Here is a 576,716-nt window from a genome sequence, read left to right as displayed (position 1 = left end):
CTTGCAGTGGGCAACTATCGGTTGAATAAAAGAAGAATAATTCTAGCTTTAACAAAGGCATTTAGTAAATTTCAGTGCTGACTATAGGTTTTATCTATCTAACAGTGTCTGTGACATACACCAATACCTAACTTTGCGTCGTTAAACTTTGCGTTTTAGTCGCGTCGCTGCTTAATTAGTACTAATTTTCACTGTGCGTCGTTTGTGTTTTGGGTTCAAAACTTTAATTTTTGTTTATTTCCTATTTTTTTCCAAAAGATGGCAACACTTTTGTTTCTAATCGCGCCGTGCCATCAAAACTCGGGGATTCCCTTTCTAACTAAAAATCAACGCAATTTTAATACAGTTTTATTTTCACTTTGTTTTGCTAATTTTGGAGTTCAGTTTCAATTTCGTAGTGTGTTGTGGTTTTTTTAATAGAAAAAAAATAATTTATATAAATTTTAACGTGTTGTTTCTTGTTACAAAAAAAATAAATATTATTCCAATTTATTTATTGGCAGAGTTATATTATTTTTGTTTTTTAAATGTTTACTTTGTTTAATTTTCTTTTAAAAAAGTTGTATTTTCGTAACCCTGGATGGAAATGGAATCTTCGATCTTTACATGGTTTGCTATAGAAAATCTTAATTCACTTTGCGGCGTGTTTTTTTTTTGGAACGTAACCGCGACGCAAAGTGAGGTTTTGGTTCCGGTTTCCGGTCCCTCTAACATTTCATCAACATTTAAACTGAGAGACGTCCACTGTTGGACATAAGTCCAGGAATTGTATCGCTAAACCGCCTATTGAATTTATAAAGAAATCGTTAAAATATTTATGTTAATATAGATCTATTAAAATTATAATAATAATTAATAATAAAATTCCACAATATATTTTAATTTTTTTTCCTAAATTTAAAAACTCAAAAAGTTTTTAGTTAGTAGTAAGAAATAAAATACCTGCCTTCCTATATGCCTGGGAGTTTTAAATCACAATTCCACTTTTCTTTTTGAGCACAGAATATAAAAAAAATATTACATTTTATTTAAAATAGCAAATGTTGAGTTTTCAGCTACTCATAATGTTAAAATAATCGACGTTTCAATATTTCACGTAAATACATATTTAAATAAAAGTGTTTTGAAATAAAAAATAAAATATAAGTAATGTGTCGTATGCCCAGCGGTGAACGTCGGTAAGATTAAATATCCAACTTCATTCATATATATACATGCGGTAAGGTTGTGTACAAAGTTGCGAATAGAATTAATAAAATAAAGTGTGATGTGTAATAGAGTAATGCTCAGTATTCGCTAGGGAATTCGCTAAGTATGAGAGCCATGCTCAGACAATGCTCAGACGCGCTGTATCTCGAACAGTTTCACGTTCGTGTCGTACCATATAGGCGGATCCACGTTTCTGTAATGCAATTTATTTCATTAATTATCATGTCATGTCTCCCCCAAAGATATCTATGGATATACCATAATCACTACTCTTGACTGGCGATTTGGCGATTGCAGTGTGGTATTATGTGGTATTATTATAGGCCAATATATTCAGAAACTTGAGACAGAGAGAGAGAGAGAAAGAGTAAGTACCTGAGGTAGATGACGCCCCACATGTAAGTGCGGAACCAGGCCGCGGTACCAGCGTTGGCCTGGTACTTGCGGATGAGGATTGGATGCGGCACAGGCAACAGCCCCACCAGGGTGCCGTGCTGCAGGAAGCGCAGGATCTCAGACTCGTCCGTCAGACCCCTGCACCGATATTATTCATTTATACACACGTAACTTGACAGTTGAAATAACTATATCGGCATCTCCATATTTCATGTTACTTAGTTATAAAACACATTGTCAAATCTATATATCCTCGATAAATCTTCAGATTTGTCAGTCTTCAGTCCTATCTTAGCCAAAAATCCCGTTTATATCACTTAACGCATACTGTATACAAAAATTTATCATATGCAGACTATAAGAAAAAGAGAGGGAGAAAGTAGCGGGAAAGAGACAGGTAGAAATGTAGAGGGAGAGAGAGAAAGTAGAATCTATATTGGTATCTCTATATTTTAATGTTACTTAGACATAATGACTAGATTTATAAAATAATATCAAATGTATACATTTTCATTAAATATTCAGATTTGTTAGTTTTGCGTCTTATCTTAGCCAAATATTTCATTTATATCACTAAACGCTTACTTAGTACCGCGATTTACAACATGCAGATTAAAAGAGAAGGAGATATCGAGAAAAGTAGCAAAAGGGAAAGAGACAGGTAGAAATTTAAAGGGAGAGAGAGATACGTAGAAAGGGAAGGTAAGGTAAATAGGGAAGGGAGAAAGATATACAAAAATAGTGATGTTAAAATATGGTGCCACTCTATTTTCTCCCGAAAGAGATAGATATATAAAGTGGATTAAAGAAAGAGGGAGAGAGGAAGATAGCGTAGTGTCTATGTTTGATGCAATATTACTCACTTGTCGATGCAAATCTTCTCGACCTGCGGCACAAGCACCTGCAGCAGTCGCATGATGGTCTGCAGCGGCAGCCGCCCGCGCCAGCTGGACACCCACTCGCCCGTCGCGCGCCACCCCTCCTTCTATAACCATGCATGGTTTTGTATCAAAGTTCAGCACAAGTGCTGCCATCTATTGACGTTACTTGGAACAAACTTTGAGTTACGTATGTATACTTAATTGTTTCAAAATTTATTAAGCCAAATACTAAGTAATAATTTAATTTATTAAGCCAAATACGCCTAACACTAAGTGAAATATGTTCCAGGATCTAAAAACCTAAAACACTGACCACTTTATTCTAAATAGACGTCGCTGTGGAGAGACTTGTGTAGATAATATGCCAACGAGTCTAGACCCAAAGCATATTAGAGCGGAAGAGAAAAATTTACTTAATTATGGAATGAACAGAATGATAGAGATTGTGAAGAAAGGATGTGAAAAATTTAATATATGTAGATGGTGAAACGAGATGTCCCCAATGGCGGAGGCCAAAAAAAAAACGAGCTTAGCCTAATGAGGGCTCAGACAAAATATCCACTGAAGCTGGGCGTACTTGGTTCCTGGGAACGGGAGAGGTGGTTCATGACCACGACAGTTCTGCCAAGAATTGAAAGAAAATTTCTTGATCGAAATCTTAGGATATTCAAGTACAAGGTGAACAGAGGTCTTCGTCAAGATCAGTGATTCCCAAAGTGGTCTATATCGACCCCTAGGGGTCTATGACAACCTGCAAGGGGTCTACGTCAGCGAAAAAAAATTTTGGGGTCCATGAAATGAAAATGGGGGTCCACGATAGTGAATCTCAACACATACACTGATAGTACCTATTTACTTACATCATACTATCTTATAACATCAAAACATTCAAATTATTTATAAAAGTAACTATGAAGTAAAAAAATTATTATATATGTTTATAAAATTGTGTAAGTTGTAGGATGTTGGTACTTGCTTTGTGGTCGCAATACATTTTGAAATTTACAGGAAATCATTATCAGGCAAGAAGGGGGTCTACCCAACACGGAAAAACATGGCAAGGGGTCTACGACACAAAAAAGTTTGGGGAACTCTGGTCAAGATCATCGGATATCACAGGATCCTCGTCGCATCCACCTGGTCCTATTGGAAATCTATGAGAGAAACCTATGTTCAGAATTGAACATCGGCAGTTATGATGAAAAAAATAATAAGGTTTCGTTTAAAATAAAAGTAGTCAAACCTGTGGAATGTTATTCAAGGCATTATCCCGCTTAGAATGTCGCGTATTCGTCTGCTCCTTTTGTTCAGGTCTCGCGTCGTGATCACCGTCGGGTTTCTCGCCGTCCTGACCGTCACCGCCGCTGCGTTTCGGCAGCAGCTGCTCGCGAGGGTGTGCAGATTCGCGTTCCGTCATCGACGTTATCGCTGTTATCAAAACGGTCTTAGGCAATATATATATAATACAGTAAATCCCTTATAACATGTTGTTATGCGCTGGAAATCCACGCGTTATAGGGGGGAAACATTATTTCAGCCGAAAGACGTCCACGGCTGGACAAAGTAACGCTAATCGATGTAAATCTACATCGACAAGTGAATAATATTGCACCAAACATAGACACTACACTATCTCTCGCTTTCTTTCTTCCTCGTTGTTTCTCTAATTTACTTTATATATCTATCTCTACTAATTCTATCTCTCCATATGCCCTCTTTCTTCTTCTGTCTTTATATATATCCTTCTCGCTTCCCCATTTACCTTACCATCTCTTTCTACATATATCTCTCTCCCTCTAATTTTCCCGTCTCTTTCCCTCCCGCTTTTTTCTCCCTATCCCTCCTCCTATCTATGTGTCCTCCCTATAGTGCAGAGTGTGTGCAATGCACACGGCGTCGTGACGCTCCCTGAGACAGCTAAGAGCATCGTCTCGGACTATCACAGTGATGTCACAATGATGAGCGCCCTGTGGGCGGCTACTTTTTCGAACATTTCGTTTCAATTCAAAATAAACCTAATTTTACATATTTAAAGTTTAGAAGCGACCATACACACGCGGAGCAATAAGTGTTATTCTGTTATTATAAGAAGAAAGGCCGTAACTAATACCATACTGTAAGCTATACCTAGTTATAAAAAAGCTTGGTGGAATATGAAAATAACTTTCTTGTTACGACGGCAAAGTTAATCGTTATAGCCGAAGGGGGGGGGGGTCAGGCCTAGGGGGCGGCAGGGTTTCATTGCACACGGGCGCTACACGAGCTAGAGCCGCCCCTGAGAAGTATGCCTTACATTACGACTGAACATTTCAAGGTGACAGGAAAATTAGGCTTTCTTAAGTTACATTCACATGACTAAATTTTTAACAAGTCTTTATTTCCATTCAACAATATATTCACCTTCGTTATCGACAACCTTTTGCAATCTAGTATACAATTTTTCAATGTCGGAGCGGTACAAATCAATCAATTTTCCTGTGAAATATTTCGATAGAAACGACATTACTTTTCGGTATCAATAATACTACTTAATTTATTTAACTAAAAAAGTCGGTAAACACTTTTATATGGCCTGCCAGATCAGTATGTTCGTGTGTGTATACGCGTAGTATATAGTTAGTAGTATACGTGCGCGTGCGCATAAACGTGTATACATGCGTACCAGGCGTGTCCGGGAGGGTGGCGTTGAGTGTGCCAGGCTGCGCGGGTTGCGCCGGTCGTGACCCCTCCATGGCCGCCTCCTTCACGGACTCCGTGCTGCGTGACCTTCGTACCACATTTAAGTTATTATTACCAAGATAACATTGTTCAATGGTGCTATTGTCGCCATTATGCATTACAGTAAGGTTTCAACTTTCAGCTACATTCATCACACCCTTGAGCATCGTCATCGAATTGCCAGCTTATCAGTTCTTTATAGGATACACTTTGGAGAGTGCTCGAAGGTTCTTTTCGAACTGACTGAGCCATCTCCATACCTTTATCGGACTACCAGCCGCAGGCAAATGTTTCATCCATACATTGTTGACATACCCAAAAGTCGAACTAAATGGTTTGACAGTTCGTTTTTGGTGAGAGTCGCCAAGATTTGGAACGACCTGCCCGGGTCTATTTTTTCTGATGAGTTGAACTCTGGAGCCTTTAAGAGTAAAGTGAACAGGTTTCTTTTGGATGGGCGTGTACCATCTTCGTCTTCATCTACACTTTCAATCAGGTGAAATAGGAGACAAACGCCTATTCCATTACAACTATAAAAAAACATATTATGATAGCCAACCACTGGCAGAAGATATCAGGTTCTTATACTCAACACAACGAAATATCTATACAGTATTCTTATTGTATATGATTGTGATAAATCTGGGAAAACTATGATTATTAGGTCGTGTTGTTCTAAAGTCGTCAAGGATCAAGTTAGTTTTAAAAAAACCATATTTAGGAAGAAATTTATCGGCGATGGGAGTGGCCGAATAATGATTGTAGGCGTGTCAGTGGGCGGTACCTTGGCAGTGCGCGGGCGGGGCGTGCAGCGGCCAGAGAACGCGCGATGGCAGTGTGCTCGTGAGGTAGATTGGCCAGCGAGTGGAACACGGCGCGCTTGCGTATTATCGTGTACACCAGGTTGGAATTACCTGTTAAATGAACATTTTCACTGCAATATTGATATTTATATTTGTAAAAATTATAAAACATGGCAAAAGCCTCATCTTAGTGATGAGTTACTTAGATAGTCTCATAATGCTGTATTATTCATAAATATAAAGTCTTATTCGAATACAGTATGTTAAAAAACCAAAATGTGTGAATTGTCATTTAGACTTCTTGATTTAGGACATATCGGTTGCTTCACAACGATTTCTCATATAATAACAACTTATACTGACCATCAAACTGGTACTGTATCATGTTGTTAAACATCTCCAGCAGGAAGAACACGAGGTGATGGTGGTTTGGCTGCGAGAACAGGAACCACGGCGTGCTGAACGCTTCCAGTAGGTGGAGCAGCTTCGTCGACGCCACCATCGACAGCGTCTTCAGGTACGGCGACACTGAGGATAAATATACATTAGAGGAAACAACACAAGAGACAGACAGATAGATACCATATCTGCCAATGATTTGGCAACAATAGATGAACAGGCCAAGAGCTAATATTCATGATAAACTACTCGATTTAGTACAATTTTAATGCCACATTAACATTGATATAAACTAGTCACTTAATATAGTTTGTTTAAGAAAAAAATGTGAATGTCAATAGCACGTTAAAGGACCAAAATTAATGAAAAATATTCAAAATATAAAAATCCAAATTGAAAAAAAAATAGGATAGAAGTGAAAACATTTAAGCCAAGAACAAAAACACTCGTACATCGCAAATCCGATAGTCTTCGTGACATACTCTGTCAATGTCAACCCTTATATCCTTCTATATTAGTGTTTTCCTATAACTATTTTTCTCCCACACATGCACACACATACATATATATAAATACATACAGACATATACATATATATATGAATAACCTGCTTTAATATATTATGGAAGGAAGGTGATGTATATAAAAAGACATGTAAGTCAGGAGAATGTAAGATATTATTTAATAAAATAAAAAGCCCTTGTCCCCTCCCTAGATAGGGGTGTACGAAAGGAGATGGTAATAGTAATAATAAGCGGCGGGCATAGAAAATGTTATTTCTTAGCTACTAGCTTCATTCAAATTCGATATTGATCATCATGACGATCATTGGCGTAGGTTAATGGATTGCAGTGGGCGCCCATTAAGGTACACCAGCGGTACAAATATGTTAAAAATACATTAAAAGTTGCAGTATCAATAATGGTTCTGTTACATGTTCCTTTATAGGTAATAAAATACAGCAAATACAAAAAAGTCATCGTATGTATGAGGAAACATCTAGCGTAGAACTGTGAACTTGAAAATAGAGTCCAGAGCAGTGATTCCCAAAGTGGTCTATATCGACCCCCAGGGGTCTATGATAAACTTCAAGGGGTCAACGTCAGCGAAAAAAATTTGGGTCCACAGACTGGACAACATTAGCCGAGGAGATTTAAGATTAACCCTTACAAAATTGACCCCAAATGTTGATAATTTATTATTACAGCATCAGGTTCATCCTTCTCACTAAAAATATTGACTTATTATATTATATGTTTATTTAATGTAACATATATTTTACATAACAGATACAACATTTTATTTTGAGTAGTTTTAATTTAAATTCTATTAATAAATGTATAAATTAACATGTGTTTTTAAATTAAGTTTTTAACACTAAACTTCACTACAGTTAGAAATTGACAGGAAATCAATATCAGGTAAGTAGGGGGTCTACCCAACACGGAAGAACATGGCAAGGGGTCTACGACATAAAAAAAAGTTTGGGGAACTCAAGTCCAGAGTGAAAGACCACTTTTTAATTAGTAGTATTATGGATGGGCATAGCGCAAGAACAGTCATCGTTGTGATCTCTGGAGGCCTATACCTGGCAGTGGACGTCAATTGTCTGATAGAATGATGATAAAGTCATAACAAAAAATCTATCAATCAAATTAGGTAAGTTAAAGTAAGAGCTTACCGTTCACAAGGATGGTGAGAAGACAGTCGAAGAGTGGCTGCAGCCGCTGATGGCCGGTGGTGATGATCTTGTGGAAGACTACGACTAGCAGATCAGCGTGCGTGCCCGTGAACACGGCAATGTCGATGGGCACGGTAGCCGTGTACGGCTTGTTGAGGCGCACACCGAAGTTCCTCTCACCGGACAGCAGGAGGAGGATGAACACTCCAATGTGCATCAGTCCCACGCGCGCTGTGAACATGAAGTGATTATTCTTCTTCTCCCTTTTCCCTTTATTTTGGGACGAGTCTCTCCTTACCAATTTGCGCTAGGCCACTCTATCCTGGGTTGTCTCTGCATCAAGTTGAAGATTTTCCAGTTCCTTTCCGATACTAGACCACCACTTAGCTTTTGGACGCCCTCTCCCTCTCAGGAATTCTGGGAGGCTTAGGGCAGTTTTTACCACGTGGTCATCTGGTTTTGCGTTGAATGTGGCCATGAAGTGATTATTATTGCTTTTATTGCCATTGATTACAATGGGCACACAATATAGCTCAGGACATCTGCCCACAAAGTCAAAGTTTATAAAAGACATGCAGGCCCCTTCTAAACTCTCCTAAATATCCAGTCATGCAAGTCCTTCCTTATCTATTTCTTTCAAGACCTTCGTTTTTTGCCTGTATTAAATAGGGACTTGATTTATAGAGATATAATAATTTTTTCTGATTCATTTTTTTATTTTAAATCCTCCTTCCATTCTTACAATTTCTTCTTCTAATCTAGACCCTTTCTTGTTAAACAAATTCTAACACTTTCAATTTTTTTACATATATTTCAGACATCTCCATTTATCCTTCACCATCATTCCTATAGTATAACAGCTATTTATTTTTAAAAATCACAATAAATATATCACTTTCCAATTTGTATTTTAAGTAAGAAAAGGACCAATATTTAGCCACTTCCGCACATACAGTGGGGTAGTCGTGCAATAAAATGCATCGCCCGCCGGCCTGCTGATAAATGCGTATGCGGCAAACAATGCAAATCACACAACCGCCACCGCCAAATCACTCAACACGTGTTTCACCTCTCCACGGGGCATATTTAGGAGTTATGTTACACCGATTAGTGCCAAACACAGAGACTTACATTGGTCGGCGCGCGAGTCGTTCAAATGGTACAGTATCGGCACCAACACTTCCAACACATCGCTGCTCTTCAGCACGTAATACATGAATTTCTGAAATAAATATATCATTACATTTATAATTCAACTAAATCAAAATATGAAATACGACATCATCAACGAAAATGAATCTCTTCCAAAACGATATCTAACATAGAGGTGACTGGCTTGAACAAATAACGAACTCCATGATCGAGCCGGTCGGGGCTGACGGCCGACTTCACTTCAAATGTCAAGCGGTGAGATGAAATACAGTAAGGCCTTATTGTTTTTCTACATCACCCAGCATCGAACAGTCTAGATATTTCCTGCCTATGATACTTAACGACCTATGGTCTTAAGGAAGACCGGGAGCGATTGGTCTGACCTCTAAGCGCGAAAAAGAAGCGACAGTCGATCACCAGCGATAGTCAAAGTAAAGCGTGCAGGCAAGTGTGTTTACATTGCTATTTTCACGTTACTGTCCCTGAATAAACATATCATTTGACTTCAAGTGGTATTTTAATTGGAGCCCCTTTTATTTCTTCGTTTATTTACTACAGAAAGTTTGTTATTTGTAAAAATATTGTGAATGTTTAACACAACTTTAAAGCTTTAAAATTTTTAAGCATAATTAGGATTTAACATAAGGATATTTGCTATATTTTTACGACACATAGTATATATTCTTGTATTTGTATACATAATCATCATATCTTTTTTAAAGATTGAAGAAGTTATATATTTTATATACCATTATTACTTATCTTATCATTACTACTACTTAAAAGGTAACCTGTTGGGGAATGCCTCCGGAATTATGTTTGCTTCTGTACTTAATGAAAATTATTTTCATCATCCTGCCTGCATCCAGGGACTTCCCAGGACCTTGACTATGTCATAAATCCACCTAATGGGTGGTTTACCCTTGCCGCGTCTACCGGCCAACCTATCAGCCATATATATAAACTAATCATAAATATAGTGTTGATATACATTTCAACTACAGGAGTCATCAGCATGAATATACTAATGTAAAATTACCTTATTGAAGTCGCACATCTTCCAAAAGAGAACAAGTAACTCCTGGTGCAGTGCCACTTTCTTCGAGGAATTGGGCAAGTAGGTCTGCGCCAGCGGGTTGTTCAGGAGGCGAGTGATGCCACGCAGCACAAACTGGAAGTCCTCGTCGCGGTGGATTCGTGATAGGTAGTTGATGAACAGGTTATCCGGCACCACCTGTGAATACCAGCTTCCAGATGAAGTAACTGAAGAAATTCTAACATGGGCATGCAAACGACGCATGGGATAACATCATCACCTCTATATCGGCCTATAAACGCCACCTGCAAGGCTAAATCTTCTCCCAAAGATCGTCACGATGATTGGTATTACGCTAGAGCAGTGATTCCCAAAGTAGTCTATATCGACCCCAAGGGGTCTATGACAACCTGCAAGGGGTCTACGTCAGCGAAAAAAAATTTAGGGGTCCATAAAATGAAAATGGAGGTCCACGATAGTGGATCTCAACACATACACTGATAGTACCTATTTACTTACATCATACTATCTTATAATATCAAAACATTTACATTATTTATAAAAGTACCAATGAATTAAAAATTTATAGCTTATGTTATTTTATTTATAGTTTATTTTATGTTTATTTAATGTTAGGTATATTTTCCTAACAGATAAGAAAAAAATATTTTGAGTAGTTTTAATTTAAATTCAATTAATAAATGTATAAATTAACATGTGTTTTTACTTTATGTTTTTAACACTAAACTTCACTACAGTTATAAATTTACAGGAAATCAATATCAGGTAAGTAGGGGGTCTATCTCACACGGCAAAACATGGCAAGGGGTCTACGACACAAAAAAATTTAGGGAACTCTGCGCTAGATGTATCCAGCGACTATCCACTACCTTGACTATGACTTCAGTTAAGCTAGTGAGGTAGACATGATACCCACAAATACTTTTACATTCAGGTAATATACAAGAGCAAAGAATTTTAATAATAATAACATTTTCAAGTTCAACTTTTTTAAATTGTTAATCGACTATTGATGTATATATTATATTTATGTAGACAGATAATGCACTTGATAAAAGATAGAAAAAAAACGCGTGGCTATAAATGTTTTTAAATAATACAGTAGGCAAATATATTCATTCTATAAAGCCATTTATTAACATCAAACTTTAGCACACAGACTTCTTTTGCCTTTTTTAATCTACCAATAAAAGCTTTCTAAATGTTATCTGTGGTCTTATTTTTAAAATGTATACACAAATGTTATCAAATGTGTGTGTGGGTGTATATATATAAAGATATAATGACCTCATCTGGTTCCGCGGCTGAGATGTTGTTGGTGTCGTGGTCCAGAGCCACAATAAGCACTTGCAGCGCCACCTGTTTAAATTGAAGAGAATGAGTAGTCCATAAATGGTATGGAACACATTACATGAAGGTAATCATTAAACTCTTATTATATATTGTTTTATAATGTACCTAGAAATTAAGAAAATGTTAAAATAAAAGATGATGAAAGAATGGTAAAACAGAGCAAAAGGGTAAGAAAGAAGAAACGTAGTATGACAGATAGAACGGACCGAAAGAGAATGTGAAGAAAGAAAGAAAAGAGAATGAAAATAAAAAATTTATGTGAATAAATGGAATGCTAAAAAAGTCCCTATCTCACAATAAATAGGGGTACGAGAGGCCCCCAATAGCAGGGGTCATAAAAAAAATTATATATTGTTTTAAAAGACATTATGAGTTGATAAAAATTATACACAGTATATATTGTCTCCAATGTATGTATAATCACCACCTGTGTACGTCATAAAAAGAAAGCCCGAAGAACCAAATTCAATAAAAACTGAAATTAAATTTTGACCCGATAATGGCATCTTTAAACCTAAAATATTGTTACAAAGCACGATTTACAGAACCATCTAAACAATAAACACAGAACTCCAGTAAAGACGCGTGATCTCGAAGTTATACGCGTGATTTTTGTGTGCGGTTCTTCACAAATTTGTGCTTTTCTTCCGTCCTTCACAATATCTATCTTTCCATCGTTTATATATCAACTGCCTTCCATCACCTTCCTTCACTCATCTTCGCTCATAGATAACATTTTTAATCGCAGATAAATTTTGATATCACAGTCGTATTGACTCTTATGAAATTTAATTTCTTTTAGTTTTATTTTTACAATTTTTAACTGGCAACATTTTTTTTTCTTACAATATTTATTACTTTACTTAATTTACTTGCTGGACCTCTACAAGCCCTATATTACTACTAAGTCTTATTTTTATTTATCGCACTCGTAAGTATCTTTTTGCAAAAACCTAAGATTTATAGGCACAGTTTTTTTTAACCTCTCTCTCTTCTCCCATCTTTCCCTCTAATTACAGATAATAAATTTTTCGCATACATTTTTAATCAACATTTGTCTTCTTTCTTCCTCCCCAGTATCTTTCATGCCTTTTCTTTCTTTCATCCATCATAAAATCTTTCAATCCATAAGCATGCGATGGGCACAGATGGTTGCCACACATTAGGGAAGCGATGTCATCTATTTCTATTTTTGCTTCCATCTCTATCTCGGAATCAAAGCGGATCCCAAAGATGGGACAGTTGGTGATAAGGTGCATCACTGTCTAAGTAAGAAAAGGACCAATATTTAGCCACTTCCAAACACAGAGTCTGGCACTAATCGATGTAACATAACTCCTGAAGATGGCCCGTGGTGGGGTGAAACACATTTTGAGTAATTTGGCGGTGGCGGTTGTGTGATTCGCATTGTTTGCCGCATACGCATTTATCAGCGGGCTGGCGGGCGGCGCACTTTGTTGCACGACTACCACTGCATGTGAGGAAGTGGCTAAATATTGGTCCTTTTCTTACGTAGGATGGACTTCCGCAAGGTAACGCCTGATTCCATTAAATATTTAAGCATCACTGTCTGGTCCACTACTGGGTCACAGATGGTATATTAGTTAAAACACTTCATGACCAAACTTTGTATTACCATCCAAAAAATTACATGGTAGTGTATGAGAGAATTAAGGAATCGCCATACAATTTTTAACTCCAAATGATTCTTTGGTAGTGAAGTACCTCGACAAGGGGCTCCAGGGTGTCCGCAAACAATAGGTGGTTGTATGGCAGGCCAATGCCCACCGGGTCGTACGCGCACACCGTGTTCAGCAGCGAAGTGAACAGTGGCAGAGCGTGTCTGTTGTCAGCGCTCGTCAGGTATCTGTGACAAATTCAAGATATCTTCATTCAAATATGGGCATACATTTATGAATCATCGATAATTTTAACATTATACTACCAATCTACCACCACTTCTGAATGCTGATGATATTTTTAAATTAAATTTGACAAAATCCGACTGTCTGTTTGTTATATTAAAATATTCTCTTTTATAATATTTTGGAAACTTTACAATAATAAAATAAACTGCATTGTATATCTAATAGAATAAATACACTTGCGTTATAACTTCTTCACAAATAATTCTTTATATATATATATACACATTTCATATATAAGGTAAAAAAAGAGAAATGTGTGGATAATATTCAATAGGATGAAAGAGGATTTAAAAATATATAAATACTTTCTGTTTTACTATTCAAAAATTGTGCACAAGCATACTCACCTAGAATCTACAAGAAAAATATTATCCGTACATAGTATATAGATAACATAATTCCACAGATAAAATTAACCATTATATAATCTGTATTTATAGTATCTCCCACTATTAATCCTCATTGCTGAGGAATTTGACTACCATACATAGCTCTACAACATGGGCACCAGATATCGCTTCGTGGTTTAATGACTTATGGTACAAACTAGAATTTCCACTCACGCGATCCATTTATTATGGTGCATGGCAGCCTGCTGGGAAGTCTTGTATATGGTTTCGCTGAAGCAGGTGAGTAGTAAACGCAGGAGCTCCGCCCTTGCAGCCTCGTGCTGGGCGTTGCGCGAAGGGCTACGGGCGAAGCCCACGCCACCTGCCCAGATGTACTCGCAGCTGTCCAGTGACGTCAAGTCCTCTGCGCGCTCCTGTCACACCCATGAATATTTTTTTCTTTAAATATATGCAAACGATATGAGACTCTTTTGTATGTAGTTAAGGTTCAATTTTAATTATTACTGCTGTTACTGTTTATGTGATATGTCATTTTATGTATGTTCTCCTTCTATTTGTCACACCATATCTCACTTCCTGTACCCTACCCCCTATAAATACATACGAACAAAACTATTAACTAACTAGATACTGTACCCTCTGATAATAATAGTTAATTATACAAAATTATTGCAATAATTAATAGTTTATTTACTGTTCAGATGTCTAGGGATTTCTTAAATATTCTGACATATATATAATCGCCTTTCATCATCAGGCCTGCTCTAAATATTTCCACGATGATCAGTCTTGCGCTGCCCACACCTAGCGACTTCCCAAGACCTTCACTATGTAGTTGTCCCACCTAGTGGGAAGGAAGGTTGCCCACGCCGCGTCTACCAGCTAGTAGTCGCCACTCGTCATTCTTTCGCCATTGAACTATCTTAAGAGTGACATTCACCTCCTGTAATTCTGAAACCTTTCCATCTCCCTTTCCACTATTTTTAAGTCTAAGTATTTTGTGAAAGGTCACCAAGCTGATAAAGATAACGTTTTGTTAATATATACAAAACAGAATAAGTAAAGAAACTAGTTTCTTTAATAATTCTAATTTGTATTGTGCCGCGCTTATTTAATGTCGGTAAAGCAGTGGTTGTTTAACCTTAACACTTCATAGATGGCGCTGTTAATTATGGTGTTATAACGGCGTCCATTGTGGTCGCCGGTCGGTAAAGCAGTAGGTATTTGAAATGTCAGTGATTATATAAAATATTGCAGAATACATTTTTAATAGCAATTAACAATTTAAATAATCACTTTAATTGTCGTTTCTCTGTTTTCAGAACAACGCATTATAGTTTATTTAGAGCATATGTTTATATATATATAAATATATATATATATATATATATATATATATATATATGTGCAAACAATATTTGTGATACAATACGATATTTGAAAACGTAAAGGTTATAATACGACATTGACTTCAAAGCGAAATGTTGCATGAAAGGGTGTGATAAGATAATAACTTATCTAACAAAATCAATACTCACCGGACCGGAACGCTTTGTGCTGACCACTGTAAAGTCCGGACAGAAGAGGAGATCCTAAAAAATAGAATATTTATCAAGAACTACCAACAAATTAACAAATATCATCATATTAGCTGATAGACGCCCATTGTAAGGTATAGGCATTTACCAAATATCGCTAACATGAGCGATATTGCCGTAACCGCATATCCAGGAACTTCCCCAGATCTTAACTATGCCGTTGGTTCACCTAGTGGAGGGCAAACACACACCGCGTCTACCGGCTCTGGTTGCCCCCCGAGAGCCTTTCGCCTCCAACAGCAAAAAAAAATATTACGCACAAATATAAATCAAAAACATAAAAGGCTAGTTGCAATTGTATGAAAACATCCATAGCCTGTACCAGGTCAAAAAAAACCATTTTGAAAATAGAATTCATAATAACATCAATATATTTAAAAAGTTTAAAGGAATTTCCTTCTCGCATAAATCTTTAATTAAACACATATTGCAGTACCCGGCGATAAATATTGCACATCGACCTTTGGAAAGAGACAATCGGATAATTTCTACTTCGTAGAGCACTATCTCTGTCCACCTACCCATGTGACGTTAAGTCTTTCGTTGTATTTCGTGCGACAGAGAAATTAGCCGATTGTCTCTTTCCAAAGGTCGATGTGCAATATTTATCGCCGGGTATTGTAAATTATTTATTAATATTATCAGAATGTCAGGCTCCTAAACATCAAATCTCTTATTTATATTTGGACAAAAGGTTCAAACATATTTTATAACTCTTTTCTTATAAGCCGACATATATATACTCAACTGCTTTAATAGGAGCTACGAATATTTAAACAAATGGTTTCAATAAAAATCATTTATAACCTAGAACCATGAATTACATTAAAAACATAATTAATTGACATAATAAATAATACTTTGTATATGTGAACCATATATATTATAATCAATGATAGGAATACATAGAAACATAAAGGAAATTATGTCATACACGTTATATTAATATGGACATACCAATAGGATTAATTAACATAATAATATAAAACTGAAAAATAAATAATTTCTTGAGGCATTTATTGAAGATAGGATAGCATTTTTGTTTTTATCCATATATTTATTATTTTTAATTGAACAAAATTGATGAATTTTAGTTCAGTGGCAACGTGTGAGACTTCGATCGGGAGTCTCAGGTTCAATTTCAGTGATACAATCTTATATAATTCTCACACAATGTTTTAATTATATAGCATTATCACTTGTAAGCGAGTTTCCAGAGGATGGGCGGCAGCATCCTCTGCATGCCATAATACCACAAAGCGACAGCCAACCTGCCTGCCAAGCATAGTGATTGTGATACATAATCCTATAGATATCTATGGAGAAGATTTATGCCTTGCAGTGGACATCTATAGGCTGAAGTGACTATAAGAACTAGAAAAAAGGCCTGTTATGATTTCATGGTAGAAAGAAAATCATAGATAAGAAATATTGTACTAAAACAATTCAGTAAGCCTATAGTTGCCTGTTTTACAATAAATTCTAAATCTAAATAAATTTTACTGTTATACCACACAAAAAATAACAGTCAAAATTTTATAATTCATATCTATGCAATGATGAAAAAAAACAATTCTAATATAACAAAGTTGATATTTAAAAACTCTGGTAAATGTTATCAGCAAAAATTAAAAAAAAAAGTTTGTTAAACAAATTTGATTTTCGAAGAAACAATCATACAATTTGTTCTTAATTCAAATTGGTATATGTGTAATAAATACTCAAGTTTGACTATTCAATTTGAAGTTTGAATTTCCTTTAAGCTTCTTAATTAAACATTTCTTGCATTATAATGTTATATGTAAGATTCAATGGGATATTTTTACATATATATATTGCCTTCTGCTTGGCTTGTATAATGTTATAAATAAGTTATATAGATCCACATAATCCACAATAAAATTGACCAGCTCAATATTTCCAGTGAGGGTCTTGTGTCTTCAAGTAGCACATATGAAGATGTCGATCAGATATTGAGTCAATACATGGGCGGAAAAGTCACCACAGATAACTAATTTTTTTTTAAAATAAGATCATCTTACTCATTGTTTTCCGGAACCTTCCAATCGGTCTTATTTGATACCTATGGGAGTGGCTTGGGTCCAGAAGTGCATGTACTATGGAAAATTGATGATTATGGTGAATTCATCTGCCCATTAGAATATTTACTTATTTTACTTAATTTGTTAAATTTTTTTCATTTGTATATACATATATGAGTATACAGTGGCTTTTTGTTAATGCTAAATACCTATCAGAACTAAATGTTAATAACATTTAGTTCTGATAGGTATTGTTTATCTGTATTGTAATAAAAGTAATAAATTATCTAATATTTAAAAAAAATAATATACTTACACAAATTGCATTGATAAGTGACTGCGCTAGTGGGACTGACTCATTTTCACCAGCCGCAGGCAATGAAGACCAGAAAAAACTGTGCCACTCCGGTTCTTCCAGCATGTATGGCAGTACACGAGTAAGAAGGCGGCAGCAGTTTAATGCTAAAAACAATATTCCTTTATAACAATGTCATATAATTTTAAGTCAACAGATTTCAACATAAGTACTCATTTGTTTATAACAATTACCATATATATTGATAACCTTTTATGTGCCATGCCCTACCAGCCTTTATGACCCCATAGTAACATATTATTATATATATTTTATATTAAAGCAAAAGGGTTAAATTCGTGTTGAGTCCACTTTCTCATTGATCCCTTTACAACCAAATTTGCCCTTGCGGAGCTAGGGCCACACATTCTGAAACACTGCCTGCTATATTTTTCAAAAAATGGCAACTACTAATCTTTTAATATAGGAACAATGAATAAGCTTATAATATTGATTCATCCTTTTTGGGACAAGGTTTATCCTTCTACAATAAAATCCATGAAGAAATTTTATATTTATTTATGAAAAAAAAAACTTATGTAGAGGCAAGATTTATAACTAAAGCTTATTATTGAATTACAGATTATATATAAAATAAAAATGCATGGGATTAGTATCATGCTTGTGTTCATGTGATAAATAGAAGATTTATAACATGAAAATCTGTAAAATTGACATTAAAATAGTAACAATTGAATTTCTTGCCAAGTTCTTTTATAAAATCAATATTTGAAACCTAGCAGTACTTATGTATTAATATATATTTAAATTTATATTATATCAAGGTCTTGAATTTTCAAAAATGCTTAGCAAAGCTTATCATCATGACAACCGATAGAAACTCACTGCAAGGCATAACCAGTTTTGCACTGCCCATATCTACAGACTTCCCCCAACCTTGACTGTCTCATAGATCCACCTATTACTAGCAGTTGCTTTAATTATTTTTTAACCATAGTGTACTACACATTAACACTCTGGCTATAAATATACTGCCCCAGTAGAAGAATAGTAATTTTTTAAAAGCCAAAAAAAAATTGAAGAAATATATTAAACTCAAAAAAATTTTTTACTTGTTGTTTGCTGCTTCATGGATTATTCTAGAATCATCCAAAATATTCTAAATGTGAATCACTATTTTATATTAATATAGTTTCAGATGTTACTAAACTTCCAATAAGATTTTGTCTTTCAAGTTAAAATGTTAGTTAAATTTTTTTTATAAATATGGCCTTGTATAAATAAAGACATTAAAAGTCGCCAAGGAAATATAAAAGTTAAAATAAATAAAAGAATTTTTTTCATAAAAACTTATAAGAAAATTAATAAACATATATGTCAACCGGAAAAAATAATCTTATCTAGTGACATAAAACTTAGTACAAAACAAGATTTTTCAATTAAAATTGTCTGTGTGATACCATTAGCACTGTTATAATAAGCGTGGGAGGCAACTTAAACTAAATGCATATCTATTGCAATGTTTTTTTTATAATACATTGTAGCCACGACATACCAATTTGCTGTTCTCGCTGTGTCCTGCAACTACTGTCTACAGTTTTCACCATCTTCTCAACAGCTTTGTACACCAGAGTGGCCAAGTTATTCGGAGATTCTTCACGCAATGCCCGAATCTCGGCTCCAGGGACCAGTGTGTAAACATCCTGCACGTTCGTTATACACTCTGCCCAGAACTGATCCCAAAAACCATCGTCGCTCGCGTCAATGGGCTTCAAATAAATAAAAATTAATATAAAAATTTTACCATTTGCAACAAACAATAAAAAACGTAGTAAACACTAACATACCTGTGTTTTTGAAGTGAGCTGAACAACAGCTTTTCTAAAGTTTAATTTTGTATCCGCGTTACCCATCTCGCAGTTTAATTAATTATTTAAATAAAATAAATTCATTTCCAACATACGTACACACAAAACAAATTCAATTGAAAATGACAACGATGACAATGACAACATGACAGATGGGAACGATTCATGAGAAACCAAAAAGACAATTTATAGAACGTAGTTCAATACACTGTAACTGTGCCAACCGCCAAGCGGAATAAAAGTATTTTATTTATAAAAGCACTTCCATCCATTTTTGTATCAGTTACTTAGCAAAAATAATAAAAGTTGATAAAACCTTTAGAATTAAACTGTGTGTCTTAAATTGATATGTATCAATTCAGAAATAGTATTGTAAAAATTTTGTTATTAAGTTTTGCAAATAGTAAGATTTATTCGCAATTATAGGTTTTTATTTACAAAATATTTATTATTGGAATATGAATTATAAAACCACATCCAATCCTGGCAATAAATACAAACAAAAAGCTTGTTATAGTCTTTGATATTTCGTCGCAGTCCGTCGTCGACTGTCGGTTCATTGCATTTTTCTTTTGTCTATGAAATAATAGAAGCGAAATGGCTGCAGCGAATATTTTTCGTAGCGCCTTCGGGTCGTTGTTACGGAAATCTCCGTTGTACAGAGCTCCGGCCATATGCCGTTTGTCCACCATAGCTGCGGTGCAGAGGTTTCCTACCTTCAAAGCCATCGCTAAGTTTAACTGCCAAGTTCAAAATGGGGTAAGGATGTTATCAATCCATGCAATAAATTACATGTTCTACTACATTTTCGTTTGACTATGAGATAAATAAGTATTTAAAATATATTTTCCCTGCACTGAAGTCCGAGGTATGTTTTTATTTTGCAAGGAGTCGCATAACCTATACCATGATATTGCATAACAAATGTGTATATAACTGGTGAAATTGTCTAGGTGCATGCACGACACGACTCCACCGGCGTGCAGAGTAGGCTGTCCATGCGGGAGATCGAGGATCGAGTGATGAAAGTGTGCAAGGCATACGACAAACTGACTAATTCCAAGGTACTGAACAATTTTTTTTAATTTTGTTTCAGAATACGAAAGTTGGCGCCCGCAGCTACGGCGGCGGTGCACCGCTCACCCTGTGCCTTATCGAAAGTAGAGTCCTGCTCGTTCTCAAACTTTATGACAAAATTAACCCTGAGAAGGTAGCTCATTTCTACCACACTATAATTATAATGTTGGTGAAACACTAAGACAACAAGTTGTTTCATGTTTACATATTTCGGATAGTTTAAATTACGAGTTCCAACCAGTTCATCCATCAGGGTTTCATCAAAACCTCAGAACCGAAAGTTCTTGGAGATAGGCTGGAAAGTGTTTTACTTTCATTAGTGCCGTCCAAATCAATGTCACAAATGCCTTTAAAACTTGTGTGACATTGATCTATACTGTTCAAGCAAAAGAGAAATTTTTCCATTTTTTTGTTATTGATATTTTTCATGCAATTTACACTGTCTTGCTTTTTAACTAGTTTCTATTTTAAAGTGGTTTTATAATCCTTCTTCTGCAAAAGTCTTAATTCCTATTGGAAAAAAAACTAATTTATACAGGTTGTCCACATAATGTCAAACTAGAATCGGATATTAGGGTAGGGTGGTGGCTATTCATAGAAAATTAATGATAAAAATCTTTTGAAATACAATCAGTAGAGGAATTTTATACATTTTTTATGATCTTTCTGTTACAAGTAATTGCTTTTTTGGTTTTTTTTTTCCCTTTGATGTTGCCCTTAAATGATAGATATAAATTTATAGTGTAATATCATAATTACTGTAATAAATTAGCAATTTTTGTCTAAATGCTTTCAAAATTATTACATCAAACTTTGTCTGTTTTGAAAAAAAATTACTCATTTGCAAAATATTGTCAATATGTGTTGCGTCTCGGATGGAAAAATACATCTCTAAACCTCATTGGAATACCTTTGGGAGGTTTTATAAATATTTTGGGAGGTTATGTCCACCCACAAGGTGGACAAGACAACCTTATTAGGGTTTCTTGAAAGCTGCTTCCAATGCAATCTATATAGGGTGCCTATATCGAACAATGAGGTTGAGACAAGAGAAAGACTAATACACTATATATTTTAAAATAATTCACTGTTATATCAAGGAATGTCTTTACAGTTATTAATAAAGTTATATAAGTAGTATTTGCAATAATAATTAACACAGTATTTATTTTTTTCCAGTTATCTATTGATGCTCACTTCATGAATGACTTGGGACTGGATTCCCTGGACCATGTCGAAGTCATAATGGCGATGGAAGATGAGTTTGGTTTTGAAATACCTGATGCTGATGCAGAGAGGCTAGTCAAGCCAAGAGACATTGTACAATACATAGCAGACAAAGAAGACATTTACGATTAGATAATTAATTTATTTTAACAGATGTCAAGTCTTAGACCTAATTTGTACACGATCTTTCTCTGACCAGAGACAATCCTTTTTTTATTTACAATTGGTCTAAGGCAAATTGTGATTCAGCTTAGTGTCTAGTTTGGATTTGTTTTATCTGTTACGCAATAAAACAAATGAAAATAAAAATGTCTGAACATCAAATGGTGGTGATGTAAAAAGTGTAAATTCTGTTATTCATTAAATGTTTTTTAGAATAGATCAATTGTTTTTCATTTGATCTCATACAATCCCTAAATGGCGATAATAATAAACAAAAAAAATGGATACGTTTTTCTAATAGGATTTCCTTTGTGAAATTTAAAACATTCTTTTTAGTTTATTCTTTTGAAGTTTTTATTGGTGAATAGGCACAACTTAAAAAAATCTCAAAAAAACTTAATGTAACTTCAGAACTAATAATACTTTTTACTACACAAAAAGCTTTTTTGGACAAGTTCACCAAAGAAATAAACCCAAAAAAATTGTTTTGATAACTGGAAGTACCAGATTCTACCTAATGTCTATTTTTATTGATAACTTCAGTTGTTTTATTTTTATATGACCACCGTTTTTGGAGACCTTTTGTTTCCCCATCATTTTTTGGGACAGAGACTTTGACTTCACTGAGTTTTAAAATATAGTTTTTTTTTCTTTGGTCTGTCACAACAATTGTTGGTCTATCTTTTTCCTTCTTTCATTCCTATTGCTTTTATTTACATACCTTTTTTGCATCGCCTTACATCCTTCCCTACTTTTTTTACAATATTACATTTTAACTTTTTGTTATACATTTTTCACTTTACGTTTTATTTTACAACTCTTATTTGATTTTTTTGAAGCACGTATTTACAATTCCAATTTTTGAACGTCTTCTTTTTATATCACAGTTATTTTTATTTACCAGCTGATTTCTTTGACCGAACTTAATTTTTATTTATTTTTATTATCTCCTTTATTAAAATTGTTGCATATTGCAAAAAAGTTTGGCGTTATCCTGCATTCCTCTTGTTAATCATGTTACAAGTTTTTGATTAGTGCAGATTTACATCATTCTTGGATTACTTTTTCCAATTGTACTCCTTTTGGTGCGGAAATAGTAATCCTCTTAATATAGGGTCGTAGGCAATCTTAAATAAGAATTTTAAACGTGTAGAGTGATAGCCAAAGTTGTAGGTATTCCTTAAGGTATCACAGTCACTAGAAATGATAGATAATATAAAGAAACTGCATAGCTGTTCCACATGGAATACGTTTATTTGACAAATACAAATGGCTATAAATAATATGGAATTTTCCCACGGTCGCGCATCGTATAAGTTAGTCTTGTTCGCTTAATCCGTTGCCCGCAGTCCGACGTCTGTCAACAAAACAATTATTTTAGCGTCGTAGATTCGTATTTTGCATTACATTTGGTGTGAATACCCAATTTAGGCTTTGTGCAGCTGCATCTAAATTGATTTTCGGAAACAGCCGTCCATGCGCTAAAAAAATTACTCTGTTACATATGATCGTAACAGAGTAATTTTTTTCGCATGATGAGAGACTATTCGTATAAGTGTAAAGTGTAATGCAGGAGTGAGCAACTTTTTTATTCAACGGGTCAATTTAAACTATTTTTTTTGGCGGGCTGCACATTATATAACACGTATATAATTTACAAAACTTTGTAATTAAAATTAGGATAAGAAAATATTCAAGTTATAATACAAAGTAACAAGATAAGAACGGAGAAACAAATATACTTGTAAATTTTAATAGAAATTTTGGCAACGTTTTTCGACACAAGCCTATTATATTAGGAGGACCGGAAAGTAAAATCGTTTCTCTCGACGTATTTTATGGAAAAACCGATTGATATGTTACCGCTCCGGTATTGAAAGTTTGTACACTAGATGGCAAAAGGTTGTTGATAACGAATGTGAATATTTTGTTTTTAATTAATTAATTGTTTCGGTTTAGCATTAACGATGAAAGTGACGGAATCAGGATGGTCCAAAGAGCACATTTCCATGACAAAGGCAGCCTTCGCACGGCTCCGTTCTGTATGGCAATCACGAAAACTGACTAGAAGAGTTAAGCTTAAAATATTCCGGCCCAATGTAAAAACCATGTTGCTACGAGGGTCAAACTGAAAGTTCTTAGAAAATCAAAAACTAAGCATTCTAGCAAGTTATTAGTTTTATTATAGCTTTTCAAAATAGCGTCCATTTACATCAATACATCGCTGCATTCGATGGAACCATTGAGAAAAGCACCTTGCCCACTCGGCCTTAGGGGTCTCTTCGACGGCGTTTTGAAACGCAGCCACTGCTTCTTCGGCGTCCATAAAATGTTTTCCTCGAAGTTTTTCTTTTATTTTCGGGAATAAATAAAAATCGCAGGGTGCGAGGTCGGGGCTATACGGCGGGTGACCCAGTAATTCCACGTCTGAGGTCGCCAAATAGTCGATCGTTTGCCTGGCGGTGTGCGACGAGGCATTGTCGTGATGAAGGAGGATCCTGCTGCGAGGTCGTTTCTCTCGAACTTTTTCCAAGACAAGTGGCAAACAGTTGTTAGTGTACCACTCTGCATTAACCGTTTTCTGATCCTCTAAGACAACTGTCGCGTAATGACCTGTCTTTCCGAAGAACGAGGCCACCATCTTTTTTCCAACACTTCGACCTCTCTTCACTTTAGTTGGCAACTCTTCGGAAGGAAACACCCACTGAGCAGACTGTCTTTTGGTTTCCGGATATTAACAGTAAATCCAGCTTTCGTCACCCGTTAGTATGTCGAACACAGCATTTGAGTCACCTTCGTTAAATTTTTGGATCATTTCTCGGCACCAATCAACACGGCGGAGTTTTTGAGCCTCGGTCAAATTATGCGGTATCCAGCGGGCACAAAGCTTCCTGGCCGCTAAATGTTCATGGAGGATTTTGTGCACTTGACTCATACCTATGCCTAGACTTGTCCGAATCTGCTGATAGGTCACTCTTTTGTCAGTCTCTATCATACGCCGCACAACACTGATATTGTCTTCAGTCGTCGCTGTAGAAGGCCGTCCCTCACGCAAATCATCGGTGAGATTAGTTCGACCACGTTTGAATTCATTAAACCAGTTGTAAACTGTGGCACGAGATGGGGCTTCATCGTGAAAAGCCAATCGAAGTCTATCATAACTTTCTTGTTGACTTATATGACATCGAAAGTCATAAAAAATCATTGCACGAAAATTTTCTCGGCTTAAATTCATTCTGACGTGCACAGACAATTTTCAATTTGCCGCCAAATCGTAAAACAAATGACAAATGAATGAAATGTATACTCAATATTATTGGTAAAGAGTTCTATTTTCAAAATTTAAACTTATTTTTTTAATATAATGCTTTTAAGTTACCAGTTCTAAAAACTTTCAGTTTGGCCCTCGTATATGGATGCGAGATGTGGAAGTTCACCAAAGATATTTCGCGTCGGCTCCAAGCCTTCGTTAACAACTGTCTTCGACGTATTCTCGATATATACTGGCCTGAGAAAATCTTCAACATAGATCTCTGGAAACGCGGAAGTGAAATGACCGATTGCAAGTGGAACTGGATAGGCCACACGCTCCGTAGGAACCCTAAGCAAATACAGAGGCAAGCCCTGGAATGGTATCCTCAAGGAAAGCGAGGACGTGGCCGGACAAAGCAAACCTGGCGGCGGACGATCACTGCAGAAGTGAAGGCAGTTGGAATGGCGTGGAGCTAAGTAAAGCGCAAGGCTCAAGACCGCTCGGGATGGCGACGTACTGTGAACGCCTTCTGTCCCGTCTTGAGGACATAGGAATAAATGATGAATGATGAACCATCATTTTAATATTATATAATTAATTTTGTAACAATATTTTGAAGAAAGTCGATAAAACAAATTAAATTTCATAAATGCTTGAGGGGTCGCATAAACATGTGCTGCAAGCGGCTCGCGGCCCGCACGTTCCTCATCCTTGATGTAACGAAGTGTTATGTAGATTGCGAAAGGGTCCTTATTCGATCGTTGAGAGATAAGGACCTCTCCAAACTACCTTCACTCAAACGCGGGTGTTAGCAATCGACAGATAAATTATGAAGGTTCAAGTGACAGTTACATATCTATGTTGTATAACCTAAATTTTTGTATTTATTTAAATTATACGAGGACGAACGCGTTATGAATTAAACGAAAAATCTATAGTTTCTTTGAGATATCGAATGTATTAAAGTATTTGTTTTAAAAATTCCAAGCATTTGAAAAAAACGTTTCACTCTGTCTTTCATGACGCCTAAGAAATTTGAATAGCGTAGATATATTTAAAAGAAAACGAACGGACTTTATATAGGATAAATTATTAATAAAATCTGCATTAACCTTTGGTATTTATTTATAAAAAAAAACGAAATAATATTTAAACAGTGAAATTTAAAATTACTTCAGTTGGAACATGGATGGCGTTTATTTTTATAGTATCAAAATCAATTTTCCAATTTAAATTTACTTTGAAAGTAATTTATTGACCTATTGCACGAGTAGGTTGAGCAGATTGTTTTTCTGCACCTCCAATGAAAGTTAATAATGGTGTTTTTTAGCAGTAGACAGACAAGGCATCTATGATTATGGTTATTTATAGGTAGCTTTTATACTCGAGTAGACATAGCCCAACGATACAGATCTAAAATATGCGACTGTATCTTGCAGGTTTTAGTCTGGGTATAAAACCTTGTATAAATCACACTGTGTATTAATTATACAGGATTGTGACTGCTTATAAATTAGTTTCCAAAGGTGCTGACCATCAGCAGCGCCCTCTGCGTATCATAATACCGATCGCCAATCCACCTGCCAAGCGTAGCGATTATGGTGTTTTCCCCATAGATATTTTTGTGAAAGGATTATGCATTTCACAAGGCGTCTGTGGGATAAAACAACGATTGGCAAAAGGTGAAAGGAAATTTCATGAAAAACGGTTCTCCTATTTTCTAGGACTAATAATTTTGCTCACAAACAGGCACTGGGTTTTCTTACATTATAAAGGTAATAACTAGGGGTACGGAAATTTCGTATTTACGAAATAGATGCGAATAAATGCGAAAATTACTCATAAATGCGAATAAATGCGAAATGTATGGTATTTTTCTTTTTTCCAAGGTCTTCCTCAAAATGAGCTAATTGATGAATATGCACACTGTCATAGGCTAATTATTCGGTCCATTAATATAAATAAAAACCCCAATGTGCAGGACATATTGTTGGCCGTCAAATGCAACTTTTCGTTTTTTGGCTGAAGCAGCATTACATAGTGCAATTAACAGCGTGGACGCTTAACGCTTCTTCTGCATATAAAATCTCGTCGTACAGACCAAAAAACGACGTTTAAAAAGTCGAATCTTTATTTTTTACAATGTTATCTTTTAATTAACTAAAACTGTTTGATGTTAAGACTTGTACTTTAAAATTTTGTTAAATTTTACTTTCATATTTAGCAATAAAATTACTAAACAAAAATTTTTGTTTAATAAATGCCTAATTTACTCAAATTTTATAATTTTAAAGTATAAATGCGAAATTTATGCGAAATTCGCAAATTTTGAAAAATATAAATGCGAAATTGGTGATTTTTTTTTGCGAAAATTCCGTACCTCTAGTAATAACCAATCTAAGAAACAAGTAAGAAAAGGACTAATATATAGCTACTTCCGCTATGTAGCAGTAGTCGTGCAATAAAGTGCACCGCTCCCCGATAAATGCACAGCAGTAACTATATATAAGGCCTTTTCTTACTTAAGATGGACATCCGCAAAGTAACGCTTGAATACATTAGATAAACTAAGAACCATAAAAACACGTTTCAACTTTTTTTTTAAGTGTAATTGTAGTTTTTAAGTGTAATATCGTATGTAAGTATTTAATGGAATAAGGCGTTACCTCGCGGCAGTCCATCCTAAGTAAGAAAAGGACCAATATTTAGCTACTTCCGCACATGCAGTGGTAGTCGTGCAACAAAGTGCACCGCCCGCCAGCCGGCTACAAGTGGCTAAATATTGGTCCATTTCTTACTTGTATGTAAGTAATAAAATCATGAATCAACATTATTTTTTGGAACTTTATGAGTTATGGCAATATTTAAAAAACAGAACTCATGTAGTCACTTCAAAATGATATTTTCCTTAAGAAAAAATTAAGTTACCAACAAAGAGAGGCAAAATAAATCATTGTGATCACATACTTTCGGTGTTATAACTTCTAAAATATAATATGCTAACTATTGTCGCATATATATATGCTATTATAAGAGCGTATATATATAAATATATACGCTCTTATAATAGTGTATATATATATTATAAGAGCGTATATATATAAATATATACGCTCTTATAATAGTGAGAAAGAAAATCGTGCGTTTAACATTCAACTGGTTAACATCTGGAAAAGCATCACTGATTACTATGCTATTAATATAGTCCGGATTCATATGATATATATATTCATTCATAACACATATTGTTTATGAAATGTGTTAAAAGTTGTTATTAAAAATAATTACCAAATTTTTTGCTAAGCTTTTAATATGTAATATCGCTGCCCCCACTAAATAAAATGGCAATTGCCGTTATAATTTTTATTAGGTTTTTAAATATTTGCAATCTACGAGTTCCAATACATTTTCCATAATTTTCTAGCAAAAAATGGCAAAGGTACCTTTTTATTATCTAAATAAACAATGTAAAGCAGAAACAAGAATAAAAAGATCATATCCAAAGCGTTCTTTCAAGAATAAATATTCAAAAATTGTTCGGTATAAAATTAGCTTGCAAACTATATAAAGATTATAATATTAAATGTATCAATTTTTGAGATATAACCAACATTTAGTTTATCATCTCTCCTGAAAAGTTGCATTTTCAGACTTATCATTGTATTCGGTGGCGGCAGCAATAAAGGTTCTTATATTTTTTTGGACCGGACTCACTGCTGCCCAAATCAAAGTAACTAAGCCCGGGGGAACCCCAACTCCTCGGGTCTAGACACTACTCTTTTACAGAATTGTGAGGAACCATTGCCCTAGGACGTTAATTACGGTCTCAAGGCGTTTGGTGATGGCCCAGTGATGCGTTTGGTGATGGCGCAGTGATGCGTTTAGTGATGGCGCAGTGATGCGTTTGGTGATAGCGCAGTGATGCATTTGGTGATTGCGCGGTGATGGCGCAGTGATGCCTTTGCCGCAGAGAATATTATAGGTGTAAAACGTGTATAATCAGCCCGAGAAGCAATCCTTGTGACTGGGTGCTCATGAACTAAAAAAAATTACGTAAATTTGTACAATAAAATAAACATATTGCCATCATTTTTAATCTTACAGCATACGAAATAAAAAACTATTTTTGTAACGAAAAATTGATTATTGAAGACATTTTAAGTATAAGTAACCTATTTAAAACTTGTAAGTAAAATGAGGGGGGGGAAGACAAAGTAAACAAAGGTAGTTATAGTTTAGAATATCATTTTAATTTTTACAATTTTTTACCGTTGAAACTGACGATCTAATTGCCCTCATCCACCACAAGGGACAACATCATACATCAGAGCATACAAATTCATCAGTTATTTACACTCCAAGCTCGCAAAACACAATCACCCGCATCAATCCATTCCATGTATTGTCCTATTGTAAAGTCCAGTTTACTATACATGAACCTATTTACAGTCCCGGAGGCACTAACACTAGTGTTCATAAATACTGAATCTCATATACTCACATTTACATCTGTCAGTTTACACGGAATGGTCCTAACATTGAATAATGTACAAAATAATTTATAATACACGTAAATAAATACGGCGTTACAATGAGAACATTCAATAATTCAGTGGGGGGAGGAAATGTCGCTACAATTGCATCTAGAAGTCACGGAACCAGAGTCGTCCGTCTGTCTGGTGTCGAAGGATCAGAATAAATTACTTTACACAACGACAAACAACGCGATTCTGCGATATAACAATGGTAAACAACAAATACATAACAAAAACATTCACTTAAATGAAATCTCTGAGACTGAGTGTCTGCTATCTGTAGCGGCTGGAACGTGCACGGCCGGCCGAACGGAGGCGCCGTGCACTGTTGGGCTCCATGCGGGATACCCTCACAATTGGCTGCAGCCAATCCCCTATAGGCAGAGGCCGCTTCTTTTTACTATTCCTATCTCTATCTTCAGTCTCTGAAGCGGAAGACCGGGATGTCCGCTTACACTCTTTCTCCTCATTCTGAGTCTTATACTTAATTTTATCTTCGAGGACAACCTTCAAATCTAATTTGACAGGGCTCAAATCTGATTTATCACGGGTGGAGATATGAAAATCCTCTTTTTCACTTGCAAAATTAATTGATTTCTCAAATGCCTTAACATGTTCTCCATCTCTAGAGTCTTCAGATTTTTTATTCTCTATCACTGTGTCATCTTTCTCTGATTCTGACCTATTGAGGTCTTCATCAATAATAGTGTCTTGAGTTGTTTCATCATCTGGCAGCTCTATAGAAGACCGGTCTAAGCTTTCAGCCTTTTCCGTCTCCATGCTGCTATTCCTTGAACTTTTTCTTGCTTGTTTCCTTTTACTAGGCCAGCCTGTTTTGTTTTTTTTCTTGAATTTACCTTTTTTAGATCGCGCTTGAACACTGCTTTGCTTAATTTCGTTTCTAATGATATCACAATTATCGCATTCCGACACTAAACTTGAAACATCTGGAATGTTAGTTGATGTGGTCACTGTGGTGTCACCTTCCATCACCTCATCAGAGACGTCGTACTCTGCTGCGTCATCAAACACCTCCGACAAAAACTGCTGCATCCTCTCAGATGCTTCTTGTGTTTCAGATTTCACTGGCTCCACCTTTGCATTGCTGTGGGTATCACTGACGGTATCCTCCGAAGCTGTTGACTTGGCATCCTCTGCGTGTTTGCGTCGTTGTAGGAGCCCAGCTGAGCCTAATATGGCTAGAGTGGAAGCATGTTCTCTTGGAGATTTTCTTGGATGTTCCAGAGCCATCAATGCCACTGTCCGTTTTCTGATTTTCTGCTTCTTCATACCGCGCGTGCCATATGACCGCGAGGGACCAGGTCTTTCCTCTCGCTTCCCTATATCGCTAAGCGGACAGCAATTTGGTTTCAGAGGTGGTAACTGACCAATTTCATATGGTAACTTCGGTGACTTTGAATATAATGCTGGAACAAAGAGAAATACTTATTAATATAAATTTTAAACCAGAAACAATTTAATTATTTTGCTAGCTATACATACCAAAATATTGTGGCACATTCTTTGTTAATACTTTGTCTTGATCCTGACGCTTGAAAGTTTCAAACCAAGGCTCACTTTGAGGTACTGATTCAAAAGCAAATTCTAAATTTTCCACTGCAGGAGTATACTTTAGCCTACCATCTTCCCATTTCATGCATTTCTCAGTAGGCTCCTCTCTCAATGGGCTTATCTCAACACCTGGCTGTTCTGGAGGGTCTATAGGAGGTGCCGGTTGCTCAGGTTCAGGGGGCTTTGGAGGTGGACCTACCACAGGTATTTTATTCTGCATTCTTCGCCCTCTTTTAGGGGTTACCGGCGCGCGTCTTTTCGGTTTCCTATGATCTTCAGACCAGCTGTCTTCTTCTGACGATTCCTCTTTCAGAGCCACCGGCCTCGCTAATCTTTGCCGGTCAATCGTGGGTGGTGGTTGCGGTGGAGTTTTCCTTTTAGTTCTCGCGACTTCCTTGTCATTGCCGTCGTCGCTCTCATCGCCATCGGAAGAGGACGTTGAGCTCGTGGAGCTGGCTCTCTTTGGGAACATGAACTGTTCCGCCTCATCACTGAGAACAGACAGTTCCGACCGTCTTATTTTTTTAAATTTAACGACTAGAGGCTTAGTGCCGTTGCAGGCGGTCGGGGAGTCCTTCCTTTTGGCGGTAAATCCTCCGCTCGACCGTAGTTTTGTACTAACTCCAACCACCTTATAGTACTGGCGGTCTTCAGACAGCTGAGATTCGCTGGACCTCTTGCTGCAGCGAGTGTTGTGCTTCTTCTCGTCGTCCAAGCCGCCGTTGCGCTTTGGGCTGTGGTTTCCGTTGACTGCGGACTCGTGCGACTGTGAGCGTTTTGAGCGCTTGGTCTTGGGCTCCGCGTCGCCATTGCAGAGCTTGCGTAAGGACCGACGCTCGCCGTTAACAGGTGTCGCTTTGTCGAGGAACGTGGACACGTCCGCGCCGGAGCTGATTAAGGAGTCCAGCGCGATAAAGTTGGCGCGATCCCTTACAAAAGCGAGGTGGTGGGGCGAACGACGATGTGTCGCCGCGTCCACATAGTCCGTGTTGCACATCTCACAGTACCCACCCTTTGTTTCCTTCTCCTCCCTTTCCTTTATTCGAGGTCTACTTTTCCTTGTCATTCTGAAAAACAATTAAATAAATTACAAATAGTTTTATTTAATTTTTGATATACCAACACTATTTTCGTTGGGACTCACTTCTGCGCGGCGGCGATATTCTTAATGGTAATATTGAGATTTTCTATGGAGTCCTTTTTCTCTTTAGGTGGGTCAGGCTCTAAGGATATTTGGGGCCATTCATCAAACTCCTTGTAGACTGGTCTGCACAGCCTGGAATGTGAAAGGTTTTGTGTGAGCATCTGTCTCATATGTACAGTATGTTGTACAATCCAAATATTGGTTCATACTTGTCCAAAAACTCAATCTTGATATAATGTTTACTGAAGAGCCTGACATGCGATTTACGCGGTGCCGTGAAGTACTTGTCATATAGCTTATCCAATAGACTTATAGCCTGAAAGTTTAATAAATATGCTGTAAACATAGATATATATATATATATACATATGAAAAGAAAAGAAATTGAAAGCAAGAAATAAGTATTGTGTTAGTATGAAAATAGAATATTAGCAACAGGTCATGCATTTAAGAGATTATTTAAAATACATATGAAAGAAATAAGCTTGGATTAAAAACATGTTTCTATATTGTTTGTTTATCCACTTGTATATATCTTTATTTTGTTATAAGATTTTAATGCAAAAGAAGTGTTGGTTATTTATTATTCAACTCATTTACATTATTCAATTTAAATATTAACATTTTTATTATTCAAATATTTTTTTAAGCTGAAAATACAATTTATGGTTATTTTATTATGTAAAATTTCAGTAACAACATAACAGTTCAGAAAAAAGTACTAAAAAAAATATTAATATTAAAAATAAAGTTTGAAAACCACTGACTTTGTTAATAGAAATATAGGATCTTAAAAATAGCTCGGAATAGCTATGTCAAACTTTCAGTACCCTGAAGATTTTCCCAAGGTCCGAATCAAATTTAAAGTGATTAATATTGAAGCTGCAGAGGATGTGCTACCACTGATTACTCCATCAGAAAGTTGGTGAGAAAAGAAAATGTGTTGAATGTTCCAGTCATACTATTTATAAATAATATTATTTACTAATACTATATATAACAGCTTACCTACTTGCTACTTTTACCAAATCCTTTATTGCTTAGCCAACACTCCTTTACCATACTTTGAGCTGTGGTTTTTCAATGTAACACCACAAAGGCTTTAAATCAGTTTTTGAAACCTTTATCATAGTAGATGGGACTATTTAAATTACTTAGATAACATATCTTTTACTGTATTGTATATTAGGACAGTTTTTCAATTATGGTAAATTTTGTATAAACAGACTTCCAATGATATGTATTCTTTAAGATTAGGTAGTCATTGTTTTCAATCACATTAGTGCTAATGTACTATGTGGCTCTTATAGTTTCACTAATACTAGGTTTGCCGAACATGATTCATCAAACTAATCAAAAAAGGTGACTGCCAGTGACAAGATATTTGGATCTATGTAGATTTAAACTTGTTCATGTTTAGAGTTTTGTGACATGTTAGTGTTCAGGGATTGGTGATAGGGAGCTCTGTTTGGCAGCCAGAGTGGGGTGTGGAACACCCTTAAGGTTTTGGCCCCTCAGTGACTTTGAGTTTGACATAGCAGAGAGCTTTAGAATAAGATAAGAGGAGAAATGAATAGAAGCGAGCGAGGTGAAAGATAATGCCTGATATAAATATACATGAGTGAAGCGGACCTTGTGTACAGTGAGGTGCACGTAGGCGTGGGGATGGGGCGGCGCTGGCTGGGGCTCCGGCCGCAGCCGCTCCAGCATGGCATCGGCGCGCGCGCGCCCCTCACGCCGAGCGCATCGTGCCGCGCCGCGCCCGCCGCCCACGGTAGCCCCTGCGCTCCGCCCCACCACGTGCGTCACGCGCGGGGTCAGGAACACCTCCTCACGCTGGAACACAAACACACTTCACATTAATAACAGTTATACCACAGATACCTTCATGCATGCATGTTAGCCCCTTGGCAGCAATTCAAACCCAATGTCAAATTTGAACAAAATGTTGACACATTAAATACATAATAAAATTATAGCTCTCATGATTTTTCTGTAATGTTTAAAATAATATATTGAAAACAATGACTGAAATAATTTAATAAACAAATATTTCACTTGAATTTAAAGTTTAATCAATTAGCTATAAATCTGCATGTACGGAAGAAGCAAATAACTTGTGAAACATTACTCAAAACACGGCAAGGAATAAGACTGATGGAATCAATTCCATAGACATAAATATTTTCTGATTTCATCCTAACAATATAATACAATATTAAATTAAATTATTTTTATATATGAATTAATTTAATATTGTCTGAATCAGGATGTTATAAATATTAAAATATAATATCATAACCAATAGACATCAATTAACAACTTTCTTTCAAACTTAACACACAAACAATCGCACCCACACAATTGTATACATATACAGGTGATTGGTTAGGTGTAAAAGCTTCCAATCACCCTGTATAGTGATCACTCTGAAAAATGTTACCTCAATTTATTTTTTCTACTACAATGCTAAAAGCCTATAACTTTTAGCATTATAAAATATATATAATTAATTTGAATATGCATATCATTGACAGCAAGCATACATTTTTAAAACTTTTCTTCCTGTTACTAATAACCCTGTTTATTTCAATGATTTTTTATTAAATCTCATCTTATTTTGAAACTTATAAATATTATTAAACTTATATAATACATTATAAAATTTAATACTCCTAAACCAAAACAAAGGTAGATACATAGTATTTCATTACAATATTCATACATTGTAGAAGAATGAATTGTTTTCTATAGCAACACAAGATTTTGCATGTTTCAACAATACTATATTGTTTATAAATTCAATTGTACAATATGTATAAACATTTTACCTTTACACATAAATTATAATTTTAACAGATAAAACATAGTTTTTATGAATAAACAATGCTCAAGTAATACAATGTGCATTATCAACTTTTGCAACTTATGATTTATTACTGTACAATCTGTTTACAGCAATTTTTTTAACAATTATAGCTTATACAAACAAATTTTTTATACAAAGAAATGTAAGATTAATTAAAAGTATTTGTTCCAAAATTTTTTTTAATATTTAAAATAGCAACAAGCACATACATAAAAAATATGTGATTTAAACAATAAGATGTATTAAATAAGTCTCAATAAAAATTATTATAAAATTATATAATTTTTTTTTATTTATTCTTACACTGGATAACAACTTCAGTCAATAAAGTTGACAATATAATATGTACACACAAAACGTGATTAGTGTTGTCAGAAACGAAAATCTTGGTGATCATTTTGAAAAAGTGCATGAGGCAACTCTAATAAGAGATGTCAGTAAAAATTGTCAATGCACAATGTGAAAGTAAGCAAGAAGCATACATGCTGACCTAAAACGTAAAATGCATGTTGCAATTCCGACGAATTGGTTGCAAACGCTGACGATGCTAAGACGAGGCATTTGAACGCGTGTCGCCGGACAAACATCGCGACTGTACTAGGAAATAAATTGTTACGGGTGCGAGCGAGCGCGGGATTATCGACGCCGCACACCAGTCGAGATTTCCTTGAAATACAGTCGGCACCGACGCCGGCTTGCACCAGAGCGCGCCAACTGTCCCGCGCAAAAAAATAACACACACTCCGTCCCTCGCACAAATCTCACCCGTAAACACATATTCTTAAGGAGCACAACCCCTTGACAGATGTAAAGCCATATCAACTGTCAAAAATTAGGCATACACACGCGTGAGGTAAAGAAAACTACATTTGAAACGACTTTTAAATGGATGTAGTGCGCTGCACGGGCGGGCGCGGCACGGCCTCGGCCCGCTGCATTTGCGCTGCGACGGCGGGCACAGCGCGACCATACAAAAGATGACCTAAAACCGAACGCGCTCTACGCGCCTAACTGAACGACTAGCGAACTTAGTTTAAAACTGTTTTCTAAACAAACCTGACACGAGCATCATGTTAATATTAGCATGTGGGCAACGTATGCCGTCTGTACTTACACAAAAGCCGTCCGCGAGGCCCCCGCGCGCCGCTTATCACAAAAATAAGTAACTATATACTAGTCACTGAGACGGCCACTTCGTCACTTCTCAATTTATGTTGTATTCTTGTTTGCAACAAACAAGTTTTTATCAATTAAATGATTACGCACTTTCAAATATTTCAATAGATAATTGCGGTACTTTTTCTTGTATTTTGTCCACATTTGCTATATAAATTCGTGAAAGCAACAACAAACACAAATCTGTCACACAAGATGGAGATATTTGCTTAGTCCTCATTTCGTCCACTAGCAGCGCTAGCTGCGAAATGAGGGAAGGGGAAAGTTTTCATTGGTTGGTCCGTTAAAAGCGTTCCGTTTCGTTCATTTTTATATTTAATGTATTTACGCAATAAATTTCTTCAACTTTCATATAAAAACAGTTATAATAATTAGAGTCTGCTTATCTTTATAAATAAATAGTATTTTTGGATCCTTTTAAATAGTATTTTCTCATTTATACTTTTATAAATCAACATAAGCATTGCGATAAAAAACGTTATGTAAATGTTAGAAAAGGAACGTTAATAATATGACTAAAGTAATGAGCACACAAGACAAGGTAACCGCCAATCATTTGGGGGTGCCGTTAAATTGAACGTATTATTTTACATATAACCAACAAATTATCTGCAACGTATCCCGTGTTTTTGTTCACGACTTAACATTAGGTTTGTCGGTTGATTGAATTCACTCACCAGTCCCATGTCCTGCAACCTCCTCGATATGGATCTAGAGAGCCCGGGTTCTTGAATGTCCAAATAGAAACAAAAACTTTTTCTTACTGCAAAAATATTAAAGTTAAAAGTTTAAAAAACTATTTCAAAAAATAAATATATTATATTTTTTTTTTCTGAAATATGGCGCACCTTTATTATATTTTTCTTGAAGGTTTAAAGTCGACACCATGGTTAAGTCAAAATATTATTCACTAATAAGATAAGATGTCACTAACGTACGATAAATCTTATTCATATTTTTATTGCATCTAATTATTAAAACACTTCACTTGAACATATTTAATTTAAAGATTATGCAATTAATGAGGATGAAATTTTTAAATACTCCATTCTTACGCTTCGTAAATATATGTCTTGAACCTCGTACGCGAATGTCACTGACAGCTGAGTTCAATAGACTATTCTAAACACGTCAATGATCTATGGTATAAATCGATGCGCCAATCGATAACATTCACTTTCCTTTAATATAGCCTGTATTTTGTAATTTACATTGTTTTAGCTTTATTTCGAAGCGAATAAACATTTTATAACTAAATTTAAACGTTTTTTTTTACGAAATGTATTTTATTTTGTGTATAAATGATATGAAGTTTAAGTATAACTAAAGGTATTAAGTACATATTGTGTTTTTATAAACATATATCTTTCGTTTAAATTAAAAATTATGTTGTTATGTATTTCAGTTTAAACAGTATAAAAGTTACGCATTGAATAATCTGTTGTATTCATTTTTATAATCCTTGAACGCTAGCGAACGGCCTGTAGGCAATGGATGCGGCGGTACATGGCGGTTATGTACGTACTCTATCGATTACTCATGTTCGTTATATACCCGCATGTACAGAAGTGGACGTCATTCGCGTACCTAGATAGGTAGGTAGCGCTCGACCCGTTTATTTGTAACAACTCCGATTTAGGACACGCAAATGCAATTTTGTTTATGAATTTCGCTTATACATCGACGCTTTTACTAATAAATATTGTTTAAAAATTGTCAAATACTTATTAATGACGTATATAAAAATAAATTTATACCATTTAATTTTGTTAATGCTAGAACGTTTTTAATATACTTTTTTTTATAATAAAATCTAAGTGCTTAAACGTCTAAATATTATTACGCACCTTAATATAATACATATTAAATAAATTACATTATTGTATTGTTTGTTTGTCGGCATATATTGGATGAATAACTTCATGGAATACTGGGAGGTCCGATACTTAAATATTTATACTATAACGTTTACTATTGAAATAAGGCTGTATGTAACTTGTTACGTTTTAAAATTATTCCATTGCAAGCGTAAGTCGGCTGCGAGCTTGATTTGAAAACACTATTTGAATGAATATAAATTCTATATTACATTGGGGAATCAATAGTCCGCACGCATTCTGAATCTACTTTTGATACCATTCAACACGTCCGGAAATATAGATTTGTGTTTTCTGTCAAAATATTCAGATTTAAATTTCGGCAGAATGTTTAGATTTGTTTACATTCAATATTTACCTTGTTTCGATCAATATTGCAAATTACAAATATGTTTACCTTACTTATTAATCATATATTAATTATTATTATTTAAAACAATAAATATACTTATTTATGTTACGTCCAATATTAAAATTTGACAATTTATAGATAAAAAATACAATAATATACATAAAAGATTAATTAAAATAAAAGATTATTGAATATTTAACAAATGATTCTTCTATATTCACTAAAAAAAAATATATTCACTTAATACGCCTTCTTTTTTTCTCCAGAATTACACGACTATTATCACAGCCACTGTATAAGAAAGAAATACGTTTTGAGATGAACAACCTTTGACTCGGAGACACGGCACAGATTTTGCTGCCTTATTAATAGGTGGCGCAAATAAGAAAATCTTACACGAATTTTGAAAATTTTTAATTTTTCAAACATCTGAAACGTTTAAGGTTATATTTTAATTAAAGTAATAATTGACTATATTCGAAATATAACCTATATTAGTTAGATACACTGACTGTGGTTCAATTTTAAAATTTTATTTTTTTTATATTTTCTTGTATTCCTTTCGTATAATTTGCATTTAGATAAAAAAATTATTGACATTGCAAATAAAATTCCACATGTTTGTTTGATTTTTGCAAAAATTAGAATTATGTTTTTTTAACACCAGATGTCTCTAATAGAAGTCTCTTTAATTACGAAGAGTGATATCGATTTTTTCTTAATTTTAACCAAACTTCTTCCTTTGCTTTATTTGGTTTAAAACTTTTTTTATAATAATGACAGTTCTGAAATTTCTTTCTTTTTACTTCTAAATAATTCTTTTGAAAGTATTTGTTTAAGTGTAGTTTTTTAGTTAAATCTTAAAATTAGTCTTCTGTACACCCCATGAACTGTGTTTTGAGAAAAAATAAAGTAAATACTTTCTGTTTTTTTTAACCTTGTATTTGTGTAAATAATTTTAAATTATTAATATTGTACTTCATTAGTTTCTAGTTTTTATACATTTCTTTCAATTAACATATAAGAAATTTCCTTATGTTTAAAAATACCTTTACACACAATATACTATTATATTATTTGCCTTACGATACAAAATAGCAAAATTGAACTGTAAATAATTAATTAGAAACATTATAAAAATATGTATTTTTTAATTTCCTTTAATTTATATGGCGAAATACTTAAAAATTATTTTTTCGAAAAATATAGAAGAAAGGAACAATGAATTATAGAATCAAAGCTACCTTTGTTGCTGCTCTTGTTATAAATAGGTAAGCCTTTGTTATTCCTTTGATTGTAGGTGTTGCCACCTACAAAAAAAATGCTACAGTGGACATCCAGAAGTAGTACCGTTGAGGCTGAGACACGCTCTAAATTGTCCGGATGACAAAAAGACAGGCACCTTACAAACTAATTCGAAGCTAATCAAAAACAAACTGAACTACAACGCTTTCCGAAGTAGCAGCACAACCTACTAAGTCGAGATTTGACTCTCGCATGCAGTTATGCATATCGGAATGCTTAACGCCTATTGAGTGATAACTCAAAGGTTCCATTTAGGGTACCTTTGTGCTAAGTCTCCCGTCTTAGCGATATAATGGCTAGTCGGCGTCCTAAACCAATGTAACAATTTGCAGCTGCCACACTTTGCATATAAATGTTGTCATCCAATTGTTAACCCGCGAGTTCTGAATTATGGAACACTTTAAATATAAATAATCTGTCATGTTGACAGATGTCAACAAGACGCAAGTTGTCAAATGTCGCCACTAAGCACTCACGCGCCGCTTGATTTCATTATATTAAATTAAATTTATATTGGTGTATAGATAGCTATGTATTTCTATCAATATAAGCATTCCATATTCAATCAGAATGGTCACAATGGTCACTAAAGTGGAAGCGGGCGGACCACATCGTTCGTGACATCGACGGCCTTTGGAGACGAATAGTTCTGGAGGAGGTTACGAGCCAGTAGATCCGGCATAGATAGGCCCACCACTAGACGAACCGAAGATATAATTAACGTTTCGAAAAGTCGCTGGTGGTGGCTAGCTCCAGACCAGTCATTGTGCCGATCTTTGGGCATCGATGCCGAAAATCGATTCTCGGGGAATCGCTCTCCAAAGCAAAAAAGCAAACTAATCAGCTTATGGTGTATCTAACCTCAATTTAACATTTAAAATTAATTGTAAATTTTAAAGAAATGTTTTTGCTAACGAAGTCTGGATCTACAAATTTGACTATATATTCATTGAACGGACAATGTTTTGTTTTATTTTAAAGATATGGAACTGTCCATCAAAATATAACTCGCTGGGGTGTGGCGACTTATTTTTGTGCACTGTGTCCCGGCCACTACCTCACTCCCCCCGTCCCGCGTCTCTTTCCCCCTTCCCAGGCCGACTAGTTTCAGCTCCCCCCGCAGTAGCCAATTACAATTTATTGATTTCAATCACCGATGCATAGGCCGAATTCGTCTTTTTCGTGTTAAATTCGTTAAAGTCAATAGTCACACCTAAAATACATAGAATATCATAGTTTTCTATATTTAAATATTTATTTTTGTTATTTCTGTTCCATCCTGTCCTGTTTAAAGGGCGTAAGAGGAAGTAAATCAATGACAATTAAAGTATGAAATAGTTAAGCATTTGACCGGATGTGAATAATAAAACAATTGATAATCTGTCAAGTTGAATATAACATGACATAGATAATGTCAATTTTGTTACAATAGTTCGTAAAAAAAACTAAAATAAAGATAACAAGTTTTTTTACATCTGAATTTTTATATGAAACGCTTTGTCAATCTATAAACGTATGTATGTTGAGAACGTTTTAAATATATTAAATGTATCGTTTTGTCCTATAACATAATTTATATGTCATCTCATTAACATAAAAATAAAAAAGAACTTTTTAGAAAATTGTTTATTTTGCAAAAGTAGTAGTAAAGAATGTTAGTTGATATACAAATTAAAATATGTTTATTCATATCTCATTATTTTCTTTATTCAACAATTTTAAGTAACAAACAAAAACATGGAGTGATATAAAACTAAATGAAAAAGTAACTATGAAACAAAAAATATATTATTCATTAATATATACGTATATATAATGTACATACGAAACCATAATATAATCAAATTGAGCTAAGCAAGCATCCTTCAACTAAAAATACGTTGATTCGTGAATTACAAACTCGCTTTGATTTGTAAAAGTCAACAACAAACATAGCAGTATTTTTTCTAGAGATCATTTTAAAAATTAATCATTAAAAGAGTCATCAAAGAATTTCGTTTTAAAAACCTAACTATCACTGAAAAATCATTTATTCTGTAAAATTCTTTTAGCCTAGACAGAGATTTATTTGTTTTTATTTATTTACTCTTAATGCACACAAAAAAATACAATGGCGGACTTAACGACATAGACGTTCTCTACTTTAGGGCAGAAAGGAAATAATCGAGACAGGTGCTTAAACTATAATGAAATAGAAGACACCTACTAATGATACAATAACAATACTCACATATATACCTCGTATAAATATTTGTATACAATACATAAATAATATATACATATAATGTAATATATGTACGTCTTGTAGATATATTTAAATAATAATAACTGCCGATGTGTAGATTCTGCTAATTTCTGACGCATATGTTTCCTAAGTTTCCGTTTGAAACTGTAACGGCTTTGTGCCATCTTGACCTCCAAATTCAGCTTACTCCATAGAATAGATTTTACAAAAAAAGAACAGTGAAGAAAGTTACTGACGGTCAGATCCAACAATCTTTTTATTTCTAGTGTAACCTCTTATACATGTTTTTCTTGTTATATTTTATAATATTTTGAGATATTATCTTTCAAGATTATTGTCAGAAAAGGATTAGGAAGGGACAGGTAGAGGGAAATAAATTTAATATTTCTTTTTATATTTACAGGTCTGTTCGACCGAATGAATGACTGGTAGTATGTTATAAAACAAGAAAAAGTAAAAATAATCGTTCTGTTCATGTAAAAAATCGATCAAAATAGTTTTTAAACTACGTATTACGAAAACAACTTTTATTTAAAATAAGATTTTAATTGATCTTTTAATAAAAAAATAGTTAAGGCGTTAGAACCTAACCTCCTGTCATTATTTATTTGGTCTCAAAATATATAATAACAATAATGAGGTAATAATGGAAAAACTATATAATTATGTCAGAAACAAAGAGCAGGGCGTTCACCTGTTGACCAATGATATGGGCGCGTTCATAATAGTGCGATACTATGTATTGTGTGATTAAATATAGCCTATAAGTGCATTTAATTTACATTAGGAGACCTTTAATCGAAATAGGGTAATGTTTATGCATTTATTGTAGAGAATACATAATATTGACTTGAACTGGAAGCAATATTTAACAGCTGACGTAGGCGGAGACACTGTCAAGCTATATGTAATGGTAATTTTTTATTTATTTAAGCGCCATCTCTTGGCGTATTAGTTAAATTATTTATATAATTGCCATCTACTAGCAAACACTGACACTGCATAACATTTTACATTTGTTTAAATTCCGACAAGTTAGTTAAAGATTTGATTATTTCTACGGAAATTTATTATCTTCAAAGTAAAATTTTCTTTATCTTAATTGTTATTTGTAAGCAATTATTTAAATTTAAACAATTATAAATTTCGTTGTAATATTCGTACATGATAGTAGATTATCGTGTTTTACCTTCATCCATCCATATATATGTATAAAAGGTTTTGATTGATGTAATGGTTCATAACAATATTTTTGCAACCATAAGGCTTGCGAGATTTGAAATTTGGTACGAACGTCCTTTTCGCAAAGTAGAACACAGATAAAACTCGACGAAATGTCAACAGTTGATTATTACCTGTTGGACGGATATAATCGGTTCAACGTCCAAAAACTGTTTTTCGTTCAATTTACTACCATTTCTTAGGTTACTATTATAACAATTTTATTTTTAAAAGAAAAGAACTGACATTTTATCATCAATGTAAAATCGTTACGTCTAGTATTAACTCTGTGGGCCAAATATGACTTCGATTATAATCAACGGTAATTTTGATGTATTTAGAAGACTCTCTCATACTTTCTATACATCTTATGATGTAATTATTTTAATATTATTACAAGAGGAGGTGATAATAATATTGTACATAAAAAATAAAACACATTGGTCCCGTTTATACACTTATATTTAGAAAAATTAAATTAGCAATTAATATTATATATATATAGCCACTTTGTAAAAACTTATTTAAGTAGTTAAATATATTTATATATGGTCGTACGTAAGGAGAGTTGAGACGCCTTATAAAAATATATGAACGCCGAGTCACATTGCGCGGGTTAAAACGTTTATATATACATTATAATTTACTTTAAATAATATATTAATAAAAGCGTTAAAAGATTTTGTTAAGACATTGGATAAAGTTAAAAATATTAACATCCCTTCGGGCATGTATAATGACATATGACAACAGTAAATATTTTAATAGATTAAATATTACAATACATTTTGTTAAATTGGTACTACGTAAGTGTATTAATAAATAAGCAGTTCAGAATCATGAAACAATTAGATATCAATTGTTTTAGATTTATTTATAGAAAGATTATCGCTCTAACGAAGAAAGGCGCGAAAATGTAAAATTGGGCAAAGGTATATTAGTTATGGAGCCATATATGTCAATAACAAGTGACTTTTGTATGCACTATCTATGGCTTGCATTTTATTAATAAAAAAATAAAACATTTCCGACCAATGTAACTCGGCGCTGCTCTGAGATTGAAAGGATTAATGTTGATGAAATTTAATTTCATTTTTTTAAACACGTTTTCACTATACGATAGTATGACTTAGAAGTCTAAACTCACATATCAGTCTCAAAATCACCTCCATTCCACTTCCGCCGCTGTCACAGATTATACACAGTTTTTATTTTCACATCCAGGTCAAAGGATACGTATATATTAAAATTAATATTAAGCTTGATTAAACTGTTTGAATTATTTATTTAACTGCGACGATTATTACGTTAATGGGATGGAGTTTCGGTTTGTTCACCATTTGTGTCGCCGTTGATTAGTGGGAGTGGTGGTTTTATAGGTGGCGCTGGTATCACCTGCGAATAAAAACATCATTGTTAAACAATATATATAGGTACCGTAATTATGAAATACAATGAAACATTTATCACGATATTCAACTCAGTTGCACAACACACTCTAATAAACATAGACAAATATGTAAGAAAATATAAATTTCTTCTTGATTTAACTAATATCTACTTATTTTAGACGAAGTCTTTGTTATTAGAAATGTCTCTTCTATATAACAAAGGAAATATTAAAATTATACTCATACGTTAAAATGGCGTTCGATTTTGTTTTTAATGTTTTAAGGTAGTAAAATTATCTTAAAGATATCAAAAATTTAAACCAAAAATAATGCTCATACAAACTTTTTCTTTTGTAATAAGTTTAAAATCATCCACAATACTACAGTAGTGTAACAAGTCCAGTATATTATTATTATAATTTAGATCAAGTCTAATGGTATCCATAGGACATTTTTGTATTTTAATTGTTGAGCAACTGGCAATGTATAATTTTTTATAATGAAATCATAAATTTCATTCCACTTTTAAAAAGAAAAAAAAAAAGGTATGAGAACAAAAATATACATTTGTATTTTTATATGTAAATACTTTACTTAAATGATCAAACATTTTTAAGTATTTTTATAAACCTATATTTTTAAATTTTTGTACGAAAAGACAAATATCTAAAAAAAAAAAATTATAATCTGTATACAGGTAAATTGTGACATGTATGAATGACATTTATCTCGACCCATACATAAAGACTTAATCCATCAAACACAAAACCCATTACCTTCCCAGATTTAAAGCTGTCTATCAAATGAATTTTACAGTTATTTTAAAAATAGCATCTTTTAACTACAAATATATAATTAAAAGTCTTATTGCAAATTATTTTATTCTAAAAAGAACTTATATTCTAAAAACATATCAATACAAAGCTGTTATAAGTTTGTGAATAATACGTGGTAAAAGCTATAAGGGGTGAATCAATAGCTTGTTTTGCCCGCAAAAAGGTTTTACACCTAATTCCAATGATCCTATATAAAGTGGTTTATCTGAAAAAATATTTTTTTATTGGATTGCTACAGACTTCTTGTAGTACAAACTTTATAGTGACAGATTGTAAACAATTATGATGAATTTTCATACATATTATTATTTCTGACACCATTGATTTTTACAGGGTGTACCATACATTAATTGACGGCAAATTAGCTATATCTATATATATGTATGCACCTATAACCAATCACCTTTTATATGATACGTAAATATATAAATTCCCTCCACAAAATAATGCATATTCACCAAGCCTGCAATCACACTAAAAAAACCAAGAAACCCACCACATTGAAGTAAGAAAATGAATGACTTAACTTGAACTACCACCTTCTCTGAATTACCGATTCAATAAATTTGTCAGAAATTCTTATAAATATTTAAAAAGTAATAATTTTTCAACTGCTGACAACACTTATGTGTGACTATATTTAATTACGAATATTTTTTAGGTTAACTGTAGGTTATATGTGTTTTTTCATTGTAAATAAGAAATGGCGGGAAACTTGATTCGAATGTCAAAAATCAAATAAAAAATAATAGTTTTATGATATTTTTTTATAAATGGTTTGATTAGTTTATCTATAATTAACGTTGTGGAAGTGAAAACATGTCAAAATTAATTACGTATTTAATAATATTTAAGTTATAATTTATATACAATGTTAAGTAAAGTTTAATTGAATGCTTTTATGATTTTTTTTACGAGATTTTTAACCCAGAGTTAACAAACTCTATGGGACAACTTTTTCGATTTGCTAAGGATGATAAAATAAAGGTTATTACTGTCAAGTAATTTTAGAAATTGAAGATAAGGGATCAGATATTTAAGTAAAATTATTTGTTTTTACTGTAACAAGGTGAGACTTGAGCCAAAAGGTTGGATGCCAAACGACTAAACGAGTTATTTTTTTTTATTATTCTTTAATGAAGGTTATATAATTGCTGTTGATTATTATTAACAATAAATTTTATTTCAATTTTTTTTATTTTATTTACGTTTATATTATTTAAATGACGGATTTTTATCACGAATTTTCAAAGAATATAATAAATTTGTTTTGTATTTGTTATAAGTATTATAATCATATTAGTTATTAATATTGTGCAGTTTTTTTTAAATCTAATATTTAAGGTCAATACTTTATGTTGGTAGAATTTTTGTAATTTAAACAGTGTTTTATGTAAAAAAAATAAAAGTCGAGTTAATTTTAATGTCATTGTATGATGCGGTGTTGCCAGCAGTCGAGTTGAACGGTAAAAGCTACTCATTGCGTACATTGTTTTCTGTTGTGGCGTCGTCTTCTCTGTCCTGTTAGGAATATTTTATGATTTAATAAAAATATATGAAATATGGTAATAATTAAATTAAAAATGCACATGAATGAATGTGTGGAATTATTATATTATGTAAGTTTATGTAATAATTTTTACACAATGATGTACACATTAAAATGCAATTTTAATAATAACAAAAGAGTAACCTCCTTACATAACCTCAAAATTTTATAACTTACAGCGTAGGGCGATAGGTTGTTAAAACGTCGACTACGTTTATTTTAACAAAGTGTGAGTATAGTCAGTTTATGAGTATGCGTGTGTATGTGTGGTCATCCATGAGAGATGGCACATGTGCAGGTGTGAGTGCGTATACGCGTGTGTGTGTGCCTCTATGTGTGAGTGAGAACATGTCTGTTTGTGCATGCGCTGGTACTCACAGAGGGCTTGGGGCGGTGCGTGTCGACGGCGGCGACAGGCAGCGAGATGTGTTCCTCTCGACAGCCGTACGCGACCGGGGTCAGCTTGATCACCGTGTGCAGCGGCACGTGCAAGTAAGGCAGCTCCTCTGTGGGATAAACATCAAAGTCATCATCATTACATCAGGATTGCATAGACAACAGGCGCTTAATTTCAAAACGTATTCAAATTTTTGACATTTAGTGCTCTTTGGGTGTTTAAAGTTGTAAGCCAGATGTTTCTCCTTACATATAATCTTCTTTTCATTTGATTTATTATTTTATTTTTATAATATTGTATATAATACATTTTAAATGTTATATCACTTATAAACGAACACACAACAGAATCATTATTTGTACGACAACCCGTACAGTACCCTGCAATAAAAATTGCACATCGACCTTTGGAAAGAGACAATCGGCTAATTTCGGCTTCGAGCACTATCTCTGTCCCACTCTACCTATGTGACGTTTTGTCAGTCGTTTTATTTCGTGCGACAGAGATAACGCTCTACGAAGCCGAAATTAGCCGATTGTCTCTTTCTAAATATGGATGTGCAACATTTATCGCCGGGTACTGTACAGTATTTATTACTTATATGTTCTACTAATATACCTTAATGAATATATCCTTTGTAAATATATCCTCTGGCTATCATACTTACAAAAATGTTACAAATATAGTGTTTTAGGTTAAAAGTGTAAAAGCTTTAGCGTAGAATGCTCATTAATTTGCTGTCAAATAATGTATGGTACATCCTATCTAAGAATTAATGGTTTCAGAAATAAAAAATCATTTCCTCATTGCTGAGGGACGAAATCCTCTGGACACCGAGTTATCCTTAGTAAGGAACGGACCAATATTAAGCCACTTCCGCACATGCAGTGGTAGTCGTGCAATGAAATGCACCGCCCGCCAGCCCGCTGATAAATGCGTATGCAGCAAAGAACGCGAATCACACAACCGCCACCACCAAATTACTCAACACGCGTTTCACTCCTCCACGGGGCATCTTCAGGAGTTATGTTACACCGATTAGTGCCAAACACAGAGAGTTATCCTTTTCTTGATTACTCTGCGGGACGTGCTCCTGTCTTTGACATTTTACTTTTTTTTATTGACATTAGTAAGTTGGTGTGCGAGCTTTGTTGAGTTACCCACCAGCAGACTTATCCAGGAAGTATGCAAGCAGGCACCGCATGACAGCCTGGTGGGATACCACCAACACGTTGCCCTGTCGCTCCAGTTCCATGATGACAGGCTCCAGCCTTGCCACCAGGTCTTCGTAGCTCTCGCCGCGTGGGTAGCGGTAGGCGAACTTGTTCGCGTCCCTCGCGTTGAAGTCCGAAGGGTATTTCTGCTGAATTTCCGCGTAAGTCATCTCTTCGCAGATGCCCTGATGATGAAAGAATATTTAAATATTTTCTTATGAAAGTAACTTAAAGTATAGGCACAAAAATAATTATTTAAATTTAGACTTTTATTAATGAGATATACTATTGTGATTAAAAAAGGAATGTGAATTTGTTAATAAAAAGTAAATTCTTTATTTATACTTCCACATCAAATTCATCCTTTTTTTGCGAAGGTGATTTCCAGCCTTCGAAACAGTCAATCTGGCCTTTAGCCTTTATCTGGTAGAGAGCCTTGAAGACCTTCAACTCAGTTTTTATCTCTTCATTGGTCTTTTGAATTTGCTGTATAGTCAAAAGTTGCACGGAGCCAAATATACGACTAGGGTGGTAGCGGAACAATGACAAGCAAGATTTTGATCCACAATTCGCGAAGAACCAATGTAGTATGCCATCGACCAATCGAGACTTTATGCGTCTGAGACACAAAACATACTTCGAATTGGTTTGGGCTGAGCTAAATGAAATTTCAACTTTTGACAAACAGACGTTTGGCAAATGTTATAAACAGTCCTACCAACCTAGAAAAAAAAACCTACCTTCCTAATGCCAAAGAGTTTTGAATGACAATTTCATTTTACTTTTTGAACACTAATTGATTTATTACTCCTTTACTTAAATAGTATTTTTGTTCACCAATTAAAGATCAGATGATGAGTGTATGAAACTTACAGCATCAATCTCATTGAGGGCCTTCCACCTCTCCTGTGGTGCCCGCACATCGTTGACGGTCTGGATGGCGCGCCTCATCCACGAGGTCCACACCCTGAGGCCGGGGATCTGTTGCTGGTCGATGTAAGTAGCCAGAGCGCCGGCATACTGCCGACCTCGCCCTGATAGCTCGCTGTCACCGCCGATCCGCCCCACCAAGTTATGCATACTTTCGCCATGCTGGAAAGATAATTAATTTTGATCTTTATTAAAAAAATCTATAGTGGCAATAAACGGGTTCATTTTCCCGGATTCAGTCTTATATAATTCATACTGCATGCATCAATCATATATGATTGCAACGCAAAACAAGTTTCTAAATGATGGGCAGCAGTGACCTCTGCTTAACATAATATGACACTGCCATCGCCAATCGTGATGATTATGGTATATCCCCCCCATAGGTATCTTGGGGAAGACCTATGCTTTACAGTAGGTGTCAATAGGTACCAATGATGACGACAAACCACCCAGTTTTAGGATGACCCCTGTATAGGATATGTGTATAATCTAAACAAATCAACTTTAAGATTCAAGGATTCTTAGAGTTTTCTGACCTGTGAAAACTCCACTGAAAGTTCTGACAGTATTTTTAGTGATCACACTTCCAAAATCCTTAATGCTGTCATTTTCACTTAAAATCATTGATTTAATTTTTTTTACAATATAGTTATGGTTGAACGGTGTTGCTATAGGTATTTTTAATAACTATAATGTTACCAGCCTTAATAATATATAATTTAAGACTCACCCTCGTTAGATATATCGTTCTAGGTACAATGTGTATGTTCATAAGGTAATAGACAATCCGGCTTTGGATGTGGCCCTCGTGCTTGTGAACCACCACCTTCTCTCCGGTGTCATATATCTTCATGAAGCTGTACTCCGACTCCAAGTTCTCGTCCAGGGGCTCATATTTCTCCTTATAGTGCTCTATCCTCAGCAGGAAGTCGTTGAGGACGTTATCCATGTTCTGAATGTTTGTGTAGTCTGGACTACTCACTTTCACCTCCTATAACATATTTATTAATTTACATTTTTTGTTCACCATAGATAATAACTAAAATAGAGAAGAAACAATTCATATTGAGGTGTAACAGGCTGTCTTATCGCTCGAGGCGATCTACCTTTCGATGGAGAAACATTAAAAAGCGGATAGTTAATGGTGTACATACATACAAATAAGTATATCACTATACAAACATGTACATATACAAAAATACTTTACATTTACGTGAAAAAGTTATTACATAAAAACTCTAAGTTGCCATATAAAAAAAATCATAATTAGCAATTAGATCTGAGCGAACACATATAGGTAGAGATCGCCTTGAGCAATAAGTCCACCTCTTTTACATAAATTGCTTCTTTTTTTTTAGTTATTATCTATATTGTACAATAAAGTGTAAATAAATAGGTTTCTAAAGATATCTTATAACTTCCAAAACGTGATTTTAACTCTAAAATTAAAGGTATATTATTAAATAAATTCTCGTATAGTTTTCAAGAGTTTTTGTTTAATCAAAATGTATAAAACTTGATTTGTTGCCATTTACATGGTTGATATTATAATATATAATAATTAACAATATAATATATAATAATAAATTAACAATGTTTGATGTATATATTATAATATATACATCAAACATTGTTAAATTAAAAAAAAAACTTAAGTTTCTGGCCGGCTCTCAGTTTAACATTCAGGTGGTAGCTTACCGCTTATAATGTTAAAACAATAAATGATTAAAAAATGTTGCAAGTATCTACTTCAAGGTATATTGAATTCGGACTTGCAAGTACAAATGTACTTAAACTTGCGTTGGCTTAATATAGAAAATACTTTTGTATGGAAATATTACAAATGTGCTAAAGAGATGGACTAGATATTTCACATGCAAAATCCAGTGCACATAACTCCATTTTTCAATTTATATTTTATTAAATAAAACCGCTTCCATATTTTCTTAGCACAAATACCCAGTCACACAAGATAAAATAAAAGTTCAAAATTAAATATTTATGAGAGCTTAGATACTTTACGAAGCCATAAAAAATTCTTTTGTTAAACATATAATTTTTTTATGTATTTTTATTACAGTATTCGTGTATTTTTAATCGAAAGACGCTTTAACCGATAGATTCATAACCGAAGTTATATTTTTGCTACGGATAACATGATGTATGAATTTTTTTAACTAAAATATTGATGTTGAATTTATTAGAAAATTTGGTCAAAATGTCTTGTATGTATCTGTCGACTAAATGACCAGTTTAAAATCAAAGTACCAGTATGAAAGTAAGAGACAAAGAAAACCAAAATTACCATAATGTTCTGCTCTATGATCCTGGGGTCGTCGCAGATGGACTCGACAAAGAACAGCTTGAAGCCCATCTTGTGGACCACGATGTCGCGGATCATACGCCTTCTTTCCATTGTCGAGTTGGTCGCGTCGAACACCTGGACACCAGCACATTTAAACTCATATGAGATACGGAAGGAATCTTGGCTTATGACTAGTTTACACCCTAAAGTCGTATGGTAATTATACAGAAAATACAAAGTTCTTTATACCATAAAGTATCTCAAGTATGGAATCCTCAGTACAAGATTTACAAATCTCGTATTGAGTGTATTTTTTTAATTTCACTAAGAAAGGGACTAATATATAGCTACTTCTGCTATGCAGCAGTAGTCGTGCAATGAAGTGCACCGCCCGCCGGGCCGCTGTTAAATGCGCGTGCGGTAAACAATGCGAAACACAACTACCACCGTTAATTCACTCTACACATGTTTTACTCCTCCACGAGGCATCCTCAGGAGTACTATCGCGAACTTACTAGAACCTTATCCGTGGTATAAATAGGTGTACTCCCCATGTCGACAGTTCAGTGTTGTTTTTCGAGTTGTAAGATTAAGATCTACGATCGGTGATATAAAAGTGATTATTTGGTAAGTTATTTGGACAGTGATTTCTTGAGCGATTTAGAAGCGAAGTTTGGACTAAACGAAACTATACTTTGTATTAAAGTGGGGTGACCATATGATTTGTCAATAAAAGACTCCTTGTGTTCCATTTCGAGTCAGAACCCACAGTACGTAACACTTATTTTCTCGAGGGATTTCGCAAGCAAAGATTCTAGAATGATCAAGTATTACTCACAGCGACTTCGCCGCCCTTGACCAGCCACTCGCAGACGTCGTGCAGGGCGTCCAGCGCGCACTGCTGTCGGATAGCCATGGCCTCTTTGTTGTCGGCGCGGAAGAACTCATGGCTGGTGTAGGCGGTTGTCGCGTGACGACGATACTCGCCCAGGTTGAATACTGTAACATGAATCTATCTTGAATATTTCAGTTGTAAAACGTCTACAGCTGGAAATAGGACTACCCCATTAAGACTGGTGAAAGCGGTCCATCACCTTTCACCTTTCGACAGTCGTATAGTTATCTGTCCACCTTGTCTCCTGCTGTAAAAACACTTGTCTTCAGTGGGTTCGTAACAAGAACTACGGGTTCGGTTATTTAAGCAGTCATTAAGTTCGGCAGTAAAGTGAGAGCTTTAATGTTTAGCACAGAGTTTCCCAAACTTTTTTGTGTAGTAGAACCCTTGCCATGTTTTTTCGTGTTGGGTAGACCCCCTACTTACCTAAGCTCTGACAATGCGACTCTCAGGTTTTTACAAGTTCAAAATGTATTGCGACCACAAAGCAAATACCAACATCCTACAACTAACACAATTTATAAAGTAATATAATATATATATTTTTTACTTCATAGGTACTTTTATAAATAATGTAAATGTTTTGATAATATAAGATAGTATGATGTGAGTAAATAGGTACTATCAGTGTATGTGTTGAAACCCACTATCGTGGACCCCCATTTTCATTTCATGGACCCCCAAATTTTTTTTTCGCTGACGTAGACCCCTTCAAGGTTGTCATAGATCACTAGGGGTCGATATAGACCACTTTGGGAATCACTGGTGTAGCACTTATCACCGTCTGTGGTATGTGAACTGTAAGGTAGGGTAGAGAATGCTGATCTGATGAAAGTAGAACATTGGATCACATTACAGGATCTAACAATCCATCGACTCCGCAAAAATATAGACCTGATTAAAAGACGTCAATTATTGTAAAGCATATTCATACATAAGACAATTACTCTCGATAATGTAGGTATATGCTTCAAATAAACTATAATACGTTGTTCTTAAAACAGACGAGAACGACATTTAAAGTTATTATTTAAATTCGCGATTCCTTTTGAAAGTGTATTCTGTACAAAATCAACTGCTTTACCGACCGACGAATGTAATGGACGTCATCATAACACCATTGATAATAGCGCCATCTATGAAGTGTCACGGTTACACATCCACTGCTTTATCGACATTAAATAAACGCGGCACAGTACAAATTCGAATTATTAAAGAAACTAGTTTATTTACATATAATTATTATAGCTTATGTTACTCTGTCCGTGTATTCATAAGTTCGACACGCCCTGTATTAGTAAACATTACCTCTTTTTCAAAGAACAACTGATTTACTTCAGTCATTATATGTGACGACTTGGTTGACGATTGTGTTTAAACTGAAATTTTAACTTCAACCGTAGGACCTTTACGGCTGGACGATAAGCCTTCTCCGTATATTTCTAATAGATCTATTTTATAAAAGGTGGTGCAAAAGTAATGTCATAATTTGAACCGACAGTCATTTTGATTTGAATTTTAAAAAAAGAACTGGGTTGTTAAAAAACGATTATTTGAAAGTGTTAAATTGATGACAGTAGATGTAAAAAAAATTATATCGTTCAAATGGCCTCCTCCCAAGTTGAAGTATACATGCGCTAGTTTTACGGCATTTTGAATTGCTGCCCGCCCGCAAAACTTCTGGCTTCAATTTCGCGATGTCTTCTTCAATATTAGCTTTCAAGGCTGCGTGTCTTTTTAGGGTGCGTGGTTTGGTTTTGGTTACGCAAGAATTTGAAATTCCCCAAAGGAAGAGTTCTCTAACGAAATTCGCGCCGCGTTAAAACAACAAATTGAAAATTTGTCAAATAAACTAACAATAATTCCACTTTTTTGATCTGTGTATCGCTTCATCGCTTGTTGACAGTTAATTTTATATATATCTACGTCATAAATGTCAAAGCGCGGTGACATTTGGCGCCATTTGCATAAATTAAGACACTTTTACATTATGACATTACTTTTGCGCCACCTATTATATTCTATGTTGACCCGTCCACTGCAACTTGCCTGAAATTTACGATTTGTAAATAGCTAGTATCCCTAGTAGGCGATATGACATCTCAAATACTTCGAAATACAGAATCCAAAAGGATTTTTCGGCGAAATTCTAATAACTTAACCTCAAATATTATACATTATATATTTTTTTTTTTGCATTTATAATTTTTTCACACAAAATAATTTATAAAAAGATAAATGCTAGAGGTCCGAAACGAGGAATTTCAAGAAAGCCGTTCAAAGTCGTATAGATGGGCAGACATAGCACGGGTGACCAAGGTTTTTGATAATCCTAAATAAATAGATAAAAATTCTAAAAATATGATGATAGTAAAATAATTATGTGGCGCATTACATGTCTATCGAATGTCAATAGGTTTACTACTTTAATAGATAAGGCCTGGCGTCATTATCACCCAATTATGTAACATTCATCCTTATACCTTTATACATAACGTATATATTGCAATGTCTCTTGTCATAATTTGCCAGCTACTGATGGATAGGCGGTGATAGGGGTCAATGTATAGTGTACAACTTGTTTATTCCACTATGGACAGCGGCCAAAGGAAAGCGGTTTACTTTGCCAAAAGTTTTCATGCATCCAATATTAGGTATGAAATGCGATAGAATTCACAGATACATTGCAGTACGGGATACATTGCAGTACAGTACGGAACAATACGATAAGACCAGCTTTCACAAATCGATTTAACAGATGGAAGACTGATTATTACTCCTCTGTACAACGCTTCAAAAGATTTCATATATTTTAACAATGAGAAATTTAATTTAAAATATGCAAAGCTCGATTTGCGCAGTGATTTTTTTACACTTACTAGCTGATCCCGCAAACATTTTGCGAAAAAAAAAATTAATTAACAAATAAAAAATAAGGATTGATCGTAGAGGGGTAAAAATTTAGGGTTGTATATATTTTTGTATGTTGTATCATAAAAAAGTAAAAACAAAAAATTTCGTTAAAAAATTAAAAAAAAAATTTTAAGGTGAACAACCCTTATCACTTAGGGGTATGGAAAATAGATAGTACCTGATTCTCAGACCTACTGAATACGCATATAAAATTTGGTAAAAATAGGTCAAGTTATTTTGAGGAGTACGGTAACTAACATTGATATGGAAATTTTATATATTAGATTATTTTAATACAACTTAAAATTTTATTTATAGAATCTAAATCTCTAAGGGGACCTTACGTGACTACTAAAGGATGCATCTTACGCCGACCACTCTGTAAATTCCTACCATCGGTAGCCAAAATCCAACCATTTCCTACCAAGGTTTCTTTTATATATGTCCCCTTCTATGGGAACACCTTATACCCCTATCCATTGTGGGACAGGAATCTTGTTGTTGTTTAACAGTTTTTTCGTGTAATTTTTTTATTTTTGCGCTCTTCCATCGTTCCTCCTATGATCTTTCATTCCTTTATTTTCATTCTTTCCCTTTCATATCCATTTTTTATTTAATCCGATACCATTCTTTCTTCTCCTCATACCTTAATAATTACACTTTCTTTGTTTTTATTCTATAACACATTTTTGATCTATCCTAGGTATACATTTTTATGTGTAATATTTTATTTACTTATTTATATAATTGTTTATTTTTATGCTACCAGGGTTTAGTGTTTTAATATGGGCCCAGAATATTGGCAACTGACTGGGTCATATAAATCCTCTTTATATTTTTAATAGTGGATTCGGAGAGTGATGTCATTTGTGTCGACATATTACATAAAAATCGATTGATTTGTTACCGTTCTAGCATTGATTTGTATATTAGATGGAAAAAGGTTGTTGAAAATTGAAAGTGAATATATTGTTGATTAGAAATAAAAACATGTTAAAATGTAGTCGTGTGAATTTAACTTAAAAAAGCGACATTACTTTCCCCTCCACCTAATATATTTGTATATATGTTTTGTACACATTAAATACCCATTATTTATACTTTCTACCTTTCTACTATTGCCTGTAAGATGCCTCGTGTGATAAGACAGTTCATTGTAGTTTTTGTTTATTATTATGAAAATATTTAAATGTATATTAATTTATTTAATTAAAACTAAATTACATTTATTCCTTATTTCTTCAATCTTAAGGTTCTTGATCACCTGGGCATGGAGTTATCAAGTGTTTTTATTCACAGTGACCTGTGCCTATCTTTGACATAGTAGAGCTCAACTCGAAGTGTCAAGTGTCAAGCTGATTTGATCTGAACCGCTGATTCCTATGGTTATCCAAGACTTCAGCATCACTTATTGGAATATGATCATGAAATGATCAGAAATAAAACCTGGTTAATAATGTAGTTGTGTGAATTTAACTCAAGAAAGCAACATTACTTTCAGGTCCCCCTAATATTTGTTTTTAATACTTTTCATATTGACAGTTTGTGTCATGATGCATTTTTGCTTGTTCTATTTATTTTAAATATAAAATGTTTAAATATATAACATTATAATATGGAGATTGTCAGGCTTGAAGGAACATTATTACATTCGCACACACACACTCATATATATATATATATGTTTAAGTAGACCTGTTTACATCGGCAGGCAGGCATGCTTGTCTTCCAAGTTGCTCTCAGTGCCCATGGTTTTGTGACAACAATTAAATAATTATAGTACATACAATAATCAAATACACATATATACATATATTATGGGCTTTCAAAACAAACCACCAGCTTCTCACTATGCGGCAAGTCTGTAAGTGATGCATTGGGTTGGTCAAGTTACTTCTTATTTTATCAGCTACCTGCCAGCCAGTATGGACTTATACTCAAAGTCAAAATCAGTAAAACCATTATATAGTTTTAAGTTATGTGACATATCTATATTTCTATGCATAAAGTAAAAACCTATTATTTTAATATTACAAACAGACACTCCAATTTTATTTATTTATATATATGACTTTGAAACAAGTAATTTTCAAAGTACATTATTTTTTTTTAAGTAATGTATATTATGGAGATAATATCTGTTGTCATAGGCAAGTTGAAGGGTTGGATTATCACAGAAAGTACTTTTGTATAAAAAAAATGGATCAACTAATTTTAAATGCAACAGAATGTTTATTTACTTAATCAGGTAAATAAAAACACTAATAATGTCTCAGAATTTGATTAATTTGTTAATTTTTCGATTTAAAAGCGTGCTCCGTTAAAATTTTAGCCTAAAAACTTAGTGTTATCAAATATATGTGCAATTATACCTAACCTATGGTTGTCTGTAAGAAATTTCCTGTTGATAAAACTGCCCATTGTACTATTTTCTTTACTATTATGCAACTATGTACATATTTTTTAGCATGTATAATAGACATTATTAATCATAATAATATACCATTTCTAGTTATAACATTAAATTGAATCTATATGTATTAAGATTTTTATAAGTAGATGGTTTATTGTTATGTGCACATACCCCTTGTGTTAATGCCTATCCAGTTGAGGTACCGTGACAGCTTCTTCGAGATGTAGGTCTTGCCCCGTGCAGGTAGACCTACCATAGCAATCACATGAGGAATGTTGACATAATTGGCCCGTTCACCTGGAAACACAGAAACATTGATTATTAAGAAAGCTCTATGTACTGTAAATATTTTTCTCTTTAGTATTTTAAATAAAAAATTAGAATGCCCACTAGGTGGACAAACAACATATCTAACGTTGCAGAAAGTCACTGAATGGGGGCTGTGTGAGACCACTCATCATGACAACTGTTGAGGGAGGCCAAAGCATTGCAGTAGGCATCTAATGGCTGATTTCTTAATGCTGCCAATCTTTTATTATAAGACATAATTACATAGATACAGATTAGTTATATCAGTGTTTCCCAATGTGAGGCCCATGCCCCACAGTGGGGCAATTTGATTGTTGAGTAGGGCATTTCGAAAATTGATTTTAATCTATCAATTTACTATAAAAATTATATATGTTACACAAGGGGCGTAAGAATTTTAAAAATGGTTAAGTGGGGCATGAAACAAAAAAGGATAGGAAACACTGAGATAGATACAGGCACTTATAAATACTTTTTTGTATCTGCTTCTGCTTGCCTGATAACTTTCATAGTTTATTACTATATATATGTAAATTTTTATCAACAGTGTTAAAATTGACTTGATTAAATGAGTTGCCACAGTTTAATATTTAAGCACACAGTTTAAGATTTAGAGCAAGATTTTAACATGGTTGAAGTGGATAGATCTGTGTTTTGGGTTATATGCGTACAAAATTACAGAATAATAATGGAAAATACACACGAATTTTATCAGATTTTTAAGCAAAACACAAGGCAATTGGTCATAGAGGTAAAACCTTTAAAGGGGGGTTATTAAATAACAAAATGAATTTATAATTTAAGATGCGACAGGCCAATACCTGAACAAAAGTAAATAGGCAGGGACATATAGTACATTGCATTAAATCTTAATATGTAGTGATCTAAATTTTGAAAATTTTTTTTCTTACTATATTAGCTTTGCATTACTTCATATTTCTGTAACTATTGAATTTTGGATTAGAGGTGCGATACATTAATGACAGTTAATGAGTCATACATCCACGTTTCTAAAGCTTATACTTGCTATAAACAATCACCCTGTATAATAATAATTAATAACTTTATGCCTAAGCTAAAATTATTTATGACACAGATAAGTGTATGGCTGTGTAAGTAAGTGTTTCTATATTGATGGTTATTCTTACTCTAGTCACATTTAAACATCATTATAAATCCTTGTATATTTAATTTTAATAAAAAATAAATTAAGATTTATTAATCTTAAAATCCTGTAATTTATTTGATCAATTCGTTTCAATTATTTGCTAACACATCTATTCTATGTAACAGACTGCCTAGTATTTAATTGTAAAATTTATTGTATTTAATTAATAAAATGCATAACAAATACATGATATCATTTCTTACATTATGAATATGCACATTTTGTGCCTAATTGAATGTTACATGTTAGAGCAAATATATTTAAAGCAGAGTTGTGATTTCAATAAACAAATAATAAACTGGGATTTTCTAACTAAAGAGATATATAGTTGTTTACTATATTTATCTGATAATGTCGTTATCGTACGTAGTTTAATATAGAGGCCACTTTTTCGTCATTTATCAGGTTTTAATTATAAATCAAGGATCATGTTCCATAATAAATGTCTTAAAACAAAGTACATATGATAAACACGAATAACACCACGAGCTGAATATTTGTACTTTGAAACTAACACGTTGTGACGTGAAAAGAAATACTTGGAATGTCTTAGAAACGTACTCTTAACAGTGAATTCTATTAATGTTAATAAACACTATAAGCGCTTATAAACTATATAATAAAGTTACGAAAATATAATTAGTTGTCCTTGGGCGTACATTAATTAGCTATAAAATCGCCTTTCTCCAACGGAATATTAGAACATAGATATCATACTGACCATCGCCGAAAAACTGCTTATTTAAATATTTCCAGCCCTCCGCGCGCGTATCTTCAGAGTCCATCGCGAACTATGACTACTGAACTAACTCTGTTCAAGTTAGTTATTTTTTAATTACTTGATTCTTGAAATATATTCAACCCGGCAATATCCGCAACCTCACTTAACTGAATGAAATTCGCGACTGTCAGTATCAATTTATCAAATCAATATTGACATTGACAGCAGTCATGTCATAGACAATCACTACGTATACTTGTTTATAGCAGTGAAGTAAAATAACATGATATATCATGTTATTTAAAATGTACATTAGTTGATAATTTATTTTACATTTGTTTTACGTAATTTGTTAAATTTTGAAAAGATTTATATTTTTCACAAATATTTTATTAATAATTAATTCTTTAAGACAAAACCTTAAACAAAATCTTTAAAAATATTTTTTGTGTTAATTATTTATTAATATAGAACCGGTCACTTAAAAAATGTGTCTTTTATTTTTCATTGTGGTGCTCTTTTTTCAAATATATTTTCCCATACAAACGACAAATAATCTTTAGCGCTGTTATTATTTTAATACCAATTTGTATCAATTTTTAATTAGGTATATTATTTAAATACACATTCATTTGATTTTAATTTGAAATTGGTATTATTAATAATTAGCAACTATTCTCGTTGAGCATGCTATTTAACTAATGTGCTATATTTTAATAACGTTATGTATGGTCTCGATAACCTTTGCATGATAAACAAAATATGTGTCCATAATCAGGTGACTTGATTTAGTTTTACGCATATGACCGTAAGTTTATCATATTAGACATAATAATAACATTTAAAACATTTTCCATGCGTTTATTTTAATATTTTATCAACACGTGACAGATGTTGCACTGATTTATTATCGATAATCGTTAATTAAAAATAAATGTGTTCATGATAACCTGATTAATAAAATACGACTTGAGATCAATTTTAGTTAACTTTTGTTTATTGCATCAATTATGAACGCATTTCACTAGTGTTACGATTTTTAAGTGACTATATATGTAGTATATATTTTTAGTTTCAATATTTCAATGAGCATAAGCACCGCCGCAGCGAGTGACGGACTGATGAACGGAGTGACCGATAAGGGGCGGTTCAGCTATTTCGGCAGCGCTATAATAAGGGACGTCATATACTTCTTTGCCATTGGTGCGAAAGAGTTGCCGCGTAAAATAATATATTCCTAAAGCTGAAGTAACCACGCATTATAAGTTGTATCACATGGTACAAAAAAGTATTTGCTTTTATATTATAGATTAGTGGAGGGATAATTATTGTTATCGTTATGGATGGTTGAAGTGGTTCGCGGCTCATTAACACTATTAATAAATGTTCTTTATTAGTCACTGAGGTAAAATAAAATTTTATAATGTACATATAATGATAGGATGATTGCTATTATCGCCATGTGATGTATGATTCATTTCAGTTTAATTATGGTATTTTATATTTTTGTTTTGTAAGTTAATAAATTATTAATAAATACGCCAATGGAAGATATTTTCAAATAATCATATATGTTTAATAAATAAGTTAGTATATGCTTTTCCAAAAGCATAGACAATTTTATTTATAAGGCTTAAAATTTGTCTATGCTTTATTCGATTCGTCAAAAATTACTAATTTAAAGAAATATATTGACTATCAGAAATAAATAATTTGGTCGATTTTTTAGTAGATATTTTAAGGTTAACAGATTTCTAGGTCGCATTCCGAGGTACTATCTACTATTTGGAAGTAATATCTAAAAAAACATTTTTTAGTATTAAGTTATTAAGACAAGATTTGTGTGATTTTTAAGGACATGCGGACATAGAAAAAAGAAGTTACTTAGCATCTAGAAGTCACGAAGTTACAGAATAAGATTTGACAGGCAGATTAAAAAGTACATGAGTTAATATTTATTATACTGTTTGTTTGTTACTTTGTTTGTTTGTTTCTAGTTTGACTTTTCAATCGAACGTGTATAATAATTTATTATCAAAATGTGAATGTGTGATAGTTACGCAGGGATACATTTTTTTCTATTTTGTATCTGTCCCTATTTATCCATTAAAAGGTTATCTGATTTAAACTGCTGTTAGCGACATAATTATCTGTACCCATATGATTAGTTACTTTTAATTTTTTATCTATGTATAATTATTTTTCCCGCTGAATCCTTTGTTGATTGTTTCTACCTTGCACTTCTAGATTTTTATTTGTCTGGATTAATTTTTTTTTTTGGAAAGATTATGAAGGTATTTTTGTGGCCCCTAGGAGCAGGAGGCAGATGGCGCTTATCCCAAAACTTCTTTTAAGGTAGGGAAGCTCAAGGTGTGCTTATATATAACATAAAACAGTTTCACAGGGATGGGTGGCCGGTGAGATCTTAGATTAACAAAAGTCAAGGGCCCCCTTGAAGGGGCTTCGGGCTTCGGCTTGGATTGTCATTCGTCGATAATACCTGTTTAGCATTCCGACTCAAGGGCGCTTGAGAGATTCAAAGATTCAAAATACCGTAGAAGAAGCAGTGGAAGAAAGTCCAGCAACATTTTTATCTAGAATTGGAATCCATAATGTTGTTTTAATGTTTATAGATTTCGCGGACTATATTTAAAGCCTTAGCCTAGTTTACGTAATTAAGGGGGAGTTCCCATGGGTACTACAAAGGATGAAGCCAATGACAGTTCTTTTTTTTTCTTTTATAGGCTAAGCATTTTACATATCTTGCCTGATTTTAAGCGATGACGAGGTCTACGATGCTATACTCGTATGTTCGCCTAGAAGAAACCTATTCGCTCATGTCTTGAAGACTCCTAAGTTGTATTTGTCTGGAAAGCATGACCCCGGTAAGTTGTTCTATTCCTTGGCTTTTCGCACTATAAAAGGAATACCAACCATGTACGGATGTCGTGAAACCGTGTAACTTTGTTCATGGAATATCATTGAGTTTCTTACTGGAAACTTATTTCCAATAATACAGGATGTTATGTCAGGAAGTTACGTATGTTTTACTGGTATCATTATCATTATAACAGTCATACGATGTCAACTGGATATAGATCGTATCTAGCGTCTTCCGACTTTAATAAGGACATCTGTCCTTATGGGCGGACGTTAGATGCCGTTCCGTGGTGTCAACTCCGGAAACTTAAAGGTACTGCGCACTAAGAATCCTGTCTGCTGCCATTTCGCTGTCGATCACTTACTATATGTATGATGTTCCGCTACTAGCCCTTTAAGGCTTTATCGAAATTGAGCTCACGGAAACAGAGGTCTACAAGGTCTACAGAGGTCAAAAACTTTACTTAACCAGATTGTATTCTAGGTGCAACGTTGACGTTTGTACGATGAGATATTCTACTTCAGAAGGTGTCGTTTTGTAACTGAAATGTGGTATAGGTTAGTGAAGCTAGGACTACGCTTGATCTTGATTGTTGCAAGAAACATTTCCTGAATACCTTCGCTTGAATCTCTTCAATCCTGATTTGATTTCTTAGAAATATACCGAGCATAGCTCGTTGAGCGACTACGACTTTATCAATGAGGCACGAAGTCAACGTGAACAACTACATTAAATAAAAACATTAAAATCATTAATAATCGTCGACCTAAAATTAAGTTTGCGATAGCAACGCCATCTATTGAAAACAACTAACAACATACTCTGTATAGTTTGTAACACAGATTAAAAAACGGCGTAATTTAATAGTAATGCTATTTAATTATTATCCTCAACTCACATATTAAGAACTTTAATAGAACTCGTGATTATAGCGCGTTGTATTATCAAGCGGTTACAGCACACTTCCGACATGACCGACCGATACGATCGCGCAGCGCGGAATGAAGTCTGCGATATCGGGGTTTCCCCGTAAAGTATTATGCATAAAACGCGCTCTAACCATCGCAATCCATCGCTTGTGATCTGATAGAATTAACCCTTAACTTGGCAGATTTTTTTTAAAAATACTACATTAATATTCATACCACTTGACTTTTAAGACCCAAGGATGCCAACAGAAAAAACTGAACATGCGTTCGAAAATTAAGAAATTTTCCAAACATTCATATAAAAATGATTACTTTGCGTTCAAAATTGATGCCACTATTTTTTTTTAATTCTGATGTATCTCTACAGATACATTATCAAGAAAAGGGTTAATAATAGAAAAGCCTTTTATTTCTTGTAGAAAGAAAAGTTACACAGTTATGAATTTCTTGTTTCACTAGCTTGTTTCTTTAATCTACAAGAATCCCACCGCGGGTGAAAGCCTCTTCCGAAGAAGCCCAGATTTCTGACTTGTGCTGTTCGTCTCCAGCTCGGACCTGCCATTTTGCTAATATCGTCATATTAAATGGAATCAGGCGTTACCTTGCGGAAGTCCATCCTAAGTATGAAAAAGACCTATATAGCCACTTCCGCACATGTAGTGGTAGTGCAAAATGCACCGCACGCCAGCCCGCTGATAAATGCGTATGCGGCAAACAATGCGAATTACACAACTGCCACCGTCAAATCGCTCAACACGTGTTTCACTCCTCCACGGGGCATCTTCAGGAGTTATATCGATTAGTGCCAATAAAAAAAAATTAGTGACTCTGTGTGTGGCTAAATATTGGTCTTTTTCATGCTAATATCTTCTACCCATCTCGTAAGCCGTCTTCCCCAACGGCTTTTCCATAGTGTCACACTTTTTGTCCATCTCTCGTCTGTCAGCCTTGCTATGTGCAAGCAAGACATAGCAAGCCTTTATAATTAATGTAGAATAATTGTAAATAATAATTAACCATCGTCGTGGACCGCAGCTGGGTGAAGAAAGATACGTATAATAGAGGTTAAACCCTCTCAAAAGTGTTGTAAACAAAACACCCTACACACACAGATAAGAAATAATAAAATCGACCGAGATTGCCATAGGTCACATTCAAACTCGCGCATGTACGTATGTATATATGGTGTGCACATACACACACGCGGACACTTCCGTTCAGGGCAACTACGAAATATATAATTTCTCGATTTTTTTTTTAAATAGTTTCGTATGTATTGTTACTCAGATTTTTTATTCTAATTTAATTATTGTAAATGTACAAACGTACTGTATTTTTTAATTATTACTTCAATCAATATTACTTCTTTCTTTCTGTTTCATATATTGTGTGCAATAAATATTATTATGTTATTAATAGGTTCGAGTGAAATGGTAACGCCTCAATAAAATTTTATTCATAGCTCGCGTGTTTTAGTTACCGTTTGAAATGTGATCGGTGAAAAAGAGCGCAATTGACAAGACGCACACGAGATATTTGAGAAGAGACCGTTTTACGATTTTGGTCTTCCAATATTCACCGACAATATGGCAGCAATGCCGTGACATCTTGGAGTCACCTTTGTAAAAAAAATTCTTAATGACAATTGAAATGTCAAACTGAAAAGTATTTTTTTGTTATGAACATGGTATAATGCAGTTAATTAATCCATAGAGAATTGTTTCGGAAACTCAATCGATTCTTTTTACATTATTGCATTTCATTTTTTGAATCTGCTTCTATTTTTTAACTAATAATCATTATGTAAATTTTTTCCTATAATATGAGTGATCTAGCATAATATTTAAACATGAAGATAAAAAAATTCACTATTATACAGACTAGTTCTTCATGTAAGAACTTTAAAAGGGGCGTGAATGTTTATTTCATTTGCTGTCAATTAATGTACGGTACAGACTATCCAAAGATTTCAGAAATTATTTATAACATATGTAGTAAGAAAAAACGTTTTGATATTTCAAAATATTGTATATCAAAATTAATTATTGTTTACTATATGTCTCTGCAGACTTTGTGCTGCCAGAATTTATTGGCCTGTTGCATTTCAATAGTTTCAAGCATGATCAGTTTATACAGGTTGATTGGAAATAAATGTAAGCTTTAAAGATTTTGGCAGACGAATGAACTATATATTCATCATTTAATTTTAAAAGTACGTTATGTTATTCCTAATGCATATGTGATATACAAGATATATGTAATGTCAAAAATTAATATAAAAATATTCTAAAAAGTTGATTCTCCGAGCTGGTTAGTCGTTCTTGCCCACCCCTTTATCAGACTTTGATCTGGCATCTAGAAGTGTCAGCGTGAGACAAATCAAACGCCAGTTAAAACACGAACCGGACATTGAACTTAGCGACATGGTACAGAGCCGTCGTGCATGCGCCGAAGTGGTGCTTTATCACCACGCTCTCGCCGAGTGCTAGTGCTTATTTATAACTTATCGAATTGGACCATATTAAGTTATGAGTACTTCGGGCGTCATCGGCAAGCTAGCAGTCGCTGAATGGATATAAACATGGATATAATCGATATAGTACAGCGGATTGGAATATGAATTGACAGTGGGCATCCAACTTCCTTCGAGGACATTAACAAGATTGTCTGTCCACTTTGAAGATTTACGTTTCGCATCAGTTATGCGTGATATATAGCCTACCGACTGTATATCTTTAAATTACATTAATTTTATTTAGCTACCTCTTGTATCACATCATTTCATTTCCCTACTTTTACATATTAAGTCAGCCTTTTTCAAATTGGCATATAGAAACAAAGAAAAAGGAAGTAAAAATTACCATTTGCTATCAAATAATAAAAAGAAAACAGTCATTTCCTTTGTCACCGTGGATTATTAATTAGACCTGATATCGTCAAGGAGTTGTTTGATGAAAACACGTGTTTTGTTTAATTAAACGATTTGTTGGATGTTGAGTCGACCTCCATATTATATTGCATTGACGCAAGGTTTTATTTAAACATTTGCGAATTAGTAAAATGAGTAATATTCGTTATAACATATTCAATTTTAAAAAGTGGATGTTTCAATAAAATATATAAAACTGACTTAAAATTGTAATAAGACATATACTTTTTAACTGATTAAAAATAAAAAATATATGACATTCAAAATGACATTAATATTTTCCCGCCAAAAATTATAACTGTCAGTTTATTTTCTCTCTTATTATTAGAAACCTAATAGCTATAAACAAAACATTGTTTATATTCCACCACGCTATTTACAAAATAAGAGATTTATATTCTTAACAATATATTTGTTATACCATCCACACCCATTGTTACATTTAACAATGTTGCAGTGTAATTGTTAAAGTCATAAATACTACTCGCGTGCGAAAATAATAATAAAATTGCAAAATGACAGAATAATCAAGAATGATGACATATGTATCACCCAAAAAGTAATCAAAATTTACAATGTAGTAGCAAATAGTTTTTTTTTAAAATAGCACCAGCTAAAACCAAATAGCACCACAACGACAGTTGTGTTAAGCGTTAAAATGGAATGCACATATACGATTTTGATGAAACAAAATGGCGGTCGAAAAAATATAGATGACTTATGCTGCATTCTTCTATAAAATTTTTTTTTTCAAAATTAAATTTTTTAATGTCAACATATAAAATTGAAATTTTAAAGTTTATTAACAACAAATTATTGTTTACAAAGATACAGATAACTAATTTTTAGCATCTTTAAAAGTTGTAAAGGTTATGAGAACCGAATTAAAATAAAATTAATAGTCCGGCGGAAGTTCGTGTGAAGAAACTAAACGCATATTTAAAATAAACAAACAATGAAAAAAACATGGCTAGGGCATGTTGGTCACGTGATTTTATGACACGCCAGTTATCAGGGTACATAAGCCCAACACTACTAAAGTTTATTACTAGCTATATAACTCGGTATCAAGTAGCTATTTCAAATAGCCTTTTGTAAACTGCGATATGAAAAATATAATCTGTATTCATAAAATTTTAACACTTTTTTAAATTCTAGAAATTTACGTGTTCTATATTCGAACAGTGCTGAGTTAAACAATTATGCCAGACATCCTTTAGATAGATCTGTATTTCAATAGATGGATGAGAAATGATACGAAAAAGTATATAACATATAAACATTTGTACGACGTAAAATGAGAAGTGCTGCTTGGTCGCGGAAACCAGCCCACACAGACAAGTATAATCATATTTATAAAATACCTACATAATTTTACACTTAATTAAACATAAAATACATTGTAATATACATTTATGGTATAAGGTATACATATGTCCAATAAAATTCCACAGTCAATCCGATTAGTGCCAAACACAGACTAATCGGTGTAACATAACTCGTGAGGATGCCCCGTGGAGGGGTGAAACACGTGTTGAGTAATTTGACGGTGGCGGTTGTGTGATTCGCATTGTTTGCCGCATACGCATTTATCAGCGGGCTGGCGGGCGGTGCACTTTGTTACACGACTACCATTGCATGTGCGGAAGTGGCTAAATATTGGTCCTTTCCTTACTTAGGATGGACTTCCGCAATGTAACGCCTGATTCCATTAAAAGCTAATTATTGTCGCGCATTGTATAAAATTATTTTTATAATGAGCAATTGTTGAGTTTCTCGTCGGCTCTCAGCAGAACTGCCTTCCGAGTCGGTGGTAGCTTCCTGTAGGGACAACAATGTCGTCTTTTTATGTTGATTGACGGTTCGAAAGAGCTGGTAACATCCTATTCGAATAAATAATATTTTGATTTTAATTTATGACATGCACTGGATATAATAATACATAAAAACATAGGAAATCAATTCAAAAGTATAACAGACAAGGTATGAATAAAATATATATTATAAGACTGATATGTAATACTGTTTAATAAGTCGTTTAAATGTCCAAAGAGATTTGACTTTTCCAATCGACAAAAGTAACTATTCTTCATGCTGCAGCGCAGGAACTGTGTTTTTAAATTTATATTTCTCGTTCAATCAGTCGTAACCCTGTGGTACAGGACTGAGATTTGTGTTTGTAGGTTGCGGATCAATTGCCGCGAAACAATCCTATATATTTCATATAAAATATGAAATAAATAGGATTGCATTAATTATATAATAATAGGGTTGGCACTGCTCACGAACAATTATCTACAGCAGAGTCCCCCTACTAACCTGATATTGATTTCTTGTAAATTTACAACTGTAGTGAAGTTTAGTGTTAAAAACTTAAAGTAAAAACACATGTTAATTTATACATTTATTAATTGAATTTAAATTCAAACTACTCAAAATAAAATTTTGTATCTGTTATGTAAAATATACGTAACATTAAATAAACAATTTTTTTACTTCATATGTACTTTTATAAATAATGCAAATGTTTTGATATTATAAGATAGTATGATGTAAGTAAATAGGTACTATCAGTGTATGTGTTGAGATCCACTATTGTGGACCCCCATTTTCATTTCATGGACCCCCAAATTTTTTTTTGCTGACGTAGACCCCTTTCAGGTTGTCATAGACCCCTAGGGGTCGATATAGACCACTTTGGGAATCACTAATCTACAGGATGGGCAGCAGCGTTCTCTTCGTGGTATAATACCACAACGCGATCGTCAACCCGCCTATATATATCCCCCTATATATCTTTGAGGGAACCCTATATCTTGCATTGGGCTTTTATGGACTGATGCGGCGACGATAGTGACGTTTTAACTGTCAAATAAAATTAATATTCATTTCTTTTAATATGTTAGTTATTGGGAGTCTTAAACCTGATCATCCGCCCTATTGAAGTCTTCAAGTATTTCGCAGTCTGTTGTTTTATAGATTACACTTTTATCGGACCCTGTTCCAGGGTTTGTTGTTATAAGACCGGCTTGTTCATAAGCTTATTTTTAAAACTATTATAGCTTGTCGAATGCATAGAACGAAGGTGTTCAGTATGATTTATGTTAGATGTTCTTTAAAACATACTTTTGTGACGCAGTATATTGCGCCAGCTGGTGATCTTCGTCAGTGTGTATTGCTTTTGGCTATTGCAGTAACGGGTGTGATGAATCTGACAGGACAAGCGCAGGGAGTTGCGGCCACGTGGTCGTCGTCCATATTCCGTTCCAGTGATCAAAAGTTTTTGTTTTTCAAGAATATAAATAGGAAGAAAATTAACTATCGTTTTAAATTCTGTTATAGAATTCATGATATATTTAATTTATTTATAGACACTTTTATTACCGTCGTAATATCACATAACCTCAATTTCTTTGAATTCCCGCCAACAACTGACATTTGCTTTTTTTTTTAATAAATGCAAAAAATATTTTGCATTTGTCCAGAACGTATTAAATGTCTTAAGGTCGCGGCGGCGCAGTTCGTCGACGGGTTACGCAAGCTTGTCTTACTTAATCTGTATTTATTGCTATTGCCGCTGTCACGTGGCGTTGTCGTTGATTCACCGGTCGAGTTGGTGCTTACGTTATAAATAAAAGTATTAAATGAATTTAAAAAATCCCAGTTATCTCGGCAACCTTGGTAGATACGTTACAAGTCGCGAAAATGACGTGAATGATTTTTATTGGTACGGTTCATTTTTAAATTTGGTTTAAGATAGAATATTTCACTAGCATATTTTTATACATATCTCAATATTATAAATATTCGTGTGAATTTCATAATTCATAAAAATTTGTACTACGCCCTATCTAATATACAATGGTTTTAGAAATAATAAATAACATAATGATAATAGAAAAAAAAAACATTTATTTTTTACGATTTGTCACTGCAGATGTTGTACTACTAGAAACTATTAGTCTGTGACATTCGAATTGAAAATACGATTTTCAGAGTGATCACTTTATTCTGTTCAAATAAAACTGTTTAGAAGCTCTAAAATTTTTTGCTGTTTAACAGACTAATAGATTTTTTAATTAAAAAAATTATATGATTTATATGTAAATATTTTGCAATGTAAATAATTGAATGATCGCGGACTACATATTGATTTAAGATTCTTGCCAATAGAAAATTGTGTGCCAGTATCATTAAATTGAACTGCGTATTTTAAAATAGTTCTATAATGTCTTCGACAATACATGGTTCAAAGTTACATGAAGTTGAAGATTTTTAAAAATTAATAATTTGGCTATCGGCTTCAAGTACCAGGGTAGCATAATACAAAGGTATTCGTATGTATACTCGATATAAAGAGTGGTTCATGTGACAGGCCGAGCCAACGATTTACTTCATCGATCGTCCGCCTCAACGATATAGACCTCGGCAGCCTTCCAATTGAAATTGCTCAATAAAAGGCTTTGCCACCTTGTTCATTAATTAAAATTTACATTATATCAATATCTTAACTCTTCGAAGTTGCTTAACGTAGGTTATCGAACGAATAAATTGTCATTATTTCAGATTTTCTACGCTAAGGGTCTTAAATCAACTAGAGCTAGTCGCAAACGGTGTTAAAAAAGCCGGTATGACTTCAAGGGCGCGTGCGAACGCGGTACGTACCGAAACGGTTTCCCTTCGCAAGGTTTCGCGCCCAGACGTTCGTATCGGATACAACCGGTTCGGCAGACGCCGGGCACGCATTGAACTGTGCCGGTAAAGTTGTCAACACACTAGAGTGTAACAGTCTGCGGTGCAAATATTATAATTATTTATTTCATTATTATTTACATTATTTTTTTCTTTCTTCTTTTTGATTCTATTAAAATACAACACCATAATCACGTCAGCTAATAAGCCTTAAACCACTACGCACCACTGCCACTGCTATGATCAAAATAATAGAGTATAAAAATATAATGTATTACAATTAAACATATTACAATAATACCTCTTTTGTAACCACTTCAGTGTGTCAACACCTTAATAAAAATTGTACATTCTGTCAACAGCACTAACAAACTGGATACCACAGAGGAGGTATCGATAAACGCCACCGTATCTCTTATATCAACAAGGCTAGTGTAATCGCTGTGTATAATGCTGCCAGTGTTACGTGATAATGGTTACGCGAAATGAGTATACATTACAAGTCACAAGACCACAATGCGTATGTTGCCTTTGTTGGAAAATTAAAAAAAAAATAACTGTCAGAAAAATAGCGCGAAATAATTTGACATGCAAGCATTTTAATTTCGTTGGCAACTAATTAAAATAATTTTAAATAAAAATAGGATTAATTTAGACATATTTTTTTATAGAAAATATAATATCAGTGTTAGAATTATTTGAATAATATATTGTTCAGAATGTTTGAACTTAAGATTTTTCTTAAAGCTATCGTTTAGAATCTTAGTCTTCGGTCTGAATCTAGGTGTAAGTAGTATTTGTAATTAGATAGTATCGTCATATCTTCCGCCATTTTAACTATTACGATGTTTATTTCAAAATTTCCGTATAAAAGACATAATTAGTAATTATTATCGAAAAAAAATTACAGATTTAACAGAACAGAACTAACATTTTAACAACAGAATTAACATTTTAACAATGAAATAAAAAATAACTTTTAATTATAGACAGGCTTTGTTAAAAATAATGCAATCTATTCAATAATAAATTATCACGAAAAGAATTCTTAACACAACATTCAAGTTTTGTAAATTAATAATCTATTTCAATTTATTTTATGACAAAAGATCGTTCATAATATATTTTATAATTATGACAATTACAATATCTTGAATTCGTAAAGAAAAATGCATCACTAAATCACATTGAGTCTTGTGAATTTTGATGCATTTAAATGAATTATCGTGATAAAATACTATACAATATTAATACCTAATAGTGTTAAGGTGACAACGAATTAAAAAAATTAATAAATAATAAATCATAACAAATTTTAAAATAAAGGTCTCTTTTTTTATTGCCAAACAAAGGACGACAACTTCATTCCGCCGTGACAGTTGTATCGATTTATTACTTTTGGATTTATCATTTAGAAATATTATACAACGGTTTTAAGAATTTGTTATCTCACTGTAGAATCTTCGATGATTTGCGTCTGACAATAAAAATGTATATATGACATATAATAAATTACCTATATCGATATCATTGACGTAAAGGCGTTAGGTTTTTATTTCATGGTGCATTTTGCGATGCGAGCTTTTGTTCTGTTTAATTTTAAAAAACAACTAAATCCCGTTTCAAAACGCCTTCGACTGGCAGTTACAGAAAAAAATACATATTGTATTTTTAGGTGTTCTTTTTTTGAAAAAAAAAAAAAAACAATTGTATTCTATACATACGAAATTGCGGTTAAAAGCGAGACATAATTAACCTTCAAATAAAACTATTTATTTTATGAACGTGCGTGTCAGAAAACAAAAGAATTTGAACTTTAGTTTTTGAAACCGAGTACTCGTGTTATGAAACAATGAATCACACTCTTTGTGAAAAATAATTATATTTTTTTACTTGCACGCGAATTAAAAGTGTAGTAAAGAGTTTGAACAGTACAACAATAGAAATGGCGCTCCAGGATTTGAAGTGAAGACCACGATTCGGCATGCGCAGGAAGACCATCTTCCTTGGCTTGTTAAAGTCGTTGAAAGATGCTGAATGCAGGCCGTTTCCAAACCCTGGAAGAAGCCCATATCCAGCTGTGGTCGGTTCGATTTCAGAACTTTAATGCGACCATCTATTCCACGTGTTCCCTTTCCACTGCTACTTGAACTTGCTAAACCATAAGGCTATATCATAAGATTTCCTCATTCATATTTCGATATCATAGTGAAATTCAGAGCATATTCTTCCCATGCCTCGTGGAGAATATTTGCCTTCTAAATGTTTCAAGGGATGATTTAATGCTATTGCGATTTCCGAATACGCCGAACCATGAGACCGTGAATATTTGGAACAGCTGCTTCAAAAACAAAAAAACTATTATAGCTTGAATATACAGATTGATTTGTTGTAAGTGTAAAAGTTTTAAAGGCATAAATATATAGCTTATTATTTAACATATATCTATAAAGATTTTATGTCTATTTGTACTCACACAATATGATGACTATGATATATGTTACATTAATATATTTTAATACTGGAATGCCACGGTTGAATAACTTTTGTGCAAAGCATGCAGGAACAGATAGTAAAAAATAATTAATTTTAAAGTGTAGCAATCCGAATTTTGAAAACGTTTTTCCTCGCCATATTATTATTTCTTTATTTATTATTGAAACTGTTGTGTTATGGGTAGTTTATACTATAGTTTTAAACATAAATATATATTTCGATATGCATGTAATGTGTGTATATATATATATATATATATATATATATATATATATATATTGTGATGTGGAAACACGTTTATTTAATTATTAAAACAATTTGTGCGCGGAAAATGAATAATTCGCCTACGCGCGGTTGCGCATCGAACCATGGCTCAAATCCGACTCCCAGAACTCCAACGGCCGCAGGCGCACGTGCTGCGCGTCTTGGCTACCTGCCAAGAGCAAGCAAGAGCGCGTATCGTGCACGCCGTGCGAGTGAGCGAGACGGGTGGGCGAGACAAACAAAAGGTTAAGCGTTGTGACGACGTCCGCGGGAACTTTCACATCTGGCGGGTTTTTATATAGCAATATTATTACATACTCCCCCTTTTGACCAGGACCAGTGACCTCACAACTGGTCAAACCGACACAAGCTTTCGCGGTCGGCCGCGAGGACGTTTTGGAGCCACAGGCTCAGGAGTCTCAGTGCATTCACCCTCTCGCGAATGATAGCGTCTTAAGTCAGAGACATGATACTTCCCAATGGTAATGTCGGACTTATCAGGAAACGCTAACAGGTACGTAGTTGGGCTAACTTTCTTCTGAACGACGTAAGGCCCGTCTCGTTTAGGTACGAACTTAGCGCTGACTCCTTTTGCAGAGTTGCTGAGAACGTGCGTTTTCATCAATACGAGGTCGCCGACGTCGAGACTGTCACTTTTACGAATTTTATCTTTAACAGCTTTGCGGAGGTCTTGTTGGTGTTCAATACTTTCTTTGCTGGACTGGAGAGTATCTGCGAGTCTTAGCAGATAAGGTGTGATTTGCGGCACGTAGTTCTCCGCTTCGACAACTGCACGCAAGTCCGTCTGAGCTGCAATTGGTGAGCGAAGTTCGCGAGCAAAAGTCAGGTATGCAGGAGTCTGTTGGTTTGCTTTTGTCAACGATGTGTTTAAAGCGAAACGAATAAATGGCAGAGCTTCAGGCCATTTTTGATGGTGATTTTCCACGAGGATAGCCATTTGCACCTTAAGGTCCCTGTTCTTCCTCTCCACAGGATTCGCTTCTGGATGATACAGGGGCACCAGATTCTGCTTAACACCCAAAACAAACATGGCTTTCTGCATAACATCGGCGACGAATTGGACACCATTGTCAGAAATTAATCGCCTAGGAACACCAAAACGAAGGAAAACCTCCTCTATCAAGATTTTAGCACAAGCTTCAGCAGTAGCTTCAGTAAGCGCAAACAGCTCTACCCACTTACTGGCGGTGTCTTCGACAATAAGGACCCAACGTTCTCCCTTGGGACCCTTAGGAAGTGGACCGAACAAATCTATTGCTACAACTTCGAAGCGCTGTGCGGGTACTGGAGTCTGCAACAAGCCTGAAGGCTTCTCATTCGAAGGCTTGTAACGCTGACATTCAGTACAAGACTTGAGATACTCCGCTACAAAACGACGCATTCCAGGAAAATAGAACCGCTGGGAAATACGATGCAAAGTCCTATCAACACCACCGTGACCAGCTATTGCAGCGTCGTGACATTCAACCATCACTTGCTTCCGACGGTTGACTGGTACAACAAGCTGCGGTTCTTCCGTTTCTGCTTCCGTATATCGGTAAAGTATCCCCTTTGACATATGATAACCTCTATCTGTCCACCTACAAATCTCCACTTCTTCCTTTCCCTCCAGGCCCAGGATAATCTTCGCGATTTCAGGATCTGCGAGCTGATCTTTACGAAGAGCGGTTGCCTCCCATCGTGGCGTTTCAACCACCACCGTACAGACGCCACAAGCATCTCGAGCCTCCTCAACGCATGGCGGTCGACTGAGCGAATCTGCGATGACGTTTGCCTTTCCTGGGGTGTAGTCCACTTGGAGATCGAAAGACTGCAACTTCATAGCCCAACGGACCAATCTACCTGCAGGAGACTTCAAGGTTAGTAACCACTTCAGGGGCTGGTGGTCGCTGGCGACGCGCACGGGATGACCATCGATGTAGCCGCGAAACTTCTCGACTGCCCACACCACTGCAAGAGCTTCACGCTCGGTGGTTGAGTAGTTTCGTTCCGCCGAAGTCAGAAGGCGGCTGGCGTACGCGATCGGACGCTCCTCGCGCGGCGACTCCCCCTGCAAGAGAGCTGCACCTAAAGCATAGCTGCTCGAGTCAGTCCTAAGCACAAAAGGAAGACTATAATCTGGCTGGATGAGGATTGGAGGAGAGGTAAGTGATTTCTTAAGTTCCAAGAACGCGGTGTCTTGAGCTTCGCCCCACAACCAAGACTGATCTTTCTTCGTCAGCATAGTCAACGGTTGCGCAACCTTTGCGAAGTTCGGCACGAACTTACGGAACCACGAGCACGTCTGTAAGAAGGATTTCAAGTGCTTCACATTCGTCGGCTCGTTCATATCGACAATGGCGCTGATTTTGTCAGGGTCCGGCGATAGCCCTTGAGACGAAATCACGTGACCTAGATACTTAACACTTTCTCTAGCAAACACGCATTTAGCTCGATTGGCGCACAGGCTGAAGACACGAAGGCGATCGAAAACAGCTCGAAGATCCTGTAGATGCTGAGCAAAGTTTTCAGAGATCACGATGAGGTCATCTATGTAACCTAAAATAGTCACGCCTTGCAAAGCAGACCCCGAACGAAACCTGTCAATCAGGCGCTGGAACGTCGCTGGAGCGTTGCGCAAGCCAAAAGGCATACGCTTGAATCTGAAAACGCCAAATGGTGACACGAAGGCGGTTTTGTCGCGATCCTCTTCCTTGACAGCAACCTGCCAGTAACCTGCCTTGAGGTCGATGGTGCTCATGAAACAACTTTTGCCAGTATACTGCAGTAGATCGTCGATCACCGGAAGCGGATAGGAGTCAACCTTCGTGACGGAATTCAATTTGCGATAATCCACACAAAATCTGTAGGACCCATCCTTTTTAGGTACCAACAGCGCTGGTGCTGCCCACGGAGACTCACACTCTTCGATGACACCCTCCGTCAGCATCTTATTAATTTCAGCCTCCATAACTTCTTTTTTCGCAGGCGTCAGGCGGTACGGCGGGACGGCGATCGGCGGGTGGGTGCCGGTGTCAATGCGGTGTTCAGCGAACGACGTCGGTCCTCCCCCTTCTCGGAAAATGTCCTCGTATTCCTGCAATGTCTGCGCAAGGCTTGCTCTTTCAGGTGGTGACAGCATCATACCCTCGTCCGAACGCAACATGTCGGCAGAGGCGCACCCGATGAAGTTACGTGATTTCTCACAACGCAAGAGGTGAATGACCTGAGGTTGATTAGCTGTGAACCACGTTTCATTAAAAATATCAATAACCAAACCAGCTTTACGTATAAAATCAATGCCTAGCAATGTTTCATTGTTAACTGCATCTGGAAAAATAATAAATGTGATAGGTATTGATGCGCCCGCGAGCATCACCACAACGTCCACCAGTCTGACTGTCACGTCACGCACTACACCGTCAGCAAGTTTTACAGTCATGACGCTACTACGCATCGGCTGCCCTAACTTAAGCAACAAGGAGTACAGCGTGGATCCGGCAACGCTACGTTTAGCCGCCGTGTCTAATAGACCGGTACCGCGATAGCCAAAAATCTCTATGTCCAAAATTGGACGGCCTTTGGTACAAACATCCGGACGCAAGCGCTCGGTACGCGAGTTATCCACTGACCGCGCATCAGGTACATCACATACATTACAAACAGAATTTAAAAAAACAGTATTACAATCAAAAGAAACATGGGCTTGACATTGCGATGCCTCGGTTTTGGAATATAAATGCCTATTTGTTGACCTAAAATCGCATGCAAAGAACGAATCCTTAGTGTCCGTATTTTTTGTATTACAGTTAACACAATTAGCACGAATAATACCTTTCATACCACAACCGTAACACGAAACTGTATGCGGATCACTTTTAGATCTAAGCCTTGAGCACTCATCGCGATTATGTCCACTCTTCTTGCAATAAACACAAAACCGTTTACCTCGATTCGGCGCATTTGCTGCGCTTACCACAGCTGGTACAGCGACGACGGCGGCGGCGGCGGCGGCGGCGCGTGCCTTGCACGTCGCACACGCGCGCGAGCCCGCACTCCCTGCTCGCTGATTGCTTTGTACACTTTCTCGTGTTAATTTGAAACGAGCCGTGCAACCGGCGAAGTTTCCCGACGGAGACGGATGAGCCGAAGACGACGATGGCGATGGTGATGGCGAGGGCGCTCCTGTGGTGAAGGCCGGCGATCGCAGCAAAAGACTCTCGATTAGCTGGCGGTTTGACTCCGCTTGAGCCTTGGCGAACGCCGCCATGAACGACGATAGCTGCCCTTCGGTCATGAACCTGTCCGAGTCCTCATCCTCGACGTTGTTACGGACGCCTGAAGCCTTGCGACGCGGCATCGCAAACAACAGATGCAAACCACTGACGAAATTCACTCCGATAACGCACAATTGTTAAATTTTCGATGGGATTCTTCTATGACGCTAAGATGGCGAACGGTTGAATACGCGATTTCGTCGATAATTAGCGTGTAGGCCCCACGTTGGGCGCCAGTGTGATGTGGAAACACGTTTATTTAATTATTAAAACAATTTGTGCGCGGAAAATGAATAATTCGCCTACGCGCGGTTGCGCATCGAACCATGGCTCAAATCCGACTCCCAGAACTCCAACGGCCGCAGGCGCACGTGCTGCGCGTCTTGGCTACCTGCCAAGAGCAAGCAAGAGCGCGTATCGTGCACGCCGTGCGAGTGAGCGAGACGGGTGGGCGAGACAAACAAAAGGTTAAGCGTTGTGACGACGTCCGCGGGAACTTTCACATCTGGCGGGTTTTTATATAGCAATATTATTACAATATATATATATACACATTACATGCATATCGTGAATGTGTATATATATACACACACACACACACACACACACATATATATATATATATATATATATATTTATGTAGCAAATAAAATTTGCGTATAAATATAAACATGCGTATTTTAAAAAAAGAATTATCATGCCATGCTACAGACTAGTTTCGAAACGAAGAGTATTAAGGACATTAGAATTTTTTTATCTGTAATTAAGGTTGTCATAATTTTTTAATCTAGTATTAATCCAATGTGATATTGAAAAATTAAAATTTTAGTTATATATTTATATACATACTAATTATATTATATGCTATCAAAAATAAAGGTGAAATTGTCATTTATCTCTCAGACAAAAGCAAATTATTATTTTTTTCTTAGGTTGGTAGAACTGTCTATAACATATGCCAAGCGTCTGTTTGTCAAAAGTTGCAATATTTGGCCCAACCCAAACAAATTTGAAGGATTTAATGGAATCAGGTGTTATTTTGGGGAAGTCCATCCTAAGTAAGAGAAGGACCAATATTTAGCCACGTCCGCATATGCAGTGGTAGTCGTGCAACGAAGTGCACCGCCCGCCAGCCCGCCGATAAATGCGCGTGCGGCAAACAATGCGAATTACACAACTGCCACCGTGAAATCACTCAACACGTGTTTCACCCCTCCACGGGGCATCTTCAGGAGTTATGTTACACCGATTAGTGCCAAACACAGAGTCAGAGAAATTTGAAGGATGTTCTATGTGTCAAAAGCGTCAAATCTCGTTTATTTGATGTCTGCATTGGTTCTTCGCAACTTTTTTTTGTCAAAAATTATACTCATATCTTTCCGCAGTCACCGTGTTCGCCTGATTTGGTTCCGTGCGACTTTTGGTTATATACTCAAAAAGCCAGTGTTGGGACGCTGTTTTGACACGATTAAAATAAAAACTGAAAGCAGGTCTTGAAGATGCAACCGGAAGAAGATTATTCCAGCTGCTTCGAGGATATGAAAAAGTATTGGAAAAAATCTGTTTTAGCGGAAGGGTAAATAAAAAAGTTACATTTTATTAATAAATTATCCTTCCATTTTGATCATAGTGTTATATAAATATATTTTGTGAGGGAATTGTTACGGTCAACGTACAAAATACATATTTTTTTTTGCTTTTCATCAGTGACGTCATTGAATAAAAATTCGTTATATTTTGTTTCAATGTTCATTTTAGCCATATGACATCAACTTCTGCCGATAAATTCCTAATAGGAACGGTTGAAAGCGTACTGTATCTAGTGTCTTCCGATGATCTTAACTAGTATATCTGTCTACCATATAGGCCCTACGCTTGTAGATCCATATTTACTCAAGAACCTTTGAATCCCAACGTATCTGTTCTGCGTGCAACATTGCCTGCCTACAAACACTTCCTGTCAATTCATCGGCCTATGTCATTCACGTTCGTTTATCTACAATTTTCCTCGTACCTTAATTCAGAGCATGGCTTTTGATTAAATTTATAGATCGACGTCGTGATCAGTCATGCTTATAAATGTACAAAATATGTGTAAATTTCAAACAATAATTTCTTTTTTTTTAAAAGACCGTTATTAAAGTAGATGGGCGTTGGCTCCATGACTCCGTGTGCTTTGAAACAATGCATCGGTTATATTAAAAAAAAAAAAACGCAGAGGCGTAAGATATCGCGTCGAGTGCGGCGGATCGCGTTTATCTCCGCCCGCCGCGGTCTGGGCACGCGCTTAGTCCGTGACACTCAGGGTTGCCAACAGCATTATATTTTAATATAAATCGGGTAAAACTGAATATCATCATGTAAGTATAAGTCTACTCCAGAGTTCCCCAAACTTTTTTGTGTCGTAGACCCCTTGCCATGTTTTCCGTGTTGGGTAGACCCCCTACTAACCTGATATTGATTTCCTGTAATTTTCTAACTGTAGTGAAGTTTAGTGTATGTTCAAAATGTATTGCGACCACAAAGCGAATACCAAAATCCTACACCTTACACAATTTTTTTATCATATATAATATTTTTTTTTACTTCATTGGTACTTTTATAAATAATGTAAATGTTTTGATATTATAAGATAGTATGATGTAAGGAAACAGGTACTATCAGTGTATGTGTTGAGATCCACTATCGTGGACCCCCAAATTTTTTTTCGCTGACCCCTTGCAGGTTTTCATAGACCCATAGGGGTCGATATAGACCACTTTAGGAATCACTGGTCTACTCCAAAGATTGCCACGACGACTTGCCCTGCGCTGCCTGATATATCATCGGTACAATAAATGGAGAATGCCAACACACACAGCGTCTACCGGCTTTTGAATTTAGAATATTACCAACCCTGCATCCGACGGTTACAGAAGCGCCCAGTACCACTTCAGACATACAATTCTCTGAATTAAATCAAAAAACTTTGTTCTTTTACGGTTCTTTTGGAAATGAAAACCTACCTAAGCAAGAAAAGGACCAATATTTACTATGCCAAACACAATCACTAATCGGTATAGCATAACTCCTGAAGATGCCCCGTGGAGGGGTGAAACACGTGTTGAGTGATTTGGCCGTGGCGGTTGTGTGATTCGCATTGTTTGCCGCATACGCATTTATCAGCGGGCTGGCGGGCGGTGCACTTTGTTGCACGACTACCACTGCATGTGTGGAAGTGGCTAAATATTGGCCCTTTTCTTACTTAGGATGGACTTCCGTAAGGTAACGCCTGATTCCATTAAATATTGAAAATCTACCTCACTTCACATCTTGCAGGTAAATCCTATACGCTCTTCGGTTATAAAGACATCAGAGTTATGCCGGACTCCTACCATCTGAAACACCATGTTTTTTGGCGCCTTTTGTTAAACCACTTTAGTTTGAAGGGTAGTGGTTGAATTCCTCAACGTCCTAGTAGAGATGGAGCTCTTCATTCGTGATGATATGAACCCGAGCATCACCAAGTCCGTCACCAAAATGGTGCAAGAGACTCTAATAAACCTTCTATTAATAGTGGAAGACCTGACTAGTGAATAAAATCAAGTGTTCCAAAACTAAAGAGACACAAAATTTGTTTAGATTTTTTATCACGTAAATGTCATAATCATTATATATATAACTAGCTGTTCCCGCAAACGTTTTGCAAAAAAAGAGTTTTAATTAACAAATAAAAATAAGGGTTGATCGTAGAAGGGTGAAAATTTAGGGTTGTATGTATTTTTGTATGTTGTGTCATAATAAAATAAAAACCAAAAAAATTGTCTAAAAAATAAAAAAATAAATTTAGGGATGGACCACCCTTATCACTTAGGGGTATGAAAAATAGATAGTAGCCGATTCTCAGACATACTGAATACGCATGTAAAATTTGGTAAAAATCGGTCGAGCCGTTTCAGAGGAGTTCAAGTTCGAACACCGTGACACGAAAATTTTATATATTAGATTAATATATAATGATTATGACATTTTGAAATCATAATATCGATTAGCAAAGTTATGTGTGGCGGTTATCTAGATAAAAATTGGGCAAACAGATTGAGATACGATGCGTTCGTTATAACCCAAAGCTTTCCCAGGCATCAAAATGTACTGTATTTTTTTATTTTATTTATTACGTGAGAATTTCTATGTAATTTGAATATAGAATATTCTCGAATTATTGTTTATTCTTTAATAATAATGTAAAGTTTAGACATTGAACCATTTATATTAAAATAGGCAATGTAATCTTAAGTGTATATTGGCAGACATCGCTAACATTTCGGATAAAAAAAAATCAAAATTTTAAAATCTTCTTCATCATTAGATTCCTCGGTGTAGATGGTGAGGAACAGATTCTTTAAACTATACTTATCTTGTGATCAAAATAAATGGAGCTAACTTAAAAAAAAATCTATTACAATATAAATGATTTTTAAGTGATAAGCTATATATTTAAGCTTTAATTATTGTATGAGGGACGCATGTGAAAATGATAAATAAAAAACGATTTTTGTTGTGGGTTGTTTCTAAATCAGGACGTGTATTAAACCACCGCTGTTTTTTTTTAAAGTCAAATGCCACCATAGATAGACTCTATTTGAATAATATTGGAAATAAAATAGACTGTACCAGGAGAGATCATAAAAAAATTATGCAGATTTTTTTATTTATTCATTCAAATTAGTACTTAAAAGAAAAATCTAAAAGTAGATTCGTTTATTATTATTTTGATCTCAGATTCAAATATAAAAACCAATACATTACTTTTAAATGTTATATATCATTTTTATTATAAATTGTACTTAGGTTAGTTAGGAGACTGACTGTCTTTGTTGAAAGTAAAACAAGATTGCAGAGAACAAAATGAATATAATTTGCAGAAACCTTATATGTATACGAAACCTAAAAAGTGTGTTAACAAATCCTATATTTAATTTTATTTACACGACCAATCGCAACCCCTACTTTTTACCCAATCACATTTGACGTCTGTGTGAGACGACGGAAGATGTGTGCGAGAGAGAAAGGTATATAATACGAACGCTCCTAGTTTTGTAACTAGCGCTTTTCTATACACCCGTTTGGTGTCTCTACAGAATGAATTTTCGATTTAATTTAACTAAATAAAATAAATCATATTTATTATAAAGAGTAACGACATAATAATAATTCCGGCACAGATATTTTCATTTGATTTCATTCAAACCATAATTTCCCAGCGTTTTTATTTAAAATCAAAATTACTATTATACACTGCCTGATACGACTGACTGTCAAAATGTTTTGTCCTATAGCAACCCTAGAGAACGATAAATAAATAATGCTTATTTCATAGTGATCTCTTTATCTACTCAATTTTAGTATTTGATGAACGAAATTAACCAATATTGCGTCGCAGATTGGCAAGTTGAACTGGCAGAAGATAGATTACATAGCGGCAAGGACAAATTGGGCGAAATGGTTCTGGAGTAAAGAACATAGTCAGGCAAATAGCGTTGAACGTCCAACCGGTCACATTGAAGGTGTATGAGAATGAAATGGCGGGAATGGTGATAGTGTTTGAGTTTTATTTTTTGGCTCTTCTTAGATCAACTGTTTAGAAACCTACGTTAGTTATAAAACCATTCTAATCTAATTTTTTCTGCTCTAAGTTCTGGCTGACACCTTAAAGCAGATATAATTATACTCTGTGGCGGACGATGGGTTTATGTGGTATCGAACCATCGTGATAGCACCACGAGGGTTTCGGGGAAGTGTGATCCATACACGCATACCCCAGGACGGGCTATCTAAAATAGCAAAGCGCTAGGGAAAATGGCATGGCGATCCCTGACCAGGAGACACCGCGGTCAGGGATTGCCATAGCGCAGAGGGCGAACACCAGGGACTTTTTACCAGGTAACAATCCCATATAATCCTATCCTACCCCCAGAGGCAGGGTATATTGAACATCAGGAAGATTTCCCTCCGAAACCAATAACTTACGAAATAAACGCACAAGCATCAAAACGCGCCATTTTCTACAAGTGATATGTATAAAAGTGGACGCCATTTTGTATTCTCTTAATGGTCACCTGTCACCGTAAGGCGGGAAATGGCATAAGAAAAATAATGTTAAAACTGTCATTAGACTTAATGTTCATAACTGTTCGACATTCCATATCTTATATAGGATATGACGTAACTAATGTAGATATTATCGAAGTGATAAATATATTTGTACGTCTGTTATATTAAATTGAAGTTAAAAAGCCTTTGTCCTACTGCACTTTAAATTTTTAGATGTATTTTTGACAGTTATATATATATATATATATATATATATATATATATATATATATATATATATATATATATATATATATAACTGTCAAAATATATGTCTTGTCTCAACGGGTTGGTTTCCAATGGCAAGTCGCTTGTTGTGCGTCTTGTGTGTATATATATAAATATATATTAATGAATGTGTGTCTGTCTCTGTTTATTCTCATTAAATTCAAAAGCCGTACCTAATATTATCGCCGTAAAAATATGGTCAATTATTAGGTATTTCGGGAAGGTTTTTGAAAAATAGTTTTTTCATCAGTTTACGTTCGAAGTATCAAAATAATCTTGTTGTTTAGATTTGTAATTAGATAACTCACCAACGCGTGATCGGATACATCTTGTTCTGAATAAAATAATAAAAGAAAAAAAAATCAAAAATGAATTGTCATTGACGAATTGACATCCATAAAAAAAATTAGCGTAACTGAACAGTGTCATATATTTTTGTTATTAAATGTGTTATTAAACATATATAAGGAAAGATTGATCAATAAATATTAAATGTATTTGAATTAAAAATTATATAGAATGCAAACATGTTTCCAATTAATATTATGCCGATTTCCACGTGAAAAACAGAAGAATTACAAAATGTTAAATTATCGTTTAAAAAAGTAACCATTGATTTTCTTCTCGTGTACAGAAATTTCGGACCATTACTTATTCTCTGTTGATGTTTTTGCTGTTAGCTAGAAGGCTTTTAAAGCTTCATCGGAGCCGAGTTCACGGAGTGGAAGGGTCCGTCCATGAACTTGAAAACTAAAAATAAAGCTGGTACGGCGCGTACCAGTTGCATGATGACGCTTGCACGTAGCAAGAGTTTCTATCTACTGATCTGTGTAACAAATGTGCGCATGAGAGTTGGTACTGCAGTGTGGACCACATGCTAGCCGAGGAGGAATCCGGATATAAACATGGTTCGCCCACGCCGTTCGCGGTTAGGAAGCAACAGGCGGCCTCTCTCTAAAAATTGGTGTTGTGGCGTGGTATGTAGTGTTTGGTTCTGTTATGTGTAACCTGGTGACCTGTGTAGAGTGTCGCAAGTGCAGTGGTTGCTGGTGCTGTGAGGTCAGCGCTTGTAGTGTTGTGAATGTCTGTAGTGGGTGTAGTGTGTTGACTGTTCTGAGGAAACCCTATGATGGGTGTGAGGAGTACGTCTTTGTGACATGTTTTGGCCTTTACTGAGGTACGGGGGGAGTAGCGAGAGGCGCTCGTTATTAGGGGGTAGGGGTGTGAAGAGGCCGACTCAAAGTAATTCTTTGTCGAACCATTAGGTGAATAAATATTTGTATCCTTGTTTTATTTACCTCTACTATTGGAACACATGCTTTCTCTATGATAAAGAGCTCAGGCTGCAACGAATACCCAATACAGATAAGGGGTGTATGAAAATTTATTATATGTTCACAGCATTATCGATATTCCCAGACGGAAAAACCAAATCGTACATGATTCTAGAGAGATCTAGGAAACTTAATCCAGTAAGTGAATATTTTTATGAGCAACTAGCAGTGCCCGCGACTTCGTCTGCGTGGAATTTAAAATAAAAAATTGTCTATTTAATTTTCTCGTTTCAGATTTTTTCGTATATAAATGTAATCTAATTTACTTGTTATTACATCAACTACCTGTCCAGTATAAGTCGCGTCAAAATCGATCCAGCCATTTTAGAGATAAGCCGGAATAGACTGACGGACAGAAATTAAAAAAAATATATAATTTTGGTATAAGTATTGTATGTATATACATACGACTTTAGTAAAATGCAGTTATTTTAACATTACAAACAAACACTCCAATTTTATTTATTTGTATAGATGCATACGCTAATACAATAGGATCCCAGGTAATGCTAGATGCTATTTCTAAATATAAAAAAATGTCGAAGATAGGTTGTGTTAGAGGTTAACGAAATCAATTTCTCATCTCCTTTCTTCTAACGGATATTAAATTGGAATATATAGTTTTCAGTTTCAGTTTGATAAATAAAAGTAAATGAACAGAAATAAAACGAAAACAAAAATGGAGAAGTAGTAGTCTGGAGATGAAGGCGTAAGGAAAGGAAGGATAAAAATGTAGGGAATAATAGAAAGATGTGTATTTATTGCAGGGCATATAAAGATTTTTTGAATAACAATTTTAATTTGTGCTACAGTCATAGTTTAAGTATTATACCGTACCCGGCGATAAATATTGCAAATCGACCTTTGGAAAGAGACAATCGGCTAATTTCAGCTTCGTAAAGCATTATCTCTGTCGCACGAAATACAAACAGTCCGGTATCTATTAGGAGCTGTTACAACAAGTATCACTTGCTTCTTTTGATAATTATTTTTATTCTTTGTATAAAATACACCAATTTTTCTATATGTAATGGCTTTAGGTTGGGGTAAAATAAATATATAAAAAACATGTTCACATTATGTTTACGTATTAAAATTATTTTAAGTCGATGTGTGGCAACCCTGTGTAGTTTCATGAACTGAACGTGAGCCAGCCGCAATGCTAATAAATTAAAAAATAAAACTACGTACAAAAATAATCTGTTCATTTTCACACAATGCGTTCCGGACGGAAGGTATTCCTAGCGCGCTAGCGGGCAACACTGGCTAATAAACTTACGAGCAAACTTATTGAATTAGATTGTCTATTACGTAATATTCTAATTAGGATTATAGATATCACATGTCTACGTCAGGAGAATAATGTCGAAATAGTTCATATCGATACTAAGTAGAATCAGATTTATTTCTCGTCCAAAATACCTTAATGTTTAACCCTTTCCACTCCAATGTCGAGTGTCACTCGACACTGATTTTGTTCCACAAGCTCCACTGTCGAGTGATACTCGACATGGTGTAATACTCCTTTTTGCGGAAAATTTTAAAACAGGAAAGATTTTTGTTACTAAAATGTTTGAATCACGAATGAATGAAACATATTTTAGAATCGCAAGATACTATAATTCAATTAAATTTTATCGATGCTACATAACAGCCTTGGAGTGGAAAGGGTTATAGACGAAGGTCCAGTGTGTTGCCAGTGATGACATACAGATTCAAAACGTGATCAATTACCACGGGCCTGACAAGAAGGCTGTGTTAGGAGTTTCGCTGCGAGATCGAATAAGAAATGAGGACCTGCAAGAGAAACAAGATCTCGAAGAATTGCTGGTCTGAAGTTGCAGTGGGCGGGGCAAATCGCTCGTGCAACTGATGGCCGTCAGAGCCGAAAGGTTCTCGAGTGGAGACCAGGAGTCGGTGGACGAGCCGTGAGTTGGACCCCCACTAGGTAGACTGATGACGTAGTTAAGATTGCAGCATGTCGCCAGATGCGTGCAGCGCAGAACCAGTCATCGCGGCGATCTGTGGGATAAGCCTATGCTTTGCAGTAAGCTGCAAGAAAGATCATATTGAGCTCCCATATAATGGTATCCTTCAACTTAAAGTTACGAGGGTTCTATACGCGCCCATATCCGAGAAGAGCCCATAACAATATCCGACTGCTTTTTTGTGATCAGCTTGACAATATCATTTAATCAATAGTATAGTAATTTATTTACAAGTATCTAGAAATTAAATATTTAGGAGAGTAATTAGTTTTATTTTTATTTACGTAAAAATATATAATTAATTTTTAATTTAAATTTCTCATATATAATCTGTTGTACTTTTTCAAGTTTGAAATCGACGATGACAGCCAGTTTTTTTTTATAATCTGTGAATAAGAAATATTGGCACACAAGAAACATTTGCAGCTTATGACATTTTTATTTTTAAAATTAACCTGTTATTAGTTTTAATGTTGGCAGTAATAAGTGTTTAAATGCGTTATTTTAATGACCAAAGAAATACAGTTGTCGCTTCTAATTGAAGTCGTGACATGGGTATATTTCTATACAGTACATCTGTACTAAATACGTTTTCATTTTTTACTTTAATATTCATACGTAAATGAATCTTAAAATTAAATCATGTTAAATAATGACTTGTTAAGGCATGTGTTTTGTTCAACTAACAACAAAAAAACATAATTTTTTTTAAAGTGTTGGTTTTTAAAGCAGTTTTAAAGAGGTTTTAAGTAAAATAGTTTAATTAATGTATGGTACGCTCTTTCCGAAACTCAATGGTTTCAGAATTAACAAATAACGTAATGCTAATATAGTAAAATACACTGTTTTCAAAATTAGAATTACTACTTATTAATATGTATTATTGTTTTAAATCTCCCTGACTTTGTACTGCTACAAGCTATTGGTCTCTCACATTCCAATAAAAAATATATAATATATTACTGTAAAGAATACAAAAAAATGAAAATAATAAAATATATGATAATAGAAATGTAAATTAAGTGTGATATAGATAGTAAGAAAAAAATAAAAATTAACAACAAATAAATTGTTAAACAAATATATATAAAAGCAAAATATTAAATATATAGTAGAACCATAGAGGAAAAGTGAAGGTAGTGAGGGGATGTATGGAAAGAAATGAGAGATGTTCTTAAGGAAATTAGAGAAAGAATGAGAGGCATTTAGAAGGACGATAGATGAAAATAGAAATAAATAAAGAATATGCAAATAAAGACCATGTCCACCCATGATAGAGTTTGAACGAGATATCCCAAAAACTGAGCCATAAAAAAATTCATGTGTGAACTTTATACAGAGTGTTTAGAAATAGGTGTAAAAATTTTAATGCTGTCAAATGTTCTACACTTTTACCTCTTTAAAGGTATTAATTAAACCTAATCAATCACTCTGTATACGTTTGACATAATTTTCCATAAATCGATTTACCTTTCCGATTACTGATTACCTTTAACGATTATTTAATTAAAGATCGAAATAAGAATCGATTTAATTATACAATTGACACTAATTATCTGAAAGACATTAAAACGTTGACGTTAGCGTTATAAAAAAAAAACTTTAGTAATTACGTCTGTCGTTTACATCTAAAAAGAAATTTAAAGTTTAATATAAATCAGTTAATAGTTCTAGTATTGTAAAAAATCTAGGTTAGTTACTCTTGGCAAAAACCTAATTGTGTTAATTGTGTTCTGAATAACTGCACCGATTATACGCCATTACATTATCGAGCAGGGGTAGCCGAGATGTAGTGGACTGAGATTTGTGTATTCGATCGCGGGTTCGATCCCGAGGATTCAAAACAGCATCGCAATTGCTCACAAGTTTTCAAAGAACGGACAGTAGCGTCCTCTGCGTACCATAATACCACACTGCAATCGCCAACATGTCTGCTAAACGTGGCGATTATGGTATTTCCTCCTCTAGATATCTTTTGAAAGAGACCGAGAGCCGAAACGAAGACATTGTCGACTTTCTAATGTTTTTACAAGAGATAGACGCTATGTTGGAAGGTTTTTTTTTATTTGATGGATATTTAATGGAATCAGGCGTTACCTTACAGAAGTCCATCCTAAGTAAGAAAAGGACCAATATTTAGCCACTTCCGCACATGCAGTGGTAGTCGTGCAACAAAGTGCACCGCCCGCCAACTCGCTGATAAATGCGTATGCGGCAAACAATGCGAATTACACAACTGCCACCGTCAAATCACTCAACACGTGTTTCTCCCCTCCAAAGGGCATCTTCAGGAGTTATGTTACACCAAATAGTACCAAACACACGCTGTGTTGTGGGAGTGGCTAAATATTGGTCCCTTTCTAAACCTAAACCATTTAACAATCATTGTGAATGCAATACGCAAGAAAAAAATAAATTAGTCGCTTGTGACTCCTTGGGTCTGAAAAAGCACGGTACCAAAAATGATACGATCCAAATTCAAATTGCCTCGCCAGTATGTAGTCTTTTAATATTTAGACTTCTTGGGCTAAGAAAGAATAAATGTTTTATTATCCCGAAGTTTTATAATTTAACAATAGATGGTGCAATTGATAAACTAAAATGGCGGAATATGAAAAATGGCCGTGCAGCCATGACTATAATGGTTTGACAAGACCACACGAATAAGAATAGAAATGTTTCCACAGTATATACACCAATACCTCGCTTTGCGTCGTAACGTTGTGCGTTTTTTCGAAGCTGCGTCGCTGCTTAATTAGTATTAATTTTCACTGTGCGTCGTTAGGTTTTCGATGTTGCGTTGTTTTGGGTTCGAGTCTTTAATTTTTTTTTAATTTTCTTTTTTTTTTCTTAAAGATGGCAACACTTTTGTTTCTAATAGCGTCAACTAAAAATCAACGCAATTTGAATACAGTTTTATTTTCACTTTGTTTTGCTAATTTTAAGAGTTCAGTTTCAATTACGTAGTGTGTTGTGTTTTTTTTTAAAGAGAATAATAAATTTACATAAATTTTTACGTGTTGTTTTTGGTTACAAAAAAGGTAAATATTATTCCAATTTATTTATTGGCAGAATATATTATCTTTGTTTTTTAATTGTTAACTTTGTTCAATTTCCTTTTTAAAAAGTAGTATTTTCGTAACCCTGGAACCTATCTTCGATCTTTACATGGTTTGCTATAGAAAATCTTAATTCACTTTGCGGCGTTTCAATTGTATATATATATATATGATATATGATTTTTTAGATAATAGAGACATTTTAATTACGTTTCAAAAAACATTTGCTGAACCAACCACGCCACGTCTTTAGATGTGAAATAATATATTCGTGGAAGACCCAGTTTTTTTTAAAACAATATAGTTGACCGTATCCCCTTTTACGGCCACTTTTTTTTTCGGCCACTAAACTAAATAGAGGTTAAACACAAAAAGTTTGTTTATTCAGCACCGGACGGTTGAAAAAGGGCTGCGATGAAAAGGTTTAAAAGAAACGGTTTTTTTGGTAAAAAAAAACAAGCCTGTGAATAAGATAAAAATAACCGGTTATGTATTATAGCTATTAATAAAATTATTTATATATAACTTTGTATAATTTACTAATTACGAAACAAAAAAAGTAAATTTAGTTTTAATATCTGTATCAATGGAGGCTTTTGGAAGCTATCGTCGTCTTCGTCGTTTTAGGCTATATACGTCCCTAAAGATATTCATGGGGTGATATAACATAAATGCCACGCTTGGCAGGCGCTTTGGTGATCAGTGTGGTATTATGGTACGCAAAGGACCCTGCTGTCATTCTCTGAAAATTTGTTTATGAGCAATGGCAATCCTAAATGATTAATATACAAAGTGTAAATTAGAAGAATGTATCCCGGGAATCGACCGCGTGATCTACAATCGCAAGTCCCTGAGCCACCACTCCTCGTAATAACTTACAAGCTATAATAAAATAAAACTGTACTTAACTCTGTATACAGAAATGCGACAAGCAAATCACTTATTTCAGTACAGTACAAGGACAGATAATAAATAATAATTATTTTTAATATGTAGTAATCCGAATTTAGTAAAGGTTTTCTGGCTAAGTTATCATTACGTTAATTATTATTACTCTAAACTATTATTTTTGTATAATGTGTAACATATATTAATTGCTTCAAACTTAGGAATGTAATTGACAGGAAATTAACTATACATTTACCCGTTTAAAGTTATTAAACCTATAACCAATCATATTATACATATATATATATATATTTACATATATAATCATACTATATGATGAGTAGCATTGTGATAATTTATAGTAATCACTTTTGTATATCAGTAAAGAACAGGTAAACAGATACAAGAGCTTATTTTGATACAACTAGATTCAAATTGAAGTCCCTTACAATAGGATCCTTTTAGTAAAACCTTCAAAGGTTCTATCTAAGTGCGCTAACAGCAAACTCGGACGGGTTTTATTTTTGGTAATTAATAACACAAGTGCTTATTTATATCGGAAATTTTATATATTTGACCACTTCGGCAAGTATTGATTGAAATTGAATTGAAGCCCCTAACAGCCATAAACAATAGTTTTGTAGACAGACCTTTTAAGGCTTTGGTACATCCAATTACTTTTAGAGATAAGTAGTTTATGTATTTACGTTCTGATATATAAAAAAGACTTATCTCACTACCATAGTATATTTAAAACGGTACATTTACTCCATTTAACGTTGACATTTATAGAAAACATGGTTTTCCCCTGTAATTATGCCTTGCATAGCCGGTTTGAACCGTTGAATTATTTTAAAAAAAATAATTTTCTACGCAGTTAAAATGACTATGACAAATATTGTTTACTTGAGACTCAAGTGTGTTAACACTAGATCAAAGAAGTAACAAGTGTATGAAGAATTTGTAAAGGAGTTTTATCGGTACATGTTTCGGAATGTATATAGATAAACGAACACGGCTCGCAATGTTCCGCGAAGGCGGGAACGGGAGCGTAAAGAAATCATTGGCCGCACGGATGCGCGTCCATTGACGTATTTTTAGTGACAACTGAAACAACTAATTTACCTCTTATAGGGAATGGCTTCGTCATTATTGTCTCCGACGTCGGCGGGAGCAAACGTTTCGTCTCAGCCGACATTACACTAGTGCACAAATTTAACTCATGTTTCTTACTGTCACTGTGATTGTTCACACCGCCGCGGAGTCGCAGCGACGGACCGTTTGCGACATCCATTCGCGGAGCGTTATCTGAACATGACTAACACAAAAACACGTGCGACCACGACCACGTCGCGAACGCGACTGACGACGCACAATCACAATCAGCTGATCCCGTGGAAACTTATGGAATAAAGACAGTTGAAATGAATATATACCGCTGTCTCTCTCTGATGCGCAGTTAGCGAGAAACTATATAACCATAGAATGCACTGAATATATATATAAATACTTCCGAGCTATCGACGCGTCTTATTCGTAAGGCGTTCCTAATAAAACTGCTTTGTTTTCGGGCATCTTGCCATTATATTTGAGATGTTTTACGTCATAACAATTTTGCATCTCATGTGGACGCGTACAAACACACGTTTTTACTTTGTAAATATATTTACATTTGTTATTTCTCAATAAACGTCAATTCACGTGTATAAAGGATGATAAAGTTGTTTGATTAAATAATAATACAAATTTCTCGTAACAAATCGACGTAATGTGTACGTCGGAACATTAAATCAGGAATATAAATCAAACTTGATTACATTACGTGTATTGTTCTCTCCGTGTATTTTGTAATATTTGTGTGAGAATACACACACACACACATCAAATCACGACTGCTTTAATAAATATGTACAATATCAATGGACTTATTTAAATTATCTTCTGGAATAAAGAACACGGATTGTCAAGCGCAGTAGGACTTTCGTCTACAAGGTTTTTTTTTAATTCTAATTTGTATCGCTAATATCTTTTTACAATTTCTTTTTTCGCTAAGCGCAGATAGTTGGGAGAGGGTTGCCGCTATTTGATATGGATCTCTCTTCTCTTAACTGAGAGTCAAGATATCATTATTAACAGTTTTTCTTACAGGGATAATGCAGATAAAAGTAATAATAAATTACACATTAATTTGTACATTATTTTAAGTCGTTGCCCAAGCGCTACAGACCAGGTTTTACCTGGCTAACTCATCAAAAGAATCTGCTGTAGATTTTGTCTTGAGAAAGTCCGGTAGGTTGAACGAAGGTATATTAAGGTTTTCAAATAAGGTTACGTGGTCACGTCTTTTGGATTCGAATCGGGAACAGTGTCTGAGTAAGTGGTGAAAAGTCTGTACTGTGGAGCCGTCACATTAGCAAGTATCGTTGTCGATTATTGTAAAACGGTGCAGGTACTGCTTGCAGTACCCGTGCCAGCTTAGTTGTTTGAGACAGAAATATGTCTTATTGAGTTTTCGCAGTTTGTTTATGTCGGTGAGTTTCGAGTGGAGTTAGGTGTGTCGACCCTGAGCTGATCTCTCGTTTCTAGCCTGCCGAATGTCGTTCACAAGGTTAGAACAACTGTTGAGTTTCTAACCGGCTTTTCTCAACAGATCAGCGTTCTGAGCCGGTGGTACCTTACTGCTTAATGTTTAAATAATCAAAAGCTCGTGTAAATGTCTTCTTGAATAAAATTATTTTGAATTTTGAATCTGAAGGTCCAACCGGTCCTATTGGATATCTATGGGGAAGTAGCGTAAATCCCATGACTGAAATTATAATGTTTAAATTAGAAAAGTAAAAAGATGGATGACATCTAAAAATATAATACCATCTAAAAATGTAATACCATCGCTTTATTTCACATGGATTATAACGCTTAATCTTCTAGTATCCGAGTGAATAGGCACTTACTGAATCTGTGTGCTTATTAGATCAAATCGTCGCTTTCCACCAGACGAGTTGTTGGTTAAAATCGGACTAAATGTGTTGAAAAATAACCAGTTAAAGACCGCAATTTACTAGAAATAGTAAATATTAATGTTGACTTTGTGTTTGGCACTAATCGGTGTAACATAATTCCTGAAGATGCCCCGTGGAGGGGTGAAACACGTGTTGAGTGATTTAACAGTGGCAGTTGTGTAATTTGCATTGTTTGCCGCATGCGCATTTATCAGCGGGCTGGCGGGCGGTGCACTTTGTTGCACGACTACCACTGCATGTGCGGAAGTGGCTAAATATTGGTCCTTTTCTTACTTAGGATGGTCTTCCGCAAAATAACGCCTGATTCCATTAAATATTAATGTCGTCGGAAATCGCTGGTCGCTTGTCGCAGGCCGCCTTTAACCTGTCCTATTGGACTTAGGACGTAAATGATGGTGATGGTAAAGGAATATGATTACGTGAACATTTTAAACCAAAAACATAGATTTAGGAAAGTATTAGAAATAGTGAGAGACTATAAATAAATATAAATATCATCAAATGGTATTTCCATTGAATTACCACAAAATATCTATATCTATTCGAGTCCGCCATATTTAAATTTGAAACATTAAAAAATTAGATTTTATTTATAGAACTGTCTTCGAGGTTGGCTTCACGCCCACTTATCGCTAATAGCGTGGACTTACCGTAGAATTCGTATCTTCCTTTAGAATGCCTAGTGGTCAACAATGTCGTCCCAAGCCGCACACGTAGTGGGTTCACGAACACTTCCGCTCCGTGAACTCATTACCGACGAATCTGTAAAAGCCCCCGGGCCAACAGAATTAACATAACAGACGTTATACTCTAAACCAGTGTTCCCAAAACTTTATTGTGTCGTAGACCCCTTGCCATGTTTTTCCGTGTTGGGTAGACCCCCTACTTACCTGATATTCATTTCCTGTAAATTTCTAACTGTAGTGAAGTTTAGTGTTAAAAACTTAAAGTAAAAACACACGTTGACACACATGAATAAACGTATTTGTCCCACATTCGTATTTATAGAGTGACGAATTGAACAAGTCAGTGCAAGGTAGCGAAGCTCTGAGACTGCGACTCTCAGGTTTATACAAGTTCAAAACGTATTGCGACCACAAAGCGAATACCAACATCCTACAACTTACACAAATTTATAAACATATATAATAAATTTTTTACTTCATAGGTATTTTCATAAATAATGCAAATGTTTTGATATTATAAGATAATATGATGTAAGTAAATAGGTACTGTCAGTGTATGTGTTGAGATCCACTATCGTGGACCCCCATTTTCATTTCATGGACCCCCAAATTAATTTTCACTGACGTAGACCCCTTGCAGGTTGTCATAGACCCCTAGGAGTCGATATAGACATATAGGAATCACTGGTCTAAAACAATAGAAGTATTTTAGTTACATTTATATTTCCTAAATACGTGTCTCTGTCCCATTAATAGAAATGAATCATTCAATTTGTTCTTCGCCTTCTAGCTGATAGACTGCCACTATGCACCAGCGATTTGCTCCACCTACTGCTACTTCAGACCAATTCTTCGAGCTATGTCGGTGTCCTTGGTTTTTATGCGAATCTCCTCTATGTCATCCGAGAACATTTCGGCCCCAACGGCTGCCGGTTGTCACTGCCACTGCAGAGAACAATCCTTCGAGATAAATCTGTGATTTTAGCTGTGTTGCAAATATCTCGGCGCCAACTCGGGAACGGAGCAAAACATTTCAATTACCTTATAAACCACACAGGAAATTAAAACATCTGATGTTAGAATATAGTTAAACAAAAAATATCGTGCACCTTTATTCATTATAACAAAAATACAGGGTGATTAATTATAGATATAAATGCTTTATATAAGTAAATAGATAGCTAATTTGACAGCCATCATTAAGCATAAATTGATCATTCTAAAATAATTACGTTAATTATTATTTTTTAATTACAATTCGTCAGGCCTGTTCTGGAAGTACAAAGTCTGCAGAATTAAATAGTAAACATTAATTAGTTTAATATGCAATAATTCTAATTTAGAAAATACTTCTTACTCTATTATCATTACGTTATTTTTTTTAATTGGCATCTAATGTGCCACACATTCACCCTTTTAAAATTAATCATACTGTATTATTAATAAAATTTTGACATTCACGAAATTGAACATTATTTTGTGGTTTATTCATAAGATATTATATAAATAGAGTGATCACTCTGAAATTCGATTTGTTTATTTAATTTTACTTTTTGACTGCGATGTAGCAATAACTGTTAACAGTAAGAAATCTGTCTGGCCAGAAATATTTGAAAATAGAACAAAGTGTTAAAGTTTTTTTTTTAAAACTAAAACTTGCGTTCCGAGATTATGACCACAAAGGGACTTTAAATAGAACTATGGAAATATGACGCATTTTGCAGATATGAGATATTTAACTTTATTATAGTAACGAGACGATAAATGTATGTTCACGTGAATCTAAGTGAAAAGATCATGTCTAGATGTGGATGTTTCTATAGTTTAAATGAAGTCACATGCCTAGCGAATAACAAGATTATCTATGTTATTGTCTAGAAAAAATTGTATTGGATTATAGTTTCTTGTTATTCACATTTTTTATTTTTTGTCTTATAAATATTTTTGCGATGTTTCGAAGAGAAAGGCATAAAATTAAGAAATTAAAAAAGCATGAAATCTAAATTTCATTTATTCAATATTGGGATTTTCAACAGAACTGTTTTTGTCAATTTTTTTTATTTAATTTTATTTTTGTCTCTGCTCCGTGTTATTGTTGAGAAGAAACAGGAAGAAACTCCACAACAACACACCTTTTGATAGTTTAACACAGATGTATACGTATACACTATATCAGATATAGCTTGAATGAAGTCAAAACAATCAGGCGACATCACTGCAAATGATTCTTGTCATTTAAATATTTGTTTATTGAATAAAATCAATTTCTGTCAATTTACTTTTAATATGCCCTTTGAATTTTGGGAATAATAGTCCAATAATAATGTCGTAAAATTTTCTTGTATATTTTTAGATCAGTTGTCATGAACAAACGTTTGATTACACATATAAATATATGTATATTATATATTTAATGCTACCTTAAGTATGTCATCCACCCACCCAGTGGTCAATCGAGAATATTTCGATCTCAACAGCCATTGGGTTCACTAGAGATGTCCTCTGACCTCTGCTCTCCAATACCAGCTATGTAAGTGACCTTGGTTTTTCTAATGGTTGCTAACATAGTATGAGAGCGTATCATATAAGTATCCGATAATTACATAACATATAAGATACTAGTCAATAGCCGGTAATATTCGGTTCTGGTCAATTTGACCAGTTCGCGGTTCAATTCTAGCTGTATTAATGTGACGACAATTGTTAAAAGGACAAATGTCGACATCCGCGGCGTGGGCGGCTTTAAGAGAGCGTCTCCAAATCCTTTTCATTGCATCCTTGTTTACTTGCAATATTAACGTCCTGTTCACGTAATACGTCATATATAATACGTAGCACATCACGACTGTTCGGTCGGTGTGAACCGAATAATGTCGGCCTGGAACATTTCTAACGACATGCGGTTCCAACGTGATAGATCCAACGAAAACTAATGTAAATCTAATATATAAAATTCTCGTGTCACGGTGTTCGAACTTGAACTCCTCTGAAACGGCTTGACCGATTTTTACCAAATTTTATATGCGTATTTAGTAGGTCTGAGAATCGGGTACTATCTATTTTTCATACCCCTAAGTGATAAGGGTTGTTCACCCTTAAATTTTTTTTTAATTTTTTTGACGAAATTTTTTGTTTTTATTTTTTTATGATACAACATACTAAAATACATACAACCCTAAATTTTCACCCCTCTTCGATCAACCCTTATTTTTAAATTGAAAATTAAAAATATTTTTTTTGCAAAACAACGTTTGCGGGATCAGCTAGTAGAATATAAGTGTGTAGCTTTTTAAACATTGGGTTTAAAAGGCGTAATGCTTTTTTTTATATGGCCCCGCTATTGGGGGCCTCTCGTACCCCTAACTTATCGGGATCAGGGACTTATTCAATATTTTTTTTCAGTATTTTCTTTATTAATCACTCTCTTTCACGCGTCACAATATCTTCCATTCTTTACTTTCGTGCTTCACAATATCTTTCGTTTTGCTCTTTTATACCTTCTTTCTTTCCTCGTCTTTCTTCCATCATCTTCTTACTCTAAGGTGGCTAGGTACATTTATGCTATTTTTTTATTTTGTTCTTACATTTTATTTTTATCATTATTAATACATAACAATTCTATACATAATTAGTCATACATTTCTATTTATTTTGTTAAAATCGTTTACATGCTTTTTTATTTCATTTCTTGTTTCATTGCCTGCCACCCTGCGAGCAAAGGACTGGAAGGATGGGCGAAGATATCTTCTATCTATCTAATCCTTAGCAACGACTCACTGACATCACATTTACTAAATTCAAATTTAGAACATATCGCAGTCAAGTAAAAAAAGTAAATTACTGCGCCCTACAAAATTTATTTATTCAGAATGAGATTGGTGCCAGCCGTGCGGTTCCAGTTTCATCGATCTCAGGACTCGCAGCTCGAAGACGAAACTGTATATTTGGGCTATATTCCAATGGTGCTGCACGCTGTTAACCATTTTAGCTTGAAGTCATGGTTGCACAGACTTATTAAGACTAGGGGCCACTCGGGCTAATCATGAACTAATGGCGGGCCGGCCGCCAGAAGTATAGGTAATTAAAGACAATAAAGAATTAATAATAATTAGAATTCAATATTTTATTTAGAAGCTGTAAAAGCCAAAACGGCTAACAGCGCACATCAGCATTCGAATATAGCCGTTGACCAAAACAATCTAAATGCTCGGCGTCCCAATCCGGTATCTATTCAATTAAAATGTTTTCGGAGGAAGTGATCACACCTTGTATAATATAATACGTCAGGCGACGCATCTGACGTAGATTTTTTTAGTTTATTACCTTGCGGATTTCGGATCTGCGAGCCCTGAGTCCGATGAAGCTGTAAAAGCCAAAACGGCTAACAGCGCGCATCAACATTCGAATATAGCCGTTTACCAAAACAATCTAAATGAAAATGCTCGGCGGCGTCCCAATCCGAAATTGTAGTATTTACCGGCCCGAATGAAGGCTTCCTAGGAAGCTTTTATACCTTTAAAAAAGAGGCGTTAATCTAAACCAGTGATTCCCAAAGTGGTCTGTATCGACCCCTAGGGGTCTATGACAACCTGCAAGAGGTCTACGTCAGCAAAAAAAAATTTGGGTGTCCATGAAATGAAAATGGGGGTCCACGATAGTGGATCTCAACACATACACTGATAGTACCTATTTACTTACACCATACTATCTTATAATATCAAAACATTTACATTATTTATAAAAGTACCTATGAAGTAAAAAAATTATTGCTTATGTAATTTTATTTAAAGTTTATTTAATGTTACGTATATTTTACATAACAGATACAAAATTTTATTTTGAGTAGTTTTAATTTAAATTCAATTAATAAATGTATAAATTAACGTGTGTTTTTACTTTAAGTTTTTAACACTAAACTTCACTACAGTTAGAAATTTACAGGAAATCAATATCAGGTAAGTAGGGGGTCTACCCAACACGGAAAAACATGGCAAGGGGTCTACGACACAAATAACGTTTGGGGAACTCTGATCTAAACGCCCTCAGCGCTCTGTTCGAATGCGCGGAATATGCAAATGTCATTCAGGCATCAGAGCAAGTCATCTTCAAGTAAAAATTACTTTTAACTAATGTAGATTATAATACATGCCATTAAGAATTTGTTTTGAAACTAAACAAAGCTAATACACGAGTAAATTCTAATTATATCAACATTTCGTTTCACAGAATTCATTACATATAAACTATGATAGTTGCGAGACAACGGATAGATAATATTGTTTAATTTATGTGTTCGAGACAACAAAAGATTGAAAAGAAACAGCTGAATTTATTGACGCAGTCCCACGTGTCACATGTGAAAACTAAAGCGATAATAATACTATATGACAAAGACAGATTACATTTATTATCTGTACATATAATATAAGCATTATATTTTTATTCTGTACTTTTGTCTCCTTCATAAAGATATAAGTCATGTCTGTAATTGGATATTGTTTTTTTTTTATTTCTCGGCACAGACCTTGTGAAATTTAGTCTTTTTTCTTTCTTAATTTTCAATTTATTCTATCAAATTACTTCTATATGGCTTATGATTGTTTTATGTGAATATTATTTTTAATTACACATGCATGCCATCTTGATAGTTAGTTTTTTTGTTTTAAGCAGTTTCATATATTATTTTGTACTTATATATAAAATTAACATTAGCTTTATGTTATTATATACTAATTTCTTATTTATGTGTGTTTTACTACTTCTAACTTTTTAGTTAAATTATTCAAATTTAATCAGCGGCTTCTGAGGATCCGGCAGCGGCCACCAGGAAACTTCGCGATATCGTTTCTGGACCATCCTTCATTACCTGGTCAGTTAAAGGTATAAAAATATAAGGGGTGAATGTCTAGTGAATTTATAGTACATATTTTTCAGCAATAAACCATTTGTATAAAATGAGTAATCTGAAACATGTTATATTTTGTAAAATAACTTTTTTATTGGAATGCGACATGCCAGTAATTACGTACTGACCGTACAACCTCTGCATAGACAACAAAATTTTTTTTAATTTAGTATTTCGAATTTTGAAAATTCTGTCGGAAAGTGCGCGATCACTTCAACTTTTCTAGAATTTTTAAAATTCGAATTACGCTATTCGAATAGCGTACAGAACGAATGTCCGCCATGGCTTTAAGATTCTGTAGTGGACACCACGGAACTTCAAGTGCAGCGGTACATGAACTTGTTCAGGTTGTCAGATACCGACACATGTCTCTTCCTACCAGTCTTATTACAAATAAAGACGTCTACTGAATAAAGCTCTAATGACATATAGATATTTATAAATTATAATTAGACAAAGAGAAATCTAAAAGGTTGAGTACAGGGCAGAAGGTATTTTATAGGTGATCTTAATCCAGACGGAATGACAACTTTAGAACAGAAGCAAGTTGGTGAATACGATCAGCGAAGGAGAGAATAGAGTGGAAGGCATTGCGTAGGGTCTTCAACAAGCAGTCAATGTAGTTGACTTCCATTGCAAGACATAAGGCTCCGTCAAAGGTTGTCTTTATGACCGATCTTTGAATAAGTCCTTGGTTCACCTGTTTACCGACTCGTGGTAGCTACTCGAGAGCCTTTTAGTCCCAACGGTAGGCGGCTGCACGAACGATGTGCTACTTCAGACAAGAAATTCTGTTGGATTGGAATTGGATCAAAACCTCGCAGCGAAGCACTGATATAGCCCTTTCTATTGCAGTGTATATAGGCTTATAAATATAGCGACGAATCAAACGAAGACAATGTCAAGCGTGAATAATTAGTTACGTCATGTAATATTAACGCGGGAATCCCCACAAATAGGTAATCTGCTTATTCGCATGACGCGGTGCATTGCTACGGTATCAAGACGAAATTAATTCTGGTAAATGTCATCGTCGTACTCACATGATTGTTCATCATTAATTTGAATATTCCAGATGAGCGGTGATTAATATTTAAGCTGTGGTAGTTTTACGGCTAGTGTAGTTGTTTATTATCTGTGATCGAAATGAAAATCATAAAAACTAGAATGCACGATAAGTCGGGGATATATTTTGGACTCGATGTTATCTAATAAAACACTCTTATTTAGACAAAATATTAAACAATTCTTATAAGCGAAGGAAAAGCGACCCTGTACCTGGCTTCATTAGATTACCAGGTTGACTTGGTCCCGGGTGGCGCGAGCATTACCTAAGTTTAACTGCATTACAGTTTTGTGTATATTGTTAACGACATCGCACTATACACGTGTTCACGTGTACGTCGTTCTTTTCTTCAGAAACAACATTACATATTTAATGGAATCAGGCGTTACCTTGCGGAAGTCTATCCTAAGTAGTTAGACACTTCCGCACATGCAGTGGTAGTCGTGCAACAAAGTGCGTCAAATCACTCAACACGTGTTTCTTCCTTCCACGGGGCATCTTCAGAGCTACGTTACACCGATTAGTGCCAGTCATTCTGTGTTTGACGGTGGCAGTTGTGTAATTGCATTGTTTGCCGCATACGCATTTATCAGCAGGCTGGCGGGCGGTGCACTTTGTTGCACGACTACCACTGCATTTGCAGAAGTGGCTAAATATTGGTCCTTTTCTTACAATATTACAATCATCAGAATTACTGCGAAGTGTTATAACTAATAATTCACTAATTTTTAAATATAAATATAGTAAAATTAATATGTCAAGTTTTCTAATATTTAAACACAATATACTAATTTTGTACTTTTATTGTTGTCAGTAAATAGTTGATTTTAAAAATGTATAGTACCTTTTTACTATTCGTCGCTTTCTTATGACTCATCTTGGTCAAGTACGTCACTATCTACCATCTTTTTCTAGGCTCGTTATATTCTGTGAAAGTTGTAAGGATAATAATAAAAAGATCACGACGGTGAAGCAAGCTTTTGAAATTGCGTCAGTCAATAGGAGACCGTCTTCTGTTCCCTTTACCCTCCACATTGCCGACAACTATAAGCTTCTCTAGAATATCAGGGTTCACTTCGTTCTATGTATATATATATATATATATATATACTATATTACTCAGACATTGGTCCCGATTCGAATTCAAAAGACGTAACCACGTGACCTTATATAAATCTTTGGATGAGTTAACTAAGTACACTGTCTTAAACCTCAAGGCATTTAACGGCCTGTAGCGCTTGGGCCGCGACTTTAATAAAATAATGTACAAATTAATGTATAATTGAGTAAAATTTCCAAACTGTATATATATATATATATATATATATATATATATATATATATATATATATATATATATGTATAAATATAATATAAATAAATTATTTATATTTACAATTTGGAAGTTTTACTCAACTATACATTAATTTGTACATTATTTTATATAAAATTAATATTTATATAATATGTAGTAATTCGAATTTTGAAAACGCTTCTTCTTACTATATTATCATTATTACATATTATTACCATATATTAATTGACAACAAATGAGCTATAAATTCACTATGTTAAAGCTTTTACATATATAACCAATAAATTTGTATATACAATATCAAGTTGGGACACTATGTATAAACTTAAACGTGTACAGGCAAAGATAAGTCGGCACAGCGCCGATGCGAGCTCGCGTGCCGGCAAACACGTACTCTATCGACCAAGCAGTCACTTCTTGAAACCAGTGCTATCATTTCGTTAAGACCGAGGCCCAGTTCACTGCGGCTACGTGACCTTCGACGCGTGCACTGCATCACGCTTAAACAGGTGAGATATTAAAAGCCTTATATTTATAATTTGACCACAGTCCAAAATAAGAAAAGGACCAATATTTAGCCACTTCCGCACATGTTGTCGTAGTCGTGCAACAAAGTGCACCGCCCGCCAGCCCGCTGATAAATGCGCATGCGGCAATAATGTGAATTACACAACTGCCACCGTCAAATCACTCAACACGTGTTTCATCCCTCCACGGGTCATCTTCAGGAGTTATGTTACACCGATTAGTGCCAAACACAGAGTGCCCCCACAGTCCAAAATGTTTCGAATAATATACCCATAATTATTTCTTATGTCGAAATGATTTACAATCTTTCTTCAGTAGAGTTTTTATTATTATTAGGATCTATATTCCACAGACATTATCGTCCGTGTCTTTGTTTTTAGATTTACGATTAACATTTCAGAATTATTTTTGTGTTTACTAAGTCTCTTAATATATATTAACGACGCCCTAACAATGTTAAGTTTTTAAAATAACGTTTAGCGCGACTACTTTCTGATTTCTACACCACATTGCCATCCTCAGGTTGTCTGCAATGCATGCAATACACAGACGAGTTCGTTTGACGTGGTATTGCTACCGCCGCGTAATGTACACTGTTATACAGCCAGAGGATTTCTGTTGTTCGAACAAGGATGACCGTCTCGTTCTTTAGACCCTCAGCCTCGTGGATGATGAACATCCTTGAACCTGCCTCCGTACCTTAGCCTTGGATAATGAGTACTTGTTATTAAACGGTTTTATTTAGTTCGACCCGTACGTAATTTGTTTATTTGGGTCAAAATTAGAAATTGTAATTTAAGCACCTTCCCGTTGTCAGATTGATCCGAAATTTGGTACACACATTTAATTTAGATGACAATACAATATAATAAAATCAATAACATTATAAATCTAAGATGGCCGCCGATACAAAATGGCGGATTACATATTTTTCCTTAACCCCCTCAATATGGGTATCAAATGAAAGGGCTACATTAGTAAAACACGATGATTATGTTAAAATTTAAAATTCAAGATGGTCGCCGTTTCAATATGGCGGACTAGGTACATATGTTTTCACAACCACCACAATATGGGTATCAAAAAACCGTTTAACTTAAAAGTTGTTTAAGTGTGAGTTAGGTACAGGGTGTTTCTTTGTTACTGGATATTCTCTCCAGAATAAGGAAACGTATTCAGGAAGTGCACTGCCTCCTCAGACGAATATATGTCATGACATTTCGTAGTGAACTCATTTATATTTCATATTAATAAGATAAGTTTTAAGGTAGTCAAATGGCGTTGTATGCAGGCTGCTCCGAAACGATCCTATGGGAAATCTCTGGTTATTTTTTTTAATGGCCCCCGCTATTGGGAGCCTCTCGTACCCCTGTTTTGTTTGGGACAGGGACTTTATTTACAAATAATTTTTTTTCATGGTTTTATCTTTATTCTACACTCACTTTCATTCTTCTCAATTTCTTTTATTCCTTCCTTTTATCCTTCACAATATCTTGCAATGTTTTTTTGTTCTTTCATTCCTTGGAAATCTCTGGTTGGAGCGTATGTCACGCGGTGGATGTCATACAGCTGAAATGATGATTATCATTATATATCTAATTCATTAATTATTTATAGGTAAAAGATTTTTTTTATTTTCCGCCGATAGATGCCCTCTGCAAGATATAGGCTTCCCAATGATCACAACGGTGATCGGTCTTACGCTGCATCTAACGACTTTCCGTAACCTTAACTATGTCCACAGCCATTTCAGATGAGCAATTCTTGGGTGACCTTGGTTCTCCGAAACTCCAAGCATAAGTCACTCCATTGCTCTTTGGGTGATCTTTCAATGCTCTTATAAGGCCCACCGTAAACGACACCGTCTCGGTAACATAAGTTATCACCGGCAACACACATTGGTCAAATATCTGCCGTCTTCAGGCATTGCTGTATTCTGTTTAATCTGATAATTAATTAACTTTTGAATATTTTTATTTACTTTTTTGTATATTAAAGACAATAACTTGAAAAAAAAAGAAGCAATTCATATTGAGGTATAAGAGGCGGTCTTATTGCTAATAAACATTTTTTTTAAATTGTATGTCAAGAATATGTCACCTATGCCTTTATTTTGTAAAACAGATAAAAATCAATTTAAACCAACCTCTTTTTAGCAACTGACATGTCTAACATGTTCGAAACAATACTGGCGAAAATTCCGAAGAGCCGATCCGAGATGGTGAATGACTTGGAGCTGCCCGACGACATAACGGTCACACCCAACTCCTGGAGCGGTGCTGAGGAATCTATGATGAGCAGCGACAGCTTGGTATCGACAAATCTGGGAGACGTGAACCCTTGTAGCAGTGATTCCAGCCCCGCACTGTCTCGAGCTATGACGGACTCCGAGATCGATTACGGGAGGTATCAGAGAGTGAGTAGTGTACACTTTATACAGACAGACACTTGACCGAAGTGACATTCTGTCCACTTTATATATTCGTATATCGTTGTCCACTTATAGTCATTCACAATAACCCAAAGTAGCACAATTTGACAGGAACTAGAATTAGATTGAGCTTGACCTTGTGTGTACTTCGGAGTCGCGGGAGTTTAGGGTGGGGGCCCTAAACTCCCATTAGCTTCGGCGACTCTGAGGCTGACGATTGTTCGACGTGGTCTCGAACCATCGTGATAGTACCACGAGGGTTTCGGGGGTAGCGTATCCACGCATACCCCGGGACGGGCTATCGAAAAATAACAAGGCGCAAGGGAAGACCGCGTGGCGATCCCTGACCGGGAGATACCGCGGTCCCCCGTTTAGCGCAGAGGGCGACCACCGGGGGGGGTTTTAGTGGGTAGGAATCCCATATACCCCTGTCCTCCCCCCAGAGGCATTTTCTTTTCTGACCTTGTGTGTAGATCCCTGTTTTTAGATTTATCACAGCTAAATAGATTACTAAGAATCATCCTAACTTCTATATAAACTCAATATACCAGTAAAATCTTTAAATATATAACACAAATGAGAAAATTCGAACATTAGTTTACCGCCGTACAATGTGCACACTTCGTGCACATGCCCGGTTCAGTAGCGTGTCTTCGACGGAACGGACTGCGGTAAGGAAAGGGTTAAATCAGAGTTCCCCAAACTTTTTTGTGTCGTAGACCCCTTGTCATGTTTTTGCTTTTCATGTTCCGTGTTGGGTGGTCTACCCAACACGGAAAAACATGACAAGGGGTCTACAACACAAAAAAGTTTGGGTACTCTGGTCTAGATGCTCCTTTCTTCGAACCCTACTTACCTGATATTGATTTCCCGTAAATTTACGAACGAAACGAATAAACGTATTTGTCCCACATTCGTATTTATAGAGTGACGAATTGAGCAAGTCAGTGCAAGGTAGCGAAGCTCTATGACTGCGACTCTCAGGTTTTTACAAATTCAAAATGTATTGCGACCACAAAGCGAATACCAACATCTTACAAATTACACAATTTTATAAACATAAATAATAATTTTTTTACTTCATAGGTACTTTTATAAATAATGTAAATGTTTTGATATTATAAGATAGTATGATGTAAGTAAATAGGTACTATCAGTGTATATGTTGAGATTCACTATCGTGAAAATGAATGAAATGAAAATGGGAGTGCCATTTTCATTTCATAGACCCCCAAATTTTTTTTCGCTGACGTAGACCCCTTACAGGTTGTCATAGACCCCTAGGGGTCGATATAGACCACTTTGGGAATTACTGGGTTAAATCTTAACCTAAAAAGTTGTCAACGCAACATGACTAGTCTGGAGTCCACAAGAAACACAGAATTTTTTTTGTGGTCACTTTCACACTATCCCCACAATTGAGTTGAGGTATTTATTTCAACGACATATCATTGCTTGGTTTTAGTTTAAACTATTTAAATTTTATTACTCGTATACGTTTTCTTCGAGTGGCGGTGAGAAACCAACCGTGAAAGACAATATTTACAAGTGATGACTTACCCAAACACAGTGGCAGCGACTGTCTCACTATCTTAATTCAAATCGGCGAGTTTTATATTAGAAAGCGCATGACTAATTTAACTCTTAAAAGTATTGTAGCTGTAGTGGTCATCTCTGAGCGGGATCTGTTCTCTGCTGATCTGTTTCAACTGCTTCCTTCTGGACCAAACCAGTCTCATATAAGGATCTGTGGGCAAGGAAACGTTCTGTCCTATTTTGTTTACCAAGATCTATCGCTTCGACGCAAGATAAAAATTATTTTTTGGTTTCGAGGGAAATCTTCCGTATGTTCAAGATATCCGACCTCTGTTATGGGAGATTTCTACCCACTAAGCTCCCACGTGGTCTGCTCTTTGTAAAAGACTGCGGTATGTCATGGTTATGACCCAACGCGTAGGTTCTCGCGTTGTGTTATTATGAAAACCCTTGGGTATGCCTTGTCCACGTTACCACTGAAAGCCTCTTGGTGCTGTTACCATGTACAAGACTACGGCGTTCCATGGTCCGTCTTATAGTCGCTGAAGCAAGTAGAATTTTAAGGCCCACATCCTGAACACCCCAGACTCCGATTTACCCAAATTATTTTGGTAAAATTCTATTAGACGCTAAAATCGATGGCGGATCGTCACACGTTGAAATATCTATCGGCTAAATGTGTTTCCGGATACAAATTAGTGCTTGTATATGTGCACGCACACATAAAAGCACTTAATGGTCAAACACATTGACTTTTATCTATAGAAATTCCACAGGAAATTTCCGTGATTATTATTACAAGGAATTCATTTAATAGTAGCTTAATGTGTTTTGATACGAATATATTTTATTCTTTGTACTTATCGAGTACTCTGGTGATTATAAGCGGATGTTTCGTGGGTAGTTTCCAACGATGCCACTCCCATTACATACGGCAATATCCGTTCATGCAGCTTCAGGATGTCATGCCTCTTCAGAAGTTTTATATAGTTTTTCGATGTAATAATTTGGGCAGCTAGCTAGTTTAGATGGTTAGCAAGCCTTCCTTGGTTAGACATAGCCAATGCTCTGATCTCTACTTTGACTGTCTCTCCTGTCTTATCTTTAGTACTCTGAAATGATCACGTGACTCTCCTCTTTGTCTATAAGTGATATTATATATTGTCTAGATTAGTGATTCCCAAAGTGGTCTATATCGACCCCTAGAGGTCTATGACAACCGGCAAGGGGTCTACGTCAGCAAAAAAAAATTGGGAGTCCATGAAATTAAAATGGGGGTCCACGATAGTGGATCTCAACACATACACTGACAGTACCTATTTACTTACATCATACTATCTTATAATATCAAAACATTTACATCATCAGGTTCATCCTTCTTACTAAAAATATTGGCTTATTGCTTATGCTATTTTATTTATTGTTTATAATATGTTTATTTAATGTTACGTATATTTTACATAACAGATATAAAATTGTATTTTGAGTACTTTTAATTTAAATTCAATTAATAAATGTATAAATTAACATGTGTTTTTACTTTAAGTTTTTAGCACTTAACTTCACTACAGTTAGAAATTTACACAAAATCAATATCAGGTAAGTAGGGGGTCTACCCAACACGGAATAACATGGCAAGGGATCTACGACACAAAAAAGTTTGAGGAACTCTGTTTTAGAGTATAACATCAGTTATGTTAATTCTGTTGGCCCGGGGGCTTTTACAGCTTCGTCGGTAATGAGTTCACGGAGCGGAAGTGTTCGTGAACCCACTACGGGTGCGGCTTGGGACGACATTGTTGGCCACTAGGCATTCATCCTTTCTTCGACCTCTTAGTTGCAACCGAAACTGGTGATCCGAACTTCGAACTTAGATGGTTCTAGTCTGCCTGTAATTTTTAAAATATACTCTCATCATCATTTTATTCGTGGGACATCCACTGTTGCACGGATCTCCTTAATAGATGACCAATAACAGCAGACTGAAGCATCTGTTTTCGGACCATAACGTCCTTTCTCCACTGGTATATATCTTATTATATAAACACTATATCTATCATAATACTGAATCAGCATACCAATAACATTGAATAAACTAATAGAGTAATATTTTCAAGTACAAGACAAGAAGTTTAAGCAACCCGTGGCTTCAGTTAAAAAGTGTTCTGGATTCATTCCCTCCAGAATATCTCAAATCTGTAAATAGGTGAGTTGTCATACATTAATGTTTCTTAGACTAGACTACATTTCGGCAATATTGCACGCGCCAATTAAAAATTGTAAATAAAAGTTGAAAAATAGGCAATTAAATAAATAAGTATAGCTAGACTAGATCAAAAATGTAATATAGAATAAATACAAAGAAATAATGATAGTTAAGGTATAAAAAGAAGAAAGAATGGTATTGGATAAAAGGAAATTGTTATGAAAGGGAAAGAATGATGAATTGTAGAAAGAAAGAAAATAAAGAAATGAAAGATCATAGGAGAAACGATAGAAGAGTGCGAAAATAAAAAGACTACATGAAAAAATTATTAAATAAAAACAAAGTTTCCGTCCCAAGAGATAGGGGTATGAGGGTTCCCCATAGCGAGGACCATATAAAAAATTGCATGTACTGATGTGAATAAAAAGTATGATAAAATTTTAATTTAAAACAGACGAGGGTCACAAAAAATGAAAGATGATGATAATTGACAATTATAGACCTCGCTGATAGTGTTGGAATATCATTTGGCTCATTCCAAACCGTTTTGAAGGATGTTTTATATCTCAAACGCTTCAAGCCTCGATTGGTCGATGTCATACTACATTGGTGCTTCGCGAATTTTTTTATCGCCAAAAACAAGACTCACAACAACCGTATTCGCCTGATTTGGCTCCGTGCGACTTTAAACTATTCAGCAAACTCAAAAGACCAATGCGGGGACGATGTTTCATCATGATTGTTTTGAAACACATTGTTGCGTGTGTCAGTATTTACTAGGTATCTTAATCTATTTACTAACTTAAATTGTAAGCGATTTAAAAGTAAATTGAAGTCAAACTTTTTTTAAAACCATTGGTGCCTTAATGTCTGATGTCTGCGTGCGGTAAACGATGCGAAACACAACTACCATCCTTAATTCACTCCATACCTGTTGCACCCCTCCACGGGGCATCCCCAGGAGATGTTACCATGATGTAACATGTTTACATGTGTTTATCAGCGGGCTAGCGGGCGGTGCATTTCATTGCACGTCTACTGCTGCATAGCGGAAGTAGCTATATATTACTCCCTTTCTTAGTATTTATGCATTCAAGCAGAAAACAAAGTCTGGCCATTTGAGGCGATATGGTAGAGATATGGACCTAGTAATTATTGGTATGATTAGTGTTAATTGACAGATAATTAGCTATACGTTTATTTTTAAACCTTTTACACCTATTATCAATTACACGTTGGTTCTAGAAGCATGAAATTCAATTAGTAAAAAATAGTTTCAGGTCATCATCTAACCTGACCGATGTGGCTAGCAGAGGATCTACTCCCATCCGAATGGACAAGCTCCGTAACACTGAAGAGCTTCGGCTGAAGATGGAGAGGTTTTTTGATGAGGAATGCCGTGTGTTCTCACCCGATGATCCTGGACTGATCGTTCTAGAAGAAGCCATCCATAAATTATTTTCTGTAATTTTCATTTATTATAGATGCGGTTTATCGGTAAAGTTCTGGAGAGGAATATCCACCCTCAAGGATGATAGACGACCTTGTTAAAGTTTTCGGAGGAAGTTGGATGGAGACAGCTACTAAATTTTAAATATCTGGGGGAGGCTTATATCCATCAGTGAGTTTTGTGGCTGATGATTATGATGAAAATTTGTTCATCACATGATCCATTATTTTTAAACGGTGTTCAAAATATGTAACTTTCAAAGCAAATTTGTTACCTTTTTTTTAAATAACTTTCTGCTATTTGTATATTTAATATAACTATATATATATATATATCATTTACGACCAAAAACCTCAATATGGTTGAGCCTTGAAAAATATCGATGTTGTATATATTAAAGCTAATATAACAGAGTAAGTAAGGGACTAATATATAGCTACTTCCGCTATGCAGCAGTAGTCGTGCAATGAAGTGCACCGCCCGCCAGCCCGCTGATAAATGCGCGTGCGGTGAACAATGCGAAACTCAACTACCACCGTTAATTCACTCCACGTGTTTCACCCCTCCACAGAGCATCCTCAGGAGTAATGTTACATAGAAGTAGCTGTATATTAGTCCCTTTCTTACTTAGGATGGACTTCCACTAAGTAACGCCTGAACCTATTAGATAATATATTACATTTGTGAATAAAGCAAATTGTTTTTATTTCAGAATTCAAGTTCGGAGATTTCGACATCGTAGAAGAGTTGATTGTACCATCCAAAGAGTCCCTAATATCTATTTCCAAGCAATGTATATAATCTGTGTAATAGTTTGCACAGATACAATATAGGAAGATGGGAAATAAATAAAAGTCATTGCTCGTGTAAAATGTAGTTTTAATGGGAATGATAACCGACATCACAACAGTTTTAACTCTATTGTACTTAGAGCGATAATCACAAATTTTTCATACATTGAAAAAATTATACAAAAAATGTAAAAATTATAATTGGAAGCCTCATTCTATTCCTTATTATTTGTCATTTAAATTTTTACGATTTTTGCAAATAATCAAAATTAAAAATAATATTGCACGTTGTATATTTGGAATTATCAAGTAGATTGAAATAACCAGTAACAAACATTAAAAATAAATTTGCAACAAAAATACAAAAAACATTAATATTTTTATTACTCTTTAGATAATATTATAATTCACTGTAAATCAAATTATATAACGATAAATATTTTCATAAGCTATAGCGATGATGCATAACCACTGTTTATTATCTGTGCAACTTTCTGTAAACGTGATATTTGGCGCGAAATTTCGAATAAAGATGGCTGAACTATTTTCGTAATTTCAAACGCGCATATTTTGCCTGCACCTAAATATTGACATAATAAAATACCATTTGATTTACAGTGATTATATATTTTTTGTTCAATATATATATAAGTTGAACATATAAAGCGACAAGTAAGTTGTGTTTGAATTTATTTGAATAAATTATCGAATAGTTTATTTCGATACTGATCGAATGTGAAAAGACAAAGATTTTTTTGACAATTATATTTTAAAATCCTTTGAAAACACAAGAAAAATTTTGTAATGTCAAAGTAGTTATGAATACATATTCCCGATTCGTTCTATTCACCTTTAAACTAACTTATATTTACTTATAATAAAAAAATTGCCGATCATTAAAATATATTTGTAACATACAGTTAACCGTAAAGGATACAATGTCAAAATAAACGTTTACATTCGCTGCCCTATACCATGGACGTGCTTACAAGGCGATCTTAACCTATAGTAAATTACTTTAATAAAATTATATTATCAATCATATAATACAACGGTGTTTAACTTAAAAAAAAACATACAGTATCGGCCATAAATATTACACATCGACGTTTGGAAAGAGACAATCGGCTAATTTCGGCTTCGTAGAGCGTTATCTCTGTCGCACGAAATACAAACGACTGACAAAACGTAACATAGGTAGTGTGGGCCGATAAGCCGAAATTAGTCGACTGTCTTTCCAAAAATCGATGTGCAATATTTATCGCCGGGTGCTGTACATATATGAAATGTGTACAATAAGCTGTCTTTAATATATAAAGCTAGCGTTATATATCTTTTAATATTACTGATTCATACCGTCGACAGAACAAAATAATCTCGTGAGACATACATACAGACAACAAAAAATTCAAATACAATACATCAATTATTAATGTTTATTTCGTGACAAAAGAGACGGTATAATTTTTATATAAATAAACATAAATGTCATGTATATTTATTACAATACATTATAATAATCTTTATTCATGCGTTTTGATGTGTTTTTAAAATTAATTTTGTTCACAAACAAACACTTCTAATAACTTCTAATATTATTATATACCAAAAACAAAAAAAAACAAAAAATGGCGTTTAATATATAAGAAGAGTACATTAAAACATATATGTAATGCGGTCAATAGTGAACATGCAACATGCTTATATAAAATCAATGCCTATGTGAATAGTGTGTTAGTAAATAAATAATTATATTTTTAATATCATTCGTTTACATTTTTAAAGTGGTAACACATTATTTGGGGGGAGGGGGGGGGGTGCTGAAAATAGGCGTTAAAGATTTTAAGGGACAAACGCATAGTTATTAGCTAATGAAACTACGTATGGATTTCCTTATCCAAAAACAAAAGGTTCTGGAGTTGATGATATTAATACAGCCCAAAAAAGCCGTCAACAAAAAATAGGCCGATACCGAAGATATCTGCAGGGGTAAACTTTTAAGTTAAACGGTTTTTTTAACACCCATATTGTGGTGGTTGTGGAAAAATATGTACCCAGTCCGCCATATTGGAACGGCGTCCATCTTGAATTTTAAATTGTGACGTAATATAGCATAATTGCCACACTTGGCAGGCGAGTTGGCGATTTCAGTGTGGTATTATGGTACGCAGAGAATGCTGCTTAACATCTGGGAACTTTATTGTTTTCAGAGGCAACCCTATGTAATTAATGCACAAAGTGTGAATTATGTAAGACTGTATCCGGAATCGAACACGCGACCAACGTTCGCAAATCCCAGTCCTCCATCGCTGGGCAACCACTGCTCAATTCATTTATATACGCCATACTCAATTTTTCTTTAACTATAAAAACCAATGGAGTCCATTTGGAGTCATGCATGACTTCGAGACCCAAGGATCCAAGTTTTGGGAACCCAAGGAACTACATAGTAAAATAGAGATTTAGTTCAAAACCTTCAAGGCTTTGCATGTTTGTTTGTTTACATTTAATTCGCAGAAAACATAAAAATTACCTTTTTTTGATAGTTGAACTGTCTTTTGAATCGTCTAACCACGCCATCTACTGGTCAAGTGAACGAACCTATTTATTATTTGAAAAAACTATTTAAAATTTATTTTAAATCCAAATTATTTAAAATAAAATTGTTTATAAGTTAATTTAAACTAGATGTCGGGTACTTGTAATTTTAATTATTTTATCTTAATTTTTCCAGTAATATTTCCAAGGTTGCGTTTTATTTGCCCCTTTAAAGATATTTTACGATACAAAAATGATTTATATACACTAAGGTACATATTCGATATCCATTTATGACTAACCAAGATGCAGTTCCAATGAAATCAATATATAAAAAAAGGTATGATTCCAAATATGAAAATGCTTTTAACCAGTTACATCTTCCTATCATCCAAACGTTCTAATTACAAATTTTAAATTCCTTTCTCGAATCTACTAACCATTCCATTTACAAATTTTATATAACGCAAGTCTTCACATGACTACACTAAGGAGTTCTTTTGATTTATTTATATAATCTGTGTAAATTTTAATTCGATGTAACTATACAGTTCAATCAGTGTTGCCAGTATACATGTGTGTATAAAAATTAACAAACCCCGTATAAACGGTCTAACGCTTACATTAAATTGACCAACAACTTATTTATTGCCATATAAAAATAAATTTGCAACGATTTCAACTACAAAACTCGCTACGAATATACGATTAGTAGAAGATATAAAGTCGATTGAAAATAGTGTGTAGGAAAGCAAGATAAAGTATATATATAGGGAAAAATGTATGAAAGATATCAGAATCAAAATAAATCTTGCTTTAGACATAAAAGAAAGACAATTCCCTTCAAAATCATCATATAATTTATTCTACAGGATGTCCATTTCTTAACACGGGTCCTTTCGTCTGAATTTTTCAGTAAGACAGGTTGGAATCTGTCTACCGACCTTCAGAGTGAAACTCTTGCGCATTTTCTGGTCAATTATCTACATTACAGAGCTTTTCCATGACTCGTTGAACGACATGAGGAGCTTCCCAATGAGGCTCTTAGAGTGGGACAAGGAGAAAATTCTCTTACGACATGTAATAAATCAAATTTTCACAGAAGTTGTTCTAAATTAAATTTCTCCACTTACCATACATGATTTCGTATCGATGTACCGCTGTTATAGATATATATAATATATAATAAATATCATAACATAAATTATCTGTGACCAAATATGAAACTGTGTTGACATATTTAAAAAAAGTATAATGTCACAATCATGCAAAAATAAATTTCAGCGATAATAACTCATGCAAAAATATTTATTAATTTTAAAAGTAACGCGTCACAATTTGAAATTTTGAAATGCGAACGCTTTGCGAGATACCAGAGACAATAGATCTAGACAAGCACGCACCCAAAGACAACGAGCAACATACACACATACACGTAATTGACACAATAGCACTGTACATTAAGACGAGACGGACTGATTACAATAATTACATGATACACTTCGACAGCAAGCCTAGGCGTGCGAGGAATACGTCGCTCCTGAAACTTATGACGTCATAAACCATCAACAGATAATAAATAATTAAAAAAAAAATCGATTGCATTACGGAATTTATGCTTTAAAGGTAACGAAATGGAAATTAAAATTGTCGTAAAAAAGCCACAGTATATAAATGTAAATTAAATATAGCTACCTAAAATTATTGAGGGTACACGAATATTTTTACCGGCAGCACAGATCAAGTCGTTTTTACACTGTTGGCATATAAGGAGACAAAGACTACAAAAAAAATTATAATGTGTGACATGTAAGCATTGAGACACCATTGTTTATTACACTTTCATATATTTAACATACATAGACATATAGTAAATATATAATATGGTGATATATGTATATGAAATTTGGTATTAAATCAGAATAATAACAACGAAATATTTAAAAATTCATTCGAAATTTATGATAAATATGCAGAGAATTAAACTAAAATACGAAACAAATATATCGACCTGAATATGACACATATATATAAAAGCAAAAAAAGGCAAAGATGTTTTTAACATACAGCTTTAAACATTACGTCATCTCAATGATTTAAAACGTCATAAGTTCCGAGTGGAGCGAAGTGATAAATTATACTCTGGTGTATAATATGTTAGAGGGAGAAGGAGATACACAGAAAGGCAATGAGCAGTAGGAGAGTTTGGACTTGTACGAATGTTCCATTAAAATTTATAAGCAAATATTACTTCATATATCGGAATGTTGTTACTTCAGATACCGCTAATAGATGGCGCTGGTAGTCTATTGAGTTATATTTGAACGTCAGGTAGTCGCAGATAATGGCAACGCTGGGTTATGTAAATACAAGAGTGGCAGTCCAAGTTGAGGTCCCCTCATGAGGTCCAATAACCCTAGTCACTCCAATTGGCATCCGTCTGAGCAATCCGATGAAATAGTTGCATATAACGCCTTGAACAGTTTCCACCCGGAGATGTCAGATTTCCTTCAAAAACGTTTTAGGTTATGTGTCATCTGTCCTGCCACCTGGCGGGGTTTCCAAATGCCACTTGGGCAGCATTGAAAATCCGGTCCAAAAAAAAATTGGGTCATAATTAACATTTAAAATACAAATAAAACATTACTTTATTATATTTCATCTAATTATATTGTATCTTGTTTATTCCGTGTAATTATATACACAAAGACAATTCGTACAAATCCAAAGGAAAGGCAAGAGGAAATCGAAAAGGATTATTTATATTTCAACATTTTACTTAAGGCTCTCGTGATATGCAAACTTTGTATACAAAAATAAAGCGATGTACACATTATTAACAATTCTATATTCAATATTTAATACGAAACCTTTATATACATTTATATCTATGTTACAACTGAATAACTTTGTGGTGTTTGAGAGAAGATTTATATTCGATTTATTATCATTTTTAATCGAAAAATAAACTATGTCTTTTAACATTGAAGATTTTAATGTCAGTAATTTTTTAAAATCGTTGAAACACCACAAATAATTCATTACAAATTGCATCATTGCCTTTAGTGTCAAATATAGGGTGGGCCAAAAATTTTTGCAAATAGCAACACTTGATTTCTCCAAAACCATGAGAGTAAGGGGCCAACGGCGAGACGGAGCACATCTCGACGATGTAATTTTTTAAAAATAAATTTTAATAAATGATAATTACGGTAAATAAATCATAAACAAAATAGCATTTGTACTTTTATTTCTACACATGTTTCAAAAGTGCAAAAATTTATGGCCCACCCTATACAACGTATTTTATCCGCTACTATATTGTCCTCTCATGCTAATATTTATCCAAAGAATATATTTAAAAGCGGTGTATCCGGGCTACTATCAACATAGCGCCACACTTCACTAAACGCTTGATATATTTCAAAGCTTGAATTGTACTAGTCCAGTTTATATATCTACGACCTAATAACATACGCACCAGTCTCTCTATATTCCGCTTCTAAATAAACACGACCCAAATCACAGTACAAATCACAATACAAACATAAAGAGTCGTGCAATCCATCCAATCGGTGTCTTAAAAATTATGAGATCCTTCATATAAAAATATATCTAATATTGCAAAAGAATTGTACAATTAGTTTTACATATTAGCTAGCAACATTAACAATTATCACTTAAACGTCATACAACACTTCTATATGTAACGGAAGCGTTGAGGTTGCCATATGTAAAATTACAAAAAAAAAGCTTCACACGATTAAAAAAAATATTAATGTCTATGGCAACACGCATAGGCGCGTATACATATGCAACCCCGACACTATTCTAAACACGGAATGCTTATATTTCTAAAAGTTATCTCTCTCTGTGATCAAGTATTATCTATATTCTTAACGACTTACTTCTTCCAAATAGTTTTCAAATGCAATTTATTTTTAAAAATGGCCGTTCATATGTAAGCTTAATTATAAGCCAAAATGTATATCTTTGCGTATATACTCCAGTTATTAGGTAAATCGTCGCAATATATTTTCATACAACAGATTATAAAAATACTAATGTCTACATATTGAGAAGCAATTTATAATTTGAACATCGCACGGTCGAGCTTTTGCCCATGTTAAACCTTAAGAATATTCTATCTGTCCATGTCGATTTGTAAAAATAACGTTTACGTACATCATTTGATATGTCCCGCATTACCCTTCGGCCAAAATTTACCAAAACGTTTTTAAAAATCGATTCTTTTTAATCTATGCGTTCGCGGAAGCGAATTTTAAAAATGGCGCCAAACTTGCGTGCTTTTTGACATCGATCGCTTAATGCTTTTTTATTATTTTCCATTTAATTGATTGTTGCTATAAAAGAAAAGTCTTTTAATTTAGAAAAAAATTAGTTTTTGTGTTTTTAAATTCCAAATGGATATAGTTACGTAATTGAATTTTAAATTAGTAATTTTTAGCTCGCAGATTTGGCCGTGTTCGTACGCTATGATATTAAATTATCATGACAATAGACCTGATTCGGTAAGATAGAATATTCTAAGGTTAAGTATAGACGAGAATCAGACACGCCTAGGTTTCCCCGGTCCGAGGCATTCCGTGGACTTGATGATCGAGGCCGCGTAGCTCTGCGGCCGCGAGGGTTCCGTCTCCATGAAGCCCGGGTTCAGTATTATATTAGGCACTAATTCTAGCACATCCTGTTCCTCACCGTACTCTACATTCCGTATACGTACCGTCACCGTGTATGTGTGTGTTTGTTAGTGTGCGGCCCCGCAGTCCAAGCGTGCATTCCAAGCCAGTGCGACAGAAGGGAGAGAAGAGAGAAAAAAATTCGAATGAATAAAATTCGCCAAATACAGGTCCGTATCTCAGGTAGAATTGCATGCGGAGAGATATCTAAACCCGCTACTAAACTTTTAATTTTTAAATCTTTAAAAGCTTGGCCTACTGGTCATTCACAAATGCCACGAATCAGACATATCAGGACTCTGAAGGATTCTATCCTAGACCTCGTTTTTAGTAACAAACCTTGAGGTCTCTTGAGGGAGGATTTTTAAACCTCTAAGTTTTTATATTTCTTAAGCGAACCCTCCATAGTGACCTAGAGCAAGGGCCCCCATCAGAGGACTTGGCTTTCCACGGAGTCCACGAATAATATACCACTTGTTATATTGTCGGATTAATAAAAGTTATAAATTAAAAAAATAATTTAGTAGTGAGTTTATCCTGTTAAATGCAATAGATTAGATCAACCGCCGGCATTGGCGTCGCTAATGGCGGAGTTCGCATGCCAAATTAATTCAGATAATACTTAAGAATGTTAGAGAATATCGATAATACTAAAATACTATTTAGGCGCAAATATATATCTATTCTAATTATTTGAAAAAGTTCTCATTTTTTTTAAATATAAACTACTTTAAAAATTATACCGCCTCTTTCGTGTAACCAGCCAGTAATGTTATCATAATTATGTTTTCGATTGCTATGTATATATATTACGCATTAAAATACTAATATTAAGAGTCATCTAAAAGCTAAACTGAGCCTAATATAAAGTGGTCCATATTAAACCATGGTCCTAATATCATAAGAGCGTGTAATTTCATTGTTTAGCGAAGAACTTTCTATAGTCTGTTGCAATCACTATGAAAGCTTACTTGGGCAGATCGTAAATTACTGCGATTAAATTTCATAATATATTGTATAGATGGCGCTTTTTTCAAAAGCTAAAATAGTTATTTTCTTTGTAGTTCACACTGGCTTACATAGATGGCGCTTATGTAATATACATACAAACTGACATTTTCAGCCGTAATGCTTAGTTTAAAAAACTAATAAAAATCTATTAAATCGAAGCATTCGTTAAAAATTAATCTAAATACCTTAAATTGTAATAAATACGCCCACACCCAAGGTAATTATTGGTAACACTATTACAATATCTATCGCATATGGCAAGAATGTCTCGTATACTGCCATAGAGCTAGGAAAATACCTAAAATTTGTTTTTTTTTTAAATATACAGCTTCTAAATATTCTTAACACTATTTTAAAGTTTTATAATAAAATTTATAATCATATTCTAGTACAAGCGTATTAGCAATTTGAATATATCTTTAATAATAAAATTACTATTAATTATTAAGGCTATTTATTAAAAAATCTTTCTAGTTATTTGAGTCCCCTAAGAATATCAGAATTAGTAGAATATAAAAAATGTTTTAGTGATTCTCGACAGAGGTATATTAAAGAAGATTCTAGAAAGTGTTTAGAAATAATATAATAATAATTTTATATTTATAATTAGATATTTTTGTGTAAAAATACATTGAATAATCCTTATAGAAATAATTTTAAAATTTAAATCAACTGAATGTATGTAGCTGCATTTTAATTGACTGTTAGTAATTAAATTTGGTCCTCGAAATATCCTGTTGTAGAAAGCCACCTGTTTTAAAATTTAACAGACGTGGAACTCTCTTGTTTATTAGCAGTGAAGCCAGGTCCTGGGCCAGAACAGCGACCTCTAGCGTCACCCACACTTCCACGACTTTTATATTTTGAAACATCACACGTCCCACACTCTTTAATATTACAATAAAAATATTTAAAACATATATTACAATTTGTTCTTAGCCTTTGAACAGAAACAAATATGTTCATATGTATTGTATTATTTATTTTAGAAATATTATTGCGCGAGTTAAAATTTTATATTAATAACTATAATAGACTCTATAATAATCAATAATTTATAACGAATTTAATTATCAAAGTTTCTAGATTTTTTTTATATTTTTTTAAATAGAATTTTTGGTATGTGCTTTTATATTAATTAAATATCACATAGAAATTAATCTACATTTGCTTAGCACCTTTCAAGCGATTTTTAAAGCACGTAGAGTTTACAGGCTACATTTTTTTGTATACTTTTTATTTTAATGAACTAATAACTAACTTTCTAATCAAAAGTTTATTAAGGCAAATAGAGAAAATTTCTTGGCACTGTGGTTTTAAACATTTTTTGTGCTTTGGCAATGTAGAAGAAATAATATAGGTTAAAAAAGTCATTACAAAGTAAAAATTAGTATTAATTAGCAAATTTACTTTGGTTTAAAATATCAGATTGTTATATTTGGATTTGCTGCAAAATACATATACTTTTGCAATTAACTTTGCAATATATTTCTTAATATAACAAATAAAATGTCAAAAAAAAATTATATTTTTTGGCCCGCATTACGGCTTTTGGCCAGTAAAACTTATTACATTCTTTATACGTTTTTTTTCCTATTTAAAACCTCCTAAGGTCGTTTTAGTGCCTTTTTTTATATACTATGAATTTAAAAAGTTTTTTTTGTAACTAATTAATATTGATAAAGGCTGTATGTGACGCTGTGTTTAAAATTTGGCATTTAATATAATTAATAAGAGTGTAAAGATAGAAAAAAATAGGTAACTTTTGTGTAGTCAATATAAAAAAATCTAAGTCTAGACTAGACTAAACGGTTCAAGTGCTATCTATTATCTTTTTATATACTTACGTTTGAAAAATCCTTAGTAAATATTTAAAATGTATATCTTAAAGAAACGGTGAACTTTTAAAATAAGTGAACTATGCATTAGTAATTTTTAAAGAGATGTAACATGCATTTATAATATATTATTCGTAAATATTTAGTGTTGCCATCATGCGAAAACTATCATATTTTTAAAAGTGGTAATTCTTCAACTTGACTATTTCATATACAAAAATAAATTTAATTTTTTTAATTATATTTCCTTTAATTTACCGAGTAAACAAAAATGAATCTTCGGATGATAGCAACATTGTGCGTTTTCATTATAATTGAAATCTATACCAGAAAAAATATTATTAAATGTTTTATCTATAAGACGTTTTATACTCTATATTATAGACAAAATGGATGCTAATAGTTCGGTTTAAGCTTTATCACAATTTTTTTTTTATTTACTACATTTATATAGGTAAAAATAAATGTAATAATGAAATCAAAGGCGGTAGCGTAGGCGCTAGACAAAAATGCCTAAAATTTGTTTCACTTTTATTCCAACCTAAATATGATAGAACTAATTAGTTATCTGTGGTAGTATGGCCGCGCGATTTGCGTCAAAATATTGGCGGGAATCTACTTAGGCTAGCTATGCCATTGATTAAAAAGGTATTTTCATATATTTGCGAGTGGAATTCTAATGCTTATTGCCCTAGATTTAGAGTCTATAATTTCTTATATATTTTTATTACGTTATATTTGAATATTATTAGGCCGTGAAATTTAAGACCGTCTGTTTATTTTCTCTATAATTTTTAAATATGGCGGACCATTTCTTTTAATGTCTAATTCGTTATGTATTATTATTGTCAATATTTTTCTATTATGATATATAGATTTATTTATTAAAATCTATGGTGATATAAAGTCCATGGTGATTTAAATCGCGTGATTAATTCTGTCTATAAATCAGGGGTGGCCAAACTGCGGCTCTGAACGTTTATTTTTGACTCCGATTGATTGTCGAATTATTTCAATATTTAAATATATATAACCTATTTCAACTTCTGGGAAATCGAAAATCACTGGTTTGAATAATAATAATAATTATTATTTCAGCATAAAATTAGCGAAAGCCAAATACCGATCACAATTAACTAACCGGCATCTTAAGTATTATTAGGAGTGCTGTCATATACATGTGCCATTATATCCAACTTCATTACACTTATTTTCTACTTTTGTTTGAGTAATTTCAATAAATATGATTTTTGTACAAAAAAAAACATTCTTTCGCGTGTTTTAAATGCGTATTCAATGTCGTCTCACAAAAAAACTCAAATTTTAAAAAATGGCTTGTACAATACAAACAGCTTGGTCACCCCTTGTATGAATGATCCGCCATTGACGAAAATGTAAAGGAAGATTCTCGAACATCCACAAAAAGTGATTTCATAATGAAATATTTATAAAATTATTTTATATTACTAGATTGTTTACAAATACAGAAGTAATGTAAAATATTCGAAAGATATTTAGACTTTTTTTCAAAATGAAGTTCGCATTTTGACGTCAATTTTTTTTTTAAATTATTGACAGTATATGCATTAAATTCGTATGATAAAACCTAAGCTGATATGTACTTCTATAGCAAATATAATTTTAATACAATAAGGCTTTAATCTACGTGTCAGGACATGTTAAGCGAGGAATAAAATTGAAAAAATTATATTTCAGGCCCAATTCATCAAAACCAGTCTACTTCACTGCGTCATAGTTCTATTCAATCTGAAAGTTTGCGTTATAATTCTAAATTCGAATTTTAATATCGTTTTATTCAAGCATCTCATCTATAGGTATAACAAATTTTAACCATGTCCTAACTCATCACGATTTCTCTGGAACCATAAAGATCATAGGCTTTAATTTTGGTAACAATATTCCTATTACAGAGTAGAGATCAGCTAAGAACGGATTTTATGATATTCCATACGGGTGGGAGAACTCGAGTGTGGCTATTAAAATCGCGAACCGGGCAATAGACACTATCATTTATTGGAATGATTGTTTTCTTCTATTGTCTTTTTGTATAGAACCTATATACCTATATGTACTAATTATTACATCTAGAATTTGCAAATATATTGTCAGCTTTTTCGAACATATTCGATTAAGACGTAAAGTTTATATAGAGAGCATAGTATGATTTAGGCAAGCATAAATCACTTAGCTGTAAAATTTTGGTAGTTTTTCGTTGGTAGGCCAAAAAAACTACCATTTTTTTTAACAGCGCAATGAACACCTTATTGTATATACAAAACCGAGATTACACTTTACTATCGTTCTATAATATGACCGTTAAATAAAAATGTTTATTTACGATACGATCGAACGTTGGACACACTATAATCGAGTACAGAATATTAGCATGCTATATAGCATATAACTATTTAAATTATATTATAGATTTGTAGAAGAAACTATCTGTATTTGATAATTAATACAAATTATGAAATAAAAAGGACATTTGAAAAATCATGTTCCGAAATAAAGTGCATATTTCGGTAATTCCCCGTTAGATCTCTTTAGTGTGTAAATTGTTACCATATGAAAAAAATATTAATATTATAGATTTGTAGAGAGCAAATTTTAACGTCTTCAATCATAGTTGGTATGGTCACACTTGTACGATCATACATTGAAAGCATACCGTGCAGACATTCTAAATTATGTCTAGAAGATTAATCAGACGGTGTCCAAAGATCGATAGTATAGTAAATTAAGTTTAGCTAGAGACTAATTTTTTTTGAGTGGCGACCACGAGCAGGTAGACGCGGTAAGGCTTTGCCCCCCACTAGGTAGATCAAGACATAGACAAGGTTACGGGAAGTCGCTGAATGGGGGCAGCCCGAAAGCAGTCATGGTGTCAACCTTTGGTGGAGGCATACTCCTTGCTGTGGGCGTCTATCGGCATGACGATGAAGAGACTAAGGCGTGTTCTCACCGGGGCGGCGCCACTCGCGGCAGAGCACCGCGCACGTGCCGGCGGCGAGGACCGCCAGCGTGCCCATCACCACGCACACGGCTGCCAACCACGTTCGCGTGTCGAACGTCTCCGCGCCCTCCAGGAAATGCTTGTACAGCTCTGTAACATTTATGCAGATAGGTCAAACAAGGTAAGAATGGGACATCGGCTATAATTTTTTTTCTCAATTTGCGATTATAATCTTAGAGCGTGAGATCCCTAAGAGGAACAAAATTGAGTGTGTGTGTATTGTATAGCGACGGCCATTGGAGTCGAAGGGTTCTAAGTGGCTCCTAGGTGCCGAAAAGTTCTCCAGTGACGACCAAGGGTCGAAAGGTTCTCAAGTGGCGACCAAGGGTCGAAAGGTTCTCAAGTGGCGACCAAGGGTCAAAAGGTTCTTGAGAAGCGTCATTGAAAGCCAAAGTACGGCACTCGTGCTCTTAGACTCTCGTAGCATCGTAGACCCGGTTTAGGGGACGCTCCTTAATTTGCCAGATATCTCTTCATACCTAACCAAATTTGAAATTATCTTACTAATACTGCTCTATGAACCCGTTACATAAAGTACTTTTAGTCTGATAATATAACATCAGCTCCTAATTCCTCGATAAATTTTTCAGTAGGTTATAAACAAATTAGTTGTTATACCTTCCTATAATTCAAAAATAAAATAAAATATAGGAATAGGTGCGAGGTCCCAACCCGACGAGTACGAGTGGCTTCCACCATCTCTTCTCGACGGAAAACAACTCTTGTTCATCTCTTACTTCAGTACCACTTTAATATTTGAAAGCTGATTAACATACATGATGATTTTTTACAGGTGTAAAAGGTTTAAAAGAGTGATAAAACTTTAAAGTTTCCTCCTATTTCTGATAAACCTGTATAAGGTGATCACCTTGATATCTCCTTTTCAGCTGATGGAAGCCCACTGCATGGCATACGCCACCCCCAAAGTTCGCCACGACAAAAGTCCAGCGTTTCTCACATCCACTTCACACGATCTTAACTATATCTATATATATATATATATGTAGTTAAAATCGCTATATATATAATAACTATATAAAATTTTGATATATATTACAATAATTTAATTTTTCTATTCCAATTCGACTGGCTGCAGTCTGCACGAAAAGGCAGTAAATAATAATTAATTTTATTACGCAGTAATCATAATTTAAAAAAAAAAACTTTTTCTTAAGATAATACTATTAAGTTATTTATTTCTCAAACCAGAGATCATTGTATAAAATATACCATACATTAATTTATAGCAAATGAGCTATAATCACCCTTTTAATACCTTTAAACTTATTACCAATCAATCTGTATATTGGAACATTCAGTTTGTTGTGTACATACCTGCTTCTTGGTCGCTGTAGAGCGTGGTGGCTAGCACTTCTACGGGAGGGCCGGGTCCGAGCAGATTTGTCGCCCAAACGCGGAACCAGTAGGAAGCATTAGGCTCCAAGTGGTAGACGTCGATCTGACGCTGCGAACAGTACCACATGACATTAAAAAAAAGGCCCGGCAAAAAGGCCGCCACCAGGATACGAGACTAAGCACTCGGTGGCGGTCTCGTCGGGGACCGACACGGATGAGCAGGTCCTGGGCAAAATAAGAAAGGCAATGTGAAGTATGGAAGAAGAGAAAGTAAATAATAAAAAATTATGTGAATAATTAAATTTGCCCGTAAAGTACCTGTCCCACAAAAGATAGGGGGTACGAGAGGCCCCCAATAGCGGGGGACATTCAAAAAAAAAATTATATGACGGTTGCAAAAATAACCAGTAGTTATATATTTGTCTCATAACAATATCTGCTGTCTCTTTTTTTTTACGCACCCTTAAGATAGTATGTCCTTTTTAGATAACTGTGTACACATTTTTAATAAAAATCATTCGTGCAATGCTTCTGAATAATAATGCGATTAATAATAAAGATCTTTATAGTGGCCGTCCCACTAGACGTCCATTACTGAACACTGAATACGGTAGATCTTCATTAGTACTGAAATGCTTTATGATGGATTTTCAGTAGTACTGAAATGATTTATGATGGATCTTTAGTAGTACTGAAATGCTTTATGGTGGATCTTCAGTAGTACTGAAATGATTTATGATGTATTTTCAGTAGAACTGAAATGCTTTATGATGAATTTTCAATACTACTGTAATGTTTTATGATGGATTTTCAGTAGTACTGAAATGCTTCATGGTGGATCTTCAGTAGTACTGAAATGATTTATGATGTATTTTCAGTAGAACTGAAATGCTTTATGATGAATTTTCAATACTACTGTAATGTTTTATGATGGATTTTCAGTAGTACTGAAATGCTTCATGGTGGATCTTCAGTAGTACTGAAATGATTTATGATGTATTTTCAGTAGAACTGAAATGCTTTATGATGAATTTTCAATACTACTGTAATGCTTTATGATGGATTTTCAGTAGTACTGAAATGATTTATGATGGATCTTTAGTAGTACTGAAATGCTTTATGGTGGATCTTCAGTAGTACTGAAATGATTTATGATGTATTTTCAGTAGAACTGAAATGCTTTATGATGAATTTTCAATACTACTGTAATGTTTTATGATGGATTTTCAGTAGTACTGAAATGCTTCATGGTGGATCTTCAGTAGTACTGAAATGCTTTATGATGGATTTTCAGTAGTACTGAAATGCTTTTTGGTGGATCATCAGTAGTACTAAAACGCTTTATGATGGATCTTCAGTAGTACTGAAATGCTTTATGGTGGATCTTCAGTAGTACTGAAATGATTTATGATGGATTTTCAGTAGTACTGAATGCTTTATGGTGGATCTTCAGTAGTACTGAAATGATTTATGATGGATTTTCAGTAGTACTGAATGCTTTATGGTGGATCATCAGTAGTACTGAAATGCTTTATGGTGGATCATCAGTAGTACTAAAATGCTTTATGGTGGATTTTCATTACTACTGTAATGCTTTATGGTGGATCTTCAGTAGCACTAAAATGCTTTATAGTGGATTTTCAGTACTACTGTAATGCTTTATGGTGGATCTTAAGTAGTACTAAAATGCTTTATGATGGATTTTCAGTAGTACTGAAATGCTTCATGGTGGATCTTCAGTAGTACTGGAATTCTTTACGGTGGATCTTCAGTATTAGTGAAATGCTTCATAGTGGATTTTCAGTAGTACTAAAATGCTTTATGATGTATTTTCAGTAGTACTAGAATGATATAGAGATATACTCACAGAGTTAGGGCTGATATGATTTGGACTGATAGGTTTCCATGGCTCAAGGGTGCCGTTCACTGGTGCAGCGGACCGGTACTGTGCCGTGAAGTCAATAATGGGATGGCCACCGTCTCCTGCTACGTTCCACAGGATCAGCGCCAGTATCGTTGATGCGTGGACGGTCACATTCACCAATGGAGGGGGTTCCGCTGTCGAAAAGTAAGTTCAACATTAAAATTCTGTCAGATTGAAATTGATCAGATGAAACGATTTTCAGCGCTTGCGCAGCGAAGTCAAAACGTTAATTTTTATTTTAATTCTTTATTAAAATTTTCTTGTTAGATTTAGCAATGGATTATTTATATATCTGGCTGCTCCGATAGGGTACGTATTGTCAAAAATAATTGACCTGTCAAAGTGTAATAGGAAATAAATTAATTTTTTTTCGGTCATGTAAAATTATGACGATTTTGGCATATATAGACAACATTTATTTACAAAAATATGTTTTCTATTGCGTGAACTTCAAAAATATAATACTAATAGTGTAATTAATTTTTTTTTAATTTTAGTTACATTCATGAATATATATTTTTTGGGATCGATTTTCGAGATACAGTCTTATATATAATTTACACTTTGTACATTAATTATATAGGATTGCTACTGTTCACATGTTTCCAGGGGATGGATAACACCGTCCTCTGCGTACCACAATACCACACTGCAATCGCCAACCTGCCTGCCAAGCGTGGCGATATATCCCCAAAGGATATCTTTGGGAGAGGAGTCTACCTTACAATTTTGATTGACGTCAATTATTTGACAGCCATTGATAAGTGTTTTAATTTACTCTGAATTGTATTGGAAAAGATAACAAGCTAATTTTAATAATTTTCTCCATTTTTATTTACCTCGATTTATCTCTACGGAGCCTGAACAAAAATATAAATTACCTCACCGAACGAAAGGTAAACGAAATGTCATAATGCTTACAGATATTGTTAAAACAATTACTCTCTCGGATAACGCGACTATTTTGCCTATAGTTACATCTTATATGATTGTTTATATACTAAGAATTTTCATAGTACATAAATATATATCCAAGAAGAGGACACTTTCAACGGACCTCAAAAGAAAGCTCAAGGTCACGCAGAGGGCAATAGAGAAGGCTGTGCTCGGAGTTACACTGCGAGATCGAATTTGAAATGAGGAGTTCCGTAGAAGAACCAAGATCAGTGACATGGCTGAGAGAATTGATCGTCTGAAATGGTAATGTGCAGGGCATGTCTGATGACGAATGTCTTTTGCCTGTGTTGCCGGTGATGAAAGAACCGAGTCGTGGTCGCTTACTATGGGCCTTATAAAAAGTCTCAGTCACATAGAGAGTAGAGGAGAGGGTAGAGCTAAAATGGATTCGCAGAAGAACAATGATCACCGAAGTAGTTCGAATAATTACTCATTTGAAGTGATAGTGGGCGGAGCACATCGCTCGTGCAACTGATGGCCGTTGGGAGAGAAAGGTTTTTTTTTTTTTATATGGTCCCCGCTGTTGGTGACCTCTTGTTCCCCTATCTCGTGTGGGACAGGGACTTTTTAATTCTAGTAATTTATTCATTTCTTTTTTTTTATTATTATCATTCTTCTTTTTCATATCATCTTATCTGTCGTACTATTTCTTTCATTCATACATATTTATACAATTTTCCCATTTCATTTCATTCCATTAGCCATACATTCATCCTCAACCACTACATTCTAGGTTTCCTTACTATTTTATTTTGCAACATTATTTATTTTTACCTATTGCATTTATTACCACCTTCCTGCAGTAGCTGAGGAAGCATACTCTCTCCCCTTCGTCTTGCATGATGGCCGAGATATTCCTTTCTTCTATCTTTTTGCCCATCCGGCATTCGGAATCTGCGCGCAGTCTTCCGAACGCCGGACAGTGGGCCACAAGGTGGACCACGGTCTGGCCCACGCCCGGTTCACAAAAGCACGAGGGGTCCTCCTTGAGCTTGAACCTGTGAAGGTACTCAGAGAACCCCCCGTGACCCGTGAAGAGCTGGGCCAAGACCGTATCCATCTCGACACTGCGGAGCACGCGGTAGGCTGAAATGGCGCCCGGGAAAAATATCCTCGTCACTGAAGCCGTCGCTCCTTCCATATACCTCCTGTTCCATTCGTCGAGCGACTCCAGTCTCAGTTGTCGCTTGACGAATGAAACGGGGCATCTCTCATATTCAGGTCTTCTTTTGCTCTTTAGGGCCTCGTCCTTGGCCCACTGATCCGCCCTCTCATTCCCCTCCATCCCCGCGTGCGCTTTCACCCAGTATAGTCTTATATTCTTCCCATTTTCTCTCGCTTTCATGATATTCTCTTTCACTCTTAACGCCAAAGGATGGAGGGTGTCCGATCTTGCGACAGTTTCGAGGGCGGACCGCGAGTCGCTCATTATGGCGCATGACTGCGCGGACCCGCTGGCCGCGTACCCTGATACTTCCGCTAGAGCCAGCAGCTCTGCCTGGTATACAGTGCAGAAGTTGCCCAACTTGAGTTTCTTAGTGTGCAACTCTGCGGCGTCCCGCGTAACGCAGAACGCCGCACCCACCTTATGTGAGTGTGACCATGAGCCATGAGTTGGTAGAGCCTTCGCGGATAGGACCCCAACTAGGTGGATCGACGACATAGTGAGGTTGCGGGACGTCGCTGGTTACGGGCAGCGCAGGACCTGCCATCGGAGACATATGCCTTTCAGCGAGCATCCATCGGCTAAAAAGAAGATGAATTTCAAACCTTCTCCTATTGCTTAGCGACCGCCTGCTCTTTTTTAAACGGTTTTATTTAGTTCGACCCGTACGAAATTTGTTTATTTGGGTCAAAATTAGAAATTGAAATTTGAGCAACTTCCCGTTGTCAGATTGATCTGAAATTTGGTACACATATTTAATTTAGATGACAATACAATATAATAAAATCAATAAGATTTTAAATCGAAGATGGCCGCCGATACTAAATGGCGGATTACATATTTTTCCTTAACCCTTTCAATATGGGTATCAAATGAAAGGGCTACACTAGTAAAACACGATGATTATGTCAAAATTTAAAATTCAAGATGGACGCCGTTCCAATATGGCGGACTAGGTACATATTTTTCCACAACCACCACAATATGGGTATCAAAAAACCGTTTAACTTAAAAGTATTTTAAATGTATTTTTTCCTTTCTAACTTAATTCTTTCAATGTTTGTCTAGAAGAAATCTTCACGTGCGATGACAAAGCCGTTTTTACATTCTCAGGCATGATTTTATATGATTTATTTTCTATTCCTATTTATACAAGGATATAGATAAATATATAAAATACCACAATTCATCTGTCCCATTTTACCATACGTTTTATTATGGCAACGTCTATCGAATATATTTGATTTGGAACCTATTTCCCTTAACAATAGCGAAGTAATTAGATTGAGAGCACTCCGGCCCCAAAACTATGTAAATACCAAACCCCACCTGTATAGACAGTTGCGTCAACACCATAGAAAACTAGGGTGTCCCCCACTTAAATGAACCGTGGGACATTATTTATTTAATAACATTCATGTTACAGTACCCAGCAATAAATTTTACACATCGACCTTTGGAAAGAGACAATCGGCTGATTTCGGCTTCGTAGAGCATTATCTCTATCCCACACAATGACGTTTTGTCAGTCGTATTTCGTGCGACAGAGATAACGCTCTACGAAGCCGAAATTAGCTGATTGTCTCTTTCCAAAGGTCGATGAGCAATATTTATCGCCGGGTACTGTATTTACATTTCAGATTATTTACAATGATCACGTAGGCCATCCACAACTGGATAATAGGTTTCTCTAAATATTTTCAGTAAGAAATTGGAAGCGGCATGCGTTCAGCGTCTATCGATGACTTTTAATAAGTTATTCATCCACCTAAATTATATACACGATATATATAAAAAATTATTGAAATGAAAAAAATTTTCGGCAAGATCTCTGATTTACACGAACGTTAGTATATATCCGTCTAAAATATCAAGACAAGACTGAGATGTCACGTCATGGGAAGTGGTTCATCTAAAAAAGCATTAGCTGATAAACGAACTCAATTAAAGCATAATGGCTGATTGTCAAATGAGTAAAAACTGCGTCAGGCAAGCTTTTTAAACCTTCATAACACTCTACACCTACACGGGTATAGTCTCTCATCGTACGAACGTCATCGTTGTAACTTGAATATAGTATAGTAGTTTTTTCTAGACCTCTACTAAGCTCTATCTGCATAACGTCAATAACATCCAAAACATGGAGGCAAACAACAATTGACAGTTCGAAGTCTGCCGAAGCAACTTAAGTAAATATAATGTCCAGTTCTCAATGTTTTTAAACGGTTTTATTTAGTTCGACCCGTACTGAATTTATTTGGGTCAAAATTAGAGCACCTTCCCGTTGTCAGATCTGAAATTTGGTACACACATTTAATTTAGATGAGAATACAATATAATAAAATCAATAACATTATAAATCTAAGATGGCCGCCGTTACAAAATGGCGGATTACATATTTATCCTTAACCCCCTCAATATGGGTATCAAATGAATGGGCTACACTAGTAAAACACGATGATTATGTTAAAATTTAAAATTCAAGATGGACGCCGTTCCAATATGACGGACTAGGTACATATTTTTTCACAACCACCACAATATGGGTATCAAAAAACCGTTTAACTTAAAAGTTTTTTTAAATGTATTTATTTATGGTAACCCTACTAGCAGTGAACTGTTTTCGCTGAACGAATTTCAATCGATCCACGTTCATTGGCATTTCAAATAGACCACAATGTCCCTGCAGACGCATGAGTGAAACGTGATTAAATATTTATAGGGATTGACTGCGTGGGTTTTAGTTGGTTGCGGAAGAATACGCTTTGATCTTGACTGCACTTTGATCACGTACCGTCCTTTTTGTAGCAAAAGAGTGAGACTACTTCACGTTTTAAATAATATACGAAAGGTCTCTTTTACCCCGCATCATCAGCTATAGGTAGACACAACTTGACGTCAAAGACACGCATTCTATCGTAAGCTGAATAAAGAATTCTTGAATTGATCTTGTATAAATACTTCCGCCAAAAATGTCACGCGCCCTTACAAGAGGATATATTTGACCACATTGATGTTCACACGTCTACCAATTTACCTTCCATCTTTTCAAGATATATTACTATAGAATCACACTAAAGATTTATTCCTTATTTTTTCTTTCCCTCGAAAAAAGATTTCTCCATAGACCAACTTGCTGAGATTCTAGAAGAGCATGGCGTACCCTCTGGTCTAGAATCATGGATCAAACTTTTTCTATTCGTTATAGGCAAAGATTTTGACCTCTGTATCGCCTAATATTAAGAGATGACGATATCTATGATGGTATATGCTTGCCTAAAAGATACCTATTAACTCTTGACTTGAAGACTCCCATGTTATGGCTAGCCAGAAACAATGAATCCGGTAGGTTCTTCCATTCTTTACTGTTCGCACTATAAAAGTAGTAGCAAATAAATTTCAATTGCGTTTGAATGTCATGAATCCGTACATTATAGTTGTCCGATGGAAGAAAAGAGATGGGGGAATTATTTGGGGTAATTCCGTTGCACACTTTTCGAAATGCAGTCTACATAACACCTATAAGCTGGCAACTTATCGCCGATGCTTGCTTGTGTGAATTATATCACGAGAATCGGACCAGCTACCTGCGATCGCAAGTCCCAGTCGTCTACCACTGGACTACCATATATCAATGGTCATGGTACATCTGTACTGAATGAAATAACATACGCAGTTGCAAACATTGTTACGTACAATGTCGCATCCAGTCGGTCATTATTGAAATGGGTGTACCTCGACCAGGCAACGTTGAGCCGTGTAGCGGTGATTTAAAAAAGTTGCATAGTTGACGGTGTCACGCGAGCAGGTGTCTAGATAGGCTGGACGATAGATAATAGACGTCATTACTCGGCGTTTACGCCATGTGACTCGTCTTCATCTGCGCTTAGCGGATGCTGGTGCGGCCTTGGTATAAACTTTGAACTGTCACGTTGTAAATGTACTTGTTGAGACTTTTTTTTTTATTGTATTGTCATTATTATTACGTTATTCTTGAACAGACAATGTTGGCAATTAGTAGAATCATTTAAAAACTCCTTATATTTTATTTTTATACTTTTTATATCGACAGTTTGTGTAGCGATTTTATTTTTATTTTTATTCGTTTTTTCATTGTTTGACTATAAATCATATGTTCTCAGTGAGATAGTTATAAGGTAACAACTGTAATTAATTTTATATTTCTAAGCTTCTAAGTTTGTACTTTCTTACTGCCTTTTGTTACTGTCTATCTCCAATAAAGTAAATAAATAAATATACATTTTGCGATGTTCATTTGTTCTGTCACTCTATTGTTACGTATTATTTTACTGTTACCTAGTTTTGTGAAATTATATTTAAATTACTACCATCATTTGAATTTATTTATTCCGCTTATAAAGTCCACACGTTCGTCGCCTTTTACCACGACCATCTTCATCTTTTTCATGCGCATCAGTTTCAGTTGACTTTAGGGCATATAAAATAAAATGTCTGTACACCAATACCACCTCACTTTGCGTCGTGGTTTCGTTCCAAAAAAAACACGACGCAAATTGAAACGCCGCAAAGTGAATTAAGATTTTCTAAAGCAAACCATGTAAAGATCGAAGATAGGTTCCGGGGTCACGAAAATACTTCTTTTTAAAAAGAAAATTGAACAAAGTAAACATTTAAAAAATAAAAATAATACAACTCTGCCAATAAATAAATTGTAATAATATTTACCTTTATTGTAACCAGAAAGAACACGTAAAAATTTATAGAAATGTATTATTCTCTTTTAAAAAAAGCACGACACACTACATTACAAAACACTAAGTAATTAAAACTGAACTCTTAAAGTAAACAAAATAAAGTGAAAATAAAACTGTAATAAAATTGTGTTGATTTTTAGATAGAAAGGGAATCCCCGAGCAATTAGTAACAAAAGTGTTGTAATCTTTAAGAAAAAAAAAATAAAAAAAAAAATAAAGACTCGAACCCAAAACAACACAACCTCGAAAATCTAACGACGCACAGTGAAAATTAGTACTATTTATTATTACTTTTGTTTTTATCTATTACTTTGTTTATGATTTTTTGTGTAAAATTTGTGGCGGCTTTTTTTATATTCCATGATGGAAACGATCGTGCCATTTTTTATCCTTACCTCCATCTCCACTGCGCCCTCCATCTTTCCTATGCGAACACGGGATAGTTCGTAACTGCGTGGATACCGTAATCACGTTAGAATTATCATAAAACATCGTCAGGTAGTTAATTTTTAACGAGGCGTTTCTTAATCACGCGACTTGCCAGTTAAACTGCGACTTGTCTATCGTTAACCGTCATTTAGATAATAGTCAACGTAATTGAGTTGTTAAAGGTGTTTTAATATGTAAGCACCTCTGACACAGCGGTTATTTCACCTTTTTTATTACTAACATCGCGAGTTCGATATCTGTGATTTAAAAATTATTAATAAAGTGCTTGTCTGAAGTGGCACTGAGCACGTGGCTCGTGCAACCGACAGCTGTTGGGGCTGAAATACATTTAAAAAAACTTTTAAATTAAACGGTTTTTTGATACCCATATTGTGGTGGTTGTGGAAAAATATGTACCTAGTCCGCCATATTGGAACGGCGTCCATCTTGAATTTTAAATTTTGACAAAATCATCGTGTTTTACTGGTGTAGCCCTTTCATTTGATACCCATATTGAGGGGGTTAAGGAAAAATATGTAATCCGCCATTTTGTATCGGCGGCCATCTTAGATTTATAATGTTATTGATTTTATTATATTGTATTGTCATCTAAATTAAATGTGTGTACCAAATTTCAGATCAATCTGACAACGGGAAGGTGCTTAAATTTCAATTACTAATTTTGATCCAAATAAATTCCGTATGAGTCGAACTAAATAAAAGCGTTTAACAAAGCTCATGGTTAGTCGGACGCCACGGTCATTGTGTCGATCTTTTGGGGGAGACTTATCCGCTTTTTTATTACTAACGTCACGAGTTCGATAGCTGCGATTTAAATATTATTTATGAAGTGGCATTGGGCACGTGGCTCGTGCAAACGACAGCTGTTGGGGCTGAAAAATTCTCGTAAGACCACGAGGTAGCCAAAGCTCAGGGAAAGTCGAACGCCACGAGCATCGTGTCGATCTTTTGGGGGAGGCTTATCCGCTTTTTATTACTAACGTCACGAGTTCGATAGCTGCAATTTCAATATTATTTATGAAGTGGCATTGGGCACGTGGCTCGTGCAAACGACAGCTGTTGGGGCTGAAATATTCGCGTAAGACCACGAGGTAGCCAAAGCTCAGGGAAAGTCGAACGCCACGAGCATCGTGTCGATCTTTTGGGGGAGGCTTATCCGCTTTTTATTACTAACGTCACGAGTTCGATAGCTGCGATTTCAATATTATTTATGAAGTGGCATTGGGCACGTGGCTCGTGCAAACGACAGCTGTTGGGGCTGAAATATTCTCGTAAGACCACGAGGTAGCCAAAGCTCAGGGAAAGTCGAACGCCACGAGCATCGTGTCGATCTTTTGGGGGAGGCTTATCCGCTTTTTATTATTAACGTCACGAGTTCGATAGCTGCGATTTCAATATTATTTATGAAGTGGCATTGGGCACGTGGCTCGTGCAAACGACAGCTGTTGGGGCTGAAATATTCTCGTAAGACCACGAGGTAGCCAAAGCTCAGGGAAAGTCGAACGCCACGAGCATCGTGTCGATCTTTTGGGGGAGGCTTATCCGCTTTTTATTACTAACGTCACGAGTTCGATAGCTGCAATTTCAATATTATTTATGAAGTGGCATTGGGCACGTGGCTCGTGCAAACGACAGCTGTTGGGGCTGAAATATTCTCGTAAGACCACGAGGTAGCCAAAGCTCAGGGAAAGTCGAACGCCACGAGCATCGTGTCGATCTTTTGGGGGAGGCTTATCCGCTTTTTATTACTAACGTCACGAGTTCGATAGCTGCAATTTCAATATTATTTATGAAGTGGCATTGGGCACGTGGCTCGTGCAAACGACAGCTGTTGGGGCTGAAATATTCTCGTAAGACCACGAGGTAGCCAAAGCTCAGGGAAAGTCGAACGCCACGAGCATCGTGTCGATCTTTTGGGGGAGGCTTATCCGCTTTTTATTACTAACGTCACGAGTTCGATAGCTGCGATTTCAATATTATTTATGAAGTGGCATTGGGCACGTGGCTCGTGCAAACGACAGCTGTTGGGGTTGAAATATTCTCGTAAGACCACGAGGTAGACAAAGCTCAGGGAAAGTCGAACGCCACGAGCATCGAGTCGATCTTTTGGGGAAGGCTTATCCGCTTTTTTATTACTAACGTCACGAGTTCGATATCTACGATTTAAATATTATTTATAAAGTGCTCGTTTGAAGTAGCATTGGGCACGTGGCTCGTGCAAACGACAGCTGTTGGGGCTGAAATATTCTCGTAAGACCACGAGGTAGACAAAACTCACGGTAAGTCGGACGCCACGATCATCGATCTTCGACGATCGATCTTTTAGGAGAGACCTATAGGGAATAGGCGTGTGCCGGCTGACATGATATTGTTAAATTTTCATACGATATTTAGATAAGAAATTCAGAGTCTAAAACACGGATGCACAGACCGCGGCCCGTCGAATACTGGTGGCCCGCCGACAGCAAAAATATTACTCTCGTACACTCGAAAAATATTGAATTCTATTCCAGAATAAAACCAAAAAAAATTTAATTACCTACAAATCTGGCGGCCGGCCCGCCATCAGTTCATGATTTGCCCGAGTGGCCCCTAGTATTAATAAGTCTGTGCAACCATGGTCTAAAAGGTCTTTCCTTTTATGTAATATTACAAAGTTTTTCAGTTTAATTAACATTGACAACACCCCTGTCGTATTATGTGCAATATATTTATTGCTCGTATAAATATTATAACTCGACGAAGTGTGTTACGAGTAGGTACAACACTATTCAACATGGACTGGATATTCCAGAAAGTTGTTTAGATTTTTGACTTTCATCGCACATGACGAAGACTTTTCACATGAATTTCACAATGAATACGACACGTGGAGAACGATCTTTTACTTGTGACACCGTGTATAGGTCGGTGCAATGTGCAAATATAATAATAAGGATGGACTTATTAGGCTGAGCATTTTATACCTTCAGACAATCATTACAGACACACAAATTATATATTGGTTAAGACGCCATCTTGACAGGGTGAATAGTGTTGTGTTAACAAAATGCTAGTATGCAGAGTACATAATTCAATTTATTTAAATGTATCTAGCCAAGTGAATCCCAAAGTGGTCTATATCGACCCCTAGGGGTCTATGACAACTTGCAAGGAGTCTACGTCAGCGAATAAAATATTGGGGGTCCATGAAATGAAAATGGGGGTCCATGATAGTGGATTTCAACACATACACTGATAGTACCTATTTAATTACATCATACTATCTTATAATATCAAAACAGATTGAATTGACTCCAAATGTTGATAATTTATTATTAAAGCATCAGGTTCATCCTTCTCACTAAAAATATTGACTTATTGCTTATGTTATTTTATGTATATTTAATGTTACGTATATTTTACATAATAGATAAAAAATTATTTTGAGTAGTTTTAATTTAAATTCAATTAATAAATGTATAAATTTACATGTGTTTTTACTTTAAGTTTTTTACGCTAAACTTCACTACAGTTAGAAGTTTACAGGAAATCAATATCAGGTAAATAGGGGTCTACCCAACACGGAAAAACATGACAAGGGGTCTACGACACAAAAAAGTTTGGGGAACTCCGATCTAGCATATTAATATTTACAATAGAATATCGTACGCTACTCCACGCATTTGAGTTTTACATATAATTAGTTCAAAGCTGACACTTGAAGTTCAAGCGGAAAAACGAACTAAAAAGTGTCAATCTTAAATAGCGTGTTGTTCTATAGCAATGCTTTGTTTTACCCATAATGCAAATTACTAGATCAATTTTTGCATCATCTCTCGTATATTTACTATCCATTTGGTAATAGTAATCTATGACTAGATATAGCTAGACTCACTTCTGACTGTGAGATTGACCCTGTCGACGTACGCGGTCTCATTCTCCACTCCGCACTCATACAAGCCTTCGTCTTCCACTCCCACCTGCTTTAGAAGTAAACTGCCGTCCATCTGAAACAAGAATATGTAATCTTATTGAACTAATCTTTGGAACCAAGAATATTTAGAGAAGGAAAGATTGTTTTTAGTTTTGAGTATGTCAATCCTCTAGTGAACTTTGTAGTTTGTCATCGGTATCTAGTGGAAGGTAAATGAGGATTATGGTGGTAGTAACAAAAACTCTAATGCCAAGTTCTGGTGGAAGGAGAAATATTTTGTCAGACCTGGATAAGTCAGTTTATAACGGCTTGGTTTTCAATCGCGACCTACCGTCTAAGATGGAGAACAAAGATTACTGACTCCATTTCTTTAATCAACCGAGGAAGAAGAAAAGTTTCTAAATGATCAGTTCTAGAAGTAGTTCTAAAGGAATTACACTTTGCAGATATATATATATATTTGCAAAGTATATATATATGTATATATATGTATATATATGTATATATGTGTATATATATATATATATATATATATATATATATATACATGTAATAATTTCATAAAAGGTAGTTTTATTTTTCTTAAATAGCAACACTACTCGACCCCGTCACTCTTTAGGATTGAGAGTGGTGGGGTTGAAGCAGCGTTCTGATTATTGAGTCGAGAGCTCGATCACTCGTTCGATAACCATCGCGGTGATAAGTTGTTTAGTGAAAACTATGCTTTTGGCCGATAAGAATGTTAAAAGTGGAAAAAAAATTACTGTGCTGTGAATTGGAGTTTTTCTGATACATAGTTGCTTTTTAAATCCATGTTAGTTTCAAATTAGAAAATTTCGTATAAACACCCATTAAATCTCTATCTATTGTTTGGAATGAAGTTAGCCCGCTGTTAGCCCTGGGGGCTTTTACAACTTCATCGGAATAGTGTTCACAGAATAGAAGTGTCCATGAACTCGTATTGGATGCAATATATCGCTCGGCCGACAATGTTCCGTTAAAATATTTTTTGGCAAACACGGTGCTTAGTTCATGTGAAATATTTTTATCTATTGTTATATCAGCTCTATGAAGATATTTATTTAAAATTCGAAACTAAGAGAAGATCGTTTGAATATTTATTCATATACTTTCTATACTTTTTAGAGTATCAAGAGGATATAAAAATAGGTAATAATAATGCCAACGTGATGAAACTGGTTAAAATTGCAGAATAATACATGCGATGGTTTATTAAGCACAAAATTTGAAAATAATATTTTGAAAAGATTACAGCGGTTAATCATTTGCTAAAAGAAATGCAACGTTTACGCGTTTATTTTATTAAATTTCTTTACGCAAAATATATAACGTTCTTTAATATTGCACCATATAAATTATTTGTTTGTTTTGGTGCTCACATATATTTACATTTTCTCATATATAGTAGATGAATTTGACAAAATAAATACAGTATCAAGTACAAATTTCACTCTATAATTTCTGCAATTTATTTTTAATTTAAACTTTTCGTGTATATCATTTAGTAAGGTGGGTATTACATTTTTATTTTATCTTTACTTACTAAGGAAACCTAAGTTATAAACATAATAAAAGACGACTTACACAACAAGGGGTTGTCACAAGTTTACACTTCAAGCACGATTTAGACATTGTGGGTTTACGAAAGGGATCTAAATCCTACATAGAAGAAAGTTATTCTATAAACTTTATAGCATGTATAGAATGTGTACACAGTCTCATAAGGTATATAAATATATATATATATATATATATATATATATATATATAAGTCGATATGTTAAATTCAAGAACCAAAGTAATAGTACATATATATGCCCATTAATGCACAAATCCTTATATACATGCATACATATATATATATATATATATATATGTATGTATGTATGTGTGTATAGGCTGTGCTATGTGGTGTGTATAGGGTATATATGTGTGTGTGTATAGGCTAATGTTTGTCTGCCGAAATACCTATTAACTTTTTTATTTACTGTTTTCCGTGGTTAATGTTCAATCGCGCATATTTTGTAGTCAATAGGCCTATGTACCTCATTATTATTATGATGTTCTATTAATATTAACATTTGAACTCTTTTATGGATGGGTAAAATGTTCCAGAATCTAAAAATTTCAGACGCACGTGTGTGTGTGTATCTGTTTGTGAGAAAAATTTTTTACATGTCTCTGTACGTATTCGCGTGTATGTGTGTATTTTTATAACTGTCAATATTTTTAAATATAGTATTCTACCTATGTTACGAGATTTAAACATATTAGCGTATCTATTGTTGTATCTATTTACTAGTTCCAACACTACCTCGCAATTATGTAGATCCGGCCTTGCTGTGCGGAACCTTGGCTGGCGATCGATATAAGGAAAGTCGCATATCAGAAAACTTAGTCTCTACCTTCAAAGCGTCCGCTGTGTAGCTTCACTTTAAACTTTATTTTAACTTAATTTTATCAAACTTGAATATGACCACTGCTTTATTGCGACTTAAAGTTCCTAAATTGAAATCTTATGCATATTTTTTTTAAATGGCCCCCGCTATTGGAGGCCTCTCGTACTCCATCTTTGGTGGGACAGGGACTTTATGGGCAATTTTATTTATTCACATAATTATTTTTTATTTTCATTCTCTACTTTCATACTTCACATAATCTTTCATTCTATTCTTTTATGCTACAATTCTGCTTTCCTTCCTTTTTGCTCTGTTTACCTTTCTTTCATCCTCTTTTCATTTTACATTTTCTTAATTTCTATTTTCTTATCTTATGCATATTAATCGATTAATATTATTTAACATTTCGGAAAATAAATCACAAATGCCTTCGAGCCTCATTGATAAGCTCAACGAGTCATAGAGGAAATGAGCTGGTGAGGAATTTCGTAAACAAACCAATCTGACGGATTCGCAAATGGTACTAAACAGGCCACATAGCCCACAGAATAGATAACTAAATGTCTTGACTTGTGACGTTATGGTTTTGAAGTCAAAACCATATATAGGCAAGTAAGAAAAGGACCAATATTTAGCCACTTCCGCACATGCAGTGATAGTCGTGCAACAAAGTGCACCGCCCGCCAGCCCGCTGATAAATGACGCAATTGCGGCAAACAATGCGAATCACACAACTGCCACCGCCAAATTACTCAACACGTGTTTCACCCCACCACGGGGCATCTTCAGGAGTTATGTTACACCGATTAGTGCCAAACACAGAGTGTAGTAGTGTAACGCCTGATTCCATTAAACATATACAGGCAAACCCAACGAGCATAAAACATCCCAATATACTCCCACTAGGTGGACAAACAATCTTGTTAAGGACGTAGGTATAAGCCGGATGCATCCGAATGCGTCATTTCTAGATGCATACCTCCCCCATAAATTTCAATTAGGAACATCTGCATTCAGATGTCTTATGTGTCTCCCATATGAGTGGACGCTTTTCGCTACGCATGGCCTAGGTGCAATATGTTCTGTGCAATATATGGCATCAGTGACAGTCACTAACTTGTGGATAAAGAAAATGTAAAATGAAAAGAGGATGAAAGAATGGTAAAACAGAGCAAAAGGGAAAGAAAGCAGAATTGTGGTATAAAAGAACAGAATGAAAGATTATGTGAAGTATGAAAGAGAAGAGAATGAAAATAAAATAATTAAGTGAATAAATTAAATGCTAATAAAGTCCCTATCCCACCATAAATAGGGGTACGAGAGGCCCCCAATAGCGAGGGTCATAAAAAAAACTTGTGAATAAATAAATAAATAAATAAGACGAAACATGAAATCTCTGAAAGAAAAAAACAGAAGAACCACAAAAGCTTATTACAGCGTATAACAAATTCAATGCACAGCTGAAACTTTTCCGCACTCTCAAAGCACCCACAAAGTTTCATCTCCGTGGAGCTATAATTTCATGCTGTTCAAGCGGGAAGCAATATATTTCAGTTTGTTTTCGTTTTACTGAATGCGGTGAACGTTTCGCGGGCTGCAGTGAGCGAATCGAAAACGAAACGGTACGATTTCATTCAAAGTGCCAATCTTTGATGTGCAAAGAACATGCAATATAGGTTAGGTTTGGTTTGGTTTAGTTTGTTACATCGAGATAGCACTACGAGGGTTTAAAAGTAGTGTGAACTATACACGCATATCCCAAAGAAACCACGAGACATCCAAAATAGTCCACCGCGAGGGAAGACCACGTGGCGATCCCTGACGATCCAGGGCGATCACCAGGGGGGTTTTAGTAGGTAGGAATCCTACATTACCCTGTCCTCCCCCCAGAGGCAGGGCATCTTGAACATTGATTTCCCCGAAATAAAAAAAGATGTTTTGTTTGTTTATGGTTGAAGATTATCTTCTCTTTAGTTCGATCACTAGAACAGTCTAAGATATTTCCTGCCTGCTGAAAGGACATCGGGTTCGCGTGCGTTAAGGGCGGAGGCTTTCATGGTCGACTTAATTCGAAATGCTATATTGCTGCGGTACAGTGAGGATACCGGGGTAGGTACAGCTTCCTCCCGGGATGAATCATGGCACAGTATTAAGGGACAGCTGCAAGTTCCGTAGGAGATCTATTGGTTCCTCCAAAAGTACCGGAGTCTACCACCAAGAGGCTTTTAGTGGGTAGGAATCTACATAACCCTGTTCTTACCCCCAAAAGGCAGGGTATCATATGTCCATCTTGAAAATTTCCCTCCGATACCAAAAAAAGATTAGTATATTTATAAATAATTTTTTTTTCATAATGTTGCACACACCAATAACTGTAGGTAAAAATAATCAAAGTAGATACGAAAAAAAACTATACTAATAATAAATAAACACATAAACATAATATTAGTTGTTCCGAACGAAATGGTATCCGCATACCTTTATGAGTGTGCGTTAAAAATTGTTTTTTTTTATTTTTTACTTTTTAATAATAAAAATATGTCATTTAATATTATTTCAAAAGACATTTTTTTAACTTTTTAAAAATATGTCCCTTACTATTTTTTTCTCAAAACACTTGTATCAAAGAGTGAAGACACGGTACAAAAAAGTATTGACTTGCAATTTTTGAAAATCAGCGACCCGTCAACCAAAAAATTACAAAAATACCTGATTGCACATGTTGCTTATATATATATATATATATATATATATATATATATATATATATATATGTATATATATATGTATATATATATTTATATATAAACATTTGCAATTAGTAAAAGCCTATGGAATAGGCACTACTCGTCCGTGGCCCCCATGCTGAATAGATCTGTTTGCACATATAGACAAAATCAAACGTAACGTATATATATATATATATATATATATACATTATCGATTCGAAATCGTTTCGAAAATTTCAAGTACATTCCCCACGGAAAGCGTGTCCACCCCACCGATCACCATTACATTTACAGGACAATGAAGTCTGAAATCGCGCGCTCGTAAACATTTGAAAGGCGACGTAACGACTCCACCGACGACTAAACCTTTATTGCTCAGCTGGGCCCGTAATGGAATATAGTAAATTATTCACTTGCCTATTTAGTTAATTACTAAATCAATAATAATTTAACACCTTACTTATGTACCTATTATAAATATACATGAGTTTGTTAAACAAAAACTAGAATAGAAATCCAATTACATTGTAGAATATTTTTAAGTTATAATTAAGAAAAGGACCAATATTTAGCCACCTCCGCACATGCAGTAGTAGTCGTGCAACAAAGTGCACCGCCAGCCAGCCCGCTGACAAAAGCGTATGCGGCAAACAATGCGAATTACACAACTGCCACCGCCAAATCAATCAACACGTGTTTCACCCCTCCACGGGGCATCTTCAGGAGTTATGTTAAACCGATTAGTGCCAAACACAAACTGAGCTCAGTCCGTCGCCGCTGAAATGGCTAAATATTGATCCTTTTCTTACTTAGGATGGACTTCCGCAAAGTAACGCCTGATTCTATTAAATATTTAAGTAATAAGGTTTAGGAGTGGTCAACATACTTTCAACAACTAGACGCCTACTACAAGGCAAAGATCGCCTCCACGACTGGTCTAACACTGCTCACTCAGCTACTTCCCCGTCAACCTATGACGGTTGCCACCTGAGAACTCTTCGATCCTCACAGTCTTCGACTGTACAAGCGATATTCTCCATCCACTGCTACTTCAGACGACCATTTCGTTTTCTATGGCCATGATCATGGTTTGCCATTACTCTCTGTGTGACTCTCTTTTACAAAGGCCATCGTAAACGACCACGTCTCGTTCCGTCATCCGGCAACATAACAATACCTTCGTCTTCAGACATTGCTTTTTGAACTAGATGTTACAGAAAATATTGCTCTAATTAAAATAGATTCTAGTCTATGGTGGGTTATTTTAGATGCGTTAATTCGGAACTATTGTAGCTTTATTAAATGGAAGGATACCTCTTGCGAATTTCTTGTACCTTTTTCCTCAATATCCTATACATTCATACCTAAAGCTTTTGAGATCTTTTCAATCAACCTGTATAATTCTAAGAATGGGACTAATATATAGCTACTTCCGCTATGCATTAGTAATTAACAAGTACCACCGTTAATTTACATTACACGTGTTTCACCCCTCCACGGGGCATCCTCAAGAGACATTTCTCCTGACGATGTTAGTTGTATTTCGCATTGTTTACCGCACGCGCATTCATCAGCGGAAAGCATCGAAAAGCATTATATACACACTAAATGGAAGCAAGAATAAATAAAGATATAATTATTTCAGAGAAATTGAAAATTTTACTTGAACAGTAAAAAATAATGCATGCAAACAAATCTTTTGAAAAAAGTCAAAGAGGTAACTTATATCACAGACAATAATGTAATGTCAAAGTTGCTGACGTCACGCTTCTGTCCTATCATACCTGTGATTATACAATAAACTGAAGTTGTCACTTTCAAACTCCTGGCCGGAAGGCAGTTTTTTTTCCTAGGTGAGTAGTACTATCTACAATCAGCGGGCTGCCGAGTGGTGAACACTGCACGACTACTGCTGCATAGCGGAAGTAGCTATATATTAGTCCCTTTTTTACTTAGGATGGACTCTCGCATGGTAACGCCTGAATATATTGGACTGTATAATTCTTGTTATATATTTTTTTAACTAGTTACCTATAATTGTAAGTTCAATTTGATTTTATTTCTTTATCTTGGAAATACAGGTCTTTTGACAATATTTAACACTGTAACAGTTTAACGATTCCTTCTAGAAGTAAACAGCAGCTTGTTTACACAACAACAAGAGCTCAAAACAAGCCATTCATATGAGATCGTCATTCTCCGCCCGTTGACTTCTCGAGCGCTTGCCAACTCTCAATAACCCTTTAATTTGTACCCATTTCCGACCCCGTTCACTTGTTTACTAAATAAGGTTTTTTTCTCTCCCACTTCTGCGAAAGCAAAGAGACATTAAGAGTTCTTCACTTTGACACAATCACAAAAACGATTCACTAAAAAATCTTTCATAATTTATAATTAGTCTGTGAATAATATCACTCGGCGAATTATAATCTGTGGAAACCCTACGACTTTAATAATGATGGAATATTCTGTGGTGTTTCGTCTTCGAGTGTTACCAGTGTAATATTTAAATTTTAATAAAACATGTTGTGAGAAATATTCCAAGATTATACTTCGCGTCGGATCATCTATCACGGTGTGGTCGCCTTTGTTACTTCAATAGGAACCGATAGGACTTTATAATTATCTATTTAAGACATTTTATTAATTCATTCAATGTATCTATTGTCACATGTGCGTAATCTTCAAATATTAACACTGTTTAGATAAAGTACTAAAGAATTTTTATTTAATCATTCTAACCAATATAAACATGTTATATTCGGGAGGGAAAGTGACGATAGTGAGGTGATGAATGAAAGGGATGAAAGAATTTGTAAAGAATAAATGAAGTATGAATAAATTCCATGGAGAAGTAAAAATATGAGAACGCAAATAATATGATGAAATAAATACATATTTTGTAAATATAGTCCCTATGTTCCCAAAACAGAGGAAGTACTAGACGAGAGGTTCCCAAAGACAGCCACCATTAAAAATTATATATATATATATATATATATATATATATATATATATATATATATATATATATATATATATATATATATATATGTGTGTGTGTGTGTGTGTGTTAAATACCGTGTGCACTGAACACCACGAGCCAATGGAAGATCAGCGCACCGCGGCTTTTGTTTTTGTTTGCAAACACTCACATAACATAACACACACCTCCACACAAACACACACATATAATAGTATACCATTCTGTTCGGAACAATTAAGATATGTTTTCAAGTGTTCATTTATGATTAGTATGGTTACATGTGTGTTTTATACGTTAAATTACTGTATTTACTCTGTGCAATAAACATTATTATTATTATCATTTCAGACTATAGTAGCACAGCCAAATATCATTGGCAAATATAAAGCTCAACGAATCCGCTGGTTTGGTCACTTGGAGCGAATGGGATCGGATCGGAGCGTGAAGGTAGCGTACCTGGAAAAACCGAGGGGTCGAAGACCAGTGGGTAGACCCAGGAATCGCTGGATCGATCGCGTTGAGGCAGACTTACGCGAATTGAATGTCAGCCAATGGCAGACGATGGCGAAAGATAGAGGAAAGTGGAAGTCTCTCGCTTCGGAGGCCAAGACCCACTTTGGGTCACTGAGCTAGCGGAAGAGTAGTAGTAGTGTCATTTCAACCGCTAGCCGTACCCTGGACATGGACTCTAATTAAGGAATCTTTACAGCAATTCACTTAGCGCGTACGCTACACGTGCTGGAACAGACCGCATTATCGATTCGTGTTCGTTTATGTTCGTACGTGTTCTGTACAAATCTATAAAGGCAACCCCACTGCTTTGTCATCATCGCTTCAACCACCAGACCTGCATACCTCTCTAGTGCGTCGTATCGCTGGCGGTCAAATAAATCAAGCTTTAGATAAAGATAAAACACGTTTATTCTACATTGGAACTTTTAACAGATCTCTTATTGATCGATAACTTATTATCTATTTATTTATTTTTACTCTACTCTGCTTCGCAAGGTGTTATAATTATGGAGAAGAAGCAGAAAGAAACTCCAGAACACATTTTTTAATAATTTAACAGCACAGATATACATATACAATCTATCAGATATAGCCTAAATAAAATCAAAACAATCAGACGACATCACTGCCAAGGATTCTCGGCATTTAACTATTCGTTTATTGAATAATGAACTTTTATCTGTCAATTTACTTTTAATGTGTGTTTTGAATTTAGTAAATGACAGTGCAATGACGCCATTTTAATAAAAAATCTAATTCGATTTATTATAAATGAACTATAGACTTTTTGCAGTCGAAACTTTGGTACAGACAGTTTTGCCTTAAAATACACTATGGACGTCTTCTACGTTTTTGATTTTATTAATAATTATTGTAAATATACAAAATATTATCATAAATACATTGTGAGGCCGCTGAAAAAATATCGACCTTTTTAAATCGATTTGTAAGCCATAAGAGATTGCCTTGTGTGATAAGACCGCCCATTGTACTTTTTTGTATATTATTGTAAAACTTATTAAATATATCTTAACGTGTACAATAAAGAATATTAAATAAAATAATAAATACATTTAAAAAACTTTTAAATTAAACGGTTTTTTGATACCCATATTGTGGTGGTTGTGGAAAAATATGTACCTAGTCCGCCATATTGAAACGGCGTCCATCTTGAATTTTAAATTTTGACATAATCATCGTGTTTTACTAGTGTAGCCCTTTCATTTGATACCCATATTGAGGAGGTTAAGGAAAAATACGTAATCCGCCATTTTGTATCGGCAGCCATCATATATTTATAATGTTATTGATTTTATTATATGGTATTGTCATCTAAATTAAATGTGTGTACCAAATTTCAGATCAATCTGACAACGGGAAGGTGCTTAAATTTCAATTTCTAATTTTGACCCAAATAAATTCCGTACGGGACGAGCTAAATAAAACTGTTTAAAAATAAATAGCTCGAATGGCTTTGTTTTATAAAAGAAAAATATTTTCAATATACGCATCTACACCAAAACATCAATCAACAGGATATATTGCTGTGGAAATAAGTAAAATATACTGTCCTAGTATTATCAATATCAGTGTTGCCATTTATCTTTCTGACGGAATAAGCTGCAGCACTAAACCTGACCGCAAGAGTCCGTGACTCCTATGTGAGGCCTCCTAAATATGTAATAGTGAAGAATAAATATGAAGAATTATAAAAAAAATTTAAACATAATCAAAGTTACAATTCTTTTGTATAAGATTCTAAAAACTATTTATTCCCTATATAAAAAGTACCTGCAATTAGACGGCAAAGTATTGAAGGCGACCAAAAAAAAATGTAAAGTCTCTATTAAATTTAAGAATCGATTTTGACAACTAGAAACACAGTCTACATAAAACATCACCATTTATATTATTTACTAGTGGTATTTTATTTAATATGCCGTAAAAAAAATAATGCATTTTTTTTGAAACACAATGAAGATTTATCTACACGTGGTGAACAATTGCTATGTGATTTAAATAGTGTGTGAATTTAAATATAAAAAACAGGTAGTTCATTTTAAAGGTTAACAAAGTTGCTTACAAACCAAAACACTGTTATTTAATAACCTTCAAAAGATATTCCTCAAATTATAACATCTAAAGTTAATATTGATAGCATTGAAATAAATCTATTCTCATATAGCCAAAATTTTTAAGGATTTGTGTAGTCATAAGGGTTGCCAACAGGGGTTCGGTTCCTTCCCCTCCGACCCTCCAGCCCCTTCCAGGTTTATCAGACAGTTGGATTGCATTGCGTATTTACATACAATTATTGGCTTTTAAAGCAATTCCCTCTCGTATCTCCGTGAAATTTTTTTTCGGATTCCAATTGAAATGTAAATTGTTTTTCGATGCATACCTTTGTCAGTAGGGAGTTAGCGATGGAATAAAGTTTTGGTTGAACTTAGGAGCTTGTTTATGTTGTACAGGTTTACTAGTGTAAAATCATCCACAAATCTATTTATCCAAAAATCAATGGTTTCAAAAATAAAAAATAACGCAATGATACAGTAATAAAAAACTTTTTCATAATTCAGATTACTACATATTGTTACAAAGCACTAGTTACAGAACCCTCTAAACAATAAACATGGAATCCTAGGATCAAAAGTGCCGTAAACACGCATGACATTGAAACTATTTATAGATTTTTGTGTACGTTTCTCGGAAATTCTAACCGAGTACTATCTCGAACTTACTAGAACCTTCTTCGTAGTATAAATAGGCGTACTCTCCATGTCGACAGTTTAGTGTTGTTTTTCAAGTTATAAGATTAAGATCTACGATCAGTGATACAATGTAACTATTTAAGAAAAGGACCAATATTTAGCTCGCCAGCCCGCTGATAAATGCATTAATCTGTCGGGCTGTCGGGCGGTGCACTTTGTTGCACGACTACCACTGCATGTGCGGAAGTGGCTAAATATTGGGCCTTTTCTTACTTAGGATGGACTTCCGCAAAATAACGCCTGATTCCATTAAATAATGTGACTATTTGGCAAGTTATTTGGGCAGTGATTTCTTGAACGATTTGGAAGCGTAGTTTGACTAGCGAAAGTGTACTTCGTGTTAAAGTAGGGTGACCATTTGATTTTTGAATAAAGTACTCCTTGTGAACAAGTGGTGTTTTATTTCGAGTCAGAACCCACAGTACGTAATAATATATATGTGACACCGGTGCGCCCCATATAACTTAGTTCCTACATACTACCTTCCGGAGCCGTTCCACCACACATAACCTATGAATAACTATTAGTAAAATAATAAATGTCCGGCAATATAAAAACATATCTTTTGCACATAGACGTAATCAAAATTAACAACACCGCAATGAATTTTAACTGTACATAGGTGCGGAAGTACACGTGATTTAACGAAGGAATCAGTGTGACAAATGGTGTCGGAGAGTCGTGACTAGTGTTGGCTAGGCCAGGGGGGTGATTAATATTGAAGGGGGGTGTCGCGTGCTGCATGCGACGAAGTTGCGGTGGCGGTTGTATTGAATGGATTTTATCGTCGAATTTTACGACAACTATCAACTTTTTATAAATGGAAAGAGGGGTGAAGTTTGCAGGGAAATATAAACGAACCCTTCCTTGTATTGTAATTTTTACTTTTTCATATATATGAGATACAATATTAAATGTAAAGAAAAGAAAATTGCTCTCGAACATTCTACATACGAAAGAGACATTTCTGGAGTTTCTTCAACCATCTTCTTCAAGCGATAAGGCGTGACACTTTAGATAAGGAATAACAAATGCGAGTCAAATGATAAGGTCTATACACGAAGGTCTGTAAAAAAAAGCAATGTATGGGACCGTACCAAAATTCCCGAAGGAGGTTACAAACTTTTTACAGTAAATAGGTTCAATCGCCTTTAGTGCTGTCTCCTCAACGGTGGACTTTAAATGCCGTCTACTAACGGCATTTTTTGACGAAGTAAGAGGAAAATAAATATATTTACAAAACAATATTTAAAATTGGAATGTCTGTTCGTAATATTAAAATAACCTTGAAAAATGAATGAATATATACGATACATATCCCAAAATTACATTTAAAAAAATTTGCTTGTCTAACTGTTCCGGCTTATCTCTAAAATGGCTGTACCGATTTTGACGGGAATTGTACTGGCAAGTAGCTAATGTAATAAGGAGTACCGTAGGCTATTTCAATTTCAAAAAAAATCTCTATAAAATAAATAATTTTTTGTTAAATTCGATGGACGAAGTCGCGGGCACAGTTAGTACATAATAATACCAATAAAATCAATCGTATGTTTTATGTACCAGCAAATAATAGATAGATTCATTTAGTACAGTCCAAAATAATCCAAATACCCACTTGAAATCAACAAAAAAGTTAACATTAAAAACATCATTATGAACTAATAAACATGTGTGCTAGAAGTGGTAGTGTTTCATTTTGTCAATGATTAGTATATGAGTTATTTATAAACACGATTAGAGACAAAGTTGCGGTGGGCCCTATTTTGTTTTGAGTATTTTATAAGAAATAATCATTGGGAAATTTCATATATATTTACATATATATTAACTGCACTGTCGCAAGCGATATACAAATTATATTTCTCGAAGAATCTCTTACAAGTCGATTCTACGCAACACGCGTGCAACGGGGCGAGCCGGAATCAATCAAAACCCGGACGGGGCGGGCTCCCTGCGTCGGTGACTCATCACATTTGCAGGCAGACGTCTGCGGAACTTGCAGCCACCCCCCTTCCATATCCCCCCCACATTACTCATTCTTTACAAAATGCCCGCACGTTTATACTACCTGTGTATTAGTAAATATTTCAACATGTAAGAAAAGCTTTCAAATATATATATATATATATATATGTAAGTTCACATTTATAAATCTAAACAGTGAATGATGAAAGTGCAGAAAATTTAGCAAAGAAATTTAAAAATCGAACGTTATTACGTTGTTAAAGAAATCATTATCTTTAACTCTGATAGGTGGAACAAAACTAAAAAAAAATCTATGAGCAATATGAATTAGGTAGATGTACTTTTAGGACAGACGTCTGCGGAACTTGCAGCCACCCCCCTTCCAAATCCCCCCCACAATACTCATTCTTTACAAAATGCCCGCACGTGTATACTACCTGTGTATTAGTAAATATTTCGGCATGTAAGAAAAGCTTTCAAATATATAAGTTCACATTTATAAATCTAAACAGTGAATGATGAAAAGGAGAAAATCCAGCAAAAAAATTTAAAAATCGAACGTTATTAAGTTGTTGAAGGAATAATTGTCTTTAACTCTGCTAGGTGGAACAAAACTAAAAAAAAATCTATGAGCAATATGAATTAGGTAGATGTACTTTTAGGACAGACGTCTGCGGAACTTGCAGCCACCCCCTTTTCCATATCCCCCCTCCACATTACTCATTCTTTACAAAATGCCCACACGTTTGTACTACCTGTGTATTAGTAAATATTTTAGCATTTAAGAAAAGCTTTCAAATATATAAGTTCGTATTTATAAATCTAAATGGACAGAATACGGAACGAATATATCAGAGGTTCGTTTAAGGTAGCTCCGATCACCAGAAAATTACAGGAAAATAGATTGCGATGGTATGGCCACATTCAATGAAAACCAGATGACCACGTGGTAAAAACTGCCTTAAGCCTCCCAGAATTCTCAAGAGGGAGAGGGCGTCCAAAAGCTACGTGGTGGTCTAATATCGGAAAGGAACTGGAAACCCTTCAACTTGATGCAGAGACAACCCAGGATAGAGTGGCCTGGCGCAAATTGATAAGGAGACTCGACCCCAAATAAAGGGAAAGAAGAAGAACCAGACATTTATAAATCTAAACAGTGAATGACGAAACAGGAGGAAATTCAGGAAAGAAATTTAAAAATCGAACGTTATTAAATTGTTATAGAAATTATAGTCCTTAACTATGATAGGTGGAACGAAATTAAAAAGAAAATCTATGAGCGAAATGAATTAAGAAGATATACCTTTAAGACAGACTTGTGTATATATTACATATATATATATATATATATATATATATATATGTAATTCACACGTTGTGCATTCATTATATAGAATTGTCCCAGCTCAAACAAGTTACCAAAGGATGGGTGTCATTTGCGTACAATAATAGTACAGTAGCAAACCCGCCTGTCAAGAGTGGTGATGAAGGTATATCCCTCCATAGAAACCTATGGTACAGGCATATGCTTGCAGTGGGTGTCTATACTCGATGAGGTATAGAAATACGTTTACGTATCATAGGGCCTGATGGTGGTGCCCCGTATGTCGGACTCGATCCGGGCGTCAATACCGACTAAAAACAATCCTCTCTCTTTGGTATCCCTGGTCCCCGCGACATGGCCGCTAGGCATTACCTCGCGGGGGGGATTTAGCCGCAGCTTTCTCTGATAAAGTGGCTGTTCAGGCCAGCTTCCTCCGCTCCTGCTCTATTTTTAGTTTTTCAGCACGGTCGTACAGTACGCGCTCGTAAGTTCCCAGGCCGAAGGTGAGGATAGCATTGTAGCTATCAGAGTTTCAGGATAGATTTTGCATCCTACACCTTCTTCTCAAGACCTCCTGTAAATGAACGAATGTAGAGGAGATCTGCAAAAGATCCAAGATGACTCTTGTACCTCCAAGAACTGTTCGTCTGAAATGGTATTGGGCAGGACACATCGTGCAACTGATGGCCGTTGTGGTCGGAAAGTTCTACAGTGGTGACCACGTGCCGGTAGATTCGGCGTGGGAAAGCCTCCCACTGGGTGGACTGACAACATACTTAAGGTTGTGGAAAGTCGCTGTATGACCGATCATCGTGGCCATCTTTACGCGAAACTTACACCTTGAAGTGGACCGTTCATCAGCTAAAAAGAACAAAAAGATTCTATGACAATCACTGTATCATTATACGTGTTTGATATACAATTGCGACATTTTACAACGTCTACTTAATTTTGCGTAGTACTTTTAATATTTCATTTTTATTCAATGCGACATGTCCCTTCTTTTCTGATCTTCTTCATCCTAGATCCTGTCTATGCTACCATGTGGAACAACACAGCTGTACCAACATCATAGGTGACAGATACAACACAAACACAGTGCATCTAGATGCAGATATAATGACTGATGCAGCCAACACACGAGACTATGGAAGTCATGGATTGGACTATAATAATAAAAACTCATTTTAAACGCACGGACCGACTCTAGGCGGATGAATCAGCGGAATTGCTTATTAATAAGCAAGCAAGCATATTCAGAACTTAATAAGCACAACATTGTCCAATGATAATTGGATTTACATTGTTAATTACTTTGTATGCCGCGTCATACATAAAATATATGTTATTTAATTCAAGCAGTCTCGAAATGTTAGTACTATATATATAAATAAAAATTATCTTCTTTTGAGTTATACGATGTCCAATGATGGACATAGTCCACCCCAACCCCCTGTATAGATATCCACAAGGATCGGCTGAAGTGGCGACTCTAAAATCGTCGGTCCATCTTGTGACCTCTACACTATCCTAGCCAGTCCGTGATTTACTTCAGAACCCTTAGGTCTGCAAACTGTCATTTCAAACGGACAATACGCTGTACTATGTCAGTTACTTTCGATATCTTTTCCTGAATTAAATCTCGTAAAGAAATTTTTTTTTAATTGTTCCAAACGGAATGGTATACTAGTATATGCGTGTGTTTGTGTGCGGGTGTGTTATATTATGCTGTGTGTATGTGTAAAATAACCTATTTAGGAAAGGACAACGGAAAAGCCGTGGCGCGCTGATCTTCCCTATGGAACCTATGCTCGTGGTGTATAGTGCACACGGTATTTTACATACATATATATATATATATATTATATATATATATATATAAATATATATATATAAATATATATATATTTATATATATATATATATATATATATATATATATATACACATACATATAGGTATACATACATATTTATTTATAATATCTCAGATTTCTTTCATACAACAAAGTATCAACAACTGTAAACAATGTATAAAACTTCTTGATATGCATCTATATATATAAATATATATTTATACATTTTCACCTACATACTGACTCATCACGATATTTATAGAACCATAAGGCTTAGAGACTTAAAAATTGGTAATAATATCCCTGTCGCCAAGTACAGGACAGCTAAGAACGGATTTCTCAAAATTCTACCCGGATATCCGGGGGGTTGTGGTGGCGTTCATTAGGTTCCGGAAGCGGGAGGGGACAGGTGACATATATTGTCGTAGGTATGTGGATGTATATACATTTATTCATTGCAAATAAATAGATAATGAAGACAAAATAAGAGCAAAATAATATACAGTACTGTGATATAAAATAATTATAGAATTTAAGTAATAAAAATGTGATTTAAAAATAACAATGTAATTATGAAAATGTAAAAAGAAGAGACGAATGAACGAAAGGTCATACAGAGCAAAAGGGAAAGACAGCAGAATTGTGGCATGAAAGAATAGACCGAAAGACAATGTGAAGTATGAAAGAAGAGAAAGTAAATAATAAAAAATTATGTGAACAATTAAATTTGCCCGTAAAGTCCCTGTCCCACAAAAGATTGGGGGTACGAGAGGCCCCCAATATCGGGGGCCATTTAAAAAAAATATACATTTATTCATGGTATTGCGATGTAAGCAAATGTTATATAAAATTACATTTGTACATTAATTGATTATTTATAATACACGTGCGTTCCAGTATAAAGGTTGTTTTGTGAATTGTACACGATTTAATCCGAACCTCTGCATTCTCGTCGAACTATTGCCAGCTAATGCCCTGCAATTCAACTGCAGCCTTGTTAATGTAATTGCTAGACCGTACCCCGGTACAGTCACGTACAGCCGTGTATACATAACGCAACTCATCTTCGCGCGCGACTATATTTTTGCGTGCTAAAGTGTACAAGAATTGATTTCGAATCGGCAATGTGGAGACTGCTTTGAGGTTTTGGTTTAATGGAATTAGGCGTTACCTTGCGGAAGTCCATCCCAAGTAAGAAAAGGATCAATATTTAACGGTGTAACATAACTCCTGAAGATGCCCCGTGGAGGGATGAAACACGTGTTGAGTAATTTGGCGGTGGCGGTTGTGTGATTCGCATTGTTTGCCGCATACTCATTTATCAGCGGGCTGGCGGGCAGTGCACTTTGTTGCACGACTACCACTGCATGTGCGGAAGTGGCTAAATATTGGTCCTTTTCTTACTTTAGGTTATGGGGCACAGACGCTATATAGAACCTTCTACCACAAGGTGAGCAGACATTTGTTTCTAACCTCGTGCTGTCTCTTAAATGAAGATGATGATTCAGTCATATGACGTTTTCTTCTTCTATTAAGGTGATAGACACCCACTGCAATACATAGATCGACACGCCAACCGGACTTGCACTGCTATACTAGCAGCTGTGACTTGTGCCGCGACTATCGTGTCGTGGTCGCTACTAGAGAACATTTTGACCTCAACCAATAGAACCGGTTGGAAATGACCTCCATCCTGAATCTTCTGAAGATCTTAATAAGGCATTTCCACCTTATGGACTGGTATATTACACTGTGTTTGCCAATCTTTGGTCTCCAATCCTTAACGCCCCACGCTGTACTTCAACCTGCTAATTCTCTGGAATATCTCGGTGGCTTTCGTTCATACAGCTCTTCTCATTTCTGACTCAATCTCTTACGAAAATCTGACGCATAACCAACTCCATAGCTCATATATTTAACGCGGGAATTACTATCGTGCGTATTTCTTATCGTTTTGTAATGCAGGTACAGTCAGTATTAAAAATTACTACTATCCTTGGTTCTTAATCTGAAAAGGCTATAACAAACATTTTCGAACTATACATAATATTTCGACACCGTTGTCCCTTCCGGAAGCTTCCAGCACGAAAGGCAGTTCTGAGAAGAGCCGGCAAGAAACTCAACAGTTGCTCTTTACAAATATAGTTTTATAATGAGCGCTTGACAATAAATAACTTTCAGATTGAGCATTAAAAACATTTAATTCCACGCATTAACATCAGTATAGTATAGGATTGAATAATACACTTTTTTTCAATATTAATATCAGAAGTAATATTCATTAAAACACACATTCACTTAAGCATTATAAATTTAGTAGTCTGACTGTACCTTGTATCACGCACACATTCAATATACAAGCTTAACGCACACGTAGCAACGCGTGTTAAGATGACTTGAACTGTCTATACCGCATTGTGTTACTTTATTTCACGACAGTAATCTTTGGAAACTTTATAGAAGATAGTATAGTTCAAATATAAAATATATTATCGTTCTATGGGATATTTTTATCGGTAATGTTTGTTTCATTGAAGCAATTACGTATTGCAGAAAAATTCAGATGCAACCTCCATTACACAGAGATAAGTTAGTTGAAATAAAGATTAAACGATAAACAATATAGTTTAAAAACATTAGGAATAATAATAATAAATAAATTAGTAGTTTAAGACACTTAGTAAACACTGTCACATGTATAAATGTGGGCAAATAAATTTTTGTTTCAGTAATTTTAAACGTAATTGAAAGAACAAAGGTACAGATGCTAATGTCTATGGAATATAGATCCTAATAAAAAAATATTATATTAAGTTAAATAATAAATACAATTTTCACTATTTAATCTGTGTCTAATCTTCCTTTAGATAGAGAACGTATAATTAATATCTTCTTTTTCATTTCAGCTAATAAACGCCTACTGCCATGGCATTGGTTTTACCAAAAGAATTTTTTTATTTGCCTTCTCTTTCGTTTGTTTTTTCGTTTGATCCTCCATATTTCATACTTTACTGCATATACATTAATATTTTTCTTTCCTTTTTAAACAAATAATTTTTTTTAAAAAATCTCTAATATTTTATCACGAATTTTATCACAATATTTGTCCGCATACGGTACCGTCTTACCCAGACTTTCAAATTTTTTTTTGAATTACCTCCTTTACTATTTTCCTGCAGTACTTTAAGAAAATATAGCAGCTTTTTGCAACCCGTCAATGAAGCGACGTTGCCGCTTTCTATTTTCTTCCCAACCTTCCTACACAGTGGGCTCTCACTCATTCGAACACGGGAAACGAGGTGTTCACGCTCGCCACTACCCAAAGGTAGGTACCGGTACTGCGCTACCCGTATCCAGGCACTCGTCGCGACTTTCACTATATCTATATCTGTATTTTGTACATATGCAATAATGATAATGAATTTAAAAAAAAAAGGGACTTCCACAGTGTATTTACAAGGCTCCGTGAAATACTGTCTATATCAAGGTTTCAACTGCAAAAAGTCTATAATTATTTTATAATAAACCCAATAAGATTTTTTAATAAAATTCCGCAAAACATTATTGGATTACCATTAACAAAATTCAAAACGAATATTTAAATGACAAGAATCCTTGGCAGTGATATCGCCCGATTATTTTCATTACATTTAGGCTGCATCTAATATCTAGTATATATGTATATATCTGTATTATTAAACTTTATTAAAAAATGTTTTGTTGTGGAGTTTATTCCTGCTTCTTCTCAACAAATATAACACCTTGCGAAGCAGAGTCAAAAAATGAAATAAGAGTTCTGTTAAAAGTTTCAATGTTGAATAAATGAATTTTATCTTCTTTATGCACCCTCAATCGCCTCGTAATTAAATATATAAAGCCTTATTATGCCTTAAAGAGGTTAAGGAAATAGTTACCGTCAGGTTCCATAAATCTTAGTGCAACAGACACTAAACATGAACCTTATGGAAGATGATGAAAAGGTTTTTCTATTAAACATTTATAAAAGTTAATTGGTTATATATAAACTGTTTAAGGGTGTCAATTATATTTTACACCTATTTCTAATTATCCTGTATAAAATGATCACTTTGAAATGAGTAATATCGATATATTCTTTAGGAATACGAAAGTCCAATAACTCCTGGCAGAATAAAAGCATTTTAAAAATGTTTATCTTACTTATTATTGAACTTTTAATTTTTTTTCTGAAAACATTTGATTAACAAATGAGCAATACATTCGTCCCTTTAAAGGTATTACATTTATAACCAATTACTCTGTATATAAAACTAATGTAGGAATATTACAGTACCAGTACAAGTATCTAGAAAAATGTTATTCAAAAATTATAGAAATTTTTCTGAAAATCATTCGAATGTATACGAAGTCAGATGAATGTATAAAACAATAATATTTTTATGCAATAAAAATAGAATCATTTTATTGTGTTTCGATGTTGAACAAACTAACCAACTGCTTGCATTGCTCCAACTTCTATGACTTGAATGAGATGAAATGCACGCATCACCAAACATTTCAGCCAGCGGTACAGTCGCGTCGAATTAAATGTAAACACTTTAATAACACCGCGCCACCGTGCGGTTGTGATGCGACACAAAGGCTAATTGCACACGACTGTACAGCGCACAATAGGCCCGCTGAGGACCCCGCTGCGATGTAATCGCTTTGTGCTTGTGTGTGTTCGTACGCTTTATTGAATTTAGTGTTGTGCGATGCTTCCTCTAATCGATTCATATCGATTAAAAGTCTTACCTTGACATTATGGTAATTAAACTGTTAATTTGTGTTAATTTATAACAATTTAAATTAGAAATAATGTTGAGAATTAGGTTAAATAATAATCCACTAGATGGCGTTGGCAGTTCACAAGTATAAGTGTAAATATATGTCCGAGGTAAATTTTAGAATTTCTGCAGCAAGAACGCATTCCAGATCTCTCTTCAATTCTATGGAGAGCCGTTAAGAGGCATACATCTAACTCTATAAAACTGATTTTTTTTGAGAAATCTTCCGGATGTTAAAGATAATTTGCCCCTTGGTGGAGGACAGGGCTATGTGGAATTCCTACCCACTAAAATCCCCCCGGTGATTGTTCTCTGCGCGATGTGGGAGTCTGTGGTATCTCCTGGTCAGGGATCACCACGCGATCTTCCTTCGCGCTTTGCTATTTTAGATAGCCCATTCCTGAGTAATCCATGCTACCCCTGAAACCCTGGTGGTGCTGTCAGGATGGATCGAAACCACATCCATCCAACTTTCGTTTCAAATTCACTGAAGCTTGTAGGATTTTAGGTACCCCCCACTCCTTTAAGCACTCGCGGCCTTGTTTCTGGTGGTGGAATAGTTCTCCGGAGGAACTGCAATAGGCGTGCATCTAAATGTACTAACCTATACTAATTACAAACAAAAATTCCAAAGACGATAAACAGATTAAAATACTTACCTATTTTCTATTATCGATTCAGAATAACACAGTACAACACTATCAATAATTACCTAAGCCAATTCTTAAATCCTTCAACATAGGGTTCAGTGTAACACGTCACACGGGGTAAGACTTACGATCTTTTTCTTTCAGAACACCGTAATTGGAATCAGTGGTTATTGGAGCATTAAATAGGGTACAATCACGCATTATCTTACTTATAAAAGACAATTGCTAAATTCAGAGCGTTATGATATAAAATCTGGCATCTAACATCACAGATAGAGGTATACAGATAAAAAAAAATATTCGCCGAATATGTCACTAGGCATCAATTTGACTAGTACTATTAATTTTATTTATCTTTAAGATAGAAAAAAAATTGCGACTAAAATTGTGAAAATGACACTTTGTTTTATTACTACAAACCATGGAATAAATTTTAATGTCCCTGTGGCTTGTAATTTTGTAGCTGTCAAATATTTGACGTCATTCGAAAGGTATAAAAGTAGAAATAACTATTAATTATTATTATTAATAGTCACATTATTATTAAAATCGAGTTGTGTATTAAATACAGTACCCGGCGATAAATATTGCACATCGATGTTTGGAAAGAGACAACCGGCTAATTTCAGCTTCGCAGAGCGTTATCTCTGTCGCACGAAATACGACTGACAAAACGTCAAACAGCTAGTGTGGGACAGAGATAGTGCTCTACGAAGCCGAAGTTAGCTGATCGTCTCTTTCCATAGGTCGATGATATTTATTGTCGGGTACTGTAGATAGCTTATTAAATAAAAAAATAATAGTTATTTATTTTAATGAAATTATTTGTCTGTAATACTTTATATAATTTCTTTGGGTTGAGGTTAGGAAATGTTTACCAATATATTTTTTAAAAAATAGTATCGTGATCGAAAAATAGTATCATGATCGTTTCGTTGTCTGACTACGAAAGCGGAACGTAATATATCTACATCGTTCTTTATTTATTCTCACTACAAGGAGAAATTAAATTTCAAACATTTAAGATTTACACTTCCATCGGTCTTCCGTCATCATTGGAAGCTGATGTAAGTGTTGCCACTTGATAGAAAACCACTCGAATCCAGTTGCCCGCACGGGACTTGAGACAAGTTGTCTGCACACGCCGTATCGGATATTAATTTAATAATAATTGGATTGCATTCGCAATTGTTAATTTTTAATCTACATTATTCGTTTGAAAATCGATTAATATTCTATATCGATATAATACACTTGACCTACTAAACTTGAAGCGATTCGGAAACTGTTAAGTGAAATACACGATAACATTGCTTAGCGGTGGAGGACGGTGAATTGCAATCGAAGGTCGTGAGTTCAATTTCCAAGATACATTCTTATGTAATTCACGCAATAGTTATACAGGAATTGCGATTGGTCATAAACAAGTTTACAGAGGATCGGTAGCAGCTTTCTTTGTGTACCTAATACCGCACTGTGATCGCTAATCCACCTGCCAAATGTGGCGATTATGTTGTATCCCCTCTATAGAAATCTTTAGGGTAGGTTTATGCCTTGCAGTGACATCTATGGGCTGAAATAACGATACAGTGACCACAGAAACAATTTTTAATTCGATAAAATCGAACCTTAGTTGTAAATAATTTGTTTTTACTTCTGCTTCTAACATTGTGTATATCATATTTCCAGAGAAAATATACAATAAAAGATATTTTTGCGAAGTTTTTGAAAGCAGACAACAGCGGTCATCATGAGAGATTTAGGCCTTGCAGTGGACGTCTATCAGCTGAGAAGACGAAAGAACAAAATACACAATTTCAAAATGCTTCCAGATATAAAAATTCAAAAGTAAAACACTCACGTATCGTCTGCTTATAAGATTCACATACTATTTATATAAATTAAAAACTTTTCAATTTTTAATATAGAAATGATGATACCTAATTTTAAAGCATCGGCGAAAGGTTGCCAGCTTATCGGTATTACTACAGACTGATTTTAAAGAATATGCAGAGGGATTACATCAAATAATTCTCCCATCTCCTTTCTTCCAACGTACAAGACGTACGGATTCACGACATCCGTACACAGTTGAAATTCCTTCCACCCACACTAAGAGTTTTGCTTATACTTTTATAATGCGAACAGCCAAGGGGTGGAACAATCTGCCGGCGTCATTGTTTCCAGACAATTATATCTTAGAAGTCTTCAAGACGAGTGAATAGGTTTCTTCTAAGTAAGAAAAGGACAAATATATAGCTACTTCCACTATGTAGCAGTAGTCGTGCAATAAAGTGCACCAGCTCGCTGATAAATCCGCATGCGGCAAACAATGCGAATTACACAACTACCACCATTAAATCACTCAACACGTGTCACCCCTTCACAGGGCATCCTCAGGAGTAATGTTACACCGACTAGTGCCAAACAACGAGTGTGTGCGCTCTCAGCATTTATCAGCGGGCTGGCGGACGGTGCACTTTATTGCACGACTACTGCTGCATAGCGGAAGGAGATATATATTAGTATTTTTCTAACTTAGGATGGACTTCTGCAAAGTAACGCCTGAATCTATTAGAGGTTTCTTCTAGGCAAGCATTTACTATCGTAGACTTCATTGCTTGACATCAGACCAGACAGAGGTCAAATGCTCCGCCAATAAATGATAAAAAAAATTCTATGAAGTTAATAGAGATATGTTATCATAATAACATATACAACACAGTTTTAATACGAGTGCAAGATTTTTTTTTCAAAAAAAAATTTTTCGTTTTGAAACATAACGAACAATTATTAAAATAAACTTAACATAAACGCAATTACCACCAAAAAATATCTCTCGGACTCATTAATTTATCATTATAATTATTTTAATTATTTACGATTTGAATAAAAAAAATATTTTATATCTTTTAATTATAGTTGACGTACTGTTGACGTTTGTGGAGAATCAAGGAAATGGCGGGAAAGGAATGCCGCCATCAAGGTCAACGACTTTCAGTGTTGCGATAAAAAAACAATATGTCACCGGTTCGAAACGTCAATCGACTTTCGATAATTGTTAAAACTGTACTGTTTATAAATAGTTCTATAAAAATATTTTACTCTATTCTAGTGCCATTATGGCAGTCTTAATATTTATTTGTCAATCGCATTTATGGTGCCAATAATATAAAAATAACCTATATTTGACTAATAACACTGTGATAAAAAATTAAAACGAATTTATTAATAAAATATAAATGATTTTTTTATTCCTCCAAATAAATATCATCCTCTTCTAAGTAATCCCTATCCGATAAAAAGTACTTTTTTGTCAACGATTTTTTCAGTCTTCGAAACAGTCCGATTAGTCCTTTTCCGGTGTAGCCTTTAAGATCTTCGTTTCGGTTTTTATCTCCTCATTCGTGTCAAAACGGCGTCCCCGCAATGTTTGTTTCGGGCTCTTCTCAGATAAGAGTGTTTTGGATAGCTCGTTGCTTCAAGATAAAAGACACCAGAATATGGGGCCCCGATCCAAATTAATTTTCAATCAATTTTCTTATGACTTGCATATTAATAAGTGAAACTTTCCTTAAGTGAATAACATTGGGCAGTCGCCTGTAAGCTGAAACTACGACCACGAAACGCAATATATCTACATCTCATTTTTCGCACTACAAGGAGAAATTATATATATATATCGAATTCTACAACAATGCCTCACTTTGCGTCGTGGTTACGTTCCAAAAAAACACGACGCAAATTGAAATGCCGCAAAGTGAATTAAGATTTTCTATAGCAAACCATGTAAAGATCGAAGATTACGAAGGTTCCAGAGTTACGAAAATACAACTTTTTAAAAAGAAAATTGTACAAAGTAAATATTTATAAACCAAAATTTAAATAAATCTGCTAATAAAAATAATGGTAAAATATATACCTTTTTTGTAATTATTGTCTTTTAAAAAAAGCAACACACTACGTAATTGACACTGAACTCCAAAATTATCAAAACAAAGTGAAAATAAAACTGTACTCAAATTGTGTTGATTTTTAGTTAGAAAGGGAATCCCCGAGTTTTGATAGCATGGCGCAATTAGAAAAGTGTTGCCATATTTAGAAAAAAAATAAAATTAAAGAATCAAACCCAAAACACAGAAGCTCGAAAATCTAACGACGCACAGTGAAAATTAGTACTAATTAAGCAGCGAGGCGACTTCGAAAAAAACGCAAAACGAAACGACGCAAAGCGAGGTATTGGTGTATATCGATATAATAGACTTTACCTATTAAACTTAAAGCGATTCGGAAACTATTAATTTAAGTGAAGTACACGATAACATTGCTTAGCGGTAGAGGACGGTGAATTGTGATCGTACGTCGCTGCTTCGATTCCTGAAATAAAATCTTATAAGGTTTCTTAGGGTGAATAGCAGTGTTCTCTGTGTATCATAATACCGTATATCCCCCCAATAATATCTTTGGGGGGAGGCCAATACCTTGCAGGTCGTTTATAGTTTAAAAATATTAGATAATAACAAGAATGAAAAGACAAAAACTACAAAAACTTTCAACGACACTTGAAGTAATTTAAAGTAGTTGAAATAAATATTAGATTTCGGTGACGGTAATACTGTGGACAATTGCGTAAATGCTCGGCTAGGTAATAAGTACATCAATTGAATTTTTCCGTGCGACTTCAATATCATTTTTAATATAATTATGCTACGAGACTAGGTCATTCACTGATTCTGTACAACGCAATGTCAGGGCTATGAATTACGATTCCCACGTATCATCTATACAATGGACGGACAGATAGGCGCGCGCTGGACGTCAACCTGCAACGTGGACAGATATCTAATGGAATCAGGTTTACGTTACCTTGCGGAAGTCCATCCTAAGTAAGAAAAGGACCAATATTTAGCCACTTCCGCACATGCAGTGTGTCGTGCAACAAAGTGCACAGCCCGCTAGCCCGCTGATAAATGCGAATGCGGCAAACAATGCGAATTACACAACTGCCACCGCCTTATCACTCAACACGTGTTTCAGCCCTCCACGGGGCATCTTCAGGAGTTATGTTAAACCGATTAGTGCCAAACACAGAGACTCTGTTGCACGACTACCACTGCATGTGCGGAAGTGGTTAAATTTTGGTCCTTTTCTTAACGTAGACAGATGTCCTTTTTAATATAATCGGCAGATGTTGAATGTAAGCCGCTTCCAAACGCTCTTATTGGAAGTATCCAAGCTAGGCCAATGTTGAGAAGTGAATGTCAAGTGGAGTTGAAGGAACGGGTGGAAAAAGACACCATCATCTTCTTAATGGCAGATAAAGAACACCTCAATTAATTCATAGATTATTGCACGAAAGTTATCAAGGAGGTTGTAAAAATAAATAAAGATTTGATCAAAAGATATCAGGTCAGATATATTAGGAGAAAAAAAAGTTAAGTAAAAAAAATAAGAAGCAGGAATTTGAAATTTTAAATAATAAACCAAATGATATCAAAGAATGGGGTGAATGAAGAGAAAAAATATGTGATGAGTGAAAGAGGTATGAGAATGAAATGGTAAAAATGGGTGAAATTATTGCTAAATAGAGTTCCAATTTCAAACACGAAAAGGGAAACGACGCGCTCACAATAATGGCGGCCGTAAATAAATGTTTAGCAATGAACGTCTTACTTTTAAAGTTGGTTCATCCTTTTTGGAACAAGACATGTATTTTTAAAAAAAAATATTTCGAAAAAAACTCTTTGGAGCAATTTTAAATTCAAAAATGCTTAGTTTGATCAACAAAGCATATTATTGTATTATAAGTTTAAGAAAATTTATAATAGGAGAAACTTATAAAATTCAAGTTTCTTGCCAGGTTTTTCTCGATAAATTCAACATTCAAGGACAAAAGAAAGTAATATCGCCTCAATAGTTAGCCAAGAGGGAGGACGCCAGATCTTTCTAGAGTACTGTTGAAGTATAATAGGAATAGTAATAAAAATTAACAAGGCGTATATCAATACAATAGAAATAAATATTGTGAACAAACTACGAAAAAACGAAATAAAAATTGTGATATAGAAATGTAGTAATAATAAAAATTGAAAAATAAAGTAACGAAAATAAAAACTTGGAATTGTTACAGTATTATGAAGGGAAAGCGAACGAACGGAATGGATCAGGGGAACGAATAAAAGATCTTAAGACTAAAGACGAGCGTAAAAATTGCAAAAAAAAATTGAAAAATTTGTCATAGATAGTAGTTGTAGATCTCTTTTAAAAATTCTGAAAAAAAAACGAATGTATTAATAAGCTGCAAAGAAATAACTTTATAACTTTTACATGTAACTTTCAATAACCTCGAATACTAAGTCACAAAGGCGAAGTGATATTTGTAAATAAATATATTAATTTATTGACATAATTTTTTTTTAAATATTTCATCTAGTATCTCTATGTGGACCAACGACGTTTAAAGTCGCGGGAACTCGCTAGCTATTAGCTTCCATCGGCTGAAAAAGAGGAATAAAAATGTCTCTGCTTACAGATTGCAAAGGAAGCACGGGAGATCCAAAAAAAACTGGAGTCATAAAATATTCAACATTCCTAACCTGCCAGTGTTGCATGGCGAAAATTGTGAATATCACTGTATTACATTGATTTTTTAAATGTTTTTTTAAGCCTATTCGCAACTTTAAATTTTTGTCTCCTTCTTTCAAGGACCCCCCCACTCCCCCTTTATATATCCAATACAACCAGTTGAAAACGATCTGCATCCTATGGTCTTCCGAGATCTTGACAAGGTGTTCACCTTGCTTGTTGCTCCATGGTCTTCAATCCAGAACTTTCAAGGCTTTAGCGGTCATCTATTCTGTATATAGTTACTGCGGAGTAATATACCATGACCTATCAGATGATTCAGCCAAAAAGATACAGTATAAGAGTAAATAGAGAAGAATATATTTTCGCTTTTGTTTGTTATCGTTTCTAAGTAAGAAAAGGACCAATATTTAGCCACTTTCGCACATGCAGTGGTAGTCGTGCAACAAAGTGCACCGCCCGCCAGCCCGCTGACAAATGCGCATGCGGCAAACTCACCCCTCCACGGGGCATCTTCAGGAGTTATGTTACACCAATTAGTGCTTGGCACTTTGTTGCACGACTACCACTGCATGTGCGGAAGTGGCTAAATATTAGTCCTTTTCTTACTTATGATGGACTTCCGCAAGGTACCGCCTGATTCCATTAAATACGTTATCGTTTCGTTCTACTACATTTATTTTACGAGCGTTATCTAGAACAACGAAAACAAAACTGCCTTTATAACACACTACTGTATATAAGACAATCAACTTCTGTTCGGTATCAGCAAAGTCTAATATAATCATTTGTTGTATCAATTTGACCGATTCATGTCTGGTTCATACTGGTGAAACACAAAAGCTAAAGTACATTTACCTTAAAAAAAATTCAATGTATTTTTAAGGTTTGCCTTTTTTGTTAACAAAATGATTATGCATAGAGAGACTTGTTACATACATATTGTATAAGGAACACGCTTACGTAGCATCATTGTGGTATGCAAATAGATCCAGAATATTCGAGACCTGGGAACGTAAGACACCAAGAGCTGATGCAGCACTACGTGACCAGGCGTATTATTTATTTACTTTATTGGAGATAGACAGTAACAAAAGTTACTGCCTACTTACGGTAAAATAATACGTAACAATAGAGTGACAAAACAAATGAACAACGCAAAATGAATATTTATTTATTTACTTTATTGGAGATCGACAGTAACAAAAGGCAGTAAGAAAGTACAAACTTAGAAGCTTAGAAATATAAAATTAGTTACAGTTGTTACCTTAGAACTATCTCACTGAGAACATATAATGATTTATAGTGAAACAATTGAAAAACAAATAAGAACATTACTAAACAGGGATCAAAGACTATGGTTTATATATTTATATTACGTTTGTTTATATATTTATATTATGGTTTAAATTGCATTGTATGTACTTAATAATTTCGAACGAAATTGTTTTTAAAGGACACGAGAATATATCAATGTCACTAACATATGAATTATATTGTTATAAGGAATGCACATAAAGGAACACACCTCATTTTCACACTTCGAAGAAAACAGTTAAATTATTTAGCATATAAGTTTAAATTGTAATTTATTCTTAAAATAAGTAATTATAAGTAAACTGTTTTTTTTATGATCCGTCGGCTGAAGATTGACGTCTTATTGTCAAAGATTATAGGTCTGTTGAAGTAAATTCTAAATTAATACATTTAAAAAACTTTTAAGTTAAACGGTTTTTTGATACCCATATTGTGGTGGTTGTGGAAAAATATGTACCTAGTCCGCCATATTGGAACGGCGTCCATCTTGAATTTTAAATTTTAACATAATCATCGTGTTTTACTAGTGTGGCCCTTTCATTTGATACCCATGTTGAGGGGGTTAAGGAAAAATATGTAATCCGCCATTTTGTATCGGCGGCCATCTTAGATTTATAATGTTATTGATTTTATAATATTGTATTGTCATCTAAATTAAATGTGTGTACCAAATTTCAGATCAATCTGACAACGGAAAGGTGCTTAAATTTCAATTTCTAATTTTGACCCAAATAAATAAACAAATAAATTCCGTACGGGTCGAACTAAATAAAACCGTTTAAAAAAATATTTCAGTATTATCATTTTGTTTATTTCTCTATAGGACGAGGAGGTTGGCCCACTAGCATCCTTACACGGTGGAGTTTCCTTGGAGGCGTAAAAACTTATTTCCTGAGAAATATGACCCAGTCTCTTCAGGGTCAGCGTGAACAGGCCTGCGTGCTTCCACCATATCGACCATATTCTCGCTTTCCAACAGGCGAAATGGTATCGAAATGTGGTAGAGGTTCGAAAAAGCTAGTATAGTTTCCCTCATCAACGACGACAAAAATCGCCCTATATTTCTAGAATTTCCCAAAAATATATAGCACAATATACCAAAGAAAAGAGTCATACTAGGAAATAAGTCAAAAAGGGTCGAGCAATATCCCAAGCTGATCATGAATAAATAAATATAGGTTTAGTAAATAAGATAATAAACTAGCTATAATTGTGTACATTATTGAGTCAAAACTGTGATAATGTAGCAAACTGTGATCTAGGAACGAAGACGAGGGAAGGAAGGTGATGCACGGGATACGATTTGAATGTGAAAAAAGAGATTGTGAAAAGTAGAAGAAAATTATAATATAAGAGATTGTGAAGAGATAAAGGAGAAAGTAAAAGTAAAGAATAAATTGAAAAAAAAATCCTCCCTCCCTTACATATGGCAGGTGAAACGAAAGGTCCCCATATAGAGGGGCAATGAACTTGAAAACATAGAAATATATTAAAAAAGGGACTAATATAAGTAGCTATATATTAGTCCCTTTCTTATTTAGGATGGACTTCCGCAAGGTAACGCCTGAATCTATTAGATATATAAATAAATATTTCACATTTTACTGACAACGCTAAAAATAAAAATAAAAACTCTCTGTGTTTGGCACTAATCGGTGTAACATAACTCCTGAAGATGCCCCGTGGAGGGGAGAAACGCGTGTTGAGTGATTTGACGGTGCCGGTTGTGGGATTCGCATTATTTGCCGCATACGAATTTATCAGCGGGCTGGCGGGCGGTGCACTTTGTTGCACGACTACCACTGCATGTGCGGAAGTGACTAAATATTGGTCCTTTTCTAACTTAGGATGAACTTTCGCAAGGTAACGTCTGATTCCATAAAATAAAAAAATTAGACTTTTATATAAGAGACAACAACGAAAAATTAATTATCCCGTTTAATTAAGCTAATTGGTGACGTTATAAGGTTTCGTTGACCGTGTTGTGGGGTGGCTAAGCCTCCACGTCACTAAATTCCAATCGAAGCCTATTTATTTTCCGTTACAAACAATATGATCTGAATAAACATTTATATTTTAAAGAGAAATTTCAAAATTGTTTCATTATTTTAGTCGTAAGCCGTCCTCAAAGATTTTCAAGAGGAACATTTTTTTTATATAGTCCTAGATTTTTGGAACCTCTCGTCCCGCTATATTTTTTTTTGGGAAAGGGACACGATTTCACAAATTGTGTTAAAATTAGTGGTAAAACTTTTTAAGCATGTTATTATTATAAAGCATTTATCAGCGGGCTGGCGGGCGGTGCACTTTATTGCACGACTACTGCTGCATAGCGGAAGTAGTTACATATTAGTCCTTTTCTTACTTAGTGTTATAACTTTTAGTTACAAAAATATATTGTATTATTAGAAAAACTCCAGTTCACAGCACAGTAAATACCTTTATTCCACTTTTAATACTCTTATAGGCCAACTAGCATAGTTTCCACTAGACAACTTATCACCTCGATGATTATGGAACGAGTGACCAAGCTCCCGACTCAATAATCAAAACGCTGTTTCAACCCCACAACTCTCAATCCTTTCACCGGAAGTCGTCACAAAAGAGTGACGGAGTCAAGTAGAGTTGCCATTTAAGAAAAAAATTATAAAATTATTACAGTATGATTTTCAAATCTATCTCTGCTTACTTTAGTTTAAGTATAAACCGATGCATTCCAGATCACACCGAAACAGTGATATATTGGATGTTGTCAAAATGAACTCCGTTGCGGACCCAAGTGATACTGGTTCAATGTAGTTGTCGCACTAGAACCGCCCGGCATCGACCGCCTGTTTCACATCTGATACGTTCTATTATTATATGTTCTAAAGCTGCGAATGTATATACACTTGATAAGAATATACAGTATGATCTTTTATAGCTGTAAAAGCTTTGGGGTGAATGTATAACTCATTTGTTAGTAGTGTTCAAAGTAATATTTCTGCAATATGTTACATTAATTTAATATTTCTGTTGTAATACCACAGGTCAATAGCTTCAGGCTGAATAAAGTTTGAAATAATAAATAATACACAATAATTAATTTGAACATGAAATAAGTGAAATTAAAAAAAAACTTTTTTAATTTATTATTTTTGAAACCATTGATTTTCAGATAGGTTGTATTATACATACCCTTTAAGCCTTTTACACCTATAATCAATCATCCTAAAGCCTCCGACCATACTATATGGAAGCATTGCTAGAGTTTCTTCCGCCACTTCGTCCAGTGCTAACGCTTTCGGAAGTGGCACTAGCGATATTAGCCAAGTAACAGCAACCAACCGGGTCGGTGTTCTCGTACACCCTTATGTCAGAATGCTAAACGGATATTCTCGACGAGTGACAACCCAACTTGAGATCACACCAAGGAGCGTCAGTCAAAGTGATCTAAGAGTTCGAAGTCATCCAAACTTGCTGAAATAGTAGTACGTAGCGGCTCTGTACTACCTTAAAAAGATTTTAGACTAGGCTATATACGCACTGCCACCTTGAACCATTTGGGCAGCTCTAAAATTCCGATGCAAAAAAAACTTAAATCCCTGCGAGGACATCCATGACGTCTTCTAGACTGAACTTGTTACTTGAACACATTATTCCCTGGCAAACAAATATATCTAAATCCTACACAACTAGGAAGAACAAGTACTACAAAGTAGTCAACGAAATGTCTAGGAATAAATTTATAGTTAATTTTTATGCGGTGAAGCTAGGAGCGAAAAGTCGACCTTACTGCCCAGAAGAAAAAAAAAACTCTGAGGCAATTTATTATATATTTTTCCAGGAAATATAACATACACAATATAAGAACCAGAAACAAAAATTATTAATTAAGACTCGTTTTCATAGAACTAACAATTCTTTCTTTGGCTACTGTATCGTTATATAACCATAGATGGCACTGCAAGAACTTTTGAATTGAATAGAACTTTTCCAAAGATATCTATGGTGGGATTTATATAATCGCCACGCTTGGCAAGTGTGTTGGTGATCCCATTTTAGAGTTATGGTTGGCAGACGTGAGCAGTGGCAATTTTATATCTATCTCGGGAATCGAACTTGCAACTTACGATCGCCTCAGACTTCTACATCTGGGTTACCATGCTTCAATTACTAATTTTATAAGACAAACAGTAAATTTAATTAAATATTCAATATTGTCTTAAATAACAAACAAAATTTAGTATTATTATGTGTTAATTTATCACATTGATATCCTTAAAAACATCGATATCCTTCACAATTTTTTTAAATCGATAAATCAAAATCGATTTTCGAAATAAAATTCTTCAGTAAATATTGATAAAATTATATGAGTGTAATCATATATTAGGTGGACCGGAAAGTAATGTCGTTTCTGTCGACATATTCTACATAAACACCGATTAATTTCTACTGCTGTGGTATTTGTATTGATTTGTATACTAGATGGCAAAAGGTTTTTTATAAGATGAATAAATTGTTACAGAAATAAAAACATGTTTAAAATTAGGTCGTGTGAATTTAAGTAGATTAAGTAAAGCGATATTACTTTTCGGTCCCTCTAATATAATAAATTTGCAGAACATACCTTCCGTTTCTTAGTTTTAAATCTAAAATTAAAGGTATATTATTAAATAAATCTTGAAATGCGTGTAACTTGGTTCGTTGACTCATTTACATGTGCACATGAAATATTGTTGACTTTCTGGTTCACTCTTCTTGATAGATCAGCATAATGAGCTGGTGGTATCTTAACGTTAAAATAATCGACGATTCAAAAGTGTATTTAAATGTGTATATAAAGATAATTTGAATTAATTTTTTTGAAACTTGCCCGGACATTTGCTAGGATGCTGTTGTAGCGTGCAGTATTGATTGCATCCGCACCGTACCTGAATGCAGAGCTTTCAATGTACCTAACGATTTGTCTAGCGAGCCGTGAGAGAATTATCTTCGATGCTTTAATCTTCTATCCACGTACGTCATTGTTAATAGCGTTAATTTTCAAGATATTATAGTATGCTACATATTAAGAGATGCAACTCAAGCCGAGGTGGCGGCCCTTGACCTTAGTCACTTCATGAAGCGTCCGACAGAACCATCTATGATTTCATTTAGATAAAACTAAACTTGCTATTACGGAATATATATAAGGATCCTATTTTCTCTCATCACACTTAAAATATCTAATTTTTTTATTAATTTTGTTAAATATTTTTCATTCATGCTAAAGAACAAACAATGTCACCTTTAAAGAAGGTGCATGTGTAATCACTTAGATGTGCGATCGTGGAATATTTATATAACCCCAAAAGTTAGGTTAGGTTAGGTTAGGATCATTCGGAGTCGCGGGAATTAAGGGTGGGGCCCTAACCTCCCACTAGCTTCGGCGACTCTGAGGCGGACGATGGTTCGACGTGGTCTCGAACCATCGTGATGGCACCACGAGGGTTTCGGGGGTAGTATACACTCATACCCCGAGACGGGCTATCGAAAAAGGCACGGCGCGAGGGAATATCGCGTGGCGATCCCTGACCGGGAGATATCGCGGTGCCCCGTGTAGCGCTTAGCGGTTAGTGGGTAGGAATCCCACATACCCCTGTCCTCTCTCCAGAGGCGGGGCATCTTAAACGTCCGAAAGATTTCCCCCCCGAAACCAAAAAAAAAGGTTGGGTTAGATTGGAGTACCAGGTATTTAGAGTGGGTGCCATAAATGCCCACTAGCTTCAGCGATTCTCAGGCGAATGGATCGACTTGGTCTCGAATCATCGTGATAGCACCACAAGTGTTTCGGGGGTAGTGTAGACTACGCATACTTCTAGATGGGCTATCTAAAATAACAAAGCGCGAAGTAAAATCGCGTAATGATCACTGACCGGAACATATCGCGGGTTTTAGTCAGTAGGAATCTCACATAACCTTGTCCTCCCCAAAAGACAGGGTATCTCTATCGGGGTCTACGTCAGCGAAAAAAAATTTGGGGGTCCATGAAATGAAAATAGGGGTCCACGATACTGGATCTCAACACATACACTGATAGTACCTATTTACTTACATCATACTATCTTATAATATCAAAACATTTACATTATTTATAAAAGTACCTATGAAGTAAAAAAAAATCATAAAATTGTGTAGGTTGTAGAATGTTGGTATTCGCTTTGTGGTCGCAATACATTTTGAACATACACTAAACTTCACTACAGTTAGAAATTTACAGGAAATCAATATCAGGTAAGTAGGGGGTCTACCCAACACGGAAAAACATGGCAAGGGGTCTACGACACAAAAAAGTTTGGAGAACTCTGATCTAGAAGATTCCCTCCCGAAACCATAAAAAGTTAGGTTAGATTAGACACATTTGGAAATATTTTTTTTTCTGCACATATATTTACGTATTATTCATTATTTATAAAGGTGAAGTCACTTATCGTAATATTTTCAGGGGAAAGTCGCAAAAACTAGCTGGTTTAATAAATATCTTAACCGTATTTTATAAACAGAACAACGTCTAATATTACAAAGCTAAAATAAAACTTAAACGTAATTTTTGAACACAATGGTGTTACGAAGGGTGTATTTATAACTTTGGCACTTATTCTAAAGGCACTTAGGTGCAAAGATGCAGTAGGAAATTAAAGGGAATAGAACCAATTTCCTTCACACTGCGGATACGTATGACTAAAAGATTTCCGCAACGTGGCGGAAATGGAAATATTACATTCGCTGGCGGAGCAAGGCTTTCGGAAAATTTTGTTATAAAGAAAATTTATCGATATTTGTTACACCTCTCTCTGAACTCCACCGACCGCGTTTAAAATAAATTTCTTTGTTTAAATTATCACGCAATGAACTTAAATATTTTTAAAATTAGAAATTGAAATTTAAGCACCTTCCTTGTAAGATTGATCTGAAATTTGGTACACACGTTTAATTTAGATGACAATACAATATAATAAAATCAATAACACAACTAACATTATAAATCTAAGATGGCCGCCGATACATAATGGCGGATTACATATTTTTCCTTAACCCCCTCAATATGGGTATTAAATAAAAGGGCTACACTAGTAAAACACGATGATTATGTCAAAATTTAAAATTCAAGATGGACGCCGTTCCAATATGGCGTACTAGGTACATATTTTTTCACAACCACCACAATATGGGTATCAAAAAACCGTTTAACTTAAAAGTTTTTTTAAATGTATTTATATCAAAATAAAATTTAAAAACAAACTATAGTCATCGTTATTTTTTTAGTCATAGCATGTCCACGACTGGACAAAAGCCTCCCCTACATATATCCAATAAGACCAGTGTAAAGCAACCTGCTTCTAGCATCTTCCTACGTGCTTAACAAGAGCATTTGTCCGCCTTGGCTTCGTGGTCTTCATTCCAGAATTATTGGCCTATCTATCATCACAAATGCAATGTCACGGACTCAAAACTTTCATCAATTCATCGTCATAAAGAAAGAAGTTTCAATTTGTATACAGGGTGATTGGTTACAGGTGTAAAGGCTTTAAACTGGTAAATGCATAGCGTATTTACTACCAATTAATGTGAGGTTCTATTATAAATCTCTGATAATATATAGTAAGAAAAATCGTTTATGAAATATAATAATAAAAGAGAGTGCTCGAAGGCTCTTTTCGAACTGATTGAGCCATCTTCATTCCTTTATCGGACTACTAGGCGCAGACATTTCATCCATACGTTGTTGACATACACAAAAGTCGAACTAAACCGTTTGACAGCTCGTTTTTGGTGAGAGTCGATTTGGAACGACCTGCCTGGGTCTATTTTTCCTGATGAGTTGAACTCTGGAGCCCTCAAGAGTAGAGTGAACAGGTTTCTTTTGTTTGGGCGTGTACCTTCCTCTTCATCTACACTTTCCATCAGGTGAAATAGAAGACAAACGCCTATTCCATTACAACTATATAAAAAATAAACCAATACCTCGCTTTGCGTCGTTTAGTTTTGCGTTTTTTTCGAAGTTGCGTCGCTGCTTAATTAGTACTAATTTTCACTGTGCGTCGTTAGTTTTTCGAAGTTGCGTTGTTTTGGGTTCGAGTCTTTAATTTTTTTTTAATTTTTTTTTTTAAAGATGGCAATACTTTTGTTTCTAATTGCGCCATGCCATCGAAACTCGGGGATTCCCTTTCTAACTAAAAATCACCGAAATTTTAATACAGTTTTAGTTTCACTTTGTTCTGCTAATTTTAGAGTTTTGTTTCAGTTACGTAGTATGTTGTAATGCAGTGTGTTGTGCTTTTTTAAAAGAAAATAATAAATTTATATAAATTTTTAGGTGTTGTTTCTAGTTACAAAAAAAGTAAATATTATTCCAATTTATTTATTGGCAGAGTTATATTATTTTTGTTTTTTAAATGTTTACTTTGTTCAATTTTCTTTTTAAAAATTAGTATTTTCATGACTCTTGAACCTATCTTCGATCTTTACATGGTTTGCTATAGAAAATCTTAATTCACTTTGCGGCGTTTCAATTTGCGTCATGTTTTTTTTTTGGAATGTGACCACGACGCAAAGTGAGGTATTGGTGTATGTATTACTATATATTAAAATTATTTATTTTTTACTATCCGCCCTTGCTCCGCCCTTGCAGACTGCACTTATGTAAATTATTGGTCTGTCGCATTCGTATAGAAAACTAATGTAACATATTTTAGAGCGATCACTTTATACAGGGGTGATTGTAAATCGTTAGTCTGACAAATGATCTATACATTCACCCCCTATTTTTTTTCCTTTTTTTGAACACTCTGTATAGTAATACGAATAAGATAGAAATGATCCTTCGAATTAAATAATATTATTATTATTATCTCGGCCAGTTTCAGATTCCGTTAATCTATATTTAAACGGGGGCGGGCGGCAATATCGATTGGTCGCGGCCGCTGCACGGCGCGGCAGTCAAGCTGCGAGTCAAGCAGCTTGAAGAGCTACAGAGTTCTCTTCAAGTGAAAACTTTGATACGAACCAACCTACTTCATGTTATTATTAACCTCTCACGTCTTTGTTACTAATCTAGATATAAAAAGATAGTCACCGTTTCATCTTTCATTGAAATACATTTTTTATTGAGGAGACTATGTAAGAAAAGGACCAATATTTAGCCACTTCTGCACATGCAGTGGTAGTCGTGCAACAAAGTGCACCGCCTACCCACCAACTACCACAGTTAAATCACTCAACACGTTTTACACCCCTCCACGGGGCATCTTCAGGAGTTATGTTACAACGATTAGTGTTTGGCACTAACCACCACTTTTGGTGCACTTTGTTGCACGACTACCACTGCATGTGCGGAAGTGGCTAAATATTGGTCCTTTTCTTACTTAATAAGGAACATCTTCAGGAGTTATGTTACACCGATTAGTGCCAAACACAGAGTGACTCCCACACTTTACGGTGGCAGTTGTGTAATTCGCATTGTTTGCCGCATGTACATTTATCAGCGAGCTGGCGGGCGGTGCACTTTGTCGCACGACTACCACTGCATGTGCGGAAGTGGCTAAATATTGGTCCTTTTCTTACTTAGGATGGACTTTCTTAAAATAACGCCTAATTCCATTAAATGAGGAAACTATATTTATGTCCGAAATAAATTCAATCCGGTGAACTGGTATAGCGACCCGAGTTGAAGCACCCCTGGAAGACATCGTGCTTCGCTACTTTAAAAGAGATCTTACCCTCTTTGCTAGGCGCCCACCTGCCACTTCAACCTCAGGTATGAAGTGGCAGGTGGCAATCTGTCCTGTATTTATCATACAGAGAACAAAATGTGAAATACAGTTGAAGAGTACATTGAGTGAGCATTGCCTTCGTGATGGCAGATAGCTATAGTCGTCATATATTCTTACATCTTTTTACTGCCTCCGTTATTAGATGCCTCTCGTTCTTCTTATCTCGTTCAGGAACAGGGAACTTACAATTTTATTTATATTTCTTTAGTCCTCTTTCAATCTTCTTAAGATCATTCATTCGGTCTTTTAAAATACTTCACATGATCTTACATACTCATCCATTTTTAGTTTTATCACCTTTCATCCTTCAACTAACTTCTCGAATATCACAGGTATTGGGTTTCTATCGTTATCACAATTTATTTGGTGCTTTAATACCATTTTTACTAAATAAATCTGTAAATATTATCACAGTTGGTATATCATTTAATTTTATTTATTCAAAATTTTTGTTTACAATTATTTTTTACATATTGTTTCATTTCGATATATTCTCACATTACTGCAACAGTAATATAAAAATAAATAAGACGTAATAGTGTTAAAACTGTGGTGAAGGTTGGAAGATGATGCAAGAAAGAAAACTGATGTAGCAGAAATTTTAACACCGGAAATTATAATATTATTAAAAAAAAACCATAGCCTATTTTAACTATAATAGGTGGAACGAAATTAAAAAAAAACATCGATATCTGCATAAGAGGTTTTTAACTAAGCGCACTCTGATCTCTGCCACCTTAAACTTGCAGAATAGCAGCAGTGACAGTCCGATCCAAAAAGAAAGAGACAAATAGATCTTTCAAAACTTTCCGATCACATGTCATTCTTAAAGAATAATCGTGTTTCCTTTGATACTGGAGCTGTTATATACCTATATCATCATCATTTCAGAAGAAGGGCCAAGATCATCGTAGCTCAAAGAATTGCTGGTCAGAAATGGCAGTGAGTGGGGCATATCGGGGCTGACGACCAGTAGGTGAGCCGACGACATAGTTATGATCGCGGGAAATCGCTAGATGGGAGTAGCGCAGGACTGCAGGAGAGGGCTATGCTCGGAGTTCCCTGCGAGATGAAATCAGAAACGAAGAGATCCGGAGAAGAACCAAGATCATCGTAGCTCAAAGAATTGCTCGTTGTAAATGGCAGTGGGCGTGGCATACCGGGGCCGACTGCCACTAGGTGGGTAGACGACATAGTTAAAGTCGCAGGAAGTCTGGATGCGGGTAGTGCAGGAATGGTTATCGTGACGACCTTTGGGAGAGATCTATGACTTGGTGTAGGCTTCTATCACCTGATATGATGATAAAGCAATGTCAAAATGTAATGATGTACCAGTTAAACTCTACTAACCAGTTTATACCGACAAGCGACCGGCGCATGCGTCTGTCGCTTGATGCATTCGACCTTGTCACAGAACTCGGCCCACATCGCGCGACTCGACTCGAGTTTAGTTTGATTGTTTTTTTTTTATGAAAACCAAATACAATATTAAATTCGACTCTATAGTTTTTTATCTTCATTGTTCTGTACTAAATTTTTTTTTTTTTGTAACAACTTCTTCCGAAATTTCTTTTAAGACGTACTCATTGAGTAATATATATATTTATATGCAAAAACAAAACATAAACACACAAAATAACTATACTAATAATTAATAAACACAAGTGTAAACATGCTTTAATTGTTCCAAACCGAATGATACTCGTGTCAGTGTATATATATATATGTGTATGTACGCGTTTTACGTTTGATTTTGTCTATATGTGCAAACATTTCTATACAGCATGGGGGCCACGGTCGAGCCGCGCCTATTCCACAGGCTCGTGTTGTTTAGTTACATAATAAAAACATATATATACATATACATATAATTAATTACTATGTGTGATCGAAAAACATATCGAATAATTCGCCTAAGATAAATAGAAAAAAATGGAACGGAAATTCACATAAGTGTGTTTATATATATACAAGTGTGTACAGTAACGTATGTATATATATGTAGACACTAAACCGCCCTCTCCTTCTTGTCTCTCATCTCCATTCAAATCAGTCTGGTAGAGATCGCTTCGAGCGATAAGATCGCCTCTTGTACATATATATAAATTATTTCTTTTTTTTTAGTTATTATCTATGGTATACAATAAAGTGTAAATAAATAAAATGGGACGATAACGAGTAAAATTGTAAAAATTGTTTCCTTTGCCCGTATAAACCAGGGGTGAGCAACCGTTTTTAGTCAGAGGGCCGCAGTTTCAAAAAAACAATGGGCCATGAAAAAAAAAAAGTATATTTTCAAGGTTCAAACCATGTTCTAAACGTAATTTATATTCGTAATTAACCGATTTACAGCTAATTAGACACTTTTATTATCTTTAAAGCCTTAATTCTAGTATTTTTTAAAAAAATACAAAAATAAATTAAAATTTACTTGCCTCGAGGACCGCATGAACCCCGCGGGCCGCGGGTTGCTCATCCCTGGTATAAACCGTATAATAATAACATTAATAATAACGCTTTATTTCGTTCCATACGAATGACTTAAAATTAGTAATTTAAAATTTTAGATTATCTAACTTTACTTTTAATAATTTTGTCTTCAGTTTTTATGGACCTCTCAGCGTAAAAGCCTCCATCAAAGCTTTCAAATTTTCTCTATCTCTGACAACTTGGAGCCACCTGTGACTTGACGTAGCCATGATCTCGTCAGCCCATCTGTCATCAGGTCTGCCTCTCGCTCCGGTACATCGTGGTACCCTCCTTTTTGACCCTTTGTGTCCACCTGTTATCAGCGAACCTCGCCACGTGAACTGTCCAGTTCCACTTTCTTTGGGAATAGGTAAGTGCATCTGTTATACATGTTTTTTCGCGGATGACTATGTTTCTTATTTTGTCTTTTAATTTACTATATAGTTTCTACTAATTAAAAAGTAACAAACATAGTAAATTGAAATAACTTTTTTTAACTGTCAAAAATTTTACAAAAGTCAAAATAAAATAAGTCTAACTAGGATTTAATTTTTTTATTATTTTATTTATATTCACATAATTACGTTAAAATACTGGTTGGTGTAGGTTTTATGCAGCTTCATCGAAATGGACACCGCGGATATAGAGGTCCCTAAAAAAAAACACTTTGGACGATTGAACACCAGTTACAATGATGACATTCGCACGAAGAGGGACTATATCCGTATAGGAGTATATTGTAGTGAATCAATGTTTAGTTTTATACATTTCATTCTGTTCATTTTACATTTCCACCCTCTATTTCACAATGGGTAGCGAGTTATACCCCTTACTGCCACATTATATCCCCCTTCCCATATACAGCAATGATGTACTTTTGTTAATACCTTCGACAACGTTTTACTCTTAAATTAATTTAACTTAATTGAGTTTCTAAAACTAATTTCACCAGTTAGTACAAGTTGGTAACATTACAGAATTGTTATATTTCGTACATTTATATCTATTTATATAGTTCTGATAAGTTTTAATCGAGAGGGATTAGGAAAATTTTACGTTAGAGTACTTGTTTTATTTATTTATTTATAGATCTATCAACAACAGGACCAAAGATATTTTGACAAAAAATAAAATGACAAAAAAAATAGGGAAATGATGGTTCTCGTAGAACCGACATAATCGGTCTTGCACTGCCTCCTCTGTCTGAGTTCTAAGTCTTCATCACGGGTGATATATCCAAAGAACTTGGGGATTCGTGTTTGCACATATGATGAACGCTCATATATGTCTAGTTTGGATAACATCAAAGTAATTAGGCGACATCACTGCCAAGGATTCTTGTCATTTAAATATTCGTGTAATTTATTTTTATTATGCGTTTTGAATTTTGATAAAGACAGTCCAAAACTGTTTTGCAGCATTTTATAAAAAAAAAATATTTAAGTCTAATTCCGGACATTTGGCAGTCGAAACTTTATTACAGTCAGTTTTTTTCGATGCCTTGTGTAAATACACTATGAACGACTTCTATTTCTTAGAATTTAATGTAATTATTGTAAATTCGAAGCCACGTAAATACATTATGGACGCCCCTTATTTTTTTCGAATTAATTATAATTATTATAAATTTACAAAACATTACCATAAATATATTTTGAAGCCAGTGAAAGAATATGTACAGAGACAGCTTGAAATATTATAACCAAAGATTTATCTTCAATTTATTTCGAGAGAAACGCAAATTACTCAGTCGTTAACTTCTTAGGGACGCTTTCGATTTCAGATTCGGAAAGCAAATGGAATATCAATCGGCAAAATACGAGATTTGTGCGTCTCCAAATATATTCAAATAACATTTGCAATTTACATAAGAGCCGCTAGGGTCGAGCCACACCGACGACAATTTTAACATCGATATCATTACACTATTAGGGGAACCGGAAAGTAATGTCGCTTTCTTAACCCTTTCCACTCCAATGTCGAGTGTCATACGACACTGATTTTGTTCCACAAGCTCCACTGTCGAGTGATATTCGACATGGTGTAATATAGGGTGCGCCAAAAATTTTTGCAAATAGCAACACGACACACAAACAATAGTCGATTACAGAAGTGCCAACGGCGAGACGGAGCACATCTCGACGATGTAATTTTTAAAAAATAAATTTTAATAAATGATAATTACGGTAAATAAATCATAAACAAAATAGTATTTGTACTTTTATTTCTACACATGTTTCAAAAGTGCAAAAATTTATGGCCCACCCTATACTTCTTTTTGCGGAAAATTTTAAAACATGAAAAATTTTTGTTACTAAAATGTTTCAATCACGAATGAATGAAACATATTCTAGAATCGCAAGATACTATAATTCAATCGATATCGATGCTACATAACAGCCTTGGAGTGGAAAGGGTTAAGTTAAATTCACACGACATACATTAACATGTTTTTATTTCTGTAACAATATATTCACCATCGTTTTCAACAACCTTTCGCCATCTAGTATACAAATTTTTAATGCCGAAGCTGTAACAAATCAATAGTTTTTTTTTGTTGTAAAATATGTCGTCGGAAACGACATTACCTTCCAGTCTCCTTAATATAAAACTCAACAGAAAAGCCTCTAGGATTCATAAAACCAATTTTATAGACCTCTTAAATTACAGGGTGTTACAGCTTTAAAAGTGTGAATTTATAGCACAAAGAGTTTCAATTCATTTACATCTATTTCCAATCTTGTATAAAGAGATCGCACGCACGCACGGACACACGCACGCACACACATATATACATCGATACATATTTTAGATAAATATCGATACAACAAATGACATCACTATTACCCGAAAATATTATCGTCCCTTTTGTTACACATTTCTACGGCTGCTGGTTATATAGAAATAATTTATCATAATTTATTTCTGTCTGTACCTTGACGGATTATAAGTTCTGTTTTAAATGCTAGATATAATGCACTGTATGGATGTGTGCATGTTTACTAGTATTAAATAAACATACATATTGGGTTGATAGCCCAGCAATTTTTTATCGAAACATAGATATATTTGGATTCTCTTTCAATAGCAATTTTGGGTATTAGACTTTTATTTAAAAATAAGAAGCGAGCCCCGAGTCCGAGGAAGCTGTAAAAGACAGAAAGGCCATCAGCGTCCATCACCAATCTATTAAAGATTTTTTTTTTTCACGCGACTCACATAATAAGTTACTTAGATCATCAGAGAACTTGAAATTGACTATGCCTGCTCATTCCACTGTGTTTATGGAGAAATCTTTCACTGTTGTCGCTATCAGATTATGAAATGAACCACAAGAACAAATAAGATCCGCTAAATCACTGTCGGCATTTGAAATTTTTTATAAAAGAGCACTTCCTTGACCTCTACAATTGGATATTGTGTAGTATCTGTTATTTATTCGTACTTATGTAATATCTTTTCGACGTAAATATGTATATGTATATATGTATATATATACATCTATATATTTGTATTTGTAGAGATATTTTTGTATATATGTATGTATTTATATGTACGTACACCCTTAACTGCCCTCTCTTTCTTGTCTCTCATCTCCATCCAAAGGTTGTCTGGTAGAGATCGCCTCGAGCGATAAGACCGCCTCTTGTACCATACGAATTGTTTCTTTTTTTTAGTTATCTATGGTGTACAAAAAAGTGTAAATAAATATATAATAGCCCAGTCAAAAAATTCTGGGACAGTTATTGCGACATAGGCGTCGATATAGTGTGCTAATAATAAAGCTGTTTTAAGTGCTTATTGAGTTGGAATCTATAACAAAGGGTGACTAAATAATTAAGAAAAGGACCAATATTTAGCCACTTCCGCTTAATTTACCCCTCCACGGGGCATCTTCAGGTATTATGTTACACCGATTAGTGCCAAACACAGAGTCAGTGTCAAAGAGAGTTAGGGGTGAAACACGTGTTGAGTAATTTGGCGGTGGCGGTTGTGTGATTCGCATTGTTTGCCGTGCGTATGCGGCAATCAATTTATCAGTGCACTTTGTTGCACGACTACGACTGCATGTGCGGAAGTGGCTAAATATTGGTCCTTTTCTTACTTAGGATGGACTTCCGCGAGGTAACGCCTGATTCCATTAAATACTAAATAATTAATCTAAATATATGCTATGTAATCTAACTGTACAATTCGAAATATGAATAAGGAATGGCGTATTAATTTCTACTCATCATAAAGTCGCCTTCGGTCACGTTATGCTGCATCAGCTTGCGTTCCCACGCCATGTGTCTTTGGAATCAGGTTGCATGAACGTTAATGGTGTGCACGCGAAATTATCATATGGCTACATTTGTAACAAAGGTAGTCCATATCATAAGCATATGTTATACATTTATGCAAATATAAATCTAGCAGTGGTAGACCAGTGGTTAATTGACTTGGACCAGCGATCAAAAGTCGCGGGTTCAATGCCCGGGATACAATCTTATATAATTCACATGTATTTATTATGTAGGATTGCTTCTGTTCACACACATGTTTACGAATGGTAATTTCAAGCGTGTTTTGCACACACTTTTGGTCAGTAAAGCATATTGTTGAAAATTTTAAAATGATAAATTATTATTTTAAATTAGGTTTGATTTTGACATTTAGAATTTTATTATAATGACTATTGCGAATGAAAATTTAAATTTGTACAAATGACTGACGTAATACATTTTATTTAAAGTCAAATACCATTCTTTTTTTAAAAAAATCATTACTTTTCGTCTATAAGTTTTTATATGATACCATTCTTTTTTTTTTTAAATATTATTTTGCGTGTTTTGATTTTTTTATCAACAGTTTAGTTTCTTCTATGTAGTCCTACTGACCACTTAGGTTTTTGGATTAAGTCTTGTTCCTATTTATTATGATCTGCACCACATTTTACAATACTCAAGAAATGCGATACTAGCTCCCTCTATCTTTCTCCTTCAAATCGATTTGGTAATCGGTAAATCAAGTGGGCAATTATTTAATATACATTATTGCCCACTGATGACGTCACAGTGGATGCCGTATCGCGTGGGAATGCCGGCGAACGGTGACCGTCACGATCCGGCTCACCGCTCTCTCGCACGTCACCGCGCTATGTTCTAGTGAACGGACAATACCTAGTTCGTTTTATTTAATACTAGCTGATCCCGCAAACGTTGTTTTGCAAAAAAAATTAAAGTTTTTAATTAACAAATGTAAGATAAGGGTTGATCGTAGAGGGGTGAAAATTTAGGTTTGTATGTATTTTTATATGCTGTATCATTAAAAAATAAAAACCAAAAAAATTGTCTAAAAAAATTAAAAATAAAATTTAGGGGTGGACTACCCTTATCACTTAGGGGTATGGAAAATAGATAGTAGCCGATTCTCAGACATACTGAATAAGCATGTAAAATTTGGTAAAAATTGGTCAAGCCGTTTCGGAGGAGTTCAAGTTCGAACACCGTGACACGAGAATTTTATATATTAGATTTAACTTTTTTTTAATATCTTCACATTAAGTCACTCTTTTATACACACATATAACAACTGTAATTATATACCTATATATTATTTATTTAACATACACTTGCGTACAATGTAATTACTCGTATATTTATAAATCGATAAAAATAATTTCAAATTAGACAAGGAGAAGTATGTAAAACATGAACCAATTATTTAGACCAGAGTTCCCTAAACTTTTTTGTGGTAGACCCCTTGCCATGTTGCCTGTTAATTTATACATTTATTAATTGAATTTAAATTAAAACAACTCAAAATAAAATTTCGTATCTGTTATGTAAAATATACGTAACATATTAATAATTTTTTACTTCATAGGTACTTATGTAATGTAAATGTTTTGATCTTATAAGATAGTATGATGTAAGTAAATAGGTACTATCAGTGTATGTGTTGAGATCCACTATCGTGGACCCCCATTTTCATTTCATGGACCCCCAATTTTTTTTTCGCTGACGTAGACCCCTTGCAGGTTGTCATAGACCCCTAGGGTCGATATAGACCACTTTGGGAATCACTGATTTAGATCGTTGGAAGACGCTGTATCAAATTGGAAGAATATAGGACACGCCTTTATCCAGTAATGGACCTCTTGTGACTGAATTGTTAGTTTTTATGTGGGCAACTATGTATAGTTCTAAAATATACTCCTGTGGTATATCTATAAGTTATTATTCATTTAGGTGAATCGATAGAAGTTTAACAGGGCATAATCTTCTCCCAAAAGTCGCTACAAATTGGACTTGCGCTCCCCAGACTTAACTTTCAGCGAGCTTGATTAAGTTTTTTTTTTTAATTTTATTAATTCTAATTTGTATCGCCAGTGTTTTTTTTTTCACAATATTTTTTTTTTTCGCTGTAACCAAACGCCGACAGTTGAGAGAGGGATGTCACTATTTGATACGGATCTTTCTCCCATCTTTCTTCCTTTCTCCCAACTGCGAGGCACGACAACGTTTTATATTTTTTTACAATTTTTTTTACACAATTTTCTCTTAGGGGTAAATACAGCTAAAATTTATTCATATTAACAATACAATTTAGAAGTTTTACTCAAATATATATTAGTTGGTACATTATTTCATTTCAAGTCGCTGCCCAAGCGCTACAGACCGTTAAATGCCTTGAGGTTTAGGACGATGTGACGGGCCAACTCATCAAAAGATTCTGCTGTAGATTTTTCTTGAGAAGGTCCGGTAGGTTGAACGGAGGTATATTAAGGTTCTCAAATAAGGTCACGTGATTACTTCTTTTGGATTCGAATCAGGAGCAGTGTCTGAGTAAGGTTGATAAAGTCATGTAATATTTTTTTTAATAAAAATTAAACCCTGTTTCATTGTAAAGGATATTTTGTGTATGACAACAGTGATACCTAATTTGATACAGAAGAAGTTAGGTCTCCGACGTAGTTCTAAAAATTTCTCGTCTGAACTGACAGAGAACGGAGAACATCGCTAGTGCAACAGATGGACGTTGAGGCCCAAAGGTTCCAGGGTGGGAATCACAAGCTGGTAGACGCGGCATGGGTAAAATATAAAAAAGGTAAAAACTAGGTGGACCGATGACATAATTAAAGTCGCGTCAACCCCCCCCCCCCCTCAGGAGGACCGATGACATAATTAAAGTCGCTTCACCCCCCCCCAGGTGGACCGATGACATAATTAAAGTCGCGTCAACCCCCCCCCCACGTGGTCCGATGACATAATTAAAGTCGCGTAATCCCCCCCCTAGGTGGACCGATGACATAATTAAAGTCGCATCACCCCCTTCCCTTCGGTGGTCTGATAACATAATTAAAATCGCGTCATCCCCCTCCCCCCAGGTGAACCGATAACATAATTAAAGTCGCGTCACCCCCCTCCCCTAGGTGGACCGATGACATAAGTCGCGTCACCCCCCTCCCCTAGGAGGACCGATGACATGATTAAAGTCGCGTCACCCCCCCCCCACCTAGGTAGACCGATGACATAATTAAAGTTGCGTCACCCCCCCCCGCCCTAGGTGGACCAATGACATAATTAGAATCGCGTCACCACCCCCCCCCCCCCCCCGGTAGACCGATGACATAATTAAAGTCGCTGGATGCAGGCAGCGCATGACCAAGGTGTCTGTGCCTTGCAGTGGGCGTCCATCTGCTAAAGACAAATGTATATTTCATACTTTACTGTATGCAATATTTTATGTTTGATCATTGCGAACACGTTTTGACATTTTTTCTCTGAACAATAATCATCCTCGTGCTATAATAACGAGGAATAAAAAAAAACAAATTGCCAAGTCGTTCTCTAGTTTTTCATACTCATTTGCCCGTACGGTAAATAAACTTAAATATTATTATCCGCGTTTCGTTTTAATCATTATAAGCAAACATATTCCTTTTATTACAATTTATATCAGACATTTCACCGATAAGTTAATGTCTCTAACATAAAGCTTTTTGAATTTAGAATTCCGATTTTAAATATGTTTTAGCTCGGGGCAAAATGAGCATGTACACAGCTTCTTCTCATCTCATGTTTCTTTTACCTCAGCCCCCTCACCTCGCCGTAGTTTCCTAAGGAGCGGTATAGTGGTTTCGGTAGCACAACATTAAATTTTCATCAACCTTTACAACGTTAATAATCATTCGTCTTTTAATTTTTTTTAAATGGAGTACGGCTACAAGTAGCTCAACCACAATCCTACACACGTTTCGTTCGTCAGTGCCTTTTGACCCGTGGAGCGTCGCGGTTGTGTTTATCGTCGTCCTTGCGCAACAAGTTTTTTTTATCACGATGTTTACAATAACGAACATTTTATTACGTCTTTAATTGCGCGTCTAGTTTTGGAAGTACTTGCGCTCAACAATAAAATTGAGTCATACATTTTCGTACAACTATTTATTACTAAATTATTGTTGAATCTTTTATTAGTTATAAATCTTTTATCAATGCAGAAGCTTTAACACATATTTCTAATCTATCTATAAAATGATCACTTTTAAATATTTTACATGCATATATTTTTTTATTGGAATACTATAGGCCAATAGAAAGACATCGGCCTTTAGAAAGACACAATCGGCTAATTTCGGCTTCGTAGAGCGTTATCTCAATCGCGCGAAATACACACACCCCGGTATCTATAAGGAGCTGTTAATACAAGTATCATTTGCTTCTTTTGATAATTATATTTTAGTCTTTGTTTTTCTTTTTTCTATAAGTGGCGGCTTTAGGTTGGGGTGAAATAAAATAAAAAAGATGTTCACGTTATGTTTATGTATTTAATTATTTATGAAAATTACAACTGTACATGATAAACACCATTATACACCAAAAATAATATATTAAAAAAATAATAAATTAGCCGATTGTCTCTTTCCAAAGGCCGATGTGCAATATTTATCGCCGGGTACTGTACAAAGTATGCAGGGACAGATAATAAAAAATATTAATTTTAATATGCAGTTATTCGAATATTGAAAATGCTACAAGCGTGACGATTATGTTATATCCTCTCCATAGATATCTTGGAGGCCTATGTATTATAGTAAGTTCTGTGGATTGGAACGACTTATTGAGAATATTTTAAAAACGGAACACAATAAATTAGAGCTTCTAGGTGACCATTGTTTACTTTTATAAAGGATAATTGATTTCCGAGTCCGAGAATCGAACTCGCGACCTACAATCGCAAGTCTCAGTGTTTGGCACTAATCGGTGTAACATAACTCCTGAAGATACCCCGTGAAAGGGTGAAACAGGTGTTGAGTGATTTAACGGTGGCAGTTATGTGATTCGCATTGTTTGTCGCATCAGCGGGCTAGCGGGGGGTGCACTTTGTTGCACGACTACCATTGCATGTGCGGAAGTGGCTAAATATTGGTCCTTTTATTACTTAGGATGGACTTCCGCAAGGTAACGCCTGATTCCATTAAATATATGTCTCAGTTCCCGACGGCTGAGCTAACTGCCTAAATTAACTATATCATTCGTATACAAAGCTCCGTTCATTTTATTTTCTACTTTAAATAATTTATAGCGGTTACTTTTGTACTTCAAGATGCAAATGCTAGAGAAGTCAAATTTGATAGAACAGCCCTCGGTTGAGTTCGGTTAAAGTGAACTTGACATAGTTTTCTCATCAAATTTTAACAAAATAAAAAGACATGATATTCAGTAAATATAATGTTTATTTATCGATATATATTCTGACGTCTCCCCGCGATATATACAAGTGATAAATGGTATAGAAGAAACTTCATCACGGCTATAGGAGATACAATTAAAATACGCACTTTTCCGCACGCAAAAACGAGTGCGATGAACAAAAGCAAAGCACCACATCGACCGAAACGCAAACAGCGTTGACTACCCAAACAGCGTGAGCGATCCGAGGTAGGATAAGTATCCTTAGATTGACAAGTGGTCCACACTGCCCTCCAATCTGTACTCTACATTCATCAGGCTTTACATTGACAACATCAGGTAAGCCTCGTTCGTATGCAGGCTCTAAAACACAATTCGTCATTTTTAAACGGTTTTATTCAGTTCGACCCGTACGGAATTTGTTTATTTTGGTCAAAATTAGAAATTGAAATTTAAGCACCTTCCCGTTGTCAGATTGATCTGAAATTTGGTATACACATTTAATTTAGATGACAATACAATATAATAAAATCAATAACATTATAAATCTAAGATGGCCGCCGATACAAAATGGCGGATTACATATTTTTCCTTAACCCCCTCAATATGGGTATCAAATGAAAGGGCTACACTGATGATTATGTCAAAATTTAAAATTCAAGATGGACGCCGTTCCAATATGGCGGAGGAGGTACATATTTTTCCACAACCACCAAAATATGGGTATCAAAAAACCGTTTAACTTAAAAGTTTTTTAAATGTATTTATTTTAAGTATACTTCACGTGCTCTTCCGCTCCGTGATTTCTTATCTGAAGCTGTAAAAGCCTTAGGACAAATAGCATTAACATCCAAATATCGAGTAAGCATTCTTATTGCAGTTGATGTATTTTAAGTTTTGCTGCTAGCTGAATTAGGCTTGGTGCAGCTTCGTCAAAATTGAGTTCGCGGACCTCCTGTTTCAGTAAAAATTTACGCTGGGCCGTACCCTAGTTACAACATAGACGTACACACGTAGAGGGACTATACCCTTGTAGTGAATGAGGTATACTGTAAGTTGAGAGAGAGAGTGAGCGACACGGGCCTCTCTTTCTTTTAAACATATTTCCTCTTGCATAAAATCATTATTGGTCATTTAATTACGAAGCCCTTATTCTTTATCACGTTTAGTATCTTCTTTTAAATTTATATTCAAAACGTATATCTCAAACACATTAAAACAATAGACCGTATCTATAGAAGTTCGATTAGTCAACAGTATCTAAGATAGAATAAAATAAATAGAAAATGTTGAGATTCTGTTCCCGCTAAGGTTACACAATTTACATAATTTAATTATTGGAAAAGGCTTTGTCCTTTTTCCTTCTTATCAGTCGATAGATGCCCACTGCAAGACATTGGCCTCTACCAACCATCGCCACGATCACCAGTCCTGTGCTGCCCGCATCTAGCGACATTTCGAGTTCGTAACTCCAGAAACTTTCGCCTCCAACGTCCACCAGCTACACGATCTTGAAAAGGATAGAATAGAAGAAAAAGATAAAATTGTAGAGTGAAAGAACGGAAAGATAGATAATGTGATGCATAAAAGTAAAATAAAATAGCGGGGACCACACAAATAGGGGTGTAAGAAGAGATCCCAATAGTGGGGGACATAAAAAAGCTACACGAGCGAACCGCCCACTAGCACTCCGACGAGGCCTGTTGATTTTCGAACGGCTGTCAAATGTTTTATATGATGCCTATCTCCCACTGCTGAACGAAGGACACAACCAACATGGAACATGTACTGGAACTTAAAGGTAATATTCAAAGGCAATTTACCAATCAACGTAAAAGCAAGGGAATCCTTACTATGCTCATTATACGCCTGCCAAGCATGGAAGTTTACGACAAAAGTTAAACCGCAAAATGGTAACATGTCTATGAAGAATGGAGCGTAGCATGCAAGTCCGACAGAAAAATTAAGAGAAACCACAAACGCCGAAGATGGGGAAGTATAAGCTTTGACTCTTAAATGTAAATATGCCGGTCATGTAGCACCGTATGCAGGATCAGAGATTGACCAAAAAAATTACAGCGTGAAAAGGCCCACATGAGAAAAGAAAGAGACGAAGACTCAGCAAGAAAGGAAGACGAAGTAATTAAAGTCACCGGTGCAGATAGGTTTCAAAAACGCCAAATCTAGATAAGATTGGGCATCTTTGGAGGTGGCTTTCACCTGCAGAGGAATTCTAGCAGAAGATTAAAAATCATACCGTAGATTGTTGTCACTTTTTAATTTTTTAATATTTACATTTTTTTTAAAATGACTACTATATTTTTGTACTGTGTAATGTTCACCTTCAGTCTAGAAATAAATAGATAGTAGAAACCAGTTTATTTTTTATTTTCTTTTATCTGCCAGAGAAGTATCAGAAGAAACTCCCGCAAATCTTCTGTCTAGTATTTTAAAAATGATTTTATGCAAAATATAGTAAAATGCTATTATAATGTATGGTGTTTCAAAGATATAATAAAGCCTGCGAATAAATTGTTTCGGCTACTTGATTAAGGATATATCAAAGTGATCACAAAAAAGACCGTCTGATTTGTTGTGGCTCTCGTCAAACTAGCACGCAATTATGACCATTGTAATTATTCGTTTTAAGTTCATTTTAAAACACATAGTTGCTGTTAATGAAAAGGGCAAATTATTTCTAGTTGCTATCAAATTGAGATATTTTTCTTATGATAATTATATGAATTAATGAACAAAACCTCTATTAGTAACTGTACATATAATATTAAAAAATATATATAAGATAAATATAAAAAACATTTATTTAAAATTAGAACTTTTGACAGAAATCTTATTGACCGTCAACTGCTTTTTAATCTATTTTTGACTTCGCTCTGCAAGGTCGTGGAGAAGAATATCTTACCTATGTTTCCCAGGAAGTGATATTGTATATACGGTATAGAAGCAAAAATTTTGATGTCATCGAGACAATCTTTCTGAGGGCAATGTACATAGCTTTAAAAAAAAGATATAATACGTTCATTCAATATCGGAACTTTTAACCGAACTCTTATTGATCGTAAACTTATTATGTATTTTTTTTTATCTACTCTGCTTCGCAAAATGTTATAGTTGTGAAGAAGAAGCAGTAACAAACTCCACAACAACACATATATTGATACATATCAATACACATACACTTTATCAGATATAGCCTAAATTAAATCCAAAATAATCGTGCGACATCATTGCCAAGTATTCTAATCATTTAAATATTCATTTATTGAACAATAAGCCTTTTCCGTCAATTTACTTTTAACATGCGATTTAAATTTTGTAAATGATGAACCAATAAAATTTTGCGTTTATTAAAAATGAATTAAAAACTTTTTGCAGCCGAAACTTTGTTACAGTCAGTTTTTCACGGTACCTTTTACATGCACTATGTCTCTTATTCTTATTAATTAATTATATGCTATTAATGCTGTAAGAATACTGATTTCTGATTGAACAGTTTCTCAAGGAGATTCTATGGCAACCTTTTGTAATAATATACTAAGATTCTGAATTTGAACTAAACAATAGATCAAAACAACAAGGGACAGAAAAATTATATTCAAATCGGAGGTTTACATGCAATAGTAACACAATACATTAAACAAAAACTCTACGGACGAGTTATAAAAAACAATTCCAGCGGAAAACGTGGCTGTATTTCGTTGAAACAGGTTTAATTTAAGACAACAATCCTCGCTGCTGTGCACCGCTCGTATTAACGGCGTTAATTACATCCTGTATATAAATTTGTAGTAGCGTTTAATTATATATATTCCTATATATCGTGCCAAAAGCACAAATACTGAGAGCGCCGCAAAAGAATATTAAAGAAAATCAATCAATATTTACTCGTATACTGAAACATTTCAACCGATCCTATTGACCTATCGCCCTTCCCCCCCTTTTCAGGAGCATCTCGTTCCTCTATCTTAATCTATGCGTCTGAATGTAATGTTACGTACTGTGGGTTCTGACTCGTAATGAAACACCACTGGTTCACAAGGAGTCCTTTATTACCCAATCCCATGGTCACCCTACTTGAACACAAAGTATACTTTCACGTAGTCCAAACTTGATCGATTTGGAAGCGGCAAATCGATCAAGAAATCCCTGTCCAAATAACTTACCAAATAGTCACTTTATATCACTGATCGGAGATCTTAATCTTATAACTAAAAAAACAACATTGAACTGTCAACATGGGGAGATTTGTGTGATATATATATATATATATATATATATATATATATATATATATATATATATAGTGACGTACTAATCCATAACTAATATAGCCTTTAAGTAAATTTTGTTACTAACTTATAAAACCTATAATTTATATTCTATGGACTCACTAGATTCTGAAATAAAAAAGTATATATATATATGAATATGTTTATATATTTGTTTGTATTTATTTAGTTTAAATTTTCCTAAGTTTGAATGGAGTAAATATCACTAAGCTCTAACCTGTCTAATGTTTTTGCGCAATCTAAATTAAAAAAAAAACAATTATACGTAATTTCATTCATTCAGACAATTCTTCTCGAATGTTCGTGTCGTACGCCATGTATATCTAACTAAACCGCTCATTTAATCGTGGATTCTCTGTTATAAACGGCCATATCATTACATCCACTACGTTACCTGTTCATTATCTTCAACTTTAAATGTAACAATGTATTATTTGCATGCAGTCAACAGATTATATCAATGTTATACGTAATCTGCAATGTATTACAAATGGTTTGTATTTGAAAATTCTCAAACACGTATTCCTTTAAAAGAAAAGATATAATACATAAAAATATTTACGTAACATCTACAATATATAACTGTCGGTTGCCGAGCATTTGGAACCCAACAGAATATCATTGACACAGGCGACCGTATCACGTTTCAATTCACGAAATACAATCTTAAATAATTTACTTTGTTAATAAATTATATATGATTACCAATGTTCATAAAAGTTTCCAAAGGATAGCCAGCTGCGTCCTCCGTCTACCATAACACCACACTGTGATCTCCAACTCGCATATAGTGGCGATTATGGTATATCGCTCAGATATCTTTGGAAGAGATAGGCCTCTCTTTAGGGTTAATAGGCTTTACGAAACGAAGATATAACTGTTAAATTCTTAGATTTTTAAAATTCATTTATTCACACGTACTTATCATAGGGACTATTTTTACCAAATATTTTTTATATATTATTTGCGTTCTAGTCTTTTTCCTTCTCAATGTTATTTCATCATTCATATTCTACTCTTCATAAATTATTTCATTGGTCTAATTTTTTCCTTGTCTTTTCATTCATCACCTCACTTTTTCACCTACCCACTAGAGTAGTATTCTAGCTCTGCACATGCAGTCGTAGTCGTGCAACATAGTGCACCGCCCACCAGCCCGATGATAACCGCCACCGTCAAATCACTCAACACATGTTTTATCCTTTCACGGGGTATGTTTAGGAGTTATGTTACACCGATTAGTGCCAAACACAGAATCATCTCGGTGTTAGTTGTGTAATTCGCATTGTTTGCTGCGTGCGCATTTATCAGCGAGTTGGCGGGCGGTGCACTTTGTTGCACGACTACGACTGCATGTGCAGAAGTGCTTAAATATTGGTCCTTTTCTTACTTAGGATGGACTTCCGCAAAATAACGCCTGATTCAATTAAATAAAAAAAAGTTTACATTATTATATTTTGCTATATTTTCATTTCTTTCTTGGATTTATTCTTACATTTACATTTCTTTATAAATTATTTTTTTATTGTACTAATCTAATAAACTTTTTTTTGCCTACTTGTTCCTTTTAATGGTCTCTTTTATGATCCTTCTGCAGTACACTAGACAGGACCCACGACTCTCCTCGTTGTCAATTATTGATGTGACGTTCCATATATAGTTTAAATATAGACCAATATACAAACCAATATTTGCCACTGTCAACCGTTGAAATCCGTTTCCTTTACAAAAAAATTCTGACATTTTGTGTAATTGAGAAATATTCACAATGACAAATTTAATTATGAAAATAAATATTAAAATAAATATTTAAATTCTTATTTCTTTTTTAATTTTTCAGTACTGTTCAAGTCTTTTCGCCAATGTAAAGTTTAAATTCACTCTACGACATTGACTTTACCTAGTAATATTTTTTCAATGTCTTTTACCGTAATTTCGGATGATAATGAAAATTATCATCATAATGACAACAATTTTTTTTTGTATTAGTTCGCATTTTTTCTGTCTAAAAAATATATCTAAAAAATATATCCTGGCTGAAAATAATAACAGCTATCAAAAAAAAAAAACAAAACAAAACTAGCCGATAGCAGACACCAACGTTAAATTTCGAATCGACTTAATGACTTTTAAATTGGCGGACTATTACATTCCGATTGTCATGTCATTGAGCATCGGACGCGGTAAGGTATTTTTTTATCTGTGCCATCGCCCGCGAAAAATTTCCCGCGCGAATGGCCTCGGTGAATCTGAACTGAACTGGTATTCATTTGGATAATCAACGTCCTAGCGTCAAATTCTTCCCGCTTTGTCTAACATACGGGTGGGAGAGTGAGACGGTATACAATTCGGCAACACCGCCTCTCATCCGTGCTACGTTTGACAGCTTATAAAATGTATTTGTCACTTTTATGGCGCAAAATTTTAATCTCACTCTTTATTCTTTTATTTCACGTTAACACAATAGAAAACGTCATTATCAGACGTAAGAATAGACTAAAATATTTTTGATAATATTTGTTTTTAACCTAAACTTTTTATTACGATAACAATTTTTAATCTTTTTGTAACAATATAACGCAAATGAATGCGTCCTTAAATTAAAAGTAAAATTTTACTGTTCGAATTTTGTTACATGTTCGATGGAAATAAATTACGAATTTTGGCAATTTTTTTAAACTTTTACAATTTACTTGTATCAAGTCCCCTCTACGGACTCTTAACGTAAACCCATACAGAAACCGGAAGTCTAGACTTCCGGAATACATTTAAAAATCGGGAATTGAAAATTTGATTCTAGCTTGTGTCAAATTACGCTCTTGTAGTATTTTTCTCGTGCCATACACAATTCTACATAAATAATAATATAGGTTATCGGAATATAGACAGATTTTATAATAAATACTGTGCACATCTCTGCTAGGGTGTTAGATGAAGTGCCTTAGAAATATTAGCGAGGCAATAGCAAATGTCCAAGCCGAGGTCTGGACCTTTAAGAGGGTGTTGTGTCGGAATGCTACCTAACTCCTCGTGGGGGCCTTGAAGCGATTTTTTTAAATTATTTTTTGTATCGCTAGTGTTTTTATACAATATTTTTATTTCGCTTTTACTAACGCAGACAGTTGGGAGAGGGTTGCCGCTATTTGATCTCTCTTCTCCCAGCTGCGAGGCACGACAGCGTTTTATAATTGTTTACAATTTTTCTTACACAATTTTCTCTTATGGGTAAATACAGCTAAAATTTATACATATTGACAATAAAATTTGGAAGTTTTACTCAATTATATATTAGTTGGTACATTATTTTATTTCAAGTCGCTTCCCAAGTGCTACAGACCGTTAAATGCCTTGAGGTTTAGGACTATGTGCCGGGCCAACTCATCAAAAGGTTTTCCTGTAGATTTTTATCTTGAGAAGGTCCGGTAAGTTGAACGGAGGTATATTAAGGTTTCCACATAAGGTCACGTGGTTACGTCTTTTGGATTCGAATCGGAAACGGTCTCTGAGTAAGTGATGAAAAGTCTGTACTGTGGAGCCGTCACATGGGCAAGTCTCGTTATCGATTATTTTAAAACGGTGCAGGTACTGCTTGCAGTACCCGTGCCCGCTTATTAGATGGGAAGATGTCTTGATGAGTTTTCGCAGTTTGTTTATGTCGGTGAGTTTCGAAAGGAGTCCTATGGTATGTCGACCCTGAGCTCTCGTATCTAGCCTGCCAAATGCGGTTGTGTTCAGTGCGGATTGCGCTCTTGACGAAGTTCTTCCTTCGAGCGATTTATGAGCTCTGCGGCCTCGCGGTCGCTATAATGGGGTAGGTTGGTTGTCGATCGCAGTGTGATATTGTACGTAGAGGATGTTGCTGCCCATCTTCTAGAAACTTTTAAGCAGTTGCAATCTTATATGCACAGTGTGAATTATACAAGATTGTATTCCGGGTATGGAACCTGCTACCTACGATACCAAGTCTCATTCCTCTAACGTAAATAATTGTACATGTGGGACGCATTGTATTATCAAAAACGTTACTGCCCTATATGGCCAATATAGCGAACCTATTATCCGTGGAACATAAGTAGGCATTACTAGGGTGGCAGCTCTTTACTTGTATGTGTGGAATGTCTGTAAAATTATTTATACCGATCTTGTATCACAGTATGGTTACTGTTTGTAATACGTATATCTGGGAGATAAAATGGCAACATTAGGAGAGAAAGATAGAAAACTTGACATTGACAGATGACGGCTGGTGTGTGGATAGGGGAAAGACTTTTGAAGTAGTTGTATTCATTAAAGTATTAGAAGTAAATTCGAGTGTCTTTCCATTGGGCACAACATATACATGTATAAATACCACATATATATATAAATATAGATATGTAATAATTATATAAAAGGTAATTTTATTTTTCTTCAATGGCAACACCACTCGACTTCGTCACTCTTTTGTGACAACTTCCGGTAAAAGGATTGAGAGTGGTGGGGTTGAAGCGTTTTGATTATCGAATCGGGAGCTCGGTCACTCGTTCGATAACCTTCAAGGTGATAAGTTGTTTAGTGGAAACTAAGCTAGTTGGCCGATAAGAGTGTTAAAAGTGGAATAAAGGTATTGGAGTTTTTCTGATAGCTACAAATTTATATAGGTTCAACCATGAGATGAGTATATACCAAAAATTAATTAGAATAATGAGGTTTAAGTGCGAGTCTGCGGTACGCCACGCGTACCCATTACTTGTTGGTCTATACACAACGAGCACAATGAATTGCGAAGCGCGAACGGCATCTCTCTGCGGTCGGAGAGATTACCGCCGGGTCTATAATTTAAAATGAGGGTAGGCAGAATTTTTAAGCGCCAATAGTGCTAGCTTAAAATTTGAGTTGCGGCTTTCGAAAATTTTTCTTTTTTTAATAATTAGTACCTCTAAAAACTCTATTACAAATAAAAGTACGAACGTCCAGATTATTTATTTAAGTTGAAGGAGGTGCTGTTGTGCAGCCTTAGGAACCCGATGAAGGTTTAGTACATCCTAAAGGAGGTAGTGCACTCTCTAAGTAAGCGTCATTACTATCTTTGGGAGAGGCATATGACTTGCAGTAGGCAAGTCGGCTGGAAATAAGAAACAAAATATCTTTAACCAACAAACTGTTAATTATATATATAATGATTGTTAAGTAATTAATCACGATATATTAGTCAACAGCATCGTTTAATCTGTATGACGCCCAATGTTGGACATATGCCTCAACCAGAGGTTTTCGCACATGCAGTGGAAGTCGTGCAACAAAGTGCACCGCCCGCCAGCTCACTGATAAATGCATGCGGCAAATAAAGATGAATTTAAAACATAGGCATGGACGCTAATGTCTGTCTAAAATGGATCCTAATAATAAAATGTGAATGTGCCAAATTAAACAACAAAAAAAACAGTACAGTACCCGACGATAAACATTGAACATCGACCTTTGGAAAGAGACAATCGGCTAATTTCGGCTACGTAGAGCGTTATCTCTATCGTCGGAAATACAACGACTTTCAAAACGTATCATAGGTAGTGTGGGACAGAGACAGTGCTCTATGAAGCCGAAATTAGCCGATTGTCTCTTTTCAAAATCGATGTGCAATATTTATCGCCGGGTACTGCACCTTTTTGAGTAAATAGATGACTGAGACTTGCGATCATAGGTCGCGGGTTCAATTCCCGGGATACAATTTTATATTATTGACACTTTTTGCATTAATTATATATGATACTCTGTGTTTGGCACTAATCGCTGTAACATAACTCCTGAAGATGCCCCGTGGAGGGGTGAATCACGTGTTGAGTGATTTGGCGGTGGAGGTTGTGTGATTCGCATTGTTTGCCGCATACGCATTTGTCAGCGGGCTGGCGGGCGGTGCACTTTATTGCACGACTACCACTGCATGTGCGGAAGTGGCTAAATATTGGTCCTTTTCTTAATTATATATGATTGTCGTTGACACAAAGAAGTTTCCAGATGATGATCAGCGTCGTCCTCTGCGTACCATAATACCACATTGCAATCGCCAACAAGGCTGCCAAGCATGACTCTTAGCATCTACCATAGATATATTTGAGGGAGGCATGAACTAAAATAATTTTGAATTTAGAATGACCTTATCTTATTATCAAAATATTGCCAACAAACAAAGAGTATTTATTTAGAATTATAACAATATTAACCGTAGTATATAAGAACATTTGGAACCAGAGAGGTAAATCATAACACAAGGTACCACAATTACATACAAAAACGACATATTAAACAATGAGAATGTTCTAGAAAAACACATTGACAAGTGGGCCGGGCAAGTTTCAATTCATTAAGTACAACGCAATACGCCAACAACAATATACGCTGGAAACATAAAAATCTTTGTACGGTATACATTCGCAGTTTTCAACCCGGCTCGCCCATGTGAAGGGACAATGTTGCACTTTATGTATCTGGCCGGAGTTTACCAAGAAAAAAAAGTGTAAATGCCAACTGTTGTAAATATTTTTAATTTAATTTTACTTCGCAAACAACTCCTTCAAGTACTTAAAACTTTTTTTTTAATATCTTAACAAAAGGCTAGTGTTAGTGCGAATGTCAACTGATAAACATTACATTGTGACATACCTTGCCTTTTTTAAATTCGTAAGCCCTTCTATGTGACATATATATTTTTTTTACTAAATCGAAAGGTTTAACTCGTGTAAAGTCCACTTTCGAATTGCCCCCATGTGGGACACGGACCTCGCGTTGTAAAAAAACATTTATCTATACCAGGGCTTCTTAAACTATGGGTCGCGAGGCAAAATTCTGGGGTCGAGGGATTTTAATGTCAAACTAATATACAAACAATTTTATAATTTTTTGTGCAATTTTAAATTTTTGTATGTTTTAAAACGAATTCTAACGAAAACTGTACGTACGTACGAAAACTGTATATTTTCATATGTATATGCATATTGTTACCTGGTAAATAAATCATCAAAAAATATTAATTTTTTTAAATTTGTATAGGGTCGTTAAAAAACTTGCAATCATAAATGGGGTCGTGAATGGCAAGTTTAAGAAGCCCTGATCTATACAAATAAATACAAATTTAGTATCCGTTTATAATATTAAAATAAAAGCCTCTTATCACATACAAATATATTGACGGTACATACACCAAAATATTTTTTCACAGAAAGTTCTGGACCGATTTTGACAGGACTTATACTGTCTACAGTTGACACACTTAGTTGTGCTACTTTTATTTGAGAAATATTCTTAAAAGAAAAATATCTGACGTCTGATACAGTTCGAAATAAACTTTTTTAATTACAAAAAAATATAGCAAATGCCACATGGAATGACAGCCAGCAATATTATTTTGACAGTTTGACTTTTTGATTTATATAGTGAGATTGAAATTTGATGTAAATGCTTCAAATCTTTTACACCAATAGCCAACCATCCTGTATATAAATCGCAGTATTTACTTTTTTATAACACTAACACTGGTGATTAACCTTATAGTACGGCGTGAAGTCAAAACTAGCCAGCTGCAAGATAAAATCTTTTAAAACCTTAGATTTTACTCTTTTACTCGTGTAATCATAAAATGGAATTTTCTAGAACCACATCTCAAATGTTCCAGGCGTGTGAAAAAATCGTACATAACAATAATGAAAAATGTAAACTATTTTTTTTTAATTTTACGACCGATAAATTAATTAAAACAACATTTAAATAAAAACAAGACCCTGATACGGTCGATGGTTTTTTAATGGAATTCATGTTTATTTCTGAACACCAAATGAGTCACGAATGCGGATAATACAGATAAAAAATAAAAGTTAATATCTCTCGTATAGACCCCGATAAACATTTAGTAATTCAACGAAATACAATAAAGAAAATCGATTCAAATTAAATATTAAAAACGTAGGCCTGTACTGCGCACTAAAATTAAGTTTCGAACACGTTTGTCACCGAGCAACATGTTTTCCCGCCTATTTAGACGTCACACACTTTGACAGCCATAAACCGGCGCATAAAGTCCTTGCCTGTCACTCAACGACAATCCGGACTATAGCATTCGCAATTCAAAAAAAAAAGCAGCTTATCTGTTTTCCTTGTTTTTTTTTTTAATTTTACGACAAGAATCGCATAACGGTTGTTTATGTTACTTCTCGTTTCGATCGAATTCGTTACTGCAAATACATTAACGGCTTACAGATTAAAAAAAACTTTATAAGATGGGACAAGGACTCCCAGCGGGAAATGGAAGAGGACCATAATCAAACCTTCGCTGTGAGATCGACACAGAAATAAGGAGATTCTATTCTATTCTATTGTTTCTGTTGATGTTAATGCTGTTAGCTCTAAGGCTTTTACAGCTTCATCGGTACTGAGTTCACGGAGCGGAAGGGTCCGTGAACTAGATTTAAACTAAAAGCTGGTGAGGCGCCTACCAGTTGCACGGGGACGCTTGCATGTTGTTAAGGCTCTTCGCGGTAGAGCTTTGACGGGTTGTGTTGCTGGAGTGTGCTTGCGGGTTGGGACGGCAGCGTGGACCACAGGCGAGCCGAAGAGGGATCCGGATCCAACTACGGTTCGCCCACGCTGTTCGTGGTTAGAGAGCGGGCGGCCGATCACTAAAAACGGTTGTAGTAAGGAGATTCGTGCATAAACCAGTGAACAATGTAGTATGAAGTATTATTGACCAAAAAGAAGATATCAAACTGAATACGTTACAAAGGTTTATCGTAAATAGATTTAAAAACTTTTATCTTCTTCTTCTTGAAGTGCCTCTCCAACTAGTGGAGGTTGGCTATCAGCTTCCTGCTCTCTTCCTTATTTTTGGTTCTGCGTAATAGTTCAGCAGCGCTGGCGATTCCGGTCCACTCTCTAATGTTACGAAGCCACGACTTCTTTCTCCTACCAACCTTCCTTTTACCAGCGACCTTTCCCATCATGATAAGTTGAAGGAGATTGTATCGTTGGTGTCGAAGAACGTGTCCCAAGTAAGAAAAAACTTTTATACCTGTGAGTAATCATCCTGTATTTTAAACAGCTTTCAAAGATTAAAAAGGTGCTGAAGTAAGAAATGAACAACAGACGTGTCTCAACCAAAGTGGCAGTTGTGGGCGTCTATCAGCAGATATAATGAAAGTAAAAATAACTACTTTGTTACAGCGCAGACTAAATTATATTATCTGTGACTCAATTTATTAAAACTTAATTACGAAGGTCAACATAAGTATAGCAATTAAAAAAAATATGGTATCACATCACCGTTTCAAAGGAATAAATTTACTCATAATTTATCTCGACGTTTTAAAATAATTAATTTAAAAAAAAAAACGAGATAAAACAGCCTGGCAGATTGTAAATTTAAAAGTATATTTTGGACCAGTTAACTTTATTAAGTTTGCGTAAATAAATCATGTTTTAACTGTATCAACAAGCCATTTTACTTATAGCGTAAAGAAAAAATCGTATAAGTATATTACTTTAACTTCGAGATAAATATACAGGGTGATTAGTAAAATATGTATATAAGCAAAGGTTACCATATCGCCGCACTCTCCGAAAAAAATTACCGTCATTATAATTTTTATCTGGTTTTTTAAATATTTGCAATCTAAGAGTTCTAAATTGACAATTTTTTACGTAATATTCTGACTAAAAATGGCGGAGATAGGCAGAGTTATCTATTTTTTTCCTCTAATTAAAAAGGTGAAGTATAAAAAAGAATATACGCAAAGCATTCTTATAAATTTCACGGACCCTTCCGCTCCGTGAAGTCAGTACCGATGAAGCTGTAAAAGCCTTAGGACTAACAGCAATACCATGTTCAGAAACAATATAATACATCTTACAAATATAAAAATTAAAATATTGTTCGGTATAAAATTTTATTACTTTTAACACAACACTTTTAATACAAAGATTATAATTTTTATTATATAATTTTTTGAGATATAACCTATGTTTAGTTTTTCGTCTCTCCCGAAAATTGCAGTTTCGGACTTATTATTTTCCTTATATATACGCTTTGTAAGTTTAAATGTTATTTAAGACTAACTTTGCTCGCGACATCGTCTGCGTAGAATTTAAGAAATAAATTTTTTTATTACATAAGTAGCCCAAGTTACACCTTATTACATAAGCTACTTGCCAGTATAAGTCTCATCAAAATCAGTCCAGTTATTTCCGAGACCAGCCGGAACAAACAGACGGATATTTTAAAAATGTATATTTCGATGTATATATACGGTATACATATTTATATGCATTTAGTAAAAACCGTTTATTTCAAATTTACAAAGAGACAATCAAATTTTATTTGTTTATATAGATAATTCGTAATGGAGTAGTCAATTTCGTTGTACTTAGACATAATGATAAAAAAAAAACAAGTTTCAAAACTCGTTTTCGTGTTTATATCATTTCTGTTCGGAATTCGTACAAACTTTGGCCGCAGACTTTACTCAAGCAGTTTAAATATATTTGTCATTATTTTAACATTTTTTAAGTCGCGGAATCCGGTTTCTTGCATCCTTATCCTCATTGTTGAGGGTCGTAATCAGGGACACCATCTACATTACACTGCACCTCCTGTTTTTATATATTTTTTAATTGATACCTGTTTTTGGAGACATCTTGTTCACACCTATCTTAACAACAAGGACTTTTAAGTTGTAATTATTTTTCAACAGATATTTTATTAACTCTCTCTTCTATTACCATCTACTATTTCTATTTCTCTATCTTATTTCGTCCTTCACGTTATCCTACATTCTCTTTTCGTTTATCCACAATCCTTTTACACATCGCCTCAATCTTTGAAATCACTGTTTAATATCTACAATATTTATTTGCTATAACTAATTTCTATTTATATTACATTCATTGCATTTTACTTCACCCGACCATACATTTTATATTTTATTTATATATATATAATCGACTTGATAATTTCTAAACAACATTTCAAAAATACATGTCCGCATTCTTTGTCTCCCATTAGGGAGGCGATGGTGTCTCTCTCCATTCTTCTCTCCAACTCCTCCTGACGTTCTGAACTTTCTTTTGCGAATACAGAACAGATGGTTCTTACGTGCACCAGTCAGATCCACCGCAGGGTCCCAGATTGACTAGGGGCTCTCCTTGAGTCTAAACCTATGCAGATACTTAGCAAGACCCTGTTTCCCATGAACGTTTAGACCAGAATCATGACCAGCTAGATTTTCCGGAACAAGCTGGAATCCGACTCGACGTCTTTGAAATATATCCTCGTTAATGTTCCTATATTTGGCATCGTGGAGCAACATGATCATAAAAATAGACAATCTGATGGAACTATAATCTCTGGGATATTTATTCTAGACTTTTATTGTTCGAATTCAAGCTCCACCCTGGCAATTTGATCCAAAAATTTTAAAAGAAACTAGCTTCTATCATCAGGGCAGAGAACGACCACCGATGTGGTTTTAAACCAGTAGAACCAATAGCCAGGGTATCTTAAACATACAGAAGATCACATAAATGCCAAATTAACTTTTCATGCAATCCTATATTTACTCGAAGTGTGCTTGTTGAATTGAATTCATGATGAAGCATCAGCTCTTCGTCATAACAGCCGATATACTCATCACTGCAAAGCATAAACCTCCTCCAAACATCACCACAACGACAGGTCTTGCGTTACCCGCAGCTATCTACTTCCTTGGGGTATCTACGAAACCACGTCTACCTGCCCGGGGTCGCCACGTAAGAACCTTCCGACCCCACCTGCCGTCGATTGCACAAGCAATATGCCACGCCTACTGCCACTTTAGACAAACAATTCATAATCATATCTTCATTATCTATAATACCTTCATTTTTTAAACACAAATTATGTTTTTTTTTAGTTTACTGAAACGCGTCAGGCCAATAACATCGCATATAGTCTAAACCAGTGATTCCCAAAGTGGTCTATATCGACCCCTAGGGGTCTATGATAATCTGCAAGGGGTCTACGTCAGCGAAAAAAAATTTGGGGGTCTATGAAATGAAAATGGGGGTCCACGATAGTGGATCTCAACACATACACCGATAGTACCTATTTACTTACATCATACTATCTTATAATATCAAAACATTTACATTATTTATAAAAGTACCTATGAAGTAAAAAAAATATATATGTTTATAAAATTGTGTCAGTTGTAGGATGTTGGTATTCGCTTTGTGGTCGCAATACATTTTGAACATACACTAAACTTCACTACAGTTAGAAATTTACAGGAAATCAATATCAGGTAAGTAGGGGGTCTACCCAACACGGAAAAACATGGCAAGGGGTCTACGACACAAAAAAGTTTGGGGAACTCTGGTCTATACGGACAGATTATTATAATTAAATTGAACAGCACCAATGAAATATATTAAAATGAATAAATAGTTTCTTTGTAAATCATCAAGTCACGTCTGTGGAACGATAAACACGAGACTATATAAAGTAATAATTCAAATTTGTTTTGCTCACGTATTATTTGTGTATCATATCTTGTAATAACCCATACGTTGTTTAAACTAGTCTAATATATATATTCAAACCGCAAAAAAAATCCATGGTCCCATAAGCAGAAAGTCTGACCACCGCTGGCAAGTTGGACAGACGAATTAAGATGGTTAGAAGACGATAGATCAGTGATTCCCAAAGTGGTCTACATCGACCCCTAGGGGTCTATGACAACCTGCAAGGGGTCTACATCAGCAAAAAAAAAATTGGGGGGTCCATGAAACGAAAATTGGGGTCCACGATAGTGGATCTCAACACATACACTGATAGTACCTATTTACTTACATCATACTATCTTATAATATCAAAACAGATTGAATTGACGCAAAATGTTGATTTATTATTAAAGCATCAGGTTTATCCTTCTCACTAAAAGTATTGACTTATTGCTTATGTTATTTTATTTATAGTTTATTTAATGTTATGTTTATTTTACATAACAGATACAAAATTTTATTTTGAGTAGTTTTAATTTAAATTCAATTAATAAATGTATAAATTAACATGTGTTTTTACTTTAAGTTTTTAATATTAAACTTCACTACAGTTAGAAATTTGCAGGAAATCAATATCAGGTAAGTAAAGGGTCTACCCAACACGGAAAAACATTGCAAGGGGTTTACGACACAAAAAAAGTTTGGGGAACTCTGCGCTAGATGAAGGCCTTTTCAGACTGCCCAAATTAAAATTCTAGGGCGGAGAAATATATCTGACAGTGAAAGTCCTATATCTAAAATAATGATTATGATTCCGAATAAAGAAGTCATAAATATGTATTCTGATTTACCAATCATTGGTACTTTCGACAATGGCATCGTTATTATTGATTTATAAGTAACAATGCCTCTCGTCATTAAACTGTACAGCGACAACAACTGTCAATAGAACAAAACACTACTCATCACACCACAACACCCGTTCTTAGGGGGCGGCCAACCGCTTCGTAACCGCGAACAGCGTGGGCGAACCCAGGTTGGATCCGGATCCATCCTTGGCTCGCCTGCGGTCCACGCTGCCGTTCCAAGCCGCATACACAACATCAACACTACACAGCTCTACTCGTGTAGAGCGGTTTACTACGTGCGAACGTCATCGTACAGCTGGAATGCGTCTGTCCAGCTTCTGTTTTATTTTTAAGTTGACAGACCCTTGCGCTCCGTGAAATCAGTTCCTATGAAGCTCAAAGTCCTTGGGCTATCAGCATCAATTTCAACCTAAACCAAGCCTAGCGATAGATATTACAATAGGATAAAAAAGTTCTTATCAAAGTCGACCAAACTTCTTGGTGGACATTTTACGTTGCGCTCGCTCCGTGGTCTTATAGAACCTTAAAGCCCTTGCGAGCGTCTGTTCTACACGCTATGAAACCCGGTGCCATTTGCCAATCCGCAGGGTCAAGTTACTTACTTATCCAGCTACTGCCACCCAACAGCGTTTATCTTACAACTGCATGATAATGCTATACGCATTTTTATAGACTTCTTTGTCATTATTTTTAACAGATAACAAAGTATGTATTTGCATATAATCAAATGTGTCAATTAAATGTATACTTAATGTAGAATAACATAAAATAAGCGGTTTGTACACACCGTCCAGAATTGCATATGCAATTAGCCGAAACAAGTTTTAAATATTTAAAAGCGACGCTCAAAGGCAACGAAATAGAGGCATCGAGGGTAGGTCGCTCGGGTGTCGCTGATTTAAAATGTATGTCAATGCATGCAAATGAGATAACTTTAGGAGTTGGAACTGCCGCTCAGGGGAACTCTCCCCCGGAGCTCAAAAGTAGGCTATTAATTAAAAAGCACTTGAGCATCTTAATCCGTGTTGAGCTTCGTCATTTATTTTCAACACAATTTACAATAGTTAGTACTTAGCTTTGAGCTGTGGTATCGCAGCAGTAGAAGACTTAGTTTTGCGATCGTAATTCGGGGATTCGATTCCCGGAATACAATCTTATATAATTAACACTTTGTGCATTAATTATAAAGGATTGTCCCTGCTCATAAACATGTTTCAAAAGGAGAACAGCGTCTTCTGTCTACCATAGAACATCACTGCTATCGCCAACCTACCTATGGAGTGTAGTGATAATGTAGATCCATAGATATCTTTGGTGGAGGCCTATGCCATACAGAGGGCCTCTATGGGCTGAAACGACGAGAGGTAAAAATGAGAGGTATAACGGCGAAATCTCTATATAACCTGCTGAACACTTAAAGTATGACAAGAGCAAACATCAACCTATTTTAAGACTTATTCTCGGTGGAAGTTGATGCATTAGCTCGGGGGCTTTTCAAAATTCATCGGATCCGAGTTCACGGGGCGGAAGGGTCCGTGAACTTAAAAATAAAACAGAAGCTGGACGCATTCCAGTTGTACGATGACGTTCGCACGTAGCAAACCGCTCTACCCAAGTAGAGTTGTGTAGTGTTGATGTTGTGTATGCGGCTTGGTACGGCAGCGGGGATCACAGGCGAGCTAAGGAGGGATCCGGATCCAAAGGTTCGCTCACGCTGTTCGCGGTTAGGGAACTGGCAGCCGCCCTCTAACAACAAATATTGTAGACATTTCATTAACTGGCTTCTGGAGTATTTCAAATTTGGTTAAGGAATCCGGAAGCTTCCTTCATCTTAGTACGCAAGCACTGTATTTTTTCTATTGGAATGCGTAGTTGAACAAGTGTAAATGACATAGACTAATGGATTTGTAATTTGAAGTAGCAGTGAGCAGGCTATATGGAGACAGCGGGTTGACAAGCGCAGCGTGGGACACACCCACGAGGACGGTCGACCTTGAAGATCGGCAGTCGTTGGATTCATTCCGTCTTATTTTAAATATATGTGAAGGTATTACGACTTACGATGAACAAATTACAATCATATATCACAACATTAAAGAAGATTTTAAATAAATTCCTCTCATCATCTCATCACTGTACTCTCGCATATCGGGCCCCCATCACATACAAGCATCACACTTATACTTAAGACATTGACAGCCGCGTACACGCGAGGGCGGTGAGGGTCCTCCCTTCGCAAACCCATTCACCTACACAGGTGTCCCTCTTCATGCAAACGTCATCGTTGTAACTGGAGTACGATGACCCAAAGTAAATTTTAGCCTCGTGGACCTCCTGCTTAATTCTAATAAAGCTGCATGAAACCTAAGTAAAACCTAACGCATTACTATTTAAGTTTTAAAAACCTTTAATGATGACTAAGTAACGTCACATATATAGGGTGACCGGAAAGTAATGTCACTTTCTTATGTTAAATTCACACGACTACATTTTTAATAGGGTTTTGTTACTAATCAACTGAAAAACAAACAAAAATATTATATATACCTAGGTATATATACAAATGACATGACTTGTTTACATAGTTGATATTATAATATATACAGCGATTGTTAAATTTTAACTAAAAAGAAAACTGTCAAGTTTCTGGGCGGCTCTTCTTAGATGACTGCCATTTCGAACCGGTGGTAACTTACTATACTATACTTATAGTGTTAAAATAATCGACAATTCAAAAGCGCTTGTAAATAAATGCCTATGAATATGAATTGGAACCTCAAAAGACAATAATTAAATATACAATTTGAATTAGGGGGACCGGAAGGTAATGTCGCTTTCTTAAGTTAAATTCACACGACTACATTTTTAACAAGTTTTTTTTTTCTAATTAACATTATGTTCACCTTCATTATCAACAACCTTTTGCCATCTAGTATACAAATCAATGCCGGAGCGGTAACAAATCAATCGGTTTTTCTGTAAAACATATCGACAGAAACGACATTACTTTCCAGTCCACCTATATATATTCACATAAAACATACGAGTTAGGTCTTTTTTAATTTAACCACAGAGGCAATGCCTTCACGGGTCGTCAACTTTATCGCAAACGACCGCCCATACGCTATACGGACGCGTTCGTTGTTTGTTTCTCTAATTTATTGCCAGTGTTTGTGGTAATGCTTTTGTATTCGATAAAATAAATCTCGTATTATCTTTTTTTAAATAATTTCTTGATGTTGCCAACACTATTCAATATTTACTCGGATATAAGTTTATATATGATGAAGTTAATTTCCTACATAAGGTTTCGTAGGTTCATGTTTTGAGCAGTGCACAGCTGTAGAGGAATGAGACATGCGATCCTAAGTCGCGGGTTCAATCCCAGGATACAACCTTATATAATATATATATATATATATATATATAATTTCCTACGAAACAGCTTGACTGATTTTTACCAAATTTTATATGCGTATTCAGTAGGTCTGAGAATCGGCCACTATCTATTTTCCATACCCCTAAGTGATAAGGGTTGTTCACCCTTAATTTTTTTTTTAATTTTTTGACGATTTTTTTTTACGATACAGCATATAAAAATACATACAACCCCAAATTTTCACCCCTCTACAATCAGCCCTTATTTTTTATTTGTAAATTAAAAACGTTTTTTTTGCAAAACAACGTTTGCGGGATCAGCTCATATATATATATATATATATATATATATATATATATATATATATATATATATATATGTATGGCGACTATATCATATGTCCACCGTCTCGTGGTTGCAACTCGACCTATCGACCTTGTACCATTATCACAACGTTATTTCTCATTTCTGATGTACCATACCTTTCACCAAAAATAAGCTATAGCCATAGAATTACATCTTTAACTAAGAAACTGTACAGATATGGCTATTTCCATAGAATTCGTTTCATCAAAATAAAATACCTCTCGCGAATCAATATAAAATAATAAATAATTAAAAACGTATTTCAGAATGTTCAATTAATTTATTTAACTTCGTTATAATAAACAACAACTATTAACAAAAATAAATAAAAACAAATCAGAATACACATATAGGTGAAGTAATGATGACATTTAATTTTTTTTTAATTTTATCGAGCGTGCTTAGTTTAAAATTCATACAGCCTAATTAAATTTGTTTTTATTATCATTTCAGTTGTGGAACGTCCACAGTTGAACATAGGCCTTCCTCGTACATTTCCAATAAGTCCAGTTCAAAACGGCCTGCAACCACCTTAATTTGCGAGACTTTAATAAGGTCTATCTGGCCACGGTTTCCACTCTAGAAACCCAGCGACTGCCACCTCAATTTACCAATCCACTCGGCTAAGTCGGTTATTTTAGTTCTTTTTACACATTCCTCTAGAACAGTGATTCCCAAAGTGGTCTATATCGACCCATATATATATGGTCTATGACAACCTGCAAGGGGTCTACGTCAGCGAAAAAAAATTTGGGGGTCCATGAAATGAAAATGGGGGTCCACGATAGTGGATCTCAACACATACACTGATATTATCTATTTACTTACATCATACTGTCTTATAATATCAAAACATTTACATTTGCATCAGCTTATGCTATTTTATTTATAATTTATTTTATGTTTATTTAATGTTACGTAAATTTTACATAACAGACACAAAATTTTACTTCGAGTAGTTTTAATTTAAATTCAATTAATAAATGTATAAATTAACATGTGTTTTTACTTTAAGTTTTTAACACTAAACTTCACTACAGTTAGAAATTTACAAGAAATCAATATCAGGTAAGTAGGGGGTCTACCCAACACGGAAAAACATGGCAAGGGGCCTACGACACAAAAAAGTTTGGGGAACTCTGCTCTAGAGAATCTCTCGATCCTAACAGCCGTCAATGTGCCTCGCCTACTGCCACTTAAGACAGTCAATTCTTCGTAGCTTATTGGTGACATTTGTTCGTCTACGGATATCCTCATTTCTGAGCTCTAAGCTAGTAATCCTCTGCTTTGCTCTCCAGGTGACTCGTTTGTGTAACGATCTCATTCCTAATTCAAATCCTTACTTTGATTTGTTTGACGTCAAATGTTTGACAGCTATAAAACCTTTGTCGCGGCATATCGAAATTACGAAAAAAAAATTTCCGAATCGGTAGTCGTTGGATAAATAATTTATATTCATATAGATACATATATATATGACATATGTAATGTACTTACAATTGTATAATAAGTAATCTTAGAATAGAAACTACTGTACACACAAGTGCGTATACTTTGTAGTATTTAAATATTAATATCTCAATATGAATAAATAATTGTAATTATTAATTTTACGTACGGTAACAAGGAAACAAAATGAAACCGAATGACGAAATTAATATAAAGATTTGGAATATTAATATTTCATTTATTATTTTTCTATACTTTATTTTATTTAGAAACCAATAGATTTTTACATTTGATAAATTATTATATAGATACCTTTATATACAGTAAAGATCATTAAGTTTCGTGTGATCTTGTATTCGTGTATTTCTGACATTAGTAGTAAGTTGGTATGCGCCTACAGAAGTAATAAGACAAAATAAATATTGAACAATGCAAATCATTTTTTTAGTATAAAATATTTTAGGGAGGTTATTATTTTTCTATTAAAAATACAACTAGGATACGTACGTAACTGTTCGCCATTTAGATAATTGTCTTTTTTATTTCTAGTCATATTATTATATTTTAAGAGTGTTTACAGTGACAAAAAAATCGATATTATTTCGATTGCTATGGGCAAAAACATATGATCGATTTTTTTTTTAATTAAAATTAAAAAGTTATGGTTGTTGTGTAATAGTGAAGTATTCGCAGGATTGATAATTAAAAACTAAAAATAAAAATATTTTTATAATAGTAAGAACTGATATAAATATTATGTAGTGACCTTTGGATAAGACAAAAATATGTTTCTGTCTATAAAACATGTCCCGGTGTTATATAACATTGTATATACTTAATATCTTTTGAACTAAATGTAAAGAGCGCGTTTCTATTATGAAATAATCGGTTGGTTTTAATCTTTTTCAATAAAATTATATTGAATAAATTGTTTTCTATAGCTATTACGAAATACGTGGACTTACCAGTACGGTGTGATGAGTACGGTTACCTCGATGAACCCACTGGACATTAGAAGTATTTTGTGTAAGGGTTCCACCGCAGGGAATCGTAACGTTTGTTCCCTTATCGGCAGCCACCTCGCGGATCTCGACCTGATCGGCGACCGCTCGCGTAAAAACTAAAAGCGATACCATGCTTGTTAATATATTTAAATACGTTAAAACAAAGAACTCATCAGTTTTTAAATTATTTACCTTCTAATCCAAGGCAGAGCAGAGGCACTAATACACGTACAAGAAACATCCTAATTTATCTACATCTACAACCTAAGGATGAACACAATCCCTACGTATTGTAAAATAAAAAAGATTATATATCTTTCCTACTTAATTACATTACACAGAATTAATTAACAACCGTAGGCGATATATAAGGAAACAAATCTCACAACAAACGTCTTCCCTCCGTTGATGTAAGTCATAGACTAACAAAATATCAAATGTCATAACTGTTCCAGGCCGAAATTGTATTTTGCACTAATACTTCAACTGTAACAGGGATGTGACTTTTTTCATCGACAATTGATTGAATCGATATGTACAGTTAATTCGAAAGAAATAAAACCGTATCGGCATTTTTTTTGTAAATCTGTAATAATTGTAATACTTATCATAATTGTTTTATTTAGCGTCATATTTTTTTAATAGCAACGCTTCTTAAAACCAAAATAAATTACAGAAAAAACATCAGGCTGTCGCAATTTCTTTGAAAAAAAAAGTGGTTTCCTTTCAATTTTTGGATGTGTAATTGTGATTTATCATTATTTGGCTATAGTGAGTTATGTCCAAATTAAATTAATACTTAAATCCAAGGAGACTGAAAACCAAAGAAGTTGTGCCTCTTAGCTAAAAAATACAGGTGTTGGTTTAAATTGAGAACCAGAGGGCTGTTCATGAGCATGTGAGTTTAGTTTCATTATAAGATAAATGAAATAACTTTTTTTATGTCTGTGTGCAAGGAAAAGCCTTGCAATTTAATAATTAAATAATATTTTCTCTTTATTTATTCAAATCATACCAAACGTTGGCCGAGCTGATAACGTTATAGCAAATACAAGTTTCTTAAAGTTTATCGTTATCATAGCTTACTATCTTAAAACATTCTTTGTTTCTGGTCATAATCATTTGCTTTAGAGACTAAAAAAATATTGTCAACGTATTAATTTTGTCATTTATTAACGAATAATAACATCACTATATTCAAAATGTTGCCATTTTATTGCAACAGCTGTCAAAATTGTCTGTGGATCGGAATACGTATAGACAAGAATATAGATTTTCTTCGGACATGGCCGCTGTATCGGCAATACAACACCTGCAATGTTTTGTATATTCAAATTCATTTTTTATAATGAATAGAGAGTTTTTTACTTATAAGTAGTGCTTAGTGGCTTGTGTATAGTGCTGTGATATTTGTAATGGATGCGGAGAGGGAGAACGAACTGAAGAAAGTTCGTGATGCAATACAGATGATTGAGACCATACAGTCTATGATCGACGTTTCAGCGGACAGACTAGAAGGCTTACGGACGCAATGCTCTACGAGTGCGGAGCTGACGCAGCAGGAGATCCGGACGCTGGAGGTAGGGATATTTCATGTATTATACGCGTAATGCGGAGGAAACATGATGTGCCCTTGAACAATTTCCAAGGCCCGTGCCTCAAGGACTCGGCTGCGCTCCGGGACCACGTCGGCCGGTTCACGGGCTGCGTAGAAAGTGTTTCCGACGCGCACCCTCGATTACCTTGGCAGCAATCGGTCGATTTTACATCGTAGAGCGGGTCGCCTTTCGTTATGATTGGCGGTTTTTGTAACTAACGGAACTTTATTTACTGTAAAATTCGTAGAATAATAAACATTAATAGTTAATTAACTTTCACGCACTTTCTTTTACCAGTAAACATATGTAAATTAATTCTTAATATTGCCTATTTAAACACAATTTTATTTTCGAAAGAATTTTTCGTAAATGTGTTTTAATATTTAAGTTTTTAATAAGGCGATTAAATTAAAGTCATACGTCAACGTAAGTCATCACAAAGCGTTATGTGCAAATATTATCAATTTAGATCATTAGTTCTTAAAATGAATTTTAACATCAATATTAGTTAAACTAGAAAAGTTAATTCATTTAATCATTCATGAAATAAAAGTCCAATGTAATCAATGTCAGAGTTAAAAAAAGATATAATAAACTGTAAATTACAGTTTTAAAAACATGTTATGTTATTCTTTATTAGAGAGAAATTAGTTTAACAGAATAAACAATTTAAAATAACAATATGAATACTGAATTGTGACACCTTTGGCTTCTAATACATCACCTTTTATAATTGCTTGCTATGCAAAAACACAACATTGTCCTTGTGATGGATTTATAAATATTTTAGCAAGGTCCACTGAATAATAGTTGATCTTTATTAATGATGTCTATTGAATTTATATTCTATATTTGATATGTATTGTTTATATCTTGCATATATAATATGCTATGACTATATTCAATGATTTTGGGTACAATGTTCCAGTTCATACTTGGTTGTTCATAAACCAGTTGCTTTTGTTAACTTCACTTGTTTTTTTTTTTAATTAGTTATAGTCAAAGCATTTGACCTTTGTATTGCCTGATGTTAGACAATAAGAAGGCCTTTGACAGTACATGCTTGCCTTGTATATACCTATTCACTCTTTATTTCATGATTCTCAAGTTATAGCTAGGTTGAAACAACAAGGCCGTTCCATTCCTGGGTTGTTTTCTGTATAAAAGTAGTAGCAAAATACTTGTTGTGGGTGAACAAATTTCAACCATGTATGCATGTTGGAAATTCATGCATCTTGATGTCCAATTCATCATCCAATGACTCACAATTTCTGTCTGTCTGTTTGTTCTGGCTAATCTCTGAAATGGCTGTACCAATTTTGACTGGACTTTTACTGGCAGGTGACTGATGTAATAAAGAGTAACTTAGGCTACAAATATTTTACACAAAATCTATAATATTTAACATGATAACCAAAACTAAATAAACTGTGTAATTTTTTTGTTAAATACCATGTATATAAAGCCGCAGGAAGGTTTTAAGAAAAATTAAATGAGTTATTATTGTATATGTCTAAGTTGAGAGTTTTATGCTAAGTATTATAGGTGACAGATGACAGCAGACATATTTATGTCATCCAATAAAGCTGTGTGAAAACCTATGGGAGAAATCATGTTCAGCAGTGAACTTCAGTGGATTATTAGTAAAGATGATCTTGTGGATGATGAGTTTTTCCCCTGAGTTGAGAACATTTCCTAACCCTTAATAGCCTGATTTACGAAAGTGATTTTTTTTAAATATTACTGTGTTTGCTTGAGGGTCTAGATGAAGGGAAAAATATATATATTTTTAATTTCGTTGGAAAAGAATATTATACAACAGTAAAATACATACAGCGAACCTATAAAAAAAAAACTAATAGCAATGTGAACATTTGATTTAAAAGATTGGTATCAAAATTGAAACTCTAGGCTATTAAGGGTTAAAAAGATTTAAAATAAATGTACTATTGATACCCACCAACCAACCAGCCTTGTTTGAATAAGAAATGCTTTTTGTTTATTGTATTTCAAGGTCAGATTTCAAATGACTTGTTTCCAACTTAAATAGAGCAGTGCTTTTACAGGCCTATCTCTAATCAAATACAAACTTGTTATCTTATATGATTGTGTGTTGATAAAACAAAGACAATACTTCTTAGAATACCATTATAGAGGATTCATAAATATAACATATATATCTTTAAGTAATTTATAAGATTTTACTGGTGCACAGCTATCTCCGTTTTAGGATTCCATTGATTCACTATGTAGTGCGAGGTGGATAGTGTTGTTGGTGTTAGCTGGATGTGGTGCTTGTTGCTGAAGGCTTGTATAACTGGTTTAGATAGGTTTAACCTGAACCAGAAAAGATTATGGAGATGATTTGTCTATTCAACATTGGAACTTTTAACAGAACTCTTAATGGTCATCAAGTTATTATTATTATTTTTAATCTATTTTATTTTTGACTCTACCCTGCTTCGCAAAGTATTGTGGTTGTGGAGAAGAAGCGGGAAGAAACTCTATAACAACATGTTTTAATAAAGTTTAATACAGATTTATAATTATACACTTTATCAGATATAGCCTAAATTAAATGAAAATAATCAGTGATGTTACCGCCAAGGATTCTTGACATTTAAATATTCTTTTATTAAATAGTAAGCTTTTTTCATCAATTTATTTTAATGTATGCTCAGGATTTTGTTAAGAGTGGTGCAAAGATAATCAGCAGGTATGTGTCAAAATGTTACTCATACTATGCTTATATATGCTTATACTTAAATAGAAGGATATAATATATACATAAATCACACAAATATATATATATATATATACATATGCTACATACTTAATGTGTTATTAGAGAGAGTTATGGTAATTAATGTAAAGATAAATGATTCTATGTTAGCAAAAGAATAAATAAATATTGAACATACATTTTATATTTAACTGTTTATTTAATTAAATGACTTTTAAAATATTATTAACTCGAAGAAGTGTGTAACACATTAGACCTCCTAGTGAGTACACTTGTAACCTAGATAGATAGATATCTAGATATAGCATATCTATCAGTTTACCTGCATTATAGATAAATCTGTCCATATGTGATTCCTTTTGATAATCATAAACATAATTTATTCTTAGTTTGTAGTTATCCTCTTACCAATAAAACATAAATTCTGCATGTATTGGACTAGGGTGCCCATATGTTGTCGAAATTTATGGGACAATTTTTTTTAATATTGTTTTTAAAGAAACAAAATTTGATATTCATTGACATTATACAGGTTGTGAAAGCCTTAAAGAAGTAAATGATTAGCTAATTTGCTGTGAATCAGTGTATGGAATAACTTATCAAAAAAAATCAATAGTTTCATAAATAATAAATAATGTTTTGATAATTTAGTAGTAACTGTATTCTCAAAATTTGATTTAAATAATTAAAGTTCATTTTTTTTTAAAGATTATAGTGCCTAAATAGTACGCAATAAAATTATAATAAAAGTACAAGTCCTAATTTCATATATTAAGATTGTGGTATCTCAATATTAAACAAAAAAATTATTAAGGATTGCAATAAGGAATCGAGTTCGCTACGGTGGTGGGGTTCAATGCTATGCACTGTGCTTTCATAGTGGTACTGACGTGCCATGCTCCCCTACGACAGTTCCATACTTTAAGTACTTCAAAATAAGTCATGTACAGTACAACGGTACGGCAATAACCGCGTAGAGCAGGGATCCCTCCAAAGCCTTTCATTTTACTCTGTTGATGTTAATGCCGTTAGCCCTAAGGCTTTTACAGCTTCATTGGCTCGAGTTCACGAAGCGGAAGGGTCCGTGAACTAGATTTAAAAACTAAAGCTGGTAGGGCGCCTACCAGTTGCACAGTGACGTTCGCACGTTTTTAAGGCTTTTCGCGGTAGAGCTTTGACGGGGTGTGTTGCTGGAGTGTGTTTGCGGGTTGGGACGGCAGCGCGGACCACAGGCGAGCCGAAGAAAGATCCGGATCCAACCACGGTCCGCCCACGCGGCTAGGCAGCGGGCGGCTGCTCACTAAAACGGGTGTTGTGGTCCTCCATAACCTCTATCAAAAACTATAATATATACTAAGAGTATTTAGAAATTTTAATAGCGTGTTTCAGAAATGCTTAGAAAAAAAAGGACAGCATTCGTACACGGGTCTCAGGTAGAACTTCAATAAAGAAAAGACATAACAATACATATAAATATGGCACGCATACGCATTTATCAGAGGGCTGGCGGGCGGTGCATTTCATTGCACGACTACCACTGCATGTGCGGAAGTGGCTAAATATTGGTCCTTTTCTTATTTAGGATGGACTTCCGCGAGATAACGCCTGATTCCATTAAATATTTAAGGTCAGCATGCCAAGCTGAACAGGCGCGTTTATACAATAAATTAACCAAACTACATCGGGTGGAAGCTCAAAACGTTTGGTTTAACCAACAATGCAAGCGGTTGAATATGACTCTGTGTTTGACACTAATCGGTGTAACATAACTCCTGAAGATGCCCCGTGGAGGGGTGAAACAAGTGTTGAGTAATTTGGTGGTGGCGGTTTATTGCACGACTAAATATTGGTCCTTTTCTTACTAAACAATTTTTTTTTACACGTAACTATATAGGAAGTGAAACCTCCATCTCTCACACGCAAGCAAACTCAACTGGGTCAACCTTGTGAAGACAATTAACGGAAGTTACGACTTTATTTTGGACTTGAATGTCGTTCCAAATGGCATTTGCAGATTTCACAGGTTTAAGGTGGCAGGGCGAGAAGTGCGCTTATTCTAAGATATCTTTCAAAGTAGCAAAGTTGGAGGCTGCTATATACTACTATTATACGAAGTAAGAAAAGGATCAATATTTAGCCACTTCCGCACATGCAGACAACTGTTGAGTTTCTCTCCGCCTCTTCTCAAAGGAACTCCATTCCTAGATATTTAATGGAATCAGGCGTTACCTTGCGGAAGTCCATCCTAAGTAAGAAAAGGACCAACATTTAGCCACTTCCGCACATGCAGTGGTAGTCGTGCAACAAATTGCACCGTCCGCCAGCCCGCTGATAAATGCATATGTGGCAAACAATGCGAATCACACAACCGCCACCGTCAAAGTACTCTCGTGTAATATATACGATGTAACACCGACGAGCTATTAGATCGCTTTGGTTGACGTTCCATGAAGTGACTTAACTCAAGGACCCCACTAGGGGAGGGACCTGAATTTGGGCTGTCACTCGTTGATAATACCCGCTTAGGGCGCCCGAGGGGGTCGAACCTCTGCTTGTCTGGTTGCTATTGTCTGACTAATATCACTGCTGCCACTTAGGATAGCGTTAGCGCTGGCAGATGAAGCAGAAGAAACTCCAGCAACGGTCCTGATTAGTATGATCAGTATGACTCGTATAATTTAGTTATTTTTGGAGCGTCTTGTCTTACGATTGTTTATTATAATGCCGCCGTAATTAATTATATATTTATTTTACCTGATACCCCGAAAAATGTTTTTAAAAGAATCGGTATTCTGTCGTTACTCAATATATGATAAAATATTTATGTGCCTAAATTTTAATTCTCATTTTAAAAAATACTCACTTAAAAACTAGAAAAAAACTCCTTACGTATATATCTTTAAAAGGTTAACAAATTCTTTACGGGTCCAAAGGTACACAAAAATTTTAAATCTAAAATAAATAATAAATCATATAGAATGTACAATAAACCAAGTTCCATGGTTTGAAATTCATTTTGAATAAAGTGACTATTGAATTTCTGGCCAATAGAAGCATTCCGAGTCTATGGTAGCTTACTCCTTATAATGTTAAAATAATCGACGATTCAAAAGCGCATGTAAACATATTTTGAATTTGAATTGAATAGAATGGTTACGTAACATATATGTCGCCGCCCCTATCCAAGTTATTATTTTTATGGGGTTTTTATATATTAGAGTGACCGGAAAGTAATGTCGTTTCTGTCGATAAATTTTACAGAAAAACCGTTTGATTTGTTACCGCTCCGGCATTGATTTGTATACTAGATAGCAAAAGGTTGTTGATAACGAAGGTGAATATATTGTTGATTAGAAATAAAAACTTGTTAAAAATGTAGTCGTGTGAATTTGACTTAAGAAAGCGATATTACATTCCGGTTCCCCTAATATTTACAATCTACGAGTTCCAATACGCCTTTTAAATTTTTTGCGTAAGTTTCTAGCTAAAAATGGTAAAATAAAGATAGTATACAATGTAAGTAAAGACTTAAATCCTTTCTTTCAAACTATACAAATATTATAATTTAAAGTATACCAGTTTTTGAGATATTACCAATATTTATTTATGTTTATTTAATATTCTTTATTGTACACGATAAGATACATGTAATAAGTTTTACAATAATATACAGAAAAGTACAATGGGCGGTCTTATCACACAAGGCAATCTCTCACAGACAACCATAGTAAGGAAAATATAAAAGTACTTATAAAGGGTAGTTCATGTGTACAAAAAAATACACAATACATATTTAGTTACTCGTGTCTCCTGAAAAGTTGCATTTTCGGATTAATTTTATTCAGCGGGGCCGGCGATAAATAAATAAATTTACTTATTAGTGTGTCAATACCGTCATACCAGCTTGAGACGCCCACGGCTGGACATAGATTTAAATAGGACTGGTTGGAAGCGGCCTGTATCATCATATAGATCGACAAACGCCCACTGAAAAGCACAAGTCTCACGCAAAGGCACCTATGGGGGGGGATATACAATAATCGCCACGCTTAGCAGGGGGGTTGGCGATCGCAGTGTGGTATTATGGTACGCAGAGGATGCAGCTGCTCTGGAAACTTGTTCGTGAGCAGTGGCAATCCTATATAATTAATGTCATCATTCATCAGCATTCCTACGTCCCCAAGATGGGGCAGAGGGCATCCACAGTACGTCGCCATCCCAAGCGGTCTTAAGCCTCGCGCTTTACTTCGCTCCACGTCATTCCAACTGCCTTCACTTCTGCAGTGATTGTCCGCCGCTAGGTTTGCTTTGGGCGGCCAAGTCTTTGCTTTCCTTGAGAATACCATTCTAGGGCTTGACTCGATATGTGATCATCCCTTCGGAGCGTATGGCCTATCCAGTTCCACTTGCGGCGTTAGATCTGCTGGTCGATCGGCATCTCACCGCAGCGTTTCCAGAGGTCTACTTCTGAGACTTTTTCAGGCCAATGTATACCGAGAATATATCGAATACAGTTGTTAACGAAGACTTGGAGGTGAGATATCTTTGGTGACCTCCCACGTCTCGTATCCATATAGCAACACAGTTTTCGCATTAGACCAGAATATTTTGAGCTTAACATTCCTAATCAGATTCCGTGATTGTCATGAATTACGAAGCCTAGCGAAGGCTGTCAAAAATAATTCATATATAAAGTGCGAATTATGTAAGGTTGTATGTCTGAAATCAAACCTTCGACCTATGATCGTGAGTCTCGGTCGCCTACCACTGGGCTATACCACTGCCTAATCTGAAATATACGGTAATATTGTAAATAAAAAAATATGGAAAAATATGTACCTAGTCCGCCATATTGGAACGGCGTCCATCTTGAATTTTAAATTTTGACATAATCATCGTGTTTTACTAGTGTAGCCCTTTCATTTGATACCCATATTGAGGGGGTTAAGGAAAAATATGTAATTCGCCATTTTGTATCGGCGGCCGTCTTAGATTTATAATGTTATTGATTTTATTATATTGTATTGCCACCTAAATTAAATGTGTGTACCAAATTTCAGATCAATCTGACAACGGGAAGGTGCTTAAATTTCAATTTCTAGTTTTGACCAAAATAAACAACTAAATAAAACCGTAAAAACAACAGCCTCCGATCTATTTAAAGTTTTATTATAGAATATCTCAACTGTACCCTTTGTTCCTATTGCAATTGTGTAGATATAAAAGTTAAATATTTATTATGGGACGTCCTTTAAACAGCGTAATGTTTGGTGACACTACACCGCAGACAGTGGGCCCGATAAGTCGAGTGTTTACCAACAATCAATCAATAAATTGCGAGCATAACTAAACAATTACTAGATTGTTCACATTTAACTTCGTATATTGTACATTGTTAATAATGTACATGGCATGTGGGCCGTATACGATCACCGCTGCACTTTTCGTTCGTGCAATTTACAGTTCTCGTTGAAAAACAAAGGATTCTTAAACAAATGAATTGCAGACTCGAATATAGGTAACTTCACATCACGCGCGTGTACGTAATGCATATTAAATTTAGACTGTGTTTGGCACTAATCGGTGTGTAACATAGCTCCTGAAGATGCCCCGTGGAGGGGTGAAACACGTGTTGAGTAATTTGACGGTGGCGGTTATGTGATTCGCATTGTTTGCCGCATACGCATTTATCAGCGGGTTTGCGGGCGGTGCATTTTATTGCACGACTACCACTGCATGTGCGGAGGTGGCTTAATATTGGTCCTTTTCTCACTTAGGATGGACTTCCGCGAGGTAACGCCTGATTCCATTAAATATTTAAAATTTATAACTTTTTCCTGCTAGCTATAGCTTTGCAGTATTGAAAAAGTGTAAAGCATACGCCTTAAAAGACTTTAATTTTTAAAGTGTGGATCGTATATGCCCCTGGCGGCCTGAATGGAAAATCTTAAAAAATTGCCGTGCCACGGAACGTGTTAGACGTATACATGCGTTTCCCAACCTGGGGCCCACGCCCCAAAAGGATGCAATCTAGCTGTTAAGAGGATGTATAATTTTTTAGTACAAACATAATAATACTGAACAAACTACACTTCTCGGCGATAAATATTGCACATCGACCTTTGGAAAGAGACAATCGGCGTTCGCACGACTGACAGAACGTCACATAGGTAGTGTGAGACAGAGATAACGCTCTACGAAGCCGAAATAGCCTATTTTTTTCCCGTTCCCTTAATATATAAGCTAGTTAGGAAAGTAATAATTGAGTTATTTCCGGTAGAAGATTTAATTGTATTATGTCGAATCCAATTTCACACTTATATACGTTGCGCTTTTAAATATTATAAGCAAAAATCCATTAGAGCCTAAAGGTATAAGTGATGACCACATTTGGTTTATTCGGCAGGCCTACCCATCCACAAGCTGAACCCAAGACATGTGTGTGTGAAGGTCAGGGGGTGTAACTGGATTCTGGCAGCACATGACACGGGATTGTGGCGATTTTTGTGGAATTTTTGTCTTGCAGTAATAAAAATTCAACGTAGATCTGTGTGGGACGTTTACAAGCCATCATTTTCCTTGTACTTTACAAGGAGGAATTGACCTATTTAAACGTGTTCACTTTAAAGTTGTTTTTTGGTCCACACTAAAAAAAAATCGTTTTAATTAACTCCAATTAAAAAGAATTGAGCGCCACACACTAGACTGTACTGGAATATGTACACATGTCGTTCAAAACAACGATAGTGTTAATACAAAACAAATTGTTACTGCTATAATAAGAATAAAATATTTAATTATTAAATAATTAAAGTTTTTTTTTTTCTCGTACCCCTATCTTTGGTGGGACAGGGACTTTACGGGCAATTTATTTTTTCACATAGTTATTTATTATTTCCATTCTCTCCTTTCGTTCTTTACATATTCTTTCAATCTATTCTTTCATGCCACATTTCTGCTATATTTCCCTTTTACTCTTTGACCTTTCATTCCTCCCTCATTACATGTTACATTTTATCTTTATTTCTTTTCGTTTACATTTTTATGACATTTTTTCTTACTGTCTATTTAAAATTTTTCTTATTTTCTTTAATTTTTATTTTTTTGTATCACTTTTTTAATTATTTCCTTGCAGTATGAGAGGAATTCTTCCCTAGTATCCTTTCCGCCTATCAGGGAGGCTATTGACTCCTCCCTGATTTTAACGCCAAATAATTAAAGTTTATAGTAACTACTAGATTTTATATAGTTAAAATAGGGACAGATAATGTATTTGCATATAATTAGATGCCTATTGCTGTACCACGGGGTCTCCTTGTATATGCATCCTGAATTTTACGTTGTCCTCAACAAGGTCCACCTGTACACTTTGTGGGTTGAAGTTCCAGTTTGCGCTTGCAGGTCTATGATCTCTACTTCATATAATAACTACAATGTTTCTTTTTTGACCCCCGCTATCGGAGGTCTCTTGTACCCATATCTTCGAAAAAGATAGGGTCGTTTTATTTAATTTTTTGTTCACATTACTTTTATTTGCGCCCTCTTATAATCTTTCGTGCTTCATCTTTTTTTTTCACATTTCTGTTTCATTCGATATCATTCATACCTCATTTTTATTTTGCTTTATTTGCTATTTTTAACTTTTATTTCTACTGATTGCTTTTCCTGCAATTTTCCTGCAAAGTTCGAGGAATATTGATCTCTTTTCGTTCTTCTTTATTAGCTAGGCCATTAACTTCTCGCAGATCTTCATGCGTAACCGGCATTCGGAGTCGACCCGGAAAAACTACTCTGCTATTTGATAGAAGTTGCGCTGCTAGCAGCTTTGCCTTTTTGCAGCATCGGAATTGTGCTCGCGTTAACAAGATGTGATTTAAAATTTTACGCTAGGTGATCGTATAGTTACAAAGAAAACGTTTGCATGAAGATGGACTGTACCCGTGTAGGTGTATAGTGTTGTGACTAGTGTGGTGTAGACTCGGAATGTGAAGACTACACGGCAGTAGGAAGCGACGCCGTCCGACCCAAACTGCTCTCGCATACACACGAGCAAACGTTTCTTGAGTATTAGTGTCGGGCTTGTTCGGTGTATCGTAGTATTGATGATGACAAAGGCTCCAGCAACCCTCTGTTCTGTGCGCAATGTGGTCTGCCTATTACCACTTCAACTTCCCAATCCACTGGGCTATGTCAATTACTTTCATTCTTCTAGGTATCGCCTCTTGTAGAAACTCCTCAAGCATAGCTTTCTACATGAATCGTTCAACGACTGTGAGTTTGAAAGTGTGAGACTGAAGTTACAGGCAACGTTACAGTTCTGTAAAAGGGTGGATGTCCAACAAAACTTCAAGGTTCACCAGCCGTCTTTTCTGCGCGAAATAGCCTGCACAATGCTTCAACTTGCAAATAGACTGGACTATAAGACGAGTATACACATTCAGTGTTACCGCCGACTTGTCGCTTGATAAAAAAAGTAATCTTAAAAATTGAACATTGCTAGGACGTCGTTTAAAACAAACAAGACATGTGATTTTTAAAAAATTATAATAATTAGTTTTTTTTTTATTTAATGGTAAGAAAAAGACTAATATTTAGCCACTTCTGCACATGCAACAACTGCCACTGTCGAATCACTCAACACGTGTTTCACCCTTCCACGGGGCATTTTCAGGAGTTATGTTACACCGATTATTGCCAAACACAGAGTCACTTTGTTGCACGACTACCACTGCATGTGCGGAAGTGGCTAAATATTGGTCCTTTTCTTACCTATAATAATTAAAGCCGGTAGACGCGACGAGGGTAGGCCCCTCACTAGGTAGACCAACGACATAGTTAAGGTTGTGGGAAGTCTGGATGCGGGGAGACCAGGACCGGTTACCGCAGCGATCTTTGGAGAAAGCATATGCCTTGGGCGTCCTCCGGCGGAGAAGAAGTTGACTTCAACTTGGTATGAAATAGTTTACAAGACAAACATGCAAAAACGTAATCAAAAAAAAATTTTATGAAATATTAAACGTAATTGTACTATGGTGGAGTTTAACAGGTCAGGTAGGCAATGTTAAAGACAACACCTAGCGAGATGGAGCACAAAAATTAAAACGCTCGGATGAAAGATAGACAGTTTATTTTAAAAGTCATCCCCCTACAACTTCAGATTCACCAACGCCATAACAAATTATTTGTCATACGAATGAAATAATTTTTACATAAAACTTTCACCACTCATTTGTACATATTAAACATTGATACAAAATTAATATAAGATTGTCTTTAATTTAATAATTCATCAAGCACTAAAGATTTAATACAAATTCACAAACAACAACACATATGTCACTTACCATCGCCATTTTTTTAATTTCATAATGTTTTTCGGCGTGATACGCGGTTTTGACAACCGCCTGCAAATCATACGCCGCGCGTCCTTTAATTTTGCGCATGCGTAGACCAATGGATTGACAGATAAGCGAAAGCATTTTTGACAACTGTGATTATTTCGCTACAGTACAAATGCTTATGTTTGTGGAATATAAATCCTTATTATAATTAATTAAAAAATTCTCGCTTAGAATACTTTAATTAATCCTATAGACTGGGGTAATTGAATTTGAAACAGTTTAAAACCCAAATTATACGTGCTTCCAGTAATTGTCGGAAGCTTTATCAATTTAGAGGCAGGATCTAATGCGAAGCGCGAACAGGATGCGCAAGGTACGGCCGTATCACCCGTCATTGTTCTTAATCAATGCTAGTTTGTTTCACGCCTTGTTATGCCCGAACGTGGCTTTAGTCGTTCCGAAATATACAGGATGATTAGTTACAGGTGTAAAAGATATAAATGGATGATTAGTTCAATGTACATTACAGGAATAATAAATATCGTACCGATAGTACAGTAAGTGCTTTTGAAATAGATGTCCGACAAAACTGTTGCAAAGGCTCTTTGATTTAATAAATATATACATGGTAAAGACTTTCTAGTGATTTACGTCTATATCCTTATTAATTTTTTATTGTTAAAACTATGTGTGTTACAAAATTGGGGTGGACATAGAAGTGTAAAGTGAGAGTTGACACAAAACAGTTGGGATTTAGATGTCTAGACGATTAACAAATAAAATATAAATGACTGTTTGAACATCGCACGTTTGACAGTTCGCTTTGAACATCGCGCGTTTGACAGTTCACTTTGAACATCGCGCGTTTGACAGTCCGCTTTGAACATCGCGCGTTTGACAGTACGCTTTGAACATCGCGCGCTTGACAGTTCGCTTTGAACTTCGCGCGTTTGACAGTACGCTTTGAACATCGCGCGTTTGACAGTACGCTTTGAACATCGCGCGTTTGATAGTTCGCGCTGCAAATTTATATTATTGTTTAATAAGCGCAACAAACAATAACTTAGCAAACGATATAATAATGATATATTTTAATGTTTTTACTTAATTATTGACTATTTTTTAAAGGAATGCCATAGACATAACTTCTGGCAGTAGTCTGCAAAAATTAAAATTCTAACAGTTATTTTGTTCATTCCAGGGCAAGCTCGTGAAGCATTTCTCGCGGCAGCTGGTGTTCAAGTCGCAGTTCAGCGAGGAGTTGCAACGGGAGCTGAGCGACGTGCCTTGCCTGGCGCAATGGCTCCGCGTGGTCGGCCTCAGTCCAGAAGCTATAGAGGTTCATTTTTATCATCATCATTACAAACGTGGGAAGTCCACTAATAGACGTAGAGCTGTTGGAAGCGGCCTGTATTGTCGTCTGATGACTTGAACAAGCTCATCTTCTTCTCGTTAGCTTTGTTAGTTGACTTCGCTGTCCATGTCGTGGTCTCCAATCCAGAACCTTAATGTCCCAGCTGACATTTGATCTGCAGGCTGTATAATACCACCATCGCCACCAGCCTTGACAACATTTATGTTTATAATAAACAATGTCTGAAGAGTTAAAAGTTATTTTTTTTTTTTTAAGAAAAAATACAAACTTCTACAAGAAGATATATATAAATATATTTCAGTTATAAAGGAAAATTACAAAGGACTTATTGGAATTTTTTAAAATTATATACTAATGATCCAGGGATGATCAACGTGCGGGCCGCGGGGCGCTTGCAGCACGTTAAACATGCATATGCGACCCGCCAGGCATTTCTAAAAATGAATTTATTTTATTGACTTTCTCCCATTAATGTATTGTAATAAAAATAATTATAATAAAATGGCTAAACTGAAACAATAATAGCCACCGATCTGAACTGAGCGATGCACGATTGGAAAGTTGCGTACGTATTATATATACGCTTGTTTAGAAAAAACCATGCCAAATTTTTCATGAAAATTTTCAGGTATAATAATTTTTCCGCTCTGTTCTTCTAATCTTGTTTTATTTTTATTTTGCATTAAAATTTGTATATTTCATTAATAAAATATTTATTAAAAATAAAATTTTGTGAATTATTAATAATTTTTACATTACGAGCGGTCTACCAAAAATTTTTAAAATTTAAATTGGCTTTTTCGTTAAAAAGGTTGCTCACCCAGTTCTCTTCGGTGTTCGATATTACAGAACAGTACAAACTCTAGCAAAGTAAACTAGGACGTTTCTCACTACTTCAAATTAGGATTGTCAATGTTACAGTAATTTTTGTCCAAAAGCTTGTCAAGTATGGCGTGTACAGTAGGGTTTTGATCAAGTGACTGCTCAGGCGGTGTGCTCCCGCGTCGCGACCCTGGAGGCACTACGCGAGCGCTCGGACCACGAGCTCCGGGCGCTGCTGGCGGCTGCACGGGACGAGGAACTTCGCCGACTCTGTCGCGCCATGCAGAGGCTACGGACCTACACCGGTAAGCAACACTCGACTTGACTGCAGCTGGAATTATGCGAAAAATTGGCCACTGTAATAATTTTATAAAAGTCAGTTTTATTTTTCTTAAATGGCAGCACCACTCGACCCCTTCACTCTTTTGTGACAACTTCCGGTAAGAGTGGTGGAAACAGCGTTTTGATTATTGAGTAAGGAGCTCAGTCAGTCGTTCTATAACCATCGAGGTGATAAGTTGTCTAGTGGAAACTATGCCAGTTGACTTATGAGAGTATTAAAAGTGGAATAAAAGTATTTACTGCGCTGTGAATTGGAGTTTTTCTGATATTTAAACTATATTAGTTGGCCGATTAAAGTGTTAAAAGTGTAATAAAAGTATTTACTGTTCTTATGAACTGGAGTTTTTCTTGATACTATCATAATAGTCATATTAGCGGAGATGACCAGTCATGTGCTGCCTGCATCTAGCGACTTACCGTTACCTTAACTATTTCATCGGTTCACTTAGAAGGGGCAAACTTAGATAAACTTAGTTAAACTCACTTAGACAACGTCGACGGGCAAATAAACCGCGTATACCGACATTCTTCACCAATTCCTCAATAATAATGCTCAAAATATACAGAAAAATAACTCGGCACATTTGCTTACGGAAGATCCTCGATTTCTTCAAAAACCTAGCGATGTAGTCCAAAAACTTATTGTCACCCGCAAGACAGATGGTAAAAGGCCAAGGGACTGGTCTGAATAAATCCAGACAACATAAAATGTGTTTCTAAGGCCTTGCAAGTCGCGACGAACCGGAACATGAACGGTCAAGTCGAAAGGAGGGAGAGTATGGTAATCTAATAATGTTTAAATAAAATATTAATTTGAAATGATTGGGGTTTTGCAGAAGCTTTGGCACGAGGAGAGGGCGCTGCCGAGCTGCCTCTATACTGGGACTCCTGGGAGAGACACGCTCGTGCATCGCCAAGGCCAAGAAAAGGTATCAGCTTCTTTTCTTCACATTTGTAAGATGTCCCATTCTCTGAAGGTCCACACCAGTACCAAAGGAAGTCCTAATTGTCGACCTCGCCAGTTTCTTCTTGACTTCCTTTAAAATATATATCATGTGAGCCTTTTCCCACAGTACAGTTAGTCGCTGTATCTGTGAAATACAGGATATATGATTTAAATAACCTTAAGAATAAAATTTATTTCATAATATTCTGTTTACATCATTATTTCAGCAATTTCAAGTCCTCTGCTGAACATAGACGACCCCAAAGATTTTCAATAAGACCAGTTGTAAGTGGTCCACATCCAGCATCTGACTTTTATATTTCTTGTAAGTGAATGTACTTCGGTCTATGGTCTTTATTCAAGAGCCTTAAGGTCCAAGACTGTGCTACATTGCTTAACCACTGACATTTCTATTTGCCAATTTGTTGGGCTGTATTGTTGACTTTTGTTCATCTACGGATCTCCTCATCCTTGAGTCGACCTCTTAGAGAAATCCCAAACATAATCTTTTCAGATTAAATAATTTATATAAAGTAAAATATAAGTCGCTGTATTATCATTGCAGGTGGCAAGTCGCCCACAACGCCTGTGAGCAAGCGCAAGCAGAACTCACATCTACCAGCCCCTGCAGCTCTCACCAAGTCGCGTTCCCACGAGTCGCAGCTGTCTGTGAGACCTGATGCCTCTGATCTCAGGTATATATACAAAGATATGAATTTCGTCTATAATATAATGATGGAGAAATATTTGATTCAATGATGCAGGGTGATGCCAATGTATAGCTTATGTCAATTAAAGTACTCCTTAACCTAAAAGTCGATGGTTTCATAAACATTAATGGAATCATGCGTTACCTTGCGGAAGTCCATCCTAAGTAAGAAAAGGACTAATATTTCGCACATGTGCGGATGTGGCTAAATATTGGTCCTTTTACTTTCTTTGGTTTCATAAATAATAAACAATGTAATTATTATACAATAATGAAAACAAATTAATGTTATATACTTTATTTATTTTTCCTTGCTCTGTCTGTAAGTCTGAGCTCAAGTATATGGTATGTGGTATGTTTAAATGCCAATAAGGCAACAATGTAAATCCAAATCTGAAACAGTGGTAGCGCACAGGTAGAAGACTAAAACATATATTCCTATTTCAGGTGTTGATTCTGAACATCAATTTTCTCAACACCAATTAATCAGTCAATCACAATTCTCAACAACAATCTTATGTAATTCACGCTATTAATAAATGCACTGTTATTATATAGAATTATCACTGCTCACAGACAGGTTTCCAGAGGATGGGCAGCACAGATCAATAATGGTATATAACCCATAGATATTTTTCTTGACGGTATGGCCCTGCAGTGGGCCTAAATGGGCTGTAAACACCTTGCAATAAAAAAATTATTTAAATAAGTGAAATTGATTTTTTTACGTCAAAACGAAAAACATATATTGCATTAATAAATATAAATTTTGTTTTCCTAAAGCTGGAACATATCTATCTTAAAAAATAACATAAACATCTGTTTTTCTTTATTGTGAAAGAAAGAAAAATGATTCTTCTATATTAATTTTAGATTTGTTAAACTTATTGACCAAATATTAACATAGTATGTAATTTGTATCAAACGGAACATATTATAATTATTATTGAATAATTTCAATTTAAGAAAGACATATGGAGGTTCTTTCTTTCTGTAAGAAAACCTTATTTGTTTCTAGTTTCTATCAAATTGCATTTTTTTGGAAATTGTAAGATCTTTACAAGCGGACACTCTCATTAAACGTAAATCAAAAACGTTACTTATTTTATATAGTTAGAGGTAGTAATAACAAGTACATTTTTATTACTAGGATTAATCTTATGTATATTGCTATTTTTCTATGTATAAAATAAAATAAAAGAGTGTTCAATGATAATTATTGGTAACATTGACAGCGATAACAGTCAGTCGTCAGCACGGGACGCGACGGAGGGCGCGGAGGGAAGTCCTCCGGCGTCGCCACGCGATGAATCCGAGAGTACTCCGCAGCGAACCGTCAACATGCAGTACCATCTACCGGCGCATTGCAACAACACCGTAAGATACATTCACATTCACGAGACGAAGGGAGTGAGGCGATATATGAACGGAAATGAGTATGAAAAAGAACAGTAAAAAATTGTTGAATGAAAGAAAAGGAAAGATAGATTATACGAAGAATGATTGAAGAGTGCAGAAATAGAGGGAAAAAAGTGAAAAAATCGTTAAAGGATATCAAAACCTGTCCTAAAACAAGATAGGGAGTATATAGCCATTAGGCAATATATAATATACCGTTTGCAATTTAATATAACATAGGATTAATCCTTTGCACTCGAGGACGTTTCTGCACAGACCAATCAGGAACTCAAGACATATTGGAATACTTTTGATGAATTTACTATTAAAAAAAAAGTACAAATATATGAAATATAAATCTGTAAGCTTCTCAAACATTGTTGTGATAAAAGTATGTATAAACAATTCTTTTGCAGAGCAATGCAGCACCCAGGTCTCCAAGGACACCGACAGTGGGGCGGTGCATGGCTCATGACATCGCGCACCGCTTCACAAAGACCTTCAACATGATAGCTACCTGCGACTACTGTGATAAGCAGATGCTCTTCGGTTCAGGACTTAAGTGCAAGGAGTGTAAATTTAAATGTCACAGGTTAGTATTGTTAGTGGATTGAAGGCCTGTACTAACCACCTAAATCTTTAATGGAATCAGGCCTTACCTTGCGGAAGTCCATTCTAAGTAAAAAAGGTGTGATGTGACTTTGTGTTTGGCACTAATCGGTGTAACATAACTCCTGAAGATGCCCCGTGGAGGGGTGATACACGTGTTGAGTAATTTGGCGATGGCGGTTGTGTGATTCGCATTGTTTGCCGCATACGCATTTATCAGCGGGCTGGCGGACGGTGCACTTTGTTGCACGACTACCACTGCAAATGCGGAAGTGACTAAATATTGGTCCTTTTCTTACTTAATTACCTAAAGTTTACTGAAGTCTGTCATGTTTTGTTATTGACTGAAATTGCAATGGGAGTTGTAAAAAATAATGCAAATCAAATTTTTACATGTATACATCTTATATGTATACATACATCTAAAACCTATTGTCCAAAATATCAAAATGTTTGAAGACGGAGGTCTTTGACCAATGTAAGTGTCTCTGATGAAATACTGATCTGAGACATGGTCACCCACAGAGCATTAGGCCATAAAAACACAATTTAAGTCTGACTGGTCAACAATGTAAGCATTGAAATAACCTCTAGGCGAACACAAGTCCCAATGTGTGGTATTATGTCATTTACAATGTAGTGATCGTTAGCACACAAATATTCCTGGAAAATTTTCTTTAAAGTCTAGCCTATTGTAAAAACTTATACATTGTACATACACAGGTTTATTGATAAGGCAAGTTAGGTAAAAAAAATTGTGCTACTCGTATTTGTATTGCAATATAACAATGTGGTGAATTTTTTTGGACATGACCATTGTTCGAACATGTCTGTCTTTAACTGCTTGGTGACATTTTTTTAAGTATTTTTGATGCTTAAAAAAACGATTGATTGAATACAGAATACAAAGTTTATATTTTTTAGTAAATTATTATTTGTCATATTTCTCCCTACAGATTATATTTACTAGACCTATGATTGATTTTACTTTACTTTTTTTTGTGTTTCTTTATTCTTTCTGATGTAAGTGCAATCCAAGTCAGTTTGATACTTTTGTTATATAAAAATATGTGGGTATGTTTATGTATGTATGTATATATGTATGTTTTTACAGATTAACTACCCGTTATTTATATTTGTACTGTTTTCATACTATGGTTGTCTGTAAGAAATTGCCTTGTTTGATAAGACCACCCATTGTACTTATTTGTTTATTTTTATGAAGTAACGTATTTGCTTTCTAGGGTTTTTAATAAAGAATACAAAATTAAATTGAATATAAAGAAGATAATATTATTGAAATTTATTTGTTCCAGAGACTGTGAGAGTAAAGTTCCTCCATCATGTGGCTTACCACCCGGATTTGTTGTCGCTTTTAAGGAAAAATTTCACAAAGATGGTAAGTTTTTACAAAATCATTGTATTAGTATGATCAAACATAACGTTTGATCGTGTATGATCGATCGTGGTTGAACGTGTATGATCAAAATTAACGTGGCTGTAAAAATACAAGAAAAGGAGAAGCCTCCTGGCACGTACGCGAGCGTGGCGGCCGGCCCGGCAAAAAGGCCGCCACCGGGGTGCGAACCTAAGCACTCGGTGGCGGTCTCGTCGGGGACCGACACGGGCGAACAGGTCCTGGGGAAGATTAGAAAAGCCCTTAACGCCACCCAGACCGGCATAAGGGTCGACCGAATCCGCAGGGTGCGGGATGGCCGGGTCATTCTGGGCTGCGGCACAGAGGCTGAGCTGCGGAGGGTGCGTGAGGGACTGAAGAAGGCAGGAAAGGACCTGAGCCTCGAGGAAGTGAAGAACAAGGATCCGCTGGTGCTGCTCAGAGACGTGATGGCCTATAATACAAACGAGGAGATAGTGAAGGCCATCAAGACCCAGAATAAACATCTGCTGGTCGACGTCTCTGAGGAGGATCAGAGGGCAGAGGTGAGGTTCAGGAGGAGGGCGCGAAACGTGCAGACGGTCCATGTGGTCATGCGCGTGTCGCCTGCTCTCTGGGGACGGCTGACGGCTGCGGGCTACATGCACGTGGACCTCCAGCGAGTGCGGGTGCATGATCACTCCCCGCTGGTCCAGTGCACTCGGTGCCTAGGTTACGGCCACACCAAACGGCATTGCACAGAGAGCGAAGACCGGTGCAGCCATTGTGGTGGCCGGCACCTACGCGCCGAGTGTCCGGATCGGCAAGCCGGGAAACCTCCCGCCTGCCGGAACTGCCGACTAGCTAAGGCAGACCGGTGGGACCACGGCGCATTCGACGAAGACTGTCCTGTGCGGAGAAAGTGGGACACCATTGCACGGGCGTCCGTAGCGTATTGCTAAGGGCACCCAGGTGACTCACCGCACTCTCCGCGCAGGGCACCACCAGTACCGCGTGGCGCAGCTAAACCTGCAAAGGTCCAAGCTCGCTACTGCCGAGCTGATATGCGAAGCGCCGAAGAGAGGCTGGGCGTTCGCATTGGTCCAGGAGCCGTATATCGGCGCTATTGGCGAGATGAGGCACTACCCAGGGACAAGGGTGGTACAATGTGTCGCGCGAGGCAACGGTGAGGTTGTCAAGGCGGCCATTGTGCTATTCGACGACACCATCGATATCACTCAATGTCCCCAACTCACGTCTGGCAACGTTGCCGTGGCCAGGCTGAGGACTGGGGCTTGGGAGATAGGGGTGGTGTCCGTCTACCTGGAGCCTAATACGCCCGTCGGACCATACCTGGACCGGATCGGCTCGGCCGTGGAGGGCTTGGGGACTGCCAACGTGGTGCTGGGTGGCGACGTCAATGCGCATAACACCTGGTGGGGTAGCCGGTCCACGAACCGAAGGGGAGTGGAGATCGCAGCCGCCCTCGACCAACTGGGGGTGCACTTGATGAACCAGGGGTCTGAGCCGACGTTTGATACGTATCGGGGCGGTAAGCACTACTCCAGTCGCGTCGACATTACTGCTTGCTCGACCACCCTGCTCGACCGAGCGGTGGGCTGGAGCCTCGTGGATGACATATCCTCGTCGGATCACAGGACAATTGTGTTCAATCTGAAGCTTGACAAGTCCCGAGGCACGGATGTCAAGCGGACCACACGGCAGTACACTACCCGTAGGGCAGACTGGGGCGAGTTCCATCGAACTGTCGCCCGGCTGCTATCGGATCGCTGCCTGACGTCTGCCGAGGTGAATCAAATCACCGAGGAGGGGGCGTTGGACAGCATGGTCGGTCGGTACGTGGAAACCGTGAGGGACGCTTGCGAGTTGGTCCTGCCGAAGGCCTCCAAGCGGAAGAGGACGGAATTGCCCTGGTGGTCCGAACAGCTCTCTCTCCTCAAGGCGGATGTCTTGAGGAAGAAGAGAAGGATCAGGGCCGCGAGGCCGGCTCGTAAGGAGCTGGTCTGGCGCGAGTACTGCGACGCGAAGGAGGCATACCGCCTCGAGGCGAGGCGCGCTCAGACCCATAGCTGGAAGCGTTTCTGCGAGAGACAGGATCGCGAGACCATGTGGGACGGGATCCACCGTGTGATGCGTCGCACGGAGGTGAGGCGAGAGGACGTCCCCCTCGTCCAGTCAGGTAAAGTGCTGGACGCAGCGGGATCAGCCAGGTTGCTGGCGGAGGTTTTCTTCCCGGAGGACGACCCCGGGAAGGACAATGCGGACCACAGAACTGTAAGAGCTAAAGCCGATGAAGTCAACTCGGGGGACCATGATGGAACATGCGATCCCCCGTTTACGATGGAGGAGCTCCGATGGTCCGTATCGACCTTCAATGCCAAGAAGGCACCTGGCTCTGACGGACTCACCGCGGACATCTGCCGTGCGGCCGTCGCCGTGGACCCCGTTCTGTACCTCGCGCTCTCCAACCGGTGTCTCGCGCTTTCCCACTTCCCCACGAGATGGAAGGAGGCAGTGGTCGTAGCGTTGCGGAAGCCGGACAAGGAGGACTACACGCACCCGAAATCCTACAGGCCCATCGGACTCTTGCCGATTCTCGGCAAGGTCCTTGAGAAAATGATGGTCCGTAGGATCCGGTGGTACACTGCGCCGTATGTCAGCAGCCACCAATACGGCTTTATGCCGCAGAGGTGTACCGAGGACTCCCTGTATGTCCTGATCCAGCATCTGCGAACTCGGTTGAAGGAGAAGGAGATCGCAGTGCTGGTATCATTGGACATAGAGGGAGCCTTCGATAACGCCTGGTGGCCTGCTATACGGTGCAGACTGGCAGAAACTCGCTGCCCCGTGAATCTGCGGCGCCTTGCCGACAGCTATTTTAGCGATCGCAAGGTGTCCGTACGGTACGCGGGGGCAGAGTGGGCCAGAGAGACCACCAAGGGGTGCGTGCAGGGATCCGTAGGCGGCCCAACCTTCTGGACCCTCCTCATCAACCCTCTCTTGGAGGAGGTGGTAAAGACCGGGACACACTGCCAGGCGTTCGCAGATGACGTCGTGCTGGTCTTCTCGGGGCAGAAGGCCCAGGACATCTCGAGTCGGGCCAATGCCGTTCTCGCCCATGTTCATGAATGGGGAGTTAGGAACAAGCTGAGGTTCGCACCACACAAAACCAAGGTGATGGTGCTAACCAACAAGCAGAAGTTCGACTACCCATTACTGAGCATGGGCGGCGAGCCGCTTGGCCGGACTGGGGAGGTCCGGATACTAGGCCTCACAATTGACGATAGGCTCACGTTCAACAGTCACGTGAAGAACGTGAGCAAGAAGGCACAGGGCCTCTATCGTCAGCTGTGCAGGGCTGCGAAGGTATCTTGGGGTCTGAACTCGGAGGTGATCAGAGCGATGTATCTGGCGGTGCTGGAGCCGACGATTTTGTATGCAGCGAGTGCATGGGCGCCGGCGGCTAGGAAGCTGCTGGTCCGCAGGCAGTTGGGCGCGGTCCAGCGGGGCTTCGCGCAGAAGATCGCGAGGACCCACAGGACCGCGTCCCTGCACTCGGCCCTTATACTTGCCGGGTTGCTTCCCCTGGACCTTCGGGTCCAAGAAGCAGCCCGCTTATTTGAAATAAGAAAGGGTCATTCCCGGCAGGTGGTAAGGGACCGAGACCTGGAGGTACCGGTCAGCTACCTGAGACTACCGCACCCGTCTGGTCAAGTTGGTGTGGAGTTCTCCTGTCTGGGGGAAAGTGCGGAGGAAGTCCGACTTGCCACCGCGGCTGCCGACTTGGTAATTTATACCGACGGCAGCCGCATAGAAGATAAGGTGGGTGCGGCGTTCTGCGTCAAGCGGGGCGCCGCAGAGCTGTACACAAAAAAGCTCAAGTTGGGCAACTTCTGCACCGTATACCAGGCAGAGCTGCTGGCTCTAGCTGAGGCAACAGGGTACGCGGCCGGCGAGTCAGCGCAAGCCTGCGCCATACTGAGCGACTCGCGGTCCGCCCTCGAAACTGTCGCAAGATCGGACACCCTCCATCCCTTAGCGTTAAGAGTGAAGGAGAACGTGATGAAAGCGAGAGAAAAAGGGAAGGATGTAAGGTTGTTTTGGGTGAAAGCGCACGCGGGGATGGAGGGGAACGAGAGGGCGGACCAGCTGGCCAAGGAAGCGGCCCTGAAGAGTAAATGCAAACCTGTATATGAGGAATGCCCCATCTCATTCGTCAAGCGGCAACTGAGACTGGAGTCGCTCGACGAATGGAACAGGAGGTATGTGGAAGGAACGACGGCTTCGGTAACGAGGATGTTTTTCCCGGACGCCGTCTCAGCCTACCGCGTGCTCCGCAGCATCGAGGTGGACGCGGTCTCGGCCCAGCTCTTCACGGGGCACGGGGGGTTCTCTGAGTACCTTCATAGGTTTAAGCTCAAGGAGGACCCCTCGTGCTTCTGTGAACCGGGCGTGGACCAGACCGTGATCCACCTTGTGGCCCGGTGTCCCGCATTCGGGGGACTCCGGTTCGGCTTCGAGTGCCGGTCTGGGGTTCAAATCAGGGAGGAGTCAATAGCCTCCCTGATAGGCGAAAGTGTAACTAGGAACGAATTCCTCAAGTATTGCAAAACAATAATAACACAAGCAATACAAAAAAACAAAACTAGGTAAAAGAAAACAAAAAAGACTGAAGTAAAATAAATAATAACTATAAGTAAACAACTGTGATAACATACCTAGTAAATAATTTTTGTAAAATAAAAAAAAAATAAGAGGATGAAAGAAAGAAGAGTAGAGTAAAAGGGCATAAAAGAAAAGAAATATAACATGATAGAGAGAAAAGAATAAAAGATAATAAGATGAATGACAGATGATTATGGAAATAAAAAACTTTGTGAAAAAATATTTGTAAAAAAAGGTCCCTGTCCTAAAAATCAGATAGGGGTACGAGAGGCCCCCAATAGCGGGGGTCATTAAAAAAAAAAAAAAAAAAAAAACATAACGTTTTCAATCAGTTGATACTATATCAAACTCATACATTAATCCACCGGTACTTGGTGTTTGGTCTTTGACTACCACAAGGAACAGATAAAACAGATAAACAGATTTTCCAGGACTATTTTTCACCATAATTATAAAATGATTTATGTTTAGAACTCAATCTTCACAGTATGTTCCTTACCTTTCAATTTAGATGCAATTAATATTGTTTGTCACTTACATTGTGACACTGAAGCTTGCTATTAACACTAACATGCTTTCAGATGAATTCTATTATTCTTTTTAGTTCTCTGTTATACCCGTTTCTCCAGGAGACTCATTCTTTTTTATATTAAATTATATTAAAATTTCCAGACCTGAAGAACCAAAACAGGACCATTTACAAGTCAATGTTTTAACGAATTTCTGAAAGCCACGGTTTATTTTGGAAATTGATTTTAAAAGTGATGGATAATTTTAGTTTTGCTATAGTTTAATTTTTGACTGTCGAACAAATTCAGATGCTATAAATATATTTTAAATTTGGAATTGCTGACTGTGGAATACCAGATAGGGGTCTTTTTAGGTCGCTTCCAACCTAAACTCTTGGTTGTCCTAAGGCTGAAACGATGACACTGATGATGAAAGTTGCCAGTAATAAAAAACATTTTTTCATAGCGGCTGGCGGTTCGTACCTGTGCGCATCTCCGAGCGGCAAGAGCGCGGGTTTTCTATCCTCCTTCACCAGCCGCCCGCGCCGCCGACGACAACCACCGCAGCCCCACCATTACTCCGTGAGTTTACTATGCTGTGACGCACTAAATACCATCACGTGACGTCACTATTTGGTCACTCATGCCGGTACTGATTTTAGTTATATTACTACATCGCTCGAGCATAGCTCGCCGAGACTCAGTGGTGTGAAAGAGTACGTTGCATCGTGACGTAATTTACTTATTTCCTTATCTGGATTTTGTCCTATAATGAAATTTCATGTTGACGTTGATTAATAGGACACTATATATTCGATGAACATGCCTGCTCGCTCTCACTTGATCTTGCCAATATATATAGAATGTAGTTACTTAATTCTGAGGCCAACTACACCCGTCTACCCGTCCTATATACTCAATTTCGTTTTCACGTTGATTTATTGGAAAGGTGTTATATGTGTGAATAACAGAGTTTATCTCTCAGCAGGGCGGTCCGGACTCGTCGTCAAACACGTCGTCGTGTAACAGCTCGACGCCATCTTCCCCCGCGCTGGCCGCCCCCACCACGCCGCAGCACCCTCACCCCCTCCCGCATCCGCCCGTCAACAAGCAACAGTTCCACTTCCCTGGTGAGTAATCATATGAGATTATATGTCAGAGGATAGATGCCCTCTGCAACACATAGGCCTCCTCCAAATATTAAAGCCATGAGATATATACCCCCCCCCCCCTAATATGCATACATAATAAAATTTCACATAATATCACAGACCAGTGTTTCTTAACGTGGGGGGCATTTTGATTGTGAAGGGGCGTTTCAAAAATGAACTCGACATGAGTTCTACCTGTGGTAGAGTTTAACAGGTCAGGTAGGCAATGTTAAAGACGTCACCTAGTGAGCTGGAGCACAAAAATTAAAACAGTTAGATGAAAGATAGACACAGTTTATTTTAAAAGTCATCCGCCTACAACTTCAGATACACCAACGCCGAAACTTTCACCATTCATTTGTAAATATTAAACATTGTGCTATAGGATACCGTGTTGTAGGAGGGTTCGCACATTTGTCATAGCGAAACTGTTTTATAAGATGCCGTGTTGTATGATAGCTACCTGTATAATAATAAATAAATATTATTAAAGCATTGAAGAGTTTGTTTTTGTTGTTCGTAATTCATGGAATTCGAAATATGGAATTTTACATGGTTGATATTACAATATTTACATAAAACAAGTTAAACTTAATTTATAAACAGCAATTGTTCTGATCGAAATACATAAAGAAAATATTTTTGAATATACGCACATTGTACTGGCTAGTTTTAAATCGCCCTTGGTTAAAAATAAAGTATATTCCAAATTCAAATTTTTGACAGACGCTAGTTTTAAAAGAAAAGTTTAAAGATGATATTAACAAATATTGATGGATTACAGAGATATTTAAACACACATGGTAATTAACGTATTTAATAATAAAAAAATTGGTCTTTCAGGGTAGATATGTATAAAAAAGGCTATAATTTTTTATGTAATGCAAAAACAAGAATTTTTCCGACAGAAGTTAAGCCGCCAGTGTCAAGTCCGAACCACAACTCCATTGTACAGTCACCGGCACGACCCGCACCAGATAACAAGGAAGACATCACCGCCAGTATGAAAAGCGGTGAGTATTAGTTTTATTTTAATATATATGTCATCTCGTACTCTCGTTCGAAATTATTGAGTACATACAATGCAATTTAAACCATAATATAAATATATAAACCATAGTCTTTGATCACTGTTTAGTAATGTTTTATTTGTGTTTTCATTGTTTGACTATAAATCATTATATGTTCTCAGTGAGATAGTTATAAGATAACAACTGTAACTAATTTTATATTTCTAAGCTTCTAAGTTTGTACTTTCTTGCAGCCTTTTGTTACTGTTATTTCCAATAAAGTAAAGTAAATAAATAAATGACATATGATTGTTGATCATATACGCTTCACTAGGTTTGACGTGGCGGAATTCGAGCGATAAAAACTTTTTAGAGCATCACCAACCTGGTGTTGTTTTGCCTCTGCGAGCTGGTTTCGACAACCAAATAATCAAATAAAACGTATCCAAACCAAGGAGTATATGGGCAGCAGTCTCTTCCTCTTCCAGGCATGCCTTGTACAGACACCTACCTGGTATATATATATATACACTATATATATATATATTACACTATATATATATATATACACTATATATATATATATACAATATATATATATATATATATATATATATATATATATAAATACACACCAGCCGAGGTTCCTGATAGAGCCTGGTTATTGAGAGCTGTGAACAAACAACAATGTCCACAACAATTCTATATATTTAACATGATTTTATGTAATTTTCTTGGTGTTTTGGTCATAAATTTTGTATGGTTTTCTCATAAACTTTTATGAAAAGTGGAGTTGATGTATGATTTACAAAAAAGTGACATCGAAGAAACTCTTTTTAATTGTATGTCACTTTTCTAAGATTAGGTTTGTACCCCAGCAATGTTATAAGACTAATACATTAAATGTTTTTCAGTTAGGTTTGTTAAATGAAGCAATTAATTGTTGACTTTGTATGTACAGAGCGGTCGCGGCACGTATCCCTCAGCGGGTCGGGCTCCACGGACAGCGGGGGCGGCGCCCGAGCGGACTCGCTGGATCTCAACACGCACGACTCGCGCTGGCCGCGACAAAACTCCGTTAGTACATGATATTTCATATTTGTTATTTTAATCAAAAAGTAAGATGATATTTTGAAAAAGGCAGGTAAATTTTTTTTGTTAGGTTGGAAAAGCTATAAGACTAAAGCATTTAAATCTATACCAATCTGTATAAGATAAAGATAAAATTAATTTATTCAACGTGGGAACTTTAACAGAACTGTTATTAGACATCAACCTATTATCTATTTTATTTTTACTATGCTTCGCAAGGTGTTATAGTTGTGGAGAAGAAGCATAAAAAAACTTCGCAACAACACATCTTTTAATATTTTAATAACAAATTTATATACATATATATACACTATCAGATGTAGTCTAAATGAAATCAAAATAATCAGGCTTCATTGCCAAAGAATTAATAAGCCTTTAAGTCAATTCACTTTTAATATGCGCTATGATTCTAAAACTATGAAAGTATATCGTAGTTTATTTATATTTATGGATTTTGGATAAAATATCGTTTTATAAGACAATTTTTCTCGACTACGTAAGTGTATTCTTCAAATAAGCAATAATGCATTGTTATAAAAACAGTAATTAATTAAATTATTTAAATTGTTGAATCCTTGATGAGGATCGCCCAATCCACCAATAGTACTTCAAATATTAATCGTTACTGCTGTCTCGCTCGCACAGTACCTACATGCAGACCTTTGCGGGTTGAATCATCCACGAGTTGTACTACGCAAAATGTATAGATATAGCGACAGAATAAAGAAGCCGAATGAAGCGAGAGAAGCAAAGAACAAAGCGCAGGAACAAGCCAGAAGAAAATAAAGAACTAAATCGATTAGCAACAATCGAAGCAATATTGAAGTTACAGTGTTTTTATATGTTCGACGAACTTTTACTCAAATAGTTTATTTCGCAATATTTTAAATTACCATCTAAAATACTAACTTCTTAACCGACTACAATGGATGCCATCATAACACAATTGATAACAGCGCCATCTATGAAGTGCCAAGGTTAAACATCCACTGCTTTACCGATATTAAATAAGCGCGGCACAATATGAAATTGAATTATTAAAGAAACTAGTTCTATATACAGTTAATAAAATAATTGCGTCTGAAAGTTACTGCAGATATGTTAGCTTTATCGATTGCATTTCACCCTATTGAACACCGATTACAAGGCCACCCCATACGCCAACCCTCTGTATAGATTCATTTAACACATTCCATGCCGTGCGGGGCGTATACGACCCCCGCTGCACTTTCCGTTTAGGCCATTTGCAGTTCTCATTGAATAACAAAGGATTCTTAAACAAATGAATTGCAGGCTCGAATATAGATAACCTCACATCACGCATGCGCGTACGTAATGCATATTAAAATTTAAAACTATTAAATTAAATATAATTATATCTTTTCAGTATTGAAAAAGTGTTAAGCATACGTCTTAATCTTTTTTTGAATTTGAAAGTTTGGGTCGTATACGCACCATGCGGCCTGGAAAGAAAATCTTCAAAATTTGACGTGACTTTAGTTAGTAAGAAAAGGACTAATATATAGCTACTACCGCTATGTAGCAGTAGTCGTGCAATAAAGTTCACCGCCCGCCAGCCCGCTGATAAATGCGTATGCGGCAAACAATGCGAATTACACAACTGTCACCGTTAAATCACTCAACACTTGTTTCACTCCTCCACAGGCCATCCTTAAGGAGTATTGTTACACCGATTAGTGCCAAACATAGCAGTAGTGTTACATAGCGGAAGTAGCTAAATATTAGTCTTTTTCTTACTTAAGATGGACCTCCGCAAACGCCTGAATCCATTAGATATTTGTGACCTTCGTTGTTAACAATCTTTTGCCATCTATTATACAAATTTTCAATGCCGGAGCGGTAACAAATCAATCGGTTGTTCTGTAAAAAATGTCGACGGAAACGACATTATTTCCCGGTCTCCCTAATAAAAAGAATTTATCAACTACGTTACGTTACAAGATCTGTCTGAGAGAGAGCGCCATCTGGTCATTTCAGCTAATCTCTCGTGGCGAGGGTGGGTGGGGTGCCATGTATTCGTGCTAGGCACATTCCCCCAAGGCCTGGGTGTGGAGATTCGCGTATACCACTCCGCACAATGCCAGCCCTCCGTAACAATTTCTCATGTTTACGTACTTAACGAAATGTAAACAAGATTCAAATGTCTTGATATATATCAGGGGTGGCCAAACTTCGGCCCGCAAGCCGAACTATTATTTTTTGGCTCCGATTGACTGTCGAATTATTTTAATATTTAAATTTATATAACCTTTGTTAACTCCTGGGAAATCTAAACAAATTACTGATGTGAATAATAATAATAAAATTATTATTCCACCATAAAATTAGCGAAATCCAAACACCGATCATAATTAACTAACCGGCATCTTAAGTATTATTAGGAGTGCTGTCATATACATGCGCCATTATATGTAACTTCCATATACATATTTTGTATTTTTGTCATATAATTTCAATAAATATAGTTTTTGTTAAAAAAAACATTTGCGTGTATTAAACGCGTATAAAATTGCTCGCAAAATAAAACCAATTTAAGCAGAAAACGATACTTCTTTTAATATTTATAATAAATAATCTACGTGAAAATTAATTTGTGTTTCCAAAAACCGATTCATTGTTGTGGGTGAATGTAAACCAATCGATAATGTCGTGCGGGAGATAGTGCGTTCCAACTTCAAAATTACCGATATCGCTGACGTACGACTTCCCCCCGATAGCGGTGCCGGCGCACTGATTCACTGCACCCCGAGCTTTCGTGTGAGGCGCGTTTGTATTTCGAATTGTTTATTTATTTTCTCTTCGTGTCAGTGGCCAGTGTTTTCTTAGTATTTTTTTTTTAATTTAGTGACAATGACGGCATTTGTTCACAGCAGACGTTTGTTTGAAGAAGTACGTTTTAGATTTTATTGAGAAACTTTGTTTATATAATTGAATGTGTGTTTGTTTATTTATTTATGTTATTACGCAATTAATTGTACAAAATTTAAATTGCCTTAAAAAGTAAATCGACAGGTTTATATAGGTATAAAGGAATATTTAAATGACAATAATCCTTGGCTTGATTATTTTGATTTTGTTTAGGCTATTTCTGATAAAGTGTATATATATATATGCATATATATATGTATACATATAAATATATATACATATATATATATATATATTGAGTAATTAATAGCTTAATATATATATATGTATAAGGTAGTAAGTTGTAAGGGGCAAAATATATCCCTGACAGGAAAAGAGTGATTTATATATTTTCGATCTTGGGATATATATCACTCTTTTATATCTTTAACTCATTTAGGTCAGTACGACTCAGAGAGAAAATAAGGTAGATAAGACCAAAAATATATCCTTTATAATTTCGGCTCTTTTAGTTCAGACTTAGAACTCAGTAAGGCGGAATTAAACGTGTAAAATTTAAATAATCTCGAAAATTATCACAATTTATTGAGCTTTTTATGTTGCATTTGCTTCCTATTAACCATTTTATGTCTTTGTACACAAGCAAAAAAAAAGCTGAAAGTCCACGCGCGTGATGTTGTCGTTCCGAAAATCTGTAGTTTACATTTTCAATACAAACATGCATTAGTTATCCATCTCTCTTTTACGTGTAAATTACTATATAAGCCCATCTCTCTCTAATTCTGAAGGAGTCGTAACTCATAACGAAAATTGAATCTTAAGCATAAATAAATAGAGTTATAATTGCAACACACGTGAGCTGGAGAGTGATTATATCTTTTGCAAAGATATCTTTCTTGTCTTTTGCTCGCGAGTTACCTATCCTTACACCAAGCGCAGAGTAAAAAGTTCATGTGTAAGTTGAACAGATGACAGCCTTAACTAAGTTGTCGTAAAATGTTGTTACATTAGAAATCATTGGAGGTCATACGACTGATGTAATATTTTCATTATTATTAATTATTTTTTTATTATATTGATAATTGTTTTATTTTTCCATAACAAAGTATAATTAACTTATTTAGTCTAATGTTAGTATTGTTACAAAGCACGAGTTACAGAACCCACTAAGCAATAAACACGGAACCCTAGGATCAAGAAGTGCTGTAAACACGCGCGAACTTGAAGTTATTTATAGATTTTTGTGTACGGTTCTCAAAAATTCTAAAAAAAAACTATCGCAAAGTTACTAGAACCTTCTCCGTAGTACAAATAGGTGTACTCTCCATATCAACAGTTCAGTGTTGTTTTTTTTAGTTATAAGATTAAGATCTATGAACAGTGATATAATGACTATTTGGTAAGTTATTTGGACAGTGATTTCTTAAGCGATTTGAAAGCGTAGTTTGGACTAAGCGAAAGTATACTTTTTGCTAAAGTAGGGTGACCATCTGATTTGTGAAAAAAGGACTACTTGTGAATCAGTGGTGTTTCATTTAGAGTCAGAACCCACAGTACGTACCTGTATGATTAGTTTTTTTTGACATGGATTTCGTTTGGGCGAAGGCCTCCTCTTTCATATTCCAGAATTTTCTGTTTGTACGTTAGTTCTTTTTCCTAATGTCCTTACCAACGAGTCACTATAAGGGTCCACCTAATATCTTTCATTTAATCCTCAAGATGTAATCAGCCTATTCACCAAGCCAATAATATAAATGCTTTTGTTAACAGCTGTCTATGAAAGAATGGGATATCCCATACGACGAGTTGAAGCTGTTCGAAGTGATCGGCGCTGGGCGCTTCGGTACCGTGTACCGCGGCAGCTGGCACGGAGCCGTTGCCGTGAAGTTACTCCACGTGCACTCTCTAAGCGACCATTGCGCGCAGCTCGACACCTTCAAGCATGAGGTACGGTTCACCAGCATCCCATCAGCTATTACACTTACACTAATCTTCCAATAGTTTCAGCACACTAGTTTTTAAAATCACTTTTAGATTGTAACCTCCCAATCCAGTGAAATTGTTTTTTTTTGTCCAATACAAAAAAAACATCACTCATCTGATTGAGAGTGTTCCAGATAGGCTCAGAGAGTGCATACGGAGCAAAGAAGGTCCTACTCGATACTAAAGAAAAGCTCCCGGCAAATTTATTAAAAACAAACAGTGACTATAAAAGTTTTTATTGGCAGTCTACTTAGTGCTCATTTTCTCTAAAAATGTGTATTTGAGTGTATTGCGATAAAATTAAACAATTCATACGTTATTTTGTGTTTACTTAATGTGTAAAACCCTAATTCAACATCGACTAATTGTAAAAATTTAATAATCATGTATGCACATAAATTAAGGGGCAAAATGATGGTGGGCCCTATTTTGTTTTGAGTAGTATATATTATCACTTAAAATCCTTCACATTAAAACAGGATTTTTATTGTACCCAGGTGGCGACGTTCCGCAAGACACGGCACGAGAACCTGGTGCTGTTCATGGGCGCGTGCATGAAGCCGCCGCGGCTGGCCATCGTGACGTCACTGTGCAAGGGCATGACGCTGTACACGCACATCCACCTGCGCAAGGACAAGTTCACAGCCAACAAGAGCATCATCGTCGCTCAGCAGATCTCACAGGTGAGTTTAGAGTGAGAGAGATGGAGAATGCGAACGAGAGAGATGGAGCGTGCCAAAATTTTCAAATAAAAATGAAATAGGTTATAGTGTTCATTTTCGCAAGTGTAACTGATGGCTGTTGAAACCAAAAGGTTCTCGAGTAGCGACTGCGACCGATAGACGTGGTGAAGGGTCACTAGGTCCATCATCTACGACACACTCAGAGCCGGGTGATGTCGCTGGATGTGAACAGTGTAAGACCGATCATCGTGTCGATATTTGGGAGAAGCCTATACCATGCAGTGAGAATGATTTGGATGTTAATTTTTTTTTGTGTTCCTTATTAAGTAAGAAAAGGACCAATATTTAGCCACTTCCGCACATGCAGTGGTAGTCGTGCAACAAAGTGCACCAAAGTGGTGGTTAGTGCTAAACACTAATCGTTGTAACCTAACTCCTGAAGATGCCCCGTGGAAGGGTGAAACACGTGTTGAGTAATTTGGCGGTTGTGTGATTCGCATTGTTTGCCGCATACGCATTTATCAGCGGGCTGGCTTGCGGTGCACTTTATTGCACGACTACCACTGCATGTGCGGAAGTGGCTAAATATTGGTCCTTTTCTTTCTTAGGATGGATATCCGCAAGGTAACGCCTGATTCTATTAAATATGTGTTCCTTATTTCATTTGCGATCAGTCCCAGGACTATAAGCGGATTTGTTGAGTGGTTATAGGTTTGGAAGGGGTCTCCCTGGTGGGAGACACTCTTAGTTCACCATCGAGCGTCTAGTCTCTGGATGTCATGGCGATTAAGACGTTTCTTGTACTGGATGCAAGTCAAACTGGAGGAAGCCAAGTCATTTAGGTGTTGGTCTAGTCGATTTTTGTAATTAGTCGATGACTGCTGGATCTCCTCCTTTACTGTTTTAATCTTTAGAGGGATTTCAGAGTTCGTGAGGAACCATGGAGCGTTTGTTATGGTATGCCATTTTGTAGCCTTTGTATAATGGTTATGTTGGAGATACAAGCCCTTCCCCAGAGTTGGAGGATATTAATTAAAGATTTTTTTTGTGTATCAAAATTGTTAAAATTTTCTTTAGAAGTAAAAAAAAATTACTAAAAAAATCGACAGATTGTTGGAGTCCAAAAGGTTAAACATCTACAAATGGTTTATAATTACAGGGTATGGGATATCTTCACGCGCGCGGAATAATCCACAAGGACCTGAAGACGAAGAACATATTCCTGGAGAACGGGAAAGTGGTGATCACGGACTTTGGACTCTTCAGCGTCACCAAGCTGTGTTTCGGAAACAAGTATGTTGAATTTTATAAAACAAAATATAATATAGTTATAGTTTAAAGTTTACTTTTACTCGTCATTTTTGTTTTTTTTTATATAGTAATTTAAAATGTTTTGTCATATATAGAGAAATACAATGAAGCAATTATTCATATTGCAAATGTCCAAAGCTCCATGGATTATAGAAATGTCTGAATTGCACAAGCGTTAAAAATTAAAAAAAAAATTTAAGGCAGTAACAAGAGGTATATAGCGAGGATGTAAAGTCATCCTTACAATCCTTCAAATCCTCAGACAATAGCTGAAAAAAAAATAATTTTGAGCTAATACTACTTTCAATGAAGCTCAAATAAAATACTGGCTGACTGATTGCAAGGTACAGAAAAAAAATTAAAAAAAGCTAACATAGAAACCTGTACTTTAAAACGTGGCTAGACTTTAAAACTTTGAAGTTAGAAACTTTATTTGTACTGTGTCTTGAATAGTTATAATTCTTAATTCTAACATATAAAAGGTCACGTGGTTTAATATACAAGTGCGAATTATATATTTATATATACTATTAAATTATACTCTGCATACGATGGTAGGTTGCTTTTCAACTTCCAGAAAGACAGAAACACAATTATAATTATATATAATTATTTATTTTTAGAGCACGTATTACACACATGGTTTTAAAAAGAATACGTCGGTAAATCAGTACCATGTGTATGAGGCTTATTGACTAGCGCCATCTAGTAGGTATTTTAAGAAAATACGGTAAAACAGTTCGATGTATTTACAAGATTTTAATTAAATATTTTGGTTAATATTATTTAATTTTAATAAATATTAGTTAGTATTTAATATTAATAAATATTAGTTTTCATACTTTAGGTGCTATATTTAAAAAAAATTAAATGGCGGTTTTCATATATCTGAAATAAAATTGATTTTTTATGGCTTAGCTTAAAATACAATAAAGGCAGTACATTCTAAGACACCGTACAGTTTAAATATTACTACAGTGGTGTTTTGCAATAAGAGAACAAGCGTTCATTTTAGCCGGCAGTTATTCATCTCATGTGCGTCTTGTCAAACTATGTGGGTACTGTATAAGTATATATGTTCTGAAGATCTGTATTTTGGCAGCGCGCGAGGAGATAGCCTGGGCATCCCGCCGGGCTGGCTGTGTTACCTGGCGCCGGAGCTGGTGCGGGCGCTTCGCCCTCACGCCTCCCTCCACCTACCTTTCTCCAAATGCACCGACGTCTATGCTTTCGGGTGAGTGCATATTCTTTATTCTGCTACTATCCAATTCAATACATTTTCTTTAGAATTTGTATACATAATTTTTTTTCTGATGTATCTTACAAAGAGTATACATAATGTTTTGTATATCAAATTTCAGAACAGTGTGGTATGAACTTCTTTGTGGGGAATACCCGTTCAAGGGTCAACCACCCGAGGCGGTCATATGGCAGGTTGGCAAAGGTGTTAAGCAGTCGTTGGCAAACATGCAGGCATCGCGGGACATTAAAGTTAGTACTTGTGTTTATAACACTTGCTGAACGAACCCGCTTCATGAATTAAATCAACACTCTCTGAACCACCTATGCAGGGAAAAATATTTTTACCAAAGATATCGTGATGAGGCAGTACATTAGAAAGCAAATGCAAATGTATATATGTATAAGAAATCAAGTAGCCAACTTTAATTGATCGGTCAAAGGCTTTCCTTGCCAAGGAGCGGATGCTACTCTGACAGGCCCATCTATTGTCTAATTTCCAAACTTGCTCATGCTGCGTAACCTTATTGAACTTTTATGTGAGGTGTTATTATTATTATTACCAACAGCACCCAAAGGTTTTCCATCTGTGTTAGGAAGACCGGAAAGTAATGTAGTTTTTGTGCATGACGATATTTGATTGTTTGACGTTGCATACTAGATGGCAAAATGTTGTAAACGAAGGTGAATATATTGTTAATTAGAAATAAAAACTTGTTAAAAATGTAGTCGTGTGAATTTAACTTAAGAAAGCGACATTACCTTCCCGTCCTCCTAATTCAAATAGTATATTTAATTATTGTCTTTTGGGGTTCAAGTTCATTTTCACAGGCTTTTGAATTGTCGATTATTTTAACACTATAAGTAGTAAGTTACCACCGGTTCGGAATGACAGTCTGCTAAAAAGAGCCGCCCAGAAACTCGACAGTTTCCTTTTTAATTAAAATTTAAGAACAATTGCTGTATATATTATAATATCAACTATGTAAATAAGTCATGTCAAGTGTATATATACATACACCCATATTATGAAAGATGTGTTCACTACTACCAGGATATCCTGATGCTGTGCTGGTCGTACCGTGCAGGCGAGCGGCCAGACTTCCCCCACCTGCTGTCCACGCTGGAGAAGCTCCCGCGCAAGCGACTAGCGCGCTCTCCCTCGCACCCTGTGCATCTGTCTCGCTCCGCAGACTCGGTGTTCTGAGAGCGGCTCGCCGGCGCACTGTGCGTGCGGCCTTAGCTGTAGCGCTGCTCACTGTGCGTGCGCCCTTACAGCGGACGCACGTGTACGTGACATCTTATATATTCATATGATATGACCAACAGTGAGCATATACAAAGATTTCTTTTATATATAAAGAGTAGCATAAATAACGATTTTAATTTTATCCTCTGAGATGCTGTTTCATTTAAAATTCATCACATGTAATTCCACTTTTCTGTCAATATCTGCCCTATGAGATACTTAAACGTATACCATATACCACAGATATCAATTAATTATAAATAAATATAATAATCAAAGATATTATGAAATGTCTACTCATTTACAGTGCCCGGCGATAAATATTGCACATCATCGATCTTTGGAAAGAGACAATCGGCTAATTTCGGCTTCGTAGAGCATTATCTCTGTCCCACACTACCTGTGACGTTTTGTCAGTCGTTGTATTTCGTGCTACAGAGATAACGTTCTACGAAGCCGAAATTAGCCGATTGTCTCTTTCCAAAGGTCGATGTGCAATATTTATCGCCGGGTATTTTATATGATGTTAGCAACAGATTATTTTTAAATATTTCCATATGGTTATCATTAATATTTTGAAGTTTACTTTTTTATTGAAATTGTATTTCAATTAACAAACAATATATTAGTGGCTCCTGAAATATGTGCACAGTTGGTCATATCGTCCTGTTTGACTCTATCTAATTTGTCGAATTTAATAAAAAAATCGATACGATGTGAACACGATATCGATATATCGACGTTTGAATTTGTTACTATACCATGTTATAGTTTCGGAAATGTCAAGGAAATGTGTAAATTAAAAAGAAAACTAACCGTCAAAATTGGGTAGACAAGGTGATTTGGTGTTGTTGAAATGTAAAAAATTATATATATAATTATAATTGTTCAGTTTTGATTTTTCAAATTTATTCGTGACATATGTTTAATAGTGTACGCGTGAGTGCTAAAAGAAAATATAATAATTGTAAAGGTTATCTTGAGATCTATTTGTTCTTAATATCCCGTGTGCGTCATGTGAATTTCGCTTAGTAGTGCTTCCGCGAGCACTATTATCAAAAGTTGTTTTCGAAACCTTGTTTACCCGATTTGAATGTAAAACAAGATAACATTATTGTTATATATTATTTAGAAACGGGTCTATGCTACTTAGCGTGATTGTAAGTAGCGAAATTTATAAAAACGCAAAAAAAAAAATGAAATAATCTGTCATATTACTGATAATGTATTTTGTATAGGTAAGAGTAAGTTTTGATCTCTGAGTAATTAGTAAAATTAAATTATATTTTCGTATTTAAAATGAGTAAAAAAAAATGAGCACTGCGTGAAGGCATTGTGTGTACATACTTGTATAGTGTTATGAGATATATGGGCGCGTCGAGTGCACTATGGGCTATTGTGAACTCAACTACATTGTAATAAGGTTACACATCTATACTTTCAGATGGATTTCTTTTTTCTTTGTACTGATTTTTCTCACAATTAATGTTCATTTGTAATAGCATCTCAAACTTAAATCGATAGATTCCAAAATCATAGACAACCTCACTTTTCAATAAAAAAATTATCTAGCATTCTAAAATATGTTTATTAATGCTTTTTAACTTAAATATTACCAAAAAATTTTGGCCAAAAGACCCCATGTCTAAAACAGTCTGATACTAACGGATGATGTATATTGTCACATGAGACATACTTAAATTATTTAAAAACAAGTAAATCAATAACACAAACCTCCAAAGCTAAATTCCATTTAAAATATAAATATTTTTACTTTCTGTTGACATTCTTTTATAATAAGTTGGTGTATATAACACAATATATACAGTAATTTGAAAGTTTGTTTATTAGGGGTAAATTTAAAAAAAAAATCTATTTTATTGAGAATTTGAAATTAACTTTGAGAATCTCTGCCAAGATGATGTCTTGTGTCGTGAAACACATTTCACAGTAAACATTAAAATTGTAAATATACATATAAATCATATTAATCCCACATCCGTCTATTTGGTCGCACTCGACGCGCGAGATTTCTTACTGCAGATAAGAGTTGATATTTTAAACATTTTCTCTTACAGTCACTTAATCGGATGGCGTGGCTTTAAATTCCTTACAGGGGTTGTATAGTTCTTTTGACTTTGTGACCTCTCTGTGTGGTGACATAGATAAATTAGCTGTATTAATATTGCATACATCATATGGTCAATCTGACCATATGTTGGATGCAAGCAAACTTTACAACTTTATCTGTTTATATTGACCGGATGATTGTTCTGATGTGATAACACGACTTGCAGTAAATATCTGTTTAGCAAAGTAATATATAAAATGATAATATAATATGAGTAAAACTGTATCTATGTATGTTTTGATCTAGATAAAGGGCTCAACTAGATAAAAACAATACATTTTATAGAAATTAAAACAGTTTTATTCATACGGTTTAGATTAAGTTATGCTAAATATCGTTGTCTCCACACAACGGGATGGTTTCGAGTGTTTTGTATATAAGTAAGAACATTCCTTTTGGGTAGTTCACGAGGAAGTTTTTTCAACTTTTATATAGTTACTATAATACAAACTAAGTATTTCTGGGTCCCGAGCTTTGCAGCCATGTTTAAACTGTTTTTATTTACTTCCAAGTACATTTCATTTTTTTATCTTGCAATAATGTTTCATTGTTTGACAGGTCACTATAGACGCTTAACATGTCATTCGTAGGATTATGCTCGTTGCATCGATGCGGTTTTTGTCTAAGATATGGAAAAGGAATGAGGGAAGCTGGAGACAAACAATACTAACCGACAGTCCAAAAGATTGGCAACTTTAAGTGGCAGTTTGCAAGCCATTTAGCACACAAGAGATGACCATTTGGGTCTTAGGGCTCTGTAGCGGATACCACAGACATATAACTACTTAATGATGTTGTAATATGCTGGACCTAGATTGTTTCCTATTGATCTTTGTAATGTGTGTAATTTGACCTTTGTCGAACTGTAGAAATACTGATTTATGAAAGTCTGTTACCTCTGTTGTAGTGAAACTGAATTTAACATAATATAAAATGGCTGCAAAGTTGTCGGGACCATATTGTTTGTAAAATATTTTGAAAGTTACCACTTTCTATAATGTTTCTAAAGAGGCTTTTTATTAGCTCCATAAGCTGTTGTCAGTTGAAGGCAGTATTGTTTGGAGGTGATTACGAATGCTCAATGTAACTTTATAACAAATGTGTTCCTAGTTTCTTTTTGAAAGCCATGATACAGATACTCAATTAACTTTTGAAATAACTGTAACTATGTAAGATGTTTTGGTCTTCAAAACAATCTTACGCAACTTGACATGATTCGTTTTTAATTATTAATGGTGAAATAAAAACGTTACTGCTTTCAGTTGATGTACTTTCGCGAAAACAATAAAATAAAAAAAAAAACTTTAAAATTAATTTTCACATTATTGTAAAATCGACTAATGTAGATTACAAAATTGTAAATGGCTCACTTGTTATTTTATTGTTTTCTAAATTATTATTAAATCATAGATTTTTATTCTGGTCAGTCAAAACCTATCAAATTGATAGTTAGTTATTTTTAAATTGAAATGTGGAACGGCCACCGTAATCTGTATATAGTGTGGATGGGGCTTCGCTTCTTCTATTGTATTATATTAATATTTATTAATTATCCTCCCATGCGTGACGGCGGACACCATGTCCCTGTACCTAAACAGTGTCCCCTATTGTGAACACTGCAGAAATGTCTCCACCGATGCAGAGGTTTGTTCAGTCGGTTGTAGTCTTCACATATTGAGATTTCAAGGTGAATAGGTTAGTAATTTGCCAAAATAAATCTCTGATCACTGTTTATATTGTTTTATTCATACCCCAATGTTACTAAAAACTGGAATACATTGCAAGATTTAAACTCAAGAATTTTGGAGAAAGTAGAGACAACTTTTTAGCATTCCATGGATTAGCAACATGGTAGCCATCATATAACAAGTAGGACCAGATACTCTGCTCGAAGCTCATTCAGGAAATTAGTAGAAATATGTGTTCAACAGTTTTAAATCCTTAATAGTTTATAAAGGTCTGTTAATCTATTATATTTCAGGCTCTAAAAGTGATTATAATAAATCAAAATTTAAACAAAGGAATAGTAAATTCCAGTTCAATAAACTTTTTCTATGATATTTGAAGGGTAAAATTGTGAAATGGTTCTTTTATCTCTTCTAAAATTACATTGTAGTTTTTAAGTAGATTTCTTGTAAATAATCTTATATATAAATGAAAACATATTTAAATAAATATGAACTCATTTATTATGATACTCATTTGTTATGATACATGTCCAGCAAGAATTGTAGCTATATTTGAACACATGGCTTTGATTTCTTCATCACTTGAATATTCAGCTCCTAGGATTGCATTCCCTACTGCAATGGTTTCTCTCATAGTATTTGCTTTTATCCATATGCAGCCATTCATGCCTGCCGCAATTTCGAATGGCCACTCATTTTTCAAGGAATCTAATAAAGGACAATTAGGATTCAAAATCTTTCTAACCAAGTTCAACGAACACTTGAATACGAAACCACCGGATAAAATACCCATGCGACCTTTTTTCCCATTTGAATCTACACAGACAAGTTCCGGCTCCATATCTTTGCAGGCTACCAGCATCTTCGCGTACACAACATCACCTATTTGTACATCCGGTCTATTTTTCTTTGTTGCTCCTTCAAAGGATAGATAGGACAATGCCGCAGTCATGCTGCTACCGACGTCCACTCTGAAGATATCACCAGCTTTCTGAACCACCACGCCTATAACATTTTCTCCTCGTGCTGGTATGTAGCGTTTCTGGTAATTGTCCACCCAGTATGTGTTTGGATTCTTTTTCTTTAGTACTCCCGCTTTAGTGATATAAACACGGTCAACTTCTTTATGAAGTCCCGGACCGATTATAACCTTAGACTTTTTACCAACACTGAAAATTTCATCGCAATAATCGCCCGGTAAAACGACTTCTCCAATGCTTACTTTCATTTTAAAAGTTTCTGTATTTATTACTAATAAATCCTACGAAACACGTTGTTATGACTTTTACTATTAACAGTTGACAAAAATGTTAGTTGTTTTTAATAATTGTGACAAAGTTAAAAAACATTCTGCCATGTTACCGTTAATTGTCATGTTCTTTTATGTTCAATATATTACGATTGTTTGGGTGCTATTCCAAATTTTTATAAGTATTCATATTTACTATACGGTGTTATAATAAGTGTTAAATATTTTAAGATTTAATATTTATTCTATTTAATAATTTCAAAACCAATATTTGATTCACTTTTAAATAAAAACTTTTCACAACTAAAAGCAGTTATTAATAAACATTTAACATTTTGTTATTTACTAAATGGTGACGTTGGCTGTAGATTTCAAATTTAATAATAACTGTCAATGTCACACATGCCATTGTCACCTGCACGTGTTTTTGTTTGTGTTACATGTAAACCTATAATTTCTTTTTGACTTAATATTGACCAAAAATGCCGGCGACGATAGAAAAAGATGTCCTTGTATATAAAGGAAGCAATTTGTTTCGACAGAGACTTTTACTGTCTGTTCTTAGCGGGCGAGCGATTAAAATTGAAGATATCCGAAGCTCGCACGATGATCCCGGGCTAAGAGAGTACGAAGTGAACTTGATACGGCTTTTGGACAAAATAACGAATGGTACAAGAGTGGAGCTGAGCGAGACGGGTACCTCGATGTACTTCCAACCCGGAATATTAGTTGGCGGACAAGTCAACCACAACTGTTGCACTCAAAGAGGAATAGGTTAGTGACATTATGAATTAAAATGTTATTAATTGTACCAAACCTATATTTACTTCGTAGCACTTTAGCATGTAATTATTCAAACTATTTCATAAGCTGGTTATCATTAAAAATATAATAGGCACTCAAAACTTTATTATAACTATGTAGACCTATTAAGTGAAAACAAAAGCTCATATTTGGAAGGGGTTTCTAAAGCATATTTAGTATGATCATTTAAAAATTAATTATGTATAAAAAGAGTCAAGTTGGTCAAAGTGAATATCAACATATTGCAAGGTGTTCTGTTCTTAGTATGGGTCATTGTCATGGACTATATACTACTTTATTTTCAGATCATAAGTAATATTTCCTCTTTCTTTTATGATAGACAGGAGAGATATTACATTTATCTAAATGAAAATAACATTAATAGTTTTATTAAAGGTTACTACTTGGAGGTCCTGTTAGCAGTGGGTCCATTCTGCAAGGAGCCATTGAATGCTGTGTTACAAGGTGTGACACATCATGATCTGGATGTCTCTGTTGACAAAATTAAATCTGCGGCACTGCCCATTTTACTGAAGTTCATATTGGTTGATGATGGGTTGGAGCTTAAAGTAGTAAGAAGAGGTAAGTTCAATGATTGCATTCTTCTCTCAATATTTATACACCAATACCTCGCTTTGTATTGTTAAGTTCTGTATTTTTTCAAAATTATGTCGCTGCTTAACTGTTTCCTTACTACAGTCTATTCTGCCAAAGTGACACTACTGAATCAGGCATGTGCACTGCGAAGTGTGCACATTGCACGTCAATAAGCTAATGTTCGAATTTTCTCATTTGTGTTACATGTTTAAAGATTTTACTGGTATATTACTTAAAAATAGAAGTTAGGATAATTCACGGATGCCGGCTAATTCCGACGCTGATAATGAATCAGTACTAATTTACACTGCACTGTTAGAATTTAGAGGTTGCATTGTTAGGGGTTTTTATCTAAAAGATGGTAACACTTTTGTTTCTAATTGCACTATGCTATCAAAACTCAAAATCCCTTTCCAAATAAAAACTCAATTTTAATACTGTTTTATTTTGACTTTGTTTTGCTAATTTGAATGCAGTTTTAATTGTGTAGTGTGTTGTGGTTTTCTTAAAGGGGCTAACAAATTGTTTTTGGTTACAAAAAAAAATATTTTTCATATTTATTTATTGGCAGAGTAATATTATTTTTGTTTTTTAAATGTTTACTTTTTCAATTTTCATTTTAAAAAGTAGTATTTTTGTATCTTTACATGGTTTGCTATTGAAAATCTTAATACACTTTGCGTCATGTTTTTTTGGAGCTTAACCACAATGTGTGTGAGGTATTGATGTATGCACTTTATGCAAATATTATTTATTTAGAACTAGCTCATTAGAAGTATGTCTATTAAATGAATAACAGTAATGTGTTATAAACTATTAAAATTTCTAATGTATATGCTAATTGAAGTTATGTACAACATTTACAATATTCAATTGTAATAAAATAAATAGTTTGTGAGAAACAACAGAATAAAAAATATAAACTAATAGTTATATATGTCAGTGCAACCACTTATATGGATAGTCAATTGACTTTTAATGCAGAGACTTGTTAATTAGTCATATTGAGAGTAAATAACTACATACATTTTTTGCAATCTAAATATTTAAAACTAAATTATAATTACTTAAAATAGCTATAAATAGACAATTAACTTATCAGTATGATTGCTACATGTGGACTGTCAATGCATGTATTAGGGGAACCGAAAAGTAATGTCGCTTTCTTAAGTTAAATTCACACAACTACATTTTTAACGTTTTTATTTCTGATTAACAATATATACACCTTCGTTATCAACAGCCTTTTGCCATATAGTATACAAATTTTCAATGCTGGAGCTGTGAAAATCAATCAGTTTTTATGTAAAATATGTCGACAGAAACGACATTACTTTCCGCTCTCCCTAATATATAAAAAAAATTGTTTTTGTATTTATGAAACACTTTGATGGTTAACTCAGGTGCACCACCACTCGGTGGTGGAGAAGTGGTGTTCCGGTGTCCGGTACGCCGTCACCTGCGTCCATTGCAGTGGACGTCTTGGGGCTTGGTGAAGAGGATACGAGGCGTTGTTTACGCTCTTCGGGTCTCCCCAACAATGGCTAACAGAGTTGTTGAATCTGCTAAAGGGGTAAATATCAAAAGTAATATACTTACTGTAGATGGTTTGTCTAAAGATATTTAATCACCACATCGATTAATAAAAATTGAATTATTACATGAGAAAATAATTAAACCAATTAAAACTGTGATACTGTAATAGAAACGGATAACTGAAGTGTTTGCGGATGTATGAAAGGAATGGAATGATTGAGAAAGGAAGATGGAATTGTAGAATGATAGAAAGAGGAAAAAATAAAGATATTGTGTACTATGGAAGACGAAAATGAAAATAAAAATTCAAGTGAAAAAATTATTAAGAAATACAAAACCCTGTTCCCAATTAAATAGGGGGTGGAAGATGTCCCCAATAGCGGGGGCCATATAAAAAAAAAGATATTTAATTGCATGTAAGAGACTCGAGCAGTGGTAGCCTAGAGGACTGAGATGGGTGATCATAGGTTGCGGATTTGATCCCTGTATACAAGTTTATAGGTAATTTTAACCAACAAGTTTCCAGAGGGTGTCCACCTCACAGTTGGAACAACCTAAGCTGTTGAATTATCTTTTTTTTTAAATGTATTTTATTTTTAAAGTATATCAACAACGTAGACTAACAAATACAAAAACAAAGTGATAAAATGATGAACTGGTTGACATAAATTGTGTTCCATTTTATCAATTGATACATTTGAACAGGTAATGCTGAAGTTTCTACCGGATGTGTACATCAACACGGACCAGTGCCGAGGTCCCAACGCAGGCAAGAGTCCAGGCTTTGGCGTCAGTCTAGTAGCCGAGACCAATGAGAAAACATTCTATTGCGCTGAAGCTGTGAGTTGTTTTCCACTTATATATTTTAACTAACAATTATCTGATGGTTTGTACTGCTGTTATGAGTACTATTGTGTTACCGAAACCGCTGTACCGCGCCTTAGGAATGTATGGAGAGGTGGGGGCCGAAAAAAGAACAGTCGCGATCATTGACGACGGACTTACGAAACGAAACAATACTCCCCGCCCTTCTCCCCTTTCGTCCGTGTGCTTATGTTATCGATTGAATTGTTAGCTGGGCAAGCTTAATACTAAACGACAGTTCAATACGTCGCCTTTGAGGATCCTTTGTCTGTCAATCAGTGGAACTTGTACACAGTTAATGTAAAGGTTAGGCAATCTTTCATTCCGGTGATATAAAGTAAGAATTCCTCAAGAAATTCGTCCGGCTTAGTTACCGTAAAGAAGCCTTTTGTGATTACACTTATAAAGGGATTCTTACAATTTTGTAATTACAGAAATCTTTAGAAGCGGGAAGTGGAGAAACTTCACTACCGGAGGATGTCGGCAAAGAGTGCGCTATGAGGCTCCTGGACGAAGTGTACCGAGCTGGTGCTGTGGACTCCTCGTTCCAGTGGCTTCTGGCGCTCTGGATGGCGCTGGGACAGAAAGATGTCAGCGAGTGTGTTGTGAGTTTTATCTTTATTTATTGCTTCCTGGTGTTTCCATTCCTCTCTGGGTAACCTGCCTTCTTATCAGGTCCATCATCAGCGACCAAAGAACAAGTTGTTAATTATTTAAAATGTAATTAAATGAATTAATCGATGCATCAAAAGACAATTGATCATCCGTACACCTACTTATATTATTTGTAAATATTTCAGGTGGGACCACTATCAGACTACACAATATCCTTCTTGCAACACTTAAAAGAGTTCTTCGGTGTGATGTTCAAACTTGAGGTTTTGAGATCAGATGCAGATGATGAGTGCTCTGATGATGAAGATAACAGTGTACCAAAGTCACAGAAGGTTAAAATGACATGCGTTGGCATAGGATATGTTAATATTAGCAAGAGAACATTGTAATGAAGTGTATATAATTAAAATTTGTATTTTTTATATCAATTAAACTGGTTATGTTATATCTAGATATTGAAGCCTTTGTTCAATAGTAAACATCCTACATAGAAGACAATATGTAAGGTTCACTATACTCTATCTTAACAGAGAATTATTGATTATAAAGGATTTCAAAAGCAGGCAAATCTTCCTTGGGAGATCCCAGGGCTTTTCTAAAGTATGGTAGGGAATGGCTTCTATGGGATTATTTGTTTCTTTTTAAGGCCCTTTTTTGTGGCCACATGTTTAACCCTTATCATGGGTTGACAGTCTATTTATATAATAACATTTTTATTTTATTTTTATATCCATCTTTAGTCCTTCTCAACGTCTTTCATTCTTTCCTCTAATTCCTTCACAATATCTTTCATTCCTTTCCATTCTTTCTTTCCATACATCGCATCACTTCTTTTAACTTCCCTCCAAAGTTCTATAGTTTTACTTTTATTTATTCAGAACTTTTATCATTGAACAATTTATTTATTCTTAATTATTATTTACATCATTCATGTTCTTTCTTATTTATTTATTCCATTTTATTGTTTTTCCTTTTACAGAACTCCAAAAATGTTCTTTTCCTGTGGTATTATACAAAGAATATATTAGAATAGCACATAATCCATTCTTCCTTCAGAGAGCAGACATAACAACTTGTTATGGTGTATTTGACCAATTAAATTGAATTAGAAAGCGGTATTCACATTACCCAGATAATAGCTTTTCAGAAAGTAACAGACACTTTATAAATTTTAAAAATGTGGACTGGCTTTTCACTTGGCCAAAATATTATATATATCTTATAAGCAAAGCTTTTTGTCATTACTCCGGAGGATTTCTCTTTATACTTAAATTATGTTTCCAGAGGAGATTTAAAATAAAACTACAGTATATAACTGAGTATTTTCCATTTAATTTCTAATCACATTATTTCTTACAACTACACAATTTAAAATATTTAAGGCACACTATGGAATAGATATTCTATATTTTTACATGCCTACCTTCAGTACGTGTGTAAACTAAATATCGAAACAACTAGACACAGATAAATGTACAAGTGTATGGGGTTGCCAGTATGCAAGATATAAAAATACAAAAGTGTAAAGAAAATTTTTGTGACATTAGGAAAAAATCCGTTGAATATATTTGAAAGCTTAAAAGCGTTCAAATATAATAACTCGCCTTGAAAGAACTAAATTATTCAAGACAAATTTTATCTTTATAACTTTTGACTTACGTTATAAAAAATAATTATCTTAAACAATTTTGACTTAGGTTTTTATGAACAAGGAAAGTTTTTAATTCTTATAAATATCAATTTTAAATTAAGTACTAAGTTAAACAACTGCTGGTTACAATTTTTGACTTGAAAATCAGTATTAGTTTGCATTTTTGATTATTTAATATCACATTACGTTTACCGAAACTCATGTTAAATGTTTTTTAATTTATAAATTCTAATTCACCCAGGAACTTCTATTAAATTTCAAATTAAAATTCTGTTAAATGTTGCTATCTTTACCAAATCAAATAACTGATATTAAATCAATAGCTGCTTTTATATCAAATACTACAATTTTGATTTATTGAATAAAATTCTAAAGACGATTATTAATGTAATATTTATATATTATAATAGAGTCAACCAATCGTTTTTTTTTTCGAAAATTTATTTGGTAACAGACAATCTGTCTGTCGCAACTGTCAGATTATGACAACTTAATTTTGACAAATTGTCAGATTTTGACATATCAGATATTGATTTAACAATGAAGTATTATTGGAAATTATTTAGATTAACCTGGTAACACTTTAACAATGTGAGGGTAAAATGTTCAGGAGTCCTGCTCGTGGCAGCCGAGTCCTGCCGACCAGTTGCAGATGCCGCCGACCGGATCGAAGGACAGCCCTGATGGGCACACGTACTCCCAGCCCAATAGGGCTCCGCTCTCCATTCGCGCGCACGATATGAACTTCTTGCACGAAGATGGATGCGGGAAGTTGCCAATGTCCAAACATTCTATCGTGCCTGTTAAAGAATAATTTTAAATAGATTTATTAATATTTAAACTTTGCTATACCCTTTTTGGAGTGAATCATAAATATAAAGAGAGGTTCCCTATTCTAATTTACCACATAGCTGATCCATACGTATCGCCATTAAGTGTTAGCGAGCGGCTAAAATATGGAGGTTCAAGTGGCAGCTACACCCTAAATAAACTCGAATAGCATATTTTATACAAGTTAAATTGGCAGGCCCCTGCCTGTTTCACAAACTTAATTATCCCTAAATCCCTTGGGTGTGGAATTTTGTAAAACCTGTTTTAACCGACCTCTGCTCGGAGAAAGGAATATTCCTAAAATTCCAGTCACTTAGTATTATGGTTACAATATATACATAGCTCTTATTATGTATATAGATAATATTTCTTTGAATCTTTTTTAATATTAAGGGCCTTGGTTGTGTAATTGTTAAATTTATATACTATTCATCTGGATTTTCAAGGCCTTCTCACGAAGTCCGGTCTTACGGTGCCCGCGTGCGTCTTCCTTCACCTTGATTATGTCGTCTGCCCAACTAGTGGGCGACCTACCACCACGGCGTCTACCGGTTCGTGGTCATCACTGTAGAAACTTTCGGAATACGTTCGGCCCTAATACTATTGTTAATTTAACTTATTACTATTTTCCCCGTGATCCAAAACACGCAATGAATATTATATAGATATAACATTATACTAACACTAGTGAAAAAAAAACTTTTACTTAAAATCTTTTAACGATCATCATTCAAGATCGTTCATATAAAATTCTTTTATTTTAATCTTAGATTTTAGATTTAGATTATCCTTTTAATAAAAGATTTATTATGGTTAAAAATTCATGAAATTTTTTGAAAAATGACGTGTGTGCCTCCGGGAGAGTATCACAATTAAAACATACATTGTCAATTATAAATTGAATATTTCCTCACCCTTCGCGTGGAGGACGACTTTAGTGCCCTCCTGGTACTTCTGCGCGACTTTCTCCTCGCTGTCGTCGTAATAATCGTAGGCGGCGATGGGTTTAAGTCGGTTCGTTTTTGGTACGTCCACCTTCTTTACTGGTACCCTCTGGATCGGCTGCACCCTCTCCTCTGTCTCCTCAATAAACTGCAGTTCTTGCTCCTTCTTCGGTACCTTCACGACTTTTACTTTCTGGACTTTCCGAACCTTCTCGAATGGTTTCCGAGATACGACCCTTCTTGGTTTTTCTGTTGTCGTCGTGGTTGAGCTCGGTTGAGCTGTTGATGAGATTCTGCGGAAAACCATCTTCTTTCTAGTCGGTCTCCTGGTGGTCGATGTGAGCTGTGTTGATGTTACTGGCGATAGGTACTGATATTCATCTGTAAACAATTATATTTTTAAACCATTTGAATGCGTCATTTATTTTGCTATTCAAGGAAAACACTCTGACGGCTGTACCGGTTTTTAACCAGTATGTCCAACAACGACATACCATAACTAAAGATATTGTTATTTTACGTAAATATTAAATAAAATTGTTCAGCGCAATATTACGGTAGATTTTATTTTTGGTACTTAAAAATTTTGATACCGAAGATTTTTCAAGTCCATGGAGCCTTTCGCTCCGTGAACTCAGCTTCCATGTAAAAGCCTTCGGGCTAACATTAACAACATCAACAGAGAATAAGGAACCAAAGATTTACTTCCCCGTCCTAAATAAAATACTATCCCATCTACTAAAGCAAATTTTAAGAAATAGATCAGACTGAACATAACTTAGTATTTTTGAACAAAGGAAAATTTAATATGAAAGGTAAAGTCTACATACCATCATACGTCTTGGTCACCGGTGAAGCCAGAAGATATTCCCTGGTGAAATACGAAGGGTCCTGACTCTGACTGTACCCAGCAGTAGAGAATCCATAATCATCTACAGGACCCGATACGTACTTCCCAGTTGTACTCGGCTGCTGAATTGAAGTCTGACTATCGTTTGGTGATGTTTCATCATTGCTGTATTTAACAGTAGACGGACTTAAGTCCTGGATAATTTCTGTATGCTGAGCATTCGAAGTGTAATAACGTCCAGATGTTTCTCCAGGAGCTTCCGTGGTCAGTGCACCTGTTTCAGACGATTCCACATATGAGTTAGCAGATGGGTTTCTATTTCGTGTTATTTCAGAGTACTTTCTGTTAGTGTGCGTTTCGAATTGTGGAATTTCAGTGGACTTTTCAACTGCATTTGTGTATCTTTCGTTTGTTTCAGTTGAGGTTGTGACGTCAGCGACTGATTCAGTGTTTCTGAAGCTGTTCGGTCTGAAGCGTCGTGGGTAGTTGGTTGGGGTAACCGTATGGGATAATGTGGTAGTTGTTTCTGTGGTGTACTGTTCGTTGGCACTAGTTTGTGTGGTAGGTCTTCGTCTTCGCGATGGAACTGATCTCTCTGTTGTTGCTGGTGTGGTTGGATTTGTATTTAGTACTGTTTCACTGGTATACTTTTCTGTGTACGTACTGGATGATGGTCTCCTCCTTCGCGAGGTCTCTGTGTATCTTTCATTTGTGACCGCGGAATCTATAGTTGGGTTCGGAGTTTGCGATGCTGTGGTATATCTTTCGCTTTCAATTGTCGTCGTGGATGGCTTCCTTCTTCTCGGTAACGATGTGTATCTCTCACTTGTATCTGTATTAGTAGGAGTTATATTTTGTAGTGTTGCGTAACTTTCGCCTCTGCCTGTATTTCTTGTAGGCTCTCTAGTAATGAGAGGTATTTCTGAGTAAATTTCACTATTCCCTGTGTAACCTTCAGATGTTTGTTTGTTATCCTCTGTTATGTATGGAGTAGGTGGAATTGTTTCTCGTACTGTTTCTGTGTATTTTTCACCGCCAACTGTAAATCTCGTGGGGTTAAGATTCTGTGAAGTACCTGTGTATCTAGTTGAATCTGAGTAGTCAATTGTAGATGGACCTGTCGTTTGGTATACGGTGTAATCGCTGGTATCTTGATATTTCTTTGTCGTACCTGTATCCTGTGATATTATAGAAGGTCCGTTGTTCTCTTCCGAGTTGGTATCCGTGTATCTAATTCTCGAGGGACTCGTTGATCTAGAAATTTCGGAATACTTTTTGCTTGTTCCTATAAAAACGTCAGTTGGTGATACTGTTTCAGAGGTATAAGTATATTGGGTCGGAGTATTAGTAATATAAGGTCTTCTGCCACGAGTTCTACCCGTTACGCTACCAAAATTGTCGCTTGATTCTAAATATTTACTAGTTTCACTAAAACCTTCTGTTGCTCGACTGGACCCCTCGTTTGTTTTCAAATATCTGTTTGTTGGTGTAACTGATTCGGAAATTTGTGAGTATGTTTTTCCTGTTCTAACAAAATCATCTGCTGGTGGTAAAGTCTGTGAGGTAACTGTGTATTGTTCTAGACTAGGAGTAGTGCTAGGTCTTCTGCCACGTGATCTTCCAGTGGGAGTCACTGTTTCACTTGCGCCTGTATACCTGTTCGTTGGAGACAAGTCGTAAGACAGTCCACTGTACTTGTCAACAGTGGTTAAGTATTGTATAGTGGACGGAGGTGATTTCGTGTATTTTTCGCTAGTACCAGTATACCTGTCTTCTGTTGGATTGAAGTTTTCAGGTTCTACATTTTGTTCAGTTGTACTCAAGTATCTGACGGTTGATGGACCCAAATTACGTGATACACCGGAAAGACCTGGGTTAGTTATAGTAGGAGCTGTGAAACCTGACGGTTTTGAAGTAACAAAACCACCTGTTGAAGGTAATACAGTTTCTAAAAGATCACTGGAGAATAGGCTGGTGGAATACTGGAAGTTGTTCTGGGTTGGAGGAACATAACTCGGGGTCGTGGAGTATGATTTAGGGTATGATTCTGACTTGGTGACTTCTTGATTATCCGTGTTAGTATACTTGTTTGTCTGGGTGTTTCTTATAGCCGTTGTTCTTGTGGGTGTGGCGTCGTATTCGTAGTCCTGTACGACTGGTACTGGTGCTTCTAAGAGCTGGTGAGCTGCTAGTGCTACGGCGGTTTCAGCGCTGAAGTCTGGTAATGAAATATACAAATCATAAGGAAATTATTTTAGACTAAAGGTTAACAAGTGGATCACAAATTTTATATCGCTCTCTGACTACGTTTTTGACGTGCTCTTAACAAACAAGTATGATTTGTGGACCGAACGCTCTTCACCGTTTCGTTTCAGCAGGTTAGCACAGATGTCACCAGTCGCATACCATATTAGCATTTATTTTGGGAAACTTGTACGACCTTACTGACTAAACGTACTTTTAAATTAGTGAATAAATAAAATAAGTCATATTAATGCATCCGATGATGAAGCCTTCTTTCTTTCGACATCGAAAAGATAGAAAATCAATACAATGAATATAAGAAAACATCTTAACAGAAACTTGAATTAATTACAATTTTCTATATGTTTATCTCTTTTAAATAATCGACCCCTATTCTGGACCAATAACATCAAAGTCTAATAAAGGTGAATAAAAATAACTTTTCCGTTGTATCGTTGTTTTAGCCCATCGACGCCCTCGATATGTTGGGATATACCATAATCACCGCGGTTGGTAGGCGGGTTGGTGATCGCAGTGTGATACTATGGTATCCAGAAGACGATGCTCCCATTCTCTGGAAACTTGTTTGTAAGCAGTGGCAATCCTATATAGTTAATGCACAAAGTGTGAATTATAAACGATTGCATCGTAGATATCAAACCCGTGACCTTTATCGCAAGTCTCAATCTTCCACCACTGGGCTACCTACTACATCTGACTCGAAAGAAGGCAGTACTTACTTTCTGTGAATTTCCCTTCTGTTGTCGGATCTTCTACGTCGAGTCCTTCTTGATTCTTAAGTTTCAAAACTTCATCCAACTGGTTCTGTTTGAAGTTGGAGCTGTATTTCTTGCTCTGTCTCTTCTTTTCCTCTTCGTTTGTTGCCGAAGGATTCTGATCTTGTTCTTCCTTTAGAGATACCAATGGACGTCTCTGTATTTTTGTATTCTTCTTTGATTCCGATCGCGATGGCACGGCTGTGTCTTCAATAGAGTCTGGAAAAAGGATAAATGGTTAACTTTTACGGTATTGATATTTTTAGATTAAATAAAGAACAAGCTGATATGACGATAATAGTAGGCTTCTTGTTCTTTTCACCCGCTGCAAGATATAGGCCTCCCTCTAAGATTGCCACTATGACCTTATGCCGTTGGTCTACCTAGTGGAATATCCACTATAGAACGTTTCGTTCCCAACAGCAATAGGATGCACCAGATGTACGTTTAATATTTCAGATGTATAGCTATTGCCTATACGTTTTAAATACTAAACGACGTTCTCTATGATTCGGATTTGTAATTAAATCATTGAGGCGTGAGGTTGTGGCAATAAGAGAAGTTCCGGAAATAGAAGTTCGGGATACACATCATTCTTACCATCATCATTGATATCCTGTAGATATTCATCACTCTCTAGTATGTTTACAGTGGGTTGCGATGTGGTGGTGGGTGGTGCTGTGGTGGTTGTAGTGGTCGTAGTCGATGTGGTGAAGGTTGGTCTGCGGCGGTTGGCCACGCGGAACGGCCGGCGAGATATCGATGCCGCTGTTGTCGATGATACTGATGCTGTTGTTGCTATAGAAAATATATACAGGATGATTGTTTATAATTATAAATATTTTAAAGGGTCAAATGTACATTAATGTACGATAAACTCTGTCCGAAAATCATTTGTTTCCGAAATAATACTGCCAAAAGTTATCGGCCTGTTGCAATAGTTCAACTTATAAAGATGATTGGAAATAGGTGTAACAATTTTAAGGCTTTAGTTGACAAATGAGTTATACATACGATTTTAAAACTTTAATATCAATAACCAATAAACTTGTAGATAGTATATTTATTTTGTTTTCGAGATGTTTTTAAACCTATAACCTATCATACTGTATATTTATTAGTCAATTACTGCAGGGTAAAACACATACTCAGTTGGAATAGTCTTTTTCCGGTACAGCCTTCAAGACCTTAGATTCTATTATCTCCTCAATCGTGTCAAAACGTCCCTGCATTGAGTTTGCTGAGTAGCCAGAAGTTGCATGGAGCTGGATCAAGCGAATACGGTGGTTGCGGATCGATATCAGTATATTTTTTTGCAAAAAAATCGCGAAGAACCAATGCAATACGACATCGACCAATCCGATTGTCGTTTTAAACACAAAATGCTCTAAAATGGTTAAAAAGAGTTTTTACTGAGTCAAATTATATTTCGACTAATGACAAACAGACGCTTGACAAATGTTATAGACAGCCCTACCTACCTAGAAAAATTAGCTGCCTTCCTAATACCCGGGGGTTTTAATGACAATTTCACCTTACTTTTTGATCACAGTAATATATTTTGTTGTAATATTATATCTAATAAAAAAATATCCTTTAGATCAGTGTTTTTCGACCATTTTTCCTAACATGCGCCACCTGATAATTCTTACGTCCCCTATGTAATATATATAATTTTTATATTAAAGCGAAAGGGTTATACTAGTGTGGAGTCCATTTTATAATCCAACCCCCCCCCCCCCGTGGGCCAACGTTGGGAAACACAATTTCTATGCAAGTAACACCTGCATCAGAGATTGAGAAAAGAGTTCCATACCTTTGTGGCTGTCACACTAGAATTTACATATATTATAACACAATTCAAGTAAAGACAAGTTTGTTCAAGTACTTCTAGTAAAGTCTAAAGTACAATAAAGCAGGTTGACAAATATCGCCACTAGATGTCACTTATTCGCCGCGTTACTGTGGGAACACTTTACGATATTAAATCAACTTCCCTTTTGGATGACAAGTAGAGTCACCATATTTTTCGTCGGCTTTGTGACATGATTATATGTGATGTAATTAATCGAAACAAAACCGAAAAAACACTCAAATGTTTTATAAAAAAATTGAAAATAGTGCTGTATAAAATAACGTTAAATATAAATAATGAAGGAGCATAAAAAAATAAGATTAATTGGAAAAACATTTTTTTAAATGTGGCGAACGACGGCAGATGCGCAAATAATATGAAAATTGATACTGTGAGTATGAGAGAAAATGTGAAGGACGTAAGAAGGTAGAAAGAGAGGAATTTAGAAGGAAGAGAGAGAGATGGAGAATATAAAAAAGTGAGATAAAAAAATTATTGAAAAAATAAGATAGCGATTGAAGAGCTTAGAATAGGAGACGTAAAATAATAGATGTTAAATCTACTGATGCATTATGTCACTTTGTCAATACAAGAATTCCGTAAAAGCGTTCCATCTGGAACAACAGTGTAACATTTCAGTTATGTTAGACAACCTCTTTTAACTCCTCAACCTTCACTTATATTATCTACAAATATTTCTTTATATCGCAAAACCGTCGTCACGTTCAGACATAAGGCTTTCAGGTATGTTTATAATTTAAAATGTATTTAAGCTAGTAACGTCCCATAGATAACACCGTTTAAATACAGATAGAAAAACAATCCTATAAAATTATAAAACCCGTATTAAAGACATTGAGTACAGTCAAGGTGAACAGTGTTATGGTACACTAGGAAGTAAAGGCTGACTCACAAGGCATTTACATAAAAACTATGTCAGTAATTGTTTACGTGCTATACTTTATTCAAGGTAACCTTTATAAAGCATTGTTAAACTATTACACATTTATATCATAGATAAATAATTGAAATTACTTTAAGCTTAGAACGCAACGATGTAAATACTATTGAAAATTAAAACAATTTATCGAGATTTTTTTTAGGATGATATATATATAAATAATCATTGTAGCAAGAGAGATATAAAATATCAACTATCTTATATAGTTTATTAAAAATAAATATTTCTGATAATCTAATATATAAAATTCTCGTGTCACGGTGTTCGAACTTGAACTCCTCTGAAACGGCTTGACTGATTTTTACCAAATTTAACATGCGTATTCAGTAGCTCTGAGAATTGGCTACTATCTATTTTCTATACCCCTAAGTGATAAAGGTTGTTCACACTTAATTTTTTTTTTTTTAACGAAATTTTTTGTTTTTATTTTTTTATGATACAGCATACAAGAATACACACAACTCTAAATTTTCACCCCTCTACGATCAACCCTTATTTTTTAATTGTAAATTAAAATATCAATTTTTTTTTGCAAAACAACGTTTGCGGGATCAGCTAGTAATAATATACTATTACTTAGGCAGTGGTGGTCCAGTAGTAGCGGACTGAGACTTGCGTTCGTGTGTCGCTGGTTCAATTCCCGAGAAATAATCTTTTATTATTGAAATTTTGTGCATTCATAATATGGTTGCCTCATATAATTCAAATGCATTAATTATATAGGATTGATGCCCACAAACAAGACCATGACCATTCAGACCATGGGCATCAGCGTCCTCTGTGCACCATAATATCACACTGCGATCATTCCTCTGCCATTCGTGGCGATTATGGTATATCGCTGCATAGAAATATTTATTGGAGGCCAAGGCCTTGCATTGGACGTCTTTAGGCTAAAATTACCAAAATCTCCACGCTTGGCAGGCGGGTTGGCAATCGCAGTGTGGTATTATAGTACGTATATATAGTACAGTGACAATCCTATATAATCAAAGCACATAGTGTAAATTTTATAAGATTGTTTTCTGGGAATCAAACTTGTGACCTATAATCGCAAGTGTCAGTTCTCTACCGCTGGGATACATTTTTTTTTAATGGCCCCCACTATTGGGAGCCTCTCGTACCCCCCATCTTGTGTGGGACAGGGACTATTCAACATTATTTAATTTTTTCACATATTTTTTTATTTTCATTATCGTCTTTCATACATCGTATGATCTTTCGTTCTTTTCATTCTTGCCACAATTCTTCTGTCTTTCCCTTTCGCTCTGTAACGCCTTTCATACATCCCTCATTACTCTTTTACATTTTTATTATTTTATTTCTATATAGGATTATTACAATATCACTTGGTTTTACATTATTTTTTTTTTGATTTTGGTTGTTTACATTTTTATTAACTTTTATTTCTATCTATTACTCTCTACTTATTATTTTTCTATAGAGTAGGAGGAACTCTTCGTTGGTTTTTTCTTCTCTTATCAGGAAGGCTATTGATTCCTGCCTGATTTTCACACTGGTATACATTGTAAAGTAAACATTAAGTTTAATCCTTCAAACTTTATTTTAGTGTTGATTACATTTTCTTTATAAATAAAATTGTAAAAGGTGTCGAACAGGGCCATGTTCCTCACCGACTCCTTGAGAAAGGAAAGCGTCATCGTATGTTTACAAACAAGTCGCCGCCTGTATAAGGCTCTCACGACGCATTTAGCGTCGCAATTTATAATTAGCGACTTTCTTCGACGATTTCACAACGTTTTTATTGAGTTTTTTCGATGTTTACGCATGTGTACGCTTAATATATATACACACACACCAATATCTCACTTTGCGTCGTGGTTACGTTAAAAAAAAACAGGGTTAGGTTCCAGGGTTACGAAAATACTACTTTTTAAAACGAAAATTGAACAAAGTAAACATTTAAAAACAAAAGCGTGGTATTGGTATATATATATATATATACCAATACCTATAATTAAAATCTTCCTCGAATCCTTTGTGAAATTATTAAACGCATCCTCAATCCCCGTAGAGGTAGAATTTACTAAAATTCCTTCTGAAATGGCTTGTATATGACGAAGGAAAAATATCTATCAAATTTTAACTCTCTAAACCTGATGGTTCCAGAGCTATTGTGATGAGTCTATTGTATAGGTGATAATATCATAATTGGTGATCATGGTGATTGCTTATAGGTTTAAAAAGCTACACATATTTCCCATCATCCCGTATAAAATGATCACGATAGAATATGTTACATTCCAACATCTCGTATAAAATAATCACTGTATGTTATATTAATTTATTATTTATATTGGTATGCAACAGGCAAAAAACTGACATAAAACAACAATTCAATTATAATATGTTGCAATTCGAATTTTAAAAACTATTTAATTACTATATTATCATTATATTATTTATTATTTCATAAATCATTGATTTTTGGATGGGATGCACCATATATAACAGCATATAAACTATACATTCATCAATTTATAGCTTTTACATCTAATACCAATCATATTAGATTTAAATAAACTATATTTATGTTTGTTCTTACAACATAACTTGCATAAGCAACACTGCGACAAAACGCTGCATCGCAATTACGGGACATAATTGCATTACGAAATAATTATTTTTCCCACGACTCTATTCGCTATTTTTGATTTAGAGCCATTGTAAAAGACTATACTAAATTCTATTTCTTCTAGATACAAACAAGCGTTGCTGGAGTTTCTTCCGTCACATCTCAAGAAGTGGTGGTAAAGCGACCAGGTACCTACCAAGTCGAGGATCAGGCCTCTCGGGCGCTCACGAGATGGAATGCCAAACGGAATACCCGTTTCCACGAACGACAGCCTAAATTGAGGTCCAATCACAGGGATCCTTAAATCTAATAACTTCACGGAAAGTTCACTGAAGCAATATAATAGGACGGCGGATTTCCAGTCCGATAAAATTGTAGTATGTAGTGGCCCGAGCCAAGGCTTCCTAGGTAGCCCTCGATATTTGCTACCTTAAAAGAGTTTATGAGATTCTTCCTAAAGTCGGTAGGTCCTGGAGGTAACAACACAAAGCCCGAAGTGGAAGTGTTTATATTCTTAGTTTAGCCCATATTTATACCGATTTAAAACTACGAAAACAATATTAAACCATTTAATGGAATCAGGCGTTACCTTGTGGGAGTCCATCCTAAGTAAGAAAAGGACCAATATTTAGCCACTTCCGCACATGCAGTGGTAGTCGTGCAACAAAGTGCACCGCCCGCCAGCCCGCTGACAAATGCGCATGCGGCAAACAATGCGAACTACACAACTGCCACCGTCAAATCACTCAACACGTTTCACCCCTCCACGGCACATCTTCAGGAGTTATGTTACACCGATTAGTGCCAAACACAGTCTCTAAGAGATCTTGCATTACTAGCGTGAATTATTACTATCTTAAAACATTGCAGTCGCAGTACGCACTCATACGCTTCAAAATAGACCTAGCACAAGTTCTACCTACCGACGATCTCACACGATCGTCTGTAAACTTCGTGTCATGCCTCTTTAGGCGTTAGGCAAAAAAATAATTTTTGGCATAAAATATATAAAACAATTAAAAACTATTGAATAGACATAGAGTATAAATAATTCATTGGTCATAAATTAAACTGTCATTCGAAAGTCATAAATCTAAATGATCATAGTCAAGAAATTGAATAAATTTGTGTGCGACAATATATACACACACACACACACACATGTATATTTATATATCGCCGCCCCATCAAATAATAAGTTAGAAAATGCAACTTAAAGGCGAGACGAAAGACTATAATTCAACAATTCACACGACAACATTTTTAACAAGTTTTTATTTATAATCAACTATATATATTTTCACCTTCATTATCGACAACATTTTGACGTCTAATATACACATTTTTAACAGCGGAGCGGTAGAAATCAACCGGTTCTTCTGTAAAATATTTTGACAGAAACGACACTACTTTCCGGTTACCCTGATATATATATATATATATATATATATATATATATATATATATATATATATATATATATATATATATATATATATACACACACACACATATTTATAACAAATGATTGAAGAGATAGATAGAGATAGATTGAAGAATTAGAATATACATATATATGTAATGAGTCTGCATTTCTTTTTACCCTTGCCTTCTCAAAAAATCATACCTTTCTATATGTTTATTTGTAAATGAATATCCATCACGTATATTTCGCGGAGGCGGTCATTATCTAATATTACATAAATGAAAGCCCGTCGCTCTGACCGTCACGGGCGGCCGTCGGCTTTCACCGCATCTCACCTCGTCGCTTAGTCACAAGCCACAGGTTCCGCTGGCAGTTTAAATAATTACTGCACTTTTTACAATTGTAAGAATACTTTTATTACCGATAGTGAAATGAAGACCTTTATCTAGGCTTTATAACATTAATACAGTTACAATACACTTTGTCTCTGATTTATTTGCAATTGATGCCTCTCATTAAACAAAAATTTGTAAAAAATTCCTATTACAGTGTGAAGGATTTTGTAAGCGATGCAACTAAAATGAACTGCTCTATTGTTGTTGTAAAATTGACAAAAACAACAACACGTCAGAGTTTGTTGTGGGCTCTTCAGAGCTGACAATTGGATGCCAATATCAGCCTTTTGTATTATTACACACAAGTGATCATTATACGTGATGATTTGGTATTAATATTACGAAGAAATAGATCAACATTAAATTAGTGTAGAGTTGTAATAGACCAGCGGTAGAGTACTGAGATTTGCGATCGTAGGTCGCGAATTCGATTTCCGAAATACAATCTTACATTTCACACTTTGTGCGGTAATTATACAGGATTGCCACTAATCACAAACAAGTTTCCAAAGCATGGGCAATAGCGTCCTTTTTGTACCATAATATCTAATACTTTTAAATTACTGTTAATTTTCTTTTCATATTTTCTACTCTAGTGCCTTAATCAAAACATGAAAAAAATGATCGAATTATTCTAGAAGTTTCTGAGTTTTGTGTAATATAGTTATATAACATTTAAAAATAAAATAAATCATCTAATACTTTTGAGGTACGTCTGTACGTATGTCACAAAATACGGTACACAGTACCCGGCGATAAATATTGCACATCGACCTTTGGATAGAGACAACCGGATAATTTCGTAGAGCATTATCTCTGTCCCACACTACCTATGTGACGTTTTGTCAGTCGTTGTATTTCATGCGACAGAAATAACGCTCTATGAAGCCGAAATTAGCCGATTGTCTCTTTCTAAAGGTCGATGTGCAATATTTATCGCCGGATATTGCACGTGTTGTCTTTTTTGTAAATATTACAGAGTAATTGAAACTGACAATTGTTTTTTACATTAACCTATATAAATTATCGACTCTTGTTATTTTTAAACGGTTTTATTTAGTTCGACCCGTACGGAATTTGTTTATTTGGGTCAAAATTAGAAATTGAAATTTAAGCACCTTCGTTGTCAGATTGATCTGAAATTTGGTGCACACATTTAATTTAGATGACAATACTATATAATAAAATCAATAACATTATAAATCTAAGATGGCTGCCGATACAAAATTGTGGATTACATATTTTTCCTTAACCCCCTCAATATGGGTATCAAATGAAAGGGCTACACTAGTAAAACATGATGATTATGTCAAAATTTAAAATTCAAGATGGATGCCGTACCAATATGGCGGACTAGGTACATATTTTTCCACAACCACCACAATATGGATATCAAAAAACCGTTTAACTTAAAACTTTTTTAAATGTATTTATTTATTAAAAAATGGACCCGGCCAGTAACAAACTAATGTTATCGGACTACATCACGATTACGAAACAAGATGGCCGATAATCAGCGAAGCGGCAAACGATACTATTGTCTGTGCATTTGGCGGGAACGCCAGAAACGTTTTGACCTTAAAAGTAAACGATGTATAAACAAAGGTGTTTTTTTTTTTCGGAAAAATGTAGTATATACAGGGTATAGCTCATTTGTCAGTAAATGCTTTGAAGCTATTACACCAATTTCCAATCACCCTGTATAGTGTGATTATTGTGAGATATTTTATATTACTTTTCTATTAGTAAACGAGAGGATAATAAGTTCTAGCAGTACAATGTCTGCGGAAATAAATAGTCAACAATAATTATTTTTAATATGTAGATATGCGAATTTTGAAAAATCACTTTCTTACTATAATATTATTACGTTATATGTTATTTATGATACTATTGATTTTTGGTGAAGGTGTATATATGCCAACGGTGGCCAAACTGCGGTTCGCGAGATTATTTTTGGCTCCGACTGACTGTCAAATTATTTCAATATTTAAATTTATATAACCTATGTCAGCTCCTGGGAAATCGAAACAAATCACTGGTGTCAATAATAATTATTATTATTCCACCATACAATTAGCGAAATCCATACACCGATCATAATTAACTAACCGGCATCTTAAGTATTATTAGGAGTGCTGTCAAATACGTGTGCATATATTTAACTTTAATAACACATATTTTGTACTTTTGACTTATAATTTCAATAAATAATTTCTGTAAAGAAAAATATTCGTTTTTTTTAAAATACGTATTAAATTGCGGCTCGAGAAAAATTTCAAATTTCGAACAATGGCCCGAACTGTCAAGGAAAAATGTGACAAGTGACATCTTACGTCCAAAAATATGGATCATATTTTAGAACGCATATTCATCAAAAATGTCGCTTATAAATGGCGCGGCATTTCAACAATCAAAAACTTACATCACAGTTGCGTTACATATAATAATTCAAACGTTATACAAGACTATTGTTCGGTATTTGCTACATATACAGAATGAACGTTACGAGCTACTTCCTTTTGGACGACTTTGTGGAAATTTTTAATTTGTCAAAACTGACATAATATTAAGGCGACCGGAAAGTAATGTCACTTCTTAAATTAAATTCACACGACTACATTTTTAACCGGTTTTTATTTCTAATCAACAATATATTCACCTTCGTTAACAACATTTTGCCATATATATACAATGCCGGAGCGGTAAAAATGAATCGATTTTTCTCTAAAATATATCGTTAGAAACGGCATTACTTTCCTGTCCCCCTAATATTTAGTTATTTTCAATTTTAGGTATCTTAAGATAATGATCTTACATCATATCCGCCAATTATAATTTTTATTTCATTTTTATTTTGTGTTTTTAATTTCTACAACAGTGATAAGCAGTAGATATCTAAATATCGTGTAGTTTCTTCTTGCTTCTTCTGCACAACTATAACAAATTGCGAAGCACAGTAGTGTCATAAACAAAATATATTAAAAAAAATAGTACAAGATCAATAAAAGTTCTGTTAGAGTTCCATTCTTGAATGAACATTTTTTTCTTTATCTAAATCGAAAGTTAGACTAGAATGGAAGTAATTGGAGAGGGCCTTCATACCAAGAGACATCCAGAACATACCACATCTAACACATATATTAATTATTTCCAATAATTATAACAAATGTAAACAATGTCGTAACCAAATAAATACATTTAAAAAACTTTTAAGTTAAACGGTTTTTTGATACCCATATTGTGGTGGTTGTGGAAAAATATGTACCTAGCACGCCATATTGGAACGGCGTCCATCTTGAATTTTAAATTTTGACATAATCATTGTGTTTTACAAGTGTAGCCCTTTCGTTTGATACCCATATTGAGGGGGTTAAGGAAAAATATGTAATCCGCCATTTTGTATCGGCGGCCATCTTAGATTTATAATGTTATTGAGTTTATTATATTGTATTGTCATCTAAATTAAATGTGTGTACCAAATTTCAGATCAATCTGACAACGGGAAGGTGCTTAAATTTCAATTTCTAATTTTGACCCAAATAAACAAATTCCGTACGAGTCGAACTAAATAAAACCGTTTGAAAAGGCTTTATTTTAATTATTGAGCAGTGGTAGCACAGCAATGGAGGACTGAAATTTGCAATCTTCGATTTCCGGTATACAGTCTTATATAATTTACACTTTGTGTATTAATTATATAGTATTGTCACTACTGACATACAAGTTTCCAGTAGCGTTCTTTACACACTATAATACCACACTGCGATCGCCAATCCACCTACCATTCGTGGCGATTATGGTATATTCGACGACTCCAATTATATATACTTAGAGGCCTGCTTCATCAATATGTGACACTTAAACAGAAATAAAATGATAAAATGCTAATGTGTAACGAGAGAGGAATGGAAGGTCACAGAGCGAAAGAGAATGGAAGAAGAAATGAGGAATGAACACCGAATAAAAGATCGTAAGATGCATAAATGAAGAGTAAGAAAATAAAAAAAAAATTGTGAAAAAATTAAATAAATGTAAACAAAAAGTCCCTGTCCCACACCAGATAGGGGGTACGAGAGGCTACCAATAACGGGAGCCATAAAAAAAAATCTGACACTTTTTCAATTTATTACGTCAATTATATATACATTGTCATAATTTTTATTCGCTACGGTTGTTCGACAGGCCTTATGTTACTGTTAGTTTTGATATCATCGTCATCTTTGTAGTCATAGTACATTAATTGTTCAATATATACTTAACCACAGATATCAAATTTTGGTCTAAAGCATAGCTGCGTTCAGTCTGTTGGAGAGACATTTACAAGGTAATTTTAAAGACAATAGATGGGAAGCAATTTTGTGTGTTGACAAAAAACATATTTCAATAAAAATGTACGTTTTTCGATGCCTATGTCCAGCTGTGGGCGTCTATCAGCTGACATGTCACAATGTGACAACGGGTTGAACATGGATCAACCACTTACGTCTATTAGATGCCGTAAAAAATTATATCTTTACAGAACCTAGCGCGTGATACATATTTTGATATAGCAACACAGTTACCTGCTAGTGTCAAAAAGGTGTAGTTGTATTTTAAAATAAATATTGCTTAACAAAATACCAATAACAGTCATGGCCAATAACTCTAATGAAATGAAAAAAAAAAACATACTGAAATCGATTATTTTGTCACATCGATATGTCCTTGAAATTAAAAAAAAAATGTTTTGTAACAGTAAACAAACACGCGACAGATCATTACGATCGAATGTTCACAGTCAAACATCTGTGAAATTGGCTTGTCTAACGCAACCGATATATCGCAAGAACGCCGATATACGATTCTAGGCGGCGGCCGTAATCACGTGAGAATTGTATATATTGCCAGTATCGGGCCATTATTGAATGTCATTAAAAAATAATCTGACGAAATTTCGCGCGGGAAATGTGACAGATGACATGTCAAAATGTTTTAACGAAATGTTACCACATACATTCAATTATTTAAGCAGAAAAACAGGTTAAATAAGACTAGAATGGTCATAGTCTTTTGCCAATTCAATAATCTATATAATATATATTCAATATCATTTAAATAATATATATATATATATATATATATATATATATCAAATATATTTCAGAAATATTCGGTCAGCACATTACTGCGTATGTAAGCACACAATGTTATATAAGTATGGAATGTGTAATAGGTTCAATGTTGCATGTTATCGATTTCAAATATCACACAAAAAATCGATTACAGAATTCGATGTTTTATACGAGTAATAAACGATATAACAATAACATCGATTTGTTACGATGTTTTATGAAATGGTCAATACTTTACACGAAATTTACATTTATATTTTATTTATTACACTACCATTAAGGAGTGGATATTTTAAGCCCAGAAGGTAAACAAAGGAAATCATAAACGCAGGATACATGCATCTGCCTATCGGTCTTATTGAAAATCTTTATTCTACCACTGAAATGATATTAATAATAACATTTTTGCATTCAAAAGCAATGAAACCGTTTCGTTTATTACGTCGATGATTATAAGCTAGTTTTGTACTATACATATTCTTTAAATGACTTTTTGATAGACTAACTTTTTTGTATACAAATTTCCAAGATCATTTATAAGTATATATAGTATGATTTGTTTTGTTTATCCCCCATTTTCGGGATGCTTTCGTTACACCAACTCGGATAAAGTATTTTTTATTTTATTCTTTTATTTCAATTTGTCCCTTTGTCTTTCACAATCTCTCATATTACAATTTCCTTCTGTTCTAATCTCTATCTTTGTTGACATTCAAATCGTCTCCCGTGCATCATCTTCCTTCTCTCATCTTCGTTCTTAGACCACAATTAGCTAGTTAAACTTTTCTTAACCCTTTCCACTCCAAGGCTGTTATGTAGCATAGATAAAATTTAATTGAATTATAGTATCTTGCGATTCTACAATATGTTTCATTCATTCGTGATTCAAACATTTTAGTAACAAAAATCTTTCCTGTTTCAAAATTTTCCGCAAGAAGTAGTATTACACCATGTCGAGTATCACTCAACAGTGGAGTGGAAAGGGTTTAATACCAACTGTATATTTCTTTATTCACTAGCTTGCATACAGGATGATATGCTTTAGTTGTAAAAGCTTTAAAGGAATATAGTTCATTTGTCATCCGAAAGCATTCGCACCTATTTTCAATCATCCTGTACAATGTGATCAATGTGAAATATATTACATCAACTTATTTTTTTATTAGAATGCAACAGGCCAATCCCTTCTTTCAGTACAAAGACGGCAAGTACAATTTGTGAACAATATTTATTTTAAAATTGCAGTAATCGGATTTTTCTAAACGCTTTTTCATACAATATTGGTTGATTTACCATACATTGATTGACAGCAAACGATTTGCACATTCACCCCTTTACAGCTTTTACACTATAACTAATTACTCTATCTGAATATAGATAAAATATAATAATATCTCTCAAATAAGATTTTTTAATCGCAAGCGTTCTTTATACAGTGTACCCGGCGATAAATATTGCACATCGACGTTTGGAAAGAGACAATCGGCTAATTTCGGCTTCGTAGAGCGTCATCTCTGTCGCACGAAATACGTCTAACAAAACGTCACATGGGTAGTGTGGGACAGAGATAGTGCTCTACGAAGCCGAAATTAGCCGATTGTCTCTTTCCAAACGTCGATGTGCAATATTTTTCGCAAGGTACTGTACATGTTTATGCGACTCGCCTGTCATTACAAAAATTGAATTTATTTTAACATTCTTCCATCAGTGATATTAATATTAAATTTATAATAATAAAACAGTAGTGCAAACTAAACCAATACAATTTGTTTTTGATGATTTACTCTCAAAGCGACTTGTTCGACGCGACGCGATGCGATTCGATACAAGAATTTTTATATGAAAAATTTATTCCCCATTTAATTTTTTTTATTCTTACATTTATTATAAATGTAGTTTGTGTTTTTAGATTATAAGTAAGTGTTGCTTTATGTTCGGCTCGCCAAACAATTTTAAAATTCAAAATGTCCCGTTGAGTAAAAAGGTTGTCAACCCCTGGTCTATGGAATCGTTTTATGTTGTATTTTCAAAAGAAAGCATTCGTAATATTAATTTGAGTCATGTGACGCATTTACATACGTTTTAGTATTCCGATAGCATCTCCTACTTCATATTTAATAGAGAAAGTGCGTGCGATTAGGATGTGAAACTGGTCTCGCGTCCCGGCAGACGAGGTGTAACCAGAACAATTTGCATTTCATTGATAAAACTCGTTCCTGTCGACCTTCGTTGAGGTCTATGATACTTTAACACTAAAACCTGCATGCTACAGACTTGTTTTTTTTTTGAATACTCGAAAAATTTACTAAAAACTATCTGTGCTCCGAGACTTCATCTTCGTGAAAAAAAATATATTTTTTTTTATTTTAATTACAGAATTTACATAGATTCTTATATCACCCACAATTTGAAACGACATCATTGGTTCGCTGTTTTCGTATCAATTCCAATCAGCATGTACTGTCAAGCATATATATGAAAATCGTTGGAATTACAGTGGAGCCATCTGTCGTAAAATTGATAAAACTCGTTCCTGTCGACCTTCTTTGAGGTCTATGATACTTTATAACACTAAAACCTGCATGCTACAGACTTTTTTTTAATACTCGAAAAATTTACTAAACACTATCTGTGCCCCGAGACTTCATCTTCGTGAAAAAAAAATTAAATAGTTTTTTTTTTTTAATTTCAGAATTTACATAAATCTCATATCACCCACAACTCGAAACGTCATCATTGGTTCGCTGTTTTCGTTTCAATTCTAATCAGCATGTACTGTCAAGCCTATATATGAAATTCGTTGGAATTACGGTAGAGCCATCTGTCGTAAAATTGGTCATGCCAAGTTAGAAACCTTCTAACGCTTATTCACAACTTTGCGAATGATCATCACATGACCAAATGTATAGTTTACGATTCTATAAAGGACATACAGACAAATATACATTTTTGTATATATATAGAAGATAGATTTATTTGGAATGCAAACATACCGGATTGAATTTAAATAAATTTATACTGTTAAAAAAATAATTTGTATAAACTCTCCGGGGGTTTCGTTTAAAGATGGTCTCATAGTGGAACTTGAATTTAAAAGCGACACGTCTTTCCAAAGTTTCATTCTAAATTCGAAAGTGAGTAATGTTAATTTTATATAAATTTGAAATTGGAATTTCAAACTTTTTTTGTTTATCTTATGGACCGCACTTTCACTACTGCCAAGCAGCATTTGCAGATTCCGCAAGCTCTAGCTGGTTGGGTGCAGAGGTCGCGTAGTCTATGACCTCTGTTAAGATAGCGAATCTCCAGTGCTCTTGTAGACTTGTCCTGGACCGCTAAATTCTACTATTTCACCTGTTTCGGAGGCCGCTGAACTCTTAGATCGATTAAGTTGACGGTGTTTTCTCTAGAACAGTCTTTGGAATTGCTATATAATCTTCAGACAAACTGAAAGATGATAAAAAATATAAGGTAACTCAATTTGATTCTATTTACAAATTGTGGTTCTTCACACGAATTAAAAAAAATTATCACCATATATCCTTATATTCCAAAAAATCGATTCGCTTAAAATCGATACTAACTATACTGCACACAAATCTTAGACCTCTGTAGAGGTATGTATAAATAATACATCATTTTACGATCTTTATATGTGAATCTATTAGCTTTATTACAGTTTTACAACAGATAATATAAATCCATGTACATTTTCCAATTACATAAAATTACAGACATGTAAATGTGGTAGAAATGACTTTAACATTAATACTGGCAGCTTTAATCTATTGTAATAAAAATCTATTTGGCATATTGTATTTTCGAACGTTTTTTGTACACTCACTATTTATTTATTTAAATAAATAATACAACACGTAAAAAATCATGTTCAATAACGCGACTTTCGATATAATTTCTAGTATATACTCGTATATACACACACATATTTATTTTATAATTTTTATATACATGTATACTATATTTATATACATATATACTAGAACTATATTTGATTATCTCTTTCGAAAAGTCGATGTGCAATTTTTATCGCCGGGCAGATACTTCGTTAACTTAAGTATTTGTTTATATTGTCATAACAATCAATATCACATTAATAAAAATAACTTGTACTTATTATATCTAAAGTATTGTATATCATAACAGAGCCGAGCTGAATTGTTATTGTTCGATATCGAGCAAGGTCACCGTATGTCAATAGTTTAGATTTAATGACATTTGACAAACGTCACAATGACATTTGCTTTTTAAGTTTCTTTATAACTTATTAAGAATGTAGATTAAAAATATGTATACAAAAATATAAAAATATAAATTCTTCGCATTGTTTGAAGTCATTACGCTCGATGTAAACAATTTCATTAAAAACAAGTAAGTATTTTTTACATCAATGAGACGGTTCAAAATAAAAGAACTATAGTTATATTAAGATAATTCTACGCGGTTTTCAATAGTAAACGTCCATCTATAAGCCTACATTCGCGGGACCTATACAGACCTATGAACACAGACCCACCAAGCTAAATCCATAATTAATAAAACATGAACGCGATTATAGATTGTATTGTGATGTGTTAAAAGCTAAAAAGGCATGCAGTATTTGAAAGTAGTGTAGCTAGTTGAGTTACAAAACCGGACTCACCGTTCGCCCCACCAGGGCGACGCCGTGCGAAGTTACGGGGCGTCGGTCGGTCACTTCGAGCCGCGCTGTTGCTCAAATATGGCCGCCGGGACCGCGTCTCTGTTTCGTTCGCATCTTCCCGCGTTTTCTCGATCTGTGGCGCGTCTTTTCCCGCGCCATCTTTACGGGACTTGAATTTCGAATTCCCGCGCCTCGTGTATTTGTTTGTGGTTGTCTCTATGTTATCTGCGACGGCAGTATTAACATCTGTGGTGGTCGGAACGGACGTTGGTTTGGTACGACGGGTGAAGAATTTATTCGTTCTCGGGGCCTGTGGACAAAAACAACCGGTTAGTTATACTATTTTATCATTATTATATTAAATGAAGCGAAATGAAAAGTTTTAAACACCTGTATTCTTATATAAATGCAAATATAAATATTGCAGAGCGATAAATAAAACCTTAATGCTATTAACTATTATTAGATATAATTTTTGCGTCTTTTAAATATCGAATTCGATTCTAGAAATTTCCGTGTCATTTTGTCTACACCATATATTTTTTAAAGTAACATTTAAAATTAATAGTACGTAAATAATGTTGCCAATCATAATATATTTTTTATCTTAATAAATTACCAAATAACGTACACTTTCGTTCGGAAATATATAAATAATTCTGTAGAGTACGTAGGCAGATGTATAGATCAATTGATGACCTCAGTACTTCCTCTTATGGTTATCCATGCATATAATCTTGCATGAGCCACGTGTACATGTAATTACATTGCAAGATTTTATTAATAACTATATTTTACATATCGGTACAGTAGAACATATTTGTACGCAATACAAAAGAATATATAGCATGATTAGTTAGTTATAAGTTTCAAATAGAGTGAATATATATTGGTATACAAAAGGCCAGTAACTTCTGGTAGAACAGTCTTCAGGGCCAGACAGTGAGCAATAATTTACTGTCTGTTCCTGAAGACTGATAGATCTATTTTGGGAAATACCATAATCGCCACGCTTGGCAGGCGCGGGTTAGCGATCAGTGTGGTATTATGGTACTCAGAGGTACCATAATACCACACTGTATTATTTTGGTATTATGGTACGCTGTCCAATGGAATAATTATTGCACAAATTGTGAACTTTATAAGATTGTACCTTGGGAATCGAACATTTGACTTACGATCGCAAATCACAGTTCTCAACAACTAGACTACCCATTGCTCAATTTATTTTAGTATGTTGTAATTCGAATTTTAATAAGTATTTCTTACTATATTATGTCTGAAAATATTCATTTTTAATCCTTAACTAGGCAGATTTTATTTAATATTACATTAATATTCATACTACTTGAATTTTAAGACCGAAGGATGCCGACAGAAAAAACTGAACAAGCGTTTGAAACTTAAGAAATTACCTAAACATTCACATATAAATGATTACTTTGCGTTCAAAATTGATGCCACTATTTTTTTTTAATTCTGATGTATCTCTACAGATACATTATCAAGAAAAGGGTTAATGTTATTTTACTTATTGTGCTGAGATATCGGGATCCTGACCTAGGATAATTATTCATTACGATAATCATTATTGTTAGTGATAATCATTACGTAATTATTTTTGAAACTATGCATTTTTGTATAAGGTTTACCATACATTAATTTTCAGCAAAAACATTGAGAAATAAAAACTATTTAATACATTTTTTACAATAAAGCTACAAATCAATTAATATATAATAATTAGGATAAATATTTGACGCTTTCTGTAATAATACAATAGTAATATGTTTTAATCATTAAAGAGTACCTATATTGTAAATAAATTGTGAAACTAATTGTGTTGGCGAGCGTGTGGATTGTATAAACAGATAAAATAAATTGAATGATAATTGATATGATATTGATTGTGATAATTATAATTTAACAAAACTAGGTAACAATATAATAATACGTAACAATATACTGACAGAACAAACGAAACATGAAGCACGCACAAACTGTCAACATAAAAAATATAAAAAAAAAACAAATTAAAATACAAGGAGGTTTTAAGTTGTCCAGTCAGACGCAACAATAAGCTAATAAGTTATAAATTTAATAGGCAAAGCTACTCGTCTAATTCCTAGAATAAATCTATGATCGTAACTTAGAACTTGCGGCTGCGGTTAAGAAGTCGTTTAATGTTACCTGTTAAGTAACTGTGTAGGTTTCCTTCTATAGATCATACGGATATTTTTTTTTATTTATTAATTATGTATATATAACCTTCGTACATAATTTATAGTGAGTAAAAATGTTTTTTTTTTTAATTTAGAACAAGTGGTCGGTTGTTAGAGACCAAAATCAAGACACAAATATATATTATACCTTAATACGATTAATGTGTCAAAAACAATAATCTATACTAATAAATAAAACTGGAATGTCTGTTTGTAATATAATAGTTATATGGTATATGCATCAAAATACATTTTTTTTAATTTTTATCTGTCTGTCTGTTCTATATAGCATATAGTAAAAAAAAGTTTTTTCAAAATTCGAACTACTACATATTAAAAAATTCTTATTGTTTACTATCTGTCCGTACAGATTTTGTACTGTCAGAAGTTATTGGCTTGTCAGTGTCTGTGATCATTTTATACAGGGTGATTGGAAGTAGCTATAAAAACTTTTACACCTGTAACGCATCATCGTATATAATCTGAATGCTGAATTGATCAAATAACAAAGTTTTTTTTTACAGTTTCACATAATTTTAAATAAATCCCATCAATTAAACATTATTTCTCGCAATACAAGAAAGTAATGTCTGTGTTTTGTTTTGCAAGTAAATAAGAATTTGAATTAGAATTAAAATTTTTGACAAACGTTAAAAAGTATTATGATTCAACAATTTTTTTTATTTGTTATAAATATTTATGAAGGTTTATAACGTGAGGCAATGATGTGAATTATTTTGAAATAAAAAAACATGTGCACATCACTAAACCTGTGCTTTATTACGTACAGATAAACAATTTAATTAGCTCAATAGAGGCCATCGATAATTGCAAAATAGCATGCTATTATATCGTTATAGCAGGTAGTATCGCGGTAGTGGACTCGAGATCGTGATGCATCTCAAGTTGTAATTTATTCGACGTCGGAATACCGAAAGTGAACGTCCGTCGCTTCGTCGTCGTTCGCATCTTGTTTTCAAATGATTACAATCGTTCTCATGCCGTATTTACTAGAGTGCGTTAACCCTTTAATACACATTTTGGTGTTGAATCTAAATTTCTGTTTCCCGCCATTTAAATGTCATCCATACTTTTTTTTTAAATAAGTTGCAATGTGTTGCACTGGCATACAGCCAATAATTTTTTTAGGTGTCATTTATTTTTTATAACATTTTAACAGTCAAATACATAATTATTTTTTAGTTATATTGGCAATTAGCTAACCAAACAGTTTTTGTCTGCAAGGCATAGTTTTACTCAAAAGATATCTATGGGAGTAAATATGTTCCATATTCGCCACGCTTGTCTGGCTATCGCAGTGTGGCATTATAGCATGCAGAGGAAGCTGCTACTCCTTCTCTGGATACTTGTCTATAACAAGTGGCAATCCTATACAGTTAATGCACTAAGTGTGCATTATATAAGATTGTATCCTGGGAATCAAACCCGTGACCTACGTATCAAGTCTCGTTCCTCTATCGCTAAGCAAGCGCTGCACGATACCCTCTCTTAGTTAAAGATTATCAATTCGAATTTCAGAACTAACTGTCAAACGTGCAATTTAATTTTTTTCTTTTTTTTTTCAAGTTATAAGATGACTAAGAAAAAAAAAAGAATTATTATTAATTCATAATAAACATAATATAGAAATATTAATATTAGTTAGCCGTCAATGTTCTAGAAGTTTCTTTTGCTTTATCTTCATCAGTAACCTAATTGTAAATTGAATATTCCTAATTATTTCTGAACATTAATAAAAACTGTTTTCAGTGCTTCTTTTTTTAAAACATAAGTTTACCTAGAAGCTCACTATGTTCCATAAATCAAATTATTACGAGTCGATCCAGTTTTTATTGCAATAATTGGCACAGATAATTCACCATCTGAATACGAAATTATAGCAAATAGCGTAATAAAATCTTTAATTAGTTAAGAAATATGCAAATGTAATTAAGTTTCTTTTTATTTTCATCATAAGTTCGCTTAAAAATAAAGATAATTTTCGTACAAAATTACGTTATCTGTGGCTGCTCTGTGTATATTAAACATGCGAATATATTTGTTTTCAATTACAATTTTAGATCATTATTAAAAATATAAAATTATGAAGTATCAACGGAGATCTATTTTTAATTGATTATTATTAACCTATAAATTTCAATAATTTGAATTTGGAATATAATGCAAAGATGAAATATTATATTTTTACCTATGAGAATTTTAATTTCGTAATTTTTTAAAATTAAGAACAGGACAGTTATTTACAATATGTAATCATTTATATTTCATAGCAGCAAATAATCATCTTCTCGTAATACGTTTTGCGAAAAATATTTTAAATTTGTATTTAATGTTACTGGCCACAAAGAATGGCAGTAAAAAATAAACACTATTTTGCAAGTCACGTACGCGCACATCGAGGTTAATATTTTTATAAGTTGTAATACACGAAGAGAATGAAAAATGAATTTTGTTAAATTTAAATTTTATTTAATGCTTATTGCGTAGTATAAAATCATTTGAAGGCCAACGTATTTGAAAATGGAAACATGTTAATTCAAGAGTACAACTTTTATAGCAATTATTAACATGGTATGTTGTATAAAATAGACGCCATTTTATGACAATTAAAAATTGCATTTAATACATTAAAATCGTAAACAACATATTTTGAGATGTTACTTCTCAGCATTTCTTAGATTCACCTTGCGGGTGTCGGGTCGATCGCATTGTTAGTAGAACACTCGGCCCCTTACCTACAAAGCGATTGAGACGCTCAGGGCTGACGACCTGTTCAGCGTGTTGGTTAGGTTGTAGCATTGCAAGGCGGCCAATTTTGATATGATTATACACATGCTGCTGGAAATCCATTCCAAGAATGAGCTTATAGTCACCTTTGACAGATATTTTCGTTCATACATAAACATTGTTTATCGAAACAAGGACATATATATTTGAGAAAAACTTACTTAAACCGATTTAAGTTCAAACAGATAATACTATTGTCTATTGTCATGTGAAATGTCGTTTCAGCCCATAGACATCCATTGCAAGGTATAGGCATACCCTAAAGGTAACTATGGGTAGATATACCATAATCGCCTCACTTATCGGATTAGCAATTGCAGTGTGGTATTATGGTATGCAGAGAACGCTGCTGCCCATTCTCTGGAAACCCATATAATTAATGCATTAAGTTTAAATTTATAAGATTTTATCCTGAGAATAGAACCCGCGGCATACGATCATAAATCTCAGTCTTTCGCTGGACTACCACAACGTAACACAGAGTATTATTATCAATAGAAACAAAAGTTTCCACTTACGTGCGATCAGTTCTCTAGTCATTTTTTTATTTGTGCTCAGATCTTTCTACAATGTTGTTTACAGTAAACTTTTAACTTATATATACTAATGGTGCACTTAAATAAATAAATATTTTTGCATCTACTTACTATACAGTACGTGACCAAAATTTGAAGATACCTAATGACCATGCAAATGAGGATAAAAATGAAATAATATATCTTATTAATTTTTTTTACATCGTATTATTCTTAACAACACAGAAAACCTGTTAAGATTTCCTTCAAAGATATACGAATGCTTTTAATCTTGAACTGTTAGCTTCTGACGTCTCACTTTTAAAGTGCTAATATTGCATCTGCTTTCAATTTTTGTAAACTATCGTAATGTCATAAATTTTATTTCTAGCAGTTTCGAATTGTTAACTGCGTATTATGTTACTTTTTTATTATAGCGATGACAACATTCGATAGATATCTCAATATGTCAAAACCCGGATCAAAGAATATCACTGAATTTACTTTTTTAAAATAAAATAAAATTGAAAATATACTTTAAAACAATGTGTATCTCGCGTGTAAAAGAATATAAAAATATTATAGACAAAAAAAGAGAATAATCAGTAATAATATTTAAATTTTATTACTTATATTTTAATGAATGCCGACGCCATACAAAGTTCGTATAAACAAACCTTTTTAACGACATATTAATTTGGCATTTGCTGCCCAGTGTTGCCATATATTTAAATTTTTTAGTAAAATTTATTGATTTGTTACTTACAAAATAATTTAATTCTTTGCTCAATTTATTTAAATTGTCGAAATAAAATAGTATTTAAATTGCATTTTATATTACAATTTTTTTTTTAAGAAATATTAAATACGTAAAGTGTTACAATGGAAGAACATTATAAATAATCTCTTGTGCGTAAAGTATAATTTTACTACGTTTGTATCTTCATAAACTTAAGTTTTGTTATAAACAAGTATATAACTTTAGATTTTAACACTTACGCAATTCATACGCAACGGTTGTGCGATTTGTACGTGCGCTTACAAAATGATTTACTTTGGAAATTAATCAGTGATGTAATAGGTAATGTTTATTTACTATTATTGAAAGTATGAATTGAATAGATTCCTTTTTTTAAATAAAAAATTTATTAAATTGAGCGTGTTTAGCAAAATCGATTGAAACTCTATTTGTGGGGTTTTTCTTTTTGGACAGTGATATCCCTGGGTTAGGTCTTATCTTTGTAAATTTTGGAGTACTCTGTTGAGCAGCGATTCTCCCGGATATTAGTTACAACTTGATTATATTGATATTTATACAACTCTTAACACAACAAACAACACAACAGCTTACTTGTTATATCATTTGTTTGTTGACTCATTTACAAGGTTGATATTATATGTAATGTAAAAGTAATTTTTTTTAAAATCTCATTTTAAAAAAGCTGTTGAGTTCTTGGCCGGCTCTTGTCAAGAGATCAACGTTCCAAGCCGGTGGTGGTATATTTATAATGTTAAAATAATCGGTAATTTAAAAGCGCATATAAATGCCTATTTGAATAAATATATTTTTAATTTGAATTGAATAACTAAACGTCTTAAAATTTATAACGATGTTTTAATTTTTTTTTAAATTAAAATTTTTGTTTTGACACTGACGCGTGGATACACCTGTAACTAACTTTTTAAATTGTCAAAAAAATGTACCAAACGTCTCATGGAATGACAGTCAGTAATATAACTGAAATCTTGACTATAATATATATTTATATGTTTCAATGAAGGAACTACGGCAGTACATATGAATAGACACTAAAAATTTATAACTATGTTTTAAGATAATAATTTAAAAATAAAATTTTTGTTTTGACACTGACGTAAGGATACACACGTAACTAACTTTTTAAATTGTCAAAACATGTACCAAACGTCACATGGAATGACAGCCACTAATATAACTTTGAAATGTTGACTATAATATACTCGTATATTTATATGTTTCAATGTAGGAACTACGACAGTACATATGAACAAACATATTGTTACAGTAATATCTCTCTATGCCTACTTATTGCAAAAGAGGCATGGAAAAAACGATGTTGCAAGATTATGACATGAAAAGCGGGGGAGTTAATGATTGCGACTTTATTTATGTATTAACACTATATTTCTAGCAATATTTCAGGCTTTTGCAATTTAACTATTAGTTGTAAATCGTAGGTCGCTGGGTTTTATTTCCGGGATATAACCTTACATAATTCACACTATACATTAATTATATATGTTATGATTGCCACTGCTCACAAACAAGTTTATAGAGGGTAGGTAGCAATATCTTCTGCGTACCATATTACCACACTGAAATCGCCAACTCGACTGCCAAACGTAGTCATTATGGTATATCTCCCATGGATATCTTTGGGAGATACCTATCCCTTATTATTAGAAAGTTAATTACGTCATATACCGAAAACGCTTATGAATAATTTATTAGGCAATTTTAATGCCCGCCTTTAGGTGTACACATATTTATGTAAAGATGATGTTATTATTTTATTACTTCTAAAGTGTTTCGTGAAGTATTTTCCTTGTGTAAATTTACTTATTGCAATTACGTAACGCAATACGCCTAATATTCTCCAAATCTTAAAGTGATTTTATCATTAAAATTGTTGCCAGTATTTTTACATAACACGATTGTATTATCTGTTACATAACCTCATTGGAATTTTCCACACGAATTATTGTGCGTGCGTAGGAATACAAGATGGCGTATCATTATTCCATATTCGATTTATTGATCGGAAAAAAAATTCAAATTTAAAATATAGAAGCTATATAAAAATAACCGATATTTAAATTCGCGGGTCATTGGACTTTTTAACCTATACGTGAATTCTTTAAAGTATATCAAACTATAATAAAAAAGACGTCTGTACAACTCTTGGGTGTCCATCTCCACAGCAAAACCTTATCCCAACATGTTCTGTGCACTATGTTGCCTGTCAACTGCCATTTCAACCTGACCAATACGCTGGGCTATGTCAGTTACTTTCCTTCGTCTACAAATCTCTTTATTCCTGATTCGATCTCCTATAAATTTTCCGAGCATAAACTCTGTGGTTCCTTGAATTGACTAACATGTTTAATAATTATATCTTTACACACCTTAGGCAGATAAATAATATGCTTTTAATATATTTTTTTTATATATTTGTGAAACATAATTTTAGATATTTACTTTTAAAAATAAACTTTTAACTGTCGAACAATTTTTACAGAAGTAAACTGATTTATTTTAATTCTTCATGTTTTACGTAACAATAGAAAGTTGTGCAATTGATGTAATTAGGTTGTTTTGTAAATGTTTTTATAATTGTATCACTAATCCATTCACTAGTTATATAATATTTAAACTGTATTATTCACGTGAAACCTCCGTGAAGCCTCAATCATTTTTACGGTCTCAAGAGAAAGTGCGAACAAAAAATTAATTTGAAGAAAATGCGCAGTTTTTTTCAGTGACATTTAAATCACAATTCTTTGATTTTTCATTGAGATATATTATCATGTAATCTTCATATATTTTAAAAAAATAGCTTGTACTGTTTATAAATAAACAAATAAAATTAAAGTAAATATTAAAAGTCGAATAAAAACACAATTTTTACATTAAAATAATTTGTTGTCTATCTTGGTAATTATTATTAGTGCTGATGGCAACATTTTCGAAATGACAGATCAATTTAACATTCACAGATTAAAATAGCTTTAATTAGCACAGATATGCAAACAGATTATTCATAGGATGATAATCCGTATTTACGTATGTTATCATAATACATAGCATAATCTTGTTTACCGCTTGCATTAGCGCTTTCACCTTGTAGCATTTGATGGTACATTATTAAATCGTACTAGAACATTATAATGGTTTAACGGTAAACGGTCACGGTGGTAACTTATACCATTGTTTCTGTAGAACCTTTTAGGCAGGGGGCTTTCAGAGCTTCGACGGAACGAAAGGATTCGTGAATTTTGAAAAAAAAAATTTTTTTCTGAAGACTCATTCCAGTAGCACGACGTTTTCACGTAGAAAACAGCTCTACCCGTGTAGAGATGTGTAGTGTAATTGGGTAAAGTGTTAAAAAAATTGGGTATACGGCTTGGCGGCAGCGTGGGCAACTCGTCAATCTTAGGGAGGATTCTGATCCATCCTCGGATCGCCCGATCCTCGCTTAGGGCGGGAGATCGCCTCCGTAACTGGATCATGCTATGGTAGTAACTTATAGCTGTCATATACAAGCCACTTATTATGAGTTGAAAAATCTGTATATATATATATATATATATATATATATATATATATATATATATATGTTGATTCGTAATAGGTGTTAAAATTAAAGGCGTATATATAGCTTACTTGTCAGCAAAGAGGTTTTACAACTTAAATAAGTATTTTTTCTATTGAAATGCAACAGGCAACTTCCGGTAGTACAAATAACAGAGACAGATAATCAAAAATAATTAATTTAAATATGAAGCAATCAGAATTTTTAGAACGATTTTTAAATATTACTTTATCTATTATTTCTAAAAAAATTGTTGCTTAAATATTGCGTACTGTAGTACATTATTTGATAACAGACATGCTATATATTTGCCCCTTTTATGCATTTACATTTATTACAATCAGCCTGTATTATATAGAGTGGTGAGGAATATAATATTCCAAGTCATTTTCCACGATCGTCTCTCTTCCACACCTCTATTCTTTTTTCAAGTATTTCTACTTCATAAAATTGTTTATTTGTTTCGGAATATTGGCTTTTCGCCACATGTAATTAATAATTTTTAATCTGTCTAGATTTTTTGTGGACAGTATACAGAAATAATTCATCTATCTTCAAAGAAGTCTGAATAAAGATCTGACTATTCACAGTCTGTTTGCGTACAATCTTGAATCACTTTGTCCCCGAAGGAACACGTATAATCTGTAAAAGCTAATAATTGTCGGCAATGTGGAGGGTAAAAGGGACAGAAGACGGTCACCAACTTGCTGGGCTGACGCAATTTCAAAAACGTGCAACATTGCCGTGCACGGCTTTTTAAAACTTCAAGAACTTCAACTTTAAGAATAAAACAGCCTGAAGAATTTGCTTCGCCACGACCCTCAGTTATGAGGAAGTGTCGTAGAATAAGATTTTTTTTAAATAAAAATCATATGCAATCCCACAATTATGCCAGTTCTCTTGAGACTAGAATGTATGTGGGGCACACTAATGTTTTTCAAGTTCAAAAATTAATTGCTCTAACTATAGTGAAATGGATATAAATTACAAACATCCTGTACATACAGATGTCAAACGTGTTTGAACAAACAAGAATTATATTGTATACAATAATATGCGTGTAGTAGTTATAGGTTGTTTGGCAATTGGACTCATTGTTTGACTTACTGCAAGTGGGCGTAACACTGAGTAATAATAATGTGTTACCAAGAACGGAATGCCGTTTCAAGGTGATCGAGACGCTTCGAACGCAACCTACACCCGTGAGGAAGTGGCATCGACGAAAAATCAGCGAAAACTACACCAGTTTAACTTGTCTTTAACGACAATTACTTTAACCTTAAGCTTTTGTTTCTTTTGCCTCATTACTTCTTTTTTTAATTTCCCGCGTCATTTTTTTTTTGCTGCGAAGTTAAAGACGCTTTTGACTTTTGTAACTAATTTAAAAAAAAAGGTGCTGTCAAAATGTTACAGTATAGCTTAAAATATTTTCTAAATTTGAATATTTATTTATTACAATTTGTAAAATAAAATTTCAAGCATGTGAATACTGTAAACATATGTTTTGTTGTATCACGTTCATCGATTACCGCAACAAAGGTCAAATTCAATCGGAATAACAATTTGTCGTATTACCACTGGAGGACGATCGTGGAATAATACAACTTGAATAGACAATTGTTAAATTTTTCCATTTCATCTACTTATTTTTTATCTGTGATATCATAACAGTTCTGTTATTTTAAAACCGGCTAAGGCTATAAGTTTAAATAAAAAAATGTTTATGGAGATCAATAAAATCAATTATGACGGTTGGTAATCGATTATATAGATATCGATTAAGGAAAATTAATTTTATTTATTGTTCTTATCCTATACTATATATGAATGGTTATAAGTTTAGGCGAGTAATAACGGTAAACATCAATATAATTTTATTACTGCACTAAAGTCGTGCTTAATGGATTACTTTGTTTTTATATGCCAATATTTTATCAATATAAATTCATGTCTCACATACATTAAAATAAGTTGGATTCACAAACGATATATAATTTGTAATTGCGCAAAGATGGCTTCACGTACCGTGCGGTCTTGGCCTTGGAACATGACAACTTTTTGAGCAATTTATCAAAACTTTACTGTCAGTTTGACATGTTGAAAGAAGAATTGGGATATGAGGAAAAATTTAAATAAAAATCTTATTACTCCTTTCTTTTTAGATGTAATTGTTTATATAAATGTATTTATTATTTCGAATACTAGTCTATACTACAACCAGAATACTACGCAAAAAACTTTCCGATACAATTACGAAACTATATGAAAATCACTTTTTCTCTTCATACCAATGATTCGTTTTTGGACGTAATTCTAGATATAAAAACGTCAATAAGAGCATCTTAATTAGAACGAAACTTTTGTGCAGTGGGTAGGATCCGCATAAAATAACAAATTAAAAAATCGCAAATTCATGTCCCAAATAGATAAAAAATATAAATAATTTTGATAATGCAATAAATATTTTTATGCGGTGTACAATGGATAAAAAGGTCTCAAGTAGAAATAGCTCAAAACCTTACGGATAAGGAATTTCTGAAACTTAAGCGTTATCTTTTATGATTGTTTTTAACATAAATATTAAATATACTAACTTGCGTTCATTTTCAGATGACTATTTTCAGTTTCGTAGCCATATATATGAGATCCTATTTACAATTGTTTTTATTAATAACTTCGTCGATTATCTTTCACATAGATTGAAATTTTCATAACACGCACTAAAACAGTTTGAGTCGATTCCTTTTACAATAACAACAATACAGTCAAAACAACATAATATTTATAAATATGAATTAAACGTCACTACTTCTTAATAAACCTTATAGATTACTTCATTTTACGCGTTTCGAATAAAAAGCTACTAAACTGTGTTAAATTGAAGTAACACCGGCGTCACGTACATGACGACATAGTGTTGTACGCGTCAGCCTTGGCTTCGTTTATCGTGAATAGTGATGGGCTAATGACCATAGATTATACGAGAGCATATTAAACGTTACATGTGTAATGGATTTGATGAGCTTCCTGTATTGCGTTTGTCTGTTTAATATGTTTTTTATTTTATTTTATAAAAACTCTGCGATTTGAAATTATTATTATTTATTTTAAATTATAAATGTATTAATAAATTCCTGTCAATTAATGTATGGTGGATCCTAACTTAAATCAATATCTTAAAATTATAAATATTATAAATATAAGTTAATGATAATAGAGTAATAAAAAATATTTTCAAAATTCGGAAACTTATAATATATTTTTTTCACTAAATCTTAGGTTCTAATATCATTAAACCGCTCTAAGCCACTTAGATTGGGGTTCAACAGGGCGAATGAGTTGAATCCTGATTTAGAATGGTTTCATAAAGAACTAATAACTTAATGATAATATTGTAAGAAAAAGCGTCTTTTAAAATTCGAATCACTTTACTTTCTTTACTAAATTATAATAAAATTAATTATTGTTTTCTATTTGTCTCTGCAGACTTTGTACAGACAGAAGCTATCAGTTGCCTTCCAATAGAAAAAATGTATTTTACATTAATATATTTCTAAAATTAATTTTCAAAACTTCAAAAGCTTGTCAAATGATTTATAAATTCATCACTCTAAGGTTTTTACACCTATAACCAAAAAATATCATCTATGGAATAGGTAAATTTGTCTCTGTACTTTTTTTTTTATTTTGTACTAGAATTATTTGTCTCAGTAATTCTTAATCAATAATGAATTTAATTTGTCAAATGTTTTCACAGACTAATACCATAATAAATGTTGTCATTATACAAACATAGTATAAATAATCAGTTAAAATATATTTACATATAATATATATTGATTAAGATGGGATTATATAAATGCCGTTGTATTTGTCCAATTGATACTCATGGCTGATTGCTTTTGACATCGGCACTACAGAGAGAATACATATATTATAGTTATTTTTAGTTAACCGGTTTTTAGACCTCTTTAAACATTATAGAGCTGTAATGGCCGCATATTCCATATGCAATATATTCTTACGGATTCAAAAATGGAATGTGCAATCAAATTCTCGTTTTTTGAACAGTATTAAGTTTCGATATTATCCACTTTAAACTTTGTAGATTTATCAGATAATTCCAGCCGTGGGAAGAATCGTACTGGACCTTCGGATTCCCCCATAGATTTACAATGAAAGCGGCCTACATCTAGCGTCTTCCGAAGACTTTAACAGGTCGTCCGTTTGTCTTGTATGTGGATGTCCTATGCTGCCTTTGCCGGTCTGTGAGCTCTCCAAAGCCTCAAAGCCCTAGCGGCCTTCTGCCCTGGCACTGTCACTTCAATATTGTAACAACGAAAGTTTAGAACCAACGAGTTTTACCATACTTACGGAATTGAAACGTGGTTTGTGTAATATGTAAACTAATAAATGCCTTTAAAGACCAGTCTTTACACGACTTTAATGATTGTTAAATCTATTATTAAACCATAAAACTATAATTAATTTGTCAGCTTATTTATAGCTAAGTGATGGGTAATACCGTTTACGATTTATCGATGAAAAACTAGTGACATGTCAATCACATCACTAGCGCTGTCTAGAAATAATATATTTTAGTAATGAACTTCATTGTACGCAGTACTAGATGCGATTGCGTATCGATATTAACATTTCAGATGCGGTACGTAAACACGTGCTTGTTGTGCAGTCGACCTTGTTTACAAGTTATATGCATCCTCTTTTATAACCGGACATATATATAGTATACACAAAGTCATAACAATTGTTTTTTTTAATATAGAATGGAAACTTTATCAATATTTATGATCAAAGTCTGTTCATATACTATCTAGTTAATAACTATTTCATATACATAATTAAATAACAGACTGACAAATATAGGACCATAAAATATTACCAATTTTCAACTATCACTTTGGTACAAGACATTAAAGCTTACATAGTTTTTTACATTTAACAGTAGATTGCTTTGTTTTGTTATAAATTTTAAATGAAGTTAATGTATGCAAAATTATAACAAAAACAGTTTAATATTTTACGATTTATTTTTGTGATGATATTGCTGATTTCGATACAATTTTTTGTACTACAGACGGGAGCTGTTTATGCACTCTATTATATAACCCAAAGACTGTTTTGACGAAAAAAATCGTGAAGAAACTTGTAAGAATTTATTAATATACATACGTATGTTATTAAATTAGCGATATAGGTAAGATTAACACTAGAAATATATATTATAAAAGGTTGTAAATTTAGTTGAGTTATAAAAGCAATATAATTTTATTACATCTTTATTGCTACACTAAAGTCCGGCTTAATTGATTATTTTGTTTTTATACATGGCAATATTCTATTGAATATAAATTCATATGTCAAAAACATTTAAAATCAGTTCGATTCAAACAAAATTCGTGAATACATGAAATATAGCTTAGCATATTGAATCTTTGGAATCTCGTAGATTTAAATTGCAATACCGCATTTTGCGGGAATTCAATTTGTTTTTAATTTTAACTAAAGTATGCTCTCTCGGAATTTTTTCTCAAGACGTACTCTAGCGATGGTCATCAATAATACCTCTTATTCCGAAGATAAAAATATCTTTACAAATATTTGTTTTATTACTGATGCCATATTAGGTAAATGATTAATTTTGGATTCATGGATTCATTCGAACAGCCTATAAAAACCTCGTAATTTTCTTGTATAAATTGCAACGTCGATAACTATAACATATGTAGTGTGTTTGCACCTTAATATCCGTATATTTATTCATTATAATGTTGCCCTTACATGTCATGTCACGTGGACTGTTTGCTTTGATCTTAAAGCATTTGCTTAACCCGCGTGCCACTCTATTGCGACAGACGCACAAAACCTCGTCCTATATTAGAAGATTTTCTAACTGGCTTTCTATTTAAACTACAAAACATAACTTCCGCGTTATCGACTTGTGCAAATATATTTGAAACTGAACTCTATTTGTACCATAGATAAAAAATACCGTTATGTCAATTTGACGTAATATTTTTTTTAATAATCTGTGGTGACATTAAAATTAAAACGTATGTCAGTCATGTTTAAATACAAGTGATATTTAGTTATAAAAACAGCAGACGGCTTGTTATAGAATAATGTGCAAACTAGGCAAGAAGTTATATCTATTTCCTAGACTTTGCAAAATAAGGTGTCTGCAAAATTATGTTTACATTCGACGTCCCTTTAAAGAAACTCAACTGAAATACGCGAGGGACATCGTATGGTCATATCGTCAGTTCTGGGTTAGGCTCCGGAGGAAACCAGAGTACTAGCTCAGATTCAGAGTCCTCAAATCGACGCTTAGATAAGTTAAGAATAGAATAAGTCATGTATATTCTTGTATAACTTTTTAATCAAGAAGTCTCGGATTTGAGAAGATAAAAAGAACTAACTATAATTAGCTATGAAAAAACGAACTAAAGAGAATAATAAGAAGCAGGGATAGGCATTTGTTCCACTCGTTCATTTTCTATTTTTTAAAAGCGCTATAATAAACAAACAATTTTAGGTAATTACCATCCGAATGACCAAAGAATAGCTCTCTGATTAGGAGAAACGCATAGCGATTTATTTATGTGTTAATGGTGTCGACGCTAATATAAATTTCTCGTGTCAACATTTTAGTGTTTTTTGAGGTTAGAAAAATAATTCTGAAGTATATAAATAATTTTATATTAATATTAACGAATAGAATCTATGTCTACTTATAATAAAAACATTCAATGTACGCAGCATTTATGTACGGATAAATTCATAAACACGGTGCTATCAGTTCAAATTTTAAATTTTCGAAAAAAAATCCTATTGATTTAATTTTACTAATTGTACTTGCAAGAGCTTATATAGATTTATGTTTACAAACTACACGAAGTGATAGTTAAAAATTGACTTACTGTTACACAGTTAAAAAATTTAACGAAAGCCGCCATATTACTTTTAATAACCAAAGCAGATTATAAAGGCGGGAAATATCACTAACTGTCAAATTTGCCTCTCACATCGCAATGGTAAAAAAAAAGTTGTTGCCGGTTGCTTATGTATTAGCTGTCAATTTAGAAAATCAATCAACGCGAATCAGCATAATTACGTAACCTTGTTTGCTGAGTTGAACAAGATACGGCGAAAGCTGTTTTCTCCGCACTAGCGGTGTGAAGCGAAGAGACTGTATTTCTTTTGCTATGAACACCTCACTACTTTTCTCGGCGCACATTATAATCTATGTTCTCTTAGCTCCGAGAGAAAAAAAAACAAATGAGTCGAAAACCAAAAGAATTTTTAACCTCCTTTGAATAATAATGTAAGTTAAATTACATTAAATCTAATAAATGTCATTGAAATAAAGTTCGTTTTTTTATTACGGTGACGTAAATGTGATACAAAAAAAAAGAATTATATAAACGGCCTGTATCTATGATCGTAACACATAGCAAAGAGTGTTTACTGGATTCTTGATAACAGGAAATCTATCATGCGATTGCAAGAACGTGGAAGTCTCCGTATCTGTTCTATGTGTTTACGTAATAATTATTTCCTGTTGCTATCTCGGACACCATGGTTAAATTTGCCATAGATACGTGATTTTTTTTAATTTAAATTGTATACTAGAATATTATATATATCGTTATTGGTAAAGTCTATAAAGTTACTTGATTACAGGAGTAAACGTTTGAAAGGGGGTGAATGTATTGCTCATTTGCTGTTAGTTAGTGTATGTTATAACTTATTCAAAATTAAATGGTTTCTGTAAATAATACATAACGTAATGTTTATAATTTTTTACTTTTTTGTTCTCACTGTCCCTGCAAACTTTACAGATAAGAAGATATTGACCTCTCGCATTTCAATAGAAATAATAAATTAGTGTTATATATTTAAGAGTGATCACTTTATACAGGATAATTGGAAACAAGTGTAAAAGCTAATAGAAATTATGTCATTTGATGAAAGAATGACACTATGGTTATAAGGATTAGAAGCGTTGGTTTCAAGAATATTTTTTTTTCTAGGATTCTTGTTTTTATTTTAAAATAATACTTTTTTTAATATTCAAACGGACTTATGAAATAAATTCCAACATGTTCTAAATATTCTTTTTAAATGTCATTCTAGAAGTATATAGTAATATGGTACTGTTTAACTACATAACATTCTTTAATAAAAATGTCAAATATTACTGCGTAATTAAATGATTTTATTTAAATTATATATACATATTCATTTTTGTTCACAGGAACGGAGAGCAATGGCGAAAAAGACGACGGTTCAAGATAGAAGATAATAACTCTGAATGCTGTAAAAGTAGAAATTTAAAAACTGATATTTTATCTGTAAAATAAAGTCAATCAATTTGGGCGTTTCTTTTCATCCTTTATCCTTACCATACAAACCAATTAGTTTAACTGTAAATCATTTCAATAGTGTTTATAAAGAATAAAAATTAAAAATCAAGACTGTAATAAATCAAACTTTTCAAATTAAACGAAATATGTTATAAAAAGAATAATTATAATATTAAGCATATAAATTTTAAACAATTGCGTTCTTCTGAATTATCAAATGTTTTAAAATTCAATAAAAAACCACCTGCACCCTTGTTCCCTCCACTTTTGTTCACATATAACACAACAAATTAATATATTTAACTAATATTATATATTTCTTTATTATAATTTCGTAAGTATTAATATTTTAATTTTACTCTTAGATAAGCTGTCATCAGTTTTGAGATAGTGCACCTTTTTAGTCTGTGAAACTTTAGTTCAGTACTGCCAACATTCTTTTGATTATGATTTTAAGTTGGATGACTCAAAAAGATTGTTGAATATGAAATATATTTGCTGAGAAAACATATTGCCGCATGTAATTCTTGGTAAATATTAATTTATTTCGTAACTAACATTTTTCAATAATTCACCGGCATTAGTATGCAATAACGGAAATTGCGTACAAACGAAATATGCGCAAAACCATCATGTTATTTCAAGATGTCCAAAACCGGCCCATAAAGTAGGTCACCCCAGTAAGATGAGTCTGGTAATCGTTTATGGTAAGGTCATATTTCTTAATTTCTATAACTATTTAGACTAATGTCATGCAATAAATATACGCGCCATAACTGACAGTTACTTTCCCGCGCTTTTGTATGAAAAAATCGATTTATTTGATTAAAATAAATCAGTTTACTTTTAAAAATTTACGTTTAAAAGAGTAACACTTAAATTGAATTTAAATTATTAATGCTCTATTTTGAAATTTAATAAATGTAGTTATGAATTATTATCCAATTAAAGTATCTTCAAAAGCCAATTAATATTATATAGTAAACTGTTCAATAAGGTATTTATAGACGGTGCAAATCCTAAAATTGCATTTATTAACATTGTAAATGATTTATCAAGATAAAGTTGAACTCGTAATCATAATTCTAAAAGTTTAAATATAACTTGCAACAAAAAAATGTATGGTTCAACTGTTCAAATACTAATATTTTCTTGAATGATGTACAATTTTATAACAATAATTTTTCTAGATTATTCAATTTTAATTAGAGCAATGACAAAACCACAGATAATGATTTTTTTTAATCATGCCAGGCTTGACTGCAATTTTTAAATAATAGATAATAGATGAGTTCTAATAACACTACAAATGTTCGAAGATTTATTTCTAAATTGTGTTGGTTTTTTCACGTTTTTTAATATATTTTTTTGTATATAACCAATTCACACCGGTCAAATACTATCGTTTTAGGCGGCCTTCTTCAAATTTGATGATAGTTAAATTGTTATAGTAGAATAACAGTTTATTTGCAATTGTAAAGAAATTTTGCAAATTATAACAATATTTCATTGTAAAAAAGTATTTTATTATTATATTCTCAATATAACATTGTAATAATAATAATAAATCTTTTATGTCAAACATAATGCTTAGATAAATATCCGAACTTATTCAAACAGTAGTAGGTCTATCTAAAGATTTTTTGCAAATCATTCACTCGTTATGGTTCAATCCTATAGTAGGTTTTGGTCAATTTATGTATTGAGCTCAATTTATACTTTTAAACTATTTTAGTCGTTTAGTAATTTAGTAAACAAGTCCAGGGTCTACTTCTTCTTGATACTGATCACGTTAAACATTATTTTGACGTACATGGATAAACATTAACTTTGGGTATAAAAAAATTTGTTTTGACTAGTTATGGGAGTTCAAGAGAGACGTTTTAAGGTTTTATATTAACATGGTAGAACGCTAAGTATTTATCTTAAAATAATTTAACGTAATTACGTTCGGATATTTGCTCTATAACATCGGATAATATCTAGAATTACATATTTCAGATAGAAATTATCTACTAAATGGGAGTCCTCAACTTAGCTGTGATTCGAGAGTATCCAAGATGGATTAAGTTTATTGTTATAATCTGTCTAAACCACCGTGTTTCACATCTCTGCCCAAATACAAATATCTAGAATTATGTATGTTCCAGTTCTCAAGACTTCGAAGCGAAGAATATAAAATTTGAACACAAAAAATTATTGTAAATATTTTTATGATTTAATTCAGTTTGATCAATGACCTGATTAATTACGTTTTATTTTCACTTGAGTTTATAACACTAATTAATACATTAATAATGTTTAGGCTTTTTAATAGAACGTTATCTAAATATAAATCTTTAATTATAATACACATCGCATGTTAAATAAAAATGTGTAGCGGTCACGTAAGAACGCTTAGTATCGCTGGCCACTGCAGCTACAATACTTTTTTTAAATCGTTCTAGACAAAATAATCAAAATTCGAACGTCGATTTGAATATAGACGCCGTCAGTTATGTGACAGCTGTCATTGTACTTGGTTAGATTTTGAGGAACAAATACATACTTGGTTAATGAATAAGCTAGTACAAAGGAGTGTTGCAGGTATATATATCATAATACATCGAGTCATATAAATTCTTCATTACGTTTATAATTGCATTGTATGTAATAATTGAGATAATTGATACGATGTTTGTGGCACGTATTCGAACCGTGAACATTGCGGTTTGTACAAGTTACGAAATGGAAATACATTATGAGGTTGATATACACTAATTATTTCTACAGTCGCGCACGCATATAAGACGTAAGTTCAGGCTGACTGTACCGAACAATAATGGCTGCGTTGGTATAGAGTACAAATGCACATTGGAGGTGTTATAAAATAATTTTATTTTAATTCAAAAACCTGTGTAGGTTTTTGTTCCTTATACAGATCGACACAACATGTTAAAAAGATTAATTGTCAGTAGGTGGGTAAAATAGCGCTCAAAACAGATGGTCGCCAAGGTATTTCAGTTCGGAAGTGAATATCCTGGATCGATTTCCACCCAAAAGGCAAACAAAGCGTAAACCTTCTTAAGATCTGAAGTAGGTATATGTCCAGCGGTGGATCTCATATGGTTGAAATGATGATAACAGTGTGAAGTAAGTCAATAAAAGGTTTCGAACCTATGATCTAAAACAATGAAGTAACAGATGTTAATAAAACCACAATTATAATGAAGATTACATTGCATTAAATGATGGTTTATTTCGGGAATTACTTATTCAAAAATATATCTTACAGTACCCGGCGATAAATATTTTACATCGACCTTTGGAAAGAGACAATTGGCTAATTTCAGCTTCGTAGAGCGTTATCTCTATCGCGCAAAATACAACGACTGACAAAACGTCACATAGGTAGTGTGGGATAGATTTAGTACTCTATGAATAGAATCATATGAAATATATACGGAATATATACCAAAATTACATTCTTTTTTAAATTTTGTGTCTGTTTGTTCCGGCAAATCTTTGGAATGGCTGTACCGATTTTGACAGGACTTATATTGGTAGATAGCTGATGTAGTAAGGAGAAAGATAGGTCACTTATATTTTAGAAAAATTAATACACGAAACAAAATCTAAATAAACATTTTTTTTTTAAATTTAACACACATAGTCGCGGTAATAGCTAGTTTTTAATATATATATCATTGACACTCGAATATTTGTACTATCTTAATTATTTATGATAAATTTTACTATATTAATTTTCATGGTGTGTATTATAATGTATTAAAAATATTAGCTTAGTCAATTTTGGCTAAATGCTAGTGTAGATTGTTAAAGTGAATGGCATACGCGAGCCAAGCTATGTAATATTGACGGTATATAAAGGAAGTGCTTCTGGGTCATTGCGGGACCTAAATATTCGCTTAATCGTCTCGCTCAGGGGTGAGCAACCTTTTTAACCAAAGGGCCAAATAAAATTTAATTTTTTTTTCGGCGGGCTGCAATTTAGTAACACTTCATAAACATTAAAATAAGAAAACATACAGATAATAATACAAAACAAATATAAAAAGGATATGAATAGATAAACTAATATATTTGAAAATTATAATGAGAAATTTGGTACCGTTTTTTCGATACATGCGTATATATAACACGTATTCAGTTTTCTAAACGTGCGTCACTCAGTATTGAACAGTGGTTAATATTAATTATTTTTTTCAGTTTAGCATGCACCGTATTTTATTATAATCTAATATATAAAATTCTCGTGTCACGGTGTTCGAACTTGAACTCCTCCGAAACGGCTTGACCGATTTTTACCAAATTTTACATGCGTATTCAGTATGTCTGAGAATCGGCTACTATCTATTTTCCATACTCCTAAGTGATAAGGGTGGTCCACCCCTAAATTTAATTTTTAATTTTTTAGACAATTTTTTTGGTGTTTATTTTATTATGATACAGCATACAAAAATACATACAAACCTAAATTTTCACCCCTCTACGATCAACCCTTATCTTACATTTGTTAATTAAAAACTTTAATTTTTTTTTGCAGAACAACGTTTGCGGGATCAGCTAGTTAATTTATAACAATATATTGATGAGAGAAAGTCGATAAAATAAATTCAAATTTAGAAATGCTTGGCGGGCTACATAAACATGTTTAACGTGTCGCGTGTTGCTAACCCCTGATCTAATTGGTCATTGCAAACATCTAAATATCTTATAAAACTCATAGATGAGTTTGTTATGATGTTGTTGATGTTTAATGCTGTTGGCATTTATAGCTTCACCGTGTTTGAAGTGACAGGACGCTAAAGTTAAAGAAGGAGGACCTTTCCGTAATGTGAGACTTCCGAAACTTTACAAAAATTGTCACGTTCCTTAGTAGAGAGGAATACGATACAAAGAGAAAGAAATACGCTTTTAACCCTTAGTAGCCTGATTCACGAAAGTGATTTTTTTTAATATTACTGTGTGAGGGTCTAGATGAAGGGAAAAATAGATTTTTTTTTTAATTTCGTTGAAAAGAATATTATAGAACAGTAAAATACGTACAGCCAACCTATAAAAGAACGAATAGTAATGTGAACATTCGGTTTAAAAGATTGGTATCAAAATTGAAACACTAGGCTATTAAGGGTTAAATAAATAATTTAATTGGTTTTGTAAGCCGCGAAGATATTTAGTTATACGAGATATAGCTTCTTGTAGTAATTGGGTTCAAAAGTCCAAGTTGGGGAACCCAGCTTAGACTGTCACTTGTTATGCGTTTAATATTCAAACTCTAAGGCAATCTGGAAGATCGTATAGTGAGAAATGGTGCATTAATGATATTGTGGCAGCTCCGTGCGGATACGTCGTTCGTGTACAACTGAGGACCGGTTTACCGGAACGTGCGTTTTATACGTCACTTCCTTTTTATAGTGTGCGAGAGGGACGTCAATGGAGCGAAGATTGTAAAATTATTTTTGACATTGTGTTTATATGTGTTATAAACGCACGAATATCTACTTGTACGACATATGAAAATTGAACTAGAACTCAAGCATGAACTGGGATATTACTTAAAATTTTAAATATATATCATGTCTATTTCAAAAGAATATAGACGCATTGTCTCATGTGTTACACCTGACGTGGAAGTTACTAATGTGAGGCAAAAGAAATGTTGGTAAACCTCATAAATGATGGAAGAAGTCAAGTAAAGCCAAGGGTATTTGGAAACAGGTAAATCAGACTTTATTTAAACCGAGATTCATATCGCAGGATATAAATGATTGACCATATCATATTTAAGATACCAACTTTGCTGACAACATTTGTAAAAAATAAAATCATATAAAACAAAGATTTTTTTATTACTATTACGTAAAAAACTGGGAGATTGATAAGCCTAGCAGTGTTATAAAAATTCTCATGTGCGTCATGCTAATCGTGTCCTTCTCTTGTCCCATCACAAACATCTGTCGGTGATTAGACCAGACTCGCACTTTATACAAATCATCACACTTTCTTAGTGAAATAATTGTGTTTCAGCTGTTAGAATATTACACCGTTAGTACTATTGATTAATATATTCCATCATATATCAAATTTTAAAGAGATGTAATTACAATTATAAAGTTACACGTATTTAACATTTAAATTTAAATACTAGATAATTATAATAACACGAATTTTTTTACGAATCTATTTATATGAACCTATGCTACAACTTCATTGCGGTTGAACGTACTGTTACTCTCTAATTGATTGACGTTACAAAACACGCCCATTGTGTACAGATGCCTATAAGAAACAGAACAATGGTACTTGGGTACAAAAGATAAAAAGTTTAGCTTTTAAAAACCTATAGAGCCTTAGTATAAATACATTTATGTACTATATAATTGATGGTATCTTCATTTTTATATATATTACGTACAACAGGATGATTTGTTGTATAATAATTTAGTTTTATACATTTAATATGTAAGAAAATATAGACACTAAATTCTCATTTATTAAATAAAATTTATTAAATATATATCCAATATTCTATTTAGTTAATATAATAATATAATACCCGGCGATAAATATTCCACATCGACTTTTGGAAAGAGACAATCGGCTAATTTCGACTTCGTAGAGCGTTATCTCTGTCGCATGACTGACTAAACGTCACATAGGTAGTGTGGGACAGAGATAATGCTCTACGAAGCCAAAATTAGCTGATTGTCTCTTTCCAAAGGTCGATGTGCATCAATCGTCGGGTACTGTACTCTATTGCAACGTGCACCAGGCAACATTCGTTGAATAATGTCCCCGCAACACTAACGCCCTCTTTTATAATTGATATCACCATCAATACTTTTTATATGATTACCCTACATCTGCGTGAATTACATTAAGAATCATTTGCAAGTATACCCTCACTTAAACATGCAATTTTAATGATTGCTAACTAGTACAAAATTTTATATGTAAATTTGTCAAAATATTATTGATATTAAATAAACATGTGAAACTTACCTTATTTGTCTAACAGTTATTCGATTTTCTTAAAGCATTCCACACTTTAGTACACAATTTGATGGTATTCCCCAAAACGAAACTTATATTAGAAACAGAAATAATAAAAGTGTATTCACTACCAATTTATTGCATACCTTTATTTCCTTTTTGTTACAATACAACTTTATTCATGATATAACACAACAAGCCCAATATCGTATCACGTGTATGTACATAATTCCATTATTGGCTACGATTATGATTCATGTTAGTATCAATTATAATATAGTTTAAATAATAATTCTAAAACTAAACTAAAACAATTTGTATCCGAAAGATCTCGTTCACCATATGAACTAACATAAGTAATATACATTTTTTGGTACGAACAAGCTTTCAGGCGAACTTTTAAGTCTACGTTAAAGCTATAAGATTTAATAAGATATGACTATAGAGAAATTGTAGAGACGTTCCTATATATATCCTATATGTACAAGCAATCTCTGAGAATACAATAACAATATCCACTTTTAACTTTTTCAAAGAAACGATCATCGGAAACGTAAGATAGATATTTAAAAGAGATATATTAAAACCATAGAAAGGTTAAGACTAGCGAAGAAATAGAATCAATTGTTATCTCGTGTTCAATTTTAAAATTAAATATCTCCATTTGTAACTGATGGAGTTCCTGTACTTCTCCTCGGTACAAAAGATGGTCTGAAATTTGGTCTTTTAGGTTTAGTAAATGTCTTTTTTTCCGTTGTAGTTTTAGGGGTTTCGGTTGTATATATTTTAGGTGTAAATTTGGCGACAGTGGTTTTCTTTCTAACATCAATTGGTACGTTTTGCGCCCGACCACCAGAAAATCTGGATTTGCTTGGACTAAATGACAATGTCTTATTGGTTTTATGGACAGCGTTAAATTTGGTTGTGGCGTTTAGTTTTATAGGCGTCTTCGGAGTTACTACTGTCCTAGTTATATTTGATCTTATAATTGGTCTTCTTACATATGGGAAATTTGATTTTTTGCCGTTCCTGGGAGAGATTTTTGTGGTGGTTGATTCTATGGGTTTGGATTCGGTGGTAGTAGGTTTAAATGTAGTAGTTGTGTCTTCTGAAGGTATCATTCGTGTCGTCATTAAAAGGCTTACAATGGGACTCGTAATCATATCTTTAACAGTTGTATTAGGTGTCATTGTTGTAGGTGGACTTTCAATTATTTCAAGTGTCGTTGATTTAATGGTTGGTTGCATTGTGGTTGGCTTATCTGTGTTTACTTTTATTTCAGATTCTTTACTTTTGTTATCTAGACTGGTAATGATATCCATTTTTAAAGCTTCAGATTTTGCAGGTTTTCCTTGGTTTTTTTCATTGGCTGCAGCTATTGAGTATACAAAAAATGGTTGTTCTTTTGTATTTTTTGCAACCGGAGGTGAAGTTTTAAATAAACCTTCTAATGACAATGTTGATGCGTCATTTCGTACTATACGTGGTGTAACAACTTCAAAGTTTTTTGCTTGTTTGTTTAGTTCATTTTCGTATGCCGCAGGTACGAACTGCCACTGAGGATATGTTTGATGTCCTTCAGTTTTTTCGGATTTTTTGTCTTCATTAATGTAACTTAAAAAGTTATCGTCGCGAACGTGTTCCACTTCACGTTTAAGCATTGTTTCTTTACGTTGAGTTACTGCTTTGTGGTTATGTCTATATGCCTTGTTCATACTTTCAGAAGTAAGAAGATTTTCTTTAGGATAGTTGTCGTCAATCAAAGACCTAGCGTTTCTTGCTTCGTCAATACGTATAGGATTATTTGGAGGATTATCTACGGGATATACGTGCCCAAGTTTAGTTAAATATATAGGGATTTCATCTTCAACTATTTTGATAAGAGTAAACCGACTTACTTCACCGATTTTGTCGACAGTCGGTTTCTTTTCAATAACGATTGGTCCTTCTTCAATGAATGTAGTTTCATTGTTTTTATTTAAATGATGTTTATCAAGCTTAGATGAGACCTCCACTACTCTACTAACAGAAAACAATTTGTTGAATTGAGTTTTGACTATAGGCGGAGGTGTTGTAGGAATAATTGTTGTTTCGGGTACAGGTTCAGTTGTTGTATGTCTTTCTGTTGTTGGAGCTATTGTTGTTACGGGAGCTGCGGTCGTTATTGGCGCTCTGGTCGTTAACGGAGCTACTGTCGTCACAGGAGCTAATGTAGTCTCCGGAGTTAATGTTGTCACAGGAGCTAAAACTGTTACCGGAGATAATGACGTTGCTGGAGATTCTGTTTTACTAAATGTTACAGGTTCATTAAATACATTTGACAAAACTTCTCGTGGAGCAAGTGTTACTGTTTCTTCTGTATTCTCTAAATAATCGCTTGTGTTGTTTTCAATATCTATTTGTTCCGTGGTCGTTTCTATCTCAATTTTATTGGTTACTTGGGATTCAGGTTGAGTGGTCACTTGTTCTGAATTTGAAAGATATTCATTGTTTTCTGTTGTAGTTATTTCAATTGCTCTAGCAGTAGTAATTTTCTTTTCTTCCTTAATAGGATTTATTACAGGCTTCGAATTATTTTTAGATGGTATATTTGGTTTTGATACTGGAATATTATAACCAATAGGGACGTTTTGGACGCGCTTTTTCGTATCATTGATAGGCTTGTTAGAAGCAAATCTATTATACGATACTGTTTTATTTTGTTCGTTATCGATAGGTATTTTTGGCAATTGTGTGGTACTTGTTTCTAAATGCGGTAGCTCTGTTGTCGTAGTAGAAGTTCTGAAAGTATTAGAATTAATCAATCTGGGCTTAAACAAAGGTCTTCGAGAACTCGTGGTAAATCTTCCGAGAGTAGTTCTAACAGTAGTTGTAGTTGTTGTTGTTGTAGGCTGTTCTTCGTCATAAATCTCCTCCTCTGACCCCTCTTCAAATTCATCATTGCCTTCGTCTTCATATTCTTCTTCCGAATCTGGTTTTCTGGTGTACAATTGGCTGGGAGGGACGAATACAAAAGGATTTTCGGGTTCTTCATCTAGACCTTCTTCATCTAGTAGTTCTTCGTCCGAATATTCATCCTCCTCTTCTACTTGCTTTGTAGTTCGCGCTGTAGTGAATGGTTTTCTTGTGTATGTACGCGAAAATAGTGGTCTTCTTGTAACAGCAGGTTTAAATGGTTCTCGACCTACGCTAGCAGGACTTGTGTAAACTCCTGGGTTAAATTTTCGACTAAAAGTTTTACTACTTGACGGTAATGAGGATTCTGTTGTGGAGGTAAATAACCGTTTAGGTGGTCTATAAGGTAACCGTGATCGTGGTGATGGACTTGTCGCTTGTGTGGTGGTTTTTATTGTTGTTTCAGGAGTAATTTGTGTAGTATCATTAACTTGTGATGAAAGTGGTGCGACAGATGGTTGCGTCTCTGATAAATCAATGGCTTTGTCATTAGACTCCACTGCTACTACTGTTTTTTCATCTGATGCTGTATCAGCCTTTGAAGTAGAATTAAAAGTTTCACTTTCTAGTTTGACTTCCATTGCCGGTATATCTGATGTTCCTCCGATTGTACTGTTAGAATTGTTTTCATCATTAGTTATAGTGACATTTTGTGACATAATCGCTTTATCATTTATATTAGATATATTTTGTGATTCTTTTTCTGTTGTAGTGGTAACGTCATCATTTTTATCTGAATCTTTTTGTAAATTATCGTTATCAGGCGAACTGAAATTGCCGTTTATTTTTTCTGTCAAATCGCCTGCCTGGGAGCTTTCGAAAGACTTTTGATTAGTTTCAGAATCAGAAACCTGTTCTTCAGTATTTGCATTAGATTTAATTGCAAAGCTTTCATTGATTTGTGGCTTTAGATTTTCTGTTTCTAATATAGCCTCATCATTTTTGTTTTCAGATTCATTTTCTGCTTCAGTTTCAGATGTTTTGGCATTATCTTGCCCAGTATTTTCTTCTTTTAATTTTGGTTGCTGTTTTGTAAATTCAAACTTTGGTTCTATAGGTATCTCTTCGGCCTCTGATATACTTTGTGTCGTAGTTGGAGTAGCTGTCGTCGATTTAGTTTTTTCTCCGTAATTTGAGGTCAATTCAGGGACGTCGTTTATTATTTCAGTACTTCTAAGCTTGGTAGTAGCCTCGACTTCATATTCAGATGGCTTTATTTTCTTCCTTATTATTTTACGAATTCTGGGTACAGTTGACATTGTTACATCTGTGACTGGGGGAGTAAATGTCGTCTCTGCAGCAACTGTTGTTGTTGTGGGTCGTCGCCTTATAACTTTAAATTTTCTAGTACCACTATCACTAGAAACAGTTTCGCCAATGCCGGACGTTTCTGTGGTTGTTATTCTGTCTATCTCCTTCAAATTTAAAGATTCATCATCATGATTTTCATCATTGTGTTCTTTTTCTTCTATCGCACTTTCTGAAAGATATATGTCATCACGTTTGTTTTCCAAATCATCTTCATCACTATCCAGAGTAGATGGTTGTTCAGTAGTTGTTGTGGTAGTTGTAGTAGTCGATATTCTGGATGGGAATGGTAATCTTCGTGGCTGAATACCGGGCACGCTGTTAGATGCTGATGGTCTGGGCCTACCAAATGGCACTCGAGGTGGAACTCTTGGTGAGATCACGTTTTCAGATCTATCTCTTACGATTGGTTTCAACGTGGGTCTTGCGAAAGGCCTTGGTGTAAATCGTGCAAAAGCGGGTCGTTTTTGTGTAATTGCAGATTCAGTAGTTGCAGACGGCCCGATGGCTTCAGTTGCCGCAATAGTTGAAAATCTTCCTCGACCTCTTGACAAGATAGTAGTTCGTTTATCATCAATAGTCGTGGCTGATGCTTCACTGTCTTCTTCTTTATCAATTTGAGTTGAAGGGTTTTCCTCTTCAAGTTCATCTTCATTTGTTTCCCTCCGTACAAAGGTTGAGGCTTCAGATTCCATCGTCGATAAAGAAAACTCATCGTCTATATTAAACTGCGGTCTAAACTGACCTCTTGAAACGGGTGAAGCGGCAGCAGGTATTGAATCATCCTCTGCAGATTGGAGCCTAATTCTAATTTTTTTATTTTGTGTAACTCCCGTGACTTCTCGACTGTCGGGGGTAGTGGATCTAATTTTTCTAGAAAATACAGATTCTTCCGTTTCCGATGATATTTCGTTAGGTGTGGATAAAGGTCTACGGCGACGTACAAAATTAAAATTCCTAGAACTCACCTGTGTAGTGGAGATAGAAGATGATGTAGTTGGACTAGTTGTAGTTGTAGATCCACGTCGCCTTAGTCCGTTCCGGCGTGAAGGAGTAGTGGAAGAAACTTCGGTAGTAGTTGAAGTAGGTGATGTAGTTGTAGAAGGAGTCGAAGCAGTAGTCGTAATTTCAACCGTTTCACTTGATGCTGATGTGGATGGCAGAGGTTCAGGTGATTGTACTTCGGCTGCCGTTGGTGAATTTAAGAAAGATGAAATTTGAACAGAGAGAACAGTAGTAGGTTCCGGACTACTAAATTCTTCAATGGGAGGAAGAGTCGTGGAACGAGTTCTCAAGACTGAAGTATACTGGGGTTGTAAAGAGATAGAGGTTATTTCTCTTTCCAATGCAGACTCTTGTGATTCAACTTCCGTTTCTGAATTTTGATATCTGCAAAGAGTTAAATGCTGATAATATAAACTCATATTAACAGAAAAGTTACACAAGAAATATTGTTTTATAATGTACTTACTGTATTGTGGTAGTTTCGGAGGTTGGGCGATTTCGTCTTATTGTTACGTATTCCGGAATGTTTTCCCTTCTAGCACTTACGATGTCCAAAGAATTTACAGCTTCCGAGACAGAAACTTGTTCTCCGCGTTCAAACAAAGCATTCCTGCCGATAAATGATAATCGTGTTTTACTATGAACTAATTAGCAATAATAAAATGTAGGATAATGATGATATGGTAAAAATACAATAGGTGTATGGAGTGACAGAAAAAATGATCCGGAAAGAGTGTTCCTGATATGTCTCAGTGAACGTGTTATTGAAAAAAACTTAAGTGGGAGCATGCTGCGTAGCTATAGATATGAACTACATCCAACCACTAGACTACATTTGGCCTTTTAGAAATATTATTAAGTCAAGAGAAATAGAAGAAAATACATCGAATTTACTTGTAATCCACTAAGGATTATTTATGGTGATCACCTCTGATGTTATAAAAACAATTCCAGAATAGCCTAATGAAACTAGAACAATGAATATTGCTCCTCTGTAGTAGCAGCTTTCACATTATGTGAAACTACAAGCTTAAAGGATACATGCAAAGTGTCCTAAAAGGAAAAATCAAATGAATATAACTCTATTTACAAGGCACCGTGAAATACTGACTGTACCAAAGTTACAACTGCAAAATGTCATTCATTTGTAATAAACGAATCAGATTTTAATAAAATGCTGTAAAACATTACCATTAACAAAATTCAAAACGCCTATTAAAAGTTCTTCGAAGGAAAAAGCTTATTACTCAATATAAATTCCTTGGCAGTGAGGTCCCTTGATTATTTTTATTTCGTTAAGGCTACATCTGATAAAATGTATGTATAAATCTCTGTTAAGCGTGATTGATAGATGCGTTGTTATGGAGTTTCCTTCTGCTTTTCCACAACTATAACACTTTGCGAAGCATAGTAGAGTCAAAAATGAAATAGATAGATAATAAGTTGACGATTCCAAGTTCCAATGCTGACATATGATAAACTAATTTTATACTTATCTTATCTTTACCAGAAAGTTAGACTGCAATTGTAGGGTTAATAAATGCAAATGAATTCTGAGGGACAACAAGCAGCCAAATAGAAAAGAATAGTACCTGGATGCTGAATCATCTTCGTTATCTGGCACCGCTGTAGTAGTAGGTCGTGATCTTCTAATATTGACATACTGTAGTGGTTTAGCAGTCGTTGCTACCTTGGATTGTTCACCTGCAGATCTGCCTCTAGTTAGGTCCTGCTCATCTACTTCTGGTTCGTCGTCAACGTCTTCACTTTCCAAAGAGCTTTCAGTTGTAGATGTTGGCGGAGTGCGGGATCGATTAATCGTCACATACCTACAAAATAAAATACCAATATCATGAAAAGATTTACTAGAAATATTAGAATCATTCATGTTTTTTCATTGGACATAGGCCTCGCTATCATTTTCCAATATGGCCGGTTGGAAGCGGTCTATATACTTATTACTGCTATCTTTAAAGGTCCAGTTTAAATTTTCCAGCGTATTATTTTTGTATTGTTCCTTATTTAAAATATCGATAAGCAAAGTTTAGACTATGAGTACTCACTGTGGTCTTTCCTTTTTAAGTAAACGATCTTGATCCGACGACGGTTGGAGACCAGCGTTTTGTGGTCCACTGCGGCTGTTTTGTGTTTGACTTTCAATTATACTGTTTATACCAAACCTGGAGATATTAAAATGAAATTTAGGTATAAATAATATGTTTACTTTACTAACCAATGATTTATTGATGTTTTTCCAAAAGCGGGTTACTTACTTGCCCTTTCCACGAGCCTTTTCTAAGACTCTTTGGTAAAGTTTTTTGTTGAATGAAGTCGGAGTGCTTGTTATTACACCACTGCTTGTACTGAGCGATGTCTCAGACAATCCTAGTTGTTTTTCAAGTTGTTCTATGCCACCTGTGAAAAATAACAATGTCCAATGATTATTGGTAATATCATTTTTTTTCTTGCCTTAAATGTTATTTCTTCAATGTTAATCTAAAATATTTAATGGAATCAGGCTTCACCTTACGGAAGTCCACCCTGTGTAAGAAAAAGAGGACCAATATTTAGTCACTTCCGCACATGCAGTGGCCAAACACAGAGTCGTACGAGAGTTGGTACTAATCGGTGTAACCTAACTCCTGAAGATGCCTCTTGGAGGGGTGAAACACGTGTTGAGTGATTTGACGGTGGCATTTGTGTAATTCGCATTGTTTGCCGCATACGCATTTATCAGCGGGCTGGCGGGCGGTGCACTTTGTTGCACGACTACCACATGTGCATGCATGTGCGGAAGTGGCTAAATATTGGTCCTTTTCTTACTTAATGTTAGTCCTTTAAGAATTATTATAGTTGAACCGAATACTAAGTTAAACATCTGTATAAGAATAGACTATTTACTCTTCTCTCTGTTTGTTAAATAGCTTATATTTTACAATATCCAACAATTCTAATCAGAATCTGAGGCACTCACAGGTATTTGAGGGCACGTTGGCTACGCTAAGATAGTCCTTTAACAATGTCACTTTTGGTTTTTTCAACCATCAATTTGTTGGTTTGAAAAAAAAATTACAGATAAGTATTTTTCTTACAATTGAGCAATGTTTTAATCAATATTTATGCCGTATTTATGCTCAAACATCTAAATAACAACATACAATTGTCTGACGAATTTTCTTATTTCATTCAACGTTTAAAGAACTATTGCAACCAATGTCGACAACTTCGAATACGCTTTATATATTTTAATGGTATTGTATTAACGTATTAAACTTACACATTGCAATGATAGTATTTGTTACGTAAAATAATAATGTTTTTTCTTTATAATAATATTTAGAGTAAGTAAAATACGACCTTTTTAAAATTATTTTGATATTTTCTACTAAGAAATTTAAGGTGTTATTTACTTAAAATTCTGAAGTTACTTACCGACTTTTTTGATTAAATCGATCAGTTCTTTAATGACTTTAGGGTCTTCTGCATCATCCGAAGTAATATCTTCATCATCTTCGTCTTCGTATTCCTCTTCTTCCTGCTTAAGATAGATATATTTAATGTTACATATACATATATGCAAACTATGTTTACATGAATTGTGGAATTAATACATGATAATTTGCAACTGTGTACGATTTTGCTATTATATTATAAATACAAGAAATAATTTTAAAAAGTTTAGCAAATAAAAATTAGCATAGTGATAATAAAACTTAATAGAAGAATTAATAGAAGAATAAGAATAAATCGGTCAGATGTATGTTGACGAACCATTAAAGTTTGTTTCATTTGACATACAAGTGATTATTGTAAATAACCGAAAGTGGACAGTAAATTAAATTAAAACGTTCACAACCTTAGGAAACCTGAAAGACCTCTTGATTTCTATTTTATGCGACGAACAAAATCGTGTTACTCTCTGGAGCAGAAGCCATTTTTAAAGTTGTTTGTGTTTGATTGAATTTGATTCTAAGGCATAATAAAATAATAAAAGAGATTTATCAGGTTCAATACGCAGTACAGGTGAATTTATTTAAAATATTTTCCTCTTAAAACAACGAGATTGTTGTTTGGAAATGTTGACGCAAGGAGCGTAATATAAAACAATATAACTGATTCAAAATCTGTAATTTGCAAGTGACAGAAAACTCCGAGGTTTTCTTTCGAAAATCCTGGCATCTTAATTACTCCTTTCAATGTCCGCCTAAGCGGTAGAGTTTGACGGCTTTCAAATTCGCTAGAATACGTTATATAACATGAGAAACCTCTCTAGCTTATTGGTCATTTTTATTTCAGCCGTAAGACATCTGTTGTTGAACATAGGCTTTCCCTATAGACTTCCGAATAGCGTCTCCTGACGTCTCTAACAAGATCTTCTGTCTTTCTTCTATAATGACGTCATACGCTGCGCTTGTTGGTCTGTGATCTGACTTATGTCAATGAAACGTGGTCTCTCAACAGCCTCATTGTCGCTCAACAAGTCAAGGAATACAAGATATATATACGTGATCAAAACAAGGAAGTTTGTTTATTAAACCGAAAATAATAACAAACCCACTGTGACATTAGGAGCGAAAGAGAGGCGAGAAAGGTGATGTATAGAAGACTAGTATGTCAGAAGAATGTGAGATATTGTGACGGAAAAAAGGAGAGTAAAGAAATTAAAAAAGAAGTGATAAAAGTTATTGAATAGTTGAAAACCCTGTCCCACCCAAGAAAGGGGTGTACGAGAAATCCCAAAATACCGAGGACTATTAAAAAAAAAAACAAAATACCTTTGCTATTACTTATTTTGTTATTAGTGATTTTGAAAAAGAGATAAAAAATAAGGTATACCTGCGGCGCAGGTGTGGTTGAAGTGGTTCTGAACAGAAGAGAGTTCCTGGTGCTCAATCTTATAGGTTTCTTCGTGGTTGTCGTGGTGGTAGTGACGGTAGTTTTGGTTGTGGGTGCCTTCTTCGGTGCCTTAGTGGTTGCGGCGTTAGCTTTGCAGAGCACGTTTCGAGCGAAGTCACACGAATCGGCCGCCTTGTTGAAGTATAATCCTGTAATATAAAAATACATAATTACAACTCTATTACTATTAAAAAATATTTGAACAACATGTTTATCTCAAGTTATTTTAAAAAAAGAACAAATAGAGAAAGGTTCAATTTTTTGACTTGTCTAATAGATAATAACTAAAAAAAATATTTTGAAGCTTTGAAATAAATATTTATTATTTCGAATGGGCTAATCGATGTGTTTGAAAACACTTTTTAATTAAATTAATTGAAACATGATACTGGCAATTGGCTTCAATGCGTTAAGGAGTCATATACAAGCGGTATATCATGATAAATATATATACACACATATACATATATAAGTATACATATATATAAATGTAAATATATATATATATATATATATATATATATATATATATATATATATATATATATATGCATTATACCTTATAAGATACTTACCTTATAATACAATGTGAACGTTATTAAGATGTGGGTAACTTGGTTTGTTGACTAATACGATATATTTGAAGAGTGAATGAACGATTTCATGAAGCAATAGGCTTGGGGTATACGAGAAGCATCTAAAAACGGAGGCTATATATAAACAATACAATTACCTGAAGGACAAGTGAACTGATGAGCCACTATTCCAAGGTCCGACGGACCGGAGTCCAGGCACCAGAAGTATTTTTTGCAGTCACGTGGGTGTGGATAGAAACCTTCATCCGTACACTTGAAGTCTGTAATAGGATTAACACTATAGTGAAATGTTTTCCAAGGTACACATAATAATCTTTTATTTTACACAAACTTAAAATCAATTATACAGGAAGATGTTTATAGATGTAATAGCATTAAAGGGTATATATATCATTTTTTTCTAATTAATATATTGTACATCCTGTCCAAGACTAACGGTTTAAGAAATAGTAAATTTGTTTAAAATTAATTATTATTTACAATCTGTCCAAGTAGACGTTTTTAGCCAGAAGTTAAAGACCTGACGAATTCTAATATAAAAAAATAAATTAATGTAAGATATATAAGTATATGTAACTCTGTGTTTGGCACTAATCGGTGTAACATAACTTCTGAAGTTGCCCCGTGGAGGGGTAAAACACGTGTTGAGTGGTTCAACGGTAGCAGTTGTGTAATTCGCATTGTTTGCCGCATACGCATTTATCAGCGGGCTGGCGGGCGGTGCACTTTGTTGCACGACTACCACTGTATGTGCGGAAGTGGCTAAATATTGGTCCTTTACTTACTTATGATGGAATTCCGCAAGGTAACGCCTGACTTTATATAGTATGATCGGAAATATTTATAAAAGATTTAATGCTTATCGCTAATAAAGATGAACTATATCACATGCTACATCTAAGGGTGTATATAGATTTAATATATACTAGCAAACATCCTGTGTATAAAATTATAGATTTTGACTACAGCACTAATAGATTAATAGTATAGGATTTGATTTCGGACAAGCGGACGTTATAGCGGCAACCCTCTCCCAACTGTCTGCGTTTAGTTAAAGCGAAAGATAAATACTGTAAAAAAAAAAACACCAGCGATACAAATTAGAATTAATAAAAAAAAAAAATAAACGTTGAAGGAAAAGTTATGTGTCCATCAAAACTTGGCGTGAAGTACAATCTTTTTTCTATTTCAAAGAGAAGGTTCATATCCCAAGAACTTTACCTGATCCAGGATCAGGAGTGGTCGGTGGCTCTGGTGTGATGATGTTCCAAGATGGTGTTGTGCTCAATTTGGATCCGCTCTTGCGTTTGCTGCTTCTTGAAATAAAAGAGTTTTTTTTTATAGCTAAGTTAACTAAGCGTATTGAATTTAGAACGAAGATACGTTCTAAATTCAATATAATATGAGTACCAAACGGTTCCGCGAACCCTTTGCGAGAGGAATTTCGTAAAATGATTTTTTGGTTTATATTATACACCAATATCTCGCTTCGCGTCGTTTCGTTTTGCGTTTATGTCGATGTTGCGTCGCTGCTTAATTAGTACTAGTTTTCACTGTGCGTCGTTAGATTTTCGGGGTTCGAGTCTTTAATTTTTTTTGGAAATTTTCATTTTTTTCTAAAAGATGGCAACACTTTTGTTTCTAATAGCGCCATGCCATCAAAACTCAGGGATTCCCTTTCTAACTAAAAAGCAACGCAATTTGAATACAGTTTTATTTTCACTTTGTTTTGCTAATTTTAGAGTACAGTTTCAATTACGCAGTGTGTTGTGCTTTTTGTAAAAGAGAATTAAAGTTTTATATAAATTTTTACGTGTTGTTTCTGGTTACAAAAAAGGTAAATATTATTCCAATTTATTAATTGGCAAAGTTACATTGTTTTTTAAATGTTTACTTTGTCAATTTTCTTTTTAAAAAGTAGTAATTTCGTGACCTTGGAACCTATCTTCGATCTTTACATGGTTTGCTATAGAAAATCTTAACTCGCTTTGCGGCGTTTCAATTTGCGTCGTGTTTTTTTGGAACATAACAACGACGCAAAGTGAGGAATTGGTGTATATCCTTTTATTAAATAGAGGTTAGTTAGTAAATGATTTCACAAAATTCTACCCATAAGAAATAATAAGTGGGCGTTCACAAAAAAAGCATATTTTAATCTCTTGTAGATATAAAAGCTTCATAATAATATCTTTTGGTATGTTATGGATGATCTCTAACGAGGTTTTAAAACTGTCACGCCCAGTGCAAGGCATAAGCTTTTCCCAAAGATCGCAATTATTATCGTAGTACATATATGTATATAAACCTATCTTATTAAAATCTAAGAGGTATAAAACTTGTAAAGAAAACCACATAAAAAGTACCTGGAAGATGGTTTTTCCGTAGTGGTAGTTGTTGTGGTAGTGGTGGTGGTAGTGGGAGTAGGCCGCGGCCGATTCCTCCTCCTGCTGGATTTTCCTCGCGACTTTGGCTTCTCCGATACAACAGTATTATCTGTCGAGCTGTTATCAACATAAAGATAAGTATAGATAATAAAAACGTAAATTTTAAATTTGTTATTGCATTCTGATCATATTGAAGCTTAAAAAGGCTGATTGTATGTCTCATTTTTGAGCAAAGAGCTATAAAAATTTTACAACTATTTCTTAACACTCTTTACTAAGTGATCACACAGGAATAAGTTACATTAATTACTTATTTCTATCGAGATTCAACGGGCCAATAACTTCAAGGACATATAATAAAATGTCGTAATTCTAATTTTAAAAAACATATTCAAAATCAAAATATTTTTTATTTGAATGGCTATTACAGGCACTTTCAATAAAAACAAGATGTCGGCTTTGCTGCCTCTAAAGTAACCTACCGCCATCTTGGAAGGCAGTTCTGCTACAGCCGGCGAGAAACTCAGTTGTTCTTTACAAGTATAGTTTTATAAAGAGTCTGCGACAGTAATTGGCTTCCTGAGTTATTCATATATATTTATACGCAAAAACAAATAATATCTTTTGATATGTACACATAAGATAATGTTTATTATATGTTATATTAAATTATTTCTTTGCAACTAGTCGCGAATGGAATTTTTAGATAAAAAAATGAAATGAAAGCCAATTTAATTCTTAATTTATACGTATGTTATATTAAATATATAGTTAATATTTCATATTTAATGGAATCAGGCGTTACCTCGCGGAAGTCCAACCTAAGTAAAAAAAAATATTGGTCCTTTTTTTACTTAATATTTCATAGGCTTACCCAAGTTTGAGTATGTAGGCTTCCTTTGCCGCTTCTATAAGCGGATAGGGTTTGTCGTGACAGTTCCCGCGGAAGTCGTCGTTATCGATGGACCAGAACATGATACCTGGATAAAAAAATAATTTTGTTCACACATCTGTTATACGTTTAAAAATTGATGACATAATTCCATACATCTATAGTAATCTTTTATATTCCTTTTCTCCTATTAAGTAAAGGAGAATAGATAGAATCTTTGTATGACTAAAGAATCAAGATTCTATTGTTATTAAATGAATATTTAATGTACACGTTAGGTTACATTTAATAAGTTTTACAATAATATACAAAAAAGTACAATAGGCGGTCTTATCACACAAGGCATTCTCTTACAGACAACCATAGTATGGAAAATGTAAAAGTACTAAATGTGTAGTTTACGTGTACAAAAAATACATATTTACAAACAAACGATACATAAACATACATACATACGTATATAACATTTATATACTTATAATAAATAAGGTTTAATACATACTATAAATATAATAGAATAATAAATAAAAACATCTGACTTCGATCAGTTTATATACATTCTATTTATGAGTCCCGTTCCGTGTGACATTCCTTGGAATGTCAGCGGCAAAGGCTGTTGAACAGAGACCCCAGCTTGTGCCGTCCGCCAATGGCGCCTTTGTATCGCGTGTTATTAACGAGTGAGCGTCTAAACTGAGGACCCCTTAAACCTAGATACTCTATGGTGGTTCAGCCGAAGCGACCGACCTTGGCTTCCCAATCTGGTGATATATGATATATAGAGACCCAAGAACAGGCTTCGTTCATTACCTTAAAAGACTAGAGATATACGTATCTATATAGATAGATTCTTAGATTAGGCGCAATCTTCACCCTGTCACACTGAACCAGCGGAATCTGCAAATATCATTTGGGCAGCAGTGAAACTCCGGTAAAACATACTCCGAATGTTAATATCACACGTCATTCTCACTGGCGTTGCCTGAGAGGAACAAACCTCGGCTCACTTGAACTGGTTTTTTTAATTACATATTATTTATGGAGATAATTAACGAAATTTACAATATTATATGTAATTAAAATATGTAAAAAAAAATCACTGGGTTAATATCAATTTAGATAGCAGGCTACTTAAACATGTGAAGTGACATGTTTAAAAAAAAATTAATAACATTGAAATACAAAAGTCAACAAGACTTTGAATTGAGGAATATTAATGCTTTTAATATTTAGAAATTTAAATTGGCATCGCAGTTATTGAAAACCATTCTAAACTCAACACGACGCTATTACTTAAAAATCAAAAAAGAATTTTGTATTACGTATATGATAGTTATATCTATTATTGGTAATTAATGTCACGTTTCAATGAGACAATCTGTCCATTAGAAAGCTGGCAAGGAGACCAATTTAAAAAAATCCAAGATAGATATTACCTAAATGCTGGAATACAAACTCTCCCTAATTTTAGAATTTCGACAACAAAGTAATTTGAGTTTTTCTAGTAATCATTTATAATATATATATATATATATATATATATATATGTATATATATATTGTTATGTATTGATAATGATAAAAAATAAAATGTAAGAACAAAATAAATAAATAAAAAAATAAAATAAATGTACCTAGCCACCTTAGAGTAAGAAGATGATGGAAAAAGGCGAGGAAAGAAATAAGGTATAATAGAGCAAAACGAAAGATATTGTGAAGGACGAAAGTAAAGAATGGAAGATATTGTGACGCGTGAAAGAGAGTGATTATTAAAGAAAATACTGAAAAAATTATTGAATAATAAAGTCCCTGATCCCAATAAGTTAGGGTACGAGAGGCCCCCAATAGCGGGGGCCATTAAAAAAAAATGTATATAACGGTATATTAGGTTACCTCCCAGCCCATTTTCTGCAACATATTCGCCTTTTTTCTTAACAATTTCGATATCGTCGTAACCGACCCACTGGTTGCCTTTGAATGCGACCGGACCCATTGCGTTGGGATTCGGATGCATTACAGTCCAAGGTTCTTCTGTTTCTTCTTCCTCTGAATACTCCTCGGACTCTGAATCGATGCTGCGCTTCTTTTGTTTCGGTTTCAGAGCTTCACATATCTGCGAAGTTTAAATTTAGAATTAAATCGTATTTTATTAATGTCTGGTAGATTCTTAGGATCTCTGGTGGCAGGTCGTTGAACATGCTTTGTCTAAATTTCTTTATTTATCATCATCATTTAAAAAATCGTATACTGCCTTAAAGTATGTATAATAAAGTTCACTTTTAAAAATAATTCAGGGTAATTTTTTTATTTGTCAATAATTTCGTCTTTTAGTATGAAACACATCTTACCTCGTAATAGGCCAAGTATCCTTTCTCCCTGGTTGCCTCCCCCTGTTCTCCAGGGCCATCAGCTGGTGATCCAATCTCTACAGCATCAGGGTTGAAGAGTGTGTACGATCGTCCATACGTGGGTATACCCAACACCAGCTTATCCCGATCAGCGCCGTTTTCAATGTAGAATTTGATCGTGTAATCCTGAAATGGAAAAGAAGATGTTTAAAATTTTCTTTTCTCTTCTTTTTTTCATAACCAACAAGACATCAACTACTGGAACTTTATCCAGCGTTTCTGATAACCAGGTTGTGCCTTACAATTCCTTCTATTATTTACAGTTCTTTTTTTGTTATGTAACATACAAAGAGATAAATATTATGGGAGAAGTTTATCATGTGAAGTGAACATTCATTTACTAGATGTTCATTAAAAATCAACCTTGTTATTGGAACATGATTGCATATGTTTCTATGTATAATTTCAAATTTGTCACATTTACATGTTCAAGGTTCTAGGCGACTAAACCTCTTTTATAAGTGGCAAAACCCGAACGCTCTTTCGGGACCCCCGGCTCTGATCGTTACATCTTATCACATTGAAAAACCGCCAAGCTCTTAGATCGCTTTTGTTATGGCCTTCGTTTTTAGGTGCTTTTCGTACTTCCCTTATTTTCGATACACATCACACATTAGGGATATTCACTTATATTCGATATATCGAATTTACTCGATGTTTCCATACGATATATCGAATTGAATCGATGTTTTGACAAATATTGTTTTCATTCGATATATCGATATATTTTAAAAATATCGGATCGATTAAAAAAACGAATGCTTTCTCATAATGACAATAAAACCGAAGTAAATTTTAACTTTACTCAATGATTTCTATTTAGAATCAATTTCATTAACGTAGTGACATCTGTGAACGAGCACAGAGCCATAGAGCAGCTAGCCGATCAACACTAAAAACCCGGAGAATTGAAGTAAGAAGAGCCATCTTGTATAATGAAAAGTTTAAAAAGTGTCCACCTGTAAACTGTAATGAAAAGCAAAAGGCTAAGTAAACTTTTATTCCTACAAAGTCTGCCTAAAGAACATAGGTCTTAAATGAGTAAAGTGAAAGTTTTCTTAGTATTTAATTTCTATTTTTTTTTACTGTTTTTAAGTATTAGATATGTAATAAGTATACAATAAATAAAATATTTCAACTATAAATTTGTTGTTTCGCTTACTAATGTATAAATCATCTCACCACTGGTACTAGAGCAAACTACAATTCTAGTAAAGCAACACTCATATGTTACTCTAGTCCTGATTATACTTTCATATTTAACGTATAAACGACAACAAACTCTTTGCGTTTTATAAACTAACTTTTGTAAAAATATTCGATATTAAAAAAATATCGATGTTTTCAAATGATATATCGGAAAACATCGATGTCACGTACTGATATTTTATATCGAATACATATATCGATATATTTTTTAAGTGGACACCCCTATCACACATTTCGATCTATTTACAAAATTAAATTATTTACATCCTTATCTTTCTTCACTCTTAAAATCAATTATTTTTTTTATTCCGCACATAATCTTTCATTCCTCTTATTCTTTGTTCCGTACATACCTCGCCTGACATTCTTCGCCTTCCTAATAATTTAAGAACGAATAGGAGAGCCGACTCATCGTGGTGCTCTATTATGCGACAACTTACGGCACACAATAGTGCGAGGCAATTGACTACCAGCGCCATCTTTTACTAACTGACGTTACAGTGGTACGACATATATAAAAACTAGTACACCTATATACTGCGTATAGAAGTGACGTTTTCAGTTAGATCATGTTGGAATTTAAGGTTTATGTAAACTGTAAATATTTACAGTGGACAGATACTTACAATGTTAAGCTCATTGTCCACGCTGTATTCGTTCGGCTCCTCAAGAGGGTACAGAGGGGCGTGGTGGTTGACCGCGGGCTCGAAGGCAGAGTGGTAGTCGTAGGACAGCAGATTCATCCAGTCCAAATACCTATAAAAGAACAACACGGTTATTTTATATTATTTAATATTAATATCAGATGTCCATACGATATTTTTTTAATCGTGAAATTCAAGAAAAAAGTTTATCGTTCGAAAATCAAATGAAATAAAATGTAACTCATGTAATTTCGAAAGGAAAATAAAATTTTCCCAAGACTGGTATTACCCGTAGTTTCTGAGATGATTTGATACAAAGAAGATATGTATTAATGGAACCGAAATGTAATGTCGTTTCTGTCGACATATTTAACAGAAAAACCTATTGATTTGTTACTGCTCCGGCATGGATTTGTATACTAGACGGCAAAAGGTTGTTGACAACGCAGGTGATTATATTGGTTAGAAATAAAAACTTGTTAAAAATGTCGAGGTGTAAATTTAACTAAGAAAGCAACATTACTTACTTGTCCCCCAAATAGTTTAAGGTTTAGAGGGGTTAATGTGTGGCTTATTTTTGAGCAATATTAAAGGCACTTTAAAGCTTTTACTTTAATTACAAATTGCTATGATTAAAGTGATTATCTCTGAAATAAGTTACTTTAATTTATTTTTTCTGTTGGCAAAGTTTTTTATTCGAATTTTGAAAAACGATTTTTCTTATTTTATACAATTACGTTATAAGTGTAACGTATAAATGTATTTTGACAGGGTTGATTACAGTTGTAAGAGCTTCAAAACTAATTGATCACTCGTTCTCGTTTTAACATAAATTTTTTTTTTCTATTGCAATGCGACAGGGCAATAACATTTGGCAGTACGAAGTCTACACACAGATAGTAAACAATAATTAAATTTAATATGTTTAATGTTATTTATTATATCGGAAACCATAGATTTTTGGTAATGGCGTAACGTATATTAGTTGACCCTATATTGAATGATAGCGAATGAGATATAAATTCATCATTTTAAACTTTTAAACATGTTTTCAACTAACATATATAAAATTAATAGCATATTAATTTACATCCGGCGATTAATTGACTTAGGATACATGCATTAGAACTTAATAATATAAATTAGATTCATGTTAATGTCAACAACATTTGATAGATAATGACATCCTTTATGGTGATTTAAAATGATATATATTAAATTTAAGATATAAATATTAATTAACTTAATTGACTCATATGTTAAAAACAAATAATTTTACTAACAATTTAAGAATATACGAAAATTCAATGAATATATCTTCTGCTTTTCAGCCGATGGGCGTCCATTATAAGGTTGACACTGTGATATTGGTTGTTCTTCTATGTACTTAATTAACATATATACGTATTAATCGCAAGCGTATTAAATATTTATTTATAATTTATTTTTAATCTTTAGTAACAGAGTACAAAACAAGACAATTCTATTTTATTAAACTGGAACCGCTATTCACTATAACATATATCTAATAAATTGTACAATGTATGTAATAATGTTACATGTGCGTGATAGAAGGATATTAAAGTCATTTATATACGGGATATTTTTTAGCATTACAACGATAATTGTGTACAGAATTAGTTATTATGTCAGTGTAATGCATTCCTTTTCGAATAATAATATATTTATTGCACACAATACACTCATAATAAATAAATATGCGTCGATAGTTTTATAGTGCGAACAGCCAAGGTATGAAACAACCTACCGTCGTCTTCGTTTGCAGTCAACTTTAACTTGAAAGTATTAAAGTTAATAGTGAATAAGTTTGTTCTAGACAAACACGTAGCATCGTATACCTTATCATCAATTAACGTCAGGTGAGACAATGGTCAAATGCTTCGCCTATAGTATATAACACACAGTACTTTATTAAATGGAGAAATTTATATAAATACTAGCTGATCCCGCAAACGTTGTTTTGCAAAAAAAATATTTTTAATTTTCAATTTAAAAATAAGGGTTGATCGTAGAGGGGTGAAAATTTAGGGTTGTATGTATTTTTGTATGTTGTATCATAAAAAAATAAAAACATAAAATTTCGTCAAAAAAATAAAAAAAAAATTTTAAGGGTGAACAACTCTTATCACATGGGGTATGAAAAATAGATAGTAGCCGATTTTCAGACCTACTAAATACGCATATAAAATTTGGTAAAAATCGGTCAAGCCGTTTCAGAGGAGTTCAAGTTCGAACACCGTGACACGAGAATTTTATATATTAGATTCTTTAGTTGTTCCGAATGGAATATGGTGTTTGTGTTGGATTTTTCTGTACACATGAAAGTGAGCCTATTCAACGTGAGACCGCAGACAAATCACGGTGCGCTGGTCTTCAATAGACTCGGTGTTTAGCACTAATCGGTGTAACAACTCCTGAAGATGCCCCGTGGAGGGGTGAAACACGTGTTGAGTGAATTTACGGTGGCGGTTGTGTAGTTGGCATTGTCTGTCGCATGCGCATTTACGAGCGGGCTGGCGGGCGGTGCACTTTCATGCACGACAACCACTGCATGTGCGGAAGTGGCTAGATATTGGTCCTTTCTTATTTTCAATAGGCCTGTTGTATTAAGTGTTCTTAGACATGCCACTTGACCACCTCCCGTCCAGTATGCCCTGTTCATAAGCGATGGGCGGTGCATTAACTAGTACATATTTTATGCATTAGTTTATTCCACTCACTGTACTGTTTTCCGTATTTTTATCAATATTTCTTCGAGCCTTGGTATAAAAAATTCTGTTTAATTTATTTCAACTTTATTAAGATTAAGTTTTCACAATCGACGGACGAAATAAAATATAAAGCCTCCAAATATACAACCATAACTTACATAACCTAAGTTAAAAATAATAAGCGGTAATGTAATAGTTCCAAAAACAATGCTAAAGACGCACAATGGTACCGTTGACAATGGTTACATGCATATGTAACTTTGAGTGATTTAATAATCAGAGCGTTGTGAGCGATGTGTACATGCGGTAAGTAGACATTGGTATTAAAGTAAGTCCCCGCTTAACGCTGTTTAGTTTAGCGCATTTTATTACAACCCGGGAATTCCCCGATGATAGATTATCTATAGGGAGATATACAACGATGGCCGCTTGGCAGTCGCAGTGTGGTATTAGCTTACGCAGAGGACGTTGCTACCCACCCCTTCGAAATTTTTTTTGTGCATAGCAATTCTAAATAATTAATACACAAGTTGTGAATTATATAATTTAATGGAATTAGGTGTTATTTCACAGAAGCCCATCCTAAGTAAGAAAAGGACCAATATTTAGCCACTTCCGCACATGCAGTGGCAGTCGTGCAACAAAGTGCACCGCCCGCCAGCCCGCTGATAAATGCGCACGCGGCAATCAATGCGAATTACATAACTACCACCGTTAAATCACTCAACACTTGTTTCATTCTTCCCCGGGTATCTTCAGGAGTTATGTTACACCAATTAGTGCCAAACACGGAGTCCAATTAGAATTAGAGAATTATGTAAGACTGTATCACGGAAATCGAAACCGCAAACCCACTGTTTCTTTTTAAAATTCAGATTACTATCTCTCCCTGCAGATGTTATCGAAGAAGTTATTGCCCTTCGCGTTCCAAAAGAAATTCAAAACGATCAGATTACATAGTATAATTGCAAATAGGTATAAAAGCCTTAAACCTTTTTGGTAACAAATGAGCTATATATTTATAAAAGATCATCCTATATATTTATTACATACGTGTAGTTGTTACACTGTTGTGTTACAAATTGGAACATCCCTAATACACGTGTTGCAACGTCACATTATCACACAAGTTCACGCTTAGTAACCAGGCCGGCCATTGTGTATTCCAAGCCCTGGAGGCATTGTCTTTGAACAGACATTCAAATGGCCTTATCAAAAGATTTCTACACGCATCTGTCATTGGATTTAAATACTGAATCATACAACGGATACAATCAAAATTATTTTCGCAGGTTTACATAATTTATTTATTTATCTAGGTACTAGCTGTAAACATATATTAAAAGTACATTAAAAGTTATATAAATAATTATTCTGTCATGTATTCCTTTATATTGTCAATATTAAAAATTTGCTATATACAACAATTTTTTGTAATGCCTTCCCTTCTTAGACACCTTTCGTTTACTCCTACCACGTGCAGGAAAGGGACGTTAACTCGAGTAAATTATTTTAAATTTTATTTCACCTTCTTCCTTTATCGTTAATAATATTTTATATTACAATTTACTTCTGTCCTTCACAATCTCTAAGTTTCTTCACATTATAATCGTTTCCATGCATCACCTTACTACTTTTATCTTTGTTCCTAGACCATAGTTTACTATATTATTACAGTGTGTTACATTATCACAGTTTTGATTCAATTTTTCGATTTTAATTACTTTTTAATATTTGTGTATCTAAAATTATAACTATTTCATTTTGTTTTATTATTTACTAAACCTATATTGCTTTATTTATCACTAGCTTGAAACTTTCCTAGAACATTAATATATTTATAATTTAGTTGAAAAAAGATCAGACCACATGAAATTAAAAAAATTGAAGATAAAAGTGATCGCATGTAAAAAGAAACATCTGGCTTACGACTCTAAACACCAAAGAAGCTCTTAGTTTAAAAATGTTTCCTCCGGCGCGGAATATTATTCAAGACTGTGTGTTTAAAAATACCAAAATAAAATTAAAATATTGATGTAAAATTAAAGGATGATAATTTAATAATAAAAATCCTATTTACTGTCAATTACTCTATGGTACACCCTATCCATAAATCAGTGGTTATAGAAATACTCTTATTAAGTTATGTTTAAGAAGCAAAAAGCGTTTTCAAATTTCAGATTATTGCATATTAAAAACACTTAATGTTTACTATCTGTGTCTGTAGACTTTGTACAGTCGGAAGTTATTGGCTTGTCGCATTACAATAGAATAAATAAATTGTTATAACATATTTCAGAGTGATCGCTTTATAAATATGCTTTAAAGATTTCTGACTTTTCAGCTATATATTTATCCCATCTAATCTGTTTCTAATCACTCTGTATAAAGGTGTTTCTGATAGTAATAACTAAATTAAAGGCAGTGAATATCATCATCATCCATTTAGCTACAAGATATCCAATGATGCACATGGGTCACTTCCCATAACATTCTGATAGAAAAAAAAATTTTCGGTGTGATCTCTTTATACAGATTGATTTAAAATAGATGTCAAAACTTCAAAGCTTTCTTTGCTGACAATTGAGTCTTAAATCTTTTACATCTACAAAAGATCACCCTGTAGATTTAAAATAAAATGTTGTATAAAAATAGTTTCATATTAAAACTAAGGATGTGCTATAAGACTAATATCATGTTTACGAACAGGAGAAATAGAATAAGTCAGTTAAAATTCATACAAAGTCAAATTAAACCCGCTATGTTTGAATAAAGTTTATGTAAATCTAACCATGGACCTTCGTTTTAAAGTGTAAATCAATGTTTAGTAATCACAAATCAATTCAAACATGTTCCCGCTACCGGAATACATAACTTCTTGCGCCATCTGTTGGACAAACTAAGCAACATGACATTGAGATGGAGTTAGGTAATGGTGTTTGGTGTGAGAGGTCGGTATGTCACAAGGCGAGTAGGCTCACGTAGCAAGAAACGTGTTTGTGCTTCCCAAACTGCAACAAGCACGCGTCAAGGACACGTTTGACACCAATGTTACGTTTGACACCAGCTTAAACATGTGATACAGGATGATTTCGTTATAGATGTAAGCAAAAAGTTTGCAATGGAACAGACCAATAATTTCTCATAGAAAAATATCTGTAGGGACAGATAAACATTATTATAATATATATACAATAAGCGGAAGATCTTGGGACCAGCGAGAAATCAAGACGGATCTTGGAGGCTCCGAAAGAATGCCGAAATTGAGACTATAGTAGCACAGCCAAATATCATTGGCGAATATAAAGCTCAACGAATCCGCTGGCTTGGTCACTTGGAGCGAATGGGATCGGATCGGAGCGTGAAGGTAGCGTACCTGGAAAAACCGAGGGGTCGAAGACCAGTGGGTAGACCCAGGTATCGCTGGATCGATCGCGTTGAGGCAGACTTGCACGAATTGAATGTCAGCCAATGGCAGACGATGGCGCAAGATAGAGGAAAGTGGAAGTCTCTCGCTTCGGAGGCCAAGACCCACTTTGGGTCACTGAGCTAGCGGAGTAGTAGTAGTATATACAATATTACGTTATTTAGTATTTCTGAAACCATTGATTTTCACATAGGATGTACCATGAATAAATTGACTGCATCTGAGCCATATTCACACTTTTACATCTATTTCCGATCATTCTGTGAAGAGCGATCATTCTGGAATAAGTAATTTTAACGGAATGCGATAGATAAATAACTTCTGGTACGAAAAAGTCAACAGAAATAGCTAGGAAACAATTATAACTAATATGTAGTAATCCGAAGCATGGGAACTTTTTCTTACTTAATTATTATTAGATCATTTAATAATTTTGAAACCATTGATTTTATAATATGGCGTACCATGAATTAATTGACAGCAAATGTGCTATACGACACCCATAACTAATCACGCTGTATATGTACGTTCGATCGCAAACATGTAATTTCATAATAATATTGAGTAGCCATAAAAAAAACCGCAAAATGTGAAATATATTTTAGCAAATATCGTAAGTAAACGTTAGATGTGGGCAATGATGTCATCATGTTTCATTACTGTTAAATGTATTTAAAAATTATACTTGAATAATTAATGGAACCGTCCAATCAAAGTTTGCGTAGTACAACTAGTGGGTGAGTGAACTGCATAGATCTGCGTGTAGTAGGTACTGTGCGAGCGAGACAGCACTAGGGATTAATGTTTGATGTACTATTGGTTGATTGGGCGATCACCATAAATTTAATTTGCTTATTATTGATATTACAAAATATTCTTCTGATTCATGTAGTTATCATAAAACAAAAATACGTAATATGTTGATTTTAGTTTTAAGGCTTTTAATGGTGTCATCATTATGAACATCATTTCAGTAGAAGGTTTAAAGCTGGACATAGGCTTTCTTCATAGTTTTTTCATAAAATCTTTTGGAAGCGGCCTGTATCCAGCTCCTTCCGGAGACATAAACAAAATCAACTACCTAGTTACCTCAGGCCTGCTCAGCAAGAGGTAAATGCTAGAAAATATCTAGCGCAGCCGGGTGTAGTTTAGGCTAGATCCCGTGATGAGTGAGCTAATAACTCGGGTACTATTACACATACATATTCTGATAATATGGGAGTCAGCTCATCTGGCGTCCTACACACGGGGGGGGGGGAAGGGGAGTTAAACCTACTGTAAATAGGTCTTTGCCCTCGAGTGAGTTTTGTTCTAAACGACTTCCATTATTAGGAACACCTCGTGCTCCACTATCTGATTTAGGTACAGGGAATTTACATTTTTTTGAAGATTCTTATCACATATATCTTTCTATTTACTATTTTTTTATTCGTCATATGATCTAACTTTCCTCTTCTTTCATTCTATAATTCTCTAGCATTGCTCTACATTCTAATTTTTTTATGCATCGCCTCTTTTACTTCACCTCGTTTCTCAAATGTTACAGGTTTTGGTGATTATTACTTTCTTTCGCTTTTAATTTTATATTTTTATTTCTTGTACTTATTTAATGTAGGTCATCGCATTTTTTCATAGATCCGATTTGCGATTTATTTGCATTACTTCTGTTTTATTTATATCTCCATACTTTGTGATCCATATTTTATTTTTGTTTCGATTGTCTCCTACCACCCTCGGGAGGGCGTACAGTTCCCATTGCTATATATAACAGTTGGGAACACTGTCCCAGAATAATTTATATATTAGATGTAAGATTGACAGGGTGATGTCGTATTTGCGTTAGCTGGTCTACATTCTTCACTTCAAAACTAAAAGTCCACAGCGAAAATTTGTTCTGCGGGTCATGTGGCCTGTTACCTGCCACTTTAACCAAACGATTCTCTGGGTTCTGCCGTCTTTTGTTTGTTTATGGATCTCATTCCTAATATGAAATGTGGAAAAATTCCGAGCATAGCGCTTTCACACCCGAAGTAAGAGACCACGTTACAGTGCATTATAGTGGTTTTCACTCTGTCCAAATATTTTACGACGGTATAAATTAAACGATTATACAATATATGATTTACTTACTTGTTCAATGTCTCAATATCGAATCCTTTCTGTATGTACTCGATGCCTGCAGGTACAGCCATGGTGAGCAGCAGACGGGGCTTCCCAGTCTTATCCGACTCCCTCTCGAATTCCTCCCGAAGCTCCCTCACCAGCTTGGCGTAGTTCTCTCGATCCTTGGGCTTGCCGCCGTCCCTGAACGCTGGGTACTCCCAATCCAAGTCAAGCCCGTCGAAGTGGTTTTGTCTGAGGAACTGTAAATTTACATTAGTAAGACTTATTAAGCTAATACGACTGCATTTTTCTAAGGATGGAAAACCTTTTAGGAAAGTTTGTCGTGCACTACGTCACGAGATCTGTATCGGTCTTCGGCGGTGTGTATTGCTTCAGCTATTTATAATTTTCGAAAGTAGTTTGGATTTGATCGGCCCAGTGCATAAGGCTGTGGCCCCGCAGTTGATGTCCATCCACGTTTTCCGTTTTAAAAAGTAGTAATCATTATCTTTAATAGTTTATATATTTTTAATACTTAGCTGAGCACGAGATTTCGTTTGCGTGGAATTACCAAAACAAATATTATGTTTTTTAGGTTTTTATTCGTTTAGGAATTTTTCTAACATATAGGCTTCAGTTACTCCTTATTACACCAGCTACCAGCCAGTACAAGTCCTATCAAAATCGGTCTAGCCATTTCAGAAGTTAGCCGGTAAAAACGGACAGACAAATTAAATTATAAAAATAAATTGTAATTTTGAGTCTATTTTGATATTACAAACGGACACTCCAATTTAATTTACATATACAAGATGTTAAAACTAGAAAGATAATAATTTAATTGATTTTATTTATTACGATTGCATTTTATGTTTTAAATTATAAATTATCTTGTACTAACGTTCCAATAGAATTATAGCTCAAGTCAAGCCTTGCACAACTGGATTGACCACCTGTTTCAAACGAGAGAAAGTGCGTCTTGTACCATATCTAGTTATAAACTAGTTGTTACTTCCGCTGTAGTTATCAACTTGACTTTGAAATTGAAATTTACTCTCGGTTATATTATTATCTATCGATTCTTATGAAACTTCTAGTAAGGTGCAAGAACTTTTTTTATGGATATGAAAAACATATAGGGTTATTAGTTATAGATATAAAAGCTTTGAAGGTGTGAATGTATGGAAATTAGTTGTGGATGATAAAATTTATCATTATCATTTCAGAAGTAGAACCTCCAAGAATCTTCCGACGGCCTTAGAAAGGTTTACTTTGTGGGGATGTCCCACGTTGCGCTAATCGATTCGTGGTCTCACCTATAGACCTTTTGACAATAATTGGATACATGTAAACGAAGTTATCAAATAATAATAGAATATAAGACAAGTCTAGCAATGTATTAAAAAGTTCAAATCCAAACAAATCTGTGATATCAAAAAATAAAGATAGAGATTTGAAAATAATAATGTACCTAGCCACCTAAGAGTAAAAAAGATGAGGAAAGGAAGGCGATGGAAGCAAGAAGGAATGAAAGAACAAAAATTGCAAGATATTGTGAAGGATAAAAGGAAAGAATAAAAGAAATCGAGAAGTATGAAAGTGAGTTTCGAATAAAGATAAAACTCTGATAAAATTATGTGTAAATAAAGTCTCTGTCCCAAACTAGATAGGGGGTACGAGAGGCTCCCAATAGCGGGGGCCATAAAAAAAGACAATAATTTCAAATTTACGTAACAAATTATCATTTACATATAATATATATAAATGATAATTTGTTACGTTATATCATATGTATATACATATGTATATATATAGCTTACCTTAATAACGTTCCTCACGAATTCCTTCCGGCGATCCCTTGACGCGACCATCGGAGAGAATCTGCTTGAACCCTCATTCCAGCCACCGATAGCTAGTAGTGTCTTCAAGTTCTTGTTGAAGGTTTTTAGGCCAGTGAACTTAGCATAACCACCTAAAGAAATAAAATATATTTATTGTTTATTAAAAAGAAGGATGCAAATTCTACTTCTCATATTATATTTGTGCTAATTGAAAGATATGACAAACCTGTTCTCTTATTAAGTTGATTAAAAGCTTTCTATTCGCGAGGTGTATATTCCATAAATATGTCGCGAATGCAGAAACCGTGAACAAAGAATGGTAATATATATGAGGTTGTTTTATATACATTTTTGAACATTTTGATTAATTGTCCTAAGGCTTTACAAATTTTTAAAAGAATTTTGTAACTTTCTCTTGCTTTTTAGTTTCTAAAAGCTTTTTTAATCCATACTGATAAGCAGCAATCGCGTTAGTAGTTTGTCTTTGAAAGATAAGACTTCCGTAGACGAATCAAAGTTCAGAACAAAATCGCAAAGCCATTCTTAAGACTTTACTAAGATATTTGAAATGAAATGTCACGTTTTCAGTGCTTGTTGAAGCCTCCAGGTCGGTTACAGCCAAATTTCATCTCGCGATGTAAGCAATTCTTGAATTTGTCGGCAGAGTTGTAATAAGATCTATTATATTTGTTTTTTAGTCCATTCGACGGTATTTACAAAAGATATGGGGGTTGGATACCTTTTAGAATCATTTTTATTATTATGAATGTACTCCGCGAATAGTGAAAACGCGAATGAATAAGGCGCAAACAAGGAGTTTTTACTGTAACAATAAGAAATGACTAGGAACAAATTAATTTATTTACAGCGAAATATTCCTCTCTGTGCTTTTTATGTGCTATCCTATACATAGCCGTTTGTATGCCTACGAGGATTTAAGTGTAAAGTGTATAACAGTACAGTACCAACCTTTCTCAATATCTTGATACTTGTCGAAGGGTTTAAGCGTGTTGTCTTTGGTGAAACCGCCGAACGCATAAACCAAGTGCGTGCAGAGGTAAGGGTTGATGTTCTGAGGGTTGAAACGCGCCGTGCCGGGTCGGTACACCGACCAGTTGGTGTAGTAACACACCACACGAGGCTCCGCTGATAAAGCTGCAAGAATATAATTTTTATTGATAAATCTAGCTTTTTCTAGAGGTAAGGACACAAGTAAGTTTAAAGTTCAATAGGAATGACGTAGTTAACACGTTCACTGCGGCTTGAGGCCGATTCAGCCTCATGGTAGACTTTGCACTGGTGCGGCGCGTAAAACTCGTGTTTTCTCTCTAGTGCGGCGGCTGTTTAAAAATGATTGAAACATGAGGCAGAAAAGGCCTCAACCGCACTACTAGGAAGTTCAGCTTGAGGCTGATTCGACCTCAGCCGCACCAGCTGAAAGTTCTTCAAAATTGGGCCCGCAGTGAACGTGTTAAATATACTTTCTTCATATTTATGTTCAAATTGTTGTAATTTTCTCTGGATTTATTAAAATAATAAATCTTTTTTTGAACAACTCCGTACGGTAATAACAATGTACTCCCGTATCAAGGCACTGGATTTTCATGTAATAAACTTACAAGCAATAACTTGAGCTGTGGTAGCCCAGAGGTATGGGACTAAGTCTTGCGTTCGTAAGTAGCAGGTTCTATTCTCGATATAATTCATACTTTGTGCATTATATAGAATGGTAACTGCTCGCAAAACAATTTCCAGAGGATGGACAGCAGAAGCGTCCTCCGAGTACCACCATACCACACTGTAATCGTGAACCCGCCTGCTATAATGGTATACGTCCCCATATATATGTTTGAAGGAATCTCAGCCCTACATAGGTACGTACGTCTATAAGCTAAAACGTGGTTATAAACGAATTGTTAATATAATATAATAAAGCTTAGAAATGAATTTCCCAACCACTGTTTTAAGGATATTGTGAAAGAATCTGTCGTTTTAAACAAAATATTTTTTTAAATATTTTGTGATATCAGAATGAAGTGGGTGGTGATGAAGAGAATCGTATCATTATGATTGCATTACATAAAGTAGATAAGGTGCCAAATAAAAAATTTAAAATCCTCTATTCGGTACATGTCAAATGTTTGCCTAATGGGCTATTGATAGTACAATAAAACCTCCTCTGTTAGTGACTGAAAAATATCTGGCCGTCATTTAAGGTAACGTAAAGTGGTGTTAATAACCAATAATACTCTTTTACGCAAGGCTTGATCGTTCCGGACTTCAATGAAATTGAAGACTGGCCGTCGTCTAGTCCTGATTTTAACCCACTGGATTAAGATTTATGACCAGTTTTAGACGGTATGGCTTGCTCTAATCACCTTGATATTTCAAATATATATCTATATATTTTTAAAGGTTTTATATTCATGTATGAAACTAATACAATATAATATATTACGTACAATAAAAAAATGTTAATATTCTTTGTAACAATGTTCATGCAAGTCTAAGTATGATATTTTACTTACGTTAAAGAAGTATAATTTCTCATTTAGATACTTTTAGTTTATAAGTCACAGTTACAATCTTATAACACAACAAAAGTAAGGCTTAATATCTAGTCTAAGGTTAGTTTCATTTTGAAAAATTTTGCATAAAAATTACGTTTCTTCTTAAAAATTTATTGTGCACGTGCGTATCACAAACCATTCGCATAACAAAACTATGATGTAATAGATAGCTCTTAATAGACGGTGACGCCTTCACAATCATTATCTACATAAGTGACTGTGCGTAGGCTGTAGCAACAGATCACGCGTACAAAAGACTTCAACGAGTTATTTGATGATATATCACCGCTCACAACGAACAAAAAGATAAGTCCTAAATGAAAATTTTTAAGAGAGACAAAAAACTTAATATTGGTTATATCTCAAATATTGATACACTTAAAATTATATTCTTTATATTCTATATCTTTTTATTCTTGTTTCTACATTATCTATTTTATTTAGAGAAAAAAAAGATAACTTTGCCTGTCTCCGCCATTTTTAGCCAGAACATTATGGAATAAATTAACAAGGTGTATTGGAACTCGTAGATTGCAAATAATTAAAAATCCATTAAAAATATATCAGTGATTGTCATTTTATTCTGTGGAGGTATGTCAATGGCCTAGACTAATGAATCTCCTCCTGTGGTACACGTGTCCCTGTGACTACAGATTCTATTTATATATAAAAACGATATTGATAACAAAGAAATACTGATATTTTAAAACGGTCTATTTTTATAAATATTGTTACAATGTAACAGACATAAACCAGCGGATAGGTAAGTAAAAATGGCTGTGGGTAAAAAAACAAAGCGCGTAGGACAAACGGCTACAGAAGCCTTCATGTTCTGGAGTCCAGAACACAAGCCAAAAAGCGCAGCTTAAAAGGTCCACCCATAAGGTTGACTGATCTTGTTAAGATGGACGATGTAGCCCGCTTGAATATGGTTGTATTGTAAACTTTGGTGGGGGCAATTGTCTGAAATTATGACGATGTCATTTAAAATGCACCATAAAACAAAATTTACTAAAGGTTACTACGAGTGGGCTGGTAAAATATAAACATATTTATCGAAATAGGTATGGAGTAATCATAGAGAGAATATAAATGAAAATTTAAAAAGATTTATTGACGAATACATGAAAAGCACTGTAATAATATAGACAAAAATAAATATGGTACTAAAAAAAATGTTGTCTATTTCCAGACTGCATTTATATTCAATGCATGCGGCATCGTAGACTTTCATTGCCGCTTCTCATGCGAACAGAAAAAAAACCCAAGCGCGAAGGTTAAGTCGCGTTTTATTGAGACAAAGTGAATCTCAAACAATGCACCATTGTCGGAGATCGACGCCCACAGGCCGGTGCGTTGGCCCCACGTAAACACAGAGTAAGCAAACAACAGAGGTGTTACAATTTTTTTTTACTTATAAATTGACTAACTTTTGATATGCACTCATTTAATTACACTACGTAAATATTTATATATATATCGTGCTAAACTCAAGTGGCTTCATATATGTGTTCGCCGTTTGCCTAAATATTATATAATTATAAATATAATTGGAAACCATCCAATATCAAACAAACTCTAACACCAGATGTTTTAACGATCGTCTAAATATAAATATAATACGAATAAATCGTTTACAGTTTAGGTTAGCCGTAAAAAGGAATGCCTATGCGTAGTAAAAATAAGTATAGACTTATTTCCAAGAGCCTGTGCATTTCCGTTTATGACAATTCAATCTATATTTTATTGTAATTGTGTAGTTTATGTATTATTATATGTGGTTATTTCAATAATATGTGTACTAATCCATATTATTTATTCATCTACATAAAATTTACAAAGAACAAAATTTTTTTGACACTAGTAGTGCCAGTTTTATTTTTTTTTACCGTTACTTACATTTTTCCTTGGTAACAAAGTCAATCCAAAAATATTCTGGAAGAAATAAACGCTTGCAAGAAATCTCAAGAATATTTATGTTATTTTGTCTTTTATATATATTTAATTTATCTATTTCTGTTTATATTTATTTATCTAAATCTAAAACTATTCTGTTCGTTCCAATGTAATCAACTTCCGATAAGACGCACTTTTACCAACGCTTTTTCTAGTCCTTGTTGCGTCGGAATAGTCTTTTTTCTGGTAAACCTTTCAAGACATTTCAATCTATTTTTATCTGCTCAATACCTTTTGAGGTTTCTAAATAGCTAAAAGTCTCGTGAAGTCTTCGAATACGGTGGTTGCGAAACGATATCAGTCCAGTTGAAGGTTTTTTTTTCAAAAAATATAGCGATTTTGGCATCAATCGAGACATTATGTTTGACAAAAACACGTGCAACTTGGTGATAATAAATGCTTTTGATAAACAGATGTTTGGCAAATGTTATAGACAGTTCTACCAACCTAGGAAAAAATATTACCTGCCTACCCAATGCCCGGAAATTTTAAATGACAATTTCACTGTACTTCTTTATCAAAGCGTATTATCCTACTTGTTTATTTTCAACGAGGCCTTTAACTTTTCCAGATGCACGCAAAAGATATCTCCAACAGAATACTTGGATCACGTTTTTCTATTTTGCTCTCTGGACAATACATTTTTTTTACTTTTAAGTTTATTCAGTTATATGTAACATTCAACAAGCGTATTTATTGTAATTCAGTGTTAAATCTTTTTATTCGCTTTTTTAGATTAATAGACTAATAGTACACCCATTACGTTTATTTATATCGCTATTTATTGAATAACAAGGCAACGTTGGTGACATTAAATATATCTTTGTATGACAACGCTATTCTTTCTTATTATATATTTACACCTAGATTAAAGACAAAGTAGTTTTATTATTTCTTCTCCCGTAAAATAAATTCTTTTGCATTTTCCTAATTTAGTATATTACCTAACATTAGTTATTTATACTTTTTATTGTAATAACTTTTCCACGTAAAATGTATATATGTTTGTGTGTTTGTTTTTGTATATATTTTACTTATTGTATTTGCGTATTACACTCTTAAATATGTAGCAAATCTTAATCTCATTTTTTTCCATAGGTCGTCTGGTATAAATCGCCTCAAGCGATAAAACCGCCTATTGTACCTCTTTATTAATTGTTTAATTTTTAGTTTTTTAGATTTTTTGTTTCATTTCCTTTTAGTTGTATATTTTTAATAGTTTTTTGGTGTATAATAAAGTATAAAGTATTCAAATAATAAAAATTTAGTTATATTGTCAATAAATTAGGAAAAGATTACTGTTTCGGACGTAAATTCGCGAATTAGGATTAATTTAAAATAGTTTATCATTGAACAATGGGACAATTGTTGTATACGTATCTTAGAAACTGACATTCATTTGTTTAACAAAATAATGTCCGTTGGGGTCCAAAGATTTTTTAGTAGCGACCGATCGAAAACATAGTTAAAGTTTGATTTTACAAATTAGCTGCAATGCAGAAATTACTTTTCAGTATAATTGTAGATTTGACGCGTTAAAGTTTTCATTGCAATTTTTTTTGCGGTCACAGTTGGCAACAAAGTCACCATTGACTTCGGTTAGATTTTGACCATTAATTTCTTTATCTTGTTCTTATTTAGAACTGGTTGGAGTTCAAACGTGTTCGACGAAACGAGGAACAGGTATTGGAATTAATATATAACTAAATACAGTCTGTCAAGATTGAGGGTATTCAGAAAACATTATCATTAAAATTAGCAATTTACTGTGGGTAGACAGAGATTTGGAGTTCTAAATCGCGCTATCAAAGTTTCTGCGCTACTTCGAATATATAGCAGCGACGAGTAGCACCTCCCGGGGTCAGCAGCCATGAGGGAAACCAGTCTGGGCAAGCTGGTCTAAATTGTCCATTAGATCTCAGTAAAGAATCTCAGAGAGTAAAGACTGAAGCTTCTAGAAATACACCGGCGAAGCTACCACACACCTCATGGTGGGCGCATACTACCATCCACCACGGTTGACTTGACCCCTTTTTTAACGGAATTTTCTTCTGTGCGTATTTCACTCACATGTTAGATTATAAAAACATCATTAATACCAAAAACTTGAAAAAATTGTAAAAATCTTTTTATAAAACATTACATTATAGAAAAAATTAAGAAATGCAAAATTAAAATAGTCAATTTGAATTGTAAAAAATTAAAATTTCAAGAAACGTGTCTAAGGATGAGAGTAATGGAAATGAATGCTGTGAGAATGATAGAAAATATAAAGAATGAAAGAAGGAAGAAAGAGAGAAATTGTGAAGGATGTGAGAGAGAGGGTGAAAATAGTAATGTTTGTGAAAAATTCATTGTCCTTAAAATAAGACAGGGAAACGAGGGCCCCCAGTAACGGGAGCCATATAAAAAAAGAAACCTGGAAAACGTAATGCGAACCTATTCATAGTCACAATTTAAAATATAATAAATTCTTTGTTAAGAATATTCCAGTATATTTATAATGTAAAACTACTTAAAGTACAGAATAAATGCTTTGATAGAATAGAGATAATAACATGTAATAATAAAATATGTGTTTAACTTATATTTATATGTTTAATAAATGCGTCAAAACCCTAAAGCAAATGCATTTTTATTATAGATTTTAATGAACCTATCAATTACAAGATCAAGGTTGCGGGAAGTCCCTAGATGCGGCAGTGCTAGACCAGTCGTGGTGGTGTTTGGGGGAGGATACCTTGCAGTGGGCGTCCATCGCCTGAATAGAACGAGACGTTCGACATTCCATGTTAAAATGCATTTTGATAAAAAATATGTTGGTATGGCGACTTGTTAAACAAGTAGCTTGAGTTGGCATGCGATCATTTTCGCCCACGTATCCTATATATAGTTAGAGGTATGTGGTAGAAATAAAAAAAAACAATTACCTGGTGATGCAAATGTGACGAGAGCTAACGCCAGTGGCAGCCATTTTGTGATATCCTGTGAACAAACAGAAATTGGTTACATTTCTTTAAACTTTTACAAAATAAATTCACTTCAGGTTGCGCTTGTATTTTTATGTAAATCCGTTAAAGCGACCAAAAACATCAATAACTTTCTAAGGTTAAGCAACGTGAAGTTTTCACACTTTATTTGTTAAACCTACCAGCTACCTTTTCCTTACTTTAAGTGTGATTTTCACTACCACTTACATCATGTTTAACTATTCAATCAACGATGGTTATGAAATTCAATCAATGGTTTTGACATCTATTAGTATATTATATACTTGTGTAGTCTGATTATTAGTCTGCTGTACTCTAAGAGGGATAATCTACATCACCCATCATCATTATGTCAACCGAAACCACTGCAATGAATAGATTTCCTACAAAGATCGCTTCGAAGTTTTACGCTCCCCACATTCTTTACTTCTTGCAACTTTGACCATGTCGTCTGTTCCCAAGAACCCTTCGGCCTCATCGGCCCTGGGGTTGACTGCAGAGGAACTAAAGCCTATTTGTACATTAACCATTTGCGTTCGGAAGGCGTCTCTGCAGCGCCACGGCTATTCGGGCCGCAGGTCGGATGGCACGCGATCAGCGACAACAGTGTTTATGTTACATTACTTTAGTTTCAAGCGACAGGAATGCCTTACTTGTACTTGAGAAGGTTCCTAAAAACCTATTTTACCAATAAAGTGTCTGACTCATTCGCGACAATCGCGTCGATTTGCCACCTAGCCTGGCCGAAATTGTCGTAGCCCGCAAAGGTTAAACGTTGAATTTTTTCTGCATCTAATTTATTTATGTTAGAAAATCAAGGTAGATCGTATCTTTTACACCACGTATGATATATAAATTCCAATTAAAAATAATATTTATATCCTATATAAATATTAAAAAAGTCTGTACAAAAGAGTAACATAAATATCTATCTTGACAATACATTCGATTTTTTACGTGGAACAATTGACTTATTAGTTCTCACAATATACACTTTAAGACCATAAAACAGTTTCATAAAGGCATATTAATTTTGATTGCAGTTACTAAACGCGCAGCATACAAAACGGTTGCATTAATTTTGAACCCAATACAGGCTTTAGGCAACAGAGGTTACGTATTTGGTGTTTATTCACACCGGTTGACTTGCGTCAACGACCGGAAATCGAATGACTAACCTACATCGCGTTCCCGAAAGATTGATAAAAATTTTAAATGAAATATTGCTAGTGTAAGTTAACTATAACTTAATATAAACATTATTTAACATAGTATCATACTTAATATTGGAAACCAGGACTCTTTATTACCTTACCCCGAGCTTGGTTGAAATAGTTACAACGTATGTTTACAGATTATTTTAAATCTTCTCATACGCGCGCCTGCATACACAGAGAGAGAGAAGGAGAGAGAGTGAGGGAGAGAAGGAGAGAGACAGACATACACACGCACACGCAGGTACATATAGGCACGCACACACATGTGTATGTACTTTATTGTATTGTATCTGTGAAATTTTTTTCTGTTAGCCCTTAGGCTTTTACCATATAATTGGAAATGAGTTCACAGTACGGAAGGGTCCGACATGTATGTTCGTTTGTGTAATGTTAAGAGATACGAATCCTCGGTCAGTTCAAGCGATAATTCTCCTTTTCTCTGTGCCGCTAGTAAGTAGTCGTTATTATATATCTCAATAATTATTTCTTTGCAATTAGGACTTTATAAAAATTGTGTCGACGAATCAATCGATCAATTTTTATCAATTAATTGATTATACTATATGTATTATTGAAAGAAAAGGACCAATATTTAGCCACTTCCGCACATACAGTGGTAGCAGGCCAAACATAGAGTGTAATCGGTGGCACTAATCGGTGTAACATAACTCCTGAAGATGCCCCGTGGAGGGGTGAAACACGTATTGAATAATTTGGCGGTGGCGGTTGTGTGATTCGTATTGTTTGCCGCAAATGCATTTATCAGCGGGCTGGCGAGCGGTGCATTTTATTGCACGACTACTACTGCATGTGCGGAAGAGGCTAAATATTGTTCCTTTTCTTACTTAGAATGGACTTCCGCGAGGTAACGCCTGATTCCATTAAATATGTATTATTGTATTTTATGTTGTATGTTTTATGACAATGTATTGTTGTATTTTTACTAATGAAATTCGCTCGAGTATTGAGTGTTCTTGCTAGAAACTAAGTAAAGGTTGCTTAGCTATTCAACGTGCGACGTCCCGTGGCTTATATTAAGCTAATATGGAAGACCACCAACACACCGTTACTGGCGACGTCTGTTTCGTAACGCCATGAATATTCACAGTTCAAATATGGAACGCGGTCCGTTCACTGTTCATTTATCCAGAGCACCCGTTATATTAAGTTATTTGATTCGTAAAATGAATTTGGAATGCGACAAGCAAATGTCATGGGGCTCTAAAATAGGTGCCAATGTGACGCTTACGTTCACCGCGTATCAATAACTTTAAATAATTTAATTTACTCAAAGTAGGTTTTATATAATATATAACTCGCTCATTCGAACATTGTTATTCTGTCTGAAGGCGTATATATATGGTACATATATTAATTTTTTTTTAAATTTTTGTCTGTCTGTTCGTCCGGCTAATATCTGAAATATATGGACAGATTTTGAAGGGACTTACATTGACAGCTACCTGGTGTAATAACGAGTAACTAAGGCTATTTCTATTTTAGAAATGTTTTTTAACTGAATGAAAAACTAAATATTTGTTCTATATATAATTCCACGCGAACGAAGTCGCGTGCACAACTTGTATTTCAATAAATGCAGACATTTGTAAAAAAACTCGACAGAGTTTGTTATAATCTGTTCTCAGATCAGAGCATGTTTTGAACCCTTGCAGCTTTTAGATGAATGATAGCCTTACAGGAGTTCAATCTAAATTCTAGTTTCTATCAAATTGGCTTCCTCGGAGCATTATTTTCATCTCGCCAACTTGTGGTCAATGATGCTATATAATTAATAATATATATATACACATACATATGTATATACACACACACACACACATAAATATATATATACATATATAAAAAATTATAGCTAGATTTGCCTGTGGGTAGGTCTATAGGAACAGGAAAATCCAACAAAGATGCATAGTTTTAAGGTTGCTTGATTTATGAGTAGTTTACGGTTAAAGGTATCAACCGTAACCTGCTTTATTACGTTACGTCACGTGACACCACGTAACCGCCTCGCGTGCGCTGTCCGATGTGCCTTGGTGCATATTAGATAATATATCTAGTGTTGAATAAGTATGTTCGATATATGTCTGGACAGGCTTCGTATACTTCTATATTGTAAGAGATATCACAAGCGTAAAGTGAGACAAGCAGATATGATTTATACTTGAAGGCACAAAGGTCTGGATCTTTTGTCTCTCTCTAGTCGTGGGTCTCTGGTACGATTTTTAACAGGCATTTTGTGTTAATTATCCAGGGTGGTTGATTATAGATATACCACCTCCAAAAATGTTTTCATGGTTTCTTTTTTTTCTCCTATATTCTATAGATATTAGCGTCCGTGCCTTTGTTTTTATAACTACATCTCTTTAATTTTGCTCGTGTTTCTGTATGTGACAAATCTAAAGTCTTTTAAATTTCTTAACTAAATCTTAGGGTCTTAAATTATTTAACCGCTCTGAGCCACTAACACGGGGCCCCACAACTGAGGTACCCGCCGGTGCGGATGAGTTGCCCTGGTTTAAAATGGTTTCAGAAATAATAAACAACCAAATGATAAAATAGTAAGAAAAAGCGAAAATATTCGAAATTGAAAGAAAAAAATTTACTGTCTCTACAAACAGTAGTTTTAGAAGATATTAGCCAGACATATTCCAGTAAATGAATGTAACATATTTCAAAATGTTGACTAAAAGCCTGACTATGTCAGGATAAGGGTGGTTTTCAGCTAACCCACTTCTTTTTCAAACAGAGTCACATATATTTATGTAGCTTAAGGATGTCATGTCATACCACTAAAGGCTTTTGGCTCGATGTAACAATTTGGACAGCTAAATGATGGTTAGTAAAAAAATAAATGCTCTGATATCTTCTTTATTTATTGCCATTTGCCAGGCAATTAATGCGATATCTTGCCTAAATGCACCAATCTGTTATATTTACTACGTACTTACGTTTACGTAATGTAACAAAATATTTTATAGCCTGTTACGTTTTTAACGTGTAACGGGTCGTGTTTTGATATATAAATTAATGGTTTAACTACAGTAATTACAATGTTACTTATGCGATAACGAGGACAAGTGGTAACAACAGGTATTAAAAACCTTTTTTTTTAATATTGAGAAGTGAAAATAATTAACAGAACCAAATTCAAATTTAATTAAACAGGTTGATTAATTATAAGTGTAAATGCTGTAAATGGATGAATGTATAGCTCATTTGTCAGCAAAAATCTTTAAAGCTTTTGCGCCTATTTCTAATCATCCTGTAGAAATTGATTACTTTGAAATATATATCACATTAATTAATTTCTTTCTCTTAGAATGTGATAGGGCAATAACTTCTGGCAGCATTATTAGTACGTAGTAATACGAAATTTCAAATAGTTTTTTGTACTTTATTATCATTTAGATATTTATTACTTATAAAACCTTTGATTCTCGAATAGAATGTCTATAATATATCTCATATCTTTAACAGAACATAATTAGAATAAATTTATGATCGCCTCTCTCTCTTTTCAGCCTATAGACACCCATTGCAAGACATAGGCAGAGATCGCTGTGATCACTAGTTATGCGACTTCCTGCCATCACTCTGAAGTATGTTACATATTTTTTTTTACTTGAATGCGACTGGCCAGTGACTTGACTGTAAAAAGTTTATATGGACAACTAATTTTCATATTCTTATATTGAATTATTTATTTCTTGGTATACTAGTTTTAAATATGATTAAATAAATCGCGTTCGCAACCAAACTATTAGGGCTTATAAATATTCATTTTCTTTTAATTTACTTTTTATTGTTAATCTGTAATCGAATTTGACACTGGTCATTGACGTACGAAAAAAGAAATATGGCGTCGTTTTTTATTTTAACTAAATAATTTTTAGAAACCTACCGACGCCGGTCGTGCGTGTAGCGCCCCGTGGAGAGTGAAAAGCGACTTTCCTCTCAGGAATGCAGTTTCGTCCAGGAATCGAACCTGTATCTCTATAAAGGAGCGCTGCATTAGTCTATACGAGATGCGTAATCTATGTATTCAGTTAACTTGATTTACCAATGAAGCCTTAATGGAAATTCAAGTTTTTTTTACTCTTTCTTCGTTTAGGTGAAGTTATTTAAATTCTAGACCAAAGGCTTTTATACCTACAAAACTGGATTAATTATGCAGTATAGGAGAACATAGTGGTTATCTTTGAGGCTTTTGTCGTGTAGGGTACGGAGACATGATAATTTGAATTAGATATTCATTCAATTTTCGTGAAGCACATAATAAAATTAAGATTTTTTAGGTAATTACACCAATACCTCGCTTTGTATCGTTTCGTTTTGCATTTTGCGAAGTTGCGTCGCTGCTTAATTAGTACTAATTTTCACTGTACGTCGTTAAATTTTTGATCTTGCGTTGTTTTGAGTCCGAGTCTTTAATTGTTTTGCAATTTTATTTTTTTTCTAAAAGATGACAACACTTTTGTTTCCGATTGCGCCATGCCATCAAAACTCGGGGATTCCCTTTCTAACTAAAAATCAACGCAATTTGGATACAGTTTTATTTTCACTTTGTTTTGCTAATTTTAGAATTCAAGTTACAAAAAAGGTAAATATTATTCCAATTTATTTATTGGCACAGTTATATTATTTTTGTTTTTTAAGTGTTTACTTTGTTTAACACGTTGACGGACAGTAGGAACAAGCGAAGTTCGAAAATTGACACTATATGTTTTTGTGATTTTTAGAATGTTAGAAGTATAGTTTTACTCTTTCTAGCAACTCGTATAACAGGTGAAATATGAACTTCAACCTAAAAAGATGTTTTCAAAACACGACACTATGCTTCTACGTATACGCCAGTAAGTGCACATTTGTGCTGCTATAGCCGTAGTGTCTAAAAACGACCGTTTCGTTTTGGACGGCTATAGCAGTCATGCCACATTGTGAACTTCGCTTTGACGGCTATAGCCGCAATTGTCCGTCAACGTGTTAATTATCTTTTTAAAAAGTAGAATTTCGTGACCTTGGAACCTATCTTCGATCTTTACATGGTTTACTAAAGAAAATCTTAATTCACTTTGCGGCGTTACAATTTGCGTCGTGTTTATTTGGAACGTAACCACGACGCAAAGTGAGGTATTGGTGTATTGCAATGATAAACAGAGTGTGGCTTGAAGTTAAATGCTTTTTAAACTATCAATCCATTCATTGAAACAAATATAGATATATACGTTTGTGTAATGATTATATATATATCTACATGACGAAAGCGGTACGTTCTCTTTGCTTCGCGCTGCAATATTCGTATGTACTAGACACAGCTGGTCATTCCACTGCGATAGAGTATAACCAGTTTCCGTCCATTATCCTTCCGCAGAGCGTTTCACTACTTAAATGAACGTTTCTCTGGCGCTAGCATTCTGAAGGCAATAAAACAAGAAATATAACATTGAACAAAAAATATACCATTAAACAAGAAATACAACACTTTTGTTTTTAACGGATTACTCGTATATCAGTAATAAAGAAATAAATTACAACTCAATAGTTGTGATCTTCATTATTTAAGAAGTAGTATGACCACAGCTTTGTATGTATGTTTATATGTATACACGCACAGACATATATATACATATATATATATATATATATATATGTGTATATATATGTCTGTGCGTATAGTGCATATTAGGGGGGCCGGAAAGAAATGAAATACTATATGGCAAAAGGTTACGAAGGTACGGAAGAAAGTACGGGTAACGAAGGTGAATATATTGTTTATTAGAAATTTAAACTTGTTAAAATATAGTCGTGTGAATTTAACTTAAGAAAGTGACATTACTTTTCGGTTCTCCTGATATGTATTTGTATGTATGTACACCCTAAACTGCCCACTCCTTCATGTCTCTCATCTCCGTCAAAATGTTGTCTGGTATAGATCGCGTCGAGCGATAAGACGGCCTCTTGTACCTATATTTACATTGTTTATTTTTTAAGTTATTATCTATGGTACAAAACAAAATTTAAATAAATATATAGACCTTTCGGATAAATTTTTAATAAGACTAGTTGGAAGCATTATGTGTCCAACGTATTCCGTCAATCTTAACAAAGTCATATGTCCTTTGTAATTTGTTTCTTTAACACGTTCACTGCGTCTTGAGGTCGATTCAGCCTCATGGTAGACTTTACACTGGTGCGGCGCGTAAAACTCGTGTTTTCTCTCTAGTGCGGCGGCTGTTTACACTCAACCGTATGAGACATGACAAAGACAAATATAGCTTTCTTTATGTCTGCGAAGCATTGACTCAATATTGTAAAAAAATATTGATGAACATGAGGCAGAAAAGGCCTCAACCGCACTACTAGGAAGTTCAGCTTGAGGCTGATTCGACCTCAGCCGCACCAGCTGAAAGTTCTTCAAAATTGGGCCCGCAGTGAACGTGTTAAGAACCTTCTGGAATAAATAAAAAATTAATATTAAAAAGATGAATGAAATTGGTAAAGCCGCGTTGGTAAATTTCGCGTTACTAACAGAAACGAGTATGATTTTATGTGTCTGAAGGTTTTCAAGCATATAAATTTTGGTTTAATATTAAAAGTATAAGTATGATGGAATTTAAAATACCACATCTGATACCAATGTCTAAATATGAATTTGATTTATGCTTATTTATTTTAGGTTTGGAACATACCGTCATTTTTGGTTTGACTCAAATATTTATAAGGGTTGTATCATGCCTGCCATAAATGCATTTAAAACTAACTTAATTTATATCGAACTGGTCAAGATTTGCGAATAAGGCTTGTTGGGTTTTTCGTGGAAACTATATAGTTAAATCATGACAGGCCTATTCATATAATCTTTTAAACGTCATTTCATTCATAGGATGAACACTGCATGACATAGGCAAACAGATTTTCAACACGATAAGTTAGAAAAAAGCCTCCATAACACGAACTGTTGCACGTATTACACGGTTGAGACTCAAGATGCAATCGCAAGATTTACCGATGTGGCAAAAACTGCAACCACCGCACCGATACTGGCGCACAACCTGATGATGGTAATATGGTACTCCACATTATCATCATCAGGTCATGAGGAGATGGTCGCACAGTTAAAATAGACTTAGAAACTTAGCACATGTAAACACTGTAACATGCAGAAACATAAACAATTTTTTTTTTGAAAAATTTAGGTAAATGTAAAAACAAAGTAAGCTATTTGCCATGGCAGGGTCATTGCGAGATTTTAAGTACTTTTTACCCATTACAACTAAAATTTCTCTTGCACAGTCACTCCTTCTCCCCATCCTTGATTATCCACATGTCAGCTATTTAGACCTCACTGAAAACCAACTAAGTATGTCTATGTTTATTTATATATGTTTGTACACGAATACATATGTCTATAAATAACAGGTAGTTAATATGTACATATTAACTACCTGTTATTTATATTTCTACAATTTCCATGCTATGGTTGTCTGAGGGATTACCTTGTGTGATACAACCATTCATTTTACTTTTTTATAAATAAACTATCTCAATTAATCTAGCGTCTATAATAAAGAAATAAACAAAGTTGCGGACGCTGATATCAGTTACATATAGATCGTAATAATAGTAAACAGAACGTCGTATATGTAAAATTACTAATACATTGATAATGATTAAAACTTATTTCAGATAAATCGCGTCTATAAATATTAGCGAAAGAGATCTGAGGTGAATGCACGCATCGGGTCTGATCGGTCGGAGCGCAGAAAGCCGCCGGCACGTTGCGACAGACTCGCTCTAGCTCCCGTCACATCGAGAGCATTCCGCCGTGAAATGTACACAGATATACACAAACATAATATGGAAAGTATTTAATGGAATCAGGCGTTACTTCGCGGAAGTCCATCCTAAGTAAGAAAAGGACCAATATTTAGCCACTTCCGCACATGCAGTGGTAGTCGTGCAATGAAATGCACCGCCCACTAGTCCGCTGATAAATGCGTATGCGGCAAACAATGCGAATCACACAACCGCCACCACCAAATCACTCAACACGTGTTTCACCCCTCCACGAGGCATCTTCAGGAGTTATGTTACACCAATTAGTGCCAAACACAGAGTTTACTTACATAATATGAAAAGTGACAATCTTTTCACATTACTAAGAATTAAACAAAGTAACATCATTAAAACATCTAAATTATTAAACACAATCATTCTTAAGTAAGAAAAGGATCAATATTTAGCCACTTCCGCACATGCAGTAGTAGTCGTGCAACAAAGTGCACCGCCCGCCAGCCTGCTGATAAATGCGTATGCGGCAAACAATGCGAATCACACAACTGCTACCGCCAAATCACTCAACACGTGTTTCACCCCTCCACGGGGCATCTTCAGGATAAATCAATAATTCTTAAATCGAACATAATGATTTTAGTCCATTAAATCGATGCATTATTTAAATAGAGCCTATATTATAAAATACCGACGTAACTATATAAATGTTCTGAATAATTAGTAATCAACACCTAAGTAAATTAAATGAGCAAAGAAAAATCCGTTAAAAAAGGGGTCAAGTCAACCCGGGTAGTATGCGCCACCCATGAGGTGTGTGGTAGCTTCGCCCGTGTATTTCTAGAAGCTTCAGTCTTTATTTTCTGAGATCAAATGGCCAATTTAGACCAGCTTGGCCAGACTGGCTTCCCTCATGGCTGCTGACCCCGGGAGGCACTACGCGTCGCTGCAATATATTCGAAGTCGCGCGGAAACTTTAATAGCGCGATTTAGAGCTCCAAATTTCTGTCTACCCACAGAAAATTTTTAATTTTATTTAGAACGTTTTCTGAATACCCTCAGTTTTGACAGACTGTGTCGCACTACTTAGATATTAGTTCCAACACCTGTTCCTCAAGCGGACCTTCACTCTCTCAGTGAACACGTTTGAATGTAAACCAGTTTAATTTATATTACATGTTATTATTTTTTTTCTGTTAAAACATTTGTTCTGTAATTTAAGTAGTTTTACATTACAAATACATAACTGGAATATTCTTTGGAAAGAATTTATTTCATTTTCAATTGTAAGTTAAATATATAAACAGGTTCGCATTAAGTTTTCCAATAGTTTTGGTATTCGTGATCTTTTTACAATCTAACACACGAGTAAAATACCACACAAAAGAAGATTCCGTAAAAAAAGGGGTCAAGTCAACCCGGGTGGGTGGTAGTGTGCGCCCACCATGAGGTGTGTGGTAGCTTCGCCGGTGTATTTCTAGAAGCTTCAGTCTTTACTCTCTGAGATTCTTTACTGAGATCTAATGGACAATTTAGACCAGCTTGCCCAGACTGGCTTCCCTCATGGCTGCTGACCCCAGGAGGCGCTACTCGCCGCTGCTATATATTCGAAGTCGCGCGGAAACTTTGATAGCGCGATTTAGAGCTCCAAATCTCTGACTACCCACAGAAAGTTTATAGTTTATTTTAATATACAACGGCTTCTTACTACCCTCAACCATGATGTCTGTGTTTAATCAACATGTGTACGCATCTCCATGATCATTTGATCTGCAGTTATCATCATCTACTAGTGCATGTGAATCTCGTAACGCCTAAATTTCGAGTTCAAAAAATTAACAAATCTTTCATAATAAAGTTCAACAAGATATCTCAGACCTTTCATTTCTTAGTTTTAAATCTAAAATTAAATGTATATATAGTTATATAAATCAAGAGTTTTCAGTTGAGCGAAATACGTGGAACTTGGTTTGTTGATTCATTTACATGGTTATCATTATAATGTACACATGAAAAAAAAAAACAATTATATTTCATTTCAAAGAGCAATTGTTGAGTTTCTGTCTCTTCGGCTCTTATAACAGATCAGCGTTCCAAGCATGTGGTAGCTCACTACTAAATGTTAAAATAATCGACGATTCAAAAGCGTATGAAAATGACGTATAAAATATTTGAAAATAAGTTTAAGTATTATTGACACAATGCTAAAGAGAAAGCCCGGTCACTTCTGTACCATGAGGAGAATAAATCAATTTGTTCTGTACTTTAAGAACTGTTACATTATAAATATACTTAAACTGAAATTTTCTTCGCAAAGAATTTATTTCATGTTAAATTGTAAGTTAAGTGTATAAACAGGTTCGCAAAACGATTTCCTAAAGTTTTAGTATTCAAAATGTTTTTAGTACACACAAAAGAAAAATCCATTAAAAAAAAGGGGTCAAGTCAACCCGGGTAGTATGCGCCCACCATGAGGTGTGTGGTAGCTTCGCCGGTGTATTTCTAGAAGCTTCAGTCTTTACTCTCTGAGATTCTTTACTGAGATCAAATGGCCAATTTAGACCAGCTTGGCCAGACTGGTTTCCCTCATGGGTGCTGACCCCGGGAGGCGCTACTCGTCGCTGCTATATATTCGAAGTCGCGTGGAAACTTTGATAGCGCGATTTAGAACTCCAAATCTCTGACTACCCACAGAAAATTGTTAATATTAAATATTACGTCATCGAATACCTTCAGTTTTGACAGACAGTGTTGCACAACGTTGATATATTTTTAATGGCGCCCGCCATTGGGGGCCTCTCGTTCCTCTGTCTTATTTATGGGACAGAGACGTTTTTATATTTTAATGATTCACTTTCTTTTCTTTTTTATATCCATTCTCTTCTGTAATACTTCACATGATCCATCTTTCTTCTACTTACATTCTATAGATTTCTATCTTTCCTTTCCTTTGTATCGTTCATTCATCGCCTCACTTCCTTCGCCTCGTTCCTTTTTTGTAAAACAGCTTTTGGTTATCACATTATTTTTACTTTATCTCTTATTTTACATTTTATAATTTGGTTATTTTTCATTATATCACAGATTACATAGCCACTGTTTTTTTACTTTATAATTATTTCAAATTGTTTTAACTACTAACTGTGTAAGTTTTGTTTACATTTAATACACGTTTTACTATTTTTTTGCAATAATTAAAAAACACAGGCCTGTCGGATTTTTCTCCTATTAATAAGGCGACGGTATCCCCGCTAACTTTTCTAGTCAAGCTGCTTTCGAAATCGTACCAAAATCCTTCGAATGCGGGACAATGGGCTACAAGGTGGACCACAGTCTGGTCCACGCCCGGTTCACAGAAGCACCAGGGATACTCTTAGATCTTGAACCGGTGAAGGTACTCAGAGAACCCCCCGTGCCCCGTGATGAGCTGGACCAAGACCGCGTCCATCTCGACACTGCAGAACACGCGGTAGGCTGAGACGGCGTCCGGGAAGAATTTCCGCATTGTCGATGCTGTCGAACCTTCCATATACCTCCTATTCCATTCGTCAAGCGTTTCCTGCCTAAACTACCGCCTCGTAGTCTGGTCTTCTTTTGCAACAGCTTCCATATTAGATCCTTTAGTCGCTGTTCCTCACGCGGACCTTCACTCTCTCAATGACCACGTTTGAACTCAAAGCAGTTCAATTTATTTTCCATTTTATTATCTCTATTCTATCGAAGCATTTATTCTGTACTTTAAGTAGTTTTACATTACAAATATACAGCAGGAATATTATTTGCAAAGAATAAAATAAGAATGCAAAGAATAAAAAAGCAAAGAAGAATCCGTTAAAAAAGGGGTCAAGTCAACCCGGGTATTATGCGCCCACCATGAGGTGTGTGGTAGCTTCGCCGGTGTATTTCTAGAAGCTTCAGTCTTTATTTTCTGAGATCAAATGGCCAATTTAGACCAGCTTGGCCAGACTGGCTTCCCTCATGGGTGCTGACCCCGGGAGGCACTACGCGTCGCAGCTATATATTCGAAGTCGCGCGGAAACTTTGATAGCGCGATTTAGAGCTCCAAATCTCTGTCTACCCACAGAAAATTTTTAATTTTATTTAGAACGTTTTCTGAATACCCTCAGTTTTGACAGACTGTGTCGCACTACTTACATATTAGTTCCAACACCTGTTCCTCAAGCGGACCTTCACTCTCTCAGTGAACACGTTTGAATGTAAAGCAGTTTAATTTATATTACATGTTATTATTTTTTTTCTGTTAAAGCATTTGTTCTGTAATTTAAGTAGTTATACATTACAAATACTTAACTGGAATATTCTTTGGAAAGAATTTATTTCATTTTAAATTGTAAGTTAAATGTAAAAAAAGGTTCGCACTAAGTTTTCCAATAGTTTTGGTATTCGTGATCTTTTTATAATCTAACACATGAGTAAAATACCACACAAAAGAATATTCCGTAAAAAAAGGGGTCAAGTCAACCCGGGTGGGTGGTAGTGTGCGCCCACCATGAGGTGTGTGGTAGCTTCGCCGGTGTATTTCTAGAAGCTTCAGTCTTTACTCTCTGAGATTCTTTACTGAGATCTAATGGACAATTTAGACCAGCTTGGCCAGACTGGTTTCCCTCATGGCTGCTGACCCCGGGAGGCGCTACTCGTCGCTGCTATATATTCGAAGCCGCGCGGAAACTTTGATAGCGCGATTTAGAGCTCCAAATCTCTGACTACCCACAGAAAATTGTTAATTTTAATTATAACGCTTTCTGAATACTCTCATTATTGTCTTATCTATCACATGAAGTTTTTGACACTTTTTTTATCACGATTAATTAATTTCTGAAAATAAAATCACTTTTACTGATTTATTCAATACAAATAAGTAATATTGTATATTCATCTAAATATGTCTTTAAAACATTTCAACCTCTAAGCCTATATACTTATGTGCGTGTATACTAAATCCCAATATGATGTCACACATTCTAAATTCTATGAGTTCGGATGTTTATAAAGGGTGATGTAAACAGGGGTTAAAACTTTAAAGGGATAAATGTATAGATCATTTGCTTTCATTACATGTAATAATAACTTAATAATTAACTTATAAAATTTCGAATTATTTTATAATAAATTATTTATTGTTTATTGTCTATCCATGTATACTAAGCCAGAAGTTATGGGCATATCGCATTGCAAAAGAAATAAAAATGTAACAAGTTTCAGAGTGATCGCTTTTTACCATTCACCATGAGTGTCGTTCTTTAAAATGTTATCTAGTTTACTATCTTATATTTTGTTACTATCAAGATTTCAATACTTCGTGATCGTACTTCTATGTACGTAAAAAACTAATAAAACGAACAGTCAAAATATGCGGAAGTTTTACTAGACTTATTATTAATACTGCGCCTGCGGCTATAGGATGTTGTTATACTGTGTATCATTAACTTTGCCGAGTATATGTGTTGATGTCATTACAGATTAATAACTATATTATATATATATATATATATATATATATATATATTTACACAGCGTAATAATTCGGTAATAGAAACCGATTTGTGAAAGTGAGCATAAAACCTGTTTTGTAGATCTAATATTAGGGGACGTATGAAACACTTGGTTCAAATTGAATTCTATTATAGGTTGGTTCAATAAATTTTTTCAATAAATTGGACTCTTTTCAAATTATTCTGATAATGCTAACTAGTTATCACTATAGAAAATGATGATCCTACGTGAATAATAATATAAATAAATGAATGTAAAAAATTGAAATCAAAGTTTAAAACGAATCGAAAAAAAAGTTTGAAACGAAAGCGTTAGATGCGTGCCGTCAAAGTACAGGCTGATGTACAAAATATATACTCGATCTGGCCATAAATACTGTTATAATTAAAAAAAAAACAACACATCACTTTTGAATTTGGAATCTGTCAAACTTTTCGCGTAAAAATATTGTAAAATAATTAGTGATATTATATAACGGAGTGGGGTGATTAGGAAAACCGAATTGCTGTGATTGCATTACATAAAGTAGTTTATGCGCCAAATACACTTTTTAAATTTAATCCTCCATACTCTCGGTATTAGTCAAATAAAAAAAGGACCAATATTTAGCCACTTCCACACATGCCATGCACAGCATATTGGTCCTTTTCTTACTTAGAATGGACTTCCGCAAGGTAACGCCTGATTCCATTAAATATTAGTCAAATGTTTGCGTGACAGAAGACGTAGCCATCCATGAAGTGTTCGTTCGAAAAATGCGTTCAGAGCAGTAAGGTAAATAATTCGAAGAAATCCTGTATAAACGCAAAATATTTTATCTCGGGTGATGAAGATAGCACATAGAACTATATCGCATATTTTAAAATATGACAAAAGACTTGCTGCTTATAAGAGATTCACTGGTAATTTCTTAACTGATAATTTTTAAAAAGTACAGAGTGGTAAAATAGGCCAGTCTAAGAGGTTACAGAATTTTTTTTTCAAATAATTGTTTTTACATTTAACCAATATTTTAAGCAAACAAAATTATCGTATTTATGTAGAAAGCTCTAAACAAGCTTTCCAAAAGTCTACAGAGTAAAACGTGGGCATTATTTTACTTCAGTAAAGGTTTCGTTGGGTGTTACCTATCAAGGAGTGAGTGTGCCATATTTTTGTGATATGATTTTCAAATAATCCTGGAATATCACCCTTAACTGTGTTAAAGAATGGTGGTGTTTATGGTAGAACTATGAGCAGTGGTGGCTCAGTGGAAAGAAGTATGACTTGCGATCATAGGTCATGTGTTCGATTCCAGAGATAAAATTTTATATTATTTACAATTTGTGCATTAATTATATAGGAATACTATTGCTTATACAAGCTTTCGGAGGATGGGCAGCAGTATCTTCTGCGTACCATAATACCACACTGCAATCGCTAACCTGTCTGCCAAGTATGATATACCATACCCACATAGACACCTTTGAGAGCGATATGTAAGGAATAAAAGATATTTGTTAATTAAATTTAGCCTATAAAATCCTAATCCTAGCCTATGAAATAATGAAGTCTACAGACCTTGGAATGGCAATAAAAAGAAAAACCTTCAACACATACATACTACCTTGTCTAACTTATGGATGCGAAACTTGGTCATTAACCAAATCGCTCAGGGAAAAACTAGCCATATGTCAAGGAGCAATGGAGCGAAGTACAAGATCGGATCAGAAATACCATTGTAAGATCGAAAACTAAACTGACGGATATATTTATTAAAAAGAACAGACCAGCAAAAGTGGCGATGGACCGGTCACATGATTCGTGACAAGAATGGGAAATGGAGCAAGGCCATAACCGAATGGTACCCGAAAAATGGAAAAAGAAATCGAGGAAGAGAAAAAATAAGATGGGAAGATGATTTAAAACTGACTGCGGGTGTAAAATGTTGGTTGCAAACGACAGAAGTCAATGGAAGTTTTTGGAGGAGTAAGAAAAGGGCCAATATTTAGCCACTTCCGCACATGCTCCATGTGCGGAAGTGGCTAAATATTGGTCCTTTTCTTACTTAGAATGGACTTCCGCGAGGTAACGCCTGATTCCATTAAATATTTTTGGAGGAGGCCTATGCCAACAGGCACACTGAAATTAGAGACATACTTTAAAAATAAATTTAGTTTTAAAATGTGTAGCAATAGATTATTTTATAAATACTAATTTCGGAATAAAGGGCTTTATTATTATTATAAGACAATTATAATTTCTAATTTATAGTCATACGTATTATGTCATGTGACACGGATTTTAGCCAAGGCGAGACGGATAGATTTCAACACAGCGAGTGCGTGCGACACGCGAGTCCATGCGCGCATGTTTCGTCGTTTTTCGCAACGCACGACCTTTGCACCTTCGTGACCGATTTAAAAATAGGTAGACCATCGATTTAAATCGAATTGATTGTAGATATATTCATGTTATTTTCAACTTTAATACGTTCACTGCGGCTTGAGGCCGATTCAGCCTCATGGTAGACTTTGCACTAGTGCGGCGCGTAAAACTCGTGTTTTCTCTCTAGTGCGGCGGCTGTTTACACTCAACCGTATGAGGTCTGACAAAGACAAATATAGCTTTCTTTATGTCTGCGAAGCATTGACTCAATATTGTAAAGAAATTATTGAAATATGAGGCAGAAAAGGCCTCAACTGCACTACTAGGAAGTTCAGCTTGAGGCTGATTCGACCTCAGCCGCACCAGCTGAAAGTTCTTAAAAATTGGGCCCGCAGTGAACGTGTTAATAGAATTACAGAAGATCTCAATTCGAAAAGTAATAATATTATTCACGACCACGTTTTATTGTTTTAGGCTTGTCTCTCAGAGTCACTGAGAGCCATGGAGATGGCTAAACTCTAGAAGATGACAGAAAGTGACCAAAATAGAGCGGATTTGCAAGTTGAAGGGGCATTTAAGTTACATGTGTAGAACACAATACAAAATCAAATTGAGCTCCTGTTTAATAATATTTTTCAGCTTCTTTGAGAATTCAACCTATGAATATTCGCGTTTAAAACATATTAATATTTAGCGATACGGAATATATAATTTACGTTTTCTTTAAATTAATACAACGGAATATATAATTTAAATTTAAAACGTTATTTAATATATTCCACGTTGAAGGTTATTATTTTTAAATTATCATACGAATATAGACGTGACTTGATTATATTGTACATGCTACATTATGTAATTTTACTATTTATTTTGAGCCAATCGAATTTTATATTTATCTTATAAATTAATGACTATAATAAACTTGGAAAATTATTTGTAAATAATTGACAAACAATTACTATTGGATCTAATTACGATTAATATTAAAAACAAAAAAATGTGTCAATAATTATTCAACTAAATATATTTCTAAAACAAAACTAAAAATCACATACAATCATTATCTAATTTATTTTGTATATAGCTAAATCGATCTTTAACGTACAAGTATATTAAAAACCTTGCTGTAGGCTGTTTGGAACTCTTGCTGCTTTAAGATATACAGGAAGATAAAAAGAAGTTCATTCTGATTATAGATTTTATGAAATAAGGCTTTTATGGCATTTTTCACGTACCCAAGTGGTATCTATTAATAAATCTATTGTTTATTAATGTCTGTGTTTGGCACTAATCGGTGTAACATAACTCCTGAAGATGCCCCGTGGAGAGGTGAAACACGTGTTGAGTGATTTAACGGTGGTAGTTGTGTAATTCGCATTGTTTGCCGCTTGCGCATTTATCGGCGGGCTGACGGGCGGTGCACTTTGTTGCACGACTACGACTGCATGTGCGGAAGTAGGTAAATATTGGTCCTTTTCTTACTTAAATGAATGTAGTTCCAGGATCCAGGAAGAGGGATCATGTGAAGTATTACAGAAGAGAATGGATATAAAAAAGTAGGTAAATCATTAAAAGTTAAAAACGTCCTTGTCCCATAAATAGGACAGAGGAACGAGTGCAACGTTGTTAACGTTGTGCAACACTCTCTGTCAAAACTGAGGGTATTCAGTGACGTAATAATTAATATTAACAATTTTCTGTGGGTAGTCAGAGATTTGGAGCTCCAAATCGCGCTATCAAAGTTTCCGCGCGACTTCGAATATATAGCAGCGACGGGTAGTGCCTCCCGGGGTCAGCAGCCATGAGGGAAGCCAGTCTGGCCAAGCTGGTCTAAATTGGCCATTTGATCTCAGTAAAGAATCTCAGAGAGTAAAGACTGAAGCTTCTAGAAATACACCGGCGAAGCTACCACACACCTCATGGGTGGCGCATACTACCCGGGTTGACTTGACCCCTTTTTTAACAGATTCTTCTTTGCTTTTTTACTTTACTCCCATATATAATTATTACTGTATTAAGAACATTGTACTTATTGAACATTGTACTCGTAGTCGTGCAATGAAACAAAACGACTACCACTGCATGTGCGGAAGTGGCTAAATATTGGTCCTTTTCTTACTTAGGATGGACTTCCGCGAAGTAACGCCTGATTCCATTAAATACTTACATCGCATGTTTTAAAATGTAGTCAATTATTTGCAAAGCGAGTTCCGATTTAGATTTATGCATAATGTATATAGATATTTGTGACAATTGAAATTGGAATTTAAAATATCTTTATTCGAGTAGGCCCCCTTTTCAACAGATTTTTGATTTTCTATCATCGAAATAATTTGGACAAGTTTTAATAATATTAGGAAGCCTCTTTTCTCCCAAATTCCTTACATTGAACTTAAGTTTAATGTTAAAAGCATCGTGATCAGTTATTTGTTCAGGCGACCTTTATTCTTTTTGTTTGCCGATTGACACCCACTGCAAGGCAGGGAGCTCTCGCCAACATTGTCACCGACCGGTTCTGCGCTTTGCTGTCGGTCTTCCTAGTGGGGGGGTGGGTAGGACGCTCTATCAGGAAGTGATCGCCCTCGACAACCTTTCAGCCCCAATGTCCATCAGTTGCACAAGCGATGTATATATATGACGACGACCTAAACAACCAAACTAGATATCGAACAAGGGCGTTGGAGCTGAAATGTGATCTTGATAAATGCAGTACTGTGACATTAAAATGCAACATACACAAGATGATTTGCTCATAGATTTAACTATGTTATGTTTTCTTTAAATTATGTAATTGTAAATACTTATGTCCATTTCTAAATTTGTTTAGATGGCATATTTTAAAAAAGAAATGTAACTTTATCAATTATGTATAAGTTTTTATTTTAAAGAAATCATTTGAGTCATATGAACATATGTATTTCTCACACAGAATTTAAATAACACAATGTTTTAACATTTTTTAATAAGTTATCACATATTACGCTGGCTTGAAGGTATAGAGCTGGAAAGGCACTAGAACTTCCTCTCGTGTTGTTACATCGTAGCTCTTAGTTCTCGCCCTTAGACTTTAGCCTTTCAAGGGCGCCCAAAAAGCCTGAAAATCGACTTGGGCGGTTACCATTACCCACCTAACATTACTTCCATTACAATCCATCTATGATCTCAGCGGCTACACAATTCTGTAATAAAATATTTACAGCGAAACGAACATAGGTTCCTGTGAGAGCCTTCGTCGAACTTTATTATCTAAAAACAGTTTAGTCAAAGACAATGTACTCTCCATTGCTTTCTTCCACTGATTTTACCACAAAAAATCTCTTTGAATGCTTTTATATATCCTAGCTATTTTAGATAATAACATTTTTAATTCTAAATAAAATATATTGATTGATATATCTATTTAAAGGTCGCGTATCGAATAACCGCCGTAGCCTATTTAACGACTCATTGTACGCGAATGAAATAATTAATTTACCAATGTGAACTAGATCGTGTCGTTACGTCGGCCTCGACGCTCAGACTTGGTTACTGCCTCCTGTCCTGACACCAGCGGCTTATCAAGCGACTATGTTTATACGACATATTGATGTATTCGATAAAAAAATTGTATAGAATAACATTAACACTAATGAATTCTTTAATGATTTTGCTATGATTTTTTATATACAATAATAATAGTAATATATTTATTGCACACAATATACAAATAACAAAGTCACCATTGACTTTGGTTAAATTATAGCATTAAATTCCTCATCTTGTTTCTTTTTACAACTGGTTTGAGTTCAAACGTGATCTCTGAAATAGTGAAGAGCCGCGTGATGAACAGCGAGTACTGGAACTAATATCGAAATTGTGCTAAACAGTCTGTCAAAACTGAAGGTATTCGGTGACGTAATAATTAATATTAACAATTTTCTGTGGGTAGTCAGAGATTTGGAGCTCTAAATCGCGCTATCAAAGTTTCCGCGCGACTTCCAATATATAGCAGCGACGAGTAGCGCCTCCCGGGGTCAGCAGCCATGAGGGAAGCCAGTCTGGGCAAGCTGGTCTAAATTGTCCATTAGATCTCAGTAAAGAATCTCAGAGAGTAAAGACTGAAGCTTCTAGAAATACACCGGCGAAGCTACCACACACCTCATGGTGGGCGCACACTACCACCCACCCGGGTTGACTTTACTTACATGTTAGATTATAATAGATCATGAATACCAAAAAGTTGACAAAGTTATAAAATTCTTTTATAGCATATTACATAAAAATTTTAAGAAATGAAAAATAAAAGTGGTCCATTGGAAAAGTTAATAATTATAATTTCAAGAAATATCGGTAAGGTTGAGAGGCGATGTGCAAGTGTAATGTAAATGAATGCTGTGAGAATGATAGAAAATATGAAGGATGAAAGAAAGAAAAAAGAGAGAAATTGTGGAGAGTAAGAAAGAGAGGGTGAGAGTAACGTTTGTGAAAAATTCATTGTCCCTAAAATAAGACAGGAAAACGAGAGGCCCCGAGTAACGGGAGCTATTAAAAAAAAGAAATCTGTTAAACATAATGCGAACCTATTCACATACGTCACAATTTAAAATATAATATATTCTTTGCAGATAATATTCCGCTTATATATTATAATGTAAAACTACTTAAAGTGCAGAATAAATGCTTCGATAGAATAGAGATAATAAAATGTAAAATAAATTGAACTGCTTTGAGTTCAAACGTGGTCATTGAGAGAGTGAAGGTCCGTGTGAGGAACAGCGACTAGAGGATCTAATATGGAAGTTGTTGCAAAAGAAGACCAGACGACGACGCGGCAGCTTAGGCAGGGAACGCTTGACGAATGGAATAGGAGGTATATGGAAGGTTCGACAGCATCAACAACGCGGAAATTCTTCCTGGACGCCGTCTCAGCCTACCGCGTGTTCTGTAGTGTCGAGGTGGAAACGGTCTTGGTCCAGCTCATCACGGGGCACGGGGGGTTCTCTGAGTACCTTCACCCTGGTGCTTCTGTGAACCGGGCGTGGACCAGACTGTGGTCCACCTTGTAACCCATTGTCCCGCATTCGAAGAATTTCGATACGATTTCGAAAGCAGGTTGAGTAAAAAAATTAGTGAAGATACAGGCCAGTGTTCCTTGATTATTGCAAAAATTGATGATTAAAACAAAATACGTATTAAATATAAACAAAACTTACACAGGTAGTAGTTAAAACAATTTGAAATAATTATAAAGTAAAAAAAACAGCGGCTATGTAATCTGTGATATAATGAAAAATAACCAAATTATAAAATGTAAAATAAAAGAAGAGAAAAAGTAAAAATAATGTGATAACCAAAAGCTGTTTAGCAAAAAGGGACGAGGCGAAGGAAGTGAGGCGATGAATGAACGGCACAAGGAAAAGAAAGATAGTAATTTGTAGAATGTGAGTAGTAGAAAGATGGATCATGTGAAGTATTACAGGAGAGAATGGATATAAAAAAGAAAAGAAAGTGAATCATTAAAATATAAAAACGTCCCTGTCCCATAAATAAGACAGAGGAACGAGAGATCCCCAATGGCGGGCGCCATTAAAAATATATCAACGTTGTGCAACACTGTCTGTCAAAACTGAAGGTATTCGATGACGTAATAATTAATATTAACAATATTCTGTGGGTAGTCAGAGATTTAGAGTTCTAAATCGCGCTATCAAAGTTTCCGCGCGACTTCGAATATATAGGAGCGACGAGTAGCGCCTCCTGGGGTCAGCAGCCATGAGGGAAACCAGTCTGGGCAAGCTGGTCTAAATTGTTCATTAGATCTCAGTAAAGAATCTCAGAGAGTAAAGACTGAAGCTTCTAGAAATACACCGGCGAAGCTACCACACACCTCATGGTGGGCGCATACTACCACCCACCCGGGTTGACTTGACCCCTTTTTTTAACGGATTCTTCTTTTGTGTGTTACTTTACTCGTGTGTTGAATAATAAAAACATTTTGAATACAAAAACTTTTGGAAAACGTAATGCGAACCTGTTTATACACTTAACATACAATTTAAAAAGAAATAAATTATTAACGAAGAATATTCAAGTTTAAGTATATTTATAATGTAACAGTTCTTAAAGTATAGAACAGATGTTTTGGCAGAAGAATGATAAATAACCTGTAATATAAATAAGTGTAATAATAAAACATGAAATCGATTTGTTTGTTTACTCAAATGCATCAATACCAAAAAAACAAATATATTTTTATTATAGATTTTATTTCACCCATACCTACAAGGTCACGGTCGCTGGTAGTCGCTGGACGCGGGCAGAGCGAGAGACTGTTCATCGTAGCTATGTTTGGGACAGGCCTGCGCCTTACAGTGGACGTCAATCGGTTGAAACTTTATAATTTATTGTATAGGATTCAAGAGTTTTTAGACGATCAAAATGTGCTTAACTTGGTTTAATGACTCATTTACATGGTTGATATTATAATGTACACGAAAAAAATTGTAAAATTTCATTTAAAAAGAGCGACCAGTTTCTGAACGATCCTTCGCAGATCATCGTTCCTAGCCGGTGGTAGCTTACTACATATAATGTTAAAATAATTGTAGATTCAAAACCGCGTGTAAATGTCTACTTAAATAAATATATTTTTAATTGATATATTTTGATTTATCCTCCCGTGGTACAGAAGCGACCGGGCTTTCTTTTAAGCCTTGTGTCAGAAATACTTAAACTTATTTTCGAATATTTCATGCGCTTTTGAATCGTCGATTATTTTAACATTTAGTAGTGAGCTACCTGCTCGGAACGCTGATCTGTTAAAAGAACCAGGCAGAAATTCAACAGTTGCTCTTTCAAATGAAATTAAACAACCTATTTGTTTATGTGTACATTATAATGTCAACCATGTAAGTGAGTTAACAAACCAAGTTCTACGCATTTAGGTCCAATGAAACCTCTTGATTTATTTGATAATATACTTTTAATTTTAGATTGAAAAATTAAGAAATGGAAGGTCTGAAATGTATCGTGGAAGTTTATTATGAAAGATTTGTTAATTTTTTGAACTCGAAATTTAGGCATTACGAGTTTCACATGCACTAGTAGATGATGATAACTGCAGATCAAATGATCATGGAGATGCGTACACATGTTGATTGAACACAGACATCATGGTTGAGGGTAGGAAGTAGCCATTGCATATTAAAATAAACTATAAACTTTCTGTGGGTAGTCAGAGATTTGAAGTTCTAAATCGCGCTATTAAAGTTTCCGCGCGGCTTCGAATATATAGCAGCGACGAGTAGCGCCTCCCGGGGTCAGCACCCATGAGGGAAACCAGTCTGGCCAAGCTGGTCTAAATTGGCCATTTGATCTCAGAAAATAAAGACTGAAGCTTCTAGAAATACACCGGCGAAGCTACCACACACCTCATGGTGGGCGCATACTACCCGGGTTGACTTGACCCCTTTTTTAACGGATTCTTCTTTTGTGTGGTAATTTACTCAGACTTACGTACTTTACTAAGATTATGAATACCAAATTCTAGGAAAACGTAGTGCGAACCTGTTTTTACATTTAACCTACAATTTAAAATGAAATAAATTCTTTCCAAAGAATATTCCAGTTATGTATTTGTAATGTAAAACTACTTAAATTACAGAACAATTGCTTTAACAGAAAAAAGATAATAACATGTAATATAAATTGAACTGCTTTAAATTCAAACGTGTTCACTGTGAGAGTGAAGGTCCGCTTGAGGAACAGGTGTTGGAACTAATATGTAAGTAGTGCGACAGTCTGTCAAAGCTGAGGGTATTCAGAAAACGTTCTAAATAAAATTAAAAATTTTCTGTGGGTAGACAGAGATTTGCAGCTCTAAATCGCGCTATCAAAGTTTCCGCGCGACTTCGAATATATAGCAGCGACGGGTAGTGCCTCCCGGGGTCAGCAGCCATGAGGGAAGCCAGTCTGGCCAAGCTGGTCTAAATTGGCCATTTGATCTCAGTAAAGAATCTCAGAGAGTAAAGACTGAAGCTTCTAGAAATACACCGGCGAAGCTACCACACACCTCATGGTGGGCGCACACTACCACCCACCCGGGTTGACTTGACCCCTTTTTTAACGGTATTTTCTTTTTTGTCGTACTTTACTTACATGTTAGATTATAAAAGATCATGAATACCAAAAAGTTGACAAAGTTATAAAATTCTTTTATAGCATATTACATAAAAATTTTAAGAAATGAAAAATAAAAGTGGTCCATTGGAAAAGTTAATAATTATAATTTCAAGAAATATCGGTAAGGTTGAGAGGCGATGTGCAAGTGTAATGTAAATGAATGCTGTGAGAATGATAGAAAATATGAAGGATGAAAGAAAGAAAAAAGAGAGAAATTGTGGAGAGTAAGAAAGAGAGGGTGAGAGTAACGTTTGTGAAAAATTCATTGTCCCTAAAATAAGACAGGAAAACGAGAGGCCCCGAGTAACGGGAGCTATTAAAAAAAAGAAATCTGTTAAACATAATGCGAACCTATTCACATACGTCACAATTTAAAATATAATATATTCTTTGCAGATAATATTCCGCTTATATATTATAATGTAAAACTACTTAAAGTGCAGAATAAATGCTTCGATAGAATAGAGATAATAAAATGTAAAATAAATTGAACTGCTTTGAGTTCAAACGTGGTCATTGAGAGAGTGAAGGTCCGTGTGAGGAACAGCGACTAGAGGATCTAATATGGAAGTTGTTGCAAAAGAAGACCAGACGACGACGCGGCAGCTTAGGCAGGGAACGCTTGACGAATGGAATAGGAGGTATATGGAAGGTTCGACAGCATCAACAACGCGGAAATTCTTCCTGGACGCCGTCTCAGCCTACCGCGTGTTCTGTAGTGTCGAGGTGGAAACGGTCTTGGTCCAGCTCATCACGGGGCACGGGGGGTTCTCTGAGTACCTTCACCCTGGTGCTTCTGTGAACCGGGCGTGGACCAGACTGTGGTCCACCTTGTAACCCATTGTCCCGCATTCGAAGAATTTCGATACGATTTCGAAAGCAGGTTGAGTAAAAAAATTAGTGAAGATACAGGCCAGTGTTCCTTGATTATTGCAAAAATTGATGATTAAAACAAAATACGTATTAAATATAAACAAAACTTACACAGGTAGTAGTTAAAACAATTTGAAATAATTATAAAGTAAAAAAAACAGCGGCTATGTAATCTGTGATATAATGAAAAATAACCAAATTATAAAATGTAAAATAAAAGAAGAGAAAAAGTAAAAATAATGTGATAACCAAAAGCTGTTTAGCAAAAAGGGACGAGGCGAAGGAAGTGAGGCGATGAATGAACGGCACAAGGAAAAGAAAGATAGTAATTTGTAGAATGTGAGTAGTAGAAAGATGGATCATGTGAAGTATTACAGGAGAGAATGGATATAAAAAAGAAAAGAAAGTGAATCATTAAAATATAAAAACGTCCCTGTCCCATAAATAAGACAGAGGAACGAGAGATCCCCAATGGCGGGCGCCATTAAAAATATATCAACGTTGTGCAACACTGTCTGTCAAAACTGAAGGTATTCGATGACGTAATAATTAATATTAACAATATTCTGTGGGTAGTCAGAGATTTAGAGTTCTAAATCGCGCTATCAAAGTTTCCGCGCGACTTCGAATATATAGGAGCGACGAGTAGCGCCTCCTGGGGTCAGCAGCCATGAGGGAAACCAGTCTGGGCAAGCTGGTCTAAATTGTTCATTAGATCTCAGTAAAGAATCTCAGAGAGTAAAGACTGAAGCTTCTAGAAATACACCGGCGAAGCTACCACACACCTCATGGTGGGCGCATACTACCACCCACCCGGGTTGACTTGACCCCTTTTTTTAACGGATTCTTCTTTTGTGTGTTACTTTACTCGTGTGTTGAATAATAAAAACATTTTGAATACAAAAACTTTTGGAAAACGTAATGCGAACCTGTTTATACACTTAACATACAATTTAAAAAGAAATAAATTATTAACGAAGAATATTCAAGTTTAAGTATATTTATAATGTAACAGTTCTTAAAGTATAGAACAGATGTTTTGGCAGAAGAATGATAAATAACCTGTAATATAAATAAGTGTAATAATAAAACATGAAATCGATTTGTTTGTTTACTCAAATGCATCAATACCAAAAAAACAAATATATTTTTATTATAGATTTTATTTCACCCATACCTACAAGGTCACGGTCGCTGGTAGTCGCTGGACGCGGGCAGAGCGAGAGACTGTTCATCGTAGCTATGTTTGGGACAGGCCTGCGCCTTACAGTGGACGTCAATCGGTTGAAACTTTATAATTTATTGTATAGGATTCAAGAGTTTTTAGACGATCAAAATGTGCTTAACTTGGTTTAATGACTCATTTACATGGTTGATATTATAATGTACACGAAAAAAATTGTAAAATTTCATTTAAAAAGAGCGACCAGTTTCTGAACGATCCTTCGCAGATCATCGTTCCTAGCCGGTGGTAGCTTACTACATATAATGTTAAAATAATTGTAGATTCAAAACCGCGTGTAAATGTCTACTTAAATAAATATATTTTTAATTGATATATTTTGATTTATCCTCCCGTGGTACAGAAGCGACCGGGCTTTCTTTTAAGCCTTGTGTCAGAAATACTTAAACTTATTTTCGAATATTTCATGCGCTTTTGAATCGTCGATTATTTTAACATTTAGTAGTGAGCTACCTGCTCGGAACGCTGATCTGTTAAAAGAACCAGGCAGAAATTCAACAATTGCTCTTTCAAATGAAATTAAACAACCTATTTGTTTATGTGTACATTATAATGTCAACCATGTAAGTGAGTTAACAAACCAAGTTCTACGCATTTAGGTCCAATGAAACCTCTTGATTTATTTGATAATATACTTTTAATTTTAGATTGAAAAATTAAGAAATGGAAGGTCTGAAATGTATCGTGGAAGTTTATTATGAAAGATTTGTTAATTTTTTGAACTCGAAATTTAGGCATTACGAGTTTCACATGCACTAGTAGATGATGATAACTGCAGATCAAATGATCATGGAGATGCGTACACATGTTGATTGAACACAGACATCATGGTTGAGGGTAGGAAGTAGCCATTGCATATTAAAATAAACTATAAACTTTCTGTGGGTAGTCAGAGATTTGAAGTTCTAAATCGCGCTATTAAAGTTTCCGCGCGGCTTCGAATATATAGCAGCGACGAGTAGCGCCTCCCGGGGTCAGCACCCATGAGGGAAACCAGTCTGGCCAAGCTGGTCTAAATTGGCCATTTGATCTCAGAAAATAAAGACTGAAGCTTCTAGAAATACACCGGCGAAGCTACCACACACCTCATGGTGGGCGCATACTACCCGGGTTGACTTGACCCCTTTTTTAACGGATTCTTCTTTTGTGTGGTAATTTACTCAGACTTACGTACTTTACTAAGATTATGAATACCAAATTCTAGGAAAACGTAGTGCGAACCTGTTTTTACATTTAACCTACAATTTAAAATGAAATAAATTCTTTCCAAAGAATATTCCAGTTATGTATTTGTAATGTAAAACTACTTAAATTACAGAACAATTGCTTTAACAGAAAAAAGATAATAACATGTAATATAAATTGAACTGCTTTAAATTCAAACGTGTTCACTGTGAGAGTGAAGGTCCGCTTGAGGAACAGGTGTTGGAACTAATATGTAAGTAGTGCGACAGTCTGTCAAAGCTGAGGGTATTCAGAAAACGTTCTAAATAAAATTAAAAATTTTCTGTGGGTAGACAGAGATTTGCAGCTCTAAATCGCGCTATCAAAGTTTCCGCGCGACTTCGAATATATAGCAGCGACGGGTAGTGCCTCCCGGGGTCAGCAGCCATGAGGGAAGCCAGTCTGGCCAAGCTGGTCTAAATTGGCCATTTGATCTCAGTAAAGAATCTCAGAGAGTAAAGACTGAAGCTTCTAGAAATACACCGGCGAAGCTACCACACACCTCATGGGTGGCGCATACTACCCGGGTTGACTTGACCCCTTTTTTAACGGATTCTTCTTTGCTTTTTTACTTTACTCCCATATATAATTATTACTGTATTAATAACATTATACTTACTTTTATATATATACCAATACCTCTCTTTGCGTCGCGGTTTCGTTCCAAAAAAACACGAGAAAATTGAAACGCCGCAAAGTGAATTAAGATTTTTTATATCAAACCATGTAAAGATCGAAGATAAGTTCCAAGGTCACGAAAATACTACTTTTTAAAAAGAAAATTGAACAAAGTAAACATTTAAAAAACAAAAATAATATAACTCTGCCAATAAATAAATTGGAATAATCTTTACCTTTTTCGTAACCAGAAACAACACGTAAAAACTTATATAAATTTGATATTCTCTTTTAAAAAAAGCACAACACACTACGTAATTGAAACTGAACTCTAAAATTAGCAAAATTGCGTGGATTTTTAGTTAGAAAGGGAATCTTCGAGTTTTGATGGCATGGCGTACTTAATTAGAAACAAAAGTGTTGCCATCTTTCAGAAAAAAGATAAAATTAAAAAAAAATTAAAGACTTGAACCCAAAACAACGCAACCTCGGAAAAACTAACGACGCACAGTGAAAATTAGTACTGATTAAGCAGCGACGCAACTACGAAAAAAACGCAAAACGAAACGACGCAAAGCGAGTTATTGGTGTATTATACATTATTACTATATATTATTACACTATTTTTAAATGTAGTCAATTCTTTGAAAAGCGTTTTTCGATTTAGATTGATATATAATGTAGATAGCAATTTCTGATAATTTAAATTCGAATTCAAAATGTCTTTAGTCAAGTAGGCCCCTTTTTCAAAATATTTTAGATTTTCTATTATTAAAAAAAACTTGTACAAATTCGTAACAATTTGTAACTTGTACAGTTGATTATTAAACGACTGAAGTTATATGTTAATGTTGTCGATATAAATTTTTAAAGCGCAGCGTGAAAATTTTTGATTTATTTATCATCATGTTTTATTTATTTATAATAATAACAATATATTTATTGCACACAGTGTACAGTACCATATAGCGTTATCTCTGTCGCACGAAATACATCGACTGACAAAACGTCACATAGGTAATGTGGGACAGAGATAGTGCTCTACGAAGCCGAAATTAGCCGATTTATTCTTTCCAAAGGTCGATATGTACATATTTATCGTCGGGTACTATATATTATTTATTTAATTTTCATTTTCTTGTAGTAAATAAAAGAAACAGTATGGAATACGCAAAAAAAAATACAAATTTTAGCACAAAAAAGACGAAAAAAAACCAGTAAACTGGTTTTCAAGTTATGGCGTGATCAAAAGAATAAGAGATTAAAGTCAAAGCAACATATCAGTCCGGTGAAACAAATAATGTAACTCCAGGCCAGACAAGAGTCCTCCCGAGAAAGCTATTAGCTTTGTTGCAGTATTTGACATGAAAGACACCCACTGCTCGACGTAGGTTTTCCTCATAGCTTTTCTATAAGATCGACCTTCATTTAGCTTCTGATCTAAATAAGCTCATATGTTCAAATTTCTGGTGAACATTCTTCGCTGCAATCGCTAGTCCGTGATCATTACTCTAGAACCTTAAAACTTCAAAGCCTGTCATATCTGCGCGCTATGTGGCCTGTCTGCTTAAACTTATGTATCCTCTAAGCTAAATTACTTTAAATCATCTTTAGATATTTTTACGCATGATACGATTTCGTAAATAAAATCCGGGCTAAGTCTAATATAGATTTCTATAAAAATATCTAGTCGAAGCGTCTTATGTGCTTTTTAAGCATGACAATGTTAATTTCAAACAAGTAAACATAGGTTGTTTTTTTTTAAATGTTATTTAAATATTATATGTTATTCCTGAATACATTAGTAAGCGAACGTTTCGTAAAAATCAATTAATAAAACAATCCGTTCGAACTTCCGCGATCTTATATGAATTTAAATGTATGACCTCGTTTTTTTTTTGTTTCAGCTAATATCAGACGTAAATGCTATTTCAATCACTGCGACACATGTTTGTTATTCAAATCGCGAACTTAATCCGTTATTTTACTTAAAAAGTTAAGTAGATATCGTCTTAATATACCTTGTTTAAGATCTAGAAATTTACTTATAACTAAATCTCTAGTCATATTTTGAACTGCTGTAATATATTGACCAGTTGCATTATAGTAAAAATAAATAATATAATTTTATTACAGTAATATATTTATACAGACATATAGAAGCTTCAATAGCAACCTCATTTCTTGATTGTTTTCAATTTTCTGCGCATTTTCTCTATTTCATGCATAACATCAAGTCTTTCTCAAGTTAGAGTCATGAAGAAGAACAGGATTTTTATTTTTATACACATAAGTTACTTATTTGATTTATTGCCTTATTTTCAGTGAAAGAGCAGCATCCACTCTCTCCCCTAAGCATTATTAATCCCATTTCATCATGGGGTCTGCTTTCCTTATCTTCTTTCTCCACCTCGCGCAATTGGACACGTCGTTCGCGGATTCTTTGCAGGCTGTCATGTTTTTCGCTATGGTATTTGTCCATATTGTTTTCGGTCTTCCTCTTCTTCTGGACCCAGAAATGTTTAGATCGATAGCGACATTCTCGATGTATTCAGGAGGTCATTGTTGTTATAATTCAAATGAAATTTCTATATCTATATGTTCTTTAATGCACCTTATATACACAATTCAAATCGAATATTTATATTTCAAGACTCACACACACACACACACACACACACACACATATATAAATATATATATATATATATATATATGTATGTCTACTACCTATATAACGTTTTGTCAATCGTTGTATTTCGTGCGACAGAGATAACGATCTACGAAGCCGAAATTAGTCTATTGTCTCTTTCTAAAGGTCGATGTGCAATACTTATCACCGGGTATTATAAGTAAATAATGACACTAAATGCAAGTTTCTAATAAGAATCGTTTTAATTTCACTATGTTCGAGTTAGTAATAATATCGTTCTATATTCAATAAACATATTAGCGGATTTATTTAAGTAAATAAAAAAAAGTTTTAATAGTAAAAAATACGTATGTACAACGATAAATTTTTTTTTATTGTATGTTAGTATGTAGTAACGGTTGGTCAAACAATGTCAAAAATTGCCGCAACGAATTCTTTGAAAGTAAATTATCTAACGGAGCCACGCATGCGCGCCTTACCTAACACGTTCGGCATACAGAAAATTCCTCCACACTAGTGATGTGCTTCGACGAAACTGGAAACTATCGATACATTTTTTATTATTTTTATTACTTTACTAATATTATTATTGACCTTATGTTTTAATTGACCAATGAAACGATTTACTAACAATTTATCAACGAAATATTTTTTATTTATTAAAATTTAAATACAATGTTATATATATTTAACATTACTATATATTAATATAATAATGTTATGCACATGTCTTTAAAGTGCAGGCGGGCGGTGCACTTTGTTGCACGACTACCACTGCATGTGCGAAAGTGGCTAAACATTGGTCCTTTTCTTACTTAGGACGGACTTCTTCAAAATAACGCCTGATTCCATTAAATAGCCTTTAAAGTTTTTACAACTACAGTCATCATGTTTATCGAAAAAATTCTGAGAAGTTTTATCGATAAAAGGTAAAATTCGTATTGATGTCACATCACTAAGGAACGGTACATCCCGCTCGGACCGGTCGCGCACCTGTTATATGACGTAGCAACGTTTCCGAATCCACTCTCTCTTTCATTACTAGTTATTATGAACGAAAAGAAAAACTGGAAACCTCATGAAAGTCTATCTCTTTATATGGAATGTCCTTATTGGTTATATAAGGAAGATACTATAGATTTATCCCTGTACTCGCTTGTAGGTGTGTAATAAATAATTACTGTAATTAAATACGATATTATTCGAAATATCGTATCATATATTTTTTTTTCATTATGATTACTAAGTGAATTTTTATTAAACAAATTGAAAAATATTTCAAAAAAAATTCTATATAAAATATGATGTATTGACATAGATATTAATGAAATCAATGCTGGTATCAGACAGATATCAGTATAAGGTATGATATTATGAACCTTTTAGCCGTACGATGTCCAATATTGGTTTTGCAGGACTTTCCCAAACATTTCCAATGTCACCCTTTTTTATTTATGAAACCACCTGTAAAACCTCTGCCGTCTATTACCAGAGATTTATTACATAAAGGTTATAAAGAGTTTTTAATTGCACTTTTCCGTATTTATTTATCTAATTAACCGGTTCCTTTTTGCAAAAGGATCGGTAGAAATAGACTAGTGGGTTTTTTTACTAGATTTTTACTGCTGCTTAATTGGCGTTAGCAGATTCTGCAGGTTCGAGGTGGTAAGGCGCAAAATACGCTTATCCCAAGACCTTTTTTTTGGTTTCGGGGGAGAAATCTTCCGGACTTTCAAGATGCCCCGCCTCTGGGGGGAGGACAGGGGCATGTGGGATTCCAACCCACTAAAATTCCCCCCGTGATCGCCGTCTGCGCTATACGGGGGACCGCGGTCTTCCCTCGCGCTGTGGTGTGCGTGTATGGTTTACGGTACTCCCGAAACCCTCGTGGTGCTATGACGATGGTTCGAGACCACGGTGAACCATCGTCCGCCTCAGATTCGCCGAAGGTATTAGGAGTTTAGGGCCCCCACCCTAAACTCCCGCGACTCCGAAAGCCTCGCTTATGGTAGGGGAACACCATTCACCGGAGGGCCGACGCGAGGCGCGTCCCTGCGCTGACGGCGTCGTCTCCGGGCGGGATCTGTCCTGTGCCGATCCAATTCGGCCGCTTCCTTCTGGACCACGGCGGTCTCAGAGAAAGATGCCACGACCCTCCACGTCGATGACCCGCTCGGGATAGCCGACACGGCTGCTTGCAATGAAAGGTCTTTAGCCCAAGACTTATTTCAAGGCAGTGACGCTCGAGGCCTCCTGGAAATGCGTCGGCTCCTATGTTTTACTATTTCACTGGATTGGGAGTCAGCCGACCTCCTAGGTCGAGTGACTAGGCCAAGGATCCTTACGAGGAGACTTCAGTTTGGAGGTCCTATCAGCTTACTTACCATCTGTAGATCTCAAAAAAAATATAGCACTTGTTACATAATATATTTAATTTGAATAGTTTTTATTTAAAGAAATACATTCGTATTTAACTATTCGCAAACAATTTAAAATGTTCATTAGATATTCGATGAGTGCGACGGTCGTCAGCGCAATATGAACTCAAGGACGATTACGTCACGTCATAAAATCGCTCGCACCGGTCATGGTCATATAGCCACTATATGTCAACGAAGACCACCTTTACTATTTGAGATATAACGGATTCGTGTCTCGTTTCGCGAACTTTACTAAGCCTTTAAAGTTAGTCTTACTTTAAGGCACCTTAAGTATATTTTTTATTTCAGACTGAAACTTTATGTACACAGGACATCAGACAGACTTTTTAGGTAATAAGTATAAAAGTATTTTGGAGAATGTTTAGTACATTTGTCATCAAAAGAGTGATCGCTCTGAAATATGTTATGTATGTCAGCATAAAGTCTGCAAGGACATTTTGAGTTATTAAACCCAAGTGTTCATAGCGCTTTTTTATCCTTTACAAGCACACTTGACATTAAAAACTTTATCATTTGAATAATTACGTAATTGGATGACGTTTTTATAATATGTTTTCAAAATTCACCTATTTAAATTAAGAATGACAAAATGAAAAAAAAAACATCAAAAGTACTTGTAAATTTATCGATTATAATAATCGATTTCGACGGATTCGCATCGCTTGCAACATTTAATCGGGATCATCGCGCCATCGAGTTCATCGTTGCTCATAATCACGAATATTAAAATATTTAGCAAGACCAGTTCATGTTTCAAAGCAACATGAACTTTAATCCTTTATAATAAATATCATTTTTAATCGACACGTTTATCTTTTTTAAAAAGAAACTGCGTGTGAAAAAAAAATCATTGTGTAATAATGTTTTGCAATGTTGGTATTGTCCTCTTAGAACATAGAATCGTTCTGGTTTCGAGATATTACGGTTAATAAAGTATAAAGTTTTATTTAGATTTGACTTTAAATAAATATATTATAAAATAAAACGTGAATATTGTATCACGCTATATATTTAATGACACTAATTTAAATTTGACTTTTATACTTTACAATAAAATTAGTTGGAAACGTGTTTGTAATAAAATATAGTTTTATCTGTGTATATATTTTATTATGTCGATCAATAGTACTTCAGTAAATAACACAACAATGAGTCAATTATTTTTAAAATTAGAAAAATCCGGCTAGTAACTCAAAAGTTGCTACCATAAATAATATTTAAAAATGTTGTAGAATTCATAATATCAATTGCGAATAAGTCAACAAATCATTCGCGACATATAAAAAGATGCTATGATAATATTTATTTAATAAACTACTTTTAATTTATATTTAAAACAAAGAAAGTTACCTCTGAGATATTTCGTGAAACTTTTATAATACGTAGTTTGCAACTTCAATTAAATGGATGAGTAAATTATTGTTTCGTATCCGTAACTTTCTTCGCCAAGATTTAAATTTTGAGGAAGCAGTATGCCTTTATTCCCTCTTCACACGACACCAAAATTAAAAAAAAAGCTTGTTAACATAATTGGATTCAGTTTTTCTCTTAAAAAAAAGTACCAGGCGCACATAGAATCCAGTGCTCACGCATTTAAAGTTAATTAATCCAATTACAATGCTTAACTTAACACCACTTAATTGCTTAGACTGCAGAGCGTCGTTTCCTATAGCCACAGCGACAAACTGTCCAGGAAACGGAAACGTAACTCAAGTGTTTACGAATGCTGCATTTACATATAACATTTTAAAGTGTAATATATATAAGTATAACTTCACACTATGTTGTGTGGTTAATTGGTAAAGTAAATGGGTAAATTGCATCTTTTTTTATCAATTAATTTATTCTACTTTCAAAATATTATAACAGAATTTTTACAGAACTTTACAGTTAGTGCAGTTTGTCCGGTGGCAGAATTTGGATATTAAATTTTAAATGTTCTATAATCGTTAATTGTGAGACCAATATTGTAACAGTATTATTTTTATTATTTATGCGGGTCTTAATTATGATATAATAAATAATAAAATAATGCAGGTTAGCAATAGAAATGTATTTAAAGGCTAATGATTAGGTACAATATTCAATAGTTACGTGATGATACAAGTAAAAATCTGATTTCTTCTTGAGTACGAAGGTGCAGAGCAACAGGTTCAACAACAAACGCACTATTGTTCTGTTATCACATTAAAAAAAATCGTGTGTAATATATGTAGTTAAATTTATATTATCATTTCAGCCGTAGGGAGCATTGCTGCTCTTTCTTCCACATATATTTCTGATAAGATCGGATGGTAGCAACTTTAATTGAGCGTCGTACACACAAACACACACACACACACACAACCCACGCACACATACACACATACACATTTATATATATATATACATATATATATTTGTCAAGGTTTACGTTTAACTAAATTTTACAAAATCTTTCTAAGCGTAAACGTGTAAAATTCCAATATCTACAGAAATCTGCAAATTCTTTACCGCCAGATTATCTTTTACGATAATTTTTTATACAACTCAATATAATTAAGAAAAATATCGTTCTTATTTTTTTTTAAAAAATATTTTCGCTCTCCGATTCCAGGTCCGTGTTGGAAAAGCTTTTATCGAATATATTTATTTTATGTTTTATTCATGATCATATCTACACCATTTAAAAATATTGATGAAACGTTTGTTAATAGGTACGAGTATATCTATGCATAACAGTTTTATTTTTATTTTCAAATCATATCTACATCCTCTTTATTAGAACGAAAGAAAATTTTATTCTATAGTTAATAATTATTCAATAAAATATAGAAATGTTTCCCTAAGCTTTATGTTTGAAAAACGTTACGTACGGTCAACGGAATCCTTATCTATCTCTAATAAATATATTTAAACACAACACGCTGCAGGTTTTTTTCGTGTTAATACGTCTATAGCCAATATTGAAGCTATAGAGTTATTTCTTTTCCGAAAACCACAAACATGATAGACAAACGCGTGTCATATGTTCAAATATAAATGGATTTTGTTGTACCACTAACACTAAACGTATCGTTTCTATCGTATCTATTGTAAATATTTCAATTTAATTATTGTGCACGTTGTGTCTGCCTTACTTTTTATGAATCTCCTTCCGTAGGCCTACTGGAAGAAATTTCTGGTTGGAAATAAGTAGTGCCTGTTGTGTCAGTTATATTTGTATTGTTACTTTAGTGTTTTTATTGTGTACAATAAACTGTTAAATAAATAAATAAATAAATAAACTTATTGCCTAATATAAATAATATTTCTTTTTTTAGTTTCATAATCTTAATTTTCTTCTGCTTTTTAGGCGTTAGACACCAACAGATACAGGCGTCCCACGTACATCACCAAGATGTGCTACCCACATCTAGCGATTTCCCGCGAATTTTAATTACGTCGTATGTCTACCTAGTTGAGGGCAACGAGAACCTTTCGGCCCCAACGTCAGTAGGTTTTACGATTGATCTTGCCCGCATACTGCCTTCAGACGAGCAATTCTTGGAACTACATCGATGATTGTTGTTCTACAACTCACAACGAAACTCCAAGCATGGTGTGCAATGTAAAGGCCATTGCTTTCTGACTTTGAGCCTTCCTATGAAGCCCGTCGGACGCGACCAACTTTTGAATCCGTATGTCATTACAAAAACATACATTATTCAAAGATCTTCGTCTTCAAACATTGCGGTATTTAAAAATAAAATATGTTTAGAAGCCATCCGAACGCTGCCAATCGGAGTTGGATTGGGAAAATTATTAAATTTTAATTACATTTATATATATATCATACTTATTGTTAAACAAAGGATTTAAACACCAGGTGTAGTTTGTAACCGTGTACGTACCTGAAACAAATGAATTTATTTATTAGATTTTATAGTAATAATCACAAATGTTAAATATGGTAAATATAAACAGAGTATATGTTAGATAATTCTATCTATGTTTTTATCTATGTCTATATTTTTTTATCTATTAATTATTGAAAATGCATTCGGTGGTTATTCAAACATTATATATTTTTTACTACAGCTATATATTTTTTATTGTACTAATTTTTTCACATATAAGACAGATCAACATAATTGGGTAAAAGAGGAAAGTTAAATAAAAAAAATAAATATTAGATAGAAAGAGAAAGACTATCATTCACTCCAATTCGCATTGTTTGCCGCATGCGCATTTATCAGCGGGCTGGCGGGCGGTGCACTTTGTTGCACGACTACCACTGCATGTGTGGAAGTGGCTAAATATTGGTCCTTTTCTTACAGAGCAATATAAATAAAAATATTAAAATAAATTTTACAGGTGCATTATAACGTCCAAACAATGCAAAGAGAACGAGTTATATTTAAAAAAAGACATAGAAAAGATCGAGGGAAGTCGCTATATATCTAGTAGTGGAGGTGCGTCGATTGAAAAGTAGAAGATGTATACCTAAAGCCTTCATAGTTATAGTGAACAAGTACTGCGAACAAGTTAACGACATAAATATGATTCATATTTAATTCTAATTTCAAGTAAAGAAAACTTATCAACTTTACAACATTAGAAAGAAGTTATAAAATGACAGATAAAACATATAAATTTTAAATATCCTACGCTTACAGATGCGTGGTGCTTTTGCAAGAATTTTAAGTTCCAGTCGCTATCTATTCTATCTGACCTGTATTCAACTTCAACTCATTATTTAACTGGGCTTTGTCAATTACATTTGTTTACGAATCTCGACAATCCTGATACGATCTCGTAAATAAATTCCGAATATATATCAATATATATAAGAATAAAAAATCCGTACGTATGTATATGTTATATAAGTTATTACGCATGTTAGATGTTTATATCACTCTTCCTTTGGCGTCTGACACACGGATAAGTTCTAAGTGAAATGCCGTCTCTCCCCGCCGACTTACGTCAGAGAACCTCCAATTCACTTTCTACAAGTAATTTGTCGACTCAGGTTTGACAGGCGCGTATCAACAAGTAGTTACTGCATGTAGAATATAAACACCTTAAAGGTTGTTAACCTTAAATTTTTCCGGCGTTCAATAGTGAATCTATTATACATATAATAAAATAAAAAAAATTACTGAGACAAATTCTATATTTTTATACGTAATTTAAAATTTGAAACAAGCTATTCAGTGTAAAATAATCAAAAGAAGTTAAAATATATATGTGCGTATTTCTACACCTACATCAGTATTTAAATAAAAATACAAGTTGAAGATGATGGTTATCATAATGATGATTTACATTTATTTCTGTTTAATTCCGTTATTGGCGAACAGATAAAAATTACCTGACTAAATGGGTGTGTACAATAGGCAGCCATATTTAATTTTATACCTTGTTTAATGAAACTAAAATAAATTTATAATACACATTTCGGTTGTGGTGCCTATTTGAATAAATAAATAAATAAATTTATTGCTTCTCCTTTACACTCATATATAAATATTTATATAATCTGTGCTATAATGAGTATTGTAATCATGCGAGATATTAGTCAAGCTGGCATCACATCGTCGAAGACTTCTACTAAAGATTTCTATAGAGGGGATACAACATAATCGCCTCGCTTGGCAGGTGGGTTGGCGATCGCAGTGTGGTATTATGGTACACAGAAGACGCTGTTGCCCATCCTTTGGAAACTTGTTTCTGAGTAGTGGCAATCCTATATAATTAATGCACCAAGTGTGAATTTGTAAGATTATATCCCCGAAATCGAACTCGCGACCTACGTTCGCAAGTCCCAGTCCTCTATCGCTAGACAACCTATGCCCTGATATCGCATACGCTATGAAAACACAACTGTGAATATTTCTCCGACGTATATTCTACGTTTTTATATATAACTATCATTCCCCAGTCTGTTTTGCTTGCCCTGTGTTTGCTTGGCTTTATTTTTCTTTAGGTAATTAAAATAAATGTTGTTTGTATTTAACATGCAAAAAAAATTCTCTTTAAGTTTTATACTTATAAGAGATAGATCGAAAATAAGCATTATGTTACTAAACGACTTATGAAACCCATTGTGGAAGGAATTTTCATATATCCGTTCTTAGCTGAATTTTACTTACTAAAAATAAAATTACAACCAAATTTCAGGTTTCTAATCTTCACCGTTCCAGAGAAATTGTGATGAGTCAGTGCGTAGGTGGAATATTTTCTACATATATATCATAGACCATGAGAAGAGTCGATTTTTTTTCCAATATACAAAGTAACCATTGAAAAAGAAATAGGAAATATATTAAATAGCGTTTGTTGTATTTTAAAATCATAATAATTTATTACTGAACACAAATAAAATTACAACGTCATTTTTACACACTCGTAAAGGAGGGCGTGACGAATTGAATATAAAACGCATTACCGCTATGTTGACAACCCATTTTCTGCTTACATGGCAACACTCTTATAAGGATCTAGGTGACTCCATAATTGCATCAGATAATGTATGCCTAGCTTCTATTCCGACGGGATAAAGTTCAATTTACTTTGCCTGTGTTAGCGGGCATGCAGTTACAAAACCATAATGTTTGATGCAAGCGATGCAGGTATGGGGACGTGAATGCAATAGAAGAAAACTATGAGGCCATGACGATACATAAAAATATTTCTTTTTTTTATAAATGGTGTAACCATAAAATACTTTTTTTATTTGCCGCCATGTGTAAAATATTTGATTGATTGAACAAAGCGTGTGTATTTAAAAATTATAAATTATTTTTAACATTAATGTTGTAAAAACTTAATGCGATGTGACTATTGGAAAATTTTCAACCAATTTCAAGTTGACTCACAATCGATGATTCAATATTGTTAATAATACAAGTTTATTCTTAATTTAAATTACATTTAAATTTTTACTACATCCATTTCGAATGAATCATCACATAAATATTTTTTTTAAATGTTAAAGAAAAAGACGAAGACGCATTAATTTTTAAATACCTTCTCTTTTTTTTAATTTTCTGTCAAGCAAATGCCGTCACTATTTCTGGTTATACATGTTTTATCTGTATATAATTATATTTCCACAATTTATGGCGTATTTATTATGCATTTTACTGTATTCATTATAAATACACATTATAATACGATGTCTAATAAAAATACAAGTTTTAATATATCTGTTAAGATTTACATTGAAATAAATTTTACACAATATTAACAGGCGTAAACGTGTAAAATTCCAAATATTAATATATTACTTACTTACTGATTTATTAAGATATAATAAGAAGGAAAATAAGCAAGGAGAGAAGAAATAATAAATTTTTAATATTTTCCATACTAAGGCTGTCTGTAAGAAGTTGGGTCTGGTGATAAAATTACCCATTGTACTTATTTATATTATTGTAACTACAGTACCCGGCGATAAATATTGCATATCGATCTTTGGAAAGAGACAATCGGCTAATTTCGGCTTCGTAGAGCGTTATCTCTGTCGCACAAAATACAACGACAGACGAATCGTCACTTAGGTAGTGTGGGACAGAGATAGTGCTCTACGAACACGTTTTTTTTAGATATTACGTGTACAATAAAAACCATTAAATTGTAAATAAAGAACCCAACACAAGAAGGAGAACTAGTGGTGTAAACATTAAATCCATCTAACGAATTTTCCATTCAATTTACGGTCAAACATGATTAAAATAAGATCAAACTTTCCTTCTCGCTTCAAGGGCTCCGATAAAAAGCTAATAAGTCTTTATTGAGCGTTAAATGGGGTATCTATAAGAAATTTATTGTTTTAGTCACGGTGTCACTTTCCAAATTATACAATGTACCCTAATTTTAAAATGGATATCAAAAAATATAAATATCACACAAATATTCAAATAACGACGTTGTAATGAATATCTGTAAATAGAACCTTTTTTAATAGTCAACCTTGTAATCTATTCATAAATTGAACATAAGTCTAACAAAGGATAATGTTTCATGCAATGGTAAGGCTGTATATTGCTGTACATAGTAAAATCTGTTAATCCTTAGAGCATGGGTCACTCGATAATCAATAAAAATTAAGCATGCTATAATTTTTTAATATTTTCATAAAATATTTATTGTAATTTAAGGTTTTAGAGTACTGTCAAGCGAAGCGGATGACTTCAACACACAAGATGGACAAACGAAGTTATTATAGTTAGTTATATTTAAACGTATTGTATTATTAAACTTTGGAAGTCGAAAAATTTTCAACTGCTTCTATCGAGGATCTATGATTGAGACCAGCTGGACGTCCTATGGTTGAAGTAATTATAAAAAAAACAGCCTAAACTAAGCGCCTTTATTCATCAATTACCTTTAATCCGGTAAAATTTTAAATACCAAGAACCAAATTGCATTTTTCAATATAAATAAAAAAAATACAGTACCCGACGACAAATATTGCATATCGACCTTTGGAAAGAGACAATCGGCTAATTTCGGCTTCGTAGAGCGTTATCTCTGTCGCACGAAATACAACGACTGACAGAACGTCACATAAGTAGTGTGTGACAGAGATAGTGTTCTACGAAGGCGAAATTAGTCGATTATCTCTTTCTAAAGGTCGTATGCATTATTTGTCGCCGGGTACAGTATCTTAGTTCTTAGTATTTTAAGTATGGATGGTTTAAAAAAACCCATGAGTTTACAGAGTGCATTTAAGTTATTTGTGTATGCATTTAAAAATTTAGCAGTGTTCAATTTTATTACTTATATCCTCAATAGGTCATTGATCTTTGAGGTGAAACGGTTTGAATACGTTTAACTCTGGCAAGTAACCAAATATTCCGAAGGACGATAATTTCGGAACAAGTTAAGGTTTTGTTTATGCAAACATACTTTCTCATTCGTCACTGGGTATACGCCAAAGAAAAACCTTTTATATTTATGTGCTTAAAATAAATTACAAGTCACTTTGTAAACTGCACACTTGGAGCTTTTTTTTAAAAAAGGAACTCTTTTTTATTCATAATGACGATGTTTTTCGACGAGTAACATATCAATAAATATAATTTTGTGTTTCCTTGTAGTTGACAGTGTGACTTTTACACTCCCAATAAAGACGAATAGAGCCTTTGGTTGATCAAGAAATCCTCAAGAATTTATAATGTTATATTTTTAATGAAATATTTTTTTAATTCACAAATGCCTCGTGACAGGTCTCTATATGGAGTCCTGTATGCCACAAATTGTAAATGCAACTGTTTTACTATCAGCTTTTTATAAATATATTCATTTTTATTAATTTAATTCACATTTTTATTATTTGTTTATTGAATAAAGGCACTGATATTATCTACACGTGGTCCATCTGGTAGCACCCTGTCTCGCATTCGGACGACTCCGAATGCCGGTTAGGCAAGAATATTCCTTGAACTTTGCAGGAAAATAAAAGTTAAAAATAAGAATAAGTGTAAACAATAAAATAGCAAATTAACCAAAATAAAAATAAAATGTGTATAGAACAAAATATTTAAAATAAAATAAAGAAATATAAAACTGAGGAATAAGGTGAGGAATGAATGATATCGAATGAAAGAAAAAGGCAGATAAAATGTGAAAAGAATGATGAAGTACGAAAGATTATAAAAAGAATGCAAAAAGAGCGCATAAATAAAAGTAATGTGAAAAAAAATATGGGTACAAGAGGGCCCCATTAGCAGAGACCATAAAAGAATGGATCTACATGATTTGCATGTAAACCATGCAAAATAATATCTTAAATTTTGTATAAATAAATGAATATTCTTTCCTTTACTTTCTGGTAACAGAATGAAACACACACACATGATTGTACTCACGTTAACATCTTCGCCAAAGCGAATTTCGTTACAACTCAACACATGTATGTTAATTTGTTTGTCAATCCATCTACACCTTTGCAAATGCCCTAAATGTTTCACCGTGAAACAAAGTTATCTCTTTGTTTAGTTATCAAGACAATATACACGTATATTTCATCACTCATGTCGGATCTTTCTTATAGAGTCGTAAATCTCACGACGACAAAAGTAGAGTCAAAGTCCACCGTCAAACAATAATCAGATTAATGAATGCCAAAGAGATCTGTAGTAAGTGATTTATTTGCCAAGGAGTATGGTTATTAACCCTTAGAAGTTATGGCTTGAAATCGCAGAGCAGTAAAGACGCTTAAGCTCTTTTTAAAAGTCTTTACAATATGGAGCCTTGGAGACTCCCTCAGGTCGGCATGGGCGCATCATGATCATCGTCATTGTAGTCGTAGGAACTACACAGTTATACATAGGCCTCCTTTGTTTTTCAGTATGACTTAATAAGTTCTTACGACCTTTTTATAGATAGATGTCCTTTGTTTAGTTTCTTGGGAGAAATATTCCTATCCACTAAAATCCTCTCGGTGGCCATCCACGCTACCTTTGAAGCAGCTGCCGGATCTACAAACATTGCAGCTGCCCTTCAGTACTGTGCTAAGATATACCCTGGGGGAAGCTGAACCTCCCCTGGCATGTTCTGCAGCAACACGAGACCTCTTTGCACTAGCTTTCTCAGGTTCACAATAAGACTGTAAAGGTTCCCACCCTGATCACCGATCCGTGGTCTCCACTCCAGAACCTTAAAGGCCTGCCCACAGCCTTTTCAAGTGGCCAATTCCATGAGTTAAGTCAGTTACTTTCGTTCCTCTACGGGTCTTCTCTTTTATGATTAGACCTCAAAGTCCAGAGCATAACACTCTCCTTACGGTGAAGTGTTTTAAATTAGTTATAAGTCATAATATGATCGTTGTGGTATATATTCATTAATAGCATATACTAGAATTTGATTCTGGAATGTGACAGAAGATAAATTAGTTGCTATCAATGTTAGCATTGGAATTACTCAAGCTGGTCGCTTGATCAATTATCATTACACCGCTCTCATCCGCAAGACGAGTACGTTTGACCCGGGGCTATTTCGAAACGCTTCTACGCACGGAATCCACTTTCACACGTCGCTTGGACGTCAGGAACTCCGTCTTCCGATGCTCTCGCATATTCACAAAATGTACATATGCGCATCTATGAAGAAATCGCTACATGATATGATAGAATGACTTAAACTGTATATATGTATCGTGACGAATAATGTATCGTGTTCGAATTTCAAAAAATCTTTATTTAAGTAGACTTTTACAAGTACCTTTGAATTCTTCATTATTTTGTTCAATATAGTAAGCTACAATCAGCACGGAATGCAGATTCGGATAGAAAAGAGTCAACTAGAAACTCAACGGTTATTGTTTTTTTTTAAATATAATTTTTAATTATTTGATGTTTGACATCATATGTAATATCGTAAATATTTTATATGTAATATAATTATTCAACCAACTAACATTTCGATCAACTAAAAACTTTTTTTTTGCTATGCTATAAGATTTATTTAATAAACATTTTATATTAGATTTAAGAATTTTTTTAAAAGGAAATATTTTAAAAATTTTAACGAAAAGAAGATCTGAGATATCTCATGAAACTTTATTATATACGGATTTTAAAATTTTTAAATTTTAGGCAAAACAAATTATTTTTATTTATGTATTTATCATACTTTTAAATAAGTAATTAAATATTGGCGTATAGAAATCTATATATGGTTATTTGAAAGACTTAAATCATAAATATAGTGTCGTGTTCCAATTTTAAAATCACGAGATAACAGATATAGTTGGCTAATAACACATACACAAACATAAAGCTCAAGGTGCCAGATCATGGAACATATGATAGTCGCCTGTCCAGCTTTTGGGATTCGATTCGATTCTGAATGCCGGTTTGACAAACAGATTAGCGAAGACTGCATTGCCTTGCTAATAAATGACGACAGATACAATATACAGGAACAAAAACCAAAGTTAAGAATTATGATCAAGCTCAAGTAAGTAAATAAAAACTAGGAAGTAATAAAAGACCTAAAATAAGTTATTAATAGGACAATATTCAAGTATCTGTAATATTTTAGGAGCGAAGTGCAGAAAGAATAGAAAAGAACGAACGCTAAATTGGTATGAAATAGAACGGTAGAGGAGTTGTAGAATGCAAAAAAGAAGACAACAAAGATCTTAAGAAGAATGATAGAAGAGCGCAAAAATATAAATTATGTAAATAATTTAATATAAAATAACTATTGACCCTGTTCCAAAAATCAGAAAGAAATATTTGTTCAACATTCCTATTGCAGAATTAATTATAATACCTACAATATTGTCCTAGAAAAACGACAACACTTTTTTCTAATCTATTAACTCATAGCTTTATGAAAAAAGTGTGTTTTTATTTCTTATAGCAATCGATAAAACGAAAAATTACTACGGTAAATTAATTTACGTCGAAAAAACTTAAATGCGTTCTCGTTTCGCATCAAATTGGACGGAATGCAATAAAACAACTGCAATAATTTTTTTTGTAATAAAACAACGATTGAGATCATCAGAGCGACGCAACGAACTATCGACACAGCTGCACAACAAAATGCGTAACTAAATACGACAATTACATTTATTTTTTACCTATATTAATAAAATAATTAGGTCATAGCTAAAAATAGATAATATATTATGAACTATAGAAATTATTGCAGTGTCGTTGCGATATTAAAAATTTAATCCCTTTATACAAAGTGATTCGAAATAGGTAAAACTTTCAATGAGTCATATACATTTTTACTACCTGTTATCAATAGAGTTATGTTAATATTACTTAGTACTTAAGGGAGGCGACTTAATCATCTCCTTCTTCTAATCAACCTATAGACGCTTATTGTAAGATGTATGCCTCGCCTAAAATCGCCATGATGAGCTACCTTCGCGCAACCTTTACTACGTCGTCGCTCCATCTAGTGAGGACCAGCTTAGGCCTCATCTACCTGTTGTTATAACTAACTTGATATATTATAGTTATATAAATATAAGTAAGAAAAGCACGAATATTTAGTCATTTCCGCATATGCAGTGGTAGTCGTGCAACCCTGCATGTAATATAATAATACGTAATTAAGTTATATGTAAGCTATATCAAAACATGAGGTGAGTTTCTATTCTGTCGATATATTAAATAAAACATTCACGGAACAAAATGAATGTAGGAAACAGTCTCGTGAACTATAAAACTGCATTGTCGTGGCGTACAGCGACAGAATGCAACCATTATCATTTATATTTATTTTTAACGATTATCTGTTTATTGTAATGTTTAAACCACATTCCATACAACTTCTCTTTTTGTTTTTAAATATGTACTTGTATTTATCGATTTAAATTACCTTCGTTTTATATTTTTTCTGACAATAAATAACCTTTTTTAAATGATGTATATATATATATATATATATACTAGCTGATCCCGCAAACGTTGTTTTGCAAAAAAAATATTTTTAATTTTCAATTTAAAAATAAGGGTTCATCGTAGAGGGGTGAAAATTTAGGGTTGTATGTATTTTTGTATGTTGTATTATAAAAAAATAAAAACAAAAAATTTCGTCAAAAAAATAAAAAAAATATTTTAAGGGTGAACAACCCTTATCACTTAGGGGTATGAAAAATAAATAGTAGCCGATTCTCAGACCTACTAAATATGCATATAAAATTTGGTAAAAATCGGTCAAGCCGTTTCAGAGGAGTTCAAGTTCGAACACCGTGACATGAGAATTTTATATATTAGATATATATATATATATATGTACATATATATATATACATATATATATATATACATATATATATTGTGTAAGACTATGTTATACATCTTATATATGCTATCAAACTTGTTGAATAACTTTCATAGATGTAGGATTATGATCCTTTAGTACTTCCACACAATCTAAATCTTGCTAAAGGCAGTAACTTGCGTCGACTCCTTGTAGTAACACCTACTATTGTGTACTAGTAGTTTCTTAATAAATAAAAATGAAAAGATGAAACAAAATTAAAGTCAAATAAAAATTAAAGCAGTTATTTAATACACAAGCACTTATAATGGAAATAAAATTCCAATTACTTTTCCGTAAGTTTATTAAGAAACAACATTCGAACCTTTATTTTAATTGCACAATGATTCTTGATATCTAAAAGGACAATATTAAATCGCATTGCGAGGCAGAATAGTCTAAAATTAGTACTAGAGAGCGATATTCAAGTAGAAGGTTGCTCGGGGAGGATTTATGTCGTACGTAAAAACAAAGCGGATACGTTCTATAGCCTTATAATATTAACTTCGCTTTTCAAACCGGAACACGTTGTCACCGCAATAAGGCAATTGAAAAAGATACGTCAAAATACACGCCATCTAATGTCAAAGAGTTATACAGATTGATTGGTTATACGTTTAAAAGCTTTAGTTGAATATATAGCTCATTTATCATAGGTATAAAGCATATATCATATCTTTCCAATCACCCTGTATAAAGTGATCACTTTGAAATATATCACATTTTCTTTTTTATTAGATAAAGATAGAGATAAAAGATTAAATAGGTTTATTCAACTTAGGTAATCTTGACAGAACTCTTATACTCTTCAATTTATTATTAATTTTTTTTAATCTATTTTATTTTTGTCTCTACTCCTATTTGCAAGATGTTACAATTGTAGAAACGAAGCAAGAGGAAATTCCACAATAACACATCTATTAATTAATTTTTATAATATATATATATATATATATATATATATATATATATATATATATATATATATATATATATAAAGTTACCTAAATTTTGAACACGCTATTACTATATTATCATTACTTTATTTATTATTTCTGAAACCGTTGATTTTTGTACAGGATGTACCGTACAATAATTGACACCAAATGAGCTATAAATTCACCTCTTTGAAGATTTTGCAACAATCAACCTGTACATGTAAACTAGCACACTTCATAACTATGTTTAATTCTATACATTTACCTCTTTAATGATTTTATATTTATACTAATCTTTCTGTATATGAATATATATAAAAATCAACAACTAGCCGCATTATAATTAATTTGTATACATGTAGAACGAGATCCGCATCGATAATTAATTTTACTCTCGTCTCATCTCATTTCGCAAACGCGGGACCTGTTTTTGTTAATGGCAAAGTTGACATTTACAATTCACTGATCGACCTTGGTAAAGGCCAGTCTGTAAATTTATATGATTTTAAACTCTATTCCACTGGCATAAGATATTAATTATGTCGTTATATGTAATAATATATAATGGATTCGTTAATATACGTATATACCCACATTTTCATTTATACTATGCGAGTATTAATTGACATATATGTTAGTATATTATTTGAAAATCAAATTTAAATATCGAAACCTTGCCTCCAAGATCCAATCTTATATGAATTGGTCTTATTTGACTAGCATACAAAAAAAAATAAGAAAAAAAATATCCTTTTACACAAGAACTTGAAGTTGAAGCTTTTGTAGAGTTTAAATGTGCTAATTGTCTCTCTTACGGTGCAATTAAATAGAATCTATTCTTGACGATATGATGAAAAAAAAATTTCCTGAGTTTAAAAATATATTTTAAATATAAATCCGTTCTTAGTCAGCTAAGCCAGCTATTTACTTTACAAAAGAAATATTTTTATTAATATTTCAATTTTCCATACCTGATGGTTCCTGAGATATCGTGATGAGTCAGTACATATGAGAAAATCTCTTTTTATATATACCTATCGTTGCCTCTCCCTATGATATCTATGGGATATATCATAATCCCTTGGTCAGGCGGGTTAGGAATCGTAGTGTGGTATTATGGTACGGTTTGTCCGCTTTTGCTTATCTTCTTAAAACTTGTTTGTGAGTAGAAGCAAACCTATATAGTTAATACACAAAATGTGATTTACATAAGATTATATTTCGGATACCGAACCCGCGATCTATGATCGTAAGTCTCAGTGCTCTATCGCCTAGGTCTGCCTAGGTGGCCTAGGTCATCAGACTGCTCGATTATAATACATCATTTAAATGTGTATTATATGCTCAAATTTAACAATGCATTTGGGTTGGACTATGTATTTTCTCCTCGTGTAAATTAGGCTACTACTTCTCTATAGCGATTCCAAAGAAATAAATGTATACATATATAAAAAAAATAAATGACGGCGACACCGCAAAGCAAAATCACTTAATTTCTGAAAAATGATTATTGCATACTAGACAAATATTACATAAATGTATTAAATTGTCATATATACTTCTAATTCTGATAATTTTGTGTGTTCCTTGTTTAAATGTTTTATTACTGGCATTGATTTTACATAGAAATGATAAAGGGTGTTTACCTTATTTTTCTGTACTTACACGTTGACTATATATGTCTGAAAATTATTATAAAACATAAACTCCTTTACTCATAAAAACTAAAAAATGTTTTTAATTATATTTTAATACAAATATATATCTATAAGGAAACTATAGATATTTTCTTAAAAATATTGATAGTATAGATTTGTATGTTAATAAAATTATTAAACAAAATATGATTAATTATCACATCTCATTAAAATATTACATAAAGAGTGTTATATACATAAATCAAAAGGTATGATTATGAACAAAAATACTACGAATTCTTCTACGACGAGTAATTGTTTTCATTAAAATAACTTTAGCAAAACCTTTCGGCACAACCTGTTGCTAACAAAAAGGTGTTATTCCAAAACTTAAATTATAAAATTCCTTACGGCATCGTGTTTAGGCTCGCTGATTTATGATAAACATGTTCACCCATTACACCAGAAATGATTATTTATTACTTGTTTTGCGGTCGAAATCGCCGAGCTATTATCAAATGACCTTTATAAAGCTAACAGTGTGGCCGATGAAGTAGATAACTACTTTCTGAAGATAACTGAACGGTGTTTGGTTCTGGATCATTTCCAGATGGCTCGGAAGAAGGCAGCTTCTGGAATATAACAGCAGTCTGCAAAATTCGACTGTCAACTTCACAATGCCTATCTAGAAACCAAACATCACATTTTATATATAGTAGATAAATATACTTTTGCGTTCTATAGACTGCATTCTGGAGAGTGTGCGCCAGAATTAATTTATAAATCCTCCATTTTCTTTCTTCCATCCTTCATTAAGATGCACGGACTTACGACATCAATGGTTGAAGTCTCTGTACCTAGCAAGTGTTGTGCTAACACTTTTATAGTGCGAACAGCCAAGGAATCAAACAACCCCCCGGGGTCGTTGCTTCCAACTAGCTATAACTTGGTGGTCTTTATGTCAAAAGTGATTATGTATCTTGTAGGTAAGCTTATACTATCGTAGACTTCATCATCGCTTAACATTAGATAATGGTCAAAAATAAACAATAAAAATTTTTTATAATATACATGGCCGGTAAGATAAGTAAAGCGAGTAAGTAAATAGGTTTCAATCCGCACACATTATAGATAACGAAATAGCACTCTATATAGATATGAAATAGCGTAGCTCTGTTAAAAAATCAAATCAGGAATGAGAAGATAGGTAGATGAAGGTAACCTTCATAGCCTAGTAGAGAGTTAAGTTGTAAGTAGCAGTGGTCAGCATAAAGTGGAAGGCTCTGGACTGGCGACCACGGATCGATAAGCGCAACTTAGAACGTGGCACTAGGTCGACAGACAACTTGCTAAGGTCGCCAGTAGACGTTGTAAGCAGGCCGCTTTCAACCGTAGCTATTGGATATCTATAAGGGAGGCCTATATTCGGTTGTGCAAGTTATTTGTCTGAAACCATAATGATGATGATGTAATAGGATTGTAAATAATAATGAGTATACCCACTGGCACTAAGGTTCCTGGCACGAACTAGTGTTTCCTTAACGAAGGATATAAATGCAGTATTTAAGCAACTAACTACGGACAAATGACCTTGTTAAGTTAGTCGGAATATGCAAGTTTCACGTAGTTTTCAGCGAGTCTTGTCTGAAATCTGAGAGATAGGTCAATGTCCAAATGTAAACATCTTATAGCTGTCTTCATCTTATAGTCTATTCAAGCTTATCTAAATAGGCTACAAGAAGGCAAATAGCGAGAATTTAATCACTAGTTTCATCATCATTAAGTTGGTGGTTAATAGGTTAAGATAAATATGATGCCTTAACCAAGAACAATATCGGAACAAGATATTACAGTTTAATTTCAACAGAGAAAAATTTCGATTTTCTTAGTTATTTGTCTAAAATATCTTAAGAGTAATTCTTAGCTTATAATAATAAATTCCGTATAATTATATTGTTAAACAAAACAGACGTAATCAAATAACTTTGATAAAAACTTGATGTTCGTCCTCTAGGTTTTTTTATGGCGTCGAATAAGGCGAGCCGACGACGAGTCGGACTCATCGGGATGCCGTGCAGGCCATATAAATGTCAGAGGTGAGAGGAAATGGCACGACTTTGACTTTTATACGCAACTCCGTTAAGTCTTCCGACACTGGCCACGTACATGAATAGAATAGATACTACTCGTACTATTTTACAAACGTATTTACATTTAAAAATAATAATTTTCATCTATTACTTGATTTTTTTTGAGTTGCTTACTCGAAATGTAATAACTATATGTAATTGAATAAAGTTTAATTTATTATTTATTTATATATATATATATATATATATGTATGTATATATTTACAAAATGTGTGCCATGCTGACATCTTATGACCTGCAATTGTGACTGCATCCGATATTGTTAGACTCGTCAATAGCCGCACAGAGTCCGCCTATCGCCGCCTTGGTACTTTCCCTTTCCTTTTTTATCGAGGCTCTCTGGCTGTCTCTGAGCTAAGTGGCCGAAGTAGCCCAGAATCCGAAGGTAACATGGTAATAGTGGTGAGTGTGGTCGTTTTACTTTAACAGAAGAGAGGACTTACACACCTTAAAATTTTCACCATAGAAGAAGAAGCGTTCTATGAACACCTACTCTTAACGGGTAATGCTAAAATAATTACCACCACTTTTTAGCGAATTTCACGAAAAATCCTAAAAAAACTTTTAATAAACGCTTAAATAACAGAACAACCTGGTCTATCAATTATTTTTATCTCTGTCCTATTAAGGATTATACGGAGTTGATCGAGAACAGACCTGTTGGTGGTTCTGGTAGTCCACGGTATAGATAGCATTTTTCGCCAGCACCACATTTCAAAAACCTTGATTTTCCTTCAGTCTGCCTCGCGGATTGTTCAGGACTTAGATGCGAGTCTTGTCTTGTTTTGTCTTGTTTCAGCGAGCTGGTTTCCGTAACCAAAGGCCACTGCGCTCATTTTGCGTCGAGATTGGCTTTAAATAAGCCAACCCAACTCTTCGAGACATCACAGCAGAGCCTTAACCTTGGGAGGCACATCGGTGATCGATGGGTAGCCCTGTGGGGTGCTACACCCGTACACCGAAGTAGTATGTGAGCAGCAGTCTCGTCATCTTCCAGGCACGCTCTACACAAAGGACTGTCTTACGGACGCCTAATGTAAGATGTTTGTTAAAAATACCATGATTGATTCAGGTTCCTGCCACCATGCGCGGTTGAGGTCACGACAACCGGAGCTGGGCATTAGATGCGAGTAAGAAAATTAAGAATATCATGGTTCTCACTATCTTTTTAGCAGCTAGCAATTGTGACATATTAGTTTTATTATTTTATTTACATCTATTCTATTGTTGCGAGTAATATATCAAGATCTATATTTGCATTTATGCATATCTGGTTATAACAGACATATACGCAAGAGAAACCTACTATTAGTGAAGAATGAATGTATGAATTACTATACAAAAATGTTTAAACCGAAAAAACCAGTCTCTTTAAAAAAAGGCAATTAACAAACATCGATTATATTGAAATCACCAAAAAACTAGAAATCAATGGATTTCGATTTCGTAAAAACTCGAATGGAAAGTGAGGAGAGGGTATCTGTACTCCGTGCACGACTCGCTTTCGCGGATACGAGCTGTGATGTCACACGTTGTTCGTGGAGTAGCGGCCTTCAAACTGCGAACAGTCCACTCAAAGACGAAAGTACGAATATAATCAAAAAAATCCTATATGAATCATGTTTTCATTTACTTGTTTATTAGACTCAAATTAAGTATTCATTTGGTGTTCACTATGTTTTAGTAACTACACAAGCTTTTTTATAAATGTAATTTAGTCAAGTAAGATTGGTCCGAATTATAAAAAAATATAATATAGACAACATTGAAACGTAAATTCTCAGCCCACATGTTAGAGTAATATTTTTTACGCGTGTTAAAATTCTAGAATTTTCCATAACTACTTCATAAGTAGAGACTATGAAATCAAAAAAATTAAATCGTCATAGCCGTTGTGTCAGCAGATATATGGCAAATATAAGACGAGGGCTCTCCCAAAAATCGTCTCGGTGTTTTACACATTAATAAGAATATAATATTTTAATAACATCGTTGCACTACGACGTTCCATATAAAAGACATCAACGCGTTATATTCATAAATCCTGATATTCATAATCATAATTTTGACGAAATTTCAATTGACGAGTAGAAATATTAAAAGCACTTAGCATATATGAATGACCCTATTAACTTTAAGCAGCTGTTGGACATTTACTGCGTGCTTACACGATTAAGTACATAGTAAAACCTTACTATGTTTACTTGACTGAGCAAGTTGATAATGAAAGTTTCTCATAGCAGAATAATTATATCGTTTAATTATGGGAAACTTTAGCTATTAAGCGTGAGAGAAAAGTAAAAAGTAAAGTTATTTCATTTCTTTAAAGTCAAGTTCATTGAGTTAATGGTTATATATAAGCTAATCCCGTAATATAACCTACTTCCAAAATTTAACTTACTATTGTTAAATCTCAACCACTATGTGTTATTCAGGTTTTTATTGTATAAAGAGAGATTTGACTTAGATTTAAAAATAGGATATCCGGATTTCTAAATTTAAGTAAAAACAGTTATTGAGTTAGACTACAGAAATATTTCTAATGCGAAAACAAAAATATTTAATTTCACTTTTTAAAAAGAGTGGGTTTTGGATTCGTCGTCATAAACATCGTTTCAGCCGTAGAACATTTACAGATGTACGGGTATCTATACAGGTATCTATACCTCCTATAGATGTCCAATAAGACTAGTAGGTTTTAAGATTAGCAAAGTCTACTATTTTTCTCGTTCAGTATCCCTAAATGGCGTATAACAAAATTTTAACGTGAATTACCATCACTTAGAGCACTGAACGGCCTTGCCAATAAATCCTTTCTAGGCTGAAGTAGTAAGCCCCGCAATGTCGCCCAAGTTACCCGGGTTAAAATTTCTCTATATGATCGAATCCAAGGAGATGCGTAGACAAACTAAAATAACCGAAATAGCCTAGCCGGTTAAAAAGATGAATTAATTGCGAGTCTGCGATATGCTACGCAGAATAGACAATCATTGAGGTCTTTAGGGTCTTGAGTAAAGTTCACAGATCGACAAGCCCGTTGTTGAGTGTGACCACTCCACGATGTTAGTAATTTATATAATATTGTGTAAAATATTTTATTCTAAAGTGTTTCTGTGGCAGCTAGCATAGGCACAGAGAGGATACGCATGTACAAAGAGAGAATATAGGCTATTCTTTCTTGAAACTTTTATTGAATATCTTTAGTCATTCCTAAAGATACATCCAGGGATATTTCCCGTAATATTATGAAGAATATTTACTTGATCGATTCTACCACGGACTATTAAATTATAGTCCCAAACTACAAGGCCGATACTGCTTTTAAAGAAATATAACATAACGTTCTAACTTTCGATTGTATTATTAAGCGTGGTAACGTGTACGTTATATCGCAATACAAGCTCTCGTAACAAGGCATTTGCGGTATCTAGAGTTTAGAAAGGTTGCAGCCTGTGTAGACTGATCTAGATACAAAAATTAATATTTAAAACTTTATCGCAATTCGCCTATACATGCCCATAAAAAGGCATAGACCTCCGTCAAAGATATCTATGAGTGGATAGACTGTGGCTTTTTTACAGAATACTTTTATTGATACAATTAGATAACTATTTACTGAATTTTGAAAACGCTTTTTTGTCTATATTCGCCCACTGCAATGCAAAAGGCACCTTTTGCTTGTCCTCGCACTTGGTAGGCGCAGCTACTCGTCATCCGGAAACTTGTTTGTGAGCAGTGGCAATATTATATAATTAATGTACAAAGTGTGAATTACATAAGATTGCATCCTGGGAATTAAACGCGTGACCTACAGTCGCAAGTCTGAGTCTTCTACCGTTAAGCTATCACCGCTTATTTAAAAATTATAATTGGTTACGATAATAACAATAGAATAAACAATTCATTTATAATCTGTTCTTTTTTCAAATTAGTACTGTTTACCGCTATTGTGATAATTAAAGTTTGTAAGTTAGTCAATAAGCTAGTTAAGTTGAACCGACAGTAGGTAAATCTCAAAGCGCGTAAAACAGATGGCCGCTGGGGCCTTAAAGTTCTAAAGTAGACACCGTGGACTGGCAAGTGTAGCGTAGAATGTCAACCCACAAGTTAGATGGAGGATCTGGCAAAGGTAGGCGGAAGAATTTATGTGGGGACAAATTTCTAGCATTGGACATTCTGCAGCTGATACGTAATTTAAAAAGTTACCTAGTATCATATAATACCAGGTGTCATATTTACATACGTCGACACATTAACAAGATTTAAGACAAAGGATAATTAAATATCGCTTATCTAAATACAGTCTAGACAATAATGTTTTAACTTACGAGTATTTATTTAACACAAATGTAATTTAAATCTTTGAAATTCAATACACGGATATTTAATTTTGGAACTAGCGGCGTGTTAAATATTAAATTACTGCAATTAATTTATTAATTACGGGTAATCAAATATTACAACAGTCATGCGTTCAGGTTTCAGGCTATAGAAGCCCACTGCAAAGCACAGGCTTCTCCCAAAGATAGGCGGACGTGGGGTGGTAGTCATAATGTGATATTATGGTATGCAGAGAACTCTGCTGCATATCTTCTGAGATCTTGTTTATGAGCAGTCGCAATCCTATCATGGGAATCGAATCCGCGACCTATCGCAAATCTTAGCCTTAATTAACTTCTATCGCTGGGCCACCACTACTCTGAGATATGTATATTAAAAAATATATAAAATTATCATTAAAACAGTAACAACTATCGAGTTTCTTCTTAGTTTTTCGTATAAATAAATATTATATTTGTCATATTAATCCCTTGACTATGCGGAGGTGCCTATTAAAGCCTTTTCTAAAAAACTGTACGATAGCTATAGAGGTACATGAGATCGGAATTTCGATCGTACGTAAATATAACTTGAAACGAGTTTTACGAATATTATTTTAACCCATAAGCGCTTCGTTGCAAAAGATGTTGCTCAACATCAACAAATACGTTGCGACACACGTGAAAAAACCACATTGAATTGTTTGACCATTGGGCGTTTATCTCACGTAGTCTATACATGACGTAGTTTCGGCAATGATATAAGAAGACAGGAAACTCGTGTCAAATGTCATAATTCTACGAATATTACGTTAAAGACGCGATGAACATACACCATATATCATCATCACCAATTCAGCCATAGGTCATCAACTGCTGTATATAGATCTCTCGAATATATTTCCATGAGGCCGGTCGGAAACAGCCTTCAACTAATGTTTTCCATAGTATATGTACAAGGCATAAATTTTATAAATCATTTGTAATAAATGGAATCAAATTTTTTAAATAAGATTCCGTAAAACATTATTGCACTACCATTTACAAAATTCAGAACACATATTATGTTTCGGAATTTTCAATTGACGAAAAAGGCTTATTTTTCGATAAACGAATATTTAAATGACAAGAATCCTTGGCAATGATCTCGTTTGAATATTTTGATTTCATTAAGGTTATATTTGATAAAGTGTATGTATGTATCTGTATTGTTTAACTTTAAAAAAGTGTAAAAGATATATTGTTGTGGAGTATTTTTCCTGTTCGCTACCACAACTATAACATTTTGAACAAAGTAGAATCAAAAATAAAATAGATTAAAAAAATTATAATTTAACAATCAATAGAGAATCAATTCTGTTAAAAATTCCAAATTTGTATAAATTAATTTAATCTTTATTTATCTTATCAGACAACCGCAGCAAGTTCGTGGATCCACCTTATGAGGGGACGTTTTGCATTACGCTTGCCAGACCATGGTATCTTCTGCAGAACCTTATATCTCAGTGTTCATTGTAAATATGGTGACAAAAGCATAACAAAAATGTTTGAAAAACCTAAATATATTTTAATTTTAGGACGGAATAACACATTTTTAATCATCCTATATTACAGCTTGAGACTTCATATTAACGTTAGTAATGCGGTAAAAATGTAAAATACATTTTACATTATAAAATACATTAATAATATGTAAAAAAAACGTCGACAACGTGGATCTATATTCCATAGACATTAGCGTTCATGTCTTTATTTGTACAATTACTTTTAACATCACTGAAATTTTTTTTTCTCATGTATTTGCATGTTACAATGTATCATTCTTTTCTTTTACTAACTTTAATCTTAAACCATTTAAAAATAGGGTAAAGTCAAATTATTAGCATAAATATTTTTTTTAAATAATCGCTCTAAGCCTCTAACACTAGGCTTCATCCCTGAAAGACCCGCCTATTGGAGCCTGGATTTCGCATTTTAATGCGAGAAAAATCATTTCCATTGTTTTTCGAGGTTTCTTGATACTTTATAATAGACATAAGATGTTCACTGTATATGTAGGCTTCTCCCGTTGGAAGCGAATTTAAACCAGCGTATTCAAACGAACAAAATTACATATTTTTGTATAAATAAGGCATTAGATATAACCTTGATCCTAAAATTTATTCGATATTCGCACCCAATCTAATCCTATTTTATCTCTGCCGTTAAATCACAGATCGTTAATAACAATATCAAACTCTACCTAATTAGCCCTTTATTTATTTTTCACTCAGTCTATTATTACGTATTGCCAGTTTATTCCCACGTCTCATATCGCACCATCTACGTACAGTAATACAATAGACCATTGCAAAGCCTCTAAATAAATAAACTTCAGAGGGAACGGGATAACCTTAAGCCTTATATTCAAGGTAATAAATATTAAAAGTTAAAAATAAATAGAATAATATTCTTATAAGAATATATTTAAAATTTTAGAAGCATTAAACTTTTTATTTAATTTAGGAGAGAGTTAGTGGTTACTTTATATTTACATATATAAATATACATTTATATAAATACCTGTATGTATGTATGTATATATATATATATATATATATATATGTATTTAGGGGAACCGGAAAGAAATGTCATTTTCTTAAGTTATATTCACACGACTGCAGTTTTAAGAAGTTTTTATTTCTTATCAATAATATATTCATTTTCGTTATCAACAACCTTTTGCCATCTAGTATAAAAATTTTCAATGCCGTAGCGGTAACAAATCAATCGGCTTTTCTGTAAAATATATCGACGACTTTACTTTCCGGTCGCCCTAATACATATATATATATATATATATCCAAGTTGTCAAATCTTTGTTTTGATACGGAACGTACAATCACAGAGATTTCATTCTCTTAGATAGTAATACTATATACTTATATAGTAAATTATACATTTAGCTTAAGGAAAGGAGACAAAAATTTTCTTATAATCACAAATTTTTCTTCATCTACTTATTATTGTTACTAGTTTGGAACTTTCGTAACTTAAAGTTGAAGGATGTTATTAAAGGCAACCTTGTTTTGATTCAAGTTTTTTTTTTAATTGTTCTAATCCGGTATAATAATACAAGTTATTAAAATTTCATGTCCAGGAACTACAATACAATTGCATTAATTTAATTCACAATTCGTAAAGATTAAATAATCCGCCCATGACAAAGCCACGCATTACAGCTTAGTCGTTTTTTTAATTGCATACCGTCGAACGGATAATTTTTCATTTGCATAATAAATAAATGTGTATAACCTACCAACTTGCCTCTTACATAAATACTTTACATTTTATTGGTCGACGATTGCGTCATTTTCTTTAATACGTATCGTATGTCAAAAGAATATAAATTTAATTGTTCATTAAACAATTATTTAGTAACTGTCCTATTAAATAAACTTTTAAGTGTAACATATTTTACCAATATATGCTGTAAATGCCAGTAAAAACTGCATTGTTAAATGTAAATAATATGAACAAAAAAATATCCAACATTTCCATTGTAATACACGAATATTCATAATTTTTTCAATATTCTATCCAGATGAATTTAAACTATGATAATAATTATTTATAATTTATTCCTATGTCCCCAAGATAGAGCAGAGGGCTTCAACAGTATGACGCCATTCCGAGCGGTCTTGAGCCTTGAGCTTTACTTCGCTCCACATCATTCCAACTGCCTTCACTTCTGCAGTGATCGTCCGCCGCCAGATTTACTTTGGGTGACCACGCCTTTACTTTCCTTGAAGGTTCCATTCTAGGGCTTGCCTCGGTATGTGATCATGGTCCCTTCGGAGCGTGTGGCCTATCCAATTCCACTTGCGGCGTTTGATCTGCTATTCTATCCGCATCTCACCGCAGCATTTCCGGAGATCGACGTTGGAGATTTTCTTAGGCCAGTATATACTATAATATTAAAAACACAAAAGTGAACAAGATTTATTTACAAACGTGTTTTTCTACGCAAAAACCGTGCAGTCCTTTTTTACACACCTGCGCGTCAAAATAATCAAATATTCAATAAATTTCGTAATACACGATTATATAGTTCATTTTACGATGTTATGATAGTTGGGGGAATTTGATAAATTTAGAAACAAAATTTGAAATATTTTTGATTCTTATAAATTATCTAAGATTTTTTATTGTAAAAATCTTGTTCACGTACATATATTAATGTTTTATTCTTTGAACAAAGGTAACCCAGTTGTAGAAGACTGAAACCTGCTATCACAATTCGCCGGTTCGATATCCGAAATAGTTTTTGATCAAAATGCGTGGAACTTGATTTGTTGACTCATTTATATGATTAATATTATAAGGTACACATTTAAAGAATAACCGTTGAATTTCTGGCTGGTGGTAGCTTACTACTTATACTGTTAAAATAATTGACGATTCAAAGGCGCATGTAATGCCTTCTTGAATAAAGATATCTTGAATTTGAATTTGGAATGCAATCTTATATAATTCACACTTTTTCCATTAATTATATAGGTTTGCCATATCTCACAAGCAAGTTTCACGGAATGGACAACAGCCTACCCTGCGTACCATACTACCACACTGCGATTGCCAACCCGCCTGCCAAGCGTTGCAATTATGGTATGTCTCCCATAGATATTTTAGAGAAGACATGTACCTTGCAAAGACGTATATAGGCTGACAATATCTTTTTATACCGACTTTCTTTTTTTTTCTTAACAAATTGAATATGATATGTTACAAATGTTAATAATCCAATATAAAATTTCCTCACAGTGTTAGTTACCGTACTCCTCCGAAACGGCTTGACCGATTTTTACCAAATTTTATATGCGTATTCAGTAGGTCTGAGAATCGGCTACTATCTATTTTTAATACCCCTAAGTGATAAGGGTGGTCCACCACTAAATTTTTTATTTTATTTTTTATACAAATTTTTTTGTTTTTATTTCTTTATGATACAACATACAAAAATACAAACAACTCTAAACTTTCACCCCTCTACGATCGATCCTTATTTTTTATTTTTTAATTAAAAACTATTTTTTTTGCAAAGCTACGTTTGCAGGATCAACTAGTAAGTATCTAATTAAAATGTATGTAGTATGTCTTACTCTAAATAAAAAAATAAAATAATTATCTAATTACTACATTACGTGTGTATGTTTAACAAGGGTCGTAGACTTACAATGCTGTTGGTTATCGTGTGAGAATGTTACACAGATGGACCTTGCGATGGAGAATTTGTTTTGTCTGGTTAGACCTTGTGACTTGCCCTTTGTTATTAGTTAAGTATAACAGAACAGAACAGAACTCTTATTTATCGCCAACATATTATTTATCTATTTTTTAATCTATTTAATTTTTTTTCTACTCTGCTTCGCAAGGTGTTATATTTGTGGAGAAGAAGCAGAAAGAAACTCCATAACAACAATTGTCTTAACAAAGGTTAACAATACAGATTCATATACACTCTATCAAGTATAGCGTAAATTAAATCAGAATAATTAAACGACATCACTGCCAAGGATTCTTATCATTTAAATATTCGTTCGTTGAATAATAAGCCATTTCTAGAAATTTACTTTTAATATGCATTTTGAATTTTGTAAATAGTAGTCCAATAATATATTGCGGCACCTTTTAACAGACTTTAAACAAAATATTGCTGAATTAAAATTTTGTTTTGTGTTTCTAAAAAAATAAGTGCAAAAAAATTTATTTTAGTATATTAATTAAATAATACAGATCATGAACCAGCTTGCACAGCGTTGTTAAGGCTGTAGAAAGACGTTGGATGCAGGCTGCCGTCAACAGGTCCTATTGGAAATCATTGGGGGTCGCCTATGAAAAGCAGTGAATATTCAATAGGCGAAATGATAAATCAATTCCATTTTTACAAACGGGGGCCAGATTCTATTTTTAAAATTAACTGATAACTCAGACTCCTTTATCCAAATTCCTTTAAAAAGGGCTTCAAATATCTATCAATTTAAAAATATTGGTGTCTAGTAAACTTGGCATAATTTTCAAAAAGGCTTTGTGTAATGGCAAGTTAATGCTTCCTAATTAAATACTACAACAACATTACAAGTTGATACACGGAACTTATACAATGTGTTGAAGGCTCGATATAAAAACATGTCTTTAAAAAATAGGATTATATTTTAGACCCCCATTTCTCTTCCCTTCCCGACATCAAAAACAAAAGAGATATTTTCGTAAATCACTTTGGGAATATAATGATAGAAGATGTTATCGCCGCTGTTTAAAAACAGTGGCAGAAGCATAAATTGAAACAAATATTTCATTAAATATGGAATACACCAAATAACATACAAATGAAAACAGTTAAGGAGCGCACGACAACCTTACGTGTTTCCCAATGGGGACCCATGCCCTACAGGTGGGCAATTTAATAATTAAGGTGGCAATTTGAACGTGGACTCGGCACGAGTTTAACCCTTTCGATTTAATATAAAAAATTATATGTTACATGGGAGGGCGTAATTTAAGAAAAGCTGAAGCATAGTACATAAAAGGTTAAAAATATAGCTTTGTACCAATAACAAAAATACAATAATAAAGATTACAATACAAGTAGATATAGAAGAAAATATAGAAAGCGAATGTATTCGGGTATACGTTAGTTAGTGAAGTAATATTTGTCTGTAATGTTATTTATATAAGATAATTATTTGCCTGTCAAATCACCTTATGTAACATGTCATTACGATTATATTCACAAATAGTAGTGTTACTTATTAGACATTTTATTACATGGTAAATGAAGCAATAAACGTCACCTAAGTCCGACATAGGTATATGACATATGCCACGACATATGCCTACATATGAATAACTAAGTTTCCATGAATAGGCCACAATTTTCAGTTGTAAACGATAAGTCGTAAGAAAAAAGAAGCTATCATGTTACTCTAACTAAATTGCTATTACGTTCAATATCTACAGTTTTCACTAACATGTAGCTATGTGGCCAATATGCGTAAACTTTTTAGTCAAAATAGTCACTTATACAGGCTGCTCCTTAAGAAAAGCTAAGAAAATTCTTTCGCCCATTATCCGATCTAAAAATTATCATTTCCGTCTTTTTCTCGCATAACGCACATCGCGTGAAAATCGTGATCAGCTTTCTCGATTCTTTAATCATAGCACTTATTTCAGTTTCACTTATATTCAATGCGAAACAGCTACATTTATCATAGTAATGTTTTAAAATCCTTTAAGATAACACTTACGTAATTAAATATAAGTAAAAATCAAACATTAAAGTAAACGTGTAAAAAATATTAAAAGACAAGTTGTTAAAAACATCTATTAAATATTATATAATGAAGTTTCAAATCATTGCGACATAGGATCGCCCGCGGATTTGTTTGCGTAATTTAATTCGATGCTATTATTTACATTTACGCTTCGCCGAATCTCGATTGTCGTTCGTAATGTCTTGATTAACCTTTTGCGATTTATTTTTATTACAAATGTCATTATATTAGGTTAATCTATTTCCTATTTACGGGTCACTGTACTTATTTACACTTTATTGTGCATAAAACCTTTTTATATAAAAAAGTAAATGTAGCAAAATAAAAAGAAAAATAACTAAAGAAAAAAATGAATTTACATACAGGTACAAGGGGCGGTCTTATCGCTCGAGGCGATCTCTACCAGACAACCTTGGTGGAGATGAGAGACATGAAGGATAGGACAGTTTAGGGTGTACATTCATACAAATATATACATTACTATACACATATACATATGTACAAATATACACATATACATGTTAATATGTATTATACGTGGAAAAGGTATTACACAAATACAAATTAATTGGAATATAAATATAATACCTACATGCTACTTAAATATTACAATGAATAAGACAAAAGAGTTTTTATTTTCATTTACATTTAAAAAACATTAATCTGAAAAAGTTGAAATATTATTTTATTAATTTTTACAAAATAATAGATCTTATATTGTTAATCATATTGATATATTGGTAGTTATATAAACATAATATTTACGTGTAATGAATTTATTTATTGTTTTGTTGTTATAAACTAGTTCAAGTTACATTGTTTGGAGACTTTTTTTTTAAAAAGTTGTACAGAACATTATTTTTATTTTGTGCGAGTATAAGCTAGAACTCTGGTGAGATGCGGATCCTCTCAACCTAACTTGGAACTGACTCTATCAACATCCGATGTCCCTCGCGTAGTTCCAATCTTTCTAACAGCTTACGCGTCAAAAGAAAATCCAAGAAATAGATATTATCTCTTGCTTAGTTAGCGCAATGATCTGCAATCAGCCATCTGCTGTGTTTTATCACTAAACTTTTATTTTGTTTGTGTCATTGCTAATATATGTATTTAGCTGGTGGAATTAAGTTACTACCAAAGCAAATAACTGTTCCTTCTGCAAGGTGATGAACATGTGGCGTCAAAAATAGTAACGAAATTGTGTATTGACGTATTTACAATGGCAGCGGCTATATGACAAATCATCTTCCAAATTTGAATGAAAGTAAAATAATAATTTAAAACATAATTATTGTGGTTGTAGTGGCCAGTAACATATAACATTAATGTTGCAAACACAATAATAACCATATTTATTCTAAAAAAATTGTTTTAATAAATCTTATATACATTCCTAATCAATTAAAATAAATAACTTGATAAGCGTAACTCTTGTAAAACATTGAATTTCGAATTGATTTGTTACGATGTTCGTTAAAATAACGGAAAGTGAAAAGAATTGCCTAACCTTATATTCACTTTCGCAAAGTATTTGCACATCATAACAATACAAAGTAAATTATTATCCGTATAAAAACTTTCACGAGGTGAGTGTAAAACTCACTAACTGTCAATTAATGTACATTATTCAAAAATCATTGATTTAAATAATAATAAATATCGTAACTAATATATAATAAAATAAGAAAAAACTTTTTCGAAATTCGAATTATTACATATTAAAATTATTTTATTGTTCACTTTCTTCCCCTGCAGTCTGTAGTGCCAGAAGTTATTGGGCTGTCGCATTCCAATTAAAAATAATAATATAAATATAACATACTACAGGGTGAATAAAAATAGGTGTAAAAGCTGCTGTCATATGACCTATATATAACCAATCAACCTGTATGTGAATTTATAAAAAAACTAATTTATATTATTAGCAGTAGTTAAAAGATAAAGATTGTTACGTGTGGTTATTCATCGAGGGTTCAACTCTCGCGAAAACCAAACTAACGAAAGAGGATAAGCGCCATATGGAAACCTTCATATTTTAAAACCAAAGATCAGAACGACGTATCAATCAAATCAAATCATCTCTCGAAAGGCAAGCGAACGTACTAGACAGATAACCTTGTTGTAAGTTGGGGAGGTCTTTGTTCAACAGTGGACGTCTTATATCTAAAATGATGATTATAATAGAAAGGAGGCATATGTCCAACAATAGGAAATTTCAAAAGCTGACTACTTTTTTAAATATTCTTTATTTTACACGCTAAAAATATATACATAGTTACATAATAGTGAAGAAAACTTAGTGTCATCACACTAAGTAATTTCTTTCAGACAACCACAGTATGGAAACGGTAGAAGTATAAATAACGGGTAAGTAACTTGTATAAAACATACATATATATGTACATAACATATAAACTTATTATAATAAATACGGAATAATACATTCAATAAATACAATAAAAAATAAAAATATAAAACTGACTTATACCGCACTAACCTTAGAAATAATAAAGAAATAGAAAAAAAATTAAAGGAGAAATAATCAATGATCTAGTAAATATTTCTTAACCATTTTCTTAAACATATCGCTAAATCATTCCACAAACGAACGAACTGTGTTGTAAAAGTTTTGACCATAAACGATGAAGAATGCAATAAATTGTTAAACTTAAAATTAAAACACGTTAAGTATTGTCAAAAACAAGACAAAAACTTAGTCGCATCTCTCGCTTCCGCGAGTTATTTCAAGTTACGTGAAGGTGAATCGGTGGCTATAAATTTACGTTCGTTTCTTATGAGAAACAAGTTTTATTTTCAGGTTATAATTTATAGAAATAAGTATTAGTCATGAGGAAAAAATATGGCGTCGTGAGTCCTTATGTCGTTTCCCTGTTGATTAAACGATATGTTCCTTCACAAGTAGAGAATATATCGTTAGGTGATATTGTATAGTTTACACATTATATGTCATTTCTTAGGTGTCATCTAAAGAACTGAGTTATTAAGTTCCAGAAACAAATAACTCTCTATATATTCATTTATATATATGTGTGTGTATCTATATATTTATGTATATATATATAAATAAACGTATGTGTGTGTGTGTGTGTGTGTGATACAGTTTGAAAACAAAATTCAAAGCAAATGTCATTTAAACATCTATTAAATAATCATCCTTAGACACAGACAGACTTTATACCCTCTTGCGACTTTTTACACTATGTTATCATCTTCAACTTAAAGTTACCATAATCAAAATTATGCTTAACTAAAATATTATCTAAACCACACACACACACACACACTTATGTGTATAAATATATATATATATATATATATATATATATATATATATATATAATACTAAATGAAAAATTTAAATGTTTAAGTAATCAAGATCGCGGATAGTCGCTGGGTATGGCCAGCGAAAAACCGGTGGCGATATTTGGGAAAGCCTATTCCTTGCGAAGAGCGTCTGTTGGCTCATATAATGATAACAAGTAATTTTAGTTTAATGTATACGGGAGGTATACATATACATATGATGGTATTAGTATGTTGGCAAACAGACCATTGTTTCCATTTCTCTATCGTTTTATTCCATAGACGTCCGCTCAAGACATAGGCCTGTCCCAAAGATATATGGTGGATATACTATAATCACCAGGCATGGCTTGGTTAGCAATAGCAGTGTGGTATTGTATGCAGAGAATGCTAGTACCAATCCTTTGAAAAATTATGAGCAGTCGTAATCCTATATAATTCACAGTGTGAATTACATTAGATTGTATCATAGAAATCACCAGATCATAAGTGACCATAATCAGTATGTTACGTTAATTTATATCAAGCACGTAACACGAATTATAAATAATGTTGCATTCAAAATAATACATACAACTATTGAACGCATAAATACATAAGAATTTTAATTAGCAACTTGTTTGTAACAAGTTTGATTAATTACCGACTTACCTACTTTCGATTTAATTATTAAGGACGGTATAAATGATTGAATTAAAACAATTTTTACAAGAACAGTTGCTGGTAAACAATTATTTATTTATTTAATATTCCTTATTGAACACTTTAAGATACATTTAATAAATTTTACAATAATATACAAAAAAGTACAATGGGCGGTCTTATCACACAAGGCAATATCTTACAGACAACCATAGTATGGAAAAGGTAAAAGTATTAATAATGGGCAGTTTACGTGTACAAAAAATACATATTTACAAACAAACGAACATAAACATACATAAACATACATAGACATACATAGACATACATACTTAAACATACATACATACGTATATAACATAATAAATAAGGTTTGGAGGACATTCGATCAGTATTGGTTCGATCGTACTTGCCTCAGAAAGAAACAGATTATAAAACGAAGTATAAAAAACTTTACCTAATTATTTCTTAATTAAATAATTAAAAACAATATAACATTGTATTTCTACTTTCGACTACAAGGCATAGTATTAACCCAAAGATATCTAAAGTGGTTATACTATAATCGCCACACTTGGTAGGCGGGTTGGCGATCACAGTGTGGTATTATTATATGCAGAGGACGATGCTGCCTAACCTCTGGAATCTTGTCTGTGAGCAGTGATGTGAGTTATGAAAGATTGTATGCTAGGAATCGAATCCACGCCTTACGATCACAATTCCTAGTCATTTACTACTGTGCTATCACTGCTCATTATACTGACATTATTAATATAAAAGAATATTTAATTATTATTTTAGCTTAGCAACTTTAATATAGCAGTGTAGCATGATTTTATATGTTTTGTGTAGGGCGTATGTATCATAAGATACCCGATGCAACCTTGTCATTTTTTGGTACAAAAAAGATATATACCTATGTAAAGCTATCCATAGCTATTAAAACCGGTCTCTGGACCGATTCGCAGTAAATTTAAGGCTATAAATACGTTACAATGAATAATGTTTTCCGTGACACATGAAGCAGGACTATGGAATTAATAAAGGACCTTCGAATACCTTGTCGTCCGAAGGCTTTATAAATCTTCAATAAAAGTCAATGTTTTCCGCAACATATCTTCTTGTTTACGCGCATCTTGAACTTTTGATGTGCTTTTTATTCATAGTATGATCTGAACATATATTAAATAAAATTGCTTACTTTTTTTAAAACCTATGTTTGAGTGATTTATTATATTTTAAATTTTATTTTATAATAAATTTCTCAAACTCAAGCAATAATTACAGGTTAAAATGAAAAATATGATACAAAACAACGTATAACTTGAATCAAAGAAAACGCTTCATGCATCAGGTAAAAAAATTAGATTATCAGCAAGGAAATGATCTCCATGTAAAAAACTGTCCAATATAAAAACAATAAAATAATTAATAAAATATGTATAAATTTGTAACAAACCCATTGACACAAAATCAAATAAATAGAAAATAGCATGTGACAAACTATACCCCATAACATTTACGCGCTGAGGCTTTTGTTGAATTTAAATGTTAGTAATAAATCACAGACATCGATTTTGAATTGAAAAGAGAGTTGACATCAAGCTTAAAGGCAAAATATATCACTGGCGCTATTCATTTGGGATAGGCCTATGCATTGAGCGAACGTCTATGGGATAATACAATAAAGAATTGAAAACAATGGTGTGTTTGCCCAACATTGGGAAAAATGACTAGTACCATCATATATATATATATATATATTTGAATATTAGATTGAACAAGTTATCGAACAGTTTCCAATAAATATTATACGAGTAATCATATATTAATAATGTCTCAAATTTATAAAAGAATACACATAAAAAATATTCCTAAATATGTCCCTAAGCACAAAACTTGTAGACGGCTCTGCTAATACGGCTATTAGGTTCTTGCGTCGAAAAATTGCGAGAAAATATGAAAAAAAAAACTTTTATTTTCTTATATAGGAGATTCAATGACAAAATTAAAAGACCTATATCTAACCGTCAAACATTTGACGTTAATCAAAACAAGAAAATTGCGCGTTAGGGTGCAAACAAAAATATTTTCTACCATATATGAATAATTTTCAATCTCCGCAAATTCGACCAAATATCTTCCTATAGTGTGTATATATCTTACATATATACACACTATAGGAACTATGCATATATCTTATATCTATATATATGTATATTATATATCCTTCTGTGAGTGCTATTATTTGCGTGCATAACTACACTTTTCTATTTACTCGTTTCTCCTACTCACTTTTCTACTAATCGTGTCAATTAATTATGATATTATTTAGTAGTCTTACAGTGAATAAAAGAGAAATTATTAATATTTGAAATATTTTTTTATAAACTCTTTTTATTGTACATACAATTAGCTTATCGAAGTTAGTGGCAGCAACTATTTATAATATCAATTAAAATTTATTTCTAACCAATGTACTTTCTATACAAGAAAACAGCAGAAAGTTTTTTTATTGCCTACTAAGACATTCGAATTTCTTTCGAAATATGTACATGTATATTCTAAGCGCTGACAAGATTGTCAGCGACAGCTTACCTCGTCGATTTCCTTCGAGACGACCAGTTGACATTGCACGTGGCCGTACCCTTGACTGGCACGCCTTTCTCTACTTATCGATAAGTGAAACTATTCGTTATAACTGCTATTTATATCTTATGATATGACCGTAGTTAGTCCTAGTTAAACTTTGCTATAACAGAAATAAATTAAATATGTTAACACTAATATTGAAAATGAGAAAACTGTGATATAGGTATGAGATGTAAAATTAACTAAAAAAAGCTGTGATATATATAAATTGTATAAATAAGCAAAACTACAGTAATTAAGGATGGATGAAAGGATATTATTTTGTGAAGAATGGAAGAAGAAATACAGTTAAAAATGTAATAAACCCCTGTTCCCAACATAATAGAGGGGGTGACCGAAAAAAAAAGTAAGTAATCAATACTTAGAAAGGGAGATCGAAAGTACTAATTTGAATAGATGTATGATAATTTTTTTAATGTATATTTTCTAAAGTTTTCCCACCGATTTATAAATAAAATACTTCTCCGTGTGTGTGTATAAAAAAGAACAGAATTCACTTATCAATTTCTGCAGTTTGAAACTCCGCAATCAAAGAGTCTTATCTACAGGATGATTGGTTATAGGTGTAAAAGCTATGAAGAAGTTAATCGATCAATAAAAGGCTTTAAAGCTTTCATACCTATTTCCATACAGGATGACTCTAAAAATATATTACATTAATTATTTTTTTCTTTTAGAATTTGACAGGCCAATAACCTCTCCCGACACAAAGTCAGTGGTAGATAGTAAACAGTAACTAATTTTAATATATTTAATACGAATTTCGAAAAAAAATGTTGGTATATAATAATTACGTTTTTTATTATTTTGATAGTGTGTACCTTGCCTTAATTGATAGCAAATAAATTACACATTCAGACCTTTACAGATTTTACATCTATCACACTATATAAGAAGTCTAGTAAGCGACAACCATGGGACAATATAGCTTGCAGACGGTGTATTTTATATTTCTAAATCTGAAAAACGGTGAATAATGACCGACTATGACAAAGTTCTTTCAAAAGTTGTACATCAAATAATTTTGTACCACAGAAAGGGGCTCGTACAATCTATAATATTTGATTTTAGTTTATATCAAATTAGGTCTTTCCGATATTCCCACGTACACAAATAGTCAATATATATGATCCAAATTTGAAAATAATAAATATATATAAATTATCATAATCATTGTTATAACTGTAAAGTGTCCACTGCGAGAATTATGGGAGGTTTATCAACAGAGATAGAGACTGCACGTACATGAAGGCCAGGTCATCTTTCCTTGTGGATAAACGTGCTACAGCACTTGGCGTTTCGTGGTATCTACTTCAGAACCCTAAGGTTCTAACTTGCCTATATACTGAGCCATGTTGGTAACTGTTTTATAGGAGTCTTCTAGAAATTCAATATTGTAGAGTACATGCCGAGCATTGCCCTCTTAGGGCTTATTGGGAGACTATGAGATTACTAATGGGGCCCAAGGGTGAAAAACAACATTTCAACGCCACAGTTATCACTGGTATAACAAATTTCATTTAACTTTTTTCTGTTTTTATATTAAACCGTGGAAGAATTTATATTGAATTACCGATTACGTGTATCTATGTCACAGCATCTGAATTGATGCCGTCGCAACAGTGCGGGTGTATCGCGTTGCTGGGTGTTGTGAAATTGTTACGCGGCGCATATCTGGGAGAAGTTCGCTGCTTTTTGCCTCCGATACGAGTACTTTTTATTCGTAGAATTTATTTGTTACGAATCAACTTTGGTTATATAACTATGTTATTATATACTTTACTTTTATTTTTCTCGAATATATTTATTTATTTTACAAGTTTAAACATTGATGTGGATTTGTTAATAAAAATTACGTATTTACAAAAAATAATTATGAGATAAACATTATAATAAACAATTAAATTATTAATAACCTTTTGGTAATCCGTTGAATAAAATACTGAAATTAAACTCTTTAATTAACTTTTATTGCAATCTACATTTTAGGCTTAACAATTAAATTATTGCATAAACAATTTTATGCTTTAATATTAGCAACATATATAAAAAATAAATATATAATCGCATATACTTAACACATCATGATTTATATATATATAAACGAACACCCCCTTGCTAGGTATTGAAATATATCGATTTTTTTTCTCAAATATCAAAATACAGAACTCTCTCTTGTATTAAAAAGGTTTTTTTTTTTAATTTCATATCTCCTCCTTTTATACATACTTCCCTTTTAGCATGAAAACAAATTTAGTTTTACTATCTACTCGTATAGTGACTTGGGCCGGGCATACTTTTAAAATTATATAACAACTACTTTTCACAAAAAAAAAATTTAGTACAGTAACAGTAAACTTCTTCGATTACTTACATTATTGCTAGGCTTACTATGTTTCGAGCCTATAATAATTTTAAATCTCGCGATTTTACAATGTAGTGACGCTGAGACGTACATAAAAGTAATGTCGTTTCTGCGCATGTCGACATTTGATTGTCATTTAGTAACTCAATACGTACTTGCAAGACGTTGTATACTAGATGGCAAAAAGTTATTGATAAAGAAGGTGAGAATATATTATTGATTAGTATTGTTAAAAATGTATTCGTGTGAATTTAACTTTAGCAAGCGATATTACTTTCCGGTGCCCCTAATATATACATATGTGAATTTAGGCTGAATATTATGTTACCTTTGCTTTCTATTTTTATTTTATGACAGATTACAATGTGGAGATGTCAAAGGAGCAATAAAAAGATGCAGATGCAATTTTTTGGAAAATTTATTTATTTAATAAATCTAAATATTAGTCGCCTATAGTTTTAATCTGGACCTTCGATATATGTTTTCTACTACACGGAAATTTATTTAATTTGGACTTAATCTTTTATATAAAATTTGTATGTTTATTGCCCGTGTCCCTTTTCTAAAATATGGCTAACAGCGACGATGTAACATAGTTAACAATTGTGTATTTGTTAAAAACCGTAACAGTGTTTGATTTTAAATTTAACTCGGCGAACGGTAGCCGTTCCGGGCAAATAACGCGCATGAAACTTCCGTGACGACGCGCGATTCCACCGAGATATCTTCATGTGACTACACGCGATCGACGAACGACTACCATTTCGCATATCGCCGGATAAACATAGAAGTACGAACATATCTAATGTTATACAGACTTATACTTTTACTTCCATGCATAAATGCCGTCTTAATGAAGTTCACGTGAAAGTTTTTAATCTATGCGAATATAATTGACATGTCAAGATATCCAGATTCTGAATTCAAAAAATTATGCAGAGTTATTGGTTATAGATAACATTTAATGTGATGATTTTATATCTCATTTGCTATCAATAATAACATATAACTTAATGTAATATTAAAAAAGGTTTTTAGAAATTCGAATGAATTCCGTATTCAAAATAATAATTTTGTATATATTTTGTCTCTGCAGACTTTCCAATTTCAATAAAAAAAAGTTAATTAAGTTAACATAATTTAGAGTGATTACAAATTATTTAAATTTTAGGAGATTTAAGGATGTAAATATATAGCTCACTTGTTAGCAAAAAGCTAAAACACACCTACTTTATATCACCCTGTATAAAGTGATCGCTAAAGTAAATGATATTTAATTGTAATATGTAGCAATCCGAATATTGAAAACGTTTCTTCTTACTATATAATTATTTCGTTATTTATTATATCTGAAAATATTTACTTTTGGATATCGCGTACTATTCATTAGTTGACTCAAAGTTAGCTATTCATTCACTCCTTTAAAGCTTTTACCACTGTAACTAATCACCTTGAAGTAAAAAATACATTTAAAAAACTCATAAGTTAAACGGTTTTTTGATACCCATATTGTGGTGTTTGTGAAAAAATATGTACCTAGTCCGCCATATTGGAACGGCGTCGATCTTGAATTTTAATTTTTGACATAATCATCGAGTTTTACTAGTATAGCCCTTTCATTTGATACTCATATTGAGGGGGTTAAGGAAAAATATGTAATCCGCCATTCTGTATCGGCGGCCATCTTAGATTTATAATGTTATTGATTTTATTATATCGTATTGTCATCTAAATTAAATGTGTGTACCAAATTTTAGATCAATCTGACAACGAGAAGGTGCTTAAATTTCAATTTCTAATTTTGACCCAAACAAATAAATTCTGTACGAGTCAAACTAAATAAAACCGTTTAAAAATTGTGGAATAGTCTTTATTGGACACAACCTTCTGACATGCAAGTAACCTAGTTAACTAATAAACATGCAACATGATACTAGTATTATAACTTGTTCTTAGCTACCTCACCGCACTTATGTATGCAATGTTCTACATTACGTTATAGAAAAACCCGTATATAAAATATAAGGTTTTAACTATACACTAATACACTTGAATGCTACAGTTTAAAATTTGTAATATATTTCAGAGAAAAATAGAAATTCGGCATTTGAAATGAATCAATGTATTAATTCAGCAATTTCAAAACTGGAACATTTTCTAACGCGTTGATGTCTTTTATATGAAAATTTGTATTATGATGAGACGATACCGTATCAAATATTGTATAGCGAAAATATTTAATATGTTGATAAATTGTAAGTTTAACTAAATAAAATATAGGAAGCGAAAGAAAAACATTCATAAAAGTTATTTTACATAACGTAATTTAATATTTCGTAATATTATATGACTGTCGTTACGAAGTGACGAAATCTTCCGAACAAAAGTCAATTCTGCCTTAAGGATTTTAGGTCGACTTTCTATTGAAAAGTGTGGTTAAACCTCTTAAATATACGCTCTTACTTTTGTCGTCGTATTAAAACAGGTTTTTGAAATTTAATCCGCCTTTTGTTAAAAATAAACATAATACCTTTTCTTTTCAACGAAAAGAGGTTTAAATTTGATCTGTTTTAATAAGTAACTATCAATTATGCTATATCTATTTAAAAGAATTTTCCACTTATATACTGACTCATCCCGGTATTTCGAGATCCATAATACCGCTTAGAAACTTGAAGTTTGGTAGGAATATTTTGGCCGAGTAGAAGCCTATTTTCCGATTTTGTGAGATTCGACCAGTGAGCGGGTTGAGAGGAGTTCGTTAAAAATGAGTATTTTCAAATTATGAATGCTATAAGCAAAAAAACTACATATTTTTGGCATATCAAAATTACCAAGAATGTGTTGAATTTACACTGACCAAAGGCAGTGTAGGCAGCGTGAAATAAGTTGGGAATAGCAAGCACTATATTTATACGTAGTGCTAGTAAGAATTTTTTTTATTTTACTATTTCTTCACTACTACAAAAGTAGTAAAAAATATGATTATGCTTACATTATAGTTTTCGGCTTTGTTACCTTATTGCCATTTACACATTCCACAGGCTTGAAAGGGCAGGGCGCGTAAGGCGCTTAACTTAAACCACGTTTACGTAACTTAGCTCGCGAGCTCCCTAAAGTTCCTCAGCGCGAGCCGTTATATCACATGTGTTATTATTGATCTATCCCTTAGATAACCGACAACATAATTAAGGTCCCAGAATGTCGGTGGATGAAGGCAGCGCATGACATGGTAATAGTGGTGATCTCTTGAGGGAGAACTATGTCTTGCAATGAACGTCTATCGTCTATTTTTATAAATCGACATCATGAGTTTTTGTTTTAAATAACTTGACTTTCGACATGTAACAGTTTCAGTTCACACAACCACTATAAAAAATTAATGACTGCAAACCAGTTCGATCGCATAATTTCACGAAAACCACATGGATAACAGCTGTTAAATCATCACCCTCGTGATGGAATTTTACACCACCGGATTATTTTCAAGTAAGACATTTCGACTATCGACACATTATTTTTCATTTTATTATAATTGTCTAATTTTAATTCTAATATAATAACATATAAAAGATTAAAAAAATTTGCCTTAAAACTCTTCGGCTAAACTTAAAATGAAATAATGCCATATTCGAAGTTGCGACCATTTGTATAGCATTATCTCTAACAGTGTTCCAACAGTCTAGTACGTATATACTAGTTGATTGGTTTAAAAACTTTAAAAACGTAAATTTACAGCTCATTTGTTATCAAAAGGCTTTAAAATACACCAACTTTAACTCAACCTGTATAAAGTGATCATTGTGAAATATGTTACATTAATTATTTTTTCTATTGGAATACGAAAGGATAATATTTTTAGAGAGTACAAAATCTGCGAAGACATAGTAAACGATGATTTATTGTTCATATTTTAAAATACCTTTTTTTACCATAACATTACATTATGTATTATTTCTGAAACCATTTATTTTTGAATAGGATAGACATTCACTTCTAAAAGTTTTAATACCCTTATCCAATTATCTTATATAGTTATAAAACTATTGAGGTCAAAAAAATAATATTAATACGAAGGTTTTTTTTACAAATATACTGGGTAGTGTGACTGTTATACTATAAGCGTGGAATACGTTTAAATGCAGTTTTAACCCTTAAATGCATGACTTGTATTTATACTTTTAAAATAAAATATTTATCTTGCAGAAAAGTACACTAAAATGCAGGGCAAAAAAAAATTAAAATGTATATAATATAATATTTTTTAAACTTACTTTTTAAAAAACCTTTTGTTGCATATATACAACAGTATGGATTTACTCTTTCATTTTACGTTTAAGTGGTATGTTGCAGTTTTACATCATTATGCATTTAAGGGTTAAAATACAAATATAACCCCGCACATAAATCAGATTGAATCTAAGCAGATCTCAGCAAGGTTCATGTGCTATTGTACACGAAGAGCCGGAATTCAGCGACGGGGAATGTGAACAGTCACAACTCGAACCAAGGACGCGCGGCTCGCAGGCAACGCTATGAATTACAATTTTAAATGCCAATCTATACAGCTAACAGTAATAAATGTTTCAATAAAATATATTCTTTATTATTCACCTACACTCGTATATATATATTTATTTGTAATTGACTGAAATTTTTGAAATTCTTTTCAAGTGATCTATTGCTACAAATAGTGTCCCATAAATCAACGTCAGTCATATGGCAAAAAAAATCATTCAGGTATTTTTAAAATTTTTGCCGTAAATAAAGTAAATGAATTGTTTACACCCTGTAATGTCTCTTATATTTCTATGACAGGCTACCCTTTTTAATTTTCCTGTTACCATGAATAAGGCTTCTGTAAAAGATAGACAGAAATTCATACAGTTATGGTCTGATTTTATTGATTGCACTTATTGGTAAATAGGTTTTTATCAATTTTTATTAATTAATTTTTAGATAGCTACTATCAGTTGGTATGGCTAGATTTCGCCTGTCGCTGATTTATGGGAAATCACTGTATAATAAATCAAGCGTACAAATTTTGCAATTTTTCGTTAATTTGTGTATTTTGTAGACAATAAATATAAAAGACAAAATTCATTTATTTAACCTTGAAACTTTTAATAGAGTTCTTATTAATCGACAACTTAATTTTTTATCTTTTTAATTTTTTTGACTCCTCGACAAGATACCTTTACACAAGTAGTATATATATATTTATATTTATTTATGTATAATATAATAAGATACTTAATAAAATTACGATTTATTATAATTCACAAGCTAACAAACTTTTCAGAAATAGTTATTTATATATAGAGCGGGACTTTAAACTTCAGAAAAAAAACTTTTGAATAAAACTGGAATTGAATATAATTTTAAAAATGTTTTTTTTTAATATTTCCTCATTTTTGCCATAAAATTCATTGAAATGTTTTTATTTCATTTCCGTAAACTACGATCAGGTTTTATTAATTAATGGAAATTAAACATCAATGATTTGAATTAGATCATCAAAGCCTTAAAAGACCCTTAGCAATCAATCAGATTGCTTGATATTTATCGTAATAATAAAAACATGTTAACAAAATTAAAAGATGTTAATTAATTCACATAGTTATAAAAAATCCATCAAAATTAAATAACGGATGACAGGTCAACAAGGTTACTGTAGAATGTCAAGAGTATTCCTCCTAATTTATAAATTGTTAAGTTTCAATAACTTTTAAATGTTAACATATTTTAATATATTTACCGACTATATTGTTAAAACGTGAATACATTACGAAACAGTGTTTTATTTATCGCTGTATCAATTAAAATTCTAATGCAAAATTAGCAATAACGCATCTATAAACCCATGGAGAGTATAGTAACATATAACATAATTTTTTCTTTAAAATTGACTACATACTGTTACTAATTTTAAAAGGAAATATTGTTTATACAATTTCTCATTGTACCAGCCTCCCTGTAAATAATACATTGTTGATGAAGAAATAAAGGTATGTTAATTTCCATCATTTCGTCATCATCATATCCTCCTCCAAAAATCGCAACGATGATCTTGCACCGGCCAGTGACTTCCTGCGCCCTTAACTAAGTAGTTGGTGCGCCTAGTGCGGAGCCAACCAAGCTGCGTCAAGTATTTCTGCGAGCCATATATAAAAACCAGAACGGCTAACAGCATCCAGCACCAATCAAGTATAGCCCCCGACTCAACCAAGCATGTCACCCCCTCCCCCTATCCCACTGACCGCCAAGTAGTCCCCGCATCGCATCCTACACCACACTTCACCCACTACAATATACACTAACATGGGTAGAGTCCATCATCGTTCAACTGGACTACTATAGTATTATAAGTTTTACTATATTTTTTTTTTGTAATAATACTGACAACAGTAGTAATAGTACTGTTTCTTCATTTATACATATAAATATACACATATGATGATTTACAGTGATCACTTGTCATGGAAAATACGCCACAAAAGTCTAATTTTACAGAAATTAGAATCAAATTGTACTCCTTCTGTATAGGCATACTTCATTTTAAAGCTAGGATAGTTCTAAATAGGTCCTAATCTGAGAAGAACAGCTGAACTAAGATGGGTATTTTTGTGGTCAGTTTTGCAACACAGTAGTAGAGAAAATTAGTTCTATTTTTTTTTAAATTGCAACACAGTAGTAGAGAATTTATTCTAAGTTAAAAAAATCCTTTGACACTATATTACGATGTTTTTACACGTTTTTAATGAATAAGCTTCTTAAATTCATTATATGAGTAACAATTTTGTTAACTATTTAATATTTAATGGTAAACCTACTTTTTTGATTATCATCTTGTTATTTTTATGAGGCAACCTCAAGTACAAATTGAACCTGAGACTTATAAGTCAGATATTAGCTTACAAAATATCGTAAGTGATTCACATTGTCAACAGGATATTAAATACTATACGTAAAACTCTACTAACTGCTACTGTGTAAAAAAATATCAATAAAGTGGCTGCTTTGATAAATAAGAGGCTTCTTTAGCAAAGAGCTCAAGTCATGTTATGTTAAGTTTTACTATAAATTTATATATGCTTATGACAATGTAACTTAATTTACTTAGTTTTCGAGAACTTATGTAGACACTTGCAAATGTAAGACTCTTGGTCGATAGATATTTTATATTGAAACGATTACTGTAATGGTAAATAAAATGATGAATGTATATTTTTGCTTGAGGTACGGTCAAGGTAGAAAACTTTAAACTAATTGAATATTTACAACACGTAATAGAAGAACAGGATATAATTTTAGGTAACATTTTTAATTAAATCTCTGTTAAATCTTATCGCGTTAGTTGTGCAATTAAGTAATTATTTTTAACTTTCACTGTATACTTTATTATGATAACATCAAGGAATTAATTTTGGCAAGTTAAGATAAAATAAAACTCGATGCATAACTTGAGGCTCATTATTTTAAACATTCAACTAAAAGTTAATTAAACTATGACATTAAAAATACGTCATTGTATATTCTAAAAAATTATTCTCTTTAAATCAAATTAAATATCTTTACGATAATTGAATTTATAACTTATTAAAATCGCGTTAACATTTTCAAAGCAAACTTGACATCAGACAATATTTAAAGATGGGCAAGTAAGAATATAATTTTTTAACAGGCACAAAAGGGAAAAAAAATCTAGAACTTTGTAGAGAACTGTGAGAAACTGAATCCAAGCGGTTACTCAACACGCATTCGTTGAAGTCTTTTGTATATAGAATCAACTTATTTGTCAAATATTAAAAAATCTGTTCCAGAACTAAATTATAATTGATCATAACTACATATAACATCTTAAATAATCGCATAAGACATTATTAAATTTTAGTATGCTATATTCAGTTTCGCCTATTTCATTTTTATATCAAATATACTTAATTTTATGACAATCCTTTCGAAAATATATTATCTTTATGACTGGTAACAAATACTGTAATGTTTGAGTCTAAATAATATTAAATACATTGTATTTACTTCATAAAATTTTTGTGTAAGTATTTTTTAACAATCAAATATACTTGCCGAAAGTTTAGTTTAGGACATTTTTTTAATAACATCTTTCATGTTAGGAGATAAACATAAAATTAATTTATTCAACATTAGAGAACTTTTAAGAGAATTCTCATTGATCGTCAACTTATTTTTTATCTATTTTATTTTTGACTCTACTCTGCTTCGCAAGGTGTTATGAGTTTAAGAGAAGAAACAGGAAGAAACTCCGCAACAACTTACAAAAACGAGCACCTGTATGTTGCAAGTATGTAAGTATAAAAGATCAACTCATGCAAAAAACAGCTATAATCTTTAAATCGAATATTTTAAATCCGCGGAAGTACTTTTTACTCTACAGTTAACGACCTTTTAACAGTTGCACCAATACAGTCCTGGAATTTATTTACTTGTGTAAAAAAATTGTACTATCTGTCCCCGTGGACTTTATTTTCTTAGAAGTTTCCTGTTGCATTTCAATAAAAAAATTACGTACCATATTTTTAAAATCATCCTTTTTTTAAATAAGCGCGAAGTTCAGAGGAAACTGTCGAATGCGCGAATAATTATCTTATAAAAACTTTTACAGAGTATTAAATATAACATTTAAGCTTTTAGAAAATATCCGTACGTAATGTTATAGCTATAACAAAAGAAATATGTATTAATTTTTACATAGAAGATATTTAAAATATTTATTATTTTGAAAGGACTTTTGCTGATAAACGTAATTAAAAAATCTCGTAACACTAGCACGTCGACTAAAAAGGGAAATCTTCGCAAGATAAATGAAGAGAAATCCGTTCGATGGAATATCTCATTATATGCAATTAGATCACTGATCGGAAGATTTAACTTAAAATATAATTTTAAATATAATTCCACGTAAAGTTTAATAAACACAAGTATAGTATGATTAAATAATAAAAATGTCATATATGTAAATGTAAAAAGGTGCGTTGCAAATGTAATACAATTGCGCAAAGTATAGAATGTTAAAATTTATTCCTTTCGCTTGTGGTAACGCAAGACGTCCGAAAACGTTGCCAGATCATAAATATTAAGCGAAAAATAAACACGAAACCGTAATGTTTACGTAACATATCTTCACGTAAAATTTAGAATCATAACTTACCATTTTCACGTGCGTAAAACACTTTCTCCGATCAATAACTCCCATGTCCTATTTTTCAGTCATACATTAAATTTCAAAATAGAAACAAGTTATAATAAAATTGTTAATCTCACGAAAAAGTTTTATCACACATTTCACAATCCACAAATGCAATATTGAATCCCAATTTCGTTACATCAAACGTTGGCACTGGTCGAAACACGCAACTGAAGTGTTAAAAAGTAAATCGCGTTCGAAGTTCAAAAAGCGCTTTAGCGGGAAACGTCGACTCGCGCTAACTGCGCGCCACAAACTGCCAAGATGGCGAGGTTTTTTTGACGGTTCACACTAGTCGATTCACTTTCTACGACCTTACGTTGTGTGCGATTTGTAATTAAGCATAAACATTTACGTAACCTGTCTATGTAACTCGTAAGTATTTGAGTTTCCGCAAAATTATACGCTTTTGACGGTAATTTACCAGCTATCGAGGATAATGTTCCTAGAGAACCACGTTTCCTTTCAAACCTCATTTTCAACTAATACAAATACTATAATTTTCGATTCCTAATTTGTTTATTAATGTCATTTACTTTAACTTATTTGTTTGGGATATATCTAGAAGTATGTCAAATAAGCTGATCTAAGCTGGCCACCGATGAGAGCAACGAGAAAATCTAACCATCTTTATTCTTCTTCTTCTTTTAAGTTGATGGACTCCCACTGCTGGGCATAAGCCTTCCCCAAAGATGCAGACTGCCTGGTCCAGCGCTGCCCGCTTGCAACGACTTCCTGCGACCTGAACTATGACCTCGGTCTAGTCGGTGTGTGTGTGTGTGTGTGTGTGTGCCCGCTTGCTAGGTACCGAATCTCTACTATCTATATTTCTTTAGTAAATAAGTCGAATATCCAAAAAGGATAGACTTTAGTACTACGCAGTTAACGTATTTCACAACACCGACCTAACAGACTATATTACATTCCCAGAATCAAGACTAAACATAATTTTGTAAGTAAACAAAATGTTTTTTTTATATAGACAAAAAGTAACAAGCAATGGAAGATTTTCAAAATGTTATTGTATAAAGCGATAAACTTTAAAACGCTTTTACATCTTTTATATTTAATGATTTACTTTTTTATTAGTATCTACATTCCACAGATATAAGCGTTTGTGTCTTTACTTTGACACTTAAGTTAAAAAATCATTGGTGTCTTATTCGTTTCTTTGGGACGCCCTAGTAATATCCGGTTTTTAAAATTAGTAAAATAACGGATAAAAAATCCATTGATCCATTTTTAAATGACTATATATTCGTAAATTAAAAATTAAGAATTTTGATTAAATTTTAAAATTCAGAATGTATCCATTATTCAGAAAATCATTTCAAAATGGCGTTTCATTGGTACGATTTAATATTTATTTCATCATGAAACACCCTGATCGTGAATATTCGTAATAATCTCTTGAATTCATTATCAAGATTTGTTAATAAAAAACGAAACATACAAACAAGGATTTCAAATATTCCTTATAAACGTCGCGCCTTACCATATCTATATTCCAGCCTTCAGCGATCCAGATCATAGGCGACTGGTCCGAATGTGTAAAAAGTCTACCTAAAGAATGTCGTATGACAACTGTGGCCACACCTAAGCGCATTCAAAAGTTTTAAACCGTATTGCGGCACCACACGAACATACATACCGAATTACAAAATCCACATAGGAGCTTATATAAAAATGTTATTGCCTGTAATTAGTTTTAGAGTGCTTTAAGCAATACATATAGCATACCTTATTCTGTGAAAATCCTATCATTAATTACAGAAATATCTTTATAGGCTACTAAAGCATATATAAATAACAGAATCTTTTTTATATTCGTCCCTTCTGGTTTTTTTAATGCAGGTGGAAATATTTTTTATTGAACTTTCTCTTTTCTTTTCACATCCTTCACAAAATCTTTCATTCTTCACGTTCTGATCATCCTACATAAGTCGCCTTTCTTCTCTCGTCTACAATCCTAATTAAATTGGTACATTATTTCGCAACATATGTTTACTTATTGTCTTTATTTACAATTATTTCTTACACTCTATTTTAATCCTTACTTTTATTCCTAGCAATGGTCTGCTGCATCACCTCCTTTCGTCCCCCATGAGGAAAGCGACACTTTCCTCTTCTTCTTTCTTGCTCATCTCTACCTCGAGATCAGGAAGGAATGCTCTAAACAAAGCACAGCCGGCGATAATGTGCACCACGGTCTGGTCTACTTACGGGTCACAGATGCACTATGCATCCCCTGTGGACCTCTGGACTCGACTCATGCCAGACATATCCTCTTTGTGGATTCCGTAAACCTCCTATTTCATTCGCCAAGCGTGTCCATCCTGACCCGACGTTTGACGAAAAAAATGGAGCATCTCTCGTAATCCAGAATTCCCTTGCTTTTCATCGCCGCATCCTTGGCCAACTGGTCCGCCCTCTCGTTGCCCTCCGCCCCCGTGTGCACTTTCACTCAGTATATCTTTACATTCTTCCCTTTTGTTAGTGCTTATATTATATTCTCTTTCACTCTCAACGCGAAGGCATATAGTGTCACAAAATCTTAAAACTCAATTCTAGAAAGTAACCATATAATTTTGCATGATCATCATCGTCATACCATAAGACCTCTAATGATAGATAAAGCCTCTATCATAGATTCCCAATAGGACTAAATGAATGCAGCAAGTATATACGACCTCAATTACCTATCCTTTCTGTCCACCTTGTAGGCAGGTGATCTATGATCAGAACATAATTTTCAATCATGATTGTATTCTTTACGTAATCACACGTACATAGCGTTAATAACTTTTAAAGGTTTATTTTTGTTTACGTTATTACATATTCCATTTTTTTTTCTAAACTGACAGGTTTTGAGCTACATCTTGTTCCTTTACATTATTATCTTAATAATCTAGTCTATTTTTACATAGTTCTTCATATTGCGAAAAGGCTTTTATGTCTACCTTACCTTACACTGCTTAATCTATCTTTATACAATACTATTCATTTATTCTATTATTATTTTATTTCTATTATGTGTGCGTGCGATTAATGCCCAAAATTGATGGCCTTTGGCATATTGTTATATCTATTTCATTTGACTATCTCTTTCTTATTCTTTTTTTGAATTTATTTTCATTTAACGATTTATTGAGCCAGGTCACAGCTGGTGTATGGGTAATCCTCCTCATTTCCGCCAGTCCTTGTATACAACCACCTACTTTTTCTTTCCTGTGACTAGCTTTCGGTTTTGCTTTATTTAGGGCGCGCAATTGTCAGAGAGAACCTTCGATAACGCGCCGAGGTCTAACCTTACTCCCACAGATTAAAAAAAAAACCTCACTCGCACAGACTCCAAATCGCACCGACCGTACTTTGTTAAGTCCAACTAAGCAATTGTTTATTATTAAGACGTAAGTGAATAAATAAAACAATCACGATGAAAACTAAGTCAAACTTCATAAATCTGAGACTTTTTTAAAAAAAAAGTTATACAGGAATATATTTCTAATTCTATTGTTTAACTTATCTCTATAACTCTTGCAGCAGCGTGTCCTCCGGAGCCTCGCCTAGAACTAACGCTCCGATGTCCCTCACGTACTTTAGTGGAGTTTCTTGGAAAGGACCTTACTTAGTATCGCAGACAGCTTATTTGACTTATTATATATTATACTAGCTGATCCCGCAAACTTTGTTTTGCAAAAAAAAATTAAAGTTTTTAATTAACAAATGTAAGATAAGGGTTGATCATAGAGGGGTGAAAATTTAGGTTTGTATGTATTTTTGTATGCTGTATCATAATAAAATAAAAACCAAAAAAATTGTCTAAAAAATTTAAAATTAAATTTAGGGGTGGACCACCCTTATCACTTAGGGGTATGGAAAATAGATAGTAGCCGATTCTCAGACATACTGAATACGCATGTAAAATTTGGTAAAAATCGGTCAAGCCGTTTCGGAGGAGTTCAAGTTCGAACACCGTGACACGAGAATTTTATATATTAGATTTAGCTTATTCTGCAATAAGCCTTTTGCTGATATAATAGCTGTTTCATGTATTTATTTATTCTGTTTGATTGCGACAGGTATAAAAACATTTGAGAGTACAAAATCCGTTCGTTCATAAATAGAATAGTTTGACTAATACGTAATTGGGACTCTACACTTAATTCATTCATTTATATTCAACGATGTCCGTTGCCCATAGGGCATTGCCATGAACTGTTACTCAATAAGCATTTAGCATTCCAGCTTGAAGGCACTCGTAAAGATTGAACCAAGGCTTGATCACTATTGTCAGGTCTAAATTACTACCAGTTCGGAAATCGCAGGCCCTGAAAGAAGTAGCGTAAGACACTCCAGAGAGGCTTCTGTTATTGATCGGAGAAACTTGACTGTTACATGACGGTATTACGGGTATCTTGTTCGTCTTTGTCTTTTATAACGATATGGACTTGTGTGGTCATTGAAATATTTTAATGAACTTTGTTGAGTCGTCACTTCATCCGGAAGGTCGATATTGCATCTCGGTCTGAGGTCTTCACGTCGTTTAGATATCATTGGAATGAAGTGTTTTATTTTATAATCGCTTTACTGTACCATAAAACAGCAGAGACCTTATACAACCTTATTTACAATTTTTTGCTTTTTAATGTTCTGGTTTCTGTTATGTGGATGTGAATGATATAACTAATTATTTCACTTATCTTTATCTAGATTCTAATATAAAAAAGAACTAATTTCTTATTTATTTATGTTAAACTTTTTATATAATACAAATTTATACTTCTACCTTTTCCACACTAGGGATGTCTGTAAAATTGCCTTGTGTGATAAGACCGCCCATTGTACGTTTTTGTTTGTTATTATGAAATTATTTAAATATTTCATAGCGTGTACAATAAAGCCTATTAGATAAAAAATAATATAAACATAATCAGCGGTGCCTGATGATCAGGCAGCGCCCGGCACCCTTGCCTCGCCAGGAAACCTCGTACTATCTTTATTGTGACGGAAAATAGATGACGAATGATTGAAATGGTGAATAATGTAAGGAGAGAAAGAGAGATAAAAATAGGAGGTTAAAAAAATATTTGACATAATAAGAAGACCTTATTCCTCCTTATATAGAGGCGAACGACTATATGCTTCTGTCCTGGAATGGTTGTTCAATAGCTGAAATGGTGGCCATTTTATTTATGAAATTAAAGCATGAGGAATTAGCTAATTTAAACCCCGATTGAAAAAATACAATAAGAGGAATAATACAAGATGTTATAATTATACAAAGAATTTAAAATATAACAAGTGTATGACATTGAAGAATTGAAAAATAATAAATATACCATCCATTCACGACCTCTCACCTCCAAATCTCTGCACTTCACTTGACCTTCGAGATTCGAACTTCTAACCTGCAGTTTCTACAATAGTAAAATGTTACACATATTTCCCAAAGGTTGATGCTTTAATCACTTGATTTATTCAGCCAGTAGTGTTAATTAAAAAGGATTTCACATGTCAATCTCTTTTGACACCAACTGTCATCTGCCATCTGTCTAAATGATTTCGAACTTTTTTGGAACTAAATCCTTCTTTTATTAATATTTGAATATAGAACTGTATGTTAACAACTTTGATAATAGATAAATATATATAATTATAACATTGTACGCGTTTAGAGGGTGATTGTGAGCGTTCCGTGCACGTTTTTGCTCCTCAAAATCAATTTCAATATAATTACGACGGTAACATTACTAACAGCGTTCGAATTTGAATTCTTTCGAAACTTGAATTCGAATGCGAAAGAATGATTTTAAAAAAATGATTTTGGCGTAGTGGCCAGCAATATGGAGCATTCTTACGTGAACACTGCAAATGTATTTGCGTAGATGCACTCTGGTTTGATGTTCTTCAACATCATTACAGCTGTAAGGCATTTACTGATGAAGACCGCGTTCCTCATAAATTTACTATATGTGCAGTTTTAAGTCACCTGCATCCAGTCTTCCGAAGACCTTGACGTTGGTGCTGGTTCCTGGTTTCCAGTCTAGAAGCTAAAGGCTCCATCACCTTACTGTTCTGCGTACAATATTACCTGCCCATTGTAACACCAACATATTTTATATATATAATTTACAACCTTCGTAATAATAAGTCGTTCATATATATACATTTTTTAAAACTTTAACACAATTCTCATGCGATTTATATCTCCGCGCTGTATATATTATACAATACAATAGAATAGCATACAAACAATGTACAGATATGCGAAGAATGTGACGGAAAAGTTTACTCTTTAAAAAATTTCAATGAAACAATTTTTTCTGTACATCGCGATAAATTAGAAACGGTATTGTTTTAAAGTTCGTAGTACATTAACTATCGAGTTTTGTTTATTTTGAGGAATAATCTAGAAATAAAGTTTCTTAATCGTCTAACCTGGTCTATGTGCAAATTAATAGTAATAAGCATCATCAGACAAAAAAAGATCCTGTTCACTCACTATAGGGGATGAACGGGAGGACCCAAAAATAAGACTATTAAAAAACATCCTACATCGTCCTTATTAAAGTCATATGTACATCTCGCTGGTGGACATCCTTAGCTGCTGCTGATGGTTTATGGCATTGCAGAACAGCTCTAGCAGCTGAACGCTATGCGGCCTGCCTACATGCCAATTCGCTGGCCAATATCACTTATTTTAGAGTGTAAGAACAGTAACAGTAAGTGTAAGAACACTCTTCTGGTTTATTTGTCTCCTTATAAACACCGCCTTCCTTCATTCTCTACCGCTCCTAGAATACTATAGTATATTATTTCTTTATATCGCTGTACTGTTTTATCAATTGTATTCTATTTCCTCATTTTTATCTATCTTATCTGTATAAATAGATTATATACTTTTTATATACTATTTTGTACTATTTTTCATTAAGTTTTTAGCTCTTTAATATAATGTTTACCTTCTAAAATACAAATTTCTCTATCTCATAGATTTCCATTTACAAAGTGAACAAGGTGAGTTCGTTACGGTCGTCTGAAAACGGATGATGGATCTTATTGGTGATAATGATGATGACAGATTTTCCGTCGAAAGCGCTCTGCAACCAAAATCTTTCGACGAGCCCATTTAATGGCAACAAAACCGTTTTTTTTCCGGCTAATAATAGGGGACCAGGACCTGGAGTTACCGGTCAGCTACTTAAGACTTCCACACCGGTCTGATCAGTTTGGTGAGGAGTTCTGCCTGAAGGAAGTAAGAGTAAGATAAGGTGGGTGCGGCGTACTGCGCGATGCAGAGCGCCACTCAGTTGTACGGTAAGAAGCTCAAGTTTGGCAACTCCTGCATCATATACCAGGCCGCGTTGCTGGCACTAGCGGAAGAAACAGCACGCGGCCGCTTTTTAGCTCAAATATTTGCAATTCTCAGCAAATCGCGGTCCCCGCCACCCTCCAACCTTTAGCAATAAATGTGAAAAAAAATACTAAATAAGCATGTACCATTTATATATATATATATATATATATATATATATATATATACATATATGTGTGTGTGTGTGTGTGTATATACGCATGTAATAAAAAACGGTTGTTTTAATATTACAAACAGACACTCCAATTTTATTTATTTGTATAGATATAATTATGATTTATTCATATCGTATTCTCGATTACGTATTACAAAACATTACGTATTATTGTACACGTTAGGATACATTTAAGTAGTTTTACAATAATATACAAAAAAGTACAAATGACGGTCTTATAACACAGGGCATTCTCTTACAGACAACCATACTATATTATGGAAAAGTTGGAAGTAATAATAATGGATAGTTGACGTGTATAAAACAGATAAAAAATTATATGTATAATCTATATTTAAATTGACATGTGTCACCATAGTGATTTATCTACTTTCCTTAAACAAAAACCGGTAGATTAAAAAGAATTTCACTGATGTTCAGCAAATACTAATTCATGTATAGTAAAACTTTCCTCGCCTATTACTATTCAGTGCACACTGATCTTCGTAAAAAGCGTAAAGAGACCAATTTATGTTGGCCCGGTTATTTTAAAATTGAACAATGTAATTTAAACTTTATCGTTTTAAAAATAAAGGCGTCTACGGCTTGAGCAAATACAAATTCTTGGGGTGTGTCCACGCATATGTGAGACTTTTCTATCTGTCACCGTGAGATGTATAGTGATGTGATATAAAAATTGCGAATGTCACTGACCTCTCACTATAAGTATTAACTGTTTTTATTTAATTTACTTATAAATGACTTATTTTATCTTTATAGGTTTTCACCCACTTCCTACTTTCAGGAGTTTATTCATTACAGAAAAAACGATATGTTTCATCACCGTCTTCATCATATCACCCGTATGAGGTACAATGAAGAATATAAGCTTCCATAAATTTCCAATAAGATAGGGTAAAAGCAACTTGCATACGACTGTAGGATTCACACTCCGTTTTACTGGCTACTACGAACATACTTTTATGTAAAATTATTCTTAGGCGAAATTTAAATTTCGAATTCAAATTCGAACGCCTATTTGAATTCAAACGCGACCAGTGATATGTTACTGGAAAAGAATGTTTTCGTAGTGGCCAGCGATATGGAACGTGAACGCTACGCAGCGTTTTCCGATGAAATCTAATTTTGACATTAATGAAACCGTACTTCGTACCACCACAGGTCTAAATTCTCCGAAAAAATATGAAGCGCATAAAATAGTCATCTGGTCTCAACATCTTTCATATAGTGCATATGAGAATGAAAAAGTTGAATAAATTCTGGTTTAATTCTGCTTCCTACTTCATTTTAATTTTTTATTGTTGTATATTAAAAATAATATTTTGAATGTTTTACATATCTTCATGAGAACATCATAAAAAAATTATTTTTATAACAATAAACTCTAATTAATTGAATACATATACTTTTAGTGTGTATTTTTAAATAACAAAGTAAAAATTGATGGCAATTTCCTTACGCAGGAAACGTTTTAGAATTCAAAAGAGCATATCGATGCATTCTTTATCAGTGATTTCACTTCAGAGTATAACTTGAATCGAAAAAGAACATTGTTACCACCCTTGAATAAAGATATGTGTACATGAAAAGTGATAAAGATAAAATAAACTTACCAATAAAAAATATTTAAATAATATCATAAATAAAAATTCTCGGTAAAAGTTAAAACAATTAAACGAATTCAAAGCACACTTCAAATATCGGAATATCAAAGACCTTTCCGTTTTACGTGGAACGGAACCGGATGTCCTTTGTGATATTCTATCAATCGATGCAAATTACCATTGAAATGTAAGCCACAAAAGTACTACTTATTTCGGTAAAAATCAAGTAAATTTTAATTTTATTTTAAAGAATACTGAATTTTATACTAGAATGTTTCTTAATAGATTTTATCTGCGTACCTTTTAAAATATTTATTAATTAGGTAAGTACGTAATCATTCTTTTTAGGTTATTGTAAAAAGTGCCTAAATTGATTTAGAAAATTATACATCAGCACCATCTATCGTATTAACTTATTAATACATGGTTTCTTAAAACTAATTGGTGGTAATGTAAATATGTCTAAACTATCTTTAAGAGAACTTGTACTGATGAGAAATATCGATAAATAAATTTAATAATTAATAAATAGATATAAACTTTCATAAATTTCTTATTATTAATTTTTTAATATTTCATAAATTATAGCTATTTTTAGTATTCTATGGATAAATATTCTCTAACCATCGCTAAGAAGTAACACAAAGTAATAAATTGTACTTCATTAAAGATTATATATTTTATTTTTAAATTTATATACATATTATAATATATTAACTTTCATAATAAACAAGTCTCGTTGATATACAATAATTATTTAGACTAGTATTACGACGATGTTAAATTCAACTAATGCATTTATTGATATGAAAAAATAATCATTGTTGTGTTATTTGGCAGAAAGTTGAATTCACCCATTTGTGTTTTTTTTTTTAACAATTTTATAACATATTTGGCAACATTGAAAACAACAGTCAATTGAAATGATACGTTTCGAAGTCGTGTCGCACATCTTCTAAAATATGGAAATAAGCGAATGTTGTGCCTAATTTATATTTATAATAGATTTCAGCCGCAAACGTAGGCGATATGTTGTATAGTGAAGTGTAATTTTGTCGCAATAAGTAAAATTACTAAACAAAATGGCTAAGTAAGTACGATTTACGTTGTATTTAGATTTGCGTTTAATAATGATCGTCTTTTTGAGAGCCTGTTTTCATTGATTAACGTTAGAAACGAATAAAATTTTCGAAACTAACATTTTTAAATAGACCAGTTTCAGTGGTAATAACATAATATCATATATTTATTTATATAACGTTAGATCATTTATTTTTAACGCCGATTTTATGTTTTTGCCGATAAACAAATATTTTAAATACGAAATGCGTATTTCTAAAACATGTAATAATTATTTTGCATACATGCTGTTTATGTTTTATTGTCTATGCAGAGAAAATATTCCTCCTTCTACCAACAAACATTCTTCAGGGATATGGCAAATCGTTCATATTATATTTTAGTAAAAAAAAAGAAATTTAACAATTGTAAATCGTAACTTTAAATTTTAGGAACCAGTTATAGTTTAATTTAGTTTATCTCATTTGTACAATATTGTATGCTATAACAAGCCAATAGCTCAACATTATATAGGTAGGTTACAATTAGTAAATAGGTGTAAAAACTTATAGAGCTTCTCTCTATCCCAAAATCACGTTCGCAATATTAATTTATAATATAATAATATATTAATAATCCTGTGACATTTTCATAAAAAAATTAATTTTTATTTCTAATCAACATTATATTCACCTTTGTTATCAACAATCTTTCGCCATTACACACATATTCAATGCCGGAATGGTAAAACTCAATTGGTTTTTCTGTAAAATATGTTAACAGATAAGACATTACTTTCTATTCATGTATATGTGTGTGCATATATTTAATTTTCAATCTATGCTAATATTTGATGTTTATTATTGGTAAGAAATAATATGTTTTATTTTCTGCCATAGGGAAATGATGATAGTGTTTGTGTATGACACACAATGCTGTGTCTCTGAAGAAGATGACCCTGCTGAGGCTGTGCTGTACTTTCATCCTGGCTGGGTCTCCGACACACAGAGACATGCACTGGCTGGACAGGTATTTATTAATATGATCACTGATATTATTCAATATTCGTCAGTTTTATAGGTTGGCTACTAATTCACTACATCTCCCTCTGTCTTTGTAAGTAGAATCCACTTCTTTACTTGTTGGTGTAAGTTAATTCCAATGCATTGTAAAGAGGCTTTATTAAACCAGACCATCAGCTGCCTGAAATGTATCTGGCTCTTCTCTCTATACTACTTCGGAACTGAACCTTGTTAATCCATGAAATGTTGAGAATATATGTCAATAAGCATATTATTATCCAAATAGAATTAGTAAAATTGACCAATAGTGTATGTCATAAGAAGAACGCCAAAAGAGCATAACTTAATAAAACTAGAATTGTATTGAAAAACTCTTTAAAGAATTCATTAACTTAATACTGTGAAGGTACTTAACATTCCCTGATCTGAGAAAAGCCCACAAAAACTAAATTGTCTCTTTTTGCAGTCACTTTTACAATATGAATGTGATCAGAAAATGTGTTGACTCTTCCAACATGACACTTGTATTATATTAACTATTCATTCATAAAATTAGTGTGCTAATTTTCATTCAAGAATAAACCTCAGACGTTACTAATGGCAGTGTTAGGCCCCCACTAGGTGAACAAACCACATAGTTAAAGTTGCTGAAAGTGCATAGATGTGAGTAACATAATATTAGGGGAAGGTTTATGCCTTGTTGTGGGTATATATGAGCTAAAAAGGAGATTAATATAGCAAGATAGTATTTAAAAAAATTTGAACTTATACATATTAGAATTGTTTCAAGAGTTCCTGGCCTGTCAATTTAGATCAGTATTTACTAACATTTTTTTGCGACATTATCCACTTTAGTCTTTCTAAAATTCTTATTACTTCCTATGTTACATATATAATTTTTATATTAAAGAGAAATGGTTAAACACATTAAAATTCACTTTCGAATTGCCCCTGAACAATCAAATTGCCTCCCTTTAAGGCGCAAGCCCCATTTTGAGAAAAACTGCTTTAGTGTTCATTCACAAGGTGATTGGTTATAGGTGTAAAATCTTTTACATCCATAACCAAACATCCTGTATATGTGAATCACTTCACTTTATATCACAATTTTTACTCAATACTTTGATATATAAAGATGTTCATTAATTATTTTTATACAAATTGATTTTATCTATGTTGTATATCTGTGTTGTGCGGCCAATATTTAATATATTGATATTATATCTGTATTTTAAATGTCTAACAATTTAGAAAGCAATTGAATTATGTACATAATTTTCTTTCAATATGTATAATTTGTATCTCACCAGTTTTATTGTACATAAATCTCTCTTGTATACTACTCTCTTGTATGCTTTTTATTTAAACATTGTGTTTAGTTATATATGTAAATGATTTGGGTGAATGTATATCTCATTTGTCGGAGGCTTTAAACCGGTAATTTTGTAATATGTAATTTTTTTATTATGCAACAAGGCTATGACGTTTGGCAGCAGAAAGTATGTAGGGACAGATAAATAATTATTTTGAAAAAAAAATATATATTTTCAATAAGATATTTATTACTGAAACCATTGATTTTTAGATAGTATATACTGTACATTAATTTAGACTAAGTTAACTATACATTCACCTCTTTAAAGCTATTAGCCTTTATCACCCCATATTGGATGGTGTGAATTATACTATAATTGATGGCTTTAATCGATCACCCTGTATATAGTACCCGGCGATAAATATTGCAAATCGACATTTAGAAAGAGACAACTGGATAATAGTCTTTAATATTTTTTAAACATTTCTTTTTATTGTCATTCTTTTCTCACAAAATCTTACATTCTCATTTATTCCTAATTTCCTTCTTTGCATCGCCTCTTATCTCTGCTCCATGATCACAGGGTTTTAATCACAGTTTATCACATCATTTTTTATTCTATTTAATTTTTATTATTTATTACGATACATTGATTTCTTTTGTATTTTATTTTATTATCTTATTTTGTTACTTATACTTTTTTTTATTATCTGTGTGAATCTGCTTACCTGGCCCTGAATTAATTTTAACTTTTATTCCGCCAGATTACATTTTCAATCTTATTAAATTTTGGACCGCATTGAATACAATCTCTATCGACAATATTCGTGAAATGCTACCCGACCGGTTGTTTAGTAACATCATTAGCAACGTACCAAATTAGGTAATTTATGTGTTTATATGTGGCAATACCACTGTTACATGTGGAATTGTTCTTTCACAATGCAATTCATTCTTAATTTAAAAAAAGCAAATATATTTTGATACACATAAATAATGGATGGATGGATGGATTTAAGTAGAGTTAAAAAATTAAAAAAAATAAACTGGACATTGTTAGGTAGTTAAAATAGATTAAGAGAAGTAAACGTTGTAATATGGCAAAGTAAATTCTAATAATAATAAAAAGGTATATACAAAATAATTGTTAAGATTTTTATTTTTAAAAGGTTGTATTTATAGCTTATTAATTAAAAGCTAGGCTAATAATTTGACGATTTTCAATCTGATCAAATTGTATCTATCGGCCCAAGTCGAGGCTCCCCTCGATCTTCCTTAACCTATCTAATAAAATCAGGCGCTACCTCATGGAAGTCCATCCTATCTAAGGGGCTAATATATAGCTACTTCAGCTATGCAGCAGTAGTCGTGCAATAAAGTGCACCGTCCGCCAGCCCGCTAATAAATGCGCGTGCAGTAAACATTGCGAAACGCAACTACCACCGTTAATCTATTCTACACGTTTCATCCCTCCACGGGGCATCCTCAGATGTTAGACCGACCAGTGCCAAATATCGAATGAGCTCCGTCCGTCACCGCTCTGCCATTTATATGATACCTCCCCCCACTACCACTCAAAATCACGTTACCAATCACGTGAGTGAATATTTTTTTGGCTTAGCGTACGTGTAAGTTATATGTGATTTTACGTAGTAGAAGAGTGACTTGAGTGAGTATGTTGGTAAATTCGTAGTAATGGAGAGGAGGAAACATTCACCTGTTCGTTAAATATAGTTTCAAAACCCCCGTGTCTCATTATTTCTAACCGTTCCAACATGTCCACCCGTAATCCTTTGTTTGCAGGTATGTAGTACGTCATAGGAATGACCGTCTGGTAAACTATGTCCCGACACTAAGTGTTTAACTTACTTAACCTCTTAACCGGGGAGTTCTCTTTTCACATTAGGAAGTGTTAGTACGTCACACCCGAAATACCTTATATTATTTTTTACGACAAACTTCATCAATTCTTTTTTTAATGGAATCAGGCGTTACCTCGCGGAAGTCCATCCTAAGTAAGAAAAGGACCAATATTTAGCCACTTCCGCACATGCAGTGGTAGTCGTGCAATGAAATGCACCGCCCGCCAGCCCGCTGATAAATGCGTATGCGGCAAACAATGCGAATCACACAACCGCCACCGCCAAATTGCTCAACACGTGTTTCACCCCTCCACGTGGCATCTTCAGGAGTTATGTTACACCGATTACTCTGTTGACTCTGTGTTTGGCACTAATGTGCGAAAGTGGCTAAATATTGGTCCTTCATCAATTCTTCACCACCATTCACATCTTCAATCTCTGTGTGACGTGTCGCTCAGTTCCTTGTTACAGTCTAAATTACTATCAAAGGATCCAAAGGACTAGCTCATAGTATTTTTGTACTTGCCGGTACTAGGATTTCGTCTTCGCATACATTCTTTTTTGATGGACTTATAAAGATGTATAATATATGACAGTAATGCAAAAATAAAAAAAAACATTAGTAGAATATGAAAATAAGTAAGTGTAAGTACTTACTCGTCGCAGCCAACCCACAATACGTCAATAACGAAATGATTCTGACCACCACCTTTTTCTTAAACTCATTTCGAAACAAGCATCGATGATGCATACCCTTATTACAAACAGTTATGCCTCCCATCTATCCCAGGGAGCAAAATATGTTTCAAGGACGTATTCACGTCGGACGTATATACGAGGGTGAATCAAAAAATTCTTGAAATCAATATTAAAAATGCAAAGATTTAAATAATAATATTTTATTTTTCTACATAATCTCCCTCCAATGCAATGCATTTAGAATAACGCGTTTCTAACTTCCTTATTCCTTGTGAAAAAAAAAATTTTTCTTGACTCTCGAAAAAGTCCTCTACGGCAGCTATAACCGCGTCATTATCGTGAAATTTTGTTCCACGAATTTCCTCTTTTAATTTTGGAAATAAGTGAAAATCACTTGGGGCTAAGTCCGGAGAATATGGTGGGTGGTCAAGGAGATTGAAGCCAGCACAGCGGATTGCGTTGAGCGCAACTTCCGATCGATGAGCAGGAGCGTTATCTTGAAGGAACAACACACCCAACGACAGTTTTCCACGACGTTTTTCTTTAATCGCTTCACGCACTTTCGGGATTAAATTTGCATAATAGGGTCCAGTAATCGTCTGGCCTTTTGGCATGTAATCAATAAAAAGGATTCCTTCACTATCCCAGAACACAGAGGCCATAACTTTGCCAGCGGTAGGAGCAACTCGAAATTTCTTAATGGATGGAGAGGATGGTCGTTTCCAAGACATGCTTTGTCTTTTAGTTTCAGGATCAAAATGGTGGACCCACGTTTCATCCATGGTGACAAGACGACGGCAAAAATTATCCGAATCACGCTGGAACATTTCGAGATTACGCTTGGAAATTTCCAAACGTCGCTTTTTGTTTTCGTCGGTTAACATTCGTGGCACCCATCTTGCAGACACTTTTTTGAACCCCAGTGAATCAATTAAAATGGATTGAACTCTACCAAAAGATATCTTTAGGATCTCAGCGATATGTTTTATAGTCATTCTTCTGTCTTCCAAAACCAGATTCTCAACCTTTTTGACATTTTCTTCTGTAACGGAGGTTGAAGGCCGCCCAGAACGCGGGTCATCTTTACAGCTTGATCTACCTCTTTTAAATTCAGCCACCCAGTACGCAACCGTAGAATAGGGTACAGCATCACCCCCTAATGTCTGCTGAATGTCCAAAAAAATTTCCTTCGTAGACATTTTTTTCAAACTGAGATATTTTATCACCGCACGTAACTCACTTTTATCCATAATTTTGACTTTTTAGCAACTCGTTGCACAAAAAAATTTATTACATGCGAACGAACTGACAAAAACAAGTGACAGTCTGCATAAATATAGTGTGATTTGAATATCGAAGTTGATCCAAAAAGGTTTCATATATATGCACTTCTAAGAACTTTTTGATTCACCCTCATATACGCAATGTTGGTTAAAAGAGATTTCACGATAAGCGCCTTCAGCAGGGCAAGGCAATATCTATCAGGTCAAAAGAATATTATCAAAATTTTTACAAAAATATTTTTATATCGGAACTCCTCAAAACATGACACCCCGGGCAGCCGCCCTTTTTACCTGCTCTGATATTCGGCGCTAATTATAATATAAAGTTCAAATTAAGTTAATCAACTGTCCAGTTATACATAGATAGTACGTTATTACGTACGCGCAGTATCTAGAATCGCAAGGCTTCGCAAACTATGCTAATGCGGCAATGTACTTAACTGGCTAGAGGTCACAAAGTAATCTGCGTTCGCTAAGTAACCCAGCGGTACGCAAAAGTTTAATGACGACTTAGACTTGATAATGAGAGCTTATACTCGCACACCTTCAAGTTATTTAGCAAGCCTATTAGATTATGTAAGACTTACTCACCTTACGTCACCAGAATCAGATGATGGGGTAGGTATAGTGCCATCGAAACGTCTGTACCGCGCCTAAGATAAGCCCGCGGCGAGACGGGGGGTGTATGGACTACTGCGTCCATTACGCAGACAACGCTCGCAGCGGCGGCGTTTATACTCGATTTACCCCAGCACTCATCTCGCCAAGGTTTGCCAAATCGCAGTACAGCGGTAAATGTACTGGCTAACTCCAGTAAATAAATGAAAAAAGTTATCGAATATTTATTTTGAGTACATGTTTTGAAATATTATTTTCATCATAAATTGCTGCGACATAGCAGTAGGGATACTCAGACTTGAAGAAAATCACGAGGGGTAATGTAAAAAAATATGTGATGTAAATTTTCTGAGATTTGCCACTGTCTGTCTCTGTTGACATATTTAAGTTTATTCGTTAATTTGTAAGAACGTTCTGTTTTTTTTTCGTTTCCTTTGCTTTGTTTGGGGCACGGACGTTACAATGCGCCGACAACTCACCGAAATTGTGGGAAATGACCTCTCGTTATTAGACTTCGTTAAGGCGATGGTAAAGAACGAGCAGTCATGGAGCGTTGGTGTAACCTTCTGCGAAAAAGTGAGGTCGCAAAATAAGGCTGCGGAGAGAGACAGAGAAAAAAACATCTGAGCTCTCCATCCGTAGACGGAGACCTGGACGTCGGAGGGTGTTATACCGGGCCTTTCTCCAAACCCATTAGCAAGGCCTTAGCGACGGATTCGGTATGATCCGCCACAAGTGAGGAGTTGAGGCACTAGGCCACCGTCGCTGAAACTACGGTAGTATGCGAAAGCGTTCCCGTAGTTTTAACAAAGAGCGTTCAAGGAGGAGAAGTAGGAGTCCGGCATAACCCTTTCGTTGCCACCCCAATGGAGAGGTATCCCTTGCAGGATTTAACCACGAGAAAAAAAGAACGTTACAATGCGGATGTAAATATATCTTTATTTTCTTGCTCTTTCTCCTTTCTCTCCTCATATATTCTTTCTCTTTTCTTCCAACATCCTTTGCGTAATCTTTCTTCTCGTTCTAATTTAAATATATATGTGGAACAATTGGGTATATTGTAAGTTTTATAGAATCTATACCATCTATTAATAATTAACAAGATGTCCTCGTCTTATCAATGTAAATACGCAAAGATGGTTAATTTAAATTCTTGTCTGTTCAGGTGGTGGGAACGGCGCACTGCATAAAGAGTCTGTTCTCCCAGCCTCTCTCTATAACACTGCAGAGCGGCAAGTTCATCCTCAGGGAATACGGCAGATACGTTCTGGTAAGTGAATTTTTAAAAATTACAGAAATATGTATCAATATGTATGTATATATGTATGTATAATAGTCCTTAATGTTACTTTTTAGATCATAAAATTTGCAAATAACTTTCTTAATGGCACCTAACTAGGAAATAAAATAAAATTAACAAAGTTTTACAAAGGTTGTGTTGTGTAAAGATTCATTAAATAAAGTACAATATTAAATATTTTATGTGCAAACAATAAAAACACAAAATACTACTACAGTTATAAAGATTTATTAATTAAATTTATTAAGAACAGCATTTTGTATTGGTATTATTCAATATACTTTTTAATCAAAAAGTGAGGTGAAAATCTCATTTAAAACTCCCAGCCAATGCGATGACAGGTATTTTTTTATCTTAGGTAGGTAGGACTGTCTATAACATTTGCCAAGCGTTTGTTTGTCATGGGATTTAATTATCTCCGAGTTACGTGTGATTTTGTCAAACATTTATTTTTCTCAAACGCGACGTGTCAATTGGTACAAAAATAGCTATTTTTTTTCGAAAAAATGCGAAAAAACCTCGACAGATCGTTTAGCAACCACCGTATTTGTCTAATTTAGCTGAAAAGGCCAATGCGAGGACACCGTTTAAACATGGTTAAGGAGATAAAAACCAAATCGATGAAAATCTATATCGGAAAAAGATCATTCCGACATATTTTGAAGAATGAAGAAAGCGTTGTCAAAACTGCGTTTTATTAGACGGTGATTGCTTTGAAGGGAATGAAATTGATTTGGAAGAATGATTACAGAATTTACATATAATGAACAAATTCACTTTAGTTTTTGATCACAGTATTATATGTCGAGTCGTTGTTACTTTGAACAGCGTCGACAGATGGCGTTAGCGGTTGATTGACTCACGCTATCGTTTAGCATAGCATAAAATGACACCGCTCTGTTGTGTCGGGATTAACTTATAGCTGCCACTTGAACCTTCAAAAACCGCTTGCTAACCCGCGAATCTCGACCGCCGTCAAAATTATTGTCTGGTTAACAGACGACTTGTTTTTCAGTGGTTTATATCTGTGATTTTCCTTGTTCTTATTATATTTAATCATTTGCTACTTTATGTATTTTTCATGCAAGACTTGTACAACGGATATTCCAACAGAAAAGAGTTTTTTCGAAAACCTAAGATGCAATGACAAAAAGTAATACATATATTATTACTTGCAATCATTCGGGAAAAACATCCATACAAAACGCAACTTCAAATTTTCTTTAAAGTTATTATCGCTAATTGATTTATTTCAAATTTAAATTATTTGAAAATGAATGAATTTAAGAGTGATCATTTTATACGGGGTCATTTGAAATAGGTGTAAATTTTTTTACCCCTATAAAGCTTTTATAGGCATAACCAAATTGTAGTGTAAATAGTAAAGAGCAGTGTAGCAATAGTATAGCTGTAGTGTATCAATGGTAGAGTGTAGTGTAGCAAATAGTAAAGTGTAGTGTAATAAATTTAGAGAGATTATTCTATTAAATACTATTCGAAAGAAACACGGACAGTGTCATAAAATATCCAATTACGTGTATGAATCCACCTGAAATAATGACATAATCCTACAGTATTTAACATTCCAACCCTAATAGAATAACGTCTAGCCGCAATATGATGTGTTTAGAGAAGGATATCTAATTAGGATTTATGTTCGATATTCAAATCTCTATTAATAGCATCATTATTATTAGATGTGTCACGAATAACGCTTAACCATAACAGTATTCTGATTGTTTATGCCTATTGAAATTTATATTTTTAATTAACACATCATGAACACACATCTTTATTGTCTATTCCCGAATACCAGAAGAGGCAAACTTAAGCTATAATCAAATAGAGCTTCCTTATAATAGTATCTATTGGAAATTATGAACCCTATGTTCGTTTTCATTTATGCTTCATGGACGTTTTACGGCTAAAATAATAATAAAAATTGCCGGAGGAGACCTATGTCTAGTTATGGACGTCATACGACTAATACGATAATAATGACAATCTGGGGGAGGCCTTATTCCAGCAGTAGACGTTTTACGACTAAAATAATAATTAAAATCTCCGGAGAAGGCCTATGTCTAGTTATGAACGTCATAGGAATAAAATGATAATTATGATAGAAATCTGGGGGAGGCCTAATTCCAGCAGTAGACGTTTTACGACTAAAATAATAATGATTATAGAAATCTGGAGGAGGCCTAATTACAGCAGTTGACGTTTTACGACGAATATTATAAAAAAATTCTCCAGAGGAGGCCTATGTCTAGTTATGGACATCGTACGACTAAAGTGATAATTATAATAGAAATCTGGGGGAGGCCTAATTCCAGCAGTAGACGTTTTACGACTAAAATAGTAATAAAAATCTCCGGAGGAAGCCTATGTCTAGTTATGGACGTCTTACGACTAAAATGATAATGATGATAGAAATCTGGGGGAGGCCTAATTCCAGCAAGTAGACGTTTTACGACTAAAATAATGATAAAAATCTCCGGAAGAGGTCTGTCTAGTTAGGAACGTCATACGACTAAAATGATAATGATGACGAATCTTTAGCAAGACCTTTATTTATGCTTTAAGTGTATTCAAAAGTCTAGCTTTAATAGGATGAACATAGCAGTCTTCTTTAATGTTATTAACATTCAAGGTTTATTTTTTTGAATACACGCAGCCACGCTAATTGGTGAACGGTGCTGCGGTTCGCGGCAATTGTCTAGAGATTATCCAATTTGTGTTAAAATGTCGACTTTGAGTGACTCGTTTTGCGGTTGAAATTTAGTTCATGAAAATTAAAAATTCTGCTTGAATTTAGAAGCACGGTTTTTTTTACTATTTTTAATTTTGCATCAATTAGTTGCGACATTTATAGTCTATTATTATTACCATATACCTGGCGGAGGTGAGACAAAGATATAGACAGTATAGATGCTGTATTTATATGAAGAATATTTACTAATATGGTTGCAGTGACTATATCACTAAAAGCTTCCAAATTCAAATCGACATTGTAATTTCAATTTGTGTGCTCATGTATAATATAATTTCAAAGGTATTGTTGATGTGGCGGCCAGTAACACTGTCACAGGCTATACTGTTATTATTATAAATGCTTAATAAATCTATTATCAATATCTTGGGGTGCTGCAGGCTAATTATTACATCTGGATGTAGAGAGTCTGCACGGGCAGATAGTAAAAAATAATTTATTTTGACACTCAGAACACGCCACTAAATTTTGGAATCTCTTCTTATTATATGATTATTACGTTATGTATTATTTTTGAAATAAATAATTTTTGGATAGGATTAAACATATATCACTTTGTATAAATACTGTAAAAATAATTGAACCTTCTAGGCGATAGGCAGCGATCGGAATATTCCGGACTGGGTGCTGAAAAACCGCGCCAGTCTCCTTACCTCCATGATCAAGGTTTATCACGGCGACCTCCACACCATCGCGGAACAGATGGAGGACCAGAAGAGGTTGGCGGAGAAGCTGTACCAAGTCTTCGAGACCTACCTACCTGTTCTACAATACGGCTGTCACATCTTCCAAAGAGTACCCATGTTGAGTCTGCCAAAGGTAATTTTGTAAACTTTTTTATCTTTATATATATCACAGGGGTCACTCGGTGAGTATATAACTACCATAATTCGACAAAAACTATATAAGCTACTATCATTTTTCCCATAGAATGTCCACTGCTGGGCATAAGTCGAGAAACTGGCTCAGAGATTTCCTTTAGGACCTGTTGGAAGTGGCCTTGCAATATATGCTATACATTAAAATATAATAACACTTTCATATATACAGGGCGATTGGAAAAGATGTAAAAAAAATGTATTATTTTTTCCGCATAATCAAAAAAATAATCTGGATTAATAATTATATTATTTCCAAAATATATAAGGGAAAGTAATGTCGCTTTCTTAAGTTAAATACACGACTGCATATTTAACAAGTTTTTATTTCTAATCAACAATATATTCACCTTAGTTATCAACAACCTTTTGTCATATAGTATACAACGTCTTCCAAGTCTGTAATGAGCTACCAAATGACAATCAAATATCGACATGCGCAGAAACATTAATTTCCGGTGTCCCAATATATCTTGGAAATAAATGATTTTTGTGAAGGGTATATCGTGCATTTCTCCTTTTAATTCTTTAACAACCTATTTTCAAACACCATATATATAAAGCATTTTGTGAAACAATAATTAGCTTTTTGAGTATTTCAAAAGTCACAGTAAACATTTACGTGCAGAAGTAAATTTCCATGAGATGTTGTTGATGTACGAATATCAACTCGAACGAACGGGGGCCACTCCCTTATGTTTACTAACCTTTAGACAATTCCAATTCCAATATGTACCCAGGCGATAAGAATAATACTTGTGCAGCCACATACTATGTTATTACTTGTATATGTGTATTTATGCAATACACATATTTGTTCTACATTACGTCTGTCTTCTAAAGAATCAGGAATAAAGTGATCCGCAGACGAACGAAAATTATCGGCATAGCTTAGAAGATAGGCAAAGTGAAGTAGCTGAGATCAGGCCACATAGCGTGCAGAAGAGATAGCATCTGGAAACTTTAGGTTCTGAAGAAGATGCTAAAGAAATGCAGCGTAGAACGTCAACCCACAATATGAACGTGGACGAACCGAGGTTGGATCCGGATCCCTTCATGGCTCGCAGTAGATATCAGCTGACATGATGATATTGAACGCTATTATAATTATAATGAAACAATTCCGCATTGGGCTCGCGTTCAATAACCCTGTATATTATATATAAGTACCCACTTACAGTTCGTACTGTATCTATAAAGGAGTAAGCTTGTTCCCCAGGAATTAAATAATACAAATACAAAAATATTTTTTAAAGAAATAGAACTAAGAGAAGTAGCTCGTGTCGCAATAGTGTAATAAAGCTGATAATACTTGCATTGCTCAGTGTGCGTCATGCGTTTTTTTACTTCGAGTATAAGTCCAATATTTAAATTTGGAACATGATTATTTTTTTAAAATCGAATATCTGATTTGTTGGCAAACGAAGTCTATCTGCAATTTCATGATAATATCTGTCGACTTATAGCAGATCTGCCAACGCTGCATTGTCCAAAAGTGGGTTGCCAAGATTTATGCAAAAACATACTCATACAAAAATATAATTCAAAAATATGGTTACTTTAAATTAGTTAATGTAATAATTGTCCCCTTCCAAAAAACCAAAGGCAAAAAGTAGGCAGTTGCCTACATTGTACGGATGATATCAGAGAAATTATTGTCGCATTAAATCTGAATTTCTACAAGCGATCGGCAGTCGTTCTCCGATAACAACGTCGAGTCAATAAACAAGCATTTATCGTTCGCTTGATAAGACACAGTAAAATATCTTATAGCTGTACTTGTATTTACGGAAACGGTATCAATAAGATTATAAATATTTAGATATTAAATATAGCTGAGCCTAAATGAGGAGTCCTAATCCTTGGCGATGCTCTGGAACTAGACCATTAAAACGCAAGATTATCACCAGAAATGATTTGAAGTGAAGGTAGTAATTAAAAGGACCATTCCAAAATGAAAAGGGATCTAAAGACACGGGGGGGGGGGGAGAAAAAAGGAAGATAAATAAAATAAAGCTGAAGTTTATTTCAACAAATCTGTTATTATACATGATTATACTCTAATGGCGCCCTTTGTGGGTCTCCTATATATTCCAACTGTCTCAAATCTTTACAGCTTTTTGCAGTTACTAAACTTATCCATCCCTATATATTTATCTTCCAAAAAATTTACAGCTTATTTGTCCATTCGCTCTCTTTGTCGCCTATTTTATTTGAGTCTTTTATTGAGCGGCTGTCACGTGCCGGTAGTCCCATTTCCATGCATCTACGATGTAGTTAAGATCACAATAGCGATGCAAATATAATGTATTTCAATGTGCTTCTAATTTCAAATCATCGTTTGTGGATATTGATATGCATAAATGAAGGAAAGATTGCTATTACTCGAGTCAGTTTTATTGTTTCTGTTGAAGTCATTACTGTTAGCCTGGAGTGCTTTTGCAGCTTATCAGAACTTAGTTCGAGATAATGATGAAATGAGATCCGCGAACTTAACAAAATTTATTATAATACTCTAGTTGAACAATGATGGTTATCTATGATGTACTCTACCTAAATGTGTAGTGAGTGATGTGTGTTGTAGAGTGCGAAGCGATGACTACTCGAGGGAGGGGGTGTATGTTGATCCCTTTGATTGAGTCGGTGGATAGCCCCTCCCCCCCGTGTGGACCGACGAAATAAATAAAGTCGCAAGGATTCGCTGGATGCAGGCAGCGCCAGACCGGTCATCGTGGGATTCCTTAAGGGAGGTTTATGCTTTGTAGGGAACTTCTATTGGCTAACAATGATGATATCAGTTAAAGAGCCGTCAGATGATTAGAAACCCCCAGATTGTATAATAACACCCAGACTGCTTAAACTATTAAAGATAATGCAATCATTTTGCTTCCGTCATTGAATTATTTATTCCGTAATAATGTAATTACCATTACCGTAATTACCAGCGTGGTAAGTAGTAGTTTGCTGATTCAACAACCTGTATTTCTAGATAAAAGATTTGCCGCGTATCTCTACTATATATGCCATTAATACGAAAGATTGCGACTAGATTTTAATTTTATTACGCATTATCAATAAATAATATATATGTATATTTATTGCGAGTTAAGCACGAAAAATACACTTTATAAAAAAATATATGCTCTAATCATCACCAACATCATCATCCTTTTAGCCATAGGACTGCTGAAGATAGGCCTCCTCCATAGATTTCCAATAGGACGGGTTGGAAGCGGTCTGCATCCAGCGATCTTAAGTTCCGTCTGCACACCTTGTGTTGGCCATACGATTCGTAGTCTCCAGAACCTCAGGGTCTATAGTTCCGCCCGCTATGGCCTGCCTACCTTCACTTCAACCTGCCAACTCCCTAGGCTATATCAGTTAGTTTCGTTCCTCTACGGGTCTCATTTCTGTTTCAATTTTCTAATAGAGATGTTCTATTTGGTATTCAAACAGAGTGCTAGCTCGGTGTACATGGAGTCCATGCAAATCCTGGAACACTGTAGAAAAAATGCCGGCGTTCTCGGAGGAGTCATTCTATATAACAACAAGTAAGTTATTACACCACAATATTTCTAAAAGTATGCATCAAAGTGACATTGTCCAAATGAAATGCATGATAGAATTATATCTATAAATAATGTTCTAACTCTTTACTGCACATGTACTAGTTTTACCCCTGAAATGAAACCTGCTGACTGTATATTACTATTATCAACAGTGGTTCAACATACGACTACCGCACATTACATGTAACTTTTATATGGATGCTTCACTTGCCCGATCGTTTTCATAAAACAAGAAGTTGAGAAAATAATTTGTTATATGTTGCTGTTATAATATATTTATTATATGCTGTTGTATAAAATGGTTTTCAAATTACAAATTCAAAAATACTATGTGGAACATCGGCGATAAATATTGCACATCGACCTTTGGAAAGAGACAATAATCGGCTAATTACGGCTTCATAGAGTGTCAGTCGTTGTATTTGGTGCGACAGAGATTACGCTCTACGAAGAGAAATTAGCCGATAGTCTCTTTCCAAAAGTCGATGTGCAATATTTGTCGCCGGGTACAGTAAGTAAGCGTAACACAATGCGTTAAAAAATAACATATTAAAAGAAGAAAAAATGTAATTCTAATTTAAGTTTTATATTTTTTTAATTGGCGCGCATTCGTTTTTTGAGGGTAGTTGATAAACTGACAAGTGTGTAAAAAATCGGTACCTTCTTACTTTACATATATAATGCTTTATTATATTTGAGAAGTCAAACACAGTAATTATTTCTGAAACGAATATTTTATTTTCAGTAATACTGTACAGCACACAAATTTAATACAATTAAACAAATTATATGTAATTACCTGCAAATTAAAGTAACGACATTCAAAGTATTTAACTGCTATTAATTAGTTTTAACATTAATCCTCGTGATTATAGGTTAGGAAAAAATACAAAATTTGTTTCACATAAGTCATTGACACTTTTAAGTTACACGTTAAGAATATATACATTTATTTGAGTTATAGGTAATTCAAATAATTTAATTATTATGGAAAGTATATTTTCCTTGTATATGTGAACATTGTTTATGAACAATAAAGAAAAGGATAGCAAATAATGCATTACGTCCAATAACCTCAGATCCTATGATATGATGATGATATATGTTTTATCATATATAATGGAATCAGGCGTTATCTTGCGGAAGTCCATCTTAAGCAAGAAAAAGACCAATATTTAGCCACTTCCGCACATGCAGTGGTAGTCGTGCAACAAAGTGCACCGCCCGCCAGCCTGCTGATAAATTCGTATGCGGCAAACAATGCGAATTACACAACTGCCACCGGTAAATCACTCAACATGTGTTTCAACCCTCCACGGGGCATCTTCAGGAGTTATGTTACACCGATAAGTGCCAAACACATAGGCTCTGCATGTGCGTAAGGGGCTAAATATTGGTAATTTTCTTACATGTGTTTTATCAAACATCCATGAGGTATAGGCGAGCCCAAACAGTATTCATCCTGTAGTCATTCTAATAGTGCTGTATACTTCTCCAGAATCATCTCTACTCAACTTCCTCCAAGTCTCACATCGTACCTGACCGTAGTAGATCCATACAGAATAAAATCTCCCGCGGAGACTCTACAAACGGAGACACCTCTGCCGTTGGGATCTCAACTTCTTGTAGTGTACGTTGGAAAGAAGACTTATGAGACACTTAAGAAGCAATCTGACAAGATGCAGGAGTTCTATCAGAACGGTGAAGAAATGATCGCTAAGTTTAAGAAGGTATAGTTCAAAATTAACTTATTACATCAATATCACTTAGCTGTAAAACATCTACTGCAGGGACATAGACTTTCATTGTAGAATTGTAACAAAACCGGTTGGCAGTGGTCTACATACAGCGTCTTCCTTAACATGATCATCTTTCCACCTTGTAAGTGAACTTCATACGCTGCACTTACCGGTACATGGTCTCCAGTTCCAGAACCTCAAGACAGAGCCAATCAGTTCTGTGCACTATGTAAGTTAGTTACCCACTGCCACTTGTAGAGAAACGATTGCAAGCTTGCCAATAAGTCACGAAATGTTGGCTGGATAGATATAATAATTTATGGAAAATTGTTAAAAATATACGTTAAAAACCCCTACAATGTTCTAGAATTACAAATTAAAATTCTTGGAACTAAATTGTTGAATTTATACAGGTAATTAATATTCTTGTAATTGTTTATATGTCGCTTAAGTTTAAATAGAGTTGAGAGAGAGTCTTGACATAAATCGGTAAAAAAATTGTTATAGGTAAAAAAGTAGCAAAAAACCAAAGTGCCAAATTGTTCAGTAACTAATTATTAGTCTTATGTTTAAAATTTGGTTATCCTATATTTCAGATTTTATTTGAATTAGCATCACTTTTTATAAATACATGTTGTACAGATGCAAGAAATAGAACGAGAGAAGCAAAGAGAATTTCCACAGAGCGGTATGAAGAGGGACAAATCACTGCTATTCACCGCTGTGCCAGAAGAAGACCACACTATGATATCCCCACCGAACAAAGAACACAACCCAGAAGACAGAAAACCCAGCATGCCCGATGTCGTCCCCTTCACAAACAAACCCCGCCCAAGGCCGAACAAACTCTCTCTGAGCTTCAAAACACAAAAGTCCCTCGACGAAGACGCACTGGAAAACGATAAGAAACCATTCACCGGACAAACTAGCGTCTGTTCCACTCCAATGGTCGAATACAAAAGACTCCATGGCAACATGCTATCCATTTGCCAGAACCCAGATAACCATGTACAAGAAAAAACTCCTGATTTGGAACCGGATGTACTGAAAAACATAGAGAACTGCGCCAAAATGAAAATAGAGAGTGAGAAACGTGATAATAAAATGGTTTTGGACATCAACTGTATAGCCGATCACTTCATAAACAAACCTGAACCGATGAGGAAGCTCGCAAGTGTCATGGACATTCAAGAAACATTCAGGAAGATCTCCAACAGAGCCACGTCGAAATTTAAATTAAAACGTTCTCAGAACGAGGAAGATTCTCCATCACAGGAATCCAGGAGTCCGAGTACACTCACAATTAACGACCCACTGTTTCCGGTGTTTAGGAACGATGGTGTAGCAATTTCTGAATCTCTCTTCAACCAATATCTAGAGCAGTATTATTCCAGAATGAAACAGGAGTCCAAAGAGGATAACATGTTCAATTTCAATATGAAGCAAGGAGAACCTGAGAAGTTCGAAGATTTTGACTCGGAAATGACGAAGTCACCGCAACGGACTCCTAAAAAGATTGCAAAAGATTCGAACAGAACTTTACCAAGCGACCAGTCCAGGCGAAAAGCTTTATCGCTGCCCTTGAAGTCACTGACGGAGAGTTCAGAGCCCCAGGTTGATGCCGAAGCAGTTAGTTTTAAGAAGAAATTGACTGGAGTCCAGTTGACGCCGCTAATGGAGAAGTTAAGTCATTTAGCCTTCACTTCGGATAAGTCCAGCGGTTACAGCAGTAGAGTCATGACTCCGTTAGAGATAAGAGAGTTTCTCACTCCGGCCGCTGAACGGCAAGTCACTTTCTCTGACAGGTAAGTCAATTTTTCCTAAAAAGAAATCATTGTTTTAAATGCAAACAGCAAAGTGGTCCATCCCAACATTGTAATATTCATTCAATTCAATTTTCATTCAGCTAAAATAAAAAATACACAGGTTTTTTATCAGTAGTGTGCAAAGTTTTGCCACTTTTGTTTCTAATTGCGCCATGCCATCGAAACTCGGAGATTCCCTTTCCAACTGAAACTCAACACAATTTTAATTGTTTTATTTCCACTTTGTTTTTCTAATTTTAGAGTTCAGTTCCATTATGTAGTTATGCTTTTTTTTAAAGAGAATTTTTTTAAAAGAAATTTATAATTTTTAATAGAAAAACTATATATATTTTACTTGTTTCTGATTACAAAACAAGGTGAATATTTATTGGCAGAGTGACATTATTTTTGTTTTTTATATGTTTATTTTGTTCAATTTTCTTTTTAAACGGTAGTATTTTCGTAACGCTCGAAACTATCTCAGATCTTTACATGGTTTGCTATACAAAATCATAATTCACGTTGCGACGTGTTTTTTTTTTTTTTTTTGGAACGTAACCAACATAATTTGAAACAAAAAAATAATAAACTTATTCATTAGAACTCAATTTTTTATTGAATAAAGGCAGTAGTATACATGTGTAATTTGTTTAAAATATATTCCATAATAATTTTGAGACGCAGATGTCATTTACCTTATGTGTGACATATAAGTAATTTTGCAGGAACAAAACGCACCGTGCGGACTCTGAGAGCGACTCGGAGTCGGAGAGTGAGCTAGAGCTACTGCCAGCGTATAGCGAGCACGCCGTCAAGTGCGCGCTCTTTGTCAGCGGCCTGCACAACATGGCACTACTGGCATTACTCGACGTCGAAGCCGCTGACAATGTGGACACCATCAATAGTCTCGTGAGTTCATCACTATTTCAGTAAGACTTCCACTGAAGCTGCCTGCATCCAGTGTTCCTTGGCAAGGTCTATAGTCCATCTTTTGGATTAAGTCATCATTCACCATCATTTCATTCCCAGGACCTAAACTACTGGACATAGGCCACATCCATTGATTTCCAACAAGTCTTGTTGGAAGGGGCCTGCGTCCCGTGCCTTCTCCTTAATAAAGTCCTCTGTCTGTCTTGTCGGTAGATATCCAATGCTGTGGTTAACTATCCGAATTCACTGAAAACATAAGGCCAATGACCATCTGTCCTGTACACTATGTGGTCTAACGACTGCCACTTCAATCTTGCTAATCTGCTGGGCTCTGTCACTTTGGTTAATCTACAACCCCAAGACCTTATATGTTAACCTCTATTTATTTACTTCTATTACAGTACAGGAAACTTATACTAAAGTTTTTAAATGTAACTTTGTTTAATTAAGTAATATTTTTTCATAGTGGGAAACATCTCTCAATGCGCTGGGACCGATCGAGCAGAAATGCATGGAGCCTTTACCAGCTGAAGCGGAGACCAGTGACTACAGCTACCTAATGCTGGACCCCGACTGGGGTTCGGTGCGCAAGGGCGGACCTTGGGCCGCTATGGACATCGCCACCATGGGCCTCATTCACAATGAGTTCTCTGAGGACCCTGAACTATCAGAGTTTATACTAAGGTACTGACAATTATTTTTAATAATAAATATTAATGTCTTGATCACAGATACAATGTTGTACGACGATTGTTATTATCCATATAAGTATATATTCCCCTTGAAATTTAAAGCTTACTCATTTCTCTTATTATAATAGCTTTTTGGTAAATTTTCCTAGAAACTTCCCTGATTCGATCCCGTAATTAAATCTAGAGCGTAGCCCTCTGTTGTTTCATTAGTGATTGTGAGATTGCCAATGAGGTTCGAAGTTAGAGACCAGGTTTCAATGCCATAAACATTGGCAATACTGGTTGTAGATCACGAGATAAGATATTCCTTTATATGCCCATCGCCCACTACAAGGCCTCTTCCAAAGATAGGCGCGGTGACTATTGCAATGGCCGCATCCAACAACTCCCAGCTACCTTGACTATGTTGTGGGTACACTTGTGGGCATACTGACGTCGGGTTTACTGACTCGTGGTCACCACTATTAAATTCTTCTTTGCCCACAGGAGTGACGAAAGCGTAGTCCTGGGTGCGACATGCGGTGGGGCCCAGCTGTACTACCAAGAAGCGGGTACTCGTCCTCCAGGACCTCCCCCACCCTCTGACGCACTGGCTTCTGCCCCGCTCAGAGCCCGTCGCAGGCTGCACCGGGACCACTGCGCACTTCTATTGTAAACCACTACAACCTTCAAATCTTGTGATAATGAAGCTAGTAACATCTTTAAATGAAACTTCTCTAATATATAATGCTTATTAATACAGCTAAGCTACCATATTAAAATCTATGAACGAGTACAACGATCTAAAAATGCTAGCCAAGTGTATAACAGCCATGAACTGAACATACGAAAGGTGCTTGTCTGCGTTTTATCTAGTGTAAACTAGATGGCGTTGGTGTTGAAATTCTACGGGACAATTTGTAAACCTTTATAATTTGTATTTGTTTCATAAATATTTTTAGTTTTCCACGTAAAAAGTATACACAAATTAAACACGTTCGGTAAAGCGTAGGTTAGAAGATGTGATATACTCCCTTTTATCGGCGCCCTTATATAGGACTATAGGAGCCTTTAGGGGTTAAAAAGCGCTGATAACATAGCTTTACTGATGCCGACAATAAGTCGATGTATCCATTGAAGGGACAGCATTAATATAAATTTTAATTTGTTTAAAATGTACAATGTCACTTTTTGTGCCATCTAAATTTTACTTCGACTTTTATTCCATTGCAAAAAAGATCATGTCAAATATTGTTATATACTATGTTTTTTAATATTTTTTATATGATACCTATATCATATTTAATGAAATACTTTCATGTATTTTTCAAAAATTATCTGTCATAACTTACATTTTAACCCATCATTTGGAATTCGGTTTCAAAACTATGGCCACAACAAATTATGTAGGTAGTTGGAAAAGTTAAATTTAGTATGCTGAAAATAATTGATAGAAATAGTTTTTTGTAGCTACATATAGATGACTAGTTTTGTTAAGAAAAACTGTTTCACGCCCTCTTGATAAGTTTCATAAGATTGATTCAAAGCACTGTTGTATTTAAATGATGGATTAATACATGTTGGTATTTGAATATAGATGCCATTGTGAGAAATGATACAGGCCGGTATAAGAGACGTATGGCTGAAATGAATAAAAGAAATTACTTGCACGATTGGCAATTACATGTACTCGATTGTGCTTCAGACATTACAACCAAATTTCAAAAACCAGTCTGCTTAAGGTACCATGTGTACCTAGAACATTTTTTGTTATTTATTTGAATTTACTAAACATTCCAATGTTAATATAAAAAAAATCTGTACCATTGCAATGCAGCCCCTCCAAGAAATGTTCCGTCAAAAATTAGTATCGCAATCTAGTGTTATGCAATTTTAAAAATATCTAAATCATTTACAATCCAGCTGTTACCTTAGGTTCCATTTAGGGTTTTTAAAGTATGTAATTTTGGCTAGCTCTCAGTACTCGTATTTATCTATAGAAACCTTTTTAGATTCTAGTGTAGTTATTAATATAGTGAAATCTTAGTACTCGTGCGACCTTAGGTTGTAATTACATGTAGTTGGTTACTACATAGAACCTTAGTTTCATTATTCAATAGTCCATTATGGCGCCTATTTTTATTTTGCTTGTACCGGTCGTAGACATGTGCAATATTGTTCTAATATTTTACCACCATCGCTCTATGAGATTAGGCTTTTATAATTATTAATAATCGTATTATTGTAGGGTACATCAACATATTACAAATTGGGAAGTCATTATTAATATTTAATAAAATAGTGCCATTCTGCCTTGGTAAAACAGGACGGAAAGTAATAGAAATGTTTTTGCCCCAGCCAAATTCGATGCCATTTACCAATTCTAACAAGTATATTTTTCTGTATATTATTTAGATCTATATATCTTTTTAAAGTTGAGCGCCACAACTAGCTTCGTGCTATAGGAAAAATAAACATTGTTTAGTATGTAGTCATTCTTACAGGTTAAAAACATATCTTCACTCTTGTCCGTATAAAGATATTTTTATTGACATCTATTAACTTGTGTGTAACATTTGAAAAATCCATTACTATCTATAAACTTAAAAGAAATCGAGAAATATTTGATCATTCCAGTCTTCAAAGAGGTGTTTATATGCAAGTCATTAATTTTTTGAAGATGTTTTGTTTATTATCAGAAAGTATTGAAGTGTTTTTGCAAAATTTTATTGTATTTTTTACGCTCACTAAATCTTGCCATTAGCTCGTAAGTTCCCCCGGCCACGTTATAGATAGATATCGCTAGTCTGCTCAAAGTTGCCATCCGACTATTTATAGTGTAGAAACAAAGTTATAAATTTATTTTAGGATGTCATAAGATTCTTTCGCTTGCCAAAAGCGATTAAAACCAATTTTATTTTTGAATTTGAAGTTGTATTACATAGAGGTAAGTTGGCACTCCTCTGTTGGAGTAGTTTTTAAATCATGAACGGAAACCATTGAGTTAACGTAATGAAATAATATTGTTTAACTTTGTTAAATATCAATTGTCTTTTTAATGTCCTTGTTGTATATATAACCTTTTTTGAGTTTAAAACTGAATAATCCATACAATTAGATCAGAATGCACCAATTAAGTGTACTTGTTGCTATAAAAATCTTATGCTAGTGGAAATTTGTCAGTCTTACTAACATCTCTTACTCTCTCGACTAGTTTTAACGCCCGGAATCCTCGCGGTGTATAACTTCTACCATTATTACTTTTAAATAATTATTAACGGTTTTGTTTTGTAAGTTATTTTATGAGAGATTATGGTTTTATACCTGTTATTATTTCAGTATTAAATTGCATTTACTGCGTTCAGTTTTTTAAGTGTAAAAACACAAATGCCTGTCTTCAAACGCGTCCAGAGCAAGTCAATATGCAATTTATATATGATTTATTTTATACTATGTTGTTTTGTTATCTTTGTTTTTGTTAAGAATTAATGATTCATACCGCGCTAGGAATAAGTGTGCCAATAGGACACGGTAATGTGGTATCTCTATGATAATTATACATACATAAATATTGTTAAGAATTTTAATAAAAACCTGATAGAGAGGACTTTTTTTACTACTTCCTACAATATACTACAATATCAACTTGGACTACATATTCAAATTATAACATGTGATTTTAACGCGCCATTGGCGCTGGAGGTAAACCGAAGTCAAAACAAGACTCAATGACAAGATGAAAGTGATGCATACATAATTCTATTTGTATTAACTGAACCCTTAAAAAAACTGATTAGAAAATAAAAAGCCCATCACGTATTGTTAACTTGTCAAAGTGGTATGATCCATTAACCAAATCAGGTCACGCATTCGGATGTTTTAAAATGTTTCCAGGTGAAAATTTATCAAAAGTGCATTCACTCTCACCATCAATTCAGTCTGGTTAACGATTGCATAAAAGCATAACTAAAGCAATTGATTATTGACAATAGGTATAATGTACTACTGTATAGTTAAATAAACTAATTATTCATATTATATATATAAATACTTAACTACAAAATTCAAACCCAGGCTTTTAAAGGTTAGTGTGCTAATTTTATTTAAAGGAGTATCAGTTTTCCTTTAGAAAACAATTGATACAATGAATATGGCTTCCCATGAAAGTGTCTCCCAGTTCATAAGTTACAACCGGTTTGGAGAAGAAAGGACAACGGATAAGCGGGCGGGATGTGAGAGAATGAAGATATCGAAACGACTTTACAAAACTATCATTTATTCAACAAGTCGCTCACAACACAAGTCTACACTAAAATAATTACGTCACCAAATCTATATATCATATATATAGGAATACATACTATGTTATAGATAAAATGCAATACGGAACACCGACCGAGAGATTAGCAATGTGTGTATGAACGCGCGGCCTGCGGAAGGCAAGGTGCCAAGTCAAAGAATATGATCTGGCTACGCGCGACTTCTCTCTTGAGTCTTGAGCGAGCTTGTGGCTTCCCTACTACCGGCAGCGGATCATATTCTTTTCGCAAAGACATTGCCGAGACAAGTTCGCAATACTTCGCTTCGGCGCCGACTGTTCTCGGCGCCCATCGGCCGTCCCGGGAATTTCGGCAACCGCCATTTCAAAACCGACTCTCAAGAAACATTTTCGAAAACTTCAACACAGTTACTTTTTCAAGGAACTTCATCCTTTACTTCTTGTTTCAATACCTTTTCAAACAAACAAAATCAATATTAGACTTAGTGTTAGAACTTTTATTAGGAGCTAACTTTACATTCTAGAGGGACGCGCCGTGCAGGGCGGTCAAGGCTAACTTACAATCTAGACCCTTTTCGTATCACATCTAATGCTAAAACAAAACAAACCGATCGCTGCGACGTCGGCAGCGGGGACTTGAAACTTATTACAAATTATTGTATCATCTAAATCTAGGTCCGGCCCCAAACAGGTACAGTTTAAATGCATTATGGAGCCAGTCGGACATTTGGGGGTGTCTTGTATCAAAATCTATGTTGACCACAGCGTCACGCACTTACTAATATCGACCTGCAAAGTCAAACACGGGAGTAACCATTGTGTCACAGGTGACAAACGGCACAGTTATAAAACATTCCATCAATCTATCAAACCAAAGAATGTCTGCCCTCGCAGACACTAGCAAACAAACTCCCTGGTTGCAGATAAATTGATAGAAGCAGAAACACAGTAACGGAAATAAAATCAACTGAATGGCAAAATAAAATACAATCTGTATTTTATTAAATTATGAGACAATACATGTTGTGGTAAAACTGTGCTTAAAATTATACTTCCCGGGACCCTTCCATCACAACATCTTTGGCAGGTGTTCAATTGTCACGAACACAAGGCAAATGTGGAAACAAGGAACCTTGAGGAAATTCCCGGTAACAAAAATGTGGTCATAGATCAAGGTTTAACAATTTAATTATTTAAATGGGACGATTTAGATGAAATTCTATTGTAACAAAAACATGAGCGCTACATCAAGTCATATCTTATGCAAAACATTGTTGTACTTCTAAATATAATGATAAATGTTTAAACCTTCTAAACTATATAACAATCAATCTTCTAGAAGTTGTATGTATTGATATAATCCATTAAAAGTTGTATTGATATTATTCATTAAAAGTAATAAAAAATAATTTCACTTCAAAGGCATCATTGGCAAATTTAACTAATCTGTTAATTTGGAGAAACAAGGTTTAAAGCACCATAAAAATAGCATTAATAATTTGAACTGCACTTAGCAAATTGTACATATGTAATAGCAGAAACAGTTTAAACATTTGACATTATATAGTTAATTGTATAAAATGCCTCTACGGGGAAGACAGTGTAACAAGTTTCTATACATTTTGATAAACATGACGACATGGTGGTTAGTTTGGTTATGTACCACTGTAACATAACAAATCCTTACAATACAAAAGTTAATGCAACCGGTACAAAATTTACAATACATCACTAATAAGGCCCTCTTTCCCATTTGTATTTTAAGTAATCTATAACAAATCTTAGTACGGCTCCACAAATTATTATTCGGGTCCGTCAAAATGCTTTCACATTGCAAAAACCTATTTTTACAGTAGCTTACATATTTAGTATACATTATTACCTAACTTCTTTCCGAGAAGGAGGACAATATTGGCCTAGCAATATAAGAACAAAAACATTATAGAAGAGAATTATTTGCCTCAAGTGCTGCGATTATAAATATCTACTTATATTAAAACCCATACCTCTAAGTCGTAATTAATTCATTAATTATTTGCATTATTCAAAACAAAATGTCACGCCATTGAAATATACATTGAAATACACATCGCGATATTATATAACTAGATTATTTTTCTTATGCTAACGGTGAGCCATACATTAGCTATCTACATAAAGAATACCATCCTGTCAGCCTAGAGGTGGGGTGTTGTGGGATATTTACGGAAAGGGGGATTTTGGACGGCATTGGCACATGCGCACAAAGGGTATGTTCACATAATAATATATAGCTATGTTTTGAGACTAAAGTATTAAAGACAAATCTTAAACCAATGAAATATGGCAATTGACTTTGTTTGGCTTTAAACTGGTTCATGGAAAAAGTACTTATCATACGTAAGCAGTTAACACATTGTATACGGGCGCTTTATGTCGAGCGACTCTACGCCTCGAGCAGACATTTGTTGCAAAATTCGATATTCAGATAGTTTGAGATAACTTGAAAAATAGTAATTCTATGAACATACAAAAATTGTGCTTTAGTATGTACAGATACATGTTCACAAGCGACCCCGCATTCTACCGCGACTTTATGCAAAACATAAGTTAATATGCGATCCAATTACAATGTGTGTGATAACTTTTGTATCTCAAGGAAACAGATAAACATACGCCAATAGAAATAGATCAACGAATTAACTGGCGAATATGTATGGGGTCCAGTAACAAACAAAAAATATGCGCTTTTTTAACTCAAGTTGTGGAACATAGGAACCGAGACAGAAGTGATTGCGTGAATTCATGGTAAAGGATAGCGGACAGGTTTGGTGGGGCGCGTGGGCAGCGGGTAGCGCCTAGGGATGGTAGTAAGACTTACGCGGCGAGTAGGAGCGCTCGCGGTCGTAGCGGCGAGAGCGACGGTAGTGCGGCGAGGGTGACCGGTGCCGGTAGCCGCGCTGGTAGTAGTCGCGCTCGCGATACCCGCCGCCGCGGTAGTAGTACTCGCTGCAATACACACCACGGCATCGTTTTATTACCACACATACCAACAATGAGAAATTTTAAAATGTTTTCTTAATGATGATTTATATGATAATGATGGTAATAATGGCTGAAAATTATTATATTTTTTTTAATAAAGAGTAATTAATAATTCATTTTAGTACGAAAATGTTGTTACTTATGTCACATGGGGATAATGTTCAACTTCGTTAACAAGTGGACATTCCAGTGATAGGTCTTATTTAAATATTTTTTACCTTTCACAATTTGATTTTCATTTTAATAATTTTTGTATGCCTAAAAATGGAATCTTGTTTCTTTTGCATAGGAAACAGTCTATAACAGGAGTGGCCAAAACCGTGGCTCGCGAGCGAAATGCGGCTCTTTGGGCTTTGTGTTAATGTCGCGAGAAAACGCTGGCATGGAATTTATTAATTAACGTCAATTGGTGTAGTTGTTTTATTAGATAAAAATATTTTTCATTAGATATGATAATCAAGGTTCTTTTTACTGCTTATAGTGTCAAAATTCATTATATACTTTGTAATGGTTTTTTTTTTACTGTACAGATAAAAATGTGTATTTTAAAATAAATATAATAAAGTTACTCACTCTCTGTCCCTGCGCCTGTCGTACCCGTTGTCGCCCCTGCTGCTCATACTACTGAAAACATGACAAGTTATTAGTTTTCTGCACAAACATATCAATGAAAGCCCGTTTAGAGATTCAAAATGTCCAAACAGGCCTTTAGTGAACTAATCTAACTTGGAACCGGTTCACTCTAAATCTGCTGAGAATTTTATGCCAACCTATAGGATACCTATGCAATACGGAAATGGTATAGGCATTTCAAAGTTGGGGATATTTTCTACAATTCATTATACATATATATATTTATATTTATACCACCACAATTTATAGTTATATTTGGTTAAACAGTGGTGTGAAAAAACTGTTAAGATAAAACTTGTAAATTTTTAGATTTGCTTGTACACTTGGCATGCGGGTACAATTCGCCACCGCTAACGCGTGCAGAGGGCGCTTTATCATGAATCGTACGAATGTTTGGTTAAACAGAAAATCGCAATAAATCGAAAATTACTTAGTTTTTACGAACAAACATTTATACTAAAAAATATTCTGTATGACTATTAAAAAACGCGCTCGGTCGAGACTGCAAAGAACGTGAAAATATACTTTGCCTGCATGCGAAGTGTTAAATAACTTGTCTAGCCTATATATATTTAGGAGAACCGGAAAGTAATGTCGTTTCTGTCGACATTTTTACAGAAAAATCGACTGATTTGCTACCGCTCCGGAATTGATTTGTATATTAGACGGCAAAAGGTTGTTGATAATGAAGGTGAACCATATTGTTGATATAGAATGAAAGACTTGTTAACAATGTAGTCATGTGAATTGAATTTAAGAAAGTGATATTACTTTTCGGTACGGTGTATGTTAGTGTAATTAAGTTACAAAAAGGATAATTACGTAGGTTTGCCCATGTAGATGCCAGGCGTGGGTGTGTGCGCTCGTTGGGTGATGGAGAAGTCAACGCGTATGCGACGCCCGTCGATCTCCATGCCGGTGCACTCGTTCTTGGCCACTTTGGCGTCATCTTGGGACTCGAAGTATACGAAACAGAAACCTCTGGAGCGGCCGGTCTAATAAACAAATATTATCATTAATAAAATCATTCAACTGCTGCTTGAATTTATACTTTTATTATTACTCTATGATAAATACATGTATACATATTAATAATAAAGCTTTTTATTCAGACTTAAAAAAGGACAGTAAAAAAATATATTTACATATGAAATACATTTAAATACACATATACAACCTCTTAATAGAATTAACCAATATTGGCAGTGTAGTACATGTGGAAAATTAGAAACAGTATTACTATTTAAATGTACATTATACCACTGTTTTGACATATATATATTCAGAGGGTGGCCAAACTCTTTAATAGTTCGATTGTTTGTTTCTATTGTTCGAAATTTGAAATTTTTTTGAGCCTGAATTTAATATTTAAATTATATGAGAAATGTACAAAACATGTGCATTGCAGTTAGAAATAATGACATGTATATGACAGCACTCCTAATAATACTTAAGTTGCTGATTAGTTAATTATGATCGGCGTTTGGCTTTCGCTAATTTTATGGTGGAATCGTAACAATTATTTACATCAGTAATTTGTTTCAATTCCCCAAGAGCTGGCATAGGTAATATAAATTTAAATATTGAAATAATACAACAATCAATCGGTGCTCAAAAATCATCGTTCAAAAAGCCGCATGTGGCTGTCGAGACGCAATTTGGCCATCCATATTATATTACATTGTTTTATAAATATCATATATACTTTGTCCATCAGTAGTGTAATAAAATCCACAATACATACCCAAATATGCATTTCGGCATAACAGGATATCTTGAATAATTTACAATTCTCATAAAACATAGTAAAGATATGATTTCTTACCTTTGCGTCGATTACAACTTGAACTTTCTCAACTGCACCATATTTAGAGAAGATGTGATTTATCTGCTGTTCAGTAGTATAAAGACTCAAACCAAAAACTCCAAGACAGCGAGATGGCGTTGGATTTTCCTGTCCGACAATGAACATATGCTCGCGTTTTATTTATTGTTACAATACATTATTATCCTTATGTCAATTCACATCACATTATGAAAATAATTCAAAATCTTATATCTAAACATTTTTATTGTCTGTGTGAAAAGGGTGTGACTTCACAGGAAGCCAACCCCAATCATGACATGTCACCATGACAGATAGCATTATCATTGCTTTCTTTTCAGCTTATTACAATGTCATCAGTCCAACTAGTGGGGGCGCTACCCACGCTGCGTCTACCCGGCTTATTGTCACCACCCGATAACCTTTCGATTTACTATACAACTCTTTGTACCAACACAATTTTACATGACTTACAGATAATTGGTACAATATGCTAGTGTTTTCATGAATTTCACTGTTTCTGATCAGTATCATATGATATTATCTGCGAAGTTCTTGACTAATATTGCAATAAGGATTAAAGAATGCTGGTGTTCAAATATGCTGGTATGAATGTCTGTCAATAGACTTGTTCTGGCTATGAGGACACATCTTCTTAGATAGTAACAGATGTAGTTACAATTTAGTTTTAGAATTTTGGAACTTACAGACTAATAGTAAATCTTTAAACTTAAGTATGCTGATAAGCTTACAAACAATTGTAGTCTTCAGGACTTTCATGTTTTCTATTTACTCAACCATCATTTTAATTGCTTTGTTTCAGGTTTTTACATAACATTGTAAAACCACAACCGTGGATCATTTACCATCAACCGTACTGTGTTGTAATATCTTATAATTATAGGGGGCAGTGAGGTAGATTGTGCTGCAGCTCCTGGGGGGGGGTCAGTCATTAATACGTATATGGCACTATATCTGTTACAAAGCAGAGCACTCTGTTGTCATAATACCTCACTGTACTACAAACTAAAGGGGATAAATAAAAAAAATTATGTCCTCACCCTATCTCCAATGTCACCACTCACCCTGTCTCCAAGATGGCGGCGCCTGGAGGACATAGGACTGTGCGAGTGCGAGCGGCGGTATGAGCCGCGGGGGGAGTAAGATCGGGAGCGGCTGCGCGAGTATCGCGAGCGATACCCGCGCCGCGGCGAGCCCGACCGCGAGCGCGACCTGCGGTGCGACCAGCGTCAGTAGCGGTGGGACCGCTTACAACTAACATGCACATCTTATATACTAAACTATAACTACTACACGTAACAAGTACCACAACAATTTTTGAAATGTTTTCCATTCAGGCCACATAGGGCATATACGATCCACACTTTAAAAATTAAAAGTAGTATTTTAAGACGTATGAAGAACTGCAAATGGTCTGAACTGAAAATGCAGAGGGGGTCGTATGAGCTCTACATGGCATGGAATATGTTAAAGTACCTACATCGAGGAAACTAAATAAGGCTTGGGATTTTTATATATCTAACTTGACCAGGGACACCCAGGGATGTCCCCAAGATGCCATCTTAAACAGTTCAGTAAGAAAAAAAAAATTGAATCGTCTACAAATATCTGATGCAGTTAGCACATTGTTAGTGACAACAGTGAATAGAATTGTTAGTGTAATAGTTTTTTAAATAAGATATTATAGTTAGTAAACTAATTACACCAGTTGAAATGTCTCCAACTATTATATCTCTGCATGAATTGTTTTTTTTTTTTAGTTATTAACTATGGTGTACAAAAAAGTGCAAATAAATAAATAAATAACAGACAAAATGTGTAACTGTTCAAAAGTTGCACATGGCAGATTGTTTTCAACTAGTATTGGTGTTGTTATACAAGATGAAAATAGTAGATTCATTAGACTTATTTGTAAATATTTATTCTCATGTGCTGTATATGTTTTTGATTTAAAGCTCAATCATGAGAATTACAAAAAAAAACTTGTCCACACATAAAAGTACTAAATTAGGATATATATATTTACACTATTTATTACTCTCTGCATATATATATTTTTTATTTTGTAACATTTATTTTTAGGTTGTCTTTAAATCTAAAAGCTTATCCCAGAAAATTAATTAATTATATGTTGTCATGTATACTCAAAATAATTTTTAGAAAAAGTTAATACATTTCAATACATTTTGCAAAATCATCTAGTAATGTTCTTTCTGTTTCTTTGACGAGAAATCTTTATTTTGCTATTTTTTACATCCATGTTAGAGGAACCCTTCAGTAAACAACCGAAATATTCATTCTCTAGCATCCTGATTCAATATAAACAAAAACAACTTTTCTTGTGAAACCTAATACTCAAAATAATTACTGTAGGTAATTTTATTAGCAAGGTTGAATTTAAAAGAAAAGTTTGTTATATATCTTTGTAATTCAAACTTTTTTCTTTTTATTTAGTTGGCCACTATGTTTTTGGAATAAAAATACTGATGTAACCATTCAATTCTCGAAAAACCATATCAGTAAAATGTAAAAACATAAAAAGCACTCAAGCGTACATAAAACAAACTCATAAAATTTCCCCTTATCAACAATTTGTTGATAAAACTGTTGGTTGTCATAGCGGTAAGCTAATGTTTTGATCAAACAATACTTGGTGATTCAGCATATGCAGCTTTTCTAAAACATGGAACAACTTAACTATAAAGATAAATTAAGTTTTCTATTTGTATAATTTATCTGATAGTAAAAAAAATTATAGACCCAGGATGAATGATTAAAGGCTTGAAAGGGATCAATGATGAAGAATATGCGGGCTTTTAAGGGTTGAGGTAAAAGAATGCTTCGAAGTTTGTTCACTTAAATAAGTAACATTAATTCTTTTTTGTATTGAAATATGCCAAATGAATAACTTCTGGCCATTCCACAAGGGCCAGATAGTAAACAATAATTAATTTTAACATATAATCTGAATTTTAAAAACACTTTTTCTTACTATATTATCGTTGTTATTTATAATTTCTAATACACAAATAAAAATTCTAATACAATAGTCATAAATAAATTTTAGCAGGTAATAGTTGGCAAATGAGCTACATCTAGCCTTAAAATCTTTTACATCTATAACCAATCACCCTGTATATAAATATCTACATCACAAATTTTTTATTCAGGGATTGTTACAAATAGTGCTATTTTAATATAGAATCAGGCCGTTAAAAAATTAATTTTTGTCTGTCATTGACATAGAATTAATTATTGTAAAATGAAGATCAGTTATTTTATATAATAATTTGTCAAGTAAAGATTAGCAGTCATATTAACAGAAAGAACATAATGTGTTATATCACTTTCATAATTTTCTGAATGGCAATGATTTTAAAAATATTTAAGGAGCATGCGACACATTTAATTTTTATATATTAGCTTATTTCGGCTTGACATTGATATGTCACTATATAAAATTTAAACATCATTTTATGTATTTAATGTCACTGTAAAAGAACTATTTAACCTTGGCAGTTTTTACACTTTTAACCATTTTACAACCGACCTGTTGTATTGGAAAACCTTGGGGCTTTAGCCATGGTTGGAACCATGGAATTACTGCTGATGGACATAGGCAAAGGCCTATCAGGGGACATTCCATGGTTGAACTTATGATGAAAACTGTATTGTAACTAGGAACATTAACCTTTTTTCACAAGTAAGCTGTGACAAATTAGATGCCTTACATTAGTGCTTAGAAGCAAAATTATGACCGCATAAACCTATTGCAATAGAGAAATAGAGGTTTTTAGTGTATTTTAAATTATTAACTTAAGGCATTGTCTTTTAAAGTTTCTTAAACATTTTTAAGTATAATTTATTAGACAATATATAAGTATGAATTTCATTCGGAATCATGTGGTGTTATTTAAATACAAATTGAAGTTCTAAGTTCTTAAACAAATATCAGCAATGTATATTTAATCTGTTTATACTTTGATAAAAAATAAAAATATTCTAACACATCACAATATTTGACGTCTTATGGTCTTTTATTTTAACCTTGCTTCCGACCTCGATTTAAGATATACAATTTGTTTGAATCCTCAAGGTCAGCGAACCTAACTATCCGCAAATTTAAAATTGACTAATAAAGCGCATGGCAACCAAAAACAACCGATTAATATTATGCCTATGTTAAAATTCTAAATAAAAATTATTTAGATTATTATATAGTTATTACTACTATTAATTTAATATAAAAGAAAATTAGTCTTCACGCTAAAATACACGAATTATTGTAATGTAATTCATATAATTGCGCAACCATACCCTAAGAGGTTATGATCAACAAACTATATACAAACAATGATTTCATATCAAGTATGCTAATAATAATAATTATCTTTAAGATTAATACATATTTTCTAGAATTTTACTTACGGGCTCCTATACTTTCTGCTGGAGGCTTTTGGCGGTGGCGGCGTTCTAGACCGGCTCCGACTGTGACCCCTTGACATCGTTGGAGGCTTCGGTGCCGGCTCCCGTGAACCGTTGCGTGTCCTCGAGCGACTTCTCTGTAATTCGATCAACCCGACTACGTTAAAACTAGCCCCGGCAAAATAAGCGCACGAGGCACTAATGGTAATGTCGATTGAGATTTAAATATAGTACCTCTCGATCAGACATGATGAGCACAGCAATACAACCAATAAAAACAATATAGATATAGCACAATCGATCTAATTATAAACGTGTAATGCAAAAATAAAATTATTAGAGCTTCCACACTCACAACGCGGTAGAGCGTACGAACCGAGAAACAAAATGGCGTCAGTCAGTCGCCCGTCTAGCGACACGCGTAGTAAAAGCGCGGCAATATTGAACAAACAAAAAAGTAACGAAATCAGAATGTCTGCCGTCACCGTTAGTACCCCTTCCTCTTTTACGTTTGTTGGTTGTAAATCGTGGTATTAATAATTGAAACTATTATTTTTACTATTATAAAATATATGTAATGAATAAAATTAAGGATGAAATTGCAATTTATTAAATATTATAATTATTGGTATATTTATAATGTCATTCTATAGCATTAATAAAAAATAATGTATTAATATCTAATAAAAACTTAACATGCAAATTAAAAAAAAAAAAATTTATTACTTCACGCCTGACGGCGATTGCCTGGGATTGCAAGCACCTTCACTGGAGGTCCAGATTTATATCCACGTGAGGGTGAGAACTAAAGAAAAGCGTTGACAATAATATATTAACCACTATCTCGACTCTAGATCCAACGCACTGGCCAACCGACCCAAAAAAATAATAAGATATCTTGATAAATCAATAGACATAAGGTCTTGAATTTCTATAAGGGAATATCACGGATGTACTTTTGAGTTGACCCATGCTTGAACGAATCCTCAAACCACATTCGGATGCGGCCTTGTGTTTACAATAGGCGAACGCATTTAGTCTTTCTGCGACATCATAAGCAAAGAATTACTATAACAAATATTCCTCAAAGTCTTAAAATCCAATATGGATGAGGCTAGATGAATCTTTGCAATTACAATTCAGTCCCGATGTTGGAGATGTACTCATGAATCTAAGAACACTTTACATATTAGGATTTCAGCAGGAATAAGATCTTGAAGAAGAGAACACTTTATAAGGAATGGCACTTTAGTAGACACACGGAAGACAAGATTTCCATTAACAGAGGAATAAAAATAAAGCATTACTAAAAGTAAATGACGCCATAATACAAGCTAATCTGAAACCGCTATCTGCAACCGATGCCGTACTATTCACTTTATAGGGCTTGTAGAAAAATTATCTTTCTGGTCATGCCATTCAATGGCATGCTGCGAATCAGATATTTCTCAACCATTTGGAAAATTTCAGATAATAATGGTTCAAAAGCCTGGGAAGCTTATTCATGTATTGTCTTTATATAGACCAATAAGCGTCTTAAGGCGAGCTTAGAATCATTATAAAAAGTGTTTCTGTAAAGGCTCTCAAAAGAACTCTTAGGTGGATAAATGATACCAGACTATTAGTTTGGCTTCAGAAAATATCATGGTCGAGCGGAACAAATACACAGAGTATGCCAAACGAACCGACGTGTCTTTTAACGAGGAGAGTTCTGCTCCACAGCATTTTTGAACGTACAGCAGACATTTGATAACGTTTTGCACAAAAGACTTCAAAGTTAAAATCTCTATTGTCTCATAGCTTATTCTCTGTAATAAAATCTTAGATAACAGATAGATTGTTTCAAACTAAGGAAGATCAATGCACATCGCCTTTCCATCATATACTTGCATTTACCTCAAACCGATGATATGTCGTGGTTATCAAGGTTATGACTACTTGGCTAATTTTGCAGGCGACACGGCCATCCTGGCCAGCAATAAATTACTTAGGGAAGCCTCGCTTGCACTACATGACAGCTTGGATCTGATAGACGAGAGGTTCGAAAAATGGGGAATTAATGATAGTTCCTCCCAACTCAGTTCATATGACACTTGCACTGCGGAGAGAAAATTGTCTATCAGTCCCACTCTGGAACAACCAATTGCCACAAAGCAACAACGCAGGGTATCTAGAAAGTATAAGTAATGTTTTAAGATCGCAAACTGACGTGGAAGAGAGACATAGAAGCCAAAAGAGATGAGATAAACCTGAGATACAAAAGCCTATATTTGAGCAAAAACAACAGATTATTGCTAGACGACAAGCTTTTGATACAAAACGGTAATAAAACGTGTGGAGTTGAGCTTTGGGGCACAGCTTTGGTTCCAACTTAGCAAAAATCCAGAGGTCTCTGAACTTCATCCTGAAGCAACTGTCCATAGCTCCATGGGTATTTAAAAATGTCTGAATTGTACGCCAACTGAAAATCTTCATAGTGCAACAGGAAATTAAAACGAGAGGTATAAAGCGAGATCGGAAAATCACCCAAATCAAATCGCCGTACTATTAACTTTTAAAAAAATTTAGGCCAAAATACCTTCAACAAAGTTCCAATAAAATGCAGAGATATTCCTAATGAAGAATATAGTCGTACGTTATTCTCGAACACAATATATCGACTGATCGCATGATAGAGAGGAAAAAAAATTACTAATATTTTTTCAAAAGTGTATACTATTATATCTAAGTCAAAGTAATAAGATAATGAAAAATATTTTTGTGCTTTAGTGATCATTAATATTCACCTTAGTAAATTGAAACGTTGAAAGACAAGTGTCACTCTGTGACTTTAATGCTAATGTCACTTTTCCGTTTCCACCACATCGTTGGATGTAGATTATTTTATTTGAATTATTTTACAATTTTCACAAATAGCCATGAATGATAATGAAACGCAAAATGATCTTGGAGACCAGCCGCAGGAAAAGACCGCTAAACAGCTTGAGAAAGAAGCGAAAAAAGCTGCCAAATTAGAGAAATTAAAAGCAAAGCTGGATAAGAAGAGCGCTGCGCCAGCTGTTCAGAAGGATAAGCCCGAGGTAACATATCTGAACCTTAGATTCCGATTTCTTTAAGTTTAATATCCTCGTCTAGTTAGTATTTTTATAACAACTATTAAAATTTGCATGTATAATTTCATACTTTAAAATGTGATTGAAAAGTTCGCCAGTGAAAGGATTCTTACGTGCTTAGGACACAGTGTTGCGTCATTTATACTAAACATGATTAATAGAAAACACTAAAATTAAAATACATCTGTTTATGATTTATTACTAATCGTGGTAGTAATTTTATTTACTAGTTGATTAATATTTATGTTTATTTTAAGAAAAAGGCAAAGGAAACAAAAGAGTGTGCTGTATATTCTGCTAACACAGCTCCAGGGGATAAAAAAGATATAGATGGAGTTATGCCTGATGCATACAGTCCTCAGTATGTGGAAGCAGCATGGTATGCTTGGTGGGAAAAACAAGGATTCTTCAAACCAGAATATGGAGTAAGTTTTGTCATTTAAAACATTACTGTATTGTACTACCATAATTGAAATTGATATTATTTTATTATTTTCTTTTCTCTAATAAGATTATATTTATGTGTTGTTGGTCTTTAGGTGATTCACAAACTTAGTTAACTCAATAATGCAGGTAGATTTTTGTAAAATTTGTTCTTATTTGACCTCATTTAGGTAAAAGAAATATTCACATTAAATTTCAAGTCTCTAAGCCTTATGGTAATTATAATATATAGTATATATATTTTTTAATTATTTATTTATATAACATTCTTTATTATATGTAATATACATTTAAATATATACATGTCTATTCTTTCCGAATAATGTAAATTGTTTAAAAGCCATTAGACATTAAATTTACTCATAAAAACCTGTTTATTGTTAAATAAAGTCTAGTAATTCAAACACCACATTTTTCTAATTTTTAAATTTTTTTTGCAGTGAATTGAAATATGTATATAATGTAAGGTATAACACTATGTCTATTTAAATTTATTACTTGAATATTGCAGAGAAAATCAGTACTAGAGCCTAATCCGAAAGGCAAATTTGTTATGGTAATACCTCCACCAAATGTCACTGGGACCTTGCATCTCGGGCATGCTTTGACTAATGCTGTTGAGGATGCTATCACAAGGTGGCATAGGTAATTTCTTTTTTATATAAATCCTCTCACATTTTTAAGCAATTCACAGTTGTCATGAGAATTTTGAAAAGTGTACATGCCACTGGGAGTAATGCAGTTCTATTATTGTATCAAGAACCTACAGAATTTCTTTTTCATTAATTATTCGTGACAAACATAGGTAATCACCACCATGGACAGTTGTAAGCACAGCTTACCACAAGACATGCTTTCTCAGAAGAGATGACTACAGCATCTGTTTAGTGGGACACTTATATGACAATTTGAAGACAGCATATTCAGATTGTGGATACTTAGAGTACTCCTCAATGATAACTGGGTTACTGCATTAATTCTATTAAGTCTGTAAGACATTTAGTAAAGACCTTCTAGCATATTCTAGAACTGAAAGAAATGAGTCATCTTAAGAAAATCTCAGACTGGGCCTAGTTATTATATTGCAGGAAGTCTTACTAAAAAGAGACATGTATTAATAGCAATAATTGTTTGTTATCACAAATAATAAATAAGATGCTAAGATTGAGAGCGTCTTGATAAAATTTTCAATTTAGTTTTTTTCATATTTTCATTATGAGTCAGTGGTTGTCTAAATATTCCAAACAGATACTTTGACTTTTATTTATAGATTACAACTATTTGATCACTAAAGTAAATTGTTCAGTGTAAAATAGAAAATTAATGTTACAAGTAAGAGTTGTTTCTTATTATGACTATTTATTAAATCAATAAATAAAGTAATCAATCTGAAATACACATTATTTATATTTCACATTTCTTGTATCGCCTTCTGGGCAGGTAAGCTAAAAAGAATTTATTTACATTTAAATGTTCAATAAATCTGTTTGCAGAATGAACGGGCATACAACATTATGGAACCCCGGTTGTGATCATGCCGGTATTGCAACTCAAGTTGTGGTGGAAAAGAAAGTATGGAGAGAAGAGAAGAAAACAAGACATGATCTTGGTAGGGAAGAGTTTATCAAACGTGTGTGGGATTGGAAGAATGAGTAAGTATTTATGCTACCATATCTAAAACAGTCAAAAATCCGTATCTATATTTTTAACTCTTCATGAATCTCTTTATAGTCTGTCAATAGTAAATGCTTAGAAAAAAGTTAAGAAAAGACACAGTTTGCGAAAGCATGTTAAAATAAAAATACATCAAAAAACCTAATTGTATCCTCAAAGTAGGTCCAGAAAGTCCATATCGCAGTCACAGCTTTTAAAACGGACTTATTTCTGTTTTCAAAAACATAGAAACATGTGTTAATAAAATTTGTCTTGTCTCTATGGGCTGGTGTCTATAACCTAATGGCACTGCTGGTATTTGTTGTTAACAAATAGCAGTATCAAAAGCCTTGGTTTGTGTCACACTGTGAACATTACACCAATGACTCCTTGATAGTCACTTTAGATATTACATCATCACCTTCATCATGTCAGCCTACAGATCTCGCCCATATATGATGACTGACTTGTGCTGTCGCCACTCGATATTCTTTCGACCCATTGGCCTGTACTGTATTGTATTGTACCCGATGTACATAAAAGATGACCACAATCCATTGTTACTTCAAACAAGCAATGTTCTGAGCTTGTGTGACCTTGGTTCATCAGCGAATCTCTCTGATTCAATCTCGCAGCACAGCTCTGGGTGACTTTGAGACTTCTTTTAAGACTGATAGATAAGCGACCACATCCTCAGTTACATTATTTATTTATTTATATAAGATATTGTAACCAATTGACTGTTAGCCAATAACTAATCTTTAGGTCCCTAAGTGGACCAACAGCATAGTTAGGTTTGCAGGAAGTTGCTGGGAATAGCAAAACTGGTCATGTGGGGATCATTGTTGGGAGCCTATGTCTTGCGGTGGGCGTCTATCAGCTGAAAAGAAGAACTCTTATTGCTAAAGATGAGCCAAAAAGTACTTAATAAGAAGTAATATTGTATGTTAATTATTTTTTTTACAGAAAAGGTGATCGTATCTATTCACAGCTCCGATCATTAGGGTCATCCTTTGATTGGTCCCGAGTTAGATTCACAATGGATCCATCAATGTGTCGAGCTGTGAATGAGGCATTTATAAGACTTCATGATGCCGGTGACATCTACCGTGCTAATCGTTTAGTGAATTGGTCCTGTGCTCTCAAGAGTGCCATATCAGATATAGAGGTGGATAAGGTGGAACTTACTGGGAGGACAATGTTGTCTATACCTGGTTATGATCAAAAGGTATGTTGAATTGAACATAAAATTATCAGAGATTATTGCATGTTAGCATTAGATGTAATGGGTCATTTGAAGTAGAACATATTAGCTAGTGTATGTTATACTCAATCCTTTCCTTATATATTAATTACTAAGTTGTTGCACTGAAAAGTCAATTGATTATCCATACTGCGTTGTGATGAGAGTCAATTGACTGTCTACACCAATTTTTGCACTAATATAAATTTTGTTTTATATTTTATGTACTTATAGATTTACTGTTAAAGGTCTAGTAAATAGTCTTTCATAATAGAGAGTTATCACTTTATTTATTTACTTAATGTCTCAATAACAATCAATAATGATAAAATAAGGTAGTCAAGTTTCATTAATCTGTGACTTCTTTTTGAAAAAGTTGTACACAGATATGTTTCTTATTCTATTGTTTAACTTACTCTTGAGGACTCTTGAGTCTGAGCTAGTACTCTGGTGAGCAGCGATTCTCTCAGAGTCTAACACAGAACTGATGCTATGACCATCCGTTATTCCTCACATTGTGTTTCTTGGAAGAAATGTCAGTATATCCAGTTTTGCAGATAGCTTATATGACTAATTATATATTGTATATAGCTTATTCTGTAATAAGCCGTCTGCTAATTTTATAACTAAGTTTCTATTTCATATCAAGATATTCATGGTAATGCTTTATATAGTACATTATATTTTTAGGTTTTGATTGACGTCAATTAACTAACAAAAATGATACCATCGCTTACAGGTGGAATTTGGAGTGTTAGTACTCTTCGCATATAAAGCTGAAGGTTCTGATGAGGAGGTGGTCGTAGCTACGACTCGAGTGGAGACCATGCTGGGAGATGTAGCAGTGGCGGTGCATCCTCAAGATACCAGGTTATTGTTGCTATTCACTTAAGAAACATCCCTACAATCCTTTTGGGAGCAGAATTTCATAAAATTAGACTTATGCTGACCTCGGTATGGTGAAAGAAATATTTCCACCAAATTTCAAGCCTGGGCTTTTACTTTTTAAGATATATACATATGTTGAAATAATCTATTCTTCTCTGGAATACACTCCTCGATATTAGGATGATTAAGAACTGTTGGGCATTTAAAAGGAAGGTTCAAATGACGTCATCACAATTATGATACACTGTATCTTTTGTTAATATTTATTGTGTCTATATAAATAGTAGATACATATCTGTATTTACGTATATGTTTATATATATATATATATATATATTCATATATATATATATATATACATATATATATATATATATATATATATATACATATATATATATATATATATATATATATATATATATATACATGAATGGTAAATCATACCGACCATTGACTAATCTATTGTTATATGTCAAGAATGGATGGATAAAGAAATAACAATGAAAGTGTAATTAAATAAAATATGTTGCAAATGTTAAGATGTGGAAAATGGAGCATCCTGTAAGTCAGGATAAAGATGTTTGATGGCGTTACGTAAACTTAATTTTAAGACATAATGAAAATGTTGAACTTCATTTGTAATTACATTGTTTTATTTTTAGGTATAAGCATTTAATTGGAAAAAACCTATCGCATCCAATCCTGAAGAGGAAATTACCAGTCATTGCAGATGAATATGTCGATATGAACTTTGGCACAGGTATGTTTATATTGTTTTAGTATAGTTATGGTTATAAAATCATATACAACATACACCAACTCAGATGACATGAGAATAAGTGAAAGTACTTGTTACTGTTATTTGTTCTAGAATTTAGATGTTTAAAAAAAACGCTTATGCCCCCACCGAATAAAATGATAAGTCCGAAATTGTAACTTTTGAAGAGATACATAAAACTAAATATCGAATAAATCTCAAAAAAATTTGCTACAAAAAGCAGTGAAAATGTTTATAAGAAAATAATTGTATCTTTTATTAGCATGCCGAATAGGAGTATAGTTTTTATTTATATCATATAATCTAAAAATATAAAGAAGATTACTGCCTATTCGCCATTTTTAGCCAAAAAATGGAAATAATTGAAGAGGTTTATTGGAACTCGTAGATTGTAAATATTTAAAAACCTTATAAAAATGATAACGGCGATCGTCATTTTATTCGGTGGGGCGACGATAGGCCTCGTTCAAAATTATCTATGAGCAGTATAATATATATAGTATAATCGCCACGTTTGGCAGGCGGTTTGGTGGTCACAATAAGTTATTATGCTATTATGCAGAAGTTGTTGTTACACATCCTCTGGAAATTTGTTTGTGATCAGTGGCAATCGTAAATAATGCACAAAATATGAATTTATTAGATTATATCCTGGGAATTGAACCCAGGATCTAAGATCCTGATAAGAATCCTTAGTCCTTACTGCTAGATCACCACAGCTTATCTAGATTCTAGATCCGTCTTAAGTTGGAAGTATTATCACAGATAGCTACTGATCAATCTAGGATTTAGACTACAGCAGCCCAAGTTGAAATCTTTGCTCTGGGTTTTTTGGGCCCAGTCCAGACTTAAAGACTTCTAATGTCCTTCCGATCTAGTGAAATAAGTCAAACACCTATACAGATGGATTGTGAAGGAACGCAAATGTTAATTTACTGACAAGAATCTATCGTATACTTCGGGGTACGTTCAGCTAGTGGATTAAGAACTCGACCTTGACTAAATTCCTATGGTAGATTCCGATGTCCACTGCTGGACTTGCATCTGATGTAGATTTCCCAAAAGACCGATCTTAATTGTCCTTTATCCAATATCTTTTGACCACTTCAAAAATAATTAATAATCTGTATACACTGTTGTTAAATTATGTATCTATCCCTGAAGAAGAATGATATCCATATTAATTATTATAGTGTTGTAACCCCCTATTTCGAGAATAATTAAAAATGTAACTAATTAAGTATTAAAAACGCAGGTGCGGTTAAAATAACACCGGCACACGATCCCAATGACTACGAGATTGGCAAGCGTCACAATCTGCCTTTCATCACCATCTTCGATGACGAAGGCGTGATGCTGGACAACTGTGGACCCTTCGCTGTAAGTACTATAAAGTATAGGTTCCCAAAGGGGTGGTATGGCTTTCTAGTGGGTCTATCCATGTGGGTAGTAGACTGTGTTTGGCACTAATCGGTGTAACATAATTCCTGAGGATGCCCCGTGGAGGGGTGACACATGTGTTGAGTAAATTGGCGGTGGCGGTTGTGTGATTCGCATTGTTTGCCGCATACGCATTTATCAGTGGGCTGGCGGGCGGTGTACTTTGTTGCACGACTACCACTGCATGTGCGAAAGTGGCTAAATATTAGTCCTTTTCTTACTTAGGATGGAATATTTTCATGAAAAATGAGGTATTTCATAACTCACCCCATTTGTCTTTGGACCTACTATCGGCCGGATTAAAATCCTTTGCGGTGAATCATATAAGCCGTAAGAAGTTCACTGCTAGACATCGGCCTTCCCCAGAAACTTAGGGACTAGTTGCAATCCATATTTTCAAGTGCAGACTATGAGCTAGAGTTAAGCAGAAGGGTGGACATGTGTTAAAACGTGATAATAAAATAAATAAATAAAAATCAAAATTAGAGCTGTACTGTGTTATACCAAAAGGGTGTCCCGAAGGAAAAGACGCGATGTGTGAAAGAAATGAATGGTAAGAGAGCGAAAGAAAATGTGAAGAACGGAAGAGGAGAGCGATAAAAAAGAAACTGAAGAAATTATTTAGAATAAAAGAGTCACTGTCCAATATAATAGGAGTTACGAGAGGACCCCAATACAGGGCCATAAAAAAAAGCAGCCTGTTTTCAACATCTTTAACATGGACATTTGTCCAGTTGGTAGAAGGAGGTCCTATACTGCGCTTGTCTGTCAATGCTCTTTACTCCAAAATGTTAAGTCTCTAGTAGCCATCTGTTCTTTGTGCTATGTGGTCTGCTTAGCTACCAATTTGGTGGTATTTGTGAGGGGAGCAGGATATTAAAAAGTTTATTGATAATTTTTTGTTTCTAATTATAGTTATCTGGATTCTTTCTCGAAAGTGAATTGTAACAATATAATTTATGTATCAATATAAAATAATTTTAGGGCAAGAAACGTTTCCACGTTCGTCGTGAAATCATAAAAACATTGGAACAGTTGAAGTTGTATAAGGAGACAAAGGAACACGCAATGGTCGTGCCTCTCTGCAGCCGGTCCAAGGATGTGGTGGAACCTATGTTGAAGCCGCAATGGTGAGACATTCTATACACTATTAATTTATGAAATCTTTAATTTTTGGTTTTATTTCTCAGCTGAAAATGCTTATACATATACTATATTCACCGGAGATATCTAGAAGTTAAGATATTCCTTCACATCACATTGCAAACACTAAAAATAGCTTTTGCTATTCCAATTAAGTTTTTCGAATTGCGACACATAAAGAGAAATTTGTAAATAATGTAAACACATCCTTAACTCATAGTGATATCTCTATTCAGAGAAAACATACCCTCGTATATAATATATTTCTAGTTTGTTTATTATATTGTCTGCAAAGTTCCCAACCGTTTGGTTATACCAATACATTAAAATTGTCCAAGGGCAGACCTATTGCCGGTAACTCTTGCCTTCACTGTCTCTCACAGGAGTACTCTTTAAGATGAGGGTCTATGCGCGAACGCGCTCACTATCTGACTCTCCAAGTAGGCGATGAAGTTGTAAGGGTCGAGTAAGACCAAAGGATATATATATATACACATATAAACACACACACATATATATGTATGTATATAATAGTAAGCTATAAATATGTAGATTGTTTTAAAATAAAAAAATAGAAATACTCAGAGACATCCACTGACCAATCGGTCACGTGGTGCGTTTCTTTGCTACTTGCTATAAAAATTAATAATATTTAGGTATATTAAATGCGACACCATGGCGGCCGAAGCAATAAAGGCTGTAAAAACTGGCGAACTGAAAATAATACCGGACGTGCATGAGAAGATCTGGTATCACTGGATGGAGAACATTCGCGACTGGTGCATCTCGAGGCAGCTGTGGTGGGGTCACCGGATTCCAGCATACAGGGTCACGCTACCAACTGAGGTGAGACTTCAATAATTTTTTAAAATGGAAGGGGTATGTGGTAGTGTGATGGCAAGGAAGAGACCAAGCATGTTGTAACACTTTGTGATATTTTTGAACGGGAACCATTTTAAATTAGGTAAAATTTAAATAAATTTTCTGATATTCCGTAACGTAGATTTTATAGTTCTCATGTTACACGCCACTGATGGCTCACGTAGTGCTCAACGTGTTAAGAGACTATATCTAAGAATTGAAAGTAAAACTCGAGTGCAGAGAACAAAATTAATTTTTATTTATAAAACTCCCTATATATGTACAAAATCTTAAAACTATATTAGCTAATCCTAGAACTAATTTTATTGACACAACCAAACACAATGCTTATTTTACAACCACATGTGTCGTCTGTGTGAGACGACAGAAGATGTGTGCGACAGAGACAGGTGTATATAAATACGAACGCAGTTTAATAGTCGCTGCAATACAATATGCAGAGGAATTATTTCCCAGCTCTTGATATAATGTTAAAATCATTTTAAGATTATGCTGTGAATTTTTATACGTTTTCCCTTTTAACTTTTTAACGAACTTTTAAGATAATTAAAAAAAAGATTGAAATTATATAATTGATTACATTTATTTTATAAGAATGGAAAATTAAAACAAACGAACTTTAAAAATAATTAAAAAAAGAACGAAATTATATAATTGATTATATTTATTTTGTAAGAATGAAAAATTAAAACAAATATTTGTAATACAAACATTAGAAAATGATTTTATGTAAAATAGATAATATATTAGGAGGACTGAAAAGTAATGTCATTTCTGTCGATATATTTTAGAAAAACCGTCTGATTTGTTACCGCTCTGGCATTGAAAATTTGTATACTAGATGGCAAAAAGTTGCTGACAACGGAGGTGAATATATTGTCGATTAGAAATAAAAACTTGTTAAAAATGCAGTCGTGTGAACTTAACTTAAGAAAGCGACATTACTTTCCGGTCACCCTAATATATAGATATATTGTAAGATAATATTAAGCAATTATTATAAATTCAATTACACATTCATTTATTGGGAATCATCATTGGGAATGGTCAAATAATTTATAGCAGCAAAAGTAATATAAAAAAATCAAATAATAACAAACGTATATATGAATATGGACATGCCTATGGGATTTTGGGATTTCAGATAGACATGTGGCAACCAAAACTGTTTCTATATTTATTGGTTAGGAAATCATTTTAAGTAGACCTTCTTGGAGAACCCGTAAGATTAATTAATAAATGGCATGTAAAAGTTAAGGTGTTATTTATAAATAATGGATAAAGGGTATATCCACGTTGTGCTAACATAGTGTAAGTATTAAAAATAGCTTCAGCTATTCCTATAACTGTCTATACATGGTAATAGCTTTTAAAACTTCAAGTGGTGAATGTATAGCTTATTTGCATTCAGAGAATGGTCTCAGAAATAATAAATAATGTAATGATAATATAGGTTTTCAAAATTGGAATTGCTGCAGATTAAAATTAATTATTATTTAATATCTATCCCTGCTATATGTACTGATAGAAATTATTTGCTTACTCCATTTTAAATAGAAAAAATTGTGTAATCATTTTATACAGGGTGATTGAAAATATGCGTAAAGCTTCCAAAGCTTTTTACTGAAAAATGAGCTATATATACACCAGTATATTTTTAATTTAGATATATAAAATTATGATATGAATTTTCGGGATTATAAATGTAAGTATGTATGGTTGATTGTTGTGAAATTAGTGTACTGTATTCAGTCACAAGGCGAAGTCCGAGCGGCGACTCTGTTGCGACGTCGTCGCACGCGCTCGGGCCGCAAGAAGAGCGCCCGCGTCCGCACGCGTAGGCCTCCGCCCTCGAACGATACAACCGTACGTTTAGATTGCGAAACTAGCATAAATGTATGCTTCGATACTTTTAAGTTTACTGCTTCTTTTTAATTTGCGCTAATAGAGATTTTTCCCAGTGTTTTGTTTTGCTAAAAGACATGTAAATGTTGTATATATAACACCCTTCAACCTGTACATCATTTTGTAATATAAAATATTGTGAAGCATTGCCTCGATATCCTTGACTTAATCACCACTTCATCATCACATCATATGCCTTCCCCTAAGATCGCCACGATTATCGACCTTCACAGCCCGTACGTACATACCAACTTCTTGCAAGGTCACCGAGATAGCTCGAGGAATTGCTAGGCTGAAGTACTAGTAGGCACAGGCAAGAGCAACTGCATATCGTCCTAAACTATAGTTGTCTTATTAAAAAAAAATCTTTATTTGCGTTGCACTTGTTTTAGTCTCGATTTGTGCATGTTTGTGCATAATAAAAAACTTTTTCCTTTTATATTTCTTCACATCGCATTTATGAAAAAAAACTATACATCAGTCACAGACAACAAATATCTGTTTTCGTCTAAATAGTCTGCATGTTTTGTAGTAATATTTTTTAAATTAAAATATACGCCTTTGTGTATTACTTATTTTTAATACTAAAATGCAAGAAAATTGGAGTCGAGTCATTGATTTAATATCTGTAATGTATAGCAGTAACTTCTATGAGTTTATATATGTACATTTATTGAAGTAAAAAGATATAGGCAGTATTTTTTTTAATTTTCTCATTAAATAGGAATTGGAAAAAATACATCAAATCAAAATCTTGACAACTGTGCTATTGTAGATGGTTAATTCCAAGAATATATATCAGTAATAAAAGTAAATCAAATACTTAGATGCATTAACTTAGTGTTGGCTTATTATCATCTTCTGGAAACCTTTTTGTAATGTATAGGTAATCCTACATTATTTAGACACAAAGTGTAAATATTATTTATAATATACACCTTTTACTGACTCTATTAAAGTTTGTAATAATATTGCTACGTAAAAAAACCGCCATATGTGAAAGTTCCCACGGACGTTGTCACAACGCTCAACCGTTTGCTCGCCCGCCCACTCGTCTCGCTCACTCGCACGGCGTGCACATATACGCGCTCTCGCTTACGCCTTGGCACGTAGCCAAGACGCAGCACGTGCGCCCGCGGCCGTTGCAGTTCTCGGGGAGTCGGATTTGAACTAGGGAACGATGCGCAACCGCTCGTAGGCGCATTATTCATTTTTCGGGCAAAAATTATGTTAATTATTCAATAAACGTTTTTCCACATCACAAGTTAAATTATTGAATTAATATTTTTAATATAGAAACAAGAGGAGCTTTGGGTGTCTGCGCATACCGAAGAAGAGGCACTCGCGAAGGCTGCTGCCAAGTTCGGAGTGCCACGAGAAGACATTGTACTGAAGAGGGACGAGGACGTACTCGACACCTGGTTCTCCTCTGGCCTCTTTCCTTTCTCTATATTCGGATGGCCTGACCAGACTGATGACTTGAAGGTATTTTTATTTAATTTACTTTGGATCGCCAACAAACTTTAAAATGATATTAACAAATATAAATTGCAATAAAAAAACATAGGACATACTCTTAAATGATAGACAATACGTGAAAAATGTATACAAATAAATAAAATTGTACTGTACGTTTGTAATATTAAAATAATCGCTACTTACTACATGCATATGAATTTATATATGCATTACATATATCCAATTACACTTTTTAAAATTTTTGTCTATGTCTGTCTGTTTGTTCCGGCTGATCTCTGAAATGGCGGACCCGATTTATTTTCTTTTATTAAAAAAAATCATAAACAAAAAAATAAACTTATTTTTTTTTCTTAAATGCCACGCAGATTAAGTCGCTGACAGTGCTATTACAAAATAAAAAATACAGATAACACATCAATATTTTAAGAATATAATTGGATAATAATATTCTATGACCAATCATTTATTTATGTAAGTGTTGTTTAAACAGAGTCATTTCTTTATTATTAATATCATCTAAATTTTTTTGTTTAAAAGAAGATCATGTTAAAATAACTAAAAAATGGCTTGTTTGAATGTTGAATTTTATCTTCACACAGGCTTTCTACCCGGGAACCCTGCTGGAGACTGGCCACGATATCCTGTTCTTCTGGGTGGCGCGTATGGTGTTCTTTGGACAACGGCTACTGGGGAAACTACCTTTTAAGTATGTATATAAATTATTATATTAAGATATATATAATTATTATATTCTAGACTAAATTGAAAACAGGCAATTCAAAAATCAGGACATTCACGTAATCTATTTTTAGTAAAATCCATAGATAATTTGAATTGTCTATGGAATGTTTAACATGTACTTTGAATGAAAATGCTTATAAAATTCATTTATGCATATATATATTCATTTATATATATATAAATATATATATGTGTGTATATCGCTTCGTAGTCGTCCCAAGACGTCATACGTATTATATAACTCCTTAAATGCAGATGGAAGGTAAGTTCTAGATTTTATCTCACTGCCTACGCCTAAAGTGAAAGACGCACAATAGAACGCGCATAACGTTAACGTTTTGATACGCGCCGTCAGCCCCGACTGGCTCGTTCATGGAATTAATCCCTTGTTCCTAGCACAGAAGGTTATATCGCCTGTGCTTTAGGATCTTTCAAGATTTTATTACGCTATAAATCGTATATAATATATTTTGAGGAAACTTTGTTGTTTTTTTTTTCAACTATTTCGGCCGATTTTGGAGACCGCTTGTTCACCCCTATCTTGGGAGAGACGGTTTTTTGCTATTTAATATTTTTTTCACTTCTATTTTTTTACTCTCTTTTCATAATCTCAATCATACATTCTTCTATTTTTTTAACAATATATCACATTCCTGTGAAAACTGTATCACATTGGAAATAAGTTGTTATTGCTAAAGGTATGTTAAAGGTTCCGGCTATTATAGATATTTCTCTGACATATAGAATTAGTTATAACTGATTATACACGTGTTAACTATTTTAATATTTACCCGCAGAGAAGTGTACCTTCACCCGATGGTACGTGACGCACACGGTCGCAAAATGTCCAAGTCTTTGGGCAACGTGATCGATCCAGTTGACGTGGTGCGAGGAGTTACCTTGGAGCAGTTGCATGCCCAGCTTCAGGATTCGAACTTGGATCCTAAAGAAGTGGAGAAAGCGAAGCTCGGTCAGAAACAAGACTACCCTAACGGTATCCCTGAGTGCGGGACTGACGCGTTAAGGTAATTTTATAATTTATCTGTATTTTAACTTAGCCGTTCAATTGTATGTATATATAAATATGTTCCATAAGTTATCTTAGACCTTCCGTTTCTTAGTTTTAAATATAAAATTAAAAGGGCATGATTAAATAAATCCTTTTTTAAGAGCTTCACACATTTCGATGAACACAATCATCGAAATGTGTGAAGCTTGGTTTGTTGGTTCATTTACATCAGTTCCCCAAACTTTTTTGTGTCGTAGACCCCCTTGTCATGTTTTTCTGTGTTGGGTAGACCCCAAACTTACCTGATATTGATTTCATGTAAATTTCTAACTGTAGTGAAGTTTAGTGTTAAAAACTTAAAGTAAAAACACATGTTATTTTATACATCTATTAATTGAATAAAAATTAAAACTACTCTAAATAAAATTTTGTATCTCTTATGTAAAATATATGTAACATTAAATAAACATAAAATAAACTATAAATAAAATAACATAAGCAATAAGTCAATATTTTTCGTGAGAAGGATGAACCTGATGCTTTAATAATAAATTATCAACATTTGGCGTCAATTTTGTAAGGGTTAGTCTTAAATCTCCTCGGCTAATGATGTCTAGTCTGTTTCTTTATATTATTATTTATAAATAATGTAAATGTTTTGATATTATAAGATAGTATGATGAAAGTAAATAGGTACTATCAGTGTATGTGTTGAGACCCACTATCGTGGACCCCCATATACATTTAATGGACCCCCAAATTTTTTTTCGCTGACGTAGAACCCTTGCAGGTTATCATAGACCCCTAGGGGACGATATAGACCATTTTGGGAATCACTGATTTACATTGTTGATATTATAGTGTACGAAAAAAAAGGTCAAATTTAAGTTAAAAGAGTTTCCGGCTCTTCTCAGTAGATTAGCGTACCGAGCCGGCGGTAGCTTACTACTTATGTTAAAATAATCGACTATACAAAAGCGCATATAAATGTCTGATTGCATAAAGACATTTTGATTTTTTTTTTTGAAAAAAGTGCCATAATATCTGCCGCCTGTTTGGCACAGACGAAAGACGGCAATCAGCTCACATATCATGTATTATTGTTAATAATTACTTCAGCTGTGGAACGTCCACTGCGTGAAATTTATAAAGAAAAGATTAACTTAATAGATTGTGTAAGAGGTTTACCGTCCGGCACTTATTTTCATGTCTAAGCAGTATTAACATTTTACTTAGTCATGATCGCTGAAAGTCGCTGTATCCAGGCAGCGCAAGAAAGTCAGTGTCATAATCAAAAAATCTTCAGGTTAAAATTAAGTTTACGTTAGTTCATAACGCGCCATCTACTGGAAAGAACTAAAAATAAAATTAGTGGGGTCATTGTGACGATCTTTACATTGCATTGGGCGTCTATCGCTTGACATAAAAGAACAGCATTGAAAAGAAGTTGACTCAATTCTTTCCAATTCTTCTTCCCCTCCACATAGAGACTGGAGTGGGAAACATTGCTCTATTTATTTTAAATAACATAATTTCTTTCTGTTTGTCAGGTTCGCGCTATGTGCCATGACTCAAGGTCGGGATTTGAACCTGGATATCCTACGGGTGCAAGGCTACAGGTTCTTCTGCAATAAACTGTGGAACGCTACCAAATTCGCCCTCATGTACTTCCCGAAGGAAACCAAGTATAAGGTAATATGGAGGTGTGGTGGGATTTTTATTGTACTATTGAAATATAATCAAGGACAATTCACTCAGGCGTGAATTCACGCCCTCCGGGAGCAACGATTCTTATGCTCGGGCGTGAATAAAAGCCCTCAATTTGTGTTTACAAAATACGCCATGTCTACCCCAGATAAAAATAAGTCAAATGAATAATTTTACATATATTGCAAAGATCACGCTACAAAAGTACTAACATACCCATGTTTATATCTACAGGCTCACACCAGCAGTCTTCCATCTCTTTCTCCAATGGACAGCTGGATGCTGTCACGTCTGGCTCTAGCAGTGCAGAAGGTGAACTCTGGCTTCCAGAACTATGATTTCCCTTCAGCCACCACGCATTGCTACAATCTCTGGTTGTACGATCTCTGTGATGTTTATTTAGTAAGTTATTTATATACTTATATGTTGTACACTAAACTCTCTTCTGATCTTGTAAATGCAATAAATATTGACTGTATACAGAAGTTATACAGAGATAATAAATTTGATCCTAAAAAATTAAAATATATTTTTAAAATGTTTACAAATATATTGAGTCACTATGATCTTGTACTAGTAAATTAGATTTAGCATTAACATTATAGAATTATATATAAGGTTGTCAAATATCTCCCTTCCGCTTTTTTGCTCTTTATTCAATGCTTTATAAAAAGTGTTACAGTGATCGGATTTAGTTCAAATATGCGCCGTTTTGTTCGATAATCTGTTTTCATCTAGACGGCAACTTCAAAATACCTCCCTCGTAGAAGCCCCCCTCCTTATTTGCGAAGAACTCGGAGAGCCACTTTTCACAAACCTCTTTTGAGTTCAACTTTACACCACCAAGGGCGTTCGTCATGGACAGGAACAGGTGGTAATCACTTGGCGCTATGTCCGGGCTATATGGTGGTTGTGATAAAACCTCCCATCCGAGCTCCCGTAGCTTCTGACGAGTCATCAACGAAGTGTGTGGTCTGGCGTTGTCCTGGTGGAACACTACACCCTTCCTGTTGGCCAATTCTGGACGCTTCTGGTCGATCGCCTGCTTCAAGCGGTCCAGTTGTTCGCAGTAGATGGTAGAATTAAGCGTCTGGCCATATGGGAGCAGTTCATAGTGGATGATTCCCTTCCAATCCCACCAAACACACAGCAAAACCTTCCTGGCCGTCAATCCCGGCTTGGCCACTGTTTGGAACGATTCACCGGCCTTCGACCACGACCGTTTCCGCTTGATATTGTCGTATGTGATCCATTTTTCGTCGCCAGTCACCATCCGCTTCAAGAATGGGTCGAGTTCGTTCCGTTTCGGCAGCATATCGCAGGCGTTGATTCGGTCCAGAAGGTTTTTTTTGCGTCAAATCATGCGGCACCCAAACATCAAGCTTTTTATTGTATCCAGCCTTCTGCAGATGGTTTAAAATGGTTTGGTGACTAACTCCCATCTCCTGGGCGATGTCACGAGATGCCACATGCCGGTCTAACTCGATGTAGTCCATGATTTGATCGGTATTTGTCGTCACAGGTCTTCCGCCGGCTGGCCTATCCATGGTGTCGTTTTCGCCGGCTCTGAATCGTCGAAACCATTCCTCCGCGGTTCGAAGTGATAGAGTACCATCCCCCAAAACACCATTAATCTCACGGAACGTTTCTCTAGCAGATTTGCCTTTAACGAAGGAAAACTTTAAAATAGCGCGAATTTCGGCGTTAGTGAACTCCATGTTTACACGTCTATAACTGTTGAACGCAATATCCAAACTAATCATGCATAGCGTCGTTTTGTAGGTTATGTCAAGACCTTTCAAATTATGTATAGTATTGCCAGATACGAGCTCTGTAGCGCTTTGTACATAGCCGCGAAATTCAAAAGACAAAAAGGCGGAAGGGAGATATTTGACAACCTATTATGTTACAGTAATCAAATACATTATAAAACGTATTACTATTTTTAACTTTTTTTTGGAAATAAGTTGAAATTATTAAATACTATAAAAATATATTGCACAGAGCCGGTTAGTGTATAGTTATCTGTTTGTAATTAAATATCGTTGTACAAAACTCTATTTTTTAAGTATATACATGGATTTTAATGTACTCTGAAATCTAATAAACCAAACTCGATATAACTAATGATACATTTAATGTTTTTTTTATATATTAGAAGTCATATTAGGAGGACCAATGACATATTCATGGTCAAAGGAAGTCACTGAATGTGAATAGTGCTAGGTCTACATTGCTATCTTTGGGGGAGCCCTATATCTTACGATGGGCATCCATCAACTGATGTAATAATAAAATCATAATATATGCAAAAATGTTAGAAACAAAAAAAAAATTAAAAAAAATAGTTTAATTGATTTATTAATTGTTCTGGGAGACGGTTTAATTGTTATTTATAATAATGTGAGCCAATTTTATTTGTGCTTATTTCATTATATTTCTCTTACAGGAATACCTGAAGCCAGTGTTTGCAACCGGAACTGATTTGGAAAAGGAAGCGGCTAGAAGAACTCTATATACAGTATTGGAGTATGGGTTGAAGTTGCTAAGTCCATTTATGCCCTTCGTCACCGAGGAACTGTATCAGCGTTTGCCTAGAGCTGATACTACCTGTCCGTCTATTTGTGTTGCCAGTTATCCAACTGTAAGTAATTTTTAAGGTCTCTTTTATTGTCTTTGTTTTAGCTAGCTGGCAATGCAGTCTTATAATGAAAATACATTAATAGAGATGCAATTACAAACCCCAAGGGTACATGAAAGTTATATTGGTAATTGCATAAATTCCAATAATATACAAAATCTTAAAAATCTTGGTCGATTTTGTTTTTGCAAAATATGTACTTAAAATTGTGATAAGAATATCCATGAAAAAAATTGTAATAATTTACGAAGAAATTTTCTTGGAAATAGTCGCTGTATGTATAATTCTCTAAGAAAATTTCTAGATAATTTTCAAAGTTGAAATAGACAATAAGTAATCCTCAAGAGAAATAAGACACATGTTTAAGATTAGGTATTGAGTGTTCAAGGTAGAAGAACTTTTAACACATAGCTCATGCAACCAATAGCAACACTCCATTCCCAGGCGTCCATTTGAGGTTCCCCCCCCCCCGTCTAGAAATTGTAATTTAGAAATATAGGCTCTGACTATGTTAGAGAAAAACTTGTAATAAAAAAAACAATAGCAACACTAGTCGAAGATTCTTGAATGGCAACCACTAGCTTGAAGGCGCGGAGTGGGTAAGCTACTCACTAAGTGGACCGATCACATGGATAAGGTGGCTGGAAGTCGTATGAAGCGGGTAGCGTAAAACCGGTCATCGTGTCGATTTATGGCAGAGGCCTATGCCTTGCAGTGGTCGTCTGTAACTTGAACAATATAGTTAATTTGCTAAAAAACTTCGCTCAATCTATTGGTCATACTTTATGCATATGCATTATTGAAAATAAATTCCTACTGGAACTTTTTAGATTTGGAAGACCGGGCAAGGCCTAATGTTATAATAAATGACCAATAATAATACTATATTAATGGTTTTAATTCACATTTAGATATATAGAATATTAAGAAAGAGCTAAGCTAAGCTAACATCGGCTCATTTCTGAGATAGGCTTCCAAAATAGTTCTTCCAATTTTTTTACTTAGGGAAAGGAGTATAGTTAGTGAAAGTCAGCTGATGCATTATAAGAAGGTCTCTATAAAACTGATATACCAGTCAGCAGCCCCGAGCACCATGCCCATCCAGGATAGGCATGGTGCTCGGGGCTGCTGACTGACTCTACAAAGCCATGTAGAGGGGACACCTCTCATCTATATAAATAAATGATTGCAGGAATCAGATGCACCTTGGCGGTCCGAGCAACTGGAATCTGACGTGGAAACAGTCTTGAAGATGGTCCACCTCATCCGCTCTACTAGATCAGAGTACAACCTGACCAACAAGCAGAAGACCACAGCGCACCTTCTTATATCTTCTGAGCTCAAAGCTGTCAAGCTAAGAGGACTGTTCAGGAGTCTCCAGTCATTAGCCAACAGTGAGTTAAGCGATGAACAACCACCGACTGGATGCTCTATACTTACTGTCTCCGATAAGATTGAAGTACATTTGGTGTTGAAGGTAATTATTTCTTATTAAATATATAATTAAAGGTATACTAAATATGTTTATCAGTAAAGAGATCAGGTTCCACAGAAGGCAGTGCTGCACAGTGGTGTAGCACCAATTGATGGTAGATGCTGGATGTTTCAGCTTCAGTAGTATTTTTAAAAGTGTTATTTCAGTAACACTAACATAATTTTTAGAGGCTATATTAAACTTTCAATAAAAGAAAGGAAAGAATCTTTTATTCAACTGACAACGTAACAAATACTAGAGAGATGTGGACCCATCAGTGCAGTGTTTTCAGGCCTATTTTTTAAATTACCACACCAAAACCTTTCTAAAATTCTTATGTATCCAAAACATACACAATTTTCATATTAAGGAGAAAGGATTAAACTCTCGTCAATTCCATTTTCAAATGTCTCCCTTGTCAATCAAACCTCCCTGGTGTGGCGAGTTAGCTTCACTTTAGGAAAAATTACTTCAAAACTGCGTAAAGATAACAATTGTATGAGCCGCTCAGAAGCCAAAGCGGTCAAGTCAATATTCTGATGTTTTCTGATTTATGGAAATTTTGATGAAATAAATATTAATGTTCTCTTAGTTATTTAAAAAATTACTCGTTGGTTACCTTTTCTAGGTTAGATAGCCCTTTTTAATAGCTTTTGAATATATTGTATAATAATAAAACAGAAGCCATTGTGAATAAGTGCAGTTTCTTATATTTTTCAGCTGCCAAAAGGTATAAGTTCTAAAATTTTGAAGACGCTGTCATTATTTCAATAAATACTTACGTTTTTATTTATACAACCTTTACATATCTAGTTTTTTTCAGAGTTTATACCTCGAAAAAAAATGTACACTTTTCTAGTTAAATCAATAAACTGAGAATTTTAAAAACTAATGTATCAAAAAACATTAATTTTCTCTTTTCTCAAATTTTTGTTTTTTGGCCTTACTGCATTTGGCTTCTGTGCGGCTCATATGTACTCACCGGCTAGACTTGAAATATTCGTCTACCATTGGTAATAAGTTTTTAACAGGAACACGTTTATTTATCGACCTTTATTTATTTTTGAACAGTCAAATATTTTTCGACGAATAAATGCATAAAATAAAAAAAAAATCTTACCCTACATCGCGTTTTATTCCGACATTTTTTCAAAGTCAATTAAATAACGTCAACATAATTAGAATTTATTCAAATTGATGTAATGTAATTAATATAATTAAATTTTACAGGGCCTTATAGACCCCCAAAAGGAGATATCGAAGCTGGAGAAAAAGAAGGAAACATTGTCACAAACTATTAACAAGTTGCAACAAGCAATGGCGGCTGAGGATTATTCGGTGAAAGTTCCCGCTGAAGTACAGAAAGCTAATACTGAGAAACTTTCACAGTCTCAAGGCGAATTGGAGCGGCTTAATACAGCTATGGAGACACTTAAACTCATGTAACAAACGATAATTAAATATGTTAGATAAGGATCAGTGTGATTTATATAATTTAATAGATAAATTTCACAATATAAATAATATAGTATATTCGCTAGACCGAGTTAATATAGCGCTGGCATAAACATCTAAAGATGCGTTTACAGATAACCTATTTTTAAAAAACGATGTACCATTTATGTAATGTATCAATTATCTTTGTAATGCAATCAAAAGTTCATCTATATCTGTCAAATGAAGATACCGCCCTCTTGACTATTCGTTGATTGAGTGATCACCATACCATCCCACACCACACCATACCATCTTTATGTAAACACATCCTTACCTTGTTAGTACGAATGTTGTGTAGTTAGCGAATATAGTATTGTATTACTTGTGACACACACCTTATCAAGTTTCATGGCGAAGATCACAAATGAGGTTTTGCATAGATTTTGTATTAAAAATTTGGGAGTACCACATTGATAAAAGTGTATCAGAATCTTTATACAATTTACTTGTATTGACTAATCGGTACTTAGTATTGCAACCGCAGCTACTAATTCGGCCAATCATAAAATAAAACAGTTTATTTAAAATCAAAACACTTTCAAAATTTAAAACGCTTTATTTAAAAAAAAAACCTAAACTCAACTAAGTTGTGTATGCATTAATACAGTACCCGGCGACAAATTTTGCACATCGACCTTAGGAAAGAGACAATCGGCTAATTTCGGGTTCGAAGAGTGTTAGCTTTGTCGCACATCTGTCAAAACGTCACATAGTGTGGGATAGAGATGACACTCTTCGAACCCGAAATTAGCCGATTGTCTCTTTCCAAAGATCGATGTGCAATATTTATCGCCGAGTATTGTACGTATGTACCGATTAATCAATGCGGTAGACATACAACAAAAACAATGAATTAAAAAAAAAAGGATATAGTTGTGAATTGTTACATCACATAATTTGTTAAAAAATTATAAAAATTGACATTTGAAAGCATTTTTTTGATATTCTTAAAACACCTATATTTCCTATGAATTTAAATTTTAGTTAAACATTACTATATGTTACAGGTATTTATTTTAAAAATTGCATTATTTGTAAATATTGCAGTGCAATGTTAAAAGCAATATTATTAAGCATAAACCATCCAATTATAATTTAATATGCACCTTTGAATGTCTTAATTTATTTTCATTTTTTAATAAAATGTTTTCAAACATTGCTTGTTTTTTTTACATTGATATTTTTTCATCTTTAAAGATTTGTGTTACCACAGTTGTGTCATTGACACAGTGGTTCTACAAGCTATGGATAGGGCTATGCTCAGGATTTCCCTACGAGATTGAATGGTATGAAAGGATCCGTAGAAATACCAAAGTAACTGACACAGGTCAGCGAATGTACAAGATCAGGTGGCAGTGGGCATAGTGTACAGAACAGGTAGTCTCTATGGCCTTATAGTTCTGAAACAGAAACCACGGACCTGCAGCATACACAGCATAAGACATCCACCTATAAGGTAGACAAGCTCATTAATTATCTGAAGACGCTGGACGCATATGGGGGCGGACAATGACCAGCTGTGGACTTTCTATGGCTGAAATAATGTTAGATTAACGGTTGATCGTAATCACATTTGCGTGATGTTGTGGGATTCTTCATAGAACTGGTTGGTCTTAAAGTAATAACTGACTGTGTTTTCCATACGAGCTTTGCCCGTATTTATTAGACGTAAATAAAGAATTATATTTCTGTGGAATTCCAGGTTCTCGATGCGCCGCTGACGATGACGTAATGCTGCCCCTACAACTTGATCATATTTTTACGGAAACACTGTCAAATAATATTTATGTTTAGGTCAATATGTATTTATGTTTAGGTTGAAGAAATGCTTTCGAACACTCGCCTTCGCGGAATCGCAAGAATTGGCTACATTGAACTAGCACTAAATAAAACCTCCATGGCTTTTTTTCCTCGGTGCTGTATGACAGGTGAGGCAATGACAGGGTTAACTTCAAAATAGCCCACGCAGCTCTCTACATCTAAAAATCTTGTCTACTCAAGAAAACATCCGTGGAGACAAGTAGCACACCTTACTCAGAATATTATTATACATGAGCAAGGGACTTCATCTCCTAATCCATCTGTGATTAATCGTCTGTGAGAAAGACGCCGTGGTAACGAAGGGCCTATAAACAAGCCCATTTCATGCTACGGATCTGTTTTGAGAATGACGTAGCAGCTTAGTAAAAAAATGTTTATGTCCATGAGCTTTTAATGTAATTATAATTTTGCGAAAAATTTCATTATCGACGTACATACTACCGAGTAACGTTATAAGGAATATAAGGTTACAAATTAACTATTTACATCCATTGTTTTTTAAAGCAATAATTTTCTATTCACAACATAATCTAGTTTAATAACTCCTTGTTTTTTTTTCAGTTTGTGAAGTTTTGACTTCAGAAAGATTCGTCGTAATTAACGTACATTACAAAGATTGATGATTCAGCTATATATTTATTGCTATTTTTATTTACTTACTTTTATAAATACAATTTCTAAACTTATTGGAAATGTCAGTGTCATTGTCAAAAATTAATTTGTTTTGGGTTAGTTTACAAAAGTCATGCTTACTATATTTTGTAGAAAATAAAACCTTTAATCATTTAGCAGGGCTTTTAAATGTTATGTTAATACTTATTACTTAAATCTATAAATTACGTTACGTGAATAACAATTTGAAATGGAATTTCCTTCACTTGGAGAACACTGCCAGAATGAAGAATGTAAACAAAAAGACTTCTTGCCCTTACAGTGTAAGTGTGGTAAAGTATTCTGTCGTGAACACTTTACCGAACATTGTATATCGGGCTCTTGCGAAATGGCTCCAAAACCGAGAGAGTTTAGTTTAAAAACGGACGATGAGATTTTTCGCTGTACAGAGAAAGGCTGCAAGAAAGGAAATTTACATGAAATGCTATGTAATAAATGTAATAAACACTATTGCATTGAACATAGATTCCATCCGTAAGTACATATAATCATTTAACCTTTTTTTTTATATATTCTGTTACTAGAAGATAATTTATTTTCATAAACCAATTACTTATTACCAAACCATTATTTTTATATCAAGCTTCAAAAATAGATTATTGTAAACTATTAGCAGTTTATTTAATGGTCATTATATTATTCCATACTATCGTCAGTTAAAAACTATTCCGTTAAGTTGATTTGATTGTTAATAATATTTTGTTTTGTATGATTGTGAGCCCCAGAATAGAAAGCTAAGTTTATTTGGTAGAATACCTTCAAAAGGTAAAGTTTCATAAATCTGAGACTTCTTTTTAAAAAAGGTATACAAGAATATATATCTATTATTCTATTGTTTAACTTATCTAAGAGTAGATTTGGGGAGTCTGTGAGTCTAAGCTAGTACTCTGATTAGCAACAATTACCCCTGAACCTAACCCAGAACTGCTGCTATGACCATCCAATGTCCCTCACATTCTTAAGTTGATTTTCTTGGAAGGGATGTCGGATGCTTACATCATTTTGCATACAACTTATTTGGCAAAGTAAAGTTTAGGAAATAGATGTAACTTCTTGCCTAGTTTGCACATTATTTTTAATAAGCCATCTGCTGTTTTTATAACTAGGTTGTATTTACTTGTGCATAAATATAACAAATTGGACATAAAAATCAGGCTGAGAAATTTTTCAACAGGCACTTTCTTAAAAAGATTTTTTATGTACATATTTCTTTTTATTGTATTGGCAGTAGTAAGTTAATGCAACAATGAAATAAAAAAGTTATGTATATGAGATAAATGCCCTTCACAAACACACTTATATATCTTTTAAAAATAATTGGGAATTTTTAATACATATTTTGAGAGGCTGATATACAATTGTATTTAAGAAATTAAATGATGCATAATTTGTAATAAATTTATTGTTAGATAGCTCTGTGACTAGCAGCACTGTCCTGTTGTTGTGCCAGTGTTTTTCATATCTGCAGGAAAACAGACTTCTCTATATGCCATCACACAGTTATCATCACATTAATATGTCACTTTTTATAGATCATGCCCTGAAATAGATGATGAAACATTAGCAACAAAAATAGAACAATATGAAGCACCGAGAAGGCAATTTCAAGAAGCCAACAAGCATTTGCAGCAAAAGGTTGGTTCTTGCTTTGTCACTTGAATACAGTGCATGATCTGAACAAACATCTATTAAGGTGACTGGAAAGTATTGTCATTTCTGTCGACATATTTTACAGAAAAACTGATTTATTTTTCCGTCCCGGCATTGAAAATTTGGATCCTAGATGGCAAATGGTTGTTGATTACAAAGGTTAATATATTGTTGATTAGAAATAAAAACTTGTTAAAAATGTAGTCATGTGAATTTAACTTAAGAGAGTGACATTACTTTCCGGTCACCCTAATACAATAGAGACTAATGAGGATAGTTAATAATTCATATATTGTATGGATTTTATTATTAAAATTTTTAGTGACTATTTCTATCTGTTTAGTCACTTACCCTGTACATCTGTACCCTGACGTTGACTTATAGGAAATCCCTGTATCAACTCCATTTTAGCAGTAAAATATTCAATGGTGGAAATAGGTTTCTTCCATGGATATCCAATAGGAGTTGAAAGCTGTATATGTAATTTTAATTTTTTTTTGTGTATAATTTATTATATGCGTGAAACACAGAGTCCTGTTCAGCTAGGCATAATGATCTTAAATATTTAATGAAATCAGGCGTTATTTTGCGAAGTTTATCCTAAGTAAGAAAAGGACCAATATTTAGCTACTTCCACACATGCAGTGGTAGTCGTGCAACATAGTGCACCGCCCGCCAGCCCGCTAATAAATGCGCATGCGGCAAACAATGACAATTACATAACTACCACCGTTAAATCACTCAACACGTGTGTCACCCCTCCACAAGGCATCTTCAGGAGTTAAATTGGTGTAACATTACTACTTTTCTTACTTATTATGTGTTCAGTATATATAAGTTAGTCAGTATATTTAAATTATATTTCAGTAAGAGAATAGAATAGTATATTTAAATTATATGTGTTCAGTATATACTTTGTATTACTTACTTGAGCAATGTCTCTTCAATGCTTTTTGCTCTGTGTTTTAATAAATCATTTAATATATTTTAAATTAGTGTTTCTGAATGTATAGGAGGGCTATTTGATTGTTAAGGGGGGCAATATAATAGTGGGCTTGACATGATTTTAACCCTTTTGTTTTAATATAAAAAATAGCTATGTTACATAGGGGGAGCGTAATTATAGAAAGGCTATAGTGAGACATGGTGAAAAAAGTTTGGAAAATACTACCTTAAATCATTATTTTATTATTATGGAACAGGTTTGTAAAGCAGCTACCAATGTAGGATTATTTAAAATTGGTTTGGAAGTAGAGAGGCGACAGGTTGGTAAAGGAAAATAATAAATGTGTTGCATGTAAGTTTCCCTAAAACTGATATGTGGGATATATCTGACAACCTGTACCACTTCCTACAAGATGGACCTGGTATCCGCAGGCTGATCCATGAAATTATGAGAAGTTATTTCTTATTTCAGATATTCGGTAAAAGTTTTTTGTGCTGTATAAAACTTTGTGACAATATTTTTAAAAATGTAATTATTCACAGATAACTGAGAACATAAGAAAAGCATTGCAATCAACAGCGAAGGTAAAGACAGCCACTAAGATACATCTAATGAGGATAAAACAGAAGGCATCTGGGCCTAAAACTGTACCAGTTGGAGAAAGAGTATATTTTGCAATTAGAAAACCAATTTCTGCAGAACCGAAACCAATAAAAACAGTAACCGATTTAGAAAATGTGAAACAAATTGAAACTGTATCATTGGACCCAGATTTAAAAGATACAGTTCCTGTATTTGTCAGTCGAAATTGGAGTCTTGGTAGAGTGTTAGATAGTATATGCGAGACATGTAATATCAAAAATGACAACAATAAATCTGTTAACATGAAACTAAGGCTTTTCAGGCAATTGGACGGATATTGTATAAGTCCTTCAAAGATGGATGTTGAGATGGGAGAATTGATCTCTAAAGAAATATTGTTGGAAGGTGACAAGTTAGTAGTGGAATACATAAGTGATAGCATTCTAAATGGTTTAGATGAAAATACACATCTGTTTCTTCTAAGCTGAGAGACAAACAAATTTGAATAATTGAGTTTATACTGTTATGTACAGGATGATTGGTTACAGGCGTGAAAGAGTTTTAGTAAATAGTTTAAAAGCTATACACCTATTTTCAATCAGTTCATATAGAGTGATCACTTTGAAATATTAGATATTTCTATAAGAACAACAGGCAAATTACTTCTGGCAGTACAAAGTCTGCTGGGACAGACAGTAAACAGTAATAAATTTTAATATATTAACAATCCGAATTTTAGAAACGTTTTTTTTGTTATATTATAATAAAATTAATTATGATGGCTGATATCATTGGGTTGCAAATAGGACCGTTTTAATACTATAACTAATCACTCTGTGTAAAAAATATTAATTTTAGGTTATGAAAGACCTTACAACTGTATTTTTATTCTCCCCTTTAAAGCTTTACATCCATAACTGTCGCAGGTTACCCTGTATATTTTATATTATATATATATATTAAATTTAACCTTCCATGATAAAAGTGATAAAAATGAATGTTAACGAAAAATTGTGTTATAAATAATACGCGTTTTATTAAAAATCAAAGTAAGAACATTATAAACAAAAAATTATGTGGATCTAAGAAATGTTTAATTACAAATAAATTACACAAGTGCAAAAACAGTTCTGATATATGTTTATTAGCTGTCTGGAATTACCGACTCAATTTTCTACAGACATTTTATTTAATAAAATGTTCTGACCTTTTAAATGTTTATTATTTTCTTTTTTTAAGAGTATATATATATGCCTATTACTATATATTAATTAAAATGTTATTTAATTAGTCTATCTTTTACATTTTAAATATTTGGTTTAGTTTGTTTGTGGGCTTCTCTAATTAGGATGTCTGAAACCCTGACAATATTTAAATTTGATGTGTGAAGGACACTTCTATATCATTTTGACTTTTATTAGATTGGTCACTTTCGACATTTTTCTACTGACGTACACTGGTGATCACGATAAGTGATCCTAAGTGGATATATAATATCATCATCATTTCCACTGGTGGTCATTGAACTTCCCCATAGGTTTCCAATTAGACAAGCCGATCAAGGTCTGTACACTTACATCTACTGAGATGGACATCCTGGGGCTGCGTTTTTGCCAGACCGTGTACCTAAAGGTTCCAGTGACCAGTTCTGCGCGGTATGTGGTCTGCCTTCTACCACGTCCAATATGCCAACTTGTTGGCTTTATTGGTTACTTTAGATTCCTCATTTCTTACTCGATCTCGTAGAGAAATCCCGACAACGCCTTATTCTTCGTTGAGCGACTGTAATTTTGCCAATAAGCTTTTAGTGTTAGAAAAAACGTTTTTACAATAACATGAATAGGCAATATTCTACTGGAAAATTCAAATTAGCTCGTTTTACACTCACATTAATTTTTATTTTTTCTTGTTAAAATACTCTTTCCACCATCTTATTTTCGGGACAGTAATATAAACCTACTTACTTTCACTTTTCCTCTCTCATCCTTCACAATTTCTTTCTCTATTTAATTTTTCATCCTTCATATTTTCTTTCATTCAGCATACATTCAACATACAGCATTCACTCACATTACATTCACGCATCGCCTCCCATCCCTCGCCACACTTTCTGTTACACTCACCACCCTGCAACAAAAGCGAAAGAAAGTGTGGCGGCTCTCCTTTTTCAAAAGGGAATCGATGTTGCCGCAAGCAATGCTCTCCATTTCACTTCGGAAGCCAAACCCTCCATATACGGGACAGCAAGTAATTGCGTGCACCACGGTTTTGTCCACCGCTGTATCACAGATGCACTAGGGACACCCCTTGATCTTATACCTTTACAGCTACTCTCACACACATTAAGGATTAAAATGAAACAAAAACTTGTAATAAATAATAGTATAATAATATCAATAATGTTTACATCTAGATAACACAGTTAAAGCACAACTTCACCGTTCTCTTTGCTGACCTGCGAGTGTGAGCGGTTGTAGTCTATGAGTGGCATGAGGGGTGCAGGGGCTGAGGGGTTCGTGTGACCGGTGGGAGGGGGAGTGGCGGCCAGCTTGTACTTCTCTATCAACCAGTCGCACTTCCCGGTTCGCGCTATCATCGTGATCAGGTCTCTACGGTATTGCTTAGTCAATATAGCGTACAGGAATGGGTTCGCGCAAGCGTTCAACGGATAGAAGAACACTAGAAGAACTTTGCCGTGGCTAACGTCCACTAGTGGGACGCCGGCAAGTGCTGTGACACCAAAAAATGCAACAGGAGCCCAGCATAGCAAATCAGTACCTATTAACAATGCCATTTTGTTCGCAATCCTACGCTCGGCAGCCGCTGCCGCTCCCCTCCCCCCATAGCTTTCCCCGCCTCCACCTAAAGACCTGTATATCTGTACGTAGCAAACGACTATCGTAACCCACGCTATTGCGTTGGTGAGGAACAACGAACCTTGGTAAACAGCATCTCCAACACCCACGCTCTCCACAGGCAAGCAAATAGAAGTTGATGAGTAATCAGAAACTCCAACTAAAGGTAACCCCGCCATCAGAAACGAGAACAACCACCCACCAATCATTATCTTCGCGGCCGTAGACAAAGAGATTCGTCTCTCCAGATATATAGCATACGTTATTGCAAACCACCTCTCCAATGTCACTATGGTTAGCGTAAAAACGGACAGTTGACCAGAGAACACGGATAAGAAGCCAGCTATCTTGCAGCCGACTCCATATTGCCAGCTGTACGCGTAGTTAAAAAACTCCCCGTAAGATCTAAGATCAACGACAGCTATCATAAATAGGTACACCCCGGTACAGAGGTCGGAGAATGCGAGATGGCACATGAGGAACCTGGGCACTGTTAGCTCCGCGTGGTTAGTCAGCAACACCATGAGGACCGCTATGTTTCCCACTACTGCTGCGGTGATCACGAACCACACGCTCGCTCGCAGCCACGACCATCCCATGACGTCCTCGCAAGGGTTGAGTGCGTCTGGTAATGGTGAACATTCCACCTTTCGCCGACTGTAAAGACATCAAATCATCACATGAACTACGGGGTGACATGATACATGGCAGACCTTTCTGGCTTCATTGGCAAGACCACAGTCGCGCATCGAGCCAAGGCTGCCCTATACATATGCTCGGGATAAATCTACAAAATCGACATAGGAAAGAGGAATCAAAAGCCAAGAGAATTAGCAAGTTTTTCTAACACTTCGACGAGCCACTCTATGCCTTAGCGCCCACGTAGTGGTGTAGTCCAGCGTGGGCGGTGTGTGTTTAGCGATCGATTACTCTTCCTTGAAATAGCTGGTGGGTGAACAGATGACCCTGATTTCCAGTGACACCTGTTGGAAAAGACCTCATCAACCTATATTCTGGCCTTAACATCTGTGGACTTTGTGGGGACATCCTTCTCTGCGCTTTCCCCCCCATGTGGGGTCCACTCCGGTACCTTAAAGCCCTAGTGACCATTTATTCTACGTCCTATGTGGCCTGTTGACTGCCACTACAACTTTCCAATTCGCTAGGCTATGTTTGCTTTAGATCTTCTTTGGAACTCATAATTTCTAATTCGATTTCGTAGAAAAATCCCTGGCATAGTCCTCTCCATGGTTCAGTGAGCGACTATGAACTTGCAACTGAGGTTCAAAGAGAGACTTCGCTTCCCGTGTGGTAATAGAATAAAGTGAGTTAACTAAAGATATAACTTAAAGTACCTTAAGCTAAAGTTGCCACAAGCAGCGAAATACGCGACGCCGTTGGACAGCGTGTTGTTGACCAGCTCGTGAAAGTCACCCTGTTCGTCATCCTCGAAGCTGCCCGTATCTGAGAAGTACTCTTCGCTGTTCAAATCATACTCCTCGCTGGTAGTCGCAGCAGAGTTATCGGCTATTGTCCTGAAATGAAACGGAATTGTAGCTGCCACAATTGAAGCTGGACATGCTAAGCCAATTGTTAATCCGGGAATCTCTCCCGGACACCATTTCGGCCTACGGGGACTCGCACGCCTACGGGGCCTACGGGGGCACACGGGGAATTCGCTGAGTATCTGCATAGGTTTAAACTCAAGCATTTGTGACCCTGCGGTGGATCAGACCGTGGGAGACTTAATCACTGGTTGACCAATATTTGGCGCGTTAAGAATCGAATACCAGTTACAGCTGCAGGAAAGGTTTGAAGAAAATATCGCCTCATTGGTGAATCAAGAAGGAAGCCACAAAACCTTCTTGGAATACTTCCGGAAGATGATAGAAAGTTATAAATTATAACAAAACAAATGTAGGAGAAAACAATATGTGATAAAAAGTAATAGAAATGGAAAAAGTGTGATAGATGTAATGTTAAAAACAAAAAAATATTAGATCGTAGGAAAATGTTGCAGTTACCAAATTGTTATTTCACATCGAGCCCCCGTCGGGTACGATGCACCGAACATTCAACACTCTTATACTCATGACACGGTGGCCGCGCCTGCCTAGCCCGCGTTCAAGGGTGGGCGGTCTGGGGAGGTCCGTTTCGCTACCGACCGTAGAAGTCCTCGCTTCGCATTACTTACACTACATCTCATTCACTACACTACACATTTGCACGGGTATACTCTTCGTGCGTACGTCTTCGATGTAATTGGCATGTGGGAAAAAGAAGGTCCGCGGACTCAATTTGCATGAAGCTGTACAAAGCCTAAATCGGCTAGCAGTATAACTTCAAACAGATCAAATCCAAATTCAAATTGTTAATGAACAGAAAAATAAAATAAAAATTGTAAAATAGCTATGTTCAGCAGTAATGGCGAAGGATGCGCGGTGCATAAAAGGCGATGCATAAAAGGTAACAAGGTATGGAAAGGAATAAAAGAGAATGTGTTCAAAAAACGAATAAGTAGTAAAAGATGTTGAGAGTATTCATCTTATTGACAAAAGATAAGATCTTCTGTAAAATTCCTGCCGTAAATCGTCTCTGCCTTTAGATTTAACGTACCGAAACCTCCGTACTGCACCTTAGGTGTGCGCGCGGCGAGACGGGGAAATATCGTCTGTCAATGTTCTCGGCACCTCTCATAGTCCTTTTTCCTTAGCCCCCACTCCGTACTTACTTACGTAAAAGGCGGGGTGCTTGTTTTTGACCAAGACAAGTAATAACATGAAGTGAATGACAGATTCTAATGCTTTATCTAAATTCAAAAAAATTAACAGCGCTTTTACTTAAATTAGTTTTATAACCAAAAAAAAACTGACGCCAGTTCAATATTAAGTAATGTAATAACAGCCACAGATCAAAAAGCAACTTACTCTTCAGCATTTTCGACACCAAATTTATATATTCTGGAAGATTCTTGGGATCTTCTACGTCTTTGTACCGCTGACAATTGCTGGCATCTCTGTCAAGGTAACAAACATATTAAAAGACATTAAAAATGTATTAGTACACATATCCCCCGATTTACACGGTAGATACTTTCCTGAGAAAAACGTGTCAAAAGAAAATTTAAAATTTCAAGTCAAAACCGTGTAAATCGAAAAACTTGCAGAAAATGCTTAATTTTGCTATTTAACAGTTGTGATTTGTTTCAATATTTTTTGGTGTACACAGAAATAAAAATAAAATGCATTGAAAAGTTAAAATATTTAATAAATTACAGAAACACTATTTTTTTATTTAATTACAATACATTAAACAGAAGAACATAAAATAAGGTGTTTTATTATCCTTTATCACTGTAAGAAATTACTCTCATTCTTTTTTTCGGAATCGAAAGTTGGAATTCACTTTCATCACTCGAAGTTATTAGTGCCGATTCGATGTTTGGAGCAGAAATATTTATATTATGAGCGATGGCAATAAAATGGGTTATTAAAACAAAAAAAAACTTATTTGGAAAACCGTGAAAAAGCGAAAACTTGTAAAACAAGTACCGTGTAAATCGGGGGATCGGTGTATATAGTAAAAACATCTTTATAGGCAGTGGTAGTTCAGCGGTAAAGGACTGAGTCGCTGCTTCGATTAACGGAATTCAAGCTTATATAATTCAAACTTTGTTCATTAATTATATAGAATTGCCACTGCTCACAAACAAGATTTCCTCCTCCACCATAATACCAAACTGCGATCATCAAACCGCATGCCAAGCGTGGCAATTATGGTAAGTCCCCCATATATATCTTTTTTGGAGATCTATGTCTTACAGTGGGTGCCTATCAGCTGTAAGAAGAACATCTTTACCTGGTTTTCGAGTAAAAAAAGCATATTGTCGTATGGTACCATACAATTTATTAATTTATCTCTCACCAATATATCTATGACCAGCGTGTGTCGGTGGTGATTTATTGATCTGAAACGAAGTGGTTTACGGAGGCCTTTATAAGAAGATAAAGTCTTCGAAAGAGTAATGAAGAGGGCTATACTCGGAGCTTTGCTGTGAGATCGAGTCAGAAATGAAGAAATCCGCAGAAGAACCAAAGTCACCGATGAAGCTCAAAATATTGGTTGTGTGAAGTGGAAGTTAGTAGCACATCGTTCAACCGACGGCTGTTTTGTCAGAAAGATTCCTCCTCTAGGCAAAGCGACAACATTGTCAAGGTCGCTGGATGCGATCAGTACAAGACCGATCGTCGTGACGATCTTCGGGGGAATCCTGTGCAGTGGGTGTCTATAAGCTGACATGATGTGAATTAATTTATAACCATACTATTATCATAGTTTGAAAGCGTACCTGCGCCATTATTGCCTTCTGTGTCTCGTACAATGCGTGCCGCGCGGGATTATGCCGTTCGGGGAATGCGAACGCGCAGCAATGGAAATGGTGTGTTAAATACGCCTTTTGTAGTTGCTGTTAAACAAAATTTAAATTCGTTTATTGTAGGTGCAACCATCTGCAAAACATTACCTCTGAAGACATTTTAACGACGCTCCTTTTTAAGGTTGAGACGACGTGACGAAAATAAGACATTGGCTTACAAAGCGATTCGCATCCAAAAACAAGACGGTGACAACTGTTAAAGTTGTATAGGAGAGGCAATCCCCAATCCAATAAATATTACCTGGAACTCGTAAATAGATGGAATGTATTTCAAAGATGGCGTCTTCTCTATTCTCAATATTTCAAGTTTTTCAAGTCCTTTTGTCGGAAGTGAAGCGATGGCTGTGCTGCTGAGATCACTAAAACAAGAAGTATTTATATATACAAATAATATATAAATAGAATTAAAAAAAACTTAATTTACAATGTTTATTTGAATCCCAATATTTATTTAGTATGAAAAAATAAAAAAAATTCGAACGCGTAAATAACAACGTTTTCCACAGATTATATATTTAACATACCATGTCGCAGGATTTTACAAAGAACATGTAGAATACTTACAGCTGTCGAAGTAAAAGATTTCCGGCGAAGGCCAAATCGTCTAAACGCCGGAGTTTCGTGTTGCCGCGGAAACTTCTGGAATTGTCATATTTTTTCTAATCAACATATAATTACTGCTACACAATAAATGCACTCTGTAGTACAGCAGAACAAATTTATATATGTTTGATGTAAATTTAAGATGTAAAAGCTAACAATATATTAAATATGGCCAGTTCGAATCTCTCAAAGAGAATATGTATTTGATTTTTGATAATTCCAATGGTATCATTTGACAAAGCGACAAGTTATAGATTATATTTAAACATTATTCTCATTTAAGTAGAAAAAAAATGCAACAAATTGTAGAGTCATAGTTTTATTTATTTGTTAAATTTATATAAGTCATAAATTAATTTTGATATTGATAATTTTTGATAGATGGACTTTTTCTGCTTCTGGATTTCCAAATGGCACTGGAAGAATGGCAAGCGCAGAAGGCGCCTGGCCTAAGACCTCTTAAACTAGCAAAGATAAAAAGGTGATGTAAGTTTTTTATATATGTATCAAAAGGCGATACAACAACATAACATTTTTAAAGTAACTATTGTTAGATTATTGTAGTTAGCTAAGATAGAATGAAGAAGAAAGAAAATAGATCGCGAGAAGTCGTTTGGTGGAGTAGTACAGGACTGGTCATCGTGACGTTCTATGGGGAAGATCTAGGTCAGTGATTTCCAAAGTGGTCTATATCGACCCCTAGGGGTCTATGACAACCTGCAAGGGGTCTACGTCAGCGAAAAAAAATTTGGGGGTCCATGAAATGAAAATAGGGGTCCACGATAGTGGATCTCAACACATACACTGATAGTACCTATTTAATTACATCATACTATCTTATAATATCAAAACATTTACATTATTTATAAAAGTACCTATGAAGTAAAAAATTATTAGTATGTTACGTATATATTACATAACAGATACGAAATTTTATTTTGAGTAGTTTTAATTTAAATTCAATTAATAAATGTATAAATTAACATGTGTATTTACTTTAAGTTTTTAACACTAAACTTCACTACAGTTAGAAATTTACAGGAAATCAATATCAGGTAAGTAGGGGGTATACCCAACACGGAAAAATATGGCAAGGGGTCTACGACACAAAAAAGTTTGGGGAACTCTGATCTAGGTCTTACAGGTGAAAACGGAAAGCGTCTGTCGAGTCAGCAAAAAATATATTTGTTACCGTTATACCTTGTTATTGAATCAAACATTAACAATGATATAACATTATTTGCGAAATACATAATAATCGAGTGAAACATTATCGTCTGAACTTACAATTTCGAAATCTGCGCGTTCTTGAAAGCGTGCGCAGGTACCTCCTCTATTAAATTGTAATTTAAAGATCTGAAACAAGAAGTAAAATTTCTCTATGAGATTAAATAAGACTGATCGGCAAACTGGTATGGTACGTAAAAATACGACTTTTAACATCTTGTTTGTTTATTAATTTGTTCACGTATTCCATTTTTAAATTGCTCGTGCAACTGTCAGCCGTTTGAGACGGAAAGTTAGCTGGCGACCACAATCCAGTAAACACACGTGTGTTTACTGGAGATATCAGTAAATTTCTGGATGCGGGTAGTGTATGACCAAATATAACGATCTTTGGGTGTGAACTGTGACTTGCAGTGGACCTCTATTGGTTGTTACGATAATGACGATGATTCCAGATAATTTAAATTGGTTCCGTAGGTATTACTAAATTTAGATACAGTTCTTTGAGCTTTTTAATTCTGGATAATATAGTAGAGCAATTGTCATTTCTAAATAACAGTTAGTTTCAATAAATATAACACTGTTAACTGTCTGCATGTTTCTCTTTATTCTGACATCACTGTTCTCGAGGAAATATAATATTAGTGATGTCCACAAAAATTTTAAAAATCGCTTTATTATCAAAGTATAAAAATACTGGAGCAAATAAGGAAAACAAAAAAAAAATAGCTAAACATTGTATGTACCTATTGACTTACACTTGGTCAGCGCGGACACGCAGCGCGTGTGCTGGGATACGTTTGATGTGATTGCCCTCCAGGTCTCTGAAAAATTAAATAATATATCTAGGTAGGTATCTAATTATGAACAGGAGTCCTGAAATTAGAACCTTCTAATATCCGTATATTCGCAGAAAGAGCGAGAACACAATGTTACAACTACCTTATTATATCAGAAATCGGAAAGTAATGTCGCTTGCTTAAGTTAAATTAACACGACTACATTTTTAACAAGCTTTTATTTCTAATCAACAATACATTCACCTTCGTTATCAACAACCTGTTGCTATCTAGTATATAAACTTTCAATGCTAGAGCGGTAAAAATCAATCGGTTTTTCTTAAAAATATTGTTACAAAGCACGAATTACAAAACCATTTGATCAATACACACAGAACCCTAGAATGAAAAAGTGACCTAGAAGCTATTTATAGATTTTTGTGTACGGTTTTTGAAAATTCTAACCGAGTACTATCTCGAACTTACTAGAACCAGCAGTGTTTTATTCCGAGCCAGAATCCACAGTACGTAACAAAATGTCGACAGAAACGACATTACTTTCCGGTCACCCTAATCAAAACATGTCGATATATCGACATTACACCAACACCGCAAATTTGTGACTTTGTCTTACTTAACATTTTACTTGGCAACTAACAATGACTTATATGAAAGGCTGTTAGGGTAGTTTGAGGGTTCTGCTCTTATAATTACACGACTTACAATATAGGCATTATTCAATCTATATCAAAACAATAGCGTTTCACTGGTTTACAATCTCTTGACCTAGACTCAGGTGGTTTGGGTAGTGGGTGAGATGAGTTTGAAGTACATGTCCTTTCTACGTTCAAGATCTGACGAAGCATCAATGTAGTTAACCTAAACCTCGTAACATTGCTCCAGGGCTCGCGCGATAACCTTGGCTTAAGTTTCTAAGTTATAAGTAATTTTACCGGATTAGGACCTTTCGAGCTCTTAGATCATTTAGGCGGTCCATACTTATTTATTCATTCATTCATCTAACCCGATAGACGCCCACTGCAAGCCATAAGCCACAATGCCCAGTCTTGCGCTGCCCATATCCAGTAGCTTCCCTCAATCATGATCATGATCTCGGTCCACTTAGTGAGGGCGTACCCACGCTGCATCTCCACCCACGTGGTCGGTACTGAAGCATTTTTCGTCCGACGACCATCGGCACGTGCGATGTGCTCATCACCGCTCCTTCATATGAGCAATTCTTCTATGTTGGTGACTTTGATTCTCTTTCGGATCTCATATAGCCGCTCTCATAACAAACTAAATATATTTATATATAAAAAACTAGTTGTCCCCTTCTACGAAACATATGAACGTCTCCGCAACCACCTTTCGAGTAGAATTTCAAGAAACCCTTTCTTAGTAAGAAAAGGACTAATATATAGCTACTTCCGCCATGCAGCAGTAGTCGTGCAATAAAGTGCACCGCCCGGCAGTCCGCTGATAAATGCGCATGCGGCAAACAATGCGAATTACACAACTACCACCGTCAAATCACTCAACACGTGTTTCACCCCTCCACGGGGCATCTTCAGGACATATATTACACCGATTAGTGCCAAACACACAGTCATACTACCTACTACCAACATTTAATCACTCAGAGTGACTTTATTCCACAACTACTGCATGGCGGAAGTAGCTATATATCGGTCCTTTTCTTACTTAGGATGGACTTCCGCAAAATAACGCCTGAATCCATTAGAAACCCTTTCTTAGCTGACCTTTACTTAGCAAACGAAATATTTATGCCAAATTTCAAGTCTTTAAATTTTATGGTTTCAGAGATATTATGATGAGTTAGTAAGTGTGAAAATTTCTTATATATGTATAAAGATCATATACTTACACAGCTTGAAGGTAAGGTAAAGACGTATAGACTTTACTGTGGTCATGAACATGGCTTAGATTCGGCACCTCCAGTAGCCCTGATGTTGTGATGATGCTATAAATTGAGATTTTTTTTAATAATTATTAGAATTTGTGTCTCCAATCAATATACGGTCAGTAGAACGAATTGATTCATGGTATATGTACACATTTTTATATATCTTACAATATGCCGGTTTCACTTTGATATTGTTTAAGGCGCATGTAAATAGGCCTATGTTATAATTATCAGTGTGTTGCTTTGGGGCATCGAACTCAAGATAACATCAGTTGTACAGATGTAAAGTTAATGTGAATTTTATATAAAATAGGTCTTAAATCTATTACAAGTAAATAGGATAGATAAATGAAACAAAAACAAATAATCAAGCTATACCATAATGCTAAATCTCATTTATACTATTACGCTAATAGATGGCGCGCATGCAAAATTATGAAATTAAAATTAAGATTTACATGAAACAATAATAATAGCCAGGCAGAGGACGCTCTAGTTCGTGTGGCGCCTGTATGTAATGAAACCCTGGCGCCCCCCAGGCCTGTCCTCCCCTCGCGGCTATAATTATTAATTTTGCGATGCTCCTAGCTCTCTCAGGGAGAGACGGCGGCGCCTGTGTGCATTTCACACCCTGCACTATAGGTTAAGCCGTCCCTTGAGGCAAGAGATAAGTTATTTTATATACTAAGTATGAAATTAAGATACAAAAAAGAGTTAAATGAGTCTATTTTGGGTAGATGTGTATGGCGAGTATGAATAAAACAAAAATTGTTTAAAGCTGATTTATGGTAAAAATTCGAGTTAAACCTTAAATCTGGCGTGTGATATGTTAGTTTATAATATATATAATGATATATATAACCACATACATACGTACAAAGTGCGCAACTCAGGTAGAGGCGGGAGCGGTGCGATTCTGTGGAGTCGCGGCGCTTGTGTTATAAAACTGAAATATGAAAATAACATTAGACATGTACACAATACTACGCTATAAGTAAGAAAAGGACTAATATATAGCTACTTCTGCTATGTAGCAGTAGCCCGCTGGTAAACGCGCATGCGGCAAATAATGCGAATTACACAACTACCGCCGTTAAAACACTCAACACGTGTTTCACCCCTCCACGGGGCATCCTCAGGAGTAATGTTACACCGTTTAGTGGCAAACACCGAGTGCTTAGTACTAACTTTGCTGGCGGATCTATCCTCTCATGGATGGGAGATGTAAGGAAAATACTTTCCATAATAATGAATTTATATGAATAATCTTTAATTTCAATCACTTAATTGTCAATGTGTCAATGACTTGTGTGAAACAAATTTTGTATTTTTTCCGAATCTATTATCTTTAATCGTGAATTAATATTAAAACAAATTAATAGGAGTTAAATGCTTTGAATGTCGTTTCTTTCATTTTTATGGTGGATATGGTATTAATTTATAAATGATTTAAATATGTATATGTTTACTAAGCATTCATGTATGTATATACATAATTTCTCTTTTATTGTTATGTCATATGTATGTATATTTCTTGGCTTTATTTTTGGTTAAACAAATCCATCTTTTATTGTATATGTTGATGTTTGTGCTACTATCCTGGATAAGTAAGAACTTATAAGCAAAACATTTCCAGGTGGCAAATAAATAAAAAAAAATTGAAACAAGACAAGAGAATAACTTCTAATTCTTTGTTTACTTTTTAATAATTTATAAATGCTAAATAAGCGAATAGCGCTATGTTTAGATTAGCGCTCTGCAATCAAAATAAGCTATTTTTTAAAATCTAAGTAATAACAATTGATATCGTCAGTATTAAACTTTTATTAAAATGAAGCGTATATATAGAAAGATATTGTATCGTAATAGCTTCGAATTACCACCTCCTAAAGAAGACATTTCTAAATTTAATAGTATATTTAAGAACGATCGAAATAAGGAAATTACGATAATGTTGTAATATTTCTGTTTACGTAATAAATATAAGTAAACGTGATAGTAATTGTTTACAGTTGTTGCTCTAAATAAAAGTGGAAAAAAAAAACAAATTATTTTATCACGGCGGCATACGAAAAGAATAAATATTATTTTTTTATTATACACAATGTTTTAATACGTTGTTAAGTGACTAAACTTCTAAATCTGCGGCAATAATTCAGCGATAACGTCGAAAAATAGACACGAACGTCGTAAACAAAGATGGCGCCGATGTTCCCATTGAATAAATTCCCGCGTAAACTTGTGCCGAAAAATGAATGCGCATATTTTATATAATAAATTTGTAAGCCTCTTAGTGATTTCTCTACTTTTATGCTCGTAACTTTACAAAGAGTTATAATAAAATATGAAATATAAAACTGAGCACATAAAATTTTATGTTTGAAAATTTCTGTTATGTATTCTATTCGCGTCATCATCTTCATTTCAGCTTTACCCAGATTTCCAATATGGCTGATTGGAAGCGGCAGCTTCTTTCGTCGACCTTGTGGGTGTCTGAACTGCGCTTGCAGGTTCATGGTCTTCCTTCCAACACTACATGGCCTAGCTATTACCATCTCACCTTCCAACGTCATTTCTGGTATGATCTTGAAAATAAATCTCAAGTATAGCCTTCACCAAAGCTCGTTGAACGACTGTTAACTTACGCATGAAGTCCGAAGTGGCTGACCTTGTTTCGTCAGTTATACCAAAATAATTTGACTATAGCTAACCTATCGATATTTATATATTATATATCCGTTTGATCTTTATTTCGAATTTCAGTGTAAGAAGAGGTGACACAAGAGTTGGGAGGAGGTATGACGATCACAGTTAAAATACTTCAGTGCCGATAAAAAATATTTTAGAATTTTATTAAATTTAAGAAACGCTTAAACATGTGAATAAAAAAAAAATACACGTGGGGGTGAAACACGTGTTGAATGATTTGACGGTGGCAGTTGTGTAATTCGCATTGTTTGCCGCATACGCATTTATCAGCGGGCTGGCGGGCGGTGCACTTTGTAGCACGACTACCACTGCATGTGCGGAAGTGGCTAAATATTGGTCCTTTTCTTACTTAAGATGGACTTCTGCAATGTAACGCCTGATTCCAGTAAACATTAAAAATTTATTTAAAAATGATCATGTATTTAATGATTTATTAAAATTTCTTTATAAGGAAATTAAAATATTTGGTTTCTTGACGCTATATTTCCAGCGGACGTCTTTATAAGTAAACCGTGGTATTAAAACCAGAGGGATGATCGTTAAGAAAAGTCAAAAGTGAAATTTAAGTTTAAGGTTTATTATAAAAAAATAATTTTAAATTTAACCCCACACAATAAATTTTGTAAATATAAACTGCGCTCGGAACCGGAGCACGCGTGATAACATGTACAAAGTACAATCTGTATTTGCATAAAATTCATTTCCTAACTTTAATTAATCGTTAACTTTGTGGATTGTACAATAGAACCATTGTGCATTACTTAAATATTTGTTTTACTATTTTGCAACACAGATTACCGTTATTACTATTCCTGTATAATTAGTATCTGTGGCGAAATTTAGTTGACTATTCAAATTATTTGTCAAATGAAACTGGGATGGTAAGATTGTCAAAACACATAAATTCATTGTTGCAGGTGCTGCCATCTACAATACGATCACAACTGGTGTATTCATCGTATTGTTCTGAGACCGTGACATTTATTCGATTTTCTCGATGACGCGACGACTCTAAAACAGGCCATGTAATCTGCACATTGTCACCATCGCTAGATTACCAACCAGTCTCGTCGTAAACGAGGTCTGGGGACAACTCCCCATCATACTAGATAGAAGCGTTGCTGGAGTTTCTTCCGCCACTTCGTCCAGTGCAGTAACGCTCTCCGAAATGGCAGTTGTTATTAGCCAGACAATAGCAACTGGCCAAGCCAAGTGCGGTCATATCAGTCTCTCTTGTGTCGGAATGCGGGCATTATCTATAAATGACAGCCTAAGCCCCCTCGTGGTGTCGCTCAAACTTAGTCACTCCATAGCGCTAGGCGGCCTCCCAATCCGTTAGTAATATGTTGCGGTCTGAGCCGTGGCTCTTCCAAGAGCACTTGATCTTCGTTACTTTAAAAGAGGTCTTAACCTAGGAGCACCCTACGCCCTGCCACCTCATACCCGCGAAATCTGCAAATGCCATTTAGGCAGCAGTGAGAGTCCTTTTAAAAAAATAGATGTGCAATCTATAATATAATAACTATAAGATATTTAGGCATATGATTTAGAGTATAGACCAAATGTAGTATAAGAAGGTTTTATATATATATAAAACCTTCTTAATAAGGCTTAGTTTCTCATTCTAATATATAGATTATCCGACGCCTCTATCACAAAATGTTGCAAATAATTACAATTGTCCAGTGGTTCATGACTAACCTACTACTTTTATAGAATGAATAGCCAAGGTACAACCTACAGGCCTCATTGTTTACAGGCAGCTATAACTTCAGTATTCAAGACAAGATTGAATTGGTTTCTTCTAAGCATTCGTTCGTCGTCTTACATCGTTTAACATTAGACGAGATAGAGGTCAAAAGCTTTGCTTATAAACGATAAAAAATACCTACCAATACGTGCGGTATAAAAGCATATTATCTATTCACATATAAACAAAGATTATTTACAATTAACTCGGCTCTAACATAAAGGAAGCGGCCATATCATTAACGGCGTACAAATTCAAATCGGAATTCGAATTTGAATTTTGAATGCGTGATAATAATTTGACATAAAAGTATTGTGGCCGTAGCTGCCAGGAATACGGAGCGTGTACGCCACAAGTTCATACAAACGGAACCGAAATAATTATAGAATAACCACTTAATTAAGATAGAGATATCAAAACCAACAATTGTTGAGTAATCACTAAGAGATTTGATGATAACAGAATTAATGTTATCTGTGAAATTTTGCCAACTACGTGTTACATTGTTACAAATGATCGGAGGTTGTTGCTAGGCAAGTTTTGGTCGCAGAGCAATGTTATACAGAATATCCACTAAAAAATTATTTTTGGATCGGAGTCTGACTGCTGCTCATATGGTATTTGTATTGGATAATCTTGTTTGTATTGTATGTACTTGCAGATGAAGCTATTTGGTCGCTTCGGAGGACGCTCTATTTGAACGCAATACAACGGTTTTTTTTATAGTTCTTTTATAATCAAATGTTTAGCATCCAATTTGTTCACACACGTGAATTATTATTTCGCCTCTCTTTGTCGTGTGTTTTATTTATTTTTCTTATAAAATACTATAGTTAAATACCTTATTATCTACCTTTTCTTACCATAATGTAACATTTAAATTGTTTTTAAACATTATATATTCAATACTAACCTCTTACTAACACAGACTACGTAAACATAGTTAAACTTACATATAATCTATAGTCACTGAATTACAATAAAAGTAATAATTATTATTTATAATTTAAGCCGTAGAACCTCCTTAGATAGTGATGATGATCTTGAAGGCCTGGATTAAAATCATTCTATAGTTAATTGAACTAAATCTGTACTGTATATGAAACAGTAATTTCAATCTATTGACGCTTATTGCAAGGCTCTTTCGCAATGATATCTTTTTTTTTTTTGTAGTGGCCTCCGCTATTGGGGACCCCTCCTTCCACCCCCTATTTTATTGGGAACGGGGTTTAGTATTTCTTAATAAATTTTTTTTCACTAGAATTTTCATAGTACACAATATCTTTTTTCCGCGTACCCTGTTGCTTCCGCTAAAGCCAGTAGCTCTGCCTCTCTATGATATCTATGGGGGAATATACCATAATCGATACGCTGGGCAGTTAGCGATCCCAGTATGGTATTATGTTACAAAGACGTCGCTGCCCATTCTCTTACTTGTTAGTGACCAGTGGCATATATAATTAATACACAAAGTTTGAATTATGTAAATCGAAATTCAAAAAAATATTCTGAAAATCGAAGCCGCAATCTGCGATCGCAAGAAACATATTGACGTGACTTAAATAATGCGTAAATGAATATTTACATTTTAATTATTTAAACTTCACATCGAACATCGACATCGAGACATCGAAATATTTATACAACAAAAAATATTTATTCACTTTTTTTGCTTCTATTCTTTTTCTTTCTCCAATCTACTAGATCTACATTCTTGTATAATTTCTTCTCTTAATTTATCTTTGCTTAAACTTAGCTCGGGGGTCCCTGAGAAGCTTCGGCTTGGATCAATACATTACAGTACCCGGCGATGAATATTGCACATCGACCTTTGGAAAGAGACAACCGGCTAATCTTTGCTTCGTAGAGCACTATCTCTGTCCCACACTACCTGTGTGACGTCTTGTCAGTTGTTGTATTTCGTGCGACAGAGATAACGCTCTACGAAGCCGAAATTAGCCGATTGTCTCTTTCCAAAGGGTCGATGTGCAAAATTTATCGCCGGGTACTGTATATGAAATATTACAGGATTGGTAGGTTACCGAGTTCTTACATTGCTTAAGAGGAGGATACATGGAGTAACCTGATGTAAAAGCCTCCGAGAAGGGAGGTCGGTTTAAGCTATCTCTTATCACGTGTGTAATATTTCGACTCATCTTCCACTTGGTCACATCTGGCTAATATATTTAATTATGAGGAGGCGAGAATTGCCTCCATAATAGGAGATGAAGAAAGCAGAACACCCTTCCCCAGTTTCTGCAAGAGAATCGTAGAAAATATCATTGAAAGAAATAAAACTTAGGTTAAAACGGTCGGCTAATGGTAAATAATAATAATCAATGATAATGTAACAAAACGAAATGTAAATAAAATACTAAATGAAAGAAACTTAAGATAAAACTTTAGAAATATATATATATAAATAATTTAAGTAAAAATGTAATACATTTTTACAATAAAATAGACTTAAACTTTTAGTGACTGAGGATAGGACGGAAGGTGACGAAAAAAAAAGGAATAAAGTTACTGAAAAATGTAAATGTTAAAGAGCGAAAGAAACTGTAAAACACAAAGAGAACTGATAAAATTATTGCCCCAACAAAACCCTGTTCCCAACAAAATAGAGGGTGAAACGAGAGGTTCCTAATAGTGAAGGCCAAAAAAATATTTAATTAGGAAATTACATCAATAAATACAGTTCAGTACACGGTCTTTGATTTGGCACATCCGGTAGATCATAGCAGGAGGCAAAGATCGATTGGGTTTGGTTTTATAGTGTTGTCTTTACATATTGCACCAGTAGCTTCATATAATATATAGAGTAGTCAAAGGTGATTATTTGTTTCAGTCGCGCCGATTCATTTGGAAGGTATTATAAAGGTAAATAAACAAAAATACTCACAATGACTTAAGATTAGGCATCTTGCTCAGATCTTCGACTGCGATGTGTTCCAACTTCGGCGCGTCGATAATTGAACTGCAAACAACGGACGGTTATTTTGACAGTGAGCCGGAATCAAAAACGACCTTAGTAACCAATATAATGTAAATAATAAGTATATATATATATATACACTACCCGATACCGCAAACGTTGTTTTGCCATGTATGTTATTTCCAGGAAACATTAAAAGACAAATAAGAAATAAGGGTTGATCGTAGAGGAATGAAAATTAAGGGTTATATGTATTTTTGTATACAGTATCATAAAAAAAAATAAAAAAATGTAGGGGGTGGACCACCTTTCTCATTTAGGGGGCCGATATGCACGCTAAGATTCACGAAAATCGGTCGAGCCGTTTCGGAAGAGTTCAATCACGCACAACGTGACACGATAATTTTATATATTAGATATATTGATGTATTATTCCTTCTTTACGGCAAGACGAAAGATATATCCGAATAAACGTCTGGCTACAATATAGTTTCTATTATTTACTAAGTTACTTCTTTTCAGCCGACGGACGCCCACTGCTTGCAGCAAATTCATGCGTTACTCTTAATATTTTTATTTTATTTTTGTTATTTTTCATACGTATACTTTATGTTGCACTGATGTGCTTTAACAATAAATAAAAAAAATTGTACAATTATCTTTTACAACTCGTAGAACGTGTTACGTGTATGTGGAATATGTTAACTAAATATAGTTTTTATTAAGCATATACACGCGTAATAAAATTAAATTTATCAAACCACTTGTGTAAAACCAGGCTTTATGATTACAACTGTGTTGTTTTTTTATGAAAGACGATTGTCTATTTTTAACTATGGCTCATTTATAGGAGCTATTTTCGGGACACTGAAAAATATTGCTTCATAGCTTTTTTGTATAAATATATGTGAAGACGTGTCTGATTTTTAATATATCCTATTATATGATACGGTTGTTATATTTTAATTGGATAAAAGATATACTTATGTAAATTTTAAAACTTAGTTATTGTAATTCATAAAAAATGATACTTTTAAACTTGTCGTCCATTTTGAGTCGATGTAGACAAGTTAATATTTACTACATGCATAAAGTATAATAGAAAAATATTATATACACATTCATCTATAATACTTTAGTAATCTGTGATACATATACCAACCTACCATAAGACATAAAAATTTCTATTCCCAAAAATAAGATGCTGTACATAGGTCGCCAATAACGGGGGCCATAAAAACCATATTGTAAACAACGTCAGTATAAAAGTTATAAAACTATCAGATACATTTATTACGAAAATATAGCTAATAAACCCGTCATTTAGACATACAATAGGATCGAATAGGAAATGGTTAGACAATGAAGTATTTATATACGTACAGGTGTTCGACGCGATGCAGGTGATAGCCGGCCGCGTGTATGGCACGCGCTGTGAGTCTCGTGATGTTGGTCTGGACCAGGACCACGGACAGTCCGCCTGTGTCTCCGTGCACTGGTCTCCCTACTGGAACAACATAATTTAAAGTTTTTATTGGCTAATATACACCGGAAATTACATACAAAATAGGTTATACTAAATATATAATAATAATACTATAATATACTAAAAAGTAATATATAATATCGACCATAATAAATACAACAATCCTTGAATACTTTTGAAAAAAAAGGAATTGAAAAGATTTATCTTTACCATTATCAAATCGTTCTAACACGTTAGTAATTTTGTTGTGAAATACTTTGTGAAATAATTGTGCAAAAAATCAAAGGTTCAATTTTGGGTCATTTAATAATCTTTTAAATAAGTGAACGTGTTACTTTATAATAATATTGTTATTACTTCTTCTTTTCAGTAGGTAGACAACAATTTCAAGGCATTGGCATTCCCGAAGATCGTCACAATGTCCGGTTTTGCTGCACCTATCCTGCGACTTTTCTCGCATCTGTTCACGTAGTGAGTGGTTCACGAAGAGCGCGTTTACCGGCGCAAATTACTGATTGCTCGTCAAATGGCGGGTGGGGTATATTCCTACGGCCGTTGGAGTAGAAAGGTTCTCAAGTGGCAACAATGAGCTAGTACATGTCGCGTGGGTAAACCCACTAGGTAGACCGACTATGCAATAAGGACATCTAAGTGATTTTTGGAGAAGACCTGTGACTTGCAGAGTGCGTATAAATAGATGACATCTTGTTAATCATTCGTCAATTCTTAAAAATGTTTTTTTTTTAATTATTCTCTAAAGTGACCTTTAGTATATAACGTGGGATTTTTCCAAGGGCCAGGGGCGGCTTAACCTATAGTGCAGGGTGTGCAATGCACACGGGCGCCGCCGTCTCAGCTAAGAGCATCTTCTCGGACCATCATGGCCGTAACTAATACCATACTGTAAGCTAAACCTGCATATAAAATAGCTTGTTGTAATATGAAAAAACTTTCTTGTTACGACGGCAAAGTTAATAGTTATATCCGGGGGGGTGGGGGTGGGGTGTCAGGCCTAGGGGGCGCCAGGGTTTCATTGCACCCGGGCACTACGCGAGCTAGAGCCGCCCCTGCCAAGGGCTGACAGGTCATAAGGTAGTAACAACACGAAGTCCGAAGTAAAAGTGTGTATGTCCGCGCTATATTATTTTTCGTTTATTAATTTTTTCACATTTCATTTTTTATTACCATACTCTTCTTCCATGCACCACATTATTTATCTTTCCTTTCTATCACTCTACAACTCTATCTATCTATCTCTTCTATTCTACACCACTCATCTATCCTCGTCAAGGCAATTTGGTCTTTTTATTACAGTTTATCACAGATTTTTGTTTATGAAATCTCTTATAGGTATATGTTTACACCTTGTTTATATTTATTGCATTTTTTGCCACAACCCTGTAGAATCTGAGGAAGGTCACTTTCTCTCTCTTCCTCCTTTTTAGCCAAAATGGAGGCGACATTGGCGTCCCCTATCCTTTTTTCTATTCGGCATTCGTTTTTGAAACGGAGCCCTCCAAATGTAGGGCATTCTTCTACCAGGTGGATCACGGTCTGGTCCACGCCTGGTTTACAGAAGCACGAGGGATCCTCCTAGAATTTAAACCTATGAAGGTACTCAGAGAACCCCCCGTGCCTCGTGAAGAGCAAGACCAAGACCGCGTCTACCTCCGTGCTGCGGCGCGGAGAATATAATTGTTATTATATAATTTTAAACCAATTATAGTAAGAAATTGAATTTGAACACTTTTGTACAAATTGTGCAATGGCAAACTAAATTCCTTATAGTAATTATTTATAAGTCAACTTATATTGGTTCAAAGATAACAAGTAAGTAAATTTGTAAATGTCATGCTACAAAATATGTGTATTTCATAATTATCACCATTATTTTAACCGTAAAATATCCGTGGCTAGACCCAGATCTTCCCCACAGATTATACATTTCCAGTAAGACAGGTTAGAAACAGTAAAATTATTTTTTTTAATAATTACCTGATTTTACAATCTCTCATTAGTTAATTAAAAATTAAAAAAAAATTACTTTAACATATATTCATACAATGTATGTACGATTAAAAGAATTATTCTTGAACAATTGCATTAGTAAATGTAACAGACATCAAAGTAAAGTTTGTGAGTTTTACAATCGCATTCAGATTGTTAGCACGTTTAACAGTGACAGAAAAAACATGAAAAATTGCCTTTACAGTCTAAAAAAATCTTTATACACATTTCTATTGTATTTTAATGTATTGTTTTGTGCCGCACAATTGTGTACATATATTTCGATAGCGTTGCGATTATTTCGACTTGACATTATTGTGTTAATTGTTTAAAGTATGTATTTTACAGGGTTTCTCTTAAAAACGAATGGTGACAAAACTGTTTTTTTTTTTTTTAATTTTAAATAGGAAGTCGTAGATAAGGAAAGTTTCGATTCGAGAGCGCTCGAGAGGGCCGTACCTTAGGACCTATTAATTTATATCACAAAAAAATTATTCTTCTTTTCAGCCGATGGGCGCCTACTGCAAGGCATTGACCTCCCCTAAAAGTCACTACGATTACCGCGCTGTCCGCATGCAGCGACTTTCTGTGAACTTAACTATGTAATTGGACCATCTAGTGGTATCTATCTATTTATCCACCTATCGATGCCGCATCTACCATCTAAATATTTCAATGATGTCACTATCACTATTTAGCCGTACGTTGTCCACGCCAAACAATATTTGAAACTATATATATATATATATATATATATATATATATATATAAAAATGTATATATATACATATCTATTTACATACACACCTAACATTTATTTATGTGTGTTTGTGTGTGTGTGTGTGTTTATATACATTTATCTTTATTTTATTCGATGTTTTTTTTATAATCAGAATACCTTTCCATTGCGAATTCGCGGGTATGAGTCTAGCAGGGCACAGAGGATGCCTTAACTAAATAATCTGGGTTATATTTTTTTGAATAGCTAACTCTTTTATCGTTCTACATACGGCTTTTGATATTTAGAAATGATTTCAATCAATGTTAAAGACGTTTAAAATCATATTACGACGATAAATAATTAAATATATATATTGTACTTTATGATTTTAAATTTATAACCTAAAAGTCTCTGTATTATGTGCATGATTTTTATAAATTATAAATTTATATATCTTGAAAAAAGAACCCCAGAAGCAATCTTTTTAACCCGTGAACATCTAGTGTCGTGTCAATTATGTGTCGTTATCAGTGACGCATACAATTAGTGATAACTGGGCCTGCGAAGGTTTGATAGATTGTCCTCTAGACGCACGCGGAGGCCATGTTTTGTTAAGATTATAAATAGTCCACGCACTAACATTAGATACGTAACTAGAAAATCCGTTGAAGTTTGTAACGATTAAAAATTGTTCCGGAGATTATCTCAGTGAAAAGTTTAGTGAATTAAAAAACACTAAGTGTATAAGAATATTAATGAATTTTAATAAAAGTGACCTACATAAGTTTTTATGGTTTATTTTTAGGATCCATATTCCACCGACATTAGCGTTTACATTTACGTATAAAATTTCCCAATTTTTTTCCTGCAGGTTACAATTTTACTATGTTTTTTTTTATGTCCAGTTTTTAAGATTACGTTTTGTGTAACCGCTTTCTCAACCTTGCTCTTCATTGCCATTCTTAGGTTGTACGCTAGTATCTGTGCAGCGGTTGCTGTATTCGCCACATCGATGAATCCTGCGATCGCATCTTGAGTCTTGAGTGTGATACACGCATGAGTTCGTGTGACGTGATATTGAGTGTATCATCCATCATATCCATCACCAAGTGATGGACACTGGTATACAGAAGGTGTATGGCGGGGCACATCCCTGAAGGGGCCGAAAGGTTCTTGAGGGGCGGCCACGAGACGGCAGGGGCGGCCACGAGCTGGCAGGGACAGCCATGAGTCGGCAGGATTGGCGCATGTGCCTTTCTCTACAAAGTGGACCGGCGACATTATTAAGTCGTTGAATGCGGGCAGAGCATCCCCGGTCTTCGTGAAGATCTTTGGTCAGGCAGAAGAATGAGACGTAGCGGTAGTCTCGTAGCTCTGACTGTTTCTTACTGTTATTGATAGTTGTTATATCCTACAGTCATGGCCAATCAACAGCTTAATTTCGTGAAATTATAAAATTAAAAAATAAGTAAGAAAAGGACCAATATTTAGCCACTTCCGCACATGCAGTGGTAGTCGTGCAACAAAGTGCACCGCCCGCCAGACCGCTGATAAGTGCGTATGCGGCAAACAATGCCAATCACACAACCGCCACCGCCAAATTACTCAACACGTGTTTCACCCCTCCGCGGTGCATCTTCAGGAGTTATGTTACACCGATTAGTGCCAAACACAGAGTTTGCCAACCACTGCATGTACGGAAGTGGCTAAATATTGGTCCTTTACTTACTTAGGATGGACTTCCGCAAGTTAACGCCTGATTCCATTAAAAATAAAAAAAATGTTCAATAAATTAATTGTTTCGGTGAATGGCCTATACCGTGTTCATATCCACTGGAGAACAAAGGTTTTGTTGTAACATTCTTCATAATATATCGACGAACATATCTCTCAACACATTAAGATGTACAAATAAATAATACTTGGATATTTTGGCAATATTCCAATATGCATTTCACACTCCAAACGGAACGAAAACATTAGCAACGCATTTTGTTATCGTTGATATTTTCTGAATATGATGGCCATCCCCGAAACTATTTATGCATATGCGAATATATTTATTTATATCTATATGTGTCGGAGAAATAGCCACAGATAACTAACGTAATTTTTTAAGACAGATCTTGGGTGGAGTTTTTTTTTCTGTTTCTTCTCCGTGGCTATAACTCCTAAATAAAGTAGAGTCAATAATAAAATAGATTAAAAAAAACTATATAACTCGGCGATCAATAAGAGTTCTATTAAATGTTCCAGTGTGAATAAATTCACCTTAAGGTAACAACGTCATGGGAGATCCGATAGCGCTTCAAATTACAACTTCTATCTTTTTGTAGTGTTAGTGCAGTGATTTCCAAAGTGGTCTATATCGATCCTTAGGGGTCTATGACTTGCAAGGGGTCTACATCAGCGAAAAAATATTTGGGGATCCATGAAATCAAAATGGGGGTCCACGACAACACATACACTGATAGTATTATTTATAAAAGTACCTATGAAGTAAAAAAAATGTTTATTTAATGTTACGTATATTTTACATAACAGATGCAAAATTTTATTTTGAGTAGTTTTAATTTAAATTCAATTAATAAATGTATAAATTAACACGTGTTTTTACTTTAAGTTTTTAACACTAAACTTTACTACAGTTAGAAATTTACAGGAAATCAATATCAGGTAAGTAGGGGGTCTACCCAACACGGAAAAACATAGCAAGGGGTCTACGACACAAAAAAGTTTGGGGAACTCTGTGTTAGTGCATCGTTATTACCAACAAGACTTATAAATATTTCTCTCGTGGTCGTCGTTTTAACCCATACACGCCCACGGGAAGGCATTATACTCCTCCTATGATATTTATAGAGAGATATACGACAATCGCCGTAGACAGAGGACTTTGCTATTCATGTTGTAAACACTTGTTTTTTTAGCAGTCGCAATTCTTTATAATTAACACAACAAAAATTCTTTATAACAAACACTTCATTTATCTATTTCTATAGGAGCTAGAGAATTTCATATATATATATATATATATATATATATATATATATATATATATATATATATATAAATTATCTTAAATATTAGTGGCATTGTCTAATTAACCTTGAGCAATCTAAGATTTCTTTCTCAATAGTAAGATAATTCTCGCCGAGCTTCCAACTTGTACAATAGTGAAGAACAAAGAAAAAAGATATATAATTAAATTAGGAATAATCAAATCATCTTCTGTGGTATTCCTTGTAATACTTTTGCAAAAGAAATAACACTTATGTTAAAATAAACTATACGACATGCTAAATAAACATTCAGTACAATGAGAGTAATTTATTAAAATAAACGAACGCGTTCAACGACTTCTGAATCGTTTTTGTAAACACGACACAATTCTTCGGTTTCTTTTGCAAAATATTTAGTAAAACATATTTTTTCCTTATTTTGATAATAATAAATCAATTAATGTTGTTGGATTTTATTTCTGTGTATTTCTCGTTTGTGGTTTTTTTACGATAAGTTTGTTATTCGTGAAAGAAGGCATATTTGGGGTATTTTTGTAATAGTTGTATGTTTATAAAAGTAACATATATCTTCAGATATAGTTTTACGTAACAATATTGAAATCTGTTTTGAGCAGAGGTAGTGTAGCGGAAAAGGACTGATTGCGATCATATGTCGCGGGTTTGATTCTCGGAATACAATCTCATATAATTCACACATATCAACAAAGTTTCCAGATGGGCAACATCAACTTCTGCATAGTATATCAACAACGCACTGCGATCGCCAACCCGACTTCCAAGCGTGGCGATTGTTGTATATCCCCCTAAAAGATAACTTTGAGGAAGGCCTAAACCATGTAGTTGCCGTCTATCACCTGACATAATCCTGATGATGATGTATTTTGAGACATTACACATTAGAATGTCTTAAGATCGTACACAATTGGAGGGCATGTGTGCGAAAACTTAGTCAAGATGGCGGAAAGTAGCGTGGCCATATTTGGGAGAAGCCTATATATAGTTTTTTTTTCTCCATCTCCATGTTGAAGCCTATAGTTGGAGTCTATAGGCTGATAATGATATGACTCCAAGTTTGCCAGATACAACTGTTAATTTTTCATTTAATAAATATTAATAATAGAATAACACGAGATGAGACAGTGTATAGTTATCATATATGGTTATTTTTACTCCTGCGTATCTAATAATGTTGCATGTAAATATAAATATATCACGTTTTGCTTTACAAATGTGTCTATGAACATACATCAGTTAACTGTCAAGGCACGGAAGGTTACCGCGGAATGCGCGCTGTCGTGACAAAGACGCGACACCGCCATCTTGTTAATTGCTTTTGCACTTTATGTGTCGTCTATAACGCACTGTTGAGATATTGAATTACTCATTGGATAATGGTTCTATTTTAAAATACATGTTTACTTTATTATTAACTAGTTAAACCGACGAAGATCTTAGAATTGCACGTCTAGTCAATGAATGAACAGAAATCGAAATTTAAATTAAAAAAAAAATTAAATTCAAATTCATACATCGCACGATTTATATTTTCAACATCAAAAATATTATCATATTTCAACGTTTATTGTTCTATTTTAGATGAAGATAAATCTAAAAATTAAAAAAGAATCTATATTGACCCAGTCGTTAATGAGTTTCAAATAGTGTAACTAAAAAGACTCTTTTATATTTAGAGTTGTTGGTAATAGGTATTAAATCAGTGTATGGCTCATTAAACTCCTTTAAAGGGTTACTGATATTTCCAATCATCTTATATAGATGTACGCTATGGCTTTTAGATTAAATTGCATTTCGTCACTTACAATCAAAAATGTTAAAGAGAAATTAGTCTCAATCAGCCACTAGTAAGTTTACGTAAATAAATAATTAATAGCCATCTTTTAATTAAATATAAAATTAACTTTGGTTCAATAATATTTCATTAGAACAAAAAAGTGTCTTCTGCTACATGAATATATTTAACGAGACTGAAGAAAGTAACCCTTATGTGAAATAAATTATACATAGAATCAAGCCTTTTTTAAAAAAGAAATCGGAATTTTCTTTAAAAAAATATTAAGATCGATTTTGAAAACTTTTAAATATATTTTTATCAAAACTATAATACATTTTTGAACAGTTATTGCGTCGTATTACATGATCTAATAAGTTGAAAGACCGTCACCGTGCAATGTGTTTAATGAAAATGTATGTAAATTTGGTTATTGCTTAAAACGTAGGTAATTAGAGTAAGTATATTGATAACTAAAGTTACTTTTTAATATAATTACTCGAATATAAGTGTTCACGTTCAAAGATATTACATTTTGAAACAGTAAAAAATTTATTAATACTATTTTTTTTTGTAAAACACCGTCAGAAAGGGATACAAAATATTATAGATGTATGATTTTTTAGAATGACAAAAAAGGTCTGCTTATAATACTTTATACATCTCAATATCTGTGTTGTCAACTGTAGGCAAAAAGACAGATGTATTTTCTCGAAGACGCCTCCATGTTGTTCTTATCACTTAGCGAATGACATTCATGACAACTGTATTACCCTGTGTTTACATTCGATACGTTCTCTACGATTTTTTAATTTTTATAAAAAAAATTTAACGAATTTATTCTGATCAAACATATTCCGGTTCTCAAATTAAAGAAGATTCCTTTTACAGGCTTCCATTGTTGTCTAAGTGACATTTTTAGAGTCCGGTTTAGGAGGATAGAGCGAGAAGGGTCCTAAACTTAAACCTTTAAAGAGCGTGGGGTCCTTGACTAGCCTCAGGTCTATTAAGTGACTTGGTTCCTACGAACGGACCTCGGCTTTGGGTGCCACTCGTTTAGCATTCCAACACAAGTGCGCCCAAGAGTGCCGAACCTGGACTTGGTCAACTACTACCTGTCTACCTAACATAACTATCACTTCGGAAAGAGTCAGCGCTGGGCAAAGTGGCTAACTGTTATATCTAATATTGGTGTTGGTGTTGGGATTTGTGTTCTCTGTAAAATATTGGTTGACCTCGTTTCTATTATAGCCGATTGATTTTCTAACTTATAAATGTTACAGTGTCGTCGCGTTGTCCCGAAATACGGACAAGTGTCTCGGTCTTAGATACGCGCGGCATAGGGATTGTTTTGTAAGCGATACCTACATAGCTATACTTACAATTTAAAAAAAAATATTAGTTTTAGTCGGCGCTATTGCTACAAGACACTCACCAACCCTTCTTATTTAACTTTGAAGAGGGTTCTATCCCTTCTTATATATCTTTGGAGAGACCTATATCCCTCCTTATATATCTTTGAAGAGGCCTATATCCCTTCATATATCTTTGAAGAGGCCAATATCCCTTCATATATCTTTGGAGAAGCCTATATCCCTTCTTATATATTTTTGGAGAGGCCTATATTCCTTCTTATATATCTTTGGAGAGGTCTTTATCCCTTCTTATATATCCTTGGAGAGGACTTTATCCCTTCTTATAAATCTTTGGAGAGGTCTTTATCCCTTCTTACATATCTTTGGAGAGTTTTATATCCCTTCTTATATATCTTTGGAGAGGTCTTTATCCCTTCTTATATATCTTTGGAGAGGCCTGTATCCCTTCATATATATTTGGAGAGGCCTACATCCCTTCTTATATATCTTTGGAGAGATCTTTATCCCTTCATATTTATCTTACGAATATAGCGTAAAGGAGTGGTAACCCTGACACTAATTGAGGTCTGTTTCCACTGGCACGCGTTCAGTCACATTGATGGTGTACACAATATTTACTCTTGAAAATGTTTCAAAGGAATAGACGACCCAGTTCTGTCATTTCTTTCAACGAATATGAGACATATCGGGGAATCCGTTCCTTTGTTGCGGTGTATGAAATGTTTGTTGATTGTGTCTTTAAGTAAAAAGCTAATAAATAGATTTGTAATAGTTTTGTATATTTCTTGGATATTCCAGAAGTCTGATATTTAGTTTTAAAAACGAATTTTATATCAAATCAACATTTGAATTTCTTCATGATACACATGAGAGGTCTGTGGGATCTCTTCTTCTTCGTTCACGACCAAATCTTTTACCACACAGACCGGTCGATTTTGGAATGCTTTACCGGTAAATATAAGACCTGCTCAGTCACTGCCTGTTTAAAAAAATGATTTAGGAATATTTACTAGACCATTCATTATTTATCCTTTAATTCGTTTTTTTATTTATTCTGTAGAAAGTGCCATCCAACTCTGTTTCATGTTTTTATTTATAATTAAATATTACACTGTGTTTATTATAAGTATATATAAATAGATATATACTATGTACATGCATCTGTATGTTTGTTTTGTCTATATGTACACGTTAACTATCCCTTATTTATACTTCTACTGTTTCCATACTATAGTTGTCTGGAAGAAGCTGCCTAGTGTGAAAAGACCGCCCATTGTACTCTTTTATTCTGTCGTATTGTTTTTGGTTATAGACGCATCCTGCAAGGCATAGGTCTTAGCCTAAAGGCATAGAGGAATATACAACAATCGCCACGCTCGGTAGGCGGCCTGGCGATTGCATTGTGGTATTATGGTACACAGAGGGAACTACTGTTCATCCTCTGGGATCTCGTTTGTGAGCAGCGGCAATCCCATGTGTTTCAAAGGTGTACATTATGAGATTCGATCTCTTTTGTTAAAATACAAAATAGTTAAGTTTCAGAAAATGTTAAAAAGTATAAGTATGACATTGACAAAAAAGTGTCGAAATCGAAGTGTAAAAAAAATATTAAAAAATAGTTAGTCGATAGAAAAACCAGCCATTATCTAATAAATTCATGCGTTACTTTGCGGAAGTCCATCCTAAGTAAGAAAAAGACTAATATATATCTACTTCCGTTACATAGCGGAAGTAGCTATATATTAGTCCTTTTCTTAAACCAGCCATTGTCAAAAGAATAGATGGTGATATAGTTCGTTTCTTATAGATGACCTTCCTTTGACAGCCCTAATCAACTGGAGGTCATCAGGCCGGGCCTTCAGACGGCAAATTGAGTACACAAGGCTTCACTAAATTACAAATATGGTGTCGCAGTTGTATACCATTAGGTAAGCTTTCGACTGAACTCAATAATTGCTTATAACTTTGAAATGTAATATACTTTTAGACCATTATTGTTAATAACATAGGACATTTCTACGTCTTATACAATATAGAACCACGGCCACGCAGGTTGGTAAATAATAGAAATGAACTTTTTTTCAAAGCACATTTGTTTTCATTTAATATATGTTAAACCTATTCAAAAATCTATGATTTTAGAAATCATAAATAACTTAATCATAATATACTATGAAAAAGCGTTTTTAAAATACGTATAAATACACATGAAATTTTATTATAGCTATTAATATGCAGTATGTAATTTATTAGACTGTCGCATTTAGCAGTAAAAATAAATTCATGTAACTTATTCAATTTTACACCTATAGCAGCCTAAATATTTTGTGATATTCAAAATATTGCATCTAATAGTCCTCGTCTCTGTTTTAGTTATATAGATGTCCACTACAAAGCACAGGCTTTCCATAAAGATATCTATGGTATATACCATAATCGCCACGCTTATCAGGCGGGTTGGCGATCCCAGTGTGGTATTATAGTACGTAGAGGACGCTGTTATCAATCCTCTGGAAACTTGTTTATGAGCAGTTGCAATTCTATATAACTAATGCAGGAAGTGTGAATAATATAATATTGTATTCCGGGAATCGAATCTGGGACATACGATCGAAATACTCAGTCTTCAACCACTGGGCGACTACTGATCGACATCAAATACTTCTAATGTAACAATTCCATTCAAATTTAGTTTCAATAAGTCTAGTAAGCAGTGACGAATTGAATTAGATTGAGCTGATCTTTTGTGGTCACAGGATAAAAATAGTAGGTATGTCAGAAGTTACCATACTGTATTTGCTACACAAATTTTGTACCAGAAAATAGCACCTATTATTGGCTAATGATAACTAGCTAATGATACGTTTACATTTGCCGTTTGAAGGCGCCGACGCGTTTTTGGTTCTCATGTTGATTAATATATTGTTACGTACTGTAGGTTCTGACTCGAAATGAAACACCACTGGTTGACAAGGAGTCCTTTATTCACAAATCAGATGGTTTCCCTACTTTAACACAAAGTATAATTTCGCTTAATCCAAACTACGTTTCCAAATCGCTCAAGAAATCATTGTCCAGATAACTAGTCTAATGGTTACTTTGTATCACTGATCGTAGATCCTAATCTTATAACTGGAAAAATAACACTGAACTGTCGTCATGGGGAGTACACCTATTTATACCACCGAAAAGGTTCTAGTAAGTTCGAGAAAGTCCTCGGTTAGAATTTTCGCGAACAGTACACAAAAATTTATAAATAACTTCAAGTTCACGCGTGTTCTTGATCTATATAGTTCACGCGGGTTCAGTGTTATATTGTTTAGAGGGTTCTGGATAAATATAAAAGAATTATCATATACGGGATGTTCGGTTATAGGTTTAAAAGCTATAAAGGGGTGAATGTATTGCACATTTGTCAGCAAAAAGCTTCAAATCTTCTTCCTGTCATCGTATATAAACTCTGAAATGTATTATATTCTTTTTTTTTCTATACGAATGCAAGTAGCTAAACTATTCTGGTAAATATTTTCTTCCCCTAGCTGGATCGACGACATAATTAAAGTCGCCAGAAATCGCTGGATGCCGGCAGCTCAAAACTATCCTCATAGTGATCTTTAGGGTAAGTCTACGTCTTACAATGAGCGTTCATCGGTTGAAAAGAAGAAAAAGATTTGCAAGGACAGATATTTATTAAATTATTTACAATATTATCATTTCATTATTTATTATTTCTAAAATACATTTTTGTTTAGGGTGTAACATTCATTAATTGATAGAAAACTATATATATATTCACTACTTTGTAGCTTTTATATCTATAACCTAACATTCTGTTTAATTTTTAAACATAACATTCAAAGTTACCTTGTCTTGCACAACCGCATCATATATTAACACAATAGTTGATAAAAGATTAACTATCATTATAAATCGCAAATGCAATCAATAAACCATTGTACAATACCATTCTGCTATTAACACAGCCATCAAACAAGGTCGCGAAATTCCCAATATGGCGGCCATAAAAATGACAGGAAATGAATTTGACAGTACTGATGTGCTGTTGCATAGTAACTCTGTGCAGATTTTTTTTTAAATTCAATGTACAAAGACAACAAATTATTTCAAATTGGAGGATATATAAAGAGTTTTATTTACTAATGGGTTTTACCAAAATGTTTTTAATTGTTATTAAATTAAAAATACATACATAGCAATTACTTACGGGTATATAAGCTTCAAAAAAAAAGAATATTTATTTGTGTATGATTAGTCATTTGCTAACAAAAAGCTTTAACGCTTTTACACCTATTTCCAACCATCCTGATAAAGTGATCACTCTAAAATATGTGACGTCAATTTAATTTTAAATTTTGAATTTTAAATTTTGAATCGACAGACTATTAACACAGCAGGGACAGATAGTAAACAATAATTAATTTAAATAAGTAGTAAACCGAATTTACTGGTACTTTTTAATGTAATGTTTAATGATATATGGATCCGAGACATGGTCATTCACGACGGCCCTCAAAAGAAAGCTTATGGTCACTTAAAAAGCACATGGGGGGGACTATGCTCGAAGTTCTGCTGCGAGATTACATCATAAATGAGGAGATCTACAGATGAACGAAGACTAGCGACGTAGCTTGAAGAATTGCTCATCAGAAGTGGCCGCCCACTAGGTGGACCAACGATATTGTTAAAGTCGTGGGAAACACTGGATACAGGCAGCGCTGAACCGTCAGTGTACGTCTATCAGCGGAAAAGAAGAAACCGAATTTGTAAAGGAGTCTATACATTGTCAGCAAATAAGCAATACCTTCACTTCCCTTTAAAGCTTTTACATCTATAACCTATCAGCCTGTATAATGATTCATCTCCACAACCTTCGCATTGTTTAACAGTTCCGCGAATCAAACAAATAGTTTTGTTATTGTTTTGTTTTCATAATGTCACAATTGAACGTAACACGTGTATTACCCAATGTGTTTTTCACCGGCAAACAATAAATATATCAAACAATTTGTAACGCTTTATAAACAGTTATTATTCTTTATTGACCGTCGACTTGATTACCAAGTAGTCATTATGGTTTGTGGTAGAATATAATGTTATATTGTGATAATGGCATTTATAATTTATACAATATTTTACCTTTATTATAATATTCTAGATTTACTGATGACATATTCAAGGTCACGGGTGCGGGTAAGTCACTATGTACAGGCAGTGCAGACTGGTGATTGTCGGTATGAAAAGGACCAATATTTAGCCATTTCCGCACATGCAGTGGTAGTCGTGCAACAAAGTGCACCGCCCGCCAGCCCGCTGACAAATGCGCATGCGGCAAACTATGCGAACTACACTACTGCCACCGTCAAATTACTCAACACGTGTTTCACCCCTCCACGGGGCATCTTCAAGAGTTATGTTACACCGATTAGTGCCAAACACAGAATCAGGCTACCACTGCATATGCGGAAGTGGCTAAATATTGGTCCTTTTCTTCCTTAGGATGGACTTCCGCAAGGTAACGCCTGATTTCATTAAATATAGTGATTGTTGATCTTTGGATGCCTATGACTTCAAGTGTGTATCTATTTGTCGACATGATGATATATAATCTATTGTATATACTTTTTTTCTTCCTTCCCTTTTCCCTTTTTTTGGGGTCGGGTCTCCTTATCAATTTGCGCCAGGCCACTCTATCCTGGGTTGTCTCTGCATCAAGTTGAAGGTTTTCCAGTTTCTTTCCACCGATATTAGACCACCACGTAGCTTTTGGACGCCCTCGCCCTCTTGGGAATTCTGGGAGGCTTAAGGCAGTTTTTACCACGTGGTCATCTGGTTTTCTTTGAATGTGGCCATACCATCGCAATCTATTTTCCTGTAATTTGCTGGGGATCGGAGCTACCTTAAACGAACCTCTGATATATTCGTTCCGGGATACAAACTCATTTAAGTCAAATTATGGCCACATAGGGCTCTCTTAAAAATATCTAAGACAGAATATATCAGAATTTTATTGATCGCAGTGTGCAATTATGGTAGGCACAGGACATTGCTGCCCATTCTCTGAATACTTGTTTTCGAGCAGTTGGAATCCAATCACCATAGAGATAAGCATTACTGAAGTTTCTTTCTCCGTGCGATATCTCTTTCCGAAGTGATTGTAACCATGCAAAAGCAACCGGCTAATTTGAGATTTATATCTATGGAGCACTTGCGCTTGGAATTATTCAATAGATCGTTCGTTAAAGTGATCTAAGTGTACGGCGGCTTGCAAATAGGACATAAGGTCCGAGCATAGTCCTCCCTAGTGCTATATATATATATATATATAGTATGTATATATACTATAAAATGCTTATTACACTAGTTCAACAAACAATATTTAAACATTAGAATTAGAGAGTACAGATCATGAAATACAAAGTCCTTGAACATACGATACGAAAAATATATTTACACAAAAATGAAAAGTGCGACCGTGGGCTAGCAACCCCTGTGTTATATATTCCAATTTTTGATCTACATTTTTCTTTTACTTTATTAAATTGATACTAACAATTTTGTTTCCTTTCCCAGTCTAATACGACTAGGATTTATTAGGATTCGAGAGGTTTTTCTAGGAATCTTTATTTTGTTACAAATGATCTTATTACAATAATCTAGGAAGATGTGGCATGGCTCAGCGAATTGGAAAGTTGACGAGACAGCGGGCATGCAACATAGCACACAGATGGCAGTTGGAGCCTTAAGATTCTGGAGTAGTTGGTCTGGCTAAACCAGAGCAGGACGCTTCCAGCCGGCCTTATTAGATATTTACTTCGGAGGCTTTTCTATGAGAACATTGAAACATTATAATTGAAATTATAATTATTTATTAACATAATTTATATCAACAGTATTTTTTTTATAAATTTTATTGAAACATATCCAAACCTGGCTTTTTTATTATGAGGCCTCCGCTATTGGGACCTCTCTTTCCACCCCTATTTTGTTGGGAACAGGGTTTCTGATTTCTTAACAATTTTTTCACATGAGTTTTTAGTTTTCGTCTTCGTCTTCCATAGTTCACAATATCTTTTCTTCCTTCTATCATTCCATAATTCCATCTTCCTTTCACAATCATTCCATTCCTTTCCTTACCTAACCTGGCTATTAAAGGGCTAGCTTGAAAAACAGATTCCATACCGTAGTCTAAACTACATACAAGATATGCAAGTATATTGTAATATCTGCAGTACAACATTTGTCAAATAAATTATAATATATAAAGATAAATATAACAATAAAATTTGTCAAGGAATATATATATATAGAATGATTGGTTATAGATATAAAAGGGGTGAATGTAAATCTTATTTGCTGTCAAGTAAAATAAAAATTCGGATTATTATATATTTATTGTTTACTTGATAGTATTCCAATATAAATAATATTAGATAATACAGGGTGATTGGAAATATCGGTAAATGCGTTAAATTATTCGCTGGTAAATGAAATAATCTAACGAAAATATATATCATTCTGTAGATTTCAAATTTCAAATGTAGTCGTATGTGACTAAAATTAAGAAGTGTTAAAAAATGTGTAGTTACGGATGTTTCGCATAAAAATGATTACATTGCGTGTATTATCTCTCACGTACGCCAAACAATTAAGACGAGTCGGCATACGACATCGAGCATGCTATTATGACGTTAATCTCTGAGATTTATAGTCACGTTAAAAATATCTCTACGCACACTTTGCTGATATGAAATTGTGTGTTTATTACGAAGATGAAAAAACTTTTTAAGCCGACTTGATCTATTTGTAACATGAATTCTTAATTATGTTGTAACAGTCTAACCGACAAAAGTTTTTGTAAATCTTGAGAAATAGTTTTTATTAACTTGTAAGTACTCCCCTTAAAAAATAACATACTTTAAAAATTTCACACTTCTCAAGTGCGGTGACAGGTTTTATGGTTCTTTTAAGAATTTGCTGACATCGAGTGTTCAAATTATTTCTGATAAGCACAATGTTGGATGCTGTGTGTGGTGATTTTGGTTCATTTAACTGTTTGCTTCCAATAGTGCATACTGTTCTGATACAAAATAAGCGATTTACCAGCAATTTCAGTGGTTTTTTGTGTTCATTTTAAAATTTCTCATGTGGCGTCTGCAAGCAGGCTTAAGCGGCGCAAGTAGGCTCCACACTAGGTAGACCGATTTTAGCTATACATGACCGTTATATACATACATACACACAGCAGGAGCGGAGGAAGTTGGCCTGAACAGCCACTTTATCAGAGAAAGCTGCGGCTAAATCCCCCCCGCGAAGTAATGCCTAACGGCCATGCCGTGGGGACCAGGGATACCGAAGAGAGAGGATTGTTTTTAGTCTGTATTGATCTAGATCGAGTCCGACATACGGGGCACCAACAACAGGCCCTATGATACGTAAAAGTATTTTTAAACCTCTATAAAAATAATATATATATATATATATATAAGTATATATATATATATAAGTATGTATGTATATATAAAGATAAACAGACGACAAACGTGACTACAAAACTATAAATATATATAAATATACACTATATATATAGACATAGAGGTAGAGGTAGAGAGACAGAGGAGAAGGTATCATAAATATATATTATATATATATATATATATATATATATATATATATATATATATTATACAGTAATTGCTCGAGTTAAAGGGTCCAGAGTCGGTTATAGCGAGGGAGCCCTCCAATTTAAAAACAAAGTTAAGGCTTGACATTGATTCAAGAAAAAAAACAACTTAAACATCTATATTATGTGTTTTAATATTTAATCATAAAATGTATGTTACATATAACACGTGTACATTCGATAAATATATTTTGAACCGATCGAACCCATAATTCTATAAATAAAACTATTATAATGCGATAGTAAAAATCGGACCGGCAAATAGAACAGTGCGTAGGATTGTAAAACATTACACTTTATGTACAAGAATTGCAATAAAAACTGTAGCACTCGAGAGTATAAAAACGGTGGTATCTTCCGATATATTTACACTCGTGACTAGATTGATTCAATTTTCTTCAAACTAAGGTTATATTTTTGACACATTGACATTTCTTTAAACTAAAATTTTAAATGTAAGCTGTTTTGCAACCAAAATTACAGGGTTCCAAATTCAAATTAAAAAAATTCTTTTTTAATTTGGCATTTTTTTATTTAATATTCTTTATCGTACACGTTAGGATATGTTTAATTAGTTTTACAATAATATATAAAAAGTACAACGGGCGGTCTTATCACAACATACAACAGACAACCATAGTATGGAAAAAGTAATAGTACTAATTATGGGTAGTTTACGTGTACAAAAAATACATATTTACAAACAAACGAACATAAACATACATACATATGTATATAACACATATACTTATAATAAATAAGGTATAATACATATTATAAATATAATACTATATTAATGACAGTAACACAACAATAATAAAATATTTAATGGCATCAGGCGTTACCTTGCGGAAGTCTATCCTAAGTAAGAAAAGGACGAATATTTAGCCACTTCCGCACATGCAATGGTAGTCGTGCAACAAAGTGCACCGCCCACCAGCCCGCTGATAAATGCGTATGCGGCAAACAATGCGAATTACACAACTGCCACCGTCAAATCACTCAACACGTGTTTCACCACTCCACGGGGCATCTTCAGGAGATATGTTACACCGATTAGTGCCAAACACAGAGTCAAATAATAAAATAATAAAAGGCATGTACATTCATTTTTGAATAATTGATCATTGTAGCATTATAAGCAGTAAGCTACCATCAGCTTGAATTGCTGATCTGCTGAGAAGAGCCGCCCACAAATTCTACAGTAGTTCTTCTTAAAATTTTACAATTTTAATGTGCACATTGTAAAATCAACCATGTAAATAAGTCAACTAAGTTACACATCTTTCAATTAACCAAAAACTTTTGAAAGTTATATTAAGATTTATTTAATAATATACTTATTATTTTAGATTTGAAATGAAGAAACAAAATATCTAAGATACCTCTTGGAACTTTATTATATATACGTGCAATTAGATCAATGAAGGAATTGATAAATTTTTAATTTATTTTTATTTTATGTCTACTACTACTCTACATTTACATGTATTTATTATGTCTGTTATGATTTTTAAATTTATAATAAAATTTAAATTTTGACATACAAATAATACGTAATTAAATAAGTATTTCATATCATAATTGTGTACTATCTACTATTAATGTATACTAATAGTGTGATATCAAGTTTGACATCACAATTTTTTTATCGATTACTTTGGTGATATAGTTACAAATATTCTTATATCAAATTAACAACCTCTTTACAAATTAACGAAGCAACTGTTTTCCTTTTCAGTTTGTCGTTATTTTCAAACCATTATGCGATTTTACTACGCTTTCTCGTCGATTATGTTGTATTATGTGTTCAAATCTACAGATATATGTTACACAAAGCGGTATTAACATACAAATAAATAGTATAAACAGAATACTATTGAAATAAGTAAGAAGCGAAGGCTTATTATAATAATTCAATGCTAAAGTTGAATCGGAAAGCCCGTAGAATATTTGCAAGCTATAAATCCACCCACACTCAGTCGTAAACAGCAACCGATATATTTACATGAGTGGGTAGTGATACAATAGAAAAGATTGATGTCTATTTCAACTTTTGAGAAAAGTCATCTAGGTGGAACAACATGGCGTGTAATTCCGTAAAATGGTAGTCAGGATGTACTCCCGCGTGGTTTTTTTCCGTTATTATCAATTTATGGTGAAATAGCATAACAAATACGAAATAATCTTCCTTTATTTTATTATATTCAATAAATAAATAGTTATGGAAATATTGTCCCTTTACAGAAAACTGTCTACTACATTTTATCGTAATAAGGAGTTTCCTTTTCTCGTCTGCGGCACACTAAAATATTTCCTACAATTTCGGGGCACACCATGACCTAAATTATATAGAAATTAATTAAAATACGCATTTTACAATATATTTTTGGTTTTACTAATAATTGTACTCGAAACGCGTTCTTGTATTCTCGCAAAGCTTTTACCGAGATGCACAAAAAAATTAGGTTATATACACACGCCTATATTTACTCAATGAGTAAAACGGTAATTTGAATTCTTCCACATATACACATTGTGGTTCATTTTTAAATAATTAAATGGTATTGGTGTGATTAAAATGAAAAAAAAATGTATGATGCAAGTTGTATTTAGATCAAGTAGAAGACTGTACCCGCAGAAGAACCAAAATCTCGAATATGGCTAAACACTAATACTGTATGCCAGTATTGCCAAAGGTCGATGGGGCCGAGTGTTCTCAAGTGTTGACCACGTGCCGGTAGACGCGGCTAGGGTAGACTGCTTCTAGATGGATCCATGACAAAGTTAAGGTGACGAGAGGCGGCTGGATGCGAGCAACGCAATACTCGTCATCTTGGCGATCTGTGGAGAATGCCTATGCTTTGTGTGAGTCTATCAATGAAAAAAAGGAGAAGAAGACGACCGTTGGGACTGAGAGGTTCTTGAGTAACGACCAGGAGTTGGCAGACGTGACGTGGGTAGACGGGTTGACTGACAGCATAGTCACTTTGCACATTAACGTCCCATAATTCTTAGTTAAAATTTTTACCAAAAAAATATAAACACGAGAAACATCTCATAAATCGTAATACAGCAAAACATTGTTGAACCATTGGCGAGGAACGGTACATCTCAAGTGGCGTGGAATCGTGGGAGCGTACTATTGGTTCAGCGGATCTTTTGTTTTTATAACAAACATTCCAATGCGTCCGCGCACCAGTCACAGCAGTTAACGTCATTTGCCTGAGAGATGGACCCTGGACTCGGTCGCGGTCAGTAACTAGGTGATGTCTCACGCACCGACGCACTCTCTTTGTGTCGGTTGCGTTCACCAGCCACGTGACGTCTCACGCGCCGGGTCCAATTCGTATTTACGTTATAAATTCACGTCTTGGTCCTTTTCTTTCTATGAACATCATTTAATTCACGCCACACCTTTATATCACCTTGCACCGGAACTAACACATCCTGTGAACTACAGGCGCTCCCTGCTCTCGACTTACTGCCACCTGACCAGTGCTGGGAGATCGTGCGGCTGGCTACCACCACCATCAGGGGAGTACCGAGCTGCGGTGTAAAATTAGATCAGGCCTTCTGCCCACTACCCTGTGATTTAAATACATTTTTCTTTTCTTTTGCCGCTACCTTTTCATATTTAATTATTTTCCTAATAACTGCACAAGTCAAGGTTTGATGTCAAGGAATACGGGCAGTGCAAGACTGGTCAATTTGGTGTTCTTTAATGAAAATAATGAGATGGCAATAATTGTGCAAACAAGCTAAGACATCTTTGTAGAAGTAATTTTTTTTTCTTCTTTTTGGCCGATGGATGTTCACAATAAGTCATAGGTTTTCCCCGAAGGATTTGCGCTACTTGCGTCGAGCGACTTCCCGCGGTCTTACCTGTCATCGATCCATCCAGTGGAGCGCCGACCCAATTAGTAGTTATTGGTTAGTTTTTTTCTTTACAATAATTTTGTGAATCGAAATAAAAAAAGTAATGACTCATAAATCATACGTCATACGTATTAATCTCCACTTGTTTTCATGGTTCGGTGACCTGGGTGAGAAATAATTATACCAGCAAGTAACAAAAAAGTTAAGTATAGATATGAACATTAATTGTATATAATTAATTGTAATTTTTTAATTCATTCACCATGGTGTAAAGTTAACAACCATAAAATAATATAGCAATACATTTTTTTGACCAGACTCATACTGTTACACAGGTGGCATTTCTGATTCCACGCTTGTGAGGGCTCAGGACGCTGAAGGCGATTAGCCTAAAATCTCTATTAAGGTAGCGTATCTTGAAGGATTCCTGGGAAGGCTCTTCATGGGCCGCTGCATATTATAATTTCACCGGATTGGGAGGCCGCCGAGTTTTAAAATGATTTCGACAAACACTCCATTGATTGTCAAGTTTGCACGCACAAGTTTGCACCTTATCACCGGCTGTCCAGTTTTTGGAGGTCACCGTTCTGATTCCAAGTTAAAGATGGGACTAAAATAGAAATTGATAACATCACCTCCTTAATAGGCGACGACCAACTACGCCCATCGTTGTCAGGTTTTTGCAAACGTGGTAGTGCAGTACCCAATAAATAAAAGACTCCCCCATCTCCTTTGTTCCACTGGACAAGAAGACGCACAGATTCAAGACAATCTTCCACGTCTGAAACCCCGTCAATCTACACCAGTGCGAGCAGCCAAGGAGTGGAACCACCTACCAGCTTTATTGTTTCCAGCAGTTGTAACTTAGGAATCTGCAAGACAAGAATGAATAGGTTTCTTTTAGGCAAACATGTACCATCGTGGACCTCGTTATTGTTTAACATCAGGCGATACAGAGGAGTTGAATATATTGTTGTTTCAAAATAAAAACCTGTTAAATAGCAGTCGTGAGGATTAAACTTAAGAAAGCGACATTACTTTTCTTCTATCTTATAATATACTCGATATTTAATTAACTATAATTTGTAACAATATTGCAGTTCATTGGTCGCTGTGATTGACGCAGCTGTGCTAATACAAGGTCATCGCCGGCAATGTATATGCAATATATAAAACCTAAACAGCGATAAATTACTGAAGGCAGTTAATTAAAACAAGATAGTGCGTGTAATTCTAACGATGACTAACGGATGGATTAACATAAACAATTTTAAATTCTCGCTCAAGTGGTCTGATTAGATAAACAACCAACTTTATGATTTATCGCTTTCAATGTATTTTTATAATCAGCACATTTTTTTACCCAAAAATACATTTATATTTAATTAGTATATACAGTTCGACATTTTAACACGAATTTTTCTATTTAGTGTATCTATAGTTATATATTAAAATACTATGTTGAATAACTATGTTTACATAGACATTCCTTAAAGATTTCCAATAGGAGACACCCCGAATACAGACACGTATATATATTGTATGTTCTAGAATGAATATATGTACCCAGTTCAGCCATAAATTCTTTTACTAGCTGTTTACATACATTTAAAAAAAATTAATTTGAATTTCGAACATTAGCATCTACTGTCAAAAATAGACTTCCTTCCTGCTTTTATTGTATGTTTGCTGTTAAGAAATTATTTATTATGAAAATGGAGTGGAGAACTAGAGGATAGGATAACAGTAATTGCACTGTACAAAGAAGATAAGGGGCACGTCGAAATTTTTTATACATTGAAAAAGCTAGGGATTAGCCGAATGTTTGTGTATTGCACCATCCAAAGGTACACTGAAATCATGTTTGTTGATGACCGTGAGAGATCCGACCGACAACGGTCTATTCGAACAAACAAGTATATATGGGGGTTGGTCTGAGTGATAGGCGACAATTTTAATTGAGAAAAAATGTTATACGTCTTACACAATGGCGGCGTCGTCGTGAGAGAGAGAGAGAGAAAGCTATACTTCTGCATTCATCCATCTCTTTCATGCAGGCGTCGTTTAGAAATCATCTTACACTCCGTTTACCAATTATAACATTACTACATTTAGTACAATTTTTTTCCTACCTATAAATTCATCCTAGAACAAAAGCATTCCACGCGCATTGGTCAATGAGATGAAATCCAAGGGTCAGCCCCCGATAGCTGTCCCCGGACTCCCTCCATACCGTACCATAGGATGGCAAGAAGTTACGTCTCCTTGTATTTCATTGACCATTTATATATAATGCACTGTTTAAAGTTTCAATACATTTAAATAAACAAGTTTCTTGTAGGCACGCAATATATGGATGTGTAAATTTTCGCGATACATTTAAAATTATCTTCGATTATATCATATTGCGTATTATCCTTCGCGCTGTTTGTATGTTGTGGTTTAAGAATAAACAATACAAAATGTTCAATGTAGATATAACAGTGTATATATGTTTAAAATATTTTATTGAGAGATCGATAGGTGGTTTTACCAGTATGGTAAATATTGCTAATTTGATTTACGTGTTTATTTATGTATCGGTGACGGTAAATAGAAGCCTTAAGAAGTAGTAATGTATAGTGAAATACAATTTTTAGCGAATTTTTTTAATTTATGTTTTATGAAACGATATAGATAAAACGACTTCCTTAACAAAGGAAGTCGCTTGATACTCCTGGCTACTGGTGGCTGTGGTAATCTTTGTGGGAGACAGGCTATGCAGGCATGATGGGTCGACATGATGAAATAAACACGTGTAGCTAAACCCATAACTCATCGTGTGTTTTTGTTAATCAAATGCTATCAATTAAAAACTTTTTTCCCTCATCTCATTTTTGGGACAGGGACAAACACCGCACCACTTTCACCTTACTTCTAAAATAAGCTTCACTATTTTTATCATTCAGCATATATTCAACATACAGCATTCACCCACATTACATTTACGCATCGCCACCCATCCTTCGCCACACTGATATTACAGTTTTGTTTTGTTTAGTTACGTCACCTATCATCCTGCAACAAAACCGGAAGTAAGTGTGTCGGCTTTCCTCTTCTTTCAAACAAGGTTGTCATCTCGGGCCACTTTGGACGACCTTGAGGTGGTATACTAAAGCGTGCGTGGTCTCGGGAGCCTTTGCGCCAGACCATTCTACGGAGCACTCGCCTAAGCGGTATCATAGCTTTGTGAACTTTCAGTACGAAAATTTCAGTTACTTTATTGCGTGTTACAGCCCGAGTCGAAGTTATCAAGGCAGCCATCGAGCAAGATATGTCTGCACTTTGCCCTATGATGCTCACGCCCACTGTTTGATATGGACACGTAGGAAGGTTCTTACGACAGTTTCAACGAATTCGTCTGCCCACCGTGTAGGAGGCTGTTGGTAGTCCGTCGTTTTCAGAAAATATTTAACATGTTCACTGCGGCTTGAGGCCGATTCAGCCTCATGGTAGACTTTGCACTGGTGCGGCGCGTAAAACTCGTGTTTTCTCTCTAGTGCGGCGGCTGTTTACACTTAACCGTATGAGTTATGACAAAAACAAATATAGCTTTCTTTATGTCTGCGAAGCATTGACTCAATATTGTAAAAAAATGTTGATGAACATGAGGCAGAAAAGGCCTCAACCGCACTACTAGGAAGTTCAGCTTGAGGCTGATTCGACCTCAGCCGCACCAGCTGAAAGTTCTTCAAAATTAGGCCCCCAGTGAACGTGTTAACTACTTTGTAGGTTTATTTTGCATCTACCTATATGTAACGTAAAACCTTTTTATAGATGGGTTGGTAAGCATTGTGATCAACTAATGGTGACTTACTCATCATCTTCACTGGTTCATATACTGCGCAGTTCACTCCCCGACGTATTTAAACAATATATTCGCGCGTGACATTTCATGACTGACGGATTATGGCGTCTATAATTCAATGATAACGCATCAACAAAGACTCGCCGATAACGGATGGACGTAAAAAAATCTTTTTCGGGTATTCTGTTTGCATTGTAACGGCTCCGAGGACAACCTAGTTGCTTTCATAGACTAATTTATATTATATAATATTATTGATTAAAACTGAAGTATATTATGATATTACTTTTACTATTACGTCGTTAAAGTGCCTTCACGTAAGAACTGTTAAAATTGGTCGTATTTACAAGGTAATAATTTTATGAATAGCTTCAAATGATTATAATTTGGTTTCCTTTTAATTTTTTTATCTTTTCTTCCCTCTCTTCTAAATTAAAATGTATAAAATTTAAGATTTTTTTGCAAAGACCCATATACTAAACTCACCCTCCTTTGTGATGAACAACTAAAAAGAACAAATACACTATACACGAGCACGGGGTTCCGCTGCTCTCGGCTCATCTGGGTGGGGCCTTAGTGCCTAAATTAGTAGTTCTGGCTGTGCGAGAACAAAAGCTTATTTTCCACTGGTGCTCTTGACCTTTGACGCTAGTTAGGCTTGTGACCTGGTTTGCTAGATTAGTCCGGTTTGAGCGAACGCCCTTCTTCACCACGGAGCATAATCCGTGCTAATTTCGAGTTGAGATGATCAAATAGCCATATGAAGGGGGCATACGTGTACCTCAAGCCCAAACGCATACTTTAGAGTAGAACGCATAAAACAATGCAAAACGTTTAAGTATTTTTTCATTATAATACTTTATGGTATAACGTAGTTTTTTTTACATCAAAACACGTTTTTTTGGCTTTGATTAATACCAAATTTTTGACAGCGTTTTAATTTACTCTTTGGTTTTATTAATTGTTTGCTCAGTTTGTGTAATTTACTCTGTGGTTTTTGTATGTAACATATTAAATAAATTGTATATAGCACAAAATATTCCAAAATTTTTGTTCTGCCACTGAAAAAAAAAGTATATTATTCTATACAAGAATATTTTATACTGATGTCAATACGTGGAAATAAATGTTGTCACTCAGTATTAAACTTATTTGTAAAGAGCAACTGTTGAGTTTCTCGCCGGCTCTTCTAAACAGATATGCCTTCTGAGCTTCCTGGAGGGATAACAATGTCGACATTTTATGTTAATTGACGATTCGAAAATGCCAAATGAAAAAGTAAAAGTTTAATTATTATCAACCTTACAATTTTTGTATCTTTTTGTCTCTGTGATGACATTCCTCATGACTTGATACAAATATTAAATGAAAAAGAAAGTGAATTGATAGAATCGTTCACGAGCTTTCCGATTAGCAACCTATAACGTTATAAGTTCAAGTTTATATATCTGATGTAATTTGTTAATAATAAAAAGCCTTACTGTATGTTTAGTTTCATTGTTATGATAGTTAGCTTATATATTCAAAGAGGAAAATTTATTTTTGCTGCAATTACTTTAAAGAAAAGTCTATTATTCGATAAACTGCTTTCGTGGGGTCCACAAGTTCGAAAAATGAGCCGTAACCTTATTTCATCGATAGGGTCTTTGCAACGTCTAAACTACTTTTTAACTAATATTTTTCGTGCATAGTCACCTTTCTTTACTTCCTTTTCTACATTATGTAGATGTCGGCGATCGAAACCTCACTGAAAACCGGCTAAATAATCTTGAGCGCCTTCAAAACTTCTGTATTCGTTTCATATTTGATTTGAACTTCAGACATATGATAATGTTTCCGAATTTCGCGTTAAGCTCAATTGGTTAGCCATAAGGCTTCGTCGGTATGCTCACATCCTTTATCTACTTTATAATATTCTTTTCAATCCACTCACTCTCTCTTATCTCAAATTAAGATTTCAATTTCTTCATGATACATATGAGAAATGAAAAAGAAATGGGTGAAACACGTGTTGAGTGATTTGGCGTCGGCGGTTGTGTGATTCGCATTGTTTGCCGCATACGCATTTATCAGCGGACCGGCGGATGGTGCATTTTATTGCACGACCATCACTGCATGTGCGGAAGTGGCTAAATATTGGTCCTTTTCTTACTTAGGATGGACTTCCGCGAGGTAACGCCTGATTCCATTAAATATATATGAGAAGTCTTTGGGATCATCAAAAACTCTAAGATTTAAAACATCTTTCACTATACAAGACATTATTCGATTGTGGAATGCGTTACCGCTAAATATAAGACGTGCTAACTCACTACCTATTTTTAATAAAATGATTAAGAAATATTTACTAGACCTATTATTATTTAACCTTTGTTTTTTTTTCTTTCTCTGTTTCCTTATTCTTTCTAAGGCAAGTTAGATCCAAGTCACTTTTATTTTTGATTGATGATACCGTAATATATATTATACCTTAAATATTATAACCATATATGCTATATACATATGTTAGTATGTTTGTTTGTGTATGTTTTGTATACTTTAACTACCCATTATTTATACTTATACCATTTAAAAACTATGGTTGTCTGGAAGGAATTGCCTATGATAAGACTGCAAATTGAACTTTTTTGTTTATTATTATAAAATTATTTACATGTTTTCTAGTGAGAAAAATAAAGAATATTAAATTAAAATAGAATTATTAATGTTGGTACCGGTTTTAAGATTTACTGTAATTTTTCATGTATATTTATTTTAATATTGATTATTTCCTTAAAAAAAAATTGACTGTACACCTATCCCCCGATTTACACGGTAGATACGTTCCTGAGAAAAACGTGTAAATCGAAAATTTTAAATTATAAATCGAAAAGCTTGCAAAAAATCATAATTTTGCTATTTAACAGTTGCGATTTTTTGCAATATTTTTTGGTGTACACAGAAATAAAAATAAAATGCATTGACAAGTTAAAATATTTAATATATTACGGAAACACTATTTTTTTTATTTATTTACAATGTACATTAAACAGAAGAACAAAAAATAAAACCAAAGGCGTATTCTTTATCACTGTCAGAAATTACTCTCATTCTATTTTTGGGAATCGAAGGTTCGAATTCACTTTCATCACTCGAAGTTATTTGTGCCGATTCGATGTTTGAAGCAGAAATATTTACGTTATGAGAGATGGTAATAAAATCGGTTATTAAAACAAAAAAAAAACTTATTTGGAAACCGTGTAAAAGCGAAAACGTGTAAAACAAATACCGTGTAAATCGGGGGATAGGTGTATTTGTATAGTGGATACCTCAGTATATGATATGATCTTTCATTATCTGTGGTACACGAAAACCGAAACAATCTACTTACGCACTACATTTAAGTAGGAAATCTAAAATTATCTTTCATTAAAAAAGTCGTTTGATATTTCAGTTTTCAAAATCCCTCACTTTTTCCACTCGTTATCAAACACGTTATACTTTTTGAATATAGAATAGTTTACATAATTAATTTCGGCAGCATTGCCCCATAATAAGATAACGTAAGAGAGAATGCTACGAATTAAACTTTTGTCTTACTTTTTTAGTAGAAATGTCGGATGGGCAGAGTTTACCTGTGAGTGTTGAGAGATAAACTTCTTTTGGGAAGGCTTAAGCTTTTTAGTACCAGGCAGTATTGAAAAAACACCGTTAAAATCCGAAGCAACGCGATCGCGCTTTCCCTATATATATACGAAAATGCCCAAGAATCACGATATTACTTGTTTGATTTATTATCGAGAAACAGCAAGCGCTTGTTGTATGTGTATCACACTTAATTTGCGGGCGTTGTAGAAAAGGAATTTTTGCAGTATGTATTGATAAAAACCAATGCCGAAAATTATAATTGTTACTCTCTATTTAAATTCTTTGTTAACATTTCAAGTTTGTTCGATAATTTTTTAAAAAAAAGTTAACAAAAATAAAACTTTTTATTTTGTACTGTATTTTTATAGAACGACTCTATTTATTGTAAAATACACTAATTACTCCAAAAAGAGCTGTGTGATGTACTTGCGTAAGTAAATCTGAGCGCTCCAAAACGTCAGTCAGGTTCCCCTAGTGCTTAAAACGTGCTGGACTTTCTCGACATAAAATATGAACAGTGCGGTCGCGCTGGTTGAGATCCAAACGGTTAAAAATATATAAGAACGTAAAATCGACATTAAATTGTCTTGGTAGTGATTACCATGTTTAAGATCATCTCCCAGGACTCTCACCTTTGATCACACTGTCATAACGAAAATTTTATTAACGGCTCCTAATATAACTAAAAAAATATATCATTTCTTCAAGGATTCTGTCGTTTTAAACCCACAGACGTCCACTGCAAGATTCAATCATCCTTCAAAGATATCAGTGAGACGATACATCATGACCGCCACGCTTGGCAGACGGACTGTCGATAGCGGTTTGGTATTATGGTACTTTAATATTTAATGGAATCAGGCGTTACCTCGCGGAAGTCCATCCTAAGTAAGAAAAGGACCAATATTTAGCCACTTCCGCACATGCAGTGGTAGTCGTGCAATGAAATTCACCCAGTCAAACACAGAGTCTACTAGTAGACTCTGTGTTTGGCACTAATCGGTGTAACATAACTCTTGAAGATGCCCCGTGGAGGGGTGAAACACGTGTTGAGTAATTTGGTGGTGGCGGTTGTGTGATTTGAATTGTTTGCCGCATACGCATTTATCAGCGAGCTGGCGGGCGGTGCATTTCATTGCACGACTACCACTGCATGTGCGGAAGTGGCTAAATATTGGTCCTTTTCTTTCGTATTATGGTACGTACAAGACGCTATTGCCCATCCCAAATTTTTTTATGAGCTGTGACAATCCTATATAATAAATGCGCAAATATATAATTGTATCTCGGGAATTGAACCGCAACCTTCGATCACAGGTCACAGTCTTCTCCTGTGATACCATTACTCAATTAAGAATTTAAATACGTTAAAAAATTATTACTAATATTACAATAGATATAAATATTAATGTCATCACCAACAGTGAAAACAAGACGAGGAACATTTGTATTGTTATACAAGAAACATTTCTTGTTTTGTTATAATAATATAACTGTATTAATTTTTTATTCGATACAAAAGGTCAAATCAGGCTTTAAAATTAAAGAGTAGTTCTCCATTTTAACAATAATATAATTTAAGATATTTATATTTATTTCGATATATATCTTTTACGTATATACAGGATGATTGGTTATAAATGTAAAGCGCATTTGTTCTATATTAATGTATGGTATATTTTATTAAAAATTAAATGGTTCCGTAATAACAAACCATAATGATTACGTAGTAAGAAAAAACGTTTTCATTATTCGGCTTATTACGCATTAAAATTAATTATTGTTAAATATCTATCTGTCCTTGCAGACATTGTAGTACCAGAAGATATTGGCCTATCGTATTCTAATAAAAAAAAATTAATGTGATTGAAAATAGACTTTTTTCTTTATAGCTTTCCTCTGACAAATAAGTTATTTATTCATACTTTTACAGCTTTTATGCTTATAAAAATAATTGGTTTTTTTTACTTTCTTCTACTATTATGTATCACAATTTTATCATAGTTTCGTTTTCTTACAATTTTATTACTTAAGTAATTTTTATTATTATAATATTTTAATTACAATATTTTTATTGCCTATCAACATTTTATTCCGATTTTTTGCATTAATTGCCACTGCCCTGCAGAATTTGAGGGAGGACACTCTGCGTACGTTGTCCTTCATAATGGACTATTTATATATTTGTATTGACTTTCTTAGCCGGTTTTGCGAATTTAATTAGTCCCTCTACTTCCTTTGCGGAAGGAATTCGTATATACAGGGTGACTTTTTTGGTGTAAAAGATTTGGGGTGAATGTATTAGCCAGAAAAAAACCTTTAACCCTAAACCTAATTAAGAAAATATCCAATATTTAACCACTTCCGCTTTGCGAATAGCCACTAGCCTTTGCGAATTACACAACTACCACCGTTAAATCACTCAACACGTGTTTCACCCCTCCACGGGGCATCTTCAGGAGTTATGTTACACCGATTAGTGCCAAACACAGAGTGTTTTCGCATTGTTTACCGCATGAGCATTTATCAGCAGGCTGGCGGGCGGTGCACTTTGTTGCACGACTACCACTGCATGTGCGGAAGTGGCTAAATATTGGTCTTTTTCTTACTTAGGATGGACTTCCGCAAAATAACGCCTGAATCTATTAAATACCTAAACCCAATGCTATATATATAGAGATTATTGGCTATTTATACCAAATTTATTGCCAATTAATGTATGGTATGTATACCCTATCCAAAAATTAATGGTTTCGGGAGCAATAAAATATGTAGCAATACTAATTTTAAAATTCGTATTGCAACATATTAAAATAAGTTTTATTTACTATCCGTCTCGACGGACTGTCGCCGTTCAATAGAAAAAATAAATGAATGTAACATGTTTAAGAGTCATTTATTTATACAGTATGATTGGAAATAATTGTAAAGGCTTTTTACTGACAAATGAGTTATAAATTCAACTATTAAATCTTTTACAACGATAACAAATCATTCTGTGTTATATATATCTCATGATATTCCATAACATGGTAGATATATTTAAGAGTTACAGTACAAAAATACAGTAAGAAAAAACTTGTAATATTATTATTTTGGTAAACCTGTTGTAAGATCAACTTATAATCATGAATGGTAAGTTAGAGGTCACATCCACTATATTACTATTGTTTTTGTATCATTATTAAATTAAAATTTTTTGTCAGTTTATGTTCGAAATATTACACATCGATCTTTGGAAAGAGACAATCGGTTAATTTCGGCATTGTAAAGCGTTATCTCTGTCCCACACTACCTATGTGCCGTGTTGTCAGTCGTGTGACAGAGATAACGCTCTACGTAGCCGAAATTAGCCGATTGTCTCTTTCCAAAGGTCGATGTGCAATTTTTATCGGCGGGTATTGCACATAGAAAAGCGTTTTACCCATGTAGAGTTTTGTATAGATTGTGTTGGTGTTGTGTGCATGCTGCTCGGGATGGCAGCGAGGTGGCGAACCAAGGAGGGGTCCAGATCCAACCACGATTCGCCATGGCTGGTCGCAGTTAGGGAGCAGTAGTGTTGTGATATTAAATTCACCCGTCACTTTCACTTGTATAAAAATGCGATTGATAAAGCGCTATATTAATTCTTTTCGAAATTTAAATTTTTTACTTCTCTTTATCGATTCGACGTAAGTTTAAAAACCGATTACTAACAAAGAACATCACTTAAGCGTAAATAAAGATAATGTAGATGTCTATGTGTGGAACAATTGTACACAAAGCTTGTGTAATGAGATTATCTATAAAGAAACACTCCAGTGCATTCACCCAGTGCTATATTTACTAATTCATCGCGGGCCGTCGTGTCAAATGGAAGTAATTGACCCGTGCTAGTGTCACGTGACCAGTTAACTGTGTCTTAACCTCCAGAGCACGTGCTATGTCGCGGTGCAAGTGGAAATTTCGACATAACGACGGATTCATTCATAAAATTATATATTTAATGTAATCAGGCGTTACCTTGCAGAAGTCCATCCTAAGTAAGAAAAAGTCCAATATTTAGCCACTTCCGCACACGCAGTGGTAGTCGTGCAACAAAGTGCACCACCCGCCAGCCCGCTGATAAATGCGTATGCGGCAAACAATGCGAATTACACAAATTATGTATACTTTTTTTTAAATTTTAGATCCAGACTGTACTTTTATTGGCATATTTAGATTTCGATGATTTTTGAGTGGAGCGCTTATGTTAGCTCGAAGGTGCCTACAAGAGTTTCAGCTGGGGCAAAAGCATAGTCAATATTACCAGATTGGGCGATCGTTGTGCTTTTAGATCGCTGACTTTTTTTTAACATTCGTATTCAAGGAGGACCGTACCTTGGTCTTCTTGGTCGGTTGCTATTGCCTATCTAATATTGCTAGCATCCCAGCAAGCATTAGCACTAGGAAACATGGCGGAAAAAACTCCAACAACGCTTCTTTCTAGGATGTTAGAGACAGTTTAGACAAAACTGTTAGCGACTGTTCCCTAACAGTTTTGTACTATACTTTTTGGGTTTTTTTTTATGTTCGCCCCGGCATGTGTGGGGCAGGGTCGTTACATTTCGTGTTTAAATTATTTTTAATATTTTTTATTCTTCCTCCTTTCTTTTCTCACAAATTCTTTCTCTCCTTCCTCACATTATTCACAAAATCTTTCACTCTTCACGTTTTGAGCTTTTTCCACACATCGGCTTACTTCTCTCATCTACATTCCTGATTACTTATGATTGTTATATCACACAATATATTTATTTCTTTTCTTTATTTACTGTTTTAGTTTAAAATTTTTGTTTATACTTTGTACCCATATGATTATTTTATAATCATCGATAGTTACTTCTGTTTATTTATATTTAAATTTTAGTTTCTTGTTCTCGGACTAGCTCAACTCCTAATTTTATTCCTTAGGCTTGTTCTTATCAATCTGCTGTACGCTATATAAGCTGTCTTAATATCGTCGCATCATCAGGATTACCGAGAAAGTGATCCGTCCTCGGAACGCCGCGACATTTAAATGTCCCCAGGAGTATTATTTAATAGGTACTAGATTCAAGCAAACTTAAACAAGATTGTAGCTATTATAGGAAAGAAAAACCAAAAAGTGATCAGTTACTATAATCAATAAAAAGTAATGCTATAAAAAGAAACAAAACGTAATAGTGTAAGAATTGCGGTAAATGTTGGTAGGTGATCCAAATAAAAGTTAAGGATAAAATCTGAAGGATGAGAAAGAAAAATTGTGATAAAGGAATGAAATTAAAAAAAAAGAAAAATGAAACACATCTAGTAGATAAAATCAAAGATGTTACTACCTCGGCGAACTAATCAATCAAATAAACACAAAAGTTACTGGCATAAACAAATGAAGTCGTAAACAAAGCACGTGCGGGGCGTGTCGAAAGTGTTTCGGCTGTAAACTTAATTTAAAGGGACATCAAATGGATTGTGATGTTACTATAATACGGCAGATTGAAGAAGGAGGGCAACGTTTTACAATGCGGCCGTTAATTTGATGGGTTGTAAGCTGGTCGTGCAATAAAATGCTGTTGTTTGGTTTCCTTTCGTCTTTGTGCACTTCAAATGATGACTGTTTCACTTTTAATGTCTTTTGAACTTCTGTTACCGATGTAAACTGGTTTTATGACATCCTGCCCACTCTTCAGATCGTTTCGTTTTTGTGATGATTTTTTTTTGAATTGAAATTTATTTAGGAAGAATTGTACTAATATATAGCTACTTCTGTTATGTTACGTTGTGTTTCGCATTGTTTACCGTATGCGCATTTATCAGCGGGTTGGCGCGCGGTGCATTTTATTGCACGACTACTGCTACACAGCGGAAGTAGCTATATATTAGTCTTTTTCTTACTTAGAATGGACTTCCGCAAAGTAACGCCTGAATCTATTAGGTTAGGGTTAAATAATACTTATTTCCAACAAAATAAAACCTTTTTTCAGGACAGAAAATACGTATTTTGTATCGCAATTTGCGGGCAGTAACTAAGGATTATAAAAATTATAAAAAAAAAACTGAAAACCAGCGCTGTAGTAAAAGTTAGGATGTGCTGCAGTAGGTAGCTAAGGTACTTTTGCTGGTACTTTTATTTTATCTTTCCTGTATCTTTTTATGTATGAAGAATTTTGAAAATTTTCATAGACATGATTCTGAAAAATATATCGTAAAGAAATATTAATTTTAAAAAAAGAATTAATAATACATAATGAAACGTTGTTTTTACATTTACCATATCTAATATTAATAATAATTTAAAATTAAATATGTTGGACTTTTAAAAAAACGTCTGAAATCTCTAAGTATTCACAACATCGACGGGCGGCAAATTACTCAATTGTCGGGAACATCCATCTGCTATTGTGGCATGATTAGCTATTTGTCGCTTGCAGATAAACCAAACTAGACAGTAAGTCTACGAGATGATCGTAAAAGTAATGATTTATATAAAAAAAACAATGTATTGATAATAATTCTTCATCTGATTTGTGATGAATTTTAGTCATAAAGATAATAAATATTTCCCCTTTCAAAAAAAATGAAACTTTTCAGGAAAGACGAAAAATTAAATGTTGATTATATCTCAAATATTTTACACACATAAAACAGTGAAAATTTTATAATATAATTGTATTTATTCTTATAATGACGAATAGGAGTAAAGTTTTTACTAATATCGGATAAACTTTGTTTTCTTGTCTGTCCTTTTCCTGGTATATTTAGAGAAAAAGGATATTTTTCTCTAAATTCTCTGCGTTTGGCACTAATCGGTGTAACATAACTCCTGAAGATGCCCCGTGGAGGGGTGAAACACGTGTTGAGTAATATGGCGGTGGCGGTTGTGTGATTCGCATTGTTTGCCGTATACGCATTTATCAGCGGGCTGGCGGGCGGTGCACTTTGTTGCACTACTACCACTGCATGTGCGGAAGTGGCTAAATATTGGTCCTTTTCTTACTAAGGATATTTTTGCTTATCTGTCATTTTTAGCCAGAAAATAATGAAAAAAATAGACAAGGTGTATTGGAACTCGTAGATTGTAAAAAAACTTTTGTTGTAATAAAAAACCCGATTGAAATCATAAATGGGTATTGTCATTTCATTCGGTGGAGGGGTCGATTTGACTCTTAGGCCCCCGGCGACTTTTTGTAGCGATGTAATAGCGACGCTGTTACAGGTCTATATCGATACAGTCGCGAAGCAGATGTTAGCTATGCGCCTTTGCTTACGATTTAAATGAGGTTCTGCAACATCCGTTGACTCGCCGTATTACTACTGTAGCGTGTTACGTTACCTTAACGCACAAATGCGATAAACACGCGACAGTAGCAATGCGTTGAATAAACGCGCAAGAGCATTGCTACAAAAAGTCGCCTTTGGCGAGAGACATAAATGTCTAGTCAACTTTTGTAAAGAAATTTCAGGAGGCATTTACATCCGGCCGAATCAACTACGAGACGAGAGTGTATTATAATACCATATACAGTTGCTCACAAAAGTGTTACTAATTTCTTAAACTAATTCATATATATTTTTTTTTCCTAACCTTAAATCTTTAATCACGTGAATTATATATATTAATAGGAGTTAAATGCTTTAAATGTCGTTTTATTTCTATAATTGGTTAACTTGTACTAAATTTGCTGCTTGCTTAGAATATTAACGAAAGCAAAACTATCGTTTCAGAAACTATTATTGTGTTTGACTCCATAAATGTGAAATAAATAATAAAATGAATTATATATATATTGTTATATATATATATTGAAACTTTTTCTCTATGTCAGTCGCAGAGATAAAAAGTGGTATTAACTTTGTTCTGTGAATACATTGACACTGCACACTGTGTGATTTTATTGGTCGGGCTGTTAAGCACTTACTCCCGACTCCGAATTTTGACTGCTAGGTTTTCCCCCTTGCCTTCAGAGATCTCATGTTAATACCAGGCTTAGGAGGTCTAGTCAACATGAGCCACTTAAACCATCCTCCATACCTGACCTCCGAGGGCCTACACACAGGAGATACGACTATCTCAGTCAGTACAATGTAAACATGACAATTATTATTAAGACACGAATTAATAATTGTGGTACTAAAAGAATAGGGCAAAGGAAAAGAGGTGATGTTTAAGGATTGTGAATAAAAGAAAAGAACGTACAAGAGAATGTAACGAATGAAAGAAGATATAGTAAAAGAACTAGTGAAGGATGTCAAAAGACAAAAATCCTTGTCATAGATTTAAGATAGAGGAACGAAATAAAAATTAAATAAATAAAAATCAACATGACATTTATTAACAAAGAGATAAACGGAAATATTTATGTAGCTTGTTTGTACCGCATACATAATATTAGGGGGACCGGAAAGTAATGTCGCTTTCTTAAGTTAAACTCACACGACTACATTTTTAACAAGTTTCTATTTCTAATCAACAATATATTCACTTTCGTTATCAACAACCTTTTGACATCTAGAATACAAATTTTTAATGCCGGAGCGGTAACAAATCAATGTGTTTTTCTGTCAAATATGTCAACAGAAATTACTTTCCGGTCTTCCTAATATAAACATTAATATAGTTATAAACGTATTAGTAATATTTTTGAGATATATGACATAACGATAGCGCTTTTCTGCGTGTCAATAATATAAACAAATATTGAATACAGATAAAACATATACATGACAAGTGTATATTTTAAAAAAATGTTGCTTATTGATATTTATTAAATAAATAAATTTGGAATGTCTGTTTGTAATATTTAAATAAACGCTTTTTATTACATGCATACGAATACGGTATATATATATAATAAAAAAAATTTTTTGTCTGTGAGTCTGTCCGTTTGTTCCAGCTAATCTCTGAAATGTCTAAACGATTTTAACGAGACTACATTGGCAGGTTATGTTATATAGAATTACTTAGGCTACTTTTATTTCAGAAAAGTTCTTAAAAGTAAAAAACACTAATTAAAGTTTTTGTTAAATTGTCAGACGATGTCGCGGGCAAAGCTAGTATTTAAATAAAATAAAATATATATATATATATATAATTGTTGGCCTCTTTTATCGTGTCACACATATTTTACCTGTTTATAATTCTCTATTATAAATAGGTGTGGCCTATTTATATTCTATTCAAGATAACCTTGACATATTTATGTTTATATCATATGCCACAGAGCAATAAATAAGTTACTAAATATATGTTATAGATATTAAAAGTACATAGAAGTCGAGTACATACTGGGTGTGGCATTGTCTGAGCTAATCCGTGAAAACAATGGAAAAATATATCGTGCAACGGAGAAAAGCAAGGAGTGGTTTGTTGTTGTTGGAAGACTCGAATGACGACCTCAAGTTGTCACACGTTGATGTCATGTTGATAGTTGAGGTGACAGCCTTGGGACTCTCATATTTAAGATTAAAAAAAAAATTACCTACTCTTGAAGTTGCAATGGGTTCGCCACATAAAACATATGATCTCAATGTAGTAAAGCAGAGTTCCCCAAACTTTTTTGTGTCGTAGACCTCTTGCCATGTTTTTCCGTGTTGGATAGACCCCCCCTACTTACCTAATATTGATTTCCTGTAAATTTCTAACTGTAGTGAAGTTTAGTGTTAAAAACTTAAAGTTAAAACCCATGTTAATTTATACATTTATTAATTAAATTTAAATTAAAACTACTCAAAATAAAATTTGTAAAATATACGTAAAATTCAATAAACATAAAATAAACTATAAATAAAATAACATAAGCAATAACTCAATATTTTTAGTGAGAAGGATGAACCTGATGCTTTAACAATAAATTATCAACATTTGGCGTAAATTTTGTAAGGGTTAATCTTAAATCTCCTCGGCGAATGATGTCCAGTCTGTTTCTTTTTTTCGTTAGGAGATTGGTAACAGCGCTGATCCCGCTTTAGGTACTTTTATAAATAATGTAAATGTTTTGATATTATAAGATAGTAAGATGTAAGTAAGTAGGTCTATCAGTGTATGTGTTGAGATCCACTATCGTGTAGACCCCTTGCAGGTTGTCATAGACCCCTAGGGATCGATATAGACCACTTAGGGAATCACTGGTGTAAAGGTTTTGAGAGAGACCACAGATAGTAGGCGTCCACACACAAAGTGAACAGAAGACTAACAGGTCCTATTGGAAATAGGGGAACCTATAGAAGTGGACGTCTTAGGGCTGAAATTATTAAGACTATGGAATCTGTTTAAGGAATTACACAAAGAAATACATATTAACTTGGCTTGCCTGTAACAGTTGCGTGACACATAAGATTTTATAATAAAATACATTAATTATACATTTATATGCTAAATGTGTTGTAAAACACGAAAACGGCGTAAACTTTGATGATTTAAAAAAAATCTTATACTATACAAACCATGTAATAAAATTAAAACACCTATCTAAAACTGTCAAACAATTTATGTCAATATAAACTCAAGATGCGTGTTGCGAGGCAATGAAAAAAAATATCGTGCGCCAGTAAGTTATGTAATAAAAATATAGTAAAATTATTATAATCTATGTTATAGGATAATCTTTGTTAATATTTTTTAAACATGAAATCAACATAATAATAATCTGATCATTCAGTTATACTACATATATATATATATATATATAATTGCACTTCGACCGACCAGTACTTAAACTTTTGACAGTACGAAATCTGTCAAAGCACCTTACCCTATAAATATTAATACATGTAAATATGAGTTTTGTATTTACACACAAAAACACACACACATCTGTATATATATATATATATATATATATATATATATATATATATATATATATATATATATATATATATATATATATTGGGTGTGAAAAGGTGATTTTTACAAAAAAATATCAGACTTTAAAAATGATGTGGATTTTTATGACTAGCTTCGTCTATATTAAAACTCTTTATTACGACGTCGTGGTAACTTTTTTGTGAAACACGCGTCATTTTGGCTAATTTCACGGATTTTATCTCGCTTTATACAACACTAGCTGTCCCTTGCTCGTTTCGCGTGGCTTGTATTGATTATTATGGGTGCTAGTTCATAAAATACATTTTTGGTTATTTTTAATGTCCCAAAAAAATCCTGCTCAAGTTTTTCGTAACATTAACTTAGTTAACTTCAAATATATAAAAAGAATATTTCTACCTTAGTTTAAGTTTCTAAACATTAAAGTTTGAGAGATATCGTGATGAGTGAGAATTTAAGTGGAAATACACACACACACACACACACACTCACATAATAGTATAATTATATTAACGAAAATTACATTACTATGTACTGAGTGCATAGCATAGCTTTCACTATTATATTGTATGAGTGGTTTTACAGCTTCATCTAACTCAGGATTGGTATATGTTTTTTTAGCCATGTATCGATTTTTTTTCATTGGCCTTTTCAGGTTCACCGTGGAGGAGGCAGAAAACCGAAGGTCTGAAAATCGATCACCTTTTTAAAGCCCCACACTACTTTCGTCAGTTGGTGAAGAATACCAAAAACTCTGTCGCAATTCTTTCAGCTGTATAATTGGGATAGTCCGTTCATTCCCCTTGTTTACGCTACTCCTGAAGCCATCATTCTACCATCATGGTGGTTCAAGACCACTTCGATCTGAGTCGCTGAAGCTAGAGGGCATTTAAGAACCTCACCCTGGACACCTGCGCCTTTAGATGTAGTTTGTGATAGGAAAAGAAAACATTCATTATTATACATTCAACTTCGGAGAGGCGTCGTCTTTCCATGTCAATAAAGCCTTTAATTAAAGCCTACAACAATTTATAGTAACCAAGCTTGAGGATTGCCGAAACCACGATTTATTCATTTCACATCCTACTGGAGTAAACGTCTTCACAGCTCTTAGGTTTTGGGGCTTAGATGGCCCAATATAAGTTCGCGAATTATGGATTAACATCATCATCATTTCAATCATGGGATGCCCACAGCTGCACATAGCCTACACGATAGATTTCCAACAGAACCGCTTGGTAGTGGCCTGCATCCATTGTCTTCCTATAGCTTTAACAAGGCCCTTGTCTCCACTCCAGATCCTTGAGACCTTTTTACATTTACGTTTTTTTAATTAAGTTTTCTAATTTTCTGTTTAAGGTAAACAATAATCACATAAAGGAATATCTCGGCCATCATGCAAGACGAAGGGGAGAGAGAATGCTTCCTCAGCTACTGCAGGAAGGTGGTAATAAATGCAATTGGTAAAAATAAAACGAAGACTAAAATATAGAAATACAAGGAATATAGTAGTACCAAAAATAGTTTAATAAATAGTATAATATAAAATGATAATTACAGAGAAAATACGTGTTAAATATATGAACAATAAATAATGTTGCAAAATAAAATGGTAAGGAAACCTAGAATGTAGTGGTTGAGGGTGAATGTATGGCTAATGGAATGAAAGAGAAAGACTGGGATAATTGTAGAATGAAAGAAACGGTACGACAGATAAGATGATAGAGAATCAAGAAGAATGATATTAATAATAAAAAAAATGAATAAATTACTAGATTTAAAAAGTCCCTGTCCCACACGAGATAGGGGAACGAGAGGTCCCCAACAGCGGGGACCATTTACAAAAAAAAAAAACAATAATCACCTAAAGACGTCATCTGAAAAAAAACGTCAAGGAACAACCTGTTTCGATATAAAAAAATAACAAAATAAAATACCTATATTTAAAACTGTTAGGGTTCTAAACGCGGTTTAGGAGAAATATCCTGATAACTCTATCAGTATCTCGTGAATATATTACATAAATATATCATCGTTGAAATATATCGTAAATATTTGAAATAAAGGTTCAATTTTTTTTATAATTAAATAAAAAAATTGCAATTTTCTCACAAATCTCTCGCAAATATTTTGTAAGACGCAAAAATGTAATTAAATCGACATTTTATAATAAGGAAGTATTTACCGCTGTATATAATTATAATATATTAATTAAATACGGTACTCACCTAATAAAACGACACATGTCACTAAAATACATTCACTCCACGTTGAAAACATTATAAACTTTAGTATATTTATTTATTTAATATTTATGTAACAAACACTTAATGCATTCACATCATATATTTTAATTATTAACTTTATTAATTAACGATAATATTTATATTGTCACATATTTAAAACACATAATTTTCACTTCTAAATTTTTTTTTAATAGTTTCATAAACGTAATACTTGATAAGCACTACGTAAAAGCTATATAGCATTTAACGAACTATATAGATAAGATTTAATAAGAACACGTCTGCTATTAGCGCCGGTCAGTTGTAAACTGAATGCTGAAATGTAATTTTGCGAAGAAGCACTGTTCTTTCAGACATTGTCAAATTCTATTGCTTTCGTGTCACGTAATTGATCGATTGATAACTACAAAATGTTGTATTGAATCTATAGTTAAAGTAATAATGAAATCAATAATTATCGCTTAAATAAATTAGTTGTTTTTTTAATTACGTTGTTAGATTGCTGCCTGCTATATTTTTCGCGTGTTAATTTTTTTATTTAAACTCGAATAAAAAGAAAAAAATATATGTAATCTTTTCAAAAATTCGACAACTATTTTAGTTTTAATTTTGCATATTTTCTTACCTTGAGTTTGTTATTTTATGATATTCGAATTTAAATTGTAAATATCTTTATTTAAAAAGATGCATCGTCGATTATTTTAACATTATAAGCTATCACAGCCTTAGATCCTGATCTGCTGAGAATAATCAGAAACTTAACAATTGCATATTTTTTGCTCATTATAATATCAACTATGTAAATGAGTCCAAAAAGTTCCACATATTTCTATCAAATTAAAACTGTTCAATGTCGTATGGTTTATGTAATAATATACTTTTAATTTAAAATTTAAAACTAAGAAAACGAAAGTCTAATATATGTTGTAGAACTTTATTATATATACATACACTCAGACCCATGAAGGCTTTGTTAGGTAACATTCATGTTAAATCATGTTAAATGAGTCTATTTAGGCCGAAACATTATAGAAAAAATGTAACTATGAACGTTTAATAGCATTACTAATTATTTCTGAAGCGAAATAACATTATCAATAAATAAATAAAAATATTCTTACGTCTTATGTGACATCGCGGTGTTTATATTACTATAGCCATACAATCTACACGGTTTGCAATAAAACCTTTTGAATAGATTTAAATAGAAAATAATATAAAAAAGAACACGGCAAATGTCATAACAAAATATTTAGAAAAAAAAAGCAATGCGACATACGATTTTCGATTGTCGCTTGACACACCGGCTTTACATTTTGCGAAATCACATATAATTCCGATACAGTAACAACACTATGCACCTACACGGATATAATCCCTCTTCGTGCAAATGTTTTTGTAAAATTTTTAGTTCGCGAACCTTTTGTTTCCGCTAGTAGCAATGAAGCCGAAGCCAAAGCCAGCTAGCAGCATATCTTCTCTTTTAATTCGCTTAATTACTATGTGGTTACAGGAATACCGGAACAATCATAGAACCAAGAACATTCTAGATCAGTAATTTTCAATCTTTTATATGCCATGCCCCATTTAAGCCTTTCTAAAATTATTACGCCTCCTATGTAACATATATTTTTAAATGTTACATAGGAGCATAGGATTATTATTATATGTAACATATATTATTTTCCGCATGCGCATTTATCAGCGGGCTGGTGGGCAGTGCACTTTATTGCACGACTACTGCTGCATGGCGGAAGTAGCTATATATTGGTCCCTTTGCTTACTTAGGATGGACCTCCGCAAAATAACGCCTGAATCCATTAGATATATATTTTTATATTAAAGCTAAAGAGGTGAACTTGTGTGGAGTCTACATTTGTATTGCGAAAAGTGATACCAGCGTCTTGTACACATAGAAAAGGCTGAATATATATATATATATATATATATATATATATATATATATATATATATATATATATATATATATAAGGTGAACTACAATAAATAATAAATCGTGTGTAGTTCGTAAACACATTGAAAGTCGTGTTCACATGACTTCAACCAATATCCGGAAGGTTTATAAATGGAACCGAATTCTATTTGTTGGGGTCAGTTTATTTGTAGGCTTAGTACAACCGTACTTACCTAACAGCTTGATTAGGTAAAGGTCAATAACCTTTTACGTGCGTTCGTCTTTTATTTTTAATTAATTAGACACGGGTATTTCATAAAACGTCTTAAAATTATTGTGGCATATAGGACTAAATCATACCATTTTTATATCTGTATCTTACATTTTTGTTCTACATTGTAATTTATAATGCATATGTGAAAAAAGTATATAGTAAGCGTCTCCAAATGTATGATAGATTATAGCTGTATTGTGTAGGGTTAAAATTCGTGAGACACATGACCTAATGCCCATAGACAAAAGGATAGGAGTAGAGGACTTATCTCAACTCCCTACCAGTACCCTTGACTTCTATTCTTAATATTGAATACTTAGTTGCGACTTATTTTATATATATATATATATTACACGGTGGAGAAGGGGGAGGGGGCTTATCAATGTCGCTAACTTAAGTTAAATTAATTAAATTCACACGACTACATTTTTAACAAGTTTTAACTTCTAATCAACAATATATTCACTTTCGTTATCAACAACCTTTTGCCATCTAGTGTACAAATTTTCAATGCCGGAGCGGTAACAAATCAATCGGTTTTTCTATAAAATATTTCGACAGAAACGACATTACTTTCCGGTGATAATATGATTAACTAATATGATTTCGTATTGTACTTTTTCTTCACTATTATGCAAGTGTGTATATATTTTCAATCGCGTACAATAAACAGTACAAATTTTGATTGAATTCCGTTAGCTTGTCAAACAACAGCACTATCATCATCCTAATATCGAAGGGGAGCGTGCGTTTTAGAAAAAAAAAGATGGTATTTAGACAGAGAATTGAGTAAAGTCAGTATTATAAAAGAGACTTTTATATTAACGAAGCTCTGGACTCTCTCTGAGTGGATTAAATTCATTGAATATATTTTAAATAGAAATTTTCATAACCTTTATTTATAACAGCCGTATCTTGTTAGTATAATCAGTATAACTTAGTGCATTTCTGAATTTAATCACAAATGATTTCACAACTAAGGTGTAATCAACCCGTATTATAACTTTGATATAAAATTTATTTATGACGTCACAGTTATGGGTTCGAAATTTGTAACGTGAGTTGCTAGGCAACAACATATACGTGTTATAATTTGCATCATATTTTTAGTATGGCAATGACTTGACAAAAAAAAACGTTTCGCAAATAATGAGAATATTTAACTTTGTATAATATTTATCTTGAAACACCTCTTGGTATATGAGATAAGATATTTTGTAATTAAATGCAATTGATTGAAATTATTTTGATTGATCGAAAGAGACAACATGACATGGATATTCTCGGGTGGGTTCTTTATACAGGGTGATTGGTTTTAGGTGTAAATGCTTTAAACGAGTGTATGTATAACACATTTGCCGTCAATTAAGCACACCGTATCTAAAATTATATGATTTCAGAAATAATAAATTACGTAATGATAATACATTAAAAAGAAGCTTTTTTTAAAATCTGATTACCGCATTTTAAAATTAATTATTGTTTAATATCAACAGTAAGCAATCATCGAGGCGATTTTTAGGGAAGGCCTTTGCCTTGCTGTGGGCATCCATCAGCTGAAAAGAAGAACAAAAAGATCAATATAAATGACCAAAGCGAATAATATATGCATCATAGAGATATACATAAATATGTAAATATAAAATAAAGTTGTTTTTGTAAAGGATGTCATTGAATTGTTTTAATATTTATTTTTCAACGCAGAAACGAGAGCGAAATTATTTTTAATCGAACTATTTAACTTTCGTAATTCTACAATCCTGTTCCTGTGGTAATAAATTACAAATGCCTAGGCCATTGGGAATGTTTTTTGAAAAGTTATTTCGTGTGTAATGATAGCGATTTGTTTTTAAAATTCTATCTACTATTTAAAAAAAGTTTGATCCAAATTAAAAATTTTCTTTTTTATTCTTTTTATAGCATTTTTTAACTGTCTAAGACATCACATCGGTAATTTTAATCGCTACTATAAGACCGGGAGCTTTAGACATCGTGTGCAAACTTTTATATAGTACTGATTTTTATTAAGCAGTACCGAAATCATTAGGGTTTGTAGAAGAATTAAGGTATAAGAAACTCTAGCAATTCTTCCATTCTTCGGGCCTCGCGTACATACTCTGTCTGGAGCACAAAGGGCAGTATTTTTCTTAATAAGTTTTTCGTTTAATAATTTAATTTTCGTCCCCATTTTTTGTCCTTCTCAAAATTTTCCGAAAATCTTTATTTTATTCGATACATAATCCATCATTCCTTTCCATACTTTATCTTTCTCCTTTATATAGCCTTCTTTACTTCGCCTTCACCTCCAGAATACTTCTTTTTACATATTAACTTTTATTTTATTTTTATGTTCACTTTTGTTTATTTGCATTCCAGTTTTTATACTTCATTTTTCCTATTTTATTTTGTTTACTTCTTTATTCAATAGTCTCACAGTTTATACTTCATTCTACTTCTACCCGACTAGGACTTATTTCTTTTAATTACGTCACTTATATCAGTTTTATTAGTCACTTATTATCTTTTATCAGCATGATGATGTTGCCCTCCCATATTCTTTCCTGCAACCGAAACTGGCAATCAATACGAATCAATTTCATTTGTCGGTTGCTATTTCCTGGTACATCTTCGAATCAAGAAAAGGCTAAAATGGTTACCACACTGGTATTCTCCATATCTAGGAGCTGAGATCTTAGGAAAAGTGGACCAATTACTTGTACACGCGTTTGAGAAGAGTGTTTCAAATTCCGTGCACTGCTCATAGAGGCAACTCATCGATCGTAATGGAACTCGCCTTCCCATTTAAATTGAGGATTTTCGAGTTTTTCTGTCACATGTTCAAGTTTGTGCAAATTTAGAAAAACTTTTAATCAACTGAAAATGGATGCATGGCCACCACGAGGCCACAGCACCATCTGCCTGTTCGATCAGTTCGAACCACGTTCGATACCTGAGTTGCCGAAACCGGTAGAGATGGTATAACATAGCTCGCGAAAAATTTATAAAACTGATGAAGTTTCTTATTAGAGAAAGAAAGTGAAGAAACAGATCCTGGTTGAAATTCTCAAATCTTTTTCTCGTTCTTTTTGCTATATGTGATGCGGAGACGTTACATTTCGGAGCCTTCAACTTAAACCTAATCAGGTCAGAGAAACCCCCGGGCCTCGTGAACATCTGGACCACACACCTGTCCAGAACTTTCCGAAGTATACGAAAGGCTGTCCGGGAAGAATTTTCTCGTTGCGAAGGTTTGATTATTGTTGCCCTTAATAAGGTTTCACGACCAACTATCATAACAGTATGTACAGAGTAAGTTAGAATTACGTCACGTAAACGAGCTAAGGCGCTTGATCAATTTTATGGTAAAAATAATATCGGTATCACGTTATCTAGGCCTAATTAAATGTTATCAATTTCACTTACACACTTGATCACAATCCGGATTCGATAAGTGGATACTTAAAAAAAGTATGTTAACAATATTCCGACAAGA

At 34.3% G+C, this 576,716-nt stretch overlaps 16 protein-coding genes across 27 annotated transcripts; 7 read left to right on the top strand and 9 right to left on the bottom strand.

Annotated features, from left to right (window-relative positions):
* Window positions 1-1,179: 1,179 nt before the first annotated feature.
* On the bottom strand, window positions 1,180-19,853 carry LOC137933203 (protein HID1). Its single transcript, XM_068777045.1, has 17 exons — window positions 19,731-19,853; window positions 19,439-19,652; window positions 17,884-18,029; window positions 15,466-15,519; window positions 14,141-14,340; window positions 13,375-13,516; window positions 11,584-11,655; window positions 10,279-10,473; window positions 9,219-9,309; window positions 8,088-8,318; window positions 6,371-6,535; window positions 5,989-6,118; window positions 5,149-5,252; window positions 3,730-3,914; window positions 2,469-2,590; window positions 1,585-1,743; window positions 1,180-1,402 (listed from the first exon to the last, which is right to left on the bottom strand). Exons 1-17 carry the CDS (start codon window positions 19,794-19,796, stop codon window positions 1,339-1,341), a joined length of 2,340 nt encoding a protein of 779 aa, XP_068633146.1. The 5' UTR covers window positions 19,797-19,853; the 3' UTR covers window positions 1,180-1,338.
* Window positions 19,854-20,276: 423 nt separating this feature from the next.
* On the top strand, window positions 20,277-22,436 carry ND-ACP (NADH dehydrogenase (ubiquinone) acyl carrier protein). Of its 2 annotated transcripts, XM_068777221.1 has the most exons (4): window positions 20,277-20,510; window positions 20,705-20,815; window positions 20,848-20,961; window positions 22,008-22,436. In XM_068777221.1, the coding sequence occupies exons 1-4, from the start codon at window positions 20,349-20,351 to the stop codon at window positions 22,185-22,187; spliced, it is 567 nt and encodes a 188-aa protein (XP_068633322.1). In that variant the 5' UTR covers window positions 20,277-20,348; the 3' UTR covers window positions 22,188-22,436. The 2 variants fall into 2 exon arrangements, with proteins under 2 accessions (XP_068633322.1, XP_068633321.1); XM_068777220.1 differs by lacking the exon at window positions 20,705-20,815.
* A 7,262-nt stretch (window positions 22,437-29,698) lies between these two features.
* On the bottom strand, window positions 29,699-37,790 carry LOC137933170 (nucleolar and coiled-body phosphoprotein 1-like). 2 transcript variants are annotated; one of them, XM_068776993.1, is made up of 7 exons: window positions 37,615-37,790; window positions 37,444-37,529; window positions 34,354-34,557; window positions 32,931-33,037; window positions 32,722-32,853; window positions 31,509-32,644; window positions 29,699-31,432 (listed from the first exon to the last, which is right to left on the bottom strand). In XM_068776993.1, exons 1-7 carry the CDS (start codon window positions 37,652-37,654, stop codon window positions 30,279-30,281), a joined length of 2,859 nt encoding a protein of 952 aa, XP_068633094.1. In that variant the 5' UTR covers window positions 37,655-37,790; the 3' UTR covers window positions 29,699-30,278. The 2 variants fall into 2 exon arrangements, with proteins under 2 accessions (XP_068633094.1, XP_068633095.1); XM_068776994.1 differs by lacking the exons at window positions 32,931-33,037; window positions 37,444-37,529; window positions 37,615-37,790 and adding an exon at window positions 36,705-36,975.
* Window positions 37,791-44,210: 6,420 nt separating this feature from the next.
* Pfrx (6-phosphofructo-2-kinase) lies at window positions 44,211-94,445 on the bottom strand. Of its 3 annotated transcripts, none has more exons than XM_068776937.1 (9): window positions 94,033-94,445; window positions 58,784-58,909; window positions 53,230-53,390; window positions 52,392-52,526; window positions 50,817-51,077; window positions 50,027-50,245; window positions 49,104-49,338; window positions 47,921-48,048; window positions 44,211-45,161 (listed from the first exon to the last, which is right to left on the bottom strand). In XM_068776937.1, exons 1-9 carry the CDS (start codon window positions 94,199-94,201, stop codon window positions 45,075-45,077), a joined length of 1,521 nt encoding a protein of 506 aa, XP_068633038.1. In that variant the 5' UTR covers window positions 94,202-94,445; the 3' UTR covers window positions 44,211-45,074. The 3 variants fall into 3 exon arrangements, with proteins under 3 accessions (XP_068633038.1, XP_068633040.1, XP_068633039.1); XM_068776939.1 differs by lacking the exon at window positions 94,033-94,445 and adding an exon at window positions 60,811-60,982; XM_068776938.1 differs by lacking the exon at window positions 44,211-45,161 and adding an exon at window positions 47,336-47,514.
* A 13,141-nt stretch (window positions 94,446-107,586) lies between these two features.
* On the top strand, window positions 107,587-113,792 carry LOC137933506 (uncharacterized). The gene is made up of 4 exons (XM_068777465.1): window positions 107,587-107,843; window positions 111,512-111,600; window positions 112,875-113,064; window positions 113,763-113,792. Exons 1-4 carry the CDS (start codon window positions 107,592-107,594, stop codon window positions 113,790-113,792), a joined length of 561 nt encoding a protein of 186 aa, XP_068633566.1. The 5' UTR covers window positions 107,587-107,591.
* Window positions 113,793-120,880: 7,088 nt separating this feature from the next.
* LOC137933521 (cell adhesion molecule DSCAM) lies at window positions 120,881-217,489 on the bottom strand. The gene is made up of 7 exons (XM_068777481.1): window positions 217,403-217,489; window positions 217,172-217,326; window positions 141,428-141,539; window positions 130,186-130,376; window positions 128,298-128,427; window positions 126,912-127,052; window positions 120,881-121,104 (listed from the first exon to the last, which is right to left on the bottom strand). The coding sequence occupies exons 1-7, from the start codon at window positions 217,449-217,451 to the stop codon at window positions 120,950-120,952; spliced, it is 933 nt and encodes a 310-aa protein (XP_068633582.1). The 5' UTR covers window positions 217,452-217,489; the 3' UTR covers window positions 120,881-120,949.
* A 974-nt stretch (window positions 217,490-218,463) lies between these two features.
* ksr (kinase suppressor of ras) lies at window positions 218,464-256,424 on the top strand. The gene is made up of 18 exons (XM_068777278.1): window positions 218,464-218,790; window positions 232,094-232,231; window positions 233,256-233,394; window positions 234,268-234,360; window positions 234,943-235,072; window positions 236,322-236,463; window positions 236,901-237,076; window positions 238,410-238,492; window positions 244,130-244,245; window positions 244,652-244,793; window positions 245,723-245,827; window positions 246,786-246,901; window positions 251,576-251,752; window positions 252,286-252,471; window positions 253,631-253,764; window positions 254,885-255,016; window positions 255,144-255,273; window positions 256,076-256,424. The coding sequence occupies exons 1-18, from the start codon at window positions 218,626-218,628 to the stop codon at window positions 256,226-256,228; spliced, it is 2,457 nt and encodes an 818-aa protein (XP_068633379.1). The 5' UTR covers window positions 218,464-218,625; the 3' UTR covers window positions 256,229-256,424.
* Window positions 256,425-260,606: 4,182 nt separating this feature from the next.
* On the bottom strand, window positions 260,607-261,372 carry Rrp40 (exosome complex component Rrp40). Its single transcript, XM_068777482.1, has one exon. It carries the CDS (start codon window positions 261,315-261,317, stop codon window positions 260,607-260,609), a length of 711 nt encoding a protein of 236 aa, XP_068633583.1. The 5' UTR covers window positions 261,318-261,372.
* A 376-nt stretch (window positions 261,373-261,748) lies between these two features.
* Window positions 261,749-266,163, top strand: Rtc1 (RNA terminal phosphate cyclase 1). Its single transcript, XM_068777343.1, has 6 exons — window positions 261,749-262,112; window positions 262,539-262,724; window positions 264,143-264,312; window positions 264,981-265,115; window positions 265,574-265,744; window positions 265,940-266,163. The coding sequence occupies exons 1-6, from the start codon at window positions 261,821-261,823 to the stop codon at window positions 266,141-266,143; spliced, it is 1,158 nt and encodes a 385-aa protein (XP_068633444.1). The 5' UTR covers window positions 261,749-261,820; the 3' UTR covers window positions 266,144-266,163.
* A 1,704-nt stretch (window positions 266,164-267,867) lies between these two features.
* On the bottom strand, window positions 267,868-433,932 carry Cht6 (Chitinase 6). Its single transcript, XM_068777609.1, has 25 exons — window positions 433,660-433,932; window positions 351,193-351,247; window positions 344,706-344,891; window positions 343,716-343,867; window positions 341,923-342,155; window positions 333,616-333,745; window positions 331,721-331,906; window positions 331,266-331,485; window positions 329,356-329,461; window positions 328,461-328,598; window positions 327,319-327,413; window positions 326,235-326,357; window positions 325,442-325,650; window positions 324,038-324,143; window positions 322,879-323,020; window positions 322,669-322,785; window positions 322,198-322,434; window positions 321,072-321,215; window positions 320,569-320,989; window positions 290,058-290,367; window positions 273,651-273,848; window positions 273,015-273,269; window positions 270,011-272,248; window positions 269,151-269,561; window positions 267,868-268,205 (listed from the first exon to the last, which is right to left on the bottom strand). The coding sequence occupies exons 1-25, from the start codon at window positions 433,702-433,704 to the stop codon at window positions 268,012-268,014; spliced, it is 6,651 nt and encodes a 2,216-aa protein (XP_068633710.1). The 5' UTR covers window positions 433,705-433,932; the 3' UTR covers window positions 267,868-268,011.
* On the bottom strand, window positions 315,495-320,553 carry LOC137933420 (mucin-2-like). The gene has a single exon (XM_068777371.1). It carries the CDS (start codon window positions 320,293-320,295, stop codon window positions 315,988-315,990), a length of 4,308 nt encoding a protein of 1,435 aa, XP_068633472.1. The 5' UTR covers window positions 320,296-320,553; the 3' UTR covers window positions 315,495-315,987.
* Window positions 433,933-443,786: 9,854 nt separating the features above from the next.
* On the top strand, window positions 443,787-465,672 carry HPS4 (Hermansky-Pudlak syndrome 4 protein). Of its 2 annotated transcripts, XM_068777180.1 has the most exons (10): window positions 443,787-443,942; window positions 444,811-444,940; window positions 451,876-451,980; window positions 455,372-455,599; window positions 459,115-459,209; window positions 460,726-460,957; window positions 461,609-462,771; window positions 463,497-463,680; window positions 464,168-464,385; window positions 464,880-465,672. In XM_068777180.1, exons 1-10 carry the CDS (start codon window positions 443,935-443,937, stop codon window positions 465,046-465,048), a joined length of 2,532 nt encoding a protein of 843 aa, XP_068633281.1. In that variant the 5' UTR covers window positions 443,787-443,934; the 3' UTR covers window positions 465,049-465,672. The 2 variants fall into 2 exon arrangements, with proteins under 2 accessions (XP_068633281.1, XP_068633282.1); XM_068777181.1 differs by lacking the exon at window positions 451,876-451,980.
* Window positions 465,673-468,628: 2,956 nt separating this feature from the next.
* Window positions 468,629-479,015, bottom strand: tra2 (transformer 2). Of its 5 annotated transcripts, none has more exons than XM_068777186.1 (8): window positions 478,814-479,015; window positions 478,583-478,716; window positions 475,195-475,240; window positions 474,134-474,262; window positions 473,131-473,303; window positions 472,249-472,299; window positions 471,512-471,639; window positions 468,629-469,103 (listed from the first exon to the last, which is right to left on the bottom strand). In XM_068777186.1, the coding sequence occupies exons 1-8, from the start codon at window positions 478,826-478,828 to the stop codon at window positions 469,078-469,080; spliced, it is 702 nt and encodes a 233-aa protein (XP_068633287.1). In that variant the 5' UTR covers window positions 478,829-479,015; the 3' UTR covers window positions 468,629-469,077. The 5 variants fall into 5 exon arrangements, with proteins under 5 accessions (XP_068633287.1, XP_068633286.1, XP_068633285.1 ...); XM_068777185.1 differs by having other exon boundaries at window positions 475,219-475,366; window positions 478,814-479,014; XM_068777184.1 differs by having other exon boundaries at window positions 468,629-469,440; window positions 475,195-475,366; window positions 478,814-479,012.
* Window positions 479,016-481,426: 2,411 nt separating this feature from the next.
* On the top strand, window positions 481,427-502,972 carry ValRS (Valyl-tRNA synthetase). 2 transcript variants are annotated; one of them, XM_068777653.1, is made up of 19 exons: window positions 481,427-481,659; window positions 481,950-482,117; window positions 482,648-482,781; window positions 483,630-483,788; window positions 484,756-485,017; window positions 485,772-485,902; window positions 486,586-486,683; window positions 487,957-488,081; window positions 489,126-489,271; window positions 489,941-490,130; window positions 491,919-492,032; window positions 493,368-493,556; window positions 494,150-494,256; window positions 495,089-495,316; window positions 496,851-496,992; window positions 497,242-497,409; window positions 499,457-499,651; window positions 500,841-501,125; window positions 502,353-502,972. In XM_068777653.1, exons 1-19 carry the CDS (start codon window positions 481,498-481,500, stop codon window positions 502,566-502,568), a joined length of 3,219 nt encoding a protein of 1,072 aa, XP_068633754.1. In that variant the 5' UTR covers window positions 481,427-481,497; the 3' UTR covers window positions 502,569-502,972. The 2 variants fall into 2 exon arrangements, with proteins under 2 accessions (XP_068633754.1, XP_068633756.1); XM_068777655.1 differs by lacking the exon at window positions 491,919-492,032.
* A 2,239-nt stretch (window positions 502,973-505,211) lies between these two features.
* LOC137933516 (AN1-type zinc finger protein 1-like) lies at window positions 505,212-508,915 on the top strand. The gene is made up of 3 exons (XM_068777474.1): window positions 505,212-505,586; window positions 506,645-506,747; window positions 508,251-508,915. Exons 1-3 carry the CDS (start codon window positions 505,303-505,305, stop codon window positions 508,776-508,778), a joined length of 915 nt encoding a protein of 304 aa, XP_068633575.1. The 5' UTR covers window positions 505,212-505,302; the 3' UTR covers window positions 508,779-508,915.
* A 1,787-nt stretch (window positions 508,916-510,702) lies between these two features.
* On the bottom strand, window positions 510,703-571,188 carry LOC137933208 (lutropin-choriogonadotropic hormone receptor-like). Of its 2 annotated transcripts, none has more exons than XM_068777053.1 (13): window positions 571,017-571,188; window positions 528,894-529,017; window positions 527,478-527,552; window positions 520,994-521,062; window positions 520,078-520,173; window positions 518,169-518,234; window positions 517,471-517,539; window positions 516,145-516,219; window positions 515,822-515,939; window positions 515,494-515,610; window positions 514,073-514,161; window positions 512,501-512,680; window positions 510,703-511,802 (listed from the first exon to the last, which is right to left on the bottom strand). In XM_068777053.1, exons 1-13 carry the CDS (start codon window positions 571,066-571,068, stop codon window positions 510,713-510,715), a joined length of 2,220 nt encoding a protein of 739 aa, XP_068633154.1. In that variant the 5' UTR covers window positions 571,069-571,188; the 3' UTR covers window positions 510,703-510,712. The 2 variants fall into 2 exon arrangements, with proteins under 2 accessions (XP_068633154.1, XP_068633155.1); XM_068777054.1 differs by having other exon boundaries at window positions 528,894-529,014.
* Between the last annotated feature and the right edge of the window lie 5,528 nt (window positions 571,189-576,716).

The sequence above is a fragment of the Battus philenor genome, unplaced genomic scaffold, assembly GCF_028537555.1.
Source record: "Battus philenor isolate CCGP_79_NKW_IND1 unplaced genomic scaffold, ilBatPhil1.0.hap1 SCAF_13, whole genome shotgun sequence".
Lineage (NCBI taxonomy): Eukaryota > Metazoa > Arthropoda > Insecta > Lepidoptera > Papilionidae > Battus > Battus philenor.
The sequence above is the reverse complement of the archived record's forward strand: the minus strand, read 5'-3'. Positions and strand labels throughout refer to the sequence as shown.

Bases quoted from the DNA above. Each gene is read 5' to 3' on its own strand.
- LOC137933203 (XM_068777045.1), bottom strand. From the start codon at position 19,796: ATGGGTAACGCGGATACAAAATTAAACTTTAGAAAAGCTGTTGTTCAG. The intron at 14,341-15,465 runs GTGAGTATTGAT...TGGGTGTGACAG, and splicing joins GCACAAAGCGTTCCGGTCCG to GAGCGCGCAGAGGACTTGAC. The intron at 6,119-6,370 runs GTCAGTATAAGT...TTCATTTAACAG, and splicing joins GATACAGTACCAGTTTGATG to GTAATTCCAACCTGGTGTAC.
- ND-ACP (XM_068777221.1), top strand. From the start codon at position 20,349: ATGGCTGCAGCGAATATTTTTCGTAGCGCCTTCGGGTCGTTGTTACGG. The intron at 20,511-20,704 runs GTAAGGATGTTA...GAAATTGTCTAG, and splicing joins ACTGCCAAGTTCAAAATGGG to GTGCATGCACGACACGACTC. The intron at 20,962-22,007 runs GTAGCTCATTTC...ATTTTTTTCCAG, and splicing joins ACAAAATTAACCCTGAGAAG to TTATCTATTGATGCTCACTT.
- LOC137933170 (XM_068776993.1), bottom strand. From the start codon at position 37,654: ATGGTGTCGACTTTAAACCTTCAAGAAAAATATAATAAAG. The intron at 32,645-32,721 runs GTGAGTCCCAAC...ATTGTTTTTCAG, and splicing joins AATATCGCCGCCGCGCAGAA to AATGACAAGGAAAAGTAGAC. The intron at 31,433-31,508 runs GTATGTATAGCT...TCTTTGTTCCAG, and splicing joins GAATGTGCCACAATATTTTG to CATTATATTCAAAGTCACCG.
- Pfrx (XM_068776937.1), bottom strand. From the start codon at position 94,201: ATGGATGTCGCAAACGGTCCGTCGCTGCGACTCCGCGGCGGTGTGAAC. The intron at 52,527-53,229 runs GTGAGTAATACT...GCTGGTGTCCAG, and splicing joins TCAAGGGCGGCGAAGTCGCT to GTGTTCGACGCGACCAACTC. The intron at 51,078-52,391 runs GTAATTTTGGTT...AATATGTTATAG, and splicing joins TCATAGAGCAGAACATTATG to GAGGTGAAAGTGAGTAGTCC.
- LOC137933506 (XM_068777465.1), top strand. From the start codon at position 107,592: ATGTCTAACATGTTCGAAACAATACTGGCGAAAATTCCGAAGAGCCGA. The intron at 107,844-111,511 runs GTGAGTAGTGTA...AATATTTTCAAG, and splicing joins ATTACGGGAGGTATCAGAGA to TACAAGACAAGAAGTTTAAG. The intron at 113,065-113,762 runs GTAATTTTCATT...TTTTTATTTCAG, and splicing joins CCATCCATAAATTATTTTCT to AATTCAAGTTCGGAGATTTC.
- LOC137933521 (XM_068777481.1), bottom strand. From the start codon at position 217,451: ATGTTTCTTGTACGTGTATTAGTGCCTCTGCTCTGCCTTGGATTAGAA. The intron at 217,327-217,402 runs GTAAATAATTTA...TATCGCTTTTAG, and splicing joins GCTCTGCCTTGGATTAGAAG to TTTTTACGCGAGCGGTCGCC. The intron at 141,540-217,171 runs GTAAGTCCACGT...TTCTTGTTTCAG, and splicing joins GTACTCATCACACCGTACTG to ATGGACGGCAGTTTACTTCT.
- ksr (XM_068777278.1), top strand. From the start codon at position 218,626: ATGGATGCGGAGAGGGAGAACGAACTGAAGAAAGTTCGTGATGCAATA. The intron at 218,791-232,093 runs GTAGGGATATTT...TGTTCATTCCAG, and splicing joins AGGAGATCCGGACGCTGGAG to GGCAAGCTCGTGAAGCATTT. The intron at 246,902-251,575 runs GTTAGTACATGA...TTTTGTTAACAG, and splicing joins GCTGGCCGCGACAAAACTCC to CTGTCTATGAAAGAATGGGA.
- Rrp40 (XM_068777482.1), bottom strand. From the start codon at position 261,317: ATGAAAGTAAGCATTGGAGAAGTCGTTTTACCGGGCGATTATTGCGAT.
- Rtc1 (XM_068777343.1), top strand. From the start codon at position 261,821: ATGCCGGCGACGATAGAAAAAGATGTCCTTGTATATAAAGGAAGCAAT. The intron at 265,116-265,573 runs GTGAGTTGTTTT...TTGTAATTACAG, and splicing joins CATTCTATTGCGCTGAAGCT to AAATCTTTAGAAGCGGGAAG. The intron at 265,745-265,939 runs GTGAGTTTTATC...TAAATATTTCAG, and splicing joins AAGATGTCAGCGAGTGTGTT to GTGGGACCACTATCAGACTA.
- LOC137933420 (XM_068777371.1), bottom strand. From the start codon at position 320,295: ATGGAATCTGAAGCCTCAACCTTTGTACGGAGGGAAACAAATGAAGAT.
- Cht6 (XM_068777609.1), bottom strand. From the start codon at position 433,704: ATGGGAGTTATTGATCGGAGAAAGTGTTTTACGCACGTGAAAATG. The intron at 322,786-322,878 runs GTAAGTAACCCG...TAATATCTCCAG, and splicing joins AAGGCTCGTGGAAAGGGCAA to GTTTGGTATAAACAGTATAA. The intron at 273,270-273,650 runs GTAAGAATGATG...TCCTTTTTCCAG, and splicing joins ACAGGATATCAATGATGATG to ACTCTATTGAAGACACAGCC.
- HPS4 (XM_068777180.1), top strand. The intron at 444,941-451,875 runs GTATTTATTAAT...TTGTCTGTTCAG, and splicing joins GACATGCACTGGCTGGACAG to GTGGTGGGAACGGCGCACTG. The intron at 464,386-464,879 runs GTACTGACAATT...CTTTGCCCACAG, and splicing joins CTATCAGAGTTTATACTAAG to GAGTGACGAAAGCGTAGTCC.
- tra2 (XM_068777182.1), bottom strand. The intron at 472,300-473,130 runs GTAATTATCCTT...TCATGTTTTCAG, and splicing joins ATCTACATGGGCAAACCTAC to TAGTATGAGCAGCAGGGGCG. The intron at 469,104-471,511 runs GTAAGTCTTACT...TTGTTTGAAAAG, and splicing joins CGAGCGCTCCTACTCGCCGC to GTATTGAAACAAGAAGTAAA.
- ValRS (XM_068777653.1), top strand. From the start codon at position 481,498: ATGAATGATAATGAAACGCAAAATGATCTTGGAGACCAGCCGCAGGAA. The intron at 499,652-500,840 runs GTAAGTAATTTT...AAATGATTGCAG, and splicing joins GTGTTGCCAGTTATCCAACT to GAATCAGATGCACCTTGGCG. The intron at 501,126-502,352 runs GTAATTATTTCT...TAAATTTTACAG, and splicing joins AAGTACATTTGGTGTTGAAG to GGCCTTATAGACCCCCAAAA.
- LOC137933516 (XM_068777474.1), top strand. From the start codon at position 505,303: ATGGAATTTCCTTCACTTGGAGAACACTGCCAGAATGAAGAATGTAAA. The intron at 505,587-506,644 runs GTAAGTACATAT...CACTTTTTATAG, and splicing joins ATTGAACATAGATTCCATCC to ATCATGCCCTGAAATAGATG. The intron at 506,748-508,250 runs GTTGGTTCTTGC...AATTATTCACAG, and splicing joins ACAAGCATTTGCAGCAAAAG to ATAACTGAGAACATAAGAAA.
- LOC137933208 (XM_068777053.1), bottom strand. From the start codon at position 571,068: ATGTTTTCAACGTGGAGTGAATGTATTTTAGTGACATGTGTCGTTTTA. The intron at 529,018-571,016 runs GTGAGTACCGTA...ATGTTGTTCCAG, and splicing joins GACATGTGTCGTTTTATTAG to TAGGGAGACCAGTGCACGGA. The intron at 527,553-528,893 runs GTACGTATATAA...CGTTGTTTGCAG, and splicing joins CTGCATCGCGTCGAACACCT to TTCAATTATCGACGCGCCGA.